This window comes from Delphinus delphis, chromosome 1 (genome assembly GCF_949987515.2).
Source record: "Delphinus delphis chromosome 1, mDelDel1.2, whole genome shotgun sequence".
NCBI classification, from domain to species: domain Eukaryota; kingdom Metazoa; phylum Chordata; class Mammalia; order Artiodactyla; family Delphinidae; genus Delphinus; species Delphinus delphis.
This window is the reverse complement of record NC_082683.1, coordinates 144694398-145271113: the sequence shown is the minus strand read 5'-3', so window position 1 is coordinate 145271113 and position 576716 is coordinate 144694398. Positions and strand designations below refer to the sequence as shown.

Sequence of the window (576716 nt, the reverse complement as noted above, 5' to 3'; positions counted from 1 at the left end):
TGGAGAAAAGGGAACCCTCTTGCACTGTTGGTGGGAATGTAAATAGATACAACCACTATGGAGGTTCCGTAAAAAACTAAAAATAGAATTACCATATGACCCAGCAATCCCACTGCTGGGCATATACCCAGAGAAAAACATAATTCAAAAAGACACATGCACCCGAATGTTCATTGCAGCACTATTTACAATAGCCTGGTCATGGAAGCAACCTAAATGTCCATTGACAGATGAATGGATAAAGAAGTTGTGGTACATATATACAATGGAATATTGCTCAGCCATAAAAAGGAACAAAATTGGGTCATTTGTAGAGATGTGGATGGATCTAGAGACAGTCATACAGAGTGAAGTAAGTCAGGAAGAGAAAAACAAATTTCGTATATTAACGCATATATGGGGGACCTAGAATAATGGTACAGATGAACCAGTTTGCAGGGCAGAAATAGAGACACAAATGTAGAGAACTACTGTATGGACACCAAGGGGGCAATGTGGTGGGGGAGGGGTGGTGGTGGTGGGATGAATTGGGAGATTGGGATTGACATATATACACTAATATATATATAATAGGTAACTAATAAGAACCTGCTGTATAAAAAAATAAAATAAAATTCAAAGAAAACAAAAAACAGTCTGGTATTCTCACAAAGACAGATACATAGATCAGTAACATAGGACAGAGAGCCCAGAAATAAACCCAAGCACCTACAGTCAATTAATCTATGACAAAGGAGGCAGGAATATACAGTGGAGAAAAGATAGTCTTCTCTTTTTTTTAATTTCATTTTATTGGAGTGTACTTGATTTACAATGTTATGTTAGCTTCAGGTGTACAGCAAAGTGATTCAGTTATACATATATTCATTTTTTTATATTCTTTTCTCATATAGGTTATCACAGAATATTGAGTAGGGTTCTCTGTGCTATACAGTAGGTCCTTGTTGGTTATCTATCGTATATACAGTAGTGTGTGTATGTTCATCCCAAGCTCCTGATTTATTCCCCCACTCCATGTTTTCCCTCTGGTAATCATGAGTTTGTTTTCAATATCTGTAAATGTGTTTCTGTTTTGTGAATAAGTTCACTTGTATCATTTTTTTCAATTAGATTCCACATATGAGTGATATCATATGATATTTGTCTTTCTTTGACTTACTTCACTTAGTATGATAATCTCTAGGTCAATCCTTGTTGCTGCAAATGTCATTCTTTCTTTCTTTTTTATGGCTGAGTAATATTCCATTGTATATTTATACCATGTCTTCTTTATCCATTCCTCTGTCAATGGACATTTAGGTTGCTTCCATGTCTTGGCTATTGTAAATAGTGAATATTTGGGTGCATGTATCTTTTCAGATTATGGTTTTCTCCAGATATATGCCCAGGTGCGATTGCTGTATCATATGGTAGTTCTATTTTTAGTTTTTTAAGGAACCTCCATACTGTTCTCCATAGTGGTTGTACCAATTTACATTCCCACCAACAGTGTAGGAGGGTTCCCTTTTCTCCACACCCTCTCCAGCATTTACTGTTTGTAGACTTTTTTTTTCAATTTATTTTTCAGCTATGTTGGGTCTTCTTTGCTGCTTGCAGACTTTTCTCTCTAGTTGTGGTGAGCAGGGGCCACGCTTTGTTGCAGTGTGTGGGCTTCTCATTGCGGTGGCTTCTCTTGTGGAGCATGGGCTCTAGGCGCGCGGGCTTCAGTAGTTGTGGCTCGCGGGCTCTAGAGCCCTGGCTCAGTAGTTGGCACGGGCTATGTTGCTCCATCACATGTGGGATACACCAGGACCAGGGATAGAACCTGTGTCCCCTGCATTGGCATGCAGAGTCTTAACCACTGGGCCACCAGAGAGGTCCTTCTTGTTTGCAGACTTTTTGATGATGGCCATTCTGACCAGTGTGAGGTGATACTTCATAAAGACAGTCTTTTCAACAAGGGGTGCTGGAGAAACTGGAGATCCACATGTTAAACAATGAACGTAGAACATTCCCTCACACCATCTACAAAAATAAGCTCAAAATGGCTTAAAGAGCTAAATGTAAGAATGTAAATGTAATGAAACCATAAAACTCCTAGAAGAAAACATAGGCAAAACACTCTTTGACATAAATTGTAGCAATATTTGCTTGGATCAGTCTCCTAAAGCAAAAGAAATAAAAGCAAAAATAAACAAATGGGACCTAAATAAACTTAAAAGCTTTTACACAGCAAGGGAAACCATAAACAAAACAAAAAGACAGCTTACAGAATGGGAGAAAATATTTGTAAATTATGCAAATGACAAGGGGTTAATGTTTAAAATATACAAACAGCTCATACAACTTAATATCAAAAAAAAAAAAATCCCATCAGAAAATGGGCAGAAGACCTAAATAGACGTTTCTCCAAAGACATACAGAAGTCTAACAGGCATGTGAAAAGATGCTCAACATTGTTAATTACTAATATTAGAGAAATGCATATCAAAACCATAATGAGGTATCACCTCACACCTCTCAGAATGGCTATCATCAAATATACAGGAATATACAGTGGAGAAATATACAGTGAAAGAAGTTACAAATAAAAAATGTTGGAAAGGATGTGGAGAAAAGGGAACCCTCAGAAACTGTTGGTGGGAATATAAATTGGTGTACTCACTATAGAAAACAGTATGGAGGTCTCCAAAAAACTGAAAATAGAACTACCATATGATCCAGCAATTCTACTCCTGGGTATATATACAGAAAAGACAAACCCACTAATTCGAAACAGTTATACACGCACCCCAATGTTCATTGCAGCACTATTTACAATAGGCAAGACATGGAAGCAGCCCAAGTGCCCATCAGCAGATGACTGGATTAAGAATATGTGATATAGATATATATCACATATTCTACATATAAAATGGAATATTACTCAGACATAAAAAAATGAATTCTTCCTTTTGCAGCAAAGTGGATGGACCTAGAGAATATTATGTTTAGTGAAATGAGACAAAGACAAACACTGTATGATATCATTTACATGTGGAATCTAAAAAATAATACAAATGAAAGTATATACAAAACAGAAATAAAATCACAGATATAGAAAATAAATTTGTGGTAACCAAAAGGAAGAGGGAAGAGGGGAGGACAAATTAGGGTCATGGGATTAACAGATACAAACTACTATATATAAAATAGATAAGCAACAAGGTTATGCCGTATAACACAGGGAATTATATCCATTATCTTGTAATAACCTATAATGGAATAGAATCTGCAAAAATACTGAATTACTATGTTGTATACTTCAAACTAACATAATACTGTAAATCTATGCTTCCAAAAAAAGAAGTCCTGATAAATTTTGTCTAGAATTGTCCTTGACATTTTCACCATTAGAAAGAAAAATTAGGGGGACTTCCCTGGTGGTGTAGTGGATAAGATTCCATGTTCCCAATGCAGGGGGTCTGGGTTCGATCCCTGATTAGGGAACTAGATACCACATGCATGATGCAACTAAGAGTTCACATGCCACAACTAAGGAGCCAGCCTGCCACAACTAAGACTGGGCTCAACCAAATAAATAAATAAACTTTTTTTTTTTAAAAAGAAAGAAAGAAAGAAAAATTAGGGTCAATCCTTCTAAATTTCTATTTGAATATTCAAATTTGTACTTCAATAAAGGGTACTACTTTTGAACCTCAGAATATTGCCAGAAATCCATTTTTACTTTATATTTCAAGAGATAATGAAGGGTTTCCATGACCAATTTAGTTAGACACATCAGCACTGCTTTCTTAAGCAGAACAATCTTCTTAACCTGTTAGAGGAGCTCCTGTCTATCTGGTCCTATCAATGGCTACGAGCCTCAGAAATCAAATCTTCAGACTTTCTATTTGACCGTGTAGGTATGGAAGCATGGTTCCTGGACTTAAGGATGGAACTGAAGTTCAAACAAAACACAAAGGATCTATGTTACCATCTGGGTAAAAGGAGGAGACTAGATGTAGCATTTGGATCACTTGGGAAAGACTGGAGGAGTACCCACGGGGTTAGTCTTTCATGGTTGTCCTGGGCCATACGGCCTCCCTAGGAGACATTTGAGACAGTTGGGGTGTGTTGATATTGAGCCAAGCGAAGGGGAGGGTCTACAGACATTTGTGTGGAAGGAGGCCAGGGTTGCTAAACTCAATGCATGGGACAATTCTGTACTGTGATAAATTGTCTCACCCAAATGCTAATTGCACCACTGTTGAAAAGCAGATGGTCCTCTCCCTGTGTCTCCTCATCCACATTTAGCTCAATCACCTCTGCTTTCCAGTTCCCAAAATACCCACTGTTTTCAGCATAAAAGTATATGTAACCCATAGGTTTTTGTGCTCCAGGTGAAGAAGGTACTACCTCAAACAATACATGTGGTAGCTTAGCTAACTAGTGTGTAATGATTGGCACTGTCTGCAAAGCTAGATTAAAACCAAGGGAGAGGGACTTCCCTGGTGGCACAGCAGTTGAGAATCCGCCTGCCAACACAGGGGACACAGGTTTGAGCTCTGGTTCGGGAAGATCCCTCATGCCGCGGAGCGACTAAACCTGTGCGCCACAACTACTGAGCCTGCAAGCCACAACTACTGAAGCCCGCGCTCCTAGAGACCATGCTCCACAACAAGAGAAGCCACCGCAGTGAGAAGCCCACGTGCAGCAACCAAGAGTAGCCCCCACTCGCCACAGCTAGAGAAAGCCCGTGCAGAGCAAGGAAGACCCAATGCAGCCAAAAATAAAATAAATAAATAAATAAATTCATTTAAAAAAAAAAGACAGCAGGCTTTGTTCTGATGGCCGTTAAAAAAAAAAAAGGGAGACCCTAAATTCTAAAAAGTATTGTTATTGCTCTCCGCCATGTAATTTGAATGACACAGCCATAACATAAGAAAGTTCTGACTTTTCATCTGGTGACTACTTTGATGTTTTTTATAAATATCAAATACTTTTACATTTATTCTCATTTCTTTTGCCTATCTATTGCTACTTGTTGGATGAAAATTTCAAAGAACTCTTCATTCTGAATTTAGTTATGAAATAGGGTGTTGATGGTTCAAAGTGATGGGAAAGCAAGCTACTTGCTGCGTCCTAGGTCTCTTGCTGAATTCCAGTTCTGGCTCCATCACTTACTAGCTAGATGCCTTTGGGTAAGGTACTTAATATCCATTTGTCTGTAAAATGGGAATAATGGAATACGGCTAACGGTTGGTAAGGATTAAATGAAAACATATGTGGCTGGTATATAATAAGTGCTCAGTATATTTTAGCTATTAATGGTGTTATCATTCTATCTTCTTCTACTCCTGCCATTCTTCAATGTTCATTCAAACCCCTTTGAATGCCTACAGCGTGCTAGACCGTGTGCTAGATCCTGAGGAAATAAAGATAGAATATAACTCTGGGGCTTCCCTGGAGGTCCAGAGGTCAAGAGTCTGTGCTTCAAATTCAGGGGGCGCGGTTTCGATCCCTGGTGGGAGGAACTAGGGTCCCACATGCTGCGCAGTGCAGCCAAAAATTTTTTTAAAAAAAGAAAGAAGATAGTGTCACGTTACTTAAGAGAAAAAAGCCTACATAGGCTATAGTGGGAAGGGGGCAAAAATGTTCAGTTCTGAAGGCTGGGAAATGTCTATGGAATTTCTTTAAAAACAATATTGTCACTGACTTTCTTAGAGTATTTTCACCTAATTCAAAAGCAACAGCTCTCATCCAGATGTGCAATGCATAGTACATAAAATAAGGTTTTAGGAAATGTTGGCAGTCCTTCTGGAAAGACCATATTGTCTGATAACTCTTTTCTGAACCATTAATTGTAAGATACATCCCAATAAGAAAAAAAGTTGGCCAAAAGCAGTGGTAAGATACCACTGATTGTATCGATGCACTCTGATTTTAGAAATGTTAAAGTATGAAAAAAGAATGTGGAATCAATTGAAATATAGTACAGTAGTGTTATATTTCGAGACCCCCAGTGGCTGCCTGAAATCACAGATAGTACTGAACCTTATATATATACTATGCTTTTTCCTACACACGTGCATACATACTTATGATAAAGTTTATAAATTAGGCACAGTAAGAAATTAACAATAAAACAGAACAATTATAATACTGTATTAAAAGTTATGTGAATGTGGTGTCTCTCCCTTTCTCAGAATATCTTTTTTTTTTTTAGAAAGAAAGGCATTCCTTATTTTAATTAATTAATTTATTTATTTTTGGCTGTGTTGGGTCTTCGTTGCTGCGCATGGGCTTTCTCTAGTAGCGGAGAGCGGGGGCTACTCTTCGTTGCGGTGCACGGGCTTCTCATTGTGGTGCCTTCTCTTGTCGCAGAGCACGGGCTCTAGGCGCGGGGGTTTCACTAGTTGTGGCACACGGGCTCAGTAGTTGTGGCTCGTGGTCTCTAGGGCGCAGGCTTGGTAGTTGTGCACGGGCTTAGTTGCTCCGCGGCATGTGGGATCTTCCCGCACCAGGGATCGAACCGTGTTCCCTGTATTGACAGGCAGATTCTTAACCACTGCGCCACCATGGAAGTCCCCAGAATATCTTACTGTACAAATTTAATGCCTTTCCATTTTAACTAAGCATTTCTCATGCACTGTGGCTGTAACTTTTGCAGTTCAAGGTGCAACAGCAAAACTGGCACTCATTTTTCTCTCTCCACCATTTCAGATAGATTTGTTCTTACCGTAGATCTTAACAACCTCAGCATATGATTTTTTTCTTTCCTCACTAGGAGCTTTCACCTTTTCGCTTAAAGGAAGCGCTTTACAGTTTTTCTTTGGCATATCCTGATTGCCAGCATCACTACTCTTGCGCTTTGGGGCCATTAAGTAAACTAAGGGACACTTGTATACAAGCACTGTGACACCTTGACAGTCAATCTGACATATCGGATGAGATGGCTACTAAGTGACTAATGGTTAGGATACACTGGACAAAGGGATGATTCTCATCCCTGGGCAGGATGGAGCAGGACAGTGAGAGATTTCATCATGCTACTCAGAATGGCAGCAAGGCAGCAATTTAAAACATGAGGTGTTTTTTTGTTTGTTTTTTGGGGTTTGTTTTTTGCGGTACGCGGACCTCTCACTGTTGTGGCCTCTCCCGTTGCGGAGCACAGGCTCCGGACGCGCAGGCTCAGCGGCCATGGCTCACGGGCCCAGCCGCTCCGCGGCATGTGGGATCTTCCCGGACCGGGGCACGAACCCGTGTCCCCTGCATCGGCAGGCGGACTCTCAACCACTGCGCCACCAGGGAAGCCCTGAATTTTATTTTTTATACAGCAGGTTCTTATTAGTTATCTTTTTTATACATATTAGTGTATATATGTCAATCCCAATCTCCTAATTCATCCCACCACCACCCCCCAAAACTTCTGAATTGCTTGTTTCTGAATTTCCCATTTAAGATTTTTGGACCACGGTTGGCTTTGGGTACCTGAAACCTCAGAAAGTGAAATCAAGGATAAGGAGAGACTGCTGTACTGTATATGTAGATGTGGGCGTGTGTATTTGGGAACTAGTTCAGGCTCTTAGCATTGAATACCTAGTAAACTGATGTCTTCCGGTCTCTTTGTCTACTTCCCGTTACAAATCTATCCTGTACAATACCCTTTCCACTTTCTCATTTATCCACTCAAAAATTGAATGTTTCCTCTCTTCTTATGAAACCAAATTCAAATCTGTTGACATGGCACTTTTAACCTTGTTTTTCACAATCTCCTACCTCTGGACTCTCAACCCTCTATACTCTGCACCCCCTTACCGCTCAACCCCTACCCCTCTGTTTTAACCTACCCAAATCCTGTCCAAAGATTTTTATCCCTTTTTTGGAATGTCTATTGTCTTTATCAATTCTATTAATTATCTACTGCCATTTATTGTCCATTGATTTCTCAACTGTTTATCTCCCAACTGAAGTACAATTTAAGAAATTCTTTATATGAGACTGCATTTATGACAGTCCTGAACTCATACAACCAAACTCATGTATTAATGTGCTCTTGTGTCAATAGTTTCAGATGATTATATAATTGTAAAATATTCAATAATCCTTGTTAGTAACTATGCTTACAAATTAAAGAAAAAAAATAACAAGTACCAAAAGGAGCAGGTTAACCTGTAACTACATAATTTGTAAGTTTAATGCTTATAATAAAAACATTTCCTATCCATTGAATATTTGTTAATGAGCCTTTGTATTGTTACCCTTTCAATTTCAATGGCAATTTTTACCCACATTTGTTTTCTTCCACACCACTGTCCTGTAACCTGGTCACCCTGCACTCTAGGAACACATGTTAAGCTGAAATTTCCCTTTCAGTGACTGAAGTCCTACTCTCTTCTACATAACCCAGCTTAGCACAGAAGGGGAGGCCATATGCACAGAACAATGAACTAGATATTAAAATTAGTTTATTTTTCTACTTAACTTTTAATAAATGAGAAGAAACACAGTAGTCTGTCTCATAAAGAACATTTATAATACAGAACAATCCATAAAGCCTCATGGTGAGGTAGGAACAGCTTTGGAAACAACGCACAGTCAGAAGACATACAAAAGTTAGGTAAAATGTTGCAGCACTAAAGACATTTTATCTGCATCTGCATTTCATGAGATGATAACTGCATTTAACTGTGCCACATCTGGCCCAAAGGACACCCTATGGCAGACACAGAACAACACAACATGTAAGTTTCATAAAGAATCACAGAATACACTGATACACTTCATTGTGCTGTTTCAAGGCAGAACCATAACAGGGCAATTTTTTGTGTCTTTTTATATATAACCACATATTAATTGTATGTTACATTCCCTTCAGCATCTTTTTGCCAAAGACACTAAACCATAAAGTTTTTGGTTTAAAAGTTTAAATTGAATGACATACAAAAAGCTCTTGTGCCAGTGAAAATGACTGCTAAGTATTCCAGAGCTTGTTAGTAAAACTAAATAGCATTGTCACATAGTATTGGTAGAGCTACATCAAAATAGTGCTGTTACAATTCCCATTTCAGATGGTCAAACACTGTATGACAGTTTCAATTTAAAAAACGAGAAACCCTCCACCTTCCCAAGAGTTTTAACACTGTTTTATGACTTAAATGAAACTCTATTAAAATAAATATTTCTATATGGTAGGATTCTTCTCCTTATTTGCGTATGTATGAACATCTTAGGACAGCAGGTAAATGACATTTCATCAAATGGTATCTGCTTAAAAACAGTAAAAAGCTTCAACTCAATACCAGTTAGCCTACTAAATACTTCACATTAGATTCCATAGGACTTTTCCCTCAAAACTTTCAAAAATTCAAAATTAACTGAGGATGTTACCAAGATACAAACATATTAACATAGTCTTCTACCTGTTGTGATTTTCCAAGGTGCTCTTGATGGAAATCTTTCCCGTTCAAATTACACACCTTAGTTATTCAAATAGATTGTTTTCTAAAATGTTAAAATACATACAGCAAAGTGTTTGTGAGTTTTTGACTATGCTTTTAGGTTCTAGTCCATACTTTTATAGTGCAGATGCTCTTCAAAAAGAAACCTTATTAAAAAATCATATAAACTAAAATGTGACAATGGAGAATTAAATCTCTCTCATCACTAAGGCGGCATTTGGCTTGGAAATAATGTCTGGGTTGATTTTAATTCAGGCACATGTAGCACCTCCTTCTTACTAAATTGAGACAACAGACACATTTCTAAACACATATTCTAAATACACTGATCTTGCTCAAATATAAAAGAGCCAGCAGGCGAGATGCACCTCCTAAAACTGATGCAGTGTTATAAAACAGCATTTAAATATTGGGTTTAAGTCGCCTAATGATCCATGGTATTTCCCTCATTTTCTTGCAGGAAGGAATAAGCTATTTTGGAAAAGACACTTAAATCCCACAATATTTAAATATAAAAGCATTTTTAAAAAAGATAATGCTAATATAGCTAAAAATGGGTTAGAAAGTGCATTGTAAAGAAATAAATAATTCTCTGCTAAAACTCAAAAGGTGAGTCAGTGCCCACTGATTTTGCTATTATGACAAAAGTCCTTTGAAAAAAGAGAATCCTATGGTACCACTTTGTTACATATGAGCTACTTAAAATTATCAAAAGTGAAATAACTGAAATCTAAAGGCTGTTACTTTCAAAGCACTTATGAGAAAAAAAAAGCCCTTGTCCCATGCTTATACACCATTTAAAAAAATCCTCTTTCAGTCGATGTCTTATGCATTACACAACCTTTAAGAAATAGACCCAACAGAGCACTGTAAAGAAAACCTCATTGAATGTAATATATTTCACCAGTTATCCTTTTGTATCATTACTGACATGTTTCTATAACATAAACTGTTTTGAGATCTTCAAAAAATGGTTTTGTAAAGTGTTAAATCAGGAATGTACTTGATACAATTCGAAGCTTTCTCTTGTTCACCCATGAGATTCCCCAATTTCATGTTTAAAAAAAATGTTTGCAAAATTCAAAGTAACTACCAGTTTAGGAATTGAAATACACAATATCAGAGAAAAGTATTAAATGATAAAGATGTATTGCAAATTGGCAGGTTATGGTTTTGGCCCATTATAGCAAATGTGAACTTACAAACTGTGTTCCTAAAATTACCTCATTCTCACTGGAAAAATCGGGTGTTCTTAAATAGGCCCATTGCCAGCAATAGGCTTACACTAGGAAAAAAACACACCATCTACCACAAAAGATCATCCCTTTAAAAAGTTAACTGTCAAATGCCACCATTTTCATCTTAAGACCCATTAGATAATGAATTATTTCAAATCCCAAAAGGTAGCCATCCCAAAAGTAGTCAGCTATAAAAGTTACTAAAGTAGTCAGGATACCTCGTTTCTAGAAAAATAGAGCTATACATGATAACTGATATTAATATCCATCCTTTTGAGGACAAAAATCTAGTTTCTTCACAAAGCATAACCCCTCCCTATCAAGAAAAATATAACTTAAATACCCTTAAATAATATTTGTGTATGGATTTGGAATCCATACCAACAATGAAATAGCTAAGAACAATTTCCTGTGTAGATATTATGGCATCTTGCAAGATAAGCTACTATTGGAAGATCTGAGCAATGTCAAGACAGAATGACTTATAGAATCTCAATTATTAATTGTGGCGTAACTAATTTTGCTTTTTGAGAATTTAATATCCAAACTGCATTAACCTTCAGATTCCTTTTCTCTCCCAAGTCAATGGCTCTTGGCAGAGCACAGGCATTGCTGGTTGGGCTCAGACAGCTCTGTTGAATCCATTCATGATTGGTCACTGTGAAAGGACTAACTCTGAAGTTATTTTTAAAACCCACAATTTAAAAGATGAGATTAATAAGCTTTCATTTAACATGTAGTTATTAGATTAAATTTAATGTCCTTAAAAATATTTACTGTATATATTTTATGAGTAAACTTTCAACTCAATGTTCCCAATGCCAATCTTTCAAAGAAAGTAATGCTGGTGAACATGTCCATGTTTTAGACCATGTTTTGTTTTTTTTTTTTTAAAAAAAAAAGGTTAAAATTCTCAGAATAATTTAGAAATGTAGTCTGAATATTAACATACAAGAATCTAAATAATTTGGTAAACTTTCTTCCCTGCTCTTACTCCCCATATGCCCTATTATATGTACACTACAGTTCAATTTGTTAATTATTTCACTATTTGTTAGAATAATACTCAGCAATATAAGATACAGAATAGTAACTGATCTTCAGTATCATAAATATCCCCATGTGAAGAAAAAAAGGAACTTTTCCTAATAATTTTCATGAGTCATTCTTAAAATGTTGCCATTATGCTATGCAATGATCTCAAAGGGCAAGTAAGTATTACATAAACTGTCAGAAGAAACAAACCTGTTGATGAATTTTTAAAGTTCCAGCATTTATAATTCTAATAAACAAAATATAACACTGGGGGAAAAGAAAAGCAGAGAAATTCCAGTAACAATTTTAATTTATTTATCCCCCTAATTAATTTTTTACCATGGAAAAACTGGAAATCAAATGTCATTATGTTATATAAGGTTTATACTTACTTTAAACAAAAATGTAACATAGTGTTAAAACTGGCTTTCCAAAACTGTTACAGCATAGCTGTACTCTGCACTAATAATCACAAAGTTGTAATATAGAACTCTGTTAAGCAGTCCCATTATGTTCTTACAAAAATAGAATTAAACTGTGTGACCAGACAAGGACTTCAATTACACTACTTGGCAAACATAGAATTTCAATGGAGTCTTTTTCCTCTTGCAGTTTAAAGCAAAAGTCAAATATCACATCTTTTCCAAGACTCACAAAGATGATTCAGGTTGTTTGTTTGGCATTTTTTTAATCTCTATCACAACAGCAGGGATGTTTTCAACTTTAGTCCTCCTGGGCTGCTTCTCTAGATTGTCACTAAGTTCTAAACAAGAAATGCTAACTGCTGGGGCCTTTTCTGCATCCTTTCCAGATTGGGCTTGTGGCCGTGTCCCACAACATTGCTTCAAAGCACACTGAGTTCTGCAGGCAAGTTCACATGGGACTACACTTGACTTAGAGCCTACACTAGCAAATTCAGGCTGAATGGTAGTAGCATGAATTCCGTGATTATGGAAAACGTCTTTAATGATCTTAGCCACCTGCATGTATGATGTCGGGTCTTCACATTTTATGTGAGCAGTGGCAATGATTCTGCTTCCAGCAAGTTGCCAAACATGTAATTCATGAACTTCCTCAACTCCTTCAACATCTCGAAGTTCTTTTATCAAATTTTTGATATCAATTTGTTTAGGAACAGTTTGGAGAAGAATAAGAGCAGACTCCTTAAGTAATGGATAAGTTGTGTAAAGAAGTATACAAACCATTACAATACAAAGAGTTGGATCTAAATATAGCACCCAGCAAGGACCAGCCTCATAAACTGTTGCATGAGTACTATTAATTAATTCTACAAATGCTTTGCAGGGGTCAGGGGTACATGGGTTCACACACATCTCCCCTTCAGGACAACCTTCCCAAGAAAAGTAAAAGACTAAGGCATTTACTACTACAATCACTGAACCCAAAGCATCTCCAAAGACATGCAGAAAAACTCCACGCATGTTAAGCTGTCCAGCCTTATCATCATCATCTTCCAATTCCACCTGGTCAGGTTCTCTGATAAGATTCCCATTCACTTGTACTTCCATTGCATCATTTCTGGACTTTTCTGGATCTACAAAGAAATAAAAATTCTGTATCACACACATCTAAAGTGTTTATATAAACATTCTTGCCTAATTCCATTTAAGTGACAGAAGTGAAAATTTTTCATAAAACATAATAAGAAATGTGCTCAGAGTGATTTAATATAAATTGACATACTGGGAACAAGCCAGGACCTAATGGCCAGGGCTAAATTAAGTCATTAAGAAGATATTGCTTCCCCATACTCCTAACCACCCTCCTACCTTCCCACCTCCAAATAAAGTTCACCTTTTCTGTGGGGGTGGGGTCCTGTGAACATTCTCCTATACTTGTTGGCATACACCAAAAAGAAAACAAAATTGAACGCTATCACCCAAAATTAAATGCAACTATGGATAAATCTAATACAAATGGCTGACCTGACGCAGAGGTCTAGTCACTTTTCGTAGTCACTAAGGTGTTAACTTTTATACTTTTATCATTTATATAAATGATACAGTCTCTTGATAGAAGAGGTTTAGAAACTGACAAATCAACAATATAAACCTATCAGCAATCACAGAGACTTCAGGAAAAGTTGGAACTAAATGATCACTATCTACCCTACTAGCTCCTAAACCAAACGTACGGATCCTTTAAAGGAATTATACACATCAGAGCAGCTTAATATTCTTTGGAATAACACCTGGCAGAGTGGGAGTGAGAGGAAATTCAATTGTTTATTAAACATTTTCAATGTACAACTTGAATTTCATTAACATGATATTCTGCATCCTGGAAAGAGGAAAACTGTCTATGTGGTATCATACAACTAGGTAAATAGATGTAAATGGAAAAAAGTGGAAGGAAATACAACAAATTGTTAACATTACTGAGCTTGGGTAGTAGGGCATTAGGTTGATTCCTTTTCCCGTCTCCTTTCTTTCAACATTCATTTCCCAATTTCCTTCAAGCGCGCTTAATGTTTAGAATGAAAACTATCCATTAAAAATATAAGATGAATAAATTACCATCGCTTTTATCTTAGTACGATTATGAAAAATCCTAAAGTGAAATGTTAAACATGCCCATACACGTTCTAAGTCTAGGATTTTCAGGATTAGGTTTAGATTTTAGAAAATTAACTGAAACATACATTGCTGCTCATGATAGAAACCTTTAACGAGGGTTTTGAGCTCAGGAAAGTCAATCACTAGATAGCCCCGAATACAATATTAAGAAACTTGTTTGAAGGGCATAAGAACTACTTGGGCAGAGCAAGGTTCCTAACAGCCAACAACTGAGGACCAAGTGGGGATTCTCTCCGTTTCCCAATAGGCCCAAGAAATTAGCATTTTTTGATCCTGCTAACGCCAAAATCAGGCAGCCTCTTGAAACGACAGCCTGTAAAGACTGTTAAGTGCGGTTGCGGACCGCAGCGGGCTGACGGTCACCTCCTGACCTTTTGCCCGCTCTCACCACCACGGTGCCCATCTACACTCCCAGACGCGCTCCCCCGGCTCCTGACACCGGGCTGAAAGGGGGGCCGCGTCCTCCGGGCGAGGCGGGGTGTGAGTGCCGGAGCGGGAAGGAGTGGCCAGGTAGGCGGCGCGGCGCGGTCGGCTCGGACACCAGGGGGCGTGCTGGCCATCCTGCCCGGGGCCATCCCGGGGTCCGGGCTCCCCAATGCCAACCACCTGCGGCGGCGACTTTCTCTGCTCACCTGTCCGGTCCAGTTTCAGCCCGTTGGAGTTGCTGCTATTGGCCACCAGGATGTTGGTCTCCTCCTGGTCGGGACCCTGCTCACCTGGGGCCCTGTTGTCGCTACCCCCGGTGCGGGTGCTCTTGCCGCGGCCCCCCTTGGGGAGGCCGTGGCTGTGCCCCCCGTGCGAGTGCCCGTGGCCGGAGTCGTTGCCGAAGCCGCTATGATGGTGGAAGAGGCAGAGCCCCAGCACGTTGACCACCAGCCCCGCCACGCCGACCCCGAGGACCACCAGCGGCTGCTGCATCTCGTGCGGCTCGAGGAAGCGCTCGATGGCCTCCAGCAGGATGGCGAAGCAGAGGCCGGTCAGGAAGATGGCGTTCACCAGAGCCCCCATCACTTCGGCCCGGATCCAGCCGAAGGTGTTCTTCTGGGTGGCGTGGGTCCGCTGGGCGAAGCGCTCGGCCACCAGCGCCACCACCAGCGCCAACACATCCGACAGCATGTGGAAGGAGTCGGAGAGCATCGCCAGCGACGAAGTCACCCGGCTCACCACCACCTCCAGGACCATGAACATGAAGGTCAGCATCAGCATGCACAGCAGCCGGCCCCGGTTCCGACCCCAGCACCCCATGGCTGCGGCTCAGGAGCCCGCCGAGCGCGGCCCGGACGCTCGTGAGGCGGCGGCGGCGGCGAGGCGCCGAGGGCCGGCGACCCGGCGACGGATGGAGGGCGGCGCGGGGCTCTCACCGCCCGAGCCGGGCCGCTCGGGAGTCTGCCGTGGGGCCTCGGCGGCCGGACAGGGGCGAGCCCGGGGTCAAGCCGCCGAGCCCCCGCGCCTGCGGGCGTCCCCGGCGGGCCGGCGGCGCGCTGCTCCTCAGGCGTCCGTCCTCGGAGCTGGCGCGGAGGCCCGGCTCAGCCCCAGTAGCCCCCACACCTAGAGCGGGCGGCGGCGGCGGCGCGGAGCTGAGGCTCCCGGAGCCCGCGGACCGAGAGCCGGAGCAGGAGCAGGCGAGCGGCGGGGGCGGGCGACCAGCAGCTCCGTGCTGCAAAGGCTCCAAGCATCTGCGGGCTCTCCACGCAGGTCTTCCCCTCGCTGGTCTCCCTCCGGAGTCGCTCGGACCGAGGAGCCAACGCCTGAAGAGCTAAAGAGGCGGCGGCCACAGCAGCTGCACTCGGCCCGGTATCGGGCGCCTTCTTCGCCCCCCCGCCTTTGCAGACGGTTTACAAAAAAACTTTGCTTTGCACTCGGAACCCCCGTTTTCACACGGACCCGAACGTGACAAGGCCTCGCCGTCCCGCCCACCAGGCCCGGCACGCTTCCCCATTGGCCAGGATCCCCTCACGACAGCTGTCGCGCCCCGCCCATCAGCGCTCACTATTGGATGGAGGCTCGGCGGGGCAGGAGGGGGCGGTGTCACGGCGCCAACAGATGGGGGGCGGGGCCTTTCCCTTCAGGAGCCGGGCGTGGGCTGGGGGCCGCGGCCGGGTGCAGCGATGGACGTCGTGGGGGAGGGAAGGGGGCGCGGGCCGCGTGCAGCAGGAGGGGGAGGGACAGGGCGGGGCAGGAGGGGTCCCCCAGGCGTGGCGGGGCTTTTGCTCTGGGGCTGCGGGTTCTCGCAGCCCCCCGCCGGGCAGCAAACAGACTTTGATCCTCCGAGCCGGGTCCACGTGGGGCGGGCCGCGCGGCCGCTCTGTGACAGACGGCAGCCTGGGAGGGTCCGGGAGGGGGAGCCGTTGTGTTCGGGGCCCTCGGGTGGGCGCTCCTGTCCGGAGAACCGAGATTAGGCCGACAGACTCGTAAACAAGTGCAGCACGTAACTTGTGACTCTGCTCAGCACCTAGCTGAAGAGTTAGTTCAGGGCGGTCCTGCGAAGGGCTGAACGGAATCTTTGTAAATGTTTCAATAAAGCAGATCACCCCTATCACCACCATCCCCAGGAGAGCTTGTGTGAAGTACGATATTTCTGTTACTGATTATTTAAGGACCATTTAGGGTACAGAGTTAAAGCAGGAGAAACCTGGGTTCTGGTCCTTGCTTTGCCACTAGCCAGCTGTGTGACCTTGGGCCAGTCAACCGATCTCTCTAGACCTGTTTCTTCATCTATAGGATTGGACAAGAGGAACTCTTAAGATTCCTCCTGACTTTAAAATTCTAAGGCTTTATGACTTAACATTTTATTTATAGGCTAGAAACAGCAGAACCCTGTGTCGGTTGCCATGGGGAAGGGGAGGAGCAGTAAGAATACAGAAGAATGAGCTTCTGTCCAGGTGAAGGTAAAATATAAACATATAAAAATTTAAATTACTATGAAATACTCCTAATTGTGCCAACACTAGTTTAGATTGGATACATATGTGCTGTGCTATGAGTGGAGATTAGCTAATTTGAAAGTGAAGCCTTCCTGCTTCATAAGTGGAGAGATGGCTGGACTCAGTGGCCTGAACTGGACTCCCAAAGGCCTCACCACAGCCCCTGAACAGCAGGAAGGACCTGGAATTGCTCTGGACTGCTGGAAGACAAAGGTAGTGCTAGCCAGTGCCTCGGGGTCTGTTAAATAAGGCTTGTTTGGGGGCATGTTTTTTCATTTAAAAAAATATTTTTATTATTTCTATAAAAGATTTCTCACTTGTGTATGGTGTGTTTCTTATCTCCCCACCCAGACTAGAGAGCCAGATCCTCATCTATTTCTGTTCTTCTGGAATAGAAAGAATGGAGGAAAATTTCTGAGACATTTATTATGGAAGAATTGCTAGGACTTGATTAACGGGATATTGGGAGAGTGAAAGCTGATGAGGAGAATTTAACAAAGACAGTTTTTAATTTGACAAGGAAAATATTGCTTTAAACAGGTGAAGAAGTTGGGAAGGGGGTGCAAGGAGCTGATTTTAAGGGGAAAATACTGGGCCTGTTTTTAAGGTGCTGAATTTGAAGTCTGGATGGTGGCAGCTCTAAGGAATGGGGAGATGGGATTGGGGACTTCCATAATCTCCTCTCCTTTGGTGTAGACAGTTGATGTTTGTGTGCTCATGTATGTAAACACAGCTTCAAACCTCCTTCTAACCAGCTGCTCCTATATAGAAATTGGGGAGCCACGTTTGGGTCAAGATATCCTATGGAAATGGCCAGGAGGCAGTTGGAAGACCATTTTGCCTCCTATTGGGAGGGGCTGTGTCCCTTTATTTAAAAAAATAGATTCCTTTATGGAGTTCCCTTGTGGTCTAGTGGTTAGGATTCAGTGCTTTCACTGCTATGGCCCGCGTTCAATTCCTGGTCAGGGGAACTGAGATCCCTCAAGGCGCTTGCGGGGTGGCCAAGGCGGGGGAAAAAAAGATTCCTCCAAGTGTGAGAGCTTAATGCCCTAAGAGTAATCAATGAGGAGATGTAGAAGGCAAAGATTCTCAGCAAACAAGGTAGCAATCCTTTCAAAAACAAAGCGGACTGAATTGGGAGATGTTTAGGCTCACATAAAAGCAGGCTCTTAGGTTCAATTCAACTCAGTAGTCACTTATGAGAACCTGCTTTGTGCAGCGTCTTTTTTTTTTTTTCCTCTTGTAAGCCACTTCCCAGACAATGTGCTTTATACTCTCATAACCTAGAAGGGGGGAGGGGTGTCAGAGGTACATTTTCCACGTTGGAAAAAGTCATAATCATGCATTCCAGAAACAGTAATATCATTTATATAACAGCAAAACATTTCAGTCAAATAAACTTTTCTTCCCCCCACCCGGCATAGTGTAGTCAAAATTCTTCAGTAGCTTGACTCAAATTTGTCCTTTTTCAGCTGGTTATCCTAGCATAGTGTTAACACAGCCAGAAGGGGGTTAAAATGAAGAGAAACCATACCATTATTCACCACCACCCCTGGAAGTTGTGGCCCCAGGATGAGTAAGATGGCTTGGCTGTTTCTTCCTAATTCTTGAGAACTCTCCTGACAATTTGCTTGGCTTCCAAACTGACTAAACTCAGCATACTTTAAAGATGAGAAAATAATGCTTCTTTTGGAAAAAGACTGCCAGTTTGAGTGAACGTCAAATGTTTAACACAAACTTTGCAATTTCAGAGCCCTCTAAGACCTCTCCCTGCTCTATCAACGCCAAGCTCCTCCAAATTGGAGCTTCCTAGCTCAAGGATCTAGCCTGCACGCTATCAACCCAAAGTGTAGGTTTAAAAGGATTCCTGTAAAAAACAAACAAAAACTGCTAAGCACAGACACACCTCTGAATCTTGGTTTTTAAAAATCATGAGTGTATGAAGCTGTACCGTCGACAAACAGATGAAGAAAAACATGTGAAAACCAGATTACATCTGACTTTGGTTGATGGCAAATCACTTCTAATGTTCAATCTTGAGGCAGAAATGATGAGGAAATCAGATCTGTTTGTTTTGTTTTGGAATGTATTGAATAATTATTACAAATATAAACTAAAATCTCTAGCAACAACGTGAGGGCCAAGGCTTGAATTTTTAGCTGCTTCCTGAGGGAACAGGCAGTAGAAAAAAGAATAAACAAGTAACAGTGCAGTAATAAAGCCCAGAAACATCACAAAAGGGCTCAGAGGTATAAGGGAAACCATATGAAAGAAAGGGTCAGAGCAGGAAACCCTACTCGGAAGCAAAGGAGAAACAGGAACAGGGTAGGGAGTAGAATGTACAGTGAGAGGCCCAGGAGAAGCACTGAGCTTTGTGTATTTGTTGGTTAAGCTAAAGAATGGCAGGTGAGAGTGAATAACAAAGGAAAACTCATTTTTCTTAGAGACTGAAAACTGGATTCAAGATCTCTGGTCATGCCTGGAAATTAAATCTAGAAATAAAGGCCCTGACACCTATACAGAAAGGCTTGTTAAAAGCATTTGTGAATTTTTTGGGTGCAGTGTTATGTAATACCAGAAATTGTGGAAGGCACAGTTAGTCAGTTTTAAGGTTTAGGCTGACTGCCCATTCTTTCTTTAGCCCTTCTACTCTAGGAGCTGGAGATTGTAATTAAAATTCAAGGTACAGAAGTTTTAAAAATATATAATTTAATTTAAAATGTGTTTCTATGACTCTGTCCATTACTTATCTATAAAGATGATGTTGACCAGTAAACTATTTTGAAAGTATTACACGCCTAATGAGTTTTAGAAAGTTCAGGGAACTGTTCCTTAAAAATTACTGACTTTGGACAAGTTACTTAAAACTCTCTAGGCCTCACTTCCCCCATCTTTTTAGTGAGGCATTCTGAGAGATGGCCACTTCACTGGAGTTAAGATGTGAGTAAAGGAGATGGTACAGCCTGCCTGATACTCTCACGGTGGGTGGGCGTGGGGGGCTTTCAGGCTACCTGTACCTGGGGTCACCATGAATCCAGGGCTGAAATTTTTAACTTGCAGATTCAGACACCACATTTTTATCATTTTACCTGGGGTAAACTGATTCACACGGACTCAAAATGGACTAATTTGCCGGCCATAACCCCCCCTTTATTCACTTTGTCTTAGAGGGGAGAGCTCATTGCACAGAGCCTGCCTCTCTCTTGCGGGCAGGGCCTCTCAGAAGCAAGGTTGTATGGGGAGCAGAGAACTAGGCCAGAGGAGTTGGATCTTTCACGGAAGGGAGCGTCTCTCTCTCCTGAGCTGTTAGAGTCTCCTGCCTGTCTCTGCACATACACTCTGCCCTCCTGTGTCTGAGTTACACTCCATTTTGCTGCCAGAGTGATCTTTTCAAAAAGATCTGATCCTGCCAGATCTGATCATTTCAAAATACACATCCTCCTCCACCACCACCACCACCACCATCACAGCTGCAATCCCTCTGTGGCTTCCCAGTGCTCTGAGGAGACAAGCCAAACTCAAATGCACAGGGCTGGGCGTGGTCTGGCCCTAGCTGCCCTCCCCAGCCTCGTCCCATCACTGCACCTAACAGGCCTGGCCTTTCTGATCACTGTGCCTCTGCGTGCTCCCTCCTGCGAAAACAGCTGTGCACACACTGTTCCCTCTGCCTGGGACACTCTTCCCTCCCTTCTTCCCCACCTTCGTTCTTGCTCATCCTTCAGCTCTCAGCTTAAGGGCCACTTCCTCAGGGAAGTTTTCTGTAAGCCCTCTGACTGGGTCAAATCACTCTAGTACAAGTTGTCTTGGCTTCTGGTCCTGATCTTTTGCCACACAGAGCAAGGATGCAATTTACATTTATCCATTTGAGTATCTGATTAGGCTGTAAGCTCCATGTGGGCAAGGGCAGTGTGTGCTTTTGTTCATTATTGTATCTATCCCCAGCCAGCCTGGCTCAGTAAGTGTTTATTGAATGAATGAATGAATGTTGATAAATTACCTTTCTCAAGCTTAGTAATTCGTGTATTCATTCAACAGATCCTTATTGAACATCCATGGCTCCCTGTCTAGACTGGAACATGAGAATCAGAGAACCCTTTTCTTCTAGACAGTGTAGAAAACACTGTGACATGATCTTATTAATTACCTCATTGTTTTCTTTACTTCAAGCAGGCTACCACCATTTTGCTGTGATATTATCTCATACAAGGTGCAATTAATTGAATGAAGCTAGGACCCACCCTTGAAACCCACCACGGCAACATTCTAGGTTCTCATAGTTTTCAGAGTACTTCCACATCCCTTATTTAAGGGGCTTGATGACCCTATAAAGTTTGCAGGGCAGATTCTACAGATTATGGGCTGAGACTCCAAGAAATGAAGAAAGTTGCTCAAGGTCCCACTGCTTTTGAGGCCCTAATCGCACCAGCAGCGTGTTTGTTTTTAACTTCATACCCAGATTTGGGAGAAACAAACTCAGTTTGAGGCTCCAGACCTCACATGCACTAACTACTACAAATCTATCATTCATCTCAGTTTTAAAGGTCTCTGGTTCTATGATTTTCTTATTAATTTGTAATTACTATAAGGACTAAGGGGAGGTGGCCTACTTGTGAGTGACACCTCTTTAACAGGTCACTCCAAAATCTGATTCTCTAGTGGTGTGTTCCAAAATTGGGTCCTGATCACACACAACTCTGTAGAGTGAATTACTCATTGTTTTGCCTACTGCTTTTGTGTACCTCTTACTTTCAATTTCTTTAACAGCTGGGATGCCTTCCAAAGGACTGACATTAGGGAAAATACTGACCCCTCACCTGGGGTGGCTTATTAAAATGCTGATGCAGTAAGGTCAGTCGTGGAGCCTGCCATTCTGAATTTCCAATAAGCTCCCGGGGGATGCCAATGTTGGTGTTTCCCAGACCACACTTTGAGGACCAAGATGTTAGAAGCTTTTTCGTTTTTGTTTTGTTTTGTTTTTTTGCGGTACACTGGCCTCTCACTGTTGTGGCCTCTCCCGTTGCGGAGCACAGGCTCCGGACGCACAGGCTCAATGGCCATGGCTCATGGGCCCAGCCACACCGCGGCATGTGGGATCTTCCCAGACCAGGGCATGAACCCGTGTCCCCTGCATCGGCAGGCGGACTCTCAACCACTGTGCCGCCAGGGAAGCCCGAAGCTTTTTGTTTTTAACCTTGGAAGGAGGCTATTCCATGGAGTTAAGCTATTCCCATGCCAAAAAAAAAAAAAAAAAAACCCTCAAACTTTAAAATGTTTTGATTTTACTTTTTATTTTATATTCATCTGTCATATTTGAATTTTATTTTGTTATAAATGATATCACTTCTATATTAAAATTTTTAAATGAAATCAAATGTCTTATCCTTGTAGGAAAGCACGCCTTAAAATTAATCAGGCTCCAGGTGTGAATATGCATTTCAGTTTCTGCCTTCACTGTGTCAGAAAAAAATAATTACTTGGCAACTTTTGGAAATATTTTTGTTATTCTGACTAACATTAATGGCTCCCGAAGTCTGAATAATAGGTTGGGCTGAGGACTCAGCGTATGATGGGGGTCTCTTGCACTCAAACCTTTCATTATCCAACATGAAAAGCCTTTCCTATCAATTACTGATCAAATCCTCGTAAGGAGCCTAAAAGACGTAAAATGAATAAGGGGTGTTTAATATTTAGGCAGCACCAGGAGCAGCGATAGTCACCAAAAAGAGTAGTGGGAAGTGAGGTTAGAGATGCTTCCCTCTGCCTGTCTGCTGATTCTAGAAGAGAGCGAAGATCTAGTCTCATGGTAGCTGCATCTACAGACCATTCCCATGAGTCCTTGTTATTGACTTTATTTATGCTTCGCACTGGCTTCGAGGCTTATTCCATCATAAGGTCAGAGTTGACCATCTCTTAAACTCAAGAGAGACATCTTTCAGTCCCCAAAGTGCCATTGTCTTAAAAGTGACCACAATCAAAACTATGGGGATTGCATTTCTAGGCGCTACTCAGGTGTCTTCAAATGTGAGAGCAATCCTTTAATGGAAAAACCAGTGCCTGCTAAATTGGGGCAAATGGAGATTGTTTTATCTCTCAATTGCCTCCTGATGTGGAACCTAGGAAGGTGGAAGAGATAAGTCTAATGGAAAAGAGCATCTGGCCCCACATGTTAGGATGAAAAGAAGGATGAGCTATTAAGCATTCCTCTCTGCTTCTGTGGCCAGACCTCCAGTCCAGGCCTACATGTCTCTCAGAGCAATTATGTGAGCACTTCTAATAGGTCTCCCATTCCCGCCTTCCTCCAATCTATTTAACGCAATGCTTTCTGATCAATATTCCCGTATATCAATGCTCACAGGACACTCTTGCTCAAAACCCTCAGTGGCTGCCCATTAACCACAGAATAAGGCACGCCATTTTATCTAGGTATTTAAGGCATCCTGCATGTGACCTTGTCTATCCAAGCTTATCTCTCGCTCCTCTTCCACAAGCCTGCTACTCAAACCACATTATCCCTAGGTAAGGATTGCAAGTTACCTAATGACCATGGCTCCATTTCCTCTATGTGGACCAAAATAATAACTTATGTCATTGAGTTGTTGAGAACTAGATGAGTTAATATGTATAAGATGCTTAGGACAATGCCTGGCACATGGAAAGGTCCTGTAATGGGTTGAATAGTGGCCCCCTCCCCAAAAGATATGCCCATGTCCTAATTCCTGGAAACTGTGAAAGTTCCCTTATTTGGAAAAAGGGTCCTTTGCAGATGTAATTAAGGATCTTGAGATGAAAAGGCCATCCTGGATTATCCAGGTGGGGCTTGAATCCAATGACAAGTGTACTAGCAAGAGATGCGTAAGGCTGATGAGACAGACAGAAGAGAAGACCATGTGAAGATGGAGAACAAGATAGCTAAGCAGTGGCAACAGCCACCAGAAGCTGCAAGAGGCAGGAAAGGAATCTTCCCTAGAGCATCTGGAGGGAGCACAGACCTGCCAACGTCTTCATTTCAGACTTCTGCCTGCAGACTACAGGACAGTAAATTTCTGTTTTAAACCACTGCATTCATGGTAATTTTTATGGCATCCGCAGGAAACTAATACAGGGCCAAATACATTTTAGCTATTATTATCATTAATTAATCACAAAATGTGCCTTTGCCGTTTCCTCTCAGCATCGTTTTTTTTAGTAAATGAAGCAATTTTATTTTATTTATATTTATTTATTTATTTTTGCTGCGCTGGGTCTTAGTTGTGGCATGAGGGATCCTTAGTTGTGGCATGCAGACTTCTTAGGTGCAGCATGCGGACTCTTAGTTGCGGCATGCATGCGGGATCTAGTTCCCCGACCAGGGATCAAACCCAGGCCCCCTGCATTGGGAACGCAGAGTCTTACCCATTGGACCACCATGAAAGTCCCTCGGCATCATTTTTTATCTCACTGTTCTCAAGTGTCTGGCACAGTACCTTGCAATTAGAAAACAGAATGAATTTTTATAGGAAGGAAGGGAGGGAGGGAGGGAAAGAAAGAGAGAGGGAGAGAGAAAGAAAGAAAGAAAAGAGAGAGAGAGAAAAAGAAAGAAAGAAAGAAAGAAAGAAAGAAAGAAAGAAAGAAAGAAAGAAAGAAAGAAAAGAAAGAAAGAAAGAAAAAGAAAGAAAGAAAGAGAAAGAAAGAAAGAAAAGAAAGAAAGAAAGAGAAAGAAAAAGAAAGAGAAAAGGAAGGAAGGAAGGAAAAAAAGCCTACCCCTACCACTTAGTTGGTGCTACACACCTGCAATAGCTTTCCTGACTGTTTTTTCCATAAATTCTAACAAAGAGTGACAAAAACACTCATGGTACTTTTCATCTGCTGCCCTGTGATGTACCTTGTATGTCTCTCTCCCCCCAGAGCCGCTGCTTCTTTTTTTTTTTTTTTTTTACTATTTATTTATTTATCTTATTTTTTAATCCCTCCCCTCCTTTCCTCTTTGGTAACCATAAGTTTGTTTTCTATGTCTGTGAGTTTATTTCTATTAATATTTTGTATATAGGTTCATTTGTATCATTTTTAATTTTTACATTCCACATATAAGTGATATCATCTGTGCCCAGAGCTTTTTGAGGTCAAGGATCATTTCTTTTATCTTTCTGGGTCCCAAGGGCCTAGCACATAGTAAGTAACTCAAGTCCATGGCAATAATAATAATCCCATTGTCAAACATTGTATACTAATTTGTTACTCATTCTAGAGTTTCCTTAAGCCCTAGCATGTATTGTGTTCTTGTTAATGCTAGCAGTTTGCTCCTTGTGTCAACTGCCTTTCCCAACTAAGGCAGAACCTTTTAGTCCCAATATATTTCCAGGAGCAGCAAGAGGAAGATGAGCTCAAACAGACTAATTCGTCCCCTGGGGAGACTCATGTTGAAATAAGTGGGCTATAGGCCTATGCCTGAAAATCTTTCCTTACACATACAGAGGTACTGGTTTTCCTGGTGTTTCTCACAGTGGAATTATTCCATTATTTGTTCACTTGTGAGCCTGTTTTCTGTGCGATCCACATAACTCCTTAGGTCGGTTGGTGAACCCCTAAACAGCAGGGAGCCAGCTCAGCCTGAAGTTTCTCCCATCTGATGACTGTGATTCTCATGGCTCAATGCAGGTCACTCCTTTTTTTATTTTCTTTCCTCCACATAATTTGAGAACTCAGAGATTGACCACTACTTGCTAATGTGATATCAGATTGACTTAAAAAAAAAAAAGTTTCCTTATTCGGACATATTTTCAAACTTAAGAAAAAGTTTCAAGGACACCCCCCCGCCGCTATATACCCTTTACCTAGATTCACCTGTTCTTAACATTTTACCCCATTTGCCTTAGCATTTGCTCTTTCTCTGTCTTTCTCTTTCTCTTTTGAACCACGTGAAGGTGGGTTCCACACATTAGGACCCTTCACCACTAAAAACTGTGTACATTTCCTAACAATAGGAATATTCTCAACATAACCACAGTGCATTTTTACCAGCTTTATTTATTTTTATTGGGAGGACTTTATTTTTTATTTTTTTATAAATTTACTTATTTTATTTATTTATTTTTGGCTGCGCTGGGTCATTGTTGCTGCACGCGGGCTTTTCTCTAGTTGCCGCAAGCCGGGACTACTCTTTGTTGCGGTGTGGGGGCTTCTCATTGCGGTGGCTTCTCTTGTTGTGGAGCACGGCTCTAGGTGCGTGGGCTTCAGTAGTTGTGGCGTGTGGGCTCAGTAGTTGTGGCTCGCGGGCTCTAGAGCACAGGCTCAGTAGTTGTGGCACATGGGCTTAGTTGCTCCGCGGCATGTGGGATCTCCCCGGACCAGGGCTCGAACCCCTGTCCCCTGCATTGGCAGGCGAATTCTTAACCACTGCACCACCAGGCAAGTCCCGGAGGACTTTTTAAAATTATTATTTATTTATTTATTTATTTATTTGGCTGTGTTAGGTCTTCATTTCTGTGCGAGGGCTTTCTCTAGTTGCGGCAAGTGGGGGCCATTCTTCATCATGGTGCGTGGGCCTCTCACTATTGTGGCCTCTCTTGTTGCGGAGCACAGGCTCCAGACGCACAGGCTCAGTAGTTGTGGCTCACGGGCCTAGTTGCTCCGCGGCATGTGAGATCTTCCCAGACCAGGGCTCGAACCCGTGTCCCCTGCATTAGCAGGCAGATTCCTTGAGGACTTCTTTAAAACACACATCTCTCACGGAAAAGCCTACCCTTAGCAAGGCACAGCAGGATTCTGGAGACCGTGGGAATCCCTTCACAGGCTCCTCTAGCCACGTACTCTGCTCCGCTTCACCTACTGCGCCATTTTTACCAACTTTATAAATTTACATTGTCCATATTCCAATTTTGTCAGTTGATCTAATAATGTCTTTTGTAGCATTATCCACACTGCCCCCTCCTGTATAGCATCAAGTTTTGGGTCAAGCTTGAATTTAGTTGTCTTGTCCCTTTAGCCTCCTTTAATCTAGAACATTTCCACAGGCTTTCTTTGTCTTTTATGATGTTGACATTTTTGAAAGAATACAGTTCCCTTTACCTTTTTTTTTAATAGAACATTCCCATGTTGCATTTGTCTGATGTTTTTGTTTATGCATTCTTGGCTGGAATATTGCAAACTGATATTTCGTCCTTCTAAGGGTATCACAGCTGGAGGCACACAATGTCCACCTGCCCCTTGTTGGTAATGTAAATTTTTCTCACCCATCAAGGTGCTGCCCAGTTTCTCCCCTGTATAATTAATTTTTTTCTCCCTTGAACTAATAAGTAATTTCTGGAGAGATTTTTTTCTTTGACTGTGTTGCGTCTTAGTTACTGCATGCGGGCTTTCTCTAGCTGCAGCAAGCGGGGGCTACTCTTCATTGTGTTGCATGGGCTTCTCATTGCAGTGGCTTCTCTTGTTGCAGAGCACGGGATCTAGGTGCGCAGGCTTTAGTAGTTGCAGCACGTGGGCTCAGTAGTTGCAGTGCATGGGCTTCATCAGTTGTGGCTCGCGGGCTGTAGATCACAGGCTCAGCAGCTGTGGTGCACGGGCTTGGTTGCTCCGCAGCATGTGGGGTCTTCCTGGACCAGGGATCGAACCCATGTTCCCTGCATTGGCAGGCAGATTCTTAACCACTGCATCACCAGGGAAGTCCCTGGAGAGATACTTTAAAACCATGCAAATACCAGAAAACTACTAGAGCTAATCAATGAATTTGGTAAAGTTGCAGGATACAAAATTAATGCACAGAAATCTCTTGCATTCCTATACACTAATGATGAAAAATCTGAAAGAGAAATTAAGGAAACACTCCCATTTACCATTGCAACAAAAAGAATAAAATACCTAGGAATAAACCTACCTAGGGAGACAAAACACCTGTATGCAGAAAACTATAAGACACTGATGAAAGAAATTAAAGATGATACAAACAGATGGAACATACCATGTTCTTGGATTGGAAGAATCAACATTGTGAAAATGACTATACTACCCAAAGCAATCTACAGATTCAATGCAATCTCTATCAAATTACCAATGGCATTTTTTACAGAACTAGAACAAAAAAATCTTAAAATTTGCATGGAGACACAAAAGACCCCGAATAGCCAAAGCAGTCTTGAGGGAAAAAAAGGGAGCTGGAGGAATCAGACTCCCTGACTTCAGACTATATTACAAAGCTACAGTAATCAAGACAATATAGTACTGGCACAAAAACAGAAACATAGATCAATGGAACAAGATAGAAAGCCCAGAGATAAACCCATGCACCTATGGCCAACTAATCTATGACAAAGGAGGCAAGGATATACAATGGAGAAAGGACAGTCTCTTCAATAAGTGGTGCTGGGAAAACTGGACAGCTACATGTAAAATAATGAAATTAGAACACTCCCTAACACCATACATAAAAATAAACTCAAAATGGATTAGAGGCCTAAATGTAAGACTGGACACTATAAAACTCTTAGAGGAAAACATACGAAGAACACTCTTTGACATAAATCACAGCAAGATCTTTTTTGGTCCAACTCCTAGAGTAATGGAAATAAAAACAAAAATAAACAAATGGGACCTAATGAAACTTAAAACCTTTTGCACAGCAAAGGAAACCATAAACAAGATGAAAAGACAACCCTCAGAATGGGAGAAAATATTTGCAAATGAATCAACGGACAAAGGATTAATCTCCAAAATATATAAACAGCTCATGCAGCTCAATACTAAGAAAACAACCCAAGCCAAAAATGAGCAGAAGACCTAAATAGACATTTCTCCAAAGAAGACATACAGATGGCCAAGTAGCCCATGAAAAGCTGCTCAACATCTCGAATTATTAGAGAAATGCAAATCAAAACTACATTGAGATATCACCTCACACCAGTTAGAATGGGCATGATCAGAAAATCTATAAACAACAAATGCTGGAGAGGGTGTGGAGAAAGGGGAACCCTCTTGCACTGTTGGTGGGAATGTAAATTGATACAGCCACTATGGAGAACAGTATGGAGGTTCCTTAAAAAACTAAAAATAGAATTACCATATGATCCAGCAATCCCACTACTGGGCATATACCCAGAGAGAACCATAATTCAAAAAGACACATGCACCCCAATGTTCATTGCAGCACTATTTACAATAGCCAGGTCATGGAAGCAACCTAAATGCCCATCAACAGACGAATGGATAAGAAGTTGTGGTACATATATACAATGGAATATTACTCAGCCATAAAAAGGAATGAAATTGAGTCATTTGTTGAGACATGGATGGATCTAGAAACTGTCATACAGAGTGAAGTAAGTCAGAAAGAGAAAAACAAATATCATATTGTGGAACCTAGAAAAATGGTACAGATGAACCAGTTTGCAGGGCAGAAGTTGAGACACAGATGTAGAGAACAAATGTATGGCCACCAAGGGGGGAAAGCCACGGGGGGGTGGGGATGGTGGTGTGCTGAATTGGGCGATTGGGATTGACGTGTATACACTGATGTGTATAAAATTGATGACTGATAAGAACCTGCTGTATAAAAAAATAAATAAAATTAAATCTAAAAATTAAAAAAAACATGCAACTATCTTGCTTATTTACATACCCCCCTTAAATTTAGCATCCATTGACGGTTCCTGTCTGATCCCATCTTTATTCTGATGATTACCAAATGATTTTCTGGTTCCAGTGGTCCCTCCACGTTTATCAGTCAACCCTCAGTATTCTATGTATGTATGTATCTATCTATCTATCTATCATCAGTAAGGGCATTCATGAATCCGTTCTTTTCAGTGGTTTATAATTCATCACTATACTTAATTTTGGTGCTGAATTTGTCACAGAGTCAGCCAGTGGGACCTCCTTCAGACTGGCTCCTGTGTCAGACAGATATTTAAGGAAGATTTCTAGATTTCGATTGAAAGGTAAAATACATGACTTTAATAGTTATTCTATGTACCCTAGCATAATAAGAGAGAATGTAGTGGTGGTTAGGGTTTGGAGTTGAAATAGATCCTGGGTTGAGTCTGGCTTTCTGATTTATTGGCAATGTTTCTTGGGTAGATTACTTACCCCTTTCTGTACCTCAGTTTCCTCATGATAGTGTGATAATATTAGAAGCATAGGGCTGTTGTGAGATCTAAGTTAGATAATGCATGTAAACTGCTTAGTAGAAGAACGGATACATAAGTACTTGATGCTTGTGGGTTAGTGCCATTATTTCATTTCCCCATATGACAGCTTGTACATGAGCTGGCTTGTCTCAATTGCTCCTGCCACTTCCTACTTTTAGCAGCCACCATCTAAAATCACCCCCAATTCATATCTATCTGCCCTTTTACAATACATGTCAATTAACTGAATTGTTGAACATCGTAGGTCTCCAGGGATCCAGAGATAATCTAGCCCCACTTTCCTTTAGCTGAAGATGAGGATCTGAGACCCTGAGAGGTTAGAGGGACTGCTCCAGGTCACCCAGGAAGAGTGGAAGAGCTCCGAGGGGTGCCCAGTCTTCAACTACACACTCTGTATGTCACAGCCTTCTCTACCACGATCAAGAGCATCATACACTTCCCTGGTGGTCCAGTGGTGAAGACTCCGTACTTCCACTGCAGGGTTCGATCCCTGGACAGGGAACTAAGATCCCGTGGCCAAAAAAAAAAAAAAAGCAACACTCAGTTGGTTTCTTTTCCCAGTCAAGGGGTATTATTCAAAGCATCAGTGGGAAAGTATCTCATTTTCTGTATGACTCATCCTCGTTCCAAGATTAACTAACATGCTCCACTTTCATTCTTTGCCTCCCACTCAGTTTCACATCCAGCAGGAGCCCTGAGAGTCTCTGTGCCCTCTCTGCCCCACCCCACCCTATTCTCTTTCCTCCCCAGCTGTGCTGTTACCTCCTGGCCCCAGACTGTCCCACCATCCTCAGATTCCACTGGCCATTTCTGTTGGACTCTGGTTTAAGAAAGGCATGTCTTCCTGAAATACCACTCTAAGCTATGTTGAAAATAGAATAAAGAAATATACTTAAGTTGCAGCAGATGTACAGGGACAAGTGTTTGTCCATATGTTTCCAACATTCCATTAAGGTGCAAGCATTATAGCAAAAAGCGTGTATTTCTGGACATATACATTTTATTTCAACCTCCCCCAAAAAGAAAAAAAAATTAAGGATTCTTCAGATGTGCTAAGACGTTGTGGAACCAAATAGAACTGGGAATAAACGTGCCATTGGCTGAAGCTTGGGGGATCTTTTCATTGCGCCAAGATTTTTGGTTTGGGGCTGTTTTTTGAAGCACATTCTGACCTGTATAATTTGACCCTGCTTATTTCAAAATGCTAGTAAAATACTGAAATATTTATAGATGGAATGCTATGATGTCTGGGATTTGCTTCAAAATAATCCATGTATGTGGAGGAAAGTGGGTTGAGGGCATAAATGAAGCAAGATTGGTCATGAAACGATAAGTGATGAGTACGCAGGGCTTCTGCCTCTTCTTATATGATCGAAATGATCTGTAATGAAAAGTAAATGCTAGTTCAAATTTTCATAATTTACTTTCTACCTCCCCCGCCAACCCCCCATTTATTTCTATTTGTTTATTTTTTGCTCTGCTTCTCCCAAATTTGCCCTTTCTTGAAAGCCATTTCTGGCTGCACACCCTTTATTTTATTTTATTTATTTTTTATTTTTTATTTTTTTGCGGTACGCTGGCCTCTCACTGTTGTGGCCTCTCCCATTGCGGAGCACAGGCTCTGGACGCGCAGGCTCAGCGGCCATGGCTCACGGGCCTAGCTGCTCTGCGGCATGTGGGATCTTCCCGGACCGGGGCACAAACCCGTGTCCCCTGCATTGGCAGGCAGACTCTCAACCACTGTGCCACCAGGGAAGCCCTTGCACACCCTTTAATAAAATCTTCCTGGCTACTTTAATCCACTAAATTACTAACACCTCTTAGCACCTAAATGTGTGAGTTAGTCTTGTAGCCCCCTAGCTTGGACACTTTTTTTTTTTTTTTTAAACATCTTTATTGGAGTATAATTGCTTTACCATGGTATGTTAGTTTCAGCTTCACAACAAAATGAATCAGTTATATATACACATATGTTCCCATATCTCTTCCCGCTTGCGTCTCCCTCCCTCCCACCCTCCCTATCCCACCCCTCCAGGCGGTCACAAAGCACCGAGCTGATCTCCCTGTGCTATGCGGCCGCCTTAGCTTGGACACTTTTTAAGGGTAGGGACTAAACCTTATACTTTGGGGTAAAGCCCACACTGCATGGCCTAAAGCCTGCCTCAGTCAGTTCTTCCTAATTGATGGACACGCTTGTTGGTAGATTGGAAGAGATTGGTGAAAGTGTTCTGAAATGTCGATGTAAAGAACAGTCTATAGATTTGTCATATTTTTTTTCTTTAAAGCTTGACTACATAGAATTTGAAATATCTCATTTTACCTTTAGGGAGAACTGGCTTAAGAGAAATACCTCTCGCAATCGAAGCATTTCATGCTAGGCAGTGATTCAGGAGCAACTGATGCAAAAGCTAGTGAATAGTTTACCCCAGAGGAGAGTTAACAAAATCAAATCCTATACGTGGGAATAATCTTAGAACTCTGCATCTCCCCCACTGCACAGTCTAATGGAAGGAGGCAGTAGGGTGCGAAAATATCAAGAAGAAAAATGTCAGATTTTAGCTTTCAAAATTTTGCCAGGGTACCATCTAAGAGCCATCTCATTTTAGGCTTGTCCGTGCTGGTTTAATGCAGGGTGAGAGCCAAATTCAAAGGGAATCTCATTGAGCTGCAGTTTGCTTATTCCCTCACACAAACTGATCTTTCAAAATGCTCAGAACTGGTGCTTTTTCAGACCAGGGGAAGAGCCACTGCAAAGTTGGAAAGAGTCCAAGAAAAATTTCTCTTTCTTTCCTCTCCCACTGGGGAGCACAGGGAAATCATCCCTGTGTTGAGAACTACTCCCGTTTGTAAGTCCTCCTGGGAAGGAGGTGCCACAGCCTCCCTCTAGATCAGATTTTACTTTAATAATAGCCCTCAGAATGAGAAAAATCCCTTCCATCAGGCTAACCTGAAAGCCGTCACTCTGCAGTTTCCTAGGTTGTGGATACCTTCGCTCACTATCTTCTGTATTCGTGTTCCGTTGATTCGTCTTCAGCCTTCTCTTCTCTGGGGAAAATAATCCTTGAAGAGGGTGGATCAGGGAAGTGCAATTGTCTGGCATTCAGGCAAAGCACAAAAGAGCTAAAAATACAGACTAGTCTGCCTCCGCCTGCAGAAGCTCCCCGCAGAGCCTCTCTGAGAGGGTCTTTTAAGGGTCCCCTGGAGTTGACTCTTCAAAAGAACAAGTGAGTCCTCACAATAGAGAAGCCCTGTTCTCTCCATGAAACACTGGTTGGGATGACAGAAAGAGTTACAGCAACAGAGTGTTTGGTTAGACTTAAGGAAGAACTGTAGGGAAGTACAAACTTGAACCAAGAGGTTGGAGGCATTATGAAGCCTTTGCCCTCAGACAATCAGTAGTCTTGGACGCTTTCATTGGTCACCTGCAGTGAAGCAAGTGAGGCAAATGACCTACTGAAATGCCTTCCAGCTTTAGTGTCCTTTGATTCTAGAAACCCAGCAAGTTTCTATTCTGCTCTGATTGTACTCTGAACTCCATATGAGTGACCTTGACTGGGCTTTAATCACTCCACTCAGTCTTTAGATTTCCTGAACTGTAAATCACCGGTGGTTGTAATGGGTGGCAAGTCCAAGGGGCCAGGAAGCTGTATGACTTGCAGTGGCCAGATTTCTTCTAAATAAGGTGGCACTTTTGAGACGGTTGTTAATGTGTGTGGCTGAGCTCCTGCAGATAGGCCTAGTGGAGAGAGGTTGGATGGAAGTTTTCCAGGGTATCCAAAGGATATTTTCCCCCAGGAGTAATGCATTTTAGTGTACTCTTAGGCATGCTGCAAATAGGGGACCTTGTTTTTCCAAAAGAGAGTTCTGAGGGGTTTACATTCTGTTCCCCCAACACCCTGAAATGGCTTCTAACTACAGCATGAGTTAAACGTAAGCACGATGCTGGGCGTGTCCTATCTCTCAACAAATACTTACTTGACTGATGTTGTGGGATGTGTCTCCTGAATTCAGTGAAAATGCCCACATTCAAACTTGACCCCTAGGAAAGGCCAGCAGCCGACAGGCCCCTCTGGGAAGCAATAGCATAAATGGTGCGTTCTTCTTCATCAAAGACTTTGGGCTGACCGTGATTTTGAGAGCCAGGTTTTATAAATGAGTGACCACAAACCACAGGGCATGGAGCTCATGTACAGAAGCCGGAGGAGACATGTGTCACACATTTCCCTATCTTGTCTGCCACAGTGGAATACAAAGGGCAAGTGGCCTTGTCTTTGGAAATGAAGGACAGATTTATCTGGCAGCTGTTCCCCAAATGGCAGGTCTGTCTGTTCGGCAGAGGCAGAAATCACTGAGCAGCGCTCGCAGGCACAGACTGGGGCCACACTCCACTCTTCAAGGTGGGCACTTGGGTGACAGAGGACAACTAGGCAGTTTGGGTAAGAATGCCTGTTTCTTTGTTCTTCTACTTACATAGTTAAAGGAGCACTGGCTCAGAATCAGGAAACCTGGCTGCTAGGCCTGGCTCTGACAAACAGTCCTTGCCACCTTAAACAAATTCCTTTCTCTCTCCGGGTCTTGGTTCTGCCTCTGCTAATTTAGAGATTTATTGGTGTAATTCAGATGCTGGGGCCGCACCCAGACCTACAGAATCAGTCTCTAAAGGTGAGGACTGGATAAGTGAAGTTTGCAAAAGCTCCCCAGGAGGTTCTGATGTGCACACCAAAGAAAAGGACCACTGGATTAAGATTGATCCTCCAGGATTGAGAGGAAAGACGAAAGGCTGTAGGTAGCTTCATACAGCTGACAGTTTATCCCTTAGCTCAGCTTAGGGCCCTCCATCTCCAAGTGCGGTCAGGGGCTCACTACCTGTTTGTGCACTTTCTCCTGTAGTGTTGGGGATTGGTTTTGAAAGTTTATACTGTCTAATGAAAATGCCAGTGTGCTCAAGCCTTGAATACATTGAAAAACTAATTAAGATAATTCTATAATTACCAGACATGACCTCACGAGTTACCTTTATCCTAATGGAATCTGCTGAGAAGGCTTCTTCACCCCTTCTGGAGCTGTGATCTACAACCGCCTAGGTTCTCTAACAGGGACCTCTGAGAAAGCCATCTGGCCGAGCTAGAGATGTTGAAAAGGGTTACACTCACAACAGTTTTCTCATCTGAGCACTTTCCTTCGAAGGTCTCACACACATCTGCGGGTGTGAGATTACCTGGCAGGCAGCCCAGGAAGGCCCAGACCCTGTCCTCTGGCCAGCAGCCCCTCTCCATGAGGTCCTCAAGGGAAACCCATGCTCAGAGAACAAGGTGACAGCAAGGACTGCGACTCTGAGACACGGGACCCGAACCCCAACATGGAGCCCGCTGTCTAGGCTGGACTGAGTTCACACAGAACCCCTTTGACTTAGGCATGAGGCAGCTTTTTTCCTTTACCCTTTTTACGTAAGTCCACCCCCAAGGCCGGTTCTTACCATGTCCAGAGGAGAGAACAGTCCAGGCAATCAGAGAAGAGCACAAGGTGCATGACTCCAGGGCAAAAGGGCGTTTGTGCCACTACCAGGAGCGGAGCTGGCCCAGACTGCCCGCCTCAGGCCTCCCAGGTAGGGGCAGCTGTAGCCTGATTGACTTGACAGACAACTGGAAGAGTCCCCAAAAAAAGGAATGCCAGGGGCTTCCCTGGTGGCGCAGTGGTCGAGAGTCCGCCTGCCAATGCAGGGGATGCAAGTTCGTGCCCCGGTCCGGGAAGATCCCACATGCTGCGGAGTGGTTGGGCCCGTGAGCCATGGCCGCTGAGCCTGCGTGTCCAGAGCCTGTGCTCCGCAACGGGAGAGGCCACAACAGTGAGAGGCCCGCGTACCGCAAAAAAAAAAAAAAAAAAAAAAAAAAAAAAGGAATGCCAGAGAGAGCCAAAGAAAAGGCAGATGCTACTTCTCCAGCAGGAGAGAGTGTCCAGAGAGAAAAACAAATGATGGTCCACCTTCTGCTTAAAGGCAGCTGGGAAGGCACCTGGGAAGAGACTCTGGTATCCCCAAGGACCACTCACTGGGGTTGAGTTCCCGCCAAGTGTACCCCTCTTGTTAAGAGCAGAGATTGGGCTTTTCTCCCCTGTTTTCCTTACTGGCATATGGTGGGTCCCAGGTACTTATAGACTGAGTGTCTATGCGCCCAAATTCCTATGTTGGAGCCCTAACCCCCAATTTGATGGGATTTGGAGATGCGGCCTTTGGGAGGTCATTAAGGTTAGATGAAGTCGTGAAGGTGGGGCTTTTATGATGTGATTAGTACCCTTATAAGAAGAGACACCAGAGAGCTTGCTCTCTGTCTCAGCATGCACAGAGACAAAGCCATGGGAGCACACAGACAGATGGCAGCCCCCTGCAAGCCTTCATCCTGTAGGCCTCAGAATGAAACCTACCTTGCCAGCAGTTTGATCTTGGACTTCTAGCCTCTAGAATTGCGAGAAATAAGTTTCTTTTTAAACCATTCGGTCTATGGTATTTTGTTAGGGCAGCCTGAGCTAAGATAGTGCTCCATACATTTTAATTGAATGAGTGAAAGACTGTACAAATGAATAGGAGTTTGCTTTCCATAGAGGTATAGTACGATGGGTATAATACCACATCCTCTGGGATGCTAGGGATGCTCAACTCAAACAGGCTTAAGCAAAAATGGAGACTGTATTGGTTCATGTAACTGAAAAGTCCAGGAATTAACCTTTGAGCACAGCTGGATCGAAAGACACCAACACTGCCTTCAGGAATGTTTCTCTCTCCATCTCTCTGCTCTGTTTTGTTCTGATTTGACTTCATACTCAGCAGCAGTTCTCCAAGCGTCTCTGTGACCAGCTTAGCAACCCCAGTTGAAAGCAAATATTGCTTTCCCAGTAGTTGTCACAAAAATCCCATGGTTGACTCTCATTGGACTGATTCAGGACACATGAGCCTCCTGAATGCCCTCGTGGCTAGAGAGTTGGGGGGCGTGGATGGGTGATGTACTCCTCCACCGGGGCTGTAGGGTCAGCCTCGCAGGAATCTCTTGGCTGCCGGTGGGGGAGGGAAGGTTCCCCAAAGGCAAACCAGGCCCCTTACCTGAAAAATGAGACTAGATACTGCTCAGGCAAAACAAACACAGAAACAGCAGGTGTCCAACACAGGTAGTATGTGACTTTCGTGGATTAATATGAACAGCAAAGCCACAAATTAAGATCTTTGTTTATACATGGCTGTTAAGGTTAATATTGTGGGTAATTATTTTGCTTGAGTTAAAATAAATGGAAAAGTGAAAATGAAAATATGCTTAAATTTTATACAAAAGTCTTATCCAACAGGATCCTTTCAAAAATAACTTTTTTTTCTGGTTATGCAAGTAATGCTTGTACATTATAAAAATATTTCAGAAAATACAGCAAAGTACAAGGAAGAAAATAACCATCCCTTATAATCCTAAAAAATACTAACTACTAAAATCTTTTCTGTAACTTCCAGACCGTTTTTAATTTTATATATGTGTTGTGTATAGTGCAATCTATTTTACAGAATGTATTTTAAGAAATATATTTGAATGTTGAACATTTTTTCATGTTTATAAATATCTAAATCATTGTTTTTAATAACCACACAGTATGATATTTATTTAACCAATCGATGGACATTGCTTTCAATTTTTCACTATTATAAACAATGCTCCCATGGACAGCCTTGACCATATAGCTTTACACACTTGTGAGATTATTCCTCTGTGATAAATCCTGGAAGTGAAACTGCTGTGACAAAAGGCACAGGTAGTTTTAATTACGGTGCATATAAAAAACTAGCTGTTTATGTCTTTTGCTCATTTATCTATTTTCTGGTTGATTTATAAAAGTTCTTTACATATTAAGGATATTATCTCAGGTTGAAATTTCCAGAAACTTGACTCTGAGATAGATTCCCATGCAGGAGTTTATCCCTTTGGATCAAGACCTAAGAGGGAGTGAAAAAAAAAAAAGCAGGATTGGGTAGAAGGCCTCACTCAGCTGACCCCCATGGAGAGCTCTGGAGCTGAGATGCCTCTCACAGTTCTGTCTTGAGGCAAGAGGACCAGGTCTTTGTACTCCTTTACTGACCTGTCATTGGATGAGAGCTGTCCCCAGGAAGCGGGGATGACCGTGCAAAGTGGCTCCCTGCAGCTCAGGACACTTGTAGAAGAGGAGCCCAGCTGTGAGCTGTTAGACACCTACACTCCCAACAGCTGGGGAGACCCCAGTACTATAGGTGGGATCTGGGTGAGGCACCCTAGCATCCACTACAGGTATCTCTGATTATCATGTATGCTGTGGGTGTTTTTCCTACTTTGTCATTTGTCTGTTGACTAGTTCATAGTTATCATTTGCTTGTTTTACTGAGTTTTTAAACATGTTTTATAGAGTCAATTTGGTTTTTTTTCTTAATGGTTTCTGACTTCTATATCATCCTTAAAAAGTCCTTCCCCACTCCAAGATTAATTAAAAAAATCTATTTTCCTCTACTATTCTCATTTTTGTTCCCATTTACATCTTTAATCCTTCTAGAATTTATTTTGATTTAAGGAATGAAGTAGGTATCTTCTGTAATGACAAGGACCAGTTTTCCCAACACCGTTTATTAAATAATGCGTCTTTTCCCCATGGATTTAAAATGCCATCTTTAGCAAAACTAATTAACTATGTTTCATTTGATTTCTAGCTCACTATGCTGTTCTGTTGATCTGTCCATACTTGTACTAGTGTAACACTGGTTTATTTTATTTTTCAGTTGACATACAGTAAAATTCACTCCTTGGGATATACAGTTCTGAGTTTTGTCCAATGCATAGAGCTGTGTAACCACCCCAATCAAGATAGAGAAGTTCCATCATTCCCCCAAATTCCCTCATGCTGCCCTGTTGCAGTCAAACCTCACCTCTCCCTTTAACCACCAGCAATCACTGATGTGTTTTCTGTCCCTGTTTTGCCTTTTCCAGAATGGTAAATAAATGGAATCATACAGTACGTAGCCTTTTGAGTCCGGCTTCTTTCACTCAGCACAATGTCCTTACGATCCTTCCACGTAGTTGCATGTATCAATTGTTCCTTCCATTTTATTGCTGAGCGGTAGTCCACTGTATGAATGTGCGGCAGTCTGTTTATTCATTCCCCAACTGAGGGACATTTGAACTGTTTCCAGGTTCTGGAATAAAGAAGCTGATGAATAAAGGTGCTGTAAATATTCAGCTTTTGTGTGAATATAGTTCTTCATTTCACTTGGATAAATACCCAGGAGTGGGATTTCTGGTTCATATTTTAATTACCACATATGTATCTGAACATTGTCATGTGTATTCATATATGAAAAGGAAAGTGACTCCCTCGTTATCTTATTACTCTTCTTAATCTTCTTCTCCTTCTCTTCTTCCTCCTCCTTTCTATTCCATTAGGATATCAGCTGGAGTTACATTAAATTTGCTGATTTGTGTAGAAAGCCACCTATTTTAGGTCATGTTACCTCTTACTAAGGTGACAAGTTCCTAAAACTAAACCATGAGTAGCCTTAATACCTGATAAACAGACAATTTGTGACTTTGCTAATGGTTCCACTCTTACAGACAAGAGCAAATACCTCTTGCCTTAGTTTATATATACTACCTAGTCATTTCCTTCGTGTGCAAGCCATCAAGACTCAGGTGGGCCAAATTCCCCTGGGTCAGGTGAGCACAACTGCATGAAACCTGTGGATAGAGGATCCAGAAAAGCATAGGTGAGCCTCAGAACCACCACTAATTGTTCTCAAGTGTAGTCCATCCTCTTTAGAATCTCCCCATTCTGACACATAGTTCAGCATAAATCATGGGGAAAATGCATCCCATCAGGACGCTGGAATTTCCAGGTGGGAAGAGTCCTGAAGAGCTCCCCAGGCTCCTTGCTTGGAGACAAGATTACATTTGAGGCACAAGGAACATACATTCTCTGACTTCCTTCGGTAGTTACTTCCAATAGGTGTCAACCCTTACCATCTGTGTCTAAACCAAAACTTTTGTTTTCAACACATTTCTTCCTAGCCTTTCCTTGAAAAGGCAGTAGCAAACTCTTCAAAACTGGAACTACTTTTTCAAAGCCAGCCCTGAGCATGGTGCTTTCATCAGGGTAGGCGATTGCAATTACGTTGTTTATCCACTTAGGCGCACTGACTCTCAGCCACCTCAGGGTCTTCCTTTTAATTTGTTTGTCTCTTTTTGTTAATTGGATAAGATCAGTGAAATGAAGCATCTCTTACGGAAGTGCCTGCAAAAAGGAAGTCACTGCAAATGCACCAGTGTGGGATTCTCTGGGATTTGCCAGTAATAAAGGGATATAGAGAAGAATCTACACTTCCCGTCTGCCTATGGCCCTGGTGAAAGCTCGGCTGCTACTCTACGTCAGGAAAGAATCCATTTCTTTTAAGGGCTCGCAAGGTGCTCTGACTTCCCAGTGTTTTAATCTATCCCATGGTTTTCAACCTACAGTAATGGTCAACCTACAGCATAGTTTTCAAGTAGGACATTTATCCAGTCATCTATGCTTTCATGCAAACCTTGGGTTGAATTGAGCACCGAGTTTGGGTTGGAAATTAGATAGTCCTTGACGTTCAGGTTATTTATGATTGGTTAGAAACTATAGTTTGGAGATTAAAAATGAAGCCTCTGAAGTGAAGCCAGGGATGGAGACAGGCTTTGTGAGGACTACAGCAAACATACTTTGGGGGCCCTCTTTAAGAAAAAGAACACACAATTATGAGCACAAAATTAGGCACAGGGTCTTACAAGGGGCCGGTAAGTGAAACATCAGCTTGTGAGTTTCTCAAAAGCCCCTTTTGAGCCAGGCACATTTAGGTTTAAACCCCAGCTGTGCAATCTTGGGCAAGTGACTAAACTGCTCTCTGCCAGCGTCCCCATTTGCAAAATCAGAAAAATGATGAGATGATAAAATACACTTCATGGTAGTGTGGGGAGGGCTCCAAAGATGGGGGCAAAAAGCGCCTAGCCCAGTGTCTGACCCATGACAGGTGTACAGCAAATGTTAGCTGTTATTAAGAGTGTCACTATCAATATGAGCTTTCACCCCAATAGGATTTCATACCCACAAAACCTAGCTTCCTGAACAGAATTTAGGAAAGAGAAAGAGAATGAAGGCCAAGTTCATATATTCTTGCTAATCCCCCTTGTAAACTGTGTGACCGTGAAGCTCAGCCCCACTGGCTACAACCACCCACACGCAGCGGACAGCAGGCATTCCTGCCTCTGGGTTCATGTCTCCTTGCATCGAGAGCTGATTCATGCTGAGGTCATAAAGTGTTTATCTTCAAAAACAGTGTATTAACATCCGATTGTGCAATTAAACAGGACCTGTCTAGTTTTGCTTTCCTTGAGTGAAATATGTCCATTCAGCAGAAGTGAGAAGGATAAATACAAACAAGTCTTTTATTTTTTTTATTTCAATACACAAGAAAAACCATTTGGAAACTATTAAATTACATCCTTTGTATTTGCACAGCACATCCCTCTGATCTTGATGCCGTGATGTCCCTATAATGTAGGTGAATATATGCTTCCATATTGCCAGTTTACAGATTTTAACTTGTCCTTCTAACCACATTTTTCTCCTTTTTTTTTCTTTTCAAAGTCCAAAACTACCCTTCCCCTCCCCCACCTCCGCACGAAAAAAGACTTAAGTATTCTCAGTCTCGGAGCCTGTCGTGGACATCAGCCCTGAGAGTCAGGTTCTCACCAATGCCTCCCTCCAAGAGAAGCAGCCAGGGCAACTGGTAAAAAAGTCGATAAGTTATCAGAGAAGACCACTGCTGCTTCCTCCCTTTGAAATTTTGTTTCTGAAATCTTAGTGGATTTGGAGGACTTCCCTCGTGGCACAGTGGTTAAGAATCCACCTGCCAATGCAGGGGACATGGGTTCGAGCCCTGGTCCGGGAAGATCCCACATGCCGTGGAGCAGCTAAGCCCGTGCGCCACAACTACTGAGCCCACACACCTAGAGCCCGTGCTCCGTAACGAGAGAAGCCACCGCAATGAGAAGCCCGTGCACCGCAACGAAGAGCGGCCCCTGCTCGCCGCAGCTAGAGAAAGCCTGCGCGCAGCAACGAAGACCCAATGCAGCCAAAAACAAACAAAAAATAAAAATAAGTTTATTTAAAAAAAAAGAAATCTTAGTGGATTTTGAAGCCTGAGATAAATGAAAGTCTTATAAACAAAATATAATCATGAAAAGAAAAAAAATACAATTATGCTTCAGTTAACTAGGATCTGTGGGAGTTCCAAGAGGTGGCTGGGAGGAGGCAATGATTTAATTATCCCATAATTGTTTTGGTAGCCACCTCTAGCCATGCCAAATAGTCATACAATCTGAGCAGAAACAGCATGCTTGCTGTGTGAACATGATTTCAAGACAAGTTCCAGCCTCCCTTCCTGCAGATTGCTGGCCCTTAAGCCTCTCCTGTGTAGAGCTATGACTAGAAAAGCAGACGAGAATGTTTTAGTAATCGAAGTTAATTGAGTTATCTAACAGTAACCAGAAAAATTTATTTGCTTCAGTCTCTGTAGTAGAAACCCACGCTTATGATGTGTTCATTCAGTTCTTGCTTTAGCAGATAGAATGGCCCTAATGTACATGTTCGTGAAACGGGGCCAAGTCTTATAGCACAGCCCAATGGCTGGTGCAGATAAGGCATTCAACAAATGTTTGATAATATAATTACTAATTAGTCAGGGAGCGGAACAAAGACAGAGTTTAACTAGTTCGCCAATTTTCCCTAGTCTTGTCTTTAATTATATAACTGACATGAAGCATAAATTACTTGAATGTGATAAAAATACATAGTTTTTTTAAAAGTCCCATTGCTTGGACTCTATAAGCTTTCAAAGCATTCCTTATTATTTAGGTTCATTTAAAGTCATTCTTTTGGAAGAGATATTTTTTGTAGAAATATTTACATTCAAGTAACCTCCAAAGATGTCTCAGAGGTTTAAAAAAGACAATACATGTGAGTTTGAAAAAGAAGCGGGTGAACTATCTAATTCATCCAGTCATCAAATATTCCTTGAGCATCTGCTGTGTGCCAACCACGGAGGGTTCACTGGTGAGCAGAACAAACACCGCCCCTGCCCCACAGAGCTACAAATGAACATAATATAGACATAACTACAACTTAAAACTAGCTTCTAGTAGGGACATCAGTGGGGTGAGGGGGTGTTAATTTAGTTTAGGTGTATTGGAAAGTTCTCTTTAAAGAATGACATTTAAGTGAGATGACATAAGAAGAGGAATTAGTTAGGCAACAAATATCAAATATCGTGGAGACTATTCCCCACGAAGGGATCAGCCTATGAGAAAATCATGAGGGAGAAAGAAATTTAGTACGTCCTGGGAATTTTACATAGCGCATCCAGCAAGAGCAAGGTAAGACAGGGCCAGCTCATGCAGGCCTTGTGGACCACTTGTAGGGGACTGTTCATGGCCTCTGACCCTTCCCATCCCCTCTCTTCCTCCCCAACAGGACCTTGGACATGCTCCCCGGAGCCTCAGGTGGAGCTGCCATCCTCTACACTGCCAGGAGCTTCAGAGGATGTTGATCCCACCCCCAAAGTAAGGAGTGGCTCCTGATTGGTCCAAGCCTATCAGTAAAGGGCATTTCTCTAGTGAGTCTTACTGGGTTAGGGGTGTGCACATGATCTAAAGTGGCCCAATCAGATTGCAGAGAGAAGGTTAGATTCCACGACTAAGGGAGACAGGGAAAAACTTCACTATCTCTCTTGTGCCCTTCCAGTTGCTCAGCCAAGGGAGGAGTTCACCCTCACTTAGATGAATCCAGTGCCACGTGCAGCAGAGCAGAGAAGTGGACAGAACATGGATTCTAAGTAACGCTATTGAGCTGCTGAATCAACCAACCCCAAATCCAGTCTGAAATCACCCGTATTTCCTTGTTGGTTAAAATCCTTGAATTTAACAGTTATTTCATTTTTTTGCCGAACACCATAACTTTTCTGTATTTGAGGATTTTTTTTATTTTATAATGAACTTATTTATTTATCGCTGCATTGGGTCTGTTGCTGTGCATGGGCTTTCTCTAGCTGCTGCGAGCACGGGCTACTCTTTGTTGCGGTGTGCAGGCTTCTCATTGTGGTGGTTTCTCTTGTTGCGGAGCATGGGCTCTAGGCATGCGGGCTTCAGTAGTTGTGGCATGTGGGCTCAGTAGTTGTGGCTCGCAGGCTCCGTAGTTGTGGTTCAGGGGCTCTAGAGCGCAGGCTCAGTAGTTGTGGTGCATGGGCTTAGTTGTTCCACAGCATGTGGAATCTCCCCAGACCAGGGCTTAAACCCGTGTCCCCTGCATTCGCAGGCGGATTCTTAACCACTGTGCCACCAGGGAAGCCCTCTTTTATTATTTTGTAAAACTATTCTAATGTATCTCACACCTTGCCTAAAATCTAATTGGTTTAAGAGCATTTAATTGAGAATGACAGTAAGGTCAGTTTGACACGTGTTTTGTCAAGATGTTCTTATTTTTCAAAATTGCATCGGCAATTCTTTTTTTTTTTTTTTTTTTTTTTGCGGTACGCGGGTCTCTCACTGTTGTGGCCTCTCCCATTGTGGAACAGAGGCTCCGGACACGCAGGCCCAGCGGCCATGGCTCACGGGCCCAGCCGCTGCGCGGCATGTAGGATCTTCCTGGACCGGAGGACGAACCCATGTCCCCTGCATTGGCAGGCGGACTCTCAACCACTGCGCCACCAGGGAAGCCCCGGCGATTCTTGAACCTTTTAATTAAAATTAAAATTTGAATCAGAATGTAAATTTCCATCAAAAAAAAATCTTGAATTTACTCTTCCCTTGGATTCTTTGGACGCTACCATCCTAGCTCCCCCGACTCTCTGGTAAATCCTTCTGTCTCTTTGCCTTCTATCTCCATCTTCTTAAACCTCCCAATCTCTAAATGTGGTTGTTCTGCAAGTTTCCTCTGACCTTCTCTCCACACCCTCTCTCTGGGAGATCTCACTACTCCCATGGCTTCCTTCTTTACTTAAGGGTCTGCTCACCAAGTGTTGGCATTTCCTTATGACATCTCCACATGATGGTGCATTTTGAATACCGCCAGGAAACTCACTGGCAATGCAAATAAGTTCCACGTTGACGTAGTTTCACTTTAGCATCAGCAGTCCCTCCTGGTTTCCCGACTTCAGAACTAGTTGCTTAAAATGTATATGAAGAAGCCAGAAGGTGTCTCACAGAGCCCAGGAAGAGGAAATACATGCAGAACATTGACAGCCTTCAGGGATCTAGGCAGCACCTCCCAGGCGCATTCTTGGAAGCCGTATCTGCATCTGCAACATTCTTCTCCATATTGCAGACTGGCTTCCTGTGCTCCTCGGTCCATGTAGAAGAACAAGGCCAGTAACAGGTCACAGACTTGCCTGTCCTATCTTCAACCTCCCAGAGACAGACAGACATCACTTTCTCAGTTCTAGTGCCAAGCTGAGGAAGAGTTCTGATAGTTCCATTTCAGGTCAGGTGCCCGTAGACAGGGCTTGTGTGTTAGCACAGTGGCCTCCACAGTAACCATGGAGGGATGGTGGGGAGTGGGCAGTTCCCAGAGGAGGGAAGGGTCCATCCCCAGAAATGGGAGGAGTGCTAGGCTGCCAAAACAATGGGACTCCAGGATAAGGACCCTTCCCTGTGAGTGGGGACAGTTCTCAGAGAAGGGCTTAAGGATGTGGGACAGATACTCCAAAATTTTAACCAGGTCAGAGACCGTGGGGTCATTTTTGACCCCTCCCTCTGCCACCACCACCCCACTTCCCTAATGTCTAATGAGACACTCCTATTACTTCTTTCGGAACACTTCCTAGTTGCCCGCCTCTTTCCTTTTTGACTCTAATGTCCTGGTTTCAGTCCTCATTGCCTAACCTCCTGCACTCTCTAGTGACCCCACTGGTTTGCCAGGCTTTCCCCTCCTCCTCACCATTCTATAGTCAGACTAACCTTCCTAAAATACCACTTGGAAGAGGTTACATCTCAGCTCTGAAAAACTCCAGTGTCACCTGACTGCCTATAGAATAAAGTCCAGTCCCTTTGGCTGGCTACTCAAGACTGTCCCCAGCTGTAATCGGCATCCTTAATTGCCTTCTCAGCACCCGTGACCACAAAAGTCTTCCCAGTGAATCACCCAGCCTTGTACCCAGGGTATGATCTCACCTACCCCAGCCTCAGGAGCGGGGTTTGAATTGCTTAAGGCCCCCAGCGATGCCCCATCACCCCAGTCCTAGTGACTGGTTCAGGAAAAGCTGTGGAGATAGGTCCACGCCAGCCAGCGTATTTTCCAGGCCAATGTCATTGGCTCAGGGAATGGTCTTTGAGCCCAGATGACCCACCAGAGTGAACCATGGGATTTCTGCTTGTCAGGCTGAGACACAGAGGCCCTTTTCTTTCCTCTTGGACATAAACAGAGAAGTTAATATAATTCTAAGGGCTGCTACCAGCTATCTTCATCCTCAGGAATAGCTGAAAACAGGGCAATTTGCCTAAAAACAATTTCCTGAAAGCCAATTACTGAATCAAATTAAAAATGTACACATTTTCATTGACGGTTTTAAAAAAGAATATTCCTTCAATTATGTTTTTGGCAAATTGGTTGTTTGGCAGATTGACTTAGAGCCAGGCCGGTGGGCTTAGCCTCCTTCAGAAGAAAATGGAAAGGCACAGGGGCAAGGTCATTGTCGTGGCCTTTGAACTCCGGATTGGGCCTTGCCTGAAGCCTGCCTCACATGCTGACTTTTCCCAAACATGAGCCAGTCCATTCCTGTTAGAGTTTAACCAGGGTTTAGTGGGGTTTTCTTTATGAGCAACTGGAAGCATCCTCACTGACGCGACAATGTATCTCTCTGAATGTTTCCAAATTCTGATCTATGAGCCTCTGGGTCCTTCGCTCCACTCCCGGGTCCCCAGTGATACGCCCCTGTCGGAGGTGCCTGTGCCCCCTTCCCTGACTCCCTGCCAGGGCCAGTGAAGCAGCAGCCTGTTTAAGGGCCACGCGAACGCTCCCAACTGCCTCCTGAGGCGGGAAGGGGCAGGTTTGTCCACTTTAAAGATGGAGACGTGAAGGAAGAAGACGTCTTTGGAGCTACGCAGGTCTTGCTGGTTGCTGGGAGCTGGGGAAGCGCTCACGTATTCTGCCAAGGTCCCTTCCAGCTCTGAGGCTCCCCTCCCTCTGCCTGTCTTCCCACTACCCCCATCCCCATAAACCAAGCTTCCGTTCATTACCCAGACCCCCTTCCCATCACTTTCATTCCTCCACGGGGTCCTCCTGTCGCTGGAAGCTTCTGAATCCTGACTTGAACAAAGAGGCGCTGGAGGAAAAGGGAAGCGCTGTGGGCCAGAGGGGGGTGGAAGAGGATGCCTAAGTTCAGCAGACAGCGCCTGGAGGCGGAAGGCATGCCTCAGGCCCAGAAAAGCCACACGCTGGACTGCGCCAGCACAGGAATGAACCTGCCAGCGAGGTGCAGCAAGAGGGGGCGAGGCTTTCTAGTGAAGAGGGAGGGAGAGGGCTTCCGAGGGAAAGAGAGAACCTCGAACCCTCCCCTCCCCAGTCCATCTCCTGACCCACCTGGCTGTGCCTCTCTCTTCTCAGAGCTATTTTTTCTGAGTAGGCACCTAACACGAAATAGGAAGGTCAGGTCTGCGAGAGACCTTGGAACTCATCTCGGAACACTACCTTTTTATAGTTGAAGAAAGTGAGGCCCAGAGAGGGGTCACGTCTTGACCAAGGTCACACAGCTAATGAGCAATAAAGCTGAGCCCCGCAAAACCGTGCTCTGGACTGCCCAGGGCTGCCTCTTATTCAGCCACCCGTGCAGAAGGTCCCCATGGAGAACGTGCCAGCCACTTCCCAGGACGGTGTCCAAGAAGCTGGACCTCTTCTTAGCTCTTCAAGCCTGCCCGAGGACCTCAGTTTGTCCTGTCCCAAATTCTGTTCCCTCCAGTAACATCCTCTCCTGTAGCAGATAATGCTCCCCAGGCGGGTTGCTGTGTGTGGCTCTGGTCAGGGAGGCAGAGCCAGCATCACGGCCCCCGAGCCACACACAGTGCTGGTGCTTTCTGGGCTCCGCGGCCCATTGGCCAAGCAGGGTTCTGGCTGCGCCCTGGAGTGCGCAGAAGCCCAGGGCCCACAGAGCCCCTCCCCACACAAACCCAGCCGTGCTGGCTGGCCCTGCTGCTTTCTGCCTCCCAGGCTTCCTGCCCTCTGCCGGGCCTCGGGACATTTCCAAGGGGGTGTTCTGCACCCTCCTGCTCACCTGCTACAGCCTCGCGTGCAGTGGCTGAGTGGGGATCCTCGTGGAGCCCTCTGTCAACACTAGAGGAAGATGGCCCCCATATGCCTTGCTCTCTGGCCAGAATTAACAGGCCACCATTTTGAAATCCCAAGAAATCTAGACGCGACAGAATGGAAGCTCCAGAGCCTGCTGGGCACTCCCCGGCACCTAGAACTGTTGCTTCTCATCTCTGAGGCGCATGCTGGTGGGATGGGGGCGAGAAGGAGGGGTAGGGCGTCAGGGCTTGCATTCAAACTGTCTTAGAAATAGCCAGGATGAGTGTCCCAGGAAAAGGCTATTAATAGGTCTCCTTCCACACACTCAACTTTCCGGGGCTTGAGCTGTGTGAGAATGAGTCAGCAGATGGAAAGGCTCATGATGAACTTGGAGAAGCAGAACCATCTCTCCAGCAGGGGAAGTGGAGCTGTGAGAGTGCACTTTTCACCAACCTCTGGTGCATCCCACCCCGCCCTCCTTCGAGTATGTGATCTGATCAGCTGGTGCGTTACAGATGTTGTCAGTTCCCATTCTGAAACCAGAATTTAAATCGGCAAAAGCGTCCAGAAAGTCCATCTTCCCACCTCCCCTCCCTTACTTTCTCTTCATGGACTAAGCCGGTGGCCAGGGAAGAGTGCCCGTCCCCTGGGGCGTGGAGGGCTGCGTGGGCAGTGTTTATGCCCCTCTGCACACCAGTCTACCTGCCGACTCACTCTAGGACGAGCTCCCATTGTAGATTAGACACACCTGTTGAACCCCAGGCCCTGTGACAGGCGATCTACAGATATCTTCCCATGCTCGCAATAACCCCATGAGTCCAGGACATTGATATCTTGCTTTCACAGATGGCGAATCAAAGCTGAGAGAGATTAAGCTATTTGCTGAAGGAGCCACGGCCAATATCACTTATTAAGTGGCTAATATATGTCAGGGACCTACAGTTTTTTACGATAGGTAAAGATCCTTATTCTACAGATGAGGAAACTGAGGCTCAGAGAAACAGAGGCAACCCAGTAAGTAGCACCATAACTTGATCCTGGGTCTGCCTGATTCCCAAGTTGGTGCCCCCTCTAAGCCACAGGGCAGCAGGGACTCCAGCCACAACTCTTCCTGTAAATCTACCACACCCACGGCCTCTCCAGGAAAGCACTGTGCCTTGATTGAACGCCCTGATTGAATGCCCATTAGTCTGGGGGTGCCCACAATCACCACGGGCTGACTGGCCTCCGGGCAGACCTTCTCTTAGCCCAGATTACACTTTGCCCTTCCACCCTCCTGAAAGCTGGGGACCACGCAGGGCTGGTCCCAGAGTGTCCATTCAGGAGAGCAAAAGTTGAGAGAGTGACCTAAAGCCCATGGTGATCTTAGCAGAACTTACTCTCAGCCTCAGGTTTGAATGAAGTGGCCTTAGATGTAACAGATACAATATCAGCCTGCCAATTTTGATCACATCATAAAAGTTCTGTGGCTTATGGTTGGTGAATTTAGATACAGGAATATTTGATTCTCAGGAAAGTTTTGTACAAAAGGGGTAGTGAGGGAACAAAGAAGGGGTCTCAATGGGTACTTGAACCTCTGATTTCTAAGAACTTCAAGTGGTGGGGACAACGACAGAGTCCAGAATATTTTTAACACCAGGAAAAAAAAGGTGTAATAAGTCAACCCTTCTTGAGCCTCTTTCCCCACCTACCCTGTCGAAAATAGCCCTTCTCCTCTGTCTTTACTCTGCCTTAATTTTTTTCATAGCCTTTTCTCTAACTCACATTACATTATATATTAACTTGTTTGTTTATTTCCTCCCTCCCCTCTCGCCCGTAGGAGTGTGAACTCCGAAAGAACAGGACTCTGTTGCTTGTTCACTGCTGTTCCCCAGAGGCTGGAATGTGTAAGAAGCCCTCAGTAAAGGTGTGTCAAATGAATGAGCGAAGGAGTGAGTGTACCTTGCGGGGTCATTTAACCACACAGAGATATCCTGCATGTTGGTGTCTCTGGGGAATGGGGGTCAGAGTCCTCTAAACCTGGCCTCCCCTCTCCTCAGCATCAACCAGAAAGAGCGTCTCCTTGGGCTGTGCTCTTTGGGGGAAGAGACAGGGAGCTGCTGCTTATGAAGAGCCCCGTGTGGAGACCTATTAAGCCCTGAACAGAGGATGAAAAAGACACACTTTCCACCCCACCTAAGGGAAGTCCCATTCTTGGGAGTCTCCCCACTGGGATGTGGCAGTGTCTGAAGCCAGTTGTGGAGAGCAGGGCCACTTTCTGGAAAGTGCCCCATCCCAGATGATTGTGGGCCCTCCAGCCACCCACCTCCAGCCTAGGCACCCGCCTCCCCCCATCCGCTTTTGTCCATCAATTCCCGGAGCCACAGCCAAACGGCAGGTACACAGAGGGTTCGTGTTGCCTCTGTTCCCAGGCCTCATGGATAACAAGACCCTTGCCAGGCTCAGATGAAAGGGGGTTCTCCTTGCAAAGGCCCAGGTTGCACAATTCCTCGGAGCTCCCTGGAGAGGGAAGCTGGTTGGTCCCTCTGAACTCGAGATTACCGCAGTGGAGATTAAAGGCTTCCTGTCGGAGACAGCCATCCCCCGGAGCCAAACAACACTGGAGGCTGGCTGGCGGCCATTTGTCAGGCCCACCCCTGGCTGCGGGCTGGATGACTGACTCCCTCACCGGCCAAGCTGCCTGGGGCAAAGTCAAGGTGCCCAGGGCAAAATCGTCCCTTGGTGAGCACAGAGCTGCGGCCCAGGCGCGTTCTCGGCCGCCCAGCTCCAGCCTGGGCCCCTTTGGCAAGAGCCGCTGTCTTGACACATCCGCCGGGAGCAGACTGAAAGCCGAGACTCGTTCACGTTTCCCCAGGCCCCCTGAGAAGTTCTGATGTGTGTTAGAGGGGGAAGGAAGGGCTCGCTGGGGAAACCAGCTCAGGGGACTGTGAGGGCTGGGAAAGGTCACTGCCCCGAGCTTGCCGCGTTCACTCCACCATGTCAGACCCTGTTCTCCTGGCCTAGTGCCCCCAAACTGGCTAAATAGCAGAGCATCTGGAGGCTCTTGGGGAGAAAGAGGAACTCCGGCCCCGCCCCGTGAGTTCTGACTCCATACGTGTGAGGTAGGCCTAGAAATCTGGGTTTTGACAAAACCCCAGACACTGCTCCAGGGCTCTGTGGGCCAGCCCTCCTCACCACCCCGTCCCCTGAAGCCCAAACATACCTTGCATGGGGCTGGGAGAGGCAGAGGCCCCGGTGACCAGGGCAGTGGACTCGATTCCCAAGGGGGCCACAGAGCTCCTGACAAAGGTTCAAAGGCCATGTCCAGAATCCTCGCGGGATGAGAACAGCTTCATCCAGAGAGGCAGAAACCGCCCATGCGCAGTGAGACATGTGCCCCTGGGGTCGGCTCCATGAACCCCCGGAATCCCACGTGCAGTGAACCCACGGTGTGCCGTGGGCAGCTACGCAACACGCATACTCATGGGATGTGGCCTGAGGGGGGCAGACAAAGGCCGGGAGCTGTCACTCCTTTTAACCAGAAAGGATTCTCTCTCTAGGGAACCTGAAGCCCAATGCTGGACCCGCTGGAAACATGATCTCTCTGTCTCATCAGCCCTCATCACTCCAGGACGGCATCAGGATCAACTGAAAAGGGCCCCTGTGGGGAATGCAGGGCCCGACAGGCGGGGGAGCCTCCTTACAGGTTCACACACACCACACTTGCACAGTACACGTACACACAGGCTCACACCTTCACACCCTTGTTCACATGCTGCCTTGCACACACATCACACACACTGACACACAGGCACTCACACCCATACACTCACTCTCAACACCCACACACACACCCCACACTTACACACGCACATTCGCTCACAGACTGAACACGGGGGCGGGTGTCTAGAGCTGGGGCAAGACCTCGCCCCTAGCTGTTTCCAAATGTACGGAGGAAGTAGGCTCTGCCCTCGCCTCACCCCGCCATCCTTGGGGCAGCTGGAGACAAGCAGAGGCAGAGGAATATCCCTGAGGGCTTCCCCACACTGCCCGGGCAGGGAGGTGCCCGCCCTGGCAGGCCAGCCTTGGCCACCACCAGAAAGCTCTCCGGAGCGCCCTTTCTTCTCCTTGGCTTCCCCTGCTGCTCCCTGGTTCTCCCCTGGGGCTCAGGTCGAGGTGGGCACCACTGCACTCCTCGGTCTGCAAGGTCAGGGCTGTGTGGCGTTGCCTGGGAGGGAGAGATGGAGCTAGGGAAAGGGGAAAGCTGATTTCTCAGGAAAAACACGCAAGTGGAAGGCACTCCCCAGCTCACTGCTCTCTCCTTGAAGACGGTTCTCTTTTCATCACAAGGACAGAGGGTCTGGGTCTCTGGGGACCAATATCCCCGTGTGTCCACTGTGGTCAGTGCTGTACACCCTCCCCCACCAACCATGAGGCAGGCAGAACTCTGCAGCTTGATTAGCTAGAGACACAGACCTTCCAGGTGTTTTGCAGACAAGCCCCTCCAAGCTTTTCAACCGGCCCCAGGAAACCTACCCTCCCACCCTCCTGGGTCCTACTACGGAGCTTTGTAACCTTTGTTACAGCTGGGCCTCCGGTCCCGGCCTCCACCCCCAGACTCCTCGCCCAGGCCGCTCGTCCACCCCAGGAATAGGCCTTCCTCCTGGCACTCCCCATGACCCGGGCCACACTGCATAGGCCCAGCAGCCTTGGCCCTACTAACAGAACCCCGGTATCTTAACCAGTCCCTGGATGCCCGCAGGGCTGGAGGCCCAGCCTCGGACTCCTCCTCAACGGGGCCTGCACATTCTTCCGTCCTCCCGTTGTCCTGCCTGCCTGTGTTGTTGCCAAGAGCCGCCCTGGGGAGACGGCAGGGAAGCCTTCTGCTAGCAGGCTCACTCGGCCCTCAGATTCTGCCCTCCACTCCCAGAGCCCCCTGCAGTCCATGGTTTCCTGCAGCGTTTTCATGCATCCTGGATGAAGAAGGTCTCTCTTCTGGGTTCCTGGCCTGAGCTCCCAGCCTGCACCACGGCCACCTCAGCGAACTCGGGGTCCACAGCTCCAGCCCAACCCCGCTGTACCAGAGCGTGGATAAGAGAAGATCTCTCAGAGCAAGGGCATCCCCACTCCCTGGGAAGCAGAGGGAGGATCCTGTGCTCTGACAGAGACGGTCAGGCCACTTGCTTCTAAATGGGGAAGCCAGGAAAGTGGGGAATACCAATGCCACTCGTCATTGACCGGTGACTTCACAGCTCAGTTTGGCTCTGGGACTATACCTGGCAGAACGCCCCGAGGAAGCCTAGGCCTCCTCCTCTACAGTTACCACAGCTCTGGCTTCAGAACAGGCATCCCAGAGGGCCCTGGCCCTGATGTCAACATGTATAATTCTTCCTTTAACCCTGACGCTTATTAGCAGCAACTCCCAGCACCCTAGAGCCTGCTGTGCCCCGCCTTGGCCTGGCTGGCTGGTCCCTCTGTTAACGAGAGTCTGCGTTCCTCTTTCTCTCTTTGATCCAGATTTTACCTGGCTCAGCCCTCCCCAGCCAGGCGCCTGGGCCAACCCCTCTCCCAGAGTGGGTGCTGCGAGGAAGTTGGAGGCTGCAGAGTTTTGGTCTCTGCTCATCCTGGGTCTCAAACTTTCACTGGGATTCCGTGATTCTTTGGGAGTCAGCATTGCGTCCTCCCAGGGTGAAGAAGCCGGGCATTTCCCCACCAAGCCAGGCATTGCTATTCATTCATTCATTCATGCATTCGATGTGTAAGTACTGAGTACCTACTTAAGGAGGCAGCAGCATGGCAGCGAGACAGGAGCAGAGATTAAACTCAGTGGAAGCACAGGGTCGGGGCAGGCAAGGAAAGCAGGGTCATGCTGCTCACTCCTGGAGAGATGTCAAATGCCTTAGTCTCCTAGACTGTAAACTCCTGAAAGCTGTAAGGAGGGTACCATATATATCTTATTTTTATTTTGGCTGCACCGGGTCTTAGTGGCAGCATGCAGGATCTTCTTTGTGGCACGTTTATTTGTGGCATGCGGGATCTTTAGTTGCAGCATGCGGACTTCTTAATTGCGGCATGCGGACTTCTTAGTTGTGGCATGTGGACTCTTAGTTGTGGCATGCATGTCGGATCTAGTTCTCCGACCAGGGATCGAACCCGTCCCCCGGCATTGGGAGCATGGAGTCTTTTTTTTTTTTTTTAACTTTTTCTGAGCTTTATTGAGGTATAATTTATACACAATAAAATTCTAAAATGTCAATGACAAATGTATCTAGTCATGTAACCACCACCATCACGATAGTTAATATAGAACATTTCCATCACTCCAGAGCGTTTCCTTTTAGCCTTTGGTACTCAGTATTCTGCCCCCACCTCAGACCCTGGCAACCACTAATCTGCTTTCTGTCATTGTAGTTTTGTCTTTTCTTGAATGTCGTATAAATGGAACTGTACAGTATGCAGTCTTCAGTGTCTGGCTTCTTTCACTTAGCATCATACTTTTGAGAATCATCCACCTTGTGTGTATCAGTAGTTTGTTCACTTTTATTCCTGAGTAGTTTTCCATTTTATGAATGTACCACAGTTTGTTTATGCATTCACCTATTAAAGGCCACTTGAGTTGAATCTAGGTTTTGACTCTTGTTAATAAATCCCCACAAACATTCAACTACTGATCATTGTATAGATAAATGCTTTCAGTTCACCAGGGAGCATGGAGTCTTACCCACTGGACCACCAGGAAAGTCCCACCATATATATTTTTTCAAGTTTCTAGAGCATAGCACTTAGTCGAATACATAAGGGTTCCTTAATAAAGGATTACTGGCTGAATGAATGAAGATGTGCATAAATAAATGAATGAATTGAGGTTCTGGTCCCGTGGCCCATTGTCCTCTAGAAGGAGACCTCCAGCTCTGGGAGAGCCGTAGAGAGCACCTGGTCAGTGCATTCCTGCCCCTCCACACTCCCCCGCCCCCTGCACGCGCGCACACGCACACACACACACACACACACACACCCTACTATCCTTTAATGACTATACTTATAGAACTGCGGGTTTTCAGGCTTTATGAGGCAGAAGGTCGGATGCTGAGACACTGCAGGCAGAAATGACAGTTGTATCCACTAAAGAGAGAAGAGACAATGGTGGCCTTGGTGTTTGTTTAGAAAGTGAGTGCTGGGTGGGTGGGAATGGCAGTGGGCTTGGGTTACACTGATTCTCATGCCTCTACAAAAGCTTCCAGAGGAATACCATTTGGTTCTGCTCACTCCCATCCTTCCAGAAGCTCACCTCGACAGCATCAGCATGTGTGGGTGTGAGTGTGTGTAAATAGATCAACAGTCAAGGGCCTCCTTAGAATAAATATAGAAAATGTGAGCCCCTGCTCAATCTAGCGGAGGTGGCAGACAAGAAGCCAAAATGTGAAATACAGTGTGGAGAACACAACACACAGGGTGGGCCAATGCTTAGTGAATCTGATCTATCACGATAGTCTGTTGTGAAATGGAAACTCCATGAGCACAGGGACTTGTCATCCTCGTATTCCCAGCCCCAGGAACTGTGCCTCACGCAGAGACACAGAGTAGGGGCTCAGTGAATGTAGCTGGGACAAATGAAGGCTGAATGTGAGCTGGCTTCAAAGAACAGAAAAATCAGGATGTAGAAAACTCAAGGTAAGAAGTCAAACTACCAGCCCCCAAGGAAATGGAGCAAATTCAGGGAACTCTAAGATAATTCTAATTTGTGACCTCAGAGCTATCCAAGAAGATGTGGATTTGCTTCTATAAACCCAAACCAGGTGATGTGGGAAAGGCATGATTAAAGAAAAAAGGTTCTTGGAAATTAAAACTGTGATTGCTAAAATACAATATTGATTAGAAGGCCTAGAAGAAAAAGGTGAACCAATCTCCCAGAATGTGAGCCCAAAAGAAATTGACAGAGAATCAGTCTAAGAAGCCAAACATCCAAGAGAGAAAATAAAGGGAGAGAAATTATCAAACAAATAAGAAAGTTTCCCAAATCTGAAAAAAGGTCCAAACCTCACAGTCTGAAAGGGCCCACCAAGCGCCATACAGGATGAATCGGTGGGAAGAACAGCCCTCATCAGTAGACACATCTTCATGGAATCACCTGAGTCTTCATATGCAAGTGTAAATGGTATTTTGACCACAGACCTTCAGCGACTCCCTCCTGCCATATTTCTAATGGCCGGCAGGGCCCTGAGCCATTCCAGCCCAACCTACCCGAGAGGGCAGGGGCAGGCTTGCGGAGACATTATCCTTCCCCTGGTTTGCTTACTGTAGGGCAATAAAAGCAAATAGGTTCCAGCTGGCTGATATATGTATTTTCCTTTGTTCATTCCCTGGGCAACTGTCCCCCACCCCCATGCTAAGTAACTTTATATGACCTTTCCCGAGTGGTTTAAAAGCATGGACTCTGGAGCACCCTGTCTGGATCTGAATCCCGTCTCTGCCTTTTACTAGCTTGGGCAAGTTATTTAACCTCTCTGTGCCTCAGTTTTCTCATCTATAAGGTGGGAATGAAAATAGAACCTCCCTCAGAGGGCTGGGAGGATTCAATCATTAATATGTATCAGGTAGGTCTAACAGCGCCTGTCCTGAGAACAAACACTAGATGAGTGCTGCAATGATTATGTAAAGACGTAAAGTTAACCAATAGAATTGTAAAGTATTGTCAAAATAACCAAGTGGGGGTGGGTGTGGCCAGGAGTGGAAGGTGCTAGAGATGAGCCAGGTTCCTAGTCTGTCAAGCCACGGCATTGGTGGACACCGAGGAGGGTGGACCAATACCTGCCAGGTTACGCTAACCACTGGCAGCTGTGAAGGGACCATCAGTAGAACTGAAACCAGAAACCATGGCAGGCGATTCGCTTGGAAGTAAGACTGAAGGTGGCAAGGAGGTTTCTCATTTAAAGTCCTCTGTGCTGTTTGATTTTCCCCATACACATATAGTATTTATACACCTTTAAAAGAAGTGTACAGTCTCTTAGCTTTAAACAAGTGTCTAGGACCAGCGGTGTGCGGGAGCGCATTGCATGTATCCATGGGCCGGGGTGAAAGTTTTTACGTCATGGGAATCTCAAATGCTGCAGACCAGGGCCCCTTACTCAGAGAGCTGGGTTATCAGCACACCACTAGAGAGGCCAGTTATGCCTGTGGTAATTTTTAACCCTTTTAATACCTCCTGCTTAAAACTCCAAAGGTTGGAAGCATGGTGAGCCCTGTCGTGGTCTGTGTTCACCCTGAGCCTTAAGCAGAAGTAAGATTTCACCCACTGCTCTTCAGGGTGCGTCTGGCCTGCCTGAACCCCTGAGGATCCTGGCATTGCAGTCCGGCCAAGGTGTCATCCGGTGACAATCCCCTTCTCTCGTGGTGACAGAAATGTGAACCCTGGGTGCCAGTTATCCATTATCCAAAATTCATCTATTATGTATCTATCATGTGCCTGGCACTAGGCCCAGTGAGCCCTAGTCCCAGCCACTGGCCCCTTAGGGCAGCTTCCTGTCTCATCAATACAGCAAAGGCCCTAGAAACTTGGCAGCCTCTGGAAAGTGTAAGCCCTTTGAGAAGAGTGGTTCTCAGACGTGAGGCAGCAACAGAGTCACTGGAGGACTTGCTACACACAAGTGGCTGAGCCCCGGAGTTTCTGATTCAGTGGCAGTCACGGTGGAGCCAGAAAATGTACATTTCTAACAAGTTCCCAGGTGCTGGGATGCTGATGTCTCTGGTCTGGGGACCACACTTTAAGAACTACTGCCCTAGAGATTCCAAACCAGACAGTGATCCTCCAGGCAGGAAAGAACAATGAAGGCAGGTTTGTATCTCCAGCCTATAGATCATTTACTTAAAGTCCCCTGGCTCAGCTACTGCCCTTAGCCTGTGAAAGGTTTGGCTGAGACACGTTCCCTGGTGTGGATGCAAACAAGCTTGTGGAAATGTACAAACATTTGCGTTTACTCACGGGCAATTCCAGACCTCAGTGCACAGACCATCCCTCCAGGTCTTTAGCGTTGTGGTTATATCTGGGAGGTCTGCAGTCTCGAAGCCCCGACTTCAGACCTGGCTGTGCCTCTTGCCAGCTGTCGGACCCTGGGCGTATTACCCACTCTCTCTGGGCTGTCGTTTCTTTAGCTGTCAAGAGGGGCCAATAATAGCACCGACCTCACAGGACTGTTCCGGGGCAGATGCTACGTGGCACGATGCATGAGAAGTGCTCAGAGCACGTACAGTACATGCCTGACACTTGGAGGCCCTCATTAGCCTTGACGGAAATAACGGTCCTATTGTTACCGATTTGTGTTTCTAACTAAATTTTTATATTAGAGGTGGTTTGGGATTGGGGAGTGGGGGGGTGTTTGTTTGTCGTATGCACTCTGTGTCCCACGTCAGACTAGCATCTGGGGTGTGGGACAGTCACCGTCCTCCTGTACCTTTTAACAGTGTCCTGCTCCCAGGGCACGAGGCAAATGACAGAGAGAACTCTGAGGATTCAGTTGTTCCAGCTCCACGTTGGAAATGCAGAAGGAGTTAAGATTTCCAGGAGAGGTCTCTGGCTCAGAAGTTTCCTTTCTCTGAAATAGCTATTAAAACAAACAAAAAAAGAGGATAGGAGAAATTGTGTTTGTACATGTTTTTATATGTACATTTTTACTGCCTACTCCCATATACTGTCAAAAGAGGTTTTAAAAAGTGTACATTGTAAAAAAAAAAAAAAAGTGTACATTGTAAATTCCATGTGGCCAAGGGCTCTGTCTGTTCTTTGTGCCCCATATCCCCAGTGTCAGGCACAGTGCCTGGCGCAGGACTGGTATTCAGTCAATGTATGCTAAATAGCTTGACTGACCACTGACCCAAGGGAAGGGGCTGGATGCAGAAGCTTGGGAAAGAAAAAAGAAATCAGATACTGGGTTTCTCCAGCTGGTAATGAGGTAGTCCTAGAAGAAAGAGTTGCCGCAGCAGCTAAGAGCAACGGCCCAAGTGTTGGCACTCGCTGGCAGGTGGTCTGTGATCCTGAGCTAAGTCAGGACCTGTGGGTAAAATCAATCATGGCTGCTGAGGCCTTGAGGCCTGTGGCCCCGACTAGCCTGATCATCACTTGTCCTTCCCACGAGGGCTCCTTCCGTCTTTGCTCCCGCTGTTTCCTGAACTAGGGTTGCCACATTTAGCGAGTCAAAATTCAGAATGTCCAGTCAAATTTAAATTTCAGATAAATAACAAACCCCGCTTTAGTATAAGCATGTCTCGAGCAGTATTTGGGACAAGTCCTAAAATTTTGTACTGTCTATCTGAAGTTTAAATGCGACTGGACGTTTTGCACTTTTCCTGGCAACCCTACCTGGGCCCAGAGACCCTCTTGAGCTCGTCCACTTGAGGAACCTCTCATCCTTTGAGGCCCAGTCCAGATGTCATGTCTCAGAAGCCTTCTCCAATGCTCCACTCCACCCTAGGCAGATTTCATTGTTCTAGCCCTGTGGTTCCATCTCACATCTGACTGTCAAGTACGGGTCGGCCCATCCCCTTGCTCTGCCCCCTGCATCCCCTGCTCGTGGGCAAACCTGTCATTTAACACCCCTGGCCCCTGGGGGGACCCAGAACATAGAAGGACGAGTGTTAAGAAAAGGGATGGGGAAAGGGGCTTCCCTGGTGGCGCAGTGGTTGAGAATTTGCCTGCCAATGCAAGAGACATGGGTTCGAGCCCTGGTCTGGGAAGATCCCACATGCCGCGGAGCAGCTGGGCCCATGAGCCATGGACGCTGAGCCTGCGCGTCCGGAGCCTGTGCTCCGCAACAACAGAGGCCGCGATAGTGAGAGGCCTGTGCACCGCGATGAAGAGTGACCCCCGCTTGCCGCAACTAGAGAAAGTCCTCGCACAGAAACGAAGACCCAACACAGCCATAAATAAATAAGTAAATACATTTAAATAAAAAAAAAGAAAAGGGATGGGGAAAAGTCAGAACCACAGACAGAGGGTAGAGAGAAGAGAACAAGTCTCGGACTGTAGGTATGTGATGCCTCTGACTGGCTACTATATTAGAACTTTGTTTCCTTACCTGATTCTTCGTAGATTCTCTGAATGGGGAAAATCAACACAACTTTCTTTCCTAGCAACTCGGGCCATCATTCAAGGGTCCCTTTATAGGTATTCTCTTCCCTAAGGATGATCTCAATCCCCTGAGTAATTTGATTGAACAAAAGTACACTCTATGGGAGCAGAAAGGAAGCCAAGGACATAGATCGCAAGTGATTTTGCCATAAGAGAACTTGGACCAATAGTGGAGCGCCTGAAAGGTGGGGCACAGGCTGCCCCCATCTTCACATCTCAGACTCTCCGTGGAGTCACGTGGCTCTCTGGGCTGCCTGTCCTTCTCACCAGGCTCACAGGCCTTTCCTGGGCTGCGGAGATTCCTGGCATGTGTTCCTACAGAGAGACAGAACTGCAGGGGCCCTCCCTACCCTGCCTCTCTCATGAGTCATCACCTCCAGCAGGAGAAGAAGGCAACTGGTATCTCTGCTGCAGGGCCTCTTAGTCAAGAGGCTTTATCTTATCTCAGCAGCCCTGGTGCCGCTCACTGCACCCACAACAAATGGCCAAGAAGCCAGCTGGTAACCAGACCACGTTCCTTCCCCACTGGACAGCTCCTGGAAGAACGTGCAGCCAGACTTCCCTGCCAAGGCAGGTCACAGGACCCTCTCCGTACCTGGCAACATTCCTGACTCTGCCCTCCTCAGCACCCCCTGGAGGACTGTGGAGCCAGAGGGAATCTCCAGAAGGGAGGCCCAGTCAGAGGACCGACTGCAAGACCCCCTGTATGCCCAGATCCCTGTACCTCCTCCGCCCTCTGCCGCATTGCCTCGGGTCCTGTGGCTGCGGTCCTCTGCAGAAACCACCCCGCCCCCCACCCAGAGGCCCCACAGGAGACAGAATCCAGAGCGAAGCCCTCCCAGACCAGTGACCTCAGCTCTGGGGACTCCACCCACAGGGGCTGCTGAGTTTGGACTCAGTGGAGGCTGCAGCTAAAAGTAGGGCCTTCCAGAGACAGTGGGGAATGGGAAGGGAGACAAAATGACCTCACTGGCCCCGAGGCAGAGAAGTCCCATGAATGTCTGTGGGGATGGGGCACAGCTCACCTCCCTCTGAGCTGGACGGGCAGACAGGAGAGAAGGGAGGGCAGTGGGGTGGTAGGTCCAGGACGCACTTACAAGCCTAACTTCCTCACAGCGCCAGGGTGCGAGACTTTGCTTTGGCTGCTATAATTATATCTCAAATGGAAGAATAATTCCTTTCTACATGTTGCCACTAGAGCGGGACTGTTGAAAGGGTGGGAAGAGAAGCAGCATCCTTTCCTCCAGACCAGCCTGTCACACTCCCAGAGAGTTATTCCTGGGCCCTCTCAGGCCCAGCTGTTTCATTCTGCTTCCTTCCCTCCAGCAGAGGAGGCTTTGGTGGGCTGTCAGCACTATGGCCTAGGCACTCACTGCTCGGCTCCAGAGGAGGGAAGGCCGGGCTCTCTGGCCCCATCAGTAGAGGGAACTGTGAGTCTTAAGCCCTTCACACTCTTTCCTGGTCTTCCTGGGGAACCAGGGCTGGCTTGGCTGGTGGCTACTGTCTGTGGTTCCAAACCAGAGGACAGGTAACTATTGCATGTGAACCTGGGAACCCCAGCTTCCCCTGTGACAGCCTTTTGCCTCACCTCGCCCCTGACAGTTAGCAACTTCCAAGAAGAGGAGGGGCAGGAGAGAGGGGCAGTTAGCCCCTAATCCCGGTGCTCTAGTGATCATTCTTACTCCTGGGCTGGGAGAGGGAGGCAGCCGTGGAGCCTGGACCTTGGTGTCACTCGTGAGATCAGGTAATTCACACTCAAACTGGAGGTCAGGGCTTCCCTGGTGGCGCAGTGGTTGAGAGTCTGCCTGCCGATGCAGGGGACACGGGTTCGTGCCCTGGTCCGGGAAGATCCCACATGCCGCGGAGCGGCTGGGCCCGTGAGCCCTGGCCACTGAGCCTGCGCATCCGGAGCCTGTGCTCCGCAACGGGAGAGGCCACAACAGTGAGAGGCCCGCGTACCGCAAAAAAAAAAACAAAAAAAAAACTGGAGGTCAGCCTTAAACCCTTAATGTTTGGCCCATCTCCCATAGCTAAGGCTCCTTGTATCTGAAATGTCACCCCTGGAGAAGAGACAAGGTGGATTAACAGGAGAGAGGTGATGCCGGAGCCTCAGGTCTTGGGATAACAACAATACCGGCTCCCATCTTGAGAGCACAGAACCTATGCCCGTACTGAGCCCTTCCTGACGCGAGCACATTCATCTTCACGACAACCTATAACGCGAAGGCCCACTCTCACGATGAAGAGAGTGAGACTTAGGGCGGTAAATAACTTGCCCAAAGTGCTACAGCCGGCAGTGAACTAAGAGCTGACTGGCTTCAAGTCCACCCTCTGAGGGTCTGCACTGCGTCCCCTTCTGGGGATAGCAGGCTCAACCAAGGGGCTCTGTGGTTCCTGGAGCCTCAAGGGTGCGGGCTCGTTCTCAACGCACTGAGATGGCTGTCCCTGGGCTGGGGGCGGGGGAGGGGGGGAGGGGAGGGATGCCACTGGCCAGAGGTGGCATCCATGATACTCCTTTTGTGCCATGTGACTCTAGGAAATTACCTGAACCTGAGCCTCGGTTTCTTCAGTTGTCAGACTAGCATGATGATGGATGTGCCTTACAGACACAGGGGCTAGTGTCTATAATCTAGCACCTGGGTCAGGCTTTCAGTCTTACTCTTCAGTAAGGCATCCTACCGCTCAACCTCTACTTCCCTGTTTGTAAATGAGAAGAATGATTTCCAACCCCCTTCATGGCTTCTGCCTCTTCAGGCTCATCTCTTAGCCCATCCTTCCGCCAGGCTGGGGAGATGGGGAAGGCAGCAGAGTGAAGACCACTGAGGTTCCTCTGCCAAGGTCACGAGTGATTTTTGACCTTGGCCTCGAGAGGCAGGCCCACCAGGGGCGGTGGGGCCTGTGGCCTAGGAAGGCAGAACAACAGTTTATAGCTTTGTTTTATGGGAGGGAGCAGCATCGCCCAGTCCCTGGAGACTGTCCAGGGACCTAACAGCTAGGGAATGGACCCTAGGAACGTTTTTGGCTCCGGGCGGTGGGGGGGAAGCATAATGGGAGGTTTCCGCCAGGATCTACCTCAGAAACAAACGGTGGTACCCAGATGTATGCCTCTGAGGCCACACCCCCTCCCAAACTCCACACATACCCCTTGGCACTCCACATATACCCTTGGCACTCACCGCTGCCAAGCAACGCATCCAACCCCCATATATTTCTGAGAGGCGGATGTCGGAGCACTCTTAATGGTAGCACCTCTGCCACCCCCAGCCAGCCCTGGGGGCCACCAGACTAGTGTGGAGGCTGCAATAAGGCTGATTGAGAGCCCAGGGTTGGAGGAGCTGCTGCAGGCTGTCTCGGGATCAAAGCGGCCATAGCCCGGGACTTCCCTGGCGGTCCGGTGGATAAGACTCTGCACTTCTACTGCAGGGGGCATGGGTTCCATCCCAGGTCAGGGAACTAAGATCCCACATGCCGCACAGCACAGCCAAAAAGAAAAAGAAAAAGGAAAGTGGCCGTAGCCCTCCGTCCCCCAAGCTCCACCCCCAACCTCAACCTGGCTGGTGGTCAGTAGAAAGTAAAGCAGGCTGCCTAACCCCGCCTTCCCGTGGAATTGCCCTCGGCGGGGGGGCCGAACCAGATGCCTCCACGTGCCTCTGTCTCAGGGTCCGTGCGGGCCACAGCCCTGCGTGGGAGGCAGCTGGCCAAGAGGAGGGCCTGGAAGCCAGGGGAAGGGGGATGGGCGGGTCGGGGGTGACCTCAGCAGGCTGGCACAGTGCAGCCCCCGCCAGAACTCACGGCTCCCGTGGCTAAACACCCACACATTGGCATGGGATGCAGCCTGGTGCCAGCCGGAGAGGGAGAAGCATGTGCCAGCCTTCCAGGGTGCCCATTCCGGGAGTGACGTCATCCTCCTCCTTGCCCAGGAGCTGGGGCACCAGGAGGTGTGAAGCAAGCAGAGATCTCAGCATGGGATGAGAAGGGCTCGGAGGGGACCATCCCACCCCGTCACCCCACCATGAAGGGCTCTGTCCTGGGCGCTCAGAGGGAGCCAAGACGAGTAAACAGAGTTTTGAGAATTCTGTAGTTCCAAAATATCACAGGAACATCACGAAAGAGGTGAGTGGAGCTTTATGGATCGGCTTCTGGGCTCATCTCCCCTTTACAAGCCTGCCAAGATTAGTCATCAAGCTTCAGAAAACTTCCTCAGACCCTGAAGAACGTGCCTCCCCCTATCCCCACACCCACTTCAGCCATGCTGTTAACTCCAAAGGTTTCTGTGGTGTCCAAGGACCCAAGTTTGACTTAATGACTCAACGGCTTCCTTGCTGTGTATCCTTGGAAAAGTTACCTAACCTTCCTGGACTTTAGTCTCCTCGGCTATAAAGTGAGAACAACAGCTACCACGCAGGGTTGTTATAGCAATGAAATGAAAAAGAAAAAAGTTCCTGAAAGTGTCTAAACATACAGGAAGCATGTTTATCCCCTCCAGCAATGCTGACAATAGATACAGCTGTATCATTTCCACACATACACATTTTCCCTTATTACGTTATCAGGTAAGCCCTAGCACCTTAAGACCGATTGGAGCGCTGTGCAGGGCTGACCAAGCCACCCATCCCCGATCCCGCTGTCCGCTGCAGCGTGGGCTCAGGTTATCATCTGGCCTTGTGGAAACAGCAGGGAGCAAAAAAGCCCCACCCACACGCTCAACCACCACGAACCTGACACAGCCTCTTCACACAAGCCCAGCAGTCAATGCCCCCTACGTGGGTGGCAGTGCAATGGGGTGCGGTGGGGACTAAGAAGGGAGAGAAGAACTTTGAATTTCCCCTAGAGGCCAACAACCCCCGCCCATGAGCAAAGTCAAGGTGATGAGGAGGAAGGTGGCAGGTTCGGGAAGAACTGAGAAACTCATCGACCTCATAGGAGGGCTCATGTTCGAGCAGAGAAGCTGATGGGTCTGCATGGCTAAGGCATGAGCTTCAAGGGTTCAGGCCAAGGAACCAGAGCTCCTTTTTGGAAAGAGAGGGTGGGGTCACTGAATGAGCAATTACATGATAATCGTTGGAATAATAATAATGACAGCAGCTAACATGTACTGAATGTTCACTGCGTGCTCGGCACTGTGAGCTTTAAGGCATCGTCACATTTAACCTCACAAGAAGCTTGTAAGGTAGAGATTACTGACTGTGTTTTATACATGACGACTCAGAGAAGTTAAGAACTTGCCCAAAGACACACAGTGAACAACTGGCAGAACCAGGATTTGAACCCCCATTGTCTGTCTGTGAGCAGGAAGACATCCAGGGATGATCACCCAGGGTGAAGAGGTGAGGGCCCCAAGATACGGGGGAGGGCTTCCCTGGTGGCGCAGTGGTTGAGAGTCCGCCTGCCGATGCAGGGGACACGGGTTCGTGCCCCGGTCCGGGAGGATCCCACATACCGTGGAGCGGCTGGGCCCGTGGGCCATGGCCGCTGAGCCTGTGCGTCCGGAGCCTGTGCTCCACAGTGGGAGAGGCCATAACAGTGAGAGGCCCGCGTACCGCAAAAAAAAAAAAAAAAAAAGATACAGGGGAAACACTGACCCAACTGTGTGACTGACTGGGACAGAGTTAAAGATGACTCTAGGGTGTCCAGCACTTAGCTCAGGGCCGCGTGCCTGGAGAGTCTCCAGAACTGTTTGCTGAATGAATGAATAAATGAACAAATGGATTAGCGATGGCTGGCATAGTCACTATAGAGACTCAGAAATCGGGGTTTGAGAGACTTCATGAACCTAACTGGGAACTGAGGGGTTTCATGGGGGTGAAGTGGGGCTAGCGCTTTGGAGAGAGGTAACACCCAGAGAAAGAAACAGATGAGTGAGTGTCTGCCTAGAAGAGAGAGAAGGCTTTATGAGCAAGAAGGGAAATTTGAGGGTTTCCCATAGTCAGGTGGATTGGAGAAGAAAGGAGAACAAGAGAATGAGAGGGCAAAGAAGGGGTCAGAAAGAAGTAGGAGGAGAAACAGTGTCCCTAGTTGTCACACATGATAAAGAAGAAAGGTTTGGGAACAAAAAGAGACCTTCCAGAAGCTCCCACCTCCTCATTTTCCAGAGGCCTCCCTCCATGTATGAGACAAACTGTCGTGGCTCCTGGCTAATACACGACAGCACACCCCTCTCACCTACCTGAGGACGTGGCTTCTCCTCTCCTAGACTATTATCTCCCCTCCTGGTGGGATCACTCTACTGTCTTAAAAAATATATTCTCTTTAAATCGCTCCATCCAGCTACCACTCTATCTTTCCCTATTTACAACAAAACCCCTCCCCATGGGAAATAAAAACCAATGTCTATACACAAAAGTCCACAGCAGAATCACTCATAATAGCAACAAGGTGGAAGCAACCCACGTCCATGCATGGAAGAGAGGACCAACAAAATGTGGTAAATACACACAATGGAATATCATTCAGCCATAAAAAGGAATAAAGTACCGACATATGTTACAACATGGCTGAACCTTGAAAGCCTTATGCTAAGTGAAAGAAGCAGTCACAAAAGACTGCACATTATATGATTCCATTTATGCAAAGTGTCCAGGCTAGACACATCCATAGAGACCCAAAGTAGATCAGGGGTTGCCTGGGGAAGAATGGATCGGGGATCGACAGCTAAAAGGTAAAGGGTTTCTTCGGGGAGTGGGTTGCAAATGTTTTAAAATTAGGTTATGGTGATGGTTGCACAATTTTGTGAATATATCAGAAGTCACTGAACTGTGCACCTTAAGTGGGTGCTATGAGAAGTCTATCTCAATAAAGCTGTTTTTTTCAGCCGCATGGATGGACCTAGAGATTATCAGGCTAAGTAAGGTAAGTCAGACAGAGAAAGACAAATATCATATGATATCACTTATATGTGGAATCTAAAATATGACACAAATGAACTTATTTAAAAAACAGAAACAGACTCACAGACGTAGAAAACAAACTTATGGTTTGCTAGAGGGGAAAGGGGGTGGGGGAGGGATAAATTAGGAGTTTGGGATTAACAGGTACACACTACTATATATAAAATAGATAAACAACAAGGTCCTACTGTATAGCATAGGGAAATATATTCAATATCTTGTAATAACCTATAATGGAAAAGAATCTGAAAAAGTGTGTGTGTGTGTATACATATATCTATGAATCGCTTTGCCGTATACCTGAAACTAACACAACATTGTAAATCAACTATACTTCAATAAACATCTTTTTAAAAAAATAAAACTGTTTTTTTAAAAAGTTCCTCCTTCGTTGTCTGCACCCACTGTCTCTGGGTCTTCTCTCATCCCTTGACCCCAGTCTAGTCAGGCTTTTGCCCACTGCTGAAGTGACACTGCTGCTGTCAGGTCATCAGAAACTTCCATGTAGCCTAATGCTGTGGTCAGGTCTTACCCTTGTCTTCCTCATCAGCAGCATCTGACTTGGCTTGTTCCCTCCATCCTCCCAGAAGGACTTTCCTTTCTTGGCCTCCTTGATCTCCCAAGCCTGCTCCTATGTCTCCCAAGGCCCCCTGTCGTTTTTTTTGGCCAGTTCCTCCTCATCTTGCCAACCTCTGGCTGTGGGGCCCACACTCACTCCTTAATGCCATCACGCAGTGTCAGAACCTTAACCACCATCTCTACACTGATGACCTTAGAGTCTTCAGCCCAGCCTCTCCCTGAACTCCACACTGGCTTGACATCCCCAACCGGACATCCAATGGGCGTCTCACACTGACCTGCCCAAGGATGTGGAGAAATCAGAACCATCATCCTCTGCTGGTGGGAATGTAAAACAGGTCCTCAAACTGTCAAACATCGAGCTACCACATGACCCAGCAATTCCACTCCTAGGTACATACCCAAGACATAAAAACAGATGTCCACACAAAAATATGTACCTGAAGACGTTACCAGAAATACAGTATCAACGTTCATGAATTACTTAGTTTCAAAAATCAGTCCAAGTAAAATCAAGGTGATGCATCAAACAGCACCACCTGTCTTGCATTCGGATATTCATAGGAGACAAGGGCTTGTTTCTTGCCCTTGGGCTGGGAATTCCTCAAGGTCATGGGGGGAGGGAGGTGAGACCCACTGATCAAAATAACGAAGAAGGTGCGGTAGGCGAATGGGGTAGGGGTGGGAGGATGGGGCCAGGGTGGGGTGGGGTGGAAGAGGGCTGAGAAAGGATTCCTGAATTTTCTCTAAATTTTGCTTCTCTGTGGACGCTCCCTACCTCCCTCATTAGATCAGAATTTTCTCTAGGAGGCTTCTCAAACACTGCGAGCCTTGAGGGAAGGGGGTACGTCTCTCGCATCAGATTGGGAGCTTCTCTGGGGTAAAAACACATGTCTCTGAATCATGCTGGGAGTTTGCTGAGGGCAGAGCTAGAAGCCCTCTTCCTCACTATTCACTGCCACACCCTCCCCCCTCACCAGCGTTCCCATCACAGGGCCACCAACAGCACAGCCACCTGGTCCAGGGGCTACAGACAGACAGAAGAGCTAACAGCCATAAGAAGGTGCTACCAGTGGAGTCTTGTGCCAACATAGGTATTGGCGGCCAAGGTACTCCCGGGTCACACCCTGTGTGGTGGAGATTGGGGGTTTTGCCATCCTGAGCTGAGTCTTCTGTGGTTTTCCCCAAGAAACCACAGACTGTGTTACTGGCCTGAGATTTTCCCCTCCTGCTGCATAATCTTGGGTCAGAGGGGTTCCCCTGAAACACCCCCCAGGCAGAACCACATGTCCTGGTCCCTGAGAAAGACAGTGAGGGATGGCAGGCGTCACGGGGCCGGGATCCCAGGAGCAGATGCGTCTTTGCAGAGGGCAAACAGGAAGATCTCTGCTGGCGGCTTACTCAGCCCCAACTGCTCCTCTCTGCTCACACGGGGAAGCAGTCAAGGCCGTGGGCCTGACAGGGAACACTCAGGGCTGTCAGCAAGCTTGCCAAGCTTTGGCTCTTCCCCTCCCCTCCATCTCATGATGTTTCCAGGGGGAACTGCATCTAGGGGCTGGGCTCCCCAGACAGAGTAGCCGTCACACAAAAATGGCTTCTTTTCTCAGCCATTTTGGAGTTCGTGTCCCAGCTCTGCCACTTCCTGTGTGTGACCTTGGGCAAGCCAACCTGGCTTTGCGGTCTCAGCATCATCGTCGGTGAATCGAGGCTAAAACGATGTCTACTTGTGAGGATTAACTAAGATGATGCCTAGAAAGCAACTCTAGCAGTGTAAGGCCTCCAGGAGGCCCTCCCTACATGTTATTTTAGTATTGTTGTTGTTTCTGCTATCTCCTCCCGCTGTGCTTCTGGAAGCTTCTGGTAAGCTGGTCACCACACAAGCATATGGGATCTGTGCAAACCTGGGGTATGTTTGAGGCCTGCTTTATCAGAAGGGAGAAGAATGAGGCCCCAAGGACACCCTCCCTGGGCCTGAAAGGGAGGGAGCTGTCAGCTGGAAGAGTCCTCACTGTGACCCAGCCACACAACCCTCCCGGTGGGCAGCACCCTGTGTGTCAGATCTATTCAGGTGAGGGGAAGAGTTGGCCTGTATCTGCCCTGAGTCTTCCAGAGAGAGGATCCCACCTCTCATGAGAGCCGGGAGATGCAAGCTTTCTTAAGAAGCCATACTCCTGCCTTGGAAAGATGAAGAGCTGGGCCCGCTTCTATTTTTTTCAAGGCAATCAAGGATTTGAAATGACTTATTTTATTTGATCTAGTGACGGGCTCAGTGGTTGAGAACAATGCTGTGCAATAAAGCTTTCTGTGATGAGGAAGATGCTCTATGTCTGCGCTGCCCAGCAGGGTAACCACTGACCATGTGTGGTTATTGGGAAGTTGAGGTGTGGTTAGTGTGCCCAAAGAACTGAATTTTTCATTTTTCTTAATCGTAATTCATTTCAGTGTAAGTAGCCACGTGGAGCCCGTGGCCGTGGCGTTGGAGAGCACAGGTGTGGAGCCGAGGCTCTGAGCCAAGCAGATCTGAGGCAGGCTAAGCATGATGTTCCCCTTTCCTGAGCCTTTTTCTCTCTTCTGAGTCATGGAGATCCTAATGGCGCCTGGCTCATAGGATTGATTGGAGGATTTAAAAAGGAAGTGAATAGAAAGCACTGACTACAGTAAGAATTCAATGAAGACCAGCTATTAGCATTACTTGTGATGATCTCTAAGCTTCGGGGGCCTTACTCATTTAGTCACCAAATAGCTGAACATTTATGATGTGCCAGGCATGATTCTAGGCACTGGGGATGCAAAAATGAGCCTTTAAGATCCTGCCCTCTCCAGGAATCTCTAACCAAATGAGGGAAACTGAGGTAATCAAGGGCTGCCATGCAGTAATGGTACTAACTCTGGCATTGTAGGATCCCAGAGGAGACCTCCAAAATAGTCTAAGGTGGGAGAAGGAGGCCAAGGAAGGCTTCCTGGAGGAAGCCACGTTACTTTCTCTACATTTACTGGTTCAAATTGACCTTATAGCTTCAAAACCCACCACCACCTGACCTTGTCTTTGTAACTTTTTGTATTAGTTTCCTTTGCAGCTGTAACAAATTACCACAAGCTTATTGGTTTAAAACAGCACATTATTATTGTCTTACAGCTCTGGAGATCAGAAATCTGAAATGGCTTTCACCAGGCTAAAATCAAGGTGTCCGCAGGGCTGCATTCCTTCTGGAGGCTCTAGGGAATAATCTGTTTCCTTGTCTTTTGCAGTTTCTAGAGGCCACCTTCACTCCTGGCTCATGGTCCCTTCCTCTATCTTCAAAGTCATAGCATCTTCAAATCTCTACTCTCTCTCTCTCTCTCTCTCTCTCTCTCTCCTGCTTCTCTCCTATAAGAACTATTGTGATTACATTAAACCCTCCCAGAAAATCCAAGATAATCTCCCCATCTCAAGATCCTTAATTTAATCCCCTCTGCATAAGGTAACATATTCACAAGTTCTGGAGATTAGGAGGTGAACCTCTTTTCTGTTAGTTTTTTTAACAGCTTGAGTGACATATAATTTACATACCATACAATTCGCCCATTTAAAGTGCACAAGTCAATGGTTTTTAGTATATCACAGATATGTGCAATCATCAACACAGTCAATTTTAGAACATTTTCATCACCTCAAGAAGAAAACCTATACCCTTCAGCTCTCACCCACCTACCCTCCCCTACCCTGGCCCATAACCCTAAGCAACTACTAATCTACTTTCAGTCTCCATAGATTTCTCTATTCTGGACTTTCATGTGGATGGAATCATACAATATACTGTCTTTTGTGTCTAACTTTTACTTAGCACAGTGGACTCAAGGTTTATCCATGTTGGAGCATATGTCAGTATTTCATTCCTTTTTATGGCCTAATAATAGTCCATTGTATGGATACACCACATTTTGTTTATCCATTCATCAGTTAATGGGTTGTTTCCATCTTTTGGCTATTGTGAATAATGCTGCATAAACATTTGTGTACAAGTTTCTCTGTGGATACCTGTTTCCATTTCTAATGGATATACATCTAGGAGTGAAATTGCTGGGTAGGACATGGACATCTTTGTGTGTGTGTGGTGGGGGGGAGGGGTGGTGGTTTGCATTAGTCTGGCTACAACACTCTTACTTCAAAGTCTTGAAAAAATCTGATAACTGAGGCCAGCCTGTGAATTCATTCACTTGGGTCAGGACAGCAGCTACTGCTGCATGGGGAGGCAAATTCATAGGCACACACAGGGCAGTAGGCGGGATGAAGCAGTGCTGATGACAACCAGAGCAGAGATCAGTCACTGTGAGTCTGCACACCCCTCCCCTCTCAAATGTTCACAAGTCATCCAGCTGCACATCATTTTTCCTTGAAATCTCTGCAATGAATCCTTTCTACAAACCTTTTCTCCTACTGGAACTTGTCTGAGTGGGCTCCTGTTCCCTGTATAAGACCCCAATACCACCTACCTCACAAGGTGGCTTTGAGAATTTGGTGAAGGCTCAATGAGAAAACTCATATGAAAGCGGTGAAGACAGAGTTAGGTGCTCAGCAAATACAACTCAAGCTAGATCTGCTACATTATCTCTAGCTTTTTCAGAAATGAAAGTTGGGGGTTTGGGGAGACCCAGATTGAGCACCCTGTCCCTCAGTTTTCCCACCAAAGAGAACAGAGTGCCTGACAGGCTGCCTCTTGGAAACCACCAGAGGGAGAACACATAGCACCTCCTTGCCTGCACAAGGCTCAGGGTCACAGCATGGACAGTGCCTTTCATTTCTGCTCCCTCTGGACAGCTTACAACTAAAGTCTCTCTCTGGGAGCCTCCTTAAATTAAGGGTTTGAACTCAAGAGAGTTAATATTTTTTTATAAGGAGGACAAAGGTTGGGTCAAATTGGCCAGCCTGGTTAAGTCACAGGCTAGGGGAACTCAGCAGAGGCCAGAAAGGAGAATTATCTGGGCACAGGCAGCTAAACAGCTCTTATCATGGGGCAGGCCACCAGGGGGAAGGAAGGGCACTTAGGGTGGGACAGGGGGAGGGAGATGAACTCAAGTCAAGAGGGTGGAGGCGGGGACTAGAAGGAGATGTAGGAGGGACCCTCGGGAGGAGAGTACAGTACAGAGGGCACAGGAAGTGAGGCAGGGCAGGGAGATCACTCACAGCCACCGACATTCATTCATTCACTCATTTAACAAACATCGACTGAGTGCATGCTGTGTGCCAGGCCATCTGGCAGCCAAGGTGATGGAGGAGGCATTACCTGCCTTTACAGCCAAGGCTCCATAAGTCTGCGGCACCCCGAGAAGGCGGGCAGCTCGCTCTTCTGGTTCCCTTTCCCCACGACACATGGTCTTACCTCCAGGGGAGTCTTCTATCTTAGGGACCAATAAATGGAGAATTATTTCGCTGAAAAGCTGTCATGGGCCCAAGCTCTTCAGTGTCAATGTTTATTCCTAGAGGCAGCTCCAAAGGCAGGGCAAGAGTGAGGAACATGAACACGGAGCCGCGGCCTGTGAGCTGACACATGTCCCTGGAATCCCTTGTCTCTACCCTGAGGATCTGATCTCCTCCAAGATGCCTCCCACCCACCAAAAACATATCCAGGATCATAGCCCAGTAGCAGAGAGAAGGAACCCTCAGAGACCTAGGGACATGGTAGGAGAAGGGTCCAGCGTTTGGAGACAAGAGCAACATGGAATAGCAGGGCGAGCTCCAGAGACCAAGACAGGCTCTGAGTTCAAATGTGGTCTCTGCCACTCATGAGCTGTGTGACAATGGGAATGAAAACCCTCTGAGCCTCCGTTGCCTCGCCTCTCAGATGAGGATAGTATCCCCCAGGGTAGTTGTAGCAGCTTAAATTGGACAACATGTGTGAATGTGACCAGCCCCAGTGTCAGGACCCACCTGCTCAGGAGGGGAACCCAGGGCCAGGAGCCCATCTCCTCCTCCCTGGGAGAATGTGATCGTTGGCTGCCACAAGCTTTCTGGCTGCTGGGTTCCCATACTGTAGTCTAAAGGGCAGTCCTGGCTGTTTGTAAGAGGGATTACGGCCCCACCCTCAGGCTGCTGAACTTCGCACAGAAGATGGGTTCATCCATTTCCCCCTGGAACCTTAAATGTGCACAGCACTTATCAGTTTCACTACCAACTCTGTAGGGTAGATAAGAAAGATATCAAGAAACCCATTTTACAGATGAGGAAACAGAGGCCTGGAGAAGTTAGATTTTCCCAGGGTCACTCAGCTGGGAAAGACCCCTGGGAGGCCAGTGAGTTCAGGGCATTTTCCACAAATGGTGCCACTGCTCAGAGGGGACCTCCAAGACCCAACCCTCTAGCTTCTTCCATAGTTGAGGTAGATGGGGACGTGAGAGCCCTAGGCAGGCTCATAATCTGGTTCCCCTCCTCTAAACATTCACACAACGTTTATTCAGCCAACGTATAAGAAAACCCGATTCTTCCTTTCAATAAAAGTCTTCTATTTTTTAAGGTCAAAATAAGGTATTTATGACATACGCTGTATATAACCAAACATATTCACCTAACTGGATTTGTCTTTTCAGTTTTCCCATCACTCATACCGTTAGTCATTTCCACTCATCAGGAGAGAAGTAACTAGCAAAGATATAGTTACAAAATCTTTTTTAAAACGTGCCTTAAAAATTTTTTCCTGGCATTCATGTCAACAAAACATTTCTCCTTTTCTGTGGTTCTGCTTGTTTGGGGGTTTCTTTTCCAGTTGTGAAACTAGGCAACTTCTTAAGAGATGCATCACTTAAAGCCGTAGGGAAACTAAAGCTCAATTCAATCAGAAGAAATTCATCATTTCACAGATCTGCTAATCCAGAGGTAGGGCAGCCCTCGGGATTAGCTAGGGCCAGTAGCTCAGCCCAGTCCCTGTGATTCCTTTAGCTGTGTTTTCCTCCTAAGCCTTGGCTTCGTGCGCAAGCTGGTTCAGGTCCTAGGAGCAAAATGGCTGCAGTGAATGACCAAAAGGTGGAAACAACTCCAGTGTCCATTCACAGATGAATGGATAAGCAATGTGGTCTATACATACAACGTGATATTATTCACCTTCTGAAAGAAGGAAATTCTCACATGTGCTGTGACGGGGATGAACCTTGAAGATATGCAGAGTGAAATAAGCCAGTCACAAAAGGACACATACAGCATGGTTCCACTTACATAGGTATCTAGAATAGTCACATTCATCAAGACAGAAAGTAGAATGATGGCTACCAGGGGCTGAAGAGAGTAGGGGATTGGGGAGTTACTGTTCAAAGGGTAGAGAGTTCCAGTTTGGGAAGATGAAAAATGTTCTGGAGACGGATGGTGGTGATGTTTGCACAACAATGCGAATGTACTTAATGTCACTGAGCTGTACATTTTGAAATAGTTGAAATGATAAATTTTACGTTAAGTATATTTTACCACAATTTTTAAAAAATAGCTACAGTGACCTCAGGATTCACACCACTTTGAAGAGACCGACTCTCTTTTAAGGGAAAGAAGGCTTCTTTGCCAGATGGCCCTAATAAATCAGACCTCTCATTAGGGTCACGTTCTCTTTCCTAAATCATCCCTGTGGCCAGGAAAAATGCTCTGCACTGATTGGTTAAAGTCCAGGTCCCTGACCCATTCGCTGTGTGGAAAGGTTTGGGATTATCCTTAGACCAGTCAGGCCAACCTTTGAGGTAGGGATGGAGTCAACTTCCCCTGAGCCTTATTGGGCAGGGGTTGTGGGGAAGATGGAGACGTGAACAAAACAATGGAGGAGGTGGTGAGAAGAAGGGGAAGGGAAAATGAGGCTGGTTGGCTGTCGGACATCCTCCAACATCCTTCTCCCTTCTTCCTGGACACAGAACCAGACTACATTTCCCAGCTTCCTTTGCTCTTATGTGGGGCTGGAGGACTAAATATTGGCCAGGGGAACGTGATTAGGTCTTGTTTCATCTCTAAGCCTTAAGGCAGTGGGCCTGCCTCCTCCATGCTCTTTTTACTTTTCCCTAAACCTTCCACTATGCAGAGGAGGACATGGCCTCTGGAGGATGGAAGATGGCAGAGCAAGTCAATGGAAGGAGCCTGGATTCCCTAAACAACTGTCCCCCGAACTAGAACCGCTCACTGCACCATTGTTACATGCAAGAGAAAGAAACTTCTATCATCATTCAGCTGCAGCAGAGGTAGGCAAACAGAGGTCTACTGCCTGTTTTTATAAATAAAGTTTTATTGGAACACATCCATACTCATTCACTTATGTATTGTCCGATGGCTATTTCACGGTCCAGTGGCAGAGTTGAGTAGCTGCAACAGAGTCTGTATGACTTAAAATATTTACTCTCTGGCCCTTTACAGAAAAAATTTACTGATCTCTACCCTATATCGTTATTGGACGTCTTTGTTACAGCAGTCTAACCAGCCCTTGGCTAATGCAGTACAACCAAAACTGCTCACGACGGGAGACACATTAACGTACTTTAAATTCTGATGGTAAATAACTTATTCCCAGTAAATAGCACCTGCCACATGGTACCACTCACTTCTGGTGACTGTCAACCTCAGGCTTGCAGATCCAGCAACATTGCACAAGGCAGCCTGTGGAAAACCTTTCAGTAGAGGTTAGTAGACAGGGGACAAATATATATTTTATTCCTACTCAGTGGTTTGTTTCCTTTGGCAGAAGATGGATCAGCTATCATGCCTTAGTTCTGAGCAGAGACAGAAACCGGTCCCATACTTATTTCAGTGGTGCTCAGCACCCCAGGAAGCAGCTCTCCGATCCACCCCTAATAGGCCTGTAGACACTGTTTTGGGTGCTTCTCTCAGGCTGGTTTCTGCCTGCCCACCCCTGGCTGTAGCTGACCCGGGCCCTGGAGCCAGAACAGAGGTGCCTGCGGGTCCTGGGCGTTCTCACAAGACAGGGCTCTTTACATTCTCCTTTGGGGACAGTTCTGACCCATCAGTAAATGTGAGACTCCATGAGTCTTGAAGTCATCTCTGGAGGGAAATGCCCCAGTCGTGCTGAAGAGCTGAAGGGTCGGTGCTGATGTAGGCTCTGAGGTGAGGGAGGGAAATCCCTTAGGCCCACTTTAGCCAACTGGAGCCCAAGCACTGGGGAGTCTGATGTGTGGGTTTGAATCTCAGCCTGGCCACTAGCTAACGATGTGATCTTAGGCAAGTTACTTAACTTTCGTGTGCCTCCAATTGGGCTGACAACCGTAACACCTCTCTCACTGGGCTGTTACGATCTTGACAGGAGATCTTGCTCAGCAAATGTTAGCGCTTGGCTCCAGACTTTTAAACTCCCTATCACTACAAGCTTTAAAAGACTAGATAAAATAGTTTGGATGTGCAAGTGCAAGGAGGCCTTTGTGAGGAACAAGTCTGCCAGGAGATAAATCCCAAGGTTTCTGACTGTATCAGAATTCTCGGTGTACAGGGCAGAGCAGGGCCAAGGGGAGGAGTGGGAAGGGAGGGAGAGGACCGTCCAGTAGCTTCCTTCCACTCAAAGTTACTGGTCAGAGAATGGATACTCACCAGACCTGAAAAAGTCATCTCTGGGCCTGATCTGCACGTGAACCTTGAACACTTGAAATGGTTTATCCTCCTAACCAAGAGTAGCATTCCAGCCCACCTAAGCTCTTGGAAAATGCCCATTTAAGGTTGCCAAGAAGGACCTGGCCAAACCTTCCTTATCCTTGAAACTTGGCTTCACCAACACCTCTCCAGGGAGGCCTGGGTCGGGGAAGCCCCCATGCCTCCCCACATGGCACCTTGCATACTCCCATCATAGGTTCATCTCTTTTTGCAATTTGTTCAACAAATATTTATTGAGGGCCCACCACGTGCAGTTCTTTGTTTATTGTCTGTCTTCCCGCTGTACTCCCTGAGTGAGGGCAAGGGCTCGCCACCACCGCTGGTCCTCAGATCTTCTGAACAACAGTCGTGACTATTCGTGACTATTGGTCAGTGAATGACTGAGGCCCCCAGTGCTTTGTGACTCTAAAGTATAACCACAACTGACATAAATTCAGTGCTGTCAGCATTCCAGGAGTGATGTAAGTGCTGTCTATGTATTCAGCGACTCTGTGAAATAGAGGTTCCCATCCCACTTGGACAGACAAGGAAATGGAAGCTCCCAGCTCTCGCCCCGCCTGACCTCACACAGCTGGTGGCTGAGATCTGTGTGGCTCTGCGTCCTTACCGTCCATCATACGGCTAACCAGCCATGTGCTACCCATGCTGGCTGCCCCTCGCTGGCTGGAGACATAGATATTATTTCAGATCTTTGATTAGGCTTAGAAAACTAACGCAGTGGACTCCGAGCTTCTGTGTTTTCAAGGTACGGTTGTGCAAGCGAATCCTGGGCCAGCCTCCACCTCCCAGGTCAAGGAGGGTCGGGAGCTGTTTACACTAACATAACAGACTATGAAGAAGAGCAGCCCAGCTGGCACTCCTGCCTCTGGAAGACCAGATATGAGACGATGTCACCCTCCATGGGGAGGTCATGTGGCTAGATGATGGGGACCCCAAGAAGTCTCCTTCAGATGACAGCCTCCCTACTCTGAGGCCCTACAAGTTGGGCCTGATTAGGCAGAGGTGAGCTTAGGCTTCCAAACATTCACAGCATTTGCAGGGCCCTCTCCCTGAGTGTCAGCCAGCTGCGGCCCCTCCCAGAAGCCCAGGGCCTACGAACCAGCCCCTGGTAAGGCATCCTGCTGTGACCTCCCCTGGGAAAAGGAATGCAAAACACCGAAACTGATCTCCATTTTCTGCAAGTCACAAGTTAGCCTTGGCCCCGGGGAAGGGAGTGGCGGGATGGACTAGAAAATCACAGAGAAGCAAACAGTCCACAGGAGAAAGGGAGAGCCCTCCTGCCTACACCTCTGAAGACCAGGGGGAGGATGGGGAAAGTGCAGAAGCAGGGTTCGGCAGGGAGTTTAATCAATTCAACTCTATTTGAGTTTCTAGTTACCTTCTCAGAGGAAGTTAGGGACTACCAACCAGGGCAGGAGTGGGGCGGGGTGTGTGGGTGGACGGGGGTGGTGGGGGGCGGGCAGTATGAGAGCTCAGTTAGGTTCTAAAACTTTGCAGCTTCATGCTTGCTATTTTGATGATCCCTTGCCTGATTTCCCAGAGGAAAACCAGCCCAGGGAAGGAGGTAGAAAGTAGTCAGCATTCCACTCCCCAGCTCTGTCCTGGGCCAGACCGGGGTTGGGGGTGGGGGGCACGGGAGCGGGTGACAGCTTTCCTGGAGAGACAGGATATTCAGCAAGGTCCCTGGGACTTGATCAGGGGAAGAAGGCAGGAGTCACGAGTGGGGCCTGAGGGCCTGAGAGGGGGCCTGGAGTGGTGCAGTGGCAGGTCCATGGCCAGGGCTGGGTCCTGAGGGGTGGGTTCCAGAATGACACAGAGCCCAGGACAGTAGAAACAGCCTGACTCAGAAATCTCCATCTGCATGTGAATCCCTCCCCCTCCAGCTAGTGATCCACTAGCTGTGTGGCCTTCCTCCACCCCCATTCATCGTGTCCAAGCCTCAGTTTCCCCAGCTGTAAAATGGAGATAATCTAGTAATTGGGATGAAAAATGTGAACTATGACATGTTATAGCCAATACAGAGTCTACTGGAGAGTAAAGGCTCAATAATGCGCGTTGTCCTGTGGTCTCCACCCCCTTCTCCCCACCTCCCTCACTCCAGACCCCTCACATACCAAGCCAGGGTTAAGGCTGCAGCCCACAGTGAGAGCAGGGTCACATTCGTGGGACCTTCACTGCCCCACACGCCCCTGAACCTTCGAGGCTGCTCTCCGTGGCTTGGGCTGATGTCCATGGACTCGGTGGCCCAGAAAGCATGGGCTACACCAAGGCCTGGCAACTGGGTGTCTGCCCCCCTGCACCCTCCGGCAGCCTGAGCTGTCCCCACGGTCATCGCCCTAGGCCTTGGCATTGTATGGGCAGATGATGTGAGCCCAAGCTTCCCTCCTGCCCAGAGTTTGCCAGCCTCCCGGTACTCCTGCCAGCCTGCCCCTGCCCCTGGTCCCGGCCAAGTTTCACCTGGGCAGGCTGTGTTCCCACTTCTGCACCTCATCCTGCCCAGAGGGGACGGCTGCTGAGGGAGCGGGGAGATGCTTGGGCCAGAGCTGCCCGACAGGCTGGTGTGGTGGGAACGCTAGGTCTCTTCTGGGCTCTTGCCACCCCAAGCCTGGCATCCAGCCCCAAGCTGGCTGCCCGCCAGCTTCCTGCGTCTCGTTTGCTTATCGCTATTTGTTTTGGAGGCTTCTGGGAGGTGAGTCTCCACCTGAGGGAAATCTTTGACTCTGGGGACTGGTGATGGCCGAGACTTTGAACTCTCAAGAAAGCCCAGCACACAGCTGGCCACCTCAGGCCTGGGGGTGGGGACACACTTGACCTCAGGGCCGTCGCTGTGGCAGCAGTCTACTCGCACGCTTCTCCGAAGTAGCGCAGGAGCAGAAGCAGCTGAGCCCTCCCAAGAGCTCATCCATGGGACCTGCCCGAAGCAGCTCCGTCCAGGCACCAGCGTTGCGTGCGTCTCCTTCTGAAAAGAGAAAGTATAAGCATTTTGTATTCTTCCCACAATTCATTTGGATTTGTTTTACTATAAAAGGAGCACCTAGAGGAAGATAATTCAAGTAAATTGTGGACATGTTCCTGTGATGACCGATTAGCAGAAACCCCAAACTTACCCCAGTTTGAGAGGCAAGGGTGAAGAAGTATCTTTTGTAAAATCTCTGCTCAATAAATGACTTTTAAAAGCACAAATCAGCCATTAAAAAGAGTGAAATAATGCCATTGGCAGCAACGTGGATGGACCTAGAGATTGTCATATTGAGTGAAGTCAGACAGAGAAAGACAAATATGGTGTGGTATAGCTTATATGTGGAATCTAAAAAGAAAAAGAAAAAAATGATACAAATGAACTTGTTTACAAAACAGAAACAGACCCACAGACTTAGAGAAGGAACTTACGGTTACCAGGAAGGAAGGGTGGGGGGAGAGGGAGAGTTAGGGCGTTTGGGATTGACATGTACACACTGCTGTATTTAAAATGGATAACCAGCAAGGACCTGCTTTATAGCACAGGGAACTCTGCTCAATATTACATAACAACCTAAATGGGAAAAGAATTTGAAAAAGAATAGATACATGTATATGTGTAAATGAATCGCTTTGTTGTACACCTGGAACTAACACAACAGTGTTAATCAACTATATTCCAATATAAAATAAAAAGTTTTTAAAAATGTGGTAGAATCATAAAAGAAGCAGGTTTAACATAGTGAATTTGCAAAGAATAAAGAAAAAAAAATTCAAGTTATTCCCTTCACAGAGATAACTGTTTTGGTGTGTATTTTGCTAGGTTCAAGCTATCATACTATATACACTATTGAATACTTCGGTTCATGGTTAGCATTCTAACCTAAGCATTTCCCCAAATCAATCAATTAATGTTCACTGAGATAATTTTAAAAATTTTAATGGCTGCATAGAGTCCACCATGTGGTTGAACACGTTTTTTTTATCCATTCCCTTTTTCACATTTAGGTTGTTTCTACTTTTTACTCCTACAAAAAAATGTTTAATAAACGTCTTCGCACATTGATCTGAGAACATACTTAGGATTGACTCATAGTGGTGGAATTGCTGAGTCACAGGGCAAGAACCTTCTAAGGCTCCTGACACATCCTGCCTTTGCCGGTTTCTTCCTTTGCTTCTATGAAAACAACTCCCACCTTGAGATCAGGGAGGTTATACCTGAAATTTCAGTAATGTTATGAATTTGTCATTACATGTTTGGATTATAATACATCTGGAGTAATCATAACACCAATAATACTAGGAAATATTTATCAGGTGTGTTCTATACTAAGAACTTGACATGCATTATCTCACATACACCTACAATTATGTTACAAGGCAGGAACTATAGCCCTTCTTACTATAAAGAAGCAGAGATTTTGAATTTAATCTGGTACATGGGATGAGGTAGGGATTTAGCTTTACTTCCCCACATTAGTTGAACGTCATTTACTAAACAGTTAATCTTTCCCACACTGATTTGTACATCACATTCCTCATATACTGATTTTCTCTAATACATAGGGTCTGTTCCCGGACTTTCTCTTCTTTTCCATTGAGCTGCCTGTCCTGATTCCATTCCTCTCTGTATTCATCTCTGAAGCTTTATAATGTGTTTTAATATCTGGGAATGTAAATCCACACTGTTCTTTTCTTCCCCCAAATTTCATGACTCCATTTATATGTTTATTTTTCCAAGCGAATTGTTCCATGTAAATTCATGTGTCAGATTTAAAAAACAAAAAGCCTTAGATATTTTTATTAGAATTGCATAAAAGTTATAAATTTGAGCAAATGGCATTTTACAGTAATGAGTTCTCAACATGGCGTGTTTTACCATTTAGTTAATGTCCCTTGGTGTCGTTTGGCAGATTTTTTATTATGAGTATTGTGCATTTCCTGTAAGCTTTACACCTTGGTGTAGCTATTGTAAATGGGACCTTTTGCATTACAGGTCTTCAAGCCTGGTGTTTGCTACCCAGACAGTCCCAGATTCAAGGTCAACTAAACACCTGGGGACAGCAAAGTTCCCGGCCTGGCCCAGCTCCTGGACACAACTTTGCCCAGCAAACCCCAGAACCCAGCAAGAGGAGGCTTCACTGGGTGGGTACAGCTGCAGGCAGGAGCACAGAGGGGTTTTAGCTGCTTATTTTAAAGCAGTGGTTCTTACTGTCTGGGGTCAGAGAGAGTTTGGTGAAGATTATGGACTTCATCTCAGAAAGATGCCCAAGTGCTGTCAATACTTCCTGAGGATTCATGGACCCCCAAACACATCCAAGGACTGTAATTAACATCCTGCATTAAAAGGTTGATCCAGCTATGAATTCCTCCAGGTGGGTGGTGCTGAGGACAAAGTGCTTGAGCCTGTGTGACCTTGGGTGAGTCACTTCCATCTCTGAATCTTTATTTTCTCCTAGAGAATCAATTAGCTGCCCAGTCCTGTGATAGCAGTGTCTGGGAATCAACTGAGCTTGTGTTTGTAAAAGTGCTTGGAAAGCAGCAGCTAAATGAGGAAGGGAAGAGACAATTAATGCCAGGAAAGGGAGTATGATGAAGCCCAGCTCTGATGGGCAGTGAAGGCGGCTGAGTTTCTTAGAGAGAGCGTTATTGGCTCCCGTGACACCACTGCCCCCTGTGAACTTGGCCTTCGCCCCCAGGAATGTCTGATGAAGGCCTTCAAGGCTCTCCACTTCTGAGGTTACGAGACTGTTATGCTGACCCAGCTAAAAACCGCAATTAAGTAGCTGGACGTTGGAGGAGAAGTGTCAGGGCTTGCGGTTCACGGATATCAGTACCTGGGTTGTTATAAAAATTAATAATTAATCCTTTCCTGCGTGCTGGAGGCCAGCAGCCAGGAGCCTTCAAGAGGCCTTGCACAGGGTGACTGGTTGCAGGACCGGCCGTCAGGTGCCTGACAGCCCTGGGCCAGCCCTCCTCTCTGACCCCGCAGGGCCCCACTGTAAAATGAAGGGCTATACTGCATGAAAGTGAATTCACAGCTGAAAAATTCTGCAAAATGTAGTAATACACTTACAGTTATGCCTTACGAGAGACTTTAAAGGCCTTCCAAGCTGTTCTCCGGCTCCCAGCAGCTGATGCCACCTGACTTCATGACCCAGCTTGAACTTTGGGATCCAGACCCATCAGCCTGCGTGTGTGTGTGTGTGTGTGTGTGTGTGTGTGTGTGTGTGTGTGTGTTGGGGGAGGGGGGGTGGGGGGGCGGGGTGAGAGTGAGGGGGGTAGGGAGGGAGAGGAGGGGAAAAGAGCAGGTCACTAGGATCCTCTTTCTAAATACAGATGGCAAAAATAAAATAAAATAAAAATAAATAAATAAATACAAATGGCTGCTCCCTCCTCCCCAGGGTAAATCTGGATGGGAGAGGAGACATGCCGCATGGATCTTCCATCCACGCACCTCCACGGCACCAGCATCTCCAGGGCAGAGGGCAGAGGGCAGAGGGCAGGGCAGCAAGGGGATTCTCCGGAGTATTTTGAACACTCCACCTCGAACACGCCCCAAGCGCTGTCCTTCTTCCAGCCTCTCCTTGGAGAGTGAGCCACACGCGGCATGGAATGGCTCCCTGAGCTTCCAGTACCTGGCTCAGTGGCTGGCATACAGCAGGAGCTTAATAAAGGTCTCCGAGACAAATGAATGAGGCTTTCTCCCACGCTTTGCTGAAACCTCCTCATATCCTTCCTCTGCTCCCTCTCTGACAATCCAGGTGTCTGCTCTCTGGATTTCTGCTCAAATTGGACAGACCTCCAACTGAAGCAACACCCCTCCCAGGTTTGCGGTCTCAGACCTGCGTCCCTGTGTCTCTGCTGAGTCCACGAAGACGCTGCCTGTGTGTGCGCTCTCTTACAAGGCAGCAAGGACTCTATCGATCAGCATTACAGATCATCTTTGTTATGCCTGCTTAAAAAAAAAATGCATACACTTGGTCCAGATGAGCAAAGTTGTGACCTCTGTTTCCTGTAAGGAATCTAATAAATATTGTCACAATCTCCACCTGGTAGGGAGGGTAGTGAGAGAAACATTCACTAGGCTAATTGACTTTAATTGACTGGTTTGGGGTGAATACTCCGTGAATTCAAAGTTCAACTCTAACGAGCCATTTCGCCTCTCCCGGTGCCCTTGGTAATGAGGTGTCAGGAGTAGTAGCCCTCCTGCGTTGCTCAGGGTTCTGGTGGGGACGGATCCCCAACTGGTCCCTCCGTGGCTCTCTGCTCTGGGTGATTGTCTGTCTGGTCCATGAGCTAGGATGGCCAGTCTGTCCCTGTGGTCTCAGGGACATTTCCTGCCGGCATCCATGGCGGGTGTAACCCTTGGCCAGTTCTCTTGGCACACAGACATGTTCCCAAAAGCTCTGCTGACTCTCAAAGCATGGCTGTAACTCCTATTCAGCCCAAGACCCTTGTGTAGCCCTATGGCCCCAGCCAGATTCTTTTTTATTTTTATTAAAAAATAAATTTTGGGAGGCCACGCCACATGGCTTGTGGGATCTTAGTTCCCCAACCAGGGATTGAACCCAGGTCCTCGGCAGTGAAAGTGCAGAGTCCTAACCAGTGGACCGCCAGGGAATTCCCCCCAGCCAGATTCTTATCGGAACCCTGCCATGGGGACATGAAGCAAGCTGGGTCTCTTCCAGTCTCTTCTACATAATGTGGTGCCCAGGGCTTTGGGAATGTCAAACCGGGCACCCTCTCACCCCTGCACTGCCACAGTTCCCAGCACCTGAAAACCCTCCCACTACCAGAGTTCTAAATGGGGATCGGAGCCCAAAGACCCTCTGCTTTTGCCTTTCCCCTCAGTCTGTTCAGCTTCCCTCCTCACTCTGGGACTTCTGCCTTGAGCAGGAAGACCAGGACATCCCCGACCTCGGCCCATCTTCTTCCCGCAATTCCCTGGCCAGGCGGGGAGGGCTATTCTTGCTTCACTTTCCGCCTTGCTACCCCTCACAGCTTTGCTGCCAGCGTGGTCCATGGACAAGCAGCATCAGTATCACCTGGGACCCTGGTAGAAATGCAGATTCTCAGGCCCCACCCAGACTTACTGAATTGGAATTTGCATTTCAACAAGATGCCCAGGTGATTCGTGTGCACATTATAGTCTGAGAAGCACAGCTGCTCACATTACATCATGGGTGCTTTCTGTCTTGTTTGATGTCAGACTCTATAATTTGGTCCTCTTGGCCTGGTTCTTAACATATTTATGGGAGCTCAGCAAGTTTGGGAAATCCTTTTCCTTCTTGCTGAAACCCAGCTTCTGAATGCTGCAGACTCAAAAATCTTGCATTAGTGCCTTGGAAGTCACAAGATGAACAGCGACTTTATCTTTCCCTCAACATTTTTTTTTGAATTTTATTTTATTTATTTTCTTATACAGCAGATTCCTATTAGTTATCAATTTTATACATATTAGTGTATACATGTCAATCCCAATCTCCCAAATCATCACACCACCGTCACCACCACCCCTGCCGCTTTCCCCTCTTGGTGTCCATATGTTTGTTCTCGACATCTGTGTCTCAATTTCTGCCCTGCAAACTAGTTCATCTGTACCATTTTTCTATGTTCCACATATATGCGTTAATATACGAAATTTGTTTTTCTCTTTCTGACTTACTTCACTCTGTATGACAGTCTCTAGATCCATCCACGTCTCAACAAATGACCCAATTTCGTTCCTTTTTATGGCTAAGTAATATTCCATTGTATATACGTACCACTTCTTCTTTACCCATTCGTCTGTCGATGGGCATTTAGGTTGCTTCCATGACCTGGCTATTGTAAATAGTGCTGCAATGAACATTGGGGTGCATGTGTCGTTTTGAATTCTGGTTTTCTCTGGGTATATGCCCAGTAGTGGGATTGCTGGATCATATGGTAATTCTATTTTTAGTTTTTTAAGGAACGTGCATACTGTTCTCCATAGTGGCTGTATCAATTTACATTCCCACCAACAGTGCAAGAGGGTTCGCCTTTCTCCACACGCTCTCCAGCATTTGTTGTTTGTAGATTTTTTGATGATGGCCATTCTGACCGGTGTGAGGTGATACCTCATTGTACTTCTGACTTGCATTTCTCTAATAATTAGAGATGTTGAGCAGCTTTTCATGTGCTTCTTGGTCATCTGTATGTCTTCTTTGGAGAAACGTCTATTTAGGTTTTCTGCTCATTTTTGGATTGGGTTGTTTTCTTACTATTGAGCTGCATGAGCTGTTTATATATTTTGGAGATTAATCCTTTGTCCATTGATTCATTTGCAAATATTTTCTCCCATTCTGAGGGTTGTCTTTTCGTCCTGTTTATGGTTTCCTTTGCTGTGCCAAAGGTTTTAAGTTTCATTAGGTCCCATTTGTTTATTTTTGTTTTTACTTCCATTACTCTAAGAGGTGGATCAAAAAAGATCTTGCTGTGATTTATGTCAAAGAGTGTTCTTCCTATGTTTTCCTCTAAGAGTTTTATAGTGTCCGGTCTTACATTTAGGTCTCTAATCCATTTTGAGTTTATTTTTGTGTATGGTGTTAGGGAGTGTTCTAATTTCATTCTTTTACATGTAGCTGTCCAGTTTTCCCAGCACCACTTATTGAAGAGACTGTCTTTTCTTGATTGTATATCTTTGCCTCCTTTGTCATAGATTAGTTGACCACAGGTGCGTGGGTTTATCTCTGGGCTTTCTATCCTGTTCCATTGATCTATCTTTCTGTTTTTGTGCCAGTACCATACTCTCTTGATTACTGCAGCTTTGTAGTATAGTCTGAAGTCAGGGAGTCTGATTCCTCCAGCTCCATTTTTTTCCCTCAAGACTACTTTGGCCATTTGGGGTCTTTTGTGTCTCCACACAAATTTTAAGATTTTTTTGTTCTAGTTCTGTAAAAAATGCCATTGGTAATTTGACAGGGACTGCACTGAATCTGTAGATTGCTTTGGGTAGTATAATCATTTTCACAATATTGATTCTTCCAATCCAAGAACATGGTATATCTCTCCATCATTTCTTTCATCAATATCTTATAGTTTTCTGCATACAGGTGTTTTGTCTCCCTAGGTAGGTTTATTCCTAGATATTTTATTCTTTTTGTTGCAATGGTAAATGGGAGTGTTTCCTTAATTTCTCTTTCAGATTTTTCATCATTAGTGTATAGGAATGCAAGAGATTTCTGTGCATTAATTTTGTATCCTGCAACTTTACCAAATTCATTGATTAGCTCTAGTAGTATTCTGGTGGCATCTTTAGTATTCTCTGTGTATAGTATCATGTCATCTGCAAACAGTGACCGATTTACTTCTTCTTTTCCAATTTGTATTCCTTTTATTTCTTTTTCTTCTCTGGTTGCCGTGGCTAGGACTTCCAAAACTATGTTGAATAATAGTGGTGAGAGTGGACATCCTTGTCTTGTTCCTGATCTCAGAGGATATACTCTCAGTTTTTCACCATTGAGAATGATGTTTGCTGTGGGTTTGTCATATATGACTTTTATTATGTTGAGGTAGGTTCCCTCTATGCCCACTATCTGGAGAGCTTTTATCGTAAATTGGTGTTGAATTTTGTCAGAAGCTTTTTCTGGATCTATTGACATGATCATATTGTTTTTATTCTTCAGTTTGTTAATATGGTATATCACATTGATTGATTTGCATATATTGAAGAATCCTTGCATCCCTGGGATAAATCCCACTTGATCATGGTGTAAGATCCTTTTCATGTGTTGTTAGATTCTGTTTGCTAGTATTTTGTTGAGGATTTTTGCATCTATATTCATCAGTGATATTGGTCTGTAATTTTCTTTTTTTGTAGTCTCTTTGTCTGGTTTTGGTATCAGGGTGATGGTGGCCTCATAGAATGAGTTTGGGAGTGTTCCTTCCTCTTCAATTTTTTGGAAGAGTTTTAGAGGATGGATGTTAGCTCTTCTCTAAATGTTTGATAGAATTCATCTGTGAAGCCATCTTGCCCTGGACTTTTGTTTGTTGGAAGATTTTTAATCACAGTGTCAATTTCATTACTTGTGGTTGGTCTATTCATATTTTCTACTTCTTCCTGGTTCAGTCATGGAAAGTTATACCTTTCTAAGAATTTGTCCATTTCTTCCAGGTTGTCGATTTTATTGGCATAGAGTTGTTTGTAGTAGTCTCAAGATGATTTGTATTTCTGCAGTGTCTGTTGTAACTTCTCCTTTTTCATTTCTAATTTTATTGATTTGAGTCCTCTCCCTCTTTTTCTTGATGAGTTTGGCTAATGGTTTATCAATTTTGTTTATCTTCTCAAAGAACCAGCTTTTAGTTTTATTGATCTTTGCTATTGTTTTCTTTGTTTCTATTTCAGTTATTTCTGCTCTGATCTTTATGTTTTCTTTCCTTCTGCTAACTTTGGGCTTTGTTTGTTTTTCTTTCTCTAGTTCCTTTAGGTGTAAGGTCATATTGTTTATTTGAGATTTTTCTTGTTTCTTGAGGTAGGCTTGTATTGCTATAAACTTCCCTCTTAGAACTACTTTTGCTGCATCGCATAGGTTTTGGATCATCATGTTTTCATTGACATTTGTCTCTAGGTTTTTTTTGATTTCCTCTTTGATTTCTTCAGTGATCTCTTGGTTATTTAGTAACGTATTGTTTAGCCTCCATGTGTTTGTATTTTTTACATTTTTTCCCCTGTAATTGATTTCTAATCTCATAACATTGTGGTCAGAAAAGATGCTTGATATGATTTCAATTTTCTTAAATTTACTGAGGCTTGATTTGTGACCCAAGATGTGACCTATCCTGGAGAATGTTCCGTGTGCACCTGAGAAGAAAGTGTAATTTGCTGTTTTTGAATGGAATGTCCTATAAATATCAATTAAATATATCTGGTCTATTGTGTCATTTAAAGCTTGTGTTTCCTTATTAATTTTCTGTGTGGATGATCTGTCCATTGGTGTATGTTAGCTGTTAAAGTCCCCCACTATTTTTGTGTTACTGTTGATTTCCTCCTTTATAGCTGTCAGCAGTTGCCTTATGTATTGTGGTGCCTCCTATGTTGGGTGCATATATGTTTATAATTGTTATCTCTTCTTCTTGCATTGATCCCTTGATCATTATGTAGTGTCCTTCCTTGTCTCTTGTAGCATTCTTTATTTTAAAGTCTATTTTATCTGATATGAGTATTGCTACTCCAGCTTTCTTTTGATTTCCTTTTGCATGGAATATCTTTTTTCATCCGCTCACTTTCAGTCTGTATGTGTCCCTAGGTCTGAAATGGGTCACTGTAGACAGCATATATATGGATCTTGTTTTTGTATCCATTCAGCGAGCCTGTGTCTTTTGGTTGGAGCATTTAATCCATTCAAGTTTAAGGTAATTATCAATATGTATGTTCCTATGACCATTTTCTTAATTGTTTTGTGTTTGTTTTTGTAGGTCCTTTTCTTCTCTTGTGTTTCCCACTTAGAGAAGTTCCTTTAGCATTTGTTGCAGAGCTGGTTTGGTGGTGCTGAATTCTCTTAGCTTTTGCTTGTCTGTAAAGCTTTTGATTATTCCATCGAATCTGAATGAGATCTTTGCCAGGTAGAGTAATCTTGGTTGTAGGTTCTTCCCTCTCATCACTTTAGATATGTCATGCCACTCCCTTCTGGCTTGTAGAGTTTCTGCTGGGAAATCAACTGTTAATGTTATGGGAGTTCCCTTGTATGTTATTTGTCGTTTTTCCCTTGCTGCTTTCAATAATTTTTCTTTGTCTTTAATTTTTGCCAATTTGGTTACTATGTGTCTTGGTGTGTTTTTCCTTGGGTTTATACTGCCTGGGACTCTCTGCCCTTCCTGGATTTGGGTGGCTATTTCCTTTCCCATGTTAGGGAAGTTTTCAACTATAATCTCCTCAAATATTTTCTCAGGTCCTTTCTCTCTCTTCTCCTTCTGGGACCTCTATAATGCAAATGTTATTGCGTTTAATGTTGTCCCAGAGGTCTCTTAGGCTGTCTTCATTTCTTTTCATTCTTTTTTCTTTATTCTGTTCTGCAGAAGTGAATTCCACCATTCTGTCTTGCAAGTCACTTATCCATTCTTCTGCCTTAGTTATTCTGCTATTGATTCCTTCTAGTGTATTTTTCATTTCAGTTATTGTATTGTTCATCTCTGTTTGTTTATTCTTTAATTCTTCTAGGTCTTTTTTAAACATTTCTTGCATCTTCTCGATCTTTGCCTCCATTCTTTTGCCAAGGTCCGGGATCATCTTCACTATCATTAGTCTGAATTCTTTTTCTGGAAATTGCCTATCTCCACTTCATTTAGTTGTTTTTCTGGGGTTTTATCTTGTTCCTTCATCTGGCACATAGCCCTCTGCTTTTCATCTTGTCTCTTTCAGTGAATGTGGTTTTTTTTCCACAGGCTGCAGGATTGTAGTTCTTCTTGCTTCTGCTGTCTGCTCTCTGGTGGATGAGGCTATCTAAGAGGCTTGTACAAGCTTCCTGATGGGAGGGACTGGTGGTCTCTCTCAACATTCTTACTGTAACAGGCCTGATCCTCCCCAAGGCATGCTTCGTGAAAATAGGGGTGGGGAAAGAGGCAAAGTTACAGGACTGTGAAAGAGAAAAACACACTATTTCAAAAACTGCTCTCCCAGTTATCACAGCTTTCACTGAATCAAGCTTGGGTGATGCCAGCATCCCACATGTGGGGTAGAGGGTCCTCCTCACAAGGGTGCAAAGGGGGGACCCTCTCACCTTAGCACCCCGATGGCCCCACATTTCCTGAGCAAGCAGACTGCCTTTATTTTCTAGGCCAATAGGGGATAACCAAGCATTTCCCCCCTTTTGTTTTGGCTGCTAGGAAGTTTAAAGTCAAATTTGTGGCCCAACAATAGTAAGTGTTTAATTATGTGCAATCCTCACACTGAACCCATTCCTGGCTCCATCTTTCTTCCTTAATTTTAATGTATGCATTTTATTTTCTTATAAGCCACTTTAAAATCTTTCCCGAAGTCAGGGGAAATAAATTCATGGGCAGGTACAATTCTAGGTCCCTGACTACAGTTTGTCCCACTTAATCTTTTTTTTTTTTAAAGGAGATGCTGGTGTTTTTATTTTTATTTATTTATTTATTTATTTTTGGCTGTGTTGGGTCTTTGTTGCTGCGTGCAGGCTTTCTCTATTTGCGTTGAGCGGGGGCTACTCTTTGTTATGGTGTACGGGTTTCTCATTGCAGTGGCTTCTCCTGTTGCAGAGCACGGGCTCTAGGCACGTGGGCTTCAGTAGTTGTGGCATGTGAGCTCAGTACTTGTGGCTCGCAGGCTCTAAAGCGCGTACTCAGTAGTCATGGCACACAGGCTTTTTTGCTCTGCAGCACGTGGGAACTTCCCGGACCAGGACTCAAACCCATGTCCCCTACATTGGCAGGCAGCTTCTTAACCACTGTGCCACCAAGGAAGTCCCTGTACCACTTAATCTTTTTTCCAGGTGAGGAAACTGAAGCTCAGAGAGGTTAAACAAACAGGCCAAAGGCAGGGCCCTTGTTGAGTGTCTAAGTGAGGCTCTCAGCTCTCTGTGTTCAGAGTTGACCCCCAGTAGGAAGCCCTTGGACGTGGTTCTCTTGGCAGGTGGGCCAACATTGTGCTGAGAAGGAGCAGAGGGGAGATTCATGTCAGATTTGTTCCAAACCCTGGGAGTCTCCATCAAGCATCATGGGGATTTACCCAGCATGCTCTGGGACAGTCAGCCCTGCTTGAGAGGATTCCTTTTGCTGGGTCCACCATTTCCCCAGTTAATTGACCAAGAAGGTTCTCAAGGGCCAAGCTGGGGCCAGTGATTCTGTGACTGGAGCAGGTGAACTGCCTTGTGGGAATAAGTATTTCAAAGGTGTGTGCCAACCTCATCCCCAAGGCCCCGAGTTCTTGAGACGGGGCTGTGTTCTCCAGATGCTGGGCACTCCAGGTATGCTGTTCTCCTCGACTGGAGGTAAGGTTACCTTCCTAGAAAGAGTTTGGGATAAATGCAAAAGCTGACACAAAGGAGCTATTCAGAAAAGAATGAAGAGAGTTTATATGCACCAAAAGGAAAGGATTATTGCTAACTGAAAAAAGCAAATAAAAGAGCAGTGCATGTATTAAGATCCTATGTGTGCCAAAGAAGATATACAGACTACCAACAAACACATGAAAGGATGCTCAACATCATTAATCATTAGAGAAATGCAAATCAAAACTACAATGAGATATCATCTCACACCAGTCAGAATGGCCATCATCAAAAAATCTAGAAACAATAAATGCTGGAGAGGGTGTGGAGAAAAGGGAACACTCTTGCACTGCTGGTGGGAATGTGAATTGGTTCAGTCACTATGGAGAACAGTATGGCGGTTCCTTAAAAAACTACAAATAGAACTACCATATGACCCAGCAACCCCACTACTGGGCATATACCCTGAGAAAACCAAAATTCAAAAAGAGTCATGTACCAAAATGTTCATTGCAGCTCTATTTACAATAGCCCGGAGATGGAAACAACCTAAGTGCCCATTATCAGATGAATGGATAAAGAAGATGTGGCACATATATACAATGGAATATTACTCAGCCATAAAAAGAAACGAAATTGAGCTATTTGTAATGAGGTGGGTAGACCTAGAGTCTGTTATACAGAGTGAAGTAAGTCAGAAAGAGAAAGACAAATACCGTATGCCAACACATATGTATGGAATTTAAGAAAAAAAATGTCATGAAGAACCTAGGGGTAAGACAGGAATAAAGACACAGACCTACTGGAGAACAGACTTGAGGATATGGGGAGGGGGAAGGGTGAGCTGTGACAGGGCGAGAGAGAGGCATGGACATATATACACTAACAAACGTAAGGTAGATAGCTAGTGGGAAGCAGCCGCATGGCACAGGGATATCGGCTCGGTGCTTTGTGACCGCCTGGAGGGGTGGGATAGGGAGGGAGATGCAAGAGGAAAGAGATATGTATAACTGCTTCACTTTGTTATAAAGCAGAAACTAACACACCATTGTAAAGCAATTATACCCCAATAAAGATGTTTAAAAAAAAAAAAAGATCCTATGTGTGAGTGTGTTTTAAATACACATACTCGATAGATACATATATGTAGACGCACACACACCACAGACCTCCATACATAGAGACTCCCCACTCGAAAGCCCCTCCCAACCCTGTCACACACAGGAGGTTTAGAAGGAAACACCAAACACCAAACTGTTAACAGCTGCTTCTGGAAAGAGAGACAGAAAGTGGGATCATGGATGAGAGAACTTTTACTTTTTAAATTTTACTATATATATTGTTAGAATCTTTTTTTTTTACTGTTGATTTCTCCACTTCAATGTAAAGAAATGCAAGTTAACAGAGTGCTCTTGAAAAATTTGTTGGAAACCAATGATATACTTAAACTAGTAACTACTTACATATATAATTAGGAACTGCTTATATGCTCCAAAAACTATAAATCATAAATGCAGAGAAAATGTAGTTTATCAAAGGGTTGAAAACAGAAATAACAAGAAAACATTTTTAATGGATTAGAATACCACAAAAGGACAAAGACCAAATTTACAATTTACAAAAGTAAATCTAAGTTAGATGAATTCCTCCATTAAAGGACAGAGATGTTTAGACTGTGTTTAAAAAAAAACAAAACCTAATTATATGCTGTTCATCAGAAACTTATTTAGCAAAATTACAATAAAATTTATAAGTAAACATAACAAAAGTATTTTATGCAAATGCAACTAACAAGAAACAATACCAATATCAGTGACAGTATACTGATTGTGAACAATATCAATGTCAGACAAAACAATTTTTACAAACATCTTTACACAAAGAGAACCATTTTACTAACAAGGATATAATTCTCAAAGCTGAAACTCTCATAAACCTTTAAGTGACAAATAACACTATCTCAATGTATTGAAGGGAAAGGTGTTAGAAATAGGAGAAGAAACAGAAAAACAATAGCAGTGAAACATTTTGACACATTTTGAGTTTTTAACAAACTAAACAGATGAATAATAAGCAAGGACATAATTAAATATGCACATCAAAAGATATACATTATGTATCAGTCAGGGTTGTCCAGAGAAAGCTAACCATCATGTCTTACAAAAGAACATAGATTTTTTTTGTCTCCTGTAATTCATAGAATGTTTCACTGGTCACATATTAAGCTGCAAAGAAAAATCACATTCTAAAATCTGGTCACAATCTCTGAACAAAATGCAATGGACATATTGTTAAGATTTTTTACATTGATGCTATCACTTCATAATTTAAGGACTTTAAAAACAAATGTATTGAATAAAATCAACTGCTGTGAACATTTCCTGTAAATGTGTGGCTAAGATTAAGGAGCACCCAGTGGTATCAAGAGGGCCAGCATGTTGTCTCAAGAGAAAGTCGGGGCAGGTGGGAGGAGGGGGGGTTTCCTTCCTGGCTGGGTGTCAAGTGAGGGGCAGCCTTAGATGTCTAGGGTTTCTTTCAGTAGCTCCAGCAGAGCTGTGGAGCTTCAGAGCCCTGGCTGTGGCCATGGTGTCAGAAATGTAGGAGGAGCCTTGGTGGAGGTAAGCAAGGGTGCCCCTACTGGCCCCTCTGAGTATGGTGTTGAACCCAGCCTTTCAGATGTGGGGGGGTTCCCAGGTCGCTGACCTCTGCCCTTCCAGTGTGGGGTGAGCCGGGGTTATGGGGAAGGCGGGCCCTCACACACCCATGGATTCCATCAGCTTTCGTCCTCCTCCTCGCTGTGCAATCCATCCATCCAGTATGGATCTATATTTTCCCAGCCATCAAGGCCAATGAATGACAATCCTTTCTTGTTGGACCATAGACATTCTCTCCATTCTTTTCTAATCAGTTTCCTTGCATCATCTTTTGCTTTCATCCTCAGTTCATTCTGGGAGGACAGCCTTACCTGGAGTCTTTGAGGGATATGGGCTTTATCCTGGAAGGAAAGTCACCTGGAAACAAAATATCTCCAGGGAGGACAGGCCTGAGTAAGGTGGCCCTGGAGAAGATGCTGAGGAAAGAAGGGAAGGCCTGGGGTCCTGTGAGGGTCACTGGAAAACCACCTCTTGGGCACCCCGTCCCCAAACAGTAACCTGTCTCCCCAAGCAAGCAGGTCTGAAAGGCCCCTGGACCCTAGCCATCCCGGCTCAGCATCATTCAAGTGTCTTGGGTAAGGCTATGGGGTATCTCACCCTTAACTCATCATTAGGGGAAACTAGATGGTTTGGGGACAAAGGTAAACGTTTGCTGTCTTGTGGAGGCAGGCCAGTAGAGGGTTATAGTCAAGAGCATGAGCTTTGGAGTCAGAAATATTTCAGAAGCCAACCGTGCTTCTTCCCAGCTGTGATCTCTGAGCCTCAGTTCCCCCGTGTAGAATGTGACACTCATGATGTCAACTTCTCAGGGGGTGTTGTGAGGACCGAATGAAATAATGAGAATAAGGCATTTAACCAAGGCCCACGTGCAATCTCTCAGTAACAAACCAACTGCACAGGCTATATGGACAGGGTGGGCTTTCCGGTCTAACAGACCCATGGTGCCACCTTGTGGTTGCTGTCTCTCAGAGCATCTGGTTAATCTTTCTCAAATCCAATGACCCTTTTTCAAATGCCTACGAGCAGGCTGTGCTTGGTGAAATTCATTATTGTTTAAACAATAAAAGACTGTAACGGTAAGTATGGTGTTGATGTCATGCAATGCACCTTAGAAATATCTTAGAAAGTGATGCTGAAGAAGCATCATTTGGGAGGACTCTCCCGGCTCCCCCGTCAAAGAAATCCTCTTAGATTACGATCATTATTGCCCAAATACCCTCAGATGTTCCGAGCTTTAGGGGTGGAGATGCATAAGCAAATAAAAACATCACTCCTCAGTTTCCAAGCTTCTGCTCGCTTTCAAGTCCTGCCCTATCACATCTCCCAGTCATGTTCGACTTTCCCCTCCCCTACTGATATCTCTTCCCCGACCACATACCCCACTCAAACCTCCCTTTTCCTTTTCTCCTCCACCCCACTTCAACACTAATGACCATCTCTTCTAAAGTTGCACCCGCCCAATCCTCCGCCCCTTTCATGCTTCATCCCTCTCAGTGGCACTCAGCACTGACTCCCCCTACTTGTTTCTTCTTTGTTTACTATCTTGCCCCATTTGAACGGCACCTCCCTGAGGGCAGGGATTTTAGCCTTTCTCCGTTGCTGTACCTTCAGCACCTTAAACAGTGCCTAGCTGTAGTAGGTGCTCAGTAATTGTTGGTTGGTTGATTGAAGGAAGGAATGAAAGCAAAGGTGGAGTCTGAGATAGGGGAAACTAGAGAAGCTCTGCATGCCACAGGATTAAAACTGGAAAGGAACCTCATTTCCTAAGGTAGGAAAGGAGTTTCCTAAAGAAAGGACTGGTTTCACGAGTGTGGGTCCAGTGTAGTCACATAGGCCTCACATGTAGAAGGAGCTGGCATTCAGAAGGGTCCACCTGGAGTCTAATGCTCTGTGCTTGCAGTCTTGAAATTCATCATGTGTTGCTGAATTCGTGTTTTGTAAGTCCAGTCCAGTGGGGCAGGGGTGCAGGTATGGGCTCAGGGCCTCAGCTCACATGGTCCCGCCTCCTGCCCCTGGGGCCCCGAGCCCCACCCAGCCTCCCACCCTCTGTTCCCAGAGGGGCCTCAGCATGGGCAGGGCAAGGGTGCCCAGAAGTTTCTCCGGAGAGCGGTTGGCGGCAGCTGCCTCCCACTGCCTTTCCCCCGTCCTGGGCTGGCAGCCCCAGAGCATGGTTGGTGGGCAGCCAGCTAGAGGCCTTATCTTGGCAGGGGCGATCCAGGCACCTCGATCAAGGTACAAAGAAAGTCCCAGCTTGGAGGTGTAAGATCCTTGGGGGGACCTATCTGCTGCAGTGGAGGCTGTGGGCTCCACTTCTCCAAACCAGCAGTGTGTAGGGCAGGCGCCAGAGTCACGCGTCCCCAGGCACCTGTCACAGGCATGTGTGTGTGTGTCTCTTCTGGCCAGCTTGAGTCACAAAATATGAATTACATAATTTCAGTGATCCCACAGATGAGCTAAATGTGCTGCTACTTGCATTTAAAACTGGCATCACACTACATAAAAGATGAATAGTAAAGTTCATGCTAATAATTTAAAATTTCAAATTCTCTTTACTTATAAAATTAAATAGCAAACATCACCACAATAAGCAGAGGGACCTTGGAAGAAAGGACAAGGCTTTATATATACCTTTACTTTTATCTATTTATTTATAAACTTTATTTATTTTTGGCTGTGTTGGGTCTTCGTTGCTGCGCGCGGGCTTTCTCTAGTTGCAGAGAGCGGGGGCTACTCTTCGTTGTGGTGCGCGGGCTTCTCATTGCAGTGGCTTCTCTTGTTGCGCAGCATGGGCTCTAGGCACGTGGGCTTCAGCAGTTGTAGCACACAGGCTCAGTAGTTGTGGCTCGCGGGCTCTAGAGCACAAGCTCAGTAGTTGTGGCGCACAGGCGGAGCTGCTCCGCGGTATGTGGGATCTTCCCGGACCAGGGCTCAAATCCGTGTCCCCTGCATTGGCAGGTGGATTCTTAACCACTGCACCCCAGGGAAGTCCCATATGTACTTTTAATGGTACTTGTTTCCTGCTTTTTGAAGCACATTTTTATTTTGCACTGGGCCCTGCAAATTATACTCAACATTTACATCAAAGTGGTTCTGTTAGGATTAATCTGTGGGTATACCATAAAGGCCTGGTAATCAGTTTCTGATTGTATTTCGATATTATATCTTTGATAGAACTACGTTATCAACGGTGTAATAAACCTATAATAAGATAACTAATAAAGGAGCTATTTCTTCCCATTTATGACATTATAACCCTTCATAACTTGGTCTTATTTCATTAAGCTAAAAGGATTAGCATTGCCAGGAAAACATCACATGAAAAATGTGATGGGCACAGCAAGGACTGCTAATTCATATTAAAAGTCAGACATGTAAAAAAAATCCATCAAAACCAAAATAAGTTTCCTTCAAGGGTGGGGTATATTCCAACAAGTCTCAGCTGAGATCAGGATTCTCAAGAGTGGTACTCTGACATTTAGTTGTGAGGGCCGTCCTGTGCACTATAGGATGTTTAGCAGCATCTCTGGCCTCTACCCAAGAGATGCCAGTAGCACCCTTCCTCCAATCATAACAGTTAAAAATATCTCCAGACATTGCAAATATACCCTGGGGGGCAAAACTGCCCCCGTAAGAACCACTGGCTTAGATGGACAAATGAGATGGGTAGTAAAGTGCCGTATAGCTCTTGCGAGCATCACATTCTCTTCCCTACCCTCCAATGCCTAAATATCACAAACACAGACTCCCTCCAACTAAGATCAACAAATACAGGCGACATGAATACAGGAAAACTAAAGAATTCTTTTATTTAGTGAAAAAAGAGTGGGTAAATGACAGACAGCTCACATACTGTTAAACAGGATAAAAAGGGAAAGAAAAAGAGTGGAGACATCATAGTGATGGATTTTCACAAAAGGTGACAGATTTAAACTACAGAGCAAGGGGATATTTATAAGCGAGATGTCAAGGTATTAGTGACCAATCTATATCCAATTAGGTTTTCTCTAAGCTCAAGAACATTTAAAGCCTCAGACTTAAATTTTAACTCTAGACGTGACAATTGTAAGCACACCACTTCAGTCCCTTAAAACTTCTAAGTGCTGCTCCTGGGTAAATATCTTTTTCTAATATTATTTCCCCACCCCAACATATAGAATATAACATTTCATGTTCCAGTAGTAATCACACACAGGATTAAAAACCCAACTGGCCAAGAAAGCGTTCTTCTTTCTATGAAGCGTTCTTTACAATACCTTTTTTTTTTTTTTTTTTTTGCAGTACGCGGGCCTCTCAGTGTTGTGGCCTCTCCTGCTGTGGAGCACAGGCTCCGGATGCGCAGGCTCAGCGGCCATGGCTCACGGGCCCAGCCGCGGGATCTTCCCGGACTGGGGCATGAACCCGCGTCCCCTGCATCAGCAGGTGGACTCTCAACCACTGCACCACCAGGGAAGCCCCATTGGTACAATTCTTGCTGAAAAACAGCAAGAGTAATACCAAACCACCCTGCTTACTACAGAAAAGGCACGGCTCGCAGAACCAAGTATACAGGCTACAGCAGTAGAATACCCATCGCGAAAGGGCTGGCAACATTAAACACTGTACACAGGTCTGTGTCTCTGGGTCAGGCTAGCGCATGCCCAGGATCTGCCTGCTTTTCAGTTGGTAAGTTTTCTCAATGTCTGACAGGGCTTGAGCGCGAAGCTGAGCAGCATGAAGCCTTTTTTTCAGGTCCTTGCACTTGGATTTGAAGGTGAGCTGATTCTCAGAATTCTCACTCCTCATGACATTCTCCTTACTCTCCCCACTGAAATGAACTTTCTTCTTCGTTATCGAGGATGTAAGATCAAAAAGTTCTTTAGAAAAAAAAAGAAAAAGGTTTTTGAGTTTCATGAACAGGAGATGAACTCCTCCATACTTATCAAACTTACCAAAATATTTATTGTCAGTTTGCATGTGAAATCTGGGTACCTGTTTATTCTCTCTGGGATAGGAGTGTTAAACAAAATTCAACTGAGCAAACATTAAAGGTCTTACTGGCTTTATTCAACGATTCATAAATCGGGCAGCATCCCATCCAGAAGACAGAAAGGAGTTTTAAGGAGCTGTACAAAAGGAAAGGCTTTTATAGGTAGAAGGGGGCAGGACCAGGAAGTTACACCAGCAAAGGGGGGATTGTCTGTGGCAAGGTCACCGTCCTTTAGGGGACAGCAGGGGTCTATCAGGCAGATGACCTCACTAGTGCTGACCAGGTAATTCCAGATTAACTGGTTTAAGATTCCATTCCTGAGAGAGGCTGAAACTGCCAGTAAGTTAGGTATTAAGTCCTGATTTGGTGACATTTGGTGACCAGTGACTCCATTTTGGATCTGTTGTCTCTTTTTTAACAGGTTAGGGGCATGAGGTTGGCAGAAATCAATCAGCCTTTTAATCTGTAGCCAAAAATCAAGGAACCTATGTTTTATTCTCTCACAATCAACATTCCTCTTAAGGTTAAATGCACTGAGGATTATGGGCCACAATATAAAACTTCTGGAAACCAATGTTATTTATCTCTATGCTTGAAAGCAAGTGTCATTCTACCTAGAACACATTACTTCCAGAAAAGTACGGAAGCAGAAGCTCGTCTTCACAGCGAGCACCTACAGTTTTGGCTAAATACTTAAGAACACATTTTAAAGCGGCTTAACTGACCAGAAACTTCTTCCAAAAAGAACCTAAGCAAGATTCAGCATGGTAAAAGTAAATCGAGTTAACAGTGAGGGAACTGTTCTTTTAACATGAAAAAAATAATAATCTACTTACAGTGGCTACACTATTAGGAACTGACAACTATCTGGGGGTCGGGGACTTGAAGGTTTGAATTCTAAAACCTTTTTGTTTTTCCTTTGAGTTCATTTAAAGGAAATACGTTCAAATATTTACTGAGCTCACTGTATGGGTCGTTGTGGACCAAAGGCCCTATTGTGGTAGGAGGAGATAGACCATAAACAAATAAACAAGCCCATATGAGGAATATTTGAGGATGGTATGTGCTGTGAAGGAAATGAACACGGAGAGAGGGAGACAGAGGTGCTGGGGGTGTTGGCAGTGATGAAGTTGCATAATAAGGTGACTTCTGAGCAGAGACCTGATGAGAGTGAGGAAGTAAGAAGTCACGTGACTAGCTAGAGATGAACGTTCCAGTCCAAAGAAATGGAGACGCCCTGAGGGAGGAGCAGGCTGCCCTCTGACTGTCCCAACTTCCTATTTCATACATGGCTTCTCTGCAAAGCATTTTAGGAGATTGCTTTTAGGCCTCAACTCCATTGTTTCAAATAGATCCACCTTTATTACCACAAACACCTATACATTTGTAAACAGACAGTGTAAACTGTAAATCCTACTAATAAGACAGTTTTATAAGAAAGTGTTTAAAAAAAGAATTAGTATTTCATTAAATAGACTAAGTAGAGCTTTTAAAAAGATGCTGTTGCTTACTGTGATGATCTCAATTTATTTGTTTTCCTCATGTCTGAATTTTATAGCCCAAGGATGGGGAGAGGATATTTCCAACTGTCTTGAGTTCACAAGGGCACCCCCTCCCCACCGCTTTGTTGCTTTTCTTAGGGCTCTGACATGCTCAGTACTTTAAAACACCTCCTACCCACATTGGACACCATTCCCACAGCTCATTTTAAGTCTTTGCCATGATTCGCATACCGGTAGATTCTTCTACCTACGTGTCCTACGAAGTGAAACACATCATCCTTTGCCAGCTCTTCTCACCCTTTGCTCAAAGACTCTCAGGGCAAGATGTAAATAAACTCTTTAACTGGGAGAGCCGTCCCCAACAGGACCTTCCATATAGTTCTCGGCAACGGGCTTGATGCATGACGCTTACCCAGATAAAAATTCCTCCTCACTCTATCACAGTAATCATGATCTAAGTCTAGTTTATCTTTATGGATGGCAGTGTGGAATCTAAGAGAAGCTGAAATAAATATTATAAAAACACTGAAATGGTAGATAGCGATATTGAGAAAAAAGAGATTTACTTCCATCACTGGTTTCATTTGTTTCCCTCACTTATTACAGAGCATACGCAGGTATTAAGCAGTCACACTTTGACATACACGTTTCAATTGGAACGGGTCTTAGCAAAGATCCAAAAGTAATGGCCTATTCTACAGCTGGCTTATCACGCCTTTTAAGCCATACTTTCTATGAAGGATGTGGCAAATATGAGTTGGTCGTGTGGTAATAGTAAAATGCTAGGATTTTCACTTGAAAATGGAGAGAAATGTAGAGTTTTGAAAATATACCCAGAGAAAAATCTGAAAGGCACAGCATTTCTATAAAATGACCTAGTTTTTAAAAATAAATATCAAATACTGAACACAGTTTGATAAAGCAAATAAAACCGAAGATGAAATCACCCTGACTCATTGCCTCATGTCTCTGATCACAGTTAAGTCAGTCATTGCTAAAACACAATTTTTATCTCCACTGAAATGCATATATTCAATTCACTCCATCATAAAATTCAACACTCTGGAAATTTAAAGGGCTGCCAAAGCCACCTTCGGGGCAACGCTGGTGCCCGTTTCCTCATTTGTGGCACCAACTTCTGTTCTCTGAGCTGGTTCTCATACCTGGACCACCCGCCAGAGACAGGAACTTCTGGTCCTTCAGCAGGCTGTAATTCCTCAACAGACTTTCTGCTCTGGCCAGCTTGTTCTCTGCCAGTCTCTCACGAACACAAAGCTCACGTTCCTTCTCTTTAAGAAGGGAATGGAACGAGAAAGAAAGAAATTAACAAGTGGCATAAACAGTTCACATTTGGTAATCTTACCGCTTTTCCTTATCGCTAAGGCTAACAGCCTGACCTCTGATGAGTCATGTTTTGTGAAGGGTTTCCTACTGTATACTCCAGCCAACCGGACTGTTCCCGTTTCATAATGCTGTGTGGTTAGTATGTTGTTTGTTGTCTTAGGTTTTCTCCTAAGGACTGGCTTAAGCACAAGGACAAAGTCAGCTTCACAACCAAAGGGTTGTGATTTGTGGGAATAACTCATGGGGGAAAACAAAGAGCTACTGCCATCCCTGCTCTCCACGGAGAAGGGGCAACAGTTCATTTTCCGGGCGTTACCCGGCTGCGGTACAAACCCTTCTCGCTCTGGGTGAATGACAGCACCCAAATAGAAGGGAAAAAACCACAGCTCAGTTAGGTGGTACTAACAAAGGCTATTATTTATTCATGGCCCAGCATTCAGAGAGTTCAGATTTCAGCTGCTTTGTGAAATTACAAAACACTGGGGAAAGTTTTAATGAAAAGCTTTTGGTTGTTTCTTTTTTGTGGGTTTTTTTTTTTTTTTAAAGAATTCTTTTGACAGAAGAGACAAAGATTTTCAGGTAAGCACAGGCTGTACCTCCCACAGACAGCGTATCTCACAGTACTAGACAATTATCATTAGGAAGTAAAACATTAACAAACGCATTTAGATGCTTTGTAAGTACGTTTAAATAGAAAAACACTTATGAAGTCTGCATCGGCATTGAGCTGCAGAAGCGAGATTGGGTGAGCCATGAGGGGGGAAGGAGACAGTCGCAGCCCGTCTCATCCCTCGATGTCAAAATGCAGAGCTGCACTGCTGCTGCTGCCTTGCAGAATCCTAAAACCTGGGTAGCAGCTCTCACTTTAGTGGAGTAGACAGAGTTTCAACATCAAAAACTCATTAGCACCCAGTCCGTCAATACCCATCAGAGTATTTAAGTATCTTGTACCCACATGCTCTGTGGAACTGCCCAAATACATCTAGTCTTACACACTGTAGGATTTCAGACCCGGGCTGTGTTGGAGCAGCGTATCAGAAGGGAGAAGCGCTGGCAAATTCTAAGACCTTCTTTACAATGGGAAACCTCAGGGTCCATATATTAAGAAAGATAAAGAAAAGAGTGACTCTACAGCCCAGGGCTGGGCTGTCACAGTTACGGCCCAACAATGTGACGACAACAGCTGATCTCAGAGAAAGAGGCTCAACATGAAGGTGCAGCAAGCTTGATGTGCATATCTTGGTTTCGCAAGTATTTATAAAAACGTTCTAATAGAACACAGACATGAGATCCTCTGTTCAGATGGATTTTCACATACATTAGAATAAGCTTCCTGGAGCTCTCTGTGCTTCACCCCCACTCAGACTTACGCTCCAGGTTTTCTTCCCTTGCTCTGAGGGCTCGCTCCCGCTCCTGTAACTGTATTTCCTTCAGTTTCAGCTCACTCAATACAGGGCTGGAGTCCTGCAACTTTCCTGGTTCTCCTAATCGCCGCCCTCTTCTCTCAGGATTTCTCCTTTGCTCTTCTGCAACCAAGTCTGCTATCAAAGGATTCTCAAGAATTTCTTCAACAGAAGGTCGATGGTAATCCTGGGAAAAAAATATTCGGTGTTACAGGCACACTACATAATGGACTACTCATCCTGAAAGAGCAGTTACATTGAAAACAGCATACATTTCCAAGGCAAAAGAAAGGACTCCTTTACAGATGGTTTGTTTTTTTTACTTGTGCAGCATTATAGTTCAACATCTGTATATACTACAGAGTGATCACCACCACAGGTTCAGTTACCATCCATCACCATGCAACTGACCCCCTTCGCCCATTTTGCCCATTCCCCCCGCCCCAACACACACACATGGGTCTTAAACACCTGAAAAATAAGTTCACTGGTGGCTTTAACTCATGAGGTTCTGGGTCCACAAAGTAATGCAGATTTTAACTTACCTTTGTTCCCCTTTTAACCTAAGAAGGCTCAATCCCTGTGCTGTGCTGGGTAGCGTTGCTAGGGTCGGTCTGTTTCAGGGCACGTACTGCCCTTGCATCTCCAAACTACATTAAGCAGGGTGCTCTCTCACCGACCTTCAATCCTGTTACTTCACCTGCATCTTTCCTTCTCTTTGAACTCCCACAGCATTTAACTCTATTCTTACACAGCCCGATCCCTAGGACATCTCCCTCCCCGTCCCACTGCCAGATTTTTTTCTACATAATCTCTTTATTTCCCCTCTACTCTTTTTAGTCAGCCCTCCCCCACGATTCCCATCTCTAATGATCTCTAAATCTCTCAGAGCTAGAGGCAGAGTAATAAGGTATTATTCCTGGCCCCTTCCTGTACCACCTGCCACTTTGAGGTAGGCAAGGACAAGGGGAACTGAGGATTTGGATCCTTATTGCAATCTCTCCTTGCTACCAACCATCTGTTAGCATGGCAGAGTGGGAGGAGACACAAAGAAAGCACAGAAGGCAGGCCTGCAATGTGCCAAGGATACATGTTTTCACTCGTGGTAACAGTAGATTTAGCTAAAGAAATATATTTAATGTTTCTTTAGACTCATTGCTCCACGAGAGCATACACTGCAAAACTTAGCTGAGAGATGGAAACATACAGTATAGCATCTTATAAACTTTACCTTTAAATTTAACATCCTTGTAATAATGTCATTTAATTCATCAGAGTAACGATATGGAATTCGCCTGAATTTGCCTTCTCTGATCTTCCCAGCTAGTTCTTTCTGGTTGAAAGCTGTAAATGGAGGCCTGGGGAAAAAAAATTTTTTTTAAATGTAAAAATGAAAATATATAAGAAGAAGCAAACCAAAAGCAGAGTTTAAGGTCCAGTTTGTATTTATGCTTCTACTTCTAGGATCTTCTTCTGTAGCTAAGTTTCCCAACCTTGGCACTACTGACATTTGGAGCCATATGATTCTGTTATGGGGACTGTCCTGTGCATTGTTTAGTATGTTTTGCAGCATCACTGACCTCTGTCCATTAGATGCCAGTAGCTATCCCTAGTTGTGACAACTAAAATGTCTCCAGCCATTGTCAAATGTCCCATGGGAGGCAAAACTGGGGGGCAAAATTCCCCTTCGCTGGTTGAGAACCACTGCTCTACAGAATACTTTAGAAGGGAAAAAACAGAAAGAAAAAAGGGAAAGAATCAGAACTCTTTCCTGTCCAAACCCTAGACTGCTTCTCTAGATCTTTATTTCATTTCTTCCACAGGTTTGACCTATATGCTCTCCCCTTGAGCTAAGCTCAGTCTAACAGAGAAACATCTAACCAGGTTAGAAGCTTGAACAAGTCTAGATCCAGCCTCAGGGATTATATTACTAATTTGTAAATAATTTTTTTTAACCTGTCCATCTACCTTAATTTTAACCCACCGTATGATTCTTTCAGACTTGAATGTGCATGGATGCTCAAAAAGCTGAACCTGGTGAAAGGTGACAAATCTCTCTAAGTGTAAACCTCAGACTAAAAATCTGTCTTCATTGTACTTACATTAATGCACACAGTTCATACAGCAAGCAACCTAGTGACCAGATATCTGACTTCTCATTGTAGGACATGTGATTCATTTGTTCCTTAAGGGGGGAAAAAAACAAAAGGTAAGAAAATAGGAGTTTAAAGTTCATTTTGTTTTAAAACTTATAAAATTAGTCCCGGGACAAAAATGGAACCTTAAAGTTTGGTAATATTCACTCAAGGAAAAGAAGGGAACAAATTTTATATTATAAATATTTTATATCTATAACAAAAATTTCAAATACAAAAGGCTGATTAGATCTTGTATCATAACAACAAAAAGATGGTACTTTATATTCAAATTTATAATGGAAAAAAGGCAATGATCTTATCCTAATATACTTTGTCATATATAATTCATTCACTTATTTTTCATTCGCAAATATTTATTATGTTACTACAGGCAAGGCACTGGCAAGTTAAAGGTGAACATGAGATAGCTCTACCCTCTACCCTCAAAGAATTCATAATCTAGAAACTCCATTTTAAAAGAACCACAGAAAATTCTAGAATAACATCTAGCCCACATTTAAATGAATATAGACATAAATGGCTAATTGAATTATTCATTTATATATTTTTCCCTTAGTCCACTTATATACCACAGTAGTAAGTAATATTCTCACTTCCTATTTTAATTGTTTGCCTTTCTTCCACACGTACAGTAACAACAGTCCACCATGGCTCTTATTCTCAACAGAGGGCACAGAGGCAAGTACTGTACTGAAATCTTCAGAAGTCTTCTTAGTAATTTAAAGTCCAACAGGGGAGTCTGGTGCCACTTCCTGACAATCCCATAGGGAAGGCTAAACTGATCTATTTACAAGGGCAGGGGGGAACAGGAACAAAAGAATTGTGCAGGTTTCAATTTTTCCAAGAACCACCTCTGGATAATTTTCCTTTATATCAAAGGCTTTCTGTTTGGAATCTGATCCAGTGAGAAAACGACACTGCTCTGGCCATGTCTAATCTGAGTCAAAAACAAAATCACTGGGCTTCCCTGGTGGCCCAGTGGTTGAGAGTCCGCCTGCCAATGCAGGGGACGCGGGTTCGTGCCCCGGTCCGGGAGGATCCCACATGCTGCGGAGCGGCTGGGCCCGTAAGCCATGGCTGCTGAGCCTGCACGTCCGGAGCCTGTGCTCCGCAACGGGAGAGGCCATGGCAGTGAGAGGCCCATGTACCGCAAAAAAAAAAAAATCACTAATTTACAACGTTTTATATTGTAGTCAGATTGGTTAACATAACTAAAAAAGACTGAGAAAATCCTGAAAATGTTTGTGAACAGCTAAAAAAATAAATCTCTCTCCATCTTTATCTGCTCATCTTTCATATACAACACTTTGGTGCTATCACTTATTGATTCAAGCTTTTCAAAAGTCACTAGAGAGCCATAAACAGTTCATACCCTTTGACCCAGAAATGTCATTTCGAGAGCTAAACACCAAGGAAATAACCAAAAAGGAAGAAAGAATAATTCATACAAAGACATGCATAGCAGTGCTCTTTAGAATGGTGAGACATTTTGGAAACAAAATATTCAGCAACTGAGGAAACAGGTAAATGGGTGGACTCTGCAGCTGCACTGTAGGAAAAGGCAATAAAAAAGGAATAAGTACAAAAAGTTAACACTGCAAAAATATGTTGTCAGAAGTGAGTGAGCCTTCTGGGTCCTGAATCTCCATGCACAAGAATCACCTAGAAGGTCTGTTAAAATACAAAGTCCAAAATAAAAAGTGGTGGAGGACAAACAAAGAAAAAAGAAGATGAGTGCAAAGACCTGTCCAGAGATCCAAATTCACTGGATTTGGGGCTCAGGACTCTGCATTTTAAACGATCACCCCAGATGAGTTCCAGCTGGTGTCCAGGACCTACGGCACTTTGGGAAGTGCTGCTCTTGAGGGCAGAGACAAAACCTATCTCATCTTTGTGATCCCAGAGCTTAGCACTTGGTAGTCATTCAGTGAAAGCTTGATTTATATTGCTAATACAGGAACTTAATGGTCTGGTGGTCCATTTGGAAAAATATAAATTTAAAATAAAACAGTATTGTTAATTCTTGGCTATTGGATATTACTAAACAAACAAAAAGTTGAGTGTTTAGCATTAAGATGTTTAAAAAGCATCTAAATTCTGAAATACTTACAGGAGACATATAATAAGGTGTGCCAACAAATGTTTTTGCAAAACTCGTATCGTGGTTTAATATCCTAGCTAACCCAAAGTCTCCAAGCTTAACGTTTTGCTTGCCATCCAGGAAAACATTGGCTGGTTTCAGATCCCGATGCAGCACAGTATGACCACCATCACTTCGTCTGTGACATTCCTTTAGGGCCAGAGTCAACTGAGTCATCACTCGAAGAACAAACTCTTCATCCAAGTATTGTCTGAAATCAAAGCAGTTATATAGCCTATAACTTCTGAATAAAACCATAACAAAGATGGGATGATGTGAATTATCTAGTTTTCAAAGTGTACACATAGGGAAATAAATTGATATGAAATATGGGTGCTGACGTACCAAGTATTTTCTAAAGTACCGTGGACCCACCAAACAAACACCAGAAGACTCTTCCGCATTACTAAGTACTCTGTCCCTGATCCTAATACAGGATGCTTAACAGAAGCAAAACTAGGCCCATTTAAGAGATTTTACCTTTCCTTGGTCCCCTTTGTAATTGCACTAGCCAGGTCCCCTCCTTCACAATATTCCATTACAATGTACAGTGTTGTGTTGGTTCGGTCAATAATTCTATCATAGTATCGGACGATATTTGGATGCTTCAGCTCACGAAGTAAATTCACTTCAGAAACAAGCATGTGTTTCTCAGCTTCTGTCATGGAGCCATAGTCCAGTTCCTTCCAAACTAAGATCTGAAATAAAAATTTCCAAGGTACAAATAAACTCATTATACTCAAAACCTTTTTAAAAACTTTTAAAAATTACTTCTCTAGTAAGTAGATCATACAGTGACATCATCTAATGTAGTTCAATGAACCTAAGGACCCCTGAGTTTACTTCCATAATCTTCCCCTAATTTTTCAGCAGTAAATGATGCAACAGAGAGTGACGAGGTACATTAGACCTCCCCCAACCCCCTAACCTCCGTTGCTTAGTCAAAGCTGGTCAAAGCTGGGGTAGAGGTAGTCAAAGTCCTCGAACATTCCAAGTCAAGATTTCCAAGGTAAGAGAACTTAGTAAAGGTCCTTCCGTCAGAGCCAATTTCCTCTCCATTGTTGCTTTGTGTAAAGTCGACCTACACACCTTGGGAAATCTGAATCCAACAATCCGAATAATGGGTATTTTAAATGAATTCTGACTACAAGACATAAAAGTTCGAGGTGCTGATGGTCATGACCGAGAGGGCTCTTCTCTAAAAACAGCTCAGGAGGGCTTCCCTGGTGGCGCAGTGGTTGGGAGTCCGCCTGCCGATGCAGGAGACACGGGTTCGTACCCCAGTCCGGGAGGATCCCACATGCCGCGGAGTGGCTGGGCCAGTGAGCCATGGCCGCTGAGCCTGAGCGTCCGGAGCCTGTGCTCCGCGACGGGAGAGGCCACAACAGTGAGAGGCCCGCGTACCGCAAAAAAAAAACAGCTCAGGAGTCAGCTAGCTGTCACCAACTGAAGGCCCTTAGCAGGTCAAATTGGGAAAAAGGAAGAAAATGGAAGAGAAAGGAAAAAAGATGGAAAAAATATATATACATATAACATAAATATATAAAAATGCGCAATCTCATGTAAATAGCAAAGCGGTGTTATGTATTTGACAATATTCTATTTGACACATTCTATTAATTTTATTTAAAGATTAAGAACAGATTCACAAATGAAAAATAAAAAATAAAAAGGAAAAAGGGACACAGTTTCCCATCCCTTGAGAGACCCAGGACCGACACAGACCTGAGGGGAGATGGCTAACTCTTCTGAGCACCCTGCCTTCCAGACGCACAGCCCCAGGCCCCTCGCTTCCCTTCGGCGGCAGAGGGCGCGCCCCCCGCAGTTTGTACAACCGCGGCGGGGGCGGAGACAGGCACCAAGCCCGCGCTCACCTTGCCATCGCTCTTCCTCCGGATCTTCTGGCAGCGGCCGTAGGAGCCCGTGCCAATGGTGTACAGCACCTCGTAGTCCTCCGCCCGAGTCGGCATGGCCAGACCCGCGCAGGACACCTGAACGTCGCACCACCGTCGCGGATATGCAGCCACTGAGTCGGAGACCTCAAGCCACAGCGCCAGGCCGCCCCAGTCTCCAGCCCAGTTTAACCGTCGCGGGCCCCCGCCTCGCAGTCTATTGGCCTGCGGTAAGGCCGCTTCGCCTCTCTGATTGGCTAAGGAGAACACAACACCCTGGGCATCTTGGGAAAAGTGTATCGCTAGGCAACCGCGTCAGCGTCGGTGTCGGCGTCTGCTTCCGACGTCTCGGGAGAAAGGGGCGGAGCTAAAACCAAAGAGAGGGCGGGGCACAGAAAGCCGCAGTGCCAGGCGGTTCCCCGCCACCCTGTTCCTCTGGCTGAGGTCGCCAAGGCAACCGAAGTCCAGAGACCTCTCTTCAGACTTTTCTGCTCACTGCCTCAACCAGCTGCCTTTGCACTCTGACCTCTCACGCAACCCATTCTCTGTACGCGCCCTCCTCTCTCAGGTTCCTGTACCCTGAGCCCGGGGCAGGGTCACGCTAAAGTCTGGGTGAGAACTGAGTACAGAAATGAAAAGGACTGTCTCTCCCTGAGGGTGCGCAAATAAGTGCTGACAGTGCTGCGGGACTGTGTACAGTGCTTGCGGGACAAGCACTTTACATGTATTGTAAAGTAATAAAGCAGGAATTGGCGTTATTTCCGATGAGGAAATGGAAGCACAGGAAGGTTATAGTATTTGCTTAGTTCCAACATCCAGGAAGAGAAGAATAAATGCAAAAACAGTGGATACTCATAGTAATGATTTAAAGTTCACACATGACTTTAGGATGTAGTCCTCATAGAGAGACTATATCTTTGAACACCAAACTTAGAGGCCTGTTTAACATGCAGAGGATGTGTACAAAACCTCGGTGCAATATGGAAGTCCCTGATGTTTTGGAATACCCAGGAGAATATGGTGGCTCTAAGGCAGAGAGAGGTTTACCTTTAAGACTCCTACAAATTTTTTTTTTTTTTAGCAAAGACTACCAAATAGGTTATAAGGGGTGCCAAGCACATAGTTGATTGACAATACTTCATTGAATGCAGCCTTTTCTGGGCATGCACAGAGACAAACACTTTCAGCTCGCCCAGCCAGATGGAACAGTCCCACTTTTACCTGGGAGAGGGGACCTGGAGACCTCCATCCAAAGGTGGAGGAGTACTTTACAAGAAGGCTAATAATTTGGCAATGCATAAATAGGTCAATTTTCTTTAAATATCTGATCAGCATGGGATTGAAAGTAACTTGATTTCCTATTAATAAGAATTACAAACCTCTTTATGTTAAAAATAAGGAATTTATTACCTGCACTGAATATAACATAATTGGAATTGCCAGCCAGGAGATTTTTAAAGTAACGTTCAAGGGCACTGTCTTACCTCAAGGGAATGGAACCAGTTTAGTTTTCAAAAGTTATGTAAGGAGCCACAAGTGGCTCAGTTAATTGGCTTTATATTTTTTTATTTTAGTACCTCTTAAAGATTGACATCCCTGGAGCTCTTTCGCTGGCCCACCTCAAATCCAACCCTGCACCTTCTCTCTGGCCATTCTTATGCTCTGATGCTTTGCCCCAATTCTCCAAACCCGGCACACTTTCTCAGTTCCCTCCTACCACCACCACCTTTGCACCTGTTACTCCATTTGTCTGGAATACTGTCCATCCCACTCCCTTATCCACTCCCCTACCCCTGATCATGTCTGTCTAGAGGACACAACTTGTCTTTCAAGACTCAGTGCCAACTTTCTCTCCTGTACTCTGGAAAGCCTTTCCTAGCATCCTAGAACAAGCAATTCCTCCATCTATAGCGTTCATGAACCACTTTGTACATAAGTCCACCTTAACTTGTTATTTATCATTATTCGTTTATATGGATCTCACAGTGGCTCAACTTCAAATTCCTTGTAGCTAGCATAAGCCCTGTAATAAAACAGGCATGCAAAAAATCTTTGTTAAATGAAAATATGAGAAAGCAGCTTATTAATAATCATGTAAGAATTGGGATGAGCCCTCAAGTACTCACGTTTCGATAGCCTCCAGCCCTGTGGCAGAGACTAAATACTGGGTAAAGAGCCATCCCAAGAGTATGGAGAGTGGCTCCTAGGCACATATGTTCATTCAGCAAATATTTATTGAGCACTTTTTATGTGCCAGATATAATGATAGGAATTCATATGCTGAGTGTTCATTAGAAAAGAGACAGAGATGGTAAAGAGTGACATGGGTATGGCATGACAAACCCTAAAAACATGCCAAAGTTAGCCCATATCATTGGGTGGGAGTGAGGGGCAGGACAGCCTAGACGCTGAGAAAAAAGGGACATTGGTGGCTGAGGAACATGTGGAGGTCGATCAGGAACACTTTAGAGGAAATACCTCTTCCCCCATCACTTCCTCCCTCCTTCCTTCATATTCCACCCATCCTTTAAGACTCAGCTCAAGCCCAGTTCCTTCCCTGAAAATTTCCCTGGCTGCCCTCAACCCACGGTGACCTCCTAAATGAGCAATTAACTGTGTTCTTTACTCATTTAGGATGTGCCATATAATAGTCTGAATTACTTGCTGCTCATGTATATCTATCTTACCTGACCTATTAAATCGAAAACTCATCCTTCAACAACTATAAATCGAGGCCCCGCCAGGTGCTGAAGATACCCCAGTGAGTGGGACTGACGTGCAGTCTTGGAGGTGGAGACAGTAGATGTACCAAGGAGACAGAGAGATGCAACCATTACAAATTCTACTAGAATTAAGAAAACAAAGAACTGAGACAGAAATGGAGAAGACTACAAAGACTACATTGAAAGAGAGAACTAAGAGATGACCAGCTCCATAAGGGTGGGACCAAGGCTTGAACTTGTCTATAACCAGGCTCCCATACCCAGGGTCTGATTCAGTGTCTTCACAATTTTCTTGCTAAATATGCTGATTGTTGTCAGTTTTAATTTAAATTTGGTGAAATCTCAAATAAAGAGATTATTTGCACTATGTCTGTGTGTTCTGCTCACAAGTGCTCTACAGGTGTTCCCAAAGACACCAACACATTTTTAAAAGAAGCTCCTTGGAAGACTAATGGGCACCTCCAACTTAACGTGTCCAAACTCATACTCGAGCTTTGTCCAGACTTGTTCTACTCACTGTTTTCTTCGTCTTAAGTAACTAATGCAGGTGATATTTTTGTTGTTTCTTTTGTTCACTGCAGTATCTCCATCACCTAAAACATGCCTGGAACGTAGTAGGCACTCAGTTGGCATTTGTACATTGAAAGAATGTACCAGCGAAGGAACAAACAAATGAGCCATCATACTCCATTGCCCTCGGCTTCCCTTTATATGTTGCATTAAAGACCCACTAGAGGGCTGTAAATCACCGCATGATAGACGAGGAGTCAGTACGTCTGCACCAGCCCACCCCCAGACCTGTCCTGAGAGGTCACTTCGAGATTTGTATATTTAGCATGTCAAATCTCAGAAAAGATGTTTGTGTGTCTTATCTCCACAGTTACTTGGAAACATTTGAAGTCATGGATTATGGAAATTCTTTAAAGTGCTTAATAAAGATTTCTAGAAATAAAAGAGAGAGAGATTCTTTAGAGAGAATAGGAGCTAAAAGATGTTAAAGGAAGGTGCACGACATAGTATGTGCTCAATAAATAACCATGTTCTAGAGGAAAGAATGAGGTGTTATGGAGACTGACCCTAATAGCGACCCACCACTTGATCTAAACAGAAGGACAAGATGAAGCTAAGAGACAGCTTTGGGTTTAATGGCAGGCAGCTGATGGAAGAGGATGATAAGAAATTTTTCTTTGAGACCACATTGTGGTTAGTTCTAGCTCTGTCACATTTTAAAGAGGGATAGTATCATGCTAGCACCCAAGGGTACAAGTTAGGGAAAGGTTGACTTCTGTTCAATACAAGGATAAACTTTCAGACAAAGAGCCACCCACAAATTTTATGGTTTTCAAATGATATTTGTATATTCAGGATATATATTGTCAAATCTCTAAGAATATTGATAATATAAATTGGTTAAGAAGAAAGTTAGAACGAATCACAGATGCTGAAGCCGTAATGTGTATCCAAGGGACTTCAGGAGCTTTTAGAGAACACTCCTAATTTTCCCTTCAGGGGACAGCACAGTGAAATTGTAGGAGCAGTGAGCATGAGGTCTAGGGACCCAGGTTTGGCTAGTTCTGTTTTGATGAACTGTATGACCAAGGGAATCCACTTCACCTCCCTGTAAAATGAGGGTTTTAAATGTGATGACCTTTAATGATCCTTCCAGCTTCACATGAAAACTGAAAACTGCAAACCCTCCTCCTGAAAAGTCACCGGAACTGCTATCAGAGCCAGAAAGCTGGTTTGCTTAGCCCTTGGTTTGACCCCAGATAACAGCTTTTATTAAGAAGCTACGTCTGCATTAGCTTTCTCAACATCCTCTTCATTCTTGACTTTTATCAGCAACATTTATTGAGTAACAGACACAGTGACAGGTGCTGGAGATAGAAAGATAAAAGATCAGCACTTGCCCTCAAAGAGGTTCCCCTGGAAAGGTGAGACGTGTAAATCAGCTATCCCTATTCAGTGTGATAATCTCTCTGCAAGAGCTTTACCTAAATGTCAAAGGAACCCAGAGGGAGGAGCCAGGTTCTGATAGGAATGGCAGGGAGTGCAGGTCAGGGCAAGTGTTCCTGGGGGAGGTGACCCCTGAACTACATCTAAAGGATGAATTAGAATTAGGAGAGAGGGGACTGTGGGTGAAAACATGAAGGCATGCCGGGGCCTGCAGGTTAGCGGACCAAAGGCTGCCTGTGGTTACCTCGTGAGACAGCCAGTTAGGTAAGCAGGATGACCCAGGAGTTGAGGCAATCTTCTGAAGGTGATGGAGTCACAGTGGAAGCTTTGAGCAGACGAATATTACCAGGCTGTGCTCTAGAAAGATCCCCCAGTAACAAGATAGAGAATGAACGTGGGAGGACAGGAATATGTTACGAGAGGTTATGGTAACAACTCAGGAGGAAATGATATCAGCTGAAATGGGGCAATGGAGGAGAAGGAGGGAGTCTAGAACCGTTTGGGTGGTAGATTAGATGAGATACGGTGAGCAACCCTATGTAGGGGAAGTCGGGAGGACAACACTCCTGGCTTGAGTGACCAGATGGATGGCGGTGTCCTCCACTGCAGGAGACGATGCTGAAGCAGGAGCAGGTTGGGGTGGGGGATACTGAGAGCATGATGAGCCCACAGGCCTATGGGGGGACTGGCCAGTGGGCAGCTGGATGCAGAGTCTCAACAGAGTAGTCTAGGCTGGAGCCAGAGAACTGGAAGTAGGTGGTGACAGAAGCCAGGTGTGGGGATGAATATGCCCCAAGAGTGGCAGAGAAGGGAGCCTGGAGGTTATACTGGCTGTAAAGGAAGAAAAGTCAGCAAAAGAGACCAAGAAACATGACCAGAGGGGTAGAAGGCAATATGGAAATAATCTCTAACCCAGGTTCCAATAGAGGAGATCGTTTTAAGAATGTGGGAGTAGTCCACGGGGCCGGATGTTGCAAAAAGAGCACAGAAAGGATGGGCAGAAATGAAAACTGGATTTGGAGAGCACAGGTGACCTCCCTGAGAGCATTTGCAAGTGGAGTGGGGCAGAGACCAGCCTGCGGGGGTTGCCGCTGGACCAGATGGGGAGGGCGGGCAACACAGTGTGTGTGTGTGGACAGCCCCGCACAGCCTTCCAGAGCAGCTGCGGGCCCGGCCTTTCTGTTTGTTTGCACCTTGGTCCTGTGCCCCTGGAGAATGAGTGACCTCTCCCCGAGGCATTTCCACCCTCATTGTCACCACTCCCATGATACCAGCCTGCAGCTGACGTCACGTAACACACTCATGACATGTCACCCAGAGGAGCGAGTGGTTCCTCACAGCCAACGCCTGCCCCAGGTTCCCAGCTGCTGCCAGCCACTGCCAGCACGGTGGCCACGGCGACCTGAATGCAACCCACGGAGACCTTGGGAGAGGCTGCGTTTGCTTAGTGAGGAGGGTTTGGAAAGAAGTCAGAGGAGGAACTTTCATTTCGACTTTTAGGAGGCAGAACTCAAAGACACCGGCTCGGGCCTGTTCCACTATAGGGACCTCCACGAGCTCCCAGGTGCCTCCCATCAGCAGGCGACTTGAGTCTGGATTCAGTCCGCAAGAGCCCCGCGCCCTTTGTGTTGCTTTTCCGCGCTAATCCTTTAACAAAGCCCAGCTAGAGGGTCACCTCCGTGCTGCTGCCTTTCGTTAGGGAGGACACCCCGGGGCAGAGGCAGAAAGGAAATCCTGCAGCGACAGCCTGTTACGGTGACCAGTGACCAGTCATTGAGCTCAGGTCCAGCACCCGGTAAGCCTGTCTCGCTCCATCTCACAAATGCCCATGGGGAATTTACAGATGGGGAACTGGAGACACAAAGATGTTAAGTAACTGACTCAGGGTGCTGAGTGGCAGATCCAAACTGAAGGCCCGGTGGCGTCCAGTACGGGATCCAGGATCGTGACAGCTAGTTTGTGTGACTTAACTGGTCTCATCTAAGGGGGAGAGGATTTTCAACAGCAATGGCAACCACCCAACGTCTACTTTAGGTTCTGTTTTAACAGCTGCGCCTCCAGGCCTGGCATCTGCCTGCTGATCAGGCTTCCCCACCCTCACTGGACCCCAGAGAGCTCAGCTACTGCAACCGTTAGACACCGCAGCGAGAGGGGCTCTGAGCTTCTGCTCCCGAATCATCCGGACCTGAGGTGGATGCCCAGCCTGGCACACAAGCTGGGTGAGACCACGGCAGTGACCCTGTAGAGGGGGGAGATGGTGCCAACCTCCCAGGGCTTCACTGAGGGTTGAATGCAGTAATGTATGTAGTGCCTGCCCCTCTGCAGATGCCCCAGACAGGGTGGCTATTAGGGTCTTGAGTGCAATTCTCTCACTGGGTGGAACCCTGGAGGACGGCGCAATCCCTAGACTTTCTGCTGACTGCCAAGGCTTCCTGAGGGGCATTTTATCCAACCTGGTCACCCTGGCCAGCATGGCTAAGGGCAAACACTTCCTCCGCTGGCCTGGCTCATTCCCTTGGCTTCTGTTCTCTCTGCCTGTACGTGGCATCCTGCCTCGAGTGGGTTCTCAAGCCTGCATTCGAGGGTATTTGAGCACATATCTCTCAAGACAAGGCCAAGACATGGCTGTTTTGGGGGTGTTTTAAAATCCACTCCCCCATTGATGAGCAGGTGCAAACAGCCCCCAGGTGACTGCCAGCCTTCTTTTTCTGCTCTTACCTTCTCTCTCTCCCTTGTTTCCTTCTCTTCCCATCCTCAGCTACCCATACAGGGCAGAGGGTATCTGAGGAGAGGAGAGGCCCTGGTCCTCGGCCCTTCAGACCTTATTCCCTCCCCCACAAGCCTCGAGTTCCAGAACTGGCTTCACTCAGGTTTGAGACATGATACAGAGACCTCACTCTTCCTCTCTTCTTTTTCAGGAAACATCTGGAAGCTCCACTGGGGAGATCTGTCCCATGGCCTCTAGTGAACTTCAGACTCCTGCACATTCTGCCAGAGTTCTTTGTTTGTTGAATATTATGAGAAATCATATATATATATATATATATATATATATGGGAGACATATATATATATATCTGTCTCCCAAACACATAGCTTGAACCCAAAGCACAATGTTGTTAGTTAAATCTCTTAGTTAAGAGAACTCAACACCTGAAATCAGAATTCACCACACACAGTAACTGGGAAGGGGATGATTGGAGACACAAACCACTCATCACTTTATAAAAGAATTTGCTACTGATTATTTTAAATACCAATCTTCCCGAGTCCTCCTAAAACACAGTTTAAGTAGAAAATGTTCTTTGCACTTTTGTTTTTCTGGAGCAATGTTGTCGTGCATAAAGACCTAATTTGAGCAGGTCTTGGCAACTGTCAAACATACAGCTCTTCAGGTTCAGGCCAGGCTGTTGCATTATCACGTTGCCGCCCTCACACTGCCCCTGACCCTGGGCAGCAGCAGAGGGCTGTCCTGGAGCATCTGGTGAGCTGAGGGCACAGGTATACCCGGCCTGATGGATGTGGCCCGTGGAGCCAGGAATGATAACAGCCACTCTTCTGTGCCAGGCACTGTGCCCTTCACTCTTCACCACGTACCCATAACTGGAGTGTCAGTTTATTCGCATTTTTCAGGAAAGAAAACCGAGGCTCAGGATGGTTAAGCCTAAGGTTTCAGGCCACTGTAACAGTTCTCATCTGAAAAAGAGAAGGCAGAAATGTGCCCACCCACCCTACAGATTCTTAGAGGTCTGGCTCACGAGTCTCTGAGGAAGCTCCCTCATCCTAGCCCCTCCACTCCGGACCACCTAGAAACCATAGGCTCCTGCAAGGACTCTGGTTGGAACTAGTGCCTGCAGGGGGACTAGTCAGGGGGCAGCAAGACCCCTGGCTCGGTGGGCGTGCTCATCACCCTGGATGGCTGTATACCAAGGGTAGGCATTTCTGCACACAGAGGGAAGGATACAGGTGGGGACGAGGGTTGTTTTTTGTTTGTTTGTTTTTGTTTTTTGCAGTACGCGGGCCTCTCACTGTTGTGGCCTCTCCCGTTGCAGAGCACAGGCTCCGGACGCGCAGGCTCAGCGGCCATGGCTCACGGGCCCAGCCGCTCTGCGGCATGTGGGATCCTCCCGGACCGGGGCACGAACCCACGTCCCCTGCATCGGCAGGCGGACTCTCAACCACTGCGCCACCAGGGAAGCCCCGAGGGTTGTTTTGATAAATGAAAAGTCTGCAGCCTTCTCACAGCCTCACCACAGAAAAAGGGAAGCCAGACAGAAACTGAACAACTGGGCCACAGCAAGCCCTGCCCAGCAGGGAGCTGGTGAGACAAGGAGGACCTGCCCTGGGCACACAAGGCTGGGGCAGGATGAGGCTGTGCAGCATTACCCGTTCACCTGGGGACCACATTAATGTAAGACGTTAACAATGGGGGAAACTGGGAATGGGGTATGTGAGAACTCTGTGCTAGCGTTACAACTTTTCTACAAACTGAAAACTCTTCAGAAGGAAAAGATTTATTAAAAAAAAAAAAAAAGTCAGCCTGATCTCTAAGCTCTGCGAACTGAGAATTTTGTTCTCCTTTACCAAGTGTGGATTTCTAACACATCTTTTCAAGTAGCTTGGCAGCATCTTGGAGCTTTCAGTTACTAACTGTGTGCCAATGACAAGTGGTTCCTTAAAGGAGGCCCATCAGGGGTCCTGCCAGGCGCCTTCTCCAGCGGCCTGTGAAACTGTGACACTAACGGTGACAATAACGTAGCTACTCTTCTGGGGCATTGACTGCGTACCAGCCGAGGCACAAGGCACCACAACCTGAAGACCAGATACTCTAATAATCTCTGTTTATAGATGAGGAAACCAAGGGTCCAGGGGTTAAGTAATTTGCCAAGTTCAGACCACTAGAAAATGCCAGAACTGACCTTGGCTTTGCTTCTGCCCGACTCCAAAGTTCGTATCCTAACCACTGCTAAAGAAATAAAGCGGCACTTATTTTAATATATTTTCTAATTAAGAAGCCTCTCCCTACCCCAGCCCAGAGTATACTGTATTCCAAACCCACACACTCTGAGTTCAAGGAATCTAAACCCATGGGCCAGGGTATGGCTGCATTCCCCAAAACACTGTGTGTAGACTACGCGTGAGAGCCTTCCTGGAGCAGCCTCCAGGCTTTCCCAGGCTCTATCAAATATTGGTGAAGTCCTGTGTCTCCAGGAGCCCCTAAGGGCCCTCACGCCGCCATCAGCCCTGTGAGGGGAAAAGGACCAGCGTGACACTGTCATGCTTGTGGGGGACACTGTCCCCCTTCCTACCCAAATTACAGGGCACATGGCAGGGTGGAGACAGGACCAAATCCAGACCAGGGCTGCAGTCATCAGACTGCTGCACTGCGTGACATTCTCCAGAAGCCACCTGGGCAGGGACGCCAGGGCGACTTCTGTGCAGGGCCAGGTCACCTGCCGTGGGCATGCGGGGAAGAAAGTGGCCTGTAAGATTTAGATATAGGCATTTAATACAAATATACCAGCACATGCTTGGACATGATTTTTAATGGTCTTGTATCTTCTGACCACCGAGATGAAATGGCATCACGAAAAATCAACACCCATGGGAGGGAGGAGTTGAGGCAGATACGAGGCTCCTGGGTGTGCAGGCCGGCAAATGATAGCACCATCCACGGAGATAAGGAGGAGCGAGGGGCAGCTCTGGGGAGGAGCTCATGCCGACCCAGACGTGGAGCCTCTGAAGTGCCTGTGGCCCTTCCACTGGGGATTCTGACACAAGGCAGATAGATGATCCGGGAAGGAGATGCATAGAGATATGGGGTCAGCAACAGGTAAATGGTAGTGGCAGCCACAGATGTGGGCCTAGATGAGGTGGCCGGGAGGGTGGGGCAGAGTGCAGGGCAGAGCGAGGTGAGCGGAGGGTCACAGGTGGGCAGACACCAGCCACGCAGCACGTGTGGTGACAGAACTCTCTATCTTCATGACCTTGCAAGCCCCTGTTCTGACGAATCCAAAACCAGCCGAATTCTGCGTACAGTCGCTAAGTTAGGCATGGTGCCTGGAATTGAAAGTAGTTCCCCAATACATTGTTTTATGTAATTATTCGCTGCTGCCGTCATTGAAATCTACTGATCAAAGCGTTAAAACTGAGTTTATTGAGCCTGATTGAAAGAAAGAAAATTAGAATATAGAAGAGACTTAGAGATGCCCTCCTTCCCCGCAGTACAAGCACCACACGCAGCGCAGTGATGGGCCTCGGGAGGAAGTGAGGGGGGCGGTAGGAATGCTGGCAGCAAGGCAGGAGAAAAGGCCCAGAAGCAGCAGCGAGCAGTGTGGGGTGACACTGCAGCAGCTCAGCCTGGCCCAAGTGGGTCCATGTCCGGAAGTGACCTTCTTTCCTTCCTGTACCACACAAAAGAGGTGGCAGAGAGGCGGCAGTGTTGAAATTTGCACGCTGCACAGGAAGCACCAGAAAGGGAAGTCTGCAAGGGGAGCATCGGCCTTTTTGTTCCTCTGGCCACTCTTTTTTTTTTTTTTTTTTTTTTTGCGGTACGCGGGCCTCTCACTACCGCAGCCTCTCCCGCCGCGGAGCACAGGCTCCGGACGCGCAGGCTCAGCGGCCATGGCTCACGGGCCCAGCCGCTCTGCGGCATGTGGGATCCTCCCGGACCGGGGCACGAACCCGCGTCCCCTGCATTGGCAGGCGGACTCCCAACCACCGCGCCACCAGGGAAGCCCTCCTCTGGCCACTCTTGCTCTTGTCGGCAGTGTAGTGGGCTGGGCTCAGGGAGGCAGCCTCCCAGGGGACAGCTGGGTCCTGGCAGCGCCTGGGGGATGGGGCTTGCACCCTGGCCCCCACCAGGCCCTCCGCCTTGTCTGCCAATCCCAGGGAGCAGGTGCAGCTGCTCTGCTGGTGTGGTCTGAAGCCCACTGCCCTGGGGACAAGCACCTTGGCCCACCTCCTCAGCGGGTCTTCTCATGGTCTTACTGTCACACTGCCTGCAGCATATTTTCCGTACAGACTTGAAAGTCATGTCAACAGACCACCTCCAGAAACTAAAGAAAAGGACCTACTTTTGGAAATTGTGCCTGGAAGCCCAACTGCTAAATATACCTCTGTTATAAGTTGAAATATGTCCCCCCCAGAAAAGATACGTTGAAGTCCTAACTCCTGGTACTTCGGAATGTGACCTTCCTTGGAAATAGAGTCCATAATTGCGGATGTAATTAGTTAAGACAAGGTCATTTCAGTGGGCCCTGATCCAATATGACTGGTGTCCTTATTAAAAGGGGAAATTTGGAGACAGACAGGCACACAGGGAGAATGCCAAGTGAGGATGAAGACAGAGAAATGTGATGCTTCTACAAGCCAAGTCACATCAAAGATGCCTGCAGGGCTTCCCTGGTGGCGCAGTGGTTGAGAGTCTGCCTGCCGATGCAGGGGACATGGGTTTGTGCCCCGGTCTGGGAAGATCCCACATGCCGCGGAGCGGCTAGGCCCGTGAGCTATGGCCGCTGAGCCTGCGCGTCTGGAGCCTGTGCTCTGCAACGGGAGAGGCCACAACAGTGAGAGGCCCGCGTACCGCAAAAAAAAAAATTATATATATATGCCTGCAAACCACCGGCAGCCAGGAGAGGGGATGGAACAGATTCTCCCCTCAGGCCGTAGAAGGAACTGGCCCTGCCCACAACTGGATCTCAGACTGCTGGCCTCCGGAGCTGTGGGACAGTAAATTTCTGTTGCTTAAGCCGTCCAGTTTGTGATACTTGTAACAGCAGCCCTAGCGGGCAAGCACACCTCTGCCCAGATTACTGCGTGGTCAGGCCACCAGGCCCCACCTCTCACACCTGTGAAAAGGTGACTTCTTTTGAGAAGGAAAGGAGGGAGCTGAGTGTCCCAGAACAGAATCTTCTGGCTTCTCTATTCAAGTTTCTATTCCAGATTCTCAACAAGTCACGCTCGGCCCTCTCCAGGGCCTGTCCATGACTCTCTGCATTTGGTCGCTCACGTCTTCATTCATCCATTGTCCATCTGTTTATTCCTTCAGCATGTCTTTCTTGCCCACATCCTATGCGCAAACTGCTGTTCTAGATGTTTGGCAACAGTGGGGAACGAGGCAGACAAAAGACCTGTCCTCACGGCACTTTCATACGGTCAGAGGACAAGACATTAGTCAAACAGTGCTGAAATCAGGGTTAGTTCTGACAGTGGTAAGAGCTGCAATGACAGAAACAGCAATTAGCTGGGGTCTTGTTGTCCCAGCTAACCATGACCCTGACCCCCACCTGCTTCCACCAATGGAAGAGAAGCATGGCTCAGTTATAGAGAAGCAGCCTCGTAGTGCTCTCAAGGGTCTTGCCGATCGTGAAAGGCTGTGTGTCTTGCGTCCAGAAAGGGATGTTAGTTTGTGTCTGCCCCATCCCTACAGCCGGGTATTTTGGGAGAGGTGCTTTCTAGCCAAGGTAGCAGGGACACATAACTCCTGCAGTGGCTGGATTTCCTAGATAAAGACCATGAGGTGGCAACACCATAGGGTTGTGAGAGACTCGGGTGGTCTCTGCTGGAGGTTGGGGGCCCTAAGTGTAGTTCAGGGCAGTGCAACTCGAAGGGTCACTCCCGGGACCACTAGTGCCGCTGGCCCCAGATCTACTGAATCAGGACCTCTGGTGTGGGGACCTCAGGAGTTGCCACATGCTCCCCAAAGACGAGAAACACTGGTATCAGGTACAAGCATGGCAGCCCGGACAAATGGAGTCCAGCGTGAGAACTGGCTCTCTGCTTTCTGAGGTTTAGTTCTCCTATCTTATAAGGGCATAAAAATAGCATAACTTCCGGTACCGACTTCTAAAGTTATGCAGAGGGTATTAACTAGTGCATGTAAGTGCCTGGGACCTGGCACGAGTACAGTAAACAGCAGCTAGTTTTTCTTTCATTATGATGTTGTTCTCCTGTCTGCATATGGAGAGCAGGCCTACCTACCCTAGCTTTGGAACATTGGGAGTTGGTCAAAAACCTCAGCGTGACCCGAGGAGGCCTCTCTTGAACAGGCTGTCTGGCTGGCCAGGTGCTTTTTGCCACCCAGCAGGACTGGTGAGTCTGCTTAGCTCACTGTCTTGTGACCCTGAGGGCTTATAGGCAAGAGTCGTCAGGAATCTGGCCTCGACTTGCTCTAGGAAGTATGGCCTCAGATAAGGCTACACACGCATGCTGTCATCACGAGACCAGACAGTGCAAAATCAGTGCCTGGTGCAGGATCTGAAGAAGGAAGGCTGTGGGCACTGGAGGAAGAGTGGATGCAGGAGGGCGAGGTGATAAATAGGTGTGTGTGAAAGGGGAGGGAGCCATGGATTTCCCGGGAGGAGCCAGACACCAGGCAGGGTGGGAGCACAGTCTTGGTGTTCATGTTGCCTCTTTGACTTCTTGGTTAGGGCCCTTTAAGCACCTCTGTTCAGCTACCCAGGGAGTAGGAGGTTGCTTAAAGCTGTCATAAAGCTCTGTGCTTGAACCAGCTCTGCCACTGCTCGAGACAGCCGCCCTGAGCAGTTACGAAGAAAACCACGGGAGATGTATGCACACACTGAGCTAATTCCCGGAATGTGCATGTCCTGCCCCGCCCCACTCTTCTGCCGGGAACTTTTAACTGGGTGATGCTGGAGGGGCCCCTCATGGCATTACGACTCCCAGGGCTAGCCGCACGGTGCAACTGGGCAGAGACCGGCCAGCCTCCTCTGGCACAGGGCGGGAAGCGGGGCGCACACACCTCTTCAGAGGACGGAGGCCAAACAAGGCTCTTCCTCAGCTCCTTCCAAGGATTCCCTGGGAGGTAATCTGGTCGCTGGGCCACCATGCCAAGGTGACCCTGCCCCAGAGGGGGAGCCACAGCCCAGTTTGAAGTCCTTGCCTGCTAGGACACAGCCCTGGAGCGGCTGGGATGTGGCGGCCTCACCTGCATGCACAGGTGGCACCTTCCTGGTCTGTTCCTGACTTAGGTTTCCCTCTGCAGTGGCCTTCCCGACCCTAATCCCACCCCAAGCCCTGCAGAGATAACCAACAAGGCTCTGGCATATTCCATGGTGTGCTCTCCTGCCACCCCACCCCACCCAGTGAGGCTCACAAAATGGGGCGAGAAGGCTAACACCCCAGCAAAAGATATGCCAGGCCAGGGGCAAATCAGAGAGAGAGAAAAACCGTCATCTATTCCTGTTGACCTTACATTCAGGTATGTATTTTTGCCAATGATCCCGATTTTTATGACATGATTTATATGTCTTTTTGTTATCTGGATTCTTGAAAAACCACCTAAAATTGTTGATGAAAGACATCTTTTTTAGTGGTAGTCCACTCCTTATTTCAAAGCGGGTGAAATATAACTATGGGAAGAAAATGATCGCCAAGGCAGGGCACAGTCATGTCTAAGGTACATGGAGAGTGCTGGGGTCTTGGTGAGTTGGCCACTGTGCCCCTTCAGCTTCGGTCTCTCTCTCCCTGCCCCCCTCTTCCCCTAGTCCCTGCCCACAGAAGAGGGTCCGATGCTCCTTTGCTCCTCCGGGAGCCCCGCAGAGGCGAGGGAAGAAGGTGTCCCACCTCCTGTTAGCCCCACCCCTGCCTCCATTAAACAAGGCTTCTTGTCACACCTGTCCTCACGTAGCCTCCTGCGGCCCTCCCTGCCCAGCTCGTCCCAGGGTCTGCCATCCTGAGGCTCCCAGACCTTCTGGCTCTCTCCCCTCCCCACACAGGGTTCTTTCCTCTCTGTCTTCCTCTGTCTGACCCGAAGGCCCCAGCATCCTGTTGCATCTGATGCCCTCTTCCACTGAGAGTCCTGCGTGGACTGCCCACTCCTGCTGGTAATTACCCCCAAGCCTGAATCTGCAGCCATGCCCACATCCCTGTGATGGCCTGGAAAGCCTCGGGGCTTCAGGCTTTTTGTGTGTCGCCTCTGTTCTGAGTGGCAGTTAAGCACAGTGCCGGATGCCGGCGCCTGCCCATGTGGGTGTGGGTCTGACACTTACTGTGTGCCCTTGGGCACATCTTCTCGCCTATTTTTGTGGTTGCTATTTTAATTGTGGTAAAACACACATAACTTAAAATTGACCATTTAAACCATTTTTTTTTTTTTTTTTGCGGTACGCGGGCCTCTCACTGTTGTGGCCTCTCCCGTTGCGGAGCACAGACTCCGGACGCGCAGGCTCAGCGGCCATGGCTCACGGGCCCAGCCGCTCCGCAGCATGTGGGATCCTCCCGGACTGGGGCTCGAACCCGTGTCCCCTGCATCGGCAGGCGGGCTCTCAGCCACTGCGCCACCAGGGAAGCCCCATTTAAGCCATTTTTAAGCGTACAGTTCAGCAGCATTAAGTACATTCACATTGTTGTGCAAATCACCACCACTCATCTCCAGAATTCTTTTTGTCCTGCCAAACTGAAACTCTGGGAAATTCTGTCACATGTACCACATGAATGCACCTTGAGGACATTGTGCTAGGTGAAGTAAGCCAGTTACAAAAGGACAAATGCTGTATGATTCCACTTATATGGGGGTCACTAGAGTAGTCAAATCCATACAGACAGAAAGTGGAACGGTGGGTGCCAGGGGCTGGGCAGAGGGGGAAGTGGGGGGCTGTTGTTTCATGGGTACAGGGTTTCAGTTTTGCAAAATGAAAAGAGTTTTAGAGGTGGATGAACAGCAATGTGAATGTACTTAAACACTATCGAGCTGTACATTTTAAAAAATGGCCAAGATGGTAAATTTTATGTTGTGTGTAATTTACCACAATGAAAAACTCTTAAACTAAAAAAAAAAAAAAAACCCAAAGCTGGAAACTCTGTACACCCCTCCCCTCTTTCTGCCTGAGCGTCCTCGTTTGTAAAATAGGAATCATCATGCTGCCCAGCTAATAGGGTTGTCATAAGGATTTGCTGGGTAATATATATAAAGGTTTCACATCGTGCCTGGCCGTCTGAGTGCGCTCGTGTCAGCTATTATCATTATTAATGTTTCAGGTTGAGCAGGGCAGGAAGGGGACGAATCCGAAGATCTATTTTTCAGAGAAAGGGGACGGAGATGGCAGGATGACATGGTGGAGGTGTGTTTTGGGGGAGGGGAGTCTATTCTGGGACATTGGGAATAGGCCCCTCAAGAAGGAGGAATTCCTCAAGGCTTGTTGACCTGAACATCTGGGTCCCAGCAGAACTACCAACGTCTCCCAGTTATGTAGGCTCTAATCATTTTAAGCTTACGCACAGCAGGCTGGAATTTCTGAGGCTTTTACCTAGCAAAAGGGTGAGCTGAATTCAGTTTTGGTACAAAGCAGATAAGCCGAGTGCAAGAGAGTTTTCTGAATTTCTTAAGAGAATAAATGACCTCCAAGTCCTTCGGCAGGCCTTTCTGGGAATACGGTGGCAAATTGTCTCACCTTCGAGTTGAGTAGATAGATCCTCATAGCAATTTTAAAACATGTATTCATTTTAAAAGAATTACGACAATATAAAATGTAATGACATTTAACAAACAACTCTACTGACAGGAAAAAAAATCACACCCTTGTGAATCCAGGAAATATAGCCCCCAGTTATATTGGGAGCCTACCCCAGGGAATCCTTGGTCCTGGACTCTGCCCCCCACGCTGTCCCCACTCTGTGACTGCAGGATGACAACTGAGCAGAGTCTCCCAATGTTGTGGAAAGATCCAGCTGCAGATGGGCAGCAAAGACTAATGAGGGGTTTTACAGAATCTGCTGGACCAAATGTTTTCTGACATTTGTATTAACTCTCTTGGGTTCTTGCTCCAAGGCCTCTAATGACCTCATTTCCCCTAACTTTCCCCTCTGGCCAGCCTCAGGCAAGCACAGCTGTCTCCTGAGGGAGGGACTGGCGAGTGGGGACCACAGCCTGCTGCTCTTACACCCAGTGTCCAGGGTGTGAACGTGGATGCGGTGGGCTTGCATGGCTGCCTAAGATTAAGAGCTGCGGGACCCCTCAGCACCTCACCCCTTCCCGCTGCCCTCCATCCTCAAGCAGTGGCTGCAGCAGTAATGCTGGGAGCGCTGGAGACATCGGTTTTTCTTCTTTCTTCTTTTATAGCTTTTTGAGGCTTAATCGACATACAATAAACTGCACCTATTTAAAGTATGCACTTTGATAAGTGTGACATACGTAAACCCCATGAAACCACGAGATAATGAACATATCCACCCTCCCCTCCAATTTCCCCCCTCTCCCTCCATATCTCCCTAATCCCCCCCAGGCAGCCATTGATCTGCTTTTTGTCACTATAAATTCATTTCATTTTATAAAATTTTACATAAATGGAATGGTACATTATATACGTTTTTTTGGTCCAGATTCTTTTCACTCAGCTTAATTATTTTGTGATTCATTCATTGTTGCATATATCACTGGCTCGTTCCTTTTTGTAGCCGAGTAGTAGTCCATTGTATAAACACCATAATTTGTCCACCTAACGGATGATGGGCATTTGTGTACAGGTCTTTGTGTGGACATATGCTTTCATTTCTTTTGGGTAAATGGCTAGGAGTGGAAGAGCTGTATCACATAAAAGGTACATGTTTATTTAAGAAACTGTCTCACTGTTTTCCAAATTGGTTGTACCATTTTACATCCCCACCAGCAGTACATGTGAATTCCAGTTGCTCTGCATTCTTGCCAGCCTTTGGCACTGAAGGTCTTTTTTTTTTTTTTTTTAATATATTTATTTATTTATTTATTGGCTGCATTTGGTCTTTGTTGCTGCGTGCAGGTTTTCTCTAGTTGCGGCGAGAGGGGCCTACTCTTCATTGAAGTGCATGGGCTTCTCATTGCGGTGACCTCTTTTGTTGCACAGCTCGGGCTCTAGGCGCACGGGCTTCAGTGGTTGTGGCGCACGGGCTCTAGAGCGCAGGCTCAGTAGTTGTGTCGCACGGGCTTAGCTGCTCCGCGGCATGTGGGATCTTCCTGGACCAGGGATCGAACTCATGTCCCCTGCATTGGCAGGCAGATTCTTATCCACTGTGCCACTTATTTTTTAATTAAAAAAAATTTTTGGCCACACTGTGCAGCATGCAGGATCTTATTTCCCCAACCAGGGTTCGAATCCGTGCCCCCTGCAGTGGAAGCGCAGAGTCTTAACCACTGGACAGCCAAGGAAGTCCTGGCACTGAAGGTCTTTAATCACAGACATTCTAATAAGTGTACTTTGTGGTTTTGATTTCCACTTCCCTAACTAAAGATTTTGAGCATCTTTTCATATGCTTATTTGCCATCTGTATATCTTCTTTGGTGGAGTGTCTATTTTTAACATTGGGTTGTTTGTGTCTTTATTATTGAGTTTGGAGAATTTTTAAAAATATAATTTAAACATGAGTCTTTTATCAAATATATGCACTGCAGTCTGTGACTTGTCTTTTAATTCTCTTAATGGCGTCTTACGAAAAGTACAAAATTTTGATTTTAAGAAGTCTAGTTTATCAATTTTTAATTTTACGGATCACGCTCTGGTGTCATGTCTAAGAAATCCTTGCTTAACAGAAGGTCACAAAGGCTTTTTCTTATGAGTTCTTCCAGATATTTTATAGATTTGGTTTTACATTTAGGTTTATGATCCATTTTGAGTTAAATTTTATATATGCTAAAAGGTATGAAACCAAATTTACTTATTTGCATATGTATTTCCAATTTTCCCAGCACCACTTGTTCAAAGGCTATTTTTGCTCAACTGAATTGCCTTTGCACCTTTGCAGAATATTACTTATGCATTGGATTCTAGGACTGCCTAACAAAGTACCACAAACTTGATGGCTTAATACAACAGAAATGTAACTCTCTCCCAGTTCTGGAGGTCAGAAGTCCAAAACCAAGGTATTGGCAGGCAGCACTCCCTCTGGAGGCTCTAGGGGAGAATCCTCTCTTGCCTCTTCCAGCTTCTGGTGGCTCCAGACATTCCTTGGTTTGTGGCAGCGTAACTCCAATCTCTGCTTCTGTCTTTACCTGGCCTTCTCCCCAAGTATCTCTGTGTCTTCCCTTCTTCTTATAAGGATAACTGTCATTGCGTTTAGGGCCAATCCTTAATCCAGAATGACCTCATCTTAAGATCCGTAACTTAATTACGTCTGCACAGACCCTTTTCCCAAATAAGGTCACAGTCACAAGTTCCAGGTAGACGTATGATTTTCATGGAGGGGGACAGGAGTCACCGCACTACTGGCATCTAAGTGTGGCTCTATTTGGTTTCTATAGCTTTATAGTAAGTCTTTTTTGGGGGGCTGCGTTGGGTCTTCATTGCTGCACGTGGGCTTTCTCTAGTTGCTGTGAGCGGGGGCTACTCTTCGTTGCGGTGCGCTGGCTTCTCATTGCAGTGGCTTCTCTTGTTGCTGAGCACAGGCTCTAGGTGCACGGGCTTCAGTAATTGCGGTGCATTGGCTCAGTGGTTGTGGTGCACAGATTTAGTTGCTCCATGGCATGTGGGATCTCCCCAGACCAGGGATCGAACCTGTGTTCCCCTGCATTGGCAAGCGGATTCTTAACCACTGCGCCACCAGGGAAGTCCTATAATAAGTCTTGAAATCAAGTAGTGTTAGTCCTCCAACTTTGTTCTTTTTCAAAGTCGTTTTGGCTATTCTAGGTCCTTCGTATTTTCATGTGAATTTTGCAATCAGCCTGTCAGTTTCTACAAAAAAGGACTAGTGGGATTTTGGGGAGATTGTGTTGAATCTATTTGGGGAGAATTAACAGCTTAACAACACTGAGTCTTCCAAAGTATAACCAAAGTATATCTCTCCATTCATTTAGATCTTCTTTAATTTCCCCCAGCAATGTTTTATAGTTTTCAACATACAGGTCTTTCTCATCTATTGTCATGTTTATCCCTATTTCATATTTTTTGATGCTATTGAAAAGGATATTGCTATTTTAATTTCAATTCTGTTTGTTCACTGATAGTGTGTAGAAATCCAATTGATTTGTGGATATTTACCTGTATCTTACAATCTTACTAGACTCACTTATTAGTTTTAGTGACTTTTTTATAGAGTCAGTCAGATTTTCTTCATAGATGATCATATCATCTGAGCATAAAAACAGTTTTACTTCTTCCTTTCCAGTTTGGATTTCTTTTCTTTGCCTTACGCATTGGTTGGAAACTCCAATGCAATGTTGGTAAAAGTAGTGAGCGTGGACATTCTGCTGTGTACCTGATCTTAGGGGGAAAGTATTCAGTCTTTCACTACTAAGTATGATGTTAGTTATAGGTACGGTGACCAACTGTCCCAGATTTCCCAGAACTGAGGGATTTCCTGGGGTGTACCACTTTCAGTGCTAAAACTGGGGTAGCCCCAGGCAAACTAGGACAATTGATCACCTAATTGTGGGGTCAGTTTCAACGATTTTTTTCTCCTTATCATAGGTTGTATTTTCCTATTTCTTTACACGAGTGGTAATTTTGTTTTGGATGCCAGACATGGGGAGTTTTACTTTGATGGGTGCTAGATATTTTTGTATTCATATAAATGCCCTTGAACTTGTTGCAGGATGCAGCAGTTTTATCCTTTCAGGTCTTTAAGATTTGTTAGGTGAGATGAAAGCAGTATTTAGTCTAGCGTTAATTGTTTTTCACTACTGAAGCAAGACCCTTCTGAGTAATCTCCCCATAAATTATGAATTTCTTCCCTGGGTAATTTGATAGTTTCAGACTTGACTGAAGTTGACCTCTACTGTACCCTATTTGGAGAATATGTATTAAATAACACCATCTCAGAGAACTGGGAGATAGAATTTGGAGACTAAGATATACCCTTAGAAATAAGATTGAAATAAAACTCTGAGGATTTAGGTGACATTATTCTGAATGTTTTGGCTTACTTACAGATTTCTGCATTGCCTTTCCTGAAATCAGCTTCAGAAGGTCCTTATCAAGATCTGTTACCTCGAAGTTTATTCTACCAAAACCTTGAAAAGAAAGACACATCCTTAATGCTACAATACCTGAGACAGAAGTATAAATGTGGGAATATTACTCTGTACTTTGTAGTAATGGGGATGGAAACTGGGAAAATAAAATAAAAAATATAAAGTCAAAAAAAATTATGAATTTTTCCAGTCTGGTGGGAGTAGGAAGTATTCCCGGCCCTGTGTGAGCTCTGGGCACTCTTTCCTTCATCTTTTTGGGTGGTTATTTCCCCAGCCACGGGTAGTTGCCTTACACACATATGCTGATCTGCGCTCTGCTGAAAATTTGATTTCCAGGGTTTTCTCTGTGTAACTCTCTCCTCTTAGATACTCTCTTGTATGTACTATAGCTGCCTGGGTCTCCCCAGACCCCCAGCTCCTTCTCCCCATTCATAAATACTGCTGGGTTCCACCTCGGTTCCCCTTCCCTGCACTGTGGCTTAGACATTCTCTCAAGGCTGTAAACTGGGGCATCTCTTGGGTATCACTGACCTTTGTTGCCTGATGTCTGGTGTCTTAGAAGCCTCATTTCCTATGTCCCTCCGTCAGGCTAGGAGCTCCCAGGAGGTGTTATGCTTGCTCTTATCAGGCTGGGTGCTGCTCAAGCACAGGTAAGACCTGAGCCTCCTCCTTCCTCCTTATCCTTTCTTCAAAGCATATTTAAGTCCATCACATTTTACTGCCTGGTTATTCTCCCCCAAATACCCGTTTGCTTTCATGTGTCACAAATTCTGCTTCAATCCCTTCAGATTGCCCTTTCTTGCCTTGATTGTTCCTGAGGCCACACATCCTCCAGGAAGTCTTCCTGGATGGAGTGAGATAGATGATGCATCTCCTTGCCACACCATCTGCCCATGAGTTTATGAATCCTTTTCCCCTTGTTTACCGTTGTCACAGCAGCTCCTCAGAACTCCCATCCCCAATCTGCACACCTTCAAAGGGTGCCCTGCACTTGCATTCCCCTAGAGTCGTGCAACACTCAGCCCTAAGGAAGGGTTTGAAAGTAGACACTCCATGGGCTTCCTCATTTTTAATCTCCAATCACATCATCGCTCTGCTTGGAATGCTCTTCTGCACATTCTCCTGTCGAAATTCTACTCAAGTCCCAGTTAAATGGGGCCTCAGTGAAACCATCCCGGGTCCCACAAGCTGTGGTAGTGACTTCTTTCTCTGCCCTCCCATGATCTCATCAGAGTCTGCCTTTGAACACCGCTGGTTGTGTCCGGGCCTTTCTCCCTGACTAGAGTGTGCCTTTCATGAAGACAGGGCCCATGAAATACTCATTTCTGTATTCCTGGCTCTTAATACAGGGCCTGGCCTGGCAGGAGCTCAGTGATTGAGGAGTAAATGACCAGATGAACTGAGGTCAAGTGGAAGCTGCAGACAGCAGACATCCTCAGCCCTTCCGGGAAAGTCTCGGGTGTAGCAAATCAGAGTTCTTTAGGGGCTCAAGGCAGGCTAAGGAGGGGGGCACTTTGGGCCATTAGGGTACATGGGTCAGCTCCGGGCAAAGCCAGGGGAGTGGCAAGACTCAGTTCAACGTCCAGCCTGCCGTGTTGACATCATCATGTTGCTGGACATTAAAACCTTGTGGAGGAATGCTCAGTGAGTTTGTGAAAGAGGACACCCACCACGTTCACCTGCACATGCTTGTGTGTGTATAGGGACCACTTAGGCAAACGCAGGAATTACCACACAAGGTCACATCCACACGTAAATGCGCAGATGTGCACTTGGATTGCCAGGCGTGTAGAGATGCACGCGAGGCTTACATGAACACACACACACACACACACACACACACAGACACAGGCTCAGCAGTCTTTGAGAGCCCACGAAACACAGCGAGTGTGATCACAGTTGTTAAAGGGCGGGGAAGTGAGAGCCCGGAGCATGGGCTGTCTCCTGACAACCAAAGCCAAAGGATGCTTGGAGGGGCTGAACACTGAACGCCTTCTTTTCCTCTTTTCCAGAAAGTAGTCTGGGACTTTAGCTAGACCCTTGCAGCTTTGCGCCCGTAAGGAAACACAGCGTCTGATGCTCAGCAGCTGGAAAGAGCAAGGGTGTATGTGGGTGTGGGTGTGTGTGTGTGTGTGTGTGTGTGTGTGTGTCCTCTGCCCAGGAGCTCCCCAAGGGCAGGGAGCGTGTCTTCTACAATGAGGCTGAGCCTATCTTGAGGGAAGACCCTGCCTCCCTTGGGCTCCTCCCAAGGGAACAGGCATTGCTTCCTCCTCACCTTCCCACATCTGGAGGGCCCCGGAGCAGTGGTTCTGACCTGGGTTTCTCACTGACTTGTTGCACACTCTCCCCTACAGATCTTGGGAAATCCTGGCCGCCGAGGCCCCAGCGAGCCACCAACCTTCGGGATTCAATCACTGGAGGCCTGGGCAGTGATTCTGTTCAGTCCCCGCTGCAGGGCCCCCAGGGCCGGTGCGCTCAGGTGTCCTGGCAGATCGGAATCGCTAGGGAGTTGTAGAGAACCTGAGGTCTCCTCCATAATTTACATCCTTGCTCCTCCCTGGACAGGATCACATGGCCCCGGACAAAGTGGGTGAACACTATGCCGGGGGAACCTGATCTCCTAGGTCAGGTAACAACAACAAGGCGAACAATGCAAGGATTACCCTGAACTCTGGCCAGAGCTCAGGGAGATCCGGAGCCGGAGCCGGCAGGAGGCCAGTGACCTGACAGGGCCGCTTAAGCTCAGCAGTGGCCTTTCACTTGCCGGGGGTGGAGGGTAATTAGGGAACAGGAAGCTGAATGCTCTGGGAGCCTTAGGAGAAAGAAGGCGGCTCTGTTTTGCCCAACCTCACTAGCCTGTGGGGCTGCTGAATGAGGTTACTCCGGTGTGTGTGCCTCACTCCCCACCCTGTCTCTGCTGTTGACCAAACTGGAGTGTCTGCTGATCGTGCCTGTTCCTTGTTCTCTACCTGTGCTCCGGGCTCATCCCCTCCCCGTGTCCCATGCCTTGGTTCTCCTGCATCCGCACCCTTCTCTCTCCACTGGCTCCATTCCTTCAATGTATAAACACACCTGGGACTTGGGTATCTTAAATTCCCCTTTGTCCCTCCAGTCACCAGCCCCCTTCTCTCCTTTCCTTCCTGGATCAGCCACTGGAAAGAGACTGAGGGCAACACGCCCTCCACGCTGCACCCTGCCCACATTCCACTTGTCTCCACCTGCTCCACTGACACAGAGACACCCCCATGATTTATATACCCACAAACTCTCCTGGGCACCTGAATGTTCCACAGGCAGACTCTGAATTTGTTATTCATTCATCAAACGTTTGTAAAATACTTTCTTTGTGACAGACATTGAGCAATAAGGTGAGTACAATGAGGGTTAAAGAGCTTATTTGATGGTAAACCAAGCCTTACTGATCTGATTATTAAGGAATGTAACTGAAATCTGCCCAGAATGTTATGAGAGCCCAGGGAAGTGCATCAAACTGGGAGGGGAGGAGCAACCGGTCATAGTAGTCTTTCTGGAGGAATTGGGTTGGAACTGAGTTTTAAATGATGTATGAGAAGTGGGTAGAAGAAATTGGGATTCTGGCTGCAGGACTCTTTCAATTTTAAGTGACAGGACTAACTTAAGCAAACCAGGACTATATAACTTGGCTGACCAGGTGAAGTGGCTTCAGAGCCTCAAAACTAGAACCACCATATGACCCAGCAATCCCACCACTGGGCATATACACTGAGAACACCATAATTCAAAAAGAGTCATGTACCACAATGTTCATTGCAACACAATTCACAATAGCCAGGACATGGAAACAACCTAAATGTCCATCGACAGATGAATGGGTAAAGAAGATGTGGCACATATATACAGTGGAATATTACTCAGCCATAAAAAGAAACGAAGTCGAGTAACTTGTAGTGAGGTGGATGGACCTAGGGTCTGTCATACAGAGTGAAGTAAGTCAGAAAGAGAAAAACAAATACTGTATGCTAACGCATATATATGGAATCTAAAAAAAAAAAAAATGGTACTGATGAACCTAGTGGCAGGGCAGGAATAAAGAGGTCGACATAGAAAATGGACTTCAGGACATGGGGTGGGAGGACGAACCTGGGGCGAAGTGAGAGTAGCATCGACATGTATATGCTACGGAATGTAAAATAGTTGGCTGGTGGGAAGCAGCAGCATAGCACAGGGAGATGGGTTCAGTGCTTTGCAATGACCTAGAGGGGTGGGATAGGGAGGATGGGAGGGAGGCTCAAGAGGGAGGGGATATGGGGACATGTGTATGCGTATGGCTGATTCGCTTTGTTGTGCAACAGAGACTAACACAGTACTGTGAAGCAATTATACTCCCATAAAGATGTATAAAAAAAAAAAAAGCCTTCAGATCTGCTGCTCTTCTTGTCTCTCCCTCTATGTTGGACTCATTCTCTCCTAACCAGTTAAGCTTCCTCTGTGTTTCAGTGGGCAGAAGGAGCATGGCCACAGGAAGTTCCAGGCTTACATCACTTCAGTTTGTTGGCCCTACAAGAAAGAGAAAACTATCCCAGCACCCATGTATGAAATCCCAGAGAAGGGCTCTGATTGGTCCAGATTGGGTCATGTGCCAATCCTGGACCAATCACTGAGGGCTGGGTTACTATGATTGATGAGGCCTGGATCTCCTGCCCATCCTGGGGCTGGGGAGCAGGATACTGTGATTGGTAGCTCCATCAGGGCCACACAGAAAGAGACAGGGGAGGCAAGCCAAAGGAGGGGATACTGAAAACACAAAAACAACAATATTCGTAATAGAGAACTTTCTAAACAGAGAGAATCGCATGTACAAACCTGTACAATAGCCATGGAATGTGCCTGGGAATTACTAGTAGTTTCCTATAGCTGGATCTAAGGATGAACTTGGATGAGTGGCAAGAAATAAACCTAGAGAAGAAGAATTTGGGGGGCCATATGTGCTGAACAACAGAGTTTAAATATTATCCTAAAAGCTATGGAGAACCTTGGGAAAATATTATATCATGTATTTATATGATCAGATTCTTATATTTGGGAAAAAATCCTCTTGGCCCTAAAACTGTTCTTTTCTTCCTTATTTCAGTTAATGCCATCCCCATCTTGCCAGTTCCATGAGCTGAAATCTGGGGAACTTGGGGCTGTCTGTCTCCCTCAGCCAAGTTCTCCCTGGATCCCCTCCACATTCGCCATTCCTTTCCATTCTATGACACTGTCTTAGTTCAGGCCCAGGTCTGTTCTTGCAAAGACTACTATGGTGGGCCCTGCTAACTTAGACCAAGGCATCCACTCTTCCACTCTTCCAGGGAGGTTTCTGTGACCCAGCCCAGGCTGGGTTAGACCTAGTTCTCTCTGCTTCCATCCATAGTACACACCCTGCTCATAGCAGTCATCTCTGCATTGTAACTGTGCACCATCTGGCTCTGACCATATGCTCTGTGTACATAGGCTCTGTGGATGCCTCAGGAGCATGACCCTGTTTTTCATTTCTTACCCCAGCTGCGCTGATGGTGTCCAATACACTACAGACACTGGGTAAATATTTGTTGATCAATGAAAAGACAAATGAATAAATGAATCCCACCTCCTGCCACTAAGGCAAATTTAAACGCACCCATAACTGAAAACAAAACAAAAAACATTGTAAGGCCTTAGTGAGGCTCTTGAAACAATGATGTTTTCCCCCTGAATTTCCAGTGCTCATGCTCTGTTTTCTCTATCGTTCCAGCTCCTCTTTTCACTTTCCCTCTCTATGGAACCGTGGACAGGGAATGTTGCCTGTCCACATGCCCTTAAGGGAATTCAGGATATAGAAAAGCAGGACGCATTCTGTGCTTTGGATACGGGCCCTAGATAGTTAAGATGCAAATCTAAGGAATAATTTCAAATGATCCCAGATTCTTGCCTCTTCCCGTGCATAGAAAAGTATTAAAATCATTAATTCGAGATGTCTGTTCTTTGTGATGAGCAATAATCTTTAGGTGTTCAACTACATGTTTGTTTGTTTTTTTCCAGCAAAAAAACTCCTCTATATCCTGGCTCCTCCCTTACCACTTCAGAGCAGTTCCTCAGAGCTACCTGAAGGCTGTAGTCTCCTGGGCTATAGTCCTCAGCAGGTCCCCAAATAAAACTTAACTCACAACTTTTAGGTCGTGCGTTTTTCTTCAGTTGACAGAACTTTCTATCTTGTCTATCACTGCACACTGAAGTCTGCTCTGTGTGTGTGTGTGTGTGTATACAGGAAATGCTTTGTAACAAATCCCCCCAACCATTAGTGGCTTAAAATATTACACACGCATTATCTCAGAGTATCTGTGTGTCAGGAATCTGGGCACAGCTGAGCTGGGCCCTCTGTTTCAGGGAGTGTCACCCAGCTGTAACTAGGTTTCTGGGGCCTGATCCACTTCCGAGCTCCCTTACATGGGTGGTGGCAGGGTTCAGTCCCTTGCTGGCTACTGGCTGGGGGCCACCCTCAGTTCCTTGCCAGGTCAGCCTCTCCACCATGGCAGCTGGTTTCATCAAAGTCAGCAAAAGACAGAGTCAGCTACATAATTTTTTGTAACCTAATCACAGATGTGACATTCCATCACCTTTGCTGTGCTGTATTTGTCAGAAGCAAGTTACTAGGTTCAGCTCATACTCAAGGGAAGGTTGTGAGTACCAGGGGATGGAATCATTGGGGACCATCTTAGGAGTCTGCCTGTCACAGGGTGTAGCCATTAAAATCATGAAACTGTTTGAATGTCACCTTTGCTCTTTCATACTGAATAAAAACAGAGCTCCATCAACACTTTTGTGTTAACCCCCTGATTAAATAAATACTTTGCTGTCTAACATTAAATTGAAAACCAAATGATTTCTAACTTTGTTTACTGACCTCCTTATTGGCAAAGTGAGCTGACATATCTTTTGGGGCTAAGATGATAATTCAGAGTGTTGTGATTGCAAGCAAGAGGGCTAATAAGTTGGCTCCAGTAACCGAGCTATGGGAAGGGTGTAGGGACGGCCGCAACAAGACCTGCAGCGTCACCAGGCCTCTCTCTGCACACCTTGTGTCTGCATTGTCCCTCATGGCCACCCACAGCTCCAGGCTCCCTCTCCCAGCCTGGCCAGTAGAATAAAACTGAGACTCTGCTCTCAGGCCTTGAGGTCTAAATTGCTAAGAAGAGGCTCTGTTTTCCTCAGTTTGAGTCACATGCCCATCTCTGGACCAGTCAAGGGCAGTCAGTGGTGGTACCATGGCACTCAGTTTGGGGCAGGTGTTGGGTCCCCGGGCAACCCCTGTGCTGGGGAGTGGTGGTTCTGTCAGAGCGTGGCTGTCTCCGTGGCAGCACCACATGACTGGAAAAGGCCAAGCCAATTTGCTGGAAGAGGGAGGAGAGCAGGACAGATAAGACGAAAGCTCCGCCTTGCCCTCCCTGTGTGTCTCTCTCACAAGGCGCTTATCTAAAGGGAATAAAACTTGGGTGGTGGGGCAGGAATTGAAATCTGGGATCTATCCCCACCCACTAGTTATATGACCACAGGCTGGTTCACTTCTCTCTAGACCCTGGCTTCACAATGCATGAGGAGGGAATTATAGTTCCTGTCATTCTTGCTCCAGAGAGAGGCTGCGAGTGGAAGCTGTAGAGGACTGAATGGTGTCTCCCCAAAATTCATGTTTACATAGGACCTCGGAATGTGACTTTGTTTCAAGAGTATCTGGAGATATAATTAAGGATCTCGAGATGAAATTATCCTGGGTTTGGGGGGCTCTAAATCCAGTGACTGGTGTCCCTATAAAAAGAGAGAGGGCACAGGGAGACAGAGGAAAAAGGCCACGTGAAGACGGAGGCAGAGATTGGAGAGGCGCGCCTACAAGCCAAAGGATAGTGAGCACTGAGGGAAGCCACCAGAAGCCAGGAGAGAGGAACAGGGAGGTCTCTCCCTCACAGCCCTCAGAAGGAACCAATCCAGCAGGCACCTGGACTTCAGATTTCTGTCCTCCTGAACTGTGAGAGAATAAATGTCTGTTGTTCTAAGCCATTGAGTTGGTGGTAATTTGTTATGGCAGCCGTAGGAAACGATACGTAAGGTTAAGATGAAAAGCGTGAGAAACACACAGCATTATGGGATCAAGAACGTTATTACAATCAGCACAGTGATTACACAGAAACCTATTGAACTCAGAGATCTTTTGCCTGGTTCTGAGCGCTGCCCGGATCTGTTCGTTAAGTTGTCGCCACATCCATTAATCCAGCCGTAGCCACCTCTCTGTCATCTGTGCAGGTGTGACCTGCAGCTTGGAAATCATCACTGAGCTCAGAGGAGGAAGTTAAGTGGACAGCTCTGGACACTGACCACTGAGTGCTCGCCCACTTGCTGCCACTGTTCTAAGCGCTCCATGAGGGCACCGTGCTCTCGGTGTTTTTTTGCAGATGGAGAGATTGAGCGCCGCAGTGAGAAAGTGGCGGCGCTACGAGCAGAATCCAAGGGTCAGGCTTCAGAGCCTGTGTGCGTGAACTGCCTCACTGTGCTCCCTCGGGCAGTGAGGATCACCCCTTCCTGATTTATTGGTGACAACACAGCTATTACCAGAACCTTGGGCTGCCAGCCTGCCCTTCCTCCTCCCATCTCTGCCCCCTCATCCAAAGCAATGGCAGACTCTGAAAATCCCCGTGTTCTCTAATCCCGCTGCACCTCAGGTCAGTCCGGCCTTTGGTCTCCTCACTGGATGCCCAGCCCCCAGTAGCAAGGGAAATGAGCTGGTTAGAAATGGGAACCATGGGCCTCCCAGGTGGCGCAGTGGTTGAGAGTCCCCCTGCCGATGCAGGGGACACGGGTTCGTGCCCCGGTCCGGGAAGATCCCACATGCCACGGAGCGGCTGGGCCCGTGAGCCATGGCCGCTGAACCTGCGCGTCCGGAGCCTGTGCTCCGCAACGGGAGAGGCCACAGCAGTGAGAGGCCCGCGTACCGCAAAACAAAACAAAACAAAACAAAAAAAGGCGCTTGTTTATAGTATGAGAGCTGAAAGCTTCCACCTCATCTGAATGTGCACATCAGCCACTCAGAATTTTCACTGCCCTTTACTTGTCTCTGAATGACTCCGAAAGTACTGGATGTATTGATCTTGGGGTTGCAAATAAGTTCTAGCAAATAGGTGAGCTTGCAAATAATGGAATCTGAAATTAAGGAGGATCAGCTGTATTTAGTTGTGTTATATTTCTCCTGACTAGAAGATAAGCTCCAGGAGACCTTGTCTGCTTTGTTCACTGCCACATTCCCAGCTCCTTGGTACAATGCTTAGCACACGGGAAGTATTCAGTACATGATTGTTGATTGAAAGAAAAAATAAAAGTCAGGAAGGAAGGCGGGAGGATGTGAGGGAGCTCCTCTGGGGGTGGTGGAGGAACTTACCACGTTCTTCGTCTGGCCACCTCCCCACCCCATGCTGTCAGGTAACACCCTGGTCTCAGTTCCCCAACCCAATGTCTGACCAAGAGTTGATGATCAGATTCTCTTTTATTCTCCCCTGGACTCTTCTGGGAGGTGAGAGCAAGGAGCTGCCTGACCTTCCAGTTTAGTGTCTGCGGGCATTTGCACCTGCTTCTGTTTAGCTCTGATTTCGGTCTCTCGCAGGCAGAGTGCAAAGTCTCCTGGGCCAAGAGTCAGAAACCCTGATTTATGGTATCAGACCTACCACCAATTAGCTGTGTGACTTTGGGGGGTCATTTCCCCTCCCTGGCCTCAGTTTCCTCATGTGTTTTAAAAAAAGGATAAGGTCACTTATCCTCTTGTCTTTTGTGACAATCAAATAGCATAAGTGTATATAAAAATGCAGTGCAAACTGTAACGTCCCCTCCAATGGCACGTATTATCAGTGTTATTTTACCCCCGGTCCTCTTGTCAATGGAATATTAGATTACAAGTGGCTTAAACCGATCCTTGTCTCACACACTGAGAAGCCTGGAAGGAATTCCAAGATTCAGCAGCTTGACACTGTCCAGGCTCTGGGTTAGCATCTCTACCGTGCTCTTGACTTTGTCACTAGAAGGCTGTAGCCACTCCAGGCTTTAGCCTCTCACACCGCCAGTCACCACAGGAAGGTGCGGGCAGTGCGGGAGCCGGTTAGAAACGTGAACCAGCTGTTGTCAAGCTCAGGTGCTTAATGTCAGGTGGGAGGGCACAGGCACCGGGGGACTAGCTGATGGGGAGGAGGGAAGAGGCTCCCTCATCTATTTAATTTTAATCAAGCATGAAAAAATCTTTCTCGGAAGCCCCCAATAGACTAACTCTCAGATTCTATTGCCCAGGACTGGATTACACTAATAAGCTGATTACTGGTACAGAATGAGGTTCTAAACCAATCATGGTTCATCCATGGTTCATGGGTGGGGGGAGGGCCCTTGCAGGCGCAGGAGCCAAGATCACCTGCCACATGTGCTGCCTCGTCTTCTCCTGGCCCTCCTGCACCCCCTCCTGCACCATTTCCTGCACCCCCTCCTGCACCATCTCCTGCATCCCCTCCTGCCTCCCCTCCTGCACCCCCTCCTTCATCTGCTCCTGTATCCCCTTCTGCATCCCCTCTTGCATGCCCCCCTGCATCCCCTCCTGTATCCCCTCCTGCAGCCCCTGTTCCATCCCCTCCTGCATCTCCTACCACAGCCCCCAGCCTCTCTCGCTGCCTCCTTCCAGACTCTGCACTGTGGGCCCTGTCTTGCTCCTTCTTTCTGGCTCCTGCCATCCCTCCCAAGACTTACCATTTTCTTCTTCCTTTTCTGGGACTCAACGTCCACTCCCTTCCCTTTCTTCTTTCTGACCCCCCAATACCTTCATACAACAACCACCACCGAAACGGTGACAACTACCGGTACCCCTGGTTGATAAAAGGAAAAGTCTTTCTCTTGTGCACTGACTTTCTCAGGAGGTTCAGGAAGCCTTTCAGGATCTCATCAGGCCTGGTGGGTGGATGTGTGCTGTGGAATCAAGTCAGAAAGTCTTTCCTCAATAGCGACCCCCAACATTTACACAAAACTTGAGCATTTAGTTGGCCCTTTTCATCTAGCTTGACCCTCATGAGCACTCGAGAGGCAGACAGGGCAGGCATAATAAGCCCTTTTGTCAGATGCAAGGCTCTAGGAAATCAAGGAGGTTGCCCAAGGCCGCGGGAGCTCCTAAGAGTTGGATCTGGAGGGAGAGTTCCTGGCTCTGGCCCAGGATTGCGTGCCCCTTCCATCGCACCACGACCCCAGACAACTCACAGCTGGCCTGTGTGAGTGTCCATTTTAGATTCCAGACAAGCAGGAGTTTGCCAAGTGAACAAGTTCCAAATAACAAAGTCCACTGCGTGTGCCAGGAAGGTCTAAAGCGATGCCAGGCGCAAGGGCAGAAACAATGGTTATTATGTTCCACTCACATAAAACTCCAGGGGTTCAAAGATCCCACTCCCAGGTCTTGTTCCCTTTGGTCTCACAACAGCTCTGTGAGGTGGACGTAGCAGGGCTGGTTACTGTTGCAGATGTGGAAACAGAGGCAATGTGACCTCGCTGGCTACAAAGAAGCTGAGCTGGGACCTCACCCTAAGGTTCCTATTTCCCAGGCCTGGATTCTTCCCCTCACAGATGCATAGAAATCATAAATTGATCTGAAACAGTCAAACAACCAAAAAACGATCATAAACAATCATAAACTTGCCCAGGCTCAGGGCTTCTGGGCTAGACAGACAGCTTGTCAACCGGTTTCTCAGAACAGTATGGGAGGCAATCAGAGCCTAGAAAGCGGTTTCGAGGAAATGGGGCCAAGAGAAGAAAGGACTTGGCAAGAGGCTAGGGGCAGGCCCGCTGAACCAGCAACCCTGACTCAGCCTGGACATCCCAGGCCAGCAGCCGGGGAGCTCCCCGAGAGCAGGATGGGGCTGAGGGGCCTGGGGTGGGGAGGGTCTCCAGGGTTCTCCTGCCAACGGCAAAGGTTCACTCTGAGTCCTTGCCTCGGCTTCGAGGCTCCTTCTCCAGGAAGCCTCCTGGGATTAACCCCTCCTCCGAAGCCCTTCAGCAGGGCCACAGCTAATCTCAGTGATGCCACCTGGGGTGTGTCAACATGCTGCTGGAAGGGTGACAGAGCTGTGTCCTCTCTCCTCTCCTTCACCCCCTTTCCAGTCCACCCAGTAAACACACCCAGCAAACAACAGCTGACTGGTCCCACCCCACTGTCCCGCTTTCCTGGGTTCTGGTGCTGGTTCCCTGGTGCGACTGGGCAGGGGGCGGGCTGAGAAGACGTCTCAAATAACAAACAGCTGCAGTCAGTGAGGAAGGGAGAGGAAACAAAGAGATGCACAGGAGAAGAATGCAAATGGCGTTTTGTCCACAGAGCTTCTTGCCGCCCCTGCTCCTATGGGGAGCCAGTTCCTAGGGAAATCTGGTGGCCCCTAGACAGACCTCTTGGATGTCCCTCCCCGTAGTCCCCTGGCCCACTGTCTTCAGCTGTCATTGCAGTGGACGGCTCGGGTTTCCTGGGGACTCACACTCACCTCAAGTAGGCACCCTGAGTCTTTCTGCTTTTGGCCTGGGGGCTTCTTTACTGTGTTGGGGGGGGGAGTGGCTGGAGGACATTCATTGCAGGGGCAACCCTCAAGTTTGGGGACGTTACCAGCCACAAGGCCAACCCCTCACCAACGGGGGGAGTGAGGCAGGAGGTGGTGAGTGACGGCCCGCCCCCGGCAGAGCCGCGCTCCCACTGCCTGTGATGGTGGCCTCAATAATGTCCCCAATATTACTTTTCCTCGTTCCATTTCCTTTCCATGCCCTCTGCCCCCTGTCTCATTCCAGGAATCATCTCCCAAATAACTACCTGCACCCAAAACCTTATCTCAGGCTTTGCTTAAGAGGGACCCCAAACTAAGACACCCCTCAGATGCATGGTTATCGCTGCCCGTCTGGGCACCCAGAGCTCCCGGCAGCCTTGCCCGCCTCCTCGGTGGGTCTGGTGTGGTTTTACTAAGGGCAATAAAGGAGAAGAGGCTACAGCCCGGTGATCCACTTCCATTCCTGCAGCAGTTTCACCTGCAACTGTTCCCCCGTCTGAGCCATTGCACGGAACTCCCCTGGAAAAAGAGGAAATCATAGCGGCTAAGAGGTCAGACTCTGAGGCCAGACTGCCGGCATCTGAATTCTGGCTCCGCCACTGCTGGTTGGGTGGTCTTGGGTAAGTCACTTAAACTCTGTGTCATTTCCTACATCTGTAAAACAGTGATAATAATAGTACCTACCTGCGGGGTTGTGAAGGTTAGAGGAGTTGTGTGGGACATGCTTAGAACACTGCCTGGCTCACGGCAATGCTTTTTGTGTTTTGGGACTCTTATCTCCTCCATAAGGGCTCCTTGTGCAGTGCCTTGGGGAGAGGGACAGAGCGGGGACCCTGAGGACCCCCAGGGGCCTGGCTCCTTTCCGTTCCTGTTTCCTCCCTGGTGGTCCTGGTGGCAAGGCTGACTTCATAAACCAGTGACCTGCACTTGGTTAAATGCTCTGTTGTTTCCCATCTTGAAAAACTTTAAATTTTTGAACCACGGGCTCCACATTTCATTTTGCACTAAGTCCCACGAACTGTGTAGCTGGTCCTGCCTGGTGGCTTGAATCTCGGGGAGAGGTCTCTGCAAATGATGAGGGTGAAAGGAACGCTGTCCTCTGGCCAAGCTGGGCTCAGCTTCTTCCCTCCCCTGAGCAGAGCAGAAAATGCAGGCACAGTGGGAGCTTTTATCACAGCCAGTGTGACTGACAATGGCTCCTGGGGTGGAGACAGGCCTTAGGGGCCAGCTGGTCCGACCGCTCCCGGAGTCATGATCTCCTGCCCAGCACCCCTGGCACAGGCTTACCCAAGCCTCTTTGTGAATTCTTCTAGTGCCAAAAAGGACTCCTTTCATTGTCGATTTTAATTGTAACTGCCCCTCACCCTTGTGGGGTGTTTTGAGGTTCTCCAAACCTTTCACAAGGATTATTATAACCCTCTGACACGATAGGAGTTTTCCTAGGCGTAGAAATTGAGGAAATTGTAACTTCCAGATTAACAGCCTTTGTTGCCCCACTCAGCCTTTCCCTTCCATCTATCAGCAATTGAAATCTCACTTCCCCTATCAAGGGAGAAGAAAAAACTCCTTAATTCTTTCTCCTACTAAATTGTTTTCCCCCCTGGGCTGTGGGGACTATAATGCCTTTTTTTCAGATGTGCTTTCTTTGAATAACAGTCATGAAAATGGCATGAGCTAAGCAGACTTTCAACGAACTGAAACTCAGAAAACTGAGCTGAGGCATTAGACTTCTGTTTAACGATGGTGGAATAAAGCAGGATCACAGAAACCCATTCCGTTTTTGCCCAAAGAAATAACACAGAAATTTTAAAACAAAACAAAAACCTAACAACCTCAAACAGCTGAAGAGTCCATCATACAAGGAAAGAGGGTAGAACACATGGCCCTTCTAAAAGGGCCAGGCAAGGAAAGAGGCAGAAGCTTCTAGAACCATGTGGTTTCATCCCACCCCCGACTGGGGAAATAGGTCCATTGAGAAAATCCTGAGCCCTTCACCCGTGTCCTCGGATTCGAAGGGCAGCCACCAGAGGGAGTGGGAAGGGCAAGGAACTGCCTGAGAGTGGAGGTCCCCGGGAGCCGGGGGCCCGCGTGGGCAGGAAGGGCTGTCCTTGGCTTGCTGTCTGCCTGGTGGGTGCAGGGTTGACATGAAGAGCTGGAGCCCCGGGAGGGGCTGCACAGGTAGAATAAGGCTCACGTGCTGCCTTGCCCGTGAGCACACCCTGCACCGCCCAGATATCTGTGGCTGAGCACGTGGCCAGGCTTGCTGCTCCTCACCTGCTCCGTAGAACTAGTGCTCTCCTGCTTCCCTTACTCAGAGTAAAGCAAAAGCCTTTACTTTCATTTCCTTCCTGTCCGTGGTTTTCAGATTCTCTGTTGCTCTGTTCTGTGCCCACCACCTCTCCTCCCTACCCGACCCCAACCATAAATACCTTTCAAATGAAAAACCCATGGGGCCTCCACTTGGGCTGGTCTGTGTTAGAATCTACCCCGGGGTAAGACAGGTAGCTCCAGCGGGGACGGGCAGGTAGGCCTCCTGTCACTCCTCTTCCTCTTTCAGTAAAGAGTCAGTCAGTCTGAGTCAGTGCTTCGCCTGACACACCACGTCTCCTCACTCTTCAGACAGGATTCAGACAGGATTCCGATTTATTCCAATGACTATTCCTGATCTAAAAGGCAGCGGATTCGGCAGGTTGAGTAGTCAACTAGATCATGTCTTTGCCTCCAAGGAGAAACTGCTTTATAGATTCCACATTCATGAACTCACTCAGTCCCTTGCCTTTTTCAGTAGTTCTTTAGGAAAACAAAGCCAGGATCTCCTCGTTAGAAGCCAGCCCAGGGCTTCTCTGAATAGTATCATGCAGGGGCAGGCACAGATGTGTCTCCATGTGTCATCACCGGCCGATAGCTTCTAGGTGTTTCCAAGTCTCTTCTAGGAGACCTGTTCTGCACTCTCATCTTTGCCCTTCATCCTCTTTCTTGTGGAGTTCCACCTTCTGGTGTCAATACTCTGAAGAAGTTCTGTGAGTGGTGGACTGAACAGCCTGCTAGCTATCAGGCTGGGAAATCAAAGGCCCTTAGGGCCAGACTGGACTTTGAAACATCACCTTTATATCACTTCTCCACTCCAACCCTCAGCAGAGCCAGGCCTCAAACCCATACCTGCTGTCCCAGCTCTGCCTAAAGTTCCTCTGTACTTTACCATGACACCTCCATAACCACAGGCAACATTTGATTCTAATCTGCCCACTTCCTTCTGGTACCCAGATTTCCAAGAATTGAGTATACCGCACTTAGGACTGGAAGATAAAATGTCAGTTCTCACGATATAAACCTCAGAATCTTCTGCACCTAGAAAGGAAAAGGTTTTCAAAATTACTGCAGCTTCCTATATCTTTAGGATGCTGTCAATGCAGGCTTTTATATTTAGGATCATATAAATTATTCATAGAGAACTGTTGGGCTGGTGGATAGCTTCTAACTACTAGAAATTATATTTCCCTCCCTTTTGATAATTAGTTCAAGGTCTTCACCACAAGTGACATCATGTCTCAGAAGCAAAAATAGGTCCCTGTTAAGACTATGTAATGTCTTCTTTCTAACAGGCCCTATTTCCTCTTTAGGCCCTAGTCTCCTCACCTTTCTAATTGGCTCTCTGACCACAAAGCCTTTTCTTGCTACTGTCTGGAGCCTTAGATAATTAGATATAGTCTGACTAGGTGAGGTTAGGAGCTTGGCTATGCTGATTGCATTTCAGTTTACCTGGGCCAAAGGACCCAGGGCTCTGGAAAGTGAGATGGTGGGTATTATAGCCTATGCCACAGTGATACAATTCTAATGAACCGAACAGGTTATTTGGACCTTAGGCACAGCTAGGTGTAGGAATAATTTATACCCTTTGTTAAACCTAGTTGGGGTGGGATGAAACAGCCTCCATTACTGAGCATTCAGCACAATGTTCTTCACATACACGATCTCATTTAACACTGAAAATACCTCTTTGAAAGTTTCCCATTTAACACATGAGCATGAGGTTGAGAGGATAAGAAACTTGCCAAAGGGGTTGAGATTCAAGCTCATGGGACAAGTCCTGGGTTCTGCTGCCTCTCTGCGGGCTCCTACTTGGACAAGCCCTGGAACCCAGAGGCCACCATGATGGAGGGCCATTCGGGCACTAGAGGTAGTCATGAATTTACTACCTGCTGCCAGTTTCATACCTGGAATTCAGAAATGAAAGGAATCATTATGAGATTGAAATCTCTATCCCCTTCAGTCTGAAACAAAGGCATTCTCTTTATGTTGTACTCTACAGGGCAAAAATAAAAACAAAATACATTTCATGTCCATATCCAAAAAGATAAAAAGCATGGATTCCCGACTTTTTAGTGGCTAATTGTATCTCTGCAACAGCTGAGGGGAACACATATTAAAAAGTAATCTTCTAGGGTTTGGGAACTATTATGTTTATTTTAAAATCAGGGGAAAAGGAAATTATAGAAGCTTTTAGGTCCATTACCCCTTTAACAAGCATACCTAATCCTTTAGATTTAACTGTTATTTACTAAAAACAGAAATCCAACGGAGGCAGTCTGCTGTTTTGAGGAAAACATTTGAATGGAAATCAAAAGACCTGGTTGTAGTCCCCACAATACTATTAAGTAGCCATTTGAGGCTACCGGCAAATGGACCAAAATTGCACCAGAATGAAATCTACCATCTCAAAACAAGGTGATTTCTAAAGTTCCAGTAGCTCTGAAATTCTAAGGGCTAATGCGTTACACATCAATCAGTGCCAAAGATAATATAAAGGTTACTCCCAAACAAAACCTGCATTGTTTTAGACAGGTGTCCCTCTGATTAATGTGACTTATATGAATGAGTGATGGATCAACAGATCTAATCCTGTTCAAGTATTTGGAAACTCAAAAAATTTCCAGCTTTTGAAATTATGCGCAAACTTGTGGAAGTGAGAGAGCTCTTCTAGACCTATGTAACGTCCTTTAATTATTCAAATAGCTGAGGAATTTTTTTTTACTGTGATAACTGGTCTTCAAAGATGGCTCCCAATGAGCCATGCCTCCCGGGGTTCACACCCTTTTGTAGACCCTCCCCCATTGCCCTGTGACTCACTTTAGCCAAAGTGACATTGTGCCAGTCCTGGCTCTAAGCGAAAAGAAGTCTTGGTTGCTGCTACTTTTGTGCTTTGAGGGAGCCCCGAACTGCCATTCTTCTCACTGCTGCACACTAAACATAGCAGAGTTCAACAGACCCAACACGGGCCCAGATGCCTCATTTCCAATGCCATCCTTTGTCCCTATTAAAAAGTGTACATACCAGGGAAAGAGAAAAAGCCCTATTGTGGCCTCTAGATTCCTTGATTAAAAGAGGCTCCTTGTCACCAATATTGAATTGTCCCTTTGTCTGGCGTCCTGGAGATGCCTAATGGCTCAGAGGCATATTTCTTCTGCTAAGAGGGCAGGAGTATGTAAGATGGCAGCTGGGATCCTCTAGAGGTGAGCCCTCAGGAATGGCAGTCTGAGGACAGTTCACATGGAAGTCGACCTCCTTAAGACCATCATGTTTGAATACTCCCTGGGGTCCTCACGTATCAGGCGTGTGTGTACCTGTTTGTAGACAGCAGACTTCGGCATTTTCTTTTTTAACACTCCTGGGTTCCTCTTCCTAGTACTCCAAGCTCTTCTAATCCCCTCCCAACTCCCCCCACTTCTAGGTATCTATTTTCTTTTCCCTTAGCTGTCCATCAGCTGATCCTGATAGAGTGTTAGGTGTTAGTTAACGAATAAAAACTGAAGACCTTTTCAGGGAGTTTTGCACCAAAAACGAAACAAAGGAATGAAGATGCAGCAATTGATATTTTAGGGGAGGTATCTTAGCCACGTGATTTCTCAATGACACCACTAAGACAGCTACTGTAATTGCAAGGACGGCCCAGTGTTCCCTCTTCAGCAGTGAGAACTTTACCACCATCTCTAGAGTGAATCTCACACCTAAAAGGCAGAAAGTATTCCAAGGAGAGGCAACAGAAACTTTCCAGGGGAAAACTCAGGAAGGAGCTTTGTGATATGTTCATGATTTCTAGAAAGAAAAAAAAAAAGTTCCAATTTCTTCCTTTGGAAAATAGGTTTACTCACCTAATTAAGAGTATTTTTCTGACTAGGAAAGGAGCCTGTCTCATTTCCAGTGGTTAGCCAACCCTCCTCTCACAATACATTTGTGCATGTGTTTATATGTGATCTGGGTAACTGATACTTAGTTTAACGTTTCTCAAGCCTCTAAGAGTTAAGAACAAGGTTATCCAAGTCCTGAAAGGTAAAAATTTATTGATTTATATTGTATCAGACTGTTATGATATGGTCACACCTGCTCACAGGGCTGACTTCTTCTTATAGCCAAAAGAGGAAATTTTTTCCTTTTAAAAATACATTTTTTCAGCAGGAAGAAACATTTTCTAAAAACAAACATTTTCCCATTAAGTTGAGGTTAAAAACAATGGCTTTTCTTTTTTTCCCAACTCATGCAGAATAGGGCTGGTCAGCAACAGATCTCAGAGTGCTTCAAATTTGCTTTCAGGCCTTTGCCCTCAGTCTGTTGTCTTCCACAGAAACCACACTAGGGAAAAAATTACAGCCTCACCAAAACAGCAGCCTAAATCCAGATGGAAAAAGAAGAGGTAGGCTGAACTGTAACTATTTAACTTATTTGGTCGATTGTGTAAGATATTTAAATGCATTTAAAATTTTCAGTGGGATCAAACATACTGTCCACCAAAAAAATACCTAAACAATAAATGTTTTCAGTGTTCAAAACAAAATCTTAGAGATGCCTGTTATCAGTTTACTTCGTTTTGAGAAATGAAAGCAAAGAACCAAATTTAGAAATGTGCAAGCTTCCCATGCACTTCAGGAAAGATTTGCTGTTGTCAAATTCTTCAAATCAAAAGCATGCTCTGTAGGACAGATATTAATGCTTTCCCACCCTTTAAAGGGTCAGTGATAGGAATTTCCTGAGAGCAGTGAGTTTACTCAACACTAACAGTTACATTAAAAAAAAAAAGCACAGGGGTTTTCCCTGGTGGCGCAGTGGTTGAGAGTCCGCCTGCCGATGCAGGAGACACGGGTTCGTGCCCCGGTCCGGGAAGCTCCCATATGCCGCGGAGCAGCTGGGCCCGTGAGCCATGGCCGCTGAGCCTGTGCATCCGGGGCCTGTGCTCTGCAACGGAAGAGGCCACAGAGGCCTATGTACTGCCAAAAAAAACAAAAACAAAAAAACAGCACAGGGCAGTGGTGTGCTGGACAGCCCCTACTGGCTGCCTACAGCTGATTGTTAAATTTTAGAGTTTTGCCAGCAGTTGCTAAACAGTTGTTATTAAAATTAAATTATATAAGCTTACAATGAGTGCTGAAGCTAAAAGTGGTTCACTTTAATGAGTATAATTTGTACAAGGGTAAGAAATAGTTTAACAGATCATGTATCAGATTGAATGACAATAAATTTGAGAAATAAGTGGATTACGATGTAATTCCATTTTTTAAATCATGGTTGAATTGCGATCATAGATTGGCTACAAGAGTTCAGCAAAAATCAATTAAAGTATCCTGGGAGAATCAACTGGCTATATGGGATTTACAATAAAGTATATTTTATTATTTGTTAACTGTGTTTATATGTCCTTGCTATCAGCAAAATTTTAACAAACGTATGCACATTTGAATACAGAATTTTTTTTCTAGAGCAGTCTATTCAACATTTACCAGTAGACCACTGGATGGGGAAAGTGGGAAGGAGTGGGGGGAATAGTTTAAAACCAAAGGAGGAAGTACAATGTTTTTTCATTTGGGTTTTCAGTTTGCCCTCAGCATCCAACTGCCATGATACATGTCCACAGATGTTAATGCCTAAATATCTCCAGTAAAATACAACCACCCATCCCCACTACTAAGAATTAAAAGCACTTTACTTGAAAAAAATCAACTTTATTTTTTCTAGGTTAAAAAAAATAGAACCAGCTATTAATTTTTGTTGAGAAAATGCTTCTTTTGGTGTTCACATCTAAATTTCTGAAAAGGTGATCTGGTTACGAAAATAATCCCAAATGCGTTCATAAACCAGATCCACATGTGACCAGCCCTTTGCAAAATTTAATTACAGTTGCCACAGCCTTTACATTCATTCTTATCATATATTACAACATGCAGATACACAAAGAAAGACAGGTCAACAAGCTAAAGTAAACATTATGGCATCAGGAGAATGAAAATCCACCTGTATAAAATAAATACAACTTTGTAATAACTGTAAAGAAAATGAAAGCACTTAATACAACAATGGCAATTCAATGTACAACTGTTTCATTACCCAATCATGAAATGAGTTACTGTAAAATGCATAGACTCCTTACATGTAAAGAATTTGTGCATCACAGTCATGTGTTCAACAGTTTTACACAATAAAAATAAAGCCATTCAAAATATGTGTGCATACCTCGCAAGTAGATTACACTTAAAACTTTTTTTTGCTCTTTTAACTGTTTTAAAAAAATATTAAATGTAAAAATCCTCGAATGGAAATTTGCAGAAAAACCCTTATTTTATTTTCCATATAGCTACAGTCAGCCTTCCCCAACAGTTCAGCACCCTCAGCTTATCCCCAGGGTCCAGTTCCTAATTGTTGGGTACCAATGCAAAATGATTACAATAAAGCACCAACCAGCGACTGTTCCAGAGAACATCTGGCCCCTCTGTGACTGAGAAATGTCCAATTTAGGTGGTTTTGGTCCCAAAGGTATTAGTCTCTACTGTCTCATAAAGTGAACCAGTATACTTGCTGCCCAGGGTGGCTTTGACTTTGCCTTTCATGTTAACAGATGTAAAATTCACAGCACTACATTGCAAAAAAATAAGAAGAACCATTTTTATCCATCCTTTGTGGACCAGAGCTGACATACTCATAATGGTAACTCTGGAAGGAGGTCCTATGTAATGAAGGAAATAGCTGACTCTTCCTATTCAGCAATGCAAATAAAATTTTCTTAAATATAAAAAGAATCCAATAAGGCTATCCATGATTAACTTTCTACGATTATAACCAGGTCCCAATAGTTCAGAACAGTCTGTAGGGAAGTGATTGTCAAGAAACGTTACTAAGACAAATCCACCAGAAGTGAGTAACGTGAGCAAAGAATGAGAGGCATTCTTAACACTGATCCAAACACTATTAACGCTACAGGGATGTTCTGAGGTTTACATTTGGTGATTTAACGTTTCATTTTCACAAAAAGGCTCGAGAAAAATTACAATACCGCCAACTCTTGATTATTCATGGATTCCTTTTCTAGCCCATGGATTATTTAGGCTTTTGTGTTTCCTCTTCCTGAAGCTGTCTTTCCAAATCTTTTCACTACTCATTAACAGTCATAAATATGTAGGCAATAGAAACTAATAAACTCAAATCATTTTTTTAAATTAATATGCATCCCTAGAAGAAAAAAAGTTTGATGATAATAAAAACTCAAACACCTAAATACAATTAGATTTTTGGCTTACTATGACTTATTACTGGATTAACTATCCAGTAATCTCTAGTTCTTTTACTGTGGAAAATTAAGGGTTGGTTGTAATATTAACAACTACTTAATAACATGACAGATCTGAACTCAGAGCTAGCTTTAAAAAAAATCTACTATTTAGATTCTCAACTCGTTTGCCCACCCAAAACATCATTTTCCATTCTGTAATTTTCCTTTACCTTCTACTGGCATATAGGTTTCTCCACAATATCTGTATATTTCAACACCAATGAGAGTTTCTGAAGTTAAGCATGAACTGCTGGGGTGGTCACTTCTGTAGTCACTGCGCCTGCCTGTGGCCAAGCAGATGCTCCCCTCACTGCGACTCGTTGAGACCAGGGTCCAGCAGGGAGTTCTCAACCCTCTCTGCTGTGTGAATCTAGGCAGATCAGCTGAGACCAAGAAGTGCTGAGATTCTACAAGGCATAAAATTGGCACAGTTTTATTTTCTTTCCCCTTGACAAAATGTATATTTTCTAAACATCCTTTGATCTCACTTTGCAAAGAAAATACAAATTAGGACTTTTAATTCAGTTCTGTACAGTGGCATATTGCTGCTTCCCTGATTGCCATATAAAAACATGGATTCTCTCTTTACATTCTCTAGTACAAGCAGGAGAACTCCAGTTACTGATAACGGAAAGCACTATCAATGCTCTCAAACATTTTGCCAACAGAAGAGAGAGAACATGTTGATGAAGGATCAAAGAGGGATAGGGCAGATCAAATACACATCTATTTACAACTCACAGATCTATTTTCAAAAGTTAACTCACACATCTACTGGTATTTGTCACTCTACAGACTGTTGAAATGACTGCACTGGAAAAGTAAAGCATCTTACATAATAGTCTGTTTAACATATACAGTATATTAAACAATACCACGTTCCTTTGGAGCACAGTGATGGCAAAAGTGGCCCTAAACCACATTTATATATGCATGTATGCATTCCTCTCTCTTTTTTTATTTTCTTGGATGGGAGAACTGGCCACGCTATCTGCGGCTTGCTTAGCAACGAGGAAAAGGTCTATTGGCTAGGACTGTGCGTGCCATACTCGACAGTGAGCAACTTATCCTCCAGATGGCTGACTAATCTCTCAAATGAACAATTTCAATTCATCTTGTCAAGTAGTGTTTGCTGGGCCTCGAACAAAAGCATCTTTAAGCTTCTATCCGTCTTCCTATCATTATCCATACCTCTATATTGAGATTGGCTTCACCTAGTCACTGTCACTGTAAAACACATAAGGAAATGCTTAGATTTCAAAAAAAACTGCATCTTATAACAACCATTACCAAACTAAACACATTAACACTATCTTCTGCATTTCACCAGTAGTAGTCTAATATTCAATGAGGTATTTCAGGTAACGCATCATTCTATTTCACATAGGCATTGAATTAGCCCTAAAGATGAAGATGCTGTGGGCTTTGATTTGGTGTTGCTTTACCTTTCCCACATAACTGGGAGAAAATTCACATCTTTCCAGTTTTTTTGGTTTATTGAAAAAAGATAACACTAGCCTTTACTTTTATTTTCTGGCTACTTCTCAAAATTGTCATTTGTACGATTAGTGGCGATAGGGGAACCTACAATGCTCACATCACAGATAACTACCACTGACTCACTAGGATCTAAATAGTTTTATAGTCCCAAACCAAAAAATAGCCTCTCTCTCAACACTGGGAGTGCAGGTGATGGGCTGATGGCATGCCAGCACTTTTTGAGAAGTGTTTGGTTCTACTATGAGGTCAATCACATGAACATAGTGACAAATTTAAGAAAAAGAAGTTTTCTAGAAATAGAAACTTGACTTTATCCTTTCCAAAGGCAATTGGAAGAGACTGAGAAGCCCTTTTGCTGGTCTCTCTCCTGGTTACACCACTCTGACATGGGCAGCTCCTTGATGTGCTAAGGGAACACAGGTTCCGGGGGTGCCATGTGAGAACTTGTCACCACTGGAAGCCAGCGCCTGGCTTATCTCTTATTTTTTCTAATAAACTAGTCTATTTCACCTTAAATTGATCATTCAAATGTCTTACCTTAATTTGTTTCAACCATCCCCATATGCATTTAATGCTAATATGCAAAATGGAGGGAAAAAAAAAAAAAGGCTCTGAGTGGGACGGAAGCCTCGATGTGGTTGGTGCCCAATGCAGGCAGCGCTGGAGAGCGCCAGAGCACAGATCCACGTGCAGACAGGCAGCCTCTCAAAAATCCCACTCACTGATTATGCTTATGTTTGTTTTTAGGTTATAGTACTAATCCTTTGCTATATATGCATCTGATAAAAGTGCATTTTGTAAAAGACAATCATCAACCTATGATATGTCTTCTATACAAGAAGATAAATCAAATGACCCACCCCTCATACAAGGGGAAGCACTAGTGCATGTAAACACAGCATTGGACTGAGCTGGTCTTTCTGAAGAACACATTCTAGTACCAGAATATGTCCAGTGGACACTGCTTTGCCCCCCAGAGTATGCTTGACACTGAACTTCATGTAGCTGTGGAGGACCGGAGTGTCGCTGCGAACAACAGGGAAAGAGTTCTTCAGAAGGTGCCAACCAGCTCCCCTCGAGGTTACCAGTAACACAGCAAGAGTTGGTGGAGATGAGGGCGCTCTACAGCACTGCCTAACAGAGACTACTGGCTAAAAGGAACGGATGCGTACAACTTTCTGAGCTTGAACTAGATTAACAGGTATATCTGGTGGCAACAGAATTTGTCTCAGAGAGTCTTCTAGGATGATTTTATGATTTCCTCTTCTCCAAAAGTGATGTTTGCTTAAATGTGTGGTGGAGTGTATCTTTTTAAAACATGAAAAGTCCTTAAAACATATTTGCAGGTCATTATATTATTGATCCTCATTTTAGTAGAGTTTTAAAATATCCCAAAGGGGGATAAATATTAATCCATCCATTGAATTTCCTTTTCCTTTTTTTTTTTTATATTCTGATTTGTACATGTAAAACAATGCACGCTTATGAAAGTCCAAGCTCCTGTGGTGACCTTGACAAGTCCAAGTCAATTCCTAAAACAGGCAATGGTAAAAATACTGAAAGATGCTGTACCACATATAGCCTGACAAAAATGCAAAAGACTGTATAAGAAATAGCCACGTATTGCTGAGCGTCATTTCCCTGGAAACAGCTTCCTCATGGCCCTTGGGAGGTGGAAAAGCCCCTAAAAGACAAGATAGAAATATTAATTTGTTTTACTGTGGTGGTAGGTGTCCTAGAATAAAAGTTGAACATTAGTTTAACTAGAGTTTTTTGCTCTTGTTTTTTTTTAAAGCATCTTCTGTGACTTCTTGTCGCTCTTAAAGAGAGATATCATTTGAAATACGATTTTCAAACCGCTAAGCCTTTTCCTGCCTCCCTGAGTCTTTGCCTTTATTCTCTGGCTGGTACGCTCCTCCTCCACCTCAGTGAATGGCAGGCTCCTTGCATTCTTCCAATATCAGAAAAATACCACCCATCTAGTCTCCCCTTCCCCCGTCAGTCACTCTTATCTCCGTGTTTATTTCCTTCTTGGCACTTTCCACAATCTGTATTGATTGCAATCTACCTTTTCTTTTTTCTACAGACTGGTTTACTCTCTGTCTCCTGCTGGAATATAAGCTGCATGACAGAAGGCACTATGGCTGCATTGTTTTCCACTGCATCCCTATAGATTTCCACAATGGCCAGGACACAGGATGTGTGACTCAATTAAATAATTTCCAGGGAATTCCCTAGCGGTCCAGTGGTTAGGACTCTGTGCCCTCTGTGCCAAGGGCCTGGGTTCAATCCCTGGTCAGGGAACTAAGATCCTGTAAGCCATGTGGCGAGGCCAATAAAAAAGAAAATATTTCCAGAATAGCATAATTTATACTAATTCTTCTATTTACAAATTAAATGTTTTTGCCACAAAAGGGGTTGTAAATTACTGATATTATTTTCAAAAGGCAATATGGTTTATGGAATATGTCTTAATAATAAAAAGAGAAACACAAAGTAAACAGATGTCTGTAAATTCTCTTCTGGAAAGGAAGGCTAGACCACTTTGGAGCAATATTACCTAAGGTCATCCTGAAAACACTCTTCAGCATTTCAAATAGTCTTTGTCCTTGCTGATAATCCCCTAGGATAAGCTGATTCAAGAGAGGATTTGCTTCTCACAAACAATTTACAGAGAAGGCTTTTAAGTTTCAAGGTCTGTTATACAAATAGCTTTCTTAAAAAGAGTTACTATTATTGTTGCTACTATTTAGGCCAAATATCATAAAGAGATTGAGACTGAAAAAGAAGACAGATCTTGCTGGCCTTTTAATCACTTGATGCCTTCTTAGATATCCATCCTATCTCATCTTGAAAGAAATTTCTAGAGTAAGACCAAGGAATGCACACAGCAGAGAGAGGCATCTTGTTCAACTAGTCTTACTAGGAATCCTAATGGCATACACAATGTCCTACTCCTGTCATATTAATATGCACTACTCCAAAGCCCCAGGGTTGGAAAGTTGAGGAAGGAATCCTATCGAGGACAAAGTGAAACAACCCTAAACATAAAGAAAAAAGCCTTAAAGGTAATTAACAGCATCAGCCTTTGCTTATTAGTATTAGACCTTCTGTAGTCTGATTCAATATCTACTTTAATTCTGTACCAATAAAGTCTAGGTGGGAAGAAAATTGGGCCTCTACTAATCTAAAACCCCATGGCTATTCTCAGGCCCGGGACAACTTTCTCTTCATCTTTTTATCCCTATTGCAGGGTCTAGAAAATAGACCCATGGCACAGCTAACTGTGAAAGCACTTTGGTATGCCTGGTGTTCTACCAATGTTATTTCCTTCTTTCCTAACTTCCTTTTTTTCCTCCCTCTCCCCTCCCTGCCTCCTAGGTCTTTTTCCCTCGTTGTAGTTGTCACAGAACGTAGAGAATACTGAGTATAGAAAAGGGATCTTAGGGTAAATGTCTCCCTAGGAGAAAAATGTAATAAGGTTATATCCATGAAAACTTAACATGTAAACTTTATCCCTCCATGTAAAGAAAAGAATAAAGCATGTGAAAATGCAGTTATTTATTTATTTGGCCGCACAACATGCGGGATCTTAGTTCCCCAACCAGGGATTGAACTCACGCCCCCTGCAGTAGAAGTATGGAGTCTTAACTCCTGGACCACCAGGGAAGTCCCTGAAAATGCAGTCAAAAGTGATCTGAAACAACTGTATGGTGACGGTATCAGTCAAACAATCAAGTACAATGCCAACACATGAATGATATTTGCTATTTCATAAAACAGACCATATAATCGCAAATGTATGCTGGCCGTCTTCCAGACTGTGTACTCTCTTGAACTAGATCCATTTATACAAGGGATACTCACCATTTGATCTTTCCACACTGGCTGATGAAGAGCCTGAATAAATTTCACATAAATCTGTCTTTATAAAAATTCTAAGCTGAAATTCTTAAATACAGAAATACTGTGATTCCTTTAGGGTATCGGAAGAATCGAAAAATGGTTATCTCCCCTAACGTACATCTTTGAAACTATCAGTAACATCAGGAACATGTATAATAGGACTCTGTGTACCTGTTTCATAAAAATGTGATAAGAGGTCCTCTTTTTCAATAAAACGCTGATAGAGCCAGTCAGCAAGGTTATCAGTCTCCAGGGGTATATCTTTAATTGGAAAGATCCTATCAAGAGTCGGAAAAAAAGCAAAAACTACTTTAATTCAGAAGTCAGAATCATTCAGAACCACAACTTAGCTTTAGATTATCCTATATCTACAAATAATTATTGAGAAACACCTGTCTCCCCATGTTTGTAGGTTTAAGTAGGAATGGTTTTTGGAACAGGTGAAGTTGGTTTTTCTTTTTTTTTTTTGCTGTACGCGGGCCTCTCACTGTTGTGGCCTCTCCCGTTGCGGAGCACAGGCTCTGGATGCGCAGGCTCAGCGGCCATGGCTCACGGGCCCAGCCGCTCCGCGGCACGTGGGATCCTCCTGGACCGGGGCACGAACCCGTGTCCCCTGCATTGGCAGGCAGACTCTCAACCACTGCGCCACCAGGGAAGCCCCAGGTGAAGTTTTAAAATGCAGTTTCTTTAGAACACATTTAGAGTACTCAGACGCTAGGCCAAATAATGCATCTTGGCAATGTTCCTTTGGTGGGAATGCCTATGGACCAGACAGAATCTACCTAAATTGGTGTCTCTTTGTTAATCATATCAGAGATACTGGTTTCATGAGCAGGGCCAACTCTTTCTGACTGGGCGTGGTTGCTGGAAAATGATTCCGAAGAATCTGTGTCTGTGTCCTTACTCAACAGGAAATGGCCTGGGATGATCAGTGATATATATCTATTGCGAGTGAGAACAGAACAGTGGCAGCATGAGTAAGTGCAATACTAGAATTGACCTTGAAAAGGCGTTTCTTTTCTTTTTTGTTTTCCAATTTTGAGGGGGAGGTGTTATTTTTTTTCTTCATCAAAGGTATAAAGGTACAGTTTTAAAAATCTGCAAAAGGTTTTTTTGTATGAAAAAATGCAAACCACCTCCTCTGCCCTTTGTTTCTCCCCCCACAGAGGAATCGATTTTTACCTCTTGGTATTTATCGCCATATTTCTTCTTCAGTTTTAAGGCTTATCTACTGACTATCGAAGATGAGGACTAAGCTCCTTCCTCTTCCTGTTCCCACCACACATGTACATCCTTCCCATCTTCCCAATACACTTGTATGGTCATTTTAATTATCACAATATTTGATGTTTAAACTATTATAATCATGTAAATATATTCAAAGGTAAGCCATGTAGTAAATCGTGGCTACTGTTCCTTTCCTCCCCAATTTTTGTTCTCCTTAGATTGAGCAATTGCATTGTTTTCTATGTATACATAACCAATTCAACCACAAACTCTGGACCAGTTGTCTAAAATCAATTCTCTAGATCTATCCTTTGAAGGGCCAGATAGAAAATATTTAGACTTTGCAGGCTATTAAGATCTCTGTTGCAACTACTCTACTCTGCTTTGCAGTGTGAAGGCAGCCATAAACAAGGTATAAATAAATTAGCGTAGCTGTGTTCAAATAAAATTTTATTTAAAAACCAGGCAGTGGGCCAGGTCGACCTGTGGTCTAGATCTCCTCCCAGGGTATTCACCTACATCAGAAATCCTTTCAATTTCACCCTCCTGAGGAAACTTCACCCAGATTCTGGAATTGCTGCCTGTAGTGTTCATCCTGCAAAGCCCCTTCATCATCATCCTGGTGATTCTCTGTACTCCTAAAGTGGATTTAATGTTTCCTACATCTCATGGCTTCCTTTTCTGTATTTCTTCCACATTTTGATGGAGTACATCCTCCAGCAGTTTCTTGAGAAAAGGTACTTGAAATCTTGCATTTGCGCCGATGTCTTTTTTTCTGTCCTCATACCTGGGTTGATAATGTGACTAGATACAGGATTCAGGGTTGGAATTCATTTTCTTCCATCTCTGTTTTTTTTGTCCTCCTTTCTGAGATTTCTTATTTAATTTCAAACTTTTTACTGAGTTTTTTTTTTTTTAATCATACCTTTAGTTTCTAAGAGCTCTCTGAGTGTTCCTTTTTTTTTTTGCGGTACGCGGGCCTCTCGCTGTTATGGCCTCTCCCGTTGCGGAGCACAGGCTCCGGACGCGCAGGCTCAGCGGCCGTGGCTCACGGGCCCAGCCGCTCCACGGCATGGGGGATCTTCCTGGGCCGGGGTACGAACCTGCGTCCCTTGCATCAGCAGGCGGACTCTCAACCACTGCACCACCAGGGAAGCCCAAGAGTTTTCTTTTTTATCATAAGATTTGCATTTTATCAATTTTTTCCATCTACCGAAATGCTTATATAATTTCTCCCTTTATTCTGTTAATGTGATTAATTAAAGGGACTGATTTTGAATGTTAAACCAAACTTTCATTCCTGGAATGTATGCTCTCAGTATACAATATGATGCATTTTAAATATTTTGCTGGTTAGTCTTATATCTATAATCATGTAAGAGATTTGCCTATAAATTTTCCTTTCTTATAATATCCCTGGTTCAGGTTTTGGTATCCAAGTTATGCTGGTCTCATAAAACAAGCTAGGAAGTATTCCCTCTTTTTGATGCTCTGAATTAATTGCACTTAATGTCCTTTAATTCTTCTTTTTAATGACTATAGGATCTGAGATGATGTCCCCTTTTTCGTTCCTGATATCAGTAACATGGACCTTTTTTTTTTCGTTGATCAGCCTTGCCAGGAGCTGATCAAGTTTACAGTGTTTTCAAAAAACCAATTATTTTTGGTGTCATTATTCCTTCTATTGTATGTTTTCTATTTCAGTAAATTCTCCTTTATTATCCCCTGTCTTCTACTATCTTTGGATTGCATTTACTTTTCTTTTTCTAACTTCTTGAGATAGATATTTAGATTGCTGATTTTCAATTTTCTTCTTTTCTAATGGAAGCTTTTAAGGCTATAAATTTCCTCTAAACACAGATTAAGGTGTATCCCATACATTTTTATAGATCATATTTTCATTATCATTCTGTTAAAAATATTTTCTAATTTCATTGCAATCTCTTAATACATGGTAAACATTAAATTACTCTACTCACTATTGATGGGCAGTTTCTCATCTTTTGTTATTATAAACAATGTTACAATGAATAACACTGTGCAAATGTCCATTCATATGTGTATATCTATAGGATAAAATTCCGGAAGTGAAACTGCTAAGTCAAAGGCTAAATGTATTAGTAATTCTGAAAGATGTTGCTACATTGTCTTCATAAAGATTATACCACTTTATACTAGCAATTTATGAGAATGCCTCTCACAGAAAGATTTTTAAGCTGGAGAATAATAAAATCAGAAGGCTCTGATTTAGGTATAGAAGATGCCTAGCAGTGTTTCACAACTGGGATATGCCAATTTGGGGACACATTCTTGGGAATCCATCTATGAGCTCTCTTTAAGAAAATAGATATGTTATGTTTTCATTTTAATATTAACCTTAATAAAAATATTCTGAATCATGGATAAACATGTGAGTAAGTACTGCCATGTGACTTTGGTGCCTATGTTTACAGTCATTTTGGCACAATGCAGGACTACTTTAAAAGGCCAGAGAAGTTAACGGGGGACATACTTAAGAGCAAAATCTATTCTTTCACCTCTTAAAAGTCACCTCTCCCTGTGATCTTTAACATCCATTAAAATAAAATGAGAGAGGGGCTTCCCTGGTGGCGCAGTGGTTGAGAGTCTGCCTGCCGATGCAGAGGACACGGGTTCGTGCCCCGGTCCGGGAAGATCCCACATGCCACGCGGCGGCTGGCCCATGAGTCATGGCCGCTGAGCCTGCGCATCTGGAGCCTGTGCTGCGCAACGGGAGAGGCCACAACAGTGAGAGCCCCACATACGGGAAAAAAAAAAAAAAAAAAATGAGAGAAGTTCTGCTTCTTGTAATTGTAGAGTAATTCATAGGTAACAGTTATAAATTCTGGACAAAATGCAAAAAGTAATTAGTGGAAGGCACTGGACAGTGACTAAAGGCAGGCAGATATTGGAGCAGAGTCAACACTTGGCAGACAGGAATGGCACTGGTTTTCCAGTTTTTATAGCTTTTAACCTGAGAATAGTTCCCCTATGTAAGTCTTCCTGGTTGCAGAATCGGAGGACAGAGATTAGGGTGACCATAGCAGTTGTAAAGTGAGGAATCCCAGAAAGAAGTAAGCACTGAGTGGGAGCCACGACTTCTGAGTATAACCCCCACTCAGATCTCTGGGTAACCCCTGAACTATGTATGTATGAGGCAGACTCCAGCAGAATAAAGCCAGTGGACACAGGGAGATGCCCAGAGCTATGCAGGAAATATAACTATTCAGGAAATTTAATCATTTGTTTATTTTTCTTTTTGCCAAATTAAATGTCCTTAATATTTGGATTTTTAGGAAAGTCAGTTAACATCATCCTGATACTAGTGGAATGTTTTGTTTGTTTCTTCCATGGAAGTGTATTTTTTTTTTTAAATTGTAGTATAGTTGATTTAGGGAATGTTTTAAAATTAAAAATTAACAATTTAAACTTAAAAATCAAATTTTATTTTTTAAATGAATGGTATTACAAATTACTGACTTTTTACTTTTAGATAATTTAATACTGTCTTAACACAGTTTTGTAATATAAGTAGTGCTCTTTAAACTATTCACCTCTACCACACTAGGTACAGTCCAATGGTTTGGGAAATTATTTGTATTATTATTATTTTTTTTTTTTTGCGGTACGCGGGCCTCTCACTGTTGTGGCCTTTCCCGTTACGGAGCACAGGCTCCGGACGCGCAGGCTCAGTGGCCATGGCTCAAGGGCCCAGCCGCTCCGCGGCATGTGGGATCTTCCCGGACCGGGGCACGAACCTGTGTCCCCTGCATCGGCAGGCGGACTCTCAACCACTGCGCCACCAGGGAAGCCCTGTATTACTTTTTAACCTCTAAAAATATACTATTTCTATAAATATAAAAGCAGGTCTAATCAACCTAAGGATAACTAAGAAAGAACCATAGAGATAAAGAATATCCTTGGGCTTCCCTAGTGGCGCAGTGGTTAAGAATCTGCCTGCCAATGCAGGGGACAAGGGTTCGAGCCCCGGTCTGGGAAGATCCACATGCTGCGGAGCAGCTAAGCCCGTGAGCCACAACTACTGAGCCTGCGCTCTAGAGCCTGCAAGCCACAACTACTGAGCCTGTGTGCCACAACTACTGAAGCCCACGTGCCTAGAGCCTGTGCTCCACAACTAGAGAAGCCACAGCAATGAGAAGCCCGCGCACCACAATGAAGAGTAGCCCCCGCTCGCCACAACTAGAGAAAGCCCACGCACAGCAACAAAGACCCAACCCAGCCAATAATAAATGAAAGAAAGAAAGGAAGGAAGGAAGGAAGAAAGAAAGAAAGAAAAAGAATTTCCTGATTTCCTGAAATAGTACTTAAAGCAGCTTTATAAGGAGAAAAGTGACATTGAATATAAGGCTGAATTAATAGAGGAAGTTTGGGTTTACCAATTAAACTCTTGAAAGAATATGGTGAGGCTGGTGAAGTACCTATTGCTTTAAATGGGGTGAGTGTGGGAGTGGGGCTGTGTTTTAACCGAAAACCTACCCTTCCATTCGCCTAGAGCAGCTGGGACATTCTCTTGCCTTAGGAGGCAGCCAGGAGGGCAGACCAAATGCTCCCTCAACAGCAATCTACCTCTATTACTCCGATTCTTTGGTCACCATGGGATTAAAATATTAAAACAACTAATCTTCTAATATGGCAGAGTGTCAAATGCACTGAATACCAGTCCTCTTGGAATCAAATAAAAGGAGTTCTTGTGGGATATAAATAAATAACAGAAACAAATCTTTCCAATACCAATAGCTATCCAATGAAAACTTAGCTCTTAATTTTCAAGAAATAAAAATTATTATCAGTAATCCAGAATGTGCTCTTAAACACAGAGTATTCCACCAAAATCCACAGTATTAGATTTAAGAGCACTAGATAAATTATACTTTCACAAAAAGATATAAAATAATGCTTAGCTGGCACCTATACATTCTCACTAGAATTTTCATGCCACAAAGACTCCCAAACGTGAGCTAACAAACACCATGGCTAAATCCTCAATTCAATTATGCCAACTACATATTAGGAGCTAATAAGCACTGAAGAAGATAAACTGTTTGTGCTTTCTAAAACCTGATAACCTAGCAGAGGGATCAGACAAGCAAAAAGTCTAAAATCAGAATGTGGTAAATGTTATATAAGGAGTTTAAACAATTTCTCTGTAAGTTTAAATGAAGGGGTGTGCATGTCTACTTATGATATAGCCTACATGGAAAAGGCATCACTTGAGTTGTCCTAAAAGAGTCAGTAGGATTAAAAAACTTAAAACAAATTTTTAACAGAGTAACAATATGCATATAGCTTTCAAGAATCAGAGCAGTACAAGGTTCACAACGAAAAATAATAGACCTATTTTTTCCCTCGTCAGATCCCTGTTCCCCAGATACAACCCCTTTCAACTTTCTTTTGCTGTTCACTTCCACATTGCTTATAAACATGCTAGACTGTCCAATTTAAAGTGTATTCATTGACTTCCTATTAAGGAAGATAAGGATTTGGCTTTCTTCTACCTTTGTCGTCTGCTCCTTTGGCTTCCTCCTCCTCCTCTCCTACAGTTAATAATTCCTCCTCAGTGCCAACTCTGTCCTTCATAACTATGCTTATTAGTTTATGTTCTATTTATTTTCTTATGTGTCTGTTTCCTCTATCAGACTGTGCTATACTCATCTTTGCATACCCATGTGCACATCAGTGCCTGCTCCTTTGTGGGACTCAAGTTTGCTGAACTGAATTAAATGCAAAGTAATCCGCCAGCATAAAACATGATGAGGTACCATCTGGAGACAGCCACAATACCACAGGTACAGTTAACTGACACCAGCAGGGCTGGTATGACAAGAATAACTCAGAAATGCGGAAACTACTTGTCACCAAAAATAGATTTATGGACAAGAACAGATCCTGTCAAATTTAACGTATCAGAAGATCTCCCAGCACTCAATTCCCAGAAGTTTTGCTTTGAGCCATCGTCCTTAGGTAAGCTGCTCAGGCCTCATCCTCAACATTCTAAAACGTAGTATTTGTAGCTTCCTCCTGCATCCACTAGAAAGGTTTAAAAAAAACCCCACTCAGCTATGTGAAAAACAATTTCAGCAACTCAGATATAAACTTTTTTCCACTTTAATAGAGGAATAAACCAAGGCTCTAAGGTAGCAAACCTAGGGTCATATAGGAGAGAATTTTGAGTGACTTTTTAAGGTTTGTGTAGAAAGGGAGATGGCAAATACTCAGCACCTAGACTACTGCTTCCCCTCACAGTCAGGGACAATTGAGCCTGTTACGCCTTCCCCTTGAGTCCTGCTCCTTGAAAGAGTCAAAGCCATAGCAAACTAACATGCCACTTGAGGGCATAAACAATGAGATGGCATTGTTTACACCTCAAATTTATTTATTATATCTTTTTTCGTATTACGTCCTTTGAGACACAGATGCTTGCTGAATGAACTGAACTATCCAGTAAGCAAAATATAAGATTGGTATATTTGCTTAAGAGAATCGCTATTATGTTTTCCATGAGTCTAACGACATTTAAAATTTTTTCTTAAGGCTTTTTTTTTTAGAGTAGTTTAAGGTTCACAGCAAAATTGAGGGGAAGGTACAGAGATTTTTCCATATCTCCCTAATGACTTTTAAAATAATTTTTATTTTGAAATAATTTCAGACTCAAAGAAAAGTTACAAAAATAGTGCAAAGAATTCATATATATGCTTCACCCAGATTCCCCAAATATCATTATTTCCCATATTTACTTTATCATTCTTTTTCTCCATATATATATTTTCTGATGTATATATTTTCTGATATATGTATATATATGATCTTTCCTCAATTTTTGAGAGTAAGTTACAGATGGTGTGCCCCCTGAACACTCCCATGAGCATTTTCTAAATACAAGAACAGTCTCTTATATAACCATGCTGCAATGATCAAAATCAGGAAATCAACACTGATACTATTACCTAATCTACAATCTACAGATTTCATTCAAATTTTGCCAAGTGTCCCACCAATGTCTATAACAAAAAAAAGAAAAGAAAAAAGACAGAAACAAAGGAATAAAGAAACAAGAAAAGAAACAAAAAAAAAGGTACCATGCTTTAGGAAGAGGAGAATAGCAGTGAAATAAATAACACAGGGTGAAGTATCAATATCAATAAAGGGAATATATTTTTTAACATCTTTATTGGAGTATAATTGCTTTACAATGGTGTGTTAGTTTCTGCTGTATAACAAAGTGAGTCAGTTACATGTGTACATATATCCCCATACTCCTCCCTCCTACCCTCCCTATCCCACCCCTCTAGGTGGTCACAAAGCACTGAGCTGATCTCCCTGTGCTATGTGCTGCTTCCCACTAGCTATCTATTTTACATTTGGTAGTGTATATATGTCAGTGCTACTCTCTCACTTCATCCCAGCTTACCCTTCCCCCTCCCCATGCCCTCAAGTTCACTCTCTACGTCTGCGTCTTTATTTCTGTCCTGCCCCTAGGGTTCATCAGAACCATTTGTTTTTTTTTTTTGTAGATTCCATATATATGTGTTAGCATACGGTATTTGTTTTCTTCTTTCTGACTTACTTCATTCTGTATGACAGATGGTTTTCTCAGAGTATATGCCCAGTAGTGGGATTGCTGGGTCATATGGTAGTTCTATTTTTAGTTTTTTAAGGAACCTCCATACTGTTCCCCATAGTGGTTGTATCAATTTACATTCCCACCAACAGTGCAAGAGGGTTCCCTTTTCTCCACATCCTCTCCAGCATTTATTGTTTGTAGATTTTTTATGCTGGCCATTCTGACCAGTGTAGGTGATACCTCATTGTGGTTTTGATTTGCATTTCTCTAATGATTAGTGATGTTGAGCATCCTTTCATGTGTTTGTTGGCAATCTGTATGTCTTCTTTGGAGAAATGTCTATTTAGGCCTTCCACCCATTTTTGGATTGGGCTGTTTGTTTTTTTGATATTGAGCTGCATGAGCTGCTTGTATATTTAAGAGATTAATCCTTTGTCAGTTGCTTCATTTGCAAATATTTTCTCCCATTCTGAGGGTTGTCAATAAAGGGAATATTTAATAGGCAAATATACTCCAGGTAAGAAGTAATGAAATCTGAGCTAGGCTATGGCATTGAAATAAGAAGAGGGAATAGAAACAAACATTGCAGAGGTACCTTTCATAGGAAATGGTGGCTGGATTTGAGAGAGAGGATAAAATTTTATAGTGTAAGAGTCAAAGAACTCCAAAATTTTTATTCTGGGTGAGGGCAGAATGATGTCACCATAAACCCCAATTGGAAAGCCAGGAGAAACAAGTTGGTGTGAAGGAAAATGAGTTCAGTTCTAGACATATTAGGTTTGAAGAAGCAACAGGGTATCCAGGTGGAGGCAAGGAAGTTAAGTGAGGATTTGGAACTTGGCAGAAAGACTGAGAGCTGGAGGTACACCTACAGAGGATCCACTGCTACATAGTCTCCTATTATGGACTCAACCTCCACAGGAAAAAAAAAAGAGGACTAAAAACAGGCTCCTAGAGAAGGTCTATACTTAAGTAATCTCTGTGTGTTTGTGTGTGTATTCCTGTATTAAATGGAAGGTTAGACAAAAAGACCTAGCTAGCCCTTTCTACTTCTCAGATCCAATCCAATGACTTTAAGTAACTAAAATATAAATAATGATCAGTGAGAGTTATGCTTAACCACTATTCACTTAAAAGTTAAACTCTAAGAAGTTTTTTGAAAATTTGGGGGACATAATATTTCCAACAAAACTTAATTAGAAAACGAAAAGCATTTTTTGAATACCAATGGCAGGCATTGTCCTTGACTCTAGAGAAATCTGAAAGTGAAAAACGACGTGGTGAGCCCCCAGAGGGCCAACAAGGTGGGATAGAGCACTTCATTTCCAAAGCTTATTATGTCCAGATTCATATACTGAAAAATGACTTAGCAAATCAGATTTTAGGTTATGTCTTGGTTCTATGTTAACATTAAAAATTTCTTTCATGTATATCTATAACTTCTTATAAACATTTGAGAAGAAATTAAGCATATCTTCTAACTAGAGGATAGAGATTTTATCTTATTTGAAATGATGATTCGCCTCTTTCAAATCTTCAACTTCATTACAGAAACACAGAATTCAATCCATAATATAGTCAAACCTCAATTAAGACCACTTATTTAATACCATCAGCATCCTGAATGGTGCCAAACTAAAATGCTTTGTTTTCTTAAAGAAAAGGGAAAACAACTGCTGGGGCAGAAAAGAGAAAAGAACTTGGGGGTGGTGAACATAAATAAAATCAGTCAAGCAGAACTAAAAACTTGAAGATTAAATTTAATGTGTAACTTTCCATTTTCCAACTGGAAGCTTTGAATAGTGACTTATGACTAAAACATCCAGCCTTTTCCAGGGAAAAGCTAGGGCCCAGAGGCAAAGCAATAGAAAACAAGAGATGACAAGAAAAGCAGACAGGAAGAAGAGAATCAGAAGTAGAGGTGAAATGAGCAATAATTATAAGTGCTGATAGACAAAAGGCCCATAAGAAAAACTGAAGATAGGACAATGTTTCCTTCTCCCGGGGAAAAAAGCCACTTTTAGTTCAAGAGGCACTCTAATGACCTCACTCCCAGGTAAGTAATTTGGGGGCCAGGGCTGAGGGTGGTAAACCTCTAAACCTGCATCATTAGTACCTGTGTATACCACTTAGGTGTGAACCACTTTAGTGTTACTCACAGTTACTGGGAAAAGGTGACGTGAAACCTCATTATGTTGAATAACTGATTTTTACTATATTAATTATATTCTACTTTATTCTAGATTTTATACTAAAAAATTATTATAGAAATTTAAGCCTCACAAAAATTATGGATGAAACACTAGAATATGAAAATCTAGATTATATAATTTGAGCATTTCAATACCTTGATTGAAAGGGGTAAAATCTATTTGGTATCTATTAAATAGTATGCATTTTAAATGTGAACTTATTAAATTCTTATAACTACCCGATGAAAATGCTTTTGTTGCAATTACTCAAATGATTATTAAACCAAAATTCTAAATTGTGGGCAATTTCTTTTTTCAATTAATCCATTCATACTGTAAAAAAAAAAAAAAAAAAAGGCCTAAAATAGTACAAAGAGAAGTAAGAGTCCCTCCCCAGAGGCATTCACTGTCAACAGTCAAATACCAACCATTCAGCAGTCACTGTGCTGCCTTTTCTGGGGGGATGGGGTGGGACAGGGGAGAGGTAGCAATTACTTTTTGGACTTTTAAGTGCTGCATGCCAAATATACAATTAAATTATAACTAAGCCTTTATTATACTGGTTTTTAAGATGCCTCTCAGTTTCAGAGATGTTAACATGTGAAAAAATATGTATCTTAATGGGTGAAATATGGTATATGATGTCTCGCTGATTGTGTTTTTCAGAATTTAAATGCAGTATCTAAGAAGTAACACTACTTTATGGGATGGGCTTCAAATATCACCTTTATAACTATCAACTATAAGAAATATAATTAGAAAATCATCAATCATACACATGTTCCCAAGTAAATGTGGCTTTTCTAATCTTTCCATTGATCTGACCCTGCCCTCATACCACACTGCTTTAATTACACTAAGCCTTGACATCTGGTAGGAAGAATTCCTCTGTCTTGTTCATCTTCAACACTATCTTAGCTATTCATTTATCTTTACTCTCTCAAATGAATTTCAGAACCATTTGTCAAGTTTCCAGAAAAACCCTCCTGGATTCTGATCATAATCCTCCTGGATATAATGTATTTGCAATTATGTTAAATTTATAGATTAATTTGGGAGAACTGACATCTCTATAATTTTCAGCCTTCCCCTCTATGAACACAGTATCTCTTTCCACTTATTCAGGTCTTTTATGTTCTTCGATGCAGTTTTATATTTTCCTTCATAAAAGTCTTCTACATTTTTTCTTAAGTTTTATTGGTAGATACTTTATAGTCTTCTTGCTTCTCAGATAAGTATCTTTAAAAAAATTACATTTTCTATTTATGTCAGTAAAAAGGGATAATATTGATTTTTTTCTGTGATGATTTTATATCAAGATTGCTAAACTCTATAAATAGAAGGTGAACTCAGTTTCTTGGGTTTTCTATGTAGACTATTGTGATGGTTAACTTTTTTTTTTTTTTTGCGGTACGCGGGCCTCTCACTGTCGTGGCTTCTCCTGTTGCGGAGCACAGGCTCTGGACGCGCAGGCTCAGCGGCCATGGCTCACGGGCCCAGCTGCTCCGCGGCATGTGGGATCTTCCCGGACCGGGATACGAACCCCTGTCCCCTGCATCGGCAGGCGGACTCTCAACCAATGCGCCACCAGGGAAGCCCTAACTTTGTTTTTATATTTGAAAACTCTAATGGTTTACACCTATGAAAATATGTTACCTATTTACTTCCAATGGATATGTAATTTGAGTAGTTTTCCTCTTTAAAGGCAGGCTTTTGTGGCAATTGTGATCTTCCTTGGGACCAACTACTCCCTTAGTAACTTAGTTGCCATGTGTTGAGATCTTTGACGAGGAGATAAATGGCTTATAAAGCAATCAATTCTATCCAGGTCCTATCAGCATCATTTTTTGATATGAATACCTATACACATTTACCTCAAACACTTTAAAAAAAGAAAGGTCTATATTAAAAAAATCTCAAGGAGTTGTTGCAGAATATTCAATAAATGGTTTTGCTGTTGTTCATGCAAAAGACATAGGCATATTAAAATATTAAAAATTTGGAAGTGTAAGTCATTGCTAAATTATCAATTCAATCATTTAGAAAATCTTACATGACTTAATGATTTAAAAACAAATTCCATTTCTATTAATACAAATCTACTTACCCCAGTTGAGTACATATTTATCCTTGATATTTGCCCTTTAAGTTAATTACTTTCACTCAAGAGTGTCAGGCGATCAAATAATCATAGTTCCTCTAGAATGCCATTTTTAGAGACTTTTATCACTCAGTGAAAATAACTACTTCAAATGATATTTTCATATTAAAAATTCAGCATAAGAATGATTTTGAGCCAACTGTTTTCACTATCAATTATAATTTAATATTAAAACATTCACAATGTCCTGAGATAGTACTTTATGTTGGCTTTACGCTGAGTACTAATGTGTAATTCTTACCTGTAATGTACATGTGTGACTACTGGTTTCCTGTATCCAAGGATCCAGGTTTGAATATCTATGGGTTCAGCTTTGGGATAAGCTATGGTTGTATCTATTATCCACTGGAGGCCTTTCGATCTGCTGTCTGAGAACAATATAAAATTGGATCAATTTTTATATTATTTGCAGTAAATAACATAGTATAGAATTATAAAGCATACTGATATATCCTTTGCTTTAAGAGAATGAACTTTGGCGTTACTGTTCTTTAGGATGAAATTAAGCATTTCCTATTACATTATAAAATGGCTGAATCTCAAACAAATTAAACAACAGAGTGCTATAGTTTATTGGACATGCATCATTTAAGCATTCAATACAATTATGCAGTATCAAGGTCTAATTTACATTTTATCTCTCATAAAAACTGGCCTACAAAAAAAGTCAGTAGCTAAAGTATCACATCACAAAAGCGAAAAGCAGACCTTAAAACAAAAAACTCCACTCACTAAATATAACACAATATAATAGAAACACCAAGTTTTGTGATACTTGGGAGGCATTAATAAATATTGAAATAAGGTAATAAAATTAAGCATTTTATTGATGCACATGATCATCAGTTGCTGCTCTTGTTCAAAACAAACAAAAAACTCCTTCCATTTTAGCAAGAGTTATATAAAAATAAAGCAATAAATCTGTCTACCCTTTGGTAGGTACAACAGGTAACTACCGTTGTGAGAGGGGCTGGGGAAGTTCTGTTTACTTTGGTCCTCTGCGCGCTGTTTTTATTCCCAGCACGGAGTACAAAGTTGAGCAAGAAGCATGGACATATATATATACACTACCAAACGTAAGGTAGATAGCTAGTGGGAAGCAGCCGCATAGCACAGGGAAATCAGCTCGGTGCTTTGTGACCGCCTGGAGGGGTGGGATAGGGAGGGTAGGAGGGAGGGAGATGCAACAGGGAAGAGATATGGGAACATATGTATATGTATAACTGATTCACTTTGTTATAAAGCAGAAACTAACACACCATCGTAAAGCAATTATACCCCAATAAAGATGTTAAATAAAAGAATTGAGACGAGAATTTTCAAAGAGAACGCTGATAGCTAGACTTTAAAGTGTAATGGTCTACCCTTTGTTTGAAGTATTTAAAGGATCCCTAAAAATATAAAACTTATTTTTAAATATAAGGCCAAATGTACAGTAGGAATCAATAATATTTTACTTAAAATATCAAATAATTAAAAACTGGCCTTAAATTCTTTTAAAATTTTAGACAACATTCTGAAAGGGAAGAAATAATCATATAAGACATAAGCTTAAAAAATTTAATTTTTAAATAACATATTGCTAAAGGAACAGAATGTATGTAAAGAGACACATTTTAACAAGCTACCAGTGATGTACATGCTATAATGTTTAGGGGTAAAGTACACTGATGTCTGCAACTTACTTTGAAATGCGTTAAAAAAATACAACCAAGATGGACTAATAGATGGATAGAAGGATGGAGAGAGATGTGATAAAGCAAATATAGTAAAGTGTTAATTATAAAATCTAGTTGGCCAGCTCATGGATATTAACTGCAAAATTATTTCAACTTTTATGTATGTTTGAAAATTTTTATAATAAAATGGTTGGGAAAAATCACCAGAGTTCAGTTTAATATCTATTAAATCATACAATAAACAAAAGAATACTAATCCTTTTAAAGTTAATTAGAGGGACTTCCCTGGCGGTCCAGTGGTTAAGACTCCGCACTTCCATTTCAGGGGGCACAGGTTCAATCCCTGGTCGGGGAACTAAGATCCCACGTGCCGCACAGGGCGGCCAAAATAAATATATAAAAACTTAAAAGTTAATTAGATACAACTTAATTTTTATATGTGTATGGACGGACCTCACATTAAAACAGACATGAAGGCATGGTTTTTGTTTATATGGAATAAAATACTAAATAGTGAGTATGAAAACTAAAGAAAATAAAACACAAAATGTCCATACCAAAGCAGAGAAGCAAATAGTAAAATCTAAGTAAAACTAGTTTTGGGGTATACGGTTTTCTAAAATTTCTTATGATTTTCCTAAGCTGCTAGAATAAAAACTTTTTTCTTGATAGGTAAGAAGTGGATTTATTTAGAGAGATACACATTCCATAGACAGAATGCTGTCCATCTCGAAAAGCAAGACTGGCCCTGGGAGAATCACACTCCACAGACAGAGTGTGGGCCATCTCAGAAGGCGAGAGGCCTAAATTTTAACTAAGGTAAGATAAGTAATAAACAATTTCACTTTGGTTATAAACAGAGATTGCTTCTCTCCAAAAGAAAAAACCATTTTTCTTCCCTCTTGTGTAATCAGTATGACAAGCGCCCATTCATTTCTCTGAGATCTAGACCACAGGGTATTGACTGGGTAAAACTACTTAAAAGCAGCGGTATTTATTAGCACAATTAATCCTATTTGGAAGACCTTTGCCTTCAAGCTTTGGCTTGGCTGACATTGCCACAGTGTCTCTCCAGCAGTGAAGCTATTCTGAACCTTCCTTTTCTATTAAAAGACTCTTTCAATTTGTCTTTTTAATAGATGATGAAACATTAAGAGAGCTGACTGCCAGGCAGCTGTTTGGAAAAAACAAATGAAAGGAAAGCTCAGCACAATCTCACGGGCATTATTTCCATGTTTGGTCCTTACCATCACCTAAAATAACACATATTTCTGAGGGCCAATCATTCCCATTTTATTTTATCTGAAGAATATTAAAAGAAATAGCAAAATGTTATTACGGAAACAGGCCTATTAAGTTTCTTTCAGCTTTTTAATTTATAATTTATCACCAAACTTTCATAGTGTCTTGGATGAAGTAGTTCAAAACAGTCTTCATGCTGTTGGCACAAATATCTTCTGCAAATATTCACAATTCACTAGGCTGTCTCCAAGACAGTTGCATCTTTTTTTGTTCAGTTTTGTTTGTTTTTTTAAATAAATAAATTTATTTATTTATTTATTTTTGGCTGCACTGGGTCTTCGTTGCTGCGCGTAGTCTGCCTCTAGTTGTGGCTTCGTTGCGGTGCCTGGGCTTCTCATTGCGGTGGCTTTCCTTGTTGTGGAGCACAGGCTCTAGGCGCACAGGCTTCAGTAGTTGTGGCTCACGGGCTCTAGAGCATAGGCCTTAGTAGTTGTGGCACACGAGCTTAGTTGCTCCGTGGCATGTGGGATCTTCCCGGACCAGGGATCAAACGCGTGTCCCCTGCATTGGCAGGCGGATTCTTAACCACTGCACCACCAGGGAAGTCCACAGTTGCATCTTTGAGTATGGTTTACTTTTTACTGGCCATAAAAGTAATACATACTGACTATATTTTTTTAATTCAGAAAAGTATTAAGAAATGGAGAAAAATTATCCATAATGTTACAACTCAGAGAAGCAATCACTGCTAATATTCTGAAATCTTTCCTTTCACTGATTTTCTACTGCCTTATTATTTACATATTTGAGCTCATATTGTTTACACAAGAGTTGTATGTTTCTCCCACCCCGTTAACATTATAGACCATAAGAATTTTCCAAGCCAATAAACATCATTTGTAATGGCTGTGTTGTATTCTGTTAGATGGATATTTAATAATTACTCATCTGTTCTCTCTTCTGGCTATTTCCAATTTCTTGCCATTAGAAATAATGCTGTGATAAACTACTTTGCCAGTATTTCAGATCATTCCCTTTTGATAAGTATTATTTGCAGTAGAATAACTGAGTAATTTATCAACATTTTAAGACTCTTAGTAAATACTGCCAAACTTCATTAAACTCATTCTCTGTATTAAAAACAAAAAAACTTTCTAAATTTGATAACTGCAAAAAATATAAATCATTATAATTCCATTTGCATATCTATGATTAGTTTCTCAAATTTGTCATTTCTATTCCTGTATCTTTTAATCCAGCAATTCCACTTCTACGAATTAATACTACAGACATGTTCCACAAATCTGTAAGGATATTTACAGGAATGTTGACTGCAGCAGTGGGAATGGCCACGAGTAAGGTGTACAGTAAGGGAGAGATACCTTCGACTTTATACATTCCTATATTATTTGAATAAATTATTGTAAGCATGGACTACTTTTGTAGAAACATTAAAAAGTTATATTTTCATCTTCTCCCTCAGTATTATTTCTGTTTGACAAAAATTATAAATACAAAAAAGAACAATGTTATCTTCTGGAACTCCAGAAAATCCTTTAATTCCAAGAAAAGAAAAAAATGCTAAAAACCATCATACCTAATTCCTTAGCATCTCCTCCTGCTGGACTTCCATTTTCCTGTCGTGCTACAAGTGCATTCAGAATAATTTTTGTTGCCCCAATCCTTGGCAAAGTGACATGTGTAAGAAATGGCAAGTTATTTTTCTTGGCAAATGCCTGACTGGTTTCTCGCCTCTTCCTGAGGAAGCCCCCTTCTGGAAACAGAACAATCCATTTTCGATCTCTGTTCCTGTAATTATTTTCTAGGTGCTTCTTGAGAAGAAGAAGCTGTTGGTCACGATGAGATTTTCCCTAGAAGGTAGACACACATAGAGTAAGTACAGTCACATTTGAAATTTAAAGGCTGTAAAATTAAATAGAAATAACTGCTTCTAGAGTAAATCCCAATCATAGGCTAGAATAGTGATTTCCCCCCACTTACTTCCCCTTTTGACCATACTGGAAAAAGTAAGTTATTAGCACTTACATAAATAAACCCTTCCCCCTGCAGAAAAAAATTGCTCTAATTGCCCCCGAAAGTTCATTCATTCATCATCAGTGAGTATTGACTGAGTACCTACTACTTACTTGCCAGGCACTGTCCTGGAGATGGAGAAGTAAGAGACATTCACGAAGCTTACTTGAATGGGGAAGATATATAATACATATGCATATGTATATGTGCATATGTACAAATGCAACTGGTGATAAGGTTAGGAAGAAGAGTAAGAGACTAGAGAAGCTCAACAGGGTCAGGAAAAGCAGCTCCAAGGAGGTGAAATTTGAGCAAAGAGCTGATAATGTGAGGGAATATACCATGTGAAGATGAGTGGCAGAGTACTCCAGGTGACGAGGAGAAAAAGGACAAAGGCCCTGAGGTGGGAACATGTTTGGCATGTTCAGAGAACTGTGGCAAGGTCAGTGTGGCTGAAAATTGCAGAGAGAGGCAGAGGACATATAAGAAAGGCCTTGAGCTTGGTTAAGTAGTAGTTTGGGATGCAATATCATTAGATAGTTTTCAAAAAGGGAGAGTCATGATCTTATTTACTTAAAAAAAAAATCTGCTGGCTCCAGTAACAAAAAGACTACAGGAAATAAGTTAGGAGACTCCTGTAGAGTCTGGACAAGGGAGTTTGATGAGATTCAACTGTGGGATATCGATGAGAGGTGCACACATTCAGGGAAAAATCTGAAAGCTAACAGGACATTCTGATAGACTGGATCTTAGTTGTGAGGGAAAGAGAGGAAAGAGGATAACTTGGAGACCGAAAAGAGGAACCTAGAAGCTTTTTTAGGAAAGCCCAAAACCCATGACTAAATATAAGAAGGTTCTTCCTTTCAGTATGGTCAATTCGCTAATAATTTTCCAGCCAACACAATTACAGAAGCTCCCAAAAATAATTTGTACACTTTCAGTCTTTAGACTAAATTATTCTAAATGCAAACTAAGTAACAATTTTCTTAGCTAATTTACAGAATTGAATTGATTATAATTAAGCTTTACTTTTAAGTTCCCTAGAGTACATGTAAAATATTTTTAATATTCTTGGAAATATCTTGTCAAAAATGTTTAGTAGCAAAGTCCCAAGAGATTTTCTTTAACATTAATACTTTTTTTCTCTCCCCTTCCCCCATGTTATAGATTTTTATTACTATCAAACAGGGGAAAAATTTTTGCACTTCAGAAATGAATTTGTAAATCTCTCCTGTCTTCGCCTCCAGTGACACTCTAAGATATGAGGTTAGTTTCTTCCTTAAGTTGTTCTGATCATTGTTTATTTTGTCTCAACCTTGTTGTGGCCAATCCCCATTCCCAATTCTTCCTAGGGTTCCAGTGCCTGCTTTTTTCCATCTCTCTGCTCAGAAAAACCAAGGGTGTTTCCAGAAAAAACTAGACAATTACACAGAATATGAAAAACAAAAATATGTTTTGTATATAAAACTGTCTGGAGGGGACTTCCCTGATGGTCCAGTGGTTAAGACTCTGTGCTCCCAGTGCAGGGGGCCCTGGGTTCGATCCCTGGTCAGGTAACTAGATCCCACGTCAGGGAACTAGATCCCACATGCATGCCACAACTGAGAGTACTCATGCCACAACAAAGATCCCGTGTGCTGTAACTAAGACCTGGTGCAGCTAAATAAATAAATAAATATTAAAAAAACTGTCTGGAGCAAAGTATAATATATGTGTTTGGGGAGACCTATTTTCATAGAGCTTAGAAATTTTTCTACACACTTCTAGCTTATTTCTGAATTTGTGATGCTCAGAAGAGGCTTAATTAGATTCACCAGCAATTCATTATGTAATTACTACGTGTAAGGTACTGCACCATCCAGGGTGAAGTGGCTAAATACATAAACACCAGATAAGTGTAGGATTATCATACATAGAAACTCTTGATATCATATTTTGGTTATCCATTTTTGAGAAAATAAAGCATGTAGCATATCAGGGAAACACTATAATGTACTGCTGACTTCTTCTTTTATTATTTTTTTTGAACCCGCAGCCCCTGCATTGGAAGCGCGGAATCTAACCACTGGACCGCCAGGGAAGTCCCTGCATGCTGACTTGATAAGAGGGTATTATTCTTTTTCCTATACTAAACTAGCCCTAATGCTTACGACCCATTCCCAATCCACCTTCCTCCATCAAATCCGTACTCATTCTTCAAATGTATGCCACATATCATCTTCTCCTCTAAGGTTTTTCTGGATTTACAGAAATTTGACGTACTCACTTTTCATACTATGAATTCGCAAAATATTTCCTTATTTATTTATTTAGTATTCTCCCGACTGGTAATCTTATTTATTTAACCATCTCCCAACTGCTAACATAGATACCTTCTGTATCATATAACGGTGACTTGTAAATAAAAATAACAGTGATAATATAGATGATGATAGTGGTAGTCATGATGAAGTTGATGAAAGTAGCAGGGACTGTTCTGAGCGTGTAACACGTATTACTTCATGTAATCCACACAGCAACTCTGTGAGAGGAGTACTCATTATTCTCATTTGAAAAATGAGGAAACTTTGAGAGGTTAAATAACTTGCCCAATTCACACAGCTAAGAAGCAGAAGAGCTGAGAATGTGGCAGGCGCTTGGTAAACTGTTTAGAAGCGAGGAGGGTAGAGATTAAAATATTTGCATTTTAATGTTTATGCATACTCAAATTCAGACTGAAATAAATGTTTTAGGAAAAAAGATTCCCAGCTCCCTCAGATAACTAGAGCTGGCTGTATCTATTATAACTGGTTTTGTGATGCCTCTTTTTACAATAAAGAATTAGATTGATCAGGCTATCACTGTGGAAAAAAATGCTCATTACTTACCTGTCTGATAAAGAAGTCTCCGTGAATTAGAGAAACAATTCCAAAGTTTGTGTACTTAAAAATATGATCCATCAACCACATCATTTGAGCAACAACCTAAAATATTTAAAAGCAAGAAATAAATGTTGAATAAAAAAAATAAAAAAACCTGACTATAGTCTAGCCAGTCTCTAAATTTTATGTATAATCATCCAAGCGTACTTTTAATTAACCTAACTATCTTAAATCTGTTACTTCTACAAATAAAGCACTACATGAAAAATTACAGGTCTTCATGCATTCTTTAGAAATGTGTTGTATAATTTCCAAGGATTTTGAGATTTCTCTGCTGTTTTCTGCTACTGAGTTCTAATTTGACTTCATTATATTAAGATAACCTATTCTGTATTAGGTCAATGTTTAAAATGTATTGAAGTTTGTTTTATGGCCCAGGATATAGAATATCATTGTATATGTTCCACAGACGATTAAAAAGAACGTGTATTCTGTGTTCTGGGGTGTAGTATTCTACATGTTTTGATTAGATTTTATTGGTTGATGGTGTCGTTGAGTTCCAGATCATTGTTTTTTTTTGTTTTTTTGTTTTTTTTTTTTTGCGGTACGCGGGCCTCTCACTGCTGCGGCCTCTCCCGCCGCGGAGCACAGGCTCCGGACGCGCAGGCTCAGCGGCCACGGCTCACGGGCCCAGCCGCTCCGCGGCATGTGGGATCCTCCCAGACCGGGGCACGAACCCGCGTCCCCTGCATCGGCAGGCGGACTCTCCACCACTGCGCCACCAGGGAAGCCCTCCAGATCATTGTTGATTTTCTGTCTATAAGTTCTATCAGGTGCTGACAGACGGGTACTAAAATCTCCAACTATAATTTTGTATTTATCTATTTCTCCTTTCATCTCTATCAGTTTTTGCTTCATGCATTTTGAGGTTTTGTTGTTTTGTGTTTATGCATTTAAGACTGTTATGCTTTCCTGGAAGATTGGTCCTTTTATGTAACGGTCCTCTTTGTTTCTATTAATTTTCTTTCCTTTGAAGGTTACTTTTTCTGATATTACTATGGCCAATCTCACTGTTTTCTTTGATTAATGTGTTCATTATATATATATATATATTTATATTTATATCCTTTACCTTAAAACTAACTAGTTCAGTGTATTTGAAGTAAGTTTCTTGTAGACAGAATATTGTTGAATAATATGTTTATCTACTCCACCAATCTTTCTTTAACTTGCTGTATTTAGACGATTTAAACATAATATATTTATTGCTATGTTAGTGCTTAAAAAAATAAAAAATTACAGGTCTTGATTCCAAGTCTTGGATTCCTAGGTCATAGGTATATACATATCACTGGGTAACAAATAAAACTGAATTAACTTCTTAAATTTGAACTTCATGATTTCCAATTTGTTCTATGTAAACAAAACCTTTGGAAATTCTTATATAACTTGTAAAGTTATTTTGAAACAATACAATATGCCTAAGTTATCAAATGAGGGCTCCACGTTTAATTAATAAGCACTAAGGCTTTATAAAATGTGACCTTAACTTCATGGCTAAAATATTAAAAGTCATAAAATATAAAGATGTAAATATAAAAATTTATAAAAATATAAAATATAAAAATATCCAAAATAAAAGAACATTAAAGAATTCATTTAGTCAATAAATACACTGTAAAATTTTTAAAAATTCATTTAGTAGAATGATATACACATTCTATTATATCACGAAGAGTATTTGTTAGTTTATACAAGGCCTTACTCTTTGCCAGCATAAAAATACTCAGTTTCTTAAACACAAAAATATTATCCACTGCTGATAAGAGTTAATAGCCATATCAAGAGCAGAAGACTTTATTTCAAGCAAATTTCAAAATTAAGAGTAAACAGGATCTAGTAAATGAATTGGTTAATTGTTCTCCCCTGCTGAGATAACAGCATCCCTTGTTATAAGCCTTAAATAAATAAAGTGAAAACTACAGCCTCCATCAAGAAAGCAACAAGGCTCCACTTTGGTTCCTACAGGAATAACAAATGTAAACTTCATCTCTGAGCACCAAATTGTATGAACTAACATATAAGGAAAAAACTAAGCATTGACATCCATGTGTTGCTTTTACAAAAACATTATAAAAGCCCACAAATAATATTCAAGCTTCTGATGTAATTTTTCAGTATCACTGAATAGTTCATTTACATGACTCCTATTCCAACAGTTTTACCATATAAAATAACTTTAAAAAAATAAAGATACATACATGAAAGACTGATTCCCAAATCACTTAATACAGAATAAAATAATCACCAACATCTCATTTTTGAATCTTGTTTTGCTTTGTAATGATAACCACTTTGTTTAGATAAATTGAGATCTGAACTAAATGGAATTTGCGGAAAAGTGCCCCAAGAAACAAAACAAAAAGCAAGTGGAGTCAACCTGTAAAACCTTTGAGCTTTATACACAGTATGAAGTGTGGCTGCAATTTATTGCTCTCTGGGTTTAATACCAACACTAAAGTAACTAGCTTTTATGGTTAATCTTACATTTATAGTGGATTTACCGCCTCAGTTAGAAGGGTAACGTAAAACAAATTCAGTAAGACAGCCAAGCTATCTTCTGAGATTTGTATGGATAATTCTGTCCTAACTTATTTTAGGGGAAATGTTACAAGTCAATAAATATTTATTACATATCTAAAAGTTCTATTGATTGAAATAAAAATTCTTGGTTTTATCATCAATTGCCAGAAAAGGGCAAGACTCCTCACTTCACAGATGCTTATTAAAAAGGTACCAGCACGTTTAGAAAATATAACTAATCCTTTGTTTCATATTTCTGAAAAAATGAGGTCAGTAAACACAAGCTGCCTGAATCAACTCTGTCAACGTTTCACAGGCTGTCACTCAGAACGTTGTTAGGTATTTCCAAGGGACAAAATTGCTCTACATCAATTATTCTTTACCCGGAAGCACGAATTTTCTACATGTCAAAACATCTGGGGAGGCTTACATGAATGGCTCCATTCTTCATATCCTTCTGAAATTTTAGTGGAGCCAATGGTTTTCCCGTTTAGAAGTCTACAAGGACAATTTTGGCTGTCACAATGACCAGGGAGTTCTACTAGCACATAGTAGGTTGCAGCCAGGTAAGGAAAACAATGTGTAGCAGGACAGTCAAGAACAACAGTGCTGTCCTACCAAAATGCAAGCAGTGCCCCCACTGAGGAACAACGACAGGCGCTACAGGAATTCCTGAATTCAAAAAGCTATGTTATGCTCACATCACCATTAAACTAGTATTTTTAAACTGGCCCACAATTTAGCATTAGCTTTCTTTCTTTGAACGTGCCCATGGAGTATGCAATTAATCAAGTAAACATTCCTACTTGTGAATGTTAATTAATATTGCCCCATACTTATTACGCAGGAGCCAGAAATTTTCATGTTTCCACCTTTTTATTTCTCAATTACTCCTTTATGAAACAAGATAAAAAATTCTTCAAGGTTTCAAATTATTTTGTAATATTAGATAATAACATTAGTATAATTAATCTGAAAATAAAAACAAAATAACTCTGGACAGAAAAATGAACCAAAGACCAACTAAAATCTTTTTACAAGAGCAAACAAATAAACCAAAATTTTTCTTGTCCACAATATCGGTGAATCTCAGATTACCTGATACTCTGGTTAATACAGTTCTCATCTCTGCCAAACTGGAGTTAGAGTAACAAAGTTAGGCATATTTATAGTCACCGTTTTAAGCACTCTTTGAGATTCAAAAACCAATTGAAGACACTGTAGGCCCTCAGAAAAATCACTATAAATATAAGTATCTTATCGGTAAGCATAAAAATGTTCTCCTTGATACAAAGCCAAACAAACTAGTTTTTACACAATTTTAACATCAAGAATTTAGGGGACAGGCAGTAAATATTATTATAATGCAAATATATCTACACAGTGATATAACAATTCTGAATATGATTCTGAATATAAGAAAGGACTGAATTTATTCTACATTCTAGCAAAATTATGCCTCTGCTTTTCAGATAAACAACAAAAACAGATTCCATAATAAGCAAACATATTTTCCATTTACTGTCACCTCATTTTCTGACCCCTGAGCTGCTGAATGCAAACTCTGGGACGTAAACACACCAGGCGTATTCTTGCCTTAGTGTTTTGGCCAAGATTATTTCACTAAAGAAGAGGCCCTTGCTTCACTACTCTGCCTAACTAAATTCTACTCACCCTTCAAGGTCAAGTTTACGTCCTCTCCCCTCCACAAAGTTTTCTATATCCACCAAGTACATGGTGAGCTCACTTTCCACTGAATATTTCTCACTTTGCAATTAAGTATTGTTTGCTATTCCCTCTCTCCACCTACCACTAGATTATTAGTTGCTTTACGGGGATAGTATCTTATAGGATGGTCTTCTATATTTATAGTCGGTGACCATAAATATGAAACACTTATAAAATACCTATTGATTTGTTTCTTCACTATTAGGCCAAATATTAATTCCATTAATTTTATGTGTTTTCTATTTATTTACTTTTCTATGAACATAACCGCTTTACCTACTCTTAAGGTAACAATTATTTTAATGTTAAGGACTGACTTTATTTTAAACCCTCCCAGTTTACAGGTATGTTTTAGTTAGCAATATAAGCAATGTGAAGTCAACAGTTCAAACACAGTCCTAGAACGCTGAATAAAATGGCCCTAATATCTTTCCTTTCAATTTGCTTTCTAAGTGAAATCCAAAATAATATTTACCTTACTTTCTTTTGGCTAAAGATCCCCAAGATCACCTAATTCCCTGTCCAATTTTACTCTTCTATCTTAAGCAAACTGCTTTTTGTGTTTGTATTTCTCAAACTGGCAATCCACCACTCACCTCAAGACAGCCCCATGCTGAACCATATTAACTTTGCTTCCATTTCAGTTATCTTTTTTAAAAAACAGCTTTGTGGAGATATAATCCACATTATCCCAGTTATTTTTCTTTAGGTCTGTAAATTCCTCTCTTAGAATAATTTAGAGTTATATACATAGTATATTTCTCTTTTTAAATTTTTCTAAATTTTCATGAAAAGTATACATATTAAAGTGTAAGTCTACATTCCCAACTGTGGTAAGATCCGTAAACTGATTCTCTGTTAACCTCCCCTTTCTGCAGCCTATCTCTGCCTTCAGGATGGCTTACCAGTCCTTTGTCCTGGAGGCACATCATCAAAGTACACACATCTCCTGTTGCCTGATGATTCACCAACATTACTGCTTCATCTTTCGAAATTGCTTTAATATCTTCCCCCCATTCCATCACTGTAAGAACAAAAAGTTTCAAAGCTGTCATTTAAAAAATGTATACATTTCCAGAAGACTTGTATTAGAAACACTGGTGCACATTAATGATGATACATCACTTAGCTAAAACTTCTAAAAGTTTAGAACTAAGTTTATTTCCTATAAAAATCAGGATGTTCATATTTTATAGAGACCCAAAACATCCGTTAAAATGTAAAACGGCCATACCTTTGATTTAGAAATTCTATTTAAGAGTTTATCCTATAGAAACATTTGTCCAAACAGGCAAAGATATGCACAAAGGATATTTATTGCAACTTACACGTTCAGCAACAGGGGAATGGATAATTTTTATATAATGGAAGAGTATAAACCCATTAAAAGAATGGAGGATATCTCTATACACTAACCCAAAAGGACTTCTTATCAAGTAAACAAAACATACCACAGAACAGTATATAAAATATAATCCCATCTTTTCAAAGAAGGAATAAAATTTACATGCAACTTAATACATTGAAAAAAGTCTGAGGAAATGAATTCAAAACTTAATACTGATCATCATTGGGAGGTGGTTCCCAAAGCCCCCTTAAATTCTACTTTATAATAAAATATGCAAATATTATAAAATGTGTAAGCATTTTCATTTTACAAGAAAACTAATTAAGGATGTTACATTTATTAAAAATCTCCAGATGAAAAGTCAATGCACCAAAGCCTATATGTACACTTTAAGGAAAACAGTGATATCTCCAGGTAGTTACGCCTCATTTTATACCAAATTTACTACACGCAAAAAAATAAAACTGAGCATCAGTGTCAAACATCAGGACTCTACAAAGAAGGTTCTAGGTTCCTCAAATGTCTGACGTGAATTACCAGAGGCTGAATATATGTTAGCATTCACTCATCTCACTCACTGCTATAAGGAAAGAAGTTGAGTCACCTGTGTGTAATAGTTCTGGATGAAATAGGGATGGGAGACCTGTTGCTCACCTGCTTTACCTCTGCCAGCCTCCCTCCTTCACAGTCACCTTTCACTGTCACCCCAATACAGCGGAGCTCCTCATAAGAGTTCATTTGAGAAAAGAGTTCCGTTAATTTTTTTTATTATTAAAAGCCATTTAAGGGCTTCCCTGGTGGCGCAGTGGTTAACAATCTGCCTGCCAATGCAGGGGAAACGGGTTCGAGCTTTGGTCTGGGTAGAGCCCACATGTCGCGGAGCCACTAAGCCTGTGCGTCACAACTGCTGAGCCTGCACTCTAAAGTCCGCGAGCCACAACTACTGAGCCTGCGTGCTACAACTACTGAAACCCCCACGCCTAGAGCCTGTGCTCTGCAACAAGAGAAGCCCCCGTGCGCCACAACTAGAGAGCCCATGCGCAGCATGAAAGACCCAATGCAGCCAAAAAAAAAAAAAAACCAGCCATTAAAGCAAGGTATCTATGCATTCATTTTAAAGATCTTAAAGATTTGTATTAAGGGAATTTCAGCTGGGCTGAACATATATTCAGTTGTGGTACCTACCTGCAAAGTGAGGTATTCCAGTCATTCTCTCAGAAGTTATTACTAACACACGAATAGCTTACACTATACGGTGAAAGTTTTTAAGTTTTTTTTTTTTTTTTTGCGGTACGCGGGCCTCTCACTGTTGTGGCCTCTCCTGCTGCGGAGCACAGGTTCCGGACACGCAGGCCCAGCAGCCATGGCTCACGGGCCCAGCCGCTCCGCGGCATGTGGGATCCTCCCAGACCGGGGCACGAACCCATGTCCCCTGCATCGGCAGGCGGACTCCCAACCACTGCGCCACCAGGGAAGCCCAGTTTTTAAGTTTTTAAAATGAATGCAGAATGGAAACTACATTACAGATGTCAAGTAATCCTTAAGGAATAGATGTAGAACACTGGGGACAGCCCAGCAACACCAACTTTCCTTCACAGCGGCCTTTCCTCTCCCAAGTTGCCAGTGAAGTCTAGCTGACAAGCTAACTTTACTGAAACATACTTGAATAGCTGATATACACTGTGTGTGGGAGCAGGGGGAGTATAAATTGGTACAAGAGTTTTGGAAGTCAGTTTGGCGATATATATATCAGAACTAAGAAATGTGAAAATCCTTCTACCTAGCAATTCCACTTCTAGGAATTCATCTTACAAATATACTTATTCATGCGTAAAATGACACATATGCAAAGCTCTTTATTGCAGCATTGTTTATAAGAGCAAAGATGAAAACTAAAAAGAGAGACTAGCTCAAATTCATAGAAATTTCTAAAATGGTGGTTGACAGGAGGGAAAACTGGGGAGTTGTTTAATTAGTATGGAGTTTTGGTTTTATAAAATGAAAAAGTTTTAGGGCTTCCCTGGTGGCGCAGTGGTTGAGAGTCCGCCTGCCGATGCAGGGGACACGGGTTCGTGCCCCGGTCTGGGAAGATCCCACATGCCGCGGAGAGGCTGGGCCCGTGAGCCATGGACGCTGGGTCTGCGTGTCCGGAGCCTGTGCTCCGCAACGGGAGAGACCACAACAGTGAGAGGCCCGCGTACAGCAAAAAAAAAAAAAAAAAAAAGTTTTGGAGATTGGTTACACAATAACGTGAATATACTTAACAATACTGACACTTAAAAATGGTTAAGATGGTAAATTTTATGTTATGTGTCTTTTGTCACAATTAAAAATAAAAAGGGAGACTAGTTAAATAAATTATAATATATCCATGCAATGGAATATTATGTAATCATAGCATTTTTACACTAATATGGAATGATATACTATAAGTAATAAAAGCAAAGTGCAGAACAGCGTGTGAAGAGAGAATATATTTACTAAATGAAAACTCCTCATAACACATCTCTGTTGACAACCCTTCAATGAACATGCGTGCACACGCACACGCACACGCACACACACACACACACACACACACCACCATTCTTTCATTAATTCATTCTTCACTCAATAAATCAGCATCAGGCACTGTGGATATAAAACAAATAAGAACAAAAGTATTATTCTAATGCAGTTAAAACACTCAAGAAAAGTCTAACTTGGTTCTATAGATATTAGGCTATTAAGAGGTAATGTGGAAAGTCTTCTAGTTCTACATCTATATAAATAGATGTTTCATAACCAAATAGTCCTTTAATGCAATTTCTGCTACATGAATGGAAAATACTAGATACCTAGGCCTGTGCAGTAGGAAAGCATATGTGTGAATATAACTGCAAATAAAAATAAGTTTTCTACTTAAAATGTATCTTACTTGCTTTATATAAAGTAGATAAATCTAGTGTGTTGGTTTAAATCTCAAAATAAAAATTGAATTTAGAACTCTCTGTTCTGGCTTAAATAGTGTCCCACCAAATTTACATCCATCCAAAACCTGTGAATGTGACCCTATTTGGAAACAGGGGCTTTGTAGATGTATCAAGTTAAGATGAGGTCATGATGGATTAGGATGGGCCCTAAACCTATATCCAATATGACCAGTATCCTTAAAAAAAGAGGGAAATTTGGACAGAGATACACAGGCAGAATGCCATGCGACAATGGAGGCAAAGACTGGAGTGATGTGTCTACAAGCCAAGGACTGCAGACAACCACCCAAAGCGAGCAAGAGGCAAGGAAGGATCCTTCCCACCAGAGACTTCAGACAGAACACAACCCTGTCAGCACCTCAGTTTCAGACTTCTAACCTCTGGAACTGTGAGAGAATAAATTCCTGTTGTTTTAAGCCACAGGAACTTTGCTGGTGGTACTTTGTTATGGCAGCCCTCTGAAACTAATATACTCCACCCTCCTCAATTTTCCCCATCCTTTCTCTTTTCCATTCTATTCCCCCCAAATTATAGTTTTTTTCTAACCAACTATAGGAAAAGAACAACAGCACTGTATTTTAAACATCCAGAACATTATCACAGAAATCTACCATTACGTATTATAAAGGGTTCTCAATGTTTATTTCTATAATACTTTCAGGGTATAATCATTAAGAGTTAATCCAATACATATTTTATCTCTCAGCCATAACTTAGCTAAAATTAATTTTCAAACTAAATGTCAATTTGCTATGACTCACACACATACTAAATCAAACAAGTGAAGGTAGAAGGATCAACTTTTTAAAATTATCCTGATGTAGCAATAAAGTCATGCTGGATTTTATAATAATCTAAATTTTATTCAACAATAAATTTCATTTCCAGTATCTATGGTATTCTTCTTTTACCAAACCATTATATACTTCAAAGATCACTGTTAGAAAGTTATGACTAACAAAATCAAGATTAAAAAATGCTTGTAGAGAAAAAGCATTTATTTTATGTATGAAATAGCTATGTTCCTCAAATCATACCCTGCTATCCAAACCAGTAAGTATAATAATGGAGCCAGTATCTTAATCAAGGAATAGAATTAGTCTCATGTTAAAGAACAGAAGCTATGGATGCCTGCCAGTTCTTACATTGTACTTGATTAGAAGGACAAAAATATTTTAACACACTGTTCTGTGAAAGGAATTCTCAAAAAAGAACTGGGTCAGGTCCACTACTTCCAAAGGGAATGAAAAACAACTGAGTAAAAACTGGAAGAAAAGTTCCCTAGTTGTAATTGAATTTTTTAAAATTCTTGTTAAAAACCAAAGCCAAAGATTATCACCTGCTATACACACACACACACACACACACACACACACACACACACACACACACACACAATTAATGAACCTCCCCCCAAAAGTTTTAGACTAAAATTGATCATGACAGTTCACATCTCAAAAAGAAAATAAAAACAATAAACCATCACAATTTCCTTTAAAACAGTGATGCTAAAGCTGTTATACTGACCCACAAAACAGAATTAATGCAGAGAAGAAAGGTTGCTTTATACACGACCATAATACCTTACTTCTCAAAGTTCAAAAAAAAATGCCTGCAAGCTGATGCCGCAAACTATTTACCATTCTGTGACTCACTTAAGAAACATTAATATCATTATGCTACTCAAACATATTGTGAAGATGAATGAGATATAAATGACAGAATCACAGACGTCCTGGGCAATTAGATTACATGACAGTTGAAGTTACTTTTGAAATCACTATTAACTAAAAGAGTCATACAACTACCGTGTCACGTAAGGTCAGGTATTCTAATATGAATAGTAAAGATTAGAGAGCAACAAAACACATAAAAGAATCTCATGTAGCTCAAGAACTGTGGCTTTCAGTAACACACATTGGAGGCAGAGTGGGTTGGACTCATCCAAAGTTAGGGGTTAGCAGAGGAAGATAAAAAGGGAGTGAGGACATGAAGGGTAGCCGTGAGAAAGTAGATTAAGGTACTGATTAATGGAGAGGAGACTGGTGAGGAAAGGAACCAAGCAAGGGGGTAATTCACTAAAGAAAACTGAGGGAGGGCTATTATAGTAGAGATACTTGAAGCCATCCCCCATCTCCACCTTTACCCATCCTACTCAAACCCCCATAGATAGGGCCCAGACGTTGTGAGAAAGCCCCCGGGTGAATCTAATGTATGTCTGTAAATAAGAACCACTGGAATTTTAGCTCTGACGAGTTTTATTTTCTTAAAACAAGTATACTGAACATACTAGGAAGTTGTGGTCAGTGCCTTTTGGCACTTTAATTAATTTAATTTAATTTAAGAGGTTAAATTTGAGGAGGCAAGGCTCACGGTGTAGCTTTTGGAGGGGTTGCTTAACTAAAAGAATAATAGTAGTATATATTATTAAATAGATATATAATTAAATACTAATAATCTTAATAGCCAACATTTATAGAATGCTTACTATGTGTCAGGCATTAATAATTAGTAAGAGAAAATAATTCACATTATTTTCCTATGTATCTTCACAAAATCCCAAATGTACAGACACTGTTATCCCCAATTTACAATTGAAGAAAATGAGACACAGAAGGTTAAGCAGTATCTTCAAAGTTACACAGTTAGGCAGTAGGGGAACTGGGATTCAAAACCACTGTATCATGCTGTCACTGCTGGCAGGCTACATCAAGGAACCTTGAGAACAGGAACGGGTAAGTTGCCCACACAGCCCCTGACGTTGCCCATGATTATGCCAAGAAGTGGGGTGGACAAGCCAAGTCCCAAAGTCCTCCACAAATAAGGTTAGTGGGCGGCAACAATAAGGAACGGTGCAGAAGCCAAGGATCAAGAGGTTTTTGCATGACAGCTGAATAATAAACAAGTCTAAAAAGGCAAAGAGTATCTAAGAAAAAAAAAAAATCAACATTGTCTTTGGGCCCAGGATACAGGTATCTTAAATTTAATGTGCTCAATACAGAACCAGCTCTTTACCCTAGTCTGCTCCATCTCAGCGAAGGACACCATCATTCACCCAGTCAGTTCAAGACCAAACCTAAGACCACTTTTGATTCCCCCCTTTCCTCAATTCTCCATATTTAATCCATCTCTAAGTCCTTTGGACTCTATCTCCAAAGCACATCCTGCAACCTCTGTCTCTCCTACTTTACTACTACTCTAGGCCAAGCCATCAGTACCTCTTTCTTGGACTTCTGAAGTGACCTCCTAACTAGTCTTCTCACTTCCACTCTAGCCACCTGCTTAAAAGAAAACTTTAAAATAGCTGCTAATTTCAAATACCAGTAAAATCTAAACCACCACTGGCAAGAATGGAAAAAGAAAGAGCAAGAAAGTCAAAGATAATAAGTGATAATTAACTCTAACTGGTATTGAGATTTGCTTTAACTTAAACCTAGACAGTTTCCAACAGGGGAGATATTGGTATCTCGGGAGAAGCAATTCTTCCTGCAGTCATCAGCATTGCAAAACTTTTAGCACACCTGACCAACATTCTCTGTTACAACCCTCAAGAGCCTACACACTTCCAAACATCCCACCCCCACCTCTATCCATTTAAAACCACTACGTTAGAAAGTTCAAAACGATTTAGGTCAATATAATCCTGTGGTAAAATCAGAGTGAGGTTAAATAACAAATGAGAATAGTACAGACTACATGAGGACTAAGTGAACATGTGCTTATTGAAACCAAAGATCAAGCCCTCTGATGCCTAATCTTTACCCACTCAGCCCCAGGATATGGCAGCAAGAGTTTGGAGGAGTCTTCTCTAGGAAATCTGATCAGCTCAAGAGAAAAGATCTAAAAATATTGACATTAGGATTCTCCAGTGAAGTATTCCAATCAGATTATCCTACAATGAGGCTTAGTGTGGACAAGACGCAGCCACAAACAGGGCTACCAATCAACTTTATAGTCCCCTACTCTTAAATAAGAACAGATGGTCAGGTATTACCAGATACCCAGAAAAAGCCTTTAATGTGAAAGACAGAAAATAAAGCAGCCTATTAAATAAATTGATTTTATAGTCAGAAATCTTCCAAAAAATAATTCTTCTGGCCCAGATGATTTCACTAGCAAATTCTGCCAAACATTTTAAAAAGAAATAACACCAATTCTAAACAATCTCTTCCAGAAAAGAAGGGAAAACTTTCAAGTTTACTTTATAAGGCCAGCATTACCCTTATACCAAAACCAGAAACAAACAAACAAACAAACAAAACTATAGACTTATATCCATTAAAATCCTCAATAAATGTTAGGAAATGGAATCCAATAATATACACTGCAACCAAGTAAGGTTTATCATCACAGGAATACAAGGTTGATTGAATATTAAAAATTAATCAGTGTAATAGTCCACTATATTAACAGTCTGAGGAAGGAAAACCTCATGATTATATTGCTATGGTCTGAAGGTCTGTGTCCCCCTAAAATTCAAATGTTGAAGTCCTAATCCCCAAAGGTGATGGCATTAGCAGATGAGGACTTTGGAAAGTGATTAGGTCATAAGGGTTGAGCCCTCATGAATGGGATTAGTGCACTTATAAAAGAGATCCCACTGAGCTGTCTAGCCCATTCTACCAAATGAGGGCACAGTGAAAAGGCTATGAACCATGAAGAGAGCCCTCATCAGAAGGTGACTATGCTGGCACCTTGTCTTGGACTTCCAAGTCTCCAGAACTATGAGCAATAAACTTCTGTTGTTTATAAGTCACCCCGCCTGTGACATTTTCTTATAGCAGCTCAAACAGACTAAGACACATATGAATTGACGCACAAACAGCACTAAACAAATTCCAATATACATTCATGAAAAAAACTCTCAGTAAACTAAGAACAGAAAGGAATTTCCTCAATGTAATAAAGTGTTTCTACACAAAACCTATAGTTAACATAATATTTAGTATTAGTTATATGAGTGCTTTCTCCCTAAGATTGAGAACAAGGCAAGGATGTCCAATCTCACCTCTCTTATTTAACATTATCCCAGAAGTCCTAGCCAGTTCAATAATGCAAAAATAAATAAATAAATAAATAAGAAAAAGAAATGAAAGTCATACAGGTTGGAAAGGAAGAGATAATTCTGCCCATATTGACAAATAGCATGACTGTCTCTGTAGAATGTCCCAATTAATCTACAAAAAACTCCTATTATTAATAAGTGAGTTTAGCAAAGTTACTAACAGTAAGTATCAATCATATTTTTATACTAGTAATGAATGATAGGAAATTTTTAAAAATTAAAGCCCACTTACAATAGCTCAAAAAATATACTTAGGTACAAATCTAAAACACATGGACAGGATCTGTATGCTGAAAACTACAAAGTCCTGATGAAAGAAATTAAAGAAGGCCAAAATGAAATGAATACCATGTTCATGGATTGAAAGATTCAACATATTAAAGATATCAATTCTCCCACAAACTGATCTACAAGTAAAACACAATTCTAATGAAAATGCCAAGAAGAACTTTTGCAGATACAGGCAATTGGATTCTAAAACTTATAAAGAAAGGCCAACAAACTAGAAAAAGCAAAATAACTTTGAAAAGGAGAATAAAGTTGGAGGAATCATACTACCCAATTTTAAAACTTACTATAAAGCTACAATAATCAAATGGCATGGTATTGGTGAAGGATCAGACACACAGATCAACAGAGCAGAAAAGAGAGTCCAGAAATAGACCACACAAATATGGCTAAATGATTTTTGACAAAGGTGTAAAGTCAATCCAATGGAGAAAGAATAGTCTTTTCAAAAAACAATGTTAGAAAAATATGAAACCTAAACCTATACCTTACACAACAATTAATAACTCATAAAAGAAAAAAAATCAGTAAATTGCACTTCATCGAAATTTAAACCTTTTGCTCAGCAAAAGACACTGTTAAGAGAATGAAAAGACTGGGAGAAAATATATGCAATCACATATCCAACAACGGATTTGTGTCTTTGTATCCAGAATACTTATAGAACTTCCAAAACTCAGCAGTAAGATAACAAACCACCCAAGTAAAAACCAGGCAGAAAACTTGGACACCTCACCAAAGAGGATATAAGGATGGCAAACAACCATATGAAAAGATGTACAACATCATCAGCCACTAGGGAAATACAAATTAAAACCATGACGAGCAACTACTATACATTTACTAGAATGACTAAAATTAAACATACTGATAATACCAAATTTTGATAAGGATGCAGAAAAACTGGAACTTGTAGACACTGCTGATAGAAATGCAAAATGTATAGCCACTCTGGAAACAGTTTGGCAGTTTCTTATAAAGTTAAAAATACACTTACCATCTGACCCAGGAAACCCACTCTTGGGTATTTACCCTAGAGCAGGGGTTAGCAAACTTTTTCTGCAAAGGGTCAGCCATTAAATATTTTAAGCTTTGCAGGCCACATATGGTCTCTGTTGCAAATTCTTCTTTTCTTGTTGTTGTTTTTTACAAACCTTTACAAATGTAAAAGCCATTCTTAGCTCATAGGGCCATATAAAAACAGGCAACAGGAAAATTTGGCCCATTGGGCATAGTTTGTTGACTCCTACCCTAGAGAAATGAAAACTTACGTTAATACAGAAACCTGTACATGAATGTTATACCAGCCTATTCATAACTGCTAAAAACTAGAAACAAACCAAATATCCTTCAGTAGCTGAATGGATATAAACTGTGGTACATTCATACAATGGAATACGACTCAGCAACCAAAAAGAACATTCTAATGATACATGCAACAACTTGGATGACTTTCAAAGGCATGCTGAGTGAAAGAAGTCAGTCTCAAAAGGTTACATAATGCATGAATCCATTTTATGACATTCTCAAAAAAGACAAAATTATAGTGAAAGAGAACAGATCAGGGATTGCCAGGGTTAGAAGTTGGGGGAGAATGTGAGTACCAAGGATAATGATGACAAAAGCATGGCAGAACTACAGATAATTCTTGCTCTGTTATTTTTCTTTCTTTTCTTTATATTTTTCTGTTTTCAGCATTTGACTTATTACTTTTGTAATTCAGGAAGGTTTTTCTCCCCAGATCAAAGTATTAATGGAAGGGCTTCCCTGGTGGCGCAGTGGTTGAGAGTCCGCCTGCCGATGCGGGGGATGCGGGTTCGTGCCCCGGTCCGCGAGGATCCCACATGCTGCAGAGCGGCTGGGCCCGTGAGCCATGGCCGCTGAGCCTGCGCGTCCGGAGCCTGTGCTCCGCAACGGGAGAGGCCACAACAGTGAGAGGCCCGTGTACCGCAAAAAAAAAAATTAATGGAAGATACTACTACTGGGCTGCACTCTTTTTGTTTGTTTCTTAAATGTTCATTTTCTCACTTTCACTAACTAAAAACCTCTCCCCCTGAGTAGTCTGGTTCAAATGTATTTTATTAAACCACTGAGAGCTGAAGTAGCTAAGACTTTACATCTTACGTTTCTTTTTATAGTATGTTCCAATAAAAGTACTTCACTCTATGCAAAATGCTCAACTTGCTCAAAGTTTTGTTTTCTCAACCTTTTAAATAGCTTCTTACATTCACTTGTAAGTTGACCAACAGAACACTATACTAAATTCAGAGATGGGGATTTAAATCAAAGGTACTTTAATTTGTTTCCATTGGGAAAAGTGTAAGCAGTGGGATTAAGTACTATCTGCCTTAGGCTGCTAAAATGAGTAACTGGAAGAAGGGAAATTCTAACTTCTCCTAAAGGTAAAGGATTGCACCAAATTGCTAGGAAATAAGAGGGCAATGTGGGTACTTCTCTGCTTTGCTACTAGAGCTCTAAATAGTTTTAGAATCAGACTATTACATATGGTAGGGGTTTTGATTTTAATGAAGTTTACAGCTAGAAAGGAATTTACAGATATCTGAATCCAAGTTCCTCACTTCACAGATATTTTATCAAATACAAGAAACAGAACTCTACGGCTGCTTCTTGACTGACCGAATTAGTTGCAAAGAAAAACATACAGATGGTAAGGATAATTAATTTACAGCACCTCCTGCTCACTATCCCCCAAAGCACTTACTGATGTATTCATTCATCCAACTAGTTTTATTCTCTTCATAGAGAAATAGGATTCTACCACTGCGGGGGACATAAACGTATACAGGGGTTCTATCACAAGGTAATTAACTCATTAAATTCAACTATAGGAACTTAGCAAAAAAGAAAGAAAGAGAGAAAAAGTAAAAGGTGAGAGAAGAGAGAGCATGGAAGGGCAGAAATAAAAGACTGAAACAGAGAACATTTTAAATAGTACAAGCAATTTTGCCAGCCTTTCCAGTCCTCAGATCTATGCCCTGGAGGAAGCTTGAGACTGGAACTGTGAATCTGCTGTTCCTCATCAATTCAGCTGGCGTGTGCCTGTCATCAGGCCAGCATCTTACTGAGGCAGCAGCTCGCTGAGCTGGATGATTTCAGTTTTTTAAAAAATACATTTTCTTCCAAATAAAACTTAAGCAAACTTTTTAATTGATGCAATATGATCCCTGCCCTCAAGAGGTCTGCTCACTTATTGGGAATAAAAGATAAATTGGGGATTAATGCATTACACATGAAGATACGTACCACAGGAGGCAGGGAAAGAAGAAATCATTGGGAGCTAAAACATGAAGGGAAGAGATACCAAAGACATGGGGGAAATGGCCTTGAACAGACAGTTGCTACTGGGAAAAATGGAAAATGAGGTTATATCTGTAAATAAGAGGTCAGATTACAGAGGTACTTTTAGAAGTCAGATACTACAATTTAGGCCAGGAGATATAAAATCCCTTTTCTTGTCACCAGGCAGGTGACATAAGTGAGGGAAGTGGGCTTCCTATATGACAGAAGAGAGCAGTGGGACTGTGTGAAAAACAGAGTACATGCCCCACCCCCAAAGAGGGCAGCTACCTATCCAGTTCCAGGCTGTTGCTGATATCTGGGAATGTGGCCCCGGTTACCAGACCCTCCAATTTTTTAAGAGTAATTGAAAATTTGAGAGTTTTTATGAAAGTTAAATAAAGAGAAGATTAACAATGGAGGAAGGTTCCTGGGCAAGCAGGAAGGAATGGAATCTAAGCAAAGGGACTGGCTCCTGATAGAAAGGACATCCTGGAAGGAAGGCGGAAGATGGCGGAAGAGTAAGACGCGGAGATCACCTTCCTCCCCACAGATACACCAGAAATACATCTACACGTGGAACAACTCCTACAGAACACCTACTGAAGGCTGGCAGAAGACCTCAGACCTCCCAAAAGGCAAGAAACTCCCCACGTACCTGGGTAGGGCAAAAGAAAAAACAGAGACAAAAGAATAGGGACGGCACCTGCACCAGTGGGAGGGAGCTGTGAAGGAGGAAAAGTTTCCACACTCTAGGAAGCCCCTTCGCGGGCGGAGACTGCGGGAGGCGGAGGGGGGAGCTTCGAAGCTGCGGAGGAGTGCACAGCAACGGGTGCGGAGGGCAAAGCGGGGAGATTCCCGCACAGAGGATCGGTGCCGACCGGCACTCACCAGCCCGAGAGGCTTGTCTGCTCACCCGCCGGGGCGGGCGGGGCTGCGAGCTGAGGCCGGAGCGCAGGGAGAGGACTGGGGTTGGCGGCTTGAACATAGCTTGAAGGGGTTAGTGCACCACAGCTAGCCGGGAGGGAGTCCGGGGAAAAGCCTGCACCTGCAGAAGAGGCAGGAGACTTTTCCTTCCCTCTTTGTTTCCTGGGGCGTGAGGAGAGGGGTTTAAGAACGCTGCTTAAAGGAACTCCAGAGACGGGCGCGAGCCGCGGCTAAAAGCGCGAACCCCAGAGACGGGCGCGAGCCGCGGCTGAAAGCGCGGAATCCAGAGACGGACGCGAGCTGCGGCTGAAAGCGCGGAATCCAGAGACGGGCGCAAGCCGCGGCTAAAAGCGCGGACCCCAGAGGCGGGCGGGAGACGTTAAGGCTGCTGCTGCCGCCACCGAAGGGCCTGTGTGCGAGCACAGGTCACTCTCCACACCCCTCTTCCGCGGAGCCTGTGCAGCCCGCCACTGCCGGGTTCCCGGGATCCAGGGACAACTTCCCCGGGAGAGCGCACAGCGCGCCTCAGGCTGGTGCAAAGTCACGCCGGCCTTTGCCACCGCAGGCCCGCCCCGCACTCTGTGCCCCTCCGTCCCCGCCGGCCTGAGTGCGCCAGAGCCCCCAATCAGCGGCTCTTTTAACCCCATCCTGTCTGAGCAAAAAACAGACGCCCTCCAGCGATCTACACGCAGTGGCAGGGCCAAATCCAAAGCTTAGCCCTGGGAGCTGTGAGAACAAAGAAGAGAAAGGGAAATCTCTCCCAGCAGCCTCAGAAGCAGCGGATTAAAGCTCCACAATCAACTTGATGTACCCTGCATCTGTGGAATACCTGAATAGAAAACCAATCATCCCAAATTAAGGAAGTGGACTTTAGGAGCAAGATCTATGATTTTTTCCCCTTTCCTCTTTTTGTGAATGTGTATGTGTATGCTTCTGTGTGAGATCTTGTCTGTATAGTCTTGCTTCCACCATTTGTCCTAGGGTTCTATCCATGTTTTTTTTTAAATTTTTTTTTCTTAATAATTTTAATAACCTTATTATACTTTACCTTCGTTCTTTCTTTCTTTCTTTCCGTCCTTCCCTCCCTCCTTTAGACAACGAATCATCCCAAATTGAGGAGGTGGTCTCTGACAGCAAGATTTAGGATTTTTCCCCATTTACCTCTTTTAGTGAGGGTGTATGTGTATGCTTCTGTGTAAGATTTTGTCTGTATAGCTTTGCTTCCAACATTTGTCCTAAGGTTCTTTCCGTCCCTTTTTTTTTCCTAAATAAGAATTTTTTAATTCAATAACTTTATTATACTTTATTTTATTTTTACTGTATCTTCTTTCTTTCTGTCTTTTTTCCTTCTTTCCCTCCTTCCTTCCTTCCTCCTTCCCTCCCTCCCTCCTTTCTTTCCTTCTTGCCTTCTTTCCTTCTTTGCTTCTTTCTTTCTTCCTTCCTTCCTACCCTCCTTTCCTTCTTTCTTTCCTCATACTTCTACTAATTCCCTCTACTTTTTCTCCCTTTTATCCTGAGCCTGTGGATGAAAAGCTTTTGGTGCTCCAGCCAGGAGGCAGGGCTCTGCCTCTGAGGTAGGACAGCCAACTTCAGGACACTGATCAATAAGAGACCTCCCAGCTCCACATAATATCAAACGGCGAAAATCTCCCAGAGACCTCCATCTTAACACCAGCACCCAGCTTCACTCAACGACCAGCAAGCCACAGTGCTGGAAAACCTATGCCAAACAACTAGCAAAACAGGAACACAACCCCACCCATTAGCAGAGAGGCTGCCTAAAATCATAATAAGGCCACAGACACCCCCAAACACACCACCAGACGTGAACCTGCCCACTAGAGAGACAAGATCCAGCCTCATCCACCACAACACAGGCACTAGTCCCCTCCACCAGGAAGCCTACACAACCCACTGAACCAACCTTAGCCACTGGAGACAGACATCAAAAACAGGAGGAACTACAAACCTGCAGCCTGCAAAAAGGAGACCCCAAACAAGTAAGATAAGCAAAATGAGAAGACAGAAAAACACACAGCAGATAAAGGAGCAAGATAAAAATGCACCAGACCTAACAAATGAAGAGGAAATAGGCAGTCTACCTGAAAGAGAATTCAGAATAATGATAGTAAGGTTGATCCGAAATCTTGGAGATAGAATGGACAATAGATTGGACAAAATGCAAGAATCAGTTAACAAGGACCTAGAAGAACTAAAGATGAAACAAGCAACGATGAACAACACAATAAATGAAATTAAAAGTACTCTAGATGGGATCAATAGCAGAATAACTGAGGCAGAAGAACGGATAAGTGACCTGGAAGATAAAATAGTGGAAATAACTACTGCAGAGCAGAATAAAGAAAAAAGAATGAAAAGAACTGAGGACAGTCTCAGAGACCTCTGGGACAACATTAAACGCACCAACATTCGAATTATAGGGGTTCCAGAAGAAGAAGAGAAAAAGAAAGGGACTGAGAAAATATTTGAAGAGATTATAGTTGAAAACTTCCCTAATATGGGAAAGGAAATAGTTAATCAAGTCCAGGAAGCACAGAGAGTCCCATACAAGATAAATACAAGGAGAAATACGCCAAGACACATATTAATCAAACTGTCAAAAATTAAATACAAAGAAAGCATATTAAAAGCAGCAAGGGAAAAACAACAAATAACACATAAGGGAATCCCCATAAGGTTAACAGCTGATCTCTCAGCAGAAACCCTACAAGCCAGAAGGGAGTGGCAGGACATACTGAAAGTGATGAAGGAGAAAAACATGCAGCCAAGACTACTCTACCCAGCAAGGATCTCATTCAGATTTGACAGAGAAATTAAAACCTTTACAGACAAGCAAAAGCTGAGAGAGTTCAGCACCACCAAACCAGCTTTACAACAAATGCTAAAGGATCTTCTCTAGGCAAGAAACACAAGAGAAGGAAAAGACCTATAATAACGAACCCAAAACAATTTAGAAAATGGGAATAGGAACATACATATCGATAATTACCTTAAATGTAAATGGACTAAATGCTCCCACCAAAAGACACAGATTAGCTGAATGGATACAAAAACAAGACCCTTATATATGCTGTCTACAAGAGACCCACTTCAGACCTAGAGACACATACAGACTGAAAGTAAGGGGATGGAAAAAGATATTCCATGCAAATGGAAGCCAAAAGAAAGCTGGAGTAGCAATTCTCATATCAGACAAAATAGACTTTAAAATAAGGACTATTAAAAGAGACAAAGAAGGACACTACATAATGATCAAGGGATCGATCCAAGAAGAAGATATAACAATTGTAAATATTTATGCACCCAACACAGGAGCACCTCAATACATAAGGCAAATACTAACAGCCATAAAAGGGGAAATCGACAGTAACACATTCATAGTAGGGGACTTAAACACCCCACTTTCACCCATGGACAGATCATCCAAAATGAAAATAAATAAGGAAACACAAGCTTTAAATGATACATTAAACAAGATGGACTTAATTGATATTTATAGGACACTCCATCCAAAAACAACAGAATACACATTTTTCTCAAGTGCTCATGGAACATTCTCCAGGATAGATCATATCTTAGGTCACAAATCAAGCCTTGGTAAATTTAAGAAAATTGAAATTGTATCAAGTATCATTTCTGACCACAACGCCATGAGACTAGATATCAATTACAGGAAAAGATCTGTAAAAAATACAAACACATGGAGGCTAAACAATACACTACTTAATAATGAAGAGATCACTGAAGAAATCAAAGAGGAAATCAAAAAATACCTAGAAACAAATGACAATGGAGACACAACGACCCAAAACCTGTGGGATGCAGCAAAAGCAGTTCTAAGGGGGAAGTTTATAGCAATACAAGCCCACCTTAAGAAGCAGGAAACATCTCGAATAAACAACCTAACCTTGCACCTCAAGCAATTAGAGAAAGAAGAACAAAAAAACCCCAAAGCTAGCAGAAGGAAAGAAATCATAAAGATCAGATGAGAAATAAATGAAAAAGAAATGAAGGAAACAATAGCAAAGATCAATAAAACTAAAAGCTGGTTCTTCGAGAAGATAAACAAAATAGATAAACCACTAGCCAGACTCATCAAGAAAAAAAGGGAGAAGACTCAAATCAATAGAATTAGAAATGAAAAAGGAGAGGTAACAACTGACACTGCAGAGATAAAAGAGATCATGAGAGATTACTACAAGCAACTCTATGCCAATAAAATGGACAATCTGGAAGAAATGGACAAATTCTTAGAAATGCACAACCTGCCAAGACTGAATCAGGAAGAAATAGAAAATATGAACAGACCAATCACAAGCACTGAAATTGAAACTGTGATTAAAAATCTTCCAACAAAGAAAAGCCCAGGACCAGATGGCTTCACAGGCGAATTCTATCAAACATTTAGAGAAGAGCTAACACCTATCCTTCTCAAACTCTTCCAAAATATAGCAGAGGGAGGACCACCCCCTAACTCCTTCTACGAGGCCACCATCACCTTGATACCAAAACCAGACAAGGATGTCACAAAGAAAGAAAACTACAGGCCAATATCACTGATGAACATAGATGCAAAAATCCTCAACAAAATACTAGCAAACAGAATCCAACAGCACATTAAAAGGATCATACACCATGATCAAGTGGGGTTTTATTCCAGGAATGCAAGGATTCTTCAATATACGCAAATCTATCAATGTGATAAACCATATTAACAAATTGAAGGAGAAAAACCATATGATCATCTCAATAGATGCAGAGAAAGCTTTTGACAAAATTCAACACCCATTTATGATAAAAACCCTGCAGAAAGAAGGCATAGAGGGAACTTTCCTAACATAATAAAGGCCATATATGACAAGCCCACAGCAAACATCATCCTCAATGGTGAAAAACTGAAAGCATTTCCACTAAGATCAGGAACAAGACAAGGTTGCCCACTCTCACCACTATTATTCAACATTGTTTTGGAAGTTTTAGCCACAGCAATCAGAGAAGTAAAGGAAATAAAAGGAATCCAAATTGGAAAAGAAGAAGTAAAGCTGTCACTGTTTGCAGATGACATGATCCTATACATAGAGAACCCTAAAGATGCTACCAGAAAACTACTAGAGCTAATCAATGAATTTGGTAAAGTGGCAGGATACAAAATTAATGCACAGAAATCTCTGGCATTCCTATATACTAATGATGAAAAATCTGAAAGTGAAATCAAGAAAACACTCCCATTTACCATTGCAACAAAAAGAATAAAATATCTAGGAATAAACCTACCTAAGGAGACAAAAGACCTGTATGCAGAAAATTATAAGACACTGATGAAAGAAATTAAAGATGATATAAATAGATGGAGAGATATACCATGTTCTTGGATTGGAAGAATCAACATTGTGAAAATGACTCTACTACCCAAAGCAATCTATAGATTCAATGCAATCCCTATCAAACTACCACTGGCATTTTTCACAGAACTAGAACAAAAAATTTCACAATTTGTATGGAAACACAAAAGACCCCGAATAGCCAAAGCAATCTTGAGAACGAAAGAAGGAACTGGAGGAATCAGGCTCCCTGACTTCAGACTATACTACAAAGCTACAGTCATCAAGTCGGTATGGTACTGGCACAAAAACAGAAATATAGATCAATGGAACAGGATAGAAAGCCCAGAGATAAACCCATGCACATATGGACACCTTATCTTTGATAAAGGTGGCAGTAATGTACAATGGAAAAAGGACAGCCTCTTCAATAAGTGGTGCTGGGAAAACTGGAGAGGTACATGTAAAAGTATGAGATTAGATCACTCCCTAACACCATACACAAAAATAAGCTCAAAATGGATTAAAGACCTAAATGTAAGGCCAGAAACTATCAAACTCTTAGAGGAAAACATAGGCAGAACACTCTATGACATAAATCAAAGCAAGATCCTTTCTGACCCACCTCCTAGAGTAATGGAAATAAAAACAAAAATAAACAAATGGGACCTAATGAAACTTCAAAGCTTTTGCACAGCAAAGGAAACCATAAACAAGACCAAAAGACAACCCTCAGAATGGGAGAAAATATTTGCAAATGAAGCAACCGACAAAGGATTAATCTCCAAAATTTACAAGCAGCTCATGCAGCTCAATAACAAGAAAACAAACAACCCAATCCAAAAATGGGCAGAAGACCTAAATAGACATTTCTCCAAAGAAGATATACAGACTGCCAACAAACACATGAAGGAATGCTCAACATCATTAATCATTAGAGAAATGCAAATCAAAACTACAATGAGATATCATCTCACACCAGTCAGAATGGCCATCATCAAAAAATCTAGAAACAATAAATGCTGGAGAGGGTGTGGAGAAAAGGGAACCCTCTTGCACTGCTGGTGGGAATGTGAATTGGTTCAGCCACTATGGAGAACAGTATGGAGGTTCCTTAAAAAACTACAAATAGAACTACCATATGACCCAGCAATCCCACTACTGGGCATATACCCTGAGAAAACCAAAATTCAAAGAGTCATGTACCAAAATGTTCATTGCAGCTCTATTTACAATAGCCCGGAGATGGAAACAACCTAAGTGCCCGTCATCGGATGAATGGATAAAGAAGATGTGGCACATATATACAATGGAATATTACTCAGCCATAAAAAGAAATGAAATTGAGCTATTTGTAATGAGGTGGATAGACCTAGAGTCTGTCATACAGAGTGAAGTAAGTCAGAAAGAAAAAGACAAATACCGTATGCTAACACATATATATGGAATTTAAGAAAAAAATGTCATGAAGAACCTAGGGGTAAAGCAGGAATAAAGACGCAGACCTCTTAGAGAACGGACTTGAGGTTATGGGGAGGGGGAAGGGTGAGCTGTGACAAGGCGAGAGAGAGTCATGGGCATATACACACTAACAAACGCAGTAAGGTAGATAGCTAGTGGGAAGCAGCCGCATGGCACAGGGATATTGGCTCGGTGCTTTGTGACAGCCTGGAGGGGTGGGATGGGGAGGGTGGGAGGGAGGGAGACGCAACAGGGAAGACATATGGGAACATATGTTTATGTATGACTGATTCACTTTGTTATAAAGCAGAAACTAACACACCATTGTAAAGCAATTATACCCCAATAAAGATGTTAAAAAAAAAAAAAAAAAAAAAAAAGAAAGGACATCCTGCAATGTAACAGGAAGAATAAAGGAATACCAAAAGATGTAGCTTAAGAGGTAGGCTTGGGCCAGGCTACTAGAGCACCAGAATTCTGCACATTATCTCACAAACCACAGAAACCCAGCAGGAAAGGAACTGACAATATGTGGGATGGAGGGAAGGGATGAAGGGCTGCAGGGATTTGGGAGAGTAGCTAGTTGTTAAGTGGGGGATTTTTTTTTTTTTTAAGGTGAGAATGTCTTTAGTATCTTTATATCCTGGAAGACTAAGAGCAAAAATAGAAGGAGATAGTAATCAGTAATGTGAAGCAAGAGAGATGGGATGTTAGCTTTGGGTAACAGACTTACCTACAGATGAATGAGGGTGCGAACAAGTTGGGGGAGGAGGACAGAGAAAAGGGGAAGACTTTCCACAGCACAGTTCCAGAGCACTAACCAAACCCATGGCAAAGAGGCAATGAGAGGAGTTAAAAAGTTAAAAAGAGAACTGCTCAGAAAATCACCACGAACGTAGATATCCTAAGTGGCGCTGAGCTAGACAAAATTGGGGATGCCCCTTAAAATGAAAGAGCAGAAAGCACATACAAGCATTCATGCCAGCCAACTGTCCAAGAAGCCTGAAGCAAAGGAGTTCATGGTTGGAGCCAATATACCCTCTGGGTTGAGGCTTGGCCATATTCCTAAGCTTTGAAACCTAGGATACTGAAAGAAGAAAGTACTAAGAATATAATCAAAGGAGAAACGATTTAATTGTACCACATATTAGGAAAACTTTCTTATTTTAAAGGACTTTCACTCATATTCTCTCAATTGCCACAGCAGCACTATAAGGCATAACAGGCCATATATCTTATTTTTTTCTTTATGTGGGTGAATAATTTTTTTTTAACATCTTTATTGGAGTATAATTGCTTTACAATGGTGTTAGTTTCTGCTGTATAACAAAGTGAGTCAGCTATATGTATACATATATCCCCATATCTCCTCCCTCTTGCGCCTCCCTCCCACCCTCCCTATCCCACCCCTCTAGGTGGTCATAAAGCACCGAGCTGATCTTCCTGTGCTATGCAGCTGCTTCCCACTAGCTATCTATTTTACATTATATCAATTTTATTTAAAGATAAGAATCTGAGAAGATACTGTAAAAGATAATACTGTGAGTAAGCGCTATAAATCTGACTGAAATCTAAGTCTGTTGGACCCTAAAACCAAACTATGGATAGCCCCTGTCTAATGAAATTATTAACCATTCAATTAAAAGGGAAGTGTGCTGTTTTCAAGGTATAATGAAAATAGCATGGGCTTTAGAGTAGAAGACTTTCATTCAAAGACCAGCTCCATCCCTTGCTAGCTCTGTCACCCACATTAAGCAAGTTACTTAACTTCCAGAAGTCTTCCTCTTCTCATTTGTTTAATGGGGTTGATATTACTTCCCTCTCAGGACTGCTTTCAATATTTATAGGGAACCACATGTAAGCACTTGCTAAAAGGTCTGGCACATCAGGTACTCGATCAAGGTAAGTTCTTCTTCTCACTGGAAGGATTACCAGTTATCTACAGTTTACACAGAAGTTAGTCTCCTTGCAACAGAATTAAGTAAAAGGGATTGGAAAAGGCTTTTATTTTAACAGTAAATCTTATTAGGAGATAAATAGTTCCTAAAGGAACCAGAGAAACTAACTCAAAAAACATATGATAAATTGAAGAATCTAAGTCACTGGAAGAAAACATCATTTCTAGTTTGGTATTAATAGGAGACATGACACAGAGGAGAGAGTAAATAGACTAGAATACACTAAGGTGTAAAGCTCTTCTCACTGAGCATGGAGCTCAAACCTGGAGTCCATAGGGTCCATAAATGGACTTCAAAGAGTTGTAAACCTGTTGAAACTGTTCGTAAAACTGTGAGCACGTGCAAAGGTGCTGTGGTAAGCCAAAAAATGCTTCCCTACCCCCACTCCACAAGATACCCATGTCAAACCTCTGGAACCTGTGAATGTTACGTTATATGGTAAAAGATGTGATTTAGTTAAGGATCTTGAGAAGAGGAGCTAATTCTGGATTACCCAGATGGACCCTCAATCAGTGACAAGTGTCCTTACAAGAGACACACAGAGAAGACAACATAGAGAAGAGGAGGCGGCCACAGGACCCTGAGGTAGAGCTTGGAGTGATGCAGCCACAAGCCCAGGAATGCTGAGAGCTACCAGAAGCTAGAAGAGACAAGGAATCTCCCCCTAGAGCCTCTGCAGGGAGTGCAGCCCTGCTGACACCTTGATTTGAACTTCAGCCCTCCAGAAATGTGACAGAATTAAGGTCTGTTGTTTTAAGTGCTTCTGTAGTCACTTGTAATGGCAGCCATAGGAAATTAATATAGGTGTACTTTTCTGAGAGGAGGGTGCAGAGCTTTCATCAGACTCTAGAAGAGGTTCTTATGAACCCCAAAAGGTAAAAGATCTACTATGTAGAAGATTAAGCAAAATCACCTATAAACAAAGGAACTAGAAATTTTTTTTAAACCTGCAGAACAAGTAGTTACTTGGATAAGGTCCCATAGTTAGTAAATATTGAAGTAAGAAAATAACAAGCTTTCCTATGATATCTAATCCAATATTCATTTCACTATCTCTTGGAGTTCAACCCTACAAATGCATTAAAAGGCAGTGATTCCCAAACAATTAAATAGCCTGTTAAAAATATAGGTTCTCAGGCTCCATCTCAATATATTGATCAGAATCTCCAGGGTAGAGAAATTCATATATGTACATGTTAAAACTCCTCTGATAATGCAGATGTGCAGACAGATTTGGGAACTACTACTATCAGGCAAGGATCAGTCAACTTTTTCTCTAAAAGGTCAGATGGTAAAACTTTTAGGCTATGCAGGCCAAGAAGCAAAATTGAGGATATTATATAGGTATTTACATAACAAATTTGTTTTCCAACACATTTCTACAAATTTTTTATTGACAAAATTCAAACTATAAAAATAACTGAATACAACTTTTTGCAATATTGGTCTACTAATGAGTAGAATAAAATCCTTTCTTGCGAGGGGTAAGATTTTACTTAATTGGGGTTCCAAGTTCGTGTTTCCTATCATCAGCTCAAAATCAGTTGCAAACCGTCATCTATAAAAAACCTCCTGAGCTGGAGAGGACTTGCAAAACAAACAGGCAGTAGGCTGGATCTGGCTTAAGGGCTGTAGCTTGTCAACCTCTGCAGGAAGGTATAAGGAAGAAGAACGAGCCACAGCCCCTGCCCTGAAGCAACTGACGAGTTAAAGAGACAGGAACAGCAAAGGTGAAATCAACAGTGAAAAACATGAAGCAGAATTCTGAATGTTTTATGTTGTAGAGCAGTGAGTCCTAACTGTTGCAAGTATGAAGAGTCTTTTTTAATGTCACAAAATGTGACAAGCCCTGGGCCTGGCAATACGGGCACTCAGAGCACAGAGAAATGATACATGAAATCTGAGCATTTCACCAACACTTGTCTTACTGTCCTAGATTAGTAGCCTAATAAATAGTTGGCTTTATATCTTGTAACATTTACCCCCTCCATCATTAATAGACTGTTTCTCAAAGTGAGTGGTACAGCAATCTGAAATTAATTTAAATTAAAAAAAAATGTGGCAGAGATCTATGCTAGTAGTTTTTTAAAGCAATGAGTGAAAAGATCTGTAACAAAAAGCAACTGTAAAGTCTGTAATGCTTTTAAGGGATTTCTTATTAATCAGAACAGCAGCTACATATATTTGAAAAGTATTAACATGTATTTATAAGACCCATTATTTATACAACCACAGATGTTACTTAAGATGTGTATGGATTCTTGACCCCCTGAGAGAACTCTGAAGCACTGCCGAAACTCTCAGCCCAAAGGTTCATAACCACAGTTACAGAGTAGATGCCAAAGAGGTTCAGAAAGAAGGAAACAGTAGAAACTGGAGTAGCGGGCAAGGACATCATAGGCTTAGACAAGGAGATAAATTTTCAAAGAAACTGAAGAACAGATTTTAGGGACAGGAAGAATATGAATGAGAAAATGCAGAGGGGCCAAGGGAAAGCAGCCTTACTGAATAAGAGTTGAGAACAGGATCAAATTATGGAGGCCCTGCCTTGCTGCCTGCCTCTGTCACCAGAGCCAGCATCTAAGTGCTTTCCATGTTTCATTGTATCATGGAGCCCTGATTAGCTTTCTCTCATTCAGTCTTAGAATAGATTCCTAAATACCTGAGGCATGTAAGTAAATGACCCTGGTTTCATCAGGTACAACTCTAAGTGGATTGAAAGCTAAACTTTTAAATCTTAAAAAAAATTTTTAAAGCCTTCCCTTGACCCAATTTCTCTCCTGCAACTATCACTCTCTATTCCTTCAGAGCCACGCTTCTGGAAAGTCATACGTTCATGTTTCCATTTTAGCTCCTCCAGTCGCATTCATCTCCAACCCACTCCAAGCTAGTTTCCACTTCTACCACCTCAACGAAGCTGTCCTTGCCAAATCAATGAAAGGCTAAACCAGCTCTCATCTTACAAAAGGTAAATTCTCAGCAGCTCTCATGGAGAGCCCCAGCCCTGGAACACTGCTGACTCTGACACACACTTGTAGGGCAGGCATTCATTCTACTTCTCTAGCTGCTCCTTCCCAGGCTCTACCATCCTCCTCTCCCCAACCTCCAAATGTTGGCATGCCCTCAGAGTCTGACCCTGGGCCTCTAATCATTCAGTACTTACAATCTCCCTAGGTGAACCGACCCATCTCCATGGCTTTAAATACCATCGGTAATTTCCCAATTTATCTTTCTAGCTCAGGTTTCTCTTCTGAGTTCTAGACTGCATATCCATGTTTACTTCAGAGCTACACTTAGATGCTTCTCACTCAGCCTGTGCTCAATTTTCATCCTTCCTCTCGACACTGCTCCTTCTGTGGGCTTCCTTATCCACCCAGCATCTCACACCAGAAACCTCATGGTCACCCCCGTCACCCGCGCATGTATTCCATCCTTTATGTTCAATCCCTCAGCAAGTCTTGACAGATTTCCTCCTATAAAACTCTCCAATTAGTTCACTCCTTTCCATCTCCACTGCCGTCACCCTTGGGCCAAGCAACTATCTCCTCACCTGGGGAAGCTGAGACTCTTCCAGAGGGTATCGCCTGCACACTCTCACTTCTCTCTAGTCCATTTCCACAAAACAGGCAGAATTACAGATATGAATCTGATTTCATCGTTACAGTTACAAATTTCAGATACGAACCTGGGTTCATCATTCCCTTGCTTAAAATCCTTGCATTGTTTCCTCTTAGGATAAATTTCAAAATCCTCAGTAAGCACTACAAGGCCTCAGTGGACTTGGCCTCATCGGCTCACCCCCACCAACACCACCACCCCTACTACTCTGCTCTTCATTCACTCCATGCTGCAGCCAACCTGGCCTTCCCTTTGTTCCTCAAACATGACAAACTCTTTTCATCCTCTGTATATGTGGCCCCTCCCCCAGCATCACCTGGTCCACTCATACTTGAAGTCTGAGTCTCAATATCACTTTCTCAAGGAGGCCATTCCTCCCTGACACCATCACCTCCAGAACAAGCTCTCTGTTACTTATTCTTATAGCCTCTATACTTGTTGTTTTCACACTTGTGATTACACGGTTATCATGTGACTCCTTCTGTCTCCCACATGAAAAAGTCAACAGGAGCTGTCCTGTTTTATTTGTCAGTTTTATTTCCACCACCAGCATGGTGCTTGATGGAGAAGGCACTCAAATATTTGGTATTAGAATAGGTGACTGAATGAATTAGAATGTAGTTAAACACAAATTGCTTTGAAGCATTTCATAATTTACAAACATAAAATTTAGTTAATATTTTAGACTATGGCTTAAATTACTAATAATAAATTATTTTTATTTATTGATTACAGCACAAGAACTATATTGAGATATACTATTAGCTAAGTGTGAATATCCTCAAATGTATTTCTAAAACTATTCCATAAATTTAGCTTTTATTCATTTAGACATACCTTTCCCCCAAAGGTTAATATAATTGTTTTCCTAGGCATTAATATAATGATAATAATAACGGTAATAATAATATTATTATTATTTATAGAAACATCATGCTATTCACTTTACATTTAAGCTTCACAAGAGATAAATATTATAATCTCCATTTTTAAAGATGGTGAAACTGAGGCTCAGAGAAGTTAAGTAACTAGTTCAGTAAGTTAAGTAACTAGTAACTATAACTAGTTATACAACTAACAATGGGTGGTAGCAGGACTCAAACTCATACTAACTCATAAGTAAATGTTTTGGGACTTCCCAGGTAGCGAAGTGATTAAAAATTCGCCTGCCAGTGCAGGGGATGCAGGTTCGAGCCCTGGTCCGGGAAGATCCCACATGCCGTGGAGCAACTAAGCCCGTGCGCCACAACTACTGAGCCTGCGCTCTAGAGCCCATGCCCTGAAACAAGAGAAGCCACCGAAATTAGAAGCCCGCGCACCACAAGAAGAGTAGCCCCCGCTCAAGGCTACTAGAGAAAGCCTGCACACAGCAACAAAGACCCAACGCAACCAAAAATAAATAAATTAAAAAAAAATTTTTGTAGGTCAATGTTTTTTTCTAATATGTCGTGCTGTCTCCAATATCATACTTATTTAGCAATAACTATTATTTGTTAAAAATACAACACCTGTATATAAGTATTTGAGGCTTAAAACAGCTTTAAATGATTATTTCAGCTTTAAAATGACTGCCTAATTTAGCCTCTCATATACAAAAACTAATTCTATCCCACCCATAAAAAACAGCCTGTGACTCATTCAAAATGACATCCTTTTTCCTTATCCATGTAATCCATACTTTATTCTACAACATAAATTTAGCTTCTAGTTAATTTTCTTCTCTGCAAAGACCTCAATTAACTTTAAAATTAAATTAACTTTAGAAAATGGAACCATCACATGAGCGGGAAATCTGTATATTGAGCTCCATTTTTCAGAAAACTTTTCGCAGGAGCATTTTGAACACATAGTTCATAGCAAACTCAACTACTCCCAAAGCCATCCATCAAAGTAGAAATTATGCCAAAAATCCTTTTGGTAGAAATTAATCTAAATCACACTCTCTAACACAGTTTATACAAATCAATAACTTTGCTAACTGGCAGTAGGCAGTCAATAAGCATTTGATTGATCAATCGCACAAGATACTTCTACAACTAAGGTCCTGTTTTCTTGACAAAGCAACAGGAAAGAAATATCGTTATTCCTAATCACACTATTTCTAAGACAACTCCTAGAGAAATACATAGCTAGTAAGCATTTCCTCAACACAGAGGTAAAAAGGGGTGATTTAACCCAATTATGAATGTTAATTCTTGAAAAACACGGTTTTCAGTAAACACTTTTAAATCCAAAACAGCTTTAAACTAGTTCTGATTAGTGAACTAGCCTCATTATTGAAGTCATTATATGTATCAAAAAGGATCATGAATTTTTAAAGATTAAAATACAACAAAATATACTTAACATTAAAACTTAGTACAAAACTACAGTAATAAAGAAAGCGTGGTACTGGCATAAGGACAGACATATAGATCAATGGAACAGAATTGAGAGGCCAGAAATAAACCCATATGGCCAACTGATATTCAACAAGGGTGCCGAGATCATTCAATATGGAAAGAACAGTCTTTTCAACAAACAATGCTAGAACAACTGGATATCCTCCACATGCAAAAGAATGAAGTTTGGACCCCTACCTTACACCATATAGAAAAATTAACTCAGAATGGATCAAAGATCTAAACATAAAACCTAAACTCTTAAAAGAAAACATAGGTGTAAATCTTCGTGACCTTGGATTAGGCAGTGGTTCCTTAGATGACACGAAAAGCACAAGCAACCAGTGAAAAAATAGATAGGGTATAGTATATAAAATACAGAAAAAAATCCTATAACTCAATACTAAAAAGACAAATAATCCAATTTAAAAATGGGCAAAGGATTTGAATAGACATTTCTCTAAAGACATATATAAGCACATGAAAAGATGCTCAACATCATTAGTCATTAGGGAAATGCAAATCTAAACCACAATGAGCTATCACTTCACATCCACTACGATGGCCAAATTAAAACAACAAAAACAAAAACCCAGAAAATAATAACTATTAGTGAGGATATGGAGAAATTGGAACTCTTCTACACTGTTGGTAGGAATGTACAATGGGACAGCTGGTATGGAAAATAGTTTGGCAGTTCCTCAAAAAGTTAAACATAGAATTATCATATGACCCAGCAATTGGACTCCTAGGTCCAAGAGATTTGAAAACATATGTTCACCCCCAAATTTGTATACGAATGTTCATGGAAGCATTATTCACAATAGTCAAAATGTGGAAACAACCCAGATGTTCATCAACTGATGAATGTATAAACAAAATGTGGTCTATCCATACAATGGAATATTATTCAGACATACAAAGGAATAAAGTACTGACACATGTTACAATATGGATGAACCTTGAAAACACTATGCTATGTGAAAGAAGCCAAACATATAAGGCTACATATTGTACAATTCCATTTATATGAATGTCCAGAACAGGGAAATCCATACAAAGTAGAGATTAGAGGTTGCCAGGGGTTGAACGGAGGAGGAAATGGGGAGTGACTGCTAAAGGGTTTGGGGCTTCTTTTGGGGTAATGACATGTTCTAGAATTAGTCAGCGCTGATGGTTGTACAATATTGTGACTATAATAAAAACCATTTATTTGTTAAATATAGTGAAATTTATGGTACGTGAATTCTATCTCAATTTATATATGTATATATAAATTTTTAACATATATAGTAAAGTTATATTGTTCATAGTTTAGTCTTTTGATGATTCAAAAACATCTTGATGTGTTTAAATTTACAGATGTTTTATCCCTTAAAGTGTCAAATAATGTAAACTCCAAGTTAATAACATATGCAAAATGTGTTTATATACCTGATTCATAATGGTTTCTTAAAGTTTAATGAGTAATAAAAAAGTTTGGGGCTTCCCTGGTGGCGCAGTGGTTGAGAGTCCGCCTGCCGATGCAGGGGACACGGGTTCGTGCCCCGGTCCTGGAAAGATCCCACATGCCGCAGAGCGGCTAGGCCCATGAGCCATGGCCGCTGAGCCTGCGCGTCCGGAGCCTGTGCTCCGCAATGGGAGAGGCCACAACAGTGAGAGGCTCGTGTACCACAAAAAAAAAGAAAGAAAAAAGTTTGGGGAAAAGTGTTTTACTATCAAAACTTGATCAGATCTACCAAACCTTAAGAAAAAGTATAACCTCATAACTAAAATTTATGCATGTTTTTTACAACACTATTTTAAAATTATCTGCACTATAATTTAAAGAAACAGAAATCAACTAGACTTGCTTTGTTTTTCATATTCAAAACATGAAAAGCAAAGAGAATAACCAATTTTTAATAATCTAGATTTTTATATGACTATATTCAAAAGAAGAATTGAGACATTCTGCTAATTAACGAGTGCACAAATAACAGGAAACATTTCACTGGGCTAGTAATACGGTACATGAAACTTGAAAAACCCGTGACCACAGTTCTTACTAACGGAACTTTATTTTTCAGTTTTCATGGCATGCCTCTGCTACATGAAATCAGCAGCTGAGGTCACTAACAAGCTTTCAGTTTAAATGGTAGAACTCATTAGTATATAGGCACTATTAAGGCATATAAATGCAAAACTATCATATGCCCAGCAGAAATAGCCTAGTAATTGTTACTTGAGTATTTTTAAATGAACATCATCTGAGCCTCTGGGGTCCAGGCAGGTAATGTAAACGAGCAAAGCAGGTCCAGAGTAAAACAAGGAAGGCGTGGGCTCTTGGGTGAAGTGGAGAGCACAGGCCCATCTAAAGGAGGCGGTCATCACCCAGCTCCAGCAAACTGCTGCCAGATGTGAGAGCCCCACACAGCCAGATTTCTAATTTCTCAAGAGCTGGAAATCTTGGTTTTATCTTTCACGTTTTGGGAAATCCCCCTAATTTTGAAATGTTGGCAACTAATTAAAAGAAAAGTTGAAATACTGCGAAGGTCAAATAAAGCCCATCAGCTGCTGAATATGGCCACTAGTTTGCAAACTCTGAAAAGAAACTCTTGAAACTAGTTTGTAACGGATAAACTATAAATATACTATATTTAATAGAGATAATACACTTTTTATTTTACTAATATATATGCTTAATATGTTTAATCATTATAATATACTATAAATATATTTTCAAAGTTTGGGGGCACTAGTCATCCTTAAAGTTTTCAAGGTGGTCTATAGACCAGACCCTAGAGAGCAGTAGTAATGTTACATTTCATTCATATTCCTTACTCAAGTATGAAAGGTAACTCACTTCCTCCATTCATTTTGGTGACATTTTCTGACTGTAGCCAAGTGGAAACAGAGTGGATATCTTAACTATACTCCAGTGATAAGTATTCCAAGAATCAAAACAGTTTGAGAACCAAAACCCAAAACAGTTTAGGAGGAAAAAAACCTTGGGGAGGCTATTTCTTGCTTTTGGACAGACCTTAAAGAAAATTAATTATGTAATAAAGTTGGTCTCCATTTTATAATAATCAACTAGTAATGCATTAGAATGGAGACAGAGTTGACTGAATTATAATTACATAGTTGAATAAAAGTCTTATGTTGCACTTTCTGGCATGAACACAGTAGAGTTATAGACGTGAATCTTCCTGGAAAATATACATAGCAACAAGGAGAAAGAGGAAAAGAAAACCTCACAAAACTTTTCCAGCAAACCTAGGAGAAAAAGAAAAATATAAAAACTCCAAAATACATGAGATCTGACTGAGATCAAACAAAGCTGATATCAGACAGAATCTATATTGGGAGTGGAGAGCAGAGACAGAACATGTGGCATGTGATGAGGAGGGCCCAATAATGGCAGATCTCAGAAAGCAAGAGCAAAACCACACATTCTTAAGGAGAGGGATTTACACTGGCATGCTGTGGCTGTGTCCCTCCAGTCACAGCTGCAAAGGAAGGAGTGGGAAGTCCAGAATTGGTGGCAAAAAGCCTCCTAGACTCAGTCTGGTTTGGAGAGGCAGAGGACTTGTGGCAACACAGAGAACACACCCAGGCGCCATATGTAAAAAAAAACTATCTCTGAGGCAGAAATCTGGAAATATACCTTGGCCCCACCCACACCTCCTACAAATAACTGAGGAAAATCCAATTCACTAAATCACAGGGAATAGAAATGTAACTGGCACAGCACTGACTTGGAGATACTATAAGAAAAATGGTAGAAACAAGCAGCATAATGTACCAGCTGCCAAACAATACTGCTAGAAAAACATTACAATGGAGAAGATAAAAACTATAACTGAATATTCTTGCATGAATTTAAGAAAATCAGTGAAGCCACCCCACTATGAAGAAGCTCACAAAGCATAAATAAAATAAGAACTCAAGGAAGAACTGTCTAGACAACAGGAACAAAGGAAGCATGAATTGGCAGAACTCAAGGAAGAAACAGAAGAAAAAACAAAAGCATCACAGAAATGAAGAAGAAACTGAAAGCAGAACAAAGAGACATTGCAGAAGACACAGTAAGAGACATTAAAGACAGAAACAAACAAATGAAAAAGTGTTTAAAAGGATTAAAGAGAAAATAATAAACAAAAAAGATATACAAAGGGAGATCCAACAGACATATAATGAGGGTCACCAAGAAAGAAAACCAAAATGATCAAACAAAATAAATATTTAAAGTTATAATTAAAGAAAACTTTCCTGAAATAAAAATAGATTTGAATCTACATATTAAAAGGCACACCTGTGCCAGTATATCCTGCACCACCATATCCTAGTAAAATTACTAAATATTAGAGACAAAGAGAGAACCTTTTGGGGCCAATAGGCAAAAAGATCAAATCATTAATCACGGGAAAAAATTCAAGTTGGCTTCACACATCTCTACAGCAACATTTAATGCCAGAATACATCTGCACAACACCTGTAAGATACTCAAGGAAAGAAAGAGTGAGCCAAGGATTTTATACCTGCTAAGCCATCCTAAGTGTAAAGCAACAAAAAGAAGTTCTGAAAATGCTGTAAGAATAATATTGCCATATTATTTTCATGACTCGTTATTGAGAAACTACCAGAGGATAAACTTTACCAGCCGCAGGATAACTGGGAAAAACTTCTGCAAAAGTGCTTGGGTGAGCATTATATATATTTAACTGAAAGATTAAGACTAAAACAGAAAGAGATAAAGGTGATAAAGTAGAACACAAACATTATAGGCTATAACAATGTATAAATTCAAATAACAAAAATTGGGTGAAGGGAGAAAGGGAGCAGGAAGTATAATAAACTTACTGCTTACCTTGATGTAACAGCTGGGAGTCAATAGATAGCCTTAAAGCTCACAAATCAAGCAGTAGAAGTAAAAGCACACATAATAGTGCAAATGTAAATACAATTGTGAATACATACTATTCACTATTGACTGAAACTGGGTGATGCAGAAGAGAAAGGGGAAGAGAGAAGAGAGTATTTTATTTTTATTTTTTTATTTTTTTTTCTTTTTTTTTTTTTATTTGTGGTACGCGGGCCTCTCACTGTTGTGGCCTCTCCCGTTGCGGAGCACAGGCTCCGGACGCGCAGGCTCAGCGGCCATGGCTCACGGGCCCAGCCGCTCCGCGGCATGTGGGATCTTCCCAGACCGGGGCACGAACCCGCGTCCCCTGCATCGGCAGGCGGACTCTCAACCGCTGCGCCACCAGGGAAGCCCCGAGAAGAGAGTATTTTAAAAGAATTTTACCTTTCTTCATAGAAAACAGCTAATAGTTACTATGAATAGAGAACTAAAATATCTTATAAAGTAACTAATAAGACAAAAATACAAACCATTCTAAATATCAAAAGAACAAAAAAGCAAAGAAAGACTACACAGTGAAAGACTTAACATTTATATAATTAAAAACAGAAAACACAAAATACAATGACAAACTGACTCATAAAGCAAAACCTATCTCCATGCTGATTTAGAGATCTATCTAAATCAAAATAATTTAAATAGTTTGAAAACAAAAGGATGGGCAAAGATATACACGGCAAATGTAAAAAAAAAGAAAGTAAGAATTATTTGACCCAGCTCTTTCTGACTCCAGAATCTGAAGTCTTACCTATAAACAAAAACTGCAAATAACGTTTCATGTGCTTCTGTAATAGTGCATGTATACGGTATGTGTACATGAATGAATATGCCTTATATATTTTTAAAAACTATAACAAATTACTCAATTATATACAGTTTTTGAAATAAGACTAGATATCAAATTTCTGAGTTTAAAGAATTTAGTAATATTTATCTTTAATGGTATATAAAAAATTTTCCATATAAAAATGGTAATGGTATATAAATGGTATAATGGTATATAAAATTTTTTCCATATAAAAATCAAAACACTACTGAAAACTCCTCACCTGGATTTATGTCAAGATAAGCTGTCAATCTAAAAGCATGCAGTAACTCCTTATTCTATGACAATCTACTGTCAAGCACTCAAATACTAAAATTTGAGTTGTTCTCTGAATCTTAAGGAAGTGGCATTTTATGAAATTTATAGTATACTACAAATTATTCTGTTGAAGCAACAATTTCTTTTTAAACCTCTTGCAGAAAGCCACAGCTATAATATTGCTTTCAGGTGTTAAAGATCTGTAGCTTCAGAAAGAGATTTCATGCCTCAGAAACAAAAATATGGGTAGTAAAAATTAAGAAACATTCTAGGAATATTATATAAAGGTCAATAACGGCTCTATAAATACAAAAATACACTTGTGGCAGCATCAACTCAGTTAATGCATAAGAGGAAGTAATTGTGAAATCTGTTTCAATTTCAACATCAATAATAAAAGGGGGGATAATAATAGTATCAACCTGATAAGACTGTTGTGAGCATTAAATGACTGAAACGCTTAGCACACTGCTTGGCTTATACTGCAATAAATGTTAGCTAATATTATCATCACAAAGATATAAATTTCAAACTGATGTATTATTCAAATCTTTTAAATCTATTATAATTGCTGATGATAGAATTAGCCCCACAGAGAAATATTTCCCTAATGGAAAAAAAAAAAAAGAATGGTAAAGCTGCTCCTTTCCTAAATGCCCTACTCCCTCTCTGCTACCACCTACCCCTGGGGCGAGATCAGGAGCCCTTCCTCTTTCATCCCATGGTACATCTCCATTAGAGCATTTTATCAGGATGTGTTCACTGTTGTTGGCACTGTCTTCCCCACCAAGGCTACTGTGAACTCCTTAAAGTCAGTGATTATGTCTTTATGCATCTCAACACCTCCAGGGCACCTGTTCCCACACATAATATAAGCTCAATTAAGGTGTGTTAAATTAACAAATGTGGTATTGTAGGCATTTGTGTGTGTGCGCGCACGTGTGTGAAAAACATGATCCAGTTCAGGGTTTATATTCTGTGGATTGCAATGATCTTGATTACAGACTGAGCTGCCTTAGCTGCCTACCTTCCTGAAAGGTCTGTTATCAAGATCAGGAAGGCAGGCAGCTAAGGCAGCTCAGCTGGGACCAAGAATGAAAGAAGAAATATTTAGACACTTACAGAGTACCCTGTGAGTACCAGGCAATGAACCGGGCTCTAGGGTTGTAAAGAAGACCACATCTCTGTCTATAGAGAGCTCACAGCCCGGTGGGCACGGAGCAGGTAAGGATCTCCCTCCTACTAGTTAAGAAGAGATGCTAAAGTTAAGGCTAGATCAAGACAGCTGATGCCCAGAATTCTCCTAAATTTCAGTGCTCTTTCCACGAGAACAATGCCTTTCAAATGTTGACAGGCTCATAGTAAAAAATGTATTCTGTAGCACTACCCAGTACAGACACATACACTTCTGATATTTTCTATTTAATTATTTTCTATTTCACTTTTTTAAAATGTTCATCTTGACACATTAAATTGGTTTATGACTCAAAGGTGGAAAAATACTGCTCTAGAAGATATATTTTAAAACTCTCTCTAAAATGTCAAAGTCAGATATAATTCCTAATAATTTATTCTTCTCACACAACGAATGTCCCAGCAAAAAAAATAAAACACTATCAAATAATCAAATAACCCCCAAAGACTAACACAGAGCCATGACAGCTGTCACTTGGGGAGTGGGAGGAAGCTAAACCTAATCTCCATCAGCTTTCTCTAAAGTAAATACCCGATCTAAGGGAAACAGCTATTGCTAAGCAAAAACAGGGGGCTTGGTGGCAAGTCCCCTGGCACCCCAGCTCTCTTCCAGCCAGACTGTGGCCCAAAAGACTCTCGTCATTCTACACAAGAAATTCTGGAGCTTCCACTTACATTGAATATTTTAAAATTATTTTGTGTAAGAGACTTTAATTAAATGTGTTTGGATGGGGAACAATGAATTTATTAAAATAAGTGAATGAAAATCAAAATAAACATCTTATTTTAACAAAATCTCTCACTGATATTTGCCAATCTTCACTTAAATTGAGGGCAGGGGAGTGTACTGATTTATCCCAGATCTGAATGAAGCATGTAGAAGTGAATCATTAATTAAGGTAATAGGTTTTTTTGGTTTGCTCTTGAAATAAGAGAGCAAGGCAGTATGCAACTTTTCCTCAACATAAGATGCTTATACAGCACTTCCCACTAAAGGAAATATGATAACAACAATCATCACTACCTAGCTGCATATTAGAGATGAAGAAACCCCAACATTCTCAGTTATTTCAAGAAATGTATTCCCCTGAACAGATGTAAAGTCAGAAACACGCAGAAAGACCAGAAAATCCCTTTCCCTCCTCTGTGTCCACAGACAGTACTCCAGCTCTGAGAACGCAGAGTAAGTATAAGAACGTTCAGTCAAGTTCTTGGGCTTACTAGCCTCACCATTCCCCATCCAAGAAGCATGTCTGAGTTTAAAGGACTTATTTTTTGTGACATTTGCCTCAAATTAAAGGACAATTTTATAAAACTTTAATAAATCTTCCTGTCCTCCCCAAAAGAAATCTGTTTAGAACTATGTTGAGAAAAATATTCTTTTATAAAGATAAAATGCATTTTTTTTCTAAGAAAAAGGAGAATGTCATACCTATTATTTATCAGCTCCATCCAGTACAACTTTCTGTGATGATGGAAGTGTTCTATTATCTCACTGTCCAATACAGTAGCCACTAGCCACCTAGTACCGAGCACTTGGAATGTGACTGGTGTGGCTGAGAAACTGAGTTTTAAATTTATTTCATTTTAATTAATTTAAATTTAAATAGCCATATATGGCTGGCAGCTACCATTTGGGGCAGTGTAGATTAGATAATCAACTTAAGTCCTCAGCAGCAAAGCTGAGTAATTGACTTACCTTAGACAAAATGACACAATTTGAAAATATATTCTATACCGATATTCAATTTTCAGCTTCCTAATTAATATTTAGTTAACTAACATTTAAGGTTTCCTCAGAAGTGGCTTTTCAACAAAGTTTGGCAATTTTTATTCTAGAACGTGAACACACTAGATCTGCTGAGCAGGATTCCTTTGGCAACGTTCAATTTTTCATCTGTGAAACTTAAGCACAGGGAAAGGGGAAAAAAAACAACTTAGGCCCACCCTCCTCTTGATACAAAGGTAAGAAATAAAACACATAATCTATACAAAGCCTAATACAACTTCCTAGACCCTTCTGGGAACATCTGCTCACCAACCCTTGCTTATGTTTGCTTCTTTAGACCCAGTCGTGGCTTTCAACAAAAGTCATTCCTACATCTGTTTGACCTTTTGACTGTGCTCTGTTATGACCAGACCCTCTAGAAGTATTCTGCTTATAGAAAGACCATTTAAAATGTACATACTAAAATATCCTATATTTAAATGAGACCAACTGATCAAATGGTCAAAAAGCAGTAGCTTGAAGAAGAGCAGATGCTTCAGAGAGACTATAATATGCAGATCATGCCAAGACCACCTTCCAAGCAGGTGGCAAAAGAAAATGCGTAGTTCTATAGGCAGCAAGGAAGAGACTCCCCAAGAAAATATGCTTAAAAATACACTGCAGCCTTGCTGCGGCCATAGGATAACTAACTTTAACTTCAACCAGCACCACTGCACTCCTTACAATCTCAAGGCAAGTGCCAAATTATTTTTTTCAAGCTTCTCATCATGCTAATACTTATACGCAAATATTCCACAAACACACACACAGCCACAAGTGTTTCAGTAATTTCATTATTTTTAAGTAGAGTGAACTTCTAGAACTTGTATCTAAAAATACTATGAGCTCATTTAAAACAAGCAAACTTAAGTATACTGTGCAAAGAACAAAGCCACTCATACCGCATAGCATACTGGGGAAAGCTCAGACTATACAGAGCAAAGCAATTCTATGACAGCAGTGCAGCTCAGGTAAGAATTCAACACCATAGATGAAAACTTAATTTTTTTTCTCTTCCACTACTACTGCTACACCAGGTCCCAAAAAAAGGACTCAAAGTTCACCTACTGTATCTAAAGAGCACTGGGATCTCAACAAGACACATAACAAAGAAGCAATGCCTACACTATTCCCCAGGCTTCAGGTCTTGCAGAATAATAAATGGCATTGACAGAAGGAGAAAAGGCTTCATCTGGGGCAACTAAGAGCACTCTGATCTAGCAAGAGACTGTCAGACTCCATAAAAGCTGTGTGCTGTCAGTGCCCTCACATGTGTGGATAAAATCTAGAGATGTAGCCTGGGCAGGAAAGAGGGAGACAGAAAATTTTCAATGGGGAACTGCAGTGCAGTTCCACCCTCAGAGTACCCTCCTCACTCTTCCAAGATACGACCTACAGCACCTGCAGCACTATCTCTAAGGAGCTTATCAGCTATAGAATTCTATGATAAAGTCTCAATGTCTAAGACAAATGCCAGAAACCTCAGTGCCTTTTTCTTTATCCTAATTCTTAGAGGAAAAAAGTCAAATAAATATAATAAACAATACAGAATTTTCACAGCAGGGGCATAAGTTCTCAAAGCACATAAGGCTTATAAACAGAAAATAAACACTACTTATTCGGTTCTTTAAAAGTTCGCTTCAGAATAGAATTAATAAAAATCTACTAAAAGACACTTAGAAGATAAATTAGCTTAACAGGGATAAAACTTAATTTCTTATACTTAATATTCTAATATAGGATTATGAGATAAAACATAGATTCTAGTAAACAAAAGAAACACATAACAGAAAAGAAAGCCATTTTTTGCTTGGCTTCAAATGTGAACACAGTATGACACACTGTGAAAAAACTTATTAAACTATCTTAGCACAAATGGGGCTCAGTACTTTTTCTTAATGCCTAATGATTATGGGCTAAACATCTCACCTCTTCATTTTCCAAGCCCTGAAGCCCTATAAAACTCACTCCTACTCCTCTAGGAGAGCTTTCACATACTGGTTTTAATAGACGTCAATCATTTTAAAACATTATTTAAGGAATTTATCAATATATAATTACGAAATTATACTTCTGAAAATATCATTCTTCCTAAATTAGGATTCTGGAAAAAAACAACTCAATAGAATTGTTTTCTATTTATTTTTTCAATAGTCAAAGCATCTTCCACCCAAAGTGTAATATATATATATATATTTTTTTAAATCATGGCTCCTGACTTAAGCATAACATTACAAAATTTTTAATATGCATTAAAAAAGTGCTCTCACTCTTACCTGTATATCCAGCATACCATCCCCAAGAAGCCACCATTCCTAAAAGCCATTTGTACATGATTCCTTCAATATACCAGAACCGCTTACTGTCCAGCAGTCGAAGGGGCTGAAGCACAATTACATAGCAGATGTAGGAGGAAATAGCAACCAGGTTGTTGGCGACCATGAAGGCAAATCTCATCAGGGCTTTCACCAAGATCCAGCCCAGCCACGGAGCTTCTTCCAAAGTCACAGCCATTCTCACATTGGAGACTGTCCTGTCTTTCTGAGATGAAAAGAAAATTCATTTAAATAGGAAAATGGATTAAACACATCTAGATAGTCACCAACAGAGAAATCACCTCCAGCACAAAAATAAATGAAAAAATCGAGGGTCTAAGCTTTCCTAGTGTATTACCTCGGCGATCTGTCCGGGAAATTCCAGAGGGGGACAGAGAGCAAGGGAGGAGGAGCCGCACAAGGTCAAGGGAGCTGTTCACGGAGGCACAGCTATGTCATAATATATTTAGCAAATGATAACACTATTCCCACCAACTAATCTGTGGCCGGCCCGCACCGCGTCTGACTGCAGTCTTCTGTTGGACTTTAACGAAGAAAAATAGACCCACTTGCTTCACACACGCTCAGTTATCTCCAAACTGACGATACGAGTGAAAAGAAGACTAAAACGGGGACCTCTAGATCAAATCTCCCAGACACTGCGACCTCGGTACCCTCACCACGACCCTTCCTGCACTGATTCATTCCTTTAAAAGGTCTCTCGCGTTAGCAAAAAGAGTTAAGTTAAAATTGTTCATTTGCGGCAAATCGGGTCTTGTGTTCCTTTTTTTTTTTTTTTTTAACAGAAAAAAAGGGGGGCGGCAGAAAAGGAGGCAAAAGGGTGAGAGGAAGAAAGTGGGCGATAATAAGGAAAAAAGGATTAAGGACAGGAGTAGGGGGAGGGGAGCAATAGCAGAAGGAGGTGGAGGCAAAGGGCCAGGGATGAGGAGCACCGTCCCCGACCAGAGGGCAGGGAAACCAGGGATGATGAAAGAAGCAGGGAAGAGGAGGCGACGGCAGAGCTCAGGGGGCGGGTGGGGCCCGCCGCGATTTCCGCGATGTGGAAGCGTTAGGGCGGCGGTCTCGGCCCGCGCGCCGGGCTCACCTCGGCGGGCGCGGGCGGCGGGCGGTGGAGCGCGGGAGACGGTGGGGCCGGGGGTCGGCGGCCCGGGACGCGGTGCTGCGCGGCGGCGGCGGCGGGTGTCCCCGGCCGAGGGGTCGCGGTCATGGACCCGGCAGCGGCGGCCGAGGCGCGGCGCGAGCGGGCGCGCGGACGCCCTACTCCCCTCGCGGCTGCCTGCGGACAGAGGGACGGCGGGGACTCAGAGGCCAGACCTGTCACCGGGGCGGGTCCCGGGGAGGCGGGCGGATGCCCAGCACCCCCGCCTCCTTCTTGGGGCCTACCGCGCTCTCGTCCCTCATGCCGCTGCCGCCGCCGCCGCCGCCTCCTCCCCGGGCCACGCGACTACGACACCCCTTCCCCGGCCCCCCAGCGCCTCCCCGGGCCCAGCCCGCCGCAGCCCCGGGGCCTGAGCCCACCGAGCCTGGGGTTACCTCGGGCTGGCCCGGCCCCGGCTGGGGCTACGGGAGCCAGAGGAGCCGGAAGAATGCATGGCAGGCGGAAGGAGGAGCGGCGGGGCCCGGCCCCGCTCCGGCTGCGGCGCGCCCCGCGCCCCGTCCACGGCGGTGCCGAGACTCGATCCCCAGGGCCCAGCCGCGTTCGCCGGGGCTGACGGGGAGGGGCGGCGGGGAGGAAGCGGCGGGAGTCGGGACTGCTGCAGAGCCGCCCCCAGAGCGCCCTCTAATGAAGGCGCGGCCGCCGTCGTCCGCCTGCTCAACCCGCCGCCTGCGCTGCCGGCGCCGCCGGCGCCAGGGATCCCGCTGTCCGCGGATCGAGGCCCTTGGGGCTGCCTGGCCCCTAGGCCGGGACTTGGCTCAGCCCGGGACCGAGGAAGAGGGCCACTCGGAAAGATCTAGGAATGAGCACCAATCCTTACACCACACGAGTGATTTGGTCCAAATTGAGAGCCGCTTTTTAGCCAGAACAGCCGTTTTTCATTGTTAAGGCTTTCTCTCCTGACAAACGCGATCGCTGCCCAAACTGGAAAGCTGTCTCCTTGAAGACTGAATGTCCTCTTTTCTTTCCTAATGAAACCCAGTTGCTCTCATGGCTTTTCTTCTGAATCTCCCCAGAGTATTAAGGTCTAGAGTTTAAAATCAATTCATGTTAAGTGCCAGAACTCTTGTTCCTGGAAAGCACCTGGAAACACATTAATGACAATTATGATGCCCCATCCATTCTCTCGCCCCCTCCGCCCCCAAAAGAATCCAGTGGGAATGAGCGGTCCACACAGAGACACTGAAATTTAGTTAGTCAAGGAGGGAAAAGCACGTAGGCAGTGACAGTCATTGAGTAAGTGCTCAAAATTTTGTGGCCATAAGTACCCCGGACAGGCCTGGTTATTCCCGAGGTACTGTAGCTGCATTCTGTTTCAAAGGTTGGACCACCAGAAGAAAAATAGAGAAATAGTCCAATGGCCTGCCCACCTGAACATTCTCATATGACCTACCTAAATTTCAGTATTAAAAAAAAAAAAAACTTATAAAATCTTGTTATATCCCTTAAATGGGGGTAGGGGGGTGCGCATTTTTTTGTGTTCCTAGTGAACTGCCATGTTTAACTCAGAATGCCACTTATTCCGCCTATAAAATGTTTATCACTGTGTTTGTTTTGGACTCTCAACGACTTCTCTCTCTTTCTCTCTCTCTCTCTCTCTCTCTCTCTCTCTCTCTCTCAACCCTTAACTTCAGCTCCTCTTTGGCTCACAGATGAAGAAAAGAAAACTCGCCTTACGAACATGTGAAAGAATATATTCTATTTCTATTCCCTTGGGTGATGAGGAAATATGAAAGCACAGAGCCTGGCTGAAATAATTTATTAGATTTCTTTCCATTTATTATTCATTTGTTTTTATTTATATATGTTGCTTATCTATTTCACCAATATTATATTCTAACTGTACAGGGCATAAAAAGGCACAGACCTTGTCAGAGATCTTTCTATATAAGATCAAATGATGTATAGCAATGGAAAAGTTAAATATGACCTTTCTATTCCTTGTATTTCCTCTGAGAGTTTAGGTGCCAGGCAATAGAATCTTTAAATAAATCTCATGAGAGAAATAATATATGTACTGTAGATTATTGTTTAAAATATATCATTATACTCTTAAGTGGGTAAGACAGGTAAGGCATATATTCTTCCAAGAATCAAGAATAAACTCCCCTAAGATTCCATTAGGTCCATCCCATTCAGCATTCCTCACATACTGGCAAACACTGGCTGACACCTGGAGAGAGATAACCTACCATGTGATCTGTACCCGGTTCCTGGATCACAGAGCATCTGCCAGAGCTTCAGATACTCCAGCACTTGCTGAGTTGGAATTAGTACCACTCAGTCATGCCCAGAAAAGGGCCAGAGGTTGGGCAAGACCTTGCGCAGTGGGTGTCAAACTTCAGCATGCAAAACATCACTACAAAAAAGATTCTTGGACCTCATACCAGAAAATTTTAATACTCTAGGTCCAGAGGGGCCTGAGAACATGCTTTTTAAAAAGTGTCATAGGTGGCTCTGATGCAGGTAGGGTATACAGACCATGCTTTAAGAAACTCTGACCTAGAGGTATCCTGAGATAATCACATCCTTTCCTTGACCCTTCATGATTTTAACTCATTTAATCATATCTGTTCTCATCTGTATTAGTTTGCTAGGGCTGCCATAACAATATACCACAAACTGGGTGGCTTAAACAACAGAAATTTATTTTCTCACGGTTCTGGAGGCTGGAAGTCCAAGATGAAGGTGTTGGCAGGGTTTGTTTCTTCTAAGGCGTCTTGCCTTGGCTTGTGGATGACCATCTTCTCCTTGTGACTTCGCATAGTCATCTGTCTGTGCATGCAGGTGTCTGGTGTCTGTCTCTGTGTCCCAATCTCTTCTTACAAGGACACCAGTCCTTATACCAGTCACACTGATTAGCACCCACCCTAGGGACCCCATTTAATTTAATTACCTCTTTAAAGGTCCTATCTCCAAATATAGCCACATTCTGAGGTACTGAGGGTTATGATTTTAGTATATGAATTTTAGGGGGACACAATTCAACCATAACATCATCCTTCTACTGTTTACACTGCAGAATTCTGCCATTTCAGTAGCTTTTTATGGGAGAGATGTGGAAACCCTAATCTTGAATCTTTCAGCTAGTCCCCTCTTGACTAGCTCCAACTTCATTAGACTTATCTTCAAGCTAAGCACATCGTGTTTCAGGTGTAGGTATGTCCTGTTTCATTGCCCAGGATGAATGAGAGGGCTTATCTTTTTAACTTTCTTGACCACAGCAGCGTGTTGTTTCCAGACAATTCAGTGCCTACCATGGATAAGGAACTGCATTTGGTCTAGCTTCTTCAGGGAACAATTGTTCAGGGAACAATTTCAGATGACGCTTATATTTATTTCTTGTATTTCAGAGTTCATTTAAGATATATGTTTTGTATTCTTTTACCTTACATATAATACCTCCCTCTTGCCTATATGGTTTTTTTGCCCCGCCAGCTTTCAATTTACTGAGACAGCCTCCTGAGATTTTTCTGTAGCTTATTTTCACAATACCACAGGCAGACAGATGCATATATGCTCTGAACGACTGTAACAAGAAGGTTGGGATGGCCAGTTGTTCAGGGTAGAAGATCTATAGAAAGCAAGGGCCTTCCTCAATGACTAACTAGCCTCCAGTCCCCTATCCAACTACCTTAGAGCCAGGTTTATCAAAACACAAACATAAATTAAGAATTTTGCCATCTTCCTATAGTACAGCCCAATAGGGGAAGAAGGAAAACAAGGAGACCCCACCCTATAGCCACAAGACTTATAGTTTCAGTTTCAAAAGCCCACATTTGAATCACAAGAGGATGGTCCTTTGAAAGGGAAATATGACTTCTCGCATTTCCAGGAGTCTCCAGACATTTTAAAACAATCTAACCACAACACCTGAGAAGGTTTAATTCCACCCATCTGGTCCACATACATCCAACAAATTAGGTTATAACCAGGGAGGAGCTCCCTTGGGCAGAAGAATCCTCCTGGGCTCTCTCTTTTTCCTGGTGGCAATTATAAAAACATTTCACCTACCTTTACCGGGTTCTGCACTAACGCGCCAATGAAATATTTCCTCTCCAGGGGAAACCCAACCAGCAGTTTTATAAACATGCAATGACTTGATACCGGCCTCCCACATCACTAGAAACAGTTGCAACCTAGAAATGAGCACCCCAGACAGTCATGCATTCTGACTGTCGTCAGCTTTAACTTCAAACAAAAAGGGAGATATATATATACCTAAATATATATAAATATATGAAATATACAGTTTTCTTCTATATTAGTATCCATAATCATTTTACATAAAATATGTTAGGACTTATAACCTTAAAATTTTTTAGGCAAGACTTGACTACAGCTTTATTTAAGCCATTTCAGTAACTCTTGTTATTAACAAGGTTGACCCTAAACAGTTTTGTGAAGTAAACAATTCTCTCTTCTTCTCTATGTCCCTCTCCTCTTCGACTAATTTCCCTTTTCCCCTCTTGATACTGAAATGGTACCTAGTTTCCAAGGGGCACTGAAGACCCCACCTAAGACCTCCACCCCCAACAGACACCACTCTTTAAGCTAGAACCTTCTTTCTCACCTATCCAACATTGCATTTCCTTAGTTCAGCCCAGTCTTTCCTGCCTAGTGTGGTAAACTAATCCCTGCTGAGTTGCTAATGGCTAAAACCCACATTCCCTCTTCCTGAAGTATTAACATTTTATAAAGGACTTCCTTAAAAGCATTTCTGTCGGTAGATTCCCAGGTACTGTAGTGGAGAAGTATTCTTGTAAGATATTTTGGAGAGGCTATTTCAGCAAGTTCCTTCGCTGACAGAACCTACGAAATCATGTAGTACCCCTAAGAATAAGACAAATTCAGATTTAAAATTGTCTTTTCCTAACATAATAACTAAAATAATGACATGTTGCTGATGATTATGTTAAAATAGTAATAATAGTGGACACTTATTGATCACTTTCAACACTGCAGGCCCCGTTCTCAGTGCTTGCTTTCCATGCATCAACTCATTCATTCTTCACGAAGACCTTATAAGGCCCTACATTTTACTAGTGTAGAGATTAAGTGATCTGCCCCAGGTCACTCAGCCAGCAAGTGGCAGGGCTGCGACTGGATTCCCAGTTCTCAGGCTCCAGAGCCCATTCTTCTGACCACAAACTACAGTGCCTCTCTAGGAGGGGCTGGTAGAAAAGCCACTCTCCACCAGAAGGGTGAGAGAAAGAGAGAGAGATTGAGAGGAAGTTTCAGAGGATGCTACTCTTCTCCAGCCTCATCTCTTATCACTCCCTTCTCACACCGTCTTGAAAGGATGCACTGTGCAACTTCACACATACAAGCGCATGTATTTTTTTGTTCATGCTTTTCCCTTCTCTGTGCTTTTTTTGGGGGGTGGTGGTGCTGCACTACACAGTTTGTGGGACCTTAGTTCCCCGACCAGGGATCAAACCAAGGTTCCCGGCAGTGGAAGCGTGGAATCCTAACCAGTGGAAGCATGGAATTCCCCACCAGGGAATTTCTCCTCTCTGTGTCTTTTTGATTCTACTCATCTTCGTGGTCCAGCTAAGATATCAAAGGATCCATACCCCCAGCCCCAGCCCCAGAATTCATTCTTCCTCTGTGTGCATTCTTATATCCCAGTGCTTACCATACTGTAACAGGCTTGGATGTTTTACATTTCAGGTTCTCTGCTAAAATTAGAGGTTCCATATCACCTGTCTTTCTCATTTTTTTCCAATGTCTAGCTTAGTGCCTTATATCTGGTAGGAAAAAAAATTGAATTCAGTGTTTACTTAATTTATTCAGACTAAATCATTTCATTTTTTTTAAGTTGACAGTAGGATACCTTGAATGGTGACATCATCATCATTGTCATCATCACCATCATTATCCAAACCATAGCCAGAAGCAGTAAATGTTGCTAATACTTCATCTTAAAATGTATTTCAACCTTTTAAAAATGATTGTTTCGGGCTTCCCTGGTAGCGCAGTGGTTAAGAATCCATCTGCCAATGCGGGGGACACGGGTTCGAGCCCTGGTCCGGGAAGATCCCACATGCCATGGAGCAACCAAGTCCGTGCGGCACAACTACTGAGCCTGAGCTCTAGGGCCCGCGAGCCACAACTACTGAAGCCCACGCACCTAGAGCCCGAGCTCCGCAACAAGAGAAGCCACCGCAATGAGAAGCCCACGCACCACAACGAAGAACAGCCCCTGCTCTCTGCAGCTAGAGAGAGCCCGGGCACAGCAACGAAGACCCAACGCAGCCACAAAAAAAAAAAAAAAGATTGTTTCAGTGGCTAGAAGCACCTCAGCTGAATCACTAATTGTACAAAATAATATTACCCCCTTTTATTATTAAAATATCTTCCTTCCTCATTCTCAAGCTATCATCTACTCCCAATCCATCCTAGATGATGTGGTTGTAGTATTTAGCTTAAAGTACCATTTTTAACATTTTATTTTCCTGCTCAAGTTTTGACATTGTTTTTCCACGTCCTAGCAAATCAAGTGTGACTCTCTCTGTCTGGTTTACTTCAGGACCTCAACACCAGATTCCTCACTCATTATCCTAGAGTTTGTCAACCAAGGGGCCATGCACGCTGCTGTGTCTCAGTGAGGTTCCCAAGGCAGAGCTTGGCACTCTAGGGTACAAACTGGTGGCCTCCATTTACCCCAACCTATTTTCACCATTGTCAATGACTACTGTGAAAGGCTGGGAAACATTGTCAAATTCTACTTCAGTTCTCATTTACTTCCTAACCAGCCTCCTCTACTTTTTTTTTTTTTTTTTTTTTTTGCGGTTATGTGGGCCTCTCACTGTTGTGGCCTCTCCCGTGTGCTCCAGACGCTCAGGCTCAGCGGCCATGGCTCACGGGCCCAGCCGCTCCGCGGCATGTGGGATCTTCCCAGACCGGGGCACGAACCCGTGTCCCCTGCAACGGCAGGCAGACTCTCAACCACTGCGCCACCAGGGAAGCCCAGCCTTCTCTACTTTTAAACAAACACATTCCGTAGCTTTGCTTTGGCTATTTCCCCTACCTGGAAAGCCATCCTTCTTTCTCTCTGACCATCTTTTAACAACCACGGGAAGGCTGTCTTCTTGTCCGGGACTCCAGAGTCCCTTCTCTGAATAACTACTGCATTTATATAGAGAGCACCCCACAGTTTTGACTTAATTCTTTGCTCTCACACATCCCTTCTGCATGCTTGTTGCAGTGGGTAGCACAATTACCTGCCTGATTCTGAGCCTGCAGTACAGGGAGGTCTCGTCATATAAACTGTACAGATTGAGAAGTTCCAGGTGCATAATTTCACATTACCCCACTCAGACTGCAAACAAGTTCCAGCCCCTCCTTCTCACTTCTTTCTCTGATGGTCCTTCAGTAGCTTGATCCTTTCAATCATTCTGTCCTTCCACAGTCCATCCTCAAGTTTAAAGCCAAATCTACTTTTTTCAGCCTCTCTAGACCCTCAGAAAAGTTAAGTCTTTTCAGGGTCCTGGATTCTGCTTAGCTTCCAGACAAAACTGTTCTCCTTACAGTTAACCTGAATTCCACCTTGGCAATTTCCCTGGACTGTGTCCACAGAATTTCCCAGCACTGACTTCTTTCTGGAAAGAGTACCCTATCTGCTTTGTACTAGCTTCTTCTCCCTTTCCTCTGACCTCATATTTATCCTCAGGAGATCCCATGGAATCACATGTCTGAAGCTTTCTTTCACAATTCCAAGTTCTACCATTGACAACGGACTCCTAACTTGTCTGGAAGCTTTTAACTCATAAGTATCCCATGTTTATGGGTTTTCCCACAAATTAAAAAAAAAAAGAAAAAAGAAAAGAAAAAACAACACTGCAGCATCTTTGTTCTGGCATTGGGGTGGTGAAATTTAGTGATATTTGCTAAGGAAGGGGAATTCCCCTGTGGAAGAGGAACACAGGACAATTTCACTTATGAACAGAGGAAAGCAGGTATGGGGAAGTTACATGGCTTGTTCATCCCAGAGAGCACCAGAGACAGCTGCTGTGGTCTTAAGGTGACCAACTCTTGATTTACCTAGGACTTTCATCATTTTAGCACTCAAAGTCCCACAGCCCAGGAAACCACTCAGTCCTGGCAAATGGTTGGTGACCCTCTATGGTGTCCTGGGTCCCCATGCAGTCCCTTAGCCAGGTTACAGAGGTCCAGCTTCCCTGCCCAGCTTACCTTTTCTCTGCTACACCTGCTCTCTGATGATTTGATGCATCAGAAGCTAACAAGCCATTCAGGTCTAATAGCGCGTTTAATGTTTCCTCTAAAGCGTTATTACTTGTCCTTATCTGGGTTAAATTTCCCCTCTTATTCAAGTCTTCAGCAGTGCAGCTTGGCTCTTTCCGAAGTTCTCATCAGCTTAAATCATAAGGGGTTTGAGCAGAAATTTTCACCCTGCTCCTTTTCAAACTGTGTGTTTAAGATTGATTTGTCATCTTGGGGACTGAGCCTGTTGGCTGAGACTGTTGTAATGAAAATCATGCCACCTTGCATTTCCCCAGTGCCTTGCAGTCAACAAAGTGCTCGCGCTCTCTCTCTCTCTCTCTCTCTCTCTCTCTCTCTCTCTCACACACACACACACACACACACACACACACACACACACACACACACACACACACCCCTTGCTTCGTGTTACCAATAACCCCCTGAGGTAGGCAGGTACTTACTGGTTGAAAGAAGTAAATAGGGTAAGGAAATAATTTCTTTACAAGTGGTTTTCTCTTGAAATGTCTTTAAGAAACAGTTTATAAAACATGCTTTCAAATCCTTTGTTTCTCTTAACTTCTGTCTTCAAAGCATAAAGATCTAAATTATTAAGAATCAGCTACTGGCAACCACACAGCCTGGAGAAACCCCAGAATAGGGCTGGGGGGATCCCAGTTCCTCCCTCCCAGCACAGCCAGCCGCAGGCCCTGGAGGGAGGGTCCCACCCTCCATCACCCCAAAACCTGGCAGGCCCTGCCTCTCTACTTCCTCTCACCTAGAACATTATTTCTATGGGGAAATGCAAACACACATGCTCTTGAAAGAGAACCTGATTGTAAATTGGGAACCGTAGACAAAGAATCCCTCATCTCTTGGTTTCCTATTATGAGGTCTTCTCAGCACAAGCTCCTGTTTTAAGTACTGTGAATTAAACAAGGCTATCGGCAAAAGAGTGAGGCTAAAATGGTGCCTCTTCAAGTGTTAGGGGGAACACTGACCGAAACCGCCCACCCTGGCCAGGCAAAGACAGTAACAATTTGCATGAATTATTTTACGACAGGAGATCCTGGTAAGGAACACGGTACTAACAAGCCACCACCAACCAGAAGAATACGGGAAAGGTCAAAAGGAGAGAGGAGACGCCAGTCCACATGTCCTACCAACCTCCCAGAATCCTCCTGGCTGGAATCCATCTTGGCTGAGTGGTTGCACGCGCCGCCAGGAAGGACCCTGAGTCAGAATGGCTGGCCAGAGACAACCCGGAAATTAATCCCATCACCATAAAACCCGACACTGCGAGCCACGTGAACCCACCCTTACCCTCCTGCTCTCCGCCTGGGCGCCTCTTCCCGATAGTCTCTTGCTTTGTCAGTAAGTGTGTCTCCTCGGACAATTCATTTCCAAGTGTTACACAAGAGCCCACTCTCAGGCCCTGGAAGGGGTCCCCCTTCCTGCAACAAAAGGATGGGATTTTTAAAGTTTGGAGCCACTCAACTTACAGTAATTCTATAGTTTACGTTCTTACATGAGGTTTTGGTAAACCTTCAGCAACTCCACGTCATGTTGAATTGAATGACATTCTTCTGAAAATGTACCTACTCTATTTCAATGTTTTTAAATATGCCTAATCATGAGAAACATCTGCAGTTCTTTTTAATTTGAGACTTTAGTGTATATAATCATCTCCTGGAGAGCTTGTTAAAATGTGGATTCCTGGGCCTCATCCCAAAGATTCTGATTCAGTCTGTCTGGGGTGGGGTCTGGGGATCTTCAGCATTAAAAAGCATCTTCACGTGATCTGAGGCTAGGTGCTCTGAAGGTCCCTATAAACCTTGCTATTTACTGTGTGGGCTGCCAACATCGGTGTCACCTGGGATGGATTAGAAATGCAAAATCTCAGGCTCCGCCCTGATCTTCTGAATCAAAATCTGCATTTTAATAAGATTCCCAGGTGGTTTGTGTGTACATAACATTTGATAAGCAGTGCGCTACAATACAACGAACAACATCACATCACCTCAAAACTTGAAACCAAGTGAGAGCTATTAATGGATAACCTGGAGCAAGCCTTCTTCCATGGGGGCCTTTACTGTGTACTCAACAAATATTCATTAGATGAATATATTTTCATGGAATAGGTACCATGGAAGTCCCATTGTGCAGACTAACTTGCATTGACAAAATCATGAATGAACCAGAGGTCTAGATAAGTGTTTGAGTATATAAACAAGACTTTTTAAATGTATTAATCAACAAGTATTTACTTATTAGGTGTTTTCCATGTGCCCAGAATTTTGCTTATCCCATTCTATTTGGGGGAAAGAAAGATAATATAGAAAATACTTATAGAAGATAATGAAATGCCTCGACGCTATGTGGACATTGGATGTTTGCAATTGGAGTTCTAACAAGGGGAAAGTATACTGACTGGAAGAGTCAGTGGAACCTCCATGGAGGAGGAGGTGAGCGAGTGGGTAAAGTACGGGAGGTGTTACGGAAGCAGGCAGGAGGCCTTCCCAAGAAGGAAAGAGAGCAAGGAGAGTAAAACTTAAAATGAGCTTGATTTGTCTGGGAGACAGAGAAGTGAACTGCCCTATTACGGCAAAGGTTTTAGGGGAGTGAAGGATGGAAAACAAGAAGGTTATGTAGGAGGAAACTAAATTGTAGATGGTTTGAAAGTCAGAAGTAGAATGTGCTATAGCATGTGTTTGGACAATGCTGGTTATTTTCTCCAATCCATTTTTTTCTTTCTACTTTACAAGAAGTTTTTTTTTAATTGTAGTATAGTTGACTCAGGGGATTTTTTTTTTTAAGTTGGGCTCATAGCCAACCAAGACGTAGACTACATTTCCCAGCCTCCTTTACAGGGCAGTGTGATCATATGACTATCTTTTGTCCAATGAGATATAAACAGAAGTGTTTATATCAGCTGTGACTTCTCTAAGGTACCTTTAAAGGATGGGGGCACATCCTTTTTTACATCTTCCACTTTCCTGTTAACTAAATAGGGATGAGGGTAACTAGAGCTCAAGTAACGATTTTGGACCAGAAGCTGGAAGTCACAGGCTAACATGAGCAAACAGTGACATAGGAGGAGTCTGGGTCCCTGGTGATCAGGCCATTCTAACCCCAGACTGCTTTCCTCTGGTCTCTTTAACATGAGAAAGATGTAATTTTATATCTTCCTTAAGTCACTAATATTATACTTTGACTTTTCTGTCATGCACAGCCAAACCTAACTCGAATTCACAAAACATGTAATTGAAAGCCAAAAATGCAAGTGTTTATGCATCAGGCACCATCCTGGTTCCAGGTCCCCAGCCCTATGACCCTAATAGATTAGTTACCTAATCTAAGCCTTTGTCTTCTCATATGTAAAATAGGGAGAACATTCCTCAAGGGTGGTTATGAGGAGCAAATTAGATTATATAAAGTATCTAGCACAGTGCTGGTGTACAGCACGCTCTTAATCAATATACTCTTTCTAATTATATACAGGGACATGGCAACAGACCAATATGGGACACAGTGGCTGTGAAAAGTCAGAGGGTATCTACAACTAGAAGATAAGTTTGGCAGTAGTGGACTTCATGGTTTAAAAGGTGAATAGACTACAAGCAGGCAAATGCTTCAGAAAGTCTTCAGGCTAGCCTGTGGCATTAGCATGGGAACTGAAGCAGATACTTACTGAGCCCTTTTTCTGTCCCAGGCACATTCTAGGAGTTAAAGCTACAATGATAAACAAAAACACACATGTTCTTACACTTACAGAGTTTACAGCCTGGTATGGGAGTCAGACATTAAACTACTCATGAGTAATGATGGTAGGTGCTGAAAAAGAAAGAAACAAAATGTTCTGAGAGCTTGTGTTAGAGGCGAGTAACAGAGTGAGGTAGGATTCAGCTGAGATGTGAAGGATGAACCTGAGTTATCTAAGTGAAAGGAGGCGGAAAGTACATCCCCTGCAGGGAAATGAAAGGCAACGGCCCTGAGATGGAAAGGAGCAGCATAAGTTCTCATGAATAAGATAAAGCCAGTGTACCTGAAGTGGTCAGCCCACAGGGGAGCCTAGTATGAGACGAGCTGGAGAGGAAGGCAAGAGACAGGTCCTATAGGGCCTTGTAGACCATCATAAAGGGTTCTGTCCCAAGGATGATTGGCTGCTGGCAGGTTTTGAGCAGAATCCTAGGACGGCAAACCATCCCGGTTTGCCTGGGACTGAGGGATATGAGACTTCAGTGCTAAAACTGGGACAGTTCTGGGCTAACCAAGAGGTTGGTCACCTTAGTGATCTAATTTTTCCTAAAGATTACAGTCTGGCTGCCATATGGAAAACCAAGTATAGGAGGACAGGAATGGAATTAATAAGAGCAGTTAGATTGTTGGAGTATCCTGTCAAAAGAAGACAGTAGCTTGGGCTGGGGTGGTGGCAGTGAAGTTGAGGGGAAGAGGATGGATTTGAGAGAAATTTAGGAGGTAAAATTGGCAGGACATGGTGAGAGGTTGGAAATGCTATTTCCAAGACCACATGGATTAACTCAAGACCACATGGATTAATTCAAGTTATTTCACTTTCAAAAGTGAAATCTGGACTTCAAATCCCACATAGGAGCTCCTCTGATTATATTCTTCTAAGCACTGAAATACTAGGGTAGACCCAAAAGGACATCACCTTAGCCAAAGTGCAAACTATCTAGTCTAAGCCTTGGTTTCAAGAATCAAAGGCTATAAAGAAAACATTATGGCTCCTTAACTTGCTGCCTTTAGGCAAGGGCCATTTAAATCACCTTAGATCAATGTGTTCCCCAAGGAAAACAATCTTTTTTATAGCTTAACAACTACATCTAACCCCAAAATGAAGCCAGGAACTCTTTCACCTCCTCTAAAGTACTTTTCCTCCTACTAGAAAGTGGTCCAATAGTTACCATGAGCTATTGATCTAGGTTTTATTTGTATGAGAACTTGTGGTCTGACAGTATTTCCAAGTAATCATTTGCTTTTCTTACTTCTTAACCGATATTTCTAAACTGATAACAGTTAAGGAATTTTTTTTTTTTAAGTTTTATTGGAACACAGCTCCCCTCCCCTCATCTGATTACATTTTGTCTGTAGTTGCTTTCATCCTACAGTTGCAGAGTTGAGTAGTTGCTTTTGTGGTTTTTTGTGGGTTTTTTGCTTTTTATTTATTTATTTATTTATTTACTTTTGGCCATGCCACCCAGCTTGTGGGATCTTAGTTCCCTGACCAGGGATCAAACCATGGCCCCCGCCATGGGAAGCTCAGAGTCCTAACCACTGGACCACCAGGGAATTGCCAGGAAATTATTATTTACTTATAATTGTCACTGTAGTTTTATGATCATTCTAACATTCTTTGCAAGATGTTCTACCTTTTTAGTAGGAATAGAAAACAGTACATATAACTTTTTTTTAACATCTTTATTGGAGTATAATTGCTTTACAATGGTATGTTAGTTTCTGCTGTATAACAAAGTGAATCAGCTATATGCATAGGTATATCCCCATATCCCCTCCCTCTTGCATCTCCCTCCCACCCTCCCTATCCCACCCCTCTAGGTGGTCGCAAAGCACAGAGCTGATCTCCCTGTGCTATGCAGCTGCTTCCCACTAGCTATCTATTTTACATTTGGTAGTGTATATATTTCAATGCTACTCTCTCACTTCGTCCCAGCTATCCCTTCCCCCTCCCTGTGTCCTCAAGTCCGTTCTCTACGTCTGCATCTTTATTCCTGTCCTGCCACTAGGTTCATCAGAACCATTTTTTTTAGATTCCATATATATGTGTTGGCATACGGTATTTGTCTTTCTCTTTCTGACTTACTTCACTCTGTATGACAGACTCTAGGTCTATCCACCTCATTACAAATAACTCAATTTCGTTTCTTTTTATGGCTGAGTAATATTCCATTGTATATATATGCCACATCTTTATCCATTCATCCGATGATGGGCACTTAGGTTGTTTCCATCTCAGGGCTATTGTAAATAGAGCTGCAATGAACATTTTGGTACATGACTCTTTTTGAATTATGGTTTTCTCAGGGTATATGCCCAGTAGTGGGATTGCTGGGTTGTATGGTAGTTCTATTTTTAGTTTTTTAAGGAACCTCCATACCATTCTCCATAGTGGCTCTATCAATTTACATTCCCACCAACAGTGCAAGAGGGTTCCCTTTTCTCCACACCCTCTCCAGCATTTACTGTTTGTAGATTTTTTGATGATGGCCTTTCTGACCTGTGTGAGGTGATACCTCATTGTAGTTTTGATTTGCATTTCTCTAGTGATTAGTGATGTTGAGCATCCTTTCATGTGTTTGTTGGCTATAACTTCTTAATTGCTGCCTCTTTTTTGCACCATAAAACTATTTGGGGGCTTCCCTGGTGGCGCAGTGGTTGAGAGTCCGCCTGCCGATGCAGGGAACACGGGTTTGTGCCCTGGTGTGGGAAGATCCCACATGCCGCGGAGCGGCTGCGTCCGTGAGCCATGGCCGCTGGGCCTGCGCCTCCGGAGCCTGTGCTCCGCAACGGGAGAGGCCACAACAGTGAGAGGCCCGTATTCCGCAAAAAAAAAAAAAAATAATAATAATAAAAAAAAAAACTATTTGGTAGCTTAGGAAATGAAAGGTTAGGATTGTGAACCAAGCAAGTAATGATGAAAAAAGCTTGATGTTGTAGAATCAAAATTACACTTAAACACAATTATGCTTTTTTTCCCGTTTATATTTAATCTAAAGTTTCTAATAAACTTGCAGGAACTTCTTTGTTAGTGTTTTTTACACCTGTAAATTGTATAAATGTTTTCTTAGCAAAGTAATAAGTAGCATATCTTAATATTACTAAATTATACTCTATAGGAGCTCAATTATTTTACTTTGCAATAATTAGCACTTTTAACTTAAATTAATTTCATTATAAAAACTCTAAAAATAGGGGCTTCCCTGGTGGTGCAGTGGTTGAGAGTCCGCCTGCCGATGCAGGGGACGTGGGTTCGTGCCCTGGTCCGGGAAGATCCCACATGCCGCAGAGCGGCTGGGCCCGTGAGCCATGGACGCTGAGCCTGCGCGTCTGGAGCCTGTGCTCCGCAACGGGAGAGGCCACAACAGTGAGAGGCCAGTGTACCGCAAAAAAAAAAAAAAAAAACACTAAAAATAGAGCTACCATATGATCCAGCAATCCTACTCCTGGGCATATATCCAGAGAAAACCATAATCCAAAAGACACATGCACCCCAGTGCTCATTGCAGCTCTATTTATAACAGCCAGGACATGGAAGCAGCCTAAATATCCATCGACAGAGCAATGGGTAAAGAAGATGTGGTGCATATATACAATGGAATATTACTCAGCCATAAAAAAGAATGAAATAACGTTATTTGCAGCAACACGGATGGACCTAGAGATTGTCATACTGAGTGAAGTAAGTCAGACAGAGAAAGACGAATATCATATGATATCGCTTATATGTGGAATCTAAAAAAATGGTACAAATAAACTTATTTACAAAACAGAGATAGAGTCACAGATGTAGAAAACAAAGTTATGGTTGTCAAAGTGGGAAGGGGGAGAGGGATAAATTGGGAGATTGGGATTGACATATACACACTACTGTATATAAAATAGATAACTAATAAGGACCTACTGTATAGCACAGGGAACTCTACTCAGTACTGTGTAATGACCTATATGGGAAAAGAATCTAAAAAAGAGAGGATATATGTATATGTATAACTGATGCACTTTGCTATACAGCAGAAACTAACACAACATTGTAAATCAACTATATTCCAATAAAAATTTTTTAAATAAATAAATAGAAGTCCCTTATCAGACAGGTGATTTGTAAATATTTTCTTTCACTTTGTGGATTTTCTTTTTACTTTCTTGATGATAGAGCACAAAAATTTTTAAATCTGATGATTTCCGCTTTATCTAATTTTTCTTGTTTCTTGTGATTTTGGTATCATATCTAAGAAACCATTGCTTAATCCAAGACCACAAAGATTTACACCTTTGTTTTCTTCTAACAGTTTAAGTTTTAGTTCCTAAATTTTTTTGTTAATCTTTGTATATTGTGTGAGGTAGAGGTCCAACTTAATTCTTTTGCATGTAGCTCTCCAGTCGTCCCAGACTATTCCTTTTCCATTGGATGGTCTTGGCGCCCCTGTCAAATCAATTGACCTTAAATATGAGGGTATACTTCTGGACTCTCATTTCTGTCCATTGATCTATATGTCTCTACTTATGCCAGGACTGTGTTGTATTAATTACTGTAGCTTTGTAGTAAGTCTTGGAATTGGGAAGTGTGAATACATCATCTTTGCTCTTTTTTTTTCAAGATTGTTTTAGCTACTCTGTGTCCCTTAAATTTCCTTATGAATTTTAGAATCAGCGTGTTGATTTCTGCAAAGAAGGCAGCTGGGGTTTTGATAAGGATTGTGTTGTATTTGTAGTGTCCTGGGAAGAAGTACTGCCATCTAAACAATACTGTCTTTTCATTTGTTTAGGTCTCCTTTCATTTCTTTCAACAACATTTTGTAGTTTCTAGAGTATAGGTTTTACATTTCTCATATTAAATTTATTCCTAATTATTTTATTCTTCTTGATAATGTTGTAAGTAGAATTGATTTCCTAATTTCATTTTCAAATTTTTCATTGCAAGTATATAGAAAATGATTTTAGTTTAGTATTAATCTTGTATCCTACAACCTTACTCATTAATAGTTTTTTTAAAGTGGATTTCTTAGGATTTTCTATCTATAAAGTCATGTCGTCTATCCCCTGAATGTTCTTAAAGACTGCAACAATTGCACTGTGGCGGGGCTGAGCTGGGGGGGTGGATCTTCAATCCCTTCAAAATAGTGATATAGGGGCTTCCCTGGTGGCGCAGGGGTTGAGAGTCTGCCTGCCAATGCAGGGGACATGGGTTCGAGCCCTGGTCTGAGAGGATCCCACATGCCGCGGAGCAACTGGGCCCGTGAGCCACAACTACTGAGCCTGCGCGTCTGGAGCCTGTGCTCCGCAACAAGAGAGGCCGAGACAGTGAGAGGCCCGCGCACCGCGATGAAGAGTGGCCCCCGCTCGCCGCAACTAGAGAAAGCCCTTGCACAGAAACGAAGACCCAACACAGCCAAAAATAAATTAATTAATTTAATAAAAAAATAGTGATATATTTTTTTGCTGAAAGCTTTTCCTTTTTCTAGCTAGAAAGGATGAGTTTCTCAACAAGAAAATTCACTACTAATTCTTTACACATTACATTTCAACTAGATGCAGCTGAAAAATCCAGTTTTGCTCTTTACCCCAAGGGTTGCCCTTATCAACCTACCTAAATATATGAGATGGGGATTTTACTGGTGGTCCAGTGGTAAAGAATCTGCCTTCCAATGTGGGGGACGCGGGTTCGATCTGGGTTGGGGAACTAAGATCCCACATGCCACAGGGCAACTAAGCCTGTGCACCACAACTACCGAGCTCACGCGCTTCCACGAGAGAGTATGCGTGCCGCAAACTACAGAGCCCAGCTCTTTGGAGCCCACATCCACAACTAGAGAGAGAAAAAAACCCACATGCCACAGCTAGAGAGACAACAGAGCGGACAGTGCGCCTTAACAAAAAGATCCCGCATGCCTCAACAAAGATCCCGTGTGCCACAGCTAAGACCTGACACACACACACACAAATAAGGAAAACAAATAAATTAAATAAATAAATATTTTTCAAATAAATAAATATATGAGATCATGATTCCAAAATAGTGTCAGTATTCCTCTCTTTCATTCAGAGGGCAGCAAGGTTTAATGGAAAGATCTCAGTCTCTGGAGTTGGAAGACTGATTTCCAGTCCAGCTCTGTGCCTATTAGCAGTGAGACTGTGTCTGCCTAACTGACTTCTACATGGTTACTGTTGAAAGCCCAGTGAGCTACTTCTTCAGGCTTCCTTCTGTGAGCTGGCTGTTTCCCCTGCAGAGGACTGGGCCTCAGAAGGGTGGCAGTGCCCTAGAACAGAGGAAGCAGAACCAGCTGAGCTGTACCCTTGGGAAATACCTACTTCTTTTCTTTGGTTTTGTTAGGGGTAATTCCTTTCCTAGTTTAAAACTATGATGACATTCCACCTCATTGAGAAATGCTCTCACTCTAAGGGTGGATCTACCTTTGGTGAAGGTATATCCAGGTCTCACCCAGCCTGGTACCTGCTGGCTGAAGAGGATCTGTGAGATAGATGGGAAAGTCACAGTAGTGATGAGGAAGAACAAACAGGCTGTGGTTTACCTTAGTCACAGAGCCATGGCTTTGTCACCAGGATGGGGGGATTGGCAGGGGGCATTCCATTCCTTAACATAATGCTCATTGCTTTAGCTGCACCACTGCTTCCTTCCTTAATGTGTAATTAAGAACTGACTTTATGAGACAAACAACATGTCCATTGTTAGGCTCAGTAGCCTAGTGGCAAGAGTGTGGCCCTATAGTCAGTTTGCTTTTGGTTCAAATCCTGGTTCTATCCCTTAATAGCATGTGGCCCTGGCAATCTACTTAACCCCTCTATGCCCCCATTTCCTCATCTGTAAAAAGAGTATATAGTAATTCACAGAACTGAACAAATATGTATAGTCCTTACCATATGATAAGCACAATATACATATTAGCTATTAGGAGTAATAGTAGTAGTATTCTTCTTCAAGGCATTTAGTTGATTAAATTAAGACAATTGTTTGAAGTGTTTTTCAATCTTTAGTATGCATAATAATCACCAGGAATGATGTTTTAAAGTGAAAACTTTCAGGCTCTACCCAAGAATTTCTGATTCAGTGGCAGGGCTCATGAAGTTGCATCAGTAGCAAGCAATGTACTCCAAGATTCTGAGTCAAGTGATCCGTGGGCACTTTTTTAAATGAAATTTTATTTTAATATAATTTCAAATTTACAGAAAAATTGCAAAAAGAGCACAGAGAACTCTCATATATACTTTACCAAGATTCATCAATTTTTGATAGTTTTCTACATTTGTTTTACCAATCTCTCTTTTTCTCTATTTGTCTCTCTATATAAAATTTTTTTCTAAATCCTTTAACAGTAGGTTGCACTAAGTGTCCACCGACAGAGGACTAGATAAAGATGTGGGAATATTACTCAGCCATAAAAAAGAATGAAATAATGCCATTTGCAGCAAGATGGATGGACCTAGAGATTATCATACTAAGTGAAGTAAGTCAGACAAAGATAAATATCATATGATATTGCTTATATGGGGAATCTAAAAAACGATACAACTGAACGTATTTACAAAACAGACTCATAGGCATAGGAAACAAACTTACGGTTATCAAAGGGGAAAGGGGGGGAGGGATTAATTAGGAGTTTGGGATTAAAATATACACACTGCTGGGCTTCCCTGGTGGTGCAGTGGTTGAGAGTCCGCCTGCCGATGCAGGGGACACGGGTTCATGCCCCGGTCCGGGAAGATCCCACATGCCGCAGGGCGACTGGGCCCGTGAGCCATGGCCGCTGAGCCTGCGCGTCCGGAGCCTGTGCTCCGCAATGGGAGAGGCCATAACAGTGAGAGGCCCGCATACCGCAAAAAAAAAAAAAAAATGTACCCACGGCTATGTATAAGATAGATAACCAATAAGGACCTGCTGTATAGTACAGGGAACTATACTCTATATCTTGTGATAAACTATACTAGAAGAAAGTGTAAAAATAATAAATATATGTATAACTGAAACACTTTGCTGCACACCTGAAACTAACACAACATTGTAAATCATCTATATTTCAATAAAAATTTTAAAAAGGAGAGTAATTTGCATATCATGCCCCTTTACTCCTTAAATCTTCAGTCTGTATTTCCTAAGAGTAAAGATATTCTCTCTACATGAACACTCTTCAGTTATCAAATTCAGGAAGTTTAACCTTGAGAAGCTATTTTTACCTAATATATAATCCATTTTCCAATTTTATCAATTGCCTTAATAATGCCTTTTATAACAACTATTTTTCCCCAAACAGGATCCAATCCAAGTATTACATGTTGCATTTAGTGTGACCTCCCTTTGTCTCCTTCAATCTGGAACAGTGCCCCAGCCTATCTTTGTTTTTGTCATATTGACATTGTTTGTAGAATACAAAACAATTATTTTATTGAACGTTTCTTATTGTGGATTTGGCTGATGTTTTCTAGTGATTAGAATTGAGTTATGCAGTTTTGGCAAGAATCCTTCATAACTGATATGTCCTTTTCAGAATATCCCCTCTGGAGACACATGATATCCATTTGTTTCTTATTTATGACATAGACTACACTTTGAAAATACTTGATTACTTTGAGAAGTATTTGTCTAGCCAATTTCTGTTCTAAAAGGCCTTAGAACCTAGAGTGGTCAAAAAAGGAAACAAAGCCTCTACTCTTCTGATATTTCTGATTGTTAGTTAAGGGGCTTATCTGTCTATTACCTTGGTACTTCAGAAGACGATCACATAACAACCACAGCTGCTATTACATTCAAACCTACAACACACCTTCATGCTTCACTTATACAACTCCCCGCTCCACCCCTTTTTATTCTTAGTAACTCTGGATCATAACTTTTATTTTGTTGTTTATACTGATAAACTATGTGATTTATCATATGACATAACTAGACCTATCCTTGCTACTGATGGTAGTCTGAGACTAGTAGAGACAATTTAATTAATTTCTTGCATCACACATTTTACAATGATATATCAGCCTCGTCTTCAATGGTGTGCTTGAAAGTACTCACTTATTCTTCCTTTATCTCTAAAACACACTTATCAATGAACTATAACTAATGTTTTACCTTATTATTTATATTTCCATGTAAAATCTCTAACCTGCTGTCTCATTGTACCTACTTCATCATTGACTACATAATTCTCCTAGCATTCCTTCATTCATGCATTCATTCTACAAATAGTTCAAAGACTAAGAAAGAATGTGATTTAAGCATTAAAGAAGCTAGCATTTATTGAATATCAGCTTTATGTCAGCCACTATTACATATATTACCTCACAACAACCAGAGAGGAATGTTTTTGTTACCAACATTTTACAGACAAGGAAACTGAATTAAATAACTTAACTTGACACCAAACCACTAACAAGTGATAGAACTGAGACTTAGTCCTACATCTGATTAACTCTAAATATACTCTTCATGGGTACTACCTATAAAATTGCAATGGTAAAGACAGAGCCAACAAAATTAAATTTACAAATTTCAGAAAGCCTCTCAAAATTGAAAGTGCAACTTAAGGTCAAATGAAAGCATTACCTTACAAATGGGTAGGAAACTTACCGAACTTTTACCCCTCAGGGCCCTTCAGGGTAAAACCAGAAGTTTCAAAATAGATTCCTTTGAAAACTTTGACAATAAAGTTGAAGTTCCTGTGTTCTCTCCCATCCTACCCACCCTTCTTCCTTTCCATTTGTTACTATTATTGTGCTTTTATACTCTGCTTAAAATAATGTGACTAAAAATACAAATTAATACAAATTAATGCAAAAATAGCATGCTATATGTAATACTGTACAACTTGGTATTGTCACTAAATATGTTTTCATCTAGCATTTCTAACGAACATTTGTCTGACATACGATGTTTAAATACACATTTCTAATAGATTTATTTTAAAGACTGTATAGTATGAATATGCCAAATGGTATAATTTTTTACAATTTATTTATGTATTCTAATGAAAAATATTCAGGTTCATAATGGGTTATTAGGGAAGCTAAATTGATTAGAAAATGCCTTTAACTTTTGAGATTAGCATTATGAATAAAGCTCCCAAAGCCAGAGGACAAAGGATGCCTGGAGTTGGCATTTGGTGTTAGGAAGACCCCTTGGCTTGAGTCTTACGATCTCAAAGTGGTCTCCAATTAGACACTATTTCAACAATAACTATGTATTAGGAAAAAGAGACAAATGTCAAAGTGAATGGTATGTTAAAGACTAATATATTTTCTCACATGTACACATTATCTTTTTTACTTATTTAATTATTAACAAACTTTATTTTTCAGAGCAGGTTTAGATTTCCAGCAAAATTGAGCAGAAAGTACAGAGTTCCCATATAATCCTTGCCTTACACATGTCCAGTCTCTCACACTGAGTTTTTAATCATGAATTGGTGCTGAATTTTGTGAAATATTTTTCCTGCATCTATTCACATGTTCATATGATTTTTCTCTTCTGGACAGTTGATGTGATGTGTTACATTAATTGATTTTCAAATGTTGATCCATCCTTGCCTACCAAGGATAAATCCTGCTTGGTCGTGGTACATAATTCTTTTTGTACATTGTTGGATTCAATTTGTTGACTATTTTTGCATCCATGTTCATGGTCCATTGTTGGTCTATAGTTTCCTTTTCTTGTACTATCTTTGACTGGTTTTGATATTAGAGTAATGCTGGCCTCATAGAATGAGTTTAGAAGTGTTGTATTGGCTTCTATCTTTTGGAATAAATTGCAAAGAATTGGTATAATTTGTTCTTTAAATGTTGAATAAAATTCCCCAGTGAGCTCACCTGGGCATGTTGCTTCCTGTTTTAAAAGGTTATTAATGATTGATTCAACTTCTTTAATAGTTGTAGGCCTATTCAGATGGTCTGCTTCTTCTTGTGTGAGTTTTGGCAGATTGTCTTTAAAGGAATGGGTCCATTTCATCATGGGTCCATATCAAATTTGTGGACATAGAGTTGTTCATAGTGTTCCTTTAATATACTATTAAAATCCATGGGATCTGTAGTGATGTTTCCTCTTTCATTTTTGATATTAGTAATTTGTATCTTCTTTCTTTCTTTTTCTTAGTTAGCCTGGCTAGAGGCTTATCAAGTTTATTAATTTTTTCAAAGAACTAGCTTTGTTTTTTATTTTTCTATATTCTTTCTCTAAAACTCTTCATTTCTTTATCTAGATACATTTCTGATCTATATAATTTTCATTCTCTCTGAATAATTTTTTAAAACATTTCTGGCAAGGCAGGTTTACTGGCAACAAATTAGCTCGATTTTTGTTTGTCTGAGAAAGTCTTTATTTCTTCACTTTTGAAGGATAACTTCACAGGGTACAGCCATGTCAGCCATCTCTAGTTGACTAATGAACCCATCAAAGGCATTCTTCATTTCTCATGTAATTTCTCTGTTTTTAGTAAGGTGCTTCACCCTCTGACCTCAGCCACATCAAGGATCCCAGAGCATAAGACCTCTCTGAGTCAGCTTCACCAGAGAGTAAACCTCCATCTAGTATTCCAGTGGGATGGGGGAGGTGTACACTTGTACCTAGGCAGGGACAGCAGGCAATCTTGGAACTCTTCTTTATACAAACCTTCATTCAATCCTTTGGTTTTCAGGACCACCCCAATCTAGTACCTCCAGTTTCCTTCTGGGGTACTGCATGGGTGTTGGTTAGGCTCTTGTTATCTCCCAGAAAGCACTAGTGTTTCTGCTTTCTCCTCTTTACTAAGTCACTTATTATCACCTATCCCCTTTCCATCTTCCAAAATGTTGTTAACATCTCTCATTTGCTGTGGTCTTTTCACTTGTTCTCTTTGTCCTTGTAGATTTGTCTCTTTTTTAAGTCCCCCCCCCCCCAACTTTAACCTTTTGAGATTTTGGAAGAACACAGAGACAAATAAATATGACTAATTCATTAGGTTATCCAGAAGCCTATTTATTTTTCATGTAAGATTACTTTAAAAAATTATGGCTAAGGGACCCAAAAAACTGTAAGTTGTAGGGTCTCTTTCAACTTTCAAGTAGGTCTGATAGCTATGATCTTCACAAACTCTTCCTGGAGACAGAATCCCAAATGAATTCTAGATCTGACACAATATCAACATTCTCATATTTTTATATGCAAACATAAATTAGTGGGTAGTTATCTTCTTTAAAGAGGAATTTGCTATGGGAAACAAATTCCCTTAGGATATTTAAAGTAAAATTTTACGTATAAAAACTCAATTTATAGCTTAGAACATAATCATTATATATATATTATAGTATACTTATGTCTTTCTGCTAGCCAAGTCACTCAGAATATTCTTTAATTTGGAAGCTGGAGTTTCATAAATGGTACAATCATTTAAATCACATTATTATAGCCCCCAAAATAAGTGGATCATACTAAGCGAAGTAAGTCAGACAGAGAAAGACAAATATCATATGATATCACTTATATGTGGAATCTAAAAAAATAACACAGAGGAACTTATTTATAAAACAGAAAGAGACTCATAGAAACAGAAAACAAACTTATGGTTACCAAAGGGGAAAGGCGGGGAGGGATAAATTAGGGTTTGGGATTAACATATACAAACTACTATATATAAAATAGATAAACAATAAAGACCTACTGTATAGCACAGGGAACTATGTTCAATACCTTGTAATATCTATAATAGAAAAGAATCTGAAAAAAAAAATATATATGAATCACTTAGCTGTACACCTGCAACATTGTAAATCAACTATACTTCAATAAAAAAAAAGAAAAAAGAAGTGGAAGCTGCAAAGGAAAGGAAGGCAGGCAGGAAAAAAAAAAAACAGGTTTTAAGAATGATTGGGCAAAAAATAGAGACAAAGTAGGATGACAGCCACAGGTGAAAGAAAGCCATCCAAATACCTGGGGAAAGGTACTGCTGGGAAAATAATGGTGGGTTCTCACTCATGGTAATGAAGGGCTTAAAATGGAAGATTGGAGGAAAAAATTGCTGCAGACATGAATCTAATATCATGGTTATAATCAAGTGCATGACTGCTTTTGAACAGTTTTCCAAGTTACAAGATGTGCTGGGTTTGGATAATGGGTTGTGCCCCAAGAGTTCCTAAATTAAAATAGTGACGGCCAAGAGAGAGGACTCATAGATTTAAGAGGAAAAAAGTAATCAGGGACTTCCCTGGTTGTCCAGTGGTAAAGAATCCACCTTACAATGCAGGGGACGCGGGTTCGATCCCTGGTTAGGGAACTAAGATCCCATAAGCCACGGGGCAACTAAGCCCGGGCACCACAACTACCAAGCTCACGCACCTCAATGACAGAGCCCTTGAGCCGCAAACTACAGAGCCCACGCACTCTGGGCCCGCGCACCACAACTGGGGAGAGAAAACCCGCACCACAACTAGAGAGAAGCCCACACGCTGCAACAAAGGATCCCGCATGCCTCAACGAAGATCCTGCCTGCTGCAACTAAGACCTGACGCAGCCAAAAATAAATTAAATAAATAAATAAAATAATAAATAAATTTTAAAAGAAATAATCAAAGCAGACTCAGTGAGAATCAGAAGGAAAGAATCCATTGGAATTCTTCCAAGTTGATTTCAGAATTTCAAAAGCATTGATATCCCAAAAGAGGGGAAAAAGGCATGTGGAGTCATTGACAAGGAAATCATAGCATCTGTGATGATATCAGGAACAAAACAAACAAAAACAGAGAGATAAGCTCCTCATAACAATATTAACATAATAATGTTTCTTTAGCATTTACTACATGACAAGCACAATGCTAAATATCATAGCATTATCACATTTAATCTTCACAGCAACACTATGAAGTAGGAACTATTTCCTACCATTTACAGATAACGAAACTGAGGATTTGTGACCTTAAATAAGTTGTTCAAGGTCACACAAACTCAGGTCTGTCTGACTCCAGAGTTGGAACATGTGTTTCTACCAAATTCATGTTATCAGTAATAATTACTATTTAATAAATATCATTTATGTGTCCGGCACTTTATATACTTACCTTTATTCCCCACTACAACACTGTGAAGTAGATTTAAATACCTAGGTATTAATACCTAGGTATTAATAAGGTATCATTACCTTATTAAATATTAATAGTAGTCTTACAACAATTCTCTGAGGTAGCTATTATAGATATTTATAGGATATTACCTTATTAATTATTAATAATATCTTGAGGAGAGTTACATTCAAAAGTATGAAAAACTGATATTGAATTCCCTCAAAAGCAAACCACATTTAGCATCTCTGTTTCCCCTCCTCCTCCTCCTCCAATCTCTCCTCCTTCTCATCCTTCTCCTGTGAGAATGAGCAATGGGAGAGAGTAGATAGGATATGGATGTTGAAGCCAGACAGGCCTGGCTCTGATAGACTTGGAATCAGCTCCCAACACAAAAAAACAGCAGCTACAAAGATCTTATGAGCGACACAGCTGATGCTCCAACTCCTTCTTCACCTTCCTTTTAGTGTGCTGTGGATACAGCAACTTGTTTGTTGGGGAGTCGGGTGATATCTCAGCCTTCTAACATGTATCAGAGAGGTTAAAAGGGAAAGCATGGAAAGAGGTAGTGTTAAAGAATTGATATAATTCTTCCTAAGAAAGAGCTGAATGTTGTTCTTTGCAAATAACAAACCTGAAAACCCAGAAGAATAAGACAGCAACTTCCCATAGGGAATGAGTTCCTAGAATTAGGGAATATGACAGGAAAGACTTTGATTATTTTGGAAAAAGAAAAGTTATACTTCTAATGTTAGGCAACTTGTCCTCATTGCTTAAGGGATGGTTTGAAGTTGTAGTTTGAAAATTATCCAAAATTGTTGCTTTTTCTCTTATCATCGCTTGCTTCGGACCACTTTATATCCATTTGCAGGCTTCCCAATGAGTGGGCAATAGAAGACAGAGGAAGATGGACTCATGTCCCAATAGATACTTTGATAAAATATTTGATAAAACAATGGGGAAGGGGAGGAAATCACTGGTTAAAATTACTTTTCTAGGCTAGTTGAGTGATTCAAACACCCATGGTTAGAAGAACACTTGGAGCCAGGTTGGGGATTCTGTTGGTTCATTGTTTGACTAGGGTATCAGCTAAACACACCTTAGTTTACAGATTATTTCTTCCCTGGTGGTTTATAACATAAAGATTAGAGCACATGCAGCCATACTCATAGATAACTGGAACACAGGATGAGGATATGAGAACAGTTATCAGGGGAGTGCATCTGAGAAACGCCTTCTTCTATTTTGACCCTCATGCATCACACAGGCTATAATCAATCTACCCAAAAACCTTACCCGAAACTCTGCACCAGGGGAATTCTGAATGAAAAGGAATCTGTCCTTCTTAGAAAGAAAGCATAGTACTTGTCTGGAGTCAGTTACTGAAATGATAGCAGTAATAATGTTGATAATATAGACACCCTATTAAGTGTGCTAAAAGTGGAAATTCATGGAAATAGCCTATGTGATCTTTGGTCTACCCATCTAACATTGAGGAGCAAAGTTCACAGTCAAATGGTCTTCATCTCCAGTTCTGATAAAAGGAGTATCTAGCCAACTCAAATTGTGGGCTAACTTCAGGGTTCAACTCTTGACTTCATGAGTTTAGAAAACCCCTAATTTCATCCCTTTATCTTAGCAGATTCCAAGATGCTTCCATAGGCAACCATGATGATGTCATGAAGAGCTGGAAAGTTCACCTAGCCCCATTTTCCATCCACAAGATCAAGAGAGCCTCTGTTTAGTGGCCTTTACCCTGTGTCAGCCCTGGCCTTTCTCTCTTCCTCTGTAGTTCCCAGCACATCACAGCTAGGGTTGAGGGCTTATTCCTACACCCAGTCCTAGCTGCTCCTTCTCACACCCAGTTTTGGAGTCCTTCCTAACTGAGGCAGGGTGTTTGTCTTTATTTGGGCTACTCTAACAGAGTGCCATAGACTGGGTAGCATTTAAAGAGCAGAAACTTATTTCTCACAGTTCTGGAGGCTGGGAAGTCCAAGATCAAGGTGCCGGCAGAGTCAGTGTCTGTTAAAAGCCCACTTCCTGGTTCACAGACTGCCATCTTCTCACTGTGACCTCACATAATGGAAGGGGCAAGGGACCTCTCTGGGTTCTCTTTCATGTGGGCACTAATCCTATTCATGAGGGTTCCTCTTTTATGACTTAATTGCCTCTCAAATGCCCCACCTCCTAATATATCACATTGGGGGTTAGAATTTCAGCATATGAATTTTTTCAGTCTATAACAGAGTTCAGTATTTATAGGCTTAGTCTCTCCCTACAACCTCATTTCATGGGGCTACTCTCTAAGAGTCTGGCTCCCTAGTTATGGCTGCTAAGTCCCCATGTGACTTATCCATTGCCCAGTTTCTTTGGTTTCTGGGCAGATCTGGGACTCAGCATTCTTAAGGAGTGGTGGAAGATGATCGTGCTGACCTGTGAAGCACACCTCTCCTCATGGCCTTGGTCCCACCAACCCTAGTCCTGAATTTTGACCACTTACCTTGCCCAGGATCTCAATACATTGGTTGAAAATTAAAACTCAACACAGTTGTTGGAACTACTTGTTTCATTGCCAGGGTCATGGTTCTCCAGACTTCCAGTTGGGGTTACAATCTTGACTTCCTCTTGTTGTACTCCCTGCCCACCTCTGACTTACCTCCCAGTGCCAAGTTTTCTGAACTGTGAGGAAGGTAACTAGGTCTCGTGGGCCTTGTGCCTGCTCTACCCAGCTGGACCTCTGTCCAAAGCAGTGTGCTGCATGCAGCAAAGGAAGACCCAGAGGTAAATTTCCCATAAAGCTTTCTCAGGATGCTTAAACACCAGGGCACCTGTATTCTAGGTGGGGAGAGAAAGCCAGGTTGTTATCAATAAGAATTTTTGCTGGTAAATTACCTATACTGATCCCAAAAGAAAGGGATATGAATCTCCAAGTCACCAGTATTTTGTTGTGATTTCTTTACTCATTCTAAATGAATATTCACTTCCATACCTGTAATTTGTATTATTTTTCTGAAAGAGCAACCCCTTTCTGAAAGTAAATTGTATAAGCTTCAAGCCCCACAAAATCTGGATCTGCCCTTAGGAAGACCCATGGCCAAGCCCCATCTCCAGACTATGATTTCATTGATCTGGGGCCATAGATATCCGCTGAGGTCAATTTTCCCCCTAATGGATTTTTAGCAATGTCTGGTTTTGGTTATCACAACCGAAAATGAGGGGAAATTTGCTTTTGGCATCAAATAGCTAAAGGCCAGGAATGTTGCTAAACATCTTTTTTTTAAAAATAGGATCAGTATTTTATTTTTTAATTTTAATTATTTATTTTTTGGCTGCATTGGGTCTTCGTTGCTGTGCCCGGGCTTTCTCTAGTTGCAGTGAGCGGGGGCTACTCTTTGTTGCGGTGCAAGGGCTTCTCATTGTGATGGCTTCTCTTGTAGAGGAGCACAGGCTCTAGGTACTTGGGCTTCAGCAGCTGTGGAGTGCGGGCTCAGTAGTTGTGGCTCATAGGCTCTAGAGCACAGGCTCAGTAGCTGTGGCACAGGGGCTTATTTGGGATCTTATGTGGGATCTTCCCAGACCAGGGATTGAACCTGTGTCCCCTGCATTGGCAGGCATTTTCTTAACCACTGCACCACCAGGGAAGTCCCTGCTAAACATCTGAAAATGCACAGGACAGCTCCCACAAGAAAGAATTATCCAATCAAGAATGCCCATGATATCACAGACGAGAAGCCTTGATCTAGGATGGGGCTCTGAGCGTCAGCATTTTTCAAAATGTTTCCAATTATTTGAATATTATAATAATAATTTATCATTATTATAGTAATAATAGCTAACCTTTACTACCGAGTACTATGTGCCAGTCACTGTTCTAAATTAACTAACTTGTTTAGTCTTTGGAATAGCTTGTAAGTACTATTATTGTTCCCATTCTATAGATGAGGAAATTGAGGTACAATATATTAAGAAATGTGTTCTAAGATTCAATCCCAGAGAGTTGGGCTCCAAAGTCTGAGCTATTAACTGCTATTATATACCTGAACATCCTTGACTGACTCACTTCATCCATAGAGATCTCTAGAAGGGAAGGAGAGCCCCAGGTGGTTCCTATAACCACAATCCTCTGCTCCCATCACTTATGAAAATAAAATGCAAAAAGGACTCAAAGTAGGTATAGCTGAGATGGGGGAAGATGTATAGAACCATTCTGAACTGTGTGCCAGAGGGGCCTGGGTATTTGTCCCAGTTCCCGATATGTCTATGACTAGTTCAATTTGATGGATGCAATTTCTTAAAATGAAAGTTTTATCCAGAAATGACAGACCCATATTGGGGTACAAATTCCTTTAAAAAAAAGTGCCTTGCCCATTAGATGGTAAATAGGTAATAGTAATTGTTGCTACTATCACCATCTCTGGAGCAGTAATGGGTTGTGTGGCAAATGTCCCTTTTACAGATGGCTGCCTTTAATTGAAAGCCATGCCAAACAGCTGTCAGAAGTGCTGACTACCAGACTGGGAAAAGTACCGACAAATGGGAGGAAAGCAGACAAGTTCGGTGGCAAAATGGGAGAAATATATAACCTGAAATGACTCTCTCTTTAGTCACTCTTAGAAAATGCTGAAGTGGAAAGTACCAGCACTTTGGGACTTCTTGGTTCAATTTCAGAAAACCAAGATGAAGAAGACAGTTTCTGCCTTTAGCACAGCAGATGTGGTGGGGATAAGACAAAGGCGCAAGAACTTCTACAATAAAATAGGCCATGGAAAGAGGCACAATAAAGGGCTCTTCCAAGCTTGGAAGAGAGCCCCAAGCCCCATGTGAGAAGCACAGCTGTGGCCAATTCCTTGATAACCAGCCTGGGGAGACGCTGAGCAGAGAACCTAGTAGCTGTGCCATGCTTGGACTTCTGACTTACAGAAACTGGGAGATAATAAATTTGTGTTGTTTCGAGCTGTTTGTAATAATTTTTACACAATAGAAAATGAATAGGATGAATTACATTGGTTGATTTTCAAAAGCTTGACCAAGTTTACATTCCTGGGATAAACCCTATTTGGTCACCACACACTATCCTTTATACACTGTTAGATTTGATTTGCTAAAATTTTGGTCAGAATTATTTGTATATATTCATGAGAGATATGGCTTGACGCGAAAGTGAGAAGAAATTTGAAGGAGAAAGACACAGAGGTAAGATGAGAAAGGAAAACATTACAGATGAGAGAACAACATAGTAAAAGTGAGCAAGTGTCAGACAAGGGCTGAATGATAACCACACATGGGAAGTCAAGTGGTGGGGAAGGGCTAGAAAACTGGGGAGTAGAATGAATCCTTAGTTTAGGAGGATAATTAAAGATCCACTGAAATTTGTTGAGATGAGCAAGCCAGAATCAGAGTGTGGTTTGAAATGTACTAAGCAGAACCTGAGGGACAGTAGGGAAGTCCTTGCAATTGTCTGGTTTGAGGTCAGGAGAGCCTGAACCTTGCAGGGTAAGGGAGAGGAGAAGAAGCAAGCACTAGAAGAGATCTAGCCCCTTAGCACTCAGTCTAGATGTTAGACAGCTCTACTCTCTCTTTGGACACCTGAAGAACATCATCTGGTGATTGGAACCAACCACTGAAGGCAAATCTGAGAACTATTGACCAGCTGCAGGTCCAGCTCCCTGTGTTCCTGGTGGATCCAGGCCTGGCTGGTTGGTCCCAGAAAGTACACAGTTATTAATGGTGGCTCTAGAGGCCCAACCCAGAAGGACTCCAAGAAACTGGTTTGAGTCTGCGGTCCACTCTGGGATGGGAGGTAGTTCAGTTTAATTGATGAAATAGGGGAGAAAGGAACAAGGGAGCTTGGGGAGCAGAAGTGTGCTCTCTCAGTAAGGGCTTGAAGCATCTCTCTTGGGTTTGTGGTCCTAATGCAGGATCGGAAGCAGAGGCTGATGGGAAGGACTTCTCTGGAGGGTACCACCACCAGCCCTGGAGTTTATCCTACGTCAGAGGTTGGAAGGGAACGGAGCAGGCTTGGGGGAATGTAGCATGTTGGACATTTATTCTTGAGTCTTTGCTGCATGCAAGCTCCCTGTAAGAGACTCTATATTTGTGACCACATTGGGCAGTTATCCCACAATGTCCTCTAGGGAGCTGCCTCTAAATTCATTCTTTCTCCAGAAGGATAGCTTTTACTTTCACAGCAAAGTCAGGTTCCTCTAATAAAATGATGGCATTACCTGGGGGGTGGCAGAAGAGGGGTGCTTAATACATCGGCTTATCTGACCATCTCCTCAGGGGCACAGTTATCCATAGGGAGAGGTAACATACGGAATGGGCTGAGGTGGACTGATGAGGAGAGGTGAGAACACACCTGAGAAGCTGAGTCAAAGAAGTGGGGATGGGGATTGTCTGGCCACTGGGGTGACACTGGCAAGAGGAGACTCCGATTTACAATTTTGCTCCAGGTTCATCCTATAGCCTTATGTAGCACTCCCTCCCACTCCCTTCTGTGGTGGTTTGAATTATGTCCACTAGTCCTTTGATCTGCCACCCCTCAACAGGTGAAGAGAGCTTGACCTTCCTTCCTTTGATTAGGAGCCAGAGTTAGTGACTCCTGCTAATGGAAAGAATATGGCAGAAGTAACTGTGTTACTTCTGGGATGAAGTCATGTGGCTTTCATTTGGCCACTCTCTCTTGGATCGCTGGCTCTGGGGGAAGCCAGCTGCCAAGTCATGAGGAGAGGTCCCTGTGGCACGGGACCAAGACATCCTGCCAACAGCTGTGTGAGTTCAGCCATCTTAGAAGCGGATCCTCCAACCCCAGTCAAGCCTTAAGATGGCTGCCGCCCCGTCAACATCCTGACTCCTACCTCATGGGAGCCCCTGAGCAGAACTATTCACCGTTAAGCTGCTCTCAAATTCCTGACCTAAAGAAACTGAAATGATACATATTTGTTGTTTGAAGCCACTACATTGTGTAGTCATTTGTTATGCAGCAATAGGTAACTATTATACATTCCAATGGGTCTCAATCAGCTGTTTCAGGTCAATATAATTCAGTGGCTCTTAGCATGGAAGGACCCAACAAATGAAGATTATTAAAACTAATCTTGGGGACTTCCCTGGTGGCGCAGTGGTTAAGAATCCACCTGCCAATGCAGGGGACATGGGTTCGAGCCCTGGTCCAGGAAGATCCCACATGCCGCAGAGCAACTAAGCTCATGCGCCACAACTACTGAGCCTGTGCTCTAGAGCCCATGAGCCACAACCACTGAGCCTTTGCTCTAGAGCCCACGAGCCGCAATTACTGAGTCCACGAGCCTAGAGCCTGTACTCCACAACAAGAGAAGCCACCGCAATGAGAATCCCGTGTGCAATGAAGAGTAGCTCCCGCTCACCACAACTAGAGAGAAACCCGTGCGCAGCAACGAAGACCGAACGCAGCCAAAAATAAATAAAATAAGTAAATTTTTAAAAAAGAATCCTTAAGAAAAAGACCAATCTCTGTACTTTGCAGGTAAGGAAATGAGCCCTCATCTGGAATAGGGCTAAAGTGCTTTGCTTTGTTTAATTTTGCCTACTTGAATAAATGCTTTTGAACCTCAGCATAGAAAGTTGTATGTTGGAATATACAAATTCATGCAAAGCACTGGGAGGGAAACAGTACACTTTCTCCATCTGCTCTGATCGCAGAAAGCTGGCTCTTAGGTTCACTGGTCTTGACATCCAAGCTTGAACAAGGAATGAACAACCTGGCTTGAACAACGACAAGATTTTGAAAATGTAGGGCACTGTCTTAGCAAAGTGCCGTCTAGACTAAGAATCCTGGGATGACTTTGGGCTGGTTTGTTTATGGACCAAACAGGGATTGCTCAGTCAGGGAAGCCAATGGGGCCTGCCATTTTAGTAAACAAAGGATGTTGCGCCCATAAAGCCATCAGCCACTGTAGCCGCCCCTGACGGTGTGCCCTGAGGGGATTCAAGATGGAGAAAAACAGGATACTGCGCTAAAATACTTAAGGTGCATAGCAAAGGAATGATTTCAATGAGCCCAAACTCTTGCATCTTCCCATACATAGAAAAACACTAAAATCATTAACTTGAGATGTCTGTTTTTGTGATTAGCAGTAATCTTTTGATGTTGGACTACATGTTTTGTTTGTTTCTTTGTTTTTCAACAAAAACTCCTATATACCCTGGCTCCTCCCTTACCTCTTTGGAACAGTCCCTCAGAGCCATCTGAGTGTCTGACTCCTGGACTTAGGTCCTCAGTAAGTCCATGGAGTAAAATATAATTCTCAGCTTTTAGGTTGTGCATTTTTTTTCAGTTATCTGCTTAACTAACCTTGCTTAGCTCATGATAATTTTGGCTAAGTGCTTGTCAGTGGCAGTGCTTGTAGCCTAACTGGGGCTGTATTTTTGCTGTAACGTGTCCCAGTTAATGTGCACAGCAAGAGGTTGTGAGGTTTTGGACCCAGGTCCCCTGGTGGACTGGCATTTTACACGGCTTCTGCTCTGCTCGATTAACCTTGTGCTCCTCCGTGTTATAGCTGCCCTTCCTAAACCCCTGGGGAAGCCAGCAGACGCTTGTTTGAACTGGATTATAGATTATACAGATCCCTTAGGTTAAGGTTCTTAGTCGGACTGGTAGTTAACATTTATTTTTGTATCCCCAAGATTTAGCACAGGGTCTGGCTCAAAAATGTTTGAATGAATGAATGAATGGACAAAAGGATGACTACCACTCCCTGGGATGGTGAAATCCCAAAGACGGGTCAGTCTGGCAAGTTTGATGCCTTTCCTGTTCCTTGCAGACAAGAAGCACCAGCCAGAGATCCTTAATTCTTCACTCAGAGCACAAGGACCTTTACAGATTTTCTTTCCTGTGCTTTATCCTTTTTAAATGCAAACTGCGACACCGGGTTTCACAGAGGCAGAGGATTCTTACTCTGAATCACTCTATTATATTTGAGCCTTACCTTGGCACTACTTCCTGGCCACACTGGACTCTCCCATTCCCAGATGGGCCCTGGGGTTTAGTTCCCATCAAAGACCTCCCAGGAAAGTCTGATATCTTCATCCTCAGTCTGGGCACTCTTAGCCAGGCTTAGCTGACAAAGCCACCTCAGTTCTCCCTTTCCTAACCAAAGTTTCTGGTTGACAATCCCCACTCCTCACCTCAGCCCCAGGGGAAATCATTCTGTACTGAGTTATGCTAATATATTAATCAAATAAGACTCCTGTTTTGTATATCCAGGAGCCTTTCATTTTTTGATTTTTAAAGAGGCTTTGCATATCCCTGCTCTGATTTATTGGTTTTAATGTTATTTCTCCTCACGGTTTGCCTCACTGTCTACTCGATGGGGCCCCCAAAACAGTATGTGAGGGTGACCTTCCTTTTGAGTGCTCAGTACTATTGACTGTTCATGGGCACAGCCTAGGCTACAAGGTCAGCACCCTTAGTGAGTCACCTCTTTTTTAAAACTTGCATTTTTTCCCCAGCTTTATTGAGATGTAATTGACATACAACATTGTGTAAGTTTAAAGTGTACAATGTGATAATTTAATACACGTACATATTGTGAAATGATTACAATAAGATTAATTAGTACCTCCATCAACTCACATAATTACCGTTTTGTGGTGGTGGTGTTTGTGGTAAGAACAGTTAAGATGTAGTCTCTTAGCACCTTTCGAGTATATAATACAGTATTGTTAACTATAGTTCCTTGCTGTACATTAGATCCCCAGAACTTATTCATCTTCTAACGGGACGTTTGCACCCTTCGACCAACATCTCCACCTCCAAGCCCCTGGCAACTACCACTCTACTCTGTTTCTATGAGTTCAGCTTTTTAGATTCCACATATAAGTGAGAACACACAGTATTTGCCTCTCTCTGACTTATTTCACTAAGCATAATACCCTCTAAGTGCATCCATGTTGTTGCAAATTTCAAAATTTCATCTTTTTATGGGAAAATTGTTTTTTTTAAATTTTACATTGGAGTAGAGTTGATTTACAATATTGTGTTAATTTCAGGTGTACAGCAAAGTGATTCGATTATACATATATCTATTATTTTTCAGATTCTTTTCCCAAAAGGTTATTTCAGAATATCAAATAGCATCCCCTGTGCTATACAGTAGGTCCTTGTTGACTATTTTATATACAGTAGTGTGTATATGTTGATCCCAAACTCCTAATTTCTCCCTCCCCCACCCCCTTTCCCCTTTGGTACCCATAAGTTTGTTTTCTATGTCTGTGAGTCTGTTTCTGTTTTGTAAATGATTTGTATCATTTTTTTAGATTCCACATATAGGTGATATCATATGATATTTGTCTTTTTCTGTCTGATTTGCTTCATTTAGTATGATCATCTCTAGGTCCACCCATGTTGCTGCAAATGGCATTATTTCATTCTTCTTATGGCTGAGTAGTATTCCATTGTATATATGTACCGCATCTTCTTTTTCTGTTTGCTGATGGGCAATTAGGTTGCTTCCATATCTTGCCTGTTGTAAATAATACTGCTATGAACATTGGGGTGCATGTATCTTTTTAATTAGTGTTTTCATTTTCTTCTGATATATACCCAGGGGTGGAATTGTTAGATCATATGGTAGTTCTATTTTTAGTTTTTTAAGGAACCTCCATACTGTTTTCCTCAGTGGCTGCACCAATTTACATTCCCACCAACTGTTTATAAGAGTTCTCTTCTCTCCACACCCTCTCCAACGTTTGTTATTTGTGGTCTTTTTGATGATAGCCGTTCTGACAAGTGTGATATGTTATCTCACTATGGTTTCGATTTCTATTTCTCGAATGATTGGTGACAATGAGTATCTTTCCATGTGCCTGCTGGCCATCTAAATATCTTCTGCCCATTTTTTAATTGGGTTGTTTGGCTTTTTGATATTGAGTTGTATAAGCTGTTTACATATTTTGGATGTTAACCCCTTATTGGTCATATCATTTGCAAATATTATCTCCCGTTCAAGTAGGTTTTCTTTGTTTTGTCAGTGGATTCCTTTGTTGTGCAAAAGCTTTTAAGTTTAATTAGGTTCCATTTGTTTATTTTTGCTTTTGTTTCCTTTGCCTTAGGGTACTGATCCAAAAAAAAATGTTACTACAATTTATGTTAAAGAGTATTCTGCCTATGTTTTCCTTTAGGAGTTTTCTAGTATCCAGTCTTACATTTAGGTCTTTAATCCATTTTGAGTTTATTTTTGTATATGGTGTGAGAAAATGTTCTAATTTATTCTTTTACATGTAGCTGTCCAGTTTCCCAGCACAACTTATTGAAAAGACTGTCTTTTCTCCATTGTATATTCTTGCTTCCTTTGTCATAGATGAATTAACCATAAATATGTGGGTTTATTTCTGAGCTCTCTATTCTGTTTCATTTATCTATGTGTCTGTTTTTGTGCCAGTACCATACAGTTTTGATTACTGTAGCTTTGTAGGATAGTCTGAGGTCAGGGAGCTTGTTACCTCCAGCTCTGTTCTTTCTCAAGATTGTTTTGGCTACTCAGGGTTTTTTGTGTTTCCACACAATTTTTTAAATTATTTGTTCTAGTTCTGCGAAAAATGCCGTTGGTATTTTGATAGGGATTGCATTGAATCTGTAGATTGACTTGAGTAGTATGGTCATTTTAACAATATTAATTCTTCCAGTCCATGAACACAGTATATTTTTGCATCTGTTTGTGTTGCCTCCAATTTCTTTCATCAGTTTCTTATAGTTTTCTGAGTACAGGCTTTTTACCTCCTTAGGTTAGCTCATTTAATTCTTAAAATAATTCTGTGAGGAGGTAGTAAAATTAGTCCCCTGGGCTCTGTTGCTCCCTGTATTCGTTTGCTAGGTGTTTTGGAGGCTGGAAGTCTGAGATCAAAGTATTGGCAGGGTTGGCTCCTTCTAAGGGCTGTGAGGAAAACATCTGTTCCAAGCCTCTCTCGTTGCCTTGGCTTTTCCCTGTGTCTCTTCACACTGTCTTCCCTCTATCTGAATCTGTCTCTGTGTCCAAATTTCCCTTTGGATAATGGCTCCAGTCATACTGGATATGGGCCCACCCTATTGACCTCATTTTAACTTGATTACCTCTTTAAAGACCCTATCTCCAAATAAGTTCACATTTTGAGGTACTGAGGGTTATGGCTTCATCACAAGTACTGGAGGATGGGGCATGGAGGGACACAGCTCAACCCATAACAATTCCCAAATTACTGAACTGTAGGTTTCCTAACAAAGATACATGGAAGCTGGTGCTGGCCACCTCAGTGAGGTAGAGGCAGGAGACAGCTTATGCTATGCATGAGTCGCTCACAGTTCATAAACCCACTCACTAGGGTCGCTCTCCAGGAGTGAAGCGTTCTACCTGATTCACTTGCTAAAAACAAAACAACAGGGCCCAAATGGAGTCACTTGTGCTGAACCCACGTCACCAAAATAAAACTTAGTACCTACCTAATTGCAATTTCAGCCTCTCCCAGGAATGTAATTTTAAACCAGTCAATCTGGAATTTCCTGGTCAGCAGTAGTGTGGTAATTCCCTCAATAGACCCCTCCCACCCCCCAAAGAAGGATGTGGTAATCACTCTTTCTTTTGCCTGCCCCCCTCTGTCTATAAAAACGTTCCATTTTGTATGATTCTCAGAGCTCCTTTCTAATCCCTGGATGTGATGCTGCCCCATTCCTGAATTGCTGGATAAAACCAATTGGGTCCTTAAATTTACTCAGTGAATTTGTTTTTCAGCACACCAAAAAGTCAAATATTTTGATTTTTTGAAGAGGTACCAAAAGATCTAGATTGAATTAGACTTTGATTCCAGGATCAGCCACCTCTTTAACGCTGAGTGACCCTAGAAATTCCTGTAGGTTCATTTCAAGAATAAGCAAGGCCTGGGCCAGCCACTAAAGCAACCGCTGAGAAATGGAACAGAAAGAACAAGAGAGAAAGGATATATTAGGAGGGCTGTGAACCCAAGGAGAAGGAAGTGGAGTGTTGAGGGAAGAGGAAAGAAAAAGGAGGTCAGAGAACTGCAAACTGCCTCCAGTCACCTGAGATTTAAATTGCACTTCCTGGCTGGAGATCAAAGTAACATATGTAAATATGTTTTCAAAGGTTAAAAGTTTTATGCAATTGTAAAGTGTTATTTTCTAAGGCAGAAATACCACGACATTGTACCCTTTGGAAACTGGTACTCTAGGTTTTCTGACAGACTGCTACCTCGTCTTTCCTTCACTTAATTTTTTAGCCACAAATAAAACATTGTAACTCTTCTGTAAGTCACCAGCATCCATCTTCATTGCTTTGAGGAGATTTGTGTTATAATCAGCAAATATGAAAAACTTCCAAGGCACATTAACCTCCGTGCTAACCTAACTGGGAGTGTCAGGTTAAAACACTCCCCTTCCTCCTGAGGTCCCAGCAAACTCTTATTGTAGAAGGCAAGAGAGTTGGAATAAATGTCCCTGACTCTCAAGTTTCATATTTTGCCCCTGGTTTCGCCTAAGACCCTGTGAATAGAAATTCAGCTGAGTTCCAGAGCCTTCCAACCACTGATTCTCAAAACTACCCAAGGCCAACCTGACGGGCCTCAAACAGACCCAAGAAAGCGACTCTTCCCTCTAGTCCTTACGGACAAACTACTTACAAATCCATACACTCCACTTTTTATGTACATCTAGGAGCTACTCTCTAGTAGCTTGATAAGTGAATTATTAAAAGATAATCTAATTTGGAATTCATAAACCAAAATCAATGAGATACTAGTTCTTATTGAGGATTTCTAATTTCTAATTTAGTATCCCACCAAGAAGTCTGGCTTCCAGGGAAAGCTCTGATGGAGCCTCGCCCACACCTGACTGTCTCTAGACCAGTGCTTTGTCATTAGTCTACAGTCAGTATTGCCATATTTGGGTCAAGGTCTTCAATTGCTGCCATTCTTGCTTTAATTATAATTTACTGTTAACTTAGCTTCATCATTATCAAGTTAGTTGCGATTTGGTTAGCCTTAAAGCAACTAGTGTTGCATATTTGCTTCAACTGTATTTTTTGGCCTTTAATTTTCCAGTAATTATACCTAAAGACAATTATGCATTGCAATTTGAATATGAATCATGTATGCCCTAGTTGCTAAAGCACATTGACACTTAATCCCCCCCCAAATATACTTTACAATGGCCCCTCAACAGTATCCCTGAGTTATTTTTCCATTGGGACGTGAGAAAGGATGGGGTTGATTGGCTGTGGGCTATTTTGCCCAGCTTAAAGTGGGCTCAAGGAGGAAAAGAAAAGGTTGAAAACCACTGTCTTACACTTGAGGAATAAACAACTGAATATACAGCACATCTTGCAAATAGCTTATAAGTGGCATGTGCAAACTCGTTCCCCTTGATAGATACCTGGGAAATGAACGTCCACACTTACCTTCTTCCACCCCCTACTCAGCTGCAGGCTTGCTGTGCTTGTAGCAGGAAGCAATGGAGTCTGACGGATCAGGGAGCAGAGCAGCGGTAATGAATGGGAGGGGGTGGGGCTGTTCCGAGCAAAGGTTTCAGAGCAACTGTAAATATGAGAGGCAGGGGCACAAACAACACTGAGCTCTGCAAACAGTGGCCGAAGCTCGCAGCCAGAGGTTTCTGTTCAGGGCTGTGATAAGTGCTGGTTGTACATTAGTAAATGGCAGTGACCATGAAAGCCCAAAGAGACTTTGGAAGACTGGGCATTCACACATTCAGGAATCCCTCTAAGCTGGGTCTGGGCTGACCTCAGGCACAACCGTGGTCTCACACGCTCCCTTTCCTGTGGATCCCACTGAATTTCATTTGTGTCTCTTTTGTAACATTGTGTTCTGTCTTGCTTTATAGTGGTTTATGAAGGTCTAATTCCCTTGCAGACTTCATTTCTTTGGGGGTAGGATCAGGTTTCACCTGTCTTCAGGGGACAGCTTGACAGAATGCCAGCAGTGGAGTTGGGGGATCAGCCTTCTGTTAGAATTGTCTCTATCCTAAGTACTGAAAACCCAACTCAACCTTTCACCCAAAACAAACAACAAACAAACAAACAAAACCCCAAACAAAGAAAAGTATTGATACACAGAGGTATTAATAGTTCACATTATGATTTAATCCAGAGACTCTAAGACTTTCAGATCTCTCTCTCTCATAAACAGATGGAAGGATGGATGGAGAGCTAGACATGGAGAGATAGAGATATATCTCTCAATGTCTCTCTTTTTTCACACACACACTCAATTCTGCTTCTTTCTGTATTGCCCTCATCTTCTCCTACAAATGAGCTTCCTCCATACAAGTGGTGGCAGTGCTTGTAAATAGTTTATCTCATTTCTGCTTAGCAACCCAGAGCGGGGAAGGACTTCTCTTTCTCCGATCAGCATATACAAGTCCAAGGAAGTCTCTGATTGGCCAGATCTGAGTTGCAAGCTTACCCCAGGGAGGGGAGAAGGGTTTTGTGATGGACAGTCCCACCAGAATCTTCTGGTAAAGTGGAGCGAGAAAATTCCCCAGAGGAAAGGGTATTTGTAAATGCTGTTACCAAAAATAAGGATTTGGGGGTTGTGGGTGGGAAGGAAGCGGAAGTTGGGCCCACAAAATAGGAACCATCCATTTCAATGGATGGGATGCCGTAGGTAAGGGGACAGGGCCTTGTACTGAAACAGACATTAAACTGAGCCATCCATTTCCTCCTTCTTTGGGCAGTTCCCAGTCCCTCTGTTCTTGGAGCCTCCTACTTCCTTCCTTAAATACCCTTGTCCCAGCCGCACCTAAAGTCACTTCTGAGACTGTTGGGGAATGGCAGCCAAAGGAAGCTGAAAGGACCCTCCCCTGCTTGACTCTCTCCAGGAGCAGGAGAGAAAATGCTTTTGATCTGGAACAGAAGGAAGGTTCACAGGGAGATCAGAAAGCTGTAGTAGAAAAGAAAGGAAAGCTAGCACTGTGAGGCCATAAGGCCTATTCTCTCGAGTGCCTGAGGAGTTAGGAGCTGGGTCACAGCAAGTCCCATTAGAATTAGTGGCAGGGTTCAGAGATGTGCCATTCAACTGACGTGCAGGGCTGCTGTTCTCTTTCCCCTCCTCTCTTCCCTCCTGCTTTTTCTCTTCGCTGTTTCCACGTTATCAGAGACCTCCAGGCAATGTTCCTTCCCTTGACAGAGGCTCAGCAGGGGGAATGGTGCAGTCCAGAGCTGAGGTGTTGAAGCAGGAAGCAGAGAGTGATTTAACTCGGGCTCTGATGGGCCTGGATGTGTAGGCATAACTGGTTTCAGTCCAGTAACCTGCTCCATGAGGCTTTTCTTGGAGTCAGTGGCCCAGAAGACATCTGCGGAGGAGGATGGTTGACAAACCAGGCTCCTGAGCCCGTAGCAAGTGTGGTCCTGGCAGTGGATTCAGTGCCAGCGGGAACCAGGATCAGGGGGGTGAGGACAACCACACCTGCACAAGGATTTGCGCTGAGTCCTTGTTTGTTTTTTGGTTTTGCCATTGAAATCATATTCCAGTAAGACTGGAGGTGCAGAGAGAAGGAAGTAATATGTGGTTTCCGTAGTTCTTTGGCCATAGCTGGGAGGCCAATTGGCACAAGAGTTTGGGTACAGGAGAAATTCAGTGACGGGAGTTTAAGAACCACCCGCAGGGCAGTTGTGATGCATAGGAAAGAGAATGGGACGTGGCGTCAGCAGATCTGAAGTTAAAGCCTGACTCAACTGCTCATTCACTATGTGATCTTGGACAGGTTACTCTGCTCCTCTGTGCCTCAGTTTCCTCAACAGAAAGAGTCAAGACAATAATACTTCACAGGGTCATTGTCAGCATGAAAAGAGCAAATACTGTAACATGGCATTCCATTTTTGGGGGTCTATTACCCTCCTCAGGAAGCTGTAGGGTATAATTGTTAAGAGCTCAGACTCTGGAATTTGACAGAACTGAGTTCAAATCCCCGTTTAAAATTACAAATAGCTATTTATGTATGAAACAATGAGATGTCTGGGATTTGCTTCAAAATAGTGCAGGAAGGGGAGAGTCAGTGGGGATGTTGTGGAATGAGACTGGCCATGAGTTAACAATGGCTGAAACTGGGTGATGGATATATGGGGTTTATTAGACCAATCTGCGTACGTTGTATATACGGGCAGTCCTCACTTTGCATGGTTCTGATATGCATGGATTGCAGTTACCATGGTTTAGTTAAATAGCACCAGTCTCCCCGCAACACAGCTCAAATTTCACTGACCACACGATATTAACTGTGAATAATTGCATAAAGTACACACTTTAGTGCACAAACTACTGCATAAAAAGCAGGTGCCCATTATCATCAGCCATCTGTCACAACACTTCTTTCAAAGTCTGTCTTTGGTTATTGGTCACTGCCCATCTGTTGTTAAGTTTACACACAGACACAAAGCATGTGCTGAGTTGCCTCTTTGTCTCCTAGTGATAAACCTGTGACATTTTACAAAAATGGATAATCAAAAAGAGAGATTTGGCCAACAGAAATGAAAATGCACCAAAGAAATGAACAGTGATGACGCTGAAAATGAAATTAGAGCTTATCTACAGGTGAACTTGTAGATAAATAGCCGACTGTGGGGAGATCGACATTGACGCCATTCAAGGCTATGGACACAGCCAGAGGAGTCAGTGAAGGCAAACTCCGGGAAAACAGTGGTTGTGACGAAAAGATGATATTCCAGAGAAAGTGACACCTGGAAAAACCTTCACATTGAAGGTACTCTTGGAGGTGCTTCACAACACGGAAAGCTCAAAGGACAAAGTGTTGGAAGGTGATCTACACTTAGAAAGAGCATGACAATTCACCAAGGCATAGAAAATATGCTTAGTCGTTGTGTGACTTGAAGGCAAGCACTGTTCAAACTACTCTTGATACACTTCTTACAAAGAAATAAACACCTTCCTTTTCAAAGTGTCTAATGTTTTAAATTACAGTGTACTAAATAAATATTAGCTTTACTCTTTTTTTCATCTCCCTATGTATTTACAATGGACAGTAAGGGAAATTTTAATGTTCTGACAAAAATGTTTGAAGGTCACACATGAACTGTAATTTTTTCATTGTTTATTAAGATTGCTTTGCGTGCTTTCAGCTTACACAACCATTTTCACAATCCTGCGCTACTGTTGAAAGTTTCCATTTTGACATTTTCAATACTGAATAGTTTTTTTTTCTAATCTCCATTCAACCACTTTCTTATGAAAATTATTTAATCTTCCCGTGTCTCAATTTCCTCACCTGTCAAATGGGGATAACAGTAGCATTCATTTTGCTAATCGTTGTGAAGATTTAACAAGTCAATGCCTGTCGAGTACTCAGCAGAGTGACATAAATAAAAGATTCAGTGAACAGTGGCTGCTATTATATTTACAGATCTGGACCAGAGGGAGATAGAAGACACTGAAAGGTCACAGAGTATCACTGTGTTATAATAATCATCGTCTACCATTAGATGCCTCACAGCAATTCTTGTTTGCATACTTCCTTAAAATGCTGCCTTCTGCTACATGGAGGTATTTCAGCACAACTTTTTCTCAAGGAGCCTCCAAATCTGGATAAAGACACAGTGATGTAGCTCAGTGTTTCTCCACTTCTTTTTTTTTTTTCACTATTACCATCCCCCTCCTGCCCCACGGGAGCCTTTTTAGACATCTTTCCCCTAATCTACATCCCGTGAAATATTAATAGCATAGCTATACTGTATATTCATGTGTTCATGTACTATAAGTGTATTTGTGCTTTACAAAGAAAAGGAATAAAGTCCTACCCCAACCAATATTTTACCCTCTTGGGAGGATATCATTGCTATTGAGAATAATAGCATGATAGCATGATGTAGATGAAAATGTAACAGACATGTTGATTGCCTATCCAATGTCCTTATTGCCATCTTCATCTTCCTACGACTTCCTACGACTACCCCACCCATCCATCCCCAACCCACTGCTTTCCCCTTTCCAAGGGAACCCTGATATTTTATTTATGTCTGTATGTATGTATGTCAATCCACTGTCATGCATGTGGTCATGTACTTCACTAAGCCAATTAGGTAATCCCGTTCTCTTTGCTAGTGATTTCACTAGTGATTGGTTAGGAATGGGTGTGTGATACAACTCTGGGCAACGAGATGTGAGGGCAAGTCTGCCAGGTGGCTTTGGGGAAAGGTTCCTTCATGACGAAAAATGGACACACCAGAAGAGATGGTCTAACATTTTCCCTTGGAAGTTGGCAGGTTTAGATGAGTTACTTAAACTCTGACAGCTAGCTACGTTTTGCCCATCTGATGAATTAGCTTAAGAACCCAACTGACATGCTGAAGATACAGAATGAATGGAAATAACCAAGGTTCTTGATGACATGGAGTTGCTGAAGTAATCAATCCTGGAGCTGCCCTACCTTGAGACTTCTTGTTATAGGAGATAATACTTTTTCTTTTTTCTTTGGCTTGCTGAGTCACTGTTTTTAGATACTTGTAGCCAAAAAGATCCCAGTGATGTTGGGGGGAAAAAAGAGCTATGACAACAAAATAATTTTGAACAAATGTATTACTAAAAAGTCAAGGTAGGGCTTCCCTGGTGGCGCAGTGGTTGAGAGTCCGCCTGTCGATGCAGGGGACGTGGGTTCGTGTCCCGGTCCGGGAGGATCCCACATGCCGCGAAGCGGCTGGGCGCATGAGCCACGGCCGCTGAGCCTGCGCGTCCGGGGCCTGTGCTCCGCAACGGGAGAGGCCACAGCAGTGAGAGGCCCGCGTACCGCAAAAAAAAAGTCAAGGTATCCACATAAATTGCATTTGGAGACAAGATTGGAAACACATTCCTGAATAACCTTATCCACGTTCATAGCTCCAGCACCCAGACCCCTGAAGTATCTGCGTTTGAACCCTATTCACCCATTAATCACGTGGATGGCCTTGGTAGATTACTCTTTTGAGTGTCAGTTTCCTTCTTAGTAAAACTGAGACAAGAATACCTGTACTGGATTGTGAGAATCAAAAGAAATAATACCAACGAAGTATTTAGAACAGGTATGGCATATATATTTAATATAAAATAATATATAATAAAATTTACATGTAATATATATATTTAATAAAAGGTAACTCTTATTATCATCATTTCCTTTACGCTGATGGCTTCCAACACAACCTCTCCATCTCTGTCTGTTCCCAAATTTTCTCTGGATATTCTCACTTGGATATCTCAATGTTACTATAAATCTAACTAATTTCCTGCCTCCTTCCTCTAAACCACACTTCCCTTCCTGTGCTCTGGATCCAACACTCTTAGCCCAGAATGCATTTCTACTTCAGCATCCTTAAAAAAATGTATCTGTGTGGACCCAGCACCTTGATCCCTCAGGCGTTATAAACGGTCTTCTCTAGTCTCCCAAAGCATTTTGTGTCTCTCATGTCGTTTTTCATTATAAGTAGATTATAAACCTGTCTTCCCCAACTCTAAGCTTCTTGCAGACTGAGGCTATAATAGGGAGATGGCACAGCATCCTTTCTGCCATTCCCTGCCAGTACCCTGATTTTTACTCAAGTATTTACTCTCTGGTCTATTAGATTTGGGGAAAGATAACTCCTACCCTCCAGCTAAAGAGGTAGGTTTTTATTGCCTAGATGTAATCCCATCCTGCCTGTCAAGGCAATTAGCTTAGGCCTGGGTTTCTGAATCAGTCAATGCCTGACATTTCTTTCCACATGGGGATTGGTTTTGAAAGGAATATGTGACCTAGTCTGACCAGTGGCAAATGAGGTGAACTTTGCTAGGTAATTCTGGGAAAGCAGGGTCTATGCTTTTAACAGTGAAACTTCATAAAAGCTTTCCTCTCTTTTGTAAATCCTGGTATCTAGAAGAGCCATTTATCACAATGTGGGAAGCCAACCCGAAGAGGAGGCCCATGCACAGAGGGGAGATGAGCTGGGCGCCACCCAGTTAATTCATCCCTGAAGCCTGCCCTACCTCTCAACTTCCATTTACATGAGCCAAAAAACTTATTTATTAAATTGAAGTAACTTGTAGTAGGAAGAGTCCTAACGGATACAGGGACTCTATCTTCAACTTTGTATCCACTGTATATCTGTCACATGGCAGGCATTCAATAAATGCTTGTGGGTTGGATGAGCCCATGATTCTAACATGGTTCCCTGCTGGCTCTCTGGATCTTGCCTGCAGAGCAATTTTCTCCACACAAAGCTCCGTCAGCTCCCCTCCTCATCTGAACTTTTGGGAGGAGTGGGTTGTTTTCTAAAACTGAAACAAAGCATCCTGAAGTGACAGGAAGGTTCATGTCTATCCAGTCCAGCTCTCTTTTGGAAATTCCTGGATGAACACAGGCAAATCTAAACTCATTGACCCTCCTTTTTCTAGACTTTGGACTTCGACCTTTAGATAGCAATTGTGGTTATCATTTCAACATACTTTCATGAAGTTTTAAGCTTATTACTTCCTGGGGATAACATTGGAATCACATAACTTAATCAATAAGCAATCTACAAGTCACATTTTAGGGTGGATTATTGTTATTAAGTATTCAATCACCAAATATTTGAGATGCAAAGTCCCATGGAATGATATAATTTCTAAGAAGTTTTCTGTTGTTTATTTTCTTCATTTCTGGATGTAGATTATTAAGAGCTGTATTGTCAGTTAGTATTTCTTTCTTTTTTTTTTTTTTTTTGCTGTACGCGGGCCTCTCACTGTTGTGGCCTCTCCCGTTGCGGAGCACAGGCTCCGGAAGCGCAGCCTCAGTGGTCATGGCTCACGGGCCCAGCCGCTCCGCGGCATGTGGGATCTTCCTGGACCGGGGCATGAACCCGTGTCCCCTGCATCGGCAGGCGGACTCTCAACCACTGAGCCACCAGGGAAGCCCACTATTTCTTGATTTGAATATCTTATCCTGTGTCTAATTTCCTCCTGCCCCCATCATTTATTGCTTTAAATGGTACTCCCCTATCTTAGGGACAGCAGATGGGCCAGAGATTGGCAGTGATCCTAAAGCAGACATCCATAAGCTGCTCCGGACCTAGGAGATGGTCTTACATGAGAGTATCATCCAACCACATTGCTTTATATTGTGCTTGGCTAACTAGGTAAATCATCTCTCAGAGATTCTGAACGTGAACCACAGATAGAGAGGGATACATAAAGAGGAATGAAAAAATTAAGCTCAACCACATTAAAATTAAGTACTTCTGTTCATCAAAAGACCAGATAGACAGTGAAAAGATAAGCCATAAAGTGGGAGAAAATATTTGCAACATTAGGTAAGTGATTGTTACATAAAAGAATTCCTAAAACTTAACATGAAAGAGATACACAACCCAAGAGCTCTATCCAAAAATTTTGAATAGGCACCAAAGGGCAAGTCCCAATGGCCAATAAACAATATGAAAAGGTATTTAGCCTCATTAGTCATTGGGAAATGTGAATGAAGCCCCAACAAGACACCATTATATATCCACCAGATTGGCAAAATTAAAATATCTGAAAATAACATAGACAAGGTTATGAAACAAGGGGAACACAAATACACTGCAGGAGGGAGTATAATTGCTACAACTACTCCGAGAGAGTTTGGCATTACTGAGTACCTTATGACTCATCAACTGCACTCCTAAGAACGTACCCCAGAGAAATCTGTCCATAGTGCACCAGGAAACATGTAAAAGAATGTTCAGAACATAATAGGAAAAAAAGCAGAAACAACCTAAATAGCTATACATGATAGAATGGATAGATAAATTATGGTGTATTCTTACAATGAAAGACTATTGGGCAATGAAAATGAATGAGCAAGAGCAATATGCAACAACACGTTTGAGCCAAGCTGGCAGTAAAAGCGTATGGAAGAGATATGGCCATTGTCCTTCATGGCGGATGGCTTTGCCTTCTGGGAGCTCCTTCTTTATCTGTTTCCCCTCTCACAGCATCTGAAGTGAGCTTTGGATTAAGCCTTCTTTGGAGCTATGCAGATTTCACAGCCGGCTTCCTACTGGTGCAAATGTTGGGGTCCAAGGGTTGCTTTCTGCTTTAAACACCTGGAGACTTTTTTTTTTTTTAATGCTTGTAGTTTGAGAATGTAATTGCCTTGAAACTTGAGAAGGCTTCCGTCAGTTCCATAAGCCAGTCACCACTCCCAAGTTCTTCTCCGAACATAGGTCTTTAAGTTGCTTTACTTCTTTGCTTTCTTGATCAACCAGTGATTTTCTCTCTCATTTGAATGATGGCTGCCTTGAGTCCATCTGAAATGACACTTAGTCCCTTTTTTTAAAAAAATTAATTAATTTATTATTTTTGGCTGTGTTGGGTTTTTGTCGCTGTGTGCGGGCTTTCTCTAGGTGCGGCAAGCAGGGGCTACTCTTCGTTGCGGTGTGAGGGTTTCTCATTGCAGTGGCTTCTCTTGCTGCGGAGCACAGGCTCTAGACGTGCGGGCTTCAGTAGCTGTGGCACGCGGGCTCAGTAGTTGTGGCTTGGGGACTCCAGAGTGCAGGCTCAGTAGTTGTGGCGCATGGGCTTAGTTGCTCCGCGGCATGTGGGATCTTCCCAGGCCAGGGCTCGAATCCGTGTCCCCTGCATTGGCAGGCGGATTCTTAACCACTGCACCACTAGGGAAGTCCCAGATCCTTAGTCCCTTAGTCTCATCTTTGGCACAGGCCTGGCTCTTGGTTTGGCTGAGAAGTTTTAATGACCCTTTGAAAAATGCTTTGAACAACCACAATTTTAGCTCTTCTCGTTTGGGGTAAAGAAGAAATTGACGTGTCTGACTCTGTAAAGATCCACGATTCTGGACGTACTCCGCAATCTGGTCACTTCTTGCCTGCGCTTGTTGTAATATCTTACTAAAAAGCAGGAAGGAGCAGCTAGTACACACTGACAATGGAGTTTTATGCAATTACTTCCTTTAGAATTAGGGGTTTAGTAGGCAAGTGGTCTGTCCTTCAAATTATCACAGATGATGAGCTTGTCAAATGTTTTTGCCTCAGCATAACAAGACACTGGCTTTCCAGTAAAAAACATCAATTTCTTATCTCTCCAGTAAAAAACAGTGATACATATTTTGAGTTTTTGTAACGGCAATACCATACTTTTGGAAACAATTTCTATATTAGTTCGGGTAAGGTTACAGATGGGTAACAGAGACCCATCAATAATCCCACACCTTTAAGAAGACAGACGTTTCTTTCTTTCTCAGGTAACAGTCCAGGGTGGCTCTGTTCTGCCTGATCGCTCAGGGATCCAACTTCTATCCAACTTCCTTCGCTCAGGGTTCCAATCCCATATTGTTAAGCCACTTCTCCAACCCCTAGGCCTTGATGTTATCTGCGTAATCAAGGTTCAGTCAGTGCCTTGCCAGGGTCCCAGTGTGTGGGAAGGGGGAAGAGACTGGGGAGGAGACACACCCAGGTGTTAAGTGTAGGCCTGGAAGTGGACCCACTCACATTCCTTTGGAGGAAATTTATTTAGCCTGTTGGCCATATCTAACTTAAAGGAAGGCTGGGAGATGTGACAAGGATAAAAGAAAGAACAGATTTGGGTGGTCCATTCGAGTTATATTACCCCCAAATCTTCAATCTCAAGTCTTCAGTTTACTTGGCAGCTCTGGAAATAAATTAAGACTCAGGTTCTTGGCTATAAAGTCGGAGCTACGTAGAAGACCAAAAATACCAGAAGTTCCCCTTTCATGTATATTATCTATGAAAAAGCCACATAATTTCACAAGCATCTGGCTGAAACAGTGGAACATTGTGATCTTAACAATTTCTAGCAGGCCAGACATAGTAAAAGGAAATTAATTGTGCAAGTCTCATTATAAATTTCACATCTATAAAAATTCACAGCTATGTTCTTCAATAAAAAAGAAGATGAAGAAGAAGAGAAAGAAAGAAAGAAAGGAAGGAAGGAAGGAAGGAAGGAAGGAAGAAGAAAGGAAGAAAGGAAAAGAGAGAGAAAGAAAAAGAAAGGAAGGAAGGAAGAAAGAAAGAAAGAAAGAAAAACCCAGCGCCCTGCCTGGCATAAAGTAGGCACTTAAATGTCAGTTCCTATGCCTTGCGAGTTCCCTTTCAGAGTATTAATTTGTCTCCAGGGGCTGTCCTGGCTTACCTAAGAAAAGACGATGCGATCCAGGATAGTGGAGGGAGTTGATGCAGCCCAGAGAGCCCAGAGACTCAGAGAACAAAGGCAGCAGCACCAAAGTAGCACCTGGGGTTGCCCCCTGGGGAGCGGTACCCTGAACACCGTGAGGCAGTGGCGGCCAATAGAACACACGAACAGCCACTTCTCACTCATCAAGACCTCTCCTGGCTGGCAAGCCTCTTCTCACCTCTCTCCTCTCTAGCCTCATTGACTATCTGCTCAATGAGAGTGTTAAGCCACTCTCTCTGCTTGTAGTGGAAAGGCAACACAGCCTGTCAGGATTGCAGTAGCTGGGGGCAAAGGCAGGGTGTACGTCGTTCAGGGGGAGTTCACCCACTGCACTGTGTGCACCTGCTGCCTGACTAGCGGGAACAGTGTGATCTCCCAGTGGCCACTCGGGTTCTTGTTTGCTCCATTTAGGCCAAGTTGGAAAGTGCAGGAATGTGATGTCATAGATTTTCCTAAGTTTCAGCAGGATAATTAAACAGATGCTTCTACATCTAGATATTTGAGTAAAGTCCTGCCTGGGTTGCCTCGACCAAAGTTCACTCATGTTGACTCTAAAGCCCTGTGTTGGACTATGTCCACTGTCAGGAGGTGCCTGGCCACACAGAAAGGAGGGAAAAGGACAGAACAGTAAAGACATCGCTATCGCAGTGGTTAAGAATCCGCCTGCCAATGCAGGGGACATGGGTTCGAGCCCTGGTCCAGGAAGATTCCACATGCCGCAGAGCAACTAAGCCTGTGTGCCACAACTACTGAGCCTGCGCTCTAGAGCCCATGAGCCACAACTACTGAGCCCGCGTGCTGCAACTACTGAAGCCCACGTGCCTAGAGCCCATGCTCCACAATGAGAGAACCCACTGCAGTGAGAAGCCCACGCACCACAACAAAAGTATAGCCCCCCCTCGCCGCAACTAGAGAAAGCCCACGAGCAGCAACAAAGACCCAACACAGCCAAAAATTAATTAATTAATTATTTTAAAAAAAGACATCGCCATCTAAGAAATTCCCGTGAGAGAATAAGCACTACGATTATTATTCTGAGCTCTGTAAAACAAATACAACACACACACACACACACACACCCACCATGAATTGACACATCAGCTATTTGCAAACCCTTGTGCTAGTTATGAGAAAGAAAGTGGGAGGAAGGCCTTTGCTTTACAGTCCTTCAGGTGGACAAGGAAAAAACGGGGAAGACAGAATCGTCCTAAAAGAAACATTATTCCTGAAATAAAACATAGCATAGTCAGTATGTCAGAATAAAGAGACAGTGAAAGAAATGTGTTTGTTTAATGATTCACTTATTCAAACATTTACTCAATACCAACTATGTGCCATCCATTGCAATAGGCACTAGAGACACAAAAACAAATAGGACACAGAGACGCTGCCCACACAGCTAGAAGCAGGAGGCAGGAAGTCAAGTAAATGAAAGCACAGATATGTATGTCATCAGAGCTTTTGTAGACACGGGTACAAGGGTCAGCTTGATTCTAACCATCTGTGGAGTCTGTGGGCAGAGGTCAAGAGGAGGCTTTCGAGAAGGGGTGGCCAGGGTGACAGCCGTGACAAGTGAGGACGCAGCAGCACGTAGAGAGCAGGCTCAGGGGCTGTGGTGCCAGAGCAGCTGCTATAATCTTAGAAAGCCAAGCTCCCAAAGCAACTTTTTGTTTGGCCATTGACACCTGGGATGCAACAACGATATCAGAAAGGTGCATGTTCCAGGGGAGAATGTGATGTTGGGGAACTAGTGAACCTTATGAATGAGCTGGACTCCTGCTGGGAGCCCCCTGCCCTCATCAGGGCAGCTGGTTATCATACTGCTGACACCTAGCTGGCACAGGAGCCACCCTGATGAAGCAAAGAGCCAGCTGTCCCACTAAGCCTCCTTTCAGGAAATGTTACGCTAAAATTCCCACTCTGGAGCAAACACAAAGGAGCTGGAGGTCCCCATGGTTGAGACTCTGGAGGTAGACAAAAGTAAGCTGGAAGCCTGGCTCCTTCTTTTTTTTTTTTTTTTTTTTGGCCACACCACCTCGTGGCTTGTGGGACCTTAGGTCCCCGACCAGAGATCGAACCCATGCCCCCTACAGTGGAAGCACGGAGCCCTAACCACTGGACCACCAGGGAATTCCTGGAAGCCTGGCTCCTTATTTAGCAGATGGACAAAACACTTGTATTAGTAAGAACTTATTAGCTGTAATAGACACTCAAGCTAGGATAAGTGAAAAAGGTCAATTTAACATAAAGATATAGGGCTGTCTCTTAACACCAGAGGGCAGGAAGGCATCCAGGTCCCAGGGAAGACCAGAACTGGTGGGTGGCTGCCCACCAGGAACCATTCTCCCTGTCTCTGCTTCTCTCTAGGCAACTGTTTCTCTGTCTGTCTGTCTGTCTCTCGCCCTCTCTGTCTCAGCATAGCTGAATATGGCCACCCACAGTGTCCTTGCTTCCATCTTACAGGTCCTACCCCAGGGAAATCCCGTGCTTCTCTTTGGACACAGTTCCAGATGCCTGGGGGAGAGCTCTGACTCAGCTGAGGCCAGGAGTGCAGGGTTCATGCTGAACAGACATCTGCCGGGAGCTAGTTCTGTGGGCAAGGGGCAAGGGTTCTTGTGAGTTGGGCAGGCACCCCGAAGGAGGTCAACCATAGTTTTTCAGGGACTCTAGACCCTGAAGATAATAGTCACGCCTTACCTGGTCATCAAACAGATTTGATGAGTTAATATATGTAAAGCAATTACCATACAGCATGTCCTTAGTAAATGGAGGTGATTATAATTATTATGAGTCAATAAAGAGAGAATGTGATCTATTTTTAGGAAAACCCACTCCAGGAGGCTGGCATGCAGCCTTCTTTCCTCCACCAAAGACGTTCACATTAACATAAAGATGCAGGGCAAGGTCCCTCTTTCTTTGCCTCAGCCCCATCCCTCTCATCTCTCATCTCACAGTTACAACCTAAAGCTCCCATTCCCACTTGCCCCCAAGCTTTCTTTGCTATTACGAACCAATCATTTACTCTTGGGGCCCTTGCCACCCCCGCAGGTAATGGCTGTTCTTAGGAGTGTTAAGTTTATATGGTGATTATTTGTCTTTCTTCTTTATTAAACTTTAGACCTGTGCGCTGAGAGACCACATCCGAGTACCCAGGACGTTGCCATGCATCTAGTGTTCACTTGATAATATTTGTTGATTCATCGTGTTTTCACGTCAAGGGCAATATCCATTTATAGACCCATAAAATGAATCTCAAGAACTCATTTAATTCAGGCCACTGCCTTTAGGCAGGGTAAGGTTTAAATGTCGTGTGTTTTATTTCCACTTTCCTGTAGGCCTACAGGCACAGAACCTGGGATTTGGAAGGGGCCTGGTAGGTCTAGGTCAGGCACCTATGCAAGGTAGGATTCCTGCCCTGAGACATGGGCATCTGGTCTCCACTTGTTACCATCCTAGAAACCTCACTCCAGCTTTATCTTTTACAGTTTAGGGAGTTCTTCTTTGTAGGAAGAATCTCAAATCTACCTCTGTGTCAATTCCATTAAATGTTCCTAATTCTGTAGGACCAGAACTAATGCCTCTGAGACAGGCCTGGGACCTGGGACCCTTTGCTACAGTGCTGCAGTGTTCGCACCTGGACAAAAGTCTCCTTGAGCTACAAAATACAAAGAAACTATAAGGGACTAAAAATAACTGCCGTGCATGCACAGTTGGGGCAAATTCTGGCCAAAAGATACAAAAAAACCCAAAAGACCAACTGCCACTTCTGGAGAGCCAGGAGCAAAAACAGGGGGTCGGGAGCAAAAGCAGGGTACTGCTCATGCCCCCTGCACATAACACCACAAAGGGGTGGGAAAACCTAAGCCGTCCCTCCGGCCCGACCCCTGGACACACCCCTACCCTCACCCCCATGTAAGGAACCAGCTTGTCCCACCTTGGGGAGCAAGCTAGGAAGGGAACCTGTTACTTGTTCTCACTCACCCCTGCTGCAGAAGGGACCCCAGTAAAACCTTGCCTGAATTTCTTGTTTGGCCTCTGATCAAATTTCTATTAAGGAGGCCAAGAACCCTGGGCAGTAACACTTCTTCCCCACGGCAGACTTCCTCGCACACAGAAGGAGGGCCCGGTTCACTCTCTCGTGTCCCCTCTGAGCCTCTTCTCTTCCACCCAAGTGTCCTTAAGTCTTTCTCCACAAGAAATGGTTTACAGACACTTTGTCAACCCTTTGGCACCTTGATATGTTGTGTTTCTCTTTGTTTTCCTTTCTTAGGGTTCAGAAGCCAGCCCATAACACTCAGTGTGGTCTGACTGCTGAGGGGAGTGGGATTGGGACCTTTGTTCTCTATCGAGCGACTGTGATTTTTTTAATACTGTGTAATTTTGAGCTAGCTTTTCTTTCAGTTGGAGAACCATCATAATTCTGGCTCATATTAGTGTTAAAATCATCATACCTTTTTTCAAAAAATGGTAATTATTTTTAAAAAAATAAATGTAATATACATCATCATGGAAAATTCAGGGAAACAAAAAAACAAAACATGAAGGGACTAACCACTATATTGTAACCCTTCCCTTTAAAGATAACTATCGTTTACATTTTGGTATATACTCTTCTAGACATCATTTTCTATGTATAACACATACACACAGTTTTACAAAAGTGGGATTAAACTTCTGTGGCAGATTAAAGACGGCTGCTAATTCTTTGCTACTCTTCTCATTGAAAGATGGCATCTATTTCCTCTCCCCTGCTTCTGGGCTGGACCTGTGACTGTTTTTTTTTTTTTTTGGCCGCACACGGGCCTCCCATTGTTGTGGCCTCTCCCGTTGCGGAGCACAGGCTCCGGACACACAGGCCCAGCGGCCATGGTTCATGGGCCCAGCCGCTCCACGGCATGTGGGATCCTCCCGGACCGGGGCACGAACCCGTGTCCCCTGCATCGGCAGGGGGACTCTCAACCGCTGCACCACCAGGGAAGCCCCTGTGACTGGTTTTAATAGTATTAAATAGTATTTAATACTACTTCCAATAGTATGTGGTGGAAGTAACACAGGGTAACTTCCAAGGCTGGGCCTAAGGAGATCTTGGCTTCTGCCTTCATCTCTTGGAAGACTCTTTTTGGAGGCCAACCATCATATGAGGAAGCATAATAGCCCCCTGGAGAACTGAAGCCGGTGTCTGAGAACACACGGAGCTCCCTCCCAGCTGGTAGCCGGTATCAATGATCAACTGTGCAAATGAGGTCCTTTTGGACCTTCCAGTTATCCCAGAGTCCCAGTCAGGACCAAGCGATACAAAATCCACAGGATCATAAAAAGTCATAAATTGTCATTTGAAACCACTAAGTTTTGGAGTAGTTTGTTACAACAGCAATAGATAGCTGAAAAAATGACACATAATCACAGCAAATGGTAATACAGTGTTTTCTGTGCGCCGGGCATAGTTATAAATTCTTCATACATATTAACTTACAGATCCTCACAATAACCTTATGAAGTAAGTACTATGAGTATATATTATTGTCCCCATTTCACAGATGAGGAAACTGAGACACAGGGGAATAAGAAACTTGCTCAGGGCCACACAGTGAGTGATGGTTCTGGGATTTGAATCCATACAGTCCCTCAGGTTCCAGAGTCTGTGCTCTAAACCATCATATCCCACTGCCTCTCTGCTGCTTCCTCTCGTTTAAGATACATGAACAACTTTCAAGGTCAATAAATATCAATCTACAAAGTCATAATTAAGGGCACGGAGTCAAGTATCCAAAGTATTCGCAATCTATTCTAGTTTTGAAATTCTCTTCATTGGATATATAGCGTGTTAAAGTCGTCAAGCTGTTGATAAAATTTGTTGAATAGAACAGAGTTCAGGAGTGAACCCCCTTAAACCCACCTGAGATGTCCATCCAGAGGGCCATCATTTAGCAATACTCTTTAAGTACAGGTTGTTCAACAAACTGGAATCTGCCCAGGGTTCTATTATCTTAGCCACTGGTTCCCGAGCACGGGCTGGGAGATAGGCCACATAGAAATTGTATAGGCACTTGTTAAAATACAGATTCTTAGGCTTTGCCCCAGACCCTCCAGGAACAGAATCTCTGAAAATGGGGCCCAGGAATCTGCATTCTAATGCCCTCTATATCATTCTGATGACAGCTAGGTTTGGGAACCATTGATTTAATCTCCATTTCTCCTCATCCATATTGATAGCTCTGTCAAATCCCATACCAAATTTCATGTACACTAAGTCTGTGGGAATTTTCTGGTAGTCCTTTGAGAGGTGTCCTAGCTCTGCTGTTAACCAGATACATGATTTCATCTCTGGACTGTTTTTATCTATAAAATGAGGAGATTGGGTTAATTTTCACAGTGGATGCTGTGGTGTGCCCACACATACCTTCTTCAAGACTGAGTCACTCATTCCCTCAACTGTTGGGATGGATGACAGTTCACAGGTGACCCAAGACCATATCTCCCCCAGAAGCATAGCCTGTCCAGGGACTAGTTGATGAGGAAGTATGAAGACGCAGCCCCCTAGCCTCAAGGTGAGCCAGTCCTGAAGAACCCTCCCATAGGGTTGACCTGAGACCTTTGTTACATCTGCACCACAGTTCAATTCATCCCTCTGCCATTTCTACTCCCTTCGGTCACCCATAGGCATGGCTGCCAAGGGCACTCAGTAAACTTCCTGCCCACAATCTCCATCTCAGTCAGCTTCCTAAGGAACTGATTACCACAGTGACCTTCCGCTCCTGATTTGGATTGAAGTGACAGCACAGACTCGCAAGACCTTTTCAAACATCCTGGGCTCTCCGTTCAGATCAAGAAAAGCATTCTCCTTGTCATCCGCCTCCCATTCATTCTTCATTCACGGAACAAACTTTTACTGTACCCCTACTACGTGCCAGGCCCTGAGCTTAGCCTGGGTATTCAGAGACTTTCCTGGATCTCCAATAGTGGAAGGAGAGAAAGCACTTAGGAGCTGAATGGCTCTGCTGTCTCTTTGTCAATACTGTGCTATTTCCCATGCTATAGGACTAGCCCATCTTCTTGCTCTGAACATGACCCAATAGGCCTTTTTTTTGGCCCTGATCGTGGTTGGCAAGGCCCTTCTTTGTAGGGGATTTAACCCTCCTGACGTCATTCTCATGAGTTTGTGTCTCTCTTTGAATTCCCCTCTTAGCTTCTGAGTTTCTCCTCCCAGCTCTAGTAGCCAGGCTGGGCAAGGACCAACATAAATGTTTCATTCGTTCAGGACACTAATGTCTATTTTATGTTTACTGGGCTCGCAGTGGAAAATGTAGGGGAAACAATCTTAAGCCCTTCCAGAAGGGCTGAGGCAGAAGTAAGGGATTAGATTTCAAATGTTCATCCAAGAATCCATCAAGGACTGACATTCTTCAGGCAAAAGTGGAATAAATCAGCTACCCTTGCTGCTGCCACCCCTCTCTTGTCAACTCCAGCCCCTGAGGGCACTCTTCAGCTCCATCCCCACTCCTCTTCATGGATTTGCAGCCTCCCTGCCTACTGGTTCTGCATACTTCCTACTCCCTTTGCTGTCAAACATTTTCATTTTTTACTTGCCTGCGACTGAGTCATAAGACATATTCTCCAGGGATCACCATATTTTATGCTTTTTCTTGTATCATATTGCAACATAAAAAGTTTTGTCCAATGGACATTAAGAAAACAGAGAGCTCTTTTCAGCTCTGCAATCACATCATGCCCAAGGGCTCTTCACTGAAGAGATATAATAATCTAGCACAGGAGCAGAAAGGACCCAAGCCCAACACTCTCATTGTATAGATGAGGAAACCAAGAAAACAGTGAAGTCAAGCAGCTTTCCAAAGGTCACACAGCAGTAATTGCCAGAACAGGAAAAATGGCACCTTCATTCAGTGAGGAAGGAGTCCATGAACGGTACATTTTAGGAAGGGCTCTGCCTGTCAGAGGTGCTAATTTCTGCATACTACCTAGGGGTACTACTCTGATCGATTGTTTATAGAAGTAGACATATCCTTATTAGTCAGGCCTCTTTTACCCGCTACTACTCCACCAGGGGTCAAGACCAAGCCCTCGTTGCCCTTTTTAACTAGATCACGAACAGCATAATCCAGGTTCCAGTCCACTTGGTTCCAGAACTTACAAGTTGTCTGACCTTAAAAACACCATTTAACTGCTGTATCCGTGGTTCTCCAGCCTGGCCTTGCTCCCACACCTGTGGGGCAAGGAAAAGCACACAGGATCTCTGAGGGAGAGAGAGCCCTTTGTACCATGAGTTGTTCTCCCTCCTTCCTGTGCACTGGGATCCTCTATGGAGCTTGAAATTGGAGGAGGGGGTATGGTGGTGGAGCAGGGATGGGGGGGATGAGGGTGGGACCTGGTGACTGGGAAGCTTTTATTTTTTATTTTTGGAGTAAAATTGCTTTACAATGTTGTATTAGTTTCTGCTGTACAGTGAAGTGAATCAGCTGTATGTCTACCTATATCCCCTCCCTCTTGGACCTCCCTCCCATCCCCCTCCATCCCACCCATCTAGGTCGTCACAGAGCACGGAGCTCAGCTCCCTGTGTTATACAGCAGGTTCCCACCATCTGTTTTACTCACGGTAGTGTATTCATGTCAAACCTAATCTCCCAATTCGTCCCACCCTCCCCTTCCCCCCCGTGTCCACAGGTCCATTCTCTATGTCTATGTCTCTATTCCTGCCCTACAAGTAGGTTCACCTGTACCATTTTTCTAGATTCCACATATATGAATTAATATACGATATTTGGTTTTCTCTTTCTGGCTTACTTCACTCTGTATGACAGACTCTAGGTCCATCCACATCTCTACAAATGACCCAATTTCATTCCTTTTTATGACTAATATTCCATTGTATATATGTACAACATCTTCTTTATCCATTCACTTATCGTTGGGCATTTAGGTTGTTCCCATGTCCTGGGTACTGTAAATAGTGCTGCAATGAACACTGGAGTACATGTGTCCTTTTGAATTATGGTTTTCTCAGGGTATATGCCCAGTAGTGGGATTGCTGGGCCATATGGTAGCTCTATTTTTAGTTTTTTAAGGAACCTCCATACTGTTCTCCATAGTGGCTGTATTAATTTACATTCCCACCAACAGTGCAAATGGGTTCCCTTTTCTCCACACCCTCTCCAGCACTTACTGTTTGTAGATTTTTTGATGATGGTCACTCTGACCAGTGTGAGGTGATACCTCATTGTAGTTTTGATTTGCATTTCTCTAATAATTAGTGATGTTGAGCATGTTTTCATGTGCCCCTTGGCCATCTGTACGTCTTCTTTTTATTTAAGCTCCATAAGTGATTTTGATGCACAGTCAAGTGAGGAAACCACTGACAAAGTATAAAAGACAAATAGGAGAGGAGAAATAAATTACACTGTTAGCTAAAAAGAAGTCTTAGAATTATCTGCACATTTTAAACTCTGTTTAGAGTTGATAACTAATTGTCTGTCTTTTTCAGGGCACTCAAAACGCTAATCTCAGGTTCTTTTCCTTCTAGAAAAGATGTATATGACTTCAGTGACATTTCTCTTACCTTGCAGTCTACACACACACCATGAATCATCTCCACCTGCCTCTGTGCTGAAGTCAGATTCTAAGTCAGGTCTTTTATCCTTTGACCACTGAGTAATCACTCTGGCCCCAGTCTGTTCTTTCAGGTCCAGGAAAACAATCTGATTAGGCTCTGGAAAATGGATTCACAGTGGCCCAAATCTCCACAGGTGCTCTATAAACCCGACTGCTAATGTTCAGCTTGGGAATAGCTGTCAGAGTCCTAGCTCTCCTTTTTAAATAACTGAGTGGCCTTGAGCAAATTGCTCAATCTCTAGGTCTCCGAGATGATTATTATTACCTGCTCATCACGCTTTACAAGGTAGTATTTCCTTCCTTATAGCAGTTCTCTTCGGAGTACCAGTGCAGTGTAATCAGAAACTTGCTGCAGTGGCCTTAACATTAAAGAAAATGGGTAGGAATGAGAAGCATAAATTTGAAGAGCATTTCATTGAGCCCCTAAGACACCAAGGTAGACCCTGTTACTTCTGTCTGCCCAGCACCTCCTTCCCCTCTTCTGGGGACAGAGCCTCCTTCCTTGGGGGAACTACTTCTTTCTCCCTCCATATGGTTCCGGGCCGCTGATCCAAGCGCCCTGGACTGTTCCTCTGGGGCCACAGGGGTGGACATGTGACCCCAGCTTAACCGTAACAACAGCCCACTCATCCGGCCACAGCAATTGGTCTGAGGATTCATCTAAGGACCAACTCCCTCCCTCCCCCCTTAAAAAATCAGGGATTTTTCTAAATGAAGCTGGTGGGGAAACTCTTCTTTCTGGTCAAATTGCTATATAACTGTGACACCAGAGCTGCCACATAAGAAGGATGGGAGGATGAGGCCACCATCCAGAGGTGAGGCTGTGAGAGACAGACATGGAAACGAGGAAAGAGAGTATGTTTTATGGTGTTAAGTTCCCTCCGATTAACTCTTTTTTAAAAAATAAATTTATTTATTTATTTATTTTTGGCTGCGTTGGGTCTTCGTTGCTGCACGCGGGCTTTCTCTAGTTGCTGCGAGTGGGAGCTACTCTTCGTTGCGGTGTGTGGCCTTCTCACTGCGGTGGCTTCTCTTGTTGTGGAGCACGGGCTCTAGGCGTACGGGCTTCAGTAGTTGTGGCACACGGGCTCAGTAGTTGTGGCTCACGGGCTCAGTAGTTGTGGCTCACGGGCTCTAGAGCGCAGGCTTGGTAGCTGTGGCGCATGGGCTTAGTTGCTCCACGGCATGTGGGATCTTTCCGGACCAGGGCTCGAACCCGTGACCCCTGCATTGGCAGGCGGATTCTTAGCCACAGGGCCAGCAGGGAAGTCCCCCTCTGATTAATTCTAAATCCAAAGAATTCTTTGGATTCTTTGAGCTACCCCAATATTTCCACCCCCCAAAGCCTCTTTTTCACTTAAGCCAGTTTTAGAATTTCTGTCACTTGCAACCCAGAGTCTTGATGAACAGAAATACTCTGACAGCTTTCCTCTCTACCACACACTTTTTGAGACTTCAAAAATGTGAGGCTCTGTGTATCGGTGAGCTGAGTGTGCTGTTGTCTTTCCTAGATCAGCGTTGGAAGGTTCTGGTGTAATATTTCCCAGCACCCCCTTCTCTGTGAGAAGTTGGCCAAGAGGGAAGTTGCATGTGGGTGGTGGCGGTGAAACAGCAGCCATCACGCTCTGAAGGCCACTGTTGGCTGGAGCTGGTGAGGGACACACCAAGAGGCAGCCAGGCTCGTGTGTGTCCCTGCTCTTCCCCGCTCCTCTGTGACTGCCGGCCCTGCTGACCAACAGTGATGCCCCCATATACCATGAGATGCTTTGCTGCAAACTCACAGAGGCAGTAGCTACAAAGAGCCACGTCCTTCCAAAGATTGCACCCCAGCCCCTTGGTGGCCCCAGTCCAGCAGCCAGCCCTGCCTTGCTCTTCCTTGTAAGTTCTGCTTTGTTCACCCGCACAATGGCTGGTGAATGACTTTTCGGTGATCCTTCACCGAACTTTCAGAAGAAAGAAAGAACTTTCAGTTCTTTACTTGCCCAGCTCCTCCCACAATTGTGTATGATCTAATTCTTATAGTATTAATAAATTCCTTATTCCATAAGACTCATAGTGGTTCTGCTTCCATAACTTAACCCTAAGACAAATGTCATTGGGTGAACCCTAAGGAGCTCCCCGCTTCCTTTCTTTGCTTCAAGCCCACACCTAGTCCTCCCGTCTCCGTGGTGCTGCTCCCCTCTGGTTGCTCATCTTTCCACACCTCCATGTGTTCATGGGAAGATCTGATCCTGTTCCTGCTCATCTTACCATTGTGTTATTTGCTGTCTCAAGCTACTCTTGCCTGTGGCCTCTGCCTGCTTCACTTTTACACTATTTCCTACTCTCCAGTTCAATCACAAGACTGTCTGGCAGGTGGCCTGGAGATTTAACACAGACTGGCATCCAGCTAAGGCGAAAGCCAGGACGGCCTGCCCAGAGCCTCCCCCTACTGATTTCCAGTTAGGAAATGTCATCAGAGAAGGAAATAAATACCTTCAATGAGAACTTAATGGACACTCTGTGTTGCCCACAGATGCCAAAAAAAATATTTTAAAAAATGAATTAACATAGCAGAAACTATTTGATGTGAAAATTATCAGGGAATATTTAAAAAATCAACATGGTATGCTGTTGGCCCATCGAATGCTCCATGAACAGCCCTGAAATTTCCACTGGGATGGGTTCAAGGTCTCTGCCAGTTCTGTGATAATGGCTCAAAGACCAGAGCTATTAACCCCAGCCTGGCCATTGCTCAATATGCGACCCTGGTTGAGTCAGCTGGTCTACATGGATTAATGAAGTAGACAGAGAAAGATTTAAGAATCATGGTATCTCAGGCTTGGAAGCAACATGAGGAGTTATCCCTAATTCAGGCAGCTGACCCTTGCTTATCTCCAGCCAACCCCTCTGGCTTTGCGCGACTCCTCCCTCAACTGGGGCCCTGTGGCCATGTACCACTCTCCCATCACTGCAGGCAAAGGCTGGGGATGGTGACTTAGGCCTCTGTTGGGACTCTGTCCAAGAGTTGGGACAACTGTCTAACAGTGGAATTTTCTCCATACTTATTTAGGCACCTTAAATTTTTAAAAGAACACTCCTGCCCAGTTTGACGTGAGACATGGACAGCAGGAGAGGACTGAGAGAACTGGGAACGTGCAAGAGGAAGAAGAATGTATTACAAACAAGAATCAAGCAAGTAGCTGCTGGTACTGGGCATCTAATACTTCCTACATACTTTATATCTGTGTTGACATTTAATCCTCACAACAACTCTATGAGGTAGTGGTGTTTTCTCTAATTTGCAAATGAAAGAATTGAGACCCAGTGATCTCCAGCAATGTGCCTTGAATTGCACAACTGGTAAGTGGCAGATTTGGGATGCCAGACACTTTGGGGTGACCCCGACCTCTGTTCTTTTTCCATGTATAATCCTATCCCTCTCTACCCATCTCTCAGTCATGCTTGATTAAGGGGCTTTTCCAGGTTTCTGGTCAGAAGGAAATTGGAAGCCAACACATCATATCATTATATCATCTATCATCCCATATCATATGTCATGTCATGTCCTATCATATCACATCCATGGTTGGCTGGGTAAATTTATGATTAAACAATGCAGTTTTCTTTCAGCCACACAGATTTAGTGTTTCTCACCTCTTCCTTTTGTCGTCTACATACATTCCCCAGGTGTATAACTCCTCTGGGTATTTGGACTGGGTGGATTCTGCCAGGCCAATGAAATCAAGGTCAGGTGACCTGACCAGGTAAACCAGGTGAGCAGTGGCCTTTACTTGACGTTGGTTTGACAAGGTTTATTTGGTTGTCCTACACATCACACCTGTCCTACATCTGTCCTCAGAACCTCCTGGAGAGCCATGGGCAGCCAGCAGAGCCCTGACTACAGCCTACATTAGAAAATAACTTGCCCTAGTCAGTTTGTGGCAAAGCTGGTCCCAGAGGCCAAGTTCCCTGACTCTCGTTGCATGTTTAAATGCTGCTTTCATGTATATATAGGATGAATCTTTACCCATGCCTAATGCTGATTTCCAGAGCAGGGTCGAGGGCTTTAGCCACCCCCTCTTCACCTCCACCAGCACCCCATGCCCACACACACTCACCTCCTTCTTTCTTATGAATAGCTGATGTTTTCCCAGGTCAGATGAAGTCCTACGCAAACATGGCAAGCAGGTTCTCAAGCCCACTTTCAACCATGAAGGTTCCTGGGTAGAAACTCTGGAGCCACTAGCACATGTGCCTGTCTCTTCCAGGAGCCACCATTATTTTGCTTTGTAGATTCTGCCCTTCTTCCTGTCAGAGCCATGTTTAAACATCGTTTTCCACTCCAGGATGACCAGGTTGTTATGGTGACTTTGTTTTTCATAGACACAGTGCATCTGGCTGGTTTTCCCAAGTTTCTGACCAGAGGTAGCAACGGCGGGTCAAGGTGTGGCCCCGATGACTTTTCGGCTATATAGATTTTAGAAGCAAAAGTGGCCATGAAATTTCCATTATCTAGAGACCTGTCTTCATCCTACAGAGAATGAAAAGAACTGAGATTTGCTAAGGCCAGTTCTTTGCTTCTTTTATGCAGAAGGGAAGCGGAAGTAATGGCCACTTCGCCCGAGAACCCAGCAAATGGGCTGGGCTCACTCCAGCAGGGAAATTTCACCGAAGTGAGAACACTTGAGGGAAAACACCGGCCCACCCACCACGACCAAATGAACTCTCCAGCGGTAGGCTGGCATGGGCTCCCCTCTCCCAGGGGTTGTTGATTGCTCAGGTTTTACAATCCTCAAGCCCTGTGCCAAGGAGCTTTTGTGGTTTAAACCAATGTGCTTCTGGAAATAAGTGCCCTTATTATTCCTAGTTCATATTATTTGCCATGCTCTTATACCACGGTGACATAATACCCTTTGTGCAGCTGTGCAATAAGAGTCCTTTCAGGATCCTCTAAGAGCTTTCTAATTAGGACCACAACCACACGACAGAGAAACTGAAGAACAGAGACAGGGATGACAAAGCTTCGCCTTGGTCACAAAGGAGTCCAGCCCAATTCTGACTCCTACTCGGAGGCTGTACGGTCAGGGCTAGGCCACTAGTTTAGGAAGGGCACCTCTGCAACATTGGCTGCAGAATTATTAGGCTGCCTGAGTGCTGGGTCCTTTGTAGTAGGGTCACCTAAGTAGTTGAGTTATTGAGTTGAGGACCAGAAATATCCAGCATTAGTTATGCAATAGTTCTTGAGTTTACAGTTAGTTCTCAGTGGCTAGGCTCCTAGGACCAGTTAACTCTATTAAGGCTAGGTCATTAGAAACTGAATTCTGCATTAAGTAATTCAACTCAAATGACTGCCTACTATGTTCCAGGCACCATGCTGGACAGCAGGCATGCAAAGATGAACTCCCAATCCTCCCGTTGGATGTTCACAGTTTAGATAGAAGGCGAGATAGCTACGTACACAGGGAGATACACATAAGCAGAGAGTAGACCAGAAAGCTAGGGTAGCACCCAACTCTGTGGGGGCTTTCAGGTAAAGTTTCTTGGAGAGGAGGACTTTCAACCTGGATAAACCTACAGAGATGGACTGAGCTTGCTAAGCAGAACCATGGGGGAGAAGAAGCATCGCACACTGAATGCCAAGTGCCACAAGGGTGCAGAGGTGTGAGATGCACTGGGGTTCAGGAAACAATGAGAATGTCAACACGTCTAAAGCGGCAGCCATGGTTATCTCACTGTTCTTTCTCTTCTGTTTTTATAGCCAAAACGCTATCCCTTTTTACTCTCAATGTCTTATTTTGGATGTTAAAAAGACTGAACATTGGGTTGTTTTGTCTTTGCGTATTGCTTTAACCCTCCACTTCTCCTTAGGGCACTGTGGATGTCTCTGACTAGGGAAAGATCACAAATTGGGGAATGTCCAAAAGAAAAGCAGAAAGATGAATATTTCACTGCATTATAAGGACGTAAGGGCAGCTCAGGGAACCTTGGACAGGAACTCAGCTAGGCTGTCCTTTTTTACTGTTTGTATGTATAGCAAAAAACATGGTCTTGGATGACTCCCAAGGTTACCTGTCACAGGTCCAGCCATCCAAAGGGAGTCTGTGGTCCAAAGCTCGCAGGGTAGAAGTATAAAGGAAAGCAGATGGGGGGTGGGAGGTGAGGGGAAAACATGAGCTGGCCGGCAATCTAATAGGTGACCCGCAGAGGAGTGAAAGCATCAGCGTGGAGCTCTCCGAGTCTGATTTGCGCCTGGCTCTGGATTGGAGTGGTGAGAATCCAAGGCCACCTCTGCCTTCCTCTCCTTGCCTTTGTCTTCCTTGGCATCTTACGTTGCCCACTCCACCTCCCACAGGGTCTTTCAGGCAGCTCTTTATACACGAGCTCAGTCTATGAGAAGGACAATGGAGTGGACTGTTCAAGTCTCACCTGAGTGCGACTGGCACCCCAGCACCTTGGCACTGTGGACAAACATGGATCAAGCTTACACACATGACAACCACCAACCAAAGCTTCCAGAGAGCAGGGACTCTACCTGCTGCAGTGTTGGCATATAACAGGTGCTCAATCAGTCCTTGAAAAAGAAAGGCAGGGAGAGAGAAAGGGAAGGAGGGAGGAAGGTGCCCCCAAAAAAGCTGGCTGGCAACAGTGAAACCCAAATCACCCAGAGCAACAACATAGTCCACATTCTGATCAAGAGAAGGCTGGTGCAGGAGGAATGTGAAGGTGACTCTAAAGAAAAAGACAGATGATGGGAATTCCCTGGCAGTCCAGTGGTTAGGATTCTGGGCTTTCACTGCCGGGGTCCTGGGTTCCATCCCTGGGAAACTAAGATCCTCTAAGCTGCGCGGCTGGAAAAAACATAACAAAACAAAAAACGGATGAACAGGCCTTTTTTTAAAATTTTTACTTTCTTGCAAGTCTAGGCTCTGGTTCCCTCCCTACTGCCTCAGACCTCAGATCAGAACCTGAGCTGCACTCCAGGCCCCCCACAATGGCAGTGGTGTGTGCTCCTGCCTTGACACTGCTTGCAGCTCAGAAATAGTAGGTGAACACTGAGTCAGTAGGCAGACCAGCTGGGACTGCTCCACACAGGGATGTGAACCAGGGCTGGGGGCTGGAGAATAGTCACGAGGGGTGGGACGGCGGAGGGAGCCGTTTTTTCTCATCAGCGGGACATGGTCACATTAGCCACTACATGTCCACCTTTATGCTGACTCCGAGGGCCAGGCAGGCTAACTGCTCCACACAAGATTGAACATGATACAGGTCATGGAGGAACCCTGGGCTTGGCTGGAGAATCAGAACACGGAGGGATCGACAAGGGTTTCAGTGATGGAAAAGAGTTTTCAGGTGGTGGGAAAATATGAACAAAGTCACGATGGTGAGAGTGTGCAAACCAAGCTCGTGGGATGCCCAGGAAGCTAGTTTTATTACAGGCTGGGATACACACAGAGATGGGGTGAGAGGTGAGGCCTGGCTGCCACGCTGGAGTCTCACTGTGGAGGGGTTTAAATGATATACTGAAGAATTCACGCTGTATAGGGAACCCAATGGGAATTAAGATTTTGGACCAGAAGAGTGAATTGGGAAGCAGTGGGAATAAGGATTACTCAGAAGAGGCAGACACTAGCAGCAGGAAAAACAGGAAGTGAAAGTGATATTCCAGGAAGATATAATGAGGCTGTGAACTAGGGTGACGGTAGTGGCAACAGGAGGGAGGCAACACTGTGAAGGACAGTCCCCCATCCTCCAAAGTAGGCCAGCTCTTCTCCCTGCCTAGACACATATCTCATACACACACAGAGACACACTTAGGAGGCGAGAGAAAACATAACCTCTTCACCACCCCCCTCCTCTCAGCTGTCAATTTTTGTCCCTTGAAGTCCTCAAACCTGGGACATCATCTTTAAGGCAGAGATGATCTGAAACATTACTGTTTTAGGAAGCTGACGTTTCTTTCCCCGGGGTTCTCTGGGCCACCAGGCCACGCTGGCCACTCCACCACTGACACGGAAGGCAAGCAACGTTTGGTGGGCCCGCCAGTAGCCGGCTTTGTGCATGTATTATTACCTTTAATCCTCACAACTCTTCAACAGGCAGGTATTAGCCCCATTTCACAGACAAAGAAGCCAAGGCTCACAGAGATGTTATGAGAGTAAATAGAGACTCGGAGAACAGCCAGGGGGCTGACGTGGGGTGTGGGACAGTGGACAGAGGTGTTTGTTCTCATTAACAGGACATGGTAACTTTAGCCACCATTTGTCCACATTCATGCCAACCCCAAGAGTCAGGCAGCAGAACATACACGAGACTGGATTTGATACTGGTCTCAGAGGGAGATGGAGCACCACGTCTGGTTGGAGGAATCAGGGCCAGGGTTTCTGCTGGGTCTGGAGGGGCAGATGGGTTTTTCAATGTGGTGTAGCTGGGGTCAGGGGAGGCTGCATTCTGCTTAAAGCTATTTCCCTATGACCAAGGCTTTGGGGAGCTTTCTATACTCTCAAACACAGAATTGAAGCAGGAGGTTAAGACTGCCGTGAGGGGTTTAGCTGGGATGTGAGGAAAGGGTTAGTGAACTGGGAAGGTGGTTAGATACCAAAGGAGCAGACTTTCAGGCTGAGAGAGCTTTTCCAAAGGCCACACAGGAAACAGCAGCGACTCTGATCTGGATGGTCCCGTCTAAACACATTCCTCTCCACTTTCACTGGAGAAAATGATCAGCTACCAAGGAAGCTAAGGCCGCCCTGGCATAATCAAGGCCAGGGTGGGTTTCCCACAGCCTGTGCAAAAACAAGCAGTGGCATGGCCGTGAACCCAGGGAACTTGTCTATGACTGTATTCCCAGTTCCTGGTACCCTGTACGTGTTCAATCAACATTTGGTGAAGAATAAAAGATCACCTGTTTCCAACATTGTTTGTGTCCTTGTTGGCTGTGCCTTTTGCACAGATCTGAGAAATCTGAGCTCACAAACGCCTGCTCAGACGAATGGACAAATGCTGACTGAGCTACAGTGCCCTGTGATGTCAGCTGAGTTACCTTGGTGCTTAGGATGAAGGAAAAGTGCTTTCCATCAGCTAACCTGGTCAGCATGCAGGGGAGAGAGGCAGGGGGAGGCGGTGCTTGGGGGAGACGCATGGGCCCCCTCCTGCACCAAGGGCCCTCAAGGAGATTCCAGACGTGCTTACTCCCTGAGAGAGACAACTCCAGGCAGGGCTAATACTCTCTTGAGCATCCCGGGGGACACTGTAACCACTAAGTAGGACAGATATGATCTTGCTTAAGTGATTCTGTGATTACAGTCACTTCTCCCTAATGCCCTGATACCTTGAAACGTGACATTGAGGGGTTCGTGTCCTCCAACGGCCTGGCCAGAAGCAGTAGTTTCTGCAACAGGAGACAATATTTAATTCTGAGTGTAAGCTCCTATCTCCTCAAGGCTAAATACTGACTTCACACTTTAGGAGTGTACCTTTTTTCCAAATGCTCTTTTGTTCCTCTCTGGCTTCCAAGTAGTAGCTACCCAACTGTCTCTGCTTATGTCAAAAAGAGGCTCTCTGAGGAGGAAAGGACACTGCATTTGAAGTGCTGGAAAAGGAGAAAATGCCACATGACGGCCAGTTTTCTAATTACCTAAGAGCCTGTCCTGTTACATATAAGGGGGGTGCTACTAGAATTTCAGAAATGGCATCTTTTGTGCTCTGTCAACAGCTTTTATAAAGCCCTCTCCACATTCTCTAAAAATAGGTCTTTTCTGTCAAATGAGACGGCAAGTTGCTTGAGGGGTCTCCCTGTCAGTTTCCTTTTGCATTTCTCACCCCAGTTCAGGGCCCGGCATTGTCAGGAAAGCCCCTCTCCCCAACTTGCACTTCTACAGTAGCCTTTTCATCTGCTTCTCCTGTCAAGTGGGAGAAGGGGCTGGGGGGATTTCAGAACTAACCCTCCTAATCACAGGACCGGCTGCCTTTGCTAGGTGGGAGGGGAAAGCAAGGATGGGGGACACAAGTGTTAACAAGTCGCCATCACTTTGCTCATCTCCTAAGTGTGAGATGACACATAAACAGAAAGCATCTTTAGCCTCACTGCTTCCAATGGGGGAGCTGGGGGTGGGAGTGGTAGAAATTGAGGCAGCCCGGCCTACTTTCACTTTCCATGATCTTAGGAAACAGGAAAAGCAAACATTGGTATCTTCTCATAATTCCTCAGTCTAACTCAGTTCTATTTTACTTGTCACAGTCTTCTATTTTAAATTTCTTTCTTTAAAATACAAATAAGCCACAAATAAGCTTCATCAAAATCCACAAACGAAATCTCCCGAGAAAACCAAAAGGTAGAGAGTATTTCTTCTCTGCTTACGATCTGAATTTTGAGGGTACTGGGTAGATGTTCATCTTCCTGATTGTTCTGATTCATTTGGTATTATCTCACATTTATAATTTTATTAAGAAAAAATGATCTGGAAACAATAAAAAGATTTTTAGTCTCAGTTTGCCAGCTAAGTATCACTAGACAAAAGCTAGACCCGTACTCATGATCTATGAAGAAGACAATCCCCAAACTCATTTCACCAAGTCTCAATCTTTAACTAGACCTAAATAATAAGCAAAGAACGCAATTATTGCACAACAAACTGGACTGTGCAGGAGAGAACTGCTCTGGGAGAGATTAGCAAGTAAGCAGGAGGATGAGGGAAAAGATATAGACTGAAAAAATGTTTTGTAACTGTAGTAGATTTGAAATAAGTAAATCTACATTTCGCATTCTTCATTATCTGTGAAAATCAATGACTCCAGATCTTGGTATGTTATTTAAGAAAAAAAACATGACTTACCCTCTGTTTAAATCTGTTACAATTAAACATCAAATTGCTCATAGAATGAGTAGACTGGGAGGCACCACAGGATAGTGGACTAATGCCAGTTAAGCCAATAAAATACACAGCCCATGGAAAGGTCTTTGTGTTCCTGGGCAAGAAATGGAAAGGAAGACCACAGCCTCCTGGAGTGCTGTTGGCAGGAAATCTAAGCCAATTCACCAGACTTTGGGACTTCTCAGTACTCCCATCATACTTTCACTGTTGGTGACTGATAAAACCTAAATCCAAGGGCACATTATAGAGAGAACAGGGCTAGGTGGTTGAGCAACACAGTACTGTATTATCTGAAGCAAAGCAAACACACGAACCCCCGATGCCTTCCTTGTCATCCACACTCTTCCACGTGAAAGCTTTGGTGCATCAAATAACTCCAGTGTAGACACCTTATCTAGAAACCTACTTAAGGACTATCTAGGTCCTAAGGTAGTAGTGAATCTCATTTCTTCACTTATTACTCTTGCACTGTCCAGTTCTACAGGCAGTAGCCACATGAGGCTATTTAAGTTTAACTGAATTAAAAGTAATAAACGATTCAGTTACTCTAGGCTTACTTTAGATACTCAACAGCTCTATGTGGCTAGTGGCTATATTGGATAGTACAGACTTAGAACATTTCCATCATCTCAGAAAGTTCTGTCAGACAGCTCTGCATATACTCTGTATACCAGATGGCAGGGTCATCTTATTCTCAGTATACTGCTGGCATGTATTGGCACAAAAAGATCAAGTGACCTATCCAAGGATCCATGGCAAGTGAGTCGTATAAATAGAACTTAAACTGACATCTCTGGGACCCTAGACTGAAGATCTTGTTTGGCTGTTTTGTTCTTCTCTGAATCATATTTCAATGTGAAAAGTGACTGACAGCCTTCAGTTGCAAATTACCTGCTACCTTGGTGGGTTTGAGCTGGAAAGCCGCATCACAAGATCTCTTAGTTTAAGTTGGACTACAATAGTACTTTAGTTTCTAAATAGTCAATATACTATGGCCGTTACCACTGAAGGTAATCAGTACTTTTGGAAAGTATTTTCATCATTTTCTTTGTACGTTTTTCTTTAAATATTTTAATTAAATAGGATTTCAGCACTGCAGTAGACAGAAATTCCATTTTGTTTAGGTCAACAGTAAGCTATTTTGTTCTTAATCAATGTACCCAAAATGAATATGAGGGGAGATAGCTTAAATGTGTGTTGACTAGCAGAGAAAAGGTAACTTTTATTTTGAATAAATAAAATGCTAAGGTTAAGAACTGATCTATGGACTTCCCTGGTCATGCAATGGTTAAGAATCCGCCTGCCAATGCAGGGGACATGGGTTCGATCCCTGGTCTGGGAAGATCCCAAATGCCGCGGAGCAACCAAGCCCGTGCGCCACAACTACTGAGCCTGCGCTCTAGAGCATGTGAGCTGCAACTACTGAGCCCACATGCTGCCACTACTGAAGCCCACATGCTCTAGGGCCCATGCTCTGCAACAAGAGAAGCCACTGCAATGAGAAGCCCACACACCACAACGAAGAGCAGCCCCCGCTCGCTGCAACTAGAGAAAGCCTGCACACAGCAACAAAGACCCAACACAGCCAAAAAAATAAAATAAATAAAATAAAATAACTTATTAAAAAAAAGAATTGATCTAACACTGTGAAAAATAATACTAGGGAGGATAATAATAGCGGTAATAATAACAGCAAACACTCATGTGTATCTGCTTACTATGTGTGAGGCAAATTCTAACTGCTTTATATATATCAATTCTGTATTAACTTGCTTAATCCTCACACCTAACCCATGAAGCACTATTATGCTTCCTGATCTGGGGAATAAGGAAACTGAGGCATAGAGAGATTAAGTAGCTCATCCAAGGCCACAAAGTTAGGTAGAGTTAGGGTTTGGAACTGGACAGAGTGGCTCCAAAGGTTGGGCTTTTAGCCACCAGGTTATACTGCAAAGTCACTAAATACTGGGAAAAATCAGTCCTGTCTTCTTAAATCAATCGGCCAGTGCCCTTATTACTCATATTTCTAAAATCAGGGAACATGTTCACTTCATAATCAGTATGTTTATCTTTCTTTTCTGCATCTTTCCTTGAGTATTCTTTTCCTTTTCATTCATGAGCGTACTGTTGAAATTATAAACAGTTTCCCCCCACCTCAAATAACTGTTTAACAGTTGATGCCAAAAATGCAGTAGATATTATACCAAAAATAAAATCGGTGTCCTAATTCCAGATCTAATGGACATCCTAAAATAAAATAGCCTTTTTTGCTTCACAGAGTTACTTTTCACTCCAAACTGTTTGGATTTGTTTTTATTTTAATAATTCCTTTCCAATTTGTGCCAGGGGCTCTATAATATACCAAATCAATCAGTTTATAACTACAGCTATCAAAAGCCTATCTTTTAAGAATATAAAATACAGGAAGGTCTCAAAGTGAACTGGGGGAATTGGTGGTTTACAAAATTTGCTTCTTTTCAGACAATTCTGCCTTGAAACAGCACCAGAAACTTAAAATTAACATTGTAAAATTTCATTCTGAAAATAGCCACTTTAAAAGAAAAGAAAAGAAAAAGATTTTTTCAATTTAAGAAAGAACTTTTTTTTTTTTTTGTCTTTAGTCTTTCAGATAACAAAACTCTAGACTGGAGTCAAGAGGTCCTGTCTAATCCAGTCATTTTACAGACAAAGAAACTTCCGTCTACAGAGATGATGACACTTGCCCAGGTCACAGGGCTAACTCTTTGGAGCCTACAGTGGAACCCAGGCTTTCTGGTCAGCTCTTTCCATACCTGGTAGAAGGGCAAGAGGTCCTGCACACGTCCCCCACTACTCTCTAGCAATTCTTCCTAAGGCTTATGTTCCCAGATGTTGTCATGCCTGTGCACATCATGTACTGCGTACATCTGGGCATCAACCACAGTGGACACTGTAGATCTACACCGTTTTATGACAATGCCCTGGCCACTGGCAGAAGTGCTGTGCTGGGACAATAGCTCATGAAGCCAAGAGATCTTAGAGGGACACGAGTTGCCTGCCAATCACTTTCAGCCCTGGAGGCCACATTACACACACACAAAAATCCCCCAAACTCATTTTTTTCCCTTTAAACTCTATCCCTCCTTTGAGTCAATGTCGACTTTAAAGAGAAAACGGCAAAATGAGCAAAGCAATTGAGAGATTTATTTTAAAAGAAAACTTCCAGGGAATGTGCCCTGCGCTTCACCTTGGGAGCTACTTCCAGCCCAAGTGCCCATATCATCAGTGTCTGCAATCCTGTGATCCCTGATGTCTAGAAATCATGACCCTGAAGCACTGAACAATCCCAAATCAAGAAAGAACAGTTAAATTACATGTAGTATACTGTGTTAAGAAAGTGTATTATTATTATATTTTATAATGGTTTTCCACCAGTATTGACATAGAAAAAAAGGGGGTTTTCTGGCTAACGAGAAAACTTCTATTCCCTGAGCATTCCAACTAACTGAGGGTGTATTATAGAGAGACTGCTGTTTCTAGACAATCAAGTTTAGCACTACCTAACTTGCCAAGAAGAATCTAAACCAATCAAAGGAAAAGATCTGCCCTCCTAACATTAAATGTGATTTTTTTCATTCTTAGAAACAATAAAAAAAGTCTGTATTACATAAAATTGCACATATATTAGAAAAAACAAATTATTAATTTCCAATCTTTCTATGTAATTGTTAGCTGCTCTTTGGGTCAATTAAACACTAAAACAATAAATTACGATTGCTTTAGCAGAGAATAGATAGGTAAACAGGTGAAATAATACGGCAGGATGTTTCCTTTCTGCTAGACTGCAGGCTCTCATAATCCACAACACTGGATGTTTCAGGGGACACTTCCAAGTCCAACTATGGGAGTACTCAGTTTCTACTACCCTGGGTAAACCCGGCACATACTGGTCAGAACTTCCAAAGGCCCAGCTCAGAATTAGAGGTCTATGTCAGGCAGCAAGTGATATATTTTGGTAGGAAAGCAGTCAAATTTACTAATTCAATGATCCCAATATGTGACTTTTCCTGAAAGAAAAAGAGAAGGCTCAGCAAAAATAAAAGTAATAATAGCAAAACAATGAAAGTGCTGAATAGGAGATGAAGGACTTGGTTTAAGAAGAAATAAGGGGAAAAAAATCTTTCTGGTTAGGAACCCAATGATTTCTCCAAGTAAATTTTTAAGAAAAGAAATGTTTTTTTCAGAATGTTCTATCACAGAAACCAATGAATAAACGGACTCCATATTCTAACTTTTGTACCTTTATCCATATGAAAAAGCAAACTATTTTCGCTAATTTGCTCAGTTCCTGGAAAGTCTGTAGTGCCTCTGTTGCACGGCTAAAACCGCGTGTAGGCATTTCGCTGCTGCTGCTGTTGTAACGGCTGCTGGACTTGCTGCTGCTGCAGGCGAATCTGCTGTGAATAAGGGTCTTCCAGGGATTTTACAAATATGGTGGTTCTGGGACCAGTCTTCCATACGATGCCGTTGGCGTCTTTCACGGAAGATTCCACTGTAATGTTGTGTGTGCCAAGGATAGCAAAGTTCAACAGGAATTGAGTACTGAAGTAATCATTATGAGGCTCAACCCTCTGCTCCATCTCATTGGTCATATTGTCAATGGGTATCTGGAATGAAAAAAATCGTTAAATAACAATAGCTAACGTTTCCTGAGTGCATGCTGTGAGCCAGGACCTGTTTTAAGTGGTATTTAAATCTTTGCAAACAACCAAAAGGTAGGTACTAATATTATCCTTGTTTCACGAACGAGGAAGCTGAGGTGGGGAGGTTAAGTAACTTCTCCAAGGTCATACAGCTAATGAGTGATGACGTTGGCATCTGATAACAAAACTCTAGACTGGAGTCAAGAGTCTGGCTAACTCCAGAGCCTGTACTCTTAATATCAGGTAACACTGCCTCCTCACTAGAAGGAGCCTGAGTAAAAGGAGCTTTCTCAGCCCCTCTGATGAGGTCTTTCTGCCTTGGGAAGCAGTTCAGAACATGCCACCCCAAATACGCTGCTGTGGCATAGCGATTATTTTGAGCTAAAGGCACTTGAAAAACAACAGGTACAGAAAGGGCTCTCTGACCTGCCCCTTTTTACCTAAAACATAAATCAGATTTTCCATGAGAAAGGTAAACCTCCCTGCACCAAAAAAGAGAAGACTATCACCAGAGACTGGGAATCGATGTTGAGATGGATCTGTACGAACCAACCTAAGAAAATAACCCGTATCTTCCACTAGTCTCCCCCAATGCCCCAACAGATCTCCTAGTCATTTTACTTACTGTCCCTAGCCCCAAACCCTCTGTCTTGCCATTTTGTCAGGAATTTATCATCTGTGTGACTAAAAGGTATCTAAGCTTTCTGTTCTGGTCACTTTTTCGGGTCGTCATCCTCCTGTGAAGACTCCCATATATATGTAAAATTCTAATAAAACTGGCATGCTTTTCTCCTGTTAATCTGCCTTAAGGTCAGTTCAATCTTAGGCCTAGCTGGAGACCCTAAGAGGGTAAAAGAGAAATTTCTCCTCCCCTCTCCTTGTTCACCCAACCCCAACTCCAATTCCCATCTTTCTTTAACCTGTGAAGAGATATTCTAAAGAAACTGGATGCAACCACCTGTTTCAGTGAGTTTAAAATCTGAAAGACTAAAAAAGAACATAACGCTATGCAAATATATGGTTTTTCCCCTCCTAGCTAGTCTGATTTTATATTACTTAAGTAATGTAGTGATTCTTCCCTCCTTTAACAAATTAACTTTAGAACTTGCATGTTGCTTACTTAAAAATCAGTGTTTTGTTCAGATGGGCAGTACAACATATTATGAAACACAGATTTATGAATTCATTTATGTATTTAGCTAGATACTCATACCTTTGTCCTTCAAAGAACAGAGTAACACCTGCAGGTGTATCTCTTCTTGTACCCAAGATGAAGTATGTCAAGAGAGACACTTATTCTAAGAATGCATATACAGGTAATCAGAATGAATATTTGATTAGATTGCTCTATGTTTATGTGTGTATTTCTGTTGTGTAATTAATTATATAAATGTGCCCTGAAGCTTCGTGTCTCAATAAGCAGTTATCATGAGGTCAGTTTTCCAGAGACACTGATCTGTAACATTAATGAAATGAAGTCACCACAAATTCAAGATCTTAAAATTATTTATAAGTCCTTTTTTGTTTTTTGTTTGCACATTCAACTTCTGTAGGATTTTTATTTCTGTAAAGAATATGCACACCAAACAAGAACTTCCTTAAAAGGACCAGAAATAGGCCTAGTAGGCAACCTGATCACTCTGAACGCATGATGCATTTTAAGTTGCAAACTCACTGCAAGTAACATTACAAAGCAATCATGTACTACCTGGCTTATTACGTCAGCTTCTTGACTTTAACCAGTGCCTCCTGAGAGGTAAGTCAACAATGAGAAGACCAGTAGTACTTCTCGACTTGAATGGTTTTTTTAAAAACAGTAAAAATCACTATATACAAGGACAAAGAGAATCATGGTTACTGTTCTTTCAAACTCAAAATGAGCAGAGAGCTGCAGACAGGGATAAGCTGACTATGTAAGTTCTCCTTATGATCTTCTGTGACAAGAGAGATCACTGAAACATAAGAGAGTTGTACTAAATACAGTAAATGATTTTTTTCATTATTCACCAAATATCTACTGAGTGGCTACATAAGGTGCCATGCTTTGTGCCCTCGAAGTCAAAAGAGAGGGAGAGAATGAAGGCTGAGCCTTCTCAGAGTGGGTACAGAGCCCCGGAGAGAGAGAGAAAGTTACCAAAGTAAGGAAAGTAGTAATGGCTTAAACCAGACCTTCCCTTGGCCTTTTAGCCTAAAACCACCAAAGAGAATAAAATGCTCTCATTTTATATCTTTACTGATACCCCTTTCCTTGCTCTGGACCTCAGTTCAAGGGTGCCCACAAATAAACCCAGACATAACCAATTTGGACATTTAAACAACTCTGTTCATACAACTGTGCACTTGTTCACTTGTTCCATTTACTGTGAATAAACCACCAAGGGACTAGAAAGAAATGTCTAAAGAAAGGAACATTCTACATTTGGAACATTGGTGTTTCACAGGCACAGATTCAGAATCTTAGCTTTGGCTAACAAAGCAAGCGTGATTTTGGTTAACCTACCTCATGATTTCTCAAAGTAGCAAATTTCTAGGGTTAAACCCTTAACGAAAGATTTTACTTCATCTGATCACTGTATGTCAATATAGTATACTTTTTTTTTTTTTTCCCGCGGTACGCGGGCCTCTCACTGTCGTGGCCTCTCCCGTTGCGGAGCACAGGCTCCGGACGCGCAGGCTCCACGGCCATGGCTCACGGGCCCAGCCGCTCCGTGGCATGTGGGATCTTCCCGGACCGGGGCACGAACCCGTGTCCCCTGCATCGCCAGGCGGACTCTCAACCACTGCGCCACCAGGGAAGACCAATATAGTATACTTTTTTTGGAACATGCTAAAATTTACTTAAAACAAAGGAAAAATAAATAGATGTGTTCTTTTGGGGTCAGGGGGTTAGGGAGAAAGTTATTCCCCACTCCTGATGCTTCCCTCCATGTGGAGGGACATTTCATTAGATGAACAGTACTGGTCTCTAGGGGAGAAGGTGCATCCTACTGATTGGTAAGTTGTGGGGTGGGGACTGGGCCTGGGGAGCTAAGCACCTTCTCTCTCCCTTCTTTGGGCTTCAGGGTACTGCTCCTCCCAGTTTTATAGGGGCAGGCTCTCTGTATACTGGCGGAGGCTGGTGGGAAAACTCAATTCAGAGCCACAAGGCTAGGCAGTCCTTGCTGCCAGGCACCTGAGCTAGGTTTCTCCCCAGCTCTAACAGTAGTGACACTCATATTTTGATCTCTGCCTGCCTGGATGCTTTGTCTATCAACTGGTTCGGGCAGGGAAAAGAGAAGTGTTGTTTATCAGCCCCCTTACACCCTAATACGTACTTTTAACTTATGTCCATCTGATCCCTTGGGAGGTATAACTGCAATCTGCTTAACCATGAAAAAAGACTGGAAAACTTCCATCAATGAGTTGATAAAACCTGCATCACAACTCTGCCTCTTTTCTAAATTACCTTGTAGTCTTGTCCAGATTTACTCTGCAGTGTGGAAGAAACATTCAGACAGACAGACTGAATTTTGCGGAAGAGTCCTGGTTTAGATCCATGCTGGACCACTCCCTCTACCTTCAGCGCCAGTTGCTGGTTATTCTGGACAGCAATGGGTTCAGCAGGGTTCCGGGGGGATGGTGACAGGGCAAGCTGGAAAGCCAACATTAAAATAAATGCTAACAACCAAAAGCAAGCTTCCTTACAACAAACATGTCTGTGCTAATTGTTGATTATAGATTAAAACATTACTTGTACACACACAGGCACACATACATACACACAGATACATACACACAGAGACACACACACACACACACCCGCAATGACCTGACCGTGCTGGGACAACCAGACAGATGTACCTTTAAAGTCAAGGGTTCCTTATCCCTAATGCCTCCTTTTAAATACCACTGTTTTGTTTTGTTTTTTTAAACCCCCAGCCCCAGTTCTGTTTGAGGGAAACAGAGGATTAGAGAATAGCAAGGGCACTGTTCTCCCAATTTCTGAGGTGGGGCATTTCTTTGACAATGAACCAACTCTAGTATGGAAATGCACTATATAAATTTTCATGTCCAGCTGCTGTCTCTATGGTCTAAGGTCATTTTAAATAAACTAAATTCAAATGTAAATGAATCTAGAATTCTAGGATTACATACGCTATCAAGTCAGCATGGTATAAAAGTCAATTTTCACAAATAAACCAAATGACATTTTTAACCTCTCAGTTTTTCTTTAAAAACATATTAAGAATCCTAAATACCCTTTAATTAAAGAAAGCTCAAATCTTGCTTAAATAAAAATACGGAAGAAATTGGGTCTTTCTGATAATGTTGTTGAGCCACTGAACCCTGGAGACATCTTACCTTAGGACTTCTTATCTATATAATCAATTTTCCTTGTTATTCAGGTCATTTTCAAATGGAATGCTCTATTATTTGTAATCAAAAACATTCAAATGGATGCAAAAGTGCACTGAAAACATTTACTGATAGGGATAATCCAGGGAATCTCTTACAAATGACAATTTCCCCCCTTTCCCAACAATTTCATTCTTTGAATCAAAATAGCTTTTGAATTTTGAGTGGCTTAAATATTTTAAAATACTGACTCTACTCATTGCCCAGCTTCTCAAAATTTGTTATTTGTAGACAAAAGTGCTTTGGAGATAGGGCTGGTGATGTTTTACTGGACCTGATTCATTCTAAGTTGGGTTTAAATAGTTTGATCAGACATGGACTCAGCTCAAGATCCCTGTGGGCTACTATGATGAACAGCACCCAACTCATTCTTGAAGACAGGGACAGAGCTCAAGGTACCCAAATGCCTGTCCCACTGCATTTGGCACTATGAGGAAAGAAAGGAGAGGAGGGGGTTTAACTCCCAAATCACTTGTTGAAGGGAGGAAAGGCTTACAACTGAAGAGTATAAGTTCTGTCTAAACCAAAGGTAAGATCCTGAAGCAGAGCTATGCCCCCTACAATCTTCAGAAGAAGGTATTAAACTATATTAAACCTGATTGTTCTTCCTATATTACCTTGATGCTGGTAGACTGCAGTTTCTGGAAAAAATATCTCTGAAATGAAAGAGGAACTTTCAGCAAAGAAATGATGGCATTGCAGAGACATGCTGTATGCTGGGGAAAAAAAAGAAAAATCAAATGAAAACAAATTTCCAAATTTCATCAACAAATAGTTACTTTCAGGAAGAAGTGTAAAAACTACAAACGCTCATAAAATTACTACAAAAGTACACACCGATCAGGTTAAGAGACATAACACTCAGGAACTATATACATTTATCAAATCACTCATGTCAAGGAGGACAATTACAGACTTTTACTTTATTCTGAAATATATTCAATAAAAAATGACAGAGAAAACCCACACTCCTCAAGATCAAGCAATGTGCAAAGTTTGCATTTCTACAGAGCTTAGAGCTACTAGATATATAGTTATTTTAGATACTAAAATATAAAGTAACTATCATGTGACAAAATATGATAAAGAGCAGGTATATGGTAAAAAACCAGAGCAAAATATTGACATTTGAGGCTCGAGTCCAAATCCCCGTGGAACCTTGGCTTGGAACTGCCTCATTCTTCATCCCATCTCTACCAGGTGGCCTCCCTGTTCATGTGGCCATGAGTCTCCAGAGATAGAGCAATGGTGGAAAATTACTGGAATTCAGATTACAGATTACCATATAGTCCAACTCTATAGATCGCTGAAACTTAAATAAAACACTTTCTTTCTAAAATCTATTTCACAAATTTAACTGAGTTTTGAAAATCCCAGCTTAACTGCAGAGGAATAGAACTACTCTAATGAATTTTTCGAGTCTTAGTGAAAGGGGTCATAGAACCAGAATTTAAGAATTCAAAGATTTTATTTATTTATTTGTTTATTTTCAACTACTTTCTTGAGGTACCACTGACACGCAAAAAGCTGGACATATTTAATGCATACTACTTAATCAGTTTGGAGATAAGTATACACCTGTGATACCATCAAAGCTATTTTAAAGATCATCCAGTCTAACCCTCAATTTTGCTGATGACACAGGTCACCCAGACAACTAATGGAACAAGCTGGGACTGGAACCTAGGTCACCTGACTAGGTCACTCAGTGATTTTGTTTTATTTCACCAATGATTTGCAAACTTAATAGAAAAAAAAAATTACAGTACCGGAACACCTGTAACTTTGGGTGACCCAGAACCATTCCTGCTTGGTCTACCATCCCCTCCTCAGTCTACTCCTCTCTCAGTGGCCCCCAAACTGCCACAGGCTGAAAACTATTCCACTATACAGTGCTGTCTGTCCTTTTAAGTTCCTGCTTCCAAGCAGGGTATCACCTAGTGCCTCTGCTATAAACATTTTTAAAAAGTAGGGCATTAAGGCTAAAAGCCAGAAGAATCCATTCCTCATTGGTTTCAGATTACTGAACATTCTGTGCCTGACAGACTCCTAATATAAATGCCAGGTCTATTACTTGAGATTACCACAACACGGATTTAGAGACACTGGGTCTACTCAGGTTTAACTGCTAAAACGGCAATATTCATCTTCTTGCCACAAGGGATCTGAGATGCGTTTGCCCGGACATCCTACTTGTGGTGGAACCTTTGATGCCACAACAGTATTTAAGGAGAGAAACATCTTTAAAGAATGGATTTAGAGGACCACAAGTGACCTCAGGCTGTTCCAGGGCAAAAAGGTACCATTTTCCCTTTTAAAAGAATAGATGCGGATTTTGCAATTCCCCACTGGGAAAGCAGGACTGCCTCTGAGACCACTAGCCCCTTGGGCACACTTCAACACGTATGTTAGTTGCAGATTACTAGCAAAGTACCAGTCTGGAGATGTGAAATCACATATCATGATTAGTAAACCGGTAAGAGGACTATCCCATCATGAATACTCTCTTCATTGCCAAACCGAATACTTTACAGCCTTTGTATTTTTTGACACTTTTGTGGCACCTGATAATGCTCTTCTTCCACGAAATTCCACTTAATGGCCCCTGCCCTCACTTCTGATTCTTCCCTGCTCCATCTTCTTTCCTAAGATTCTCTTCCTTTGTATGTTCCTTCAGTGTTGATGCTCTCCTTAGTCCGTTTGTCTTCTCAGTCTGTTTGTTCTTCACAGGCAGTTTTCTTCACTCCCAGAACTTTAAGAACCTATATGCTCACGACACCTCAACTTTACATGCATTCCAGCCTGTCTCCTTCTGACACCAAACCTGTTATCTAACTGCCAATGTTTAACATGTTTAAAAATGAAACCACCTTCTTCCACTATCCCTCTGTATTCTGTCTCAGTCAAGGATCAACCATTTGTGCACCTGGTCACCTAAGCTGGAAACCCAGAGGTCATGTCTCCATCCTCTCACATCTAATTTAAAGAAAACAAAAAACAAACAAAAAACCAAAACCAAGCCTTGAAAATATCACACCTAAATAATCTTTCTTATGTATCTGTTCTTCTCATTCTTGCTCCCACTTTATCAATTTGGCCCCTACCTTGGATTACTGCATAAGTCTTGTAACCACTCTTCTTTCCTTTAATTTCATGGCTTCCAGGCCATTACCTGTTCTGTTTCTACATAACAATAGTGTACAGTCTTAGCTTAACCACTTCTCTCCCACACCCATTTAAAATTCCTAAAGAGTGCCCCCATTGTCTATGGGACAAAGTCCAAACTCCTTAAGACTGTGTTAAAAGCCTTTTGTCATCTGGCCTCCACTGACCTCTCTAGTCCCGAGCCTGCACATTATGCTGCAGTAATAACACACTGTTCCCGGAAGACATCATGCTATTTCATGCCTCCGCTTTTTTAAAATAAATTTATTTATTTATTTATGGCTGTGTTGGATCTTCATGGCTGCTTTGGATCTTCGTTGCTGCACGCGGGCTTTCTCTAATTGCCGCGAGTGGGGATTACTCTTCGCTGCGGTACGCGGGCTTCTCATTGAAGTGGCTTCTCTTGTTGGGGAGCATGGGCTCTAGGTTTGTGGGCTTCAGTAGTTGTGGAACGTAGGCTCAGGAGTTGTAGCTCGCGGGCTCTAGAGCGCAGGCCCAGTAGCTGTGGTGCACGGGCTTAGTTGCTCTGCAGCATGTGGGATCTTCCTGGACCAGGGCTCGAACCCATGTCCCCTGCTTTGGCAGGTGGATTCTTTTTTTTTTTGGCAGGTGGATTCTTAACCACTGTGCCACCAGGGAAGTCCTCATGCCTCTGCTTTTGAACATGTTGTTCCCTGCCTGAAATTCTCTACACCTCCTTATCTGCCTGAAAAACTCATATGCAAATACCTCTTCTCTCTGATGTGCACCCTCACCCCATTTCCCCTATCCTTTGACATGAATTACTTTCTCTTTTGTGCTACAGCTCTACTTTGTGCAGACCTCTATTATTGCACATATATTGTATTGTATTTGTTTACAAAATCTTTCTTATCAGACTATGGACAACTTGAGGGAAGAGGCTCTTTGTAATTTTTCTATTCACAGGATTCAATAAATACTTGTTAAACTGAATTTTGGGTTCAGAAAGTATCAAATCTATAAAATACAATTTGGAAAGGGGGAAAAGGGAATCAACATTTATTAACCACTCCTTATATGCCAGGCCAGGCACTGTGCCAGGCATTAGGCATTATTCCATTTAAACTTCACAAAAACCCTATGAGGTAGATCTTTTTCCATATCATAGAAAAGGGTATTAGAAATTTGTCTAAAATCACGCCTGCTGAGTGGCAGAGGTAGAATCTGACCCTAGGGCTCTTTTCTCTGTATTGCGTACCTACTGGGCAGAAAATTCCCATTCTTTCCATGAGACGCAGTGGATTGAACTCTATCAAACTCAAGGTACTATCTGGCATCTATTTAATTTCCTAGGGTGGAGCTTAGAGGAAATACATGTAAATAATTTAATCAATGTCTCACATAAATATGTCTACTTCCTACAAAGATAATCTTTACAATCTTCCTTAGCAACCAATCTCAGTATCAAACAGCTACCTGTGTCATTTCAATTCAGCAAATATGTATTGACAATCTTACATGGAAAGCAGTGTGCAAATGAAAGTATCTAACCTTAAAATCTAATTTAACTCTTTAATGACACATCCTGTCAATTTCTTCTAGAACACCTGATAAATGGTGAGTTCAGAATGAGAACAGCAGGAGGCAGAAGAGAGCTACAGGAAATACCAGTATCCAATGTGTAGGCAGGGCAAGAGAAACTCTCCAAGGTGTAAAGTTCAAAGACAGTGCTATACACTGAATGTGCTGTCGTCTCTAAATTCACATGTTGAAGCCCTAACTCCCAATGTGTTGATATTTGGAGGAGGGCCTTTGGGAGGTCATTAAGTTTAGATGAGAACATGAGGGTGGGACCCCTGTGATGGGATCAGTGCCCTTATAAGAAGAGAAAGGAGAGAAGAGAGGCCCTCTCTCTCCAACACGTGAGGACACAGCGAGAAAGCAGCAGCTGGCAAGCCAGCGAGAGACCCCACACCACAAAACAAACTGGTTGGCACCCTGAGTCTGGACTTCCCAGCCTCTAGAATTGTAAGAAATGTCTGTTGTTTAAGCCACTATGTCTATTTTGTTATAGGAACCTGAACTCAATACAACACTGGAGAATGGCCAGACAGGGAGGAGGAAATCTGGGTGAGAGTGTCAGTCTGTCCTGTGACTGGGAAGTCAGGGGATAAACAGCAGATGTTCAACAGTGCCAAAGGTAGCAGATTCAGTAGGCTAAGTGGACATGAGTATTAAAGGACAGCAGTAGCATTACCTGGCAGGAACTGATTTACTGATAGTCAGAAAATAAGCCCAGTTCTTTCTATTTTAATTGGCCAATAGTTTTCAACCCTGGTGGCATGACAGAATCACCTGGGAGCTTTTAAAAATACTAAGGTCTGGGCCTCGCAGAGATTCAAAGATAACTGGCCTGGGTGGGGCCTGGATATTGATGTGTTTTTTTTAAATAGCTTCCAAAGTGATCCTAATGTGTAGCCAAGGTTGAGAACAATTGCAACTTTAGTTAAATTGTTAAAAAAGGGAAAAAAAAGTTTTATCTGCATTCTGGTAGAGCAGAGTTGACATGTTAGTGTGACTATGTAGCAGCTACAGATGTGCTAAGTGCTTTCATGGATTATCTCATTTCATCCTCACAACAATACTATGATGTAGGTACTGTACTAACCCTGTTACAAAACAGGCACAGAGGGGAGCTTCCCTGTTGGCACAGTGGTTGAGAGTCCGCCTGCCGATGCAGGGGACACGGGTTCGTGCCCCGGTCCGGGAGGATCTCACACGCCGCGGAGCGGCTGGGCCCATGGGCCACGGCCGCTGAGCCTGTGCTCCACAACGGGAGAGGCCACAACAGTGAGAGGCCCGCGTACCGCAAAAGAAAACAAACAAACAAACAAAAAACAGGCATAGAGGAAACAGTCACAGAGAGGTTAATGTGTTGAAGTCACACACAGTAAGTGCCAGAGACAGATAAAAACTCACTTCCACATAATAAAACTCAATAAAACAAAAGTGACTTGCCATATAAGAAACAGGGGTATATTTCCGATTGAGTGATTCCACCTCCTCCAAGACATGATTATATACAGACATCATTCTTCTCTCATATTCACTATCAGCATGGGCTGCTCCTGTAGATCCATATTCCTGGAAACTGAAGTCAAAAATTAATATCAATCAATCAACCAAGATAGTAACTAATTTTTTTTTTTTGCGGTACGCAGGCCTCTCACTGTTGTGGCCTCTCCCATTGCGGAGCACAGGCTCCAGACGTGCAGGCTCAGTGGCCCATGGCTCACGGGCCTAGCTGCTCCGCGGCCTGTGGGATCTTCCTGGACCGGGGCACGAACCCATGTCCCCTGCATCGGCAGGTGGACTCTCAACCACTGCGCCACCAGGGAAGCCCAACAGTAACTAATTTAATGACAAAATGTGTCAGGTACTTTCCACACTGTCTCATTTAATCTTTAAAATAATGAAGTAGGCACTGTTATTTCCATTTCACAGATGAGAAAACTGAGGCTTGCAGATGTTAAATAATTCGCCTTCAGTCACACAACTAGTAAGCGACAAGCTAGAATTCAAATCCAGACCTGACTTCAAATTATACAAGTCTTAATCACTTTGGTTGTTAGCTAGTATAAAAATGTTTAATTAAACCTTGTCCCTGCCATGAGGGGAAAGAGACATAAGGCATCTGAAAAGGTAAACTATCAATAAAGTCAGCAGACAAGTGCCAAATAACCAGTAAAGATATGCAAGTAATCAGAATATAGAGGGAGCTGAGGAATGCCACAGAAGAGATCGGTCTTGGACAAATCACTATGCAAGTAGCATGGATAAGATTTGAAGAGATGGAAAGTTCGGAGGGCATTCATAACTGGAGAAATGGCATGAATCTAAAGCAAGCAGGTGAAATGCACAAGAATGTTCAGCAGAGAACTAGCATATAGAGCATGCTGGAAGAAGTTTTACATAGATTTCTTTTTTTTCTACTGCCTCAAACCCAAAGACATTTCTGAAAGTATTTCTAAATGGGAAAAGGTGGCAAAGTCCTGCATTCTAACTAAACTTCAAGAGGGCTATTTGAAAATGCAATATAGGTAACTTAACTATGTTGGGTTAACACTATTCTTACTATTCCCTTATTATCCTTTTAACGGCTACTATGTGCAAGGTACTTCAGCTGGGTACTTTACATAGGTTTTCATTTAACCATTACAACCACTCTAAGAGACAGGCATTATTACTTACCTATAGTTTATGCATATGTGGCTCAGGGAGACGAAAGAACATGTCTATATTCATACTCACTCCTAGCTGTATGTACATGTGTATCTGCCTGGCTCCAAAGCTTTGTTCCCTACTTTGTACTATATCTTAAGTTCTATTAAGACAAGAACTGAACCTCATTTAGTGATAGACTTTAAGGAAGACTATACCACACAATAAAGCATAAAGATTTAAAAGTCTCTGACAAAGTGACCTGCAAATAAAAGGGTATAAAATCAGAATATACTGTTCCACCTTCTACAAAAGGAGTATTCCTTTATTTATTTTTAATAAACTTTATTGAGATATGTTACAAAATTGCAAAAATGTACCCTTCCTAGTCAATCCCTACTTGTAGCCCCCAGCAAGCAGATTAGCTTTCTATCACTGTAAATGAGATGTTTCCTAATACTGGATATAAATAATCATACTATATGTAATATTTTGTATCTGGTTTCCTTTACAGCACAACATTTTTGAGTCATTAATGTGTTTTGTGTATTTCAACAGGTCATCCATCTATATTGCTGAGTAATATTCCACTGTATGAACATACTACAATTTATCTACCCACTCACCTGTTGACACATTTGGCTCTTTCCAGATTTTGTCGTTACAAATAAAGCTGCTAAGAAAATCTGTGTACAGGTCTCTGTGGAAATATGTTTTCATTTCTCTTAAGTAAGTAGAAATAGAACTGGTGGTCATATGGTAATTGCCAAACAGTTTTCCAAAGCGGCTGAATCATTTTGCAGTCCCCAAAATGTATGAATTCAAGCTCTTCCACATCTAATATTTGGTATTAAAGGGCTTTTTAACTTTAGCAATTCTAGTGGGTGTTAGTTGTATCTCACTGTGATTTTAATTTGTATTTTTCTGATACCTAATGATGTTAAGCATCTTTTCATGTGCTTATTGGAATTAACGTATCTTCTCTGTTGAAGTGTCTGTTCAAATCTCTTGTCAATTCTTAAAAATTGGGTTATCTTGAGTTGTATGGTTTTCTTAATATTCTGATAGAATATGTTTGAGAATATTTCACCCTGCAACCAATCTTTTCATTTTCTTAATGGCATCTTTCAAAGAGCAGAAGTTAAAATTTTTAAATCCAATTAAACAAATTTTTCTGTACAGTAACTGCTGTTTGTGTCCTGAAAAAATCCTTGCTGATCACAAGGTCATGAAGATTTTCTCCCAAGTAGTATTCTAGAAAGTTTGGAATTTTATCTTTTACAGTTTGATCTGTGATACACTTGGAATTAATTTTTATGTATGGTGTGAGGTAAGGTCAAGATTCTTTCCCCCCTATACAGCGTGTTTCAGCACAATCTGTTGAAAAAACAGATTGTCATCTTTGTCAAAAATCAAGTAATACTCCTACGTAACTATTTTGGTCTCTCCATTCTACCCTCAAGCCAATATCACATTGTCTTAATTACTGGAGCTTTATACTAAGTCCTGAAATCTTTAGCAAGTCCTCGACTTCAGTTTTTTTCCTTTATTTTACAATATGGTGAATTACACTGATTGGTTTTCTAATATCAAACCTAGAATTTCCGGAATAAACCCTACTTGGTTTTAATGTATTATCCTTTAGAGTTTTGTTAGGTTCAATTTGTACATGTTTTGTTAAAGATTTTTAAGTCTATGCAGAATATTTGAATTTTTCCTGTTCACCTCAACTATCACATTTATTGGCACAAAGTTATTTATTCCTTTAATATGCTTTTAATATCTATGGGATTTGTGATGGTACTCTTATTTCATTTCTAATATTGGTAATTTATGTTCTCTTATTTCCTTGTGCAGAATAGCTAGTTTTATCAACTTTATCGATCTTTTCAAAGAGCCAGCTTTTGGTTTCATTGACTTTCTCTACTGTTTATTTATAATTCACTGATTAGCATTCTCACCTTTACTATTTCTTTCCTTCTAATTACTTTGAGTTTAATTTGCTCTTTTTCTTGCTTTAATATGATAGAAACTAATGTTATTACTTTTAAACTTTCTTTTGTGTGTGTATGTATGCATTTAAAGTTATATATTTCCCTCTAAACTCTGTTTTAACTGCATCACACAAGTTTTGATATGTCGTGTTCTCATTTTCATTCAGTTTAACTTACTTTCTAATTTCCCTTGTGAATTTTTGACCAATTGGAATGTTTAGAAGTCTTGTTTAATTCCTAAACATTTAGAGATTTTCCAGAGATGATTTTCTAATTTAATTCTATCAGATAACATATTCTACGTAGTTTCAATGCTTTTACATTTACTAAGAATTGTTTTGTAGCTCAGCATATGGTTTACTTTGGTAATTTTTCCAAATGCGCTTGGAAAGAATGTGTATGCTGCTGTTGGTAGGGCATACAGGTCAATTAGGTCAAGTTGGCTGGTAGTGTTATTCAAGTCCTCTATATCCTAAGAAATCTTCTGCAAGTTGTTCTAGTAATTATTCAGAGGGGAGTGTTGAAAACTCCAACCATAATTGTGGATTTATTTCTCCTTTCAGTTGTCAGTTTTTGCTTCGTATATTTGGAAGATCTGTTACTAAGTATATAAATGTTTACAATTACGTCTTCTTGATGAATTGACCTCCTATTATGGTAAAATGTAGCTCTTTGTCAAGTCTTTGTCCTAAAGTCCACTTTGTATGATACTGTCACACCAGCTTTTAGGGTTCCTTTTCCATCCTTTTGTTTACTTTTAATATATTTGTATCTTTGTATTTAAAGTGAGTTCACACATATGGTCACCTTATCTTTGATAAAGGAGGCAGGAATATACAATGGAGAAAAGACAGCCTATTCAGTAAGTGGTGCTGGGAAAACTGGACAGCTACATATAAAAGAATGAAATTAGAACACTTCCTAACACCATACACAAAAATAAACTCAAAATGGATTAAAGACCTAAATGTAAGGCCAGACACTATAAAACTCTTAGAGGAAAACATAGGCAGAACACTCTATGACATAAATCACAGCAAGATCCTTTTTGGCCCACCCCTTAGAGCAATGGAAATAAAAAAAAAAATAAACAAATGAGACCTAATGAAACTTAAAAGCTTTTGCACAGCAAAGGAAACCATAAACAAGACAAAAAAGACAACCCTCAGAATGGGAGAAAATATTTGCAAATGAAGCAACTGACAAAGGGTTATCTCCAAAATATACAAGCAGCTCCCTCAGTTCAATATCAAAAAAACAAACAACCCAATCCAAAAATGGGCGGAAGACCTAAATAAACAATTCTCCAAAGAAGATACACAGATTGCCAATAAACACATGAAAGGATGCTCAACATCACTAATCATTAGAGAAATGCAAATCAAAACCACAAGGAGGACTACTGGGCATATACCCAGAGAAAACCATAATTCAAAAAGACACATGCACCCCAATGTTCATTGCAGCACTATTTACAATAGCCAGGTCATGGAAGCAACCTAAACGCCCATCAACAGACGAATGGATAAAGAAGTTGTGGTACATATATACAATGGAATATTACTCAGCCATAGAAAGGAACGAAATTGAGCCATCTGTTGAGACATGGATGGATCTAGAGACTGTCATACAAAGTAAAGTAAGTCAGAAAGAGAAAAACAAATATCGTATATTAACGCATGTATGTGGAACCTAGAAAAATGGTACAGATGAACCGGTTTGAAGGGCAGAAGTTGAGACACAGATGTAGAGAACAAACGTATGGACACCAAGGGAGGAAAACCCCGGGGGGTGGGGATGGTGGTGTGCTGAATTGGGCGATTGGGGTTGACATGTATACACTGATGTGTAGAAAATTGATGACTAATAAGAACCTGCTGTATAAATAAAAATAATAATAAAAAAAAGCAGATAATTAATACTTAAAAAAAAAAACCACAAGGAGGTATCACCTCACACCAGTCAGAATGGCCATCATCAAAAAATCTACAAACAATAAATGCTGGAGAGGGTAGGGAGAAAAGGGAACCCTCTTGCACTGTTGGTGGGAATGTAAATTGATACAGCCACTATGGAGAACAACATGGAGGTTCCTAAAAAACTAAAAATAGAACTACCATATGACCCAGCAATCCCACTACTGGGCATATACCCTGAAAAAACCATAATTCAAAAAGAGACATGTACTACAATGTTCATTGAAGCTCTATTTACAATAGCCAGGACATGGAAGCAACCTAAATGTCAACCGACAGATGAATGGATAAAGAAGATGTGGCACATATATACAATGGAATATTACTCAGCCATAAAAAGAAACGAAATTGAGCTATTTGTAGTGAGGTGGATGGACCCAGAGTCTGTCATACAGAGTGAAGTAAGTCAGAAAGAGAGAAACAAATACCGTATGCTAACACATATATATGGAATCTAAAAAAAAAATGGTTCTGATGAACCTAGGGGCAGGACAGGAATAAAGATGCAGACAAAGAGAATGGACTTGAGGACATGGGGAGGGAGAAGGGTAAGCTGGGACGAAGTAAGAGAGTAGCATTGACATATACACACTACCAAATATAAAACAGATAGCTAGTGGGAAGCAGCTGTACAGTAGGGAGATCAGCTCAGTGCTTTGTGACCACCTAGAGGGGTGGGATAGGGAGGGTGGGAGGGAGACACAAGAGGAAGGGGATATGGGGATATATGTATACATATGGCTGATTCACTTTTTTAAACAGGAGAAACTAACACAACATTGTAAAGCAATTATACTCCATTAAAGATGTTAAAGAGATAAAAAATAAAATAAGCAGCCCACAAAACCTCATAATAAACCTATGAATTAAGATGAGATATAAATAAATAAATAAATGATAAAGTGGGTTACTTGTGGTAAGCTTATACTTTGGGTTTTGCTTTTTTAGCTGTCTGATAATCTCTTTACTTAGAGTAGGACTATCTACATTTTTTGTAATAACTGGTATGACTGGGTATAAATCTACCATTTTGTGATTTGGTTTCTTTTTTCATCTGTTCACTGTATTTTTTTCCCTCTCTTCCCCTGCCTTCTTTTGCATTAACTGAGGTTTTTTTTAAAGTATTCCATTTTACCTCCTCTATTGGCTTATTTATTTTCTAGTGGTTGCTCTAGAGTTTATTCATCTTCATCCTCCATTACCACAAGTTATCTTCAAATAATATACACTTGATGTAAAATGTAAGACTCTTACTACTGTATTAATTCCAACCCCCACCCCCGTCATTTGTCTCACGTCACACATTTTACTTCTACGTGTTATAAACTCCCAAATGCATTGTTATTTTTTTCTAAATGGGCAATATTTTTTTTAAAAAGTAAAAAATGAGGAAAGTCTTTTTTATTTACTCACATATTTACCATTCCTAGTGTTCTTCTTTGTAGATCTGAATTTACATCTCAAATAATTTTTCTTCAGCCTGAAGAACTTCCTTTAACATTTCTTATAGTACAGGTCTAGGTCTGCTGGTAACAAATTTTCTCAGATTTTGTCTGAAAATGTCTTTATTTAGCCTTAATTATTCAAGGGTATTTTTACTGAATATAGAATACTAGGTTACTTTTTTTTTCTTTCAGGACTTTAAAGATGTTGCTTCACCTGTCTTCTGGCTTGCATTATTTCTCATAAGAATTAGTAAAAAATTCTTATTTTTATTCCCTTCTATACAGTCTTTTTTCTTTGGCTGCTTTATATTTTTCTTTATTACTGGTTTTCAGCAATTTGATCATAATGTGTGCCTTGTGATTTTCTTTATGTTTATGCCACTCTGGGTTCGTTAAGCTTCTTGGAGTTGTGGGTTTATATTTTTAATTAAACATGAACATTTTTCAGCCACTTAAAATATTTTTCTGTCCCTTGTTCCCCTCCTTCTAAGATTTCCAGTTACTTGTATAGTAGTACAAATGACACTGTCTCACTGGCAATTTTAACTTTGTTCCGTTTTTCAGTCTTTTTTCTTTCACTGTCCAATTCGGATAATTTCTATTGCTATGTCTTTAAGTTCACTAATCTTTTCTTTTGCTGTATTTAACCTACTGTTAAACCCAACCTAATCAACCTTGAATTCTATGTTCATCAAAACTATCTTTCAAAAATAAAGGCAAAATCAAGATATTTCATTTTTATGCTCTAGAAGTTCCATTTTCTTTTTAAACCTTTAAATTTGTTCATTATCTTCTATCTTTAAAATTTTGAAAATACTAATAGTACTAAAATACTATTTTAAAGTCCAAGTCTGTTAATTCCATCATCTGTCATTTGTGAGTCTTTTTTCTAATTGGCTGAAGTTTCTCTTGGTTATTTGTCACATCTTCCAGCTTCTTCTCATGACCAGTAATTTTTGATTGGATGCTAAAATTGTGGACCTTATACATTTGAGTTTTTGGATTTTGTTGTCTTCAAAGAATGTTAAGATTTTGTTTTGGTGGACAGCCATTACTTGTCATAATCCTGACTCTTTGAAGGATTACTTAAGCTTTGTTAGGTCAGGTCTAGACTAGTCTTCACTTTAGGGCTAGTTTAGCTTGATTACTAAGGTGGTGTGACCCTTCTAGTGTCTCTTCTGAATGCCTTGAGTGTTCAATTAGGTTTCTACAGTTTGGCCGATTGGAACTCAAACATTTCTCAGCTCTGCATAAGCTCTGGGAACTGTTCAGTTTACAGCTTCCTGGTAATTATTCCCTCTCTAGTAGCTGTTTTTTGCCTGGCCTTGTGGGATTTCACCTAATATATGTACAGCTTATCATTCAGCCAAAGATTCATAGCACTCTTCCTCTGGAAAGCTTCCTCCACCCCTGTACTTGGCCTGCAAATTCTAGCTTCCTTTGTTCTCTGAACCCTGATATCTATCTCTTCAACTAAGCAAGACCACCATGTTTTAATTTGGTTACTCCTGCCTGAAAGGCAGTCTAAAAAGTGCCTCCAGGCAGAGGAAAGCAAGGACTAGTGTAAAGTTTACCTTATTTATGTCCCTTCCCTGAAGGATTACATTCCTGGTCTCCCTGTTGTCCAATGTCTGGAAACAGTTAAACTTATATTTAAACTTGCATATTTTATCCAGGTTTCTAGTTGTTTACAATAGAAGGAAAAGTCCCATACGTGAATGGCTTCATGACCAGAAGCCATTCCATTATATTTTAGGCAGTAAAAATAAAGGTTAAGTGCAAAGCTAGAATAGAAAAATGTAATGGACAAGCATCTCAAAATATTTTTTCTTAATAATCCTAAAAGGTTGGTATGAGCAGATAATAACATTTATAATTATAAACATAAACCCCATCCTATCTCACACTTACTGATACTGGCTCAAGCACAATGTTAGCTGCTAGAGATACGAAGTTGGATAAGACAAGGTCTCTTCTCCCCAAAAACCTTCTAGGCTATGAAAGATACACACAGATTTTTGTAAAAACTATAGTGAATTTTATTAATGTCATGCTTCACTCTCTTGAGGCTCTTTTTAGCAGCAGGTCCTTCTTTATATGAAAGGCACAAAATATATAGTATCAAGAAGAGAAGTTTCAGAAGGAATCTACTCTTTGCAGTTGTACACCAGTACGACTGAAACCCAGAGAGCTCTCCTTCAAGGTGCAATCTTTCTTTTCCAATTTTTCATTGCTAGGAAGGGCAAAGGCTAGGGGAAAGTGGGTTTAGGGGATAAAACAGGATGGAGAAGAGTGAAGAAAGGTGGTAGGAAGTGGAGAGGTTGACAGTGAGAGCAGGATTTGAGAGCTGGCTAGATAACTCCCTTCACCCCATCCCTGCTGACCATGTGTTAAAAAAATCAATCAAGAAAAATACTAATTTCTCTTATGTCAACCAACAGTACAATGACATTTGTGTGCTATCAGGTAAGATGAGTAGGCATAATCAGAAATGGCGAGAGCCTGGAAGTATCAATTAACTGGTAAAGACTGAAAAATATGGAGGTTAGAGAACATTTTGAAATTTAAAAGGGAGAAGCTTAAAAAAACAAAACAAAAACACTGGAAGTCTAAGGGGAAAATGAACATAGATCAAAGAAGGATAAATGGAAAAATAAGTAAAAATTAGTATGTCATCGAAATATTAAAATGAATCAGACGAGTGAAAAAAAAATAGCCAAGTGTTTAAATATCTATTGAAAGTAGATAGCACTTTAAAACAGAAGGCAAGGATTTTGGTACTGCCTTGGAAAAAAATGGTGAGTCAATGCTTTAGGACAGAGAAATTTAAAATGCTCTGTTGATTATGTTCTCTTTGAGGAAGCTGATCTTAGAATCACAGGCCTTACTAGATTGGAAATATACAGTTGAAAATAAATGTTCTAAAACAGAATACTATAGTGGGAAAAAATAATGGACCATTCTTCAATAAAAATATTTTGAACAATTAATCAGTTAATTACAGAATGGAGAAGGATTTTAATAAAGCAAAAAGAGGAATATCTTTTTGTTTGGGAAACCAAAGAATAAAAATTTCAAGTTCAAGCTTAATTATACTATTAACTCAATTTTTTACACCAAAATTTAGTTATAATATACCAGAAGAAAATGTTCAAATTCAAAGAACTTCTTCCTAGTTATTTAGAAAACAGAACACAGGAGGTAAGTAAACAATGGAGACAGAAAATCTAGGTTTGTCATTAGCTATATGACCTTAGGCAAATGCTAGAGAAGTTCTTCCTCTATAAAACCTCTTCCAAAACACCGTTGTGATGATTAGGTAAGATAACATATTTGAAAGTGTTCTGTAATATAAACTATTTAAATACCTTGCTGATTCTGGATCCAAAATCAGGGCTTCTATTGCGTGAGATATCAGTAAACAGCTCTGCTGCTGTCTGCATTATGTTAAGGTTATACATGATAATAGAGAAATGTACTATAGACTTTATATTATTTGAATACTAAATAAGGCAAGATGAAAACTGTAAGGCCAGCAGGTCCGGGGAAGGGCCCAGGGAACCAGACGGAACCCCCGCCAAGGAGGCTGATACAACCAACCAGTCTTCCCGCTCCCTGAGGGGCAGAACCAACGGCTCTGAGGCTGATGCAACCGACACCCAACATTGCCACAACATCCAAAAGATAACCAAAAAGGGGCTGCTTCACACAGCAAGTGCCTCCCCTGCGTCCACCCCTATACATTTTGTTCGCGCCCATACCCAGGCGCAACTTCTCTGGCCCCTTTCTCTCGGACAAGTGAACCTCACCCGGGAGCATTCCCAAATAAAGCTTGTTTAAGCTCTCCTCCGGTTTTGGTGCCGTTCCTTACAAAAATCATATTCTTAGTGAAGGTAACCACATGTTATTGACTCAAATAGTCTGTGGCTCTATTTTTTTCTTTTTAAGGGATATATGTTGTCTGTGATAGTTCCAGGAAGAGTACTTCAGAGGTTAATGTTGGAAGGAGGAACCAAGCAACAGGCTCTGTGATTCAATCACAGAAACTTTTTTATCTATCTTGGATATAGGGGTTTCACTAATGAAAAGTTTAAAACAACCACCACAATAAGGGTCTGTAGAGCGGTTACCCTGGAGGTTCCTAGGCTGGGGCTCAAGGGATCTGTTAACTCTCCTGAAATGGTATGCAAATTTGGGGGGATATGTGCATATATGCATTTTTTTTAGGGGAGAGGGTCCATAGCATTCATCAGGTTTTCAATCACTAAACCAAAATGCCAGGAATTACTGATTTATAGGTCTGCAACTTAAAAGCAATTTATCTTTCTTCCTTTCAAAAAGGATCTGAAGCTGCTAATAAGAAAATACGGAGAACTTAAAGGGGGCTTAGGGAACATAAGTGATGACTGAAACGACTGAATACATCATTAATAAAGGTGATGGGAACTAGGGTTGTTAGCTGTGAATAAAAGATAGGTGAAGCAAGACAGAAAATGGTTCTCTGGTGGAAAAATATTTTGTGTTGTCCATTGTAGCTCAAGTGAGCACAAAGTATTCAACGCTGCTTGGACCTGGGTTTTGGACGCTCTTCCCAGAGGTGGAAAAAGACCACCACTGAGTCACCACTTTTTAAAAAGCCTGGTTGAAGTAAAGAAGTTAAATTATACTGCTCATACTAGGTTTCAAAAGAGAAATTATTATTTATGGTAAATCTGTAGGCTTATCTAATGTATATGTATATTTTAGTTAAGCGTATCTGAAATATTTACTCTACATTTAAAAGAATACTTCCAAAGAACAAGAAATATTGGGCAAGTTTAGGATACAGTTCTACATTCCTCAAAGTTGCGGAATCAGCATCAAAAGATGCCTGATAAAGATCCCCATATCGGGAAGCAAGGCTTCGGAATTCTTCCATGGACAGTTTCATCTATAAAGAAGGAAAAATATCAATTATGATAAATAAACAAATATGCTTTCGTGTTGTATAAACAATACAAAAGTCAAAACATAAGAAAACAATCCTCAAACAATAAAAATATATTTCAACTCATTTTCAATTCATTCATTTTTATAAACCCTATTAAAGAAAATTAACAAAGATGGCAAATGAAACTACAAATGTGTACAAGATTATAATTTACACATAATGTACAGAAACAAAAAACACTGCATTTTTAGCTTCTTCAAAGTTTCACTATAATAAATAATATGGCTATAAACTTCCCAAAGTTTCTTTAAAATGTATGTCCTTTTTCTTTATATAAACATGTAGCAACCAGTGAGATATCATCAATCACTCTGTCATTTTAATAAGACTTCAGCCTGTTTTTTGCAAGACAGATGAGTTTAGAAGTATTTGATGTTGCCTCTGAGTCAAACCGCTGATTTTTAAGTTTCAGAATTTTTCATCTCACAACTAACCTCAAAAACCTCTAAAGCGTAAATAAAAACTGCACTGAAAATAAAGTTAAGACATACCTGATTGGAGATGCGACCGCACCGCTGGAGGTCATTCCCTAAGGTCATGGCAATTGTTGTGGCAATTGCAGGTGGCGGGCTTGTCTTGAGGCTACTACAAGTACAGATAAGTTGAGAGAAGGCTTGGAGAAGGTCAATCCTGAGCTTTACAAATTCACACTGAAAACTTAAAGGATTCAGTGGTGTACTGGCAGCCTGGGGAATAAAAACAAGCTATATTTAATACAAGGTAAGCATAAAAGGAAGATGCTGAAGGACAAAGTATTTGTCAGAGTCTGCAAAAGAGCAGTAGTTCTAATGATGATGGATAAACACCTACATTATTAGGGGAGGATGTAATATTAGAAAGAAAAACTTATTGTCATTAGCATCAACTCTGAAAAACTATGTTCCATCAACACTCAGGTTCCTTACTTCCTACATTTGCAAAGACCCCACAAGACATGGGTTAACTAGACCGTCATCTGTAAGATATCATATGAGGGATGCTTCACAGACATTACCATTCCCCCCAAATTCCCTTATCACCTTCCTACCTTTCTAACCTGAAATTCACATGCTGGAATCATTAAACAGAATTTTTAAAAGTTGGAAGGGGGAGGGCTTCCCTGGTGGCGCAGTGGTTGAGAGTCCGCCTGCCGATGCAGGGGACATGGGTTCGTGCCCCGGTCTGGGAAGATCCCACATGCTGCGGAGTGGCTAGGCCCGTAAGCCATGGCCACTGAGCCTGCGTGTCTGGAGCCTGTGCTCTGCAACGGGAGCGGCCACAACAGTGAGAGGCCCCCGTACCGCAAAAAAAAAAAAAAAAAAAGTTGGAAGGGGTAGAAAAGAAAGGTGAGGGCAGGAGAAATATATTGTACCGTCACTGTTAAAAAAGCCTGTTGCTGGCGGAGGTGAGGCAAGAGCCAGCCAGACCACGTGGGGCCTTCAGACCACAGGCAAGGTTCCGGATTATATTTTAAATGCAGTGTTTGGCGCCCAGCCCCCTACTCTGTGCAGCACCCTCTTTGTGTACAGGCCCGCGGCAGCCCCCCCGCCCCGCCACCCCCCCCCGCCCCCGCTTTCTTCCCCGCAGATGCGCACGTGCGTCCCCAGCGCGGCGGCTGTGCCCTGAGACCCGCCTGACCCCGGGCGCCCTTAGCCCTGGTCCGGGCTCCAGCCACCGCAGCACGCTCGCCTCTGGTCTCGCGCTCTGCCCTCAGGCACCTGTTCCCCGGTGATCCACGCAAGGCCCCGTTGGCAGGTGAAGTGGCCTCCCTTAGAGCGACACGGAAAGTGTGGTCCGTATTTCAAGGTGGACTTTCAAAGGCGGTGCTGCCTTGAGCCCGCGGGCCCCGCCGGTGGCCAAGCGCTCCAAGACGTTAAGGGAAGGGCAGGCCTTCCCTAGTGCAGAGGCACGGGTGTTGGCCGACTGTCCATTTTTGCAGAAATCTTCGTCCTATGTGGGATCGCTGTCTGGAGAAGGGCTCCTGCTTTGTTCCGGGAAGAAGCTGACCCAGGACGGCAACACGTGGCTGGAAGGGCCATCTCCAGAAAAGAGGAAGAGCTGAAGTGCCGTCAGTGATCCCCTCCAGGCACCCAGAGCCTTAACTGAAATACCGGATCGTTCCCTAGATTTTTGCTACATTAAACTATATTGTCCAGTTAAAAAAAAAAAAAGAGTACGAAACACCGTGGTAGAGGACAACGATTCCTGGCTCTCCCCTGACTGCACAGCCTTTGGACAACTTTGCCAGTGAAAGAGCTTTGTTCCAACCACCTGCCCCAGTGCAGCTGTGTCGATGGCACGAAGCTTCGTTCCGCAGCTCCTATTTCACAGCAGTCCCCTCTCCCTGGTCTCGTTGTGGGTCACACCATGATGGCTGCCCACCCCTCAGATGGACCACAGGTTCTGGAGTTGGCTGCTCCCGAGAAGAGCCGGGTGGCGACTTTTTTGAGCAGGACCAGAACAGACCTCCTCGGGTCACGCAGCTGCAAGTGGGACAGTGACCCAGCCGCTCGCTTGCAACCAGCGACTTTCCCAAACCAGCTGCTGCTTCAGCTTCGTGATCGGGCCAGTTTCTATATTGGGTAATGGTCAAGAGGCATGGTCTGTGATGTCATGTATGTAAAAATCTGTTTCTCGTTTAAGTTACAAAAGTAATGACAACACGAGCTTTTGCAGGGCCGAGCTCACTTTGTTCTGATCGCTGCCACCAGCGTAGGGGGTCCAGGGTGGTGGGTAGATGAAGCCCACCTCTGCCTGAAGCATCCAGCCAGGCTGTGCATCCACTTCCTGGTCTGAGAAATGGAACTAATAAGCAGAATACAACTTCTCTTTATTGTTTGCTATGAAGAGTGATCTGATTTAAACATTACTCGGAGGCCCCTGCTTATTTTACCAACCACAACGTCCTCAACGTTCCTCCATGCCGTAGCAGGTGACAGGACTTCCTTCTCTTTTAAAGGTTGAATAATATTCCATAGTCTGGATAGACCACATCTTGTTCATCCATTCACCTTTCAGTGGACACTTGGGTTGTTTCCACCCCTTGGCTAGTGTGAGTAATGCTGCTCTGAACACGGATGTACAAATACCTGTCTGAGTTCCTGCTTTCAGTTCTTTTGGGTCTATACCCTCATGGGTGTGAGGCAGTATCAGTGATTTTTAAGACTCCTTTGCTTCCCAATTTCTTTAGCTGTCTTTCTCTCCCCTCCTACCTTATGAAATACTTAAGAGGTTAAATGTATAAGATAAAGAAATTCCTAAAAATGAGGAATTGGGAAGTTTAGACTTACATCTCCTAGAGGGATTGGAATGAGTCCCTTTTTATCACCCTGAATTCTCCCAGCCAGTGCCTGCCCTGTCCCACTTCGCAGCTGGCTTTGGGTTCATGAAAACATACACAATATTAGAAATTAAGACTAAAAGATTGTTTTTAAAAGATTTTTATTCATTCATTTAAACTTACAATAAGAAACCGACTCCATGTTACTCAACAATAAATAACATTTTATGAAAAATCATTATTTTCAAAAAATGATTAGTGAGAACAAGGGACTTGTTTCATATGTTTGCAGATCTCTTTAATGTCTAGCTTGATAAAAGGCAGCTGGATTCTCATAGCTGCTTCTGTGTTCAGTCTCTTGTAATATATTATTTTAGTTGATGTCTGTTAAGAAAATTTGATCTCACAGGGATGTGTAGCAGGAAAATGGAGAAGTGTTTATATAGGTTCTCCACCATTCACTGAATTGTGCAGTTATTCCAAATGTTGACCCATTTCACTAGACAATATTAAAAATCACAGTTGTGTGGAATGTAAATTGGAGCAGCCAGTATGGAAAACAGTAAGGAGACTCCTCAAAAAATTAAGACTAGAACTACCATATATGATCCAGCTATTCCATATCTGAGTATTTATCCAAGGAATACAAAAACACTAATTTGAAAAGATAGATGCACCTCAATGTTCATGGCAGCATAATTTACGATAGTCAAGATATGAAAACAACCTAGGTATCCATCAACAGATGAATGGATAAAGATGGTGATATATATATGTACCATTGTGTCCCCTTGAAAAGGCAAGGACCGTCTTAGTATTATTAGAAAACTAGTTTTTTTTTTAATATCAGTTATCTTTTAATTGAGGTGTAGTTGATTTGCACTGTTGTGTTAGTTGCAGGTGTACAGCAAAGTGATTCAGTTATACATATATATATTCTTTTTCAGATTTTTAAAAATTTACCGAAGTATAGTTGACTTACAAAAAAAATGCTAACTTAACAATAAATGGAGGTGTAATGAAATTAACTTTCTTCCCTGACATGACTCGCTTAAAACATGCTGATGCCGTTCTTAGATAGTATTTCACACTCTTCTTTTAGGAGGAGAGCCTGGTGTGTGACTTGAGGTTCTAGAATTAAGTTACAATATTATCCATCTGACCAAGTATTGACCTTAGTGTAGTTCTCTCTAGTTTTAAGTGTCAAATTATAGTTTTATTATTTGGTGGAATTCATATTTTACTCTAGGAAATAGTTTGCCACTTCCTGTATCCTTTATAAGAACATACACTTGCTCTAGTATCCCTCTCAAATTGCAAAAGTTACACCTATATAAAATTATATAAGCTAGAGGTAATAACTATAATCAATATATTGAATTCTGTGGTTTTCAAACTTTTGGGATGTTTTGTTCTAATCATGAAACAGCACAGATTAGGGATATTAAAGAGACTATTTCAATTGTTTTTAATTTCTTGGAGATTTGATTTGCTCTTATAGGAAGATAAGTTCCCCCTTTCTCTGCCCCTTAAGCTGCTACTTGCTATTTTTTATTTACTGCTTATCAATAACTTTAGAAGGGTCAGGGATACAAGTGGGTATATATGATATATATACAGTTATATACAGTGTAGACCATCTTACCAGACAAAAAAATCATTTGCAATATTGTCCTAACATGCATTATAAAACTGAAAGCGAAGCAAGATGTAGTTATAATGAAAAAGATTTACTGCTACTCTGAAGTTATTTCTGACTAACAAGAAATATTTGATGATATAAGATGGTAACTTTGAAAGTGACTGTGCATCTTACATCGTGTTATACTGAGGAAAACAATGTTAGATATAGTATGCATGTTCAAAAAGAACACAGAAAAGATAAACTTGTGATAAAGGTCAATCAAAGACTTTAAAAAGGTAATATCGTCCATGAGAGACAGAAAACATATAAAAATAAAATTTAGACTATAGTGCTATGAACAATGCCAGTGAGAAATAAAAGGGATATTATTTACTCTTCTTTACATGGGGGCTAAAGCTTAAAACGGAAATGGGTTCCAAGGTCAGCAGGTAAAGCAAAAATTGTATACAGTCAAAATTATCCCTGAAAATTCCTCAAGAAGGAACTACTTCCAGTAAATTTAACACAGGTGAAGGAACAGCAAACTCAGAGAGCCCCGGGGTATAAGCTAATTGAGAAGAACTGTCCCCACTATTTAAACTGCTATTTTGTGTCCCCATTATTTAAATAGCTATTTTCCCTCATTCTTGTTCTTTCTTTCTTTTTTTTAAAAGTCTAAACATACAGAGGTAAATCTGTGTTAAACACACATTTAATGCTACTTCACTGAATTTCTGACTTGTGGTACATATTCTGTTTTCTACATGGAGCAGCTAAAAAAACCCAATGTGGCTGAAAGGAAAGCTACTTAATAAACTCAGTTAAAAATATTTATATATATTGTGGTAAAGAACATGTGACAACCAAGAGTGAACCACAGTGCAAACAATGGACCTTAAGCCCCTAGTAACCACCACCCTACTTTCTGTTTTTATGAATCTGACCACTTTCATTTAAGTGGAATCATATAATATTTGTCTTCTTGTAATTGGATTATTTCACTTAATACAAGCTCAGTTTTTGAAAGAATAAGCCAAGCTTAAAGCAATAGTAGACTAAACTGTTTAAAACCAGACCTCCTGCTAAGAACAAATGGAAAACTGAGTTAAATATTATGAACATCTATCTAAAAGCACCGAAGAGCTACTAAGGCAACAAGGAGCCAAAATCATGGAGAGATGGGCAATCCAAGAAGATAAGACTGACATCTGGTGATTACTTGCTAATTTGAAAGCTGCTCCTGGGAGTCTGAGAAGCTGAGCAGAGCTTTCAGCAGTCTCATAAGACTAAGAGGGCTGTGGAAAACACTTCAGGCTTTTGGCTGTAACTTCAAAGGGCTATACCCTAGGAGTTAGGAAAACCAAAAATATACTGGCTCTTCCAAGGACTGAAGCTTAGCTCTGAATCAGTTCAATCCTTGGCTGGATTAGGGTAATCTGCCCTTAGCTTAACTGCCTGCCAAAAGCAAGGATGATATAATCATTGTAATTTTTCACACACACTGTCCAAAACTAACTAAAAAAATAACTGAGTATACAACAAAGACAAAATTCCTCAAACCAAAACGGGGATAAAAGGTCAAAGACACAAACCACAACAGATCCAGATAACAGACTATCATATATGAATTTCAAGATAACTACAATCAATATGTTAAAGAACTTAAATGACAAGATAGAGAGTCCTGGAGAAGAACTACAGAATATAAAATAACCAAATGGAAATTCTGGAACTGGAAAAACACAATAAATGAAATTAAGAACTTAATGAATGAGTCTGACATGCTGATTAGACACAATGTAAGTGAGAATTATGGAAATGGAAGATAGGTCAGAAGAAAATATTTAGAGTTAAGTATGGAGAGATAAAAAGGTGGAAAATGAAGAAAAGAATATAAGAGATATATGAGTCATGGTAAAAAGAATTAACATGGGTGCACTACGTCCCAAATGAGGAAGAAAGGGACAGAAGCATTGGCTGAAGAGATAATGGCCAAATGTTCCATAACTGATCAAAGTCATCAAGCCTTATATCCCAGAAGTACTATGAACCCCAAAAGGCATTTATACTGATAGTAGTATAAACTGGAAACCACCATAGGCAACCTTTTGGTAGTATTTATTAGAGCTGAACTTAGTATATCTATGACACAGCACTACCATCCAGAAGATAGGCACACCTATATCAAAAGATGTGCGTAAGAAAGTTCAAAGTCAAATTATTCTAAATAGCCCCAACCTGGAAATAACTCAAATGTTTCTCAAAAATAAAATGGATAAACAGATTGTTATAACAGTTATCCAAAAGAATATCACAATGAAATGAAAATGAACAAACTACTGCAATATGCAACAAAAAGCATGAATGCATCACACGAATATAAAGCTGAGCAGAGAAGCTAGAATCAAAAGCATAATACTGCATGAGTCCTTAAATAATAATGAAAAACAAGGCGAGACTCATCTATAGCTTTAGAAATCAAAAGTGCCTTCTACAGAGAAAGGTAAAGGTAGTGACTTGAAGGGAAAACATTTCTTAAAGTGATAAGAAGCCACAAATCAGAAGATAATATTTGCAACTCATATAACCTACAAAAGATTGGTATCTAGAACATCCAAAATAAAAAGGCAACCTAATGAACGGGAGAAAATATTTGCAAATCATGTATCTAGTAAGGGGTTAATACCTAAAATACATTTAAAAACTCATACAAGTCAATAGTAAAATAACAACAACAAATAATCCAATTAAAAAATGGGCAGAGATTTGAATAGGCATTTTTCCAAAGACATACAGATGGCCTATAGGCTCAACATCACTAATCATCAGGGAAATGCAAATCAAAACCACAAGCACAAAAGTCAACTCACACCTGTTATAATGGCTATTATCCAAAAAACAAGAAATAACAAGTGTTGGCAAGGATGTGGAAAAAAGGGAATCCCGGTGCACTGCTGGTAGAAATGTAAACTGGTGCAGCCACTATGGATAACAGTATGGAAGTCCCTCAAAAATTAAAAACAGAACTACCATATGGTTCTTCAATTCCACTTCTGGGTATTTATCTGAAGAAAACAATAATACTAACTCAAGAAGATATCTGCACCTCCATATTCACTGCAGCACTATTTATAATAGCCAAGATATGGAAACAATCTAAATGTCCACTGATATGTAAATAAAGAAAATGTGGTATATATACACAAAATGGAGTATTATTCAGCCATAAAAAAGAATAAAATCTTGCCATCTGTAACAACACAAATGGATCTAGACGGTATTATGCTAAGTGAAATAAGTCAGACAGAGAAAGACAATTACTGAATGATCTCACTTATATGTGGAATCTAAAAACAAAAACCAAGCTCATAGATACAGAGAACAGATAGATGGTTGCCAGAGGTGGGGGTAGGGAAGTGCATGAAATGGGTGAATGGGGTCAAAAAGTACAGCTATAAAATAAATGAGTTATGGGGATGTAATGCACAGCATGGTGACTATATTGTGAGGGAGAGGCAAAGATAGCAGAGTAGAAGGACCCTGAGCTCATCTCCCACAGGCACATCAAAATTACAGCTATTTACAGAGCAAATATCAATGAAAGTGACCCGAAGACTAGCAGAAAAGAACTTCTACAGCTAGAGATGTAAAGAAGGAACCACAGAGAGATGGGTAGGAGGGGTGGAAATATGGTATAGTCAAGATCCATACCCCAGGTTGGTGACCAACAAATGGGAGCCTAATTACAAACTGCAGAGGTTCTCCTCAAAAAGCAAGGGCTTTGAGTCCCAGCCGGGACTGGGCTTCCCAGCCGGGAGCCCCTAGAATGCTTGGCTTTGAAGGCCAGCAGGGCTTATTTTGGGGTGAGCCACAGGACTGTGGGAAATAGAGACTCCACTCTCAAAAGGCATACACAAAAGAAATCATAGAAGGAAAAGATCAGAGCAGAAATAAATGAAATAGAGACTAAAAAAACAATGGAAAAGATCAATGAAACTAATGGCTGGTTCTCTGAAAATATAAACAAAATTGACAAACCTTTCACCAGACTCATCAAGAAAAAAAAGAAAGGCCCAAATCAATAAAATAAGAAATGAAAAAGAAGTTACAACCCACACCATAGAAATATAAAGGATCATAAGATATTCCTATGAACAATTATACAACAATAAAAGGGACAACCTAGAAGAAATGGACAAATTCCTAGAAATGTACAATTGCCCAAGACTGAATCAGGAAAAAACAGAAAATAAGAACAGACCAATTACCAGTAATGCAACTGAATGGGTAATTTAAAAAACTGCTGACAAACAAAAGTCCAGCACCAGATAACTTCACAGGTGAATTTTACCAAACATTTTGAAGAGAATTAACACCTATCCTCCTCAAATTATTCCAAACTGCAGAGGAAGGAATGCTTCTGAATTCATTCTATGAGGCTGGCACCACCTGATACCAAAACCAGACAAAGATACCACAAAAAAAGAAAATTACAGGCCAATACCACTGATGAACACAGATGCAGAAATCCTCAATAAAATATCAGCAAACTGAATCCAACAATACATTAAGAGGATCATACACCATGATCAGGTGAGGTTTATGCCAGGGACGCAAGAATGGTTCAAAAATCAATGTTATACACCATATTAACAAACTGAAGAATAAAAACCATATGATCATCTCAACAGATCCAGAAAAGGCTTTTTGACATAATTCAACATCCATTTATGATAAAAACTCTCCACAAAGTGGGTATAGAGGGAATATACCTAAGCATAATAAAGGTCATATATGACAAGCCCACAGCTTGTTTTCCACTCAATGGTGGAAAGCTGAAAGCATTTCCTCTAAGATCAGGAACAAGACAAGGATGCCCACTCTCACCACTTTTATCCAATATAGTACTAGAAGTCCTAGCCACAGCAATCAGGCAAGAAAAAGAAGTAAAAGGAATCCAAATTGGAGAGGAAGAAGTAAAAATGTCCCTGTTTGCCGATGATACGATATTATATATAGAAAATCCTAAAGACACTACCAAAAAACTACAGGAACTCATCAATGAATTCAATAAAGTTGCAGGATACAAGATTAATACACAGAAATCTGTTCTGTTTCTATACACTAAAAAACAAACTATCAGAAAAAGAAATTAAGAAAACAATACCATTTATAATCACATCAAAAAGAATTTAAAATACCTGGGAATAAATCTAAGGAGGGAAAAGACCTGTACTCAGAAAACTGTAAGACATTAATAAAGGAAACTGAAGATGACACCAAAAACTGCAAAGATATGCTATGCTCATAGCTTGGAAGAATTAATATTGTTAAAATGCCTATACTACCCAAGGCAATCTACAAATTCAATGCAATCCCTATCAAAATATCAAATGGCAGTTTTCACAGAACTAGAACACATAATTCTAAAATTCATATGGAAACCTTACAGGACCCCAAATAGCCAAAACAATCTTGAGAAAGAAGAACAAAGGTGGACGTATCACACTCCCTGATTTAAAACTCTACTACAAAACTACAGTAATCAAAACGGTATGGTTTTGGCACAAAAACAGACACACAGATGAATGGAACAGAATAGAGAGCCTTGAAATAAACCCACACGTATATGGTCAATTAATCTACAAAAAAGGGGGCAATAATATACAATGAGGAAAACACAGCATCTTCAATAAGTAGTGTTAGGAAAACTGGACTGCTACACGCAAAAGAATCAAATTGGACTCCTTTTTCACATTACATACAAAAATAAACTCGAAATGGGTTAAAGACTTAAATGTAAGACCTGAAACCATAAAATTTCTAGAAGAAAACAGGAAGTACACTCTTTGACAGAATACTGTCTTATTGAGCTAAGTATCCTCTGTCTTACCTAGCAATATTTTTTTGGTTATGCCTCCTCAGGCAAGGGAAACAAAAGCAGAAATAAACAAATGGGACTACATCAAACTAAAAAAGCTTTTGCACAGTAAAGGAAACTATCAACAAAACAAAAAGGCTACCTACTGAATGGGATATTTGGAAACAATATACCTAACAAGGGGTTAATATACAAAATATACAGAGAACTCAAACAACTCAACATTAAAAAAAGCAAAAAATCCAATTAAAAATGGGCAGAGGACCTAAATAGACATTTTTCCAAGGAAGACACACAAACGGTCAAAAGGCACATGAAAAGATGCTCATCCAGGGAAATGCAAATCAAAACCACAATGAGATATCACCTCACACCTGTCAGAATGGCTACCATCAAAAAGACCACAGGTAACAAGTGTTGGAGAGGATGTGGAGAAAAGGGAAACTTGTGCACTTCTGGTGGGAATATAAATTGGTGCAGTCACTATGGAAAACAGTATGAAAGTTCCTCAAAAAATTAAAAACAGAACTACCACAGGATCCAACAATTCCACTTCTGGGTTTTTATCCAAAGAAAATAAAAACACTAATTAAAAAAGACATATGCATCCCTATGTTCACTGCAGTATTATTTACAATAACCAAGATACAGAAGCCAATTCCACTCCAAGGTAGTATTTTAGATCAGTATCTCTTAATAGGGGCAGGAGTATCCTCAGCATTTCTGGAGATTAAGCGTCTCCAGCCACTGAGCATTAGGCCAACAGCAGTCCCTCCAACCCCTCTATCACTGGGCCAAACAGAAACATCCTCACACGTTTTTAAATTGGAGCAGGGGGCAGAAACATAGTTCTGACTGAGTACTGCCCTAGAGAAGGGTTTTCAATCTCAGTATACTAGTGACATTTTGGACCAAATAATTCTTTGTTGAGGGGAGTTGTCTTGTGCATTGCTGGATGTTCAGCAGCATCTTTGGCCTTTACCCACTAAATGCCACTAACACCTTGGTGAGTTGTGATAACCATAAATGTCTCCAGACATTGCCAAATGGAGCTAGAATCATCCCCAGTTGAGAATCAGTATCCCAGAGAAACCTTTACATAGGTGCATCAAAATATGTCCAAGAATGTTCACAGCAGTAATGTTTTAATAACAAAAAACTGGAAAAATCAAAATTTCCATCAACATTAGAATGGGAAAATAAATTGACATATAATCATATAATACATGGGTATACAGCAGTGAAACTGACCTAAAGCTTTATGCAACAAGATGGATGAATCTTAGGAATATAATTTAGATAACCAAAGCAAGTCAAAGAAAAATACATGATTCCTTTTTATATAAAATTCAAAAACAAGCAACATAAAACAATACCTTAACAGTTAAAGAAAAGCATGTTAAAATTGTAAAGAAAGGCAAGGGAATGGTACATACAAGGTTCAGGATGGGGACTTCCCTGGTGGCGCAGTGGTTAGTGGTTAAGAGTCCGCCTGCCAATGCAGGACACACGGGTTCAAGCCCTGGACCGGGAAGATCCCACATGCTGCAGAGCAACTAAGCCTGTGCACCACAACTACTGAGCCCACGTGCCACAACTACTCAGCCCACGCGCCTAGAGCCTGTGCTCCACAACAAGAGAAGCCACGGCAATGAGAAGGCCGCACGCCGCAATGGAGACCAACACAGCCAAAAATAAATAAATAATCAAACAAACTTACAAAAAAAAAAGATTCAGTATTGTGGTTACCTTTGTGAGGTGGAAACTGGTATACAAACATGGAGGGGCACACATGAATTTTAAAGGAAATGGTAATGTCCCATTTCCTAAACTGAGTGCTAGGTATACTTGGATATTTGATATTTTTATATACCTCACACAATATATATGTAGATATCATACCCATTCAATATTTAATAAAATAAAAAATAAATTTAAAACCCACCATTGTAGGCAGATTGCTAAAATCGTTCCTCTAACTCATGCCACCACTCCCACCCCCGCCCCAGTCTCCACACCTTATATATCTCCCTTAAAGTGTGGGTAGAACCTGTAACTTGCTTCTATCTAATGGAATACGACAAAGGTAATAGATTTTGAGGATGTAATTTAGGTCCCTAATGAGCTGACTTTATATTAATCAAAAGGGAAATTATTCTGGGTAGATCTCGCCTCATCAGGTGAGTCCATTAAAAGAGGGTCTTGAAGGTAAGAGATTCTCCTGTAGGCCCTGAAGCTTCCACAAGTCTTACGGCTGTGAGGAAATAAATCCTGCCAAAAACTACACGAATTTAGAAGAGGACCCTGAGCCCAGGCCTCAGACAAGACTGGCCCTAGCTGACACCTTGATTGCAACTTTGTGACAACATGAGCAGAGGACCCAGTTAAGTCATGCCTGGACTTCTGACTCATAGAAACCGTAAAATAATAAATGGGTGTTGTTTTAAGCCACTAAATTTGTGGTAATTTGTTACACAGCATGGAAAACTAATACAAACACTTCTTACAATTTTTATTTCTAAGAAGCAAGATAACTATCATTAATCACTGCACTGGGAAATTAGGCACCCAAACATCGCCATAGCGGCCCCACAAGCACAGAATTTTTAACTTCTCTTTAGTTTGGTTGAAGAAGGTAAAAGGATAATCCTCATAGCTAACAACCTCAAATTAGAACATTCACGTGTCAGAGAGTAAAAGGGCAATTCATGCTCAAATCATCTTCGTTAAAAAGACAGAAAGCTACCGTCAAATCCATACTTGTCAAATCAACAGGTTTTCTAAAAACCTTAAAACAAAACAAAACCCGGATAGTATAGTACAATCAGAAATGTGAGAAGTTCCAAATGATTGTATGGATCATACTGCCTTCCCCTTCAGATTATGCTCAAGTGGAGAATCATTTCCTGATTTCCTTTTATCCTCAAAGCAGTGTCTGGCACATAGCAAGTGCTTACAGTGTTGAATAAAGGAACTCCATTTCAAAAGGTGATTTGAGGCCCAATAACCTGCCCTTGCCTGTGTTAATGGCAGAACGGAGACTAAGACAAGGGCCTTCTGTCAACTGGGTACTTTCTTCCTACGTCAGAATTCAGTCCTTAATCACTGCCAAGCCTCATTAAACACACATACACACAAATCATTAAAAGACTATTAAATATTCAACAGGATTTTTCATAATATTAATTCTATCTGCCTCATTGTTTTGTGAGCCTGTTTCACAGTTCTTACCATTTACTGTACTGCATGATTAACAATTTTCTGTTCCACATCAACTAGAAAATGAAATTACCCTACTGATCAGAGGCAATAACTGTACTTTTTCATTTTCTAAGGTATTTATTAGCCTGATATAGGTAACAACAATCTTTTCCTAAGATAATCAAGAGGAGAGAATCACTGCAGTCAGTGCTACCCCTTAAAATGGAGGGCAGCCATTCCTATATTCCTGTTTTAAAATGGCAGTTAATCAATAAATCATTCTTCAAAAGATATGTACCCACAGTAATCTGAATAGTCTGTCTCTTTTGTGACATCTGTTTATTCTTTGTTCTACTTTGAAATATTTCTCTTTGCATGGCCCACCATTAAAAATATTTTAGATTATGTGATAAATATAAAACAGGTAGGGCTTCCCTGGTGGCGCAAGTGGTTGACAGTCCGCCTGCCGATGCAGCGGACACGGGTTTGTGCCCCAGTCCGGGAGGATCCCACATGCCGTGGAGCGGCTGGGCTGGTGAGCCATGGCCGCTAAGCCTGCGCGTCCGGAGCCTGTGCTCCGCAACGGGAGAGACCACAACAGTGAGAGGTCCACGTACCGCAAAAAAAAAAAAAACAGGTAGCAAAAGTTTTATGGCCCCATCTAAATATATACAATTTTTAAAGTCACGTGACAATATTTTAAACATGTTTAATGCTGATTACATAAACTCTTTACTCTTAAGGGGAAAAAGTCCTTGCATTAATACAGAAAATGCACATTTTAGGGAACAGATTCTTAGGAATATAACTAGTTTCAAGGAAATGTTAAGGATCTGCTCTCTCTGCCACACCCTTTCTTTCTTGGGAAAAAAAAAAAAGGGAATAGTAGCTGGCTGACTGTTAATTTGGAATAGGAGGATATCACAGTGGGATAAAAGGTGAGACATTAGCATCCCTCATAATTTCTTCTTTATTTACAAAGCAAGAAACTCTAGTTTCCTAGTGAGTAGTTGCCAGGTATGAGATGGGGTGGAGGGTTTATGTTTGACGGTAGCAGTCACCCAGGCTGTAGTCTTACTAACAGGAATCTGGAAAGGGAGGACCCTATCTCCACTTTATCCTTCCTGCATGGATTCAGCAATCCTCTTCACATGTGTACCTGATACTTGATAAAAACAAAATGATAAATGTTCACCAATCTATGAATGTTAAAAAGTGGGGGCGGGGTTAATGATCTACTTCCATGTCCTATTTATTACTGTAATACTGCCAAATACATATATATCAGCAGGTTTTTCAAGGTTAAAAGAGGATAAGCCCCAAAAGAAAAGAGAGACCATTGTCACACAAGTCATCATCACCAAAGGAGAATTAAGAGAACTTACTGTTAAGGAAGCAATCCCTTTGTGGTAGAATTTTAAAGACTCAGCAATGCAAGAAAGTGCTGAACTATAATTCTCCTCTTGCAACCCAGTGAGACACTGTTCTGCATGTGAGAACTCTTTCAAACTATTCAGCCAGAAGTAGAAATGTTCTGAGGCAACCTGAGTCAGCAAACTCTGATAAAGCTCTCTGGCCATGTCGTGATTACCCTAAGAAAAAAAAGGGGGGGAGGATAATGAGGTTCTTACACTTGAATTAGTTGATGTAGCAGCTAAAAGAGAAACCCAAACCTTGGATAAGTTTTAACAATCATTCCTCACATTATAACTCTGTGAGACTCAGTCTAAGTATTTCTTCAGAGAAAACATGCTGAGCTGCTTTTATGTAACATAATGACTGAAATTCTTTACCAAAACAGTTCCAAAGAGAAAATGAATGGAAGTAACTATAACCCATGTCTAGAACTTTAGTTCAAAATATAGAAAGTATAAATATTTATTGTATGTCATTTTGTATGAGCTATTTAGTGGGGTGGGGAGAACTCCAGTTAAGTTCCATCAAGCGATTACCAAGAGGAGCACTGCGCCCTCTGGAAACGACTGAGGGAAGGGTAGCTGTGGGAGGATGTGAATGCCTTTTAATGCATGGGGGCGAGGGATGCTCACTGTCTTGCAGTGCTTGGATGCTTGGGACAGTTGGGTATAATAAAGAAATATCCTGTCAATAGTGCTTCTTCTCCCATTTGAGAAACACTGTAAAATGTGAACATGTGCTTCAATCACCTAGAATAATGCTTCTCAAATTTTGTTCTCTGGACTTATCCCCAAAGAATTTCTATACTATCCAAGCTCTATATTTCCTCTCAAACAAAAGTAAATAAAAATCGTTAGGATTTCCATATGGTTGAGAGGGAACAGAAGACTAAAACTTTCCCGTTTCCACATAAGAATGATAAAGTTGGAGAGGGAAAGGGAAGAACGACATGGTGTACTGAAAGGGGAGAATATAAACGTGGGTAGGAGGGAGCTGTGCTTACGGGAGCACAGGACAAAATGAAAGGGCTGCTAACAACCTACAGCCAGAAAGAGCTCATATTTTTGGAATTCCCATGGAACTTCCCCATAATAACATATATACCATTCTCTGTGCATATGTTAAAAATTAGGTCCTTTCCTCCATCATCTTTTAATCGCATGACTAAAACGTACTTCTACCTTCATCTTTAGTTTTGACTAGGAGTAACAATCACACAACCTAAGGTTCGTAATCTGCCATTTTCACCAACCCAGTTCACATAGAAGGATACTACGTACCATTCGGGATGCCTGTCTGGCAATTCGGTATACAGTCCATCCGTTGGAGACGCTTTCAAGCTGCTGCTTAATTACTGCCTTTACTTCAGGAGACAGTGCTTTCTGACTGGCTACAAAAATCACAGTGGCCAAGCTCACCTAACATCAAGCAAGAAGTAAGAAAGTCAAGAAAATCATTAACTCTATGCAATGTCAAAGATAACTTTACCCAAAAGCGTTAAAAACTAATTAGAGCCTATCAAAAAAGAACAAAATTTGTCTTCCTTTGACATTTATAAAATTTCCACTTTATTCCTTTGCTCAGAGCATTGTGTATAACAGCAAATAATTAGAAACAATGCCCATAAATATGGATAAACTATGATATAATCACACAATGAAATACTATAGAGCAGTGAAGTGGATAAACTAGAAATACACTTATCAGTATAGACGATTCATACAAAACAGGCAAAAATAGGCAAAATGCAAAAGATTACATGCAGTATGAGAACACAAAGTTAACAATATGCCAAAAATATTGCATATCACTTAGGATATATACTAAGGTAGTAAATATGTAACAACATGCATGGGAATGACAAACACCAAATTTGGGAGAGTGGTTACCTATCCTGATAGGAAGGAAGACGACACTATCAGAGAGATACACAGCGGGGTACAAGTCAAGTGTACTAGTAACACTTTTTTCTTAACCTAGGTGATGGATGCAAAAGCTTTCATCATATTATTCCTTATGTGTTTTTGAATATTATGTTTCATAATTTAAAGTTGCTTGAAAGTAGTACTAAGAAAAAAGCAATAAAAAGCATTAATTGAAAATGCTGCTTCAATGAAAAATAAACTTGGCTAACTGCTTCTCGGTATTCCAAAGCTGATACACACAAGGATCCATACATACTGTGGTAACTGCCTGATTCCCACGACCACTGCCACTTAGTCATCTGGGTAACCTTTACTGATAGCAAATGATGAAATGGGGGCAATCTTTTACACAATGCCCCCTGCAGGATTAAACATAAAATGGGCTTGAGTAAGTAATTTCACTAAGTTTTTTTCCCAAGCCATAAAGCCAGATGACCACAAACAATACGGAGTGGCTACTTTAAAGCTTACATATAATTTATGCATATTTAGAACGTAGTCTACTCTCAGCCCTGGAGAACTTTCAACTAAACATTATTACACAGCTTCCACACCTTCTGTTTTTTTTCTAAGCATGTACCTTTCCCAGCCCCCGGACTGTACTGAAACCTAAACTGGATCCTAAACAGCTAAAGAGGTCCTGGATTGGCAAAGAGGAATTGGGTTAATTTATGGTCATTGATATCACTAGGTCTTTAACTTACATTTTTGGAAGTACAATACACGGTTTGGTTCATTATTTATTTGTCTTGTATAAAAAAGAAAAAAACCTTCATTTTCATTTTGTCCTTTGTAATAAAACAAAAATATCAGATTGAAGGCTTTGGCTACACTAAGCTGATTTGACAGGGCTTAGGAAGAAAGCAGTTTTACATGTGAACTAAATAGGGCTTTCTACACCAAAAGAGGAAATGGTAAAAAGCTCCAGGTCCCAGCCCTATTTTGACTTCAGCATGCTCTTGGTCTCAGCTAATTACTTTAACCTGTGGAATTCTGAAAGTAATTCCCACTAGACCAGATCCTATTCGTCCACATCAGGTTCAAAAAGTGGCTCCTTACCAGAAGTTCTTGTTGCTTGTCTGTGGCTGATCGTCCGATCACCTTGTAGAGCTCCATGAGGTCACCGAGCATTCCATCGCCCAACACAGGCAGCTGCATGGCAATGGCGGCCAGGCAGTGGCACATCAGGATCCGGGCAGCGTCCTGAGCACTGTGCAACTGAGTCAACAAGGTCTCAACTACAGACTGGCTGAGATGGGGCCTACCCTTGGCCAACTTCACCATACAATTCAGAGCGATCTGCATATTGAATAGAAGATGGACCAGTTACATTCTGAAGGTTCATATGAAGTGAAGCTTTAAAGAAAGTAACTCTCTACAAGTTACTAGGAAAAATCAAGGAAAAGGGTTTTTTGTAGGCATGACATTTTTCTTAATAAGAAACACATGACATTGAATCCCATATTAAGATCTGCAAGTGTGCCATGTTTAAAACTAAAATAATAAGACAGGATGGTACATTAAACGCTCATTTTAATCTAAGACTATTCAGTCTAAGACTTGAGATGAACATCATAAGGAATAATGCTGAAAAGGCCAAATAAATGCCAAACTGAATGTCATATTACTGCACTTTCATTACTTTTCAAGAACTGCTTCTAAAGTGTGGTTTGTAAACTTACCCATAATGGCATCTCCTAGGATGCTAATTAAAATATAGATTCTTGGGCCCTATCCATCCCAAACTTAATGAATTAACCTTTTTTTTTTTCCTGGTGTTTGGGTTACCAAAAGTTTGCAGTTTAAAAAAGGTGCCCTAGGTGACTTCAGCACACTGAAGTGGGGAGGAGGCTTCTAATTTTCTCTTATTTCTCAACAGAAATCTAAATATCAGTTGGTCTCAGAGTTTCTATTCAGGCCGGTTAATCACATCCCTAATATCCCAGCCATCAAAACTAGAAACCCAGAAGTCCTCTAACTAACATAGCCAACAGGTTGCTAAACCTAGTCATTTCTACTTTTGTCAAGTCTCTAATACCCATCTATTTAGCTCCCTTTCATTCTCTCTACTACAACATAAATGTCTCCCTAATTCCAATCTCTTGAAAAGATGGGCCCATTAATCCATCCTTCACGCTACAACCATGTAGCTTTCAGTGTGTTAGGAAGAATAATCATGTCTTTAGGGTCTGACAGACCCAGAGTTTAAGGTCAGTTTGCCCTTGACTGACTAAGTGTGTGTGAACAAGTTATTTTATCTCTCTGAGGCTTAATTTCTTCATGACTATAAGAGGAATACAAATTTCACTAGTTAGGGTTATTGTAAACAGTGAAAGATGTATATACAAGCCTTCAACAAAGTTTGGTACATAATAGACATATTTAAATAACAATAATAGCTACAACAACAGTTAGAGCATGGTCACTACTTCAAAATTTTAAGATCTCATTACCTACAGAATGAAGCCAAAGTTCCTCAGCCTGACATTTGATATCCCCCATGATCGAGCTACAAACTACCTTCTAATCTCCCTTTACCTCAACCAGCCACAGTGGGCTACTTATCATTCTTCCAACATAACAGGTACATTTCTGCTTTCCTGTCTTTCATAAAAGTGGTCCTTCAGGTTCAAATGATCCTTCCTCAATACTGAAATTCTACCCTGTCTTTCAAGGCTTAATTCATATGACATCTACTTGTTCAAGTCTTCCCTAATATCCTTAGTTGAAATTAATCACTCCCCACTCTGTCCTCTCAATTAGAATTGCACTTTTGTTTATATTACCAGAGAACCTGCGACATTCTGCTTGGTATTACGACCCCTTATATAAATATCAGTATCCTCTTATGGAGAGCTCCTCTAACAAAGGGACTTTTCTTGACCATCCATGTATGTCCCACTGTGCTGAGTCCAGTGTTTTACTGACACCTATGATTGGTGGGAAAGGTTTTGGTTTGCTTTCTTTCTTTCTTTTTAAACTTTTTAAATAAATGTATTGTGGTTCCAAAGGGATTCTGTGGACTTGCCAATCACATGTTGCCTACTTCCTTCACCACCCCTTGATTATCAGCTTTTATTTAATGGTACTAGTATCTTTACTGTACATCATTATGACTACATCATGCCTTTTCTTAACATGCTAAAATAAGTCATGACTTCCCTCAAGCCATACCTTAGACAAGTTATAGTTCTTACATTCTCCATTGTCTACTTAATAGCCTTTTACTTCTATTAATTCCACTTTTCTTAATTATTTTGTACCATCAAAAATTATATTTTATGTTTCAATCCAATAATAGTCTCATTTAAAAATTTTTTAACTATCTCTAAGATGATTCTATAATTAAGTGAAAGTGAAAAGCCCTTAAAACTAGGGCTTCTATACTCTAGAAATTAATACACGCTTACACATTTATGAGTTTGACTGCAGTAATTTCATCAGTTCTTTGTGATCTTATCAGTGTTACCTTAGATTATAAACTTCCAAAACTGCAGGAGCTCTGTCTATTTAACTTTACATTATCTAGGACCATCATATGTATCTATTACAACTTAATAAACACTTTCAACTGACGGCAAAATAGGCCAAAGCTCAAATTTTTACCTCGCCTATATTTTGGAATAGTAACAGTCAAAATGCTAGCTTTGAAAGTGAAGATCAAGGGCAAATATTTGTTTAAGCCAGGAGTTCACAAACTCTTGCACTTGGGCCAAATCCTGCCTGTTTTTGTAAATAAAATTTTACTGGAACACAGCCACACCATCACCCTTCCTTTTTTTTTTTTTTTTAAAAAAAAAAAAAAAAACCATTGTCCATGGCTACTTTTTTTCTGCAATAGTGAACTGAGCAGTTGTGACAAAGAGTGCACTGTCTGCAAAACTTAAAATATTTACTATCTGAACCTTTACAAAGAGATTGCCAATCCACACTTTAGGCAATGAAGACAGGCATTATATTAAAATAACTGATGTTTTCACCTTTAAAGTGGCTTGAGCACCTGGGCTATCATCTTCACTACAAAGTACCAGAAGGGATTCCAGGCCAAAGACAGCATCTTGTTCCAGTGCCAAAAGGTCTATAGGAAAAACACTAATTTTTTTTAGCGGTCAAGTAGAGAAGATTAAATGCACACACACACACACTTAGAAGAAGAAAACATTAAGGAATCTAAAATATAGGAAATACTTCAATGCATAAAGCTAACCTTCCTGAAAAAGTACATGTGGCATTACTTCTAAAATGCAAAGGCTATCTTTAGACTTGTATATTTCCACTACCTTATTGAAGATTATAAAAATATATACATTGTATCAAGCCGAAAAGCTTCTGCACAGCCAAGAAAACCATTAACAAAATGAAAAGGCGAGCTGCTGAATGGGAGAAAATATTTGCAAATCATATATCTGATAAGCAGTTGTTAATATTTAAAATATATTTAAGAACTCATACAACTCAACAGCACAATAACTCAATCTGATTAAAAAATGGGCAGAGAATCTGAATAGAATTCTTTCCAAAGATGACATACAGATAGGCAACAGGTACAGGAAAAGATGTTCAACATCGCTAATTATTAGGGAAATGCAAATCAAAATCACAATGAGGGATCACCTCACACCTTTTAAAATGGTTATTATAAAAAAGATAGGAAATAACAAGTGTTGGCAAGGATGTAAAGAAAAGGAAACACTTGTGCACTGTTGGTGGGAATATAAATTGGTGCAGCCGCAACAGAAAACAGCATGAAGGTTCCTCAAAAAATTAAAAATAGAACTGTTATATGATCCAGCAATTCCACTTTTGAGTATGCATCTGAAGAAGACAAAAACATTAACCCAAAAAGATATGTGTACTCCTATGTTTACTGCAGCATTATTTACACTAGCCAAGATATAGAAACAACCTAAATGTCCACTGATGTATGAATAAAGAAAATGTGGTATGTATGTGTGTGTGTGTATATATATATATACACATATATATATGTATATATATACATATATATGTATATATGTACATATATATGTACATATATATGTACGTACATATATATGTACATATATATGTACATATATGTATATATACGTATATATACATATATATGTATATATATATATATACACACACACACACACACACATACACAATGGAATATTATTTAGCCATTTTTTATAAAAGAAGGAAATCCTGTCATTTGTGACCATGGATGGACCTTGAGGGCATTATGCTAAGTGAAATAAATTAGACACAGAAAACCAAATACTGTATGATCTCACTTAAATGTGGAATCTAGAAAAAACAAACAAACACCAAGCTCATAGATACAGAGAACAGACTGGTGGTTGCCAGAGGTGGGGGGTAGGAGGTTGGGGGTGGGCAAAATGGGTGAAGGGGGTGGAAAGGTGCAAACTTCCAGTTATAAAATGAGTAAGTTATGAGAATGTAATGTAAACCATGGTGACTACAGTCAATAATACTCTACTGCATATCTGAAAGTTGTCAGGAGAGTAGATCCTAAAAGTTCTCATCACAAGAAAAAAAAACTTTACAATGACAATGTATGGTGACGAATGTTAACTAGATTTATTGTGGTGATCATTTCACAATATATACAAATATTGAATCATTAGGTTGTACACCTGAAACTAATATTTTTTAAAAAATACACACACATACAATAAACCAAGATCTAAAGCCACAAAGGTATAAATAAAGCCTAACTGAAACAGTGTCACCAGCTTAGCTAAGGAAAAAACTAGCAAACCATGTAGCATGTGTCAATCTTCCAAACAAGACATAAATTATGCAGGTCCATTTTCACCTAGGATGCAACTTTCTCATGCAAGTGGAACTACTTTTAGGAAATAGTCAAGACCCCACTTAATCTTATAAATGTTTTAAGTCAGATCATAAAGAAATGAACCCTTTAGATGTCTCATGTAATAGCAGTACTATACCATCTTTTCACTACCTTTGGGCTACAATTTCTCTAAAGTTTCTAGAAAGTTCTGAATAAATTACTTAACCACATTTAGGTTAATGTATGTCAGCTTTGGGACTTCCCTGGTGACGCAGTGGTTAAGAATCTGCCTGCCAATGCAGGGACACAGGTTTGAGCCCTGGTCCGAGAAGATCCCACATGCCACGGAGCAACTAAGCCTGTGTGCCACAACTACTGAGCCTGTGCTCAGAGCCCATGAGCCACAACTACTGAGCTCACATGCCAGAACTACTGAAGCCTGCACGCCTAGAGCCTGTGCTCCACAAGAGAAGCCAACGCAATGAAAAGCTCGAGCACCACAACGACGAGTAGCCCCCACTCGCTGCAACTACAGAAAGCCTGCACACAGCAATGAAGACCCAATGCAGCCAAAAATAAATGAATGAATGAATAAATAAATAAATGAATATGTCAGCTTTGAGGACATACAGCAATTTGCTGTGTTAAATGGTAGAAAATACTTATTACTATGGAAAAAGTAAAACAAGATTAGTTATTCAAATAACTAATAGGGGCTTGGCAAACAATGTCTAGTGAAGGTCAGGTTGCTAGGAAAACAAAGGCACTAGTAACAAGCAATGCTGAAGCCTGGTGGGGATAAGAGGGACTGCTGATTCTTAACAAAGATCAAAATAAGCACTGAAACAGATGAAACATCCAAAATGCACTTCCCGTTTTTGAACACCAGCATGAACTTCTTTAAGTGTTTGGGTCAAAAGACGTTAGGAATACAATAAAATATATGCATTATTTTCTATGCACATCCTTCTTGATTGTGAAAATCATTTAATGCTATAGATACTTAGAGATAAACTCCATGAAAATTTAATTTGCATTGCTCTGTTAATTCATTTGCCCCCTAGGTGAAACTGTCTGTTATTTAAGCCACTCGATAACTTCATATGTTTTTTTTTTCCCTAAATTTTCTAGGTTTTTTTTTACAGGTGAACAAACTGATACCACTGGATAGTTATAAGCAAAGGTAAGCAATGGGAGGAAACGGGCAATGCTCCATAAAACCTTTCAATTCCGCAATCCCAATCCTAAAGTCCTCATTTTCTTTTTTTAAATAAATTTATTTATTTTTGGCTGTGTTGGGTCTTCACTGCTGCTCGCGGGCTTTCTCTAATTGTGGCGAGCGGGGGCTACTCTTCGTTGCAGTGCGTGGGCTTCTCATTGCGGTGGCTTCTCTTGTTGCGGAGCACGGGCTCTAGGCACGTGGGCTCAGCAGTTGTGGCTTGCGGGCTCGAGAGCACAGCCTCAGTAGTTGTGGCGCACGGCTTAGTTGCTCCGCGGTACGTGGGATCTTCCCAAACCAGGGCTCGAACCCATGTCCCCTGCACTGGCAGGCGGATTCTCAACCTCTGCGCCACCAGGGAAGCCCCCTCATTTTTTTTTCCCCCCAAGGATTAAGCAGTCTTGAGGAAATCTGCCCGAAGAACATTCAGGAGGAGGCAACCAATAGATAAAAGCACACAGGCTAAAAATAATAAGGGATTAAAAAACCAAATACACACAAGATTCTGGTGAAACTCCAATCTAAAAGTTTATACATAATATCAGTCTTGATCAAACTTACCTTTTTCTTGACAAGAGACAGTAATATTAGTTAGGACTCTCACTCCATGAGCTGCAATGCCCCTGTTATTATGGTAACAGCACTCTTGGGCTAATTTGACTAAATCAGAGGATCTAGGGGAAGAACCCACATTTCCTAAACAAGAAGAGAAAAGTAGTACAGATTTAATTCATTTATAGAGTTCAAAAGCAGTTCATTTTATAGGTTCATTTTTATCATTTTCAAGAGAAAATCTCTAACAATAAATTTCAACAAAATTTTCTGCCTCTACCCCATGATCAATATACATCACCACTTCTTTTTCTCCTGTCAAGGTACCTAGAATAAGTATATGCTAATAGTTTTGTAATGATTAAAATCTAAAATCAATATACTTTCCCACAAAAATATTAATAAAAACTGACTAAAGAATACAGCAAAAGCCAAAACAACTATAGATTGTATCTTGGGCATTCAAATAGTCTCTCATTAAAATGGAGTCATTACAAGTCTTCTTGTCAAATAAAACCTTACATTCAAGAGGAGAGAAACAAAAGTTTTAAGTTTGCTGTTCCCACTTCAATTGCTGGCACAGTTATACTGCAAAAGGTTTATATAAGAATTTATTATTTTAGAGCTAGAAAGGACCTGGGGATCATCTGATTCAACAACCTATTTTTACAGAAGAAACTGAAGCCTAAAGATTTTAAGCATCTTGCCATGGAGGTCATAAGACCTGTTAGTTATGCATTGGCCTTGTGCTTTACATGTTAAGTTCTATCCTATAGTTGCAGTAACTTTTAAAAGTCACACCTGAAATTCTGTAACATAAGGTTTATGTCGTGAATGTTGTTATTTATAGTAGAGAAGCTCTCAGTTATAAGTGAGTGAGCTTCAGGAAGAATCAGGAGATTAAAGCTCATTCAGCTTCTCAGCGGGGTCTCTCATTCCTGTCTTCCTTTCCCCTGCTGATTTTTCCATGATTCCTATCAACTGCAATCTTTTACACTAAGGGTGATCATACTTTGTGATGGTTGAAAAGGACACTATCATAAATAACAACAGGCATAAACCAAGACTATCTCAGGCAGTGTGGGACATATGGTCACCTTATTGATTTCCAGCTTGACATAAAAGTACTAGCTTAGGTAAAACCTCAGTGCTTTTTAAATAGGCAAAACATTTGAAAGATGAACCTATGAGTTCTCTTTACAAAACCATGGAAATTGTAATTTCCTCCATTCTTTTTCTTGCCCACGTGATACGGACAATGCAGACTCATCTATAAATTTACAAACATGTTTTGGAACTTACTTTTTTCCTTTTTTTTCTCATCAAGATATTAAAGAAAACTTGGGGAAAAACCCAGAAAAACCCAAAGAAAAAAACAAAAATCATCCCCAAACCCACAACCAGCATGACCTTTTTATTAACTTTCGGGAATACTTTAAAACATCTTTTTCCCCCATGCACACCAATACAATTTAAATATTCATATATAATCAGAATAAGTAGATACTTCCAATTTCTACCTTTAAAATATAATATTTGTGAGCATTTTTCTATGTCAATTGTTTTTGGAATAAAATTATTATTTTCAATTTTTTTACTTAGAAACAATTTACTAAGATAAATTCACAGGGTTCAAAAGGTTCAACCAATAGCAGAAAAAGGTAGAAAGTTAGTAAGAGAAAAGTCTTCCTCATCCACTTAATGTTATATTTCTTGTGCATCATTCCAAGACTATAAAACAACAAAAAACTTTAGCCTTAAGTCTGTTATGTAAGCAAGCTCCTCACAGGGCATTAACAAACGCATTTTGGAGTTAAATCATATTAAACAGGCAACTAGGAAAGCATTATTGAACTGGGGTAAAGTTTTATTTTAATCATTTTCCAGAAGGATAACATATGCCTAAAAGGAAGCACATGACATTTGCTTTTAAAATTCACCACCGCTTGGCCTTTGAAATACACTTAAATCCAAAGGGCATTTTAAGTCAGAGACATACAAAAGCAAACCAGCTATTTTAAGCACCCTAAAAAATATTGTTTCATCCACATATAATGCAAAAAAGGGCAAATTGAGAAAAACTATAGCCTTGAGTTAAGATCAAAGATGCAAGATTTTATTATCTTAGGAATTAGTTAAGAAATCATTTTCAAAGAAATTCCTAACATATAACCATATGAAATTGAAACCTTTCCTGATTTAAAGCTTTACAGAGGAAACGACTTGAAATATCAACATGAATAAAGGATTAGCATGTTATCCATACATTATCTCCTTTCTTCTCTTTACCTGAAGCTATGCTGAAGTAATGTTTGACGGCGATGGTCCCTGACAGCGTGGAAAGAACAGACAACATTCCAAGTTTCAAGCTGTCATAAGGAGTCTGGAGGGCACATTCACAGAGTGCCTGAAATGCAGAAGAGAAAGGAATACAGAAGTTAAAATATCAGTATACCTTAAAACTGTCTACTCGTTTTAAATTTTCTAGCTTTTTAGAAAAATTATATCTTTTTTTCCATGATAAAAAACTTCAAACTGCCACAGCCAAGAGGAACCTTAGGAGACACATTAGCTAAATATAATGTTGTATCCTACATGGGATCTGAACAAAAAAAAGACACTGGGTAAAAACTAAAGAAATCAGAATGGAGTATGAGCTTTGGTTAATAATAATAATGTACCAATATAGGTTCACTGAGTGTAACAAATGTACCATACTCATGTAAAATATCAATAACTGGGGAAACTGGATGTGGGTATGTGGGAGTCCTCTGTACTAGTCTCCATTTTTCTGTAGATCTATACCTGTTCTAAAAAATAAAGTTTATTAAAAAAAAAGTCATCACGAATGACTTTATTAAGATCACTATGAATTATGCCCTATTTAGTCCTCACAAGCAGAACCTCCAATATATTTTGCTTACCTGACAGATATTAGTTCATATGTATATGTGTGTGTGTGTGTGTGTGTATATATATATATATATAATTTTTTTTTTTTAAATAGTAGAGAGTGTAGCATTCTATCTAGCTAATAAGTGAGTGAGCTATCTATCTATCCTCCTCCATTTCAGGTCATTTACTCTACTCTTGACTTAAGGTGATCTGAAGTATTACCAAAATCAAGATGCTAGTTTTTTTTTCACTGTAGTTAACCTTGAATATGTGTTCCTAGTACAGCGAGTCTTGGCTCATCCTGTATAGTTACTCTTAGGACTCTATAACATTACTGCATGTAGTGTAAATGGTCAAATAACTGTCCTGTTAAATTAAACCAACTCCCATTCTCTCACAAAGACAAAGTTTCAGAAAATGAGCAAAACTGAAAGACTAGGGGAACAATTAAAAATAAAATTTCAGGGACTTCCCTGGCGGTCTAGTGGTTAAGACTCTGCGCTTCCACTGCAGGGGGCGTGGGACTGATCCCTGGTTGGGGAACTAAGATCCGCAGGCTGCACGGCGTGGCCAAAAAAATAAGAAATTTTTAAAAAAAGAAAGAAAACATTCTTCAATAAAATAAAATTTCGGAAAGGGTTAAACAATAAATTTAATATGACCCCAATAAAAATATCAACAGAATCTTGGGGGGAGGGGAGAACTTAGATAACCTGTTTACAAATCAGAAAATATACAGAAAATTCTGACAAAGTATAAGGACAAACAAAACAAGCCTTACCAAATATTAAAATGTAATCTATAGTAATAAGATAAGTTTTTCCTACTTGTGGACAGAAATCAAAAGAGAACTGGTCCCAGAAATAGATTCAAATACACACAGAATTTAATATATGATAATGGCATTTCAAATCAGAGACTATTCAATACACAGTTCAAGGGCAACTGGCCAGTCATCTGAATAAAATAAAACTTGATTCTTGTTTCCTTTTTATGGCAAATAAAAAACAAAACTGTAAAAAGCACTAAGATTTAACATGGGAAAAGAAAAAGTGAAAAGATAAGTGCCAAAATTGGGGAAAAAAATTTATATCATGTAAGATCAACAAAGGCCCAATAATCTTAATATATAAAAAGTTCTTAGTAATAAATAGGCAAGCAGCCCAAAAGAAAAATCAGTAGTTCACAGAATTTATATAAATGTTTTTAAAATATAAGATGTTTTAAACCTCACTGATAATTTGAAAAATTTAAATTAAAATGAGTTGCTTTCACCAATCTGATTGGCCAAGATTAAAGTTTAATAATACATAACACCGAAAACAGCATGGGGGAAACAGGCACTCACACACTGCTGATGGAAAGCTAAAAGGGTGTAAATCTCATTGATGGGTAATTGGCAAGATAAAAAATTTTATATATATACATCACTGAGCCCCCAAATTCCTCTTTTAGAAATTTATGTTCACAAAGGCAACTTTTTTTAACAAACTCGTCAATGGAGCAATGTAAATGGCAACAACAAAAATACTGGAAACAACTCTAACGTCCATCAGTGGGGGACTGGGAATAAAGAGACAGTACCACACAGCTGGTAAAAGAATGAAGTAGATTTATGTGCTAATATGAGATGTTCCCCAAGATGCATTCTTTTTTTTTTTAATTTATTGTATTTTTGGCTGCGTTGGGTCTTCATTGCTGTGTGCAGGCTCTTCTCTCATTGCAGTGAGCGGGGGCCACTCTTCATTGCGGTGCGCGGGCTTCTCATTCTGGCAGCTTCTCTTGTTGTGGAGCATGGGCTCTAGGCGCATGAGCCTCAGCAGCTGTGGCACTCGGGTTCAGTAGTTGTGGCTTGCGGGCTCTAGAGCGCAGGCTCAGCAGTTGTGGCGCACGGGCCTAGTTGCTCCATGGCATGTGGGATCCTCCGGGACCAGGGCTCAAACCCGTGTCCCCTGCAATGGCAGGTGGGTTCTTAACCACTGCGCCACCAGGGAAGCCCCCCCCAGATGCATTCTTAAGTGACAAAAAGTTCTTAACATGCATAGAGTATATTTGCATTTGTACAGAAAAAAGATGGGACATACACATGCTTGTGTGTGGATGAAAAAATTCAGGAAGGATACCTAAGAAACTAGTAATAGTGATCACCTCTACAGAGGAGACCAGAGGGAAGAGATGGAAGACACTTATATTTTGCTCACTGCACACCTATGAACTCTGTTTAATTTTTATCACGTGCATGTATACTTTTTCAATTGAAAGAAAAACTTAGTTAATAACAAAAATAGCAGCAGCAGCAAACATTACTGTGGAAGGCATGGAAATGGACTTGAAACACAAAGTAGTTTTTGGTAATGGAAGGGAAGACAGTCTATGTGATACAAACAAGAAATAAGGCCAGAATATGAAGTGTTTATTTGCGGTAAGAGGAGATATATCCAAAAGGGATGAAGGCTAAGAGAGAGAAATATTGATTAGGGAAGATTAGGCCAGATTATAGAGGGCCTTGAATGTTAGGCAGAGTAATGTAAACAGGATGAGAAAGGAAAAAGGAAGCCACTGGAGAGGAATAACATCATCTAAAGTGTTGGGAAGATTATTCTGGCAATGGTAAACAGAACAAGTTAAAGAAAGTTGAGAGGTAAGGAGCCATCCTGTAGCTTATGGCAGTAATCCAAGCAGGTGGTGATTGGTGATGGCCTGAACTAGAACTCGGTGGCAGGAATGGAGAGTATAAATATGAGAGACATTTTGAAGGAGACTGTATATGAGGGAATGAACAAGAAGGATTCAATTATTATTATAAAATTTCAAAACTGATGACCAGAGAATGTTGGTTCCATTTACAAAGACTGAGAATTTATGCAGATAAACTAATTTTTGAGTAACAACAGAAAACAGGAAGAGATATGAAGTCCAAGAGGAAATATCCACCAGGCATTTGGAATCTGAGATGTCGCAGATTTTTAACTGGAACACTCTCATTAGAATTCTGGCTTTGCCGCTCACCATCGCTGTGATCTGCACCAATTACTGAAATCTTTGAGTCTCAACTTCTTTGTCTGTAAAATGGGGGTAAAGATTTATACAGAATTTATACATCCCTGGAAAAACATATAAAAAATTAGACACTGGTTACCACTGGGCAAAGGAGCTGAGTGGATGGCAGAAAAGTGGGAAATATTTTACTATATAGCCTTTTGTAGCATTTGAATTTTGACACATGAATATATTGGCAAAGAAAGGAAGTGAAGTTTAAAATAAAAGGCGGGCGGTGACATCTATTGTCTGTAAGATTAAACAGCTACTGAGAGTCAAAGCACTTCACAACCTCTGCAAGTTACTATGCTGGAGAGCAACTGAGCTCAGGTAAGAGGACTAGATTGTTAGAGGACGCATGTGCTTATACTAAAGGAAGCCCTCAGATTGGCAGAGAAGAAATGGAAGAAAGAGCTTAGACTGAATTCAACTCAAAGGTTCAACTCTGAGGAAAAGGGGGAATGAAGAATCCAGAGAAGGTGCAGTTCAGAGAGTGGGAAGAGTGAGGACAGATAAGGACCGAAGAAGGGGAAGGCTGACAGTGTCCAATGTATCAAAAGGAAAGATGATAAAGGCAGAAAAAGGTTCTGGATTTAGCATTAAGAAGAACACCGGTGATCTTTTAAGTAACTAAGCAAAGTAATAAGGAAACAGACCTATAAACAAGTGTGTTAAAGAAAGAGTAGGGAATGAAGATGTAAAAGCAGATATAGATGCTATTTTTGAAGTTCAAAAGAAAGCTTTTTTACAAAAGAAAAAAAAAGTCATTGCCATTAGGTAATATTACAGTTTTAATTTATTTATTTAAATACATAGGCTACTTCCATTTATCCACTTTTTACTGCCTAAATTGTTCTGCCTTGTACTGTTAGTTTGTACTTGGGAATAAAATTATTAACCAAATAGCCCCATAGGTTATGTCCTGTATTTACACATATTCAAAATTATGTCTTATAAAGTGCCCTATGTATAACAGATATTTAGCCTTTTGGGATAATCAAGAAGGTTGCGACATGTTACATAAGATGATATTAATAATTTTAAAGAAGAAAAGATTTACCATTTAAAAAATTGAACAAAGTGTTAGAAAATCTATAAAATTATCTACAGTGTTATCTTCTCATTTCTGTCACTTTGCACAGTATTGGATATCTAAAATGCTCTCTGTAACTACATATTGGTTTAAAGGTCCATTAATTTAATGTAGTAAGCTTAACGGAGCACATCAAAGTTCCCCAGAAATAGCACATCAGTCATATTTCAACGATGAAATATGGTTCAAGTTTCTGTTTCAAGGATGTTACCTATTACAAAATTGTTCTTACCAGGACCATTTTTCAAAAAGGAAATATCTAACTCTTGAAATGGAGCCCCCTTTCTCACACACCACCACTGTTACCGTCACTGACTATTTGGTCTGAATTTCTCTCTCCAGGCTGGTTTAACTCACTGCTCAACTGAGGCTCTGTCCTGAATTACTGTTTTCTGGGTCAGCTCCTAAATGGGGGCTTCTCCTCTACTCTAGAATGGGACTGGCCACCAGGGATGTGTTCCAGAAAAGCATGGCAAAAAATTGATAATCTTCAAAATAAAGAAAAATGTCATGTTAAAAGCACTCTGTGAAGGGGATTAAGAGGTACAAACTTTCAGTCATATAAGTCACGGCATATGATGTGCAGCATAAGAAACATGGTGAATAATACTGTAGTAACTCTGTATGAGGACAAATGGTTACTAGATTTATTGTGGTGATCATTTCATAATGTATTTAAATATTGAATCACTAAGTTATACACCTGAAACTAATATAATATTGTATGTCAACCATACTTCCATGAAAAATAAATAAACAAAAGTACTCTGCCAGAGACATAATACCTCTAAATTTTCTATGTCTCCATTGTACTAACTACAAAAAGAAAAAGATTATTAAAAGAGCTAATTCTCATGTTTAACTTGTCATTTCTCCTAGGATCAGGTAAGATATAATCAGAAATCTTCGGAGAGATCAAGTCAAAAATAAAATTACGCCTTTGAGAATACCCAGAACAAATAATCTTTTGCTGTGTAACAGACAGGTTGAATAAATCAACCTCTTCAGATAAGACAATAACACCAGAATAGTGTAAACTATTAATACTGATCAACACAAATGGATATTATAGCAAGACATACAAAAAAAATCCAAAGAGAAATACAAACACATGAAAAAATATTTTTGTTCCTATGAAATTATTTGTTTTTGACTACCTTAACAATAATACGCTATACTTGGGCCTTGATTTAGGCCCTTCCTTCCTTCAGGTTTTTAAGACATTCGGAACGAACGTATTTCCTTTAAACCTGGAATATCTGATTACAGGTGGAAATTATAATACCTACCAACACACCCGTAAAAATAGCAATAGAATGCACACAATTTGCAACTGAAATACCAAAACTCAAAAATCAATCAGCAGTGATAAGACTGGCTGAGAGGAAGAAAGGAAAGAATGAAGAAAGAAAAGAAGGAGGGAGGAAAACCTTGAATAAAAATAATTACTCTTGGTGACAGAGTAAAATTTAAATTTGAAATCAACAAGCTATTACCTTGTAAAGGTTAAATCATTAGAACTGTTTTCTTCTGCTCTATTTCAATATTTTCAAAAATACACCCAGGCTTTGAAAAAATGATTATTTGACCACATCCATTTAATTAAAATCAATATGCTCAGATTTCAGGCACAGTGGGAAAAAATTCTTTGTGGGAAAGACAAATATTTAATAACATGTATTTTCGATTAAAAAGAACTAAAGAAAAAAGCCACAAGAAAGATAAAGATAAATCAGAACAAAAAACTTCAGGGAAGATGTGGTATATTGAAGAAATACTCGTAAGCTGTGAAATCAACAAAACAGTTAACACTTAAGTAACCATTAATGTGGTTGTGAAGTTCAATGCAAATATTATAAAAAAGATTTCACACAATAACTGCGTAGTATAAAAAAAGTAACTTGTAATTAAATTTCAGATTATTTTAACAACATACAGGGGGAGGAGGGAATGAAGGGGAGTAGAAAAGAGGAGAATTTAAGCCTGCTAAAATTTGCAATATTTCAACCACCATACTTTTCATTCTTAATAGAGATACACAAGTTCTTATATTAATATATAAAATATAGAGGTAGGTAAAGTAAGAATAATGCTTAATTACCATGCTAAAATCTTTTTAGTTCACTAGAGAATAAAGGAACAGTGAAAACTTGATCAAAATAACAAAGTAATGAAACAAAGGAAACAAAAAAGGACACATTGTAAACAGTCTAAAATAAGACTGTTTATAAAAGTACAAAAATTCAGTTACATCGATAAATGTAAATAAATTACACTACTAAAAAAGACTCAGATTAAGTCTAAAGAGGTAAATCTAATTATATGCTATTTATAAGAATCAAACCTAAATGACAGAGAAAGGTTGAGGACAACAAAATTGGCAAAGACCTGATAGATATGTGGAAAGAAAAATAAACAAGAGGCAATATTAATATTACATAAAGAACTTGAGGCCAAAATAGCTTTAAATAGGAGAGAGGATTCTTTTACACTAATAAAAGTTCTATCTGTGGAACAAGATAGCATTAAGATTTTTAAATTAAAATGGTTACATATAAATTGGCATGAGAAGCTAATGAATATCAAAACTTCACAGATCAAAAAGAGAAACTAATTTAAGATATAGTATACTTGAGTAGTATCAATAAGATTTCATACAGTTTAATACTGAAATATATATTAACACATATATATTATATATTTATCTGTATTACTTAATATATATATTACATTATATAGAAAATATACCGTCTTTTCAAATTCTACGAACTGTTTACAAAAAATGATCCTACACTGCGCCACAAGGAAACCTTAAAATTAGGAATTAATAACAAAAGGTTAGCAACAACAAAAATTCCATCTACAAATATAAAAACCTTATCACGTCAAAAACAGAAACTTCCAGTTATAAGAAAAATAAGTACTAGGGATGTAATGCACAACATGATGACTGTAGTTAACACGCTGTATGACATATAGGAAAATTGTTACAGTAAATCTTAAGAGTTCTCATCATAAGCAAAAAAAATTTTTTTCTTGTTCTTCTTTTTATCTATATGAGATGATGGATGCTAACTAAACTTAGTGTTAATCATTTCATAATATCTGTAAGTCAAACCATTATGCTTAAACTTATGTATGTGATGTATGTCAGTTACATCTTAATAAATGGGATAAAAGAAGAATAAGAAAAAAGGGGATAAAAATATTATTTAAACTAATTCCATGGTCAAAGAGGAAATCAAAACTGCTCTCATGGAAACTAAAAGAACAAAATCATTTACAATACAGTCGCCCCTCAGTATCCGCAGGGGTTCCAGGACCCCCCACTCCTGGCTGCAGATACCAAAATCTACAGATGCTCAAATACTACTAGTGTAGTATTTGCATATAAATTGCATATGCACATCCTCCCACATACTTTAAATCATCTCTAGATTACTTATAATACCTAACACAGTGTAAATGCTATGTAAATAATTGCTGGCAGGTGGCAAATTCAAGTTTTGCTTTTTGGGACTTCCTGGGATTTTTTTTGGAATACTTCTTTGAGTCATTGGTGGTTGGCTGAATCAGCAGATGTGATACAAAGGGATGATTCTGCAACCAAAAACCATGAAACACCTAGGAATATCTCACAGAATATGCGCAAAATTTGTATGCTGAAAACCACTGATGAGAAATTGAGGAAGATCTAAATAAATGGAGAGATATGCCATGTTCATAGATTAGAAAACTCAATACTACTAAGATGTCAATTCTTTCCAAATTGATCTATAGATGCAAATACCAATCAAAATCCTAGCAGACTTTTTTGTAGAAATTGACAAATTGGTTTGAAATTTTGTATGGAAAGGAAAAGGACCTAGAACATCCAAAATAAATACAAAGGTAGAGGACTCACACTACCTGATGCCAAGACTTACAGAATTCCAAGCTACAGAAATCAAAATTGTGTGCTATTGGCTTAAGAACAGATACACGGACCAAAGGAACAAAACAGAATCCAGAAATAGACCCATATAGATAAGGTCAACTCATTTTCAACAAAGATGCTAAGGTAATTCACAGAGAAAGGATAGTCTTTTTAACAAATGGTGCTGGAACACCTGGCTATCCAAACACACCTCCATTCTTACCTTGCACCATATACAACAGTCAACTCAAAATGGATTACATAGAGCTAAATATAAAAGTTAAAACTATAAAACTTCTAGAAGAAAATATATGAGAAAATCTTTGAGACTTTGCGTTAGATAAAGACTTTCTAGATAGGGGCTTCCCTGGTGGCACAGTGGTTGAGAGTCCACCTGCTGATGCAGGGGACACGGGTTCGTGCCCCGGTCCGGGAAGATCCCACATGCTGCAGAGCGGCTAGGCCCGTGGGCCATGGCCACTGAGCCTGTGTGTCCGGAGCCTCTTGCTCCGCAACGGGAGAGGCCACAACAGTGAGAGGCCCGTGTACCGCAAAAAACAAAACAAAACAAAACAAAACTTCCTAGATAAAAAACAAAAATACAACCCCAAAAGGAAAAAAAAAATTGATAAACTATATTTCATCGAAACAAAAAAACTTCTGTTCTTCAAAAGATACTGTATTCAAGGCACATACTGGCAGAAAATATCTGCAAAATACACATCTGATAAAAGTATTTGTATCTGGAATATATAAGGAGCTCAGTAACAAGAAGAAAACCTAAAAAAAAAAAAGCAGCATAAAAGATTAGAGCAGGCATTTCACTAAAGAAGAGATCTGGATGACAAGCCTATACGATGCTGGTGGATACCACTACACAACTATTCAGAAGACTAAAATTACAAAGCCATACAATAAAAAGTGCTAGCAAGGATAAAGAACTACAACTCATGCATTGCCGCTGAGTATGTAAAATGGTACAGCCATTATAGAAAACAGTTTGGCAGTTTCTTACAAAGTTAAACATACATTTACCACACAACCCAACAATTCTACTCCTAGGTTTTTACCCAAGAAATGTCCTACAAAGATCTGTACAATAAAAGCTTTATTTATAATAGAAAAAAAAACACAAAAAACTGGAAACAATTCAAATGTCCATGAAGCTGTCAACGGATAAATAAACTATGGTCCATATACTGGGATACTACTCAGCAGTAAAATGGAACAAACTACTGCTTCATGTAACAACATGGATGAATTATGCTAAGCATTATGTTAAGCAAAAGAAGCCATACCCAAAAGGCTACATATTGTATGCTTCCATTTATATTTTGGAAAGGCAAAATTATAGGGATAGAAATCAGTTCAGTATTAGTCAGGGGTTAGGGGAAAGACTGACTAGAGGGGCCTGAAGGAACTCTGGAGTGATTTGAAAATGTTCTATATCACAATTGTGGTGGTAGTTACACAACTGTATACATCTATTAAAATTTGAACTGCATATCTAGAACTGTGTACCTAGAAAAGTTTCTGTAAATAAATTATACCACAAAATCTGACGTAAAAAGTGCATTTCAGGGACTTCCTTGGTGGCACAGTGGTTAAGAATCCTCCTGCCAATGCAGGAGACATGGGTTCAAGCCCTGGCTGGGAAGATCCCATATGCCGCGGAGCAACTAAGCCCGTGTGCCACAACTACTGAGCCTGCGCTCTAGAGCCCGCGAGCCACAACTACTGAGCCCATGTGCTGCAACTACTGAAGCCCATGCACCTAGAGCCCGTGCTCCGCAACAAGAGAAGCCACCGCAATGAGAAGCCCCCGCACTGCAACGAAGAGTAGCCCCCGCTCGCCGCAACGAGAGAAAGTCCACGCACAGCGACGAAGACCCAACACAGCCAAAAAATAAATAAATTTATTTAAAAAAAAAAGTGCATTTCAAATTAATGGCAATGGGAACACTGAAAGTTGTAATTTATGGAATGTGGCCAACCTGCACTAAGAGGAAAATTAATAGCCTTAAGTGCTTTCATTATTAAACAGAAGAATAAAAATAAATGTACCAACCACTTGAAAGGCACAAGAAAGCCATGCTTCTGGCAAGAAAAGGGGAACATAAACACAATAGTAAGAATAAAATAAAGATAAAATTTTAAACACGGAGATACTAAAAATTATAAAGGTTCTTTATACTGATACTCATGAATCTGCAAAATAAATTAAATGGAAAACAAATTATCAAAACTGATTCAAGAGGCAGAAAACTTTGATAGGGCAATAACCATGTAAGTAATTAGAAATATTCTCAAAACTCTATCCCTGGAAGAAGTTCCAGGTTCAGATGGACTTACGGCACTTTTAAAGCTATACCCTCAGAAGACAGAAAATTCTTATGTCATAGCTCTTAACCATTTCAGAGCATGGCAAGGGCAACTGTTTACACTGCATTTACATTTTATTTATAACTACTTACATAATATTTACATTGTATTAGGTATTGTAAGTAATCTAAAGATGATTTAAAGTATATAGGAGGATATACATAGGTTATATGCAAAAACTACTATTTTATACAAGGAACTTGAGCATCTGAGGATTTTGGTATTCAGCAGGGGGTACTGGAACCAAGCCCCCAAAGATGTCAAGGGACAACTGTATATCAATTAAAGGAAAAAAACATGCAACCACATGAATGAGTCTCATCAGTATAATGTTGAGCAAAAGAAGTAAAAACAAACAAAACTAAACAATATTTTTAGGGAGGCATATATATAGATGGTAAAACTATAAAGAGCAAAGAAATGATTATCACAAAGGTCAAAACAGTGGTTTCCATTGGGTGGGTATTAAGGCTCTGATCAGGGAGAACGATGTGAGAGAAGGAAGCAGGGTTCTGTGATTTTGCAGTGTTCTCTTTCTAGCTGGATGGTGGTTACATGGGTTTTGATTTACAATTATTATTTAAACTATTAAATATACATTGTACATACTTTTTTGTATGTGTGATTTATCTTAAAATAAGGAAAGAAATGAGATAGAATAATACAGTGCTCTCACTTGGTTTGGTTCCCTAAAATGACTGAGCACATTCTCTTCTTGGATAATATGTTTAGTAGAAAAAAACACAAGAGGACAGAGCTCTCTTAATTCTTAATTAAGTCCTCTTAAGAAGCTCTCTTAAGCATATTAAGTCTCTCTGAACCCTAATTTGCTCATCTATTAAGTGCAAATACTAATTACTGTCCTTATGTCTTGGGGTATTTGTGACTATCAATCATAATATACCAAAACATGTTTAGAAAATTGCAAACAAACAAAAAAACACAGCAGCTCAGTTTTCATAATCTGAAATTCAAAGGTTTTTGTTACACTGTAGCTATGATCATACCAAGAGATAATAAAATCCATGAACGTAAGATTTATTTCTGACAATTTTCCATTTCACTTTAAGCAGCATTTTTTTATAAGTGGTGCATCTGTCATCAGTAATGGGCAAACAAATAGGGTTCCACTTTGAGAAAAAATAAATATAAAACATTAATTTAACCTAGGAAATGCTATAAAAGATGACACATTAAAAGTCTAGAGATTGAAATCTGTTCTTGTATTTACAAAAGAAAACTTAAAAAAAAAAAAAAAAAACAAAAGAAAACTTAAGAATGTCTTTTCCTCTGTGTGAAAAGGAGAAATACAGTTCGCTAAGTTCCCCATCCAGTACCTTTCTCTAATAAATAGTCAGCACCAAAACTGTTCTCCCTAAATTGAGTAAAGGAGACAAGAATAAAATAAACAATTTAAGTGGGCTTCTCAATTAGCCTTGGTGCTGCTATGGGACAATTAAAAAGAAACTGAGAGGCAAGTCTAATTCACTAAAACAAACCTAAACATTAAAGGATGTAAATTTTTCAATAACTAAGTAATATCTTTGAATGGTGACACAGCATAACTAGACTTATCATGGTGATCATTTTGAAATGTATAGAAAAAGATTACTATGTTGTATAACAGGAACTAACACAGTGTTGCAGCTCAGTTATACTTCAAAAGCAAGCACACAAACAAACAAACAAACAAACTCATAGAAAAAGAGATCAGATTTGTGGTTACCAGAGGCACGGGGTAGTTGGATGAAAGCAGCCAAAAGGCACAAACTTCCAGTTATAAGATAAATAAGTACCAGGAATGTAATGTATAGCATGATAAATATAATTAACACTGTTGTTAGGTTATGTATGAAAGTTGTTAAGAAAGTAAATCCTAAGAGTTCTTATCACACAAAAAAATATTTTTTAAATTCTTTAATTTTGTATCTATGAGATGATGGATGTTCACTAAACTTATTGTGTAATAATTTCATGATGTAAGTCGAATCATTATACTGTATACCGAAAACTTATACAATGCTCTGTCAATTTTATCTCAATAAAACTGGGAAAAAAAGGGAAAAAAAGAAAGAAGTTTTATATATTTACTTTGCCACTTCTAACTTCTGCCACCAATATCAACAATGCTCTTGGAAATTTTTTAGATTGAAACACTTAGAAAAAGACAAAGATAATATTGGGTTGGCCAAAAAGTGCCTTTGGTTTGTAAGTAAAACTAAAAGACACCTTTTTCATTTCCACCAAAAACTTTACTGAACAACATATTCACCCTTTTGTGCCACTACCTTCTGTCATTTTTTAGGCAACTTCATAATTCCATCTTCCCAAAACTTTTTATCTTTTTGAGCAAAGAACTGTTCCAGGTGCCTTTTACAGTCTTCCAGGAAATTGAAATTTTTTCCATGAAGAGAATTTTGTAAAGACCAAAATAAATGGAAATCCGAAGGTGCATTGTCTGGTGAATACGGCGGACGAATCAGAACTTCCCAGCCAAGCTGTAACAGTTTTCGCCTGGTCATCAAAGAAACATTCTGTCTTGCATTATCCTGATGAAAGATTAGTCTACTGACTAATTCTACACACTTTTCGTCGAGTGCTACTTTCAGTTGGTCTAACTGGGAGTAGTACTTGTTGCAATTAATCCTTTGGTTTTCCAGAAGATGCTCATAATAGAGGACTCCCTTCCAATCCCACCATATACACATCACCTTCTCTGCATGAAGACCGGCCTTTGGTGTGGTTGGTGGTGGTTCATTTCGCTTGCCTCACGATCTCTTCCGTTCCACATTATTGTACAGTATCCACTTTTCATCGCCTGTCACAATTTTTTTTTTAACATCTTTATTGTAGTGTAATTGCTTTACAATGTTGTGTTAGTTTCTGCTGTATGACAAAGTGAAATCAGCTATACGTATACACAATTTGTTTTAATAACAGAACGTTTTTGTTACGTTTAAGTAGAGAATTGCATGTGGAAATATAACTTATGTGGAACCCAAACATCAAAGCGATTAACATAACCAAGCTGGTGTAAATGATTTTCAATGCTTGACTGGATATTCTGAGTATGTCAGCTATCTTCTGTGGGGTATAATGTTGATTGTTCTCAATTAATATCTCGATTTGATGGCTATCAACTTCAACTGGGGTATCCAACCGTGGAGCAACGTCCAGTGAGAAATCTCCAGCACAAAACCTCACAAACCATTTTTGACATGTTCAGTTAGTGACAGCACCTTCTCCATACACTGCACAAATCTTTTTTTGCATTTTTACCTTTCTTGAAATAATAAAGCATAATAGGTCAAAAATGTTGCTTTTTTCTTCCATCCTCAATATTAAAATGGCTACACAAAAATTCACCAATTTTGGTAAGTCTTGTATTAAATGTATGCTGATATGACAGCTGTCACATACAATCTAACAAAATTGTTTCGAATGAAGTTAAACACAACTAAGTGCCACTAGAGCCATCTTACAGAAAAAACCAAACAAACCTTTTGGCCAACCCAATATAAAAATGTAAAGCAAAACAATATGCTCTATTACAATGCTATATTATTTTTCTATATAAAATATTAATGTTCAAAGTTCTGCATACCTGAATGTTTTCCCTACTCCAAGTATGTGGTGTTTTACTGGCAAGTAATTTCAGATCTTGAATAGCAAGTCTCTTTACTGCTTTCCTGGGGTCATTCTTCAAATACTGCAATAGAAGCTGAATCTACAAAAGAAATAAGTCACTCCATGAATGATACTGTCACTGAAATTATCATTAGGGATGCAGTGTAAGTTAGTGAAACTTACATTTGAGACAGGGCTCATTTCAAATTACAGCCCTGTCATTTATGCGCTATGTGCCCATGTTTGGACCTCTTTCTCCTCTAGTATAGAAATATACTATCATTTAACTTGCAAGGTTCCAGCACAAGACCTGGCCTCAAACACTCAATTCTTCCCTTTTTTTTCCCCACCAACTCTATGCTCTGCCACGTACCCCCACCTCCCCCTCATTTCTCTCAAGGCTCCTAAGAATTAGCACTATGAACAGAGGAAAAAAGCAAGCAAAAGGAAATGAAACCTTCTCTGATCTTTATCAGAGAAAGGGATCTTAATGTTATCAAAACTTATGGGTTACTTATTTTTTATCGTATACTTAATATGCAAGTTTATTGAAAAGGCAGTTAAAGAAAATTGACATTACCTGCTTAGGCGTATCAACCAAGGATGAAGCTGCAAGCAGAGTAAAGGTGTGCAAAGAAACAATCACCATTTTGTTGGAAGGGTAGGATGTGACTAGCTGTTGTAAGAGCTCACGAGCACTGGATGCCAATATTGCATCATGGTGCATGTGCTGCAGGATAGGGATCAACTTCAGCTTCAAGTCGACTGGCGTGGCTAGACCTAGATACAGAAAGAATGCTTAGAGATTTCTGATCATCATCCTGGATAATAGTTCCCAGTTAAAAGGTCTGATTCAATTAGCAAAATGACCATTTAAAAACAAATAGTATATGAGTATTACGGTTATAACATTAAAGATAATTATATACTAGAGATAATCAACAAGTTCAATAGTTTTTTTTCAAAAGTATGTATCTTAACATTAAGTTGTGGGTGCTTATTAAACTACATGCTGATAGTAGAAAATGCCCTTAAAAGGCACAGTAGAAAGCAGTCATATTTGCTGCCTGTTTCTTCCCAAAGGATACTAAAAGATATACACATACATGTATACATATACACACGTATATGTACAAACTCAATGGTGATTATTTGATTATATTTACAATTTTAATTATTTCCTTCAATTCTAAGTCAAAATCAGGATGTGAACAGACTGTGTATGGAGCAGTTTTGAAACTCTCTGAACTTTGTGTAGCAATGCCTTTCTTTACAGTATACAAAGCTGGAACTCCATGAGGATTAATTCCAAAGCATCTTTTCCTGTCAACATTGGAGCTACATAAACAAAAAAGTCTTTTCTTCTACAGCACAGCTTTGAGGTGACAGTGAACAAAAAACTGTCATCATAATATACTACACATAGGTCAAAAGCTAATCTATCTCTGCTGATCACTGGTTTTGCCACTGTGAAGTAAGTGTTAGTGTGAATACATAAATATTTCAACATCCAACAGTGGCTTACATCAACTAAGTCCCTTACTATTTGGCCTCTCTTTGAGTTTAGCCAAAACAGAGAGTCCCAGGAGATGGGAGGGAGAATAAGGTCAGAGCATTTACTCCCTGGTTTTCTCTCTGCAGGATCATATCAGGCTTATGTTATTATTGTTTTGATCCTTAAGGTACTGAATGCATTTGAATGACCAGTCTATCTTTGAAACTCTTTCTCAATAGTTTCTGCTTTTTCACACTCTTCCTGGTTTTTGTCCTTTCTCAATCTCTTTGTATTCTCCTCTTTATCCACACTTTAACTTCTGGTATTCCTTGGGCTTGGTAATATATTATCTTCCTACCCTATGTACTTTCCCTGAGTGAGCTTATATAAACCCATGGCTTCTATTACCAGCTATATGCTTTTTTTTTTTTTTTTTTTTTGCGGTATGCGGGCCTCTCACTGCTGTGGCCTCTCCCGTTGCGGAGCACAGGCTCCGGACACACAGGCTCAGCGGCCATAGCTCACAGGCCCAGCCGCTCCGCGGCATGTGGGATCTTCCAGGACCGGGGCACGAACCCGTGTCCCCTGCATCAGCAGGCGGACTCTCAACCACTGCGCCACCAGGGAAGACCCAGTGGCTTCTCTTGTTGCAGAGCACGGGCTCTAGGCATGCGGGCTTCAGTAGTTGTGGCTCGCGGGCTCTAGAGTGCAGGCTCAGTAGCTGTGGTGCATGGGCTTAGTTGCTCCGCAGCATGTGGGATTTTCCCAGACCAGGGCTTGAACCCGTGTCCCCTGCACTGGCAGGTGGATTCTTAACCACTGCATCACCAGGGAAGTCCCTACTTTAATTTTTTACAGATAAAACTTATGGAACAAAAATGAATCTTAAGTACGCATATTAATGGATTTCTACATATGAATATATCCATAGAGCCACCACTCAAGCTATACAGAATCCTCCAGCACCCTAGGAGGCTTACATCAACTCCCTTGCATTTGCCTTCTCTCTGGGTGGAGAGCCCCAGCAGAGGGGAAGAGAAGAATGCTCAGGACCGAGTATTTATTCCTTGGCTCCTTCTCTGCAGGGTCACATCAGGTCACATCATTCTGAAGGTCAGTTTTTCAAAGTGGCCCTCTTGATGTGACTCCAGGTTCTGGTAACCACTCCCTCTTCTGCACCATAGAGGGGTATAGGACTACATCATCCCCTATAGTTTACCTTGCCCACACCTTTGTAAATCGTTCCTTCATTAAACCCTACTAATTATCTCAGCTCAAATGTGACATCTGTTTCCTGCTGAGATCTTGTCTGATACAGCAGGCATTCAATAAAAACCTGCTCAATGAATGAGTGATGCTTCCTTCTAATGATAGCTTTCTGCAGGACAGCCCTTTTCTGGCAGCAGGGGAAAAAAGACAAAGGGATAAACAGAAACAGGACAAAGCTCAACCACTGTATCTTGGTCTTCAATTAAGTGATTTTATTGTGGCTCCATTTCCTTTTCCATAAAATAGAGGTAGTAGTATTATCTATCCAAGTCTGCCAAATTGCACAATTCAAAGAAATGCCATCTAGAAATACACAAAGAGAGTCATGTTCTCTAGAGCTGTGCAATGCTGTAACCCCAGAGCTTCCTTTTATGAATATTATGAGGGTAAATGGGGTAATACATGTGAAGCACAGTATGGAAGATGAGGTTAGAATACTAAGGCTTTGTAGGCTACAGTGAGGAATTTGAATTTGAGTTTCGTTGCAGCTGGAAGATACTGGAGGGACATTAGCAGAGTGAAGAGAGTCCCAGAGCTCCTAACAGCACAGCTCTCCCCCAGGTCAGAATGTTTTCCACCTAAATATCTGCATTTCTCACTCAAATATCACTTTATCAGAAGTCTTCCTTGATCAACATATATAAAACAGTAACTTCCCCCCTTCTATCCTGCCATCTGCTCTGGGGACTCTCTATCCTTCTTACCGCACTTGTTCTCCGCAGCACCTGATATGTCATAAATTTACTTATCTGTTGCCACCACCAACCCTTCCACCATTAGAATGTAGGTTACAGGAGGGCAAGGGCTTTGTTTTGTGTACTACTGTATCCTAAGCACCTAGAATAGTTCTGGCATTTAGAAGACACTTAATAAACATTATTTGAATGAATAAACGAATGAATAGTGACTAGCACACAGTAAGTACTTAATAAATGTTAACAGCTAATATTAATATAAATCCCATTAAGTTACTTCATAATACCAAATGAAGCATACATACCTTGAATCATTTCACTGATTTTGTTACAGATTCCTACAGCAAAATCCCTTTGGAAAGAGAAAACAGCAAAATCTTTAAAACCAAATAATTAAATTTGCTTCAGTTTTCTGAGGACTTAAAAGAAACAGAACACAGTAAGCACAGGAGAAATGCAATACTCCAAATCGTAACTAATATTCCTAAGGTCAGGTGCCAGGGGTGGGGTAAGAAATGCAACTGAAACCAAAACTCCAAACAGCAGTGGGCTTATGCCAACACTGTTCCCACATGATTTTCAAGGAAAAATGCTCTGATTTATGAGCATTGTTGCAATTTGCATTACTAAATGACACTGTCTGAAAGACTCAAGGTCACTATCTCGGTCTACAATGTTTTAGGACACACTTTTAATTAAGAGAAGCTTTCAACACACAAGCGATCACTTACGTAAACAATAAAATATATACCAAATATTCTGAATTTTAGAAAAACAGAGTAAGTATGAAGTAGTAGAAACGCAGTAGGAAATATGGATAGAATCTTACTAAGAGCCAAATTATTTAAAAGTGGCCATTTTTTAGATTAAAGACCTAAACGTAAGACTGGATACTATAAAACTCCCAGAGGAAAACAGGCAGAATACTCTCTGACATAAATCTTTTTGGATCCATCTCCTAGAGTAATGGAAATAAAAACAAAAATAAACAAATGGGACCTAATTAAACTTAACAGCTTTTGCACAGTAGAGGAAACCATATGCAAAGCAAAAAGACAACCTACAGAATGGGAGAAAATATTTGCAAACGATGCAACAAAGGATTAATCTCCAAAATACACAAACAGCTCAGTATCAAAGAAACAAACAACCCAATCAAAAAATGGGCAGAAGATCTAAATAGAAATTTCTCCAAAGAAGAAAGAAGACATACTGATGGACAAAAGGCACATGAAACAATGCTCAACATTGCTAATTACTAGAGAAGCACAAATCCAAACTACAATGAGGTATCACCTTACACCAGTCAGAATGGCCATCATCAAAAAGTCTACAAATAATAAATGCTGGAGAGGGTGTGGAGAAAAGGGAACCCTCCTGCACTATTAGTGGGAAGGTAAATTGGTGCAGCTACTAGGGAGAACAGTATGGAGGCTCCTTAAAAAACTAAAAATAGAACTACCATATGATCCTGCAATCCCACTACTGGGCACATACCCTGAGAAAACCATAATTTGAAAAGATACATGCACCCCAATGTTCACTGCAGCACTATTTACAATAACCAAGACATGGAAACAACCTAAATGTCCATCAACAGATGAACAGATAAAGAAGAGGTGGTATACGTATACAGTGGAACATTATTGAGCCATAAAAAAGAATGAAAGATGCCATTTGCAGCAACATGGATGGACCTAGATTGTCATACTAAGTAAGCCAGACTGAAAAAGACAAATATGATATATCTTAAATGTGGAATCAAAAAAAATGATACAGATGAACTTACATACAAAACAGAAATAGACCCACAGACATGGAAAATAGACTTGTGCTTACCAAGGGGGAGGGGGAGGAGGGATAAATTAGGAGTTTGGGGTTAACATATACACACTACTATATATAAAATAGATAACACGTAGGACCTACTGTATAGCACAGGGAACTATACTCAATATTTTGTAATAACCTATATGGGAAAAGAATCTGAAAAATATATATATGCATAACAATCACCTTGCTATACACCTAAAACTAACACAACATTGTAAACAAACTATACTTCAATTAAAAAAATAAAATAAAAATTAAAAACAAAGTAGGCATTTTAAAAATATTATATATGTGTAAAGTATTTTCCAAGGTGTTGCTTTTGAGTCTGTTGCAATTGAAATATCACTGAATGTTGCAAAAGTTATTAATATGAATTTTTGGGATAAAACATTATATAACATGTAAGGAAATAAGATACAGATAATATGATCTAACTTGGCTCTTTTAGTCATGATAAATTATACACAGGGCATGGAATACTTCCCCTCTGCAGTTTAGATGTCTATATAAAACACTTTCTGCCATTAAGATATTATTTAATATTCTCTGACAAAATGGAAAGCACACATCAAGTACACAGTGGTTGTCTGCAGGAAAAATACCATGCAGTCATTTGAGTTTCTACATGAACTACCCATTTTTTTTCATGAAATTCCATAATTATTCAGAGTTGGCTATTTGCAGATATTTTCTAAAAAGATGAATAAAGAAAGCTTGTAACTTTAAGGAAGGTAACTGGGAAAATTTTTTGCCAATCTCAGCTTCTAAGCAAAAATTAGCATTTCAGAAAACTTGTATCTGTCACCATGAGCTTGACAGCTTAATATTCACAGACCTTCCTGATGAGATCAGTGGTGATAGTAACAAATGTGATCCTTTGATATTTTACAATGAAAAGGGTCAACATTTGGAAGACCTGCATAACACAGTGAACCAATATTTTCCAGAAGACCAATATCTAAGTTATAAAACCATACACGGGTAAGAGAGGCCAATGGCTTTCAACGTAACAGTACATATTCACTGGTGGCTTTAGAGTTCACAGGGCAATTAACCTTTAAGAACCAACACGTTTCTAGTTTTGGTATAGTATCAAAGAAAAACATCCATAATTACCTATAAAGCCTTTAAAAACACTCCTTTCTTTTCCAACTACATATCTGTGTGAGGTTGGATTTTTTTCACATATTTTAACCAAAATAACATTGCAACAGAATCAGTGAACACAGAATCAGATATGAGAATCCAGCCAGACATTAAAAAGATTTGTAAAAATGTAAAACAACACCACTCTTCCCACAAAATTGATTTTTGTTTTCGAAAATAATTATTTTCATAAAGATATTTTTATGTTAACATATTAAGAATTTGTTGCTTTTTTTTTTTTTTTTTTTGCGGTACGCGGGCCTCTCACTGTTGTGGCCTCTCCCGTTGCGGAGCACAGGCTCTGGACGCGCAGGCTCAGCAGCCATGGCTCACGGGCCCAGCCGCTCCACGGCATGTGGGATCTTCCCAGACCGGGGCACGAACCCGTGTCCCCTGAGTCGGCAGGCGGACACTCAACCACTGTGCCACCAGGGAAGCCCCAGAATTTGTTACTTTTTAAATGAACTAATAAATATTTTAAAAATTTAGGCATTTTCATTCTAATACAGTAACTATCAGTTGATATAATAATCCATATAAACAAAAAAAGCTCTTTGAGGACTTCAATGTTTGAAGAGTGTAAAGGGATTCTGATACCAAATAGTTGCAAAACTACTGCTCTGATATCAGCCTCACATTTGATAAGAAAAAGTAAGTTGTAAATGTCTTTCAGGTATAAGGCAAAAGGTGTATTAGGTATGTATAGATGACCTGTTCACATTTCAGAGTGCTCCTGTACTTGTTATTCCTTCTGCTTGGAATATCCTTCCTCTAGATTGCTGCCTCTCCTTCAGCACCCAGTTTCAGCTCAAATGTCACCTACTCAGTGAGGCCTTCCCTGATCACTCTACCTAAGCAGCTCACTCAGGTCATCATCACAATGACAAAACTGTTCTATTTTTCCATAACATTAATGAGCAGCTAAAACTACTTTGTGTTTACATCACAACAGGTCATTCATCTTTTCCACTTCTGTATTCCTGGTGCTTGGAATAGAGTCTGGACATGATGGATATTCACTAAGTATTTCTTCACTAACTATATAATAACTTTTTTTTAAATAGTATCTTTTTTTTTTTTTTAATTTTTGGCTGCGTTGGGTCTTTGCTGCTGTGCTCGGGCTTTCTCTAGTTGCAGCGAGCGGGGTCCACTCTTTGTTGCAGCGCGCAGGCTCCTCACTGCAGGGGCTTCTCTTGCTGTGGAGCACAGGCTGTAGGCGCATGGGCTTCAGTAGTCGTGGTGCGCGGACTCAGTAGTTGTGGCTCGTGGGCTCTAGAGCGCAGGCTCAGTAGTTGTGGTGCATGGACTCAGTTGCTCCACGGCATGTGGGATCTTCCCAGACCAGGGTTCGAACACGTGTCCCTTGCGTTGGCAGGTGGTCTCCCAACCACTGCACCACCAGGGAAGTCCCGCTAACTATATAATAACTTTGATAACAACTCAAAGTTTAAAAGTCTGTTACACTCCTCTAGGGTCAATAAACTGCAAGTTAGAAGCCTGCAGTTTTCTTTCCTTTTTTTCTTTTTTTTTGGTCTAATAATATTTTTTTAAATTCTTAATGTCAGCATTAAGAATATGTTAAGAATATATAGTCTTGTATGGTGAAATAAATAGAATAATCCAATTCTCCAGCTTCTTCCCACCACCCCCCACCCCAAATTCCGATGTCACACCATTGGTCATACACTCCTGGAATGTTACCATCTACTGGTACCAAGGGGCTACTCCTTTTAGATGGTGAGTGCACCCTTCAGTTCACCACAGTCACCACGTGAAGTCACTTCTCTCATTGACAATGCCTCCCTGGTCCCTGAAGGCATTTGGGTTTGCAACTCCTGCTCTGGGGCTAGCTCTTAAAAATTATAACCTTTTTCAGAACAAGTCACATGTGGTTGTGGTAGCAGACAGGTGGAAACAGGATTAAATAAATTCTTAAGGTCTTTTTTGGCCAGTTTCTCTAATTTGTTTAAGATCCAAAATTGATGGAGATACTAACATAAAAATCCATCCGTATTGGTTGAGATATTTGATCTCAAGCCAGGTCATCACTTCTGGCGGAAGAGGTAAATGCTAATCTGAAAAAGACGTATTTGCTTATTCACACTGATACATCTAGATAGGTCCTTCAGACTTTCCTATTGCACTAATTTGGTATTTTTAAACATCACAAATCACAAGTATACCATATTAAAGGCTGGTATGTGAAAAACTGCTTCTACATAAACTATTAAATGTTTACTGGTCATCAGTAAGGAAAAAATGCCAACTTTCAAAAGCACAAATAGGAATTGTCTTTACTCAGATATTTCTCTTCCTCAATTATTGCCACACCTACCACTTTCGATCAGTGAATTAAAGACTATATGCTTTCTATTCTCTAATCTGCTTTTCCAATGAGTAATCCTGGAATTCTGAAGGCTTCATAAGAGCAGCTGAAGAGAAGAATGTGATGTATTAATAAAATATAAAGGAAGACAGTTGGTGATTAACTCTTTCAAGTCTTATCCAAATTTAGCAGAGGCTCTTAATGTAAATGCTACTTTTTATTAAAAAAAATCATAGTCATCTGATTATAAAACCAAAACTTGCTCCTAGCAGGATATACAGAAATTTGTAAAAAAGAAAACAAAAATAAGATAACCATCTTACCAACCAGAGACAATACTTCGATATATATCTTTCTAGTCTTTTTTCTATTCCATAAATATAAATACTTGTTTTTTAAATAAATCTATATCATATAACCTATTATGTAACCTATTTCCAAATATATTTCTAAAATATATGCGTTACAAAAGCTGATACAGTATTTCGTTGTACGGTCATATCTATCTTACTAGCACATTGGTTGGAATTTAAGTTGTTACTAATTTTTTTGGTTACGATAACCCTATAACTAGCATCCTTATAAGTAAATATCAGTACACATTGCTGACTCCTTAGGATAAGTTCTTATAAGTGGATTTTCTAGGTCAAAGGAATGTACATGTTTGAAGCAAAATACATATTACCAAAATGTCCTCCAGAAAGCAATGCTACTTCCCCATCAGTCACTAAAGGGAATAATATATATTTCTTAGAGAGGATAATCAAGCAAGTCAAACACAGTCATAAAACTATGGTCAACATTTCATCAAAAAAAAATACACACACACACACACACACACATAGATATACTGTTTTGTAAGATAGTAGACTATGACATCCCAAAGAAATTAAAATTGGTTTCAACTCAAGTTACTGTCTCTGTCAAACTGTGCACAGTTCTACTGCCAAAAAGCTAAACTTGAGAAGACAGTAAGAAAGCAGCAATTTAGTATTAGGACTGTATGTCTGGGGAAGGCTGTTCAGTAGACAAAGCTTCTGCTCCCCAGTGAAGCCTTCCCCAACTACTCTAATCCCATGCTGATCCTGTCCTTCTGGAAATTCTAATTTCATTTACAGTTAATGCCAACATCTGTACTTAACTTTTCTGTTTTAAGGATTTAAGTCCTGTTTTCCCAACATGACGGAAACCCTCTTGGAAAATACACCTTGCAATTTACATTTTTCTGTATCCCTTAGTGTTTTACATACACAGATGAGTTATTCCTTCAAAACCTCTTCCTGGGAAGCGAAATTATAAAAGGCCTACGCTTACTTTGACTGTGCAGAGAAGTTAGCAGCAGCAAAAACAGCAGCTTCAACTTCTACGTTATCATGTGAATCCAGACTCTGACGAATACTATGATGAGCATTCTTCCTCTCAGGAATTATTGATGCCAGACTTCCCAACATCCTGCACAAACAGAGAAACCCAAGAAGAATGGAAATACAATAAGCTCAAGGTCAGAAAAGGAAGAAACAGGCAAAGCTAAATTACCAAAACTAAAGTTTACAGGTCATTCCATAAATCTCAGGTTAATAAAGTATCAATTTTAGAAATCAAGCAGTGACTCAAATTCTAAACACTTTTCCATACTTCAATATGTCAGAAAAACTAACATGGCTTATTTAACACAAGTAAAACTTTTAAGAATCACCTTGAAGTACATGCTGAGTACCAAAGACAGCCCAGAAAAAGAAACTTTTAAATTATTAAAGCATCAAAATATCAATTTTCCAATGTTGTATAAAGAAGTCCACTTTAGCAAAGCATTAAGAGTTCAATACTTTTGTTATTCAGCAGATCCGCAAAGTAAAAAGTAAGACTTCCCAGTCTTTTTTTCAACATCAGTGATTACTTGTATCATGATTTTCAAATCTCTCCTCAATATCAAGAGAAGAGAGGAGAATGCTCCCTGGGGCTCATATCAGAATTGAGGAAGGAAGAGTTTAGGAAAGTGAGTTTCAAACAATCCAAAAATTATGCATATAATTTCATAGATGATAGACCTAAAATGAGGGTATTGGTTCAAGCTGGATATAAGGCTTACAAAATGAAATTCTAACAAAACTTAAAAAAAAATTTTTTTAATGCCAAGAAAGAAAAGGAAAGGCTGAAGAAACTAATATGGTTATATCTGGCATTCTCCAAGGAGAATATATTATCACATATAATATGATATAAATCATCATATACAAAATAAATATATATTTTGTATAATATAATATATTTTTATCATATACAAAAACAATATATAATATAATATAAATTATCATATACAAAAACAAGCACATAACCAAGGATGAATACAGAAAACTGACATGAAACAGTAGAACAAGGTCAGGAAGGTAAAAGTTCAAAATAAGCTGAGGCTAAGCCACATTCACCTTAGAGTTATCAGATCAGAACATCCACCCACAAAGAGAAATATTTCAAACGTAAGTTACCAAAACAGTATCATAGATGGTTAGCTGCAAGGCATTTACAGATTAGGATGGTTACCATATTTTCTCAGTGACTGTTAGTAGAAAAAATAAAAATAAATTCTTAATATTCAAAATGATAAAAGTAAATAGATTGCCTTTTGGGGATATATAATCACAACTCAAACAATCTTGTGGTGACTCATTAGCGTAACAGATTATACCGGAGTGTGATGGCTCTTGCTACAGGATCATTACTATGAATCACAGAGAAAATCCTCTTCACAAATTCATCCACATTTAGAATCTTCTCCAAATGCTTCTCACTTTGTTGAGTAACTTTAAGAACACACAGCCTCAGGAAATTGTTTCTATGAAAAACCACAGATAAAATAAATTAGACCACTTTATAAAGTAATATTTAATTAGGAATCAAAGCAACACTAATGATATTAATAAATTTTAGCAACAGGCCAATGTTTTTCAATCTTAATATTCTCTGTCTTACCACTGAAAGAGTTAAAGTCTGTACAGTCATCCTGTGATATCCATGGTGGGGAGGGGGACTGGTTCCAGACTACCCCCTGCCATACCAAAACCCTTGGAGACTCGAATCCCTTATACAAAATGGCATAGTATTTGCACATCCTCCCACACACTTTTAAATCATCTCTAGATTATTTACAATACCTAATACAATACAAATGCTATATAAATCAATGTAAATACAATGTAAATAGTTGCCAATGTGTGGCAAACTCAAGTTTTGCTTTTTGGAACTTTCTGGAATTTTTTTTCCAAATATTTTTGACCCATGGTTGGTAGAACCCCTGGATGCAGAATGCTTAGCTGCAGAGGGCCAACTGTACATGAGATGCGTACTAAGCATAAGCAGTTAGCAAAGCCTGCAGTCCTACTGCAAGGCACCAAAACAGTAGTAACAGAAAGAGAAGCCCTGGACCCCAAACTCAATCTCCTCAGTCATATTATAACCAAGGAGATGGTCATCTTCCTCTCAAGCTAATTCTACAACATCATTTCTCCAAGTCTGATTTGGTGTGTGTATAAGCACACGAATGCATGGAGAAGGGTGGAAAGACGTGGGAGAGGGAACGGCAGAGGGAAAAAAATAGGTGTATATTCAGTGCTTGCTTACATGTTTCAGGCACTTCACAGTGACCCGTAATCTCATGTAACATGTCATTTCATGTTATAAAATAAACAGTTAAATCAGAAACTTCTCCAAACTATCTGCACAAAGCCACAGATATTTCTGAAATATACAATAATATATTAAGGTTGTCTTAATTTGGAATTATCCTGTCCCCCAAAGAAATAAGTACTCTCTGACTTATATCCTTCACTTTTGCTTAAAATGCCATTAAATTTCACACCAAAATTTGTTGCAAATTGCCACGTGCATCCATTAAAATGGTAATGAACCATGTGGAAGTCCTAAAAGCCAAAAAGAATACAGACCACAATATAAAATAAAGAAATATGAACAATGTGCTTTAGGACACCAAGGCCTTAAAAAGACTTACCCAACTCTGAAAACATCAGCTAACTTTAGGAAAGCAGAATTGATGAGAATGGGAAATGGATACTTCTGAAAGAGCCTGGGAAAGCGGACAACTGCTTCACACTGTTCACCAAGTTTGCCAGATCTTAGACCTATGAAGAGCATAAAAAGGGAAGAACAGTTTACAAATTTGTGGCTACAATAAGGCAAAAATAGCAAATATCAACACAGTATTACAGAGTAAAATTATTTACACAGTAAAGTAATAATCATTCTTAACAATTAAGTAAAGTACAGTTGTAACTCATTACCTTTTCAAAAATAAAAATGGCATATGAAATAGTAATTTGGTAAAGTGTCATTTTTAGATATAGAATAATGAAAAAGAAACTATTTTTTAAAAAAGATTGAGTTGATAAAATATTTGGGGCCATAAGTAAACCTCAACAAATTTAAAAGGACTGAAATCATACTATGTATGTTCTCTGACCATAATGGAATTAAATTAAAAATCAGTAAGAGAAAAATATTTAAAAATTCCCAAACATTTGGAAATTAAGCAACACACTTATAAATAATCAATAAGATGAATCACTGAAAGAAGTGAAAGGGTGAAAGAAGAAATCAGAAGGGAAATTTAAAAAAAGAAAAGAGAAAAAGAAACTCAATCCTTAATTTGCACCATATACAAAAATTAACTCAAAATGAACCACAGACCTAAATGTAAGAGCTAAAATTATAAATTATATAGAAGAAAATACAGAGGAAATCTTTATAAGCTTAGGTTAAGCAAAGAATTCTTAGATAAAAAAAAAAGTGGAGTTTTTAGATTAAAAGCATCATAAAATTAAAAAGTGATAAGTTAAACTCTATCAAAATTAAAAACTTCTGCTCTTCGGCTTCCCTGGTGGCCCTAGTGGCACAGTGGTTAGGAACCCGCCTGCCAATGCAGGGGACACGGGTTCGAGCCCTGGTCCGGGAAGATCCCACATGCTGCGGAGCAACTAAGCCCGCGTGCCACAACTACTGAGCCTGAGCTCTAGAGCCCGCAAGCCACAACTACTGGGCCCGCGTGCCACAACTACGAAAGCCTGCGCACCTAGAGCCCATGCGCCACAACAAGAGAAGCCGCCGCAATGAGAAGCCCGCACACCGCAATGAACAGTAGCCCCCACTTGCTGCAACTAGAGAAAGCCCGTGCGCAGCAACAAAGACCCAATGCAGCCAAAAATAGATAAATAAATAAATTTATTAAAACAAAAAACTTCTCTTCAAAATATACTGTTAAGAGAATAAAAAAACAAGCCACATACTGGAAGAAAATATTTATAGAACATGTATCTGATAAAGGACTTTATCCATAGTTCTTATAGCTCACTTTTTTTTTTTTTTTTTTTTTTGCAGTACGCGGCCTCTCACTGTTGTGGCCTCTCCGGTTGCAGAGCACAGGCTCCGGACGCGTAGGCTCAGCGGCCATGGCTCACGGGCCCAGCTGCTCCGCGGCATGTGGGATCTTCCCGGACCAGGGCATGAACCTGTGTCCTCTGCATCGGCAGGCAGACTCTCAAGCACTGCGCCACCAGGGAAGTCCAGTTCTTATATCTCAATAAAAAGAAAACTTAATTTTTTTTAATGGGCAAGATTTGAAGAGAAATTTCACTAAAGAGGAAATAAGGATGGCAAACATAAGCACATGAACAGATGCTCATCACTGCTAGTCATCCATGAAATGTAAATTAAAAACCACAGTAAGACACCACTACAGATCCATTAGAATGGCAAAGAAGACCGACAATACCAAGTGCTAAGAGGATATGGAGCAACTAAAACTCTCATACATTGCTGGTGGAAATGCAAAACTATACAGTTCTTTGGAAAACAGTTTGGTCATTTCTTATCAAGGTAAATATACACTTATTATACACTCAGCAATCTTACTTCCAAATATTTACCTAAGTGAATTGAAAACATCCGTCCATACAAAGATCTGTATGCAAAGGTTCACAGCAGCTTGATGTGTAATAGCCCCAAACTGGAAACAACCCAACCCAGTCTATCAACTGGTGAATGAATAAACAAACTGTGGTCCATACAATGGACTCATACTCAGCAATAAAAAGAAACCGATTACTGATACAACAACATGGGTGGATCTCAAAATCATTATGCTAAGTGAAAGAAGTCAGTCCCAAAAGACTACTGTATATGACATTCTGGAAAAGGCAAAACTATGGGAATAGAAAGCAGAAAGTGGTTGCCAGAAGCTAAAGAAAGAGAACTGACCACAAAGGGGCACAGGGCAAGTTCTGGGGGTGAAAGAATTGTTCTAGGTAGTGGTTTCATGACTGCATACATTTGGTGGATTTTATTATATACAAATTATACCTCAATGAAATCTGATTTTTTTTTTCCCGATGGCTTACACAGCTTGTGCAATCTTATTTCCCCAAACAGGGGTTGAACCTGGGCGCTCAGCAGTGAAAGCGCTGGGTCCTAACCACTGGACCGTCAGGGAATTCCCTCAATGAATATGATTTTTTTAAAAATCCAACAAATAAAAGGAGTTAATATTCAATCCTTAAAAAAATTCATTAAGAATGAGTATCTTGATATGGAATTAACAGTATCACCTTCAAATATTTTTCTTTTAGTATTTTGCCATTTACAAAATGCTGATTATATCTGCACAAGAGTAAGTGCCCTAGAACATCTCTGTTCAGTAAAGTTTGTTCACTGTTAAAAAATGACAAAGGAAATGTTTGTCTGAGGTGTAAAACAAGGAATGTCACTTGCCATTCAGTTCTACAAAGATTAAGTCGCTGACCTACAGCACACCTGAAAGGAATTTAGGACAAAGAACAAGATGAGGCACTCTGCGCTTTAGGGAAAACAGGCAAAACAGGCCCTTAGATAGTTATGTTTCAGGAAAAAAAAAATTTTATGAACCCAGATTCTCGCATCTTCCCACACTTAGAAAAGCACTAAAATCATTAACTGAGATATCTGTTCCTTGTGACTAGCAGTAACCTTCTACCGAGACATATGTTGGATTGCACATACTCCTTAGCCAAAATCACATGTATACTGACCTCTCCCTCTGCCTCTTCAGAGCAGTTCCTCAGAGCTATCTGGAAGGCTGTCGCCAAGGCTATAGTCCTCAGTAAGACACTGAATAAAACTCAAATCACAGCTCTTATATTGTGTGGTTTTCCCCCAGTTGACAGAGGGCTCTTTACTGGTTGCCACTTTGTTCCAATACATAAGACAACCACAAAGTAAATCTGCACATGCAATTTCTACAACTTCCTAATGAGTTAAGTTCTATAGGTACACTCATGTTAGTTATTTGGTACTTGGAAAATATTTCCTCATAGGAAAAAATATAGCACTATCACTACTCATAGTACTCCATAATCTAATAACCACTTACAATAAAAGTTCCTCTGGGAAAATTAATTCAAAATTAACTCTAACTGAGATATTTAGAACATACCCCTTCTTTGTCTGCTCCCTTCTCCCTACACCTCTCACCCACCAACTTCCATACACACAAGAACGGCCACTAGAAGATCTAGGAGTCTTCTTCCCACTAAATGCACAGTACCAACAGAGACACTGTAGGTTACTGGCAATGGCTCCTGTATCCTTGAAAAAGGGGTCAAGGGACACACAGATAGGGCACTGAAGGACACAAGGGAAGGGGAGAAAAAGAAAGGCAAGTGTGAGGATGGAGGTGTGAGAACAGAGAAGGAAGAGATGTGTGCTTATGTACGTGTGCTGGGGGAAGGGAATGCTGGGAGAACCCACAGTAATTGGACTTGTTTCCTTCTCTTCTCTCTCTCAAGAGTTGAGTGATACAAAGGATAGTAAAGTTCTGCTTGTAATAAATTAACCTTGGTTGGAATGAAAAAGGTAAAGTAGGAAGTGCTCTCCATACAGGGAGTCTCCTCAACAGAATATGATCCACTTTACCTTCCCTTTAAAAACAGAACCACAGACCAAATCACCTACTTAAACATGCTGATTTAAAATGTACCAAAGATAATTTTGCATCTGGTCAAAGAAAGGTTTTGATTTCTCTAGTGTGGTCAAATTTTATTTCTTTAAGATAAAGTAGACCCTCATTCCCGTAACAGAGCCATCAGGGTACATGAGCTAAAGAATAGTAAATGTCTCGCTTATTTTCTGATATGAGTTTTATGAGAGAGGAAACGAGAAGCTAGGCTGGCTCAGAAGGTCAGAAGCTAGGGTACAAGAGAAGAGAGAAGTGCATTAAGGCCTGCAATGCAGCAACAATCCTAGGCTGGGGCAGTATGGTACCCAGCTTGCTTGTTCTAGGCCAATTCCAACTCCAGTATAAGCCAAGCACCTGAAAATAGCAGCTCAGCACAAGCAGATCTTATTCTTAGAGGGGTTTAAGAGGTTATTCACTGTACTTCTGTTGCTAGCTACAACAAATCTGAGGAAAAATACCCTGATCAGAAGACCAATGATCATAAGAATGCCACCGTAAGACCCACTGTGGAAGGATGTGATTGCTGTTTCTACATTTTACTTTTTATTCTCCCACCAAAGCAACAGAGATCTCTTCCTTTTCAGTGCCTGGAGTTAAACAGTGCTCAACTTAGTTGCAACATGCAGGTAGACTAGGAAGAACTAAAATAAGTTGTCCATAAATTGCTTATTCAGTCAAAATCCATTTGGCAGCAATGAAATTCATTATTCTAAACGTATTTCTCATTTAAAATGTGCAGAACATTTTGCTACGCTAGTGGTTTATCAGGTCTGATTCTGCATCAGAAACATTTGTGAAATTTTTCAAAAATGTCTATGCTAGGGTTCCTCTCCAACCTACCAAATCTCTACAGTGGGGGCCCACGCATCTAGTTAGCTGTTTTGTGAAGGTAGGCGAGTAGATCCTCAAGCTATCCTCTGCCACTTAATCTTATTTGACTGAAAACTAGTAGGCTGCTGAATCTGGCCCTAAGAGTAACTTTATGATACAATGTTTTCAAAGGTTTTGAATTCATTGTCAAATATTAAAAATGAAATGAGATTCCACATAAAACCCAGGATTTCTGGGGCTTGGGGTTGTTTTTGAAAATTTAAAGATCTGAAATGTCACTAAAGAAGGTGGGAGAATCCTGACTAAAGAAACATTGTAGTATTGCAGGTCTGTGTTGAAGGCCAGTTTGGGTTTGTGTCATTTCTGATAAAAGCCACATGCCAAGTTGTATGACTTTCTCCAGCAATTTTTGGCTGCCTTTGGGCACACATGACTAAAATAGAACCTTGGATGAGAATTTAAAGTACTGGTAAGAAACTTAATGAAATTAATGAAATGAGGGACCATAAAATCTAAGCTGGATAAAGAAGTAAAAACACAAAGGGATTGAGAGGTAAGGGAAGTAGAGAGGTAAGTATACTGAGGTCTGAATGAAATAAAGAATGGTTAAAGTAGCAGTTAATCATGATGATGATGATGATGCATATTAAGTGCTTATTCTGTGCCAGATACTCTAGTAAGCATTTTACATGTATTAAGCTCTCACTATACTCACAGAAGTTAGGTATTTTTCAATAATTCCCATTTTAAAGATGAGGACACAGGTAAAGAATAGTTAAGCGACTTGCCTAAGAAGCAACAGCTAATAAATGGCAGAGATGGAATTCAAATCCTGGCAAACTGGTCCTAATTATTATGCTAAAATGCATTTCTAGCAAGCAACTAGAGGACAGAGGTTAAGATTAAAGAAGAGATACTTGAATGGGATTTCAGAGTGGTATAATTCTGAGGGATGACAAATTCCAAGGAATTGAAGAGAAATAACATTAATTATGGTAAACTTGGGATTTGTGATACATCAAGTTTTCAAAACAGCATACATTGCTAGGTAGCATGTATCAGTCAGAGTTCTTAGCTGCAAGCAACAGAAGCTAACTCTGATGATTAGGCAGGAAATGAGTTTTTATTGAGTGTTTATTAAAGTAATAAGCAGTTTCAAGGCAAAACTCCTAAGAACACCTAACTCCACACTGCCAAGCTGATTAGATGAGGTAAACTATTGTTGCTGGGAAGCACCAGATGCTAGAATTAGCTCTCCTATCATCTAGGAATGTAGTAGCCATTGCTGCTACTACTGTACACTATGGACACTGCAGCCACTGCTGCTGCCAAGGAAACTGCAAGTACTCTTCAACTCTGCCTTCTTGCATCTCTAAACTAAATCACAGAGCCTGGAGGAGATTTGTCTGATTGGCAGAGCCTAGTTCACATCCTGCGCTTTTTTTTTTGGCCGCACCGCTTGTGGGGATCTTAGTTCCCCAACCAAGGATTGAACCTGGGCCCTTGGCAGTGAGGGCGTGGAGTCCCAACCACTGGACTGCCAGGGAATTCTCTCCTGCACTCTTAAAAGGGAAACTAGGAAAGTGAGCTTTTGCTTCCACCTTGATGAGACAGTGCTGGTGGTGTGGGCCATTCCTCAAGCATAGAATGTTCACAAGATGCTAAGTGACCACCAACATGACTAATATCCACTACAAAGAACACTGCTAATACACACTACTACACAAGTACATTTTAGGAGAATTTGTTGTATACATTTGCTTTAGCTAAAGGGTGAGAATGATTCAAAATGGAACCATAATACCCTAACATCTTAAACCATAACATCTTAAAGTCTATTCATTAAAAATGAGGTGGGGAGGGGAGAAATACAAACACAAGTATGCACCACACATTATACCAAGGCAATCTCACAACAGCTTAGTAAACTCATCACGGTAACATCTCAGTAAATTATATATAAAAAGCAAGAATAAAAACACCTAATAGGATAGTCAATTCAACTGATAATGCATTAATAATAAAGCATCCTTCCCCCAAACTTTAGAATCTGTAAATATACATGGTGAGAATGTATGCAATATTGTGCAATATGCACAAATACTGATTTAGAATCATAAACAAATTATTTTTATGAATATCAACTTTTAGGAATATTTAATAACTTACTTTGTAAGTTACAAGATAATAGCTTTTAGCCATATGTAAAAATGAGTCTATGGATTTCAGTAAGAACTAAAGAAGGGCCTTGGATTTTTGGATCAGTTCATAGTCCATCAAAGGATCACCAGCCAGGCTTTAAGAATCAGTCCTTTATAACGCTGGTTTTTATGTGGCTTTGAGTTAAGAGTCTGACCTTAATTCTACATGATCTTACAGGTCCACTTCTCAATACTGCCACACTAAGTTTGGTCTGGTAGTACAGATTCTCAAGAGAAAGAATTTGATTGACCCAGTGTGGGTCACATGTCCACTTCTGAATCACTTATGGCCTGGAATTAGTCACTTGGTACAAACTTGGCTGCAGAGACCTCCCTCTTTAGTAGGAGATATGGAGATACTCACAGGGCTTCATATTTGTTTATCATAATACCAACTACATCTGTACCAATATGGACAGAGTAAAAGCAACCTGTGGTCTCTTCCAGAGTCTGAGAATTCAGATGTTTTGGAACATAGGTGAAGTGACAGCATCTAAGGGAAAACAGACAGTTGTCCTGATTTACATCAATTTCCTATTTCATAATTAACTTTTTCATTGAACATACCATCAAGTTTTCCATGCAACATTAAGTTCACCAACACCTCAGACAGCAACTCCACCCCCTACATTTCCTTCCTTCTCATTGCCCAGGTGCAAGAAAGGGAAACCACTCTCTTCCCCATTGCTCTTGGATCTCATCCCCCCCACAAGGCCAACCTTACAGAAAGCAGACAGGCTGAGTGACGTCATTTAAGGTAGATTCTCCTTTTCACCCAGGGTGAAGGAGATCTTGCATAAGTTTTCCTAAATCACTGGGACAACTTCCCATCAGCTGACTTAAAAATCTTTAGACTGACAGTGTAGAAGTTACATTAGTGAAAGTTACACTGAGTAAATTATGGGAGATATGTCCTTTGTAATGCCTATATTATAGAAATGATTGATTATGAAATGTGTCATATATACATAAGTTATACTTGATTTGACACTTTGCTGTCTTCACAGCTCAGGCAGCATGGTTATCAGCTTAAAACTTTTAAAAAGGGAAGGCAAAATGACCTCTACATAGGAGCTAAAGTGACCTTCAAAAATGTAAACCAATCCATGTCAGTCCTCTGCTTAAAAACTTTCAATGTTTTCCCAATGCACTTTGCATAAATCCAAACTTCTTGTCCTAACAAAGCCATATTTGATCTAGCCCTGTCTGCCTCATGTGAGCTTCTTAAAGCTGTTTTGTTCACTAATATAGCCCCAAGTCTGAGTGCCTAACACAGTGTAGATGATCAGTAAATATTTGTTGAATGACTTAATGGCTATTATATAAAGGATGATTTTTCTGTGTTACTAACTACATCCTAAATGAACAGAGTTAAGTCAGCTTTAAAAGAGCATCCATGGACTTCCCTGGTGGCGCAGTGGTTGAGTATCCGCCTGCCAATGCAGGGGACACGGGTTCGTGCCCCGGTCTGGGAAGATCCCACATGCCACGGAGCGGCTGGGCCCGCGAGCCATGGCCGCGGAGGCTGCGCGTCCAGAGCCTGTGCTCCGCAATGGGAGAGGCCACAACAGTGAGAGGACCGTGTACCGCAAAAAAAAAAAAAAAGAGCGTCCATTTATTCCTAGACAGATCAGAAACAAGTTGCTTACTGCCATGCTTGCTCAAAACGCTCGGAGCAAAGTGCAATGGTTATAAACATATAACAGGTTATAAATGGCACCATTTCCCAAGTGTATTTCTTGACACTAGTGCTACAGATACTTCTTTATAATGTAGTTCAAGTATCACATCTGTATATCTAACTGCCTACCCAACATCTCCAGCTGGATGTCTAAGAGACATCTCAAATTTAACAGTCTCAAACTGATCTGATTTTCATCCACTCAGTAGATGGCAATACATACTTCCAAGAGCTCAGACCAAAAACCTCTGCGTTTCTCCTGACTACTTAACTCTCACATTCTCATCCAATTCATTAGCTACTCTTGTTGGCTATACCTTCAAAATATATACAGAATCTCAGCACTTCACACAGCCTCACTGTAACCACCCTGGCCCAAGCCACTTTTCCCTGGATTGCTATTGATACAATTGCCTCCTCACTACAGTAGTCCCTCAGTATCTGTGGAGCATCCATGCATTCAAGTAACCCCACATCAAATTCTACCTGTAAAATACTCACCCAAGGCACTGCTGGGAGGATTTAACACCATCACTTAGTATCTAGGACAGACACCTGGTTTACACTCAATAGCCACCTATATATTTCTTACAGATCTGAAATATTCCTATTTCAATTTTTAAGAAGGAAAAATTGTGTTATATTTTTTCTTACTACAACTTCAAGTTTTTCGGAATTAAACAATTCTAGATTTCTCATTTCTTCAAAGTCCCATCCCAATTCTGTTCCACACCACTGCTCTACTGTCATTATGGGATGAGTCCACCTGGACCACAGTGGTAGAAAATGTCTTTACAGAATTAGTAGGAATATTAGATATCCAGACCTGCAACTCTTAAGAGGGTAATAAGGAAGGAAATATCAGAATGGGGAGGGAAAGATTATGTAGTGTATAAAAAACACATTTAGGGGCTTCCCTGGTGGCGCAGTGGTTGAGAATCTGCCTGCTAATGCAGGGGACATGGGTTCGAACCCTGGTCTGGGAAGATCTCACATGCCGCGGAGCAACTAGGCCCGTGAGCCACAACTACTGAGCCTGTGTGTCTGGAGCCTGTGCTATGCAACAAGAGAGGCCGCGATAGTGAGAGGCCCGCGCACCGCGATGAAGAGTGGCCCCTGCTTGCCACAACTAGAGAAAGCCCTTGCACAGAAACGAAGACCCAACACAGCCAAAAAGTAAATTAATTAATTAATTTTTTTAAAAAAAGAAAGAATGCACAGGGAACTATACTCAATACTTTATAATAACCCATAAAGGAAAAGAATCCGAAAACGAATAGATAACATGTATATGTATAACTGAATCACTTTACTGTACACCTGAAACTAACACAACATTGTAAATCAACTATACTTCAACTACAAAAAATAAATTAAAAAAATAAAATTTATAAAAAAACCACATTTAATGTTATGACTTTATATTTTAGAGGGAAAAGTCCTCATAGATTTGTTGAGAAATCAAAGCTCAACATCATTTTCTTGGCTGATGGACCTGCACTAAAGATACTGTGACTCAACCAAAGGAATATCTCATTGGAGTGCTGTGGCATTTTTATGTTGATCAAAAGGAGTTAAAAGCTTTTTTAAAAAGTCTGAGAAACTCTTATCTAGACGAACCTGCTGTAAATGTTTACAGGTTAAAAAACAAACAAAATAAAGAGTCCCCAAAAAGTATAAGATAGTGTCCAAGTCGGAGAGCTGGGAAGTGGCTCAAAGTGGACTTTAAGAAAAATCCTTCTAACCTCTAGTTCTTAATATATTACACACTGGTTGTAGTTAATTAAAAATTAACTGCATACCAGGTGACAAAATGGTTCCCCCATTCAATAAAAATCATTTAAGTACACTGAAAACAAAGGTTTCATTTTAATACTTCAGTTCTTTACTGACAAGTATCTGCCCATGCCTCCCATATCCATATCTAAGAAAGAAGGCAAATCTCTTTTGCATTTAATAAAGACTTCTTTTGCATACCATTATATCACAATATTTACAATAATCTTGCTAGCTCAATGGTACTTTACCCACTTTGCACAGAAAAAAAACAAGGTTAGGTTAACTTAGGTGACCTGTCCAGGATCATAAAATGAACGATATAAGAATTCAACTCAGTCTATCCAAAGCTCCTACTACTACACCAAGCTCCCACCACTCCAACTCCCGTAAGGAAATAGAACTCGTGGAATCCGTCTGCAGAGAATGAGCAGGGGCTCTGATTTTCGGATGGTCTTGGCCCTATTTTTAACCTGCCTAATAACCGGCAGGTAAGAATTACAGAAATTAAATGAATCGTTATAAGTCGGTGCAAGATTATTATTCAGCACCCTTGGTGAAGACCTGGTCTCAACTGAACATACTGAAAAATAATTTCACAATTTCAATTTATCGTTTTTAGAAACTGCTTGGAAAATCGGGAGACTGTGCCCTCAAGTGGTCAAAACGGCCCCCACTCGCTACTTTTTCACCTGTACGAGGCCAACCTAACAACGCTGCAATTTCCCGGCAATCTCGCAAAGCGGCAAAAGCCCTGGACTCACCAAAAGCACTGGCGCCAGCGCCCGCCCCCGCCCACGGAAGATAGGCGCATGCGCCTTCCCGGCTTCTCACGAGGCTACCACCGCCTGGGGGCGCCACTTCCCCCCACATGCGTTTCAGCCGCTCAGCCCGCTCTTTCGAATACCTTTGTCTAATTCCATAAGGGCAGAGTTAGCATCCAGCTCCTGTTCGCCATAGCCGGCATCTGCCAGAAAAGACTTCGTTGAGTTTGACGCCATGACCCGAACAGTTACTCGACTAGCCTATTTAGAAAGATTGTAAACTCTTCCCCAGCACCGCCATCTTCTTCCACCACCTTCTCGCGGATTTTTCCTCCGCGCTCTGTCAAGCCGTGTTACGCATGCGCTCTGGTCTCCCCGCCGTTCGCCAGCGCCTCTGCGGCCCCCCGCGCAGGCGCTCAGGGAGCTCAGGAACTCCAGGTTCCCGCGGCTGGGAGAAAAGGAGGCGGGGATTCGAAGGGGGAAGTGACTCGGACGCGCCCGGACGCCGCGGCGGGAGCCAATCAGAGGGCGTGACGTCAGTTTGGCGGGGAGTTTGGTGGCCGGGGCTTACGGTGGCGGGAGTTGGAGGCAATAACTAGTCGTGTTCTAAGGGACGCCACATAAGATTTCTGCTGAATCTGGGGGGCATTTCCACGGCTTTTCTCTCAGTTGAAAGTTTTCCTCCGGCCCAGATGCTCTTCAATTCGGTACTCCGCCAGCCCCAGTTTGGCGTCCCGAGAAATGGTGAGTAACGGCCCTAACCGCTGCCTGTTGCCGGCGGGATTCACCTCCCCCCGAACAACACCTCGGACCAACGCCGACTCCAGTTCTGTTTCCCAGCCGCCGAGTTCTCCCACAGGCAGAGCGAGTTCGTGTTAGCGAAGAGTACTGAAGAAAGCTGCACTTTCGTGCTCTCGAGACACTTTTAGTCGTAATCGGGATTTTTTCAATTGTAGTGTAGGCTGACGGAGGGAGGGACGCTGAGTTAACTGGCCTCCATTACGGCTATGTCTGTTTTGCACATTAACTGGAAAACGCGTTCATGGGAGTATGTGTGGTTTTCTCAACAGCTATGTGAGATCGTCAAGACTCGTATTCATTGATTAATTCATTCATTTGTTGTGGAACCTTAGTGAGCCCTACTCTGCTATATATAACGGTGACTATGACCCGCTGTTAAGGAACTCAGTCAAGCAGAGAAGACAGAACATCTGCTTCTAGCATGGTCAGAATTTTTTCCTCCTGATTAATACATGAGCATAAAAACTCGTAGTTATAGAGCGAAAAATGCCCATAAGTACATTTCCCAGAAATGACCATTACTAATAGACTGAAGTATTTTATTCCAAATGTTCTTCAATGCCAGAGGTAATAAGTATTGTTATTTACAGAAATGGGATAAAAATGTTTTGTTTCTTTAACGGTAAAACTTGGAAATACTTCCATGTTAGTGTATAGATAACTGATTTATTCTCTCCAGTTCTTGAAGTTCCTTATGTTAAAACATTGGCAATAAGAATTTTGAGCTTAGGTTTGGGTGTCATCAACCTGAAACTTTCTGGTAAGTTTCTGATAAGGGAATTATTACCAGACTAAGCTTGGCTGCAGGTGAAATCTCATTCATTTAAAGATGGACTAGGTCTTTCCGCTTGAAACCATGTGAAAAACAGAAAGAAAATAATGTGAGAAGTGAACTTTTTGTATTTAAGGCATAGGTCTAGGAGAAGGATATTGAGAAGGAGACTGGAGAGTAGTTCCTCCACTTCCTGCCTCCAATCTAAAACCCTACCATCCTTACCTCTTTAAATTATACTCTAAATGCTTCTCTTTCTGTCTCTCCTGTGACCTTGCTTAAGATACTTCTCTGTCTTCTGTCATGAGTGTCAGTACAGCATAGTAGTTATGATCTCTGTCTTTGGAGTTAAACTTGCTGAGGTTTAATTCCACCTCCACTCCTTAATCTGTGTGACTTGGAGCAAGCTGTGAAGCCTTTATTTTGTAACAGATTTTCTCCTAATTCTACATTCTGTCTACTTCCCTTTTCCCTCTAATTCACAAATACTTATCAGGGAGGGGTAAATTTTCCCCTCTACCCCTCTTGAGTATTTATGGCTGGACTAATAAAATTGACACAAGACAGATTAGCAAGAGAAAAACAAATTTTAATTCATGTACATGGAGGTGTCATAGAAATGGGACTAAGAAATGGCCAAAGCAAGGCAGCTTTTATACTCGTCAGACAAAAAAATAAACAAACAATAAATTTGTGAGGAATTGACAGGACAAAGAAACTTAGGTTTGGGATGCTTACTAAGTGAAGAATCTAAACAGAGTTTGGGCTTCAGGTAGTAAAATAAAAGAAGTAACAAGGTTTGTTTACACACGCTTCTTGGCTCTGAATTCCCTATCTCTGACGTATTAGGGGGTCCTTCTACCTCCAGTTGCAAGGAGTGCACCTTTCATAAGAGATTTATTTCCTGCTTTTCAGGGAGACAGGGAGGTCAGAGTTTCCTTCTTGCATCAGCTGCTTCTCAAGCAGCTTCAATGCAAAATAATCAATATGCCATTGTGGCATGTTTTGAGACAGCCCACCCCGAGCCCCCAAATACTCATGCGTTGTTATGTGTTAGGCACTGAAATTCATTCATTGTTATATATAATGCACTGAACTTTATAGGACCATCTTCTTCTTTCCCCTTCCATGAGGGTGTTCCATCCTAGGCCCCTTTTCTATTTCTACCTACTCCCATGGGTGATCATAGCTGTAACGAGGGTTTCTTCTATTACTACCTGCAACCTTCCATTCCCTATACTTTACATGCATTCCTGTAAGAGTTGTATCATCCAGATGGTCAGTCCTGTAAGCATCTCAAACTCAAATACCCAAAACTGAACTCACTTTTTCCCCAAACCTGCTATATTACCTATTTTAGGGAATGCTCTCATTATTTTAAACTGGTCTTCACAGTCAGAAACCTGAGAGTCAATCAGAATTCCTCCATTTTCCTCAAGATACGCATTCAGAGAAGTCCCCTTAAAATCTCTAATCCTTCTTCCTCGGTATCCCCACTGATTTTGCCTCTTCACCATATCTTGGATCTGTCCTTTGCTTACCATTCTATTTCCCTAGGTTGGGCCATAATATGTTCTTGTCTGAACTGTAACAAGTCTCCCAAATGTCCTCTTAGTTTCCCTCTTTCCAGTTTATCCTCCACATTGCTGCCAATGATCTTTCTGAAATGGAAACTGATTACTCTTCTGTGTATTTTTAAATTGGTATCTGAAAGTTTTTATCATAAGTTTAAACAGATGCAAAGGATGTCATCTCTGGCCATATTGTGAGTGATGACCTTTTTAAATAAAAATGCTACTGCTACATCAGTCTTTAAAATGTATCTAATAGACTGTAAATACTGTAGTGATTTAATAATCACATCAATCATTTTTGAAAAGTATGAACTAATTCTAACTGCTAGATATTCTACATAGTTGTTTTTTCCCCTTGAGCTTATTACCACTTTATTTCTCCCACAGAATTTATCCTAATGTGATTTGATTTTAAGCTTGAAAAGTCATTTTATTGATCATGCTATCTTATTTCTCTGTGTAAAAAAATATGTTTAAATTGATGTTTTCTGTGATCATAAAGCTCTAAGTGTTAAAAGTTTCTTCTGGGTTGACTTATCATTACTATTTTTAGTAGTATGTCGTTGATCAAAACTATGGATTACTAAGTTCAATAAATAAGCAAGATAAAAATTTATTGAAAGTCTATGTTTTAAAGAGATGGATTTGGGTGTTTATGATGCCTTTATTAAAGGAGTTATCCAATTGTCTTTTAATGGGGTCCCAGGAGTTTTTGTACCTTGAGTCAACGCAAGGTATAAGATTGGGTCATGGAAATGCCTTTCTTTTGAAAAGTGGAAGAAAGGTAGTGATGAAGAGGGGGAAAACCTTCGACCTCGACATTGTAGACAGGTCAGTTTTAGAAATACATACATATATGGAAGTTGAGTATCTGGAAATCAGTTCTCCGACAGCTCTCATTCTCCTTGAAAAATCTGCATGTAACCCCAGGGGCTTAAGTTGTGCGTTGAAGAAATAATAGGCTTTTCCAAATGAGTGTTGTGAGGGAAACCATTACAAGCTCATGTTGGAAACAGAATAGAACAATAAGGATCCAAAAGTAGCTTACGGGGCTTGTCCATGAAGTGTGTGTTGTCACAATCGCAGAGGTGGAGGGGTAAATAGGGACCAGTTACTAAGCCATGTTAGGCCATTTGTTGGTGTTTGGATATAGTTTGTAGGCAATGAGACAGAGTTGAGGGGTCACTGTTTAATTGTAAAGAATTTAGGTCTCCAGAGCTTATCATCTTCAGTTCCACTTAAACTGTTCAAGATTCCTTTTGAATTCATGAGTTGTGATTAGTTTTTGGTTTTGTTTTTTTTTAATCCCAAACTACAATTGTATGTTTATATAACTTTAGAACAGAGGCTTTTGTTTTAAAATTCATTCCGTAGATGGATATTGGTGAACTCGACCACATAACTAATTATTGTATTCATATTCTTCTTTTAGTGGTCTTTAATGGCTTGTTTACAATCGTATCTAGCCTTAAGGTAATACCCCCAGGAATAATTACTAAATCTGGACCGAATTTATTTGCCTCATTTGCATTTCTTCAGGTTATTTCTATGAACATGCAAAACCAGATTTGTCTGAGGTTATATCAGGCTAAGATGTCTTCTTCAAATGGTATTTTTTTTATGAAAAGTGAGAATTGAAAGTACCCTAAAGTATGAGAGTGTTTGTTAATTATTTAGACAGCTCTCTAGATTGTAACTTCATTGTTTCCTCCCATGCTTACTAAACATTTGGTTCTCAGTAACTATACATTGAAAGAATGTTTCTTTTATATATTTAAAATATGTTGACCCACATATCAAAATGATAAAACAAATCAAGATGGTTTACTATTTTAGGACCATAGTACACATCAGCTTTCTGACCCAAGCAGAATAAACTTTCCCTCCACCCTGAATTTCTTCCTCTCTCATATACTAGGGGCTACAGTAGGCACATTGACATACCTTATTTCCTTTAACTCTCTGACCATTGGCTTATGTGTGATGTTGCTAGTAACTTGAGCTTGCAGTAATGATTTAGAAACTCTGAAAACATAAAATTTTAATTGACGAGAATGGCAGTTTTAATGGTTGTGGTAGTCTTTGTGGTTGTGTTTTGTGATTGTCTCCAAAGGGTGGGGGAAGGGGTAAGATCTTTTCTAATGTGCAAAGGCCACTTGTTTCTTGCAGTCTTAAATGTATTAGCAAGAGTCCCCATTTAAGATGATAAGCCCAAAGCTGTATCTCACCAGAAGCTGAGAGTGCTCTTTCATTTTTTCCTTAGGACCCCTTAGGAAAATACCTGAAACTGTGTTCTAGAGGGCCATGGATAATGAGTGGATCTATACTTAAGTATATAAAGCTTTTAGAAATGAATTTATAACCTCTGCATTTGTTAAAAGTACTGAAATGTGATATATTGGAACTCTATAAGGAATTTTGTCTTACCTTAGGATGGTCTTCACAATACCCTCTACAGTCCCTTCTTACTGGTTATCAGTGCAACTATAATGATGAGCACACTTCTTATGGAGAAACAGGAGCCCCAGTTCCTCCTTTTGGATGCACCTTCTCTTCTGGTAAGGGAACTACTGTATAAGCTAGGTTTGGTCAGAAATGATCTATTTCACTCTAAAGAGGGAAAATATTTTGTGGTGTCTCCCTTTCAAGAAAAAGTAAATTAGATAGATGATAGAGTTTTTCTAATAACTGTTCTCCCCTGATTTATGAAATAGACTTTTCTTAATCTCTATGCATAATTACATATTTCTGCTAAGGGATAAGATTCTTATAGCACCATTTTTTGTTTGTTTGTTTGTTTTTATAACTGATATCCGGAAAGGGTTGCAAAGGTTCAGCCATCATGAAAACTTTTGCCCCTTTTGACCTGTTGGAATCTATCTCTTTCTACAATGCATTGGGGAACATATTAACAGAAATAGAGTACTTGTCCCTGCTGTTAAAAGTTTAAGAAAAGAAAAGTAAAAAATTGTGAAAAGGGAATATAAAATTAATAGGTTCAGCCTGCTGGTGGCTTGTATCGTATGCTTTTATTTGCCATGCCTATATCATATGCTTTTATTTGCTATTGGCCAGTACCACTTTTGTTTTGTTTAATTACCATGCTTGATTCAGCCCTTCTTTAAATAAGAGATTATCTGAGGACTCTCAACCACTGCGCCACCAGGGAAGCCCAAGGATTGGTGTTTTTGAGTCACTTAATTAGGTATTATGGCAAATTTTCAGACATCTTTTTTTTTTTTTTTTTTTTTTTTTTTGTGGTACGCGGGCCTCTCACTGTTGTGGCCTCTCCCGTTGCGGAGCACAGGCTCCAGACGCGCAGGCTCAGTGGCCATGGCTCACGGGCCTAGCGGCTCTGCGGCATGTGGGATCTTCCCGGACCGGGGCACGAACCCGTGTTCCTTGCATTGGCAGGCGGACTCTCAACCACTGCGCCACCAGGGAATCCCTCAGCCATCTTTAATTCAGAAAAACCTCTCTACCATAGCAGGTGCTGTTTGGGTAGAATCATCTTACCTCTTTTCAAATAGATTGTAGTTATTCAGTTAATTTATATTTTGTTGTTTATATAGATTTAAACTCAGCTTTAAATTTTTTTGTGACTCTTTATATATTTTATTCTTTATTTCTTATTTAGCTCCCAATATGGAGCATATACTAGCAGTTGCCAATGAAGAAGGCTTCGTTAGGTTATATAACACAGAATCACAAACCAGTAGAAAGAAGTGCGTCAAAGGTAAGTCGGGGTCTAAAATATCTGTTTGAACATTTTTAATTCATAAAGCCTCAAGGAAGTTACTATTTGAATAAATTCTCAGTGATACTTCTGATTAAGCCTGTTTAGGGGCCAGGCTGAAAGTAAATGGTGGACTGCCTTTCTGTCGATAACTGTTAACGGCAGCAAAGCCTTTACTGAAAGTTAAGAAAAATACATTTTAGAATTAAAAACAGTTTTTCTTTTAAAAAATTAAAATTTGTTATATTATACTTAATGTGGGGAAATGTTGCTTTAAAATATTTATATTGAACAAACATCTTACATACACAAGGCAAAGTTCTACTGACCTTAGGAAGGTAATAATCTGGAACTAGTAAGTCAAGTGTTGAGATAACTAAAGTAAAACAAAGGCTATAGATGATGTAGAGGAAATACAAAGAAAACGCCACAGGTGTCACAAAGAGCTCTTACATATCAAAGAAGGTGAGGAAAATTTTTCATGAAGGATGGGACATTTGAGGCAGACTGTGGTATTTAGACCCATGGAGGTGGAATAGGACACTCCAGGTAGAGGGAAAAGCATTAGTAAAGGCCTAGAGATAGGAAACCATAGGATATAATGAGCATATAGGGAGCGCTCCAGTTTAGTTGGAATAGGATATACAGAGAACAGTAAGAGATAGGGCCAAAGCAAGCAGAATTATGAATGTCAAACCAAAGTATTTTAAACTCCATTCAGAGAGCATGATGAAGATTTTTGAGAATGTTTTATAAAGATTCCATTTTAGAGAATATATACCCTCATGGAAAACAATCTGATATCAAATGGTAGTTTTTTGGGGTAATGAAGGGAATGTGCTATGTGTGCAAGTCCACAAATTCTCTTTGGCCCATGGATCTTAGTGTGCTGACCACTGATCTTTTCACTACAGCTTTCAAGGCACTTCAACAGCTATTGGTATGGCTACCACAAGACATAGTTTAGACAGTTCACATTCACCATTTTCTTTGTTTAGAATGGATGGCTCACTGGAATGCTGTCTTTGACCTGGCCTGGGTCCCTGGTGAACTTAAGCTTGTAAGTGACTTTCATTTTATTGGGATCTGGGTAAACACTGGTAAAGGGTTGCTTTATTAAACTGTGAAACCTTATTTTTGAAAGGTTACAGCAGCAGGTGATCAAACAGCCAAATTTTGGGATGTAAAAGCTGGAGAGCTGATTGGAACATGCAAAGGTCATCAGTGCAGCCTCAAGTCAGTTGCCTTTTCTAAGTTTGAGAAAGGTAGGTATATGCTTACCCTCTTTCATCCCCTTAACCTCTTTCATGGTGAAGTAATAATAAGCTGTAATTGTTTCCACCCTTTCCCCTGTCAAAGTTGCTCCTTTACCTATGTAGATGTTTGAGATTCTTAATATGACTTGGAAACCTCAATGAAATTAAGTTGGATTTTAGTCCCATTCTAATGGATATTATCTCCAGCTTGCCTCTGAAAGTCAAGTGTCTTCAGATAATTTTTTTCTGTAATCTTGCAGATAAGGTAAAAATTCACAAATAGCCACAATCCCTCTGTTCAACTTTGAGTGGCCTTTGAGGTCACAGCCTGTACTGGACACTGATTAACTCCATCTGTAAAATAGTTACTTTAACTCTACTTGTAAAATTTAAATGGAGTATGAGGCTGGGTGGGAAACCTGATAAACTGGACATGATTCTTTACCTAAAAAATTTACCACATAATTACTTTAAATGGCCCAGTTCCCTGGTATGTTTTCAACTGTTATTTACTCACAATCTTTCTATATTTATTTAACTATTATAATGGAGAAGGAAGATTATAAGAAAGAGGGCTATAATACAGAACAGTACTATAGTAGCTGGGGAAAAACTTAGCAGGGGTATCTGAATGAGCTCTTCATTTCTGTGTTTTTTGTTTTCTTTTCTCCTTCCTCCATTTGTTTCTCACTAAATGAGTGAGACAGCAAACGTTCATCTCAAAGAAGTGGCTGATCAATCTGATTTTAATCTCGGAATAATAGAAATAAACAGTATAGTTCCCTTTATCATTAAAAAATATTCTATTTTTAAAAGGAATGTTTTTGTTTATTCACCTGAGCACTCAGGAGTACTAAACTGAGTTGTTGAGCTGGTTTGGACTTTAAAAAAAGGTCAGTTGATTGCTGTTGAGACTGGAACCTTGAAGAGGAAATACATGACATAGTTTTTATCTCTGCATAACTTTTCATTAACACATCTGTTGTATAAAGTTAAGTATGCTTGTGTTCTAGTTTACACTCCTGTGTCAGAGTTCATTGTAAGTTTATAAAAATAATTTAAAGTCATGAAGATGTACTTAAAGTAAATTTGTTTATTTAAAGGGTAATAGAAAAGGGAAACACCATATCTTTCGGTCCCTTTACTTAATTTTTAAAACTGTGCATTGAATCTATGCCAGTGTGGTCTAGTAGAAAAAGTGGTAGCCTTTATCATGGCTCCCAGTAGTTCACAGGTGCCCTAGTGTGAATTAGTCTGGTTGGACACTGCCCCCAAGGCCTCATCGTTTGGTTGCTAAAACACAGATTTTAGGCTCTACCCCCTCAGCCAAGTGTTCTTGTGCAGGACATACTTTTACAGCCATATATAGAAGCCCTGTGTTTTGTTCTGCTTTCTGCCTTTAAATTCTTGGGCAAAGTCATTTTTATCTCCCAGGACCTTCATTTCCAAATTCACAAAAACATTGTAAGCATAAAAATGAAGTGAGGGGCTTCCCTGGTGGCGCAGTGGTTGAGAGTCCGCCTGCCTATGCGGGGGATGCGGGTTCGTGCCCCGGTCCGGGAGGATCCCACATGCCGCGTAGCGGCTGGGCCCGTGAGCCATGGCCGCTGAGCCTGCGCGTCCAGAGCCTGTGCTCCGCAATGGGAGAGGCCACAGCAGTGAGAGGCCCGCGTACAGGAAAAAAAAAAAAAAATGAACTGAGATGTGAATGCACACACACCAAAACAAACAAACACAAAACTGAGGAGCATATAAATGCTTAGTGGGTTGGTTTTTTTGGGGTTTGGTTTTTGGGGGCGGTTTTTTGTAGGTAACGTGGTAGGAAAGATCATGATCCAGTTCTTTCAGCCCTATATGGGCAGAATACAAATAATCCTAAAGGACATAGTTATACTAGTGGAATTTGCCTTCCCTAAATATCTACCACCTGAAAACATGGAAAATGTTTTCATCTCTAATTGTCAGTTGCTCAGATGTGTGTTTTGTGTGATAAAATGGGTGTTAGAACTTCTAGTGAGTAATTAAAAATAATTATAAGTGTTTTTCTATTTCCCCTCCTACAAACTTATCTTCAAATTTGCACCTTCTTTCTCATTCTTCATTCTCCAGTTTAAGGCGAATCCTTCTTCCTAGAGCACTGGTTCTCAACCTTGACTCATTAGTCACCTAGGGAGGTGTTTTGTTTTGTTTTGTTTTTATTGAAGTATAGTTGATTTACAACGTTGTGTTAATTTCTGCTGTATAGCAAAGTGACTCAGTTATACACATTGGGGAGGTTTATTAAAATACCAATTAAGTGTGAATCTCTAGGAGGTGGGCCAGGCGTCTATTTTGTTAAAATTCCTCAAGGGATTCCAGTGTGCAGCTAAGGTTAAGAAACATTCTTGATCCTCCCCAAGACCTTATGCTATCACTTACATCCCCACAGCTCCTCTGTCTTCAAGCTTTCCTTCTCTTGGCTCTTTCTCCATAGGAAAAACTCAAGCATATCTGTGGCCCGTCCAGAAAGAAACATCTTAACCTTGTATTCTCCTTCAGCTATCATCCTTTCTTTTTTTTTTTTGTGGTACGCGGGCCTCTCACTGTTGTGGCCTCTCCCGTTGCGGGACGCACAGGCTCAGCGGCCATGGCTCATAGGCCTAGTCGCTCCGCGGCATGTGGGATCTTCCCGGACTGGGGCACAAACCCGTGTCCCCTGCATCGACAGGCGGACTCTCAACCACTGCGCCACCAGGGAAGCCCAGCTATCATCCTTTCTTATTTCCTATCTCTTCTAAGTTTCTTAAGAGTAATCAAAACCCGGTAAATGTCCTCATCTCAGTTTGGTTCAATCCATTCCATCTCTCTCTTCCTGAAATCACCCTGCCTTCTACTTGTTCAATATTTGACACTTCCGGCAAGATATTTTAAAATTCATGAAAATTGTTTTCTTCCTTGGAATCTGTGATACCACTCCCTCTGTTTCTCAGTATTTCTGTTTATTCCTTCATAATTGCTTTTGTGAACTCCACTTCTTTACCTAACTTGAAGTGTTGACATGGCCCAGGATTTGGTATTTGGCCATCTTTTCCTTTCAGTCTGTACCTTCTCCCTGGACAGTTTCATTTATTCCAATTTTGTTTTGTTTTTTGCTCCACTTATATTGAACCAGATTGTATTTCCAGCTTTCACTTTTCCTACAAGCACTTCAAGTTCAGCATACCCAAAACTGAACTCATGATTTCTCCCAGCAGCACCATCTTTCCCCTGTGCTCTAAAATCCTTTCTCTTCACCCTGAAGAAAGTCCCTTAACATTTCTTGCAGTTCGAGTCTGGTTGTAATTAACCCCCTTTGTTTTCCTTTATATGCAAATGCCTTTATTTCATCTTCACTATTAAAGGATATTTTTGTTGGATATAAAATCCAGGTTGACGGGGTTTTTCCTTTCATTACTTGAAGGTGTTGTTCCAGTGTCTTCCATGGTTTCTGTGGAGAACTCTGGTCATTTGAATCCTTTCCCTGTATGTACTATGTTGTTTCTTCCGACTGCCTTTGGGGTTTTCTGTCTTGGTTTGCAGCAGTTTGACTGTGATGTGTCTAGACATGGTTCCCTGCAAAATTATCCTGTTTGAGGCTTGCTGAGCTTTTTGAATTTGTAAATTTACAAATATGTGTCACTGAATCTGAGAATTTTTCTGCCATGATTTCTTGAAATATTTTTTTCTGCCCAATTTTCTCTCCTGGGACTCCAATTACTCATGTATTAGACTTTTTGAAATTGTCCCATGAATCCTTGAAGCTTTCTTCATCTTTATCAGTTTTCTTAAATTTGAGATATAATTAACACCCCATAAAATTCACCCATTTAATATGTACATTTCACTGGTTTTTAATTTTCTTATAGAGTTTTGCAGCCATCACCACAATCTAAGTTTAGAATGTTTCCATCAACCCAAAAAGAAACCAGAACCTGTTAGCAGTACTTTCCGTCTTACCAGCCCTACACAACCACTGAACTACTTTCTCTATATATAATTTGCCTCTTCTGCACCTTCGTATAAATAGAACCACACAATATGTTGTTGGCTTCTTTCGCTTAGCATAATGTTCAATCTTATTTTTCTCTCTTCCTCAGATTGAATGATTTCTGTTGATCTGTCTTCAAGTTCATAGACGTTTTCCTCTGTTCTCTCCATTCTGCTCTTAAGCCTATCCAGTGAATTTTATCATTTCAGAAGTTGTGGGCTTGGGTTCTAAAATTTCCATTTGTTTTCAATAAGTTCTGTTTGTTACTCTGCTGAGATTTCTCATCTTTTCATTGATTATGAGTGTCTCTTTATTTCACTTGACAGTAATATCTGTTTTACAACCAGACCTGATAAATCAACATCTGGGTTGTTTTGAGGCTGGCCTCTGTTGATTTCTTTTCCCTTGAGAATGACGCATTTTCCTGGCTCTGTATATGGCAAGTAACTTAAGATCATACCCTGGGCATTGGGAATGGTGTGTTGGACTCTGAATTCTGTTATGTTGCTCAGGAAAGAGTTGGTGTTTTTGTTTTAACAGGCAGTTAAATCATTTAGACTCAAATAGCATAATGTGAAGACAGTCAGTTCAGAAGATCGGATCTCAATTCAGTTCTTTAATTTAAGCCTTAGTTGGAAGCTGCTTTTAGCTATCCTATGCACATATGGTTTGGGGGTCAGCCAGAGACTTGAGCTAAGTTTAAACACAGAATTAGGGTTTCCCTTCCTCTGCTGTCTCCAGGCTTCCCCACTTCCTCTGGCAGCTCTTCTTGCCCCTGTCCTCTTTTCCTAGTTCCTCTGGCTTGAAAGATGGTCTTTTTGTTGGCCCTTTGACTGCCTGGTTCTGATGCTACAACTGTGGCTGCCCTCAAGGTAAAACCACAAAAAATCAGGAACTTACCCTAGGCCAGTCACTTGCTTCAGGTGTTGACTCCCTTACAAAAATTGTATGTTTTTGGTCAATCTGTATGACCCTCAAGTAGCTGTTTTTTGTATTTTGACCAGAACACTTATCAAATTAATCCACCTACAATTTGATAAGTGCTCCCTCTTTCATACAGGAAGCAGAATTTTTTGGTTTAATTTTAAAGAATAAAGTATGACAGATAAACTGGAGTTCCCCTGTGTTCCCTCTCCTGATCTCACCGCTCTCCTTCCATCCCCAGAGGCAACGCCTTTCACAAACTTTATGTGGATGTGGTTTGTATCTTTATACTGAGACAATACAGCTTGGAGGTTTGGAATATGGGCTCTGGATACATACTGCCAAAAATAATAACCTTTGCAAGTTACATATCCTCCCTATGCCTTGGTTTTGCTTATCTGTAAAATGGGGATAATAATTCCCACCTAATAGGGTTGATAACAAGGATTGAGGTCATTTATAAAAAAGCACTTAGGATAGTGTCTAAAACTTAATAAGCACTCAGTATATTTTGGTTATTGCTTATTTATCATTATTCTTACTACAACTTTATAGTATAGTATTTCATGTGGTTTTAAAGAAAATTTACAGAGAGGGATTATTCTATCAAGTTTTTGCTCAACATAAGCATTTTGAGTTCTTTATAATCCTTTCCCTTCACAGCTTTGTTTTCTTATTTGTGTTGAGCTATATATTTTTATCATTTTTAATCTCCAGGGCCAATTACAGTACCTAGCATATAATAGATACTCTAGGAAATTTAAATTGAAATATATGTGTCACTGACTGGTTTTGTTAACTTCTTGATAAACTGTTTATGTGTCTGCAGCTGTCTTCTGTACAGGTGGAAGAGATGGCAACATTATGGTCTGGGACACCAGGTGCAACAAAAAAGGTAATCTAGTTCCATTTTAATTTTGATATATGTGGGATTGCCCCATAATAATTCTGAATGAAAGAATCAACTGTTTCACCTGATTACCACCAGGGGGCACATGTTCATAAACCACAATTCTGCTCTGTTCAGTTCTCAGGATCTTAGTGATTGTTTTAAGTATTACCCTCCATATTTACCTCATATTGTCTTCTGAACTATAATGCCATTTACCTAAATTATTGATGGAATTGAAATTATTAGTACATGATCTTTTATTTTAATTTTAAAAATTTGGGAACTTTTAAGAATTGGATTAAATTAAATATAATTATACTCATATTGCCCCATGATACCATTAAGCAGAAAGCAATGATCATCTCCCTGCTTCACTTTTTTGTAAAAACATTATTTTTAATAGACTATTTTTTAGAGCAATTTTAGATACACAGCAAAATTGAACAGAATGTACAAAGAGTTCTCTCCGTACTGATATACCTCCTGTCCCCACACAGCCTCTCCCACTGTCGACATGTCCAATGTCCAACCAGAGTTGGACATTTGTTACGATTGGTGAACCTACTCTGACACATCATTATCACCCAGTGTCCGTCTGTACTTTACATTATGGTTCACTCTTGGTATTATACATTCTCTTGGTTGTGACAAACATATAGTGACATATACCTACCATTATAGTATCATACAGAATAGTTTCTCTGCCCTAAAAGTCCTCTGTGCTCTACCTATTCATCCTGCACGCCCCCCAACCTCTAGCAATCACTGATCTTTTACTATCTCCATGGTTTTGTTCCCAGAATGTCATATAATTGGAATCATACAGTATGTAGCCTTTTCAGATTGCCTTCTCTCACTTAGTAATACGTATTTAAGGTCTGTTTATGGCTTGTTATCTCATTTTTTTTTAGCACAGAATAATATATCATTGTCTACATATGCCACAGTTTTATTCATACATTCCCCTACTGAAGGATATCTTTGTTGCTTCCAAGTTTTGGCAGTTATGAATAAAGCTGCTATAAATATCCATGTGTTTATTTCCTTTTTATACATCATAATCTCACCACAAGAGATGTAGTACAGTAGCCCTGCTGGCTTCTAATTTCACTAATTTAATAAAGAATATAATTAATTTTGACATCTTATATATAAATGTTACATTCAGCATGGGAATAAAGTTCTGAAACCTAAACCATTTACCTTGGAATATTTTTCAGATGGATTTTATAGGCAAGTGAATCAAATCAGTGGAGCTCACAATACCTTAGACAAGCAAACCCCTTCAAAACCTAAGAAGAAACAGAATTCAAAAGGGCTTGCTCCTTCTGTGGTAAGGTTTTATAACTGTATACATGTGTGCAGATCTTGACAGTAGCATAGAGTCTCATTTTAGGGAATTCGTTGGGCATAAAATAGGAACTAGAGATTCAGTCAATGAATGAGAATCTTCATTTCCTCTTGATGTCACTGGTTTATTGCTTAATACCAGTTCAGTACCTATGGTACTGGTACTCAAACTCTAGTGTGCAACAGAGTCACTTGGGGAATATGTTAAAAATTCAATTTCCTGAGACTCATCCCTAGAGATCTCCATGCATACACATCATCTACAGTATGATGTGATTCATTAGGAAAAGGAGATGGGTAGTTTGAAGAAGCATATTAAGTACCATGATACAGTATTCTGTAGGGGAAAGGAATCCCTGTTGTTGTTTTCATAATACAAACTGCAGAAAAGATATGGGCTTTTTATTATTTTTGTTTTTTAATATTTGGCAAAAGATTATAAAATATTTTGAGAAATATTGGGGTAAAATATAGTACCTCTTTAGCATATTATAGTCAAAGCTCAAACAATGCCCATAATACAGCTTTTTTCTTTAAGAAAAATCACCAGTGTTCTTACTTGAATTTGTTTATTTTTCTAGTATTCTTGGTGTATAGAGTCTTAGTTAATATTTTGGGGACGTGTGGTTGCTAGAACATTAGGACTTAAAATTACATGGGCATGAATGGAAACTGACAGGGTTATTAGCATGTGATTTTTGGAGGCCAGATGAAGTTAAAATGAGTAACATTTCAGACTTTTCATCAGATTCTTAGCCAAGAAAACTTAACAGCAATTAGGAGGTAAAACTCTACTAGCTCCTTTAGAGTTTTCATAGCATGTAACCATCTTTCGTTCACAATTCTTTAGACACTCGTATATGACAATCTGGATAGACGGCAACATTTTATAGATGAAACAGGTACAGGTTAAATGAGGTTCCTAAGGATAGACAGTAGGGATGATTTCAAATAGAGCTAGTAGACTTAGACAAGTACTAAAATCTTGTGTTAATCACCAGTTTTTTCTTGAATACGAGTCAAAGTGTTCATACTATGTAATATAACATGATGTTTAGGTCACTTCCTTGCTAAAATTACTTCTTGGTCTGCATATATATCTGACTAGGATTATTGGAAGGGCAAGATCTAGTCATACTCAGTTTAGGGGAAAAAGCCATCATTTTAGCGCCTTGGTCTCTTGATAGTGAAGATTGTTATAGCCAAAATAGGATTTCCTTCTTTTCTTTTTCTTCCTTGTGCTGTAGGATTTCCAGCAGAGTGTTACTGTGGTCCTCTTTCAAGATGAGAATACATTAGTCTCAGCAGGAGCCGTGGATGGGTAAGACGAGTCTTTATTTCTTGGTTCTTTTGGTGAGCTGTCTTTCATGAACTGGGATGGGGAAGTCACCTAGACCCATTATAATTCAATGTGTGTGCTTTTAACTTTCAACATAGTGAGTACCCAGCTGAGAAGAGGAATTACAGATCACACTGGAAAATATCTAGTTAGGACTCTTGCTCAAATAATTAAATGAGATAATGTATCACACTTAGCACATTTCTAGCACATAGGAGGAGTGTTGGCTGCTGCTGCTATTATAGAGAAGCTGGCTGGGTAACTTGCTTGTCTGTGCAGTGTAATTTAATCAAGGATTCTTATTTTGAGGAGCAAAGTTTCTGTTACAGGCATATATCAGAGATATTGCAGGTTTGGTTCCAGACCACTGCAATAAAGCTAATATCACAAAAAAGGGAGTCACACGAATTTTTTTGGTTTCCCAGTATATATAAAAGTTATATTTATATTATGCTGTATTTATATTAGTATATTATAGTTTATTATATTACTATATAGTTATATTTACATTGTAGTATACTAAGTGTGTGATAGCATTATGTCTAAAATAATCAATATACAGACCTTAATACAAAAATATTTGATTGCTAAAAAATGCCAAAATAATTACAATAGTAGCATCAAAGATCACCAATCACAGATCACTATAACAAATATAATAATGATGAAAAAGTTTGAAGCATTGGGAGAATTAGCAAAATGTGGCACAGAAACATGAAGTGAGAAGATGCTTTTGGAAAAATGGCGCCTATAGACTTGCCACAAACCTTCAATTCGTAAAAGAACGCAATATCTGTAAAGCACAATAAAGCAAAGCACAGTAAAATGAGGTATGCCTGTATTTTTGATTTTGTCTTTTCTGGTTTAGTAATATCCTAAAAGGAGGAATATGATTCTGGACATGTAACTGGCATTTCTGGGAGCAATCTAACTAGATTGATAGGCCTAAAGACTTTCACATACTTTCCTTCTATGATTGCTTTGAATTTTTGGCTTCCAAATAAGTCTGTGATACTTCTTGATTGTTTGCTTTGTTGGAATTTAAGTTCATTGAGTATAGGGGCTCTTTTTAAAATTCTCTTCTTTGCCCCGTTTTTGCCCCTATCTCCCAAGACATCCCTCCCTTCAAAAGTTTTAATTTTAAAATATGATGGCTTAATAAACTAGAGTTTCTGTTGTGTCCTCTGGACACTTAAACTCTTCTGTGGACTGAATTCTCAGGCACAAATGTAGAATTATCTAAAGGTTATTAGTTATATTTGTAAATGGCTGTGAAAGCTTTGCTTCCAAGGATACTTCCCTTTTATAACCAAGCTTGTGTTTTCAAGTTGCCTACAAAGTAGATGTAGAAGATTAAGAAAATTATTCCAATAGATGAAATGAAAAAATACTTTATTTCACAGGAAAATTTGTTTAGACTAGATTACTTAAGGAGTTAATATATGAAGATATAACCATAGGGACAGAGCTTAACGCTTAATGATGTCAGAAGTTACATGCAGAATGTTAAAGGCTTAGGAAGTGCGTTTTTTCGGAAAACAATGAAACAATGACTATCAGCAGTCAACCTTCATCTTCCTTTTCCGCTCCCTTGAAGTAAACTCAGGGCAACCCATCAGTGGGTCAGATCACATCTGTTTCCGTTCTGCCAGAATTGTTAGCCTGACGCTGGAGACAAGAGTATGAGATAGTTCAATCTGTTTCCCAATGACATATCCTCACTGTACCTGGTTGATGTGCCAGAGGAATTAGATTAAAAGTCATTTCACATTCATATGTAGTTGAAACTGATTGGTGTTGGAGAAAGACTATAAAATAACTATTTCTTTACCTTGGTTTTTAGGGTAATCAAAATATGGGATTTACGTAAGAATTATACTGCTTATCGGCAAGAACCCATAGCATCCAAGTCTTTCCTGTACCCAGGTAGCAGCACTCGAAAACTAGGTAAGCCTTTGCGTATTCATTAGGACTTTTTTGTAGGGCTTTTTTGGATATGTAAGTTTTGTTAAAATTTTTAAAGTAAATATCAAGCTAGTTTTCAGCAACTATTATTCTCTGTTGACTTGAGAAGCTAATATATGGAAGTATCTTTTTGAAGTTCAAAAGATAGAAACTCCTAAGAATAATTTTGGTTTGTATATACTTTAGGGAAGAAGAATTCTGATGATTCTTGTGAAATGATCTAAAAACATCATTTTCACCTCAGTTCTACTCTCCTTCATCAGCACATGCTAACTAAAGTTTCCTTTTTCTAGGATACTCAAGTCTGATTTTGGATTCTACTGGCTCTACTTTATTTGCTAACTGCACAGATGACAACATCTACATGTTCAATATGACTGGATTAAAGACTTCTCCAGGTAGGAGCTTAGTCATTCAGATTCTCTTTCCTGGAAACTAATAGGGTTTTTTTTGCTAATGAGAATTTAATGTTGATTTTTTTTTTTTTCCTGTACCAAATTTATGAAGACATATAAGGACTTTGGGGTCTTCGATTAGTTCCAGTGATGTTTTTATAGATGTATTTACCTTGTGATGATTTCACAAGTGAACAGAATCCTGCTCTGTGTGGTAACTTAATAGTCTCTCCCAAAATTATACCCCTTTGGGTATACTTAAAATTATCTCAATTTTTGTGGGATAGAGAAGGTTGTTCTGCCCGGGTTTTGTCCTATTTGGGAACTGTTCATTAAAATTAGGGGACCTCTGGATGTTTTCCCTAACCTCACCTTTTTATTTATCTTCAAGAAAATTATAAGTGGAATCTGACTTTAAAGCTGATAAATAACATTTTAAAAAATCAAAGTTTTTCAAGCATACTCTAAGAGGGTTATTTGAATTTCATCATTTTAAGAACATTATCAATTATTTAAGCAAGCTGCATATTTTGTAACCTACTTCTCAGGTATAGCTCTGTCAGAAACTGACTTTGAATTCTATAACCAATCCCTAGAGCTACCCAGTTCCCAGTAAAGTAAGATGTGTTGATAAAAAAGAAATCTTAAAATTGTACAGAATTTAGCTGGGCTCTTAGAGAAGTTTCTAAAGACTGACCCCTAGCCATTGTTAGGACTTTGGTATCTGTGGCAGTTACCCAATTGGTATTTTCAGTGCCCTGGGTTAGGTCTGACGTTGTCTAAACAAGAATAAGAGTATTTGGAAAAGGGAAGAGGTTTTATAACTTTGCTTGCTGTCTTCGTGAATGGAATTAGAACTTGGACAACTTCTAATTTATTTAGCCGTATAAAACAGACTCTTTCAAATTTTTCCCTAAAAGATAAAAGCCTAATTATATTATCAGATGTCCAAGAGCTCTTTCTGTATCATTTTGTTATAGTGTGGCACCAAAAGGGGCTTTGAATTTAGTTGTCCTTCTGCCATTAAAACAAATATGCCCAAGGCCACTTTACTAATAATTTAGTAACCTTTTTCCTGTGCTCCTGAAATAATTTGATTGGCTCTCATATATAGATAGGTAGGTAGGTAGATACATAGGTATGTTCCTTAGAAATTGAAAGACAGACGTGTGTGTGTGTGTGTGTGTGTGTGTGTGTGTGACACATCTGGTAATTGCTCGTCTTTTTCAAAACTTTAGAAAGGGTCCTGGACTCAATACTTGATCTCCTATACTTTTAATTCACAGCATTTTATTACACTAAGTGATGTTCATAAAGATGACTCTGAAGCACTTTAATGAAGATTTTAAAAGCCCGAACTGTCAAAGATTAAATTAAACTAATTAAAGCCAATACAGGTTTTAGAAGGATTTTTCACATGGTTTGAAACATTTACTGTGTACTTTATGTTGGCTTTCTTAGACCAGCAGAGGGCAATGAATACTTACGAGTTTAGTGGGAAATTTGGTCTATAGTTTTCCATTCGTAGCTAAGAGTTGAGAAAGATGAACAATTGTAGTTTTGGAGTTGTAGTCAGAATAAAGGAGCCTGTTTATTTTGTGGGGATTTATCTATCATAGTTGCTCTATAATATGTGTATCTGAATTGATTCATATCCTGCTTAACTTTCACAATAATAGTATTTGATATGGGGGTTATTTGATGTGCAGGCTTTTTCTTAAAGGCCTATAAATACAAAGTTTTTTTCCAGTGTTATTCTAGCAAAAGGAAGGGATTTTTGTGAGTACTTACAGAAAGCTGTTAAGTCCCTTAATAATTCTTTTTTCCCCTCCATTAGAAGATTGGAGTGAAATATTTTTTCCTGCCTAAATGTATCCTTAAATTTTCTAATGACTGAGATTTTTTTCTTTTATTTCCTAGTAGTATTCTGATGCCAGAGGCCTCAGGTTTTGGTCTCCTTAGGATAAAAGAACTTGTCAAGTACGTTATGCTAGATTGGATAGTGAGAAGTCTAAACCTAACCTAGTTGGAGTATCTTACATATGAATATATAGCTTACCCCACTTCAGCCTATTTAAAGTGCTAGATTTAAGGTTACCACATCTCAGATAAGCTATCCATAAATCTTAACTCTCCTTTCATTGATTTTTACCTGTTCATACAACAAATGTTTGAAGATCTCCTCTGTTCAAAGCATTATAAGAAAACGATATTTATGAAATTTATCCTTAAGATAAGTCTAAGAGGAGGAAAGATGAATGTTTAATGCAACGGAAGAAACCTAGCCTAGGGTGGGGAGAGAGGGTCTAATAAAGGCACTTTACTAAAGGATTGGACCCCAGCTCCATTCTTGTCCTTTAAGAATATTTTTCATCACTTTCTTCTCTACAGCCAGTTCCATACCAAGTATTTGGGTTTAGATTGTGAGATTGGGTGTAATATAAAGCCTCTTTCTAGGATTTCCATTCTTTCCCTGCCAATGTCCAGTTCTTTTTTATTTGGTGACTAGCTTGACCATCTGCTTCAGTAATCAGTACACTAATAAAACTTGTTAGAACATGTATACTCCTCATTTATTTGAAAACTGGAAATAACAAGAGCCAAGTAATTTGATTTTTTTTCCTCTGGCAGTGGCTATCTTCAATGGACATCAGAACTCTACCTTTTATGTTAAGTCCAGTATTAGTCCGGATGACCAGTTTTTAGTCAGTGGCTCAAGTGATGAAGCTGCCTACATCTGGAAGGTAAGTTACCGAACTTTCCCCACAAAGGTGAGGCTGAAGTATTCTTGCAAATATTTCTTCTGTCCAAGATGAGGTAAGGTTAATGTAAACACATACTTTAACTTTTCTGTATCAGATGTTTAGTAAAAATTGCTTCTTGCCTCTTAATATAGCCAAAACTTCACTCTGATTCTGACAGAAGATATCACACTTTCATGGTCAGCTTCTCAGAAATTGACAATCCATATCCTCCAACAGTTTTACAGATTATCAGGAAGTTGAGAATTCAGAAGACTGGAAAGAATCTTAAATACTTTGTCCTGCTTCCTGGAAAAACATGCTGTTCTGCCTTTCTGCCCTGTGTTTTCAAACTCTCATTCAAAACACAGTGTTTGGATACTAGAATCCTACCCCCTAATCACACTTGCAAAAAACACTCACTCAAAAATATTCATATAATAATTGTGTTCTTTAGTCTCCTCTAAGTGGCCAATCTTCAGGCTATTGAAATAGATGTGGTTGCTTTGTTAGTTTTGTACATCTTTAATAGCATTATTTATTCATTTATTTATTTATTTTACAGATTTCCCATTTCTGTTACAGAAATTTATAATTTCTTTTTTTACATTTTAAATAAACAGTGGTTCTAAAGTGACTACTCTAGGCTAAGAAACTTAATGCTGTCAATTTGAAGTCAAGTGGAGAAAATTGAAATATGAGTAGCACTTGCTGACCACTGGAAAATGTCTCTTGTGGAATAATTAATTATAGAAATGTCTGAGTTCAGAGAAAGAATAAGAGCATTAAGGCATTGTTTTCCTAGGGCTAGAAATTATTATCTTCCAGATTGCCCTACAATGTCATAAACTTCCTTGATATTGGTGAATTGAATGATCAGAGTTCACACATTTTGGATTTTAGAGTCATAATGTCTAAAACTTCATAGACCTATAGGTTCAATATTATCAAATTCCTTCTCAGGAGGAAATTGTATCATTCTTAGTACTGCCAATCTGTAGAAAGTCATATCTTTAATGCAGGGCAGGGGTAGATCCTGTCATGTATGAAGCGTAATTCTTCAGCTTAATTTCATCTGGTCCTGAGGGAGGTACTAAAAAATGCTTTTTCTATATACCTGTAGGTTTGCAACTCTAGTTGCAAAAATGCAACACTACCTTATCAAAAGCTTTAGTAACAATAACCTAGATGGTCACAAGGTGGAGATACTGTTCTATCCAAGATGCCTTTGTGTTGACCTTACCTCTTTTTCTTCAAGCACATTTGTTGTATTTTTAAAATGAAAAATTTGCTTATAAAATGTACAGTTGAGAACTCCCTCTTATGGTAAGAGTTTTTGCGTAGCTTCCTGTCTATAAAATTCTTCTGACTTGAGCTTTAAACTTTATGTGACTAGCACTAATGTTTCTGTCTCATAATCTGGTCTTATGCTGTGTATTTATTGTCTTTTGGTTTTCCCTTTCCCCTTCCCTCACTGTTTTACCTACATTTCCCTTCTCTACTATGGTTCCCAACTTAGTTAGAGGATTTTATTCCTACCAAGGTCTGTATCTTTTTAAGTTTTTTCTTAAAAACAAAATTTCAGACATACCAAAAAGTATAATAAAGGATTATGCAAAAAAAAAAAACTTCAGGCACTGATCATTTTTTTAAATCATTTAAAATCAGCTTCTTAATTATATATATATATATAATTATATATTATGTATGTGTATATGTATAGTTTTATTGCCAATTCTTCAATTTATTTGTTTTCTGTGTTTTGTTTTTTTCTTTTTATTGCCAAGCCTTAAAGTTCCTCCCTAGCTCTAGTACAAATGCTTGCTTTTTTTTTTTCCTTCTTGGTTTCAGGAAATCAGGGTTGAGGGTTGCTTCCTCTCTTTAAAGACATGAAGTAAAGATACTTGGTGGTTCATTAGTAACCCATTTCAGGCATTCAATCAGTAGGTATCACACACATGGGTGACCCTTTCTGAATTCTAGGCTGGGTCACATGTCGGTGCTGAATGATGTGGTTCAAACATGATGTTCTCCTGCCTGTCCCTCAGTGTGCAGGTTCTGATATTTGAGATCCTGGCAAACTTACTGCTCCTAAAATTGAATGTGCCTAGTGAGGTGGCTCAGTTTCTCTTTTCCATGATAAGGAAAAGTGGGAGGGGTGTAGTTTAAAAAAAATTGCACACAAGCTGAGTATTCAGGCTGTTAGGTCAGAATTCTCTCAGGTGTTAGGATTCTCCTATGCCAAAAAAGCCCATGGGCCCAAGAAAACAGGGTGAAAGAAGGGAATTTTAGATCTCAAGACAGAAGAGAATGGCCTTTTAATCCTCACCACTGGCCAGCAAAGAGGAGATGTAACATAATTAGACTTCCTGACACTGAGGCCTAAGACTTAAGAATTAAAAGATTTAATATTATGTTATTTTTCTTTTTTAATTTCCTACCCCCTGTCCTCCTCTCACCCCTACCCACCTCCCCTTCCCTGGTTCATTTCTGATAGAGCCACTGAATAGTATTGAAGTGGTTATAAATAAACTGATTTGGCACCATCATTCTACCACTGATTGGCGAAACATTGAGCCTGACACTTTAGGAAGTGTAAATGATCTCTTGGCAAAAATGAAGATTAGTTTTGGTTTCTAACTGGGCAGAGTAAGGAGGTTTTTTGAGGAAAAGTGCTGATCTTTTTTTCATGTTCAAGTATACAAAACGTTTTATGAAGTCTGTAGGTTAGAGCCAGTTACTTCATAGTTCTGGGAGTTTTAACTTCGGAATTTCTCATGCCTTGAGTTAGTCTTTATAACAACTAAAATTTGTAAGAGAGGACAATTTTCTGTGTTTTGACCATTCTCAGAATGCATAGATGTTTAAGTGTCTCTTGGATTTAATAGTCACCTCTTCTTGTTTGAAAGTAGAGGGAGGTTTTTAAAAAATGAAATTATCATTGTGATAATATTTTTATAATAATGAAGTGACAATAAATAAAAACTTATTTGAATAAAAATGAAGGATTTAAAAGTCACCTGAGTTTCATTAGAAGAAATTAATCTTCTTTGAAGTAGTCACCAAGTATAGTTTACCATACTAGGATAGTCCTCAACTGTGAAAGCACTTGTTACTAACGTTCATAAAAACTTGTTGGACATCAGTTCTCATTCCAGCCCACAACATGCCCTTCCCTCCATTTTTTTTTGTTGAGATAGAATTTGTATAATGTAAAATTCACCATTGTAGTCACCTTAAAGTGTACAATTCAGTGATTTTTTTTTTCACATAAGCACAGTATTGTGCAACCATCCCCACTGTCTCATTCCCAAATATTTTCATCACCCCATACCCTTTAAGAGTCACTTTCAGCTTCTGGCAACTACTAACCTATGTTCTGTCTCTAGGGATTTGACTATTCTGAACATTTCCTATAAATGATCTTTTATGCCTGGCTTTGCTTTCACTTAATGTTTCAAGGTTTATCCATGTTGTTGCATGTATCAGTACTTCATTCCTCTTTACGACTGAATATTCCATTGTATGTATAGACCTTGCTTTACTTATTTATTCATCAGTTGATGGAGATTTAAATTATTCCACTTTTTGGCTTTATGAACAAAGCTACTATGAACATTCATGTACAGATTTTTGTTTGAACATGTCTTCAGTTCTCCTAGGAGTGTATACCTAAGAGTAGAATTGCTGGGTCATGTGGTAATTAATTCTGTGTTTAACTGTTTGAGGAACCTTCCCCTCACTTTTAATGCTGTGTAAAGTACCTGGCTCATGGTAATCATTTCAATAAATGCTGACTTTTGTTACTATTATTATTCCTGCCTTATTATCAAATTGTAAAAAGTTTTTCTAACAGGTCTACCCTTTGTGTTTTTTTTCTTTTAAATCCTATAGATAAATGCAGAAATGTACATACATTCTATTGGTGGATATTTGTTTTTTCTTGACATTAATTTTAATCTTTGGTATAGACAGTCAGGTTTTCCTAGGTATTTTAATGCCTAGGAAAATGAGGAAGGGGCAGGATCATGAAATAAAGAGCTAGAAGCAACAGGCAAGTAAACCAATGGAGTAAAATAATGTGTTGTTACCAGGGAGGGTCAGGAGGACATGAGGATTTCCTCTTCCTTTTAACTTGCTGCTTGCAGTACTCCTTGGGCCTTGGGTAGAGAAACTTTATGGGCTGGGGCCATAAAGAACTTCTGTGACTTGAGATAGAGACTATCTTGAAAGTCTTTTCTAAAATATGCTACCTTGTGAAAGAATGAGCTCTTGTTCTCTGTGGCATTGTAGGAGTAGGCAGCAAGTGAGGTCCTTTTAGATCTCAAGAAAAAGCCCAGCAAGGCAAATTAGATTCTGCTCTTTGTCTTCTTCGGCTTTTTGAATCATTACATATGTGCCATTTAACCCAAGAGAGGAGTAGTAATAATTGAGTTGGGTAACCTTATGAATCAGTGTGTCGAATCCCTTTAACTACAGTCTGAGGAGTCCATTAAGCTTACTTAGTAATTCTCACAAATATTCTTCCCAGAATGCCTCCACTTTCTTCATACAAATGAGCAATGATTCAGATCTTCAGGAAAATGAAAAGAGAATAATTTCTCTTTTTCAAACACATGCTAATAATAGCTGTGTGAGTTTGTACTCCATGTTGTGCTGATTAATGCCCATGGCCTCTGATAGGGATTGACAGCTCTTGAATGAGTCAGCTGTCAAATGCACATCACTAATGGCATCGAATGAGCGTGAAAATATTCTTAGTCACATGTGTAGTACTGCACAATGTGACCCTTCTTTATACATTAAAATGTATTGAGATGTGGCAATACTTAACTTGAAAATTCAAGATTTCTTTAAGCAAATGAATTTAAATAAAATTTTAGAGGAATTTTTTTTCCAAAATGGATAAAAAGTGCCATGTAGAATATAGCTTATACCCCTTCAAAATGAAGGAGTATAACTGGGCTTTCTTAAAAGTCAGTGAGTCTTCTTTTGGAAGAAAGACTGTCCTCTTGTCCCAAGAGATCTGCTAGCATGTCTCAGGTACCTTCAGGACTTAGTAAGTGCAGCGTTCCTGGAAGTAGCTGACTAGAGAAGATCTAAAGTTGTCTAGGCTCCACTTGAAGTGTACTACCTAGTTGCTGAACCTTACCCTTTCAGTCTTGAATTTTAGTCAAAATACGTATAGCTAAGTGGTCCTGATTTGAAATAAGACCTGTCCTGGTATGTAAGCTCATATTGTTTACTTATTTTGGCTATTTTCATTCTGTTTTCTCAGATTAATGACAGAAATACTTTCATTGCCCATTGGGACTTTTTCTGAGCTATAAGTAGGCATGTCTAGGGGCTTTTGGTAACAACCCTAAAGCTCTCTAAGGTACAGATATGGAGAAATTCGAAGCCTCTGTCTGAGAGACCTACCACTGCTCTGCTGACTTGTTTTTTTCTTTTTGATGTTGTGATAGGTCTCCATACCCTGGCATCCTCCTACTGTGCTCCTGGGTCATTCTCAAGAGGTCACATCTGTGTGCTGGTGTCCATCAGACTTCACAAAGGTTTGTAGGTGAATCTGTGGTTGGTTTAAAAAGTAGATCACAGGTTTGTAGGTTTTTCCAAGGTCAGCTTGAGAGTTAATACAGACTTTTATGTTTATATAGACATTTAAAAGATCTAGAGGCCATCCAGAATCTGTATCATCATTAATCACACATATTCTATTTTTTATACCAATAGATAAACTGTATTATGCACTAAAGAATAAGTGGATTTCTTAGTTCCCTAGAGTCATTCCTTTCCTAAACATAGGATTTAAGTTTTTAACATTAATAAAATTTCATTTTAAAATCGAAGGTAAAAAGAAAATCTAAGGTGAAAACTAGTGTTTCTGACTTTCTACATATTATCAATGTAGTGTATTAAAGGTAACACCTTGACTGTTCTTCACAGTCCAGTTTGGGTTCTCACATGCCTGAAAAATGCTTACTGTGAAGTCTTAACGTGTTAGGCTGTCTGTGACTAAACTAGAGAAGAAGTAGCTCCAAAGTATTTTAGACACTTTGAAAAGAAGAAAATATACTTACGTAAAAATTTTTTTAATAGTGATACTAAAAACAAGTAAAAACCCTGAAAGGTAGAAATCCCAGAAACATAAACAAACTCCACATACATCTAGGGATTTCATATAATAGTGGCCCGAGTTCCACTCACTTCTCCAGGGCCTACCTTTGGTCTTTGGGTTATTTTGGGTTTGCAGGAAATGTCCCTTCTGTGGAGAGCTCCTTTTTATCTATTATGTTTTGAAGGTTTGTTGCCTATTATTCCCATCTGTTTTTTTATCTTCCAGAATCTTCTCATGGTCTGATCTACTCATGGCATCCCTGCTAGCTTTCCAGTACTACTGTGGATTTCCTTTTATTTCTATATCCCTATATAACCATTTCTGTGATGAGCTTCATGATAGACATTTTTTGAAATCATTGCTTTAATCACCAAAAATTACACCCCTATGGCATTTTCCCTCTAAGATTCCCTGTGATTTCCAGTGAAACGTCTGCTTTTAATGTGGAATTTTATATCTTCATAGAACTTACTGAGATGATTTTTTTTTATTATTCAGTTAATTATCATCTTTTTCCATCCATCATATATTGCCCTTATCTCTTTGCACAGAAAAGACTCAAAGGAAGTAGCAGGGCTGTTTACTCATACCAATTTAACGACCACCTTTTTAAAAGGTTCTTTAAAATAATTTTGTCCCGAGCCTAGAATTAGGAAGATAAAAATACCGCTTTAAAAAAAAAAAAAAAGATTTACACTTTGAAATTGAAAAAACTTGGATTTAAATTCTAGCTCTGCCACTTAATTGTGGTGACCTTGGGCAAATAACTTTATTCCCATTTTGTAGATGAGGTTATTTGAGTACAAGCCTTTTTATATTGTGAGAATTAAATAAGATAAAGAACATAAATTTTCAGACATTCAGATTTAGTGGTTGCTCTGTAAATAATAACTTGTTTATAGACTATAGAATAACTGGGGATTCCAGGCATTTCTTTTGAGCAGTTAAATATGTGTGTCTTCTTTTGGCCTCCCAGTGAGGAAAGGAAAAAGCTGCCAGCCTCTTGGGGACCAAGACTTAAGAGAACGTGTGTTCTTTTTTTTCCTCTCTCTTTAGTTACTGAAATAGAGAAATTATATAAACAAATGCTGGGGAATAGCTCTGGTACCAGTGGCCATTTGCCACAAGCTCTTCAAGCTGGACTTTCTCTGCCATAAAAGGCTTGGGACCAAGATCAGGAATGGTTAGATATTTTTAAAGGGGCAAAAGTTATTTTTAACTTTTTTCAGTCTAGTGAACGTGTCGTTTTCCCAGATTGCTCCTTTACCTATCTGAAAAAGAATCTTAGGGAAAGGTTTCATACTACTTGCCACAGCATACTAGAGTCATGGACTAAATCAGATCTTGGGAATAATCCCATTACTTTAACAATAAGCCAGAACTTGAGGAAGTCAGAGGAAAGTCATACAAATTAAATGTCAGTGACATACACTGACTGATCTTTTAAGAGAAAGAGTAAAAATGACATCTTAATTTAATTACATGTTTTGTAGTTACACAGAAGGTGATAAAGATAATGACTTGCCCAACTTCTTGAGAATAAAATGAAATGAACCTGGTTTTATAGTAGAGCTTTAGGTAGCTAAGAAATGACTGGTCACAAAAGTCATACCAGCAGAATGTATATAAAGAAGAAACTAAAGGATTCACTTCTTTGGAAATCTGGAATGATTCCTGAAAGCAAGGAATGAAAGTATCTGACCTTTCAGATAACATTTTCTATATCCTGTTACATCAGGCAGAATAATTCTCTAATCATCAGCCCTTAAGACATACCTGTTTTTTACTTTGTTGTGAATCTTTGATTGAAACTTATTAACTCCCTTCCTGGTTCTCTGTAGATTGCTACCTGCTCTGATGACAATACACTGAAAGTCTGGCGCTTGAATAGAGACTTAGAAGAGAAATCAGGAGGAGATAAACTCTCCATAGTGGGCTGGGCCTCTCAGAAGAAGAGAGAGGCGAGAGCCGACCTAGGTAAGGATCCCGTGCATTTTTCTAAGTTTTTTAATGGTTTGATTGATTTAGTTCTGTAGTACAGATGGTGAGCTAGATTTGATCTTATTTTGGTATGTTTTCAGAGGAAAGCACCGTCTCATTGACATTCTTTTTAATATATGTTTTCTGAACACTACTATGTTTATCATCTACACAAGGCAATGGAATACACCAGTAGATTTATTTTTTAAGTATTTGTTGAACATCTACTATGTTCTAGGCACTGTTCTAAGTTCCTGGGGATTCTACAATAAACAAAAGATTCAAAATCCCAAAGATGTAAATGAAGCTTACATATTAGTGTGAGAGTAGGCAAACAAGTTAAAGAAGTAAAATTTGTCAGATAACAATACGTGGTTAGGGAAAAAGGAAAGAAGGAATGAGAGAATAGCAAAGCATGCTGTTAAAATTTTAAATTAGGTACCCAGGGAGACCTCAATGAAAAGATGGTATCTGAGTAAAAAAATTGAAGTAATGAAGTAGTAAGCCATATGGATATTTTAGAGAATGTTCTAGGCAGACAAAACAGCAAATGCAAAGGCCCTGAAGCAGGAGCAGGCCTGGCATATTTTGTGTTCCTCAAAGAGGCTAATGTAGCTGTAGTCCCTGTGGCTAAAGCGGGCAAAAGAGAAGAGGGGAATAGTAGTGGAAAATAAGGTTCTTGTATGATTTTGGCTTTTATTCTGACAGACAGAAAGCTGTTGGAGGGTTTTGAATAGAGAAGGGTATGATCTGCCTTTTCTTAATTTGATAATTCTAACTTCTGTGTTGAAAACAAATTGTAAGGGGATCAGGGTAAAAGCTGCAAGCTAATTTAAAAACTCATTGAAATAACACAGGAAGCAATGATGCTGACTTAGACCAAAGAGGTAGCAAACGGTGGGACAAAAAGTCTTCAAAATCTGGATATGATGGAGCCAATAGAATGTGCTGTGGGACGTAAGGGAGAGTTATCAAGGATAACTTCAGAATTTATGGCTTGAGAAGCTAGAAGGGTGGAGTTGCCGTTAACCTATATAGGAATCACTGCAGGAGGAACAGGTTTGGGGGAGGGAACAGCTGGATATGTTGTTTGATATTGTTAGACATCTAAGTGGGGTTGTCAGAGAGGCAGTTAGATGTTTAATTCTGCAATTTAGGGCTGGAGTTGTAAATTTCGGATTCATCATCATATTGGTAAAAGGTAGCTATAGATGGAAAAGAGAATAGGTCTGGGGTCTGAGCCTTGGAACATCCTAATATTTAGAAATTGGAGAGGTGAAGGAGCAGGTACAACCTGAGAAGTAAGAGAAAAACCAAGAGTATTTTGTAAACTAAGAAAGATCAGATGTTTTTGGCATGCAATGTAAGATGAAGGCTAAAAACTGACCTTTAGGTTTGGCAGTGCAGGCAACCTTAGTGAGAGCAGTTTTTGGTGGTGTGTTGGTGGCCTGATTAGTGTTGTTCAGGAGGATGGGAGAAGAGAAGGCTCTTTCAAGAAGTCTTCCTAGAAAGGAAAGAAGAGAGATGAAGTGGTAGCTGAAGGAGGAAGCTGTGTTGAAGTTTGTTTTGGTTTTGTTTTGTTTTGGTTTTTGTGGTACGCGGGCCTCTCACTGTTGTGGCCTCTCCCGTTGCGGAGCACAGGCTCCGGACGCGCAGGCTCAGCAGCCATGGCTCACGGGCCCAGCCGCTCTGTGGCATGTGGTATCTTCCCGGACCGAGACACGAACCCATGTCCCCTGCATGGGCAGGTGGACTCTCAACCACTGCGCCACCAGGGAAGCCCCTTGTTTTGTTTTTAATGAGAATATAGCATTTTGTATGTGATTGAAAGGATCCTATAGTGAAGGGGAAAATCGATGCAGGGAAGTTTGCTGGACCAGTGTCCTCGAGTGAGGGGATGATATCTAATATACATGTTGAAGAGTAGTCCTTTGTCAGGGGTGTAGATAGTTCATCCATAGTAACCAGAAGGCAGAAATATAGGCACAGTGAAGGTAGGTGGATAAATGGGATGGTCAGAACTTGTGGAAGTTTCCAACTGTTCTGACAGCTTCTATTTTCTTAGATAGGAATGAGGATCATCAACTGAGAATAAGGATGAGGGGTGGAAGTGATAGAGATTTGAGGAGAGAAGAGAAAGTCTGGAATAGTCATATAGAGAATAGAAGAGTAAATGGACCAGGGAAATATGATGTTGGGCATAAGAGTCAACCTAAGGCTGGCACTCACTCATTGAAAGTGAGCAGTCAGCATGGTTGTGCATCTGCTGCACAGGTACAGGTACACTGTAGGTGGAAAGTTGGTTTTAACCAGTCATATGGTTTGTTTGTTTGTTTTTAATTTTTTTCAGTAATTTAATGTTTTATTTATTTTTGGCTGTGTTGGGTCTTTGTTGCTGCGCGCGGGCTTTCTCTAGTTGCGGTGAGCTGGGGCTACTCTTCGTTGCGGTGCGTGGGCTTCTCATTGCGGTGGCTTCTCTTGTTACGGAGCACGAGCTCTAGGCTCACGGGCTCTAGGCACCCGGGCTTCAGTAGTTGGAGCATGCAGGCTCAGTAGTTGTGGCTCACAGGCTCTAGAGCGCAGGCTCAGTAGTTGTGGCGCACGGGCTTAGTTGCTCCGCGGTATCTTCCTGGACCAGGGCTCGAACCTGTGTACCCTGCCTTGGCAGGTGGATTCTTAACCACTGCGCCACCAGGGAAGTCCCTCTGCTGCCTTGTCTTTATATGTATTTTTTGCTCCCTAATTTTGAAAAACAAAAATGAATTATATGAGGAAAAAGCCATCAGCATTGCCACCACTCATACAAAATTTCAGTTAACATTTAGAGTTATTTTTTGAGATTTTACTCCCTTATCCATAGAGATTTTCTTGTTAACAGTCATAGTTAAACTACAGATATATTTGGGTTTCTTGAGGATTTTTTTCACTGAACATGATATTCTAAGCACTTTCCGTGTTACCTTTTTAGCAAAACATTTTGAATCATCCCCTGGGTAAATGTTCCATAGTTTACCTAGCTATTCTATTGTAGTTGGACATTTTATTTCCAGTGTTTTGTGGGAAAAAATTTTTTTCTGAATTTAGGGTCCCCATCTCCCATTAAAATAGATTCCCAGAGGTGGAATTTCTGTGTTAATGACTATAAACATTTTAACATTTTTGATGAAAATTATGTTTCTTTTAACTAGGTGTTTTTGTTTTTTTAAGATTTTTTTGATGTGGACCATTTTTAAAGTCTTTATTGAATTTGTCACAGTTTTGCTTCTGTTTTATGTTTTTTGGTTTTTTGGCCACAAGGCATGTGGGATCTTAGCTCCCCGAACAGGGATCGAACCTGTACCCCCCGCGATGGAAAGCGAAATCTTAATCACTAGACCACCAGGGAAGTCCCTAACTAGGTGTTTTTAGTGTGTCATTAATTATTCTTAGTTTTGGAGGTCAAGTCACAAAAAAGTTACATACGTTGACCAAATTTGTACCATACTAATAACATTTAGCCATTATTGAATATTAATACAGTTGTTCTAAGGACCTAGTTGGATTATCTCGTTTAATTCCCCAAACAACCGAAACTGAAACTCAAGGAACGTAGGCTTGCCTAAGATCACACAGCTGTGAAGTTATAGTAGAATCAGAGTTCAGACCCTTGCAATCTGATTCTAAAGCTCATGCTTGGAAGCACCTTGCAGTACTGCCTCCTTTAACCCAGCACAGCAAAGCGAAGTTCAAACTAAGCCTGGACCAGGAGCTAGACCTAGATTTCTCTGTCTCTGGGTGATGCTAGAGTTAACTCTGAAGAGCACTACAGAGCAGCAACCTGACGCAAGGGCCAAAGGCTGGTGCACTGGCCATTCGGCCCTGTAAGCCAACTTGCAGCAATGGATTGGCTGCTGCTAATCACACTGCCGTTTTGAAAATTATGTTCCTATGTTTTCCCAAGCCTCTAATTGCCACCCCAATCCTTCACTGCTGTCCTGGACTGCCTGTCTTCTCTTCTGGCCCTTTTAACCTAGTAACTAGAAGGCTTTAAATCCCAAGGCACGGCCCCTTTTACCTTGTCCTACTTTTCGCAGTCAGCACCTGCTCTGTTGTTTACTATTCTTTCACTGTTTCAGCCAGAGATTTCATAGCACCGTCAGGGCAAATGGTTCTCTGCCTTGTCTGTGCATCATAGCCACTTGTGGAACTTTTTAAAAGTTTGTCTCCAGAAATTGTTCAGTAGGCCTGGGGTAGGGGCCAAGTACCTGTATTATTATAAAGCTCCACATTAAGTCCGCTATGCAGCCAGATTGAGAACCTCTGGTCAAGTATTACTAAGTGACAAAAATGATTATCTTAAAGAGAAGGAAACCTTACCTGTTCTATCTCAAGTGCTTGCTGTAGTCTTTTTTTTTATAACTTTCTTTTTAATTTATTTTTGGCTGTGTTGGGTCTTCGTTGCTGCGCCCAGGCTTTCTCTAGTTGCGGCGAGTGGGGGCTGTTCTTCTTTGCAGAGCACTGGCTCTAGGCGCAAGGGCTTCAGTAGTTGTGGCATGCGGGCTCAGTAGTTGTGGCTCACAGACTCTAGAGTGCAGGCTCAGTAGTTGTGGCACGTGGGCTCAGTAGTTGTGACTCGCAGGCACTAGAGCTCAGGCTCAGTAGTTGTGGTGTAAGGGCTTAGTTGCTCCACAGAATGTGGGATCTTCCCGGACCAGGGCTTGAACCCGTGTCCCCTGCATTGGCAGGCGGATTCTTAACCACTGTGCCACCAGGGAAGTCCCAGTTTATAAGAATTTGCCTGAAGTATTTGTCATTGCCTGTAAACAAGGGACAGGACACATAGAGAAGAGTTCTATCCACTATTTGATTTGCTTTACAGAGAGCGTGCATTGAGTTTCTGAAATGTTCTTTGACATTCTTTGGCTTGTGGAAAATCATAAATTGTAAATTAAGGTGGAAAGCCACATGAGGCCTGATAACAAGTAATTTATGGAATTACTTCTTATGGAGATTAAAAACTATCTCCATTTAATAGATGTGGAAACCGAGGCAGAGGTGAACGGTTGTACCAAGTCACATAGTGATTGTGTCAGATTGTAGACCTGTATGCTCCTTAGTGTGCGGTGCTTCTCTGCCCTGTGCTCAGAAGTATACACAGGAATGCTAATGGCAACTTTACTTATGAAAACAAAATATCATTAACAATCCTAATGTCTTACTGTTACCTTAGGATACTTTGTAGCTGTTAAAAGTGATATAAATCTGTATTAATGTGGGAAATGTTCATGATATGTTATGAAGCAGGTTACTAAATATTTGGTACATCATGGTCCCATTTTTGTGTAGAAAAAAGAGACGTATTATATCACATGCACAAGTATAGAAAAAACATTAAAAGTGGTTCACTTGGATGCTGTTAAATTTTTTCTGTAATTTCTAGATTTTTACAAGTATGTGTTTTACAGCAGGGTGTTTGGGGGGCTGGCAGTTAGGAAAAGGGAAGGAAAATGCTAAAAGGGTCCAGTAAGAATCAAATGACTTATGTGATCTGCTCACTGGGAAATCAACCCCTGGATGATTAAGTTAGCTATAATTTTCCTTGATGAGAACTTGGGGGTATTCTATGGCTTTCACTTCTGATTTTTGTGACCCTCTTTTCTTTTTCAGTAACAGTGACAAGTAGCCAGAGTACTCCTGCCAAAGCCCCCAGAGTAAAGAGCAGTCCATGCATTTCCTCCCCATCATCAGCAGCTTGTGCTCCAAGCTGTGCTGGAGACCTCCCTCTTCCTTCAAATACTGCCACATTCTCTCTTAAAACCCCTCCTGCCAAGACCCGATCTCCCATCAGCAGAAGAGGCTCCGTGTCCTCTGTCTCTCCCAAGCCACCCTCATCTTTCAAGATGTCCATTAGGAACTGGATGACCCGGACACCTTCCTTATCACCACCCATGACTCCACCTGCTTCTGAGACCAAGATCATGTCTCCAAGAAAAGCCCTTATACCTGTGAGCCTGAAATCATCCCAAGCAGTGGCTTGCTCTGAGTCTAGAAATAGAGTAAAGAGGAGGCTAGACTCAAGTTGTCTGGAGAATGTGAAACAAAAGTGTGTAAAGAGTTGCAACTGTGTGACTGAGCTTGATGACCCAGTTGAAAAGCTTCATTTGGATCTGTGCTGCCTTGCTGGTAACCAGGAAGACCTTGGTAAGGACTCTCTAGGTCCTACCAAACCAAGCAAGATTGAAGGGACTAGTATGAGTGTCACAGAGCCTCCTTCTCCTGCCAGTCCTTATGCTTCAGAAGGCTGTGGAACGCTACCTCTTCCTTTGGGATCTTGTGGAGAAGGCTCTGAAGTGGTAGGCAAAGAGAATAGCTCCCCAGAGAATAAAAACTGGTTATTGGCCATGGCAGCCAAACGGAAGGCTGAGAATTCGTCTCCACGAAGTCCATCATCCCAGACCCCCAACCCTAGGAGGCAGAGTGGAAAGACTTCTCCAGGCCCGGTAAGTTGGCAGTGGTAGAAGATGCATTTCCCAACTGGCCAGGGCAGGCACAGATCTCTTCTCAAAAGTCAGAATGTTTTGGTTTTTTTTTTAAAGTAAATCTATTTATTCCTAGGATTGCCAGATTTAGCACATAAAAATGCAGGACAAATATTCGTGGGACATATTTATACTAAAAGTTTTTCATACTAAAAGTTATTTGTTGCTTGAAATTCAAATGTAGCTGGGTGTGTCCTGTATTTTATCTGGCAACCCTATTTACTTCCATTAAAATCCCATCTGTCGGGCTTCCCTGGTGGCGCAGTGGTTGAGAGTCTGCCTGCCGATGCAGGGGACACGGGTTCGTGCCCCGGTCTGGGAGGATCCCACATGCCGCGGAGCAACTAGGCCCGTGAGCCATGGCCGCTGAGCCTGCACGTCTGGAGCCTGTGCTCCGCAACAGGAGAGGCCACAACAGTGAGAGGCCAGTGTACCGCCAAAAAAAAAAAATCCCATCTGTCAAGGTCCATACCCCTCAGCCCCATTGCCTGATTCATCAAAGCCTTCTTCATCCTCCAGGATGTCAATTCAAAAATATCTTCCCTCTCCTTTGTTTGACATTATTCCCTCCCCTACCCCCCAGCCCCTGCAGCCTCTTTTTATAGATTCTCTCCCCTTTTTATAGACAAAGCTGTAATTCATGGACAAGTTGCCAACATCCATAAATAGATTTTCAATATGTAATTACAGCTTATAATTATTTAAAATAAAGCAAAATTAAGATACTTACAAAGCAATTTAAGTGAAGAATCCTAGATTTTTATGATTTTTCCCCAGTCTTTTACGATCATCTTGCTCACACCGGTATTTTTGGCAACTCACCTGTATCTGCCTTTTTTTAAACATTCAGTTTAACTTTACTTATCTTTTTATTTAACTTAGATAATTTCAAAAACAGATATTGCTGGCAGAAATAGCTTTGTGAACCTTGAAAACCAAGTGACTCATGGTGGAGGCAGAAGTAGCTGTGAGCATTGGGTGAGCTATGGGTACCACTCAAAGGGAATAGAAAGCTTCTGCTACTCAGTTTGCAAGTTAAGGATGGAGGTGGGTTAAGGAATTTTCTCCTGTAGTTCATAGTAGCTCTTTGTCTGTGTTAGGGAGAAGGTGGAAGAACGATTGAAACCCAATTTAGGAGTCATGATCAGTAACATCTGCCCATTTAAAGGGCAGAAGCTAGATAACCTTAGGCCAGTTCTAGTTTAATAAGTGTTCATATCCCCCTCCTACTGTCATGAAGCCTATCCCATAATTTTAGGAAAGATAAACTAGAAGTTTTTTTTTTTTTTTGGCTTAAACAACAGACATTTATTTCTCACAGTTCTGGAAGCTGGGAAGTCCAAGATCAAGGTGCTATTCTCATCCTGGTGAGGGTCCATTTCTTGGCTTGCAGATGAGTTGTCTTATTGCTTTATCATCATATGGTGGCGGTAGAAATATTTTAAAGATTACTTCAAACACAAATTCCAAGACCTGCTACAGAATATTAAAAAAAAAAAAAAACTATAAGTAGTCTTTCCTTTTTTCTCTCAAAATTATCCCTGTAGGTGATCTTTGCCCCTAGCTAAAATTCCTATTATTATAGGAATTTTATTTCAGGGAGCTAGTCCAAGCTATGTGTTAGCAGAAAAGCAATTTCAATAAAAAATTGTTTTCATGAATGTGTACACCTTAAAGGCTGTAAAAAATAGTGTGCTGGTCCAAGATATTTCTGGCTTTATAATTTCAATCTTTGAAGCTTAAGTTTCTTTAAAATAATTTTTTTCTTTATGTATATGTTGATAATGTAGACTTCAGAAAAGGGTAGTATCTGCCATTTGAATACCTATCTCGTTTGTAAATTTGGGAGGGTGATTTACTCACGTATTTCAAAGAGGATGGTAATTGTAACCTCTTTGGTTCCTATTACGAGGCTTAACTGGCAATATTTTCTGTTCACATGAAAAATCTGTTTCCTCCTTCCTTGCATGCTGCCTTAAATTTTTCTGTATTTAGTACAAATCAACCAAAAGAGACATTGCCATCAAAGTATTTGAGACTGAAATCTATCTGACTAAATAAGCAAATTTCTAGGCATCCTAACTTAAAATACCCTTAGTGATAACTTGCTGAGGTAACAGCTGAACTTTGTCTTAGAAAATCTTTAGAATCTAAACTTTCTTCTTCTAGGTCACCATTACTCCCAGCTCCATGCGGAAAATCTGTACATATTTCCATAGAAAGTCCCAAGATGGCTACTGTAGTCCAGAACAGTCAACAGAATTATAGATTCTCATCTGAGTGAGTTAACTGAACTTTGACCCATTAAAACAAGATAAAAAATTCAACAGAGTGACTCTGTAACTCTGGTTTTAAGAAAGCTACCGTTTTTTCCTTTTTAGAGAAAATCCTTTCAACTCCGAAATTTACCTAGCCTGGTTCTACTGCCATGGTGTACCGTGCAGCTTCCTCGGAATGAATGCTGTGTTTAAATTTCATAAAGTAAGTTTGTCACTGTGTAACATTTTGAATGAGTAGTCTTTACTTTTTAAATTATGCATCCTCCCTACAATAATGACATCCCATGTCATAGAGGCAAAAAAACAAGTGTTGTCTCTCTTACTCTGAAACTTTCTGGGCACAGTGGAAAGTATCTGCAGGCCACAGCAGGAGGCCTGTCTGTGAAGGTCAGCTGCTGAAGAGGACCCTGGGTCTCTGCTGCTTCCAACAAATACAGTTTCATATAAAATATATATAATCTTTTCACTACATTTTTGTGGGGTTTTTTAAGTATGTGGTAAAATGTGATGTTTAGATAAGCAAATTTATATTGATTCAGTGTTAAAATACAATCTCAAGTTAAAATCATCTTTATTTTAAAAGCAGTGATAAATATCAGCTCGTTGGAGAACACTAGAAATGTTTGTCTTTTTTTCCCCCCGTATATATCTCCCACATGAGATCTAAGGTTCTCATATTTTTACCAAGCAATCTACTATGTTTCCAACCCAACATCACGTTCTAGAAAAGGTTATAGTTTTTGCCATTTACTGGAGGAAGATGTTTATAGAATCAGTAGTCACTGAAGCTGGAGTTTGAATTCAGTCTTCAGTTCTCTAGGGGCTGCTACTTTTTTAAAAAAGAAGTCGTCAGATTTTAAGAAAAAGTAATGATTTTTTATTGATATTTTTATAAAAGTAGGTAGTTCTTAACTGAAAATCCAGAACCTAAAGAGTAAATCTTGACTTTAACTTGATTTTTTGGATTCTCTTTATATACAAAAAAGCAGTGATCTTCTAGTAGAGCCCTGAGCCAAACATCATAGAATTTTCTCTAGGTATTTAATAGAGAGAGTGTACAGACTGACTCTCAGTTAATAGTGTGCAAAATATCTTGAGTATCCCTTACCTTAACAGTTACGTATCAATCAGCTTCAAATGAACCATTGTTTTATATTTTAGCCCTTTGTAACCTTATAGAAACAAGCTCCGTGTACTTCTATGTACTATGTCCTTGGAAGGGAGTCCTCTTCCAGTCATGAAACTTGATTCATTTTATCCACATCCCTGAGGACTGTGTAGACTTTATTCATACTTCTGTCATCATTTTAAAATCTATTCTTAATGATAACTCTTTAATTCCTTTGATTCTTATAAATGAAGGTGTAACAACAAGAACTGCATGGGTCAGTTAAGCATGGGTTCTCCTGGTTTTATCCAAGGAGAAAGGTAAATAAAGGAAAGCCACAGAAATGCTATTTTCGAAACAAAGTATGCCGTAGCATTAACTGAATATTTAAGAACTCTACTTATATTTGATGTTTGATTTTTGTGTGTTTGTGGGAAGGTGTTATTTATGACCAATACCTGCCAATAATGCAATCTATCTTTCTTGATTTGAAAGCCAGTGGGGAAAAGGATCCATGAAAAAGAGAACTAAAGTAGGTGGTTTTCTTCTTTGTATCCCTGCTCATCTGACAGTTTCTGCTGAGTAAAATTGGGTATAAATGTGGCTGTCAGAAACTGTGCTGAGAGTCTACTGAGTGTAACATTCCCACTTGGAAAACTAGTACTTCAAATGGGTGCCAAAGGTCAAATGTAATGAGATAATAATTATCCCTGCTTGTGTCAGTGTCAGACTTTGAGCTGCTCCTGAATAATAAAGCCTTTTACCTTATCTGATGTTCTTTTCTGAGCTTTTGCATTAACCTAGAAGCAGTCTGTCTACACAAAAGAACTATAGCAGTAATCAAGAATCCCTTCTACTTGCTCATTGAATAAAATTTGTTTATTCCCAAGGACATGATCTAGTTCAGGCTGAAAGAGGTTTTCATAAAATACGTCTTGCTTGATCAGACCTTGAGTGTTTAAGGTGGCTTGGATTACTTGATAAAGGAGGGTGGGGTGGTGTAATTCTTTTTAGAAACAAGTATTTCCAGCCCAAGGTTTTCTATTTGAATACACTCCAAGCACTTTTGCTACAAAGCTGTATTAGAGTTTCCGTTTGGCTGTTTCAACACAGGCCCTTAATTTACTTTTGCAAGGGTTGACTAATTAGTCCTTTAAAATGTCTCTTAATCTAGGCTGCGCTTTCAGTTGGTGATAAATCAGAATCATGTGTAGCTTACCCCGTTGGGGTGGCAGAAGGCAGGTTCAGCCCACCATCCCTATCCCCAGCCTTAATAACTTAAAACTTTAAGATTTTTGGGACACCCTGTGTAGGAGGCATTTTTTAAAACCTCAATTGTGCAATATGCATGTCTAGACATTACTTTTTTCTTTTTAAGTGTGTGTGTGTGTGTGTGTGAGTTGCTTTAACCCTCACCTTGAAATTAGCCAGTGGCAATTATCTTGTATAGGTCACAGCAGTTTAACATATGCTTTTTGAGAGCCTGTTGTAGCCGACACACTGCTGCTCTTAGGTCTGTTCTTCTGCTTTTCCTAGTTCCAAAAGGGACAGGACTTCCTCTCACACTGCTCTTAAAGCAAAGGACAAGCAGTCTCACAGAGAGAATCCGTTCCACAGCTAGGTGGTGTGGGCAACATTTTACAGAGGTGCATCAGAAGAGAAACTGAGTGAGGATGTCGTACTAGAGAACCTGAGTTCTTGTCCGCCTTGTGGCAGTTCAGCACAGGTATCTGCTTTGTAATTATATACAGGGCTGAATGCTGGCCCCGTTGAGCATCACACCGCTTCCCACACAGGTCTCCATAGGAGATCCTTTGCCTGCCGTCGGTTCGGATCATGCCACATCACGGATTAACCGCTTACGCATCAGATTCCTAGGAATTGTGGAAAAACCTGCATTGTGCATGTGCTCTTTAGAGATTGTTTGCACGTTATAAGCAAGCCAAACAACATTTTGTTGGATGTGAAGTGAGTCAAATACTTCATTAGATCCAATGCCAGGAATACAAGCCCAACTTGCTATAAGGGACTCACTTTGTCATCTAAAGGGGTAGAAAAACCTGTTTTATTTCTGAGCTACGTTTGAGCACATGCTAAAAAGTGTAAGGGTTGTTATAGAATTATGTAAAGTCAAGTCAGCCTTTAAAAAAACATTAGGCAGCTTGTTTGGATCAGTATGCCTACAGCAAGTACGTACAACACAAATGAGAGGTGTTACAGTATTAAAGCATAGGCTTATTCCATCCCTGAAGCTCATCCCTCCCACTTCCCTGCTAAGCCAGGAAAGAGGACTTCAAGGATATATAACCAGGTTCTTAATTTTGAATTTCAAAGGTTTAATATTCCATTTATACCCCATTTCTCTTTAATTTCCTTAACTTGCCACTTGCCCTTTCCCGTTTTGACATTCTAAATAATTCAAGCTATTTTGTAGAATATGAATAGCACATTTTAAATGCCTTTGATTGGAAGACATTCAATTCAGCCAACACATCCATCACCTGGAAGATGTTCAATTCAGCCAACACTTATTTATTCACTCCTGCCAAGCCCTGTGTGAAGCACCTGGTCTGCAGAGTTCCTCCCTTTATTTTCAGTAGTCAAAGGAGTCACTTTATCTGTGGCGCTTCAATAAGCTAAAGTCAGCATTTGAGGGAAACAGGCAAAGATCGGATTTTCACGGCCTTTGAATGAAGTTGTGAGCAGCTACGATGTAGCAAGTGCTGGCTAGATGCAGACTCTTCCCTCCAGGAACTTCATTCAACTGCCACTTAAAGAACCTTTAACTTTTCAAAGTAAGATGCTTTCCTCATGCATGTTTCATATATTCTTTATAACACTGTAAATAACAGTTAAAAACATCTCTAGACTGCATAGCTTTGAATTCCAGCCCTAGCTGTATGACCTTTGGCAAGTTCCTTAACCTCTCTGTGAATCAGTTTCCATGAGATGTGCAGTTATTACATGTACAGTTCTTAGGACAGTGCCTAATAGCACGTAATAGCTTACATTTATTGAACAATTACTGTTAGCTATTATTCTCATAAGGTAGGGAGGGCAGGGGTTGTTAACCATATTTGATAAATGGACATAAAGGTTTAAGTAACCAGTTCTTCTGACATTCCTGTTCCACTACAGTTGTGATCCACAGTTAGGGGAACTAAATCAGAATCACCTGGGAAGCTTCGCCTGGGCCTCCAGTCTTAGCACTTTTCAAAAGGAGCAAATGGGCCTCTGGGGAAAAAAATCTCTATTTCCCCAGGTGTTTGAGATTCATGACTCTTTCTCACCAGGTGTACATGAAAATTACAGAGGTTATTTCATATATAGCCTCAGCCACTGTTTAAAGAGGCTGTGGTTTGCAAATCTATATCCTGGACTCTCAAGTAAGCCAAAGACGTTGCTCACACAAAGCCCACCCTCCCTGGACTCTCAAGTAAGCCAAAGACTTTGCTCACACAAAGCCCACCCTCCCATTTCCTGACCGCTGCCCCCAGCTGTGCTACATTGTTTAAGATGTGTTCACCTTTAGGGAGGAAGCTGCTGCTGGGGGACATTTAGAGCCAAGTCTTCATCATTTGTTGGGCTATTGTGTTCCCTGGCCAGCGAGTAGGCAAATAAGAGGTAAAGCTCAAAACAGGCTATGCTGCTGTATTAGTAGCTCTGATTTTGTAAGAAACTTAGAGTCAAACATTTGGTTGAGGAGTACTGTGTAAGTCTCTAGATTCTTTTCCCTCACTTCAGTGAGATTCTTCCCTGAGCTCTTTTTCAATGCCAATAATACTTAGTGCCTTTATTTCATCAGTGCCAAAATACCAGCCATGAAGGTTTGACATTTTGGTGGACAAACCCAACATCGAGGTTTCAGTTGGCATCTGTGTTGCCACTGCTGCTGTTCAAGACCGTGATTTCCAATTACGAGAACTTATAGAATGTAGCATTCTCTTATTAGGAGTTGGCACCTTCCTCTCCGAACAGTCCTCCATGTTGGACCCCTTCATCAGTTTGTGCCAGTTATCAATTCAGGTGAAGATGTAAAGGGCTGATTGTTTTTTTTTCTTTCTGTTAACAGCCTTACTTTTAAATCCAGAGTTTAAAAGTAATTATACAAGTGGGCCCTTTCCTATTATATTACCAGATAACGTATGTTATTGAAATAACAAACTATAAATAAACCATCTGGCCTTGCTATGCTGATACGAAGTTAGCACATACTGTCATACGTCACTCGATAATCATTCAGCACCAGTCTCTTCCTCTTTTTAATTTCTCTTCCACCTTTTCCCCATCACCTACAGTACACTCAAACATGATTTTTCAAGAATTATTTGAAAAGAAGCATAATAGGATTTATGAAGTGTAACTGAAATAATAGCGGTATAGGAACTGAAAAGTTAAAATCCAGTAGGCATTGTTGCCCCAGTAATGGGTCAATATTTGGGCCAACAGTTAGTGTCAAGTTGGAAATGCTACTTCCATAAAAGCCTTATTAGATTTTTCTAGCTTTATGTGGGAGTACGATTCCAAGTCCAAAACTCAATGTCTTCACAAAGAGGTTGACTAGCAGACAAGTTGAAATGAATATTAATAACCTTTGAGTGGGAAAGAGAAATGATAAACATTTCTCAGCTTCCCAGTTAGGTAATGAGGTATTGGCTTTTAAGTGTTGCAGCTATAATTAAGTATCTGGTTTTGGAAAACTACCTCCTAAAGCTAAGAAATGTAAGCAACAAAAGTCTGGAATTATACATGGAATGCCTGCAGAGCCAGGAAAATTAGAATGTGGTTTTTTGATGATTAAGAATGGTTTCTATTCCAGCCAACTCTCCTGTACAATAAATTGCACAAAGAGAGGATGCTGTTTAGAGCAGCTTGTTAACTCGAGTTATCCTGTGGTGTCCTCATGCCTTCCTGTTTACTTTGACAGCATTTCTAATCCCATTCACTTTTTCATGGTATTTTGGCCAGCTGAACAGTAAATGAAGCCAGGGTTGTGAGTTGGATTCCCAAATGGCCTATTCACTTCACTCTGTTCTGTGGCCACAGGCAGCCTGTCACATGCCTCCCCTAGCAAGCCACCCCACAGAGGGTGGTACAAACTCATAGTATGTACCCTCACTACACACATCCTGAAGGCATTCTGAATTCCTGTCTTTCCTCACTTCTCCCTATCTTATGACCAAGTTTATAAACCTCTTTTAATCAAACTTATAGATTCTTTCATGTAATACACACAATAACCCAATAAGTGACTATAATTGTTATCTGCATTTTGACAGATCCACATTTAGACAGAAACTAAAGCATGAAAGTTCAGTAGCTTGCCCAAGGACACATAGCCAACAAGTGGCAGCTTGTAGATCGGTATGACTCAAAAGCCCACAGTACTAATTCCCATACTATAATAACTTACAGAAAGAAGCCTGTCCCTGGCCCTCTATTAATCAAATATATGCTTTCTGGGCTTCCCTGGTGGCGCAGTGGTTGCGAGTCCACCTGCCGATGCAGGGGACACGCGTTCATGCCCCGGTCTGGGAAGATCCCACATGCCGCGGAGCGGCTGGGCCCGTGAGCCATGGCCGCTGAGCCTGCGCGTCCGGAGCCTGTGCTCCACAACGGGAGAGGCCACAACAGTGAGAGGCCCACATACCGCAAAAAAAAAAAAAAAATATATATATATATATATATACACACACATATATATATATATATACACATATATATATATATATATGCTTTTCATTTTGTGCACATTTGAAAGAGAACTCTCAAAATACTCCAAAGACATTTCCTACTTGAGTAATAAAAAAATTACTCTTTGGGAGAGGAAACCATTCTTAACTACAGGAGGAAGGTGATATACAGGTCGAGAAGCTTGAACCAATACTGATAACGTTATAAGAACACAAGAAGACTGACAAACAGGATCAAAAGCTAGAAAAACAGGAACAAAGGCACAGAAGTTAAAATTCTTTAGGAAAGAAAAAGTGGAATAAAGCTTGCCCACGAATATAAGGGAGAGAATGAAGGATGAAGATGAGGATACACAGAGCCTATGACCCAACAATTCTACCCCTGTGCCCTAAGGGAACTCACATGCACTGGGCATGTGTACAGGGATGTTCATAGCAGCATTGTTTATACTGGCCAAAGGCTGGAAACAACCCAAGTGTCCATCTACAGTAGAATGGGTAAACTGGGATACTCATAATGGAAGACTATATAAAAGAATGAACTAGCTACACATGACAATGTGAATGAATGTTAGAATGTTGAACAAAAGAAGCAAGAACAAAGGAATGCATACACTATGATTCCTTTCAAATCAAGTTATAAAACGGGATACTGAACTAGTATTTGAGGGATACATATATGGATGGTAAGAGGCAAAACAAAGATGATTATTACATTAGGTCAAGACAGTGGTTCCCTCTGGAGGGTTGTGCTTGGGAAATAATACATGGGGGGCTTCCTAAGTTATGGCAAGTCTGTCTCTTGCTCTTGGTGCTGACATGCTTATCTGCTCTGATTATACCTTGCATTTATGTTTTATGTACTTTTCTGTATATGTTTTATGATTCACAATGTTTAAAGGAATGAAGATGAGATCTCTAGAGAAGACAGGCAAGAGGTGGGGATGGAGAAATTCTAGATAGACTGGATAATAACAATAATAACAGTTATTCAAAGGGAATGAGTTACTAGGGGAGCCTGTGGGATCTTCTTGATACTTTCTATGGAAAAAGGAAAATCCCCTGTTCCCTCAAAGCAGAAGGATGAACTAAATTGCTTCTACATATACTGTCAGGATTCAGTATATTCATTCAGTTTAAAAGAAAAGAACTGAGCCTTCAGCTAACAGTGCAATGGCTCAAACATGGGGTCGGGGTTTTCATAACTGGGATTAAGCCAAAAGTTAGCGGGGGGAACTGACAGTGGGAGGGAATCCTGCAGCATTGCCAGCACTGCAGCCTTTAGCCACCTAAAAACTCCACACTATATACATTTCTTCCTTTCTCCTTCTTTCCCACTCTTGTATTTTCTTTCTCTTCCCAAGGTGGGTCATCAAATCAAGACAGAAATGGGCCATAGAAATCAGATTCTTATTTTAAAGGTATAGAAACTGGCCTGGGGAAGTTAACCAGTTTGACCAACATCACAAAACTAGATAGTGTCAGAATCCATTCTGGTGTCCCGCTTTCTTTGCATCCCAGTCCTACTCATCTATTAGCTATTCCTCCAAATAATGTACTATCCCGCCTTTGTTCAAGGCGTCTCCTCTGCCTGGAATAGTTTTTAACCCCTTATGTCTGCCTTTAAAGTCCTCATTTTTTAAGGTCTAGTTCAGACACCCCTCTCTTCCTATAGGAAGTATTCACAGATTTTCCTAATTAAACCTTCCTTCCATTCAACCCCATAGTGCCTTGTTTAAACACTAAATGGTGCTTATCACATTTGTCTTAGAATTATTGGGTTGGCCAAAAAGTTCGTTTGGGTTTTTCCATAAGATGTTACAGAAACACCCGAACGAACTTTTTTGGCCAAGCCAATATTTCTCTGTTTCCACCACTAGATTATCCCCTCCTAGTTGTCAAACTGGCCTTACTCATTTCTGCATACCCAGTGGTATGCTAGAGCTGGCTCATACTCATGAAAGCCAATTATTAGATATTCAAGAATTTTGTGAGCTGGTTGTTAAAATGTTGGTAGCCTGAAATCAGTCTGGTGAGAGTATTTATACCGTGGAATAGACAAAAGCTACAAATCAGGGCCTTTTTTTTCCCCAGAGAGCCAGCTTATCAGCACATCCGGGCCCATTTCCCACCGTCGCCATCAACCCCTGTGCTTGCTATAGTGCCCAGTAGAGCAGTTGCAAAAAGCATGAGGAAGGGAACCAGTGAAAGTGCAGACCGAAATGTAAAGAGAATTCAAAAAGCGTCTGCTCAGTAGCCCAGGAAAGAGAATTCTTTGAGAACTGGGTAGCTAACTGCTGCTCAGAAGTTTATGATAAGGCCAGCACATCTTTGTTCTCCAGAGCTACTTCAGTAGCATGATAAGGATGAAAGATGGCTGGGAATGAAAAAATAGGGGTGATTAGGAAATAGGTAGTAAGGGTAGATTCAAGAAAAGAGAAAGCAGTCTTTCTCCTATTAAACAGCTATTTGCTAAACACCTACTATGTGTCGGGCATTGCACTAAACGATGACAGGACCTGTCCTCAAGCTACTCGCAGACTCCTCAGGCAGACAACAAGAGAACAAAACACAACGTGATAAGGTCTCTGATCAAGGCATGATGTGCGGACTGTGGGGCGCATCCAGCTGAGCCTGGGCATCCAAGGAAGGTTTTACACAGAAGTTGACTCTGAGCTGAGCCCTAGAGAAGAAAGAAAATTTCCAGATGGTAAGTGAAGGAAGGGCATTCCTCATAAAGGAAGTAGCACAATAGCACGAACAATGGTTTGAGGGTGTGAGAAAGAGTGCCCTTTGGAGGAACTGTAAGTATCGATGATTCCAGTTTCCCCCTAGGGCTGGAGCACAGGGAGCACATAAAGAACAGCAGGAGATGTGGCAGTGGAGGTAAGCAGGGGTTGGGGCATAAAAGCCCCCCCTGTGCCACTATATTGGAGTTTGGACTTTATCTGGAAGGCACTAGACAGCCACTGAATGACTAGGCAGGAGACAAACACGATCTGGGTTTTATTTTAGAAAGATGATTCTGGTAGCAGTGTGGGAAGTAGATTGGTAAGGAACCAGGCTTCAGGCAGTCGACCCCATTAGGAGGTGATTGCAGTAATCCCAGCACTAAAGGCAATGGACCTGAAGGAAGCAATGGCAGTGCAGACTAGAGGATAGTGTCAATTTAAGAGATGCTCCTGAAATGGCAAACTAGTGTTTTTCTTAGGTGAGTAAACGAGAAAAGAATCAAATCCAAGGATCTGACACTGGCAACTGGGTAGATGGTGGTATCATCTGGGGGGAAAGGGATACAGTAGAAATGACAGGATTACGGGAGGAAATTATTTTCCCTGTAAAGCCCTGATGGGAGAGTAGAGATGCCCTATAGGTGGTTACATGTATAGAACTGGAGCTCCGGAGAGCAGTCTGAGGTGGAAAGAATTTTAGGAGTATTAGGTGTGAAAAGAATAAAGTGGAGCTTAAAGAGGAGATGGGCCAGGGAGAATGTGTAGCGCAGTGGTTCTCAAACTTGAGTGGACACTCCACCAGTTTTTAATTCAGGAGGGAGGTCAGAGGTGGGACCTGAAAAGCTGCATCTCTAACAAATTCTCAGGCCATGTTGATGGTGCTGGTCGGGGAACCACACTTTGAGGACCATTAGTGTGGAGAGAAGCCAGCATTTCAGAGTGATTAGAGAAAGAAGAGCTGACAGGAGTGACTAAGAAGGAACCATTTTAGGAAGAGATGGCCCAGGACAGAGTTTCAAGGAGTAAATTTGAACAATGTCGGGCAAGACGAAGAACAAATAATGCCAATTGCACTTGACAATTTAGAAGGTAATACTGGAGCCAGGTGGTCGTGTCAGGGAGGAGAGGGGAGATGGCAAACGCAGTTTCCACTTCCAAGGGGTTTGGCTGAGAAGAGAAGTGAGAAGGGATGGACACTGGGGGCAGGGGGAGGGTCATGGTCAGGACGAGACCTGTGGTTGGGAAAGACTAAGTACATGTGTGGGCTAGGAGAAAGGAGGCAGGAAAGAAGTGTTTACAGGCAGGAGTGGGGATAACAGGAAGGAAGGGGATCCAGAACACAGGGAACTTCACCTTAAGGAGGAGGAAGAAGCCCTACCTGTGAGGACAGAGGAGCCTTCAGGATGCAGGAAAAGGCCAGAAGAATCAAGGGGGAGAGTTTTGAAACCTAGGTGTGCTGGAGTAGGTTTGTAATATTTGTAAGCCAACAGGAAGGGGCCTACCCAGAGGCAAGGACCTATGCTATGGCTCAGGGTCCCAGAAATGGAGGCTTGGGAGGGATGGCATCAGAAACAAAGACAGGCAAGGATATAATTTAGGAAGTGCCCAAAGATGCAGCTGCAGTCACCACAGTCCTATGTATAAACTTGAAAAAAAAATAGTTTAATCCAAAAAAATCAAAAACACTAATTCGAAAAGATATATGCATCCCAATGTTTGCAGCAACATTATTTACAATAGCCAAGATATGGAAGCAACCTAAGCACCTGTCAACAGATGAATGGATAAAGAAGATGTGAGAGATATATATATATATATATCACATATAAAGTGGAATATATATGATATGTATATAATGGAATATTACTCAGCCATAAAAAAGAATGAAAATTTGCAGCAACATGGATGGATTTGGAGGGTATTATGCTAAGAAATAAGTCAGAGAAAGACAAATACTGTATGATATCACTTATATGTGGAATCTAAAACATAAACTGGTGAATATAACAAAAAAGAAATAGACTCATAGAGAGCAAACTAGTGGTTACCAGTGGGAAGAGAGAAGCAGGTGGGGCAGGAGAGGCATAGAGAATTAAGAGGTATAAACTACTATATATAAAATAAATTAGCTCAAAGATATATTGAATAACTCAGGACAATAGCCAATATTTTATAATAACTATAAACAGTATAACTTTCAAAATTGTGATTCACTATGTTGTAAACCTGAAACTTATATAATATTGTACATCGACTATACCTCAATTTTTTTAAAGTTTAAAAAAAATAAAATAGATCAAAATAGATTTTCCAACAATCATTGGACGTTGGTTAGATAAATTAAGATATGAGTGTTAGGAAAGATGTTACTGTAATGATAGAAAAAAGATAGGAAATAATATATTACCAAATAATAGGTATAATATCTAATTTTGTTCTTACAGGTATAAACGAATTTGAATATAAAGGTACTGTAGTAGTAGTCAGCACTGGAGAGTGGACTCACAAGTGATTGATTTATTTTCTAGATTTTTCTACAAGCATATGTTAGTTTTGTAATTTTTTTAAGTTATTTTACAAAATACTTTTTAGTTGAATCTAGGGAGGAAAAGAGTTACTTGTTTCTCAGAAGCAAAAGGGAAGGAAGAAATAATGAGCAAAAATACAGAGAAGCTTTGTATCTTTCCCCCCTAGGGTAAATAATTCCACAACAAACATCTTTTTTTGTTTGTTTTAATAAATTTGTTTATTCATTTATTTATACTTACTTTTTGGCTGCATTGGGTCTTCGTTGCTGTGGGGTTTCTCTAGTTGTGGCAAGCAGGGGCTGCTCTTTGTTGTGGTGTGTGGGCTTTTCATTGCAGTGGCTTCCCTTGCTGCAGAGCACAGGCTCTAGGCGCACGGGCTTCAGTAGTTGTGGCACACGGGCTCAGTAGTTGTGGCTCATGGACTTAGTTGCTCCACGGCATGTGGGATCTTCCCGGACCAGGGCTCGAGCTAGTGTCCCCTGCATTGGCAGGCAGATTCTTAACCACTGCACCACCAGGGAAGTCCCATTTCCACAACAGACATGTTTGCGTGTGTGTAAAAACATAGAACATAGAATCTTATATATAGAATACATATACACATTTCCACTACTCTTCATAAATGATTCCTAGAGGTGGGATTACTATGACAAAGGGTCTGAAAAACATTAAGGCCCTTACCTTAAAAGTGCCAACTCATTTTTGGGAAAGTTGTACTTTGAATGAGAAATTTCTGATACAGATATAAGGGAAACTGAGGAAATTCACTCAAAAAGAAAGTGTCAGGGACTTCCCTGATGGCGCAGTGGTTAAGAATCTGCCTCCCAATGCAGGGAATGTGGGTTCGATCCCTGTTCAGGAAACTAGATCCCACATGCGTGCCGTAACTAAGAGTTCGCATGCCACAACTAAGGAGCACACGTGCTGCAACTAAGGAGCCAGCGAGCCACAGCTAAGAAGCCCGCTGGCCACAACTAAGGAGCACATGTGCCGCAACTACGGAGCCCACGAGCTGCAACTAAGGAGCACACGTTCCACAGCTAAAGGAGCCAGCGAGCTGCAACTAAGGAACCCGCCAGCCGCAACTAAGACCCAACACAAGCAAAAATAAATAAATAAAATTAAAATTAAAAAATTTTTTAAAAAGGAAAGTTTCAGAGTCATCTGCAGAGAATGAAGAAACAAATGGGTGTGGGGAAGAGAAAGAAAGGAACTAATATGTACCTGTTTGTGCCCCAGTCTGTGCTAGGCGCTTCAATAAGTACAACCCTACTAAGGGGATTGTTATTATTCCTATTTTACAGATAAAGAAACTAAACCTCTTTGAGTTTAAACCATTCTCCCATGGAAGCTCGTGAGTAGTGGAGGAGAGTTTTAAGTCCTGGCCTCCAAAGCCAGAGCACATGGAAATGGCTTTAAATAACCACTATGAGAATTGCAGTATCTTCTCCCTTCCCTAGAGAATGGAGACTAGGACACTGTGGCCCAGCTAAAAGTTGGAGGGATCTGGAGTTATGGTATATGGAGTCCTGAGGGAAGCTCACGTGGGCACTGACTCAGTCAGACACGAGGCAGAAGAGAATGGAAGAATACCCCAAGATTCTAGATGCTCACCAGGACTCCTGAAGCAATGCCTTTGGTCTCTGGTCTCAACTGACCAAAAATGATAGAATCAGAACTGAAATATACATACCTCCAATTAAGAGTGAACAAGGGATGATTTAAAAGATTGTTGAACTACAGGAGGAGCTCTGATGAAAGTCAACAGACTTTTCCCAGAGTTTATGATCATCTTATGATGTAAAATAGTATAATGTCTCACCGAGATTCTAATCTTAACTCTACCCCTTAGTAACTCTGTGACCTTATGCAATTTACTTAATCTCTCTGAGCCTCAGTTTCCTCATCAAAAAAATGAGAAAAGTAATAACAGTAATTCTTTCATTGTCATTGGAGAATTCAATGAGTTAGTAAGTATAAAGTCCTCAGACAAGTGCCAGGCAAGTGCTAAATTTTAACTTTTTACAGTTGCCCTGAGGGGCCAAAATTCCTACCTTGAAGAGCAAATAGTAGGGAAGAGAGTCAGACACACATGGTCTTTTTTTTTAATTGAAGTATAGTTGATTTACAATGTTGTGTTAATTTCTGCCGTACAGCAAAGTGATTCAGTTATATATATGTATATGTATATATTCTTTTTCATATTCTTTTCCATTATGGTTTATTACAGGATACTGAATATAGTTCTCTGTGCTATACAGTTGGACATTGTTGTTTATCCATTCTATATATAATTAGTTTGCATTTGCTAATCCCAAGCTCCCAATCCATCCTTCCCCCACCCCCCTCCCCCTTGGCAACTTCAAGTCTGTTCTCCATATCTGTCAGTCTGTTTCTATTTCGTAGATAAATTCATTTGAAGACACACATGGTCTCAGTGGAATTGTTTGTGAGAGCTCAAACACCACAGAAAGCTTGTAAATTTCCAGCATAGCTCAGCAATCTGGGAGCAGAGGCAAAGAAATCTGAGTTAGGGATTACCTGAGATGGGGAGTCAACAAGGAAGGACCCAGAGAAGAATAAAGAATGCGGGATCCGTGAGCAGCCTGGAGGCAGCAGGCCATGAGGTCCAGGCTGGATGTGGAGGAAGCAAGAGGTTCTGGGAAGGGTGAGCAGGTGAGGAATGAAATACCTTGACAGGTAGAAAGAGTTAAGTAGGTTGTGGTCAGAGTAGGGTTATGAGAATTTGAGATGCCATGGGCCATTTTGATGCCGTACCCAGGTTACGTTCATCACAGTGAGTGACAGGTTGGCAGAATTTAGGGTCAAATTTGTAGTTTTTCAAAATGATGGTGAAGCCAGGATATCAGAAGGATCAAAAAACAGGTGCCCGGGATGAAGTGGCCAGGAAAGCTGAGAGGCTGGTGTTAAGCCACTGAGGAGGATAAGAGAGTGCTGGAGATCAGGAGACAATCAAATGGACAGGGCAGCCTGTAAGATAGGATGGTCTGCCCATGAGGGGTTGGGGAGCCATGACCTGGAGAAATACCAGCAGCTCAGAGAATGCCAGCCTGTTCTCCTGACCTCGAGACCCAGGGGCGGGAGAGAAGCTGCCTGCTTCCGAGAGGGCCAGAGAACAAGGCAGGCCATGTTTCCATTAGGATAAGAAGATGGAAAGCGTATGTGTTGAAAAGATGGAGGAGGTGAGGAAGTGCCTTCACCAGCTAACTGGTACTCTATAGCCTAGGGGCAAGGAGACACTTCAAAGGCCTAGGAACAGTTAAGTGAAGCTCCATCTTGTAATAGGATTACTGCCTGACAGGAAGAGAGACTGGGAGGCCAAGAGATGTCCCCACACAGCCCTGCCTGGGCCCACCACGCCAGGACAGGACCCTGCCAGAGGGAAGAGCCGACCTATTTCTGTACATTCAGGCTGCTGAGTAATGGCTCCAGAGGCAGTGCCAGCATCTCATAGGGCACAAGGGGAAAGTGAGAAGCAGGGCTTGGCACCTTATTTTGGGAGCTGTCGTCAAAGGCCCAGCCCTCTGGTTTGTGTGTCTGACACTCCTCTACAGTTCTCACTTGGAGCCTAGATGACCAGCCCTGCTCAGAGGGAGAGGTGCCGAGAGAGAAAGGCCCCATAAGAAAAGAAAAGCTCTATGGTTTCCCCAAAGACAGGGAATTTTGAGTACTTACTTCCTGAAGGAGATCAACAGTCAATCCAGTTGGTCAATACAACGAGGCTAGTGCCTCAGCCTAAGGCCCTCAGGAGTGAACCTATTTTCTCTCCCTGCTCACACGTTCTTTAAAATGACTGCAAAATGACCATGACCTGCGGGATACTTACAGATACTCTGTTCTAAACCTTAGGGGTCAAGGTGTGTAGTTTGAGTTAGAGTGTATTTGAGCTAGTTTCCAAAGGCGGGGATGCCAGCTACACTCTCGCAGCCAGTCCTCTGTGTGTCCCCAGTAATGCACATGTGTGACTCTGCTGGTTGGGACTAGGGCTCAGTCTAATGTGGAAACAGTCACATATACACAAAGGTCAAATCTCTGACCCCATGGCATCTTGAGCTAACTGGCCCTGCGAGCCTCTGGGACAAGCCTTTGGATTAGTTGCTGCTGAATGCATAGCTCCAAAGACTGCCCTGGGGACACTCGTGGTTCTATGATAGTAGGTCTTTAGTTACCTTAAACCCCCAAACTCCCTTAGATCCATTCAGGGACTCCAAGTCTGGACTCTAAGTGAATCCCCTATCTTGACTTCCTATATACTTCCTCCTTTTCTTAAAAAGTAAACTCTGTTAATTCTCTGGGATTTCTTCTTAGGAATTCAAGTTCTCTCTTCTCATATTAAATAGCCCTATGAAATAAAGGAATTGGGATCCAGCAGGGTTGAGTGGTTTGCACTGAATCATAACTCTACAGCACAGCAGTGGTTAGAGCTCAGCAGGGTCCCTGCCTCTTTCAGTTGGCCCGCCCTGCACCTGCTTACCTCTGGTTTGTGCCAGTCTAAGAACCAAACTATGGATGGCTACAGGCATGCGCCGCTTCTGCAACACTGCCACCTGTCTCTCTGGGACAGTCTTGGACATCACTACATCAGGTAGAGATTATCATTACACTGGAAAACTTTCTGACACATCCCTTTCTGTGATAACCCTACCTGGGTGGAATTCTACCCAGCTCAAATATTATTGTCCTGCAGTCATGGCTTCTGATGGTTTTTTCCTGTCATTGATCTGTCAATGACCCACCTGTAGTCAGAATGACTGTCTCGTGCATAGAAATGCTCAGACCTTTGTTCTGAATTTCATTAGTTTTCTGTGGCTACAACCAGGACTTAATCATTTATCAGATTAAATGCTGCAGTGTTGGGAGCATAAGTTTCTACACTTGTTCTCTGAAAAGCTCAAGGATTTCTTAACCACTTGGGGCTTATCCACATTTTGGGGAATCTGAAATCTAGGGACACGCACCCCAGAAAAATTCACAAGATACTTATACACAAAATGTTGCTTATAAGAGTGGAGGTGGGGCTGCAAGTTTACAGACCCTGTGAAGCCCACTGATGGAACTCAGGGGCTCTGCAGGTCTTGTGTTTAAGGATGCTTGGCTCAAGCTACTGTAGGGCAGTTCAGCTCCAGCCCAACACTAGTGGAAGAGGGTTCACAGGTTTAGTCCCTCTGTGGATGAGTTGACTTTACACACAGGAGCTCTTATCTCAGAACCACAGAATAATCTCTAAAGTTCAGACCTGGAAGGAGGTTTAGCATGTGCTCAGTTCAACCTCCTCTTTTTATACATTAAAAAGAAAAAAAAAAACACACAGAGAAAATTAGTCATTTACTTGAGGTCACATGGCAGTTATAGCGCTAGGACTAGAGCCCAGGCCACACCACATAATACTGTGAATGGTCTTTTAATGATGAATAAGGGATATAATTTTATATATAGAGGAAAGCACATGACAATAGTCTCCTCATTTTTAAACACATGAACCAAGATAGGCAGTCAGTATTAACTGTCTATCATGCATCTGTTCATTTATTCAGTTATCAAAAAATGTATATCTAATGTGCACTATGTGCCAGGCACCCTGCTAGGTACTGTTTACCATAAGGCTCAAGCTTTCCTTAACGTAGTATTAGCACACACACACAATTGGTGCCAACATCCCCTTTTATGACACTGTTTATCTCACTGCCCACAGATATCAATTCAGATGCTGTCCACACACTCAGGGATTCCATTGGCCGTGCCTTCAAGGTCTTTTTCATATTGTGAATTGAGTTGGAGGGAGGTAATTTTAAGGTGCTATACCATCTATGGCCAGTTCGTTTCTAGACTCATCCTGGGTGAGCATGTCAGTCTGGAATAGAACAACTAAAAGTCTGGCTAAATATGAGAACTAAACGCCTAAAACTCAAAAAGGCAGCCACAATCCCGTATTAAGTGTAGGCAGAACTAGCTCTTTCATGTGCTTGAGCAAGCGTTCTGATCCTACCCTGTGTACCCCACCACCTTGCTCCCCCTTGTCCTCACTGCCTGACATTCTGTCACTTACATGCAAACTTTCTCTCATCCTGATCTGACTCCACCTGCACCTGGAGCTTTTCCCTGAGAGAGCAGAGCTCACCTTTAGGCCTAGACAATGCTCTGCTCCTTCTACTCCTGCCACGGCAGGTCCTACATACACACGACCTTAGACTTTCAATTGGGTGACCTTGCATTAAGCCAGGGTCATATCAGACCAGGCCAACTGTCCCCAGCCCTCCCTAATCTGGAATCACATTCTGCGCTTCTTTGGGGGTCAGGACGGGAAAGGGATTATTATGGAGTACTAACTAGGTGTTAGGCATTATGCTAAATACCTTACATGGACAATCTGTCTAGTCTTTTGTTTGTTTGTTTGTTTGGGTCATAACTTAAAAAAAAATTTGTTTCCAATTAAAAACTTTTTTGTTGATAGAAAAAGGAATGCCTTCTGATTAGGAGCATGTTATAGTTTATACGTTTTTAAATTTCAATTTTATTGAGGTATAATAGACATATATAAGATATTTAAAATGTACAGCACGTTGATTTGATATATATATATACATTGTGAAATGATTTCCCCCATCTACTTAATTAACACATCTATCACCTCACATATTTGTCTTTTTTAAGATAACATGTAAATTCTAGTCTCTTAGCAAATTTCATTTTTACCGTGCAGCACTATCAACTATAGTGATCACATTTTACATTAGATCCTCAGACCTTATTAATCCTGTAGTTGCAACTTTGTGCCCTTTTACCAATCTCCCCGTATTTCCTCACTCCTCAGACCCCGGCAACCACTTTTCTACTCTCTGTTTCTACAAGTCTGACTTTGTTTTTAAGATGCCACATATAAGTGGTACCATATAGTATTTGTTTTTCTCTGTCTGGCTTATTTCACTTAGCATCGTGCCCTCAAAGTCCATCCATATTGTTGGAAATGGCAGGATTTCCTTCTTTCTCATGGCTGAATAATATTCCATTGTATATATGTGTTACATCTTCTTTGTCCATTCGTCTGTAGATGGACACTTAGGTTGTTTCCATATCTTGGCTATTGTGAATAATGCATGCAAATATATCTTTAAGAACCTGTTTTCATTTCTTTTGGATATATACCCAGAACTGGGATTGCTGGATCATATGGTAATTGTATTTTTAATTTTTTGAGGAACTTCTATATTGTTTTCTATAGTGGCTGCACCAATTTACATTCCCACCAACAGTGTACAAGTGTTCTCTTTTCTCCAAGTCTTCCCCAACAGTTGTTATCTCTTATTTTGAAGATAGTCATTCAACAGTAACGTATGAAGTAATGTCACCTTATGGTTTTGATTTGCATTTCCATGATGATTAGTGATACTGAGCATGTTTTTATGTACCTGTTGGCCCATCTGTGTGTCTTCTTTGGAAAAAATGTCTGTTCAGTTCCTCTGCCCATTTTTTTTTAATTAATTTATTTTTTATTTTTATTTTTGGCTGTGTTGAATCATTGTTGCTGCGCACGGGCTTTCTCCGGTTACGGTGAGTGGGGGCTACTCTTCATTGCAGTGTGCAGGCTTCTCATTGCAGTGGCTTCTCCTATTGTGGAGCATGGGCTCTAGGTGTGTGGGCTTCAGTAGTTGTGGCACACAGGCTCAGTATTTGTAGCACGCAAGCTCTAGAGCGCAGGCTCAGTAGTTGCGGTGCACAGGCTTAGTTGCTCCACTGCATGTGGGATCTTCCTGGGCCCGGGCTCGAACCCGTGTCCCCTGCTTTGGCAGGCGGATTCTTAACCACTGTGTCACCAGGGAAGTCCCTGCCCATTTTTTGATCGGATTGTTTGGTTTTTTGCTATTCAGTTTTGTGAATTATTTATGTATTTTGGATTGTGATATTATGATTTCTAAGAAATATACATTTGGTTATTCAGAAGACCAAAATATAGTTCTCATATATATTTGGTCTTCATCTATAGTTCCTGACTCACAGTTCTCAAAACACTTGGGATTTCCTAAGTGTTGAGAGTGATAAAAGTGTTTTTTGTTATGTGAAAGAGGTGACTTTTAGAAGCACCTAAGGGTGGAGACTGTTGCCAGGAAAACCAACCCTGTGATTAGACGGTTGGACCTTTCAGTCCCACCCCCTGATTTCCAGAAATGAGAGAGCTGTTTGAGGTTAAACCAAACACCATTGGCCAACAATTTAGTCAATCATGTCTCTGAGGACAGCTTTTTTGTCCTTTTTGTTGAGCTTCCACACTGGGGAACCAGAACACTTCCATGTGCCACCATGTCAGGCCCCATGTTCCATGAGGACAGAAGCTCCTTTGTTCAGGACCTCGCTCTTTGTATCTCTGCATTTGGCTGTTGATTCATATTCTTTATTATCCTTTTATAATAAATTGGTAATATAGTGAGTAAACAGGTTTTCCTGAGTTCTCTGAGCCATTCTAACAAATTAATCAAGCCCAAGGAGACGGTCGTGAGAACCTCTTATTTATAGCCAGTAGGTCAGAAGTACAGGTAACAACTGAAATGGAGGGCAGCGGCCTTGTGGGACTGAGCCCTTCACCTGTGCTTTCTGATCCTATCTCCGAGTAGATAGTGTCAGAACTGAGTTGAATTTTTGGACACTCTCCTGGCATCTGAGAATTGCTTGTTGGTGTGGGGAAGCCTACACACACACACACACACACACACACACACACACACATACACACACACACCACACACCACACACCACACACACACACACACACACACACACACACACACACGTTGGAATTGGGTCCAGGAGGAACTCTTTGCAGGATATTAACCCTTTATCTGATACATTAATTGCAAATATTTTCTCCCATCTCATAGGTTGCCTTTTCATTTTGTTGATGATTTCCTTTGCTATCAGAAGTTTTTTAGTTTGATGTAGTCATGTAGTCCCACTTGTTTATTTTACTTTTGTTGCCTTTGCTTTTGGTGTCGCATCCAAAAAATCATTGCCAAGACTAATGTCAAGGAGCTTACCCTTTATGTTTTCCTCTAGGAGTTTTATGGTTTCAAATCTTACATTCAAGTCCATAATCCATTTTGAGTTGATTTCTGTATACGATGTAAGAAAGGGGTCCAGTTTCATTCTTTTGCAAGTGGCTGTCCAGTTTTCCCAACATCATTTATTGAGACTGTCCTTTCTCCATTATATATTCTTGGTTCCTTTGTCAAAAATTAATTAACCATACATGCATGGGTTTATTTCTGGGCTCTCTGTTCTGTTCCATTGATCTACATGTTTGATTTTATGCCAATATCATACTGTTTTGATTACTATAGCTTTGTAATATGGTTTGAAATCAGGGAGTATGATACTTCCAGCTTTGTCCTTCTTAAGATTGCTTTGGCTATTCGGGGTTCTTGGTGCTTCCATACAAATTTTATGATTTTTTGTCCAATTGCTGTGAAAAATGCCGTTGGAATTTTGATAGGGATTACCTTGAAGTTTACCTTGGGTAGTATGGACATTTTAACAATAGTAACTCTTCCAATCCATTAGCACAGAATATTTTTCTATTTATTTATGTCTTCTTTAGTTTCTTTCATCAATATCTTATGGTTTTCAGTGTACAGATCTTTCACCTCCTTAGTTAAATTTATTCCTGGGTATTTTATTCTTTTGATGCAATTATAAATAGGATTGTTTTCTTGATAGCTCTTTTTGATAGTTCACTATTAGTGTATAGAAATGCAGCTGATTTTTGTACATTGATTTGGCATCCTGCAACTTTACTGAATTTGATTATTAGTGCTAACAGTTTTTGGTGGAGTCTTTAGGGTTTTCTATACATAATATCATGTCATCTGCAAATAGAGACAATTTTACTTCTTCCTTTATTTAGAGGTCTTTTATTTCTTTTTCTTGTCTAATTGCTCTGGCTAGGACTCCCAGTACTATGTTAAATAAAAGTGGTGGGAGTGGGCATCCTTGTTTTGTTTCTGATCTTAAGGGAAAAGCTTTCAGCTTTTCACCATTAAGTATAATATTAGCTGTGGGCTTGTCATATATGGTCTTTATTATGTTGAGGTAAGTTCCCCTATACACAGTTTGTTGAGAATTTACTGGCTTATCATTTAAATGCTCCCCTGCCCAGCAAACAATGACACAGGAAACATGTGTTGACTTTTCCCTGGTTGGAGTGTGTATGTCAAGGTGGGAGTGAGGGTTGCTATCTTCCCAAATTCAGCTGGTTTTTGCAGAACACTGTCCACTCTTCAGCAGAGCCATCAGTGGCTCGCCCCTGTGTTCGCCTCTCTCCTCTGTTCTCCAAGCAGTAGAAGCCACAGCTGAGGCCTGGGCCCAAGCTGGAACCTGATTCTACCACTCCTTCCATCCTCCTTCACCAGCCCTTCCTTTCTCAGCACCAACTCTGGCCCAGCGACCAGGTTAGGACTGTCACACATGCACAAATTATAACCTGGCTGCCCTGTTTCTCCTCCATGGGTAAAATGCCCAGAGCTGAGGGAAATAAATGCCTCCACTCTGTTTTGCTCTCCACAGAAGCCAAGGGCCAGAGGAAAGAGCAGCCCCGTTGCTTCTTTTAGGTAGTGTGGGCACCAGAGTATTGAGTGAGTTGAAGCATTAAAGAAGGCTGTTTTGTCTTCACTAGACCTTGACAGTGACCTTCCTCAGGGGTCAAGCCCTGTCCCTCCCATGCACTCACAAGTACAGTATGGATCAAGAAGCAGCACGTATAAAAGGACCTTTCTGAAGACTGAAAGGGATTGTTCCTGACAGGCCTGCAGAAACAGCTCAGGGAGGCTGAGTTCTATGTGGGGAATCTGTCAGGCTAACAAAGGGCCAGCTCTCCCAGGGACAGGAAGTTTGGAAGGTGACTGCAGGGAAACTCATTTAGTGGAAACAGAGGAACCACCCTCTTCCCGTTTCCCTCTGGCTGTGCTTCCACAGAAGAGCCAGGCAGCTGGCTCATCCCCATCCACCCAGGCCTGCAAGCAGGTGGCAGAAATTTTCACCTCTCTTGTATGGCTAAATCTCAACCCCGGAGGAGCTGATCTATCTGCCTCCTTCTTGTCTGCACTCAAGCAACCAAACACTACTGAGGAAAGTCTCACCATCAGGCAGATTGGTTCCACTCTAATTCAGGATCACTAACCCCACATGGACCAAAGGGTGGTTGAGGATTTTACTACATTTCTCTGGTCAGCTCACACTCCTATCAACAACTGTTCCAAACCTCCATTCTCCTGGGACCTGTGGTGCCCTCACCTCCACCCTCACTTTTCTCAGAAGTCATCATCTTCGAGTTCCTCTTTTGTGTTACCAAGTGTTTAAACCTACCTACGGTACCCTTCCTTCTTGCTTCCCATTACAGTTGAAGAGTTTTCCTTTCTACTCTCTAACCAAGAACAATTCCACCACTTGGGTTTTATATCCCATCCCCCCCCCCACCTTCCCATGAACCTTATCTGTAATTTATCCAATCTCTCTCTTGTGTATCTAGTCTCTCCCTCTCTACCAGGCCCATCTTACAGTTATTTAAACAAACTCCTATCTCTCTCATTAAAAAAAAAAAAAAAAAAAGAATCCTTTAACACACATACTCCTCAGTCTATGGCCTTCTTTCTCTCTGCCTCTACACAATCAATTCCTCAAAATAAAGCTCTGCTTTCTCACCTTCCATTTAACTTTCAATACACTCCAATCTGGCTTTTGCTATCATTACTCTACTGAAGAATCTCTTGCAATGGTCATCAGTGATATCCATGATTAATGCAGTGTTCATCTTTCAGTTCTCATCTTCCTCTTCAGCATTTGACTCTGTTGAGTGGTTATAAATGACCATTCCCTCTCTCTTAAAAAAAATCTTCCCTTCCATGATACAACACTCTCCGTGTTTAATTTCTAAATCTTTAACCACTCTTGCTCAGTCTCCTTTACAAGCTCATCCTTCTCTACCTAGCCATTCATGGTTAGAGTTCAAGGCATGGAGTTCTCTTCAAGTCCGTTTACTCTAAAGTGCTTTTACACACTACACTGAACTGCTTCATTAAAATGTTTAAATCAGCATTATATTATAAACATATTCCCACATCTGCAAAATTATTTTAGTGAGGGCATATTATGGATGTACCATAACTTATTTACTCAGTCTCCTATTGCTGGTCATGTAGGTCTTTTCTAATACTTTTACTTTTATAAATAGCACTATGACAAAATCCTTATACAACTCATTGCATGTGATTAGATAAATGATGCTAATATTAATTACTACTATCCAGTCAATAATAAACTGCTATGTGGAAATTGGGGATATTTGGAAAATGTACACTTAGTCTTTTGAGGTCAGTAGCATGAAGAACACTACCAGGGTAGCCCATACAGCAATACTGAGTAGGACAGAATCTTGGGCAGAAGAAACTGGCTTGGTCTAGGAAGATGTATCTTCTCTTTCCCTATTCTTCTGAGTTTTCAACTTGGAAGTTACCACCACACATGATAAGAGGTTCTGGGCAAGGCATTGCTCACTCTGGAAGCCATGGGCCCTTTGCCTTATTCCCACTTTATACTTTGGCAGAGGAGTCAGTCCTGATAGAGCCAGATGGATCTTAAATGACTTCAGAGGATTTTGAGGACATGGATTGACTGGAGAAGTTTCCAAGGCCTGAGATCAGTCCTGGAACTGATCTGTCAGGCCTGAACTTGGATGGCTGCAGGACAAATAGGTCAGCAAAAGTCAGTGCCAGGAAAGCAGCAAGAGTAGGCTGACTGAGCAGACAGGATGGGGCACAGCCATGAGACTGAAAGAAAATTGTGGGAAGACGAGGAGAGTTGGCACAAACAACTTGGGCTCTTCTTCATCTCCCCAAGTATTTAATACTGGAGTGCCCCTGGGCCCAGTCCCTGGACTCCTACTGGTTCTATCTGTCCTTCCTTAGTGATCTCACCCAGACTCATGGCTTCAAGTACTATCTATACAGAGACGATCCCCAATCTTACATTTCTAGCCTGACCTCCCGCCTGAACACCTGACCAATATATTTAACTGAAAAGTTGACATCCCCACTTGGATGTCTAACAGGCATCTAACATTTAACACTTGTAAAACTAAACTCCTAACTTTACCTCCCTGCCTCCCCGACTAAATCTGATTCCAACTCAGGTAATGGCAATGCCACCCTTCCAGTTTCAGGCCAGAAACTTGGAAGTCATCCTTGACGTCTCTCTTTTTCTCACAACCTGCATCCAACTCATAATCAAATCCTGTTGGCCTTATCTTCAAAATAGATTCGGGTTTGCTTTCATCCACGAAAAATGGGACTTAACTATCTCACTATAAACAACGGAAAAGGGACTTCCCTGGTGGCGCAGTGGTTAAGAATCTGCCTGCCAATGCGGGAGACACGGGTTTGAGCCCTGGCCCGGGAAGATCCCACATGCTGCAGAGCAGCTAAGCCTGTGTGCCACAACTGCTAAGCAACCCCCGCTCGCCACAACTAGAGAAAGCCCACACACAGCAACGAAGACCCAATGCAGCCAAAAATAAATAAATAAAAATAAATTTATTTTTTAAAAAAATGGAAAAACTGTATCAAAGATATAGAACAACTATTTCCAGACATTGGACCAGAGGCAGGAGAGGACTGTGATCCCTAAGGGAAGGGAAGCAAATGAGGTGAGCCCTCAATTGTGGAGGCAATTTTCAGATTGCTTGGCCTCCAGTACAGCACCATTCTTAAAGGACATAAACCAGCCACTTGTGTCAAGCTGATTACATTGGTCCTTCTTCACCCTGGAAGAGAGAACAGTTTATCTTGAGTGGGATTAAAACATATTTCATTAACTCAAAGTGGATCATGGACTTATATATAAAATATAAAGCTATAAAACTTGGGAAAAAAAAAACAGAGGAGAAAATCTTTGGGATCTAGGGCTAGGCAATGAGTTCTTAGAATTGACACCAAAAGCATGATCCACACAAGGAAAAACTGATAAATTTGACCTCGCTAAAATTAAGAACTTCTGCTCGATGGAAGACCCTGTAAGAAGGATGAAAAGACAAGCTACAATTGGGAGAAAATGTTTGCAAAGCATATACTTATCAATGGACTAGTATCCAAAATATATAAAGAACTCATAAAACTCAACAGTAAAAAAAAATCCAATTAGAAAATGGGCAAAAGCTACCAACAGACATTTCACTGAAGAAGGTATTCAGATGGAAAATAAACACATGGGAAAAAAGTTCAATAGCATTAGCCATTAAAGAAAAACAAAGTAAAGCCACAATGAGATATCACTAGACACTTACTAAAATAAAAATTAGTGACATCAAATGCTGGTGAGAATGTAGAAAAACTGGCTCCCTCACAGTGCTGGTGGGAATGTAAAATGGTATAGCTGCATTGGAAAACAGCTTGGCAGGTTTTCTTTTTTTTATAAAACTAAACATACGATTGCCATATGACCCAGCAATTGCACTCTTGGGCATTAATCCCAGAGACATGAAGACTTATGTTCACACAATAACCTATACACAAATGTTCATAGTTTCTTTATTCATGACAGCCCAAAAAAAAAAAAAAAATGGAAACAGCCCAGATGTCCTTCAATGAGTGAATGGTTAAACAAACTGGCACATTCATACCATAGAATACTCAGCAATAAGAAGGAATGAACTACTGGTGAATGCAACGACTTGGATGAATCTTCAGGGAAGTATACGGAGTGAAAGAAGCCAATTCTAAAAGGTTATACATTGTATGATTCCATTTATAAAACATTTTGAGATGATGAAATTTTACACATGGAGAACAGATCAATGGTTGTCAGAGGCTAGGGATTGGGGAAAAGGGAGGGAGAAGCAAGTGTGGTTATAAAAGGCCAACACATGGAATCTTATGAGGATGGAACTGTTTTGTATCTTGACTGTGGTGGTGGATATACAAACCTACACACATGATAAAATTGTATAGAACTAAACACACACACACAGTCTCACATACACACAAAAGGGGACAAGTAAAATTGGGGCAGTCTGAATTGTAATAATGTCCATATCCCAGTTGTGATATTATACTATAGTTTTGCAAGAGGATACCCTTGGGTGAAACTGGGTAAAGAGTACATGGGTTCTCTCTGTATTATTTTTTACAACTGCATATGCATATATAATTATCAAATAAAGGTTTAATTTTAAAACAATTTATTCCTGGTTGATGTTCTAGATTTGGATGTGCTTTTCTTGCCAGGAGAGCCTGGGCCAACATCACAATCCAAAAGCTTGTAGAGCATTAGATTTACTGACATGGGATTGAGTGTAACCTTGCTTTGGACCATGGGCCTTACTCTTCAGCAAAAGAGGTGTGGGAGTGGGTACCTGACATGGTATCCCCTAGTCCTGTCTCATATCCAGAAGCTGAGAGAGTGGTGAAGTGACTGCTTAACGATACAGCTGAGACACCAACTTGGAGCTGATATCCTGCAAAGCTGGGGTGTTGTCCTCCAGGATGTGGTCTCATCCTAATCAACCACCATTATATACTACTATGTCCCCGATAGAGAGACCTGCTCACCATCACTCCAGTGACCTTGAGGAATTTGTGTGTCCAGTCCCTGCAACTTTAGGCTGTATGGGTGTAGAGGCCCTGGTTCCCACAGGGAGAATGCTTCCACTTGGAGGATGCATAGTAGGAGTTCCGGTAAGTTTTTTTTTTTTTAATTGTATTTATTTTTGGCTGCGTTGGGTCCTTGTTGCTGTGCGCGGGCTTTCTCCAGTTGCAGCGAGCGGGGGCTACTCTTCGCCGCCGTGGCCTCTCATTGCAGAGCACGGGCTCCAGGCACGCGGGCTTCAGTAGCCAGAGCTCGCGGGCTCCAGAGCGCAGGCTCAGTAGTCGTGGCACACGGGCCCAGTCGCTCCGCGGCATGTGGGACCCTCCTGGACAGGGCTAGAACCTGTGTCCCCTGCACTGGCAGGCAGACTCCCAACCACTGCGCCACCAGGGAAGCCCCTCCAGTAAGTTTTAAGCCATGGCTGCTGCCTTGGTAACTTCAGGCTCCTTAAGCTAAGAGAGCAGCAGACAGTGAAAGCATCACCACACTGGCCAAGGTGATTGACCCTGACCATCAGAAGGTGATAGGCTGGGTTACACTTTGGGGACAGGGAGGAATATTTCTGGCACTCATGTAATCCACGGGGGCATCTCCTGATACTCCCCCTCCCGATTATAAAGGTATATGGAAAAGTGAAGCAGCCTTGATCTGAGAAGGACATGGTAACCCACTGCTCACATCCCTTAGGGATGAGGGTCTGGGTCACACCACTTGGAACAGCAGAGGTACCAGCTAAGGGTGAGGGGACTCGAGAGTGGGCAGTACAGGAGGGAGATGATGATCATTCGTTATAGTCTCAAGACTAGCTGCCAGTAGTGGGGACAGAGGGAGGGGTGGCTAGTTCATCCCACTAATCTTCCTTAAGTTCCCCCAAAGAAACAGACCAGCCAGAATCCTGGAGAAGCTGTTCCCAGATGGAGTGGATTTGAATGGCACAAGAGGTGGTTTGTAGCAGATACTATAATGCTCAGTCCATGTCCCCCTCAGCAGCCAGGAGTGTTGCCTATGGATGGCTCACAGCTGTGTCCCTCTCTGGGCAATGCTGTCAGCTGAAAGGAACTTCCTTGGCTCATTTCTGCACCCCCTCACTGGGGGCAGCTCACAGCCAAAGACTGGTCAATGTGGGGCTGCAAGGCCTTGGCCAGTGCTTCAATTTGGGGCATCTCTATCCAAGAAGCATCTCAAAATTAACTTGTGCGAAACCAAAGTCTTAAAACAAAAGAGAAAGAAAGAAACCAAACCTTGGAGTCCTCCCTAAACCTGTCTCCTTCCCCATTTCAATAAATGCCAATTCCATGCTTCCAGTTGTCCAGTCGAAAACCTTGGAGTTTTGACTACTCTTTCTCCCTGTTTTCCTGAACATCTAATATACCAGCAAATCTTGTTGGCTCTACCTTCATATCCACAATCTGACCATTTCTCAGCACTATCACTGCTAACCCTCTGCTCCAAATCCCTATAAACTCTCACCTGCAACACACTATAGCCTCCTAACTGGCCTCCCTGCTTCTGTGCTTGCCCCTTTCCTCTCTTCCATGCAAGCAGCCAAAGTGATCCTGTTAAGAGCTAACATGATGTCATTCTTCTAACAAATTCTTCTAGTGGCTTCTCATCACACTTAGACTGCAAGCTAAAACCTTTACAACAGCCTACACAGCCCTACAAGATCTGGCTCTGTGCCACGTGTCTGACCTCCTCTCCAGCCACTCTGCCCCTCCCTCTCCCTGCTCCAGCCTCTGGTCTCCATGCTGTTCCTCAAGCTCACTGAGGATGCTCCTGCCACAGGGTCTTTATACTTGCCTCTCCTCCTGCCTGGAAAGCTATTCCCCAAGATAACCACATCCCTGACTTCCCTTGGGTCTCCACTCCAGTATCGCCTTATCCAACACGTTTCCTGACCATCTTATATGTAACAGCAAACTCCATTCCCACCTTATCACCACCCACTCTCCCAACCCCCCTTGCTTGGTACTTACTACCCGACATAATTCTTTTTGTTTTTTGTCTACCTCCCTCCAACTAGAAGGTAAGCTACATGAGAATGGGGACTTTTTGTCTTTTGTGTACTATATCTCTAGTTCCTACAACAGGGCTTGGCATATAGTAGATACTTTTAAAAAAAAATTGTTGGATGAATCAATCACGTTTCGGGACTTTATAATTTAGGCTTTCACACTACCTCCCTCCACTGCAAAACAGCTACATCTTGAAATGTGGACACACCGAGACCACCACCAGAACACCCATCGTCATGTGCAACACACACCGACCCAATAAACACCTTAGGGGGAAGTGCCTCTCAGTTGTGAATTCACTGTCCTAAACCATCTGGATCACAATGAGACTCAAAGATTCAGGAAAAAGGAAGAGACCTGAGCCTGCAAAAACTCCGTTAGCCACAGCACAGGAGGTCATGAGGGGCTCACAAAAATACTTTAACTATAACTTCTTTTAGAGTCAGAAGAAAAATGAGTATAATAATAATTAATATATGATAATAAATCCAGCTTGGATTATATTCATCTTTATACCAATACAGTCATGAAATAGAATTTTAATAGAATTAAAATAAGAAAATTTTAATATTTTCTTATGAAGGAAGCAACCCAGGAAGATGAAAGGGGCCCACGAAAGTCACAACGTGGCCCTGCCTGACACAGCTCACCTTTAAGGCTCTGGCTAACGTCAAGAGCCAGCAGGACAGGGAGATGGAGGGGAAATGATATTTCAGCAGGCTTTCTCATTGATTCATCTCCCCATCCCAGCTTTTCAGTCCTGTGGTATCAAAGGGGAAACTGAAGCTCTGAAGAGTTAAGTGATTTTGCCAGTGCCATCAAGACAGTAAGCGGCCATGCTAAGATTTGAGCCTAGGATATCGAAGACCCAGCCATAGGCTACGTTACTGCCCTGCAGCTGCCAAATGGTACCTACAAAGCCACAGGCACAAATGTGGAATTAGACACTTCATCCTCAGATCTGCCCCTGCCTGCCAAAGGCTGCCCCACACCGGGCCCTGCCCCTTGAGTCACCTCAGCTGCACCCTGCCCTTCAAGAGCCCGAATTTCCCTCATCTGCCTCAGCCCCAATGCCAAGCCCCTGCCCCACCCCTGACTCCTGGTCTTAAGCATGATACTTCGGGGAAATGAGGGTCAAGTGGCAATGCCCCACCCTATGCATAGGCAGGTCTGGCTGCCTTCTCCTGCCTGTTAGTCCTTCCAGAGAAAAGTAACTTGGTCCTGAGGGAGAAGACGGCAGCCTGGGAGGGACTCATCCTTATTACTTATTACTTATACCTTATTACCTTATTACTCCCAGCACAGGCTGGGTGCCAAACCCTCCCTCCTTGTGCCCAGGTAAAGGTCTGCAAAGACTCTAAGGGCCTCTTCTGTCTGCACCTCGTCCTCCCCAGCACAAGCACAGGGGTAAGTAGGTTCCTTCCTGAGGCCCAAGCAAAAATTCTCTAAGGGAGCTGCCTTGTCAGTCTCCTCCATTTTCTGCCCCTGTTTGGTGACCTCCAAATAGGAGCAGTTGGGTAGTATTTACGATCCAGGAGGAGAGCTAGAAAGAGAAGTGTTGTGGACTCGGGGACAGAAGGGCCTAGCTGAATTCCAGCTCTGCGAATAAGAAAGTTAACTTCTCCAAATGTAACTAAAACTTGCTAAACACAAAAAGAGAGAGAGAGAACAAAAGGTGCCTAACGTGGTTAGCACAGGATCTGGAATCAGGTTGTGCCAGTAAATGTTAGTGAAGCTTTATGCCTAGTGTGCCTTCCACTCTAATTTGCCTGGTTTTGTGGTTGTTGTATTTCTGAGTATTCTCCTTAATTCATTACACGTTTATTGAATCCTTACATGTTGGCCGCTATGTATGCTTTGGAGACACAACTTTGAGTAGAAGAAATCTTTGCCTCTGAGGATCTCATGCTCTAGCAGGGACTGCAGAGAAGTGAACAGTCAACTACAGTGCACTGTGGTAGTTGTCCAGCTCTGGATCTTAACTGATGGTGTTGCCATCAGGAAACCAAAAGGTCAGATGGCAGAGAAGCACATAGGCTTCAATGGGGTAGTACATAAATAAAAAACAAGAAACCAAATCATGTTGTGAACAAGAAGGACCAAGATAGATAACCATAGAACCCTGAGACCTAGCATTTGGCCATTTTATAAAGTAGAAGGTGTAAACCTAGCTGTTCTTGGCTATTCTTCCTAAGAAAGAAGCCCCATTAGGGTCCCAGGGATTTCACCTTAGGAGTTTTCTAAAATGATAATAGATTATTTTTATCAGCCTTATGAGTAAGTGGAGTAGGTTGCCACCTTCGTGTGTGTTCTGAGAGAAATGAGAGGGTGCCTCAGCTGCACGCCAAAATGCCTCCTTGCATCACTGTTCTTGGAAGTCCATCAGAGTCAGTCCTCAGGGATGCTTTTAGCCCTCAAAGTCTTCTTTTGAAGGCATATAGTCCAGAGAGAGATGCGCCTTTACTCTGGCTGTTCCTTTGCTTAGGTTGCTCTTTTCCACATACCCAAAGCCTGTCATTCAGGTCCAGAGCACTTCCTCAGGGGTTCTGTTCCAGCCTGCCACCCTCTTTAGGAGGACTCGTATTGCTGCTATGAGTCTTTGATCCAGCAGGTTTGGTCTTGTGTGGCTTGTTGGTTGGATTCTGTGTAAGTGTGTGTGTGTGTGCGCGCGCGCGCGCACGCATGTGCGTGCACATGCATGTTTCCTAATTAGTGCGTCTATCAATTACAGGTATCCCCCACTTTTCAAAAGTTCACTTTATACCACTTTGCTTTTATGAAAGACCTACACTGGTACCTGTTTTCATTAACCGAAAGAAATCCAAAGGGGACTTTTGCTTTTACGAGAAAAGGTAATTGCTTCTTTGCTTTACACCATTTCAGCTTACAAAAGATTTCATAGGAGCACTCTATTTTCAGATGGCAGGGGAAACCTGTATCTATTGCTGCGTTACACACCACCCCAAAACTTAGTGACTTAAAATGACTGTTTATTTACTCACAACTCTACAATATAAGCTGGGATCAGTTGGGTGGTTCTTCTGCTGGTTGAGTTGATGTCGCTCACACAGCTGCTGTCATTTGGAGGCTCAACTGTGATGGGAAAACCCAAGATGGGCTTTATTCCCATGTCTGATTCTCAGCTGAGGAGATTAGAACAGCTGGGGGCTGGCTGGCCCCTCTCTCCATGTGGTATCTCGTTCTCCAGGGCCTCTCCACATGGCCTTCTCTCCAGCGGTCATCCTGGGCTTCCTTACACCATCGCAGCCAAGTTCCAGAAGGTAGCATTTCCAAAAGTAGAGCACAAAGGGCAAGCACTTATCTACTTGCTTCATGTTTGTTAATATCTCATTGACCAAGGAAGTCACACAACCAACCCCAGAGTCAAGTGGGAAAAGGCTTCAAAAGGGTATGACTCGGGACTTCACTGGTGGCACAGTGGATAAGACTCCATGTTCCCAATGCAGGGGTGCCGGGTTTGATCCCTGGTCAGGGAACTAGATCCCACATGCATGCCACAACTAAGGAGGCTGTGAGCCACAACTAAGGATCCCTGGAGCTGCAACTAAGGATCCCTGGAGCTGCAACTAAGGAAACTGTGAGCCACAAATAAGGAGCCCGCCTGCCACAGCTAAGGAGCCATCGTGCCACAACTAAGGAGCCCTGGAGCTGCAACTAAGGAGCCCACCTGCTGCGACTAAGACCTGGTGCAGCCAAATAAATAAATTAAATAAATTTTTTTTTTTTTTAAAAAGAGTAGGTGTGGTTTGGGGTGGGGGGCACCAATGTCTACCTCAGTTTATAAACAGAGTAGAGATTGCATTTTTTTTTTTTTGAAACTTTCACACTTACCAGCATAGTCTAGTCTAGAGTATACTGGTAGATGCTCAATAAATATTTGTTGACTGACGAGTGGTGGATATGGTTAACTGCCAGCAAAGCTCCCTAGGATGGGCCTTGCAGGCAAGAGCTGAAGGTTGCTCCATGAGGAAAGCAGAAACCTGAAAGGAAAGGTGACTGAACACCAGATGCAAATGCGTGGATTTTAGTGAATTTAACTAATGCCCTTCCTATTGATTTCAAAACCAGAAAAATGTAAGTAAGAAATATAAGAAACTAAAGTATGCTCAGCTTAGCACTGTGTTACGCCTCATGGAGGATACAAAAGAAGATAGGGTCTTTGAGGTCACGGAAGAAACAAGAAATAAAAACAGGAAAACTTAAATATTACAAGGCCTAATAATGTTTTTAACATAGTGCATAGCACATAGTAAACACTCATGAAATGTTGGGAAAAGAAAAAACAGGATATGGTCAGGAAGTGAAAGATTGATTAGTCTAGGGTTCAGCAAACTACAACCCACCTTCTATCTGTTTTTGTAAGTAATGTTTTACTTGAACACAGCCATACCAATTTGTTTACGTATTATCCACAGCTGTTTTTGTTCTATGACAGCAGAATTAAGTAGTTGCAGCAAAGACTGAAAGGCCTGCAAAGTCTAAAATATGTACTCTCTGGCCCTTTAAAGAAAAAATTTGCCAACCCCCAAAACTCAATAAATGCTTCCCAGGCTCAGTAAAATTGGTACAACTTCCCTTGATGGAGGAGAAGGTAGGTTAGTGCTAGGTTTGATGGAAGATTAAATATTTTGCACTCAGAACTGTGAATAGTTATGGTCTGAGAGAAAACCGTTTTTGGGGACCCCCAGCCAGGAAGGATTTCTGTTGATATGCAACAATGTCAGGCCCTGGGCCTCTGTTTAGACTAGTGGTCCAAGTCATTCCTCCTGGCTTTCTCCCCCATCTCATCACCTTGTTTGCCCATCCTCCTCCACATTTTTGTTCTGAGGTCAGACAAGGTATCCAAATATTGAAGTTGGATATCAGGGAACCATTGACGAGACAGTTATACTTTCCATTTGGATATATATCTGTGTCCTTAGGAGGAAAGGGAGCATCACACTATATAGAGAAAGGGCATGGTACCCTAAACCTTATTCCTTCAGCTACACGGGTCTCAAAAGGTCATCTTGGTCATTCCCCTGTGTCCAGAATGGATTGATTTTAAGTCATCTCCTAGATCTAATACACACACACAGACACACGCCCCTTTAACCAACTCCCACATGCTTAAAAAGAGCACAGCCTCTCCCCAGGGCCAACTTATCCAAAGACAGTAGGCTCAGTGCTAAGGGCCCGTGGTATTTTAAGGACCAACAAAAACATCTTAATTTTAACTTCTTTTAAAACTAGAAGGAAAAAAGAATGTAATAATAATGGATATATAATAATGAATCCAGCCTGGATTATACTCATCTTTATACAAATTATATAAAATATAATTTTTAATGTTTTGGGTTTTTTTGTGTGTGTGTGGTACGCGGGCCTCTCACTGTTGTGGCCTCTCCCGTTGCGGAGCACAGGCTCCGGACGCGCAGGCTCAGTGGCCATGGCTCACGGGCCCAGCCACTGTGCGGCATGTGGGATCTTCCCGGACCGGGGCACGAACCCGTGTCCCCTGCATCGGCAGGTGGACTCTCAACCACTGTACCACCAGGGAAGCCCTAATATGTTTTTTTAATGGAGGAAGGGGGCCATAAAGGGAAAAGTGCCAAGGGGCAGTGAAAGCTATAACGCAGCCCTGTCTTCCTCAAGTAACAGGTCCACAAACTTGATGGAGCATGGATTCTTCCCAAGATCTGAGCAGAATCCCTGCTGTGATCACGTATGTCCTTGGACCAGTCCTTTGGAGAACTAAACACAGCTGCCTTTGACCTCTGAGTCAGGATAAAAACAAAAAAGCTCTCTGGAAGGAAGCGGAGGCTGGCAGCTAGGAAAGAAGAGTGCTGGTGTTGATTCAACTGGCCCCAGGGCCTGGCGAGGCTGGACTGCCCAGCAATGCCCCTGCCACCAGTGTGTCAGCTCAGTGTGTCAAGCAGAGCAGAACCCAGCTCAGGCCCTTGATGAATAAATACTGCTTCAGGCCCAGGCATGTTGACCTAAGAAGCTATGGTTCCTTCACCTCTCTCCGGCAGTGCAGATTGATCTGGGGGAGCCACACTCCAGTTAAGAGCTCTTTGAGGAGCAAGCTCAGCCTGGAATTTGCTTTCAAGCTCTGGTCACTGCTGCTCTATGTGCTGCATCTCTCAGGAGCCAAAGATTTGTGTGTTGATTAACCAGCTGCTTTAATTCTCCTCCAGAATTCTCCCCCTACTTCTCTTTGTTTTTGCTTCACAGTGTTTCTTCCTAGAAGGGTGGAAGAATGAAATTTGCTTCTCTCTTTTTTTAAAATTTATTTTGTTTTATTTATTTATTTGGTTGTGTCGGGTCTTAGTTGTGGCAGGCAGGCTCCTTAGTTGCAGCTCACCAGCTCCTTAGTTGCAGCTCGCTGGCTCCTTAGTTGTGGCATGTGAACTCTTAGTTGCAGCATGAGTGTGGGATCTAGTTCCCTGACCAGGGATTGAACCTAGGCCCCCTGCATTGAGAACGTGGAGTCTTAACCACTGTGCCACCAGGGAAGTCCCGAAATTTGCTTCTCTTAAAATCAGGGCAGCTGGTGCTACTTAAAAAATGCAACTTAAAATTTACCTAGATGGTCTTTGTTATAGGTTGAACTGTGGTCCCCCACCCCCAACAAAAAAAAAGATGTACTGAATCCTAATCCTCAGTACCTCAAAATGTGACCTTATTTGGAAATAGGGTCTTTGCAGATGAAATCAATAAAGATGAGGTCGTACTGGAGGAGGATGGGCCCCTAATCCAATATGACTGGTTTCCTTACAAAAAGAAGACCATGTGAAGAGACAGAGGCACACAGAGTAAAGACAGCCATGGGAAGACACAAGCAGAGATAGGAGATAAGCTATCAAAAGCCAAGAAATGCCTGGGGCCATCAGAAACTGGAAGAGGCAAGGAAAGATCATCTCCTAGAAGCTTTGGAGGGGGCATGACCCTGCCAACACCTCAGACTTAGCCTCCAGAAATGTGAACGAATAAATTTCTGTTGTTTTAAGCCACTGCTTTGTGGTATTTTGTTCCAGCAGCCCTGGGAAACTAATATAGTCTTCAAAGCAAATAATCTGCCCAGCTGGAGCAGCAAGTCAATTGACTGACACAATAATCACACCAAGCCCTTGTTTAGTTGTAAAAACTTTACTTCTTGAAGTTCCTTCTTCTCCATTATCTCATTTTAGCCTCATGATTCCCTGGTGACACAGGACAGATTTCATTATCCCTCATTTTGCAGATGCAAAATCTGAAGACCAGGATGTAAAATCACTTACCCGCAGTCATGCATACGTGTCTCTGTGACTTAGGAGAAAGCAATGAGTAACAGAAATGCAAACTCAGCTCCGCCCCGACTGGGCCCCTGATGAGTAACCCAACCTTGTAGCATCCGGAATTTCAAGTACAGTCATTACTTTCTTTTTAAGAGCATTAAAAATCACCCGCCATCTACTATCAACATCACTTCATAAAAGAAAAGGCATTTTAACACTAAAAACAAGGAAAGACCTTAATACCAGAATAAAGCGCATGTCTTTTAAATTAAATAAATTTTGTTTATTTTTTTAACTCACTACTTTGTCCTTATTTTCTTCATTTTTCGGAAGACAGACAGATACCAGGATCAGCATTTGGGAAACACTTCTGAAATCTCTCTGGGCCTCATTTACCTTATCAGAGGGTGTTGGATTTCTCCTTGAATCCCTTCTTAACAATTTATGATTCTCTGACCCAATCCCAGATTCTCTTTCTACTAACACAGCTGGAAATGGAACCCCTAGGTCCAGCAGTGACGGCCAGAATGTCCTGGTCAGAGAAGCTGGATGCAAGAGTGTCCAGGCTCTGTCCTGAGACCACAGTATACCCTGCCGTACTCCAAGAGTGACCAAGAGTTGTTTTGGTGGCATCAGGTAAGTCATGGGAAGAACTGACTTCCTCTTAGGAAGTGACTCCTTTGTATTTGAGGCCAAACAGCTTGGGATTTGATGTGCAAACTGCAGCCTGCTTTCTCCCGGTACCTCCTGCCATCAGGCTGGTTGTGGCTGGCTTAGCTTTCACCCTGCTCAGCAGGAGAGCTCAGGGGCCCTCCAGGCCATCAGTACCCCCCTGCTGCTCTAGGTCAGAGTTGGGAAAAACAGACTGGAGAATCCACTGCTTCTACCACAGGCTGCCACAGGGCTAAGCCTGAAGCTTAAATGTGCCCCACAGCTAAAGTCAATGATTGTATTATCATTAATGATAATAATAGTCTTTTGCATATTGTTTTTAAGGATTTTTAAAAATCCGATATCTTTTTAGCATAACGTCGGTGCTCAGGGAAATCTTCATGAAAGAGATAGGACTGGAAGGGTACCCTGAAAATGTGGGAGTACTTGGACAGGGTGTAGGGGTGGGAAGGATGGGGTTGGTGTGTGTCTAGAGAACAGTCTGGAGGGTGAAAAGTAGCAGGGGCGGTTAGAGCTGAGAAGAGCCCTGCCTGAAGGGGGCGCTGAATTCCCAGAAGGAGAGGGGGATGAGCTAGGGATGGGCCAGGTGTGTGGAGATCTCACAGGCTTTTGAGGTCGACTTGGTCAAACACTAGTTCAACCACTTGCTAGTATTATTATTCCTGCACCCCGCCCCCCCTTCCTGCTGCCTCACTGTGAGGGAAAGCTCTCCAAGGCCAGAAAAGTTAAGTGGTCGTGAGGGTAGGGAGAGGGCAGGAACAGAATGAGTCCGTCAGGGATTCTTTCTGTTAAAAAGTTGTTCAGAGAAAGTCAAATGACATCCACCCTCTCAATCTCTTGAACTGGTTGCATCGGTGCCTCCTGTTCCCTGAGAGTGAACTTCCAGGGTGATAAAAATCCATGGAAATCAACAGATCTTCAGCCAAACATGACCCCTCTAAGGCCATTTGACCAAACCACTAAGCCAAAGAACAGTCCTTCCCACCCTGCTCTCAGGCGGGGTCCATAATAAGGATTGAGGAAGTGACCTTTTCTCAGGAAGTGGGTGGACAAATGACCTAAAATTCAACCCTTCCCTTCTTGGAAGGAACTTATCATCTAAAGGAGGAAAGTTTTTAAATGTGCTCCTTTCTCAGTGCAGAAGGAAAAAGGAGTGGGAGGAATGATTTACTATCCTGCAGTAGGTTTTAGAATACAGAAGAGAAATATTTTCTACAAATGGGCACCTGTTTCCTCTGAGTGGAGAGTTGGCAGCTTTAAAGAGGCTGAAAATTTTCTCTGGAAAATGTAACCTCTACTTTTATAATTGTCCCAGTTGGAAACCTAGAGGGATTTTTATCATATGTGATATTGATGTGTTTATTTATTTATTATATTTTGCTTTTCCATCATCTTCTACTGCAACTGTTGGGATTCAGGCTAAGTAGTGTATGAAGACTCAGGGCCCAAACTGAGAGGGAGGAGACTGGTGAGGGAGCTGACCTAAGAACCGGAGGAAAATTGGGAGCAAACGCCTAATTAAAATGTGTTTGACTTTCCATGACTTTAGTTGAATTTGCATTTTTATTATAATAGTAATATATGTACCCAGTCAGCATTGTGTTTTTATTATAAAAGTAATTTAAGTACCCAGTATAGATCATAAAATGAATATAAGAACCTGGTGTGGAGGCATTAAAAAGCATTTATGCATATGTAACTAGGAGAGTGTATCCTTTCCTTAAAACACTCACACAAATGGAGTCATGCTATGCATATTGTTATACATCTTGCTTTTTTACCTAAAGATCTTCCTTGGAGATCATTCTTTATCATTGGTATGGTTGTATGTCCCAGTTTACCTGGGACAGTCCATCCTGTATAATTATCAACAGATTCCCACTCTCAAACCATCCTGGTTTAGATAAATCTCTCTACTTATCAGGTCAAATAGATCTGCCTTTTTGCTTTTAATAAGTTTCATGGAATGTCACACCATGATACCTCAAATATAACTAATCCCCATCTATGGACATTTAAGTTATTTCTCATTTTAACCATTAGAGACTGCTCGGCAGAGAGCTTCCTTGTACATTTATCTTTGAACTCCCGTGAAGACACACGTGCAGGATAAATTCCTGGCCGTGAAACTTGCTGGGTCAAAGGGTTTGTGCATTTTACATTTTGTTCTGTGAAAATAATTTTTAAATTTACTTGTTTTCTATAGTTTCTTATTACTTTTTAAATTTATTTATTTATTTATTTTTGGCTGCATTGGGTCTTCATTGCCGCTCGCAGGCTTTCTCTAGTTGAGACGAGCAGGGTCTACTCTTCGTTGCAGTGTGCGGGCTTCTCATTGCGGTGGCTTCTCTTGTTGGGGAGCACGGGCTCTAGGCATGCGGGCTTCAGTAGTTGTGGCACGTGAGCTGCAGTAGTTGTGGCAGACGGGCTCAGTAGTGTAGCACATGGGCTCAGTAGTTGTGACTCGCGGGCTCTAGAATGCAGGTTCAGTAGTTGTGGTGCATGGGCTTAGTTGCTCCGCGGCATGTGGGATCTTCCCAGACCAGGGCTCAAACCTGTGTCCCCTGCACTGGCAGGCAGATTCTTAAACACTGTGCCACCAGGGAAGCCCTAAATTTACTTTTTAATTGAGGTATAATATTCTGCTGTATCAATTTACTACCATTTATTTATCCATCTTTTATATTTTGAAAACTTTAGCAAAATTCCTCTCCTGAAAGGAGGAACTGCAGGCAGAGGGACCAGCCCAGAGCAGCCCTTTACGTGACTCCTCACTCTCATAGCCCAGACTCTCCCACACCTCTTCACTGGACTCTTGATGGACTAGATCCCTGTCCCCTCACACGGTTACAGCAGATTCTTGTCTGGCTCCTTCTCTCTCCTGCAGGTGCCCCGCCTTCTTCCTTCAGGAAGCACTGCCTGACTCCCCCTTACCATGACCACTAAGACTGGTATGAGATCTCTTTCATATACTCTCCCAGCATTCAATACTTCTCCCATCACAGTACTCATCACACTGAAGTATAATCTCCTCTTTAACTTCCATCTTCCTAGTGGAGTTCTGGATTCGTTTCTTATTGCTGCTGTCACAAATTACCACAAACTTAAGTGGCTTAAAACAACACAAATTTATTGTCATATAGCTCTGAAGGTCAGAAGTCTAAAACAGGTTTCACTGGGCCAAAAACATCAAGGTATTGACAGGACTGGGTTCCTTTTGGAGACTCATGGGAGAATCTGGTTTCTTGCCTTTTCCAGCTTCTACAGGCTGCCTGCGTTCCTTGGCTCGTGGCTTCTTCCATCTTCAAAGCCAGCAATGACTGGTTGAGTCTTTCTTATATCATATCACTCAGACACTGACTCTCCTGCCTCCCTCTTCCACATTTAAGGATCTTGTGATTACATTGAGTCCACCTGGATAAGCCAGGCTAACCCTCCTATCTTAAAGACAGTTGAGCGAATTTTGCACTATGGACTCTGGTCTGAAGAGCCAGGTGTGAGGCCTCTGCCCCCAGCACCAAATAAGCGAGTGAAACTAGGAAGCACAAATAAAACAAAAAGCTTCTGTACGGGGCCTGGAGCTGAGCAGTCAGCACAGCTGTTTCGCACTAGGAACTCTGGTCTGAAGTCCTGGGTGAGAGGCCTGTGGACACGGCACCCTATGAGCAAGTGAAACTGGACAAGCACCAAGGAAATAAAGGATCATAGAACTAAGTTAAGGAGTGTATGGCATTTCCTTCGGATAAGACTGCATTTACCAATGGTCCTGTGATTCACCAAAATGTAAGAGTGTAGACATCCTACTTCATTTTATTGCACTGGAGCTCTTTCCTAACTTTATTTAATTGCACCCAAGTTCTCTCAGGATGTAATAAAGTTTTACTAGATGCTGTCATATCACTGTCTAACAGGACTGTTGAGATTAGAGTCCACTGTCAAGCCATGTGGAGGACAGGCTATTGGTGCTCCAGCCAGGCGACAGGGCTATGCCACTGACGTGGGAGAGCCAAGTTCAGGACACTGGTCCACAAGAGACCTCCCAGCTCCACGTAATATCAAACGGTGAAAATCTCCCAGAGATCTCCATCTCAACACCAAGACCCAGCTCCACTCAACGACCAGCAAGCTACAGTGCTGGACACCCTATGCCAAACAACTAGCAAGACAGGAACAAAACCACATCCATTAGCACAAAGGCTGCCTAAAATCATAATAAGACCACAGACACCCCAAAACACACCACCAGACGTGGACCTGCCCACCAGAAAGACAAGGTCCAGCCTCATCCACCAGAACACAGGCACTAGTCCCCTCCACCAGGAAGCCTACACAACCCACTGAACCAACCTTACCCACTGGGGACAGACACCAAAAACAACCGGAACTACAAACGTGCAGCCTGCGAAAAGGAGACCCCAAACACAGTAAGTTAAGCAAAATGACAAGACAGAAAAACACAGCAGATGAAGGAGCAAGGCAAAAACCCACCAGACCTAACAAATGAAGAGGAAATAGGCAGTCTACCTGAAAAAGGATTCAGAATAATCATAGTAAAGATGATCTAAAATCTTGGAAATAGAATGGAGAAAATGCAAGAAATATTTAACAAGGACCTAGAAGAACTAAAGAGCAAACAAACAGTGATGAACAACACAATAAATGAAATTAAAAGTTCTCTAGAAGGGACCAATAGCAGAATAACTGAGGCAGAAGAACAGATAAGTGACCTGGAAGATAAAATAGTGGAAATAACTACTGCAGAGCAGAATAAAGAAAAAAGAATGAAAAGAATTGAGGACAGTCCCAGAGACCTCTGGGACAACATTAAATGCACGAACATTCGAATTATAGGGGTCCCAGAAGAAGAAGAGAAAAAGAAAGGGACTGAGAAAATATTTGAAGAGATTATAGTTGAAAACTTCCCTAATATGGGAAAGGAAATAGCTAATCAAGTCCAGGAAGCATAGAGAGTCCCATACAGGATAAATCCAAGGAGAAACACACCAAGACACATATTAATCGAACTATCAAAAATTAAATACAAAGAACAAATATTAAAAGCAGCAAGGGAAAAACAACAAATAACACATAAGGGAATCCCCATAAGGTTAAGAGCTGATCTTTCAGCAGAAACTCTGCAAGCCAGAAGGGAGTGGCAGGACATATTTAAAGTGATGAAGGAGAACAACCTACAGCCAAGATTACTCTACCTAGCAAGGATCTCATTCAGATTTGACAGAGAAATTAAAACTTTTACAGACAAGCAAAAGCTAAGAGAATTCAGCACCACCAAACCAGCTTTACAACAAATGCTAAAGGAACTTCTCTAGGCAGGAAACACATGAGAAGGAAAAGACCTACAATAATAAACCCAAAACAATTAAGAAAATGGTAATAAGAACATACATATCGATAATTACCTTAAATGTAAATGGATTAAATGCTCCAACCAAAAGACATACATTAGCTGAATGGTTACAAAAACAAGACCCGTATATGCTGTGTACAAGAGACCCACTTCAGACCTAGGGACACATACAGACTGAAAGTGAGGGGATGGAAAAAGATATTCCTTGCAAATGGAAATCAAAAGAAAGCCTGAGTAGCAATTCTCATATCAGACAAAATGACTTTAAAACAAAGACTATTACAAGAGACAAAGAAGGACACTACATAATGATCAAGGGATCAATCCAAGAAGATGATATAACAATTGTAAATATTTGTGCACCCAACATAGGATCACCTCAATACATAAGGCAAATACTAACAGCCATAAAAGGGAAAATCGACAGTAACATATAGTAGGGGACTTTAACACCCCACTTTCACCAATGGACAGATCATCCAAAATGAAAATAAATAAGGAAACAAGCTTTAAATGAGACATTAAACAAGATGGACTTAATTGATATTTATAGGACATTCCATACAAAAACAACAGAATAAACTTTCTTCTCAAGTGCTCATGGAACATTCTCCAGGATAGATCATATCTTGGGTCACAAATCAAGCCTTGGTAAATTTAAGAAATTTGAAATCTTATCAAGTATCTTTTCCGACCACAACACTATGAGACTAGGTATCAATTACAGGAAAGAACCTGTAAGAAGTACAAACACATGGAGGCTAAACAACACACTACTTAATAACCAAGAGATCACTGAAGAAATCAAAGAGGATATCAAAAAATACCTAGAAACAAATGACAGTGAAAACACGACGACCCAAAACCTATGGGATGCAGCAAAAGCAGTTCTAAGGGAAGTTTATAGCAATACAATCCTACCTTAAGAAGCAAGAAACATCTCAAACAACCTAACCTTGCACCTAAAGCAATTAGAGAAAGAAAAACAAAAAAAGCCCAAAGTTAGCAGAAGGAAAGAAATGATAAAGATCAGATCAGAGATAAATGAAAAAGAAATGAAGGAAATCATAGCAAAGATCAATAAAACTAAAAGCTGGTTCTTTGAGAAGGTAAACAAAATTGATAAACCATTAACCAGATTTATCAAGAAAAATAGGGAGAAGACTCAAATCAGTAGAATTAGAAATGAAAAAGGAGAAGGAACAACTGACACTGCAGAAATACAAAGGATCATGAGAGATTACTACAAGCAGCTATACGCCAATAAAATGGACAACCTGGAAGAAATGGACAAATTCTTAGAAATGCACAACGTGCCAAGACTGAATCAGGAAGAAATAGAAAATATGAACAGACCAAACACAAGCACTGAAATTGAAACTGTGATTAAAAATCTTCTAACAGGGCTTCCCTGGTGGCACAGTGGTTGAGAATCTGCCTGCCAATGCAGGGGACACGGATTCGAGCCCTGGTCTGGGAAAATCCCACATGCCACAGAGCAACTAATCCCACACACCACAGCTACTGAGCCTGCGCGTCTGGAGTCTGTGCTCCACAACAAGAGAAGGCCGCAACAGTGAGAGGCCCGCACGCCACGATGAAGAGTGGCCCCGACTCACCGCAACTAGAGAAAGCCCTCGCACAGAAACGAAGACCCAACACAGCCAAAAATAAATAAATAAATTCATTAAAAAACAAAACAAAACAAAAACAAAACAAAAAATCTTCTAACAAACAAAAGCCCAGGACCAGATGGCTTCACAGGCGAATTCTATCAAACATTTAGAGAAGCGCTAACACCTATCCTTCTCAAACTCTTCCAAAATATAACAGAGGGAGGAACACTCCCAAACTTATTCTACGAGGCCACCATCACTCTGATACCAAAACCAGACAAAGATGTCACAAAGAAAGAAAACTAAAGGTCAATATCATTGATGAACATAGATGCAAAAATCCTCAACAAAATACTAGCAAACAAAATCCAACATCACATTAAAAGTGTCATACACTATGATCAAGTGGGGTTTATCCCAGGAATGCAAGGATTCTTCAATATATTCAAATCAATCAACGTGATACACCATATTAACAAATTGATGGAGAAAAACCCTATGATCAATCATCTCAATAGATGCAGAGAAAGCTTTTGACAAAATTCAACACCCATTTATGATAAAAACCCTCCAGAAAGTAGGCATAGAGGGAACTTTCCTCAACATAATAAAGGCCATATATGACAAACCCACAGCCAACATCATCCTCAATGGTGAAAAACTGAAAGCATTTCTACTAAGATCAGGAACAAGACAAGGTTGCCCACTCTCACCACTGTTGCTCAACATAGTTTTGGAAGTTTTAGCCACAGCAATCAGAGAAGAAAAAGAAATAAAAGGAATGCAAATTGGAAAAGAAGAAGTAAAGCTGTCACTGTTTGCAGATGACATGATACTATACAGAGAGAATCCTAAAGATGCTACCAGAAAACTACCAGAGCTAATCAATGAATTTGGTAAAGTAGCAGGATACAAAGTTAATGCACAGAAATCTCTTGCATTCCTATACACTAATGATGATAAATCCAAAAGTGAAATTAAGAAAACACTCCCATTTACCACTGCAACAAAAAGAATAAAATATCTAGGAATAAACCTACCTAAGGAGACAAAAGACCTGTATGCAGAAAATTATAAGACACTGATGAAAGAAATTAAACATGATACAAATAGATGGAGAGATATACCGTGTTCTTAGACTGGAAGAATCAACATTGTGAAAATGACTCTACTACCCAAAGCAATCTACAGATTCAATGCAATCCCTATCAAACTACCACTGGCATTTTTCACAGAACTAGAACAAAAAATTTCACCATTTGTATGGAAACACAAAAGACCCCGAATGGCCAAAGCAACCTTGAGAAAGAAAAAGGGGCTGGAGGAATCAGATTCCCTTACTTCAGACTATACTACAAAGCTACAGTACTCAAGACAGTACGGTAGTGGCACAAAAACAGAAATATAGATCAATGGAACAGGATAGAAAGCCCAGAGATAAACCCATGCACATATAGTCACCCTATCTTTGATGAAGGAGGCAAGAATATACAGTGGAGAAAAGACAGCCTCTTCAATAAGTGGTGCTGGGAAAACTGGACAGCTACATGTAAAAGAATGAAATTAGAACACTCCCTAACACCATACACAAAAATAAACTCAAAATGGAATAAAGACCTAAATGTAAGGCCAGACACCATCAAACTCTTAGAGGAAAACATAGGCAGAACACTCTATGACATAAATCACAGCAAGATCCTTTTTGACCCACTTCCTAGAGAAATGGAAATAAAAACAAAAATAAACAAATGGGACCTAATGAAACTTCAAAGCTTTTGCAAAACAGAGGAAACCATAAACAAGATGAAAAGACAACCCTCAGAATGGGAGAAAATATTTGCAAATGAAGGAACTGACAAAGGATTAATCTCCAAAATTTACAAGCAGCTCATGCAGCTCAATATCAAAAAAACAAACAACCCAATCCAAAAATGGGCAGAAGATCTAAACAGACATTTCTCCAAAGAAGATATATAGATTGCCAACAAACACATGAAAGAATGCTCAACATCATTAATCATTAGAGGAATGCAAGTCAAAACTACAATGAGATATCATCTCACACCGGTCAGAATGGCCATCGTCAAAAAGTCTACAAACAATAAATGCTGGAGAGGGTGTGGAGAAAAGGGAACCCTCTTGCCCTGTTGGTGGGAATGTAAATTTATACAGCCACTATGGAGAACAGTATGGAGGTTCCTGAAAAAACTACAAATAGAACTACCATATGACCCAGCAATCCCACTACTGGGCATATACCCTGAGAAAACCATAATTCAAAAAGAGTCACGTACCAAAATATTCATTGCAGCTCTATTTACAATAGCCAGGACTTGGAAGCAACCTAAGTGTCCATCAACAGATGAATAGATAAAGAAGATGTGGCACATATATACAATGGAATATTTCTCAGCCATAAGAAGGAATGAAACTGAGTTATTTTTAGTGAGGTGGATGGACCTAGAGAGTGTCATACAGAGTGAAGTAAGTCAGAAAGAGAATAACAAATACCGCATGCTAACACATATATATGGAATCTAAAAAAAAAAAAATGGTCATGAAGAACCTAGGGGCAAGACGGGAATAAAGATGCAGACCTACTAGAGAATGGATCTGAGGATACAGGGAAGGGGAAGGGGAAGCTGGGACAAAGTGAGCGAGTGGCATGGACATATATACACTACCAAATGTAAAATAGATAGCTAGTGGGAAGCAGCCGCATAGCACAGGGAGATCAGCTCGGTGCTTTGTGACCATCTAGAGGGGTGGGATAGGGAGGGTGGGAGGGAGGGAGACGCAAGAGGGAAGAGATATGGGAACATATGTATAACTGATTCACTTTGTTATAAATCAGAAACTAACACACCATTGTAAAGTAATTATACTCCAATAAAGATGTTAAAAAAAAAAAAAGTCAGTTGAGGGAATTCCCTGGTGGTACAGTGGTTAGGACTCGGCGCATTCACTGCTGTGGCCCAGGTTCCATCCCTGGTCTGAGAACTAAGATCCCGCAAGCCGCATGGTGTGGCCAAAAAATAAAATAAATAAATTCAGTTGATTAGCAACCTTAATTTCCATTTGCCACCTTAATTCCCTTTGCCAGGTGGCATAGTATATTCACAGCATCCAAGGATTTGGACGTGGATATCTTTGGGCACCATTATTCTGCCTACCACAGACTCCAAGCTCTGTGAGGGCAGGAAGTAGATCATAGTTTATGCCGTATCCTCTAGTACCTGGAACATGGTAAGTACATAATAAGTGTTTATCGATTCACTGCTTCCTGCCCTGTGAGATTCTTGCAGGTCAGGTAGAGAGAGCTGGCTCTAGGGTCCTGCCAGAAGGCACATTGCTATCTGCTCATAAGTGGGCAAGAAAACCTCACGGTGCAGCCCAGAGACTCCTTTTCCAACGGAACTCTTTTTAGCCTGAGGATGTTGAAGACCAGGGCAATCAAAGGATGTGGTTCAGGGCAGGGACCATTCATTCGTCTGTGTGTTCCCTAACACAGAGCCTAGTACACTTTAGAACTCAATGCATGTTTGTTGAAGGGTCAGAGTGGGACAGAAGTCCAACTGGGGTAGAAAAGCTGATAGCAAGGATTCCACTAGGGCATTGGTCAGGGTGGGAGAGTTAGAGGCCAGCTGGGGTCACTCCTGTGTGAGCACAAGTTTCTAAAGCAGGCAGTGCTGTATCAGTCTGGCCCCAAGAGCCAGTGTGGAGAATCAGGTCAGACAGGAAGCCAGCAGCAGGCAGACGAGGCAGTGTGACATGGTCGGCAAGAAACTGGCCGTGGCAGGGCTGGGTTCAAGAAGCTGGGTGTGGGTGGAAGTTAAAATTAAGGGGACACATTAGGAAACTGATGGAGAGTAGGAACAAACTTAACCACACCAGCTTCCTGCTCCATGCCCCAGGTTTTATACTGTTTCTCTGTGATCAGAGTCAATGCAGCCTAGCCAGAGGCCTCTGATCAATGGATGGTGGCCAAGGCCTGGGAGCAGGAACAGCAGCTGTGAGAGACTCTAAACCAGATGTGTGCAGGAGTCACAGTAGATACGAAACTGTATATGACACAGTCACCACCCTTGGGAAATTACAGTCTAGGGCAACAGTCAGGCACTAACTCTCATACAAGGTAGGAGCTTAGAACGAAGGACGATTAAACTGAAAGCTCTTTATTTAAAAAAAAAAAAAAAAAAAAGACTTCTTTAACCTTTCCAGTAATCCTGTGTGGTAGATGTTATTTCCTCCATTTTATAGATGAGAAATGTGAGGTTCAGAGAGGGTGGGTAATTTGCCCAAGATCACATAGCTAGTCAGTGGTAGAGCCAGAATACAAACTCAGATTTCTCTTACTCTTTAGAGCCCACACTTCTAAACTCTATTCCATAAAAGCAAAAGCTGTTTTTCTCTTTTGCCAAGCATAATGCCAGGCATATAGTAGGCATTCAGTAAATGCTTAAAATGAATGACTCTTTTGAAGTAAATTTAATTCTTATGCTCCCGTACTCTGCACACGTTTCTATTATAGCTCTAACTTAGTACTAAGCTCTTGGTAGAATAAACACATTTTACTCATTCCAAACAGGACTTGAAATAGAATAGTTGTGTGTTTCTGAGCTTGCTTTCCTATCAAGCTGTGAGGTCGTGGGAGATAGGAACTACATCCTACCAACTTTTTCACCTAGCACAAAGTAGGTATTCAGTAACCATGAGTGGAAAGGAGTGAAGGTTAACTTAGCAGTGTTGTAATCGATGGACTGGAAAGGGGACAAAGAGGATCTGGGCTGAAATGGTAGGGGCCCCTTTTTCTTCCCAGTATTAGCATAGTTCCTGGCACACTAAAAGTGCTCAAAAACATTCGCTGAATAAATGTACAAATGAGTGAATCCTGCATTTACTCCAGTTCTAGTTATAACAGTAGAATCCTATCTACTCTGGGTAGTTCTAGAGCCAGTAGCGATATTGTATTACATTCTGGGGCCCTCCCAGTCCAAGGAATTTCACACTATGTCTACAGAATACCCCTGTCTCCAAAGAAACCACAGTTCAGTTTCAAGTAGTTGTACCACAACCATAAACACAACCACAAAGGAATGGAAACAAATCACCAGAACACTGTGAGTGGGAGGCCCAACTCCTCTCATCCAGTGGAGAGTATTTCTAAACAAACACAAAGGGGATTACACCTGCTCCGGATCCTGCCAAAACAACAGAAAGCAAACCCAAGAAAATCAGACTGGCCCCAAGTAAGAACCCAGGGGGGCCAAACAGGAAGTTTCCTGGAGGAGGAGAGATTCCAAGGGTTAGTATAGGAGGTAGGAGGTTGACCTAATTCCACTATCTTCAAGGGATATGATTGCATGGTCTAATGGGTCATACAATTCAGGCCCATCATATAATTTTAACCAGAGGTAAGTAGAATAACAACTGACTTTTACTGAGTGATATTGAGTACCAGGCACTGTGCTAAGTATTCTTTTTTTTTTTTTTTGTGGTACGCGGGCCTCTCACTGCAGCGGCCTCTCGCAGCCGTGTGCTCCGCGGCACGTGGGATCTTCCCGGACCAGGGCACGAACCCGCGTCCCCTGCATCGGCAGGCGGACTCTCAACCTCTGCACCACCAGGGAAGCCCTGTGCTAAGTATTCTTTATCATTAGCTCACAGCAGCCCTGAGGCCGGCTAAAACTGCGCAGGGAGATAATCAAGTCATGGGAGCCATCCAGGTAGGTGAGAGAAAAGATAAGGCACACACAGTACCACAGCTGAGGACAGGAAGTTCAGATGTCAACAGACAAGAGACTCAGCACAGGTGTCTGCCTGACCGCCAGTCCTTTAAGCTGATGATTCCCAATCACAAACCAGAGTCATCTGGGGAAGTTTCTAAAGATAGCTTTCTGGGTCCCACTCAGACTGCCCGAGTCAAAATTTCTAAGAGCAGGCCCAGAAATCTGTATTTTAACCTATATTTTTAAAATCTATTTTTAAAAAAGTCACCCTGGGACTTCCCAGGTGGCATAGTGGTTGAGAGTCTGCCTGCTGATGCAGGGGACACGGGTTCGTGCCCCAGTCCGGGAAGATCCCACATGCTGCGGAGCCGCTGGGCCCATGAGCCATGGCCGCTGAGCCTGCGCGTCCAGAGCCTGTGCTCCGCAACGGAAGAGGCCACAGCAGTGAGAGGCCCGCATACCGCAAAAAAAAAAAAGTCACCCTGAATTCACACTCATTCATGTGTAAGTATTCAACACACATGGGCACTTAAAGAAAGTGCAAATGCTAAAATAACCCAGGACGCTGCATGGGCTTGTTCCCAAACTGCTTCCGTTTAATCCTGGATATAACTGCTTCCAAATTCATGGCTCTGAAATCCTAGCATTTTGGGGCCAGTGGAGGTGGTGTTTCTCTGGACGACACTCAGTCTTTGAATCTGAGTCTGTCCCCAGATCCCTCGGATTAACCTGACTCCTTTGAGATTTTGTGCTACCTCAGGTGGTTCTATCCTCCCACCCCAGCCTTCTGCATCCAGCCAAAGCAGTGCTGAGCCTCATTAGAGAAGATGAGGGAGAGGATACTTTGGACTCGGGGTACCAGCAATCAGAGCATCATGCAGTAAGATGAGGGTACTGCATGACCTGGCCCAACCAAAGGCTTGATATCTACTTCCTGTCAGAAGAGGAATGAATCCCATAGCAGTCCCGAGCCCACAGATGAGAAGGTGCCAGTGAGGAGGAGAATGAGAGGTCTGAGCTTGAAGGTCAAGCTAGGATCATCTCAACAAGGTTCTCAGGTTCTGAATCCTATTCATGAACCTTCCTTCTCCTGCATCAATACTCATCTCCATCAATCCCTGTCTCTGTCTTTACCACAGACAAACACCTCTGCTCAATCTTGGCAACCATCCACCACCCACAGACAAAAATAGCCCAGCTGGCCTCTGCAAGCACTTAGATTTCGATGATGGGAAACAAACGCCCATTTGGTTTACTTTCCCTTCAAAAGTCCAGGAAGCCTCTTGACAGAAGATATTGAGAAGGTTTAGTGAAGGCCAAGGATTTAAGTTTTGAAACCTAAACCATTTGACAGGCTCTGGGAAGGTGATAAAAGCCAAGAAACTTATGGTCAGTTTGAAACTCTTGCACTTTGTCTCATTCACTACATGTGGTAAGACATTCATCACAGTTGCTTAGATGCAGAAAAAATTCAACTGCAGTGAGGCAGGTTTGTGCCCCACAGAAGAAAGAACTTTCTAGTAGAGGCTTCCATGAGATGAGGAGTTGGCTCTGGGAGGTGTGAAATCATTTCCATTGGATGTGACTGACTCATCTGTCAGCCATACCACAGATGTGAGGTTGGAGCAAGATGACCTTTGAGATACCTTCCAATCCCTAATTCCATGACTCTGTGATCATTATCACTATAAACTTTGTGGTAGAGTGTCGGGGCTTGAGCTAGAGCGTAGAGAACATATGAGCTCAGAAAAGGCATAATTGAGAATCAGAACTAGTCATGTTCTAAGCGATATTCCTGCAAAGCTCTGAGGCCATAATAATTTACTAATATATAATCCTAAGAATATTCCTAGATGTTTCAGTCATTGAGAATCCAGAGAGCTTCATCTCTGAGCAGTGTCTGGTAATCAGCTCTCTGTTTTTAAAATAGACCAGATCAGTCTTGCACATGCTCTTCTTTCTGTCTGGAACACTCTGATCCATCTGCATGTCTTGTTCCCTCCTCTCCTTCAAGCATTTGCTTAGTTGTCACCTTCGTAGTGAAGCCTTCCTAGACCATTCTATTTATCCAGCCTGCCTTTTAATTGTAGTGTTTACACTATTTACATTTAGTGTAATTATTGACAGAGCTGGCCTCTAAGTCAACCCTCTTGCTATTATTTTCAATTTACCCCATCTGTTTTCTGTTCCTTTTTCTTTAAACTCCCTTCCTGCTTCCTTTTGTGTAAAGCAGAAAAAAGTTTTTAGTGTTCTATTTTGTCTTCTCTATTGACATTTTAGCATTTCTCATGAGACTTTTGTTCATTTTAGTGGCTGTTCTACAAATTATAATATGCATTTTAACTTATCACAGGTATGTCTTGAAATAATATTATAATATTATATCACTTCATGTATAAGGTAAGAAACATACAATAATATACTTACCCCTTTCTGGCTCTTGTGCTATTGTAATACACTTAATTATTTCTACATACTTTATAAACCCCACAAATTGTTAATTTTTGGTTAAAGTCAGTTGTGTAGACTCATGGATTCCTATTTTATTCAATGATTTATAATCTATTACTACTATTTTTTTTTTTGATCTTCAAATTGTCCACACATATGACCAGTAGAAGTTATCTCTTCAAGTTATCTCCTATGTCCTCTTGGTATGTCCCCATCATTCTCTGAGCACTTTGTTACTTTTGGTAACAGGCTCTAGACTCATACTTCCCTGCCCTGGCCCCCAGATTAGCCATTTCTCCAAGGAGGCTTGATTCCTTTTAGTGGAAGGTGATATTCATAAACCAGGATCTGGGTATTCAGTGTGCTCATTGCTCCTAGAGTGTCATTTATTACTTCTAGGCCCCTATCCTCTCAGTGGACAGAGCTAGGAAATGTATACATACACACACACACACACACACACACACACACACACACACACACACACATATATATAAAACACCCATGCTCATCTGTATCTATTTCCATGTTTGTCTATCTACTAAAAGCCATGAGTTCTCCAGTCCCAATTCAATATCACAGGGTGTATCTTAGCCTTCCCCTTTTCATATTTGTAACTCTTTTCATTAACAATGAGTGGCTTTCATTATCCTTAATATATAACATATTTGCTCAATTCCCTTGCATGTAACCAATGCCCTGGCTACTCTGGGGCCAGTGTTCGGTTCTGCAGTCACTGATTCCCACCAGTGACATCAAGGGTGAATCCTTCCCCTCTAATCCCTGCTCATCATACTGGAGCAAAAACCTAGGCCCTGATGAAGGGCTCAGTAGGCCCGACATAGAAGAAGAGGAAATGGCTAGATTAATCCAAAGGTGATGAACTATAAAAAAGATGTGACAGGAAAATCAGGGAGCTTGGATGCTAAGAATGGCAGAGGATATGCCATGAATTTCAGGCAGGATGTAGAAGGAAAATATGCCAGGAGGTATGCTGAATTGGTAGAAAATGGAGGGGTGGAAACATCGGAGATTCTGATAAAATTAGAGAATATGTATGGGGGGGATTAAGCATTCTGGCAGACCCAGTCATTTGTGGCTAGTTAGCCAAATGTCTAATTATATCTATACGTAAACTGGGCTACAGTGAGACCTGATTCCATTAGAACTTTTATTATCAAGTGGGTCCCATCTGGGAGGATTGCCATTCAGCAGACATTTTTCCAAACAGCGATTACAGGTGCTTCCCCTCCAGTAAATTAAATCCTTAATAGTAGAAGGGAAGGAAGCACATGCATGCTCATACACAGACTGAATATAATACTGGCCTCCAATCAAAAATCATCAGGAAGTCAGATTCCAAGGCAAACCCCTGTCCTAAAATGACTCTTTCATGATCAGATAGCACAGGTATCAAAGAGAAAAGGCACAGATGGAGCTTTTGCAAGTTCCTGAACCTAGAAGCCATGGGGTTCTGAGAGACAAATCCAGAGCAAGCCGTAAGTACGCCAAAACTGTGTGACAGAACAGTGGATACATCTGCTACACTGGAGGTGACACAGGTCAGGGCCATGGCAGGGTTACATCTCCATCCAAAGCCAGGCGCTTGGATGTCTCCGTGTGTCAGTTTCCTCCTTCATTCCCTATGGTGGCTATTCAAAATCTACCCTCTCGGGGGCTTCCCTGGTGGCGCAGTGGTTGAGAGTCCGCCTGCCGATGCAGGGGATACGGGTTCGTGCCCCAGTCCGGGAAGATCCCACATGCTGTGGAGCAGCTGGGCCCGTGAGCCATGGCCACTAAGCCTGCACGTCCGGAGCCTGTGCTCCGCAACGGGAGAGGCCACAACGGTGAGAGGCCCGCGTACCACACACACAAAAAAATCTCCCCTCTCGGAAGACAGCCTTGCTGGCTTCAGTAATAGACACGAAGACTATCAGTCAAGAACTTCTTCCACCTCCTGTGTCTCTCTGCACCTACAAATTATTGCATTTATACCTACTCACCACTTCTTTCCTCCTCAGTCACAGAAGGACATGTCCTGTCTAAGGCTAAGTCCTCCAACTGCTCTCATACTCACTTCCCTCTCCCTCTCAGAAACATTGTTGCCGCAGATACCACTCTCAACCCCTTTCAGGCTCTTTCCCAAAAGCCATGAACAGGCAAATGTCATGAGCACGTGAAATGTCAATCCTACATCCTTTAGTTATTGCCTTTTCTTTATCTTTCCTTTAACAGCAAAGTTTTTTTGTTGTTTTTAAATATTATTTTACATGTTTCTCTAATTATAAAACTAGTACATGTTTATTACAGAATATTTGTACAAAACTATATAGGAAAGAATTATAATCTTGCCACTCATTTTCAGATTTCCATGTGTATATATCTATGTCTAACATTTAATAGCTGACATTTTCCTGGGTGTTTGCTGTGCCCAAGGCTTACCATGATCCAGTGAAGGACTTACCCACAGTTGCACATCAATCGAATCACTGGCTTAGACTACATTCAGTCCCAGGAAGTCTAGCTCCAGAACATAAGCTCTTAAATCAGCTCTTCATGCTTCTAATCAAAATCATACATTATAGATAGACTGAGCATTTTTCAATATCACAAAATATGTTTTAGAAATGTGATTTCTCAGGCATAATCAAGATTTTTGATATAATGGTGTGTCACCATCCATTCAGTTTTCAACCCATGGCCCTTTTGCTCTCACTCCTCACTCCTCAACAACACAAACCAACCCCACAAGAGTGAAAGGTAACCTCTTTGATGCTAATTCCAACAGAAACTTTACAACTCTTCTCTTTCTGGAGTCCTTAGCAATATTTGACACCATTGTCCCTTCCTTCTGTCATTTAGTCAGTAATATTTATTAAGCACCAGTGATGCAACGAGCACAGTGCTAAGTATCACAAACGTCCTCCTCTAGTTGATTTCCAGGACATACTCTCCTTTGCTTTCCTCCTTCTCTGACCATGTTTTCTTAGTCTCAAACTTCCTGGTCCTCTGGTCCTCAGCCCTGTGTTGGGGTCTTTACCAGTGTTTCTCAGCCCTGGCTGTGCCTTGGAATCACCCGGCAATACGTGCCTAGAGATTGTGATTCAGATAATGAGTTTCGGCATCAGTATTTTGAAGATATTACATGTCCTCCACTCAGTCGCTTCTCCTCCTTTGTTCCTCATTTCAGGGAATGGCACACCTCTCCATCCACTCATTTAACCTAGAAATCTTGCCTTCTCCTCTTCTTCCAATCAATCACTATATCCTATTGATTCTACCTCCTTACTATTTTTTAAATCTTTCTATATCTCTCCATCTCCAATTGTCTTCAACCCATCATCATTTCTTAACTGGATTATTAAAATGCCCTCATAGTTGATCTTGCCTCACTTCAACCTTTGCTTTATTTTTGTTGTCCCACAGTGAACATAGCATTGTTGGGTTTTTTCCTGATTATATAAATAATACAAGATCAATATAAAAATTGAAACAATCATACAAATATAAGGAAGAAAGAAACGATCACCTGAAATCATGCTACCCTGAGATTATACCCATTCCTCCATTAATGTTTTGATGATCATCCTTTCAGGCACCTTTTTATGTTGATCAATCATATGATAAAAGGGTGTAAACCTTGCCCCTCATTGGGATTCAGATATTACAGGACGGCCCTGAGAGAGGAATAATTTTAAGTAGGAACAAAGAGGGCCTGGAAAGAGTGAATATATGATTGGAAACAAATGGAATTATATCATAATGCTGTTTTGCTTTGAATAAAGGGCACCTTTTATTTAAATAATTTCTTTGTACCTTCCTCTCTCTTTCTGTACTCTCTGCACCCACACCCCAAGTAATCAATGCTAAGAACTTGGTATGTATACTTTCATACCTTTTCTTCATGCTCATATAATCATAATGGTGTTGGGATCCTCATTATAGTGACCAAAGTACAGATATTTAATCACTTGAGGTTTTATTCTCGTATGTACGAAGTCCAGGGCTACACAAAGTGATCAGGGAGCCGTTCCTTCCAACTGTCTGCCTTGTAATCTTTCACACTGTCATATCTTCAAAGCCATAAAATGACTGTAAAAGTGCCAGCTATCACATATCCTTATTTCAGATAAGAAAAGGGGAAGACCAGGAGTAAAAAAGAACTTCAGCAAACCCTCCATCCAAAACTTCCACTTATATCTCATTGGTCACTCCTATCTGCAAGAGAGGACAGGAAAAATACACACCCGCCCACAAGATTTTAGCGTTGTTGTTTTGCTAGCAGTAGATGTCTTCGTTTTCTAAAAAATTGGATCTGAGTACATATACACCTTTGCATATAGCTTTTCCCACTTAATCACACTTCATGGAAATCCCTCCAAGTCAGTATAGATCTGACTTATATTTTTAAATGGCTACGCAATTCCCCATGGCATGTGTACATCATAATTTATTCAGTCGCCTAATGGTGGGATTCAATGCCCTAATGGTGGGCATTCACTTTGTTTTCAGTGTTTTGCCAGCGACAAACAATGCAGCAATAAACACCTTTGTATATGTATCCTTTGTGCCCTGCTTTTACAGCTGACCCTTGAACAACACGGGGATTAGGGACAGCAGTTCTCCATACAGTCCAAAATCTGCATATAACTTATGGGTTTTTTTTCCATATATACATAGTTCCTCTATATACCCAGTTCTTCTGTATCCGCGGATTCAACCAACCGCAGATCGTTTACTACTACAGTATTTACTGTGGAAAAAAACCCCCACATATAAGTGGGTCCACAAACTTCAAACCCATATTGTTCAAGGGTTAACTGTGCTTCTATAGAGTAGATGACCAGCAATGGCATTGCTGGGATGAAGGGCATATGCGTTAAATTTTATAGTCTTTGCCTGATAGCCAAAAAGTTTGTAGCAATTCACATTTCATCGAGCAATGTCAAGTATTTCTTCTTCATTTTCACCAGCAGTAGGTGTTATCATTCTTAATGTTTACCAATCTGAAGGGTATAAAGTAAAATCACATTATTGCTTTAATTTTCATTAGTATATTTTAAGTACATTACTGGACATTTAGATTTTCTCTTCTATGAATCGCATATTCATATCATTTACCCATTTCTGCCAGGTTTGTCTTTCCTAACCAGTTTCTGAGAGCTCTGTGCATACTGTGGATATTAATCATTAATTAGTATAGTGCAGTTGGTGTACTAATATACTGTATGATAACTTTATTGGATCCTCTTTGCCTGCAGAATAAAGTCTATGTGCTTTAACAAAGCCAGGTGTGTTGTCTGGGCAGGAGATGGTGTTCAGATGCCTTTGATAAGAACGGCTGGGCAACTGCCTTCCCTCCGTGTATCCATTTACACCCACTGATTTACACAGAAGTTGAACAGTACAACCTATGAGAGAGAGCCTGAATCTTATTCCTGGTTGGATTCAGACACCTGATGGACTGGGATGGCCCTGAAGGAGGCATGATTATAGGTCGTGGGGGCCCTGAGAACTCAGTCATCATAGAGAAAAAGGCATCTGGCCTCTTGAATCAATCTAACATTTGGGCCAGAGTGCCCAAGGGGAACGGTGTTCTGGGTTCACTGTGGAGGCTAACACTGGAACTTGCTTCCCCTAGCTGCTTTGGCAGCCTGTGTGGCTCCTGGAAGGAAGGGCCTTGTGTGGACCTTTAAAGAGCTATTTCTGTGAAGTTGAGCAGCCTTCACAGAACCCTTATTTGAACTGTACTGGTAAGAGCATTTTCCTTCACACTTTGCTAGACCAGTGGCAGTAATCTCTGGTCTTCAGATGCAGCAGTGATGCTCTGATTTCCACATTATGGAGCTCCATAAACTGCTAGGTATTTGTTCCAGCCTGACGTTGGCATCCTTGTTGAAGCACTAAGGCCTGGGACTGCAGAATTCCAGCCTGGCTAGACTTCATAGTAAATGATAACCTAGATTGTTTCACTGAAACGTGGAAGTACTCCCCAAAGAGTCCCCTAAATACTTGATGGGAAAGATGTTGAAAATAACTTTGATTTCTTCCAAGGATCTTGGCTTCCTTTAAGTCAAGCTGGCGGGATACAGAGGATGTGAAACTGGGTATTGATGCCAGTGAGATTGCCACTATATACATCGACTGGTGAAGCCGCAAACTGGTCAATTTCATCCTCATTGTACATTTGCCCAACTCTCCAGCTTCATTTCCTGCATTTTCTCTGTCCCTCTCTAAGTTCTGGGTATGTTAAGTCAGTAGTAAATTCCTCGAAGCATCATACTTTCTTTGTAGACTATAACTTCACATGTGCTGCTTTCTCTTCCCGAAACACCCATCCTCTCAGCCATATTGTTTATCGGCTAGCTCCTGTCAGCCACCATCTCCTTCAGGAAGCCCTCCTTGATTCCTCCCATCTGGGTTTGATGTCCCTTCTTAATGCTCTCATAACATCCTGCATGCCACCATACCCCACTCCTTCTATCAGACTGGGAGCTAGTTTCTTCAACACTGAATGCAGTGCCTGACGTATTAACAGATGCTCAATAATGCTTGTTAAATAAGTGAATTAATGTATGAAAAATTAAATGTCCCTGTGTGCTTGATGCTATACTCATTTCTTCTAAGATAAATAAAAGGCATGTATCCCCTGCCCTCAAGTGACTGACAATCCAGTTGAGGAGACAGAGGGTTTTTTTTGTTTATTTATATTTTGTTTTTTTCTCCTAAAAGCCACTAAATAATTATATGCATTTAAGATTGTGTAAAAAAAAAAGATTAAATGTAAGAGCAATGAAAATTGAGAGAAAAGGCCATACTGGGGCCATACACATAGCAAAAAGAGAGAAGATTCTGTTAGTGAACATCTCTATATGGTTCACCTGTAAACACGTATCAACTATTGAATATGTGAAGACCACTGTGCCAGTCATAGAAGCTACAAAGAGGGAAAATTACTGGGAAAATTTTAAGGGCTTATTACTTAGTTGGCACGACTTCAGATTCTGTTTGGAGGTAGGCAGGGCATACAAAATAAACAGGCAGCAAACATACAAATGAGTGTCATGGCTGGAATGATAAGGTAGGATCGCTACATAAAAATAAATAAAACAAATCAGTGTTCACTTATTAAAACAGCAAGGATTAAAATGGAGATAACATGCAGCTTTGTTGGGGGCGTGGGGAAATGCGTGCTATTATGCACTCTTACTGGTAGGGTAAATCGGTACGTATTTTCTTGAGGGCAGTTTGGCAGCATAGATCAAAACTTTCAGAAACATTCCTACTCTTTTGACACAGTGGTTCTATTTCTAGCAATTTATATTAAGGAAATAATCAGAGACATGGACACATGTACAGGGATATTAATAGCAGTGTTATTTTTAATGGAAAAAATTAAAACAGCCTCGGTGTTGAACAATAGGGAAACGGCTAAATAATTTGTGATTCATCCGTATGATAGACCTTACTCAGCCATTGAAATCCTGTTTTCTGAGAATTTTAGCATCATGGGAAATTTTTCATGTCATAACATTAAGTGAAAAAGTACACAAAACTGTACACACACCACCCACATTCTGTGGCTGAGAAAACACTGAAAGGAAAGACACTCAAGGTGTTAGTAATGGTGGAATTATGGGTAATTCTTTTTTCTTCTTTATCGCTTCCTTTATTTTCTACATTTTCTACAACAAGTATGTATTGTTTTATAGTTCAAAAATGGTTTTAATTTTTTAATGAAAAAATCGATAGGACAAGATAGTTTATGTTCAAAGCAAGATGAACAAGAGAGAGTAAACTCCCATTCACGCAGAATGGTTGGGAGTTGCACCCTCTCTTTGGCTTTCAGACTGTGTAGCTATAGCCCTGTTCTCTATAATCTTTGCAGTGGTTGAGAGGGGAGTGCATGAGGAGAAAAGTAAAGAGAGAGAACCTGAGAGGCTATCATTCCTTTCTTGCGTATTCAAGTATTTGATGGAGAGTTTGTGGGTGGGGAAACTTGGAGGCCATGGCAGTCAGCATCCCATTCTCTGTGTCCCGTGAACCTTTCCTCTTTTCTTTTGTTGCCCTTGTTGAGAGAAAGGCTGGGGCAACATGAGCCTTGAGAGGGTTTGCAAGGCAAACACAGAAAGGCTCCCCACACTCACACCAGTAAGTTGTCACATCACCTCTGTCCCTAAGAGTCCTTAATGACCATTCAGGAACATCCAACCTGCCCCAGGCATGATGGGTCAACAGTGTCTCAGTTCTTTTGACCTGATGGAGGGGTGAGACTGAGGTAGGGATGGAACGAGCAGAGGCGAAAGGGCAGGCTCAGATGTCTGCCAAAATATCATTAGATAGCCTAGGAAGTCAACCCAGTAATTACAGACGCTTCAAGCAGACGATCAATGAACATTCGACATGCAAAAACGAGCTTCCATTTGTATCACTTTTGCCCTCAGTTAATTAAGGGCTTTTACACTCATTGTTTTATTTGATCCTAACCACAATAGTTTAAGAGAGGCACTAGTCTCCCCGTTTTACAGATGAGATCATTGAGGCTCAAAAAGATTAAAGGATTAGCCCAAGGTCTCTCCCTGTCAGTTAATAAGAGCTGGAGCTGGAACCCAGAACTTATTATTCCTCTTTCTTGCTTGACATATTTAAGCCCTGGCAGACGCAGTCTCATACAAGAACACACAAATAGGACTGAAAAGTAAGAAGAAGAAAAATGAAAGTCTGTCTACTGGAAGTTTGTTCACATGATCTTAACTGATATTTTCCCTTTTGAAATTATTTTTCATTTCACAGCCCATATCGTTAAAGCCAAGGAGACATACCACAGACAGGGCCAAGGCACCGCCTCTGGACCTTAATGCTGTGTTTATGTTGTGTTGTCGAGGCAGAGCCAGAGAGCCTGGGCTTCGTGGGAGTTCCCAGGGTGATCCTGTTTGCCAAAGGCAGGGCTGAGGCCTAGGCTGCATGGCTCATGTGTCCTGGGCCTGTCACAGGTTCTACGTGGAGAAGTCTCAGGAGTGAGGGCCCGCCATCTTGGTAAGGCACCCTGGGTTCAGGTTGGTTTGGTTCCCCTCCACATGGCACTGCGTTAGAGGAAAGCACAGTTAAGGCCCCAAGTTGGGCACACCTGTTCATCCATCCCTTAATCTACCTTCATCTCGGGTCCTGCCCTCCCACTGTGTTTCTGACACTCACAGAAGTGAAATAACTGGAGCTACTCTTGTCCCAGTGCTGTATATTATCACATTTAATTCTCAGTCCAGCTCTGTGGAATGATTGTCCCCGTTTTATAATTAAGGACTCTGTGGAATCAGAGAGGTCAAGCAACATATTCAAGAAGACACGACTAATAAGTGGCCCAGGCAGGACGTGAACCCAGATCTTTCTGGCAACCCCGGGGGCTTTCCTACATACTACCCAGCCTCCTTGGGCAGTAGGAGCTCAGTAAACCCCCTCAGCTCACTCTGACCCATCAAAGGAGATTCAATCAACCTGAATGCTTAAAAGCTGTACTGAGACAGGCTGTGACCTGGGACACTTTGCTGCAGTGCTTGCACCTGGACAAAAGTCTCCTCAAGCAACAGAATACAAAGAAACGATAAGAGACTAAAAACAACTGCGTGCACGAGCATTCCAGGCAATTATGAACAAGATACAAAAAGGCCACAAACCAACTGCCACTTCTGAGGTGCCGGGAGCAAAAGCAGGGTACTGCGCACGATCCGTGCGCACAGCACCACCAAGCGGGTGGCAGACCACAAAAGCCAACCCTCCGGCCCAACCCACCAATCTGCCCCCACTCTCACCCCATTTAAGGGAGCAGCTGGCCCCTCCTCAGGGAGCAAGTAAGGGAACCTGTTATCTGTTTTCTCTCCCTCCTGCTGCAGCATGAGTCCCAGTAAAGCCTTGCCTGAATTTCTCATCTGGCCTCTTATCAGTTAACACTGATTAAAGAGTCCAAGGACTGGAGCTGGTAGCAGTACCACCGCTGCAGGTGAGGTAAGTATACACAGAGATACATTTGCAGATCATGCATGAGACGGAAGACAGCTCCCCTTCCTCGGTGAAGCCGATTAGAAATTCCCTTTTCTAGAACACCCTCCTGGCCCTGCATGAATCTGCTTAGCTTTAGAACATCATACCTGTCCCCTTCCCTAGGTTAACCTCCAAATGATTTTCCCTTGGGACATTTACTAAGCAGTCGCAGAAGTATCTCAGACCATCCACGTGGCAACCGCCTGCGTGTCTGCATGGGAGGACCTATCTCAGGATTTTCACCCACAGAAGGCAGGGTCCTGGGCTGCCTGAATCACTGCGGGCAAGGCCTAAATCAGCCCTGAATCCCCTGCACCCACCCCTCTCTCACCAGCAGCCACCTTTCCATGAGGAACACCTGAGTCATCTCCTCCTTCAGGAAATTCACATCTTGGCTGAAGCAATAGCAGAATCTCTCTCCCCAGGAGGAAAGAGATTTTCAGCCTCGAGTTAAAAAAAAAAAAAAGAGTTCTTTTTATAGAGTTTTCCCCTTCCAATCTGTTCTATCACCAACTCTCTCTGATATTTCAGCTAGAATCACCTATCTTTTCTCACACCGTCTGTCCGCGGTGTCCAGACTTCAGCCCCGCTGTCACTGGTCTATAAAGATCATGCTCAAGACAGAAAGTCTTGACTCCACCGCTACACTTCCTGGAGCTTAACATTTGTATATTTTTGAGGTATGTTTATCCAGTCTCCTCCCATAAACTGGAATCACAGAATGTTAGGAATGGGAGGAACTCTAGTTCACTGATCACCTCCACAACCTGTTCCTAAATCTCCTGGTCTTTGACCCAGAACTCTCCCCACATTACCACAGCAGTTCCTAGAGGAACCACCACTTCTTTTCCTTGTATCTCTGGCTGGTTGCCTCCAGAATCTGTGCTCAGTGTTGCTGACAGAGAAGCAGAATCTTCTAGCTCTAATCACCCTCAAGGGACCTCTTAGGTTAGCCAACACACCTGCAGGCACGGGCATGGCTGTTTAGCCCGCTTCCGGTGCCAAGGAATGGCAGGCACACTGCTCTAAGGGGTGGGCCCACCAGCAGTCCTTCTCCATCCCTGCCCCTCCCTCCCTGACTAAGCCACCTCAGTTCCTGTGAGCTGGGGGAGGGGCCTCTGGTCTAGAGGCTCTTCTATATCCTTTTCTCGAGGAGTCTTGTGCCCGCAAGTCCCAGCCTGCGAACCTCAGCAGGGCGTTTTTGCTCACTGGCAATGGTAATCACGCCCTGATGAATCTATGGAGCTTCCCAGGCCTGCTGGGTGAGTTCACCTGGGAAAGTCATCCAATCCAGAGCTAGGTCTATCCCCACCACGTAGCAGGCTCTGCTGTGAGTCACAGCTTGCAAATGCTGAAATTACTACCACCATATGCCTCGGGATGATAAATTCTCCCAAATGCTATCACTGTAGACTTCCTTCCATGGCAGGCTTTACACCTGTTCTGCAAGTCAGCTGAAGTCCTGGCTTCAGGTGAGTTTCTTTTTGTGTCAATTCTCAATTATTCTTGCTAGGGAAAGCAGCAATGGTTTGGATAATATGACGGGACACATTATCTAAAAAAATAATTTAAATAATTTTAATTTGTCTCTGGGATATATTAGGTGATTTGTTTTAGGCAGAGCCTTTACCTCCCTAATGATACTTCATTTAGGGTAAGGAGAGAAAGAAATGGCATTCCATCAGCCCAGATTAGATAGGCAGCTCTGCAGGTGGGGGAGTAAAGGGGAGCCAGTGGCGCAGGTTACAAAACAACATGCTCAACATTTACAGTGGCCGGAGATACCCATACTCACTTCCTGCATGCCCAGGGGAGGCAGTGATTACACTTGCAGGGATAGGTTCATACATCTTGCCATCTTCCCATTGATGTGAAGAGGCCTGCCATCTTGGGAACCAAAGAGGTGCAAATCAGGCAGAAAAAGAAGTTCTTCTTAAGTTTAGGAAGTTGGGAGCTGTACCTTAAAATAAAAAAGAATGAGCTATCATGCCCTTCTTCCAGCAAGCGTGGGAAGGTCCTCTTGAGAGAGGGAGTAGGCTTTCAGGATCCCGTGGATAGCCAACTCCTTATTGCCCTTTCTAGGATCTTAGAACTCTTAGCCCTGAACAGCAAGATGTAAGAAGACTCCAGGGAGCAGAGAAGGGGACAAGGCAGGCAAATAGAGTAAGAACTGTACAGGATTTAGTCCCAGTATTATAGAAAAGAATTGCTTCTTGTTGGCTATGGGATCATGGGCAAGTTATTTAATTGCTCTGACTCTCAATGTACTCATCTCAAGGTACTCATCATGAAAAAGTTAAAACAACAACACTAATAAGAGTAGCTATCTTACAGATGAGTGGCAGCTAAATATAATATTTATGAAAGTATTTTGGAAGCTGTAAATTCCTGTGCAAGTCTTAGTTTTTACCATCATCCTGACTGGCTCGACCGTCCACAGTCTTGGAACTGCAGCCCCAGGGACATGCCACCTTAGAGTCTGAAGGACTCTGTGTGTTCAGCATGTAAGGGGTATATTCAGATGTGTACTTAGTCATTGCTATTCTCATTCTGATGTGGGTAGAGATAGGACAAGAATCCAGAGTAAGACCAACCGCCTTCCGGCACGTAGACTTTTCTCATTTTCCTGACATTTGGTCAGATTTGTTAATGATTCTAGATCTCAGACTCTTCAGATATCAGCCTCTTCAGAAACAATTGGCAGTAGAATTACCATGTCCTTTGGAAGCCAGGTTGGAATCTGCCCAGACTCTCAGTAAGAGGGTACTTCCAGATACAGACCTACTAGAGAATGGACTTGAGGATGTGGGGACGGGGAAGGGTGAGCTGTGACAAAGCGAGAGAGAGGCATGGACATATGTACACTACCAAATGTAAGATAGATAGCTAGTGGGAAGCAGCCGTGTAGCACAGGGAGATCAGCTCAGTGCTTTGTGACCACCTAGAGGGGCGGGATAGGGAGGGAGGGAGGGAGGGAGATGCAAGAGGGAAGAGATATGGGAACATATGTATATGTATAACTGATTCACTTTGTTATAAAGCAGAAACTAACACACCATTGTAAAGTAATTATACCCCAATAAAGATGTTAAAAAAAAAAAAGAGGGTACTTCCAAACCCTGTGCCAGGGCTCCCTTATCTAAGATCCTCTCTTCAAAGGATGGGGAGATAGGGACCTGGGGAAGAGTAACAGGGTGAGTGTGTATGTGTGTGTGTGTGTGTGTGTGTGATAGTCACTGCTGATCTTCAGCTTTCCCATGTGACTGCCTTCTTCTCCTGTAGAAGAGAGGAAAAAAAGAATCATGATTAAAGTGTCAGGATACCCTAAGTTTTCCTCTTCTGTTTTGAACCCTCTTTCTCATCTCTCAGTTTGTCCCCTTCTTTCTTTTGACCACTGCTTCCACTCCTGGCTGTAGTGTTTCTGTTCTCTTGTCCTCTTATCTTAAAGCCACAGGGCCTCCGGGATCAAATGACAGACTCTTGGAGGAAAATAGGAGATGTGCTTTGGGACCAGTGAGGTAACCTGCAGGCTCTCAGTGTCTCTGAGAGAAGGAACAAGTTCACCTGATGTTCTCAAATGGCCTACTGGTGTTGAAGGTTGAGTCTAGCTATTCCTAAGTCTTCCCAGACTTGTGTTCCTAACTCATCCAAATCCAGTGGAATCTTAACCCTCATTCCACATGGAGCTGTCAGTACCATTAATTCTTCACCTCAGGACTTTTAGTTATCCTTCAACTACCTATCTGCTACCTTCTAGTGCTTCCTACCCTTCGTGGGAATGGGGTACATTTCAAATTGTCTTCAGCGGACATAGTGTTTCTAAAAATGGATTCTTACCAAGGAGTTACTAAATCAGGAATCTTCAAAAGGCTCATATCCTGTCTTAGGTTGGGTTCCCTAGAGCGAGAGCCTGATGTGGGGATTCCTGTACAGGTGACTCTTCGGGGGAGTGCTTCAGAAGAAATCTGAGGGAAGGAGGGGAGCAGAGCAAGGAAGGGGAAAGCTAAGCAGGAATGTGACTTCAGGAGCATCATGGCCTCCACCTGGTCCTTCCAGGAGCTCTGGGGTATGAATGGCACCACAGAGTTGTCCTGCGTTGAGGCAAGGAGGTGGGTGCTTTTGTATCCACACACCAGTCAGCCACTGGCTGTAGGCTTGGAGGGGTGTCATTCCCAGGCACGTGCGGAGGTGGGTCCTGTTGTCCAAGGTGTGAGGTGTCAGCAGCACCTGCAACAGCTGAGAACAGAGATCCCTGACTGTTAAAGGGACCCCAAGCGCACCATCCGCCTCTGCTACCTACCCCCTGACTCTTTAATTCGTCTTGAAATTCTGCCATATTGAAATAATTCTAAGTACAGAAAAAAAAAGAAAAAAGAAAAAGGTTTTAACTGCAGTGTGATTTATGATAAAATGCTGTAAAATGCAAAAATCTGAAGTTTCGCAGGACAGGAACAAGGAAGTCAATAAGCATGTAATGATATAATTAGGTAAATAAATTATGCTTTTGCACGGCATTCTTTGCCCCATAAAGTCTGCCCTCCTCCATCTACCTCCCTGAGTTCATCTGGTACCACTCTCCCCACCCTTGCTCACTATGCTCTAATCAAACTGGTCTCCTCTCTGTTCCTCCAATGCAACAGGCTTGCCACTTTCCTGGGGCTCGTGCACTTCCCTTCCCTGTCTGTAACACTGCACACGGCTGCCCCTAAAATCACTCAGGACTTGGATCCCACATCATACCTCCCAAGAGGACTTCCCTAAACACCCAGCTTCAGGAGCTTCCCTTGTCACTCTAACATATCACCCTGTTTTCTAGCTCTTATCACGCTATGGTTTATTATCTTTTACCTGTCTTCCTTCCTCTAGCGTAAAAGCTTTGGAAGAGTGGCGATCTTATCTGCTTTATCCAGAGCTGGAGTGTAGGAGTCACTCAATCAGTGGCTGTTTGGTAAGTGAATGAATGTATACACAGTTTAAAATGATGTTTACCAGGGCTTCCCTGGTGGCACAGTGGTTAAGAATCCGCCTGCCAATTCAGGGGACACGGGTTCAAGCCCTGGTCCGGGAAGCTCCCACATGCCGCAGAGCAACTAAGTCTGTGCACCACAGCTACTGATCCCACGTGCTGCAACTACTGAAGGCTGTGGGCCTAGAACCTGTGCTCTACAACAAGAGAAGCCCGCGCACAGCAACGAAGGGTAGCCTCCACTTGCCGCAACTAGAGAAAGCCCACACACAGCAACGAAGACCCAACGCAGCCAAAAATAAATAAATTAAAAAAAATGTTTACCACAATTATGCAACAAAAAGTTTTAAATGACCAATATCTACTGTTAAGCAAAAACACCATGATGTAAAATGTCATATGTTATATAATTAAATATTCATTGAGAGAAGTTCTGCTTCTGGCCATGATGGAGTAATAGCGGCTCCAGAGGTTTACTCTCTTACCTTAAACAACTAAAAATCTGGACAAACTATGACACAGTGGTTTTCAGACTTTGGACAATAGTCAGCACAGGACTGTTTCCCCTGAGAGAAGGGGGAGAAAAACAAGGCCAGTCCTATGATTGCTTCACCTTACTAGCTGGAGGCAGTTTCTAGGCTGCAGTTTGAGGACGGGAACCCAAACAGAGCCTGGTGGTCGCACTGAATTGAGAGGTTGGAGTTCAGGGAAGCTAAGATAGCTAGAGTTTAAGAGGCAGCATCAGAGAGGACGGACCTGCCCAGAGAGAGAGCTCTGAAGATCTGCAGATCAACTCCTTGGCTGAGAGAAAACACATGTGAAAGAAAATGACCCGAAGCTGGGAGAGGAGGGATGTGAGGGGAACACACACAGCAATGGGCATCAAGAGTCCCCCAAATTCCTGGAGCTCATGGAATTCTGTTCCCACTAACCAGAGTGGAAAGACCTCATAATACACAGGGCATCAAGTAGGGTCCTCAGAAGGACATTGTCAGAGTAGTGGGACCTGATCAGCCCTAGACTCACTGTTGCATAGCACCCACCTAACAGAACTATAGTACACTGTGCAGGAATCAAACTGACTGTAAGTAAGCAAGCTGTATGTCAGAACCACCTAGAGCACCATCTAAAGGATTACAATAAGACCCAGTGCCCCAAAACGTAAAATTCACAATATCCTGCAACCAAGCAAAGCTTGACAAATATGCATCAAAATAAGAAAATATTACCCGTAACCAGGAGAAAAATCAATCTGTAGAAACTGCCCTAGAAATGCCAGAGGCGACGGAATTTAGCAGACAAGAAAATGAAAACATACTCCACATGCTGAGGAAGGTAGAAGAGAACGTAAAGACAATGAAGGGAGAAATGGAAGATACCAAAAAGGTCCAACTGAAACTCCTAGAGGTGAAAAATATAATATTTGAAATGAAAAATATACTGCATGGGATTAAGAGCAAATCAGATAACGCAGATGAAAAGATCAAGGAATTTAAAACGTGACAATAGAAACTGTCAAAAAAAAAGATTAGGGAAACAAAAAAAAGCTTCAGTTACCTGTGAGACAATATCTAGTAAATCTGAGTCCCAGGAGAGGAGGGGAGGTAGAAAAAATTTTTGAAAAACTAATGGCTGAAATATTCCCCAAATTGATGAAAGCTATCAACTCACAGATATAAGAAGCTCAATAAACTCCAAGCAGAATAAACCTAAAGAAAACCACATCAGGGCACATCATAATCAAACTGCTGAAAACTAGTGATAAAAATTAAAATCTTAAAAGTGGTCAGAGGAAAAGTCATAATATTCAGAGGAGCAAAGATACAAATGACAGCATTCTTCCTGTCAGAAACTCTGCAATTTAGAGAGAGTGGAGCCACATCTTTGCTGAAAATAAAACCTGATTTCTATACCCTATGAAAATATCTTTCGGAAACAAAAGCAAAATAAATGCTTTTTCAGACAAAGAAAAGCCCAAAGAATTTGTTGCCAGGAGACCTGCGCTAGAAGAAATGTTAAAGGCAGAAGGTGATGGAAATCTGGATCTACACAAAGGAATAAAAAGCACCAGAAATGCTAAATAGTAGGCTAAATAGAAAAGAAGATATTCTTGCTTTTAAATCTCTTTAAAAGATCATTGATTCATGCAAAAATACTTGCAATGTATCTTCAGTTTATAGCATATGTCAGAGTAAAATGTTTGACAATAGCTCAGGAGGAAGGGAATGTAAGGCACTTCTGTAAGTTTCTTTCACTATATGTGAAGTGACATAAAACTATAAAATTATTTGAAGGTAGACTGTGATAAGGTTGAAGATGTACATTGTAAACCATAGAGAGCAACCACCAAAACGAATTGTTTAAGAGATACATACAAGAATCCACCTGCCAATGCAGGGGACACGGGTTCGAGCCCTGGTCCAGGAAGATCCCACATGCCACAGAGCAGCTAAGCCCATGTGCCACAACTACTGAACCCGCGCTCTTGAGCCCGTGAGCCACAACTACTGAAGCCCGTGTGCCTAGAGCCCGCGCTCCGCAACAAGAGAAGCCACTGCAATGAGAAGCCTGTGCACCACTACAAAGTGTAGCCCCCGCTCACCGCAGCTAAAGAAAGCCGGTGCAGCAAGAAAGACCCAATGCAGCCAAAAATAAATAAATAAAAATGAAGTTCCCTTTAAAAAAAGAGATACATACAGCTGATAGTGGAAATAAAATGGAAGCATAAAAAATGCTCAATAAATCCAAAAGAAGACAGAGGAGAAAAGAAATGAAGAACAAATGAGATACATAGAAAACGTACAGCTTAAACTTTCCAGCCAACACAGGGATATGATACATTTCCCAACCTCCTGATTTCGGGGGAGGAAAACCACCTGGTTCAGCTTCTGGCTCTCTTGTGGAAAGGGAGTTATGGTGTGAATCATGACTACACCAGACACTTTCCCAGGACAACCTTCCTGAACACTATCCTAAAGGACACCGCTAAGGAAAAAAACCTTGGACCCTCACTGTCATCTAGGAAAGTCTGTCAATCAGCCAGCCCATGAGGCACATTGTAGCAATGAGCACCACTCGTGTAGGGGAAGACCAATGTGACAGGGTAGAACAAGATGGTCCCAAGACCACACCTGTGTGTAAGTCTCTCTCCCACCAAGGTTTCTGCATGTGTCTGTCTTCTGTCCCTTCAGGCACTAGAGAGGTGAGGTCTTCTGAGACCACCATGAAAACGTACATTGACTGGAGGGGAGGGACCACTTCCATTTGCATGTTAGCATGAACCGGTTAAATAGATTAGCTAAACTATAACTTGGAACTACTAACCCTGGGAGAAAGAACTATAGAGCAGTTAAGTTTTCTGCATTAAGATAAAACCAGCCATGGTGGGCAAGAAGCTTGCGTCAGTAAGAGGGAATAACACCCTAAAGACCAACCCTCCTGTTTCAGGTTGCCCTTGGGCCTAGTCCTGTTGGGTCTTAGATGGTAGTAGGATGGTGGTTCTTAATATGGAGGCGCGTCTTTGACTACTAGAATTTGGGATGGAATATTTGAAAAAAATTATTATTATTAGAATAATTAAAAAATGACACCAAATTCAGCAGTGATTTCACCTGCAGTCATTGCTAGAATCTAACAAGCCCTCACAGTATTTACAATCGAAGAGAGAGTACTGGTTTTGCATCCATTTATATCAACATGTCACTGTTTGGAAAGAGCTTGTTTATTGCCCCCTAAAGCCATCTCTTACATAATCCTAAGACAATGTTCTCATGTGTTCCAGTCAACACAGAACTTTTTTTTGCTTTGTTTTTTGTTTTCTGGGGGATTGGGGGATGGTTGAAGTGGGGACGTTATACATTCTGGCTCCACGTTATACCATTCCTCTTTCTAGAAGAAAGTTTGCATCCCTCTCAATACCCCGTGGTATAATCTGCTTGACTCAGCATTCTGACATACCTGAATCCTCAGTTTTAGCAAAAAATTAACTTTATGCATTAACCAATATTTGGTAGTGCCCCATGAAAGGAGCGACAGCAGCAGAGAGTAAATAGGAAATAGGATTTCAGCCCCAGGAAGCTGAACTGACTCAGTCAAGGCTAACAACACCTGCCACATCCAATACCCTGAGTCTGAGTGGGTCACACAGGGTGGGCTTCTGTCACCAGCAGACGTTTATCAGCCTTGAGCCATATGACTCAGCTGGGGCAGGACCAGTTAAAAGTGAGGAAACCATCCACGTATGTCAGAGATATGTTTTCTCTTTTTTCCCTTTGGGAAGATGTTCTTGGGAACTCTTTGCCAGGAAGTTGGTCACTTCCTGCCCCAGTGATGAGGTTCCAAAAGGCAGAAATAGCTTCTCTTGCCACACAGAATTGGCTGAAGATGCCTCCCCACTCCAGAAGACAGGCCTCAGGATGGTGCTTTCCAGTATCAGGAAAGTGAGCCCCTCAGGGAGCTTGGGGACAGGAGGCAGCAGCTGCAGGACAAGCAGCATGACTGAGAAGAGTGGGCTTGGGGGCCGAGGGCAAAGGGCAAAAGGACTTAGAAAAGTAACAGGTCTGCTGGAGAAATTGCCAGAAGAAATGTGCTGAAAGTGTAGGCAAGCGCATGAAAGAAAAGAGTGGACTAAATGATGAGGAAGGACAAGAAGTATGTTTGTAAGAGCCTGCAGAAGGGACAGCAAAGCTCTAATAGAAATGCTAGTAACTGGTCAGTGAGGGACACGGGGCTGGCTACACGCAGGAAGGGGTCAAGTGTGCGAGAAGGGGAAGAAAACGACAACTGTTAGGGCCAAAAACTGGGACACTTACTTGGTCCTGCTAGACTAAGAACTCCCCGAGTGGGCATTAATGCTACATTCAAATTTGTATCACACCTACATTGTTTTTGCGTAATAAATGTGTACTAAGTTCTACTGGTAATTTACCCATGGAACTGATTAAATTAATATCAAATATATCCTTTTTTGTCTAAGGTATTGGTCTGCCCAGGTAAGAGGGACCTCTGCCTTGGGCCTATGCTTTAGAGCTTTACTATTCAAAGTATGGTCCTTATACCACAGCACTGGCATCATCTGGGAGCTTGTTAGGACTGCAGAATCTCAGCCCCTACCACAGACCTGCTAAATAAGATCCCAGGGGATTCACATGCACATTGCAGTCTGAGAAATGTGCTTCCTTCAGCTGTGTCTCTGCTCACTGGAGGAGGAGTCCCCGGGGCCAAGGAGATATGGCCACCTGAGCCCACCTTCTCTTCTAGACCATGCTCCAGGGAGCAGGGATGCCTGAATCCTCTGCAAAGCTGGCCTTTCCTGCTCCTGCCTCCAGGGCCTGTGTGCACTTTTCCCAGACCACGCTTCTGGAGCCAACCTCACTTCTGGTATGAGATCTGCGGCCCTGAAAGGTGGCCTCGGGGCAGCTGTTTGCAGGGGGGTGTGGATAGAGGTTGGACCACAGGCTGAAGTACCCATGGCCTCGCTCATGAGGCCCCTCAGAGAGAGTCAAGGGCAGTAAGGGAAGTGGGGACAGATCAGAGGGGAACGGGAGTCATTTCCTGAGCCACCCCATTCCAGCACAGAACTCCAAGGAGTTCAAGAATTCTGCATTTGACATTGCCCTTCCAGGTCATTATGAAGGTACACTTGTCAAAGTAGGAGAGTAAAACATTTTATTTAACAGCTTATTCTCGATTCATAACTTTTAAATATTTAGACATAGGTACAGGGGACTCCGTGTGGGCTTTTGCTTGTGTCCCACAAATGTTTTTGTTGTACCCAAAATACACAGATCTGGAGAGAGCCAAGTGACCATGCTCACATCGACTGGTTCCCAGGCAGGACTATACCCGAGTAAAACCTCTCTATGGCCCACCTATCCAGCTGGTGATAAAAAGGAGGAAATATCCCTCAGAACTTGAAAAGGGGGGTTATAAAGGAAAAAATCAGATTCTAGAAGGTAGAGCAAAAACAGGGCAAGAACCTATCATTACAGAACTTGAAAAGTGCTATTAACAGAGTTATAGGTAGAGTATCCTGTTAGCCCAGAAGAGACAGACATTACTTCAGCCAGGAAAGTTTCAGTGTGAAAGCTGTAACTTCCGGGATGAAGGGGTTTTGAGACGTGGCCATTTTGGTGGAAAAGGGCAGCCTGTAGCCAGTCTGGCTAGAAGACTGAATGTGTAGAGAAAGTCCCAGGGGCAAAGTCTGCAGAGGTGAGAGGGACAAGACTATGGAGGGTCTTTATTTAGAAGATCAACATTTCCCAAACTGCTCTGCAGCCATCTTTGTGCCATAGAGGTTTCTAGGATGTTATCAACATTTCTCTTCCAAAATTTATTTAAATACATATATATACCATACTTTGAATGTGTATTTAAATACATATATATATATATATATGTATGACATTATGTGGAACAACTATGAACCTACATGTGAAAAAAATGAATTTAGACACAGAACTTATACCCTTCACAAAAATATCTTAGACCTACAAGCAAAACGCGAAACTCAAAACATCACAGACCTAAAAGCAAAACACAAAACCATCAAACTCCTAGAAGATAACATAGGAGAAAACCTAGATGACCTTAGGTATGGCAATGACTTTTTAGATACAACACCAAAGGCATGATTTATGAAAGAAATAACTGATGAGCTGGACTTCATCAAAATTAGAAACTTCTCTTCTGTGAAAACGATGTCAAGAGAATAAGACAAGCCACGGACTGGGAGAAAATATTTGCAAAAGACACACCTGACAAAGGACTTTATCCAAAACATGCAAAGAACTCTTAAAAGCCAGCAATAAGAAAACAAACAGCCTGATTAAAAATGGGCAAAAAACCTGAACAGACACCTCACCAAAGAAGATATACAGATGGCAAGTAAGCATATGAAAAGATGTTCAATGTCATATGTCATTACAAAATTGAAAATTAAAACAACAATGAGATACCACTACACACCTATTAGAATGGCCAAATGTTGGCCAGGATATGGAGCAATAGGAACTCTCATTCATTGCTGGTGGGAATGCAAAACGGTACAGCCACTTTGCAAGACAGTTTGACGATTTCTTATAAAACTAAATGTACTCTTACCATATGATTCAGCCATTTTGCTCTTTGCTATTCACCCAAATGAACTGAAAAACTTATGCCCACACAAAAAAAACTGTACATGGATATTTATAGCAGCTTTATTCATAATTACCAAAACTCAAAACAACCAAGATGTTTTCATTAGGTAGATGGATAAAGTGTGGTACATCCAAACAATGGAATATTACTATGCTAAAAAGAAATGAGTTATCAAGCCATGACAAGACATGGAGGAATCTTAAATGCATATTACTAAGTGAAAGAACCCAGTCTGCAAAGGCTACACACTGTATGATTCCAACCAAATATCATTCTGGAAACAGCAAAACTATGAAGACAGTAAAAAGATCAGTGGCTCCAAGGGGTGTAATGGGGGACAGACGACTAGGCAGAACACAGAGGATTGTTAAGGTAGTGAAAATACTCTGCATGATATTGCAGTGGTGGATACATGTCACTGTACACTTGTCAAAACCCACAGAATGTACACCAAGAGCGAGTCCTAATATAAACCATGGACTTTAGGCGATTATGATGTGTCAATGTAGGTTAATCATTCATAACGAATGTACTACTCTGGTGGGGGATGTTGATAGTTGGGGAGCCTGTGGGGGGGAGGGGAGTATATGGAAAATACTTGTACTTCCTGCTCATTTTTGCTGTGAACTTTAGAGTGCTCTAAAAATAAAGTTCGAAGGGGAAGAATAAGAGGAAGGAGGAGAAGGAGGAGGAAACAAATTGTGAAGAAATGCATAAATGGAGAAGAGACAAGTCTCCCTTGCAGAAGAATTCCAAATAATTTATGTTGATACTCCACCCTAAAGGAGGGAGAGCATAACTCCCCACCCTTAGATGTAGTGATTTCCTTCCAAAGAGAACATTATGGGAAGGGGGATAAGGAGTAAATTTGCAGTAGAGAAACTTGACAAACATGATCTCAGCCAGGTGATCAAGGTCAACATCAACAGTGATAAGTCACATTGATAGTATGTACCCTTGATATCATGGGATGAAAACGGCGCTCTATGTCTGTGATCTTCCTCGTAAAAACCCATAATCCCAGTCTAATCATGAGAAAAACATCGGACAAATCCCAACAGAGAAACAGTCTACAAAATACCTGACTAGCATGTGTCAAAATTATCAGGGTCATCAAAAATAAGAAAGTCTGGGCTTCCCTGGTGGCGCAGTGGTTGAGAGTCCGCCTGCCGATGTAGGGGACACGGGTTCGTGCCCCGGTCCGGGAAGATCCCACATGCCGCGGAGCGGCTGGGCCCGTGACCCATGGCCGCTGAGCCTGCGCGTCTGGAGCCTGTGCTCCGCAACGGGAGAGGCCACAACAGTGAGAGGCCTACGTACCGCAAAAAAAAAAAAAAAAAAAGAAGAAGTCTGAGAAACTGTCATAGTCAAGAGAAGCCTGAGGAGACATGACAACTAAATGTAATGTGGCATCCTAGATGAATTCCTGGATCACAAAAAGGACATTAGTTAAAAACTAAAGAAATCTGAATCAAGTATGTACTTCAGTTAACAATGTATCAATTGTGCTTCATTAATTGTAACAAATGTATCATACTATCTCTGCAATGTTTCTGTAAACCTAAAAGTGTTCTAAAAATTAAAACTTATTTTTAAAAAAGATACTAAAAACACTTATATGGTTTTTTCCCGTATGGTGTCCACTTCCCTTTAGAAATGGTGTGTCTACACAAGCATGGTGTGCAAAGCTCCTTTGGGAGCTTAAGGGAGGCAGCAACACTTACCAATAAACAATCATCTCTCATTAGGACCCCTGTGATTTCAGCATTCATTGTTATGCTATTCCATGTTTATTGTGGCCTAAACATTTACACACCATTCTTTAAAATTCTGTGCTGGGCAGGAGGAGGTTGTAGTATAGTGATTGTCTAAGTCTGCTCAGGCTGCCATAACAAAATACCATATAGACTGAGTGGCTTCAACAACAGAAATTTATTTTTCAAAGTTCTGGAGGTTGGCAGTCCAAGATCAAGGTGTCAGCAAGGGTAAGTTTCATTCTGAGGTTTCTTTTCTTGTTGTAGGCAACCTCCATCTTGTTGTGTGCTCACATGACGTCTTTTTGGAAAGAGAGAGAGAGAGAGAGAGAGAAGGTTATCTTGTGTCTCTTCTTATAAGGGCACTAATCCAATCATGAGGGCCCCACCCTCATGACCTCCTCTAAACCTAGTTACCTCCCAAAGGCCCCATCTCCAAATGCCATCACGTTGAGGTTAGAACTTCAATAACACATTTTCAACATACACTGCCATTCAGTACACAACAGCAGTTAAGGTCTCCAGGCTCTGGAGTCGAACTACCTTGGTTCGCACACTGACCTTACCCCTTACTATCTCTGTGACCTTGAACAATTTGCTCTATGACTGTCTCTGCCCCTGTTTCTTCATCTGTAAAATGGGAGATATAGTTGGCCCTCAGTATCCAGTATCTGAGGGGAAATGTTTCCAGGGTCCCCCACAGATACCAAAATCCAAGATTGCTCAACTCCCGTATATAAAATGGTGTAGTATTTGCACATAATACACACATCCTCCCATATCCTTTTTTTTTAACATCTTTATTGGAGTATAATTGCTTTACAATTGTGTGTTAGTTTCTGCTTTATAACAAAGTGAATCAGCTATACATATACATATATCCCCATATTTCCTCCCTCTTGCGTCTCTCTCCCACCCTCCCTATCCCACCCCTCTAGGTGGTCACAAAGCACAGAGCTGATCTTCCTGTGCTATGTGGCTGCTTCCCACTAGCCATCTATTTTACGTTTAATAGTGTATATATGTCCATGCCACTCTCTCACTTCATCCCAGCTTACCCTTCCCCCTCCCCGTGTCCTCAAGTCCATTCTCTACATCTGCATCTTTATTCCAGTCCTGCCCCTAGGTTCTTCAGAACCATTTTTTTTCTTTTTTTTTAGATTCCATATATATGTGTTAGCATACGGTATTTGTTTTTCTCTTTCTGACTTACTTCACTCTGTATGACAGACTCTGGGTCCATCCACCTCACTACAAAAAACTCAGTTTCATTTCTTTTTATGGCTGAGTAATATCCATTGTGTATATGTGCCACATCTTCTTTATCCATTCATCTGTCAATGGACACTTAGGTTGCTTCCATGGCCTGGCTATTGTAAATGGTGCTGCAATGAACATTGTGGTACATGACTCTTTTTGAGCTATGGCTTTCTCAGGGTATATGCCCAGTAGTGGGATTGGTGGGTTGTATGGTAGCTCTATTTTTAGTTTTTTAAGGAACCTCGATACTGTTCTCCATAGTGGCTGTATCAATTTACATTCCCACCAACAGTGCAAGAGGGTTCCCTTTTCTCCACACCCTCTCCAGCATTTACTGTTTCTTTTTTTTTTTTTTTTTTTTTTTTTGTGATATGCAGGCCTCTCACTGTTGTGGCCTCTCCCGTTGCGGAGCACAGGCTCCGGATGCGCAGGCTCAGCGGCCATGGCTCATGGGCCCAGCCACTCCACGGCATGTGAGATCTTCCCGGACACGGGCATGAACCCGTGTCCCCTGCATCGGCAGGCAGACTCTCAACCACTGTGCCACCAGAGAAGCCCTGTTTGTAGATTTTTTGATGATGGCCATTCTGACTGGTGTGAGGTGATACCTCATGGTAGTTTTGATTTGCATTTCTCTAATGATTAGTGATGTTGAGCATTCTTTCATGTGTTTGTTGGCAATCTGTATATCTTCTTTGGAGAAATATCTATTTTGGTCTTCTGCCCGTTTTTGGGTTGGGTTGTTTGTTTTTATGATATTGAGTTGCATGAGCTGCTTGTAAATTTTGGAGATTAATCCTTTGTCAGTTCCTTCATTTGCAAATATTTTCTCCCATTCTGAGCATTGTCTTTTTGTCTTGTTTATCATTTCCTTTGCTGTGCAAAAGCTTTTAAGTTTCATTAGGTCCCATTTGTTTATTTTTGTTTCCATTTCTCTAGGAGGTGGGTCAAAAAGGATCTTGCTGTGATTTATGTCATAGAGTGTTCTGCCTATGTTTTCCTCTAAAAGTTTGATGGTGTCTGGCCTTACATTTAGGTCTTTAATCCATTTTGTGTTTATTTTTGTGTATGGTGTTAGGGAGTGTTCTAATTTCATTCTTTTACATGTAGCTGTCCAGTTTTCCCAACACCATTTATTGAAGGGGCTGTCTTTTCTCCATTGTATATTCTTGCCTCCTTTATCAAAGATAAGGTGACCATATGTGTGTGGGTTTATCTCTGGGCTTTCTATCCTGTTCCACTGATCTATATTTCTGTTTTTGTGCCACTACCATACTGTCTTGATTACTGTAGCTTTGTAGTATAGTCTGAAGTCAGCAGCCTGATTCCTCCAGCTCCGTTTTTCTTTCTCAAGATTGCTTTGGCTATTCAGGGTCTTTTGTGTTTCCATGCAAATTGGAAATATTTTGTTCTAATTCCGTGAAAAATGCCAGTGGTAGTTTGATAGGGATTGCATTGAATCTGTAGATTGCTTTGGGTAGTATAGTCATTTTCACAATGTTGATTCTTCCAATATACCATGTTCCAAGAACATGGTATATCTCTCAATCTCCCATATACTTTAAATCATCTCTAGATGACTTATAATAACTAATGCAATGTAAATGCTATAGAAATAGTTGTAAATACAGTGTAAATGCTATGCAAATAGTTGCTGACATGCAGCAAATTCAAGTTTTGTTTTTTGGAAATTTCTGGAATTATTTTCTCGAGTATTTTCTATCCAAGTTTGGTTGAATCTTTGGATATGGAACTTGAAGAAACAGAAGGATGACTGTATTAACAATAGTTACCTTGCAGGTTTCTCTGAGGATTAAGTGAGTCAATGAGTATAAAGTGCTTAGAACAGTGTTGGCATGTAAGTATCAGCTAATGCTATCTGTTATCATCATTATGACAATATAGTTCATAAGCTCCTCCCGGTGTTTTTCCCAATATATCATATATAAAAAGTGTCCTGAAGTCAGATGTGTCTGAGAAATCAACAAACAATGGGGAAGCTTTTTTGAAAGGGTTTTGAGCAGGGAGAGTCCGCCTCTAGTGTTGTACTTTCTCTGCAGATGTGCTGGCCAAAGTGGCCATTTCCTTCCTTTGTTCCTTACCTCATTTGTCCGGCTGGAATTTTATGTTTGTAGCACGTTCTGACTTTTAGGGGGAAAAGGGTGAAGTTACACATTCAACCATATAATATTGTAGATCTCGACTCCACCTCATCGTCTTTTTCAAAGGCAGTGAATTATATAAGTAAAAACAGACATCTAATGAATATGGCACTTACTTATGCATTCAATTGCATTTGCATTTCAAGTAAAATTTTAATTTCTTAACAAATGCCTACCTCTATTCCATGGTTATATTTTTAATGTTCATTTTCTTCCTAACTTGTGGTATATCACAGTTATTGACTGCATTTGCCCTCCAATTAAGCTAAAATAGTTTAGCCCATCACCCACCTTAACTTGTACCCTCATATGTTCCTCATATGTTTTCATATGAGGAACCCTCATATGTTTTCAACTTGCTACTCTCTTTTTTTTTTTTTTTTTTTGCGGTACACGGGCCTCTCACTGTTGTGGCCTCTCCCGTTGCGGAGCACAGGCTCCAGACGCTCCACTGACGGCCATGGCTCACGGGCCCAGCCGCTCCGCGGCATGTGCGATCTTCCCGGACCGGGGCACGAACCCGTGTCCCCTGCATCGGCAGGTGGACTCTCAACCACTGCGCCACCAGAGAAGCCCAACTTGCTACTCTTATTTCAGTGCTTGGTACTATACACAGACTGTATTTTTTTTTCTTTCAGTTTTTAATTGTGGTAAAATACATATAACATCAAATTTATCATCTTAACCGTTTTAAGTGTACAGTTCAGTATAGACTGTATTTTTATTGTTAATGCTTGTTTTATGGACCTGCCTGCTTTTAACTTGTGGACTGTGTAAGCCCAATGTATACATATCTGTTGAAAAGAAAAAAAAAAGTCCTCAGATGCCTGCTAACAGCATCCAGAAGGAATCTGTGCAGAGTTTTTCTTTGCTTCCTTTTTTTCTTTTAATGGCCTAGGTCTGTTCCACAGGAAAAGGCTTGGTTTTCTAAGAAAATCTTGATAATCTGGATAATGATAATTGTTCTTTTAAACCTACCTGATCAGGTAATAATACTTTCTGCTACCCTGATACTTTAGCTTTTGAACAAAAAGATAAACATCTCTTTGGTTCTCTCGGCCTTCTGGTGAGGAAAGAACTGGTTCCTGTTTGGTCCAGAAGGGAACCAGGCAGGGAGTCAGCAAAATGCACAGTGTCCCAGGGCATGCTGGGAAGGGGAATCAGGGAGGCCCTGGGCCATGGCTGATAGCTGCTTCCCTGAACTCCTCTCTATAGCTCTGTGCTCAGCTAGACACTGTCACTCACACAGCTCTGCCTGTGAAGGGTCTACAGCAGCCGGATCAGGAAATTGAGGTGCACATATATATTAAAAGCAGTTCAAGGCCATAGTTAAGTGGCAAATGAACAATACAGATAGTAAAGTAAGAAACTCTGTGGTTGGAGGGTTAGAAAAAGCTTCATGGGAGAAGTGGGATTCTTGAGGCACCTTGAAAGAATAGACAGATTACTGGAGAAACAGAGGGAGAATTAAGGGCCTGCTGCTCAGGAAGTCTAAAAGCAGAGGAGGAAATGAACAGGGCATGTTGAGAAAACTTGTATCTCCCCAAACCATTTTACTATGAATTTTCACCTTGTCTTGACCTTGAGTTGATTGCATGGGCTTTCACCAGTTGCAAAGTCTGTTTTTTTGCTTTCACCTCTTCTCGAATCCTTAACACAGCTTCTAGCATTTACCTTTTTATATTTCTGTGGATGAAAAATAGATCTGTCTTTTTCCTTTTTTGGACACTGTCTTCCTGAGGGTAGAGGTCATGGCCATGATGGGCGACAGTGTTTCTGGGAAAAATACAAGGAGCTGTTCCTTGCCTGAATCTGGCATGTACCCAAGGTTAGACTTCTCTCCCAGTAAGAGATGCCTGAGAGTGGTGTTGGGGAGCGGGGGTGATCATATCTTCAGACACTTCTGGGGTGCCTGTGACTATGGAACTTTGGGAAGGATCTCCCCATCACTGGCCATGAGCTTCTCCTGACAGAGATCACATGTGGAGTTTCTATGTTTATCCAACAGCAACACTGACCAGCCTCAGGGTTGGCACTGGCTGACACCTGGACCCTGAAGGCATTGATCAACTTTGTAGTCACTCCTGACCCTCTGGGGTCTCCATCTGGTTACTCAGTTTATCCTGATCACAGTGGTTTAGCTAAGAAGAAAGGGCTTCTGGGCAGAATGCCATTAGGAAAATTGTCCCTCAGGAAACAACACACCCTTTTATTTATGGTCTTTTCCTTTTCCCCCATCAAATCAGATTTTGCTTTCTCACACTACTTAGGTGAAAGAGACAAAGACTTGCATTTAATATGTAAAAGCTGTAGCTCGCATCTCAATTGCTATTATCCTAACAAAAAGACTTCTTTCAGTGCTTTAAAATCCTTTAGCTATTTACTTTCATTGCGTGGGTTACATTTACCTATTTTTTGTTACTAGTTTTATATAGCATAATCACAAGGAAAGGGAAGCAGTTCTATACCACTATTTTTTTTTTCTAGTTAGTCATCCCATTGCATTTTTGTTAAAAAAAAAAAAGAAAAGAAGAAGAAAATTCTACCTGGATTTTATGTAAAGGAATTGAAAATAAGTATAAGTTTTGAATTTAAAAAATAACTATTTTTTATCTTTTATTTTTCTTATTTTTTACCTTACTTTCCAAGACACGTGATAAAATCACTGACACAGACAAGTATAAAAGCATTATATGCCCTAAATTTTTTTTGGTTTCCTTATCTGTAAAATGAAAGTTTACCCTGAATAGATTAAAAGAGATTTTTAAAGTTTCCTTCTAGTTTAATATTTATGGTTTACAGGAAGATATGGTGCTGTTTCTGTTGGAAATTCAAGGTGGTAATATCACTTTAAAAAAAAGAATAAAAAAGGAATAGAGGGAGAGACAAAAATTTGGCCTGAAGTAGATTGGGGATCACCACTTAAGACCTTAAGACCCCCGGTTCTGAAAATGGTCAGCATTATTGTGAACAGAAGTCAGCAGTCCTCCCACAGGGTCACTGCAGCCAAGGGTTTTGAGGCAAGTAACAAAAGTGTGTGAAGTGGTGGAGTGAGAGCCCAAGGGGAGTGGTAGGAGCCATAGTCAATAGGAGAGCTCCTGACCCCTACCTAAAACTATGTAAATTAAAAACTATGAAGCACTGGGTTGCCCAAAATACACAAACAAATCTGTGGCTATATTTGGTCCACAGGCTACTAGCTTCCCACTCTTAAATTCAAATCCAGCCAACCTCTTTATTTTTCAAATAAATATCTGAGGTCCAGAGAGGGGCAGTAATTTGCCTGAAGTCATACAGCTATTTAGTGGTGTAACAAGATCGAGAAGCCAGGTTTCTTGATTCCCAAGTCAGTGTTCTTCCATCTGATTATCCCCCAACTTAGATCTGTTCAAATCTACTGATTGTCAACACAGAATGGGTTTTGGTCTTATCTGAAAATTGGTTATAACAATACCTACTCTTAAAAGTAAAAGGAGGGCTTCCCAGGTGGCACAGTGGTTGAGAGTCCGCCTGCCGATGCAGGGGACACGGGTTCGAGCCCCAGTCCGGGAGGATCCCACATGCCACGGAGCGGCTGGGCCCGTGAGCCATGGCCACTGAGCCTGCGCGTCCGGATCCTGTGGCCCGCAACGGGAGAGGCCACAACAGTGAGAGGCCCGCGTACCGCAAAAAAAAAAAAAAAAAAAAAAAAAAGTAAAAGGAGATCTCCGCTAAAGTTACTTTTAAAAAGTGTTGACACATTATCAAGTCATTATTGAATCATGAATACTCTGGAACAGCCCCATCCAACAGCCACATAGGTAACTGAAAGTTTTCTAGTAGCCACATTTAACCGAAGTCAACATATGTGTCAAAAATATTATCGTTTCAACATGTAATAAATATAAGGATTATTAATGAGGCATTTATATTCCTTTTTTAATACAAATCTTTAAAATCTGATGTGTATTTTACGCTTACAGCATATCTTAATTTGGCCAGTCACATTTCAAGTGCTCGGTAGCCACTGTGGCTACCATATTGGACAGTGGAGTTCTAGAAGCTTCTTTATGTTCCAGTCTCACCCGGCGGAAAGCCAGCCATAGCAAAAAGTCCCCAGAGGTTTGTCTCTTTTAAGCCTCCTATTGCTAGTTAATTAAGTCCCTAAGCAACGGCTGAGTCATTGTAACTGCGGAAGACAGTTTAAGAAATCTGTCTTAAAGCCAAGAACATAGCTCCCCGCCTTAAAGGAGGAAGAGTCTGCATTGAATCAGGTGCCCTTGTGTGGGAGGGGAGAAGACAAGTCATTGACACCAATTGAGGAAAGCAGATAAGAGAAATGGGTCCCATTAGGGTCACTGTTTCCCTCCAGGCCACTATAAAGGAGAGTCTACAGTGCTTTACTCACTTTGTCCTCACAACCTGTCCAGAGGTGTGTACTACATTGTTCCCATTGTATGGAGGAGGAAACTGAGGCACAAAGACATCATGGAGCTTGCCTGAGGTCTTGTAGCTAGTAATCAGCAGAGCTTGTGCTCAACACCTAGATCTGATGGACTTCAACAAGTAGTTCTTAACCACTAGACTATACTTGGGGTGTTCTCACACCATCTCCAAATACCCAGGAGTACCACATGGATATTTGCATAAAAGTGTGCATAAGTGTTTAGTGTTTACATATAATTTGTTAGTGTCTATATGACTGAATGGCCTATTTTCAGGCAAATTTTAATCTAAAATAGTATCACTGCTTCGCAATAAAGTGGTAGTTTCTTGGGTTTTTTTAATCAAAGTATAGTTGCTGTACAATATTATATAAGTTTCAGGTGTACAATATAGTGATTCACAATTTTTAAAGTTTATACTCCATTTATAGTTATAAAATATTGGCTATATTCCCCATGTTGTACAATATATCCTTGTAACTTATTTTATACCTAATTGTTTGTACCTCTTACCCATCTACCCCCGTATTGCCCCTCCCCGTTTCCCTTAAAGTGATCTTAGTCTTTCTCTTTGCTATTCCTTGTCACCCTCCTACTGTTTCTGGTGGACTCTTGGAAGCAAAACTGTATAAGGGGGAGACACAGAGAGCAAAGACGTAGGAGGTAGATTCCAGGAGTCAGGGGGGCTGGCTCTCAGCAGAGGAGTGGGAATATCTATAACATCTGATTTGAGGTGGGAGAGGAGGGAAATATCAAAAATTTTGTTTGTCTATTAATTTTTCCTCCTATAATATCTACTATTAGAAGGGATGCTGTTACTTGAAATCACACAATGTCCATGATCCAAATGTGGCTTCAGCAAAGATTATATTTGGTTACTTCCCAATATTCTTGGAGATGGTGGCCAGCACTGGTGCAAATGGGGGCAGCCTAAAGAAGGGAGCCATTCACAGCCTCAGCCTGGGGGTGTCCTGAAGTTGAATGAGAATAACTTGGGTGTTATTTACAGCTTCAGACTCCAGAGCATGAAAGGCTCCAGGCCGCTTTAGCAACAGAAACCTCCAGGACACCCCCGGCCTGACTGTGGTCTGTGAATGGCTCCCTTCTTTGGGCTGCCTTCACAGCGCTCTCCTCATCTCTCGACTGTGTACTTACTGAAACCCCTAGCCCAGTGCCTAGCACATAATAGGTGCCTCGTACCTTTGAACCACAACACTTGGAACCCACTGGTGAAACCACTTTACAAGGAATAAAAGCTGTCATTCATATGCTTCTTTATAGAGCATTTTCGTAAAGCTAATTTCTTTAATCGTCACAACTTCTTTGATTGTGGGGCGGGAAAGGAAAATCTTATATTTTCTTGGAAATAAGTAAACAAACTGAGGTTCAGAGGGCCCAAGGTTCATGCAGTTATTAAGTAGAAGATCTGTCTCTTGAATTCGGGTTTCTGATTCCAAATCCCAAGTGTTTCCCTTGGCCTGGGGGAGGAGTTGGAAAGCTGCTGGTTCCTCGTCCCACCACCCCTCCTCTGCCCTCGCTCAGTCAAGCAGGAGATGGACAGAGCCACCCTTCTCTTAAGTGATTCTCCTCCGGCTCAGCTTCCATGACTGAGGACCATCTTGGTGCCAGGTACTAGGCTAAGTGCCAGGGCTGTAAAGAGGAATAAGACAGGTGAGGAACTCCCATTCCACTAGGGGTTCCTGGATGTTTCTGCTGCACACCTGGAAGAGAAATGGGGTGCATGTGCTCTTGGAAACAGGGCAGGAGGCAGCAATGGTCAGAATAAAGGCAAAATGTCAACAAGAGCCCCAAGCTGAGAAAAATCATAATGTGAACAACAAAGAGACAACTGCAAAGAAAGCTGAAATTGAGTTCCAAGCTCCCCACCCCACGCCATTCCCAATATCCCCTAAGAATGTCTTGTGGTTAGAAAGATCTTGGTAAATTTAGGCCATATTGAGCAAGTTGACCCCAAGAGCAGAGGGGGACATATCCCCTTTGAGGGCTTCCTCCTCACCTGGACAGATGGGGAACTACTGCTGGCGTGCTGGGGTGGGAGATGAAAAGGGGATGCAGCGTCTGTCATGTCTATTGACTAAGCCTCAGAACTTCTTCTGGTTCTGGTTTGGCTGTGTGTTATTGGTTTTGTGTCACAATGTGTGTGAATCCGTTTGTGAATTTAATCCTGAGAATTAGATCATTCCATCACAAGACTGTAACTCAGGGAGCAAATGTAGGGAGACATCAAAGAGACGCTGCCCCTGGTTGGGTGGCTGGATGAAGGGGAACCCCACCAACAAAAACAACCACAGAGCTTGCCTCCCTCTTCAATAGAGTGCAGCCCAGGTGAGATATTTTTGTTCCACTGGCAGGGAGGGAATACCCCATAGGCTAACTTGAAGGCTCCTATCTTCCAGAAATGGACAGGAGTTTATTTTTCAGTAAGGAAGAAGCCAATGGACCGCTCCCCACTGCCTGTCTCTGCCCTGCCCAGCTTCCCTACTACTGACACCTCTGAGCGGGTACCCAACCTCAGTGACCCACCCACTAGGAACACTGACCAGTAGTGACCTGGCAGATGTTCCTCTTGCAGAAAATTCAGTTCCATTCAATGCCTAAAGGCCAGCTGCCTACCTGAACAGCTCAATTACTGCCAAGGATGCTCCCAGAAGCTCTATTTCCCATCTTCTCAGAGGGGCTTGGTATTGAATGATGTGAGGACTCCATCCTGAAAAGACAAGTGATGCTGACATTGGCTGACCACCAGGCACTGTTGGGCCTAAACTAATCCTCACCACAAGCTTAAAGAAAACTATAATGACCTCTACGACACAGATGGGGACACTGAGCCTCAGAGAGATGAAATGCCATCACCATAGTCACACAGCCAACAAATGACTAGTCCTGAGTTTCATCACAGACCTGTGTGATGCCAAAGCCCATGCCTCACCCACCACATCGCTTGGCCTTTTGGTAGTTTTGGCACCACAAGGGCAACAACTTAACATTCTGGTGCAGCAATGCCAGCGTAGGCAGGGGACAACTGTGGCTTGTTTGTAGCCCCTCCCCATCTTGGGAAAATAAGTCTGCTCAGCCCCAGGGTTTCCCATTCAGTGTAAGGCCTGGGCCCTGGTATTTTAATAAACTCTCGGTGGTTCCCATGGGAAATCGTGGACCACTGAACTAGGCATTCTCTAAGCCCATAGTGCATGCACCCGTGGATTATTGAGTGCTAACTGTCCAGACACTTTATGTTCCTCATCTCACGTAATCCTCCTGAAAACGCTGTCAGGTAAAGAAATTTCAGTAAATCGTGCAAGGTACCACAGCTGGAAAATGGCAGACCAGGGAACCAAACAGGGGCAATCTAGCACCAGAGGCTGCAGGATTAGCCACTACTCCATATGGCCTCCCCACTTGTTCTGCCACATCTTAACAGGGTCTCCTGGAGAAAGTATCTTCCCTCCGGTGAAATGAATTGACTAGTAGGAATACTTCTCTAACCACAGGGCTGAGGTTGATAGGACATTTTGAGACAAACAAAATTTTCAACATTTCCCTCCTCTCCCACCTCAAATCAGATGCCACAGATATGCCAGCTTTTCTGCTGATAGCTAGCTCTGCTGATTCCTGGCATTTACCTCCTACTTCTTTGCTCTCTGTGTCCCCCCAATCCATCCACCCATACAGTTTGCTTCCAGGAGTCCACCAGAAACAGTGAGTGGGAGAAAAGGAATAGCAAAGAGAAAGATTAAGAAACTACTACTGTATTGGGAAGCAGTGATACTGTTTTAGATTGAAATTTAGACCACTGAGTCATGTTGACAATAATAAATAGTATTAGCTAAGACTTGCTTTTACCAATGGGCCAGGCACTATTTCAAGTAATTTACAAATATAACTCATTTAATCTTTACAAGAAGCCCACCAGGTAGGTTGTATTACTATTCTCATTTTCCACATGAGGACACTGAGGCATGGAAGGTTTGAGTAACTTGGCCCAAGTCTCTCAGATTTGCGTGTTGGGGCCATCCATGATTTGAACCCTGGCATTCTTGCACCAAAGAAAACAGGGCAAGCAGCTAGTTTGGGAGCAGCCTGTAGGATAGCAGTGGACTCTGCCCAGGAGGAGGCGCAGCACGCTCTGAATGACCTCTCATTGATCACCACCTCTTCTCCAATTTGCTCTCCAGGATTACCAGGTCATTAGTGGTTTTCCAAGGGATGAGAAAGAAGGGGACTTTCCACTTTTATTTATGTTTTTAATTTTTATTGGAGTATAGTTGATTTATAGTGTTGTGTTAGTTTCAGGTGTACAGCAAAGTGAATCAGTTATAGATATATATATACATCCACTTTTTTTTTTTTTTTTTTTTTTGCTGTACGCGGGCCTCTCACTGTTGTGGCCTCTCCCGTTGCGGAGCACAGGCTCCGGACGCGCAGGCTCAGCGTCCATGGCTCACGGGCCCAGCCGCTCCGTGGCATGTGGGATCTTCCCAGACCGGGGCACGAAACCGTGTCCCCTGCATGGGCAGGCGGACTCTCAACCACTGCGCCACCAGGGAAGCCCTTTTTTTTTTTAGATTCTTTTCCCATGTAGGCCATTACAGAGTATTGAGTAGATTTCCCTGTGCTATACAACAGGTTATTATTAGTTATCTATTTTATATACAGTAGTGTGTTTATGTCAGTTCCAATTTTCCAATGTATCCCTCCCCCCCGCATTCCTGGTAGGGGACTTCCCACTTTTTATTCTATTTTGTTATACTTCTTGTTATAAGGACAACCTTATATATATATATTTATATATTTATATATTTATATATTTATATAAATATATATGTATATTAGTAAGTATAGTTGATTTACAATGTTTCAGGTGCACAGCAAAGTTATTCAGTTCTATATATATTTATATATGTATATTCTTTTTTAGATTCTTTTCCATTACAGGTTATTACAAGATATTGAATATAGTTCCCTGTGCTGTATAGTAGGTCCTTGTTGTTTATCTATTTTATGTATAGTAGTGTGTATCTCTTAATCCCAAATCCCTAATTTATCCCTCTTCCACTTTTCTCTTTGGTAACCATAAATTTGTTTTCTATGTCTGTGAGTCTGTTTATGTTTTGTAAATAAGTTCATTTGTATCATATTTTAGACTCCACGTATAAATGATATCATATGGCATTTGTCTGACTTACTTAGCTTATCATGATAATCTCTAGGTCCATCCATGGTGCTGCAAACGGCATTATTTCATTCACTTTTATGGCTGAGCAATATTCCATTGTATATATGTACCACAACTTCTTAAACCAGTGTCTATTGATGGGCACCTGGGTTGCTTCCATGTCTCGGCTATTGTAAATAATGCTGCTATGAACATTGAGGTGCATGTATCTTTTCAAATTAGAGTTTTTGTCTTTTCTGGATATATGCCCAGGAGTGGGATTGCTGGATCATATGCTAACTCTATTTTTTAGTTTTTTAAGGAAATTCCAGACTGTTCTCCATAGTGGCTTCACCAATTTACATTCCCACCAACAGTGTAGGAGGGTTAAAGACAACTTTTTTTTTTTTTTTTTGCCACACCATGCAGCTTGTGGGATCTTAGTTCAATCCCGACTAGGGATTGAACCTGGGTCCTCAGCAATGAGAGCTTGGAGTCCTAACCACAGGACCACCAGGGGATTCCCAAGGACACCTTTTTTAAAAAAGGTAAAAATCATGACTCTCCTACAGATATAAAATGAACACATGTTAAAGATCACTTAAACACATTATTAATGAGAGGACTAGGCAGATGTTACAACTGACTCAAAGGAAGCCAAAGGACAACACATTTATCGATCAGGAATATTGCAAAGAATTTGCAAATGGGTGGGAGCAGGGAATGTTGTCCCTCCACTGGACAGAAATTCATTTGAATGTCCATAGGTGAGAATTATTATTTTGTACTGCTATCAGTTCTCTACTATCTGCAGGGTTATACAATAGATCAAAGGCAATGAAAGGCTAGAATCAAATAATCCTAAATGATATGCTTTAAACAATGCATAGTTTTCGATTGGAGACAGAGTTTTTTGGTTTTGGGGGTTTTTGCTATTCCAAATTTCCTTATATTCTGCTTTGCTAGAATCTTTACAGCATGTATATATTGATGTATTATTTGAGTAATTAATATATGTTAACTGTATTTTTTTTAAAAAGAATCCAAGCCCAATACCCTCTTCATTCTCTCACCTTTTTTCTACCCCCAAGATGTCTTTCTTTTCCTCATCCCTCTGATACTAAACGTATTTAATTTATATTCTGGTTTGATAATTCCCATATCTGAAGTCTCTGTAATATGATTCTTCTGTTGGTTGTTTCTTTTGACTCTCACTCGTGGCATTTTATTTCCTTGTATGTTTTATCATCTGGTTTTTTTTTTTTTTAATAAATTTATTTATTTATTTTTGGCTGTGTTGGGTCTTCGTTGCTGTGCGCAGGCTTTCCCACAGCAATTCAGCTCTGCAGGAGTCCAGCTTTGTGCTGGGGTATGTGATCTGATCCTTAAGCTTCTGTGGCCCTCTGGTTGCTAGAAATTGACAGATTTCGCATCAGGGTGCCTCTGGCTTTAGTGCTCACTTACCTCTCTAGATTTGCTATTGCTTTGATTTTTTTGCCTCTTAGTTTTTCCTTTTCTCTCCGTGTGTGTTGGCAGGAGGTGGGGGGGTGGGGATACAGGCACACCAGCTCAGCAATACATTTTTAAAATTTAAAAACATTTTTGAGGGCTCCCTGGTGGCACAGTGGTTAACAATCTGCCTGCCAACGCAGGGGACACGGGTTCGAGCCCTGGTCTGGGAGGATCGCACATGCCACGGAGCAACTAAGTCCGTGCACCACGACTACTGAGTCTGCGCTCTAGAGCCCACGAGCCACAACTACTGAGCCCGCACGCTCGAGAGCCTGTGCTCCGCAACAAGAGAAGCCCGCGCACCGCAACGAAGAGTGGCCCCCCTCGCCGCAAATAGAGAGAGCATACGTGCAGCAATGAAGACCCAACATAGCCAAAAATAAGAAATAAATATAATTTTTAAAAATTAAAATAAAAACATTTTTGAGTATTTTTAGATATTTTGGGTATTTGGTAATGACAGGATTTTTAAGAATGTCTAGTCCACCGTGCTGTGGGAAATAGAAGTTATCTGTTATTCCTAAAGTAGTAGCATATGGTAATAATATAAACCTGGGATTTGGACTAGTTCATCCAAAATGGCTGCTATTTGCCAGGCACTGTACTAGACATTGTGGACAAAATTCTGCCCTTGCCCTCAGGTAGATGCCTGGTCTCATCTCCTTCATGAAGTCAGAAGTGGACTGAATTGGGGCTAAGCTACTTACTAGGTGTATTAACTTAAATACATTTATTAACCGATAAAAAGGAGATATATTCCTTATGGACAATGGTGAAGACCAGATAGACTAACCTATGGATATCAGTCAGAACGATTTCTGATGCAAGCAGCAGAACCTCCAATTTAATATGATTTAAGCAATAAGAAAATTATCATATCACTTACTAGGAAGTCCAGAGTTATCCCAGGCTCCAGGAGAGAATATTAGGACTCTTGGCTCTGCCCTCCTCTATGTGCTGCCATTCATCCTGATGCTGATAACAAGACGAATGCAAGCAATTTCAGGAATCTCATCCCCACACAATACCCAGAGAGAAAAGCCATCTCTTTCCGTGTCTCTTTCCCAGAACCTTCCTCCTCTCCCCCCAGAAAGACTCCCTTCATGCTTTGTTGACTAGAATTATATCACATGACCTCTCCTAAGCCAGTCAATGTCAAGGGAAATGGAAATATCATGATTGGTTTAGACTGATTAACACTTGCCTTTGGAAATGGGGAATAGGGTCACCTTTCTCTGAGCCTCAGAAAGAAAGAATAGATGGACAAAACTGGGGTTCTGTCAACAAGGAAGAAAGAGAGAAATGCACGTTGAGTAGACCACCAACAGTTTCCACGGCAGCCTGCAAATGCCCAGGACAATGATGGCCACCTGGCAGGTGCATGTCCAAGAAAGGTTAGTTACCAGTTCTCTCAAGTACCCCCAAACCAAATCTATACAAGCTGGTTTGAGGGCAACATGTTAATGCAATTCTCCACTTAGAAAGCAAGTCATCTGAGAGGGGCCAATGAAAAATTTTCAAAAGCTTGAGATTAGACCGTCTCCAGAAGGGGATGCCAGCTCTACATAGATTGCTGCCTGCCACAGAGCACAGCACAGCACATAGCCAAGCCGGTGTTCTTGGATTGATCAGGTCCCCCTTCTGCTCTCCTCTGTGTTGGTGGGTCCCTGAGCCTCCATACAGCCTTCGTTCCATAACTGGCAAAGAAAGTCTTGTCTGGATAGAGGAGCCCCCTGTCCCCCGCCGCACACACACACCAGGCCTGAGAGGGATGATACCCAGCCCTGTCTTTTCACTTCAAATAAAATACAATAAATATGAAAATAGAAAAACCCAGACAGACAAAAAGCAGACTTAGAAAGACAGCATAAGGAAAACACACACATTTTCACAAAAGCAAGAGAGAATAAAAGGAGGCAAAGGAACCATCTCTGGGTCCCCTGGAGCTCTGGGGAATCTGGAGTTTTGTTTTTTTTTAAAAACTACTTTTTTGATTTAAAGATTTATTTCTTATCCCCCCCTTCCTAATAGCCATCTTTTCAGCAGTTCCTTTATTCACCTGGAGGCGGAAGGATGAACAAAGGATCTTTCCTCCTCAAGAAACACCCCCTCCTTCCTTGTCTCCACACCCCTGTCCTAGGAATCCATGACTCCAGGAAACGTTTTCAGATAAAACAATTCCAGTTCCTGGAAAATCTTAAGGCTTTCCTCTGTGGGTTTGCAATGGCCTGGCCTGTGACTCACAAATAAAATAGATTTACTAAGAGATAGTAACACCTTTTATGTAATTACTAGTCACTTTTTCTTCCCCAAGTTCAGACTCCTCAGTCACACAATGATGAAGGTTGGAATGGATTAGTGGTTTTCAAACTGTATCTGTGTGTGTGTGTGTGTCTGTGTGTGTGTGTGTGTGTGCGCGCGCGCATGTGTATATGCGTGTGGATTTAAACAACAGAACATCTTTTAGAATTATGCTATTTTATGTGGAACCCCAACATAAAAAACCAGGTAAAAGCAGATGTGCTTTTGTTGAAAGGAGGGTGGGAGTGGTGAGGGTAAGTGAAGTAAGTGAAGGAGGAGTGTCTTTAAAGGCCCCATTCTTGGCCCCGGCAGCCCCTTGAAGTACTGCCCCAAGCTGGGTCTTCCCAGGGCCGTTCGACAACCACTGGCTTAGCTGTTCTCTATGGTCCCTTCTTGTCTAAAATACTAGGGTTCTGCTCTTTCTTTCCCAAAAGAAAGTCTGATTCTTCCCTTCTAGATTCACACGGTAGCACAACACAACTTCCGTAGATATGAATTAGGAGAAAATGTAGCGTTCCCTTCCTAATACCATTTCTCTCTTTTTCTTTCTGTAATTTTGAAAAAAAATTCTAATAGAGGGAATAATATATATACAGGGTATAATATATTATAATATATAATATAATATAATAACACCTACCATCCACTATCAGAAAATTACAATTTAACGTATTTGTCTCAGATAACTTTTTTAAAGCAAAGAAATAAAACCTGGTAGATAAAGGTAAATTCTCTTAGTGCATCTCCCCCATCATATTTTCTTCCTTCTCTCCTCATATAAACACAATCATGCCTGAATACTGACCCCCTAAAGATGTTCAGGTCCTAGTTCCCTAGAAGCTGTAGATACACTGCCTTACATGGCAAAGGGGAACTTGCAGATGTAACTAAATTAAAGATTTTGAGATTGGGGGATTATTCTGGATTATTCTGCTAGGCCCAATGTAATCACAAGTATCTTTACTAGAGGGAGGGTCAGAGTCAAAGAAGGACATGTAGTGATAGAAGAAGAAGTTGGTGTGGTGTGGCCAAGAGCCAAGGAACGTGGCAGCCTCTAGGAGCTGGAAAAGGCAAGAATTCTCCCCTAGAACCTCCAGAAGGAACACAGCCCTGCTGACCCACTGTAGACGTCTGCCTTGAAAACTGTAAGATAACAAAGTTGTATTCTTGAAAGTTACTGAGTTTGTGCTAATTTGTTATAGCAGCAACAGGAAACTAATACAATGGGTTAAGCAAGTTTCCATCTGGTCCATGTTTTTATACTTGAACTAGATGGATAGGTAGGTAGGTAGGTAGATACATAGATAGATAGATAGATAGATGAGAGATAGAGAGATAGAAAGATATAGAGAAAATAATTTTGTTTTATGTATTTTCTATACTCACTTCATGTTTTTGAGAATCTATCCATTTGATACATGAGTATCTAGTTCATCCAGTTTAACTGCTATATAGCATTTTGTCATATGAATATATCATAGTTTATTTATGTAGTTCTCTCAAATGGGTATTAGGATGTTTAAAATTTTTCACAGCAATAAACATCCTTGCTCATATTGCCTCACACACATCTCTCCTTGTACACATATATGAAGGTCTACTAGAATATATATCTAGAATTTTCAGATTATAGATTTCCCCCAGCCTCCAGATTATACTTAGCATATGTGCCCAGACTCTGACAGGGGCTACCTCTGGGGAAGGGAATAGGATTTTGGGGGAAGGATGGAGAAGAAAACATTCTTATTTACCTTAATTCTTTGATGTTTGTATTTTTTTACAGGTATATATTACTGTGGTTAAAAAAAAAACATTATTCAGGTGTTTAGGTTATAAACATGGAATTTTTATGTGGAACCTAAAATATGATACAAATGAACTTACTTACAAAACAGAAACAGACTCACAGACATAGAAAACACATTTATGGTTGCCAAATGGGAAAGGGGGTGGGGGAGGGATAAATTAGGAGTTTGGGATTGGCAGATGTAAGCTACTGTGTATAAAATAGATAAACAACAAGGTCTTACTGTATAGCACAGGGAACTGTATTTAATATCTTGCAATAAACCATACTGGAAAAGAATATGAATATATATATATGTATATATATATATATATATACACATATATCACTTTGCTGTATACCAGAAATTAACACAACATTATAAATCAACTATACTTCAATTTTTTAAAAATTGAAATATTCATTTATATTAAATAGGAGATTTCACATAAAAATCCGAAGTTCCAACTTCTCTTGAAATACTGGAAGATCTGGAAACAGTGGACCTACATTTTCACTTGACAATAATTGGCAGGAGCAAAGTTGGGCTGTCGCCTAAGTGGAACAAGTGTTCTCTTGTTTTGCCATGGTCCCCACCTTGTTCTATTGCCTTACACCTGGCCCATATTACTCATTCATTTTATCTCCTAGCCTTCTGTAGGCATTTGAATTTGCCATCCCAGCTAGAGTTGCCAGATTAAAAAACAGAACTTTAGTTAAATTTGAACTTCAGATAATCAACAAATAATTTTTTAGTATATGTCCCAAATAATGCTGAACATTCTGGATTTTTATTTGCTAAATCTGTCAACTCTAGCTCCAGGTCCCCAGCTCTCAATAGCCTGGCCTCTTTATTCCAACTGTCTCCCACTGATCTCCTTTACAGGCTCTATCTTCTGGCTAAACCAGACTGCTCACCAGTTTCCTGAACATGTTATTTTCATTCTTCTCCTGTCTTGGAGATCCTACCTCTGTTCCTCTATGGTCACTTAAGATTAAATCAATGCCCTTCAAGACCAAGTTGAAGTTCCGCCCCTGCAGAAATTTTCTCTGCCTTGGGGATCACATCTTCCTTCCAATTCCCATAGCATGATTGGTAGAACTCACTTAGAATTCATCATTTTGAACTTCAGTGATACTTATCTTTTTGCATATGAAACATTTCCCCAACTAGATTATAGTCTTTGAGTTTTTATTTATTATTGTACCCCTAGTGCCTAACAAATGCTTTGCACATAGGAGGGAGTTGATATGAGTGCATAAGTGTAAGATGTAAGGATGATGTATCAGATAGCTTTTCATAACAAACTATCCCAAAACGTAATGACTTAGCATATATTTATTACAGCTCATGATTCTGTGGGTTGGTTGAGTGGTTCTCCTGGTCTCAGCTGGTTTGGTTGTGGCTAGATGGCCTGGGATAGCCTCACCTGTAGATCTGGGGCCTCAAGTGGCATGCGGGAGCAAAGGGTACGGCCAGAGCCTCTTTCCGTGTGGTGCCTAGCATCCTCAAGGGGGCGGGGCCAAGCTTGTTCACGTGGTGGCAAAGGGTTCCCACCAGGGAGAGCCTCCACTGTGTCAAATTTACTCTTGTCCCATTCGCCAAAGGTCATCCGGCCAAGCCCAGATTCAACAAATTGCAAGACAAGAACAACTTAGAGGCTCTTAGCGCAACAGTCTACCTCAGATGATAACAAGAACCCAGCTTCCAATGTGCTTAGAAATTCATCTCGGTTAAAGAAGTATGCTTATACTAACATGAACAGTAACAATCCCAGTCAAATTATTAGCATGGTGAAGGCTTTTCAGACACTTTCACTAGCCTCACACTCAGTCACGCTTTGGCAGCCTTCAGCCCAGGACTCACACGACCTCCTTTTAGATGTATGTTTTTGAGGGCAATCACCTCCAATAGAGGTTGGCTTCATCAAAATTTAAAATCTGATCCTTAGTGTAGTTTTAATCATCAAAAACATGTGTTTTTTTTAAAGGAAAGGAGAAATATCTTGACAGCTTTTTCATCATCACAAGCAGCACCACAATATAGTTTAATGCTGTGAAATGCACAGCGATTTTTGAAGCCACTAAACCATCTACTGCGTGCACTAATGGCACTTAGAAAGAACTTTCAGCCTTTTCATTAAGATCTCCATATCTTACTAAGTATTTTCTTTAATTGTGAGAAAGTGTGGTCTTTATTGCTTCACTACATTAACCTGTCAAGGAAGATGATGGCATACGAATGGATATAACTTCTATATTATTCTGACACTGTTCTTTCAGTTACCAATCAAATATGGCCTAATTTGCAGCCAGACACTTGTAGTTTTTGCAGAGCAGAGTGTATACTTATCTGTTTCATTCTTTTTAACTGAGATATACCACTTCTTCATATGAATATGCATTTGCCAACTGGTGGACATTTGGATTCCTTCTATTTTTTTTCCCAATTACAAACAGTGCTGCAAAAAATTTCCTTGCACATGGCTCTGAGGAAGTTTTTATAGGTTATGTTCCTAGAAGTATTACTGGGTCACAGGACATGAACATATTTAATGGAACATATACAGTAATTTGAGGAGTATTAGCACCATCATGATATTGGGTCAATTAATGGGGATAGTTTAACTATCGATTTATTCATTTTTATGTCCTTTAATCATATTTTATAATTTTTTAAATAAAAGAATTGCACATTTCCATTGAGCTTACTTCCAGGTATTGTATGGGTTTTTTTGCTATTGTGACTGGGATCTTTTATAAGTCATATCTTCTAATTGATTTCTGCTGTGTTTTATGGTTATCCTATATCAATACAAATGTTAAACTCCTATTGATTCTAATAGTTTATGTGCAGGTTTTCCAGGATTTTAAATACAACCATATGTGTAAATCCGCACCCCCCCAAAAAAGGATATTTTCAAGCTTGGTCTCCACGTATCAGTAAAACTGGACTTCTTTTGATATGTGAAATGCCTTTCCCCAAGGGCCTTTCCCATGCTGTTTGCTCTGCCTGGAATGTTCCTCCCCACCTCCTTGCCAGGCTAATTATTACACTTCCTTCAAGTCCCTTTCTGAAGTGACTTCATGAGGGGAGCCTTTCCTGACTCTTCAGACCACATCAAGTCTCCTGTTCTGCGTGCTCAGAGCACCAGGGGTGCTGCTTTTATAGGACCTCAAAACCATTGTTATGAATTTCTTTGCTGTGTATTTTTTTGTTTAATGTCATCTCTCCCTCTCAACAGAAAGAGCTCCAGGCCAGAGACTGAGTCTATCTTGTGTGGTGCTGAATCCTCAGCATCTAGCATCATGCTCAGCGTATAGTAGGTGCTCGGTATTGGAGGAATAAATGAACAAACACATGAATGAATGGCTGACAGTGTGCTCCCAATAGAACAGGACTGTTCAGAGTACTCTGACTCTGTCAGACTAGAAGGCCATGGAAAACTGCAATCTGTAGGGGAGATAAGAATGGGTTGTACAAAATTATTCGAGAACAGCTCAGGAACAAATAGAAAGCTAAACACCAGATGCTGGACTGTAATTGCTGTGGGAGATCAGGAAGAAGGGCTCAGGATATGCCAGTGGTTACTGAAGGCTTCACATAGGAGGTAGCACTTGAACTAGGTCCAGAGAAGAAATAGGATTTTGATGGGATGAAATTAGGGAAGGAGGCTAATAAGTCAAGATTATGAGTTTGAGCCTCTGTAGCTCTTATTATATTGGTATCCTCATAGGCTACTGTTTACAAGAGGGACCAGGCAGGGGAGTAAGTGGAGTCATTCCCACTATCACTGAAACAGCTCAAGAAGATTGTTTCAGAGGAGACTGCAAAGTCCAGTGTTGTCCACATAAATAAAAAACAGGTCATTTAGAGACCAGACTCCTCTGAATCATTAAAAGAGAACAACGGTAAACATCTTCTTCTACTCTTCTGGAAACCTTGTAGTCTGAATGATCTCTCTCTCTCTCTCTCTCTCTCTTGCTTGTCCTCTCTTTTGTGTTTAACTATGTATTATGAAAACTTCCAAACATACACAAAGAAAAGAGTACAAGAAACCCCATGATCAAGTTCAATGAGCATCAATACTTTGCCATATTTATTTCATCTCTCTCCCTCTCCAACTTTATTTTCCCTCAAAGCATTTTAAAGCTAATCCTGGATACCATGTCATAACATTCTGAACCACATCAGTATGCATCTCTAAAGGAAGTAAGAGCATTTTCTTACACAACCACAACACCTTTTTCACACCCAACAAAATAAAACATAATTCCTCAATATCACTTAATACCCAATCCATATTCAATGTTTCCTGAACATCTAAAACATATTTTTTTGCAGCTGGTTTATTTGAATCAGGATCTAAACAAGGTCCACACATTATATGAGTCGACACATTTCTTGAATCTCTTTTAATCTAGACAACTGTTAATTAAGCAAGGAGGTCGTCAGACAGAGGTGGCTCTAACTCCATGACAGACTACAAAAGCAAACCAAAATCTAAGCCTGTCAATGCCTCAAGGTTATGAAATCAAAATGCTGAAGACAGCCAATCACAAACAGCTTATGGCTAGGCTTTAAGTCATAGCCAATCAAATAATTTCCTTTCTTTTCTTCCTCACTTTCTCTACATAAGTCCTTCCCCTGATTCCTGACAACAGATCAATCCTAACCGCTTACAGTTGGGCACCGCCCAACTGGAATTGATTTTTGCTCAAATAAATTTTTACAATGTTTACTGCGTCTCAGTTTCTTTTAACACTATGAATGTTCTCTTTTAGTTGGGACTTCTCTTTGCTGCCAACCACCTCAGGCTCACAGCCTTTATCTCACCCCTGGATGGGCAGGGAGCTGAGGGATTAGAAGATTTCAATATGGGGAGAGGGTGGATGGGATGGAGTGAGTATCAGAATCCTCAGATCTTACGGAAAAAAATTCCTAATGGGCTTCAGGGCAAACATTAAAATAAGAGACTCTTAACAACTAGAGTTGACCTGCACACTCCTAACACCTAAGAATGACAAGAATTTACTGAGATTGTAAGAGTCTGATTCCTGTGAACAAGAGAGGGAGGGTGAGAGAAAGGAAATCTGGATGAACTGATAGACAATATACAAGCTCAGGCAGGACCAGCTACATAATTTGCAGGACCCAATGCAGAATAAAAATTCCAGAGCCCTGGTTCAAAAATTATCAGGAATTTCAAGATGGCATCAGGAGAGCATGAAAACCAAATGAGGAGCCCTTCTGAGCACAGGGCCCTGTGTGACAGCACAGCTGCATGCCCACCCATGAAGCTGGTCCTTGCATAGGTGGCAGAGTTAGAAGGCCCCAGGGAGTTGTTCTACCAGGCAAGCTTTTTAACCAGTCTGTGTCTCACTTGCATTTCAGAGACATGCCAAGACAGTGGGAGTCGTTTCCATGTCAGGTGGCCACTACCAGTATATCAGACTCTTCAGGACGCTTAGGGGTGGTGAATGGCTTCGGGAGCATCACAGAGATGAGCACTACGTGGATAATCACGGATAGTGATGGGTCTGGATCCCCTAGCCTTTACGATAGTCTACGTGAGCATGGGCTCTACAGCCAGAATGCCTGGCATCTCATGCAGGCTCTATTGCTTACTGGTTACTGTGCAACCTTGGTCAAGTTACTTGACCTGTTTGTGCTTCAGTTTCCTCACCTATAAAATGGGGCTAATGAAAGTACCTTCCTGGGACTTCCCTGGTGGTCCAGTGGTTAAGACTCCACGCTCCCAATGCAGGGGACCCGGGTTCAATCCCTGGTCGGGGAACTAGAGCCCACATGCGGCAACTAAAAGACCCCACATCACGCACACGACAACAAAGATCCCCCGTGCTGCAACTAAGGCCGGTGCAGCCAAATAAATTTTTAAAATAAAGCACCTTCCTCATAGGGTTGTTTGAAGGTTAAATTAGTATTTTCTGGCGCATGCCAAGCACTACATGTGTTAGGCAAAACTAATCAGAGGCTAGAGCTGGAAGGGCCCACACAGATCTCTGGTAGTGGTGGTTAACAGGACGAAGACCGACTCTGCTCTTCTAGTGGAAGGAGGCTATGCCTGGCATCTTTATCATGCTTCCCAGCAACTTCCACAGTAGTCATTCACTCAATAAGTATTTATTCAGCCCTTGCTATATGCCAGGCACTTACTGACTGGAGAGTGGACCAGGCATGGTCCTTGTCCTTATAGAGCCGATTGTCTAGCACAGGGAGGGCTCCACTGCAAAGTCAGCCCTGCCCAGGTCTGAGACCAGGCCTGTCTCCTGGTAGGAGGAAGAGGAGATGCCCTCAGCCTGTTTCCCGCTAACAAGGCAGTTCTGGAGCTAGTATCTTGGTTTGACTTCAGTATCCTGTTTCCCTGTTATCTATCTGCCTTATAATATTCTATTTTGACCAAGCCCCTGCCTTATAATTCACCATTCCCCCTCTAAGATCCAACATGTTATTTCCTGCCCTGGAACCTAGACACCTCCAGCTAGAGTTCCAATACCTGCTGTTGAAACCCCAAGATGCTGTCAGCTGTCTGGCTGACCCCCTCGGAGAGGCTCCTACGATCGTGGACTTGGTTAAGCCCACACTTGGTTAACAATGATTATGTCACACTGTCCTTTCCAGGCTGGCCTGAACGCATGTGTGTCTATCTCTCCAGTAATTAGTCCGCAACCTTGCCCTGCCCTTAACTCCTGGCCATCCCTCGATTCGGAGCAGCTATGTGGATTTGCATCTTCATCTCACCAAGACTCAAGCCCAGCATCTGAAGGATACAGGCAGGGGAGGCTGTGGGAGCCCACTGAAGGGAAGACTTCTTCCCATCAACTAACAAAGTCTTGGCCCCCTGCCTTTGAGGGGTAGTTTGTGGCAGGGTGACATGGCCGGGTCATACGGGTGGAGGCAGGGTGGTGGGTAGAGACGCCAGCTACTTTCCCATTGGCCCTACAGTCCTGAGGCCGTTTTGATGCTACTCTATGGCAGCTCAGCGACACTGTCTAGTTTACCACCATCCTGTCTAAAGCCCTCCAGGCAATCGGACTCTTCCATAGCTGGTGATAAAAAGTGGCAGGTGGGAGACAAGGGAGAGTTTTTCTGCATATCCTTCTCCTTCCCTAGATCTGCATTTTAGAATATCTGAAATGGTGAGACTGAAAAAAAATTCTCTAAAGTCACTTTGAAAGAAGCAATGTAAATGAGCTTCCTCCCTAGGGCCACAGAGTCAAGGTAAGTTAGAAAGCTGCACGTCCTCTCTGTGAAGTATTATCAGGACAGCAGAGAACCAGACCCCACAAGGGTTACCCTAAGAAAGTCGGAGAGGGACTTCAGTGTGTAAATCTAGGGTTGCCTCGGAATCCTGTGGCCCTGGGAAGAGAGAAAAGAGCCCAGCCTTGGGGGAGGCCAGGCAGGAGGACAGACAATGGGGAGGGTGCCAGGGCACAGAGCCAGGACCTTTTCTCCTATTAGCCCTTCGCTTTCCTGCAACTTCCGAACGTTCAGCATTCATCCTCCAGAAACCCTGGGCTTCTGAATGGAGAACAAATGGAGCCAGTCTTTAGGCTAAATTTTTTCTATAATCTAAAAGATGTTAAAACAATTGATGTTGATGTCTTAGAGGACCAGTCAACAAATTAGTCAACAATATCTCCTAAACAAAACCAAAGGCTGGTGTGGGGAGGGAGGGAGTAAAAGATGTGACTTCCCGAAAGCATATTAGGGAGTGTGTGTGTGAATATGTGCGTGTTAGTGTGTGTGTGTGAGTGCGTCTGCGTGAGTTTGAGTGCGTGTGAGTGTGTGTATGTGTGAGTGTGTGTGAGAGAGTGTGAGTGTGTTGTGAGTGTGAATGTGTGTGAGTGTGCATGTGGTTTCTGGTATGTAGAGGGAGAGAGAGTGTTCTGGATGGGCTCCATTGACGATGTGACATTTGAGCTGAGTCTTGAAGCCTCAGTTTAGTCTGTGGACTCAGAGGAAGGAGGAATAGCATCCTAGGTGGGGGAACAGCTAGTGAGAAGGCATTGTCAGGAGGCACAAATTAAAGACAGGGCGAGGGGCTTCCCTGGTGGCGCAGTGTTTGAGAGTCCGCCTGCCGATGCAGGGGACACGGGTTCGTGCCCCGGTCCGGGAGGATCCCACATGCCGCGGAGCGGCTGGGCCCGTGAGCCATGGCCGCTGAGCCTGCGCGTCCGGAGCCTGTGCTCCGCGATGGGAGAGGCCACAACAGTGAGAGGCCCGTGTACTGCAAAAAAAAAAAAAAAAAAAAAATCACTGGGAAAAGGGAGTCCCGGGGCTCAGAGAAGCCAGAGGAAGGGGACCAGTTTGGGGGGTGGTGGGTGAGGCTTTTAAATGAGGAATTAGCAGCAGCTCATAGGATGCTCAGAGCTGTGCGGTGTGCAGGATGGATTCGAGGCAGGAGCATTCTTCGGGTCTAGGGAAACCATTAGGGGGAAATGCCCTGTGAAAGCTGTTAACAAATACTTTCCCATTGCTCCATGTCTCCCCCCAGGAGCACCTTTCATTTGGGGATTGTTAAAATAGCTGTCATTTCTGTAGCCTTCTGAAGTTTGGGTGATGATTTCCCTTTTCTCTCAGTTGAAATGGATTCTGCTTCTCAGGAATCATCAGAGTTGACTTCAACTTTTTGTCTCCTGAGGGCTGCTTCAGGGTGTGTTGCCCCTGATCTTTGGCAGAGGGAGGGTCTGTAACTGTCACAATGGTGTGAATTTTCTAGAAATATGTACTGAGATCAGCTGGCACAATTGTGCTGATTTAAAAAAACAAAACAAAACAAAAACCTTCCCAGGGCAGTCCCCAAATTCTGCACAAGGGAACCCTTTGCCTCACGGCATAAATGGTTAATCCTGAGTTACTCAGCACACCCTACTAGATGGAGATTTTATGAGGTAACTCTACCCTCACAGGAAAAGCTGGACTGTAAGAAAAGGGCACTGAAGGAAGTGACTTTTGTTCTAATGCCAAACCCCTGGGAGACTGGTGTTTGGAATGTTTACATCCTCCTGACTTTTTACATGATTTCTCCAACTCTTAAATTTCGTACACCAAGAGCAAAATAGAACTTGACCCTGGTTTATTACACGGTGGGTCTGCCAGGCTGGCTCTGGAACTGCGGCTTTGCCATGTGCATGGGCTGGTTAGTCAGGAGATGGGAGCAGAGGGCAAGTAAGGTTGAGGTCATGGTTGAAATTCCTATAGAGGCCATTGGCTGGGCACACCCCGCCCTTCACTCTCTCTGGCCCAGGTCATAAGGGGGAAAGAGGGTAGGAATGGCAGCCCTGCCCCACTTTCTTAACCCTCATTGTGTGTCCTGAATGGTGGGTTCCTTAATAGGAACTTCAGACATAATGAGACCTTGATTAAGAAACCCTGTGGGAAGAAAACACCATTATATGTTTCAGCTGTGATTTATTTCCCCCCCAGACTTCATTAGTGACATGGAGCAGTGTTGATTGGAGCAACTTGTCTACTAAACAGAAAATACTTTGCTGCTCTGGACAGAAATACCTGCCTTACAGCTTCAGTTTGCCCCCAGTGTTGTAGGAATACAAGGTAAGGCCGTGCTTCCTCCCCACTTCCTCCTTCTCAGCCCTTTCTCCCACAGCGGTGGCCTCGCCTCCCCTGGCAGCCCCTGGGGCCTTTCTTCTCCCTATCAAAGCAGGAATGCTCAGAGTTGACTTCAACTTTTTGTCTCCTGAGGGCTGCTTCAGAGTGTGTTGCCCCTGGTCTCTGGCCAAGGGAGGGTCTGTAGCTGTCACAGTGGTGTGAATTTTCCAGACATATGTACTGCGATCAGCTGGCACAATTGTGACTCTTGTTTGTACTCATAGGTTGACAGATTGGTCTTCTTGGAAACGGTTCAAGAGATGTCACCATCTCTTCAACTGAACATGGCATTTCAGCGTGTTTCCTGGGAGGATAGTGGTTAAGAGCCAGTGGCCTAGAAGCAGGTCAAAGCCAGGTTGGGATCTGGCCGACAGTTACGAGCTCTGTGATGTGGGTTAAGTGCTTTCCCTCGCCAACCCTCAGTTTCCCCTCTCTGTGAAGGAAAACTCATAATGCAGTGTTGCTGTGAGGACGCATGCTAGCTCTCAGAATTTCCTGGCACCTGGTAAATGTTAGTTGTGATTACTGGTTGGCGAACTGACACACAAACTGCTTTATTCTAAGTCCTTAGTGTAACAGCTAGCAAGTGGAGAGAATTTTTTCAGTGGATTGTATTAGCAAAAGTTTCAAATGTATGGAAAAGCTGAAAGGATAGTACAATTGACCCTCGAATCCCTCTCCTTGATTCTACAGTTGCTTACATTTTGCTATATATATATATATATATATATATGTGTGTGTGTGTGTGTGTGTGTGTGTGTGTGTGTGTATGTATTTTTTTCTGAACCTTTCAAAGTAAGATATAGATGTGACCCCTAAATACTCAAACATACCTCTCTTGAAAAATAAGGTTATTTTCCTACATATTCACAATAATCTTTATTATACTCAAGAAAATGAATAATAATTACCTGAATTAACTAATTCCTAATCCATACAGAAATTTTCAAAATGTCCCCCAATAAGTCTTCTAATAGATTTTTTTCAAACAAGATCCAGTCAAAAGTCCGACATTGAATTTAGTTGTCATGTCTCTTTGTTCTTTTCTTTTTTAATTTTTATTGGAATATAGTTGATTTACAATGTTGTGTTAGTTTCAGGTGTACCAAAAAATGAATTGGTTATACATCTACATATATCCACTCTTTTTTTTTTTAAGATTACTTTCCCGTATAGGCCAGAGTATTGAGTAGAGTTCCCTGTGCTGTACAGCAGATTCTTATTTGTTCTTTTAAATCTAGAGCAGTAGAGAAATTTTGAGATCCACCTTGTTACTGAAAGGCTGCCAGGTGGAAATGGCCACAGCTTCCACGGAGGCCCCCTGGGTCTGGCACATTTACTAACATGAGCCCTGAGTTGTAATTGCGTTGTTTGCTTTGTTGAACTTGTTGATTACTACTTTTACTACTTGATAACTTGAGGTTAGGAACTCTTTTATCATCTTCATATTCCCACCACCTACACAGTACCTGACACACAGATGGTCAATAAAAGTGGATGGAAGGAAAGGAGGCAGGGAGGGAAGGAGGAAAAAGAGGAGGGGAGTGGGAAAGAAGCAGGCCCTGGCGGGCACCAGCTTCCGTGTCTGGTAGGCGCCTTGGGGGGAGGGGCGGGGGGATATTCTGCTCTCCTGGAGGCACCGGCCGTCCTTGGACTTGGGGAGGACGACTGCCTGCTGTGGCCTGTGCCTTCTTCCCTCTCACTCCTTTTCCCCACTTCTGCTTCCCTTGCCTGAGCACTAGCTGGGCTCCCCTCAGACCCTTTGTTAACTTTAAGCTCTTCCTCTCCAGTGACATGAATACTTGACAGTATTTTTTAAAAGTAATCTATAGTAGATTATCTTTTCCTACAACCACATTCATTTTTCCAGCACCCTGGAAGGTAACTGCCCCATGATTTCTACCTTCAGGAACAAAATTCCTGGCACAAAGTGAATCCCGGGGAATATGCACTCTTTGTCAGGAAAGATGTCATGGTACCTACAAGGGGGCATGATCTGCTGAAGGGAGAGGATGCGTGGGTTGATTAGCACCCAAGGCCAAGAGGAGCTGTCCTCCAAACACAACCAAGACAGCTGGGCTCAGGCTTCAGGGTCAAACTATTACTTCCATTCGGTGTAGAGAGAATCATGACTGAATTGGCTGGAACAGACCAAAGTTTGTAGAGTGAGCTTTCTCATACCTCATACCTATTCCCTCTCTAAATCCACCCCTAAAATTCTGAGTTGAACAATGGCAGAGAAGATATAGGGAATGAATGTAAGAAACTCTAGATAATCTGCATGGTGGGCTGGTTAATTTCCATTCCAGGCTGACCTCTTGGATATGCTTCTCCGTCACCTCTCCTTGTGGAGCAGCTGGCTTCTAGTCAAAGTACACAAGGCCATTTAATTATTAATCTGAGCAAAACAGTATTAGGAAAGTTAAACTGTTGAGTGTGTGTCTATGTGTACACATGTGGATACTTTCTGGACCATCTGGCTGTTTTGTTTTGCTGTTTACCTTTCTGGGCCCCTGTTCCTCTCCATTTGTGGAGATACCTATAAGGTGACTATGACCAACAGTGAATTCTGAAGGGGTTTTTGGTCCCCCACTCCTTGGATGTATGTGGAAATGTTTGTCAGCTGTAGAGGGCTCATGGACACAAGAAGTGACTGACCTTAACCTTTGATCGGACTGTGTATCTGTGACCAGGAAAAAGTTCAGTGTTTGTGTTTGATGATGGTTTTATGCCCTGCTGTCAGTAGAGAGTACTTTATGGGCCTTGCTGATGGCCCAGGGCTCCAAGAACTATCATGATTATTTAGCCAACAATGTTAATGAATCTATATAACTCACTCTATTTTTATATTAATAACAGGGATGGAGAAGTTGGAAGATTAAATATAGAGGAGAATGGGTTTTAGCTTCACTGCTCAGGGCCACTGGGAAGTCTTTTACAGAATTAGATCCAGCCTATTCTCATTATTTCCTTCTTCCTATGACTGTTATTCTTTCTTTTTCTTCCTTCCCTTCCTTCCTTCCTTCCCTCCCTCCCTCTTTCTTTCTTCCTTCAACATTTATTGCATGCTTAGTATGTATTAGACACAGTGCTAAGTGCTGGGGATACAGAGATGAATAACACATGGCCCCAGCCCTCCTGGAACTTGGTTTAGTGGGGAGGCAGAGACACAGATCATTTCAATACCATAGGACAGGATAGGGGTAAGCTCAGTGGAAAGGCCCTAAATCCAGCTTGACTTGGGAGAGACGGCAGAAAGCTTCCTAGAAGAGAAAACTGGATGATTGATTAGGAGTGGGGATGGGGGAGAAGCAGGGCCCAGGGCCTTTACCTGGCAGGCCAAGCCATTCATGTTGTTCAGGAGCACTGGACAAAAGAATTGGGATGAAGGACTTTGGGGCTGTGGGTTTTCCATGGATGGATGACAACAGATTTTGATGTCACTGGGTATGGTTAGGACCACATGGGCAGGGTAGAAATGATGCCTCCTTCTACTGTGGGAAAGTACAGGTGACCCACTCATGAAGTACTGGATATGATCCAAGGTGCCTGCTCAGATAGCTGACCCCATGGAATCCTGGCAGACATGAGAGCTAAAGTGAAGGAAAGATCACCGTTGAAGGCCAATGCTCAGGAGTGAAGAGTTGTGTAAGGGTAAGTGGGCAGGGTAAAGAGGTATGGATGAAGATCAGTGCTCACCAGGGCAGGACAATGAGGGTTGGAGAGGTGGAAGCGCACTCCTGGCCTCCTAACAAACAAGGCCTAACTTGTGCTGCGAGTTTTACTGGAAGCTCAGGGCATAGGAGGAGTTCTTCTGGCCAGTAGTCAGGCAAGTGGCCACCACAGTTCTTCTGCTCTCCAAGGGCAGAGCCCTATGTTGGCTGCTCTCCTTGTTGAGCAGCTTAAGAGAGCTTTTATAATCTCAGAAACGTGAGAGGCAGTCAGTTACAGGAAACTGAATTCCTGCTTCTTGGAGGTCTCAGCCTAAGAGTAGAAAGAGTGCATATGAGCCAGAGAGCTAGAAGTATCATGTCCAATAATATCAACTGCAGTGCTATTAATACCACTGTTGTAGTCAGTGTTTCCTCTGTGGCAGAGTGTTTCATGTATATTTAATTTAACCTTCACATGATTATTGAATGATATGTAATGATAGAAGGTATTATAATTCACTCATTTCATAGATGGGGAAACCCAAGTTTGGAGAGGTCATAGGCAGGGCATCATAGAATCACATTCGAACCCAGATCATTCTAATTCTCGAGCCCTGATCTCAACTGCTCTCCTTACTGTGAATAAATATTCCGTGCAGCCCATCCTTGACCTGACCACTGGACCACAGCCCATCAGAAATGGTGGGGTAGAGTGACCCTAGAGACTGGTGACCTGCATTTCTACAGCACTACTGGTTGTTATGAAGACGCATAATTTTTAAATTTCCATTTCTTTAAATAATATAGTCTTAGTACATTAAAAAAAATTAGTATTAGCCAAAAATATATGATTTAGAGGGGAAAACATGGATTAGAAAATGGGCTCTCTGAAGTCTATTACCTTCATAGTTATAGATTGTGTCCCCACAAGATTCATCTGGTGAAGTCCTAATCCCCAATGTGATAGTATTTGAAGGTGGGCCCTTTGGGGGGGTAACTAGATTTAGAGAAAGTCACGAGGGTGCGGCTCCCTTGATGGGATTATCACTCTTATAAGAAGAGGAAAGAGACACCAGAGCATTCTCTCTCCTTTCTCCCTTTCCTCTCCCACACCCCCCGCACACTGTGTAAGGACACAGTGAGAAGGTGGCCATCTATAAGCTGGGAAGACAGACTCACCACACCTTGATCTTGGACTTCCCAGCCCCCAGAACTTTGAGAAAATAAACATCTGTTAAGTGACCCAGTCTATAGTATTTTGCTATAGCAGCCCAAACGGACCAAATCAGAGGTTGATATCAGCAGTTGGGTGGACACGCTCCCTGTGTGTGTGTCCATGAACTAGATCCTCTTAGAGGGTTGTTGGCTGTATCTTGAGACCCCTCACTCTCCACATGACATTTGGCTGTTCTTTTTCCCATTGGTATTTATGAATAATTTATGCAAAAATGACTTTTCCAAACCTTCTAGGGAAAGTATGTGAGTTGCCTTATGATTCTTCAGCAGATGAGATGCCTGCCATCTGTAGCCCCCGAAGAATGAACGGGGAGATATGCAGGTGGTTCTCACCACGGAGGGGAGATGGGCACAAACCACCAGGCTGGCTGCCTGGCTCCTTGCTCTGGGTGTCTTTGATGGGCCTGAGGGAGGCACACCTCAAGTGTATTGCAGCTGCAGTCCCTCTGAACACACACCGGACTCCCAAGCTGTGTGGTCTCCCGGGAGTTTGCCACAGGGAGTCTGGTGTGTGTTCACAAGGACTGCAGCTGCGGTCCCCTTGAGGTGGTGGAGAAACGTGTCCCGTTAAAACAGATGAGTGGAGAGCCGTGGCTTGGGAGGGGAACAACAGCACGACTCAGACTTCCTTAGCAGCCTGGTCCCCCCTCGCAGAGGGACCACACTGCTTCTCAACTGGGGTGGCCCATCAAATCCCCAAGTAGGAGGAACCTGCAAAGGTCATTCAGTCCAGCGCTTCTCAGTCTGTTAGGTACAAGTGTTTCATCTGGGAATTTTGTCAAAGGAGACATGCTTACTCAGTAGGTGGAGGGTGGGACCTCAGAGCCTGCATCTTTAACAAGCTCCCAGGTGAGGCTGATGCTGCACGTCTGGGGACCACCCTTGGAATAGCAAGGATTCACTCTTTTCCTCTGTGTCAAGGTAGGCTGAATTTCAGGGACCATCTCAGTCTAACAAGAATCTATCCTGCTGCAAAGAAGGAAATTCTCTTGTTCAGCAGCTTTCTTACCTTGTGGAAGTTCTTACTTAGCAAGGCCAAATCCCTTTAGGCAAGTCCTTTGAGGCCCTTTTGCCAAGTTCTGCTCTCGGTGGAGATGGAGCTCCAAAGTAGCCCTCTCTTGTGTCATAATTCTTGGTTATTTAAAGGCTACTAAGTCAGGCCTATTTTTAAAAGCACTGCTCCTCTCTCTGTTCTTAGGAATGAAATTATCGGGGCATTTTTTGTGGTGGAATTGGCGTTTGGAAAATTCATGTAGCTGCCCATCTAGCTAGAACATCCTCACACACCTGAACGCTATCCACTCCCAGTTTTCTCTAATAAAGGGGATAGCAGGTGTTATGAAAGTCAAAGCCTGAAAGGAGAATAAAAATCTCCATTGAACCTGGGTACTCCTGTGTACTCCTGGGTACTCCTGGGTACTCCTGGGTACTCCTGGGTACTCCTGTGTGCTACACCTGGGTACTACACTTATCAGAACCTGATCATAGTGTTGATCACAGGTAACAAGGACCTAGTCTGGGTTTTCTCTTTTCTCCCTGACTTTATATTTTCCCCCCAATTGAGAGACCTGGAAGGAAGCAAGGATTCAGCCATCTACTAGGACCAACCAGAGGAGTGTGAATTACCCACAATGTGAATGAGAGTCAGTAGATTGTATTTTAAGTACCCAATAATCTGTGAATGGAGCCAAGCCACTGCCACCTCTGTTATAAATCCCTCCGAACTCTGTTTTCCTTCTGCCCCAGAAAGGTCCGCCATCAACTTTTTGTACTTTTGTGTGCCTTTAAATCAATGTGTTTCCTCTCTTATGGGCACTTGTCTTTTTAAACCTTTTTCTGTGAGCAAGGAATGAGAAGATGTGTCCTTTGTGAAAGAGGCTAATGGTCTCCTGGTGACAGGTTGTGTTATGTACCCACCTGGAATGGGGCTGCTCAGACATTGGCTGTGATGAAGAAGCCATGCCCCTTACAGGTTCACACTGATATCCACGGGGAGGGATGGACTCTTCCAGTAGAAAGTGAGGCTTCCAGGAGAGCCTGTGCAATTTGCAGGTTTCCGGAGCACAGGAGTCCCCAGAAGTGTACTATTAACCTGACACCACCCTCTGCAGAACATCCTTTGTCATTTCAAGGAGGTAAAATGAGACAGCCAGAGGAGGGGAAGAGGTGGAGACTTCTGGTTTATTCTGACAGCCAGTGTGTAGGGTGCCCGGTGTGGGGAATATGACTCACCAGCCTTGGTCATGACTCTGGGCCCAGGATTCACAAGTGTTGCAAAAGTAGCAATTAGCCTTGTACACCCATATAGTAAGACACTTCCCATGGAAAACACTCATCCAATGGGTAAATACATGGAGAAATGGAAGGTTAAAAGAGCTGTAGATTATTATAGCTCTTTTGGTGAACCTGGAAAATCTTTCGGGAGGATATAGTCCTCTTTGTTTTACCATTTATTACCTCTTCATTCATCCCTTCAAGAATTTTTTTTGCTGAACATCTTCCCTGTGCCCAGCACTGTTCTAGACCTGAGGGAGGCAGCAATAATAAGGCAGTCCTTCCTCGTGTGGAGTTCACAATTCAGTGGGGGACCCTTGGGCAAGTGATTTAAAGTCTTACCGTTCCCTCATCTGTAAAATGGGGATAATAATGTACCTGACTCATTGGATTCACTGGGTAAGGTATATACAGCACTCATCAGAGTGCCTAACACTTAGCAGGCATTTAACTAATGTTAGCTGTTAGCTCCTGCTAAGAAACAACTGGTGTGGGACTCAGATTACCAGTGTGCTGATATGCCTGTTGGTGCCGTAGTCAAATCTTCCCTCCCGGGAGCTTAGCGCCTCAGCAGTGCCACAGCCAGAAACTTAGCTCCAGCGGGGATGGGACCACAAATGCTGAGTTCGGCATAAGGCTCCACTCCACTGGACAAACCTCACCCTGACTCACTTGATCTAAAAGGAGCTGGGTAATCAGTTAGGGCTTGATGGTCATGATAATAATGCTGATGATAAAGAATCTGTATAAAGTATAACTCAAATGTATAGTCATTCATCTTATGAACTCGACTTTATAGTCATCATTCATTTCCTCTTTCGTATGGGGAGCCACCCAATCAGACACAATGAAATAAAGTCTGGGAATGTCAAGGTGTGTCACAGGTCATAGTCCCATGCTGGAAAGGGGAAAGTCAGATTGTTAAACCAGTGTTGCCTGCTTTCAGCTGATAAACCCTGCTGCCTTCCAGGCCTGCAGTTTCTCTAGGCCTCAGTTTCTTCCCTGGGTGTCCTCCTTGGTGATGTTTCTGGACACCTGCAGGCACTGATAATTTCTGGCTGGGGTGTAAAACTTCTTACAGGCATCTGTTAACACAATCTCATGGTATTATCATTATGTGCATGTGAGTTTTTCAATAGATCCTATTTCTTTCTATATTCCTGGTGATCCTTCCAAGGACTCCTTCTAGTTAGAAAAAGGCAGAGTGGACCCCTTGCCTTCCCCAGTGAGGACCTAGCTGCTGGAGGTATGAGGAGGAGGTTGGCAGGCAAAGCCGTTTTGAGAAGGCAGCTTCAGCGTCAGCTTCCATTGTATGATTCCAGGCAGGTCCCTGAAATAACTCTACCACTAGCCAGCCACTGAGCCCCATTAATAAGGGGCAAGTCTTCTTCCTCGGTCAAGGAAAAAAGGTTTAAACATACAATGAGAGGTAAGAGTTGCTTTAATTAGCCTTGACAAGGGACATTAGATCATCTCTAAGATTCCTTCCAGTTCTGCGATTCTGGAATCTGAACAATCTTAAGCTGAAGAGAGTTTGAAGTGGGTTTGAAAAAATCCCAGTAGAGAGAGGAGAAAAGAAAAAATATTAGATGACTTAAAAAGTGAGGAGGGAGAGTGAGAAAAGCTTTAAGATTTTTCCATTTGGAGATCTGGTGCATTTAGAGTCATTTTTTCAGCTCTGCTGTGTTCACCTTTCTAAAAGGCATGCCACTCTGAGATTTAAATAAGCTCACCCATCTGGCTAATTGTTGTGGCTGGAAAGTGGCAAAAGAGCAGGTAATCCAAGGTCTGGCTCCTTTGCTGTGCCTGATACAACCTCCAGCAGACCCAATCTGCACATCCCTTATCTTTGTGATCCTGCAGTGGCCTCCTTTCCAAAGCCCACTGAACAACTCCCTGTCCTTTTCCACGGTCTTCTCTCTATATCATAGTGTCATGGAGTCAGATAGGCCTGGCCTGAATTCCACAGATAGTTATGTCACTTGAATTGAGCTTCAGTTTTCTTACCCATAAGATGGGACCACCTTAACCTATAAGCTATTACAGAGTTACTGTGAGAATCAAATGTGGACAAACATACATGATCACACTTAAACGTTAACTGAAAAGCTTTTGAGTAGGAATTAGGTGCATGTCCAAGCGTGCCATATAGTAGCTGTGGGACCTTAAGCAAGTTACTTAACATCTCTGTGCCTCAGTTTCCTCATCTATAAGATGGAGGTAATAACACTACCTACTCCATTGATTTGAGGTAATGATTAAATGAGTTGATATGTGTAAAATGCTTGGAACAGCAATTGGCAGGTGGCATGTGCTAACTGTTAATAACATTGTTATTATTATGCAACACACACGCATAATATCTGGCACACAGTAATGCTAAAAAAGTACTAAATCCCTGTTCCCTGACACCTTTATTACTAAACTTGATGCCGGTCTTCTGGAACTCCTTCCTCTCTAGTTGTCCTGTTTAGCTGAGCTTCTCTCCACCTAATAGGAAGCTGGGGCTTCAGGAGCTGCTCAGCAATCAGGCATTTGAGAACCATGTTTGGTGGCCCAGGTAAGTCAACAGGTGTGTCCAGAGGAGACCAAAGGGGTGAGAAGGACCAGCACATTTCACTGCCTTTGTTCCATTATTTGTCCAGGCCTCTATCTAGCCTCAGGGACACTCCAGAAAGGGAAACCAGAGTGTGTGACTTAGACTACCTCTCAGGAAGCAGGCAGATGTGCTGCTTTCCTGGAGGGAGGAGTCCCCAAAACAGATTGTACCCATGCATTTTGTCGGCTCTTGGCACAAGCCAAAGGAGGTTCTGGGTGAGCTTTGGTGGGGATGTTTTGCTAAGCCTGCAAACTGAATACAAGAATTCAAGGGACTAGGATACGAGATTCTAGCTCCAAGAATCTGGCTCTGCACACAGCACTAGGCTTCCACTTGGAGGCAAGGGCTGCTGGCGCTGGGCCATCCAGGGAGAACCGCTTCGGGAAGGCTGTGGTGGGGGAGGGGGAGCTGGGCTGCTAGCCCACTGACCACTACACTCGTCCAAACTGGCTGTGCTGGGGCTGCACAGAAAATGCTCTCTCAGGACTTCCCTGGTGGCACAGTGGTTAAGAATCTGCCTGCCAATGTGGGGGATACGGGTTCAAGCCCTGGTCCAGGAAGATCCCACGTGCTGCGAAGCAGCTAAGCCTGTGAGCCACAACTACTGAGCCCGTGTGCCACAACTACTGAAGCCCGTGCACCACAACTACTGAAGCCTGTGTGCCACAACTACTGAAGCCCATGCGTTGCAACTACTGAGCCCGAGTGCCGCAACTACTGAAGCCCGTGTGCCACAAGTACTGAGCCCGCATGCCACAATTACTGAAGCCCGTGCACCACAACTACTGAGCCTGCGTGCCACAACTACTGAAGCCCGTGCACCACAACTAATGAAGCCCGTGTGCCACAACTACTGAGCCTGTGTGCCACAACTACTGAAGCCCGCACGCCTAGAGCCCGTGCTCCGCAACAAGAGAAGCCACTGCAATGAGAAGCCCTTGCACTGCAACAAAGAGTAGCCCCCACTCTCTGCAACTAGTGAAAGCCCGCACACAGCAACGAAGACCCAACGCAGCCTTAAATAAATAAATAAATAAATTTACTTAAAAACAAAAGAAAATGCTCTCTCACCAATCAGCAGAAGCAATCATGGATCAGGCACTTACCAGGCAGGTGGCACCCTGGAGGGCACAATGGAACCTGAGGCCTAGCCCGTGCCTTCAAGGAGGTCACGACTCTGGTGGAAGAAACAGAAGTACTTAAAAAGTAACTGAATAATAGCAGAATATCTGAAGTCATGAGCTTGTCCTTGCAGATATCAGTGACCTGTAAGACTCTATAAATTCCTGAGATTCTAGATAGAGCAAACCCTACTAGCAGAGGCATAATAATAATATCTGCTGGATACTGGGCACACTTCTAAAGGCTTTTATATATTATGTCCTTTAGTTTTCACAGTAGCCTTTTGTAGTTGGCCTTGTCGTCCTTATTTTCAGATGGGGAAACTCGGGAACAGGGAGGCTAAGAGATTAGCCTAAGATCACACAGGTAAGAAGCAACCCAGGATCCAAACCCAGGCCCTCTGGCTCCAGAGACCACTCCTTTACCCTTCTGATTAAAATACCTGGAGCCAGGGAGGGTGAACCCATGGTCTCACGCAGGAAGGGATTGTTTTCTCTCTGGGATTGTAGGGAACCCACTGGTTACAGTGAATGGGGTTTAACCCATGGAGCTATCACCCGGCCTGCCCCTCACAAAGAGGCCACTCAGGTGTAGTGCATTCAACACCCTGAGGGAGGATCTACCTGCTCAACTAATTCAGTCACCACCCCAGGGCAGAGGTCTCCTGCCAGGTCCCATTTGGCCGGCCTCCAGATGGCTGCCTTTGCTGGGGAGGGGATACCAGTCCAATCAGTTGTGACCAGGATGGTAGGAGGTCATGTGGTGCTGAGGAATCAAATGGTTCCCTGCAGCCTGAGAGAGCTTGACTAACACATGAACCACAAGGAAGTGTGTGGATGCTCTGCTTCCCTAACCACACTGACTACTGGCTGCTCACTTACAAGTCTTAAAAAAATAAAAAATAAAAAAAAATATATATATATATATACACACACACACACACACACACACATATATATGCACAAAGTATACTTATAAGATTGTTTATAGTAATGCAAAATAATACTATCCAGCTATCCAGCCATAGGAGATTGATTAAATAAATTAAAGTGCATCCAAACAACAGATTAATATATAACTATTAAAATCATTGCTATACAAGCATATTTATTAACATAGAAAGATGTTTTCAGCGTGTTGCTAAATGTGAAGATCAACTTGAAAAAACAAAACAGATATTCTGATCCTGTTTTCATAAGAAAAAAAAGTACATGTGTGTATAGAAAAAAAATCTCATTTATATACACAAAATATCAATAGATGCTATCTTTGATAGGAAAGATTACAGATTGTTTAATTTCTTTCCTTTTTGCTTATTTGTATTTACATTTTCTATAGTAGACATTTTTTTTTCACTAATAATTTCCATTTATTTAGAGTTTATTCTGTGCCAGGAAGCACCAGGCTAAGTTATTGACACTATTTCACAGATACAGGAACAGTCTTGGAGAGTGTGAAGAATTTGCCCAAGATTAAGAGCTAGCAATTGGAGGAGCTGGGGTTTGAACTCAGACAAACTTCAGAGGTGATAGATTCACATGACAGAACATTAGGAAAAGTACACAAGTGTATTCAATGGAAATCCACCCTTTTCCCCAAGTTCCCCAGCCACGTATTTCCCTCCTCCGAGACATCTGCTTTTGCTATGCTGTGGATCCTTCCAGAGAAATATTTATACCCCAACATGTATGTATCACAATTTATTGACTAATCCATACCACTGATTTGAAGTGTCACTTTTATGGTATAATAGGTTCTTATATATATTACTCTTTTCAGAGCTGATAGTGACATTTATTTTTATGCAATAAACTTATTTTCAAAATCTAATGGTATGTTAGAAATAACCTTAATTTTGTAAAAAGAATCATCTCACCTTAAATATGAGAAAACAAAATGTCTGAATTTCTTCTTCTCTCTCCTCTTTGTCCCTCCTGCTTTTGGTGGAAAGCAAATAGTATTCATTGTGGAGAATGATTCTAGGCCAGTAGCTTACCTTTGAGTCATGGCGTATAAGAGCTGGAAGGGATTTTAGAGATTGTCTAGCCCAATTCCTTGTTCAGCAGATGAGGAGACTGGACCCAGAGGCTTAGCAGGTTTTCTAAGTGCTTGGTAGCAAAACTTTGGCTGGAATCCAGGTCCTTGGACTCCCAGTTCAGGGCATTTTCTACACCATCATGCCAGACCTTTCAATTTGCCCATTGACACATAAAGAGGATTGGAGTCACTTGGTGTGGAGGTGACAACTCTAAGCATAGGACAGGCTTTTATGCTAATGATGGTCAGTCACTATTTTCCATCTCTACTGAGAAGCAAATATGGAAATTTGGGTTTAACTTACTGGAAGTGTGATAGTGAGAGTTGACATCTTACACTCTTTTCTGGAAATCTCCTATCCGGAAAGCTTATATGTGATCCCACATGAAGGCAGAGGCCAGCCCACAAGTCTCCTCCACATATTCCTTCCTCTTCCTCAGTAGTTGGGTCATAAATGCTGCTTGGGATAGTTTCACTCTTCTTCCCACCATTTATCTTTCTGGGAAGTAGAGGAGTGATAGCAATTCAGTCAGCATACTATAAATATTGCTCTTAACCTGTGAAGCTAACTTTGAGAGGCTGCACTGATAACATTACTTTGTCAACTTCCCTAGGGAATTCTTGGCATTAGCGCAATCATATTAGTCAAGGCTTTTGGTTGCACACACCAGAAGCCCCGGTTGAACTAGTTTAGGCAAAAGAAGGAATACATTAGTTCATGGAATTCAAGGAAAGTTGAGTATTCTAACTAAGCAAAGCTCAGGCAAGCATGGAGCCAGGCACAGGAACCACTAGAACCAAAGACCTCAGGGCCAGGCCTTTGTCTCTGCCTCTTGTCTCTGGTTCTCTCTCATGGTTGCTTCATTCTCTTTCATGGCACCGGCTGACTCCACTTTCCATGGCCATATTTCCATCTGACAGTCTCCTTTGCCAGGGATGAACTTTCTTGATGATCTCTCCTTGTCCCAAGTTGAGAAATCCCATGGGAGGGCCAGTGTGTGTGAGCTACAAACAACCAGGGTTCTGGGTCATATAAGAACATGACAATTCCAATGGGAATACATTGTTTGTCTAAAAGGTCCCAGAAGACTGGGAGGTATTTTATGAGACAAAAATATCCTTCATCCTCTCCTTAGAGATAATGAGTTTGAGGAGAAGAGACTGAAAAACTAGGTGGTGAGTGAGAATCCTTAAGATGTCAAAATAAAATTCTGGGGAGAAGGATGTACCTGACCAGGGACATCCTTTTTTACAATGATCCACATCCAGTGGAAAAAAAACTGTAGTGAATCTTCCTGGACTAGGTTCCCACAGAGACACACCTGGGTATTTCAGGACTTGAGACAAGTTTCAAGACCTGTGCACCCCGCCTCTTCCCAACCCGCTCTTCAGAGAACTAAACTACAGGGGTAACAATCCTGTAATTTTAACTGTATTTATAAATCCCTGATCCTTTACGTAGCGCTTGTCTCTACTCTGCGCTTAGTCTGAATGTTGCTATTTTCACAGAGGAAATCAGAGGAAAGAGGCTATAATTATAGGTCAAGCACCAGCTCCGGAAGCAACGAAGGCAACAGAGAGCCTGTGGCTCCCTGCCGTCTTCCGGGTTGCACCCTGGACATCTCCCCCCTCTTTCCTTGGGCCTAGGTCCCCTCTTCAAGTCTTTATCTCATCTCTTTTCTCCCTTTTGTTTGCCACTCCAGCAAATCACAAGCAGAAAAGGGAAAGTTAGAACTAAAAGTCAATGAATTAAAACTGCACGATGCTTGGGCAGGCCTGTCTCTTGGAGATAATTCAAATGGAAAAGAAAAGAAAGAAAAAAAGCCACCATTTCAGGTCACTGGCCTTTTTAAACAGACCGCCGGCAGTATTTACTCCTGAAATAGCACAGTCACATGAAATAAAACCGTGCTCGGTAAAGCCTGCAAAACAAAAGGACAGTTTACAGGCTGGCACGCTCACTGAGGGCCCTCTGTGTGCTGGCTGGATCAGGGCCTCTGCTTCCTGACTCTCTCAGCCACCTTCTGCCCAAGACCTGCGGGAGGTCTGTAGGGGTCAAGGTCAGATTGCCTTGGAGACCCTCCTGGACTTATTTTCCCTTCAGAGAATTCGAAAAGGTAGCCAGACAGTTGAGAGCAGGTTTGGATGTGGCAGATGTGGCCCCTACCACAGAACCAGTGCCCGGGAAGCCCAGGATGTGGCCATCAGAGGGGCAGCTGCCGGTGGCGCCCATCACCCTCCCTCCTGGTCAACTCTGTTTCCTCCCTCTCCTTTACCCCCTACTTCTTTATCTGTTACCTACCTACCTTCCCTGTCTCATCCACTTTCCTCCATTTTCCCCTCACTCTTTCTTCTATTCCTCTTTTGCCTTCTCTCCCTACCTCTTAATTCTGCTGGGGCCCCTCGTGGACCTTTATTGATTAGCCCTGCTGTGGCCCGGAAAGTCTAAACAGGCTTCCGGTGGTGGTTAATGAATGTGCGGTCACAGGCCAGGTCTGGGATCATGGTGAGACTCAGACCCTACTGAGGACTCAAGGGGACCTTCTCAGCCTCATTCTTCGAAACTTTTCCTCTTAGTTGCCCAAGATTCCTTTTTTAAAACGCCAAAAGCTATGTTTTAAAAAATTCTTTATATTTGTGAGTATGTTTTCTCAAAGCCTTTTAGATCCATTGATTTAATCTTTATACCTTGGGATGTGGGCAAAGCAGTTGACGGAACAGAAAAATAAAGCTGTTTGGTAACATGCCCCAGTCAGTCAGAGAACTCTGTTCCCTGCTCCTTGGCCTTCTATGCTTCAAAAAAGACAAACTGAGACCCACTGCAGATGCCAGAGAGGGGCCCTTCCAGAATCCAGGGTGAGAAGTACAACATTGGCCTGAATCCCTGGCTTATCAGACTTGAACACTTGGTTGACCATTGAATTTGTCACCCGGAATTTCATGAAATCGATTTCCCTGAGTATCTAAGTTGCTTCCTTCACATCAACAATCCAGAAAGTACCACCTTCATTTTCTTTTGCACACGCCAAAGTACATACAGTAAGTGGGAAAGAGCCAGAAACGTATATAATGTGCTCTATTTTTTCAAGTGTTTTATGGCCTCCAATGAAGTCTATCGATCAATTAATCAATCAATCTGGATCTCTCTATCAACAAATACTGAGTCTCAGCACCACGCTACGTGATAATAGATACTAGGTTCTGATATGTTTGTGGGGAAAGGAAACCTCCTGAAAGAGAGAGTAGCAGAACCTGTGTGCTTTCACTTCTAACCGTCAGCATCTGCGTCTCTATGTCAAAGGGCTGCTCTCAGACTGCAGGATGGCCTTTGCCTGGGATCTCTGCAAGCTGAGGGGTCTGGACTGTACATACCAGGGGAGCAGCCCTCAACCGATGACTGACAGGGGCAGGGAACACACACCCCACTCTGAGGAGTGACATGCACCATCACTCCCCTATGGGACAGAGCTCAAGTTCCCCTCTGTGGGCCCTCACTCATGGCTTCCACATTTCCCAAGTGCTACTTTCCCACACTGCTACTGGTTTTTCCTGGGCACATCCTAAAAAATGACTTTCACACCAATTCTTACCTTAGGATGTGCTTGTTTTGTCTTGGGCGTCTTCCCACCCTGGGCTTTAGGGTCAGAGTAAATGAGAGACATGTGAGGGAAGAAGACCAGGCCCTCCTTCAAGTGCCAGAGAGAGACATCATTACAAGCTGAAGGTGAGTGGGGCCTTCCTAAAGGCCCAGGGGACAAGGGCAGCTCTCAGGCAGGAAGGGAGACCATGTCCTCATGTCTGCATAGGAGGTGGCTCCAGTTCTGAAAGAGGAGGACTGACGGGAACTGAATGTCATTTGATACCTTAAGGTTAGAGTTAGGGGTTTCCAATTCGAAGACCCAGAAGACAGAACTGAGGCAGGGGAACAGCGTTCTCACAGGGGACAGAGGTAGCAGCTGTGAGGCACTTCTCCCAAGTGGCTTCTAGAGAGCAGGCGTCTGTGAGCACACTTGTGCCTGAGCACACGGGAACCACCATCTGGGATGCCCAGAAAAAACTGAGAAAAGGAACAAAGTACTGATACATATGACAACATGGATGGACCTTGACAGCAGGCTACGTAAAAGAAACCAGACACAGGGCTTCCCTGGTGGCGCGGTGGTTGGGGGTCCACCTGCCAATGCGGGGGGCGCGGGTTCGTGCCCCGGTCCGGGAGGATCCCGCGTGCTGCGGAACGGCTGGGCCTGCGCGTCCGGGGCCTGTGCTCCGCGGCGGGAGGGGCCGCAGCGGTGGGGGGGCCCACGTACCGCAAAAAAAAAAAAAAAAAAAAAAGAAACCAGACACAGAACAGGCAAATCCATAGAGACAAAGAGTAGATTAGTAATTGACAGGGGCCGGGGCGGGGCGGGGGGGGGGGCGGGTGGTGGGAGAAGGGAATGAAAAGTGACTACTTACTGGGTACAGGGTTTCTTTTTCAGCAGTGACAGTGTTCCGGAGTTAGGTAGTGGTGATGGTTGCAAAACCTTGTGAATCTACTAAAAACCGCTGAAATGGTTTTTACCACTAAAATGGTAAATTTTGTGGTATGTAAATTGTATCTCAATGTTTTAAAAAGGAAGGAAAGAATTAGGAAACTTTGGGATGATAGAAGGATGGCCCGAGGTCCTAATCCACCAGAGCTACAAGCTAAAAACATTTTGGTTATTTACATTCATGCGCCTTCATCTGTTACCCGAATTGTTCGTCATTGGGCTGCCGATGATTGGGACCACTGGCGTTACATAAGCGTTGAAGGAGGTCTGGTCTTGCAGACTGTACAGGATGTCTCCTCCGTGTCTATTACGTAGTGGCTCTGCTCAGTTCCATAGCTCTGTGAACTTCTTTAATGCTTAGGGTCTCCACTGCCCAATATAGAAGGTGGGAGACATTTTTCTAATTGTTTCCTGAGTGTCCATTTCATTTCCCTAACTGCAATGTAAAGTTTTTGAGGGTAGAGAGTGTGTCTTTTTAGGGAATTAGGGATCCCCTTTTCTCTTCCTGCCCTAAGCTGAGCACCCATACGTGGTCCTTGACCCAGTGACCTTCTCATGCTGACTCTAAACTGGATATAGACCTGAGGCCTGGCATCACGGCCCACCCTGTGTGACTCTTTGACTCTGGACAGGGCTCTATTCTATTTGCTGCTAATCTCCAGATTCTTCTCCAAAGGTGTGGATGGTTCATGGGTCCAGAGATTTTCCTGATTTCTATCCTGGTACTTGGCATCATTTGTTCCCATCAACGGGAAAGCAGGATTGATCTCTAGGGGTCATATGTCACCTGCTTCTTGGGTCACAATACATGCCAATGTGGAGTAGGCAGATTATGATATTTGATATTAAACTCTAGCAAAATTGAGGCCTAAGCAACGAAGCCAGTACAAAAGTCACTACAAGTTTTCTTTCTTTTTTTTTAAATTATCAGTATTTTTTATTGAAGTATAGTTGATTTAAAATGTGTTCATTTCCGGGCTTCCCTGGTGGTGCAGTGGTTGGGAGTCCGCCTGCCGCTGCGGGAGACACGGGTTTGTGCCCCGGTCCGGGAAGATCCCGCACGCCGCGGAGCGGCTGGGCCTGTGGGCTATGGCCGCTGAGCCTGCGCGTCCGGAGCCTGTGCTCCGCAACGGGAGAGGCCGCAGCAGTGACAGGCCCGCGTACCGCCAAAAAAAAAAAAAAAAAAAAAAAAGTGTTCATTTCTGCTGTACAGCAAAGTGACTCAGTCATACATATAATTCTTTTTTAATATTCTTTTCCATTATGGTTTATCATAGGATAGTGAATATAGTTCCCTGTGCTATACAGTAGGACCCTTTTGTTTATCTATTCTATATATAAAAGCTTACAAGTGCTGCGGCCTTAGGAGTGCAGGCACTGTTCTCTATCTCGGTCAGAGTATGCTCGCTATGCAAAAATTTATCAGGATTCCTGAGATCGTGCACTTCACTGAATGTATGATAACTTAATTTTTTAACTTACAAATAAGTACTAAATAAGTCCTAAAAAAAAAAAAAGAAAAGCTTACATCTGCTAACCCCAACCTCCCTCTCCGTCAAATTTTCCCTCAGTGGAAGAGAACAGAAATTCCAATTAAAGTGTAGAATTTATCTCCCTCCATCCAGCTCCTCCTGTATTTCCTAAACCTTCTGGAATAAAAATAAATCATTTCTGACAGCAGTTAGTTCCCTTCTGCTCTGGGAAGCCCGGTCAGGAAGGTAGTTATGTCCCAGCAGTCCTTTGTGTGCTGTGCTGTGCACTGCAGCCCTCTGCCTCTCACTCCTCCACCCGAGAAACAGACTAGTGCAGCTGGGCCTCCCCTCCAGGACCTGCACTTCATAAGGGTCTCCAGACACGCAGGTTGGCTGTTTACTGGAAGGCTGGGATGAATAGGAATGCCACTTCCTTGTTCCAGAGCTGGCAGACTGCCTGCCCCTCCTACTGGCTAAAAGCCAGAAATGGCCTTAGGTCTGCACGTTCTCTCTGCAGCCACATTCTCAGCATCCCTGCAGCTGGGGTGCGTCAGGACTCAGCGTTTCTGCCTCCCGAGGGAGTCTGTGTGTTTGTGTGCTTTATGTGTGTATTTGTGGGGTTTGTATATGTATATCATGGACTGGAGTATTTGTGTGTATGTATGGGTGTGTGTATTTTGGGAGTTGAGGTGCTAAGTGTATGTAAAAATCAATAGTTATTGTAAAACAGTCTAACAATAAAGAAAAATATAAATAAAAAACCACTCAATATCACCTTAGTGAACATTCTCCCGTGTATCTCTCTCTCCGTACACACACACACACACACACACACACACACACACACACACACACACACACACAGATGAAATTTTCCGTAAGTGGTAACCATATACTGGGAGGCTATTTTCTAAGCTAATGATAATAATTGTGAGTTACTGAGGGCTTGCTATGTGCCAGGCACCACGCTGGTCCCTCAGCATGGACTAACCTCATCTAATCCTCATAACCATTCTATGAGGTCCATACTATCAATATCCCCATTTTACAGATGAGGAGACTCAGCCATAAAAAGGGTTAATAAGGTTAGCCTCCGGTTAGTGGCCTCACAGCTAGTAAGGGGGCAGAACCTGGATCTGGACTCATCTGATTCAGGAACTCTGCTCTTGACCATAGGGCCCAACAACAGTAGGTAACACAAGCCAGCAAGGGAGTTCATTTGTTCATTCATTAATTCAACATTTACTGAGTGCCCAACATGGACTAAGTCATGGGGGTAAAAACATGAACAAGACACAGATCTTTTTGAGACTCAAAGTCTTTTGAGGGAGAAAGATGTGTAAATGAATCATTGCAACTCAGAGTAATGAGGCAGGTTACAGAGAGAACAAAGGGGAAGCCATTAATACTATCTGGGGAAGTTATAGAGGTGACATTTTAATTATGTCTCAAAAAAAGAAAAAAGAGAAACTATTTGCAAGAGAGTTAAGGTGGGGGACAGATAAGGGGTAAGGCTATTTCAGGCTGAGCAAATAGCATGTGCAAAGGTACTGGAAATCTCAAGTCCACGGTGTGACTGCAGGTGGAGTGAGGAGAGGGGACTTGCAGATGGGAATGCAAACTGTAGAGGGTGTTCCACCGAGGAGTTCGGCCTTCATTGTATAGACAGATGGGAGATACGGGGGCTGTCTGATCATGGTGGGGTTTTAAATGGACGGATTGACAGTGTCCTGCAGGAAGGTTCAGAGTGCAGTGGGATGGGAAGCAGGGATGGTAGTTATGTGTCGAGGCAGAAAAGCAGTGGTTCTCAACACTGTCCAGGAGCATCACCTGAAGGAGGAGCCTGGAGCTCAAGAGAGAAGTCTGGGCTGGAGAGATTTTGGGAAGCTATGAACAGATGGGTGGAAAGCTGAAGCTATAGAAGTAGATAATGTTTTGATTCAGTTGGTCTGGCGTGGGGCTGGAATAACGTGAGGCTTTGAAATTTCCCCAGGTAATTCTAGCGTGCCTGCAAAGTTGGGATCACGTTAGTACAGGGTAGTGGTTGTGAACAGAGGCTCTTGGTTCCACCACTTACCAGCAAACAGGGAGCCTTGTGCAAGTCACTTGATATCTTTAAGCCTTCAGAAATTTTCTCATCTGTAAAATGGTAACTACCTCATTAGCTTGGGGACTTCCCTGGTGGTCCAGTGGTTACGACTCTATGATGTCATTGCAGGGGGTGCGGGTTCAATCCATGATCAGGGAACTAAGATCCCATATACCGCGAGGTGCAGCCAGTAAGTAAGTAAGTAGGTAAGTAAATAAATAAATAACAACTCATTAGCTTGAAATTAAATCAAATAAGGTATATAAGGGTTTGAGCACTGTTCCTGGCACATAGTAAGAATTCAATACCTAGTAGCTGTTATTATACTGCAATGATTCTTGCAATTGAAAGAGAATTGGAACTAAGCCAAAGGATGGAGCGATTGCAAGAAGAATATGAATTATAAAGACATTTTAGGGGTAGAAAGATGGGGCTTGATGAGCAATTAGATAGAGGGTGGGTGAAGAAAAGAGAAGAATTGAAAAAAACTCCCTGATTTCAAGCTTGAACACCTCAAGAGATGGTGACACCATCTCTGAGTTTGGGAATGAAAGAGGAACAAGAATAGGGTACAAGGCAAGGGGAAGGGATAAGCAAAGTGTTGGGATGGAACCAACAAGCTGGATTAGACGTATTGAGTACAGTGCCTGTGGACCACGCCGTAGAGACACATCTGTCAGGAAGTTGGAGCTATGGTCTGAAGTCAAAAGAGAGGTCTGGGCTGGAGATGTTTTTTGGGAGCCATGAACATATGGGTGGAAAGTTGAGGTGAAAGAAGTAGATAATGTTTCTCAGGGAGAATAAAAGAATGAGAAGAGATGAGGGCCGAGTCTAGAAATTCAAACGCCTGCATTTAAGGGGCAGGTGGTTGATAAGGTAGTCTGTCCCCCAAGAATGAGGTAGGGGGTAGAAAGAATAAAGTAACAGGAATTATCATCAGGAAAGCACTAAGAAATAGCTGGCTGCAGGGAAAGAAATAAGCCTGGAATGGAAAGAAGTCTGGTTGAGAGTACTGAGCAAAATAACAAAAATTTTTATCTGGTCACTTTGATTCTAGGATCCTCTTAAAAGACTTTCAAGTTCTCTCACTTTGCCCACTCCTTTCAAAGGCATCTTTTCCTTCCAAATCTGGATGGCCGACCATGGGGCAGGAGAAGTGGCACAAAGCCTTAGCCACATCCTGCCTGGCGGCTGACCCATGCGGGGCTGCTGTGAATCACTATACAGGGCACAGCTGCAGGCACACATTTTGTACAAGGAGAACGTTGCTTGAAGTTCTCAGGATCCAGCCTGGGGAAGGCCCCTGCGGCCCAGCACTCCTCTACAGCTTTCTGAGACTCACAGAACCTAGCTGACCCTTTCCTCTGTGTCTCTACCCTACAGTCAGGCCCCCCACTCCTCTCCCTCCACCAGGAGAACGTGTTTTCAAAGTAACTCCTCCCCACGAAAGGTTTAGAGAACCAGATCACTCACTGAGCCCAGAGAGAGACCTCAGAAGTGGGCAGTGCTGGAACTGTGTAAACGGCCGGGCCACCAAGGACTGTGGGAAAACTTTCTGAAGCTCTTGTCTGATTTTAGTGGTTCTCAAAGTGTGGACCAGCAGCATCATGTGGGAACTTGTTAACAATGTAGATTCTCAAGCCCCATCCCGGACCTACTGAGTCGGGAAATCTGGGCATGGAGCCCCGCAGTGCCCTCCACGTGGTTCTGATGCATGTTCAAGTTCAAGAGCCAGTATCCTGCATCATTAACAGAACTGGAAACACAAAGGTTAGGAATCTGTCTCTTTCCTCTGTATCTCTCTCCGTAGTACACAACGCTGCAGACAGTAGAGCATAATAAATACTAATCAGCAAGTATTCATTGAGGATCTGTTATGTGAAAAACTCTTCATAACACTGAAGCCAAACATAACACACCACACACACAGGCACACACGCGCACACACACACACACACACACACAGACTTTCTCTTTGGGAGCTCGTACTTCCACTGGGAGGTAGTGGTACATACACATACAAAAGTTAGGTCAGAGACAGGGTAAGGCAAGGTGTAAGAATTGAAATGAGTGGGTTTAGATGATACCACAAGGAAGCAATTGGCCAAATCCAGAATGTGGGACATTCTACAGGACCCAGTTTGTTTATTTGTTTACTTAGGCAATGGCATGGGGGGGGGAGTGGAAAAATTGGGCTCTTCTAGTTTGTTTTGTTTTTTTTTTTTTTGCAGTACGCAGGCCTCTCACTGTTGTGGCCTCTCCCGTCGCGGAGCACAGACTGCGGACGCGCAGGCTCAGCGGCCATGGCTCATGGGCCCAGCCACTCCGCCGCATGTGGGATCTTCCCGGACTGGGGCACGAACCTGTGTCCCCTGCATCGGCAGGCGGACTCTCAACCACTGCGCCACCAGGGAAGCCCTGTGGCCGCTCCCGTGAGCCATGGCCGCTGAGCCTGCGCGTCCGGAGCCTGTGCTCCACAATGGGAGAGGCCACAACAGTGAGAGGCCCGCATAACGCAAAAAAAAAAAAGATCTCACAGGCATAACCAATGATGATGAGTAAGTGTGACCTTCTTTGGATCCTGATTAAAACACATCCAACTCTAAAAATGACTTTTTAAAGACAATTTGGGAAACTTGAATATAGACTGAGTAATAGATGATAAGAAAGAATTGTTGTCCACTTTATTAGGTGTGATAATGGCATGCACAAAAATGTCCTTTTCCAAGATGCATACTGAAGTATTCGTGTATAAATTCACACCATGTCTAGAATTTGATTTAAAATGGTCTACCTTCCCCACACACCAAAAAAACAAGGATAGATTAAAAAATATGGCAAACTTGATGGCTGTTAAAGCTGGCTGATGAGTTCATGAGGGTTCTAGACGTGTTTGAAAGTTTTCATAATACAAGATTTTGCTTGTAAATTGTTTTTTGCTTGTAAATTGTGTTTGAAAGTTTTCATAATACAAGCTTTTGCTTGTAAATTGTTTTTTGCTTGTAAATTGTGGTGTAGATCTGAATGGATGAGAAGTTCAGAGCTGGGTACTACAGTAAAGATTAGAGCCCTCGGAGAAAGATTTGTGGAGGGGATGTTGCCAAGCACTTCCTTCCTCCTTGCCTCCCTCTCTCCCTTCCTAGGAGTTAGCATCTCCCACATAGCAAGTGGGGTGTGGTATTAAAAGCAGCCCAAGGGGAGCAGTGGGTGTCCTTTGGAGAGTGGGGAGATTGCTGGGGAAGTCGGCAGCCAGACTGCAGAGGAATGTGGGGAATGCCAGGCTGCATGTCTGGCTGGACTTTGTGCTATAGGCAGTGATGAGGTTTCTGTGCAGAAAACGTAGTGGTAAAATCTGTGCTCTGGGTGGATTAATTTTGACATGCTGCGCAGGATGTGAGCTGGGGAGGTCTGGTGGGGGCTGTTACCGAGGTCCAGGCATGAAGGAGTGATAAGGGCTTGGACTGTACAGGAGTGACGGCGATGAGGGGCCAGTCGAATGACATTTCCAGATGAATCAAGTGACTTCCCTGGTGGTGCAGTGGATAAGACTCCGTGCTCCCAATGCAGGGGGGCTGGGTTCGATCCCTGGTCAGGGAACTAGATCCTACATGCATGCCGCAACTAAGAGTTCAAATGCCACAACTAAGGAGCCGGCGAGCCGCAACTAAAGAGTCCGCCTGCCACAACTAAGACCCCACACAACCAAATAAATAAATAAATATTTTTTTTAAAGATGCATCACGAAGCAGCCAAGGGCTTCCCTGGTGGCACAGTGGTTAAGAATCCGCCTGCCAGTGCAGAGGACACGGGTTCAAGCCCTGGTCTGGGAAGATCCCACATGCCACGGAGCAACTAAGCCTTTGCGTCACAATTACTGAGCCTGTGCTCTAGAGCTCTCGAGCCTCAACTGCTGAGCCCATGTGCCACAATTGCTGAAGCCCGCGCGCCTAGAGTCCGTGCTATGCAACAAGAGAAGCCACCTTAATGAGAGGTCTGCGCACTGCAACAAAGAGTAGCCCCCGCTCTCCGCAACTAGAGAAAGCCCGTGCACAGCAATGAAGACCCAACATAGCCAAAAATAAAATAAATAAATTTATATAAAAAAAGAAGCAGCCAAATCTGCTGGTGATTATTTAGGAAGCTAGCAGGTATGAGTCAAAGATTAACTTGAATGACTGGGTAAATGGTGGTGCTGTTTAACAGAAGTGAGGAAACCGGGCTGATTTTGGAGATGAGGACGAAAGGCTGATTTCAAATGTGCAAAATCTAAGGTGAGGATAGAATAACCGAGGTGAGATATATCAAACAATAGACTGTTCTAAACAATAGGCCGTTTCATGGGGAGGTGAGGAGACTGAGAGTCAAATAAATCTCCTGGTTAAGTAAATAAAGCCTGATGAAAGTTTGGAGACTAGAGTCTGAAAGAGAATATGGAAAAGCGAGTGGCTGAGCAGAGATAAGAAGTGAAACTCTGGGGAGAGTGGGTGGCAAGTGGGTGTTTCCAAGGTGCTGAAGAAACCTTGCTTTCGAAATCCTGCTCTCCTATGACCTTTGCTTCCTGTTTGAGATAGGAGGCCCTTCCTAGGGTTCCATCCGTCAGGCATGGCTCTAGTGGGGCATTCAGTCTGCCTCTCAGTTGGATACTGATGGCTGAAGAAGGACACAGGGCATTAGGCTAGAAGCTCCTGGAGGGCAGGGACCCGTTCTATTACTCCAGTCCCAAGCACCCAGGACACAGCAGGCGCTTTCTGGAGATGCCACGGTAGCTGCTGGTGGGCTCCCTGGTCTCTGCCTCACAGAACAGGGGGACTGTTCGTCATGACTATTTAATTACTGGGCTAACAAACAAGAAAAAGAAAAGCCACACAGGGCAGGATTTCAAGACCAGAATTACTTCAGCTGCCTGTGGAAATAACACCAAGTTGTGCAACAAGAATTTGGGGTGAAAAACACACATTTGATCTTGGTCTGAAAGTCTGGCCATTTGTAAAACACAGCCCATTTTTCCTTTTTTGGAGTTGCAGCTAGGACAGTGGTAAGACGGCTCCCTGGCCAAAAAAAATCAAAGAGAGAAAGGCCCGATATTTTGTGACACTCCAGAAGCTTTGTGTTGGGTTCTCTTTCTGATTCTTTGTTTCCAGAAAATGACACCAAAAAGCCAGTAAGACACAACGTGGATTATCTTTTTTCTCAACCGCCTTCCTTCCTGCTAAAAACCTCTGTAGCCCATCCCCTCTTCCTTACCCCGCCCTCACCCTACCACAAACCCACTTCCGCCCCAGAGTCCTAGCCTGCCCACTAAACCCCATTTCTCCTCTGCCCCTGTACTCCTCCTCCCACAGCTGCCAGCCCTTACCTCACTCAGCAGCCCTGGCCGGAGCTGGCACGGCCAAGATGGATTACCTTGGGAGAAGGCAGGCAGCAGTGATTGGGGCTGTGGCCTAAGAGCACAGCCCACTTGGGCCCTGTCTTGCTATAATCATTTTAAATATGATTTCCTATTATTATTACTCTTAATTTTCTTAATATATGAAGAAGAGCAACCATTGAGTGAGTACCTAACTACATGCCAAGCACCTTACAAGCCTTTTCTCACTTACTTAATCCCCCGGCAAACACATAGAGTAGGTGCTATCACCATCCCCTTTTTAATCATTCATCTGTTGATGGAACTTAGGTTGCTTCCAGGTCTTGGCTATTGTAAATAGTGCTGCTATGGACACTGGGGTGCACGTGTCTTTTCGAATTAGAGCTTTTGTCTTTCCTGGATGTATGCCCAGGAGTGGGATTGCTGGATCATATGCTAACTCTATCACCATCCCCTTTTAAAACATAAGGAAATAAGGTTCAGAGAGGTTAAGCAACTTGCCCAAGACTGGATAGCAACCAAGTGGCCGTGCTGGGATGCAGACTCAGATATGCTTAATTCCTGATCCCCTGCTCTTAAGCGTCATGACACGCTGCTTGAAAGGCATTTAGCTCAACTTATTCCCACCCACTGAAGTGGGGAAGACCATTTCAAACAGGAAGCTATTTTGGGGAGGAAGCTGGTCACCAGGGATCTGGGATCAGACTGCCCCAGAAGCCACAGGGACCTGTAAGTGGTCATCTGCAGGGAAGCTTGCTCTTTCTCAAGTTTGCAGTCACCATGCTCCAGCTTTGCCAGGCCTCCGGGCCCACATCCTACTTGGGCGAGTGGTAATAGGGCCAAGGTCACAAATCTGATTCCTTCGTGGGCCAGTTCACTTCCATCTATCCTGTGGCCACAGATGGTACTCTGAACTTGGGCCAGCATTTCTCAAGTGTACACCACTGGATGAAATGCAAGTGGCTTAATAGAATCCTCTATTTAAAAAAATAAATCATAAAAGCATATGTCTTACAGATGGGTGGTCAAAAGTTACAACCTTATATAAAGATAGTTTTCTATTTGCAATAGAGACCTTGCATCTCAGTGAATCCCAATCCTTGAAAGGCCAAGCTCCAAAATGTACTCCTTTTCCCCTAAAAGGTATAGTGAGAAATTATAGAGGTATTCTAACCCTGTTGAGATATCAAATTTTGTTTAATTGTTCTGAGCTTGTTGAGGTCATGACACACCACCTCCTGACATCCCAGAGACAGAAGTGAAATCTCTAGTGTTCAGTAACTCGTCACAGATCTGGTACAGGGCTGGGTATACAATGGAAATGAATAGCTACAGAGAAAGCCATACAAGTTGGCCTCTTGCAGCTATGGCTGGAGACTGTGGGGACTGTGCGTTGCCCAAAACAGGCTCCAGACTAGCGAAGGAGGTGAGTTCCACTGTGTACACAGCACTACAGTGGGCTTGGTGGAGAGCCAGGGCCATCTTAGGAACTTCGACCTGAGTAGAGGAGGCAAAAATAAATATGGAAACATGTACCCCAAAACAGCGCACATCATGATGAGGAGGGCAGAGATGCAAAGGGAAAAGAACCAAGTGGGTTTAAAAAAGGAACAGATTTCCGAAAAGAGGGAGAGCAAGGAGCCTGGGGTTGAAGAGTTCCAGCCTCGTTGGAGAGAATAATGTGTCCCTGTTTGTGGACACAGGGCCCAGGTCAGAGGGGGCTTCTGGAGCTCAAGGCTTATGCCCAGGGGAGCACTGGAGATGAAGCCAGCTGTATTCTGCGGCACCGTGCCAATGCCAGCTGGTGGGCATGGTTTTACCCCCAATCTATACCTAATTAATTAGTTCATCAATATTTATTGAGCTTCAGTAAGTGACTGGCATTGTGCAAGACACCAGAAATATAATCATGGTTAATACATAGTCTTGTAAGAGCTTATGGTCCATAAGTCTAGTTAGGGAGACAGCAAAGCAAAGAGAAGATTACAGTATCTTGTAATAGAGACAATGATAGAGATATGCCTGGGTGCTCAGAGATAACAGAGGACAGAGACCAAGCTCAGGGGGGTGTCAAGGATGGTGGCACCTGAGTTATCTTAAAGAAAAAATAGAAAATGGAAGTGACGAAGGTGGGAAGGGGCATTCTGAGAGAGAGTTCAGCACAGGCAATGCTATTGAAAGGAGAGAGCGCATGGAGAATTATAAGTATTTAGGTGTGGCAGGGAGTGTTGGGAAATGAATTTGAAGATACAGGCAGGACTAAATGTCAAACCAAGTGTGCAATGGTAAGCATCTTGGGATGAAAGATTTTAAGGAGGGAAATAATGGTGTTAGATTTAATACTTCAGCAGTCGATAGTCATGGAGCTGGAGTGAGAAGATAGAATAGTTTTATGGAGAATAACTACAGCACCTCTGGGAATTCCCTGGCGATCCAGTGGTTAGGACTCTGCACTTCCAATGCAGGGGACACAGGGCTCAATCCCCTGTCCGGGAACTAAGAACCCACACGCTGCGCAGCATGGCCAAACAAAATAAAACAAAACTACAGTGCTTCTCCTTAACGCCCACCGGCTCTCCCAACACCCTTACTTCCCCCTCAACATTTCTCTTTTCCTTTTCCCCCTGTACTATTCAGTGCACACACCAAGAATGTTGGGAGGGTGTCCTGATTCTACTCCATTAAGGAACACGAGCAGGCCTGGTGTCGAGCTTACAGGCCTCCATGTGAAGGTCTAGAATTCATTCCAAGGTGCCCTTCAAAAGTACCCAGGAGACTGAGAAGCAATTTGCTAGGAAGATGCCTTCCAGAGTCTTAGAGATATCTCTTACTTGCTGCTCCAAAATCCCAGGGAAAAGGCAGGCTCTAGGAGACAGCATGTTCATGATATTTTTGATATTAGTTCAGAACAATCTGAGAATAGGTAGCGTAGGTAGATGGATGGATGGATAGATAGACAGACAGATAGGCAGGAAAGCAAGTACTACTTTCGGTGTCACAATGAGAGCCTGTTACCACTTTCCCTTTTCAACAGCTACCCTCTCTGCTATAAGAACTTGAACCTATTTACATCTAATTATTTTTCCTCTAAAATGGTTAAAATGCCCATTTGATTTCTAAGACAAAGTGGGTATTGGGGGCATGGACTAGCTTTTGAAACGGGCCTATTTCTTTCAAAACAGGAAGTAGCACTGGCCAAGTTCATTAAAAATCAGCATCAGAGAACCCTTACTAAGTGCTTAATTATGTAATCAGATTTTGGCTTGGGGCTGGACTAAAGTTAGAAAGAAAGAGAGAGAAAGAGACTGGCTGTACCTGGGTGGGTGAAAAAGAGAGCATGAGCAAGTGACTGAGACAGCTGCGTCCCTCTCCACGCATGCTGGCCTCTGTTAGTCCCATGTCCTTGAGCCTGGGGGCCCAAGGTAACCAGTCTTGAGATGTCGTATTTCCCCAAATCCAGTGATTAGGGACTCTTCCCTGGCGAGGGTCAACCCCCTTCCAGGAGTGATTGTCATTGGGGCTTCATGCCCAGTGACAACAGTCTAACTTTAGAATAATAAAATTTTGGGGAGGGAAGGCACCCCTGTATTTTGCGAGCCCATGTGAGTTGGTACCCAAACTCATGCTGAAGTTAGTGATAAGGCCTGAATCATGCCTATCCTGTCTTCCACCATGTTGCCTCCCGTTCTCCTTGCCAATTCACCATCACCTTGGAGGCACAAAAATGCAAAACGAATTGGAACCTTGTGTTGAGAGCTAAGCCCATGAGTCATAGTTGAACAACAGCTTTTTTCTCTCCACATTAGCTGTGTTTTTCCTCCACTGTAGCCCAAACAAGAATCAGCCATGCTAACCATTAATGTCATTAGAATGACATGGGTTCATTCGATGGTAATGGAGTGCCTGTTATGGAGCAGGCACTGTTTGGATTCTGCAATGACCCAGCTAGTAAGTTGTCTTCTCCTAATGGAGTATCCAGGGGAATTTGTGTGTGCAGAAGGCACCTGACATTCACTTTCAGGTGGTCAGCAAAGACCAAGGTGGAGGGAAGGATTTCCAAACATCTTAACTACCTGGGTGTAGTGAAGGCTCCCAGGGCAAGAGGAAGGAATTTCTGGGAATAAGCTGTCTGAGATCAGCAAAATAACTGATTGGTGAAAAATATATAGTTTTTAAAATTAAAAATTCAGAGGATGGGATAATCTTTACACCTGAAATAACTGAAAAGTGAATTTGTAAATTATATTTTGGTAGCAAGTAATTTGCCCAGAAGCCAGAAGGAGCAGAAAAAAAATTAAAACTTGTGAAAGACCATTTAAGAATCAGGGCGGATGGTTTGAGTGCCTCCAACTTTAGAGGCTTATGGAGATGTGGAACCTCTTATTAGAGATTCCAAAAAGAAGGATGGCTCAACTAAAGAGCAGTACTTGTACATAAATATACAAAAGTTTTCTTTCCATTATCAAAGAAAAATGAAAATCCTCAGCTGAAAGTGCTCTGTAAGTATTCAGGAGCATAAATACAAATAAATCCCATACCTGGACAAATTTTAGTAAAACTGAAAAATATGGCTTTCAAAAGCCAGTAGAGACAAATGGTAGCATAGCCTAAAAAGAAGTGACTATCAGACTCAGAGCAGACTTCTTATCAGCAGCAAAAGTTAGTAGAAGACCCTGGAAAAACACCTTTAAAATGATGAGGAAAGATAATTGTTAATATAGAATTTTATTCCCAGATAAACTACCATGCACCTTTGAGGGCAAAATAATTATATTATAAAACATACATTAGGAATGTTTAACATTTACAAGCAGTCTCTAAAGGAACTAATAAAGGATTTATTCCAGCAAGAGGACATGTGAATTCAGAGGAAAGGCATGGGGCAAAGAAACAAAGCGTTTGTGCTTCTTGTCAATGAAAAACAAGTGACATTGCTGTGGTGGTTAAGCTGTACCACTTTCAAAAATGCCAAATGCCCTTGAGTTCAGTAATCTTAATATTTCATCTCATACTCCCTACTTTAATATACTGTTTTTAATTTCACTAAAGGAGAAAATTCTATTTTCAAGTACAGAGACCAAAAAATATTTTGGCAAGAACATGCTTATAGAAATTTTAAATGACCAGAATAAATCAATTATATATAGACACAATGTACCAAGGTTACAAAAACACTCTTCAAAAAAATAGTTATAAAACATCAGGGTTGGGGGAAGAAGGTAAAGGAAATACAACCATCAAAAAACTGAGAATGGGGAGAACTGTTGTATCCTGGATCCTGCTCGGTCACAAAACCAAGATCACTTCAACTGTTTAACCTACAAAATAAAGGATTGAGGGACATCAACATTCTTGATCCTTGACCAAAGTAGTTGTTAATCTAAAAGATCATTAAGGTATCTTTTTGCTCTATTATTTAGCAAAAATTATATAGCAGCCACAATTATAAAATCTTAGCCTTGTAATATATATGAATTAAAGTTTTAACTGTTCCAAAAAAAAAAAAACCCCAAAACTGATTGGAATGAGACCTTGTGTCACTTTCTAAAATTGGACGTGGCTAAAAATAGCTGTTGGAAGGACTTGGGAAAGAAGGAGCTTTACCTTGAGTTCTAGGAATGTCCCACAGGGTGGGTTTCCACTTTGCTTCCTGACCTCTGCTCTGTCCTTAGCTACCACCTCTGCCTTTCTCACTCCCACACCACTTCTGTTCTGCCTTTTCATGCTTATCTCAAACTTTTGCTTAAAACTTCCTCTCTCCAGTGTTGCTCTTTGTTCTTTGTAGAGGATGCTTGAGTCTCCTGAGTCCAAACTCAAAAAAAGTTTCCCCCTAATTTTTTCAAATATTCCCACTTGTTGACCAAATATTTTTTGAGCATCTATCATGTGCTGTTGGGGAATTCACAAATTATTAAACATTCACCCTGCATGATTAGTTTAAACAATACAAAGTAATATATGATTTAATGCCAAATACACACAATGGGTGGCGGGTATTTCAGGAATTTAGAGGAGAGAGAGAGATCATACTGGAGCTGGAGTCCACATTGAAGGCTTCATAGAAAAGCAGGCCTTCAGTCTAGATGGTAAGAGGGTGGAACTAGGGAGGTTCAAAGTAAAGCAAGCTTAGGGAACAAATACTCACAGGAGGAATTTCATGGTAAAGAATAATAAAAATATGGGACTTCCCTGGTAGTCCAGTGGCTAAGACTCTGCACTCCCAATGCAGGGGGCCCGGGTTCTATCCCTGGTCAGGGAACTAGATCCCACATGCTGCAACTAAAGAGTTAGCATGCCGTGGACAGGAATAAAGAAACAGACGTAGAGAATGGACTTGACGACACGGGTAGGGGGAATGGTAAGCTGGGATGAAGTGAGAGAGTGGCATGGACATATATACACTACCAAGTGTAAAATAGAAAGCTAGTAGGAAGCAGCCACATAGCACAGGGAGGATCAGCTCGGTGCTTTGTGACCACCTAGAGGGGTGGGATAGGGAGGGTGGGAGGGAGACACAAGAGGGAGGAAATATGGGGATATATGTATATGTATAGCTGATTCACTCTGTTATAAAGCAGAAACGAACCCACCATTGTAAAGCAATTGTACTCCAATAAAGATGTTAAAAAATAATAAAAAAATAAAGACTTAGCATGCCGCAAATGAAGACCCCGCATGCTGCAATGAAACTCCCACATGCCGCAGCTAAGACCCAGCTCAGCCAAATAAATAAATATTTTTTTAAAATAATAAAAATAATATTTAACAACTAAAGAGTACTTTATGGTTTGCAACTTCTTTCATGCACACACTATTGAATTTAAGAGTGGCTGATACAACAAGGTCCTACTGTATAGCACAGGGAACTATATCCAATCTCCTGGGATAAGCTATAATGGAAAAGAATATTTAGAAAAGAATGTAGGGACTTCCCTGGTGGCGCAGTGGTTAAGAATCCGCCTGCCAATGCAGGGGACACGGGTTCGAACCCTGGTCCGGGAAGATCCCACATGTCACGCAGCAACTAAGCCTGTGCGCCACAACTACTGAGCCTGCGCTGTAGAGCCCACAAGCCACAAGTACTGAGCCCACGTGCCACAACTACTGAAGCCCGTGCGCCTAGAGCCTGTGCTCCACAACAAGAGAAGCCACCGCAAAGAGAAGCCTGCACGCCGCAACAAAGAGTAGCCTCTGCTCGCCGCAACTAGAGAAAGCCTGTGCGCAGCAACCAAGACCCAATGCAGCAAGAATAAATAAATAGTAAAAAGTAAACTTATAAAAAAATAAAATTAAAAAGAATGTATATGTGTAGGAAAAAAAATCTAAAAAAGAGTGGATATATGTATAACTGATTCATTTTGCTGTACACCCAAAACTAACACAACACTGTAAATAAACTACTCCAATTAAAAAGAAAAAAAAAGAAACCTAAAAAAAAAAAGAGTGGTGAGCTGAGCCATATTATGAAACTTCTGAACAACAACTAAGATGTGGAAGATTCAGCAAGCTTGTGGTTGGGCAGCCTCCTCCTGTCAAATAATTCTGCATACCTTATCTCATTTAATTCAGGAAATAAACTTGTGAGGTAGATGTTGTTTTCACTATTTTACAAATGAGTAAATTAATGGTTAAGAAACTTCTCAAGGTCACATAGTTAATAAAACAACAATAGCTATTACACATGGTAATTGCTATGTGTCAGATACTATTTAATAATTCTTATAACAACTCAATGCGGTAGAAACTATTGTTATCCCCATTCTTCAGATGGGAAAAACTGAAGAATGGAGATGTTAAGCAACTTGCCCAAGATATACAACTAAGAAGTGTCAGAGACTAGACTTGAACTTAGGCTATCTGGGTGTAGAGCCCAGTCTCTGAAGCCTCTACTCTAGAGCAGAGCTGCCAATAGAAATAGAATGAAAGACATAAATATGAGCCACATATGTAATTTTTTTTTTGGCCGTGCTGCACGGCTTGCAGGATCTTAGTTCCCTGAACAGAGATTGAACCAGGGCCCCTGCAGTGAAAGTGCCGAGTCCTAACCACTGGACCACCAGGGAATTCCCTACATATGTAATTTTAAATGTTCTAGTAACCACATTAAATAAATAAAAAGAAAGAGGTAAAATTAATTTTAGTAACACATTTTTAAACCAAATATCTCAAACTATTATCATTTCAGTATGTAATCAATATAAAAATTATTATATATTTCACATTTTTATGTGAAATCTTCTAAATCCAGTGGTTTTTTTTTTAACTTAGAGCACATTTCAATTCAAATGTTAAATTTTCATCAGAAATATTTATTCTGTAATTATATTTCATAAAATTTATAGTTAAAAAATTAGAGTTGCATACCCAAATTATTCCTAACTTACTGAAAAGTTTTCCAATGATTGAATTGAGTTCCAAACACCACTCTTTTAATATTTGCATCTGTATTGTCAGACTTGGTTTCTTTATTTTAGAAGAAATGATCTGACTTTGAAGCAAATCCTATCAGTTTCAATTTTTATCTAAGTTGAGTAATTCACTAACTCTTCTGTCAACCCAGTATTATTAACATTAAATTCAAAGAAGTATTGCATAAATTGAAAAGCCACTATGAATTCATTGAAATTAATAGTGTTTTTCATATTTTTATTTTCGTTTTTGCAGCTAATTTACATAATGCTCTTGATTTCAATGAAACTCTTCTGTATATTAATTCATGTTTGAAAAATGTGTTAAATTTTTATTATTATTACTATGAAAAATTTCAATTTCAACATAAACTCTTGTACTTTCTAGTTAGATCACAAATACATTTTTCCTTTCCTTGGAACTTCAAATTTAGCTCATTCATATGCAGTATGATATCAGTGAGAAAACATAAATCACACTGCTATCTTTTTGACTTTGATTATTGAATATTTGGCAAGTATTCCTTTCGTTTCAAGAAACTCTTTAACTCGAATTAACAGTACAATCAATCTTTGTAATTCTATAAGCTGATTCTATAAGCTGATGATTCATAGCATAACATACATAGAAAAATTTTAACAACTATATCCATGGCACTGTTCAGAAAACTGAACACAAATATCTTCATATGTATCATATAGGAGGACTGAAGCAATAGAAGAAAGATCCGTTTTTTGCTTTAAAATTTCAATAAATCCAGACTTCCAACATAGTTGGAGAACTTTTCATTGTAATGGAAACTACATTTTTCATATCTGGCAGAAGTCTTTCTTCAACAGTTGTAAAAGACTCAACAGTATCTATACCAATGAGTTCAGTTTTTAGGCTGCAAAATAAGGGATTTTTTTTCATGAGTTTGAAAATCTTTTGAGATAAACCACATCCAAAGTATTAACTGTGCAGTATCTCATATCACAATTACTCTAAAGCTGAAGAAAGCCCTTGCAATTTTTCAAAATTGAATCAATTGAATTTTTATATGGTTAGAAGGATTTTGTATTCAACAAGCAATTATTTAGTACCTTAATTGAATAGCTTTCGCTTTTTGTAAAGAATATCTTTTCAAGTTTTTTTCGTATATGAAAACAAAATTTTCAAAACTAAAATAATAATTTATTATCTCTCCATCTAAAAATAGTTTTAATTTCTGTGCAAGAATCCAAAGCATCTTATAGCTGGCCAAAATTATAAGCTCGGATTCTGCTAAAAATTGTTTTTAAAATGTTTGTTGGACATTTAATTTTAATTTCAAGCAACTAATATTAATTCTCTTTGGTCTGTTAAGAGGAAACAGTTTATCAAATTCACTATGTATTTCCTGAAAATATGTCTTAATATTGTCCACTTTATTTAAAATTATTTTTTACAAAATGAGCAGCTTTTTCATTTGCTTGGCTGCAGCAGATTGCAGTTGCCATTCATTTCAAAATCTGCAACATACCTTCTTCCGGTCTCTTATTTTCTTTACTGTTTTAGTCGGAGTACTTACTAGCTTCTGCATCTCTACTCAGTTGTGTGTCAGCAGTATGCCATCATTTTAAATATTAAAAATTTCCCATACTTATTTTTAAAATTAGAAACAATTTATTATATCATAAATAAAATTAAAATAAGTATTTCAATTTCAGTACTACTCATGATTTACATAGATATTACTGTAACTTCCACTGTCTGCATAAAATAATCAAATAAACATAATCTTACTTTACAAAAATCATTCAACCCAGTCAATCCATTGAAACCAACTAGATCAGAGATATGTTTATGTGTGTAACTAGGCACACACCCAACACATACACTATAACAATATTTTCCACAATGTGCTTAATAGGAAAATGATTTACAGTGCCTCAGGTTTTAAATTAAAATTAAAAATTCAGTTCCTCAGTCACGCTAGCTACATTTCACGAGCTCAATAGCCACAGGTAGCTAGTGGCTACCGTATTGGACAACACAGCTCTAGACTGTCTCTCAGCAGCAGAATCTGACCTATGATTCAAACCCTAATTTGAAATCCAGTATGCCTTTATTAACCCCTTCTTGCCTCTGAAGCCAGGAGCTCTTGGCTGCAAGGAGACATCCTGTGGCCTCTCAAGTTCAAGGTCTATAAACTTGGGTTAAGAGAGCCAGCCTAAGTTTTGAACAACCAGGACTACAGGCATGTAAGGGGCTGAGGGAACAGGTGTGTGTCTATTTGGAAGCAAAAGGAAGCAAATGAAGCATAAAGCACTTCTAATGGTCCTCGTTCAGAGACTCAACAGAGAACTGGGCTCAATAAAAGCAAGATAAAGTAGGGAATAACATGAAGCCCTACACATAGGAAGCTTTGCAAAGCTGAGGTCCAAACTCACATCCGTTTAATTGTGAGGAGGCATGATCCGTTCCTGTGGCAATCTAACATAAGGGCTACTCGGGTACCAATTTCACTAAAGATGTCTGGCAGAGGAGTGATGAGATTCTTGGGTTTAAGGAAGCCACTCTGGAAGCAGTGAACTTCAGGATAGACTGGATAGGGAAAAGAATGGAGCTTCAGGGAACTCCCTGGGGGTCCAGTGGTTAGGACTCTGTTCTTTCACTGCCGAGGGCACGGGTTTGATCTCTGGTCAAGGAACTGGGATCCTGCAAGCCATGTGCCCAAAAAAAAGAAAGAAAAAAAATTTTTTTAAGAAAAAAAAAAGTTTAAAGAAAGAAAAAAAATTTTTTAAAACAGGAGCTTCAAGCCCAGGTCTGAGATGATTGTCGTCAAGAAGTAAGGTATGGGGACAAGGAGACTAAAAAAATTTTAAAGTGAAGAAAGTTGGAGATGCCACTCCACCCTTTTTTATTCTCAAGAGTTCCTCTTCCTACTCTGCAATATGTCTGCATCTTCGGTATTTGGGTTCTCCAGAGGGCCCACCTCTTCTCCTTTAATATGTTTCTGTGTTTGTGTCTCCTAGGCTGGTTTCTACTTTCCCACATCACAATTTGTACAGTTTCCTCCAATTTACGGATCTTTCCTTCTCCTCCCTGGACTAAGCCTTCAGGTACTGGTCCATTCAGAAAATCACTCCATTATTGAAAAAATTCAGAATGCATTTTCTATCTCAATTGATTTTTACCCTTCATTGAATTTCTTGAATGTATGGGTTTGTGATTTTTATCAATTCTGGAAAATGTGCCGCCATTATTGCTTCAAATATTGCTTCTGCTCTCCCCACCCTCCTTTGGGATTTCAATTACACTGTCTTACACCATTTGGTATTTTCTCGTGGGTCACCAAGGGTTCCAGGTTTCTTCTTCTCCGTAATATGGATAGTTTCTGCTGCTATATTTTCAAGTCTATGATCTTTTCTTCTGCATTGTTTGAGCTGCTGTTAAGTCCATTTGGTAAATTTTTCATTTCAGATATTGTACTTTTCAGCTCTAGAAGTTCCACGAGGTTCTTTTTTATAGTTTACATTTCACTCCTCATTATGTTCATGTTTTCCTTTAAATTACTGAGCACATTATAGCTTTTTTACAGTTTTTGTCACCTAATTGCATAACCTCAGTTTGATCTTTTTTAAGCTTTGTTAGGGAAGATCTAACCTTTACTTTAGGGCTTTACTTTAGGGCTAGTTTAGCCCTACTACATAGGCATGCTCCCTCTAGGGTCTCTTCTAAAAGCCACAAGAGTTCAACAAGGTCTCTCCATTCTGCCTGGTTGGAACTTGAGTGTTTCCCAGCTCAGCTCAGGAATTTGTTTAACTTTTAGCAATCTAAGAGTTCTCTTTCATGAGTCTCATAGAGTTATACCTTATGCAGCTTAGTACTCAGCTTAAGACTCAAGGGCACTCAACATTTCTTTCTCTGTATACCTCCCTCTCCTCTGGTACTCTGCCTCAAAAATTACCGCCACCTCAGCCTGCCCAAACTCTGATCTTTTTGCCCACATTTTAGCATGACTGTTTTGTCTGCTCGGATCCCCCCTTCTTGTGATCTGGAAAGTGCCTCTAAGAAGAAAGCTAGGAATATTGTACATATCACTTCATTTGTTTCTCTTCTCCCAGGAATCACAACCCTGCGCTGTGTGTTGTAGGATGAAAACAATTATTTCACGCATTTTTGCCCAAACTTCTTGTTTACTGTGACAGGGGAAATCCAGTTTCAGTTGATTTTCATGTCTGGAAGCGCAAATTTCTTCCTCATGATTTCTTTTTGCACTGCTAAAATTGCTCTTGCTTAAGTCAATAAAAATATTTTTCTGTACAAGTCAAACTGTCTTCTAACTTTCCTCCCTGATGTCACTGACAGCCTATTACTTCCTTTCTCCCCAGGGATCTAAGGAATTCCATTTCCCTTGTTTTTGTTTTAACAACCCATCTGCTCTTCTAGTTTTTACTCCGCTGGTGCTACGTCAGTGTCACTTTTCCTGTGGGTGGACGTCTAGAGCGGTGCTTGAGGCTCTCTTTCTTCCATCTAGCTCCTTTTGGGGGATCCTTACTCTGGTGCATGAAGGGTGGCAGTCTGTCCGCTGGCTGGATCTAACGCATGTTGCAAAGGATTCTCTCCATGTCTGGATTTCCCCTTTCGTAAGTGCCCAAGTATCAACTCAATCTCACCATTTTCAAAATACAGAGACCCTACTTTGTTCACTCTGAAATTAAAAAATACATATATATAAATATATCATTTACTATGTACATACTGTATGGAGAATAATATAAACACCCAGTATCCAGCAAAAAGGATGTATAGATAAAGCATTACAGATATAGGTATAACCCTCACTGTAACCCTCCCAATTGTGCCCCCATTCTTATCCTCCTTCCAGGAAGTAAGAAGCTTCTGATTTTGATGTTTTTAATTCTCATGAATATAATGCTATTTATTATTTAGGAATATAGATAGATACATAGATAGATATGGCATGAGTGTTTGTATATATCACTACATATATACTCTCTCTATACCCCTAAACAATAGCATTTTACATGTCTTTAAGCTCTACTCATTCATTCAGGGTTATAGCTTTTCTGAGCTGCAGTGTTTGGACACAGCAGAAAAAACAGACACTCAACAGAACTCTATTTACCAGGGGCTAAGAGATCTCCCAGTAGAGTGGTTACCTTAAGGGACAAAGGAGCCAGTACAATTGCTTGACCGAATACACAGCCTTGGTCATCTCAGGGGAGGGGCAATTCTGGCTACAGCAAGGGTTTGCCATTTGGTTTTATTTCTTGAACTCGTGGCAGAATTCTGGGGAGAAAAAAGGGTTACAAGGAAGAACTGACAGTACAACTACTACTGATGCTACCACCACCACAAGTACCATCACCAGGATCTGTCCCACATGCCTAGTATTAGTCAGGCACTGTGGTAAGTGTTTTTCAAAGAATTATGTCTAATTCCCCAAACATCCTCAAAGTAAGTTTTTTTGTCCTTGTTTTACAGATGAAAAAACTCAGGCTATAAAGACCTTAACCATCCTGAACACAGACAGACCCTCATCCCAAGCTTTAATGAGCATCTTCATTTGGAGAGTCCACAGACATGTTAGACTCAACATGGTCAAAATTTCTCTCTACCTGTAGCCTCCAGCCCCTTTATTCCCTGAGTTAATAGCTGGAGGAGTAATCCTCTTACATCCAGGTTTGATCAGTCGCTGCCTGCTCCTAAGTCTTCAATAGCTTCTCACCCTGCCATTCAAAGTACTCTACACTAGGCCCCCAACCTATGTTCCAGCTTTATCTCCTGTTACTCTATACTCCAGCCAGACTAAACTAGCTGCTGTTCTCAAATATGCCATCCATTTCAGCAACTTTGCTTATGCTTCCCTTTACCAGAATGTTCTCCCCTTTTCCTCTACGTATCTACCCATTGAAATTCTGTGCATTTTTCAAGGTCAGTTTTTTTTGTTTGTTTTTTTCTTTGCGGTACGCGGGCCTCTCACTGTTGTGGCCTCTCCCGTTGCGGAGCACAGGCTCCGGACGCGCAGGCTCAGCGGCCATGGCTCATGGGTCCAGCCACTCCGCGGCATGTGGGATCTTTCCGGACCGGGGCACGAACCCGCGTCCCCTGCATCGGCAGACGGACTCCCAACCACTGCACCACCAGGGAAGCCCTCAAGGTCAGTTTTAAATGTCCTGCTCCTCCCTGTCATGTGTCCTTCACCTCCCCCCCAGGATGTTATTTTTCCTTCTTTAATTCTAATTGCATTTTGTCTGTACATCCCTCGTCATGGCTGATTCTCCGTGCATTGAACCTTTCTTCCCCATGAAAGCGTAAACTCCAAAGAAGCAAAAGCTATGTCTCCCTCATTTTTGTTTCCCTAGCACCTCCTAGCCCATAGGAGGAGACAGTGCTGTAAATCATTGAATTGATAGAGTTCTTTCTCTCTGAAGAAAACCAGTACTCAAAGAATTCATGTTGAAATATGGAGTCTAACATGTGCAAGGACTGGAATTGCATCCTCACAAGGTTATGGTCATTCTCCAGTCCTATCCCATATCCTTGACCCTCAGTAAGCTGAAATACAATCACTAATTCAGTGTGAGGGAGTGGGACTGAGCTCCTTAGGGCAAGAAGAGGTCTTAGCCATTCAAGAGGCTGGAGAAGCTGGAAACCTTACACAGGCTTTGCTTCAAGCTGGAAAGAGATCCTCAGTTGGTAGATAGATTTCTTCTTCTGTAAGGGTATCATAAAGAGATTTTGTCAGTTTTGTGATTAGGATGGTGGTTAGGAATTATGGACAGTGTGTGTGTGTCTGTGTGTCTGTGTGTGTGAGAGATGGTGTGTCCAGAGGCGTCACTGAGCCCTATCTGTGAATAGCAAGGGCTTCCTCATTCCTGATCCCTGACCCTCTGCCACAGCAGGTACAAGTGGCTGGGGCCTGCTTCTCTCCTGTGCAGTCCTACTGCGCGTTTGGCACCGGAGTCCGCCGAGACACATGACAGGCTACACATCTTTTGCCCATTTGTTTCTGTCATGATTTTTTTCTCCTTAAAGAGGAAAAAAGAGGCTTGTGTTGTTTGTGTAATTTCCTTCTTTGCTCTGGCCTACTCCAGGCTGTTAGCCCAGTCTAGTCTTCATCTTTCCCCAAATTAATATACAACATGTCATCACCTCTTTTTAAAAATAAAGATCCAGCTCTCCGCCTCAATGACCTTAAAGAACTATTAACTCGACATGTCTAACCTCAGAGTCATCTTTGCTTCCCCTTTCCTTCCTTCCTCTGGCACTCCTTTCGTCTCCCTCCCACAGAAGAAAACTGGCTTAGCTTTTGAACCTTTTGGTTAAAGGTCCCCAGTTCAAAACCTTGGCACCCTTTGTAATTCTTCCCTTTGACTTGCTACCCCCCCCATTCATCAAATCTCTCGGGTGTTTCCTTTGTAATGTCTTTCATATCTATTTCCAGGGCCATTTTTAGTTTTAAGTCAGTGATCATCAAGGAATGGGGGATGGGGATGGGGGGTGGGGGGGTCTGGATTGTCACTTGGGAATTTTTTCAAAATACCGTATAGCTTAGAAAAGCTCCACAGGTGCTGA

The 576716-nt window shown here is 41.9% G+C and overlaps 5 protein-coding genes and 1 long non-coding RNA gene across 9 annotated transcripts; 2 read left to right on the top strand and 4 right to left on the bottom strand.

Moving 5' to 3' along the window:
- Positions 1-11669: 11669 nt before the first annotated feature.
- Positions 11670-16143, bottom strand: SLC30A1 (solute carrier family 30 member 1). Its single transcript, XM_059995143.1, has 2 exons — positions 14925-16143; positions 11670-13250 (listed from the first exon to the last, which is right to left on the bottom strand). The coding sequence occupies exons 1-2, from the start codon at positions 15535-15537 to the stop codon at positions 12346-12348; spliced, it is 1518 nt and encodes a 505-aa protein (XP_059851126.1). The 5' UTR covers positions 15538-16143; the 3' UTR covers positions 11670-12345.
- Positions 16144-99210: 83067 nt separating this feature from the next.
- On the bottom strand, positions 99211-110905 carry NEK2 (NIMA related kinase 2). The gene is made up of 8 exons (XM_060010012.1): positions 110810-110905; positions 109416-109633; positions 108906-109146; positions 106739-106821; positions 105868-105994; positions 104604-104823; positions 103053-103178; positions 99211-100274 (listed from the first exon to the last, which is right to left on the bottom strand). The coding sequence occupies exons 1-8, from the start codon at positions 110903-110905 to the stop codon at positions 100048-100050; spliced, it is 1338 nt and encodes a 445-aa protein (XP_059865995.1). The 3' UTR covers positions 99211-100047.
- Positions 110906-124691: 13786 nt separating this feature from the next.
- LOC132424215 (uncharacterized) lies at positions 124692-132541 on the top strand. Its single transcript, XR_009519182.1, has 3 exons — positions 124692-124827; positions 125512-125727; positions 132364-132541. It is a non-coding gene; the product is annotated as an uncharacterized lncRNA (long non-coding RNA).
- A 20418-nt stretch (positions 132542-152959) lies between these two features.
- LPGAT1 (lysophosphatidylglycerol acyltransferase 1) lies at positions 152960-278239 on the bottom strand. Of its 4 annotated transcripts, XR_009516640.2 has the most exons (10): positions 226773-227464; positions 226324-226515; positions 225180-225444; positions 186200-186318; positions 180990-181085; positions 177686-177959; positions 173409-173535; positions 160159-160265; positions 156619-157765; positions 152960-154988 (listed from the first exon to the last, which is right to left on the bottom strand). XR_009516640.2 is itself a non-coding variant. In XM_059995095.2 (9 exons), exons 2-9 carry the CDS (start codon positions 226444-226446, stop codon positions 157614-157616), a joined length of 1263 nt encoding a protein of 420 aa, XP_059851078.1. In that variant the 5' UTR covers positions 226447-226515; positions 226773-227464; the 3' UTR covers positions 152960-157613. The 4 variants fall into 4 exon arrangements, 3 of the variants coding, with proteins under 3 accessions (XP_059851078.1, XP_059851100.1, XP_059851091.1); XM_059995095.2 differs by having other exon boundaries at positions 152960-157765; XM_059995117.1 differs by lacking the exons at positions 226324-226515; positions 226773-227464 and adding an exon at positions 277540-278239 and having other exon boundaries at positions 152960-157765.
- Positions 278240-299519: 21280 nt separating this feature from the next.
- INTS7 (integrator complex subunit 7) lies at positions 299520-391084 on the bottom strand. The gene is made up of 20 exons (XM_059995085.1): positions 390876-391084; positions 379487-379616; positions 378167-378313; positions 376795-376932; positions 370481-370527; positions 367297-367496; positions 366694-366816; positions 352054-352171; positions 349774-349908; positions 346171-346268; positions 343250-343489; positions 341546-341683; positions 340235-340441; positions 325376-325570; positions 324721-324824; positions 323263-323331; positions 313277-313409; positions 307750-307848; positions 306183-306368; positions 299520-302701 (listed from the first exon to the last, which is right to left on the bottom strand). The coding sequence occupies exons 1-20, from the start codon at positions 390967-390969 to the stop codon at positions 302414-302416; spliced, it is 2889 nt and encodes a 962-aa protein (XP_059851068.1). The 5' UTR covers positions 390970-391084; the 3' UTR covers positions 299520-302413.
- A 275-nt stretch (positions 391085-391359) lies between these two features.
- Positions 391360-429893, top strand: DTL (denticleless E3 ubiquitin protein ligase homolog). The gene is made up of 16 exons (XM_060009996.1): positions 391360-391476; positions 396312-396437; positions 397517-397615; positions 398614-398675; positions 398760-398880; positions 404631-404696; positions 405914-406026; positions 407291-407364; positions 409226-409329; positions 409641-409745; positions 412374-412486; positions 417949-418038; positions 420443-420578; positions 426228-427060; positions 429269-429379; positions 429481-429893. The coding sequence occupies exons 1-15, from the start codon at positions 391425-391427 to the stop codon at positions 429365-429367; spliced, it is 2193 nt and encodes a 730-aa protein (XP_059865979.1). The 5' UTR covers positions 391360-391424; the 3' UTR covers positions 429368-429379; positions 429481-429893.
- The last annotated feature ends 146823 nt before the right edge of the window (positions 429894-576716 follow it).

Bases quoted from the DNA above. Each gene is read 5' to 3' on its own strand.
- LPGAT1 (XM_059995095.2), bottom strand. From the start codon at position 226,446: ATGACCGCGACCCCTCGGCCGGGGACACCCGCCGCCGCCGCCGCGCAG. The intron at 177,960-180,989 runs GTAAGTAATGAG...TCTACCTTCTAG, and splicing joins GAGACTTCTTTATCAGACAG to GGAAAATCTCATCGTGACCA. The intron at 160,266-173,408 runs GTAAGAATTACA...GACTCTTGATAG, and splicing joins GTCACACATGTACATTACAG to GATCTTTCCAATTAAAGATA.
- INTS7 (XM_059995085.1), bottom strand. From the start codon at position 390,969: ATGGCGTCAAACTCAACGAAGTCTTTTCTGGCAGATGCCGGCTATGGC. The intron at 370,528-376,794 runs GTAAGCGTAGGC...CTCTTTCCAAAG, and splicing joins AACTTCTCTGCACAGTCAAA to GGATTTTGCTGTAGGAATCT. The intron at 341,684-343,249 runs GTAAGGAGCCAC...GCTTGATGTTAG, and splicing joins ACAAGCAACAAGAACTTCTG to GTGAGCTTGGCCACTGTGAT.
- NEK2 (XM_060010012.1), bottom strand. From the start codon at position 110,905: ATGCCGACTCGGGCGGAGGACTACGAGGTGCTGTACACCATTGGCACG. The intron at 109,634-110,809 runs GTGAGCGCGGGC...TTTTTATTTCAG, and splicing joins GGAGGAAGAGCGATGGCAAG to ATCTTAGTTTGGAAGGAACT. The intron at 103,179-104,603 runs GTAAGTCTGAGT...CCCTTCTTAAAG, and splicing joins AAGGGAAGAAAACCTGGAGC to AGAAGGAACGTGAGCTTTGT.
- SLC30A1 (XM_059995143.1), bottom strand. From the start codon at position 15,537: ATGGGGTGCTGGGGTCGGAACCGGGGCCGGCTGCTGTGCATGCTGATG. The intron at 13,251-14,924 runs GTGAGCAGAGAA...ATTTCTTTGTAG, and splicing joins GCTGAAACTGGACCGGACAG to ATCCAGAAAAGTCCAGAAAT.
- DTL (XM_060009996.1), top strand. From the start codon at position 391,425: ATGCTCTTCAATTCGGTACTCCGCCAGCCCCAGTTTGGCGTCCCGAGA. The intron at 407,365-409,225 runs GTAAGACGAGTC...CTTGGTTTTTAG, and splicing joins TCAGCAGGAGCCGTGGATGG to GGTAATCAAAATATGGGATT. The intron at 420,579-426,227 runs GTAAGGATCCCG...TTTCTTTTTCAG, and splicing joins AGAGGCGAGAGCCGACCTAG to TAACAGTGACAAGTAGCCAG.